Source organism: Ambystoma mexicanum, chromosome 5p (genome assembly GCF_040938575.1).
Source record: "Ambystoma mexicanum isolate Mex_15411 chromosome 5p, UKY_AmexF1_1, whole genome shotgun sequence".
Classification (NCBI taxonomy): Eukaryota; Metazoa; Chordata; class Amphibia; order Caudata; family Ambystomatidae; genus Ambystoma; species Ambystoma mexicanum.
Genome location: NC_090930.1, coordinates 972,420,620 through 972,997,335, shown reverse-complemented (window position 1 = coordinate 972,997,335; position 576,716 = coordinate 972,420,620).

The following is a 576,716-nucleotide window of genomic DNA, read 5'->3' as shown; positions in this document are numbered from 1 at the left end:
GAGTTAAAAATGGTCGCAAGTTTGGGGCTCAGCTTCCAGCTATACGTTTTGTAGAAGCTCACTGGGAAGCTATCCAGCCCCAGGGCTTTGTTCACTGGCAGGGATTTGATTATCGCCTCAACCTCTTCCTCCCTTATGCCCTCCTCTTGCTGCTCCCTTTTTATGGGTGATAGTTTTGGTATGGTTAAGTGGCGAAGATATTTTTCGACAGCACATCGATCTGGGTATTTGGAGGAGTACAGGGTGCCATAGAACTCCGTGAAGGATTCCGTTATAGCCTCCGAGTCTGTTGCCATAGACCCGTCTGGCTCACTTATGCGTATGCTGGTGCGATCAGCATCCATCCTTGTCAGCTGTCTAGCCAATAACCTGTCCGCTTTGTTGGCCTTGACATAATATCTCTGTTTTATCCCCAGCAAGGATCTTTCTGCCCTACTTGTGTGCATTGGATCCAGCTGACCTCTGATCTCTTTCAGTTTTTTACACAAAGCCCTACTCTTTTTCCTCGCCATAGCCTGCATAACCTTCTGCAACTGGGAATCTAGCTCTTTTTGCATTGCCTCCCTCTGTTTCACTTTTTGAGCCGCCCAGAGTGTTATAAGCTCCCTGCGCATCACTGCCTTAAAGTCATCCCAAAGTTCCTCCTGTGAGACCTCCTGGACAGCATTTGCCTTGAAATATTCATCTATTATGTCCCCCAGCATTTCCACCATTGCCGCATCGTGGAGTATTTCCCTGGGGAAATTCCAGGCCCACAGTCCTATACGTGGCCCCCGGCCCTGCAGCGTCACTGTCAATGGAGCATGGTTCCAATATTGAGATGGATCCTAGTTCCACTTCCTCCACTACCCCTATCATATTGGCCGCCACCCACTGGATAGGGTCTGGCAGACATGTGAGAAGCATGTGAACCTTCTATCCTCCCCCCTCCTGACTCGCTAGATGTCACTGAGGGCCACGTCTTCGAAGTCCTCCCGTAGTGCCCTGGTGGGAGCCAGCCCACCTCGTCATGCCACTGCGCTTCTGTCTTTATCCGCGTCCCACGCCATATTAAAGTCCCCTACAAACACTATCTCTCCAACTGCAAACTTTTCCAAATTGGCCACTACCCCATTTAAGAATCCGTTTTGTCCCGCATTTGGTGCGTAGACCGCCACCAGGATCACCGTTCTGTGGCCAACCGGCGCTCGTACAAATAAGTATTTCCCCTATGCATTTGCTTGAATATGGAGTACCTTAGCTTTAAACGAGTCTCTGAGCCCTATCAGAACCCCCGCCATTTTCCCTTGTGCATTAGCCTGGTATATTTGTGAAAATGGCCTGAACCGGATAATTGGCCTGTTGATTCTCTGTATATGTTTCTCCTGTAGCATTATTATATCTACTTGGACGCGACTAATCTGCATCTCAACTTTTTTTTCCATTTAACTGGGTTGTTCAGCCCCCTTACATTATGTGATAGAATCTTGAGTGCCATTCCCCAAGGTAGATCTCTTCCCCATATTTGCTGCACACCCTTCAGGCCATGCTAAACCCCGGCCTTCCCTGCTGCTGTGGGTCCTCCCCTGACTCCCTCTCTCCCTCCCATTCCCTGCCTCCCTGTCTCCCCCCCTCTTCTCTAACCACCTATTCTCTCCACCCTTTGTGGCTCCCCCCACCTATCCACTGTCCCTCCCCCATCCCCACCCCTCTGGACCGATCCTATGATTCCCCCTGGGCGCTACCCTGAGGCTCTGGCCCACATATCTCCCCAGGGCATATCCCTCTGGGTGCGAACTACACTGCTGAATGAATTCCATTGGCACCACAAGACTACCCTGCCTCCACTTAGGCCCCTTGATTCTCCTTCACCCATTTATTTTGTCATCCTTGTTACCACATTCTCCCACCCTCACACCTGCCCCCCTTCACTCCCACCCCTCTTTAATTGAATACTTGAATACTTTGTCCAATCCACTTAAGTAATTGCCCTGATCACCCAGTTCCCCCTCTATTACTCTCCCCTGGGTGGCCTCTCAACCTTGCCTCTCTTGCCCCTGCCTCACCCATCCGCCAGACCACTCCCAAGGCTTGCTCCCTCCAGGGGAGGACCATCTGATTCGAAGTGCTGGCTCTGTGTCCTCTTCTTCCAAGTCTAGGAGTGATAGCCCTTTCGCACATGTTATAGCTCGACACTGCTCGCCAACCACTATGAAGAGAAGCCCAAAGGGGAAAGTCCATTTATAGGGGATACGTTTGGCAATTAGGGCTTTCGTCACCAGACCCACCGCCCTCCTTTTTTGTAGGGTGGATAGCGCAAAGTCCTGAAATAGCTGGACTTGCGAGCCATTCGCTGTTAGATTCACTTGGCCCTTGTCGCTCGCAAAATGCTTTCCTTCATTTCATACGAGGTTAGGGAGACCAGGACATCCCTCGGTCTCATTCCTGGCCCTGACCTCTTGGGACCCACTCTATGTATTCTGTCGATCCTTATATCTTCCGGTTGTGTGTCCACCAGCAGGTTCCCAAAACATTGCTGGATTGTTCCCTTCAGCTCGGCATCTAGTACTGATTCGCAGAGGCTTCTCACCCGGACATTTGATCTGCGTGAGCAGTTTTCCAAGTCTTCTGCTTGCAGTTCTAGATTATGGGTGGCTCTGGCAACCTGTTCGAGGAGCTTGCAGTTTTGAGTTACTTCCTCTGAGATCTCCGAGAGCCCCTGTTCTGTGACATCCACCCTGTCCCCGAGTTCCTTCATCTCTCCCCTCACTTCCTTTAAAGAGCTTCTCAGTTCTTCCCTCAAGATCGCTAATTGATCCTGGAAAGTGCCCACCATTCAACCCTCTAGAACTTTGAGGCATTTTTTTAGATCATCTTTTTTGAGGGCCATGTTGTATGACTCTTGGTCCTTCTCATCCCTCTCCATGTGTTTCCTCTCTGCTGCCAGTGACCCTTCCTCTGTCCGTTTTCTCCACCAGCATCCAACTAACCTCCTAAAGGTTCAGAGTTAGTCTTATGTCTGGCCGGGGGATTTTTCCCCTTAGCCCCTGGCACCTGGAGTGGTCCCCTATTGGCTCTCACGCCCCAAGGTTGGTGCTCCTACCAGAGGCTCTTCTCTGTTTACCCGACACCTGGGTGTATCACTCTTTGCCTCCCCTGAGGTCCGGTAGCAGCGCAGTGTGATCAGACCGCCAGCTCTTCATCCACTCGGGGCCCTGGTCCGGCCACGGTCGTCGCCGTCTGCTCGCCCCTGATCTGGTTGACCGCTCCTACAAACCCCAGGGAAGGAGATGGTGCTTGGAATTTATATTGTTCACTGCTCCCAGTCGCCTCACCAAGTGCCTGTCTGGGGGCGGCCTTTCCCCACTGTGTTTCTCTGATTTTGGGGTTCTGGGGAGTTGTTCTTCAGTGTTGTGTGCCCTCCCTGTTGATCTGAAGGCCAGCTGCATGCTGCCTGCAACCTGCCTCAGTGATTAAGGCTGTTGCATGGCCATTCTCTGGCTTATCTTCCGCTGCCTCTTCCGAGTGTGTGCACTCCGCTCTTTCGCTCTTTCGCCTCCCACCGCCAACAATCCTTGTGGTGTCAATTCTCCTCTCTCTGTTCCTCCCTTGGCTTGTCTCGTATTTCTGGGGAGGAGCATGGGGGGCTCCAGATCCTTCTTTCTATTCATCTTCCAGGATCCCCAACTCTCCAGTCTCCCCTTTATGGGGCTGCCATCTGTGCCAGGCCCCTCCGATCTCTCTTCTTGTGGCCTGCCACTTGGTTCCCCAGCCCTTACACTGTGCCTCACCATCATGGCTTTGACAGAGGACGAGCCGCTTTCACTTCACTCCCGGAGGGTTTGCAGACCAGGGAGCTCTCCTCCACACTCCTGCTGTATGGGAGTGTCGCTTTTGCCTGTGCCTGTTCCTCAACGAGTCTGGGGCCTCTGCCTGTCCACTGCCCACGGCTCTTGCGCACTCTCCAGCCGAGCCGAGGCAGGTCTCCTGCTCCCCCCTCACTCAAGGCGCCTCTCGTGGCTCCTCATTTGTCCGCTGCTCTCTCCCATCCCCACGGCGGGTTCGGGACGCCCTCACACTCTACTATCAGTTCCTCCGCTAACCGCAGAGCAGGCCCTGCTTTATTTGATGGAGTTCTGTACAGCTGCTCCTGAGGACTGGGGGGCCACCGCTGCCGCTCCCCCGAGGTCACTCATCCTCCACGCCTCGGGGCTCCCTGCCACTCTGAGGGAGGAGTCCTGCTGTTTTCGGTCTCCTCGATGTGCCCCATATCAGCCCCTCCACCTCCCGCCTGCCTCTCCCGGGGATCCAAAAACATTGCTGGGGCACCTTTCTCCTCTCTACTCAGGTTGTGGTGCACTGCTTCAGGGTTGTATGGCGCACCAGTCCCCACCGACCTGCGTGGCTGGCTATTGTCGGCCCAAGTTGGAGGGCAGGACCGCATGTCCTCACTCTTTGGTGGCCATCTTGGAATCCTCATCGACAGAGCTTTTAACCAGTGCTATGATTAATTGTTGGAACTCTCTGTACATGGGATCGTCTACGAAAATAATCTCTCAACTTTCGTTTCTCAAAGCAATGTGGTTCAGAGGGTTACAAATGTCCCTCTATTCACTCGTGTAACATCAGTTCTAAAGAAACGGCACTGTCTTTAAGTACTGGCAAGGATAACATTTAAGGGTACAGCCAGGGATGTCATTTGGGGGTCACCGCGACCCCTGTGTTCTCACTTGATACTCCTGCAGTGTCCCTTGCTACCCCAGTAAAACAAAATGTTTAATAAAAGGTTTTTTTTCTAATAAATTTAACGGAAGCTCCTGGAGTAGCGGTGGCCCCGCCACACCAGGTCTGGTGGTGCCCCAGGGCATTCTTCACCCATCTATCATGGTGAAGTCTGGGCCGGGATTTCCAGCGCGAGAAGCAAGCGCTCAATAGGGTTTGGAGCTGACCGTGACATGTGGCCCATGTCACATGCGACGGTCGGCTCCAACTCCTTCTCCTGCAGCTTCCTCTTTGCGCATATACAGGAACTAGGAAGCTCTCCCAGCTTCCTGGTTCCTCTTTGTGAGGAGCACAGACGAGCCGAGGGTGTCCTGGACTGACGGACCAAAGCTGGAAAAACAGGTCAGGAGGCTTTTTTTTTTAATGTGATGTGTATTTTGCATGTGTAATGTGCGTGTCAAATGTATGTATGTGCGATGGGTCGGTGAGTGGTGGGTGAATGAAATGAAATGTGATACTGTGTGTGCTTGACTGTTCTTGGTGGGTAGGTGTGTGCCTGTGTAGATAATGCAGTGAGAGTGGATGTAAGAGAAGGTGTATGAGTGACTGACTGGTGGGTGAAGGAGTATGAATGTGGTGGTGTGTATTTATTTATTGGTTCTTTGTAAGGCGCACTATACAACAAAAATTGTGTTTTGAGGTGCATCAAGACAAGGAGGAGGGGCTAGGGAAGAGGAGAAATGGTACAAAATAAAAACCAAACATTCTTAAAAGGTTTTGAAACATTCAGAACGGGAAAGTGCTAAGCATGAGAGCAGGGGAGGGGAAAGGAATGGGAGGTGAAGGAGGGGTAGGACGGAGGAAGACAAACCAAATATTCTGACTAGGTCGTGAGACGATTTGGAATGTGCAAGTGCTAAACATGAAAAGGGGGGAGAAGAGGGGGTGCAGGAGGGCATAGGAGAGAGGAACGCAAATGACAAAAACACACATAAAGTGCAGGGACAAGTAGGCACATTGCATTAGGAACCTAGAATGCAATTATGTCAAACATGTAAGAGTGAGTGCAGACTGGGAAAGCCTTGCCTCATGGAATGAGGGACTACCTCAGGCATGCAGGCACAGTTAGGAATCAACAGGTAAGTGACTGGAGACTTGGAAAGCCTCGCCTCGTGGAATGAGGGGCTAGATCAGGCATGCAGCCACAAATGGGACTCAGCAGGAAGTGACTAGAGATAGGAGAAACTTTGTCCGGGGCAAGAAGGAAGAAAATATGCAGATATAAGACAAAGATAAAGGAAGGTGAAGGATTATAATAAAACAGAGGACATAAGAGGGGTCAAAAAAGGAAGGAAGCAGCGGGACATAGTAAGCAAAGTAGCACAGGGAATGAGAGTAGAAGAGTCAGGAGATTACCGGAGGTTGTGATGGGGTAGCTCCCAGGAAATGTACATGGAGAGAAAGTTTCAACAAGGGGGGTTACATCAAATATGCAGGCAACACAGTAAGACAGCACTACACTGGTGAAAGCAGCCAAGACAGGGGTTTGTATCAACAACAAAAGGGCAGTCAGCCAAGAGAAGAAAAAAATGCAATGTCCAGAATAATGATAGAGACATATGCTGTGAGCATCCAAGAACAGGATACAAAGCGATCTGAGCTGCGCTGCTGCTGTGAACATAAGTGGCAAGTGGCGTGAGAGGCAGTCAAAAGGGGGAGAGCTAGCAGGAAGGGGGTCAAGCCTTCCTTACCTTCGATCACATCGGGAGGCGTTCAGTGAAGAAGTGAATGAGGCAGAAGCAGCAGAGTAGAAATATGGCATAGATTACTGCTGAACCGCTGGACGCCCCGGACAGGCCCAGACAGGAATAAATCCTATCCTTAACTAAGGTCCTTCACCTACAGGCACCCTGCGAATCAGGAGTAGGAAGCAGCCAATCAGGCAAAAGCAGGCTGCCTCAGGGATGGAGGGATGGAATTAGCCCAAACTTCAATCAACGGACATCGCATCCGCCATTTTATTGGACCGGATGCTCCGTTCTCAGCAGAGTAGTAGGACAAATCAGGTTCTCGATCCAGGGCAGCCTCACCACCATGGCTCCGGTGTTCTCAAGCCTTGAGGTGGTGGAGCTGTGGAGAGGGCAGCAGTCCTTGTAGAAGAAAATGTTTCAAATGTTTGAATGTTCTGGGTGGGTGGGTGTATGTGTGCCTTTGTAGAGAATCGAGTGAGAGTGGATGCAAGAGAAGGTGTATAAGTGAGTGGCTGATGTCTGAATGAGTATGAATGTGCTAGTGTGCTTCAATATTCTGGATGGGTATGTGTCTGTGTGGAGAATGCAGTGTGAGTGGATGCGAGAGAAGGTATATGGGTCAGTGAGTGATGGGTGAATGAGTCGGAATATGATAGTGTGCATTTGGGTGGGTGGGTGGGCGTTTGCATTCCTGTGTGGAGAATGCAGTGCAAGTGGACAGGAGAGGTTTATGGGTGAGTGAATGGTGGGTGAGTGAGTAGGAATGTGAGTGTGTGAGTGTGTAAATGTTCATGGTGGGTGGGTGCCATTGTAAGTGTATGCAAGAGAGGGAATATGGGTGAGTGACTGGTGGATGAATGGCTATGAATGTGATTGTGTGTGTGAATGTTCTGGGCAGGGCTTTAAGTGGGCCGGGGCCTGCTGGGCCCCGGCAGTCTCCAAAAAGTGGGACTGAGCCGGGGCCCTGCCAGGGCCCCCGTCCCACCACACGCAACATTGGCGGGATGCATTATCCCGTCGCGGCGCCAGCTGCGACGGGATATGCGCCTGCCATGAAGTCAGGCGATCTGACAGAAGTGGCAGCCAACCACAGCGATGCTGTGCCTGGCTGCCACTTCTGTAAATCATATTAACTGCCTCTGGTGACCTCTCGCGCGAGGGGTCACCAGAGGCAGTTACTGTCCCTTTGTTTCCCCAGGTCGCCGAGGCGTCTTTAACCCTCGGCGAACCTGGGGATTCCTTGACATTTTTCGAGGTTTATGAAAGATGGCTTGAAAAGTACACAATTCAAGCCATCTTTTATAAAGCTTTGCCGACGGACAATTTTTTCCGTAGTCAAAGCTTTATAAAAGATGGCTTGAATTGTGTACTTTCAAAGCCATCTTTTATAAAACCGAAATGTTTTTTTAAAAAAATGGCCTGAAAAGTAGGCAAACCGTAAGGTATGCACAAACACATATATATGCATGTTATATATCTGTGTGCGTACCTTACTATGGTTTGTGTACTTTGCAAGCCATCTTTTCTAAACATAGAAATATGTATTTCTATGTTTAGAAAAGATGGCTTGCAAAGTACACAAACCATAGTAAGGTACGCACACAGCTATATAACATGCATATATATGTGTGTGCATACCTTACGATTTGCGTACGTTTTAGGCCACGCCCCCCACAAGCCACTCCCCCAAATGAGGGCCCCCCCTCGATTTCTTACCCCACTTAAAGCCCTGGTTCTGGGTGAGTGGTGGGGTGCATGCCATGTGGTGAAGGCAGTGTGAATGAATGTGAGAGGAGATGTATGGGTGAATGAAAGGGGATGCGTGTGTGTGTGTGGATTCCTAGAGCATTTTTGACATATCCTTTATTGACTTTGCATGTTTTACTGGTGTTTTCGGACAAAGCCAAGTACATGTGCGTATAATGATACTATAAAAAACATCTCAAAGTGAACCAGTGTATGTTCTTATATGGGAACACTAGCATATGTTGCTGGAGCCAGCATTGAAATGTATTGGCACAGCCAGCATGAAAATGTTTTTATAGTGGTATGTATTGAAAGGACTGGCATGACAATGCATTGGGAAATGTGCTTGTGCACTTTAGGTGACTTGCATCTATTGTACATTTTTCCATGAGTTATCCTACACCCTACAAAACCAATTGCAAACTGCCTGGCCTTCTAACCAAATTTTCACAAAAAGCGTGCTGTGTAATGCACCATTTTAACCCATTATTAAAAACATTTTCTCATGGGTGGGATAAGAATCCCCTTGACCCTCCCTCCAAACCCATTTTCATTAGTTCGGGTCCCCATCACCATGCTCGGCTGCAATCGCATATTTGTGGCAAATATTTACTCCATCCAATAAAACAACTCACTAGCCACTGATGGCTGGTATATTTTGAGACCAGGCACTACCCCCTTCTTCTACTCCTGGTGAAACATGTAAGCTTTGATTAAAAAACATATTTACTTCTTTCACTTGGAGTAGTGCATGCCCCCGCAGCTGCATAATCATCATGAACATTGCGCACATGTAGTGGTCCGGGCCGGCCCAGGGTGTGGCGTGCCCTGTGCTTTGTTAATTAGCTTGGGGGGGGCTCAGCATTGCTCACAGGGGGTCCCCAAATATTGTGCCATGCCACTGATTGGGCTCTGCTCACTTTGAGCGCATTGAAGTGTGATGTGAATGGTTGAGCGGGGCCGCAAACTCGACCAGGACCCTAATGTGGTGCAAGACTGTTTAAGAAAATAAGCGTTGGACACAAAGGGCCTCATCACGAGTTGGGCGGTAACGCCAGTGCTATTAGCGCCAGCGCTATTAGCCCTACCGCCAAACCCCCCGGCGCTATTAGCGCCGGATCACGGGTTTGGCGGAATGGTTATTGCCCATTCCCCATTGGGCCCATTCGGGAATTCCTCATTCCACATAGGGCCCAATGGGGAAAATTCGCACTATTACCACCGGCGGATTTTCCGCCGGCGGTAATCACGCCCCAAATTGGCAATTGTGCCACGGATTTCCCCCCAGCTCAGAGCTGGGGGGAAATCCGCCAAAGCCATGATCTGGCGGTCCCTTAAATGCGGCGGTAATAGCGCTATCGCCACATTTAAGGGTTACCCCCAGACTCATGATGAGACCCAAAATCTCAGAAGCAACCCACCCCTCCCCACTCAAACTTCTTCTTGGAAAGAGCTTTGTAGAAGCTTCATTCACGGACCGATTGTGGGGGGGAGGTAATTGAATAACTCAACTTGCACATAGAGCTCTGAAAATCATAGATGCGTTGAGCCTAACTCGTGAAGGAAGTGCAGCCCTCCTCCCGACAACTCACCCCATTAAAAAAGATTGAAGAAGAATCATGTATCAAAGTCTAGGACATTAAGGTGTTATGTTCAGCTCTGGGTTGTGGGGGACAACATGTGGTTGCTTGTCACATAACTTAAAGATAAATGCAACCAGAGACAGATGACCTCAGCTCACACCCACACAATAGGTTTCTTCTATCGTAGTGGTAGCTGACTCATAGATACATTTATAACCACAGAATGTTGTTGATACTAAATCCTGATCAATTATTTAATTTTCAGGCCTTGCTTGTGCACAATATTGCTCCTCGGTAAACAGACAGCGCACGCCTCCCCATCTCAGTGCTATTTTGGCTTGTTTGCCACACATCAAGGCCACAGATAACGAGTACTTCTGTGTCCATTGACCCACAGATATTTCATGCACTAGCTGTAGCCTGCATTAGAGAATTTGGTGACCGTGTTACAAGTACTGCATTATGTATGTTTTACATATAGACCCCACGTAGAATCTGGAAAATGACATTCCCCAAATGTGTGATCTTGGACAAATCACGCCTCCCTCTGTGCCTCGGTTCTTATATCTGGCTGAAATGAGAGCACCTGGAAACACGGGTGTAAAACGCATCTGAAGGTCGTGTGCCATCACTTCCTGTGATGTCAATTTGAGTGCTGGGTCAAATGTCATTGCTTCCTGTTATGTTATCTTAGGTCAAGGGCCGTGTGATGTCACTTCCGCTACCCCTGGCATGTTGGTGAAATGACATCCCTGGGTATACCCTGAAAAATAAGCCTACAAAAACAATGAGGACAAAAACAATGAGGACAAAAACAACAAATTGTTAGAATTTGTGCACCTTTTTACAATAAATAGATGGGGGTTGGGTAAGGGTATAGAATAAGGTAGGGGGATGGATGCAGTCGGTGGTCTGGTGTATCTCCCTCCACCACTCTCCCGGAATTGAAAAAAGGTCAAAATTCGACCCAACAAAAAATTGATATGTTGTGCCTCGTTGTTTTTTTTCTCGGTATCTCAACGTAGAACCACATTTAAGGTGGTGGCTTTTTAACACACAAATATATCTTTTCAGAAACACCTAATATCTGAAGGCTAGGGTTCACACCTTATCACCCAGTTATGAGTCTTTGTCCTTCCATCTGAAGCAAGAAGGGTTTAATCTTAATTAGCACCCATGGGCGGGGTGCTCGTTAATCATTGGTCAGGAACGCAAACAGTCTGTCAGTAACTACCCATGTTACATACTTTTCATCCTTACCCTGCACTCCTCGCCTCCACCTGCCACTTAAACTAAGCAATCCCCACTTACCTGCCACCCTCGTGTGCTGAAAGTATGCGCCACGTCCTGCACGTATGCCCCAGGCCCACGGAAAAAGCAAAGGAACAATCTCCCTTTACTATTTCCAATGGAGGCCATCTAACAAACAAACAAAAACAATTAGCACTCTGGGGTGCTAATAATTTGAAGTCTTCGGCTTAGAGGCGACACAGGAGGTAACAGCCCTTAAACCTCGTGGTGGCTCTCACTTCACTCAAGCCTGCCTCACCTAGGGCTGGTGAGCCATTACTACCCGTGTCCATTACTGCCCCTAAGCACAGATTTTAACGCTATAATCATCAGATGGGGACGCCTATTGGTCCAGGTGCTCCGATTTGACACTGGCTCCCTCCTCAGATAAGATGTGAACCCGAGGTTAAAACACTTCAAACACTGTTCAGTCGGACCTCATTGTTCACAGGCTTAAATTAAGTCTGGCAATAGTGTTTTAATACACGCAGGTCAGTACAATATAAACTTCGAAAACATAACAGAAAGAGCAAGAGGAAGTGAGCCAGAATTGATCAGGGTGAAGCTGTGAATGCAAGCAGAAGCTAACAGCATTCAAGGGTAGTGCAAGCAAATTATTAGCAACATGCAGGTGATAAGTCAAAGGGGAGGTGGCATAGATGTGAGCCCTGGCAGAATGCCACCCTTCTATCTTGTAGGAAGAAGCCAAGGCCTTGGCATCAGCAGAAGGCATGGCTAAAATAGACAGATGGGGAGAGTGGCGTGTTGAAGGGGTCGAGAGGAGGCCTTAGGAAGGAGAGATGTTTGTGATCACTGAGTTATTTTAACTGGATTTGTTATTTGTTATTAGTATTTACTTGAATGTGACATTTATTTTAGCTGTGTGGTATTATGCTAATTTAAGTATCTATGCGTGTAGGATCCGGATGACCTTTGATAAGCTCATTTGACCGCATTATTATGTTTGGATTAATCTTTCTTTTGTAATTTTATTTTAGTAATTCCGTCTACAGAACGGACTTGCCTGCGTCTAATACCATGCTACCCTTATTTTCACATGGGCCTTGATCTGTTGCCAGTATGCATATCACCCGTGACATTTGATATTTACACAAGCGAACATTTAGGAATGGTTTTTAACATTTGGTTGAACCAAGAAATCATGTCTCAATTATTCTGGCTTCCGGACATCAGATCCCGTATCTTCAATACGTATGTCGTCATCATACGCATGCGTCACTAATGATCATTAGAGTATCATTCACACTTATTTAGTCCAAATCAATTCTTACCATTTATCATGTTTGGGTATTGGACTTTGCTCTACATCTTAATGCAGAGATGCATATACCCACCACATAAACTCGAGAGTTTTGATGTGTTTTATATGACTTCACTCACGCATGCTTGTAATTACCTCAGGTACCTCTCGGGACTTAAATATATGGTAAGCAAACAAAATGGCAGCCGGTTCGTCGATGCCTGCAGGACCCTTTCTATGGTGTTAGGGGGGCTGGAAGTGGGGAAATGCTGTGTGGAACGCTGGGGTAGTCAGGAAGCGCGAGGCATGGAGAGCACGCAGGAAGAGGCAGGTGGTGCGGTGAACGCTGGACTGGGGTAGTCGGGAAGCGTGAGAGGGAGTTATGGAGAAATGCCTGTTTTGTGGCAGGAATCGATGTGCCACAGTATGTGAGTGGTAATTGGGATGGTCTGACTGGGCGAGTGGTAGTTTCAGGTGGGGCATGTGAGAGGAGTTGTATGGGTGCAGCAGAGGTCGGGTTGGATTCTCATTTTTGTTGATGGAGGACTCGGGGTCTAGTGATTCTGGTTCTGAGTGGCAGTCACTCCCTACTAGGAAGAGGGGTAAGTCGTGGGAAGTATGTAGGAGTTGGTCTTCTGTGGATTGGGTGGGGGTTGTCAATGGTGTCGCTGTGTCTCCAAGGTTCTCTGTGTTGGAGCAGGAGGAGGCAGAGCCTCTCTGCTCTGAGGTGGTGGGAGATGTGGGTGGTGGTGTGGTGTCTGGCGTTGGGTCTTGTGTGTCGAGTAAGGGAGTTGATGCTCCGGAGGAGAGAACTTTTGTGGTTCTGGTGGCCAGTACTGTTGAGGGCCGGGATTTCAGGCAGGTGCCCGATGGAGATTGCGATTTCAGTGGAGGAGTGGGCTCATTCACCTCGGTCTATCCGTAAGGTGAGTGGAGGTGAGCTTTTAGTTTGCTGTGTGTCTTTTGAGCAGCAGGAGATCGTGTTGCGTTTGCGTAAGGTGGTGGGGATTCCGGTAGTGTGTTCTGTACCGCCTGTTTGTGTGGTAGTGGTAAGGGGGTGGTCTATGGTGTTCCGGTTAGTACTGATTTGGACTTTTTGATGTCTGAGCTTAAGGGTGTTGGTGTGGTTGGGGTACATAGGTTGGGTTCTAGGAATGGGGATGGGGTTGTAGTTTTGACTACTGTCTTGGTGTTGTTTCAGTCTGTGGAGGTGCTCTGGTTTTTGTGGATTGGATTTGAGAGGTTCCAGGTGGCAAAATATGTGCCCCCTCCTTTGCGTTGTTTTCGGTATCAGAAGTTTGGTCATGTAGTCGGTGTTTGTAGGGGGGAGCAGTGTTGTGAGAAGTGTGGCGGGTAGACAAGATATCAAGGAGTGTTTAAGTGAGACGGTATCTGTATGTAGGAACTGTGGTGGGGATCACTGTGTTATGTTCAAGGGGTGTCCTGTGTATGTCCGAGAGGTTCAAGCACAGTCCGAGAGAGTGTCTCACAATTTGTCTTATGCAGAGGCTGTTGCGCGGTAGCCAGCTGTGGTGTGGATCGGGTTTAGAAGGTTTTTCTAACTGGGGATGGGCTCTTGCCCCCTTCGGTTGTTCCTGTGGATGGTGTTGTGCAGCCACCGGTGGTGGGTGACTTATTGGTGTTGATGAAGGAGAAGTGTTTGTTGTTCATGATTGAGGTTATTAATTGTTTCTTTTCAGACGCAGAGCAAGACTGAGAAAATGATGATTATAGTTAGGGCAGCTGAGAAGTGTTTGGGTATTGTTGGCTTTACGAGGGAGTATTTGAATGAGGTGTTGTGTAGGGGGATTGTATGAGGTGTGGTGGCTGTATTTTGGTGTGGGTTTATTGGTAGCGTTGCTTTGCTGTAGTGGTAGGTCTGTAGCGGCATTTGCGGGAAGTTTGGCGAACATCATCTATTTGGATGGAAATCGCCGGCTCCTGGTTTCTGGGAGTCATCCCAAGAAGAAGAAGAAAATGGCAGCCACAGCGTTTGTGCTACGGCCACCAGACGGAGCTCCAGTCTTCCTGCAACCACGCCTCACCTTTAGCAGCACCAAGTAAGTTACAAGGAGCAGCTGCATAACTCATATACTCTCTCCTCACCAGCATCTTTCTAAATAGTATATATGCTATGTCTTTCAGAATCCTAAAGCGTGATTGAGAACCCCCGCGAGCATACTGTAATTTACCGTAAAGCCTTAGCTTGATGACACTGACACCAGACAGATACCCATGATGTTGTTTAAGATTGGGCAACCATTACTGGTAAAACCGATCTGCTTATTTTCTGTTAACTTGATACCATGAGTTGACACAAGATCTGACGTCTCTATTTCTCATTGGGATGTTAAATACGGTCCGGTACTGAGGACAGCTCAATATACCATGTGAACAACACACACAGGAATCTGGGATGTTCCCCCGTAAGTAAGAATCACAACTTTATACATTATATTAATTAAGTGATTAGTTCGAATCTTTTCTAAAAAAGTTAATTACCCTTCTTTTTACAAAATTAGCTCCTTAACACAACTACTCCTTATACAAAGGCGTACCTTAAGCAACGGATCAGACGAGGAGGGTTGTACCATTATGAGACACAGCCAGAATTCTATTTAGATACTACTGGAATAATGATTAAGCTCCGGTACACTGTTAGGTAAGAAAGGCACTAGTTTTTCTAACAATTTGTTTTGAGTCTATAAATAATAGCCACATAATCTAGAATACTAGGACATCTCTGCTGAGCCTTAACCTGACCAACCAGGCAGTTTCTATTATCACCAGCTGAACCAATATGTACAATTCTGTTGATATAGTCAACATTTTAATATCAGCCATAAACATCTATACACACAAAAGATATGCCGGTTAAATATAGGAAAGATAATAGAAACAGAGCCCTGATGTCCTGGCTAGACTTGCCTTCCTGGACTTAAAACAAAAGATTAAAAATCTGATGAATTCTACATATTCTTTTCCAGATTAATGAACTATCTATGAACTGAAGTTGGGATTAAAACGTTCTAGTTGTTTTAGAATGTGTATGTACTTATTAGAGTAGAATTTTGTAAGTCGGCATTAATGATGCAGTTCCAATACATGTAAAGATTTGACGTGACATAAGAGACATGTACTAAAAATATTATTTAATGTAATTTTTTTGCAGAAATTGATGAAAACAATATTTTCGCCTGATGAATAGTGGAAATAACTCAAAACGCGTTGGGCTACTTGAAAATTAAAGCACTTTAATTCTTACCTATATTGTCAAATTGAATATTTTTGTATACATAAATTACATGGTTGAAAAATACACATAAATGTAATTTGAATTCTCTGGAATATACATCAACTTGACCTGTCCTACTTTTTGAAAGAAGGCAGATACTAGGTTGCTAAATACCCTAAGGCTTAGGCCATAGATAGTGTGCAGGGAACATTGGTTCCCTAACAGGGAACCTTTTCTTTGTTTGCTCTTTCCCCCAGCCTAGAACACAAGATTTTCTCTCACCTAGAACTCTAAGTAATATAACTTTTGACCATCAAATCTACAACCCAAGACTTATCTATAATTAGGTGTGCACAGTGTTCATTTCCCTTTTCCTAGAATAGCGGTAGTGTCAGGTAGAATAAAGATTTTCCATAATAACTTACTAGAAAGTCTTAATTCTATTAAATACACAGAGGCGAGCATTATGCTTCTCTTTCTTTATTTAAACACGTAAATAAAACTCAGCAGCAAGGTATTTTTTTGGTGCACCTGAGTGGCATAGATCATATGCATGGAGAAAAAGGTGCACTAAAAATATATATATAACAAATATAACAAGAAGAAACATCTCATAATATGTCCTTAAGTCCTTGAAAAAAATAAAAAAAACTCAATTTCCCAGAAGGCTTGTTGAAAGTTCATCTCAAGGCCACCAACACATGACCTGGGTCCTCCAATGGGTGTCTGAGTCCCCTCATAAACTGTCTTGAACATGATGCAACTTCCTCTTTCGAGGCTGAGACCTTGGCCGATAGATGAATTGGAACTGAAGCCATCTCATAGCAGAAGATAGAAACGTGCTGTGGATTAGGCGGACTTGTCTGTTGGCGTTGTCAAGAGAGAGATAAAGAACTCAAATTACTTCAAGTATATTACAACCTTAGTTCCCTTAGAGGGGTGAAGAGAAATACATTGTGTTATTTTGAGGAATATACATGCATTCAAAATGCTCAAATATTCTTAGCAATGTATATATAATAATTATCAAGCGTGATACATTCTTCCTTTCTCGTCGGGTGGGATATTGCTTGCCTCTGTGTCTTTAATAGAATTAAGACTTTCTAGTAAGTTATTATGGGAAATCTTTATTCTATGTCAAGATTGGAGGCTCACATTATGCTCGTTTAAAGCTTACTTACCACAATGGATGCCGGCTGTTCTACCGGTTTCAGGTAGAATTGCTTGAATATAGATTCACTTGCCCAGTCCGCCATCCTCCTGATATCTTCCAGTCGGATTCTGACCTGGAAGGCTTTTGAGGCTATGGCTCCTCTCACGGAGTGGGCTCCGAAGTGCAAGGTATCTATTCCTGCTTGGGTTAAAGTTCACCGCACCCAGCGTGCTAAGGTTGGAGCGGAAACTGCTTTATGGGGTTTGCATAAAGCTATCAATAGCTGCCCATTAGGAGAGGCTCTAATAGGAGCCATAACTTCTTCGTAGGCCTTCAGGCATCTGACTAAGCAGAGCTTGGGCTGGTCCCTAAAAGCAGGGTAAGAAATCACCTTTGAGTTGCACTTCGTCCTCTTATGTATATGAACACAATGCCATCGGGGGAAAAGGTTCTGCCCACCAAGTCGAGGGCTCTGATGTCAGAAATTTGCCTGCAGGAGACGAGGCAGAGCAGTGTAGTGAGTTTGCCGGATAAAGCAGTGCGGGATAATTCCTCATTATCTGGCCAAGATAGGAAAAGATTCATCACTTTGTTAACGTCCCAAAGCTGACCGCAACGGGACGGAGGCGGGACTTAAGTCTTACACCCTTGAATAGTCTGCAAACAAGGTGATGCTCTCCTGTTGGGATCCCTTGTATAAGGTCGTGGTCTGCTGAAATAGCAGAGCGGTAGGCGTTAACTGTCCTGTAGGCAAGACCTCTTTCAACTAAGGATGCTAGGAAATTCAAAATTTCCTCTATAGGTGCTGAAACTGGATGTAATCCTTTGTCTTGGCACCAGTTCCTCCAGGTGTTCCATGAGTTGGAGTATCTTTTGAGAGTAGCGGGGGCCCAGCTCTCTTCAATGAGGCTGCTCGCCATGTGTGACATGCCGGGAACTCTCCATTTCGACCTGCTAGGATCAGAGATCCGTTGAGGAGTAGGGGGTGACGCTGACCCGATGGATCCAGGAGGAGATCGGGAAATCGGGGTAGAAGGATTGGAAAATCCGAAGAAAGTTCCAGGTGAACTGGATATCAGGTTTGAAAGGTCCAGACCGGGGCTATGAGGACCAATTCTGCTTGTTCCTCATGGGCCTTCGCCAGGGTCCTCACAATCATGTTCAAGGGGGGAAAGGCATAGTGTACACCTTCGGTCCAATGTTGTAGAAAAGCGTCCGTCGCAGTTTCTGCTGGATCTAGTTTCCAGCTGAAAAACACTGGTAGCTGGGTGTTGAGGAGTGAGGCAAACAGGTCCTTGGACATGAGACCCCAAACCTGCTGAAGACGAAGGAAGACTTCTCTGTCTAGCCTCCAGTCACTGTAATCGATCGTATGTCGGGAGTACCAATCTGTCACTACGTTCGTGAGGCCTGGTAGATACTCCGCCGTGACCGAAATCCGATGTGCCAGACAGAAATGCCAAAAGACTTTGGCTAGTTCTGCTAGGGGTCGAGATTTGGTGCCACCCAGATGATTGATGTATCTTACTGCTGAAATGTTGTCCATCTTCAGCAAGATACAACAACTCGCTCTGTCTCTGGCAAAGGAGCGTACGGCGAAGGAGCCCGCTAGGAGCTCTAGGCAGTTTATATGCATCTCGAGTTCCTGAGGAGACCATGTTCCTCCTGTGGCCACCGGACCACATTTCACTCCCCAGCCGGAATGGCTGGCACCTGACTCTATCACTATATCTGGGGCAGATCCGAAGATTGCTCGGCCATTCCAGGCCTCTGTGTGTGAGCCACCAATTGAGCTCCGTTCTCGCTTCTGGTGATAGCGTTAGTCGCTGGGAGTAAGAGAGACTGTAGGCCTCATTGCGACCCGGGCGGTAAGGGATTACCGGTACAGGTAAGGGCACTGGTGGTGGTAATCCCTTACCGCCCAATTACGATGTCCCTTTGCGGGTCCCTACAATAACGTCTGGTTTTACCAGCCGTTAAGGAAGGGATCCACAAAGGGACCTTGGAGGTAATTACGGTACCGCAAGTTGCGGTGCCGTAATGACCGCCTTCCCCATTCCCATTGAGCCCTATGGGGGCAATAATGGGAATGGGGAAGGGCCAATGGTGATTGGGGAATTACCGCCCTGCCAACCTTGGAATGGGGCGGTAATTCCGCCATTCACCATGGTGGAATCCGGCCTCAACCATGGGGCTAATAGCGCCATGGTTAACGCCTTGGTCGTAATGAGGCCCTGTTTCTTTAGTGCTGGCCCTTTAGACTCTGCAATTCGGGTAGTGGAGAGGTCTGGGAAATATAGCTTGGATAGAAGAGGAAAGCAGTCCTATTACCCTTGCTAGGTCTCGAAGAGATATGTCCTCCTTCTGTAGGAGTCTGCGAATCTCCCGTTTGGTGGAGTGAATTTTGGCCGTTGGGAGACGGAGCTGAGCAGATTCGGTGCCTACTAGGAATCCTAGAAACTCTAGGTTCTTGGATGCGTGAAGGATCGATTTCTCCCATTTTATGAGTCATCCGAGACTGTGTAGCAGGTCTATGGCCAGCCTGGTCTTTTGTTCTACCAGAGCTTGAGATTGTGCCATGAAAATAATATCGATAAAGAAAAAGTGTCTAAGGCTAAAGACACTCCCGTCCCCTGCTCACCATTAAAGCTGATACAAAATCAGTCAAATATCTTCATAATTTTTACTTCAAAATTATGAATATTTACAAAGGCAATCAAATTAACAAAATGGATTCAGACCGGAAACTTCTGGTTAACATTTACATCTCAAAGAGTCAAAGTAAATTCAAAAAAGGCCATCATGGGACAAAGAAATATACAAATACAATCTTCTTGTAGTGAACTGAGAAAGAATATCCGAACAAAATATTCTTGTGATGAACTGTAAGGCTCTACGCGTTTCGTGGAACATCCCCTTCTTCAGGAGCAAAAATGATCTGTAATAATATACATTAGGAGACCATCAGTTTCAAAATTTCAATGAATCATTTACAATCAACACAGAGAAAGTCTCGAAGTTTTAAAATAGAATAATACATGTTTTGAGCTGTACATAACCACCCGTGCTAATTCTAATAAAAAATATACAGACAGAGTAGGGAAATACAAATACATGTTGTTACTATTAAGCATTCAACTGGTGTGACTCCAAAAAAGAAGAAAGAAAACACACTTAGAACAAACACTAAATAAATAATATGCAAAGACCAAGTGTACCTGATCAATAGGGAAAAGGAAGTCAGCAAAACTGTATTCACAAGGGTCGTTTAACACTCATGGGTTGTATCGATGTCCCTCAAGGGTATGTAACACATGTGTTGGTAGATTAATGTTGAAATAAATACCTAGCTGGATAAACAAAATGTAAACTAAGAATGTTTATCAAACACTAAACCTCGACAAAAGTCCAGGAACAGTAATTTGGGATTGGATACAATGCTTACCCAAATGTAAGTCTACAAACACTAGGCAATCTATCCCGCGTCGCTCGTGTAATTGACGGAGTGCTATCAATCTGGAAATATCAACCTACTGGTGAATTTATGTTTTATGTCCACCTTCACTGTGAAAAAGATTCACCACGAACAATGTGGACCACTAAAAAAAGAAAAGAATGAACTCAGCAGTCTTAAATGCATAAAGCCCTCCACAAAGGAAGGGAAATGTAAATAAGGCCAATCTGGCGCAATTCTGGGGCTAATGCTGTAACCCCCTAATGGTCCTAGCGATACTAATACTTCCAAAACATCACAAAACACCCACTCCAAGGGCAAAAAATACAAACTGAACTAATTGGCAAGCCAATGTAAATAAAGCTTTCTTGCAAGTAATATCCTTGTGTTAAAGGATCAAAAAAAGTTCCAAAGTGCCTTATCTAACTCACCTTGCCAAAGAAATCACTGCCTTAAAGGATCGCAACAGTCTGAATGGCATAGCATGTCCAAGGATCCATCTCCTTTTAACGTCTGTTTCCTGTCACGTGACAAAGTCACGTGATAGGATACTTAAACGGCATACAACGACAGCGTGAAAAATGCTATTGTGTTATTCACAAAGTTGGTAAGTTTGGAAAACAACGGAACAATAATGTATGTATAGAGCGGAAGAGAAATCTATTTAAAAGCACCTTGTGCGTGTTCCATGTCACGTGCAAAGTCACGTGCAAGGGTACTTCGGCTATATAAACCAGCTAACCCCAACTCCTTTCGCCCAAAAGCCCGTCATCGGAGATAGAAGGGGGAAACAAACCCCCGTATGGTATTCTAAGGGATCAGTAGTTTGAAGCAACCTTGTGGATAATACACGTCAAGTGGCCAAGTCACGTGCACGGATGCTGCAGCCGTGTACGGCTGCAGATCCAGGCTCCAGTTGCTGCAGAGTATGTCAAAAAATTGAGACAAGACTGGAGACAGATAAGGATAAATGATATAAAAGAAGAACAAGCAGAAAATAAGGAAGATATATAAAAAAATAAATAAATAAAAATAAGAAAATTAAAGAATAATTAAATATAAAGTGTACATCAAGCATTTAAATCAAATAGAGGAAAAGTGGAAACAACAAGGTGCTGAAACTCAACCAAAAACGGAAAAAAACTAAATAGCAAATACATACCGAAAAGCAAAGTACCAAAAGGAAAGCTACAGAAAAGCAATTAAAAAAGACCCACAATATTCAGGGGAGGAGTCAAAACCTGGAGGATGAGCATGAACTGGCATAAAGTAGACCAAAAGGGAACAATAGTAAAAGATGTACCTATATAGAAAAGAAAAGAAAAGAAAAGGAAAGGAACAAAGTACCTAACATGATCGGGAGGTCCTATTCATACAAAACAATTAAGGGAAAACTCTTCATTAAGACCTTTTGGGGAGATAGTGTCCAAAGCATCTATCCAAAGCATTTCCCTTTGTGCAAAGGTCCTCATGTAGTCACCTCCCCTGGGTGGTCTCCTCACCACTTCCAAAATAGTAAATCTGATCTGTGCTATTGTATGATGAGCTGAATTAAAATGTCTTGCAACAGGGGACTTCTCATTGTTGCATCAAATGTTAGATTTATGCTCCGTCCACCTCTCTCTGACGGACCTTGCAGTCTGTCCAATGTACATTAGGCCACATGGGCACTTAATGCTGTAGATGACCCCAATTGATCGGTAAGTTGCAAAATTTCTCAATTTAATTTTTTTGCCAGTGTGTGGGTGCGTAATGTAATCACCCTTCGCCACGTTATTGCAGTGGCTGCAAGTTAAACAGGGAAATGTACCCTTTTTCTTAGTTGCTAATGTTAATTGTGTTTCTCTTGCTCCACGTTCTGCCTTTAACACCTTATATCTAATGTTAGTACCTCTTTTGTACACCGTCATTGGTGGTCGTAGGAACAGTTCAAGTAAAGTAGGGTCATGATGAAGGATAGGCCAATGTTTTTGGACAATTCTTTTAATGTGAAGTGACTGTCTGGAGTATTTAGAAATGTGAAGTTTGGAAGCGTTTTCTTTTTTAGGTTTGGGGATCAATAATTGGTCTCTCTTAATGGGGACTGACCCAACATGTGCTTCTTCCACTATTTCTATGGGGTATCCTCTTGAAGTGAACTTCTTAGACAATGTCGTACACTCATCCTGAAAGAACTCATTATCAGTAATGATTCTTTTCAAACATAGAATTTGGCTATATGGTAGACTGGCCATCATTGGCTTGGGGTGAAAGCTCGCATAATGTAGTAAACTGTTCACATCGGTGGGCTTGTGATACATGGATGTTCTAATTTGGTTATCAGAAATCTCCAACTGTACATCTAAGAAATGGAGTGTAGGTTCACCGATTTCAAGGGTAAATTTAATCTGTGCATGCACAGTGTTGAGGTAACTGAAAAAGTCTTCCAATTCATTTTTGGAGCCACACCATACCCCAAAAATGTCATCTATATACCTCTTCCACATTATGCTCTTAGATGACCATTCAAATTTATCCAACACATACAGTTTCTCAAACCAATACATATAAATGTTCGCATAGGCTGGGGCCATTGCTAACCCCATGGATGTACCAGATATTTGTGCATAATACTCGTGTTGATATCTGAAAAAACTGTTATGTAAGATTATGGTAATTAATTCAATGACAAGCTGAGGATCACATTTCACATTATTGGTTTGTAGTACCAGCCACTATACCGCCTCTATCCCCTCCTGATGTGGGATAGAGGTGTATAGACTACAAACATCCATTGAAAAAAGTATACAATCTGATGACAAGCAGGTAAATTCTTTAACATTCAAGACAGAGTCTGTGGTGTCTCTCAGATATGTCGGTATTGATTGATTGTAGAATCCTGTTTACATATTTAAAAATTAACATCCAGGTATATTATCAGCCGGACGCCCTGTTCTCTTAAATGCGCTACTACTGGTCTCAGGAGCTTGGTGAAAGCCCAAGGAGCTGAGGATAGTCCGAATGGCAAACTCGTGAACTCCCATTCTCGGTGTCTCCAGGATAGAATTCGTTATTTGGACAGCAGACTATTTTTATTTGGAGACTGGTTCATGACTGATGAGCACTTTAGTTATTTATATAGGCAGGCAAAATCGTGATAGCAACAGGGAGAGATAGGCATTATTCTTATCATTTAATAAATACTCTACGATATGTCAAAACCATGTCTGTGTCCTTCTTCTGGCCCCCCACAGATTGTATAACTGAGATTGTACTCTCTTCAGCCTCTGGCCATAGTTGATACTGGCGAGTATGGGTATTAGTTTAGACTGATCTATTTTAATTTGCGTTGCTTCTGCATTACAAATGAAGCCCACCCCACTGTCATGCATTCATCAAAGGGAACTTGAGACCATTTGCAATTGGTCATTAAGCTCTGGGGATAAATGCATGTCTTGGAGTCTACACTAGTAGGTGACATATCTTGAAACAAGGCCTATACAGCTTCAGTCTTCTTGTTAAGGGATATCTAGTAACACTCAGTCTGGGGTACAATAAGTAGTGCAATTTAATACATAGGATATCTATTTCTAATAAGTATTTCAGAATATAGTGGGCTCAAAAAGAACATGTGTTTGTCAGTAGTGGGTCCTAGTGTGAGAGAACCCAATTCAGTGACTGAGTGTGACACTGGTGCATTAGATATGCCTACTGAATTGGCAGTCGAAGGAGTATAAAGGGATGTCTGGGAAACAGTCAGAATTTATCACTGAGCTGTTCACCCCTGTGTCTACTAAACAGGAGATTGTTGGCCTTCCTACCTCACATTGTAGATACAAGTCATCTTGGTCTACTGGAATCAGTGGTTTATAACAAAACTTTCTTTAAGGCTGTCACAGTATTGATCTTCATCTCGGGCACTTGGTGCTAACTTGTTTGGCATGAATTTTGGTGCATTTGGATTAATAAACAGGTCTATGTCTGGAGAAAGAGATATAGTAAGAAGGGGTGACTCTGTCAGTTTCGGCCACGATTTGCCACATTGATTTTAGATGCTGATTTTAAGTTGTAGTTCTTAATTTGTCATTGTTTATGCTGCCTCAAAAATACCCTTTCATTTATTGTGCTGCCAAATTGTATTTGTTACCATTAGTTGTGGCTTTTGTTAAATACTTTTCGGCTGCCCACGGAAGTATCTTTTCAGTTTCAATTTCAGCAATGCCATGCGAGTCACATGACGCACTTCTGTGGCATTTATGTGCTGTGAGACGCGTCGGATGAAAGAGAGAAAGTAAGAAGGGAGTGACTTTGTCCGTTTTCGGCCATGATTTGCCGGATTGATTTTAGATGCTGATCTTAATTTTTCATTCTTAATTTATGATTGTTTAGCCTTCCCCAAAAATATCCTTCGATCTATTGTGCTGCTAAATTGTATTTCTTACTGTTTATTGTGGCTTTGTTTGACTACTCAACGGATGCCCAAGGAAGTATCTTTTCCTTTTCTATTTCAGCAACACCTTGTGAGTCACCTGACGCACTGCTGCAGCATTTATGTGCCGGGAGATGCGTCGGATGAAAGAGTGAAAGTAAGAAGGGGGTGACTCTGTTTCAACCTCGATTTGCCACATTGATTTTAGATGCTGATCTTAAATTTTAATTCTTAATTTGTGATTGTTTACTCATCCCCAACAATACCCTTTGATCTATTGTGCTGCTAAATAATATCTTTTTGGTTTCTATTTCGGCAACGCCTTGTGAGTCACCTGACGCAGTTCCACTGCATTAATGAGCCGGGAGAAAAGTTTGCTACTAATGTACGACAAAGGCGTGAAAAAGGCAAGCCTGTCTGTGACCGTCTGTGCACGGCCAGATCTGTGGGACGGAGTAGTAGGCCAGGGTAATCTGTGCCTCTCTGGATTGGTGGAACTTGCTCCTCCTCAACTAAATTTCCTAGGGGTTGGGTTACTGATACTGCTACCATACCAGAAGCAGTTCTGTATGCATGTTTTCTGAATACCCGCTCGCTTGTGGAGCATAAGCTTGAGATGTCCTTATTCCTTCAGGAGTTTATACCGGACCTGGTTTCTATTACAGAAATTTGTTTTACCGAGACCTCTGGCCTGGATATGGTGTAACTGCTTCCCAATCGATGTTCTATTTTGCATGTAGATCAGAAATCACCTTATCCTGGACGGTGTCACACTAATATTAGTCTGTTATGTTCTCTGCTACCATGGACACCTACCCATGAATTGGAAGCTATGCTGGTGAGCGTTATGGTATCTGTGTCCTGTACGTTTCATTTGCCTATAGGCTACCGGCCACCCTCATTAAGCTTGTCTCAGAATGCATGTTACCCAGCTATGTCGGATATTTCCATGATCTAAAATAACATCTGTGTACTGGGTGATTACAATCTGTGGGCAGATTCCATGGACTGCAAATTGGTAGCTTCCCTACTGACTTGTATTGATAGTGTATCTCTAACTCAGCCAGTGCTTAAATCGACAGATGCTAAAGGCCATATTCCATATTTTAACTTTGTGCCTTATGAGCTGGTAAGCTGGCCTGCCTAGCCCAAGATGAATTGTGCCCTAGACTGAACACCATGTGGTTCCCTTTCCCCTGTTTCTGCTGGCAGTCAGTGGGAGTTGAGTATCCTCAAAATATTACAAAGAAGCTGGGACAGAGTAGTTCCCCAACTCTCAAGCAACAAGTCATATCTAGCTATCAGTCGCAAAAGAATGGCCCTTTAACTAAGCCATTATAATTGATGCAACTAGCCATTGCTTGCTAAATTGCTGCAGACCAGCTTGCACCATTAAAACTTGCAGAATGCAGTGGTTTGATTTGTCACTGGTATTCCTTATAGATAGCCTGTGTCCATGACCCTGCGCAAATTACACTGGGCTCTGGTTGAGGCACATGTCCACTTAAAATATTTGTGCATTATCCATTGGGCTAAGCAGGGCAAAGGTTGCAAAGCTCTCCAGCAGGAGATCAAGTCATATCATCCCTCCAGGTCCATACTGTCGGCTTCTCTAGCCCAGCTGGTAGTTCCACGCTATCACTTGGAACGCTGTGGAGGACGGGCTTTCTCCGTGGTAGGCCTGAAGTTGTGCAATTTCTTGCCGGTGGCCCTTTGCCAGATTCTGGACTTTGGCAAATTCAGGCAACATCTGAAAACATTTCTGTTCAAGTAATCTTTCTTAGCTCCCATCACAATCTTCGTCCTTGGCACACTGATGCCTTTGGTGAATTTTGTGCCTTATAAGAACCTGATTGATTGAGAGGAGAATTCTGCTGGGGTTGATTTGGGCATTCCTTCTTCCAGTGACCCTTCTGTTTGCAGCAGTTACATAATGTAGGACAAACAAACTCCCCGCCTTCATGGGAAACTTGGCCATCAATATTCTGTAGTTGCAGGGCTGTAACTTTATTCTCAATGTTCTCATTTCTCTTTTCCTGTTAAATGTCACAATGATTCTCTACAGTCACCAGCTCTCTGAGGGGCTTAGTTTACTATCCAACATAGATCACTTTGAGCTGGTGTTCGAGCTCGGGTAAGAGCCCCTTAACAAAGGCGTTAGCTACCAGCTCCTCTCTGGAGTCTATAGGTTTAAGGATACATGTGTGCTGTGTAAACAGTATCTCAAGTCTGTCCAAATAGTTTGCTGGTGATTCCCCTGTGTTCTGCTTGGATTTGTGGCAATTTCCCCAATCTGTCTTTCTGAAGTGCACTTCAGTGACAGCTGCTAATAGTCTATTCCTCGCACGTACCAGTTCTGTGCCTATTCCCAGGTCTTCATTTGTCCACAGCCATTGCTGGATAAGTCTCTGCCCAACTTCTGCTGGCATAAGCACCCTCATGAGCTATTTCTCTATTTCAATTTGGTAGCAAGAAGATGCTACTACCAAACAGGTTTCTCAGAGCTTGAGCGGTGAATCAAAAATGAATGGAAGCAGTATCGGACAATCTATCCAACTAAAGTGTCAGCAAGAGTCAAACAGTAAAGTTTGTAGTCTCTATTGAAACCACATGAGAGTAGGGATTTCCCCAATATCCAGTGGAAGATTATTCCACAGCTTTATACCCATAGCCACACTAGAACTGCTAAGGCCCTAGATCTAAAGGACCTAGGAACTGATAGTGAGTGACATAGCAAAGATCTAAGAGGTCTAGTGCAATAATACCATACAAACCACGACATATAAATAGGAGGATATTACCAAAAAGAGTCTTGTGAATCATTGTCAAGATTTCAAATTTTCTTCTGGCATGAATATGGAGCCAGTGGAGCCTTTTCAGAATGAGGGTCATGTGATCTCATTTGCAGCTATTTGTCACAATAAAAGCAGCAACATTATGTAGAAAGTCTGTAGTCGCTGTATAAAATATTTGATTAAACCTGCATAAAGACAATTACAGTATTCTAATTTAGCCCCAACAATGGTGCTTGCTACAGTAGCGCAAATAGAGGTTGAAGTTGTTTTAGGATCATAAGGTGAAAATGAGTAAAACTAGTTAGACAACTGATCTGAGGTGCCATGGACAGCGAGGAATCCACGACCATGTCCAATGATTTTGCCTGATCCAAAGTTTGAACAGAAGAGTTTGACTGGTAAAGATCTATAAACATAGGAAGTTCTTTCCGAAGAGCATGAGAAGGTGGTCTAAACTCTATTTTAGTTTTGGCCTGATTTAGGCCTTGCCTTTTCAACGCATCCATTTAGAAATGTTCTAAAAGGTAGATTGCATGAAGGCCACATTATAATTTTCTGTTCTGGTCCTGGCCCCTGGTATTGGCCCTCTTTCTTGCAGCGCACTGAGGCCTTTGGGCTTGTTGCACCTTAAAAGAATTCAATAACATAACATAGCATTGAAGCAGCTGTTCAGTTACAGATAATCTGAGTGCTGTCTGCATAGTTCTGCAAAGGAACACCACGGTCAACTAAGAGATCATGCACAGGCTTTATGTAGATATTAAATAACCTAGGATCCCTGTGACACACCACTTGCCAGAACATCTGACAAAGACACAAACTCATTAAACTTTATTCTTGAAGATCTGTTGGGGACTAATCAATAAAAAAATCTGACTGCAGCATCAGAACCCACAGCAGAATCCTTCAAACGATCCAGAAGAATAGCATGGTAGAGATGAACAAAAGCTGCATCAAAAAGGAATGTTTTGAGACGTTTCCTAAACTGCTGAATGTTAACACATTCCTTGACATCTAAGGGAAGTGAATTCCAAACAGACGGAGCCCAAGTATTAAAGCTTGCCACTCTGAGCTTTTTCATAGTAGCACGTGGTTAAACCAGGAGCATCTGGGTTTTTTAGCGCATAGTTTGTTGCAAAATAGCTTTTTTAATTCTCAAAGCAAGGTAATCTGGTGCTCCGCCCATCAAACATTTAAATACCAAGAAAGAGCCTTTGAAGTTTATACGTTGCTCTTTCGAGAGCCAATGTAGTTTCCTTCGATATTGCGAAATGTGAGTTTGATGACTACGACCGAAGACGGCTCGGACTGCACCGTTTTGTAGTGCTTGAAGTCTCCTGATGTTACCTTTAGATGTCCCAAGAAGAAGACTATTACAGTAGTCTAACTTCGTATTGACTCTAGCTGCCACAATGAACTCTCTGTTTGGTTCAGACAGATAAGGGCGGATTTGCCACAGTTGATGTATGAAGTATGAGCATGATAATTTTAGATAGGATACATGTTTTTGGAAGGAAAGTTGAGAATCAAAGTACACACCTATCGTCTTTACTCAGTCAGCCACTGGGATTGAGCTTCCATTAATTACAAAGGCTTTGTATCGTGTGTCTAGATTCTTTAATCTGTAGGGTGTGCCCACAATACACATTCTCATTAAGAGCCAGGGAGTTTATTTTTGTATCACCCCTAACACCCTATTAATGTTAGCCAAATCCCCCTCGTAGATCCCAAATAGCTTGAAAACTAGCTGGGTATCATCGGCATAGTTGGCAAATTTTACACCAAGGGATTGCAGGAGGTCACACAGGCATATAACATATATGTTAAACAACAATGGGGACAAACATGGTCCCTGAGGGACACCACAGGTTACTGATATTTTCTGTGATTGAGATGCTCCCCTGGCTACACATGTTATTCAAGGGCCAAAGAAAGATTTTAGCTAGGATACTGCCATAGGGGAACATTTACCTACATTGTTTAGTCTATCCGCCAGTAGGTCGTGATCGGCCAAATCAAATGTTGAAGATAAGTCCAGCAAGAGCAGTAGAGCAATAGTTCCTTCCTCAATATTCTCTGTGATGTTTGTCTTCAAGTCTAACAGGGCTGTTTCTGTCCCGTGATTAACTCGAAAACCTGATTGTTCCTTTGCCAAGATGATATGCGTCTCTACAAAGGTTTGAAATTGAGAGTACGCAAGAATTTTTAAAAAGAAAGGCACATTTGTTATGGGGCAGTAGTGTTTAGAAACCCGTGGATCAAGGTTAACCTTTTTTAATAACAAGCTTCATTAATGACTACAGGCACATGGGCCTCTGAAAAGATGCGATTGATAAGTTCTGTGATCCAAGGAGTTAGTGTGTGTGCAAACTACTTAAAGAATATGGAGAGATTGATGTCACCCTTACAGGATGTTGGCTTCCACCTTTCTATAACTTGTAGCACATCCTGTTCCAAAATCTCACAAAAGGAGAAAAGATTGGTGTTTTGAGGAGGGTTTTCCAGAATTATGATATCTATATTATCTTCAAAGAGATGTGGTGTGATCCATTTCTTGATACGTACTTGGTGCTGCAGGTTCAGCTTTTTGTTTCTTGGGTTTAATTGGACGAAGAGAGGCCAGGGAGTCAAAGACTTTGTTAGTAGCTATTCTAAGAGAGGTGGTAAAATCCTCTAAGGATAGTTTGGGAGCTAACAATGGTAGTAAGAGCTTTTGTCAGATAATGATTGGACCTCCCCAACCACCTCCTCACCTGGGCCTTCAGAGGAACTATCCTTGGATTCTGTGGTTGTCTTCTTCCTCGTCTTCCGGACGTCAGGTGTCTGTCTTTCCTTGGCCGGTTTCTTCTTCTTATCGTGCAAGTAGGGTCTAGCTTCCTCAGAGGCCACCTTAGCAGGAAGTGAGACCTGCTATAGGGGGACCCCGAGGAGCTGGACCCCAGAGAACATGGAAAAAGCCTCTGGCCACAAAATACCCTGTGCGTCTTCAAGATGGCTGATGTAAAATGATCCGTTAAGGAGGTAAGATTGCAGTTGGTGACACAATGTCCAATCATCAAATGGAATAGTCCGAGTCCAAGAGGTGTGGTAGCATACACATTAGTATTAAGATCAGGCAGAGAATTTCCAGGACGTGGAAGAAGTATGAAGTAATGGTTGTAATCCGGATCCAGAAAACTGTATACAGGCTGGCTCAGTAGGCGAACAGCACAGAAAGAAGGAGGAAAGGCCTAATGGCAGAATAAGGAGAAAAGATCAAGAAAAGTAAGCAGGGCAAGACTATTACGCTACCCAGGAAAGCAGGGAAAAGTCGTGAAGTAGAGAGAAGTAAATGTAAGGAAACGAAATATAGAAACACAAGTCGGAAAGGAAATTAGAAGAACCGTACCTGAACAATACATGGGGCCACTGGTGAAATAGGTCAGTAACCAAAAGAGTGCCGCGGAGATGGCGAAGAAAGCTACATAGCGAAGGATCGAAACGGAGCCGATTCAGAAAGCAAAGGCAAAACCAGGAAGGCAGAACAACAGCACGCGGATAGGAGGAGAGAAAAAGGAAAGGGGGAAGAAACAGCTACGGAAAGAAAAGAGTACACAAACAGACAGCGAGAAATCGGAAGGACGGTAACGAAATACCAGAGGAGAATAAGGGGCAGCAGAAAAGGGATAAGTACAGGCGTACGGCTCCTTACAAAAGCATTGAGCCGAGGAGGAATTAACAACAAGGCAGGAATATTAGGCAGAGAGAAACTTGGCGAGCAAACCAAGTGCTGAATAGTAGTGAAACAGATACAACGCCCTGAGCTGGGGGCGTGGCTAGGATTTATAGTCTAAGCAGCCATTTTGGATGAGGACTAGACTGATAAGTCAAGTTCTCTGGAAGCCCTTAGAAACGCCAAACATTCCATAACTTCCACGGACGAATCCTGAAAGCTTTATTGTAGATTCAAAAGATTTTAATGTAACATTTCTAAGATTGCGAGCTATGTTAGGTACATTTGTTTGCCTGGGAGTGCTACTGAGCACTGATGACAAGTTAAAATGAACTAGAGAATAATCGGACCAAGGGCATTTCTCTATGTATTGTAGGACTAACGTTTGATTTTTGGATAATAACCAGTCAAGAGTATTACCAGCACTGTGAGTAGGGTTATTTACAACCTGATCAAAACCAACGGATGAAAGGGTTTGTAGTAATGATAGTGCTTCCAAGTCCTGAGGGTGGTTTGCCCATAAATCAAAGTCACCTAATATAGTAACAGCTGAGTTATTTTTTGATGAGCCTGCTATAAAGGCCAACAGTTGCTCCTCAAAGAGGGGAGTATTTCTTGGTGGTCTGTATATAATAAGCATGCTAACTGAGTGTGAGGAATCAATGTTAAGTTTAAGAAACATTGCCTCGCAGGAATCGATATGGGGGAGTGTAGAGATGTAAAAATCCAGGGTCTGTCTAACTATCATAGCCACTCCGCTGCCTCTGCCTGTTTTCCGATCTGTATGAAGACATTTATATCCCTCTGGTGTTGCTAATGACACAGCGTGCTGAGCTGACACACGAAGCCATGTTTCCGTAAGAACTAAGATGTCAAAACCATTAAGCGTAATACAGTCGGAGATTTCTATGGCATGCAGAACCAAAGAGCGGGAATTAAGTCATCTGCATTTGAGTGTGGTGCTGTCATTGCCCAGAGGCAAGGTAACTGTATTTTCAGTTTTCTGTGCACTATTTTGGAAATTTTGTGTGGGCTGATTCACCATTATATATGAACCATTAAGGTTAGAATGAGCGGAATCTGAGATGGGCAAAGGAGCAGGCACACTCATTTCTGCAGGTTTAACAGTCAGTATTTCATTAGTAACATTTTGTGCAAGATTCTCGTCAGCCTCTCGTCTGAGACGGGCTCTTCGATTCCTCTGACTAGAGGAGACTAGGCTACAGTAGTCATTACTTTTGAGCATATTCTCCATCATAGGTGGCGATATATGGAAATAAAGGGCAACAGTAAAAGAACAAATGATATAAAAGTAGGGCGGTCAAAGCAAAGGACTTACCGATCATGAACTGGCACAAACTAGCTAGTTACATATAACAAAACTTTCTTTAAGGCTGTCACAGTATTGATCTTCATCTTGGGCACTTGGTGCTAACTTGTTTGGCATGAATTTTGGTGCATTTGGATTAATAAACAGGTCTATGTCTGGAGAAAGAGATATAGTAAGAAGGGGTGACTCTGTCAGTTTCGGCCACGATTTGCCACATTGATTTTAGATGCTGATTTTAAGTTGTAGTTCTTAATTTGTCATTGTTTATGCTGCCTCAAAAATACCCTTTCATTTATTGTGCTGCCAAATTGTATTTGTTACCATTAGTTGTGGCTTTTGTTAAATACTTTTCGGCTGCCCACGGAAGTATCTTTTCAGTTTCAATTTCAGCAATGCCATGCGAGTCACATGACGCACTTCTGTGGCATTTATGTGCTGTGAGACGCGTCGGATGAAAGAGAGAAAGTAAGAAGGGAGTGTCTTTGTCCGTTTTCGGCCATGATTTGCCGGATTGATTTTAGATGCTGATCTTAATTTTTCATTCTTAATTTATGATTGTTTAGCCTTCCCCAAAAATATCCTTCGATCTATTGTGCTGATAAATTGTATTTCTTACTGTTTATTGTGGCTTTGTTTGACTACTCAACGGATGCCCAAGGAAGTATCTTTTCCTTTTCTATTTCAGCAACACCTTGTGAGTCACCTGACGCACTGCTGCAGCATTTATGTGCCGGGAGATGCGTCGGATGAAAGAGTGAAAGTAAGAAGGGGGTGACTCTGTTTCAACCTCGATTTGCCACATTGATTTTAGATGCTGATCTTAAATTTTAATTCTTAATTTGTGATTGTTTACTCATCCCCAACAATACCCTTTGATCTATTGTGCTGCTAAATAATATCTTTTTGGTTTCTATTTCGGCAACGCCTTGTGAGTCACCTGACGCAGTTCCACTGCATTAATGAGCCGGGAGAAAAGTTTGCTACTAATGTACGACAAAGGCTTGAAAAAGGCAAGCCTGTCTGTGACCGTCTGTGCACGGCCAGATCTGTGGGACGGAGTAGTAGGCCAGGGTAATCTGTGCCTCTCTGGATTGGTGGAACTTGCTCCTCCTCAACTAAATTTCCTAGGGGTTGGGTTACTGATACTGCTACCATACCAGAAGCAGTTCTGTATGCATGTTTTCTGAATACCCGCTCGCTTGTGGAGCATAAGCTTGAGATGTCCTTATTCCTTCAGGAGTTTATACCGGACCTGGTTTCTATTACAGAAATTTGTTTTACCGAGACCTCTGGCCTGGATATGGTGTAACTGCTTCCCAATGGATGTTCTATTTTGCATGTAGATCAGAAATCACCTTATCCTGGAGGGTGTCACACTAATATTAGTCTGTTATGTTCTCTGCTACCATGGACACCTACCCATGAATTGGAAGCTATGCTGGTGAGCGCTATGGTATCTGTGTCCTGTACGTTTCATTTGCCTATAGGCTACCGGCCACCCTCATTAAGCTTGTCTCAGAATGCATGTTACCCAGCTATGTCGGATATTTCCATGATCTAAAATAACATCTGTGTACTGGGTGATTACAATCTGTGGGCAGATTCCATGGACTGCAAATTGGTAGCTTCCCTACTGACTTGTATTGATAGTGTATCTCTAACTCAGCCGGTGCTTAAATCGACAGATGCTAAAGGCCATATTCCATATTTTAACTTTGTGCCTTATGAGCTGGTGAGCTGGCCTGCCCTAGCCCAAGATGAATTGTGCCCTAGACTGAACACCATGTGGTTCCCTTTCCCCTGTTTCTGCTGGCAGTCAGTGGGATTTGAGTATCCTCAAAATATTACAAAGAAGCTGGGACAGAGTAGTTCCCCAACTCTCAAGCAACAAGTCATATCTAGCTATCAGTCGCAAAAGAATGGCCCTTTAACTAAGCCATTATAATTGATGCAACTAGCCATTGCTTGCTAAATTGCTGCAGACCAGCTTGCACCATTAAAACTTGCAGAATGCAGTGGTTTGATTTGTCACTGGTATTCCTTATAGATAGCCTGTGTCCATGACCCTGCGCAAATTACACTGGGCTCTGGTTGAGGCACATGTCCACTTAAAATATTTGTGCATTATCCATTGGGCTAAGCAGGGCAAAGGTTGCAAAGCTCTCCAGCAGGAGATCAAGTCATATCATCCCTCCAGGTCCATACTGTCGGCTTCTCTAGCCCAGCTGGTAGTTCCACGCTATCACTTGGAACACTGTGGAGGATGGGCTTTCTCCGTGGTAGGCCTGAAGTTGTGCAATTTCTTGCCGGTGGCCCTTTGCCAGATTCTGGACTTTGGCAAATTCAGGCAACATCTGAAAACATTTCTGTTCAAGTAATCTTTCTTAGCTCCCATCACAATCTTCGTCCTTGGCACACTGATGCCTTTGGTGAATTTTGTGCCTTATAAGAACCTGATTGATTGAGAGGAGAATTCTGCTGGGGTTGATTTGGGCATTCCTTCTTCCAGTGACCCTTCTGTTTGCAGCAGTTACATAATGTAGGACAAACAAACTCACCGTCTGCATGGGAAACTTGGCCATCAATATTCTGTAGTTGCAGGGCTGTAACTTTATTCTCAATGTTCTCATTTCTCTGTTCCTGTTAAATGTCACAATGATTCTCTACAGTCACCAGCTCTCTGAGGGGCTTAGTTTACTATCCAACATAGATCACTTTGAGCTGGTGTTCGAGCTCGGGTAAGAGCCCCTTACAAAGGCGTTAGCTACCAGCTCCTCTCTGGAATCTATAGGTTTAAGGATACATGTGTGCTGTGTAAACAGTATCTCAAGTCTGTCCAAATAGTTTGCTGGTGATTCCCCTGTGTTCTGCTTGGATTTGTGGCAATTTCCCCAATCTGTCTTTCTGAAGTGCACTTCAGTGACAGCTGCTAATAGTCTATTCCTCGCACGTACCAGTTCTGTGCCTATTCCCAGGTCTTCATTTGTCCACAGCCATTGCTGGATAAGTCTCTGCCCAACGTCTGCTGGCATAAGCACCCTCATGAGCTATTTCTCTATTTCAATTTGGTAGCAAGAAGATGCTACTACCAAACAGGTTTCTCAGAGCTTGAGCGGTGAATCAAAAATGAATGGAAGCAGTATCGGACAATCTATCCAACTAAAGTGTCAGCAAGAGTCAAACAGTAAAGTTTGTAGTCTCTATTGAAACCACATGAGAGTAGGGATTTCCCCAATATCCAATGGAAGATTATTCCACAGCTTTATACCCATAGCCACACTAGAACTGCTAAGGCCCTAGATCTAAAGGACCTAGGAACTGAGAGTGAGTGACATAGCAAAGATCTAAGAGGTCTAGTGCAATAATACCATACAAGCCACGACATATAAATAGGAGGATATTACCGAAAAGAGTCTTGTGAATCATTGTCAAGATTTCAAATTTTCTTCTGGCATGAATATGGAGCCAGTGGAGCCTTTTCAGAATGAGGGTCATGTGATCTCATTTGCAGCTATTTGTCACAATAAAAGCAGCAACATTATGTAGAAAGTCTGTAGTCGCTGTATAAAATATTTGATTAAACCTGCATAAAGACAATTACAGTATTCTAATTTAGCCCCAACAATGGTGCTTGCTACAGTAGCGCAAATAGAGGTTGAAGTTGTTTTAGGATCATAAGGTGAAAATGAGTAAAACTAGTTAGACAACTGATCTGAGGTGCCATGGACAGCGAGGAATCCACGACCATGTCCAATGATTTTGCCTGATCCAAAGTTTGAACAGAAGAGTTTGACTGGTAAAGATCTATAAACATAGGAAGTTCTTTCCGAAGAGCATGAGAAGGTGGTCTAAACTCTATTTTAGTTTTGGCCTGATTTAGGCCTTGCCTTTTCAACGCATCCATTTAGAAATGTTCTAAAAGGTAGATTGCATGAAGGCCACATTATAATTTTCTGTTCTGGTCCTGGCCCCTGGTATTGGCCCTCTTTCTTGCAGCGCACTGAGGCCTTTGGGCTTGTTGCACCTTAAAAGAATTCAATAACATAACATAGCATTGAAGCAGCTGTATCTGAGTGCTGTCTGCAGATAATCTGAGTGCTGTCTGCATAGTTCTGCAAAGGAACATCACGGTCAACTAAGAGATCATGCACAGGCTTTATGTAGATATTAAATAACCTAGGATCCCTGTGACACACCACTTGCCAGAACATCTGACAAAGACACAAACTCATTAAACTTTATTCTTGAAGATCTGTTGGGGACTAATCAATAAAAAAATCTGACTGCAGCATCAGAACCCACAGCAGAATCCTTCAAACGATCCAGAAGAATAGCATGGTAGAGATGAACAAAAGCTGCATCAAAAAGGAATGTTTTGAGACGTTTCCTAAACTGCTGAATGGTAACACATTCCTTGACATCTAAGGGAAGTGAATTCCAAACAGACGGAGCCCAAGTATTAAAGCTTGCCACTCTGAGCTTTTTCATAGTAGCACGTGGTTAAACCAGGAGCATCTGGGATTTTTAGCGCATAGTTTGTTGCAAAGTAGCTTTTTTAATTCTCAAAGCAAGGTAATCTGGTGCTCCGCCCATCAAACATTTAAATACCAAGAAAGAGCCTTTGAAGTTTATACGTTGCTCTTTCGAGAGCCAATGTAGTTTCCTTCGATATTGCGAAATGTGAGTTTGATGATTACGACCGAAGACGGCTCGGACTGCACCGTTTTGTAGTGCTTGAAGTCTCCTGATGTTACCTTTAGATGTCCCAAGAAGAAGACTATTACAGTAGTCTAACTTCGTATTGACTCTAGCTGCCACAATGAACTCTCTGTTTGGTTCAGACAGATAAGGGCGTATTTGCCACAGTTGATGTATGAAGTATGAGCATGATAATTTTAGATAGGATACATGTTTTTGGAAGGAAAGTTGAGAATCAAAGTACACACCTATCGTCTTTACTGAGTCAGCCACTGGGATTGAGCTTCCATTAATTACAAAGGCTTTGTATCGTGTGTCTAGATTCTTTAATCTGTAGGGTGTGCCCACAATACACATTCTCATTAAGAGCCAGGGAGTTTATTTTTGTATCACCCCTAACACCCTATTAATGTTAGCCAAATCCCCCTCGTAGATCCCAAATAGCTTGAAAACTAGCTGGGTATCATCGGCATAGTTGGCAAATTTTACACCAAGGGATTGCAGGAGGTCACACAGGCATATAACATATATGTTAAACAACAATGGGGACAAACATGGTCCCTGAGGGACACCACAGGTTACTGATATTTTCTGTGATTGAGATGCTCCCCTGGCTACACATGTTATTCTAGGGCCAAAGAAAGATTTTAGCTAGGATACTGGCATAGGGGAACATTTACCTACATTGTTTAGTCTATCCGCCAGTAGGTCGTGATCGGCCAAATCAAATGCTGAAGATAAGTCCAGCAAGAGCAGTAGAGCAATAGTTCCTTCCTCAATAATCTCTGTGATGTTTGTCTTCAAGTCTAACAGGGCTGTTTCTGTCCCGTGATTAACTCGAAAACCTGATTGTTCCTTTGCCAAGATGATATGCGTCTCTACAAAGGTTTGAAATTGAGAGTACGCAAGAATTTTTAAAAAGAAAGGCACATTTGTTATGGGGCAGTAGTGTTTAGAAACCCGTGGATCAAGGTTAACCTTTTTTAATAACAAGCTTCATTAATGACTACAGGCACATGGGCCTCTGAAAAGATGCGATTGATAAGTTCTGTGATCCAAGGAGTTAGTGTGTGTGCAAACTACTTAAAGAATATGGAGAGATTGATGTCACCCTTACAGGATGTTGGCTTCCACCTTTCTATAACTTGTAGCACATCCTGTTCCAAAATCTCACAAAAGGAGAAAAGATTGGTGTTTTGAGGAGGGTTTTCCAGAATTATGATATCTATATTATCTTCAAAGAGATGTGGTGTGATCCATTTCTTGATACGTACTTGGTGCTGCAGGTTCAGCTTTTTGTTTCTTGGGTTTAATTGGATGAAGAGAGGCCAGGGAGTCAAAGACTTTGTTAGTAGCTATTCTAAGAGAGGTGATAAAATCCTCTAAGGATAGTTTGGGAGCTAACAATGGTAGTAAGAGCTTTTGTCAGATAATGATTGGACCTCCCCAACCACCTCCTCACCTGGGCCTTCAGAGGAACTATCCTTGGATTCTGTGGTTGTCTTCTTCCTCGTCTTCTGGACGTCAGGTGTCTGTCATTCCTTGGCCGGTTTCTTCTTCTTATCGTGCAAGTAGGGTCTAGCTTCCTCAGAGGCCACCTTAGCAGGAAGTGAGACCTGCTATAGGGGGACCCCGAGGAGCTGGACCCCAGAGAACAGGGAAAAAGCCTCTGGCCACAAAATACCCTGTGCGTCTTCAAGATGGCTGATGTAAAATGATCCGTTAAGGAGGTAAGATTGCAGTTGGTGACACACTGTCCAATCATCAAATGGAATAGTCCGAGTCCAAGAGGTGTGGTAGCATACACATTAGTATTAAGATCAGGCAGAGAATTTCCAGGACGTGGAAGAAGTATGAAGTAATGGTTGTAATCCGGATCCAGAAAACTGTATACAGGCTGGCTCAGTAGGCGAACAGCACAGAAAGAAGGAGGAAAGGCCTAATGGCAGAATAAGGAGAAAAGATCAAGAAAAGTAAGCAGGGCAAGACTACTACGCTACCCAGGAAAGCAGGGAAAAGTCGTGAAGTAGAGAGAAGTAAATGTAAGGAAACGAAATATAGAAACACAAGTCGGAAAGGAAATTAGAAGAACCGTACCTGAACAATACATGGGACCACTGGTGAAATAAGTCAGTAACCAAAAGAGTGCCGCGGAGATGGCGAAGAAAGCTACATAGCGAAGGATCGAAACGGAGCCGATTCAGAAAGCAAAGGCAATAACAGGAAGGCAGAACAACAGCACGCGGATAGGAGGAGAGAAAAAGGAAAGGGGGAAGAAACAGCTACGGAAAGAAAAGAGTACACAAACAGACAGCGAGAAATCGGAAGGACGGTAACGAAATACCAGAGGAGAATAAGGGGCAGCAGAAAAGGGATAAGTACAGGCGTACGGCTCCTTACAAAAGCATAGAGCCGAGGAGGAATTAACAACAAGGCAGGAATATTAGGCAGAGAGAAACTTGGCGAGCAAACCAAGCGCTGAATAGTAGTGAAACAGATACAACGCCCTGAGCTGGGGGCGTGGCTAGGATTTATAGTCTAAGCAGCCATTTTGGATGAGGACTAGACTGATAAGTCAAGTTCTCTGGAAGCCCTTAGAAACGCCAAACATTCCATAACTTCCACGGACGAATCCTGAAAGCTTTATTGTAGATTCAAAAGATTTTAATGTAACATTTCTAAGATTGCGAGCTATGTTAGGTACATTTGTTTGCCTGGGAGTGCTACTGAGCACTGATGACAAGTTAAAATGAACTAGAGAATAATCGGACCAAGGGCATTTCTCTATGTATTGTAGGACTAACGTTTGATTTTTGGATAATAACCAGTCAAGAGTATTACCAGCACTGTGAGTAGGGTTATTTACAACCTATTCAAAACCAACGGATGAAAGGGTTTGTAGTAATGATAGTGCTTCCAAGTCCTGAGGGTGGTTTGCCCATAAATCAAAGTCACCTAATATAGTAACAGCTGAGTTATTTTTTGATGAGCCTGCTATAAAGGCCAACAGTTGCTCCTCAAAGAAGGGAGTATTTCTTGGTGGTCTGTATATAATAAGCATGCTAACTGAGTGTGAGGAATCAATGTTAAGTTTAAGAAACATTGCCTCGCAGGAATCGATATGGGGGAGTGTAGAGATGTAAAAATCCAGGGTCTGTCTAACTATCATAGCCACTCCGCTGCCTCTGCCTGTTTTCCGATCTGTATGAAGACATTTATATCCCTCTGGTGTTGCTAATGACACAGCGTGCTGAGCTGACACACGAAGCCATGTTTCCGTAAGAACTAAGATGTCAAAACCATTAAGCGTAATACAGTCGGAGATTTCTATGGCATGCAGAACCAAAGAGCGGGAATTAAGTCATCTGCATTTGAGTGTGGTGCTGTCATTGCCCAGAAGCAAGGTAACTGTATTTTCAGTTTTCTGTGCACTATTTTGGAAATTTTGTGTGGGCTGATTCACCATTATATATGAACCATTAAGGTTAGAATGAGCGGAATCTGAGATGGGCAAAGGAGCAGGCACACTCATTTCTGCAGGTTTAACAGTCAGTATTTCATTAGTAACATTTTGTGCAAGATTCTCGTCAGCCTCTCGTCTGAGACGGGCTCTTCGATTCCTCTGACTAGAGGAGACTAGGCTACAGTAGTCATTACTTTTGAGCATATTCTCCATCATAGGTCGCGATATATGGAAATAAAGGGCAACAGTAAAAGAACAAATGATATAAAAGTAGGGCGGTCAAAGCAAAGGATTTACCGATCATGAACTGGCACAAACTAGCTAGTTACATATAACAAAACTTTCTTTAAGGCTGTCACAGTATTGATCTTCATCTTGGGCACTTGGTGCTAACTTGTTTGGCATGAATTTTGGTGCATTTGGATTAATAAACAGGTCTATGTCTGGAGAAAGAGATATAGTAAGAAGGGGTGACTCTGTCAGTTTCGGCCACGATTTGCCACATTGATTTTAGATGCTGATTTTAAGTTGTAGTTCTTAATTTGTCATTGTTTATGCTGCCTCAAAAATACCCTTTCATTTATTGTGCTGCCAAATTGTATTTGTTACCATTAGTTGTGGCTTTTGTTAAATACTTTTCGGCTGCCCACGGAAGTATCTTTTCAGTTTCAATTTCAGCAATGCCATGCGAGTCACATGACGCACTTCTGTGGCATTTATGTGCTGTGAGACGCGTCGGATGAAAGAGAGAAAGTAAGAAGGGAGTGACTTTGTCCGTTTTCGGCCATGATTTGCCGGATTGATTTTAGATGCTGATCTTAATTTTTCATTCTTAATTTATGATTGTTTAGCCTTCCCCAAAAATATCCTTCGATCTATTGTGCTGATAAATTGTATTTCTTACTGTTTATTGTGGCTTTGTTTGACTACTCAACGGATGCCCAAGGAAGTATCTTTTCCTTTTCTATTTCAGCAACACCTTGTGAGTCACCTGACGCACTGCTGCAGCATTTATGTGCCGGGAGATGCGTCGGATGAAAGAGTGAAAGTAAGAAGGGGGTGACTCTGTTTCAACCTCGATTTGCCACATTGATTTTAGATGCTGATCTTAAATTTTAATTCTTAATTTGTGATTGTTTACTCATCCCCAACAATACCCTTTGATCTATTGTGCTGCTAAATAATATCTTTTTGGTTTCTATTTCGGCAACGCCTTGTGAGTCACCTGACGCAGTTCCACTGCATTAATGAGCCGGGAGAAAAGTTTGCTACTAATGTACGACAAAGGCTTGAAAAAGGCAAGCCTGTCTGTGACCGTCTGTGCACGGCCAGATCTGTGGGACGGAGTAGTAGGCCAGGGTAATCTGTGCCTCTCTGGATTGGTGGAACTTGCTCCTCCTCAACTAAATTTCCTAGGGGTTGGGTTACTGATACTGCTACCATACCAGAAGCAGTTCTGTATGCATGTTTTCTGAATACCCGCTCGCTTGTGGAGCATAAGCTTGAGATGTCCTTATTCCTTCAGGAGTTTATACCGGACCTGGTTTCTATTACAGAAATTTGTTTTACCGAGACCTCTGGCCTGGATATGGTGTAACTGCTTCCCAATGGATGTTCTATTTTGCATGTAGATCAGAAATCACCTTATCCTGGAGGGTGTCACACTAATATTAGTCTGTTATGTTCTCTGCTACCATGGACACCTACCCATGAATTGGAAGCTATGCTGGTGAGCGCTATGGTATCTGTGTCCTGTACGTTTCATTTGCCTATAGGCTACCGGCCACCCTCATTAAGCTTGTCTCAGAATGCATGTTACCCAGCTATGTCGGATATTTCCATGATCTAAAATAACATCTGTGTACTGGGTGATTACAATCTGTGGGCAGATTCCATGGACTGCAAATTGGTAGCTTCCCTACTGACTTGTATTGATAGTGTATCTCTAACTCAGCCGGTGCTTAAATCGACAGATGCTAAAGGCCATATTCCATATTTTAACTTTGTGCCTTATGAGCTGGTGAGCTGGCCTGCCCTAGCCCAAGATGAATTGTGCCCTAGACTGAACACCTTGTGGTTCCCTTTCCCCTGTTTCTGCTGGCAGTCAGTGGGATTTGAGTATCCTCAAAATATTACAAAGAAGCTGGGACAGAGTAGTTCCCCAACTCTCAAGCAACAAGTCATATCTAGCTATCAGTCGCAAAATAATGGCCCTTTAACTAAGCCATTATAATTGATGCAACTAGCCATTGCTTGCTAAATTGCTGCAGACCAGCTTGCACCATTAAAACTTGCAGAATGCAGTGGTTTGATTTGTCACTGGTATTCCTTATAGATAGCCTGTGTCCATGACCCTGCGCAAATTACACTGGGCTCTGGTTGAGGCACATGTCCACTTAAAATATTTGTGCATTATCCATTGGGCTAAGCAGGGCAAAGGTTGCAAAGCTCTCCAGCAGGAGATCAAGTCATATCATCCCTCCAGGTCCATACTGTCGGCTTCTCTAGCCCAGCTGGTAGTTCCACGCTATCACTTGGAACACTGTGGAGGACGGGCTTTCTCCGTGGTAGGCCTGAAGTTGTGCAATTTCTTGCCGGTGGCCCTTTGCCAGATTCTGGACTTTGGCAAATTCAGGCAACATCTGAAAACATTTCTGTTCAAGTAATCTTTCTTAGCTCCCATCACAATCTTCGTCCTTGGCACACTGATGCCTTTGGTGAATTTTGTGCCTTATAAGAACCTGATTGATTGAGAGGAGAATTCTGCTGGGGTTGATTTGGGCATTCCTTCTTCCAGTGACCCTTCTGTTTGCAGCAGTTACATAATGTAGGACAAACAAACTCCCCGTCTGCATGGGAAACTTGGCCATCAATATTCTGTAGTTGCAGGGCTGTAACTTTATTCTCAATGTTCTCATTTCTCTGTTCCTGTTAAATGTCACAATGATTCTCTACAGTCACCAGCTCTCTGAGGGGCTTAGTTTACTATCCAACATAGATCACTTTGAGCTGGTGTTCGAGCTCGGGTAAGAGCCCCTTACAAAGGCGTTAGCTACCAGCTCCTCTCTGGAGTCTATAGGTTTAAGGATACATGTGTGCTGTGTAAACAGTATCTCAAGTCTGTCCAAATAGTTTGCTGGTGATTCCCCTGTGTTCTGCTTGGATTTGTGGCAATTTCCCCAATCTGTCTTTCTGAAGTGCACTTCAGTGACAGCTGCTAATAGTCTATTCCTCGCACGTACCAGTTCTGTGCCTATTCCCAGGTCTTCATTTGTCCACAGCCATTGCTGGATAAGTCTCTGCCCAACGTCTGCTGGCATAAGCACCCTCATGAGCTATTTCTCTATTTCAATTTGGTAGCAAGAAGATGCTACTACCAAACAGGTTTCTCAGAGCTTGAGCGGTGAATCAAAAATGAATGGAAGCAGTATCGGACAATCTATCCAACTAAAGTGTCAGCAAGAGTCAAACAGTAAAGTTTGTAGTCTCTATTGAAACCACATGAGAGTAGGGATTTCCCCAATATCCAATGGAAGATTATTCCACAGCTTTATACCCATAGCCACACTAGAACTGCTAAGGCCCTAGATCTAAAGGACCTAGGAACTGAGAGTGAGTGACATAGCAAAGATCTAAGAGGTCTAGTGCAATAATACCATACAAGCCACGACATATAAATAGGAGGATATTACCGAAAAGAGTCTTGTGAATAATTGTCAAGATTTCAAATTTTCTTCTGGCATGAATATGGAGCCAGTGGAGCCTTTTCAGAATGAGGGTCATGTGATCTCATTTGCAGCTATTTGTCACAATAAAAGCAGCAACATTATGTAGAAAGTCTGTAGTCGCTGTATAAAATATTTGATTAAACCTGCATAAAGACAATTACAGTATTCTAATTTAGCCCCAACAATGGTGCTTGCTACAGTAGCGCAAATAGAGGTTGAAGTTGTTTTAGGATCATAAGGTGAAAATGAGTAAAACTAGTTAGACAACTGATCTGAGGTGCCATGGACAGCGAGGAATCCACAACCATGTCCAATGATTTTGCCTGATCCAAAGTTTGAACAGAAGAGTTTGACTGGTAAAGATCTATAAACATAGGAAGTTCTTTCCGAAGAGCATGAGAAGGTGGTCTAAACTCTATTTTAGTTTTGGCCTGATTTAGGCCTTGCCTTTTCAACGCATCCATTTAGAAATGTTCTAAAAGGTAGATTGCATGAAGGCCACATTATAATTTTCTGTTCTGGTCCTGGCCCCTGGTATTGGCCCTCTTTCTTGCAGCGCACTGAGGCCTTTGGGCTTGTTGCACCTTAAAAGAATTCAATAACATAACATAGCATTGAAGCAGCTGTATCTGAGTGCTGTCTGCAGATAATCTGAGTGCTGTCTGCATAGTTCTGCAAAGGAACATCACGGTCAACTAAGAGATCATGCACAGGCTTTATGTAGATATTAAATAACCTAGGATCCCTGTGACACACCACTTGCCAGAACATCTGACAAAGACACAAACTCATTAAACTTTATTCTTGAAGATCTGTTGGGGACTAATCAATAAAAAAATCTGACTGCAGCATCAGAACCCACAGCAGAATCCTTCAAACGATCCAGAAGAATAGCATGGTAGAGATGAACAAAAGCTGCATCAAAAAGGAATGTTTTGAGACGTTTCCTAAACTGCTGAATGGTAACACATTCCTTGACATCTAAGGGAAGTGAATTCCAAACAGACGGAGCCCAAGTATTAAAGCTTGCCACTCTGAGCTTTTTCATAGTAGCACGTGGTTAAACCAGGAGCATCTGGGATTTTTAGCGCATAGTTTGTTGCAAAGTAGCTTTTTTAATTCTCAAAGCAAGGTAATCTGGTGCTCCGCCCATCAAACATTTAAATACCAAGAAAGAGCCTTTGAAGTTTATACTTTGCTCTTTCGAGAGCCAATGTAGTTTCCTTCGATATTGCGAAATGTGAGTTTGATGACTACGACCGAAGACGGCTCGGACTGCACCGTTTTGTAGTGCTTGAAGTCTCCTGATGTTACCTTTAGATGTCCCAAGAAGAAGACTATTACAGTAGTCTAACTTCGTATTGACTCTAGCTGCCACAATGAACTCTCTGTTTGGTTCAGACAGATAAGGGCGTATTTGCCACAGTTGATGTATGAAGTATGAGCATGATAATTTTAGATAGGATACATGTTTTTGGAAGGAAAGTTGAGAATCAAAGTACACACCTATCGTCTTTACTGAGTCAGCCACTGGGATTGAGCTTCCATTAATTACAAAGGCTTTGTATCGTGTGTCTAGATTCTTTAATCTGTAGGGTGTGCCCACAATACACATTCTCATTAAGAGCCAGGGAGTTTATTTTTGTATCACCCCTAACACCCTATTAATGTTAGCCAAATCCCCCTCGTAGATCCCAAATAGCTTGAAAACTAGCTGGGTATCATCGGCATAGTTGGCAAATTTTACACCAAGGGATTGCAGGAGGTCACACAGGCATATAACATATATGTTAAACAACAATGGGGACAAACATGGTCCCTGAGGGACACCACAGGTTACTGATATTTTCTGTGATTGAGATGCTCCCCTGGCTACACATGTTATTCTAGGGCCAAAGAAAGATTTTAGCTAGGATACTGCCATAGGGGAACATTTACCTACATTGTTTAGTCTATCCGCCAGTAGGTCGTGATCGGCCAAATCAAATGCTGAAGATAAGTCCAGCAAGAGCAGTAGAGCAATAGTTCCTTCCTCAATAATCTCTGTGATGTTTGTCTTCAAGTCTAACAGGGCTGTTTCTGTCCCGTGATTAACTCGAAAACCTGATTGTTCCTTTGCCAAGATGATATGCGTCTCTACAAAGGTTTGAAATTGAGAGTACGCAAGAATTTTTAAAAAGAAAGGCACATTTGTTATGGGGCAGTAGTGTTTAGAAACCCGTGGATCAAGGTTAACCTTTTTTAATAACAAGCTTCATTAATGACTACAGGCACATGGGCCTCTGAAAAGATGCGATTGATAAGTTCTGTGATCCAAGGAGTTAGTGTGTGTGCAAACTACTTAAAGAATATGGAGAGATTGATGTCACCCTTACAGGATGTTGGCTTCCACCTTTCTATAACTTGTAGCACATCCTGTTCCAAAATCTCACAAAAGGAGAAAAGATTGGTGTTTTGAGGAGGGTTTTCCAGAATTATGATATCTATATTATCTTCAAAGAGATGTGGTGTGATCCATTTCTTGATACGTACTTGGTGCTGCAGGTTCAGCTTTTTGTTTCTTGGGTTTAATTGGATGAAGAGAGGCCAGGGAGTCAAAGACTTTGTTAGTAGCTATTCTAAGAGAGGTGATAAAATCCTCTAAGGATAGTTTGGGAGCTAACAATGGTAGTAAGAGCTTTTGTCAGATAATGATTGGACCTCCCCAACCACCTCCTCACCTGGGCCTTCAGAGGAACTATCCTTGGATTCTGTGGTTGTCTTCTTCCTCGTCTTCTGGACGTCAGGTGTCTGTCATTCCTTGGCCGGTTTCTTCTTCTTATCGTGCAAGTAGGGTCTAGCTTCCTCAGAGGCCACCTTAGCAGGAAGTGAGACCTGCTATAGGGGGACCCCGAGGAGCTGGACCCCAGAGAACAGGGAAAAAGCCTCTGGCCACAAAATACCCTGTGCGTCTTCAAGATGGCTGATGTAAAATGATCCGTTAAGGAGGTAAGATTGCAGTTGGTGACACACTGTCCAATCATCAAATGGAATAGTCCGAGTCCAAGAGGTGTGGTAGCATACACATTAGTATTAAGATCAGGCAGAGAATTTCCAGGACGTGGAAGAAGTATGAAGTAATGGTTGTAATCCGGATCCAGAAAACTGTATACAGGCTGGCTCAGTAGGCGAACAGCACAGAAAGAAGGAGGAAAGGCCTAATGGCAGAATAAGGAGAAAAGATCAAGAAAAGTAAGCAGGGCAAGACTACTACGCTACCCAGGAAAGCAGGGAAAAGTCATGAAGTAGAGAGAAGTAAATGTAAGGAAACGAAATATAGAAACACAAGTCGGAAAGGAAATTAGAAGAACCGTACCTGAACAATACATGGGACCACTGGTGAAATAGGTCAGTAACCAAAAGAGTGCCGCGGAGATGGCGAAGAAAGCTACATAGCGAAGGATCGAAACGGAGCCGATTCAGAAAGCAAAGGCAATAACAGGAAGGCAGAACAACAGCACGCGGATAGGAGGAGAGAAAAAGGAAAGGGGGAAGAAACAGCTACGGAAAGAAAAGAGTACACAAACAGACAGCGAGAAATCGGAAGGACGGTAACGAAATACCAGAGGAGAATAAGGGGCAGCAGAAAAGGGATAAGTACAGGCGTACGGCTCCTTACAAAAGCATAGAGCCGAGGAGGAATTAACAACAAGGCAGGAATATTAGGCAGAGAGAAACTTGGCGAGCAAACCAAGCGCTGAATAGTAGTGAAACAGATACAACGCCCTGAGCTGGGGGCGTGGCTAGGATTTATAGTCTAAGCAGCCATTTTGGATGAGGACTAGACTGATAAGTCAAGTTCTCTGGAAGCCCTTAGAAACGCCAAACATTCCATAACTTCCACGGACGAATCCTGAAAGCTTTATTGTAGATTCAAAAGATTTTAATGTAACATTTCTAAGATTGCGAGCTATGTTAGGTACATTTGTTTGCCTGGGAGTGCTACTGAGCACTGATGACAAGTTAAAATGAACTAGAGAATAATCGGACCAAGGGCATTTCTCTATGTATTGTAGGACTAACGTTTGATTTTTGGATAATAACCAGTCAAGAGTATTACCAGCACTGTGAGTAGGGTTATTTACAACCTATTCAAAACCAACGGATGAAAGGGTTTGTAGTAATGATAGTGCTTCCAAGTCCTGAGGGTGGTTTGCCCATAAATCAAAGTCACCTAATATAGTAACAGCTGAGTTATTTTTTGATGAGCCTGCTATAAAGGCCAACAGTTGCTCCTCAAAGAGGGGAGTATTTCTTGGTGGTCTGTATATAATAAGCATGCTAACTGAGTGTGAGGAATCAATGTTAAGTTTAAGAAACATTGCCTCGCAGGAATCGATATGGGGGAGTGTAGAGATGTAAAAATCCAGGGTCTGTCTAACTATCATAGCCACTCCGCTGCCTCTGCCTGTTTTCCGATCTGTATGAAGACATTTATATCCCTCTGGTGTTGCTAATGACACAGCGTGCTGAGCTGACACACGAAGCCATGTTTCCGTAAGAACTAAGATGTCAAAACCATTAAGCGTAATACAGTCGGAGATTTCTATGGCATGCAGAACCAAAGAGCGGGAATTAAGTCATCTGCATTTGAGTGTGGTGCTGTCATTGCCCAGAGGCAAGGTAACTGTATTTTCAGTTTTCTGTGCACTATTTTGGAAATTTTGTGTGGGCTGATTCACCATTATATATGAACCATTAAGGTTAGAATGAGCGGAATCTGAGATGGGCAAAGGAGCAGGCACACTCATTTCTGCAGGTTTAACAGTCAGTATTTCATTAGTAACATTTTGTGCAAGATTCTCGTCAGCCTCTCGTCTGAGACGGGCTCTTCGATTCCTCTGACTAGAGGAGACTAGGCTACAGTAGTCATTACTTTTGAGCATATTCTCCATCATAGGTGGCGATATATGGAAATAAAGGGCAACAGTAAAAGAACAAATGATATAAAAGTAGGGCGGACAAAGCAAAGCACTTACCGATCATGAACTGGCACAAACTAGCTAGTTACATATAACAAAACTTTCTTTAAGGCTGTCACAGTATTGATCTTCATCTCGGGCACTTGGTGCTAACTTGTTTGGCATGAATTTTGGTGCATTTGGATTAATAAACAGGTCTATGTCTGGAGAAAGAGATATAGTAAGAAGGGGTGACTCTGTCAGTTTCGGCCACGATTTGCCACATTGATTTTAGATGCTGATTTTAAGTTGTAGTTCTTAATTTGTCATTGTTTATGCTGCCTCAAAAATACCCTTTCATTTATTGTGCTGCCAAATTGTATTTGTTACCATTAGTTGTGGCTTTTGTTAAATACTTTTCGGCTGCCCACGGAAGTATCTTTTCAGTTTCAATTTCAGCAATGCCATGCGAGTCACATGACGCACTTCTGTGGCATTTATGTGCTGTGAGACGCGTCGGATGAAAGAGAGAAAGTAAGAAGGGAGTGACTTTGTCCGTTTTCGGCCATGATTTGCCGGATTGATTTTAGATGCTGATCTTAATTTTTCATTCTTAATTTATGATTGTTTAGCCTTCCCCAAAAATATCCTTCGATCTATTGTGCTGCTAAATTGTATTTCTTACTGTTTATTGTGGCTTTGTTTGACTACTCAACGGATGCCCAAGGAAGTATCTTTTCTTTTTCTATTTCAGCAACACCTTGTGAGTCACCTGACGCACTGCTGCAGCATTTATGTGCCGGGAGATGCGTCGGATGAAAGAGTGAAAGTAAGAAGGGGGTGACTCTGTTTCAACCTCGATTTGCCACATTGATTTTAGATGCTGATCTTAAATTTTAATTCTTAATTTGTGATTGTTTACTCATCCCCAACAATACCCTTTGATCTATTGTGCTGCTAAATAATATCTTTTTGGTTTCTATTTCGGCAACGCCTTGTGAGTCACCTGACGCAGTTCCACTGCATTAATGAGCCGGGAGAAAAGTTTGCTACTAATGTACGACAAAGGCGTGAAAAAGGCAAGCCTGTCTGTGACCGTCTGTGCACGGCCAGATCTGTGGGATGGAGTAGTAGGCCAGGATAATCTGTGCCTCTCTGGATTGGTGGAACTTGCTCCTCCTCAACTAAATTTCCTAGGGGTTGGGTTACTGATACTGCTACCATACCAGAAGCAGTTCTGTATGCATGTTTTCTGAATACCCGCTCGCTTGTGGAGCATAAGCTTGAGATGTCCTTATTCCTTCAGGAGTTTATACCGGACCTGGTTTCTATTACAGAAATTTGTTTTACCGAGACCTCTGGCCTGGATATGGTGTAACTGCTTCCCAATGGATGTTCTATTTTGCATGTAGATCAGAAATCACCTTATCCTGGAGGGTGTCACACTAATATTAGTCTGTTATGTTCTCTGCTACCATGGACACCTACCCATGAATTGGAAGCTATGCTGGTGAGCGTTATGGTATCTGTGTCCTGTACGTTTCATTTGCCTATAGGCTACCGGCCACCCTCATTAAGCTTGTCTCAGAATGCATGTTACCCAGCTATGTCGGATATTTCCATGATCTAAAATAACATCTGTGTACTGGGTGATTACAATCTGTGGGCAGATTCCATGGACTGCAAATTGGTAGCTTCCCTACTGACTTGTATTGATAGTGTATCTCTAACTCAGCCGGTGCTTAAATCGACAGATGCTAAAGGCCATATTCTATATTTTAACTTTGTGCCTTATGAGCTGGTGAGCTGGCCTGCCCTAGCCCAAGATGAATTGTGCCCTAGACTGAACACCATGTGGTTCCCTTTCCCCTGTTTCTGCTGGCAGTCAGTGGGATTTGAGTATCCTCAAAATATTACAAAGAAGCTGGGACAGAGTAGTTCCCCAACTCTCAAGCAACAAGTCATATCTAGCTATCAGTCGCAAAAGAATGGCCCTTTAACTAAGCCATTATAATTGATGCAACTAGCCATTGCTTGCTAAATTGCTGCAGACCAGCTTGCACCATTAAAACTTGCAGAATGCAGTGGTTTGATTTGTCACTGGTATTCCTTATAGATAGCCTGTGTCCATGACCCTGCGCAAATTACACTGGGCTCTGGTTGAGGCACATGTCCACTTAAAATATTTGTGCATTATCCATTGGGCTAAGCAGGGCAAAGGTTGCAAAGCTCTCCAGCAGGAGATCAAGTCATATCATCCCTCCAGGTCCATACTGTCGGCTTCTCTAGCCCAGCTGGTAGTTCCACGCTATCACTTGGAACACTGTGGAGGACGGGCTTTCTCCGTGGTAGGCCTGAAGTTGTGCAATTTCTTGCCGGTGGCCCTTTGCCAGATTCTGGACTTTGGCAAATTCAGGCAACATCTGAAAACATTTCTGTTCAAGTAATCTTTCTTAGCTCCCATCACAATCTTCGTCCTTGGCACACTGATGCCTTTGGTGAATTTTGTGCCTTATAAGAACCTGATTGATTGAGAAGAGAATTCTGCTGGGGTTGATTTGGGCATTCCTTCTTCCAGTGACCCTTCTGTTTGCAGCAGTTACATAATGTAGGACAAACAAACTCCCCGTCTGCATGGGAAACTTGGCCATCAATATTCTGTAGTTGCAGGGCTGTAACTTTATTCTCAATGTTCTCATTTCTCTGTTCCTGTTAAATGTCACAATGATTCTCTACAGTCACCAGCTCTCTGAGGGGCTTAGTTTACTATCCAACATAGATCACTTTGAGCTGGTGTTCGAGCTCGGGTAAGAGCCCCTTACAAAGGCGTTAGCTACCAGCTCCTCTCTGGAGTCTATAGGTTTAAGGATACATGTGTGCTGTGTAAACAGTATCTCAAGTCTGTCCAAATAGTTTGCTGGTGATTCCCCTGTGTTCTGCTTGGATTTGTGGCAATTTCCCCAATCTGTCTTTCTGAAGTGCACTTCAGTGACAGCTGCTAATAGTCTATTCCTCGCACGTACCAGTTCTGTGCCTATTCCCAGGTCTTCATTTGTCCACAGCCATTGCTGGATAAGTCTCTGCCCAACGTCTGCTGGCATAAGCACCCTCATGAGCTATTTCTCTATTTCAATTTGGTAGCAAGAAGATGCTACTACCAAACAGGTTTCTCAGAGCTTGAGCGGTGAATCAAAAATGAATGGAAGCAGTATCGGACAATCTATCCAACTAAAGTGTCAGCAAGAGTCAAACAGTAAAGTTTGTAGTCTCTATTGAAACCACATGAGAGTAGGGATTTCCCCAATATCCAATGGAAGATTATTCCACAGCTTTATACCCATAGCCACACTAGAACTGCTAAGGCCCTAGATCTAAAGGACCTAGGAACTGAGAGTGAGTGACATAGCAAAGATCTAAGAGGTCTAGTGCAATAATACCATACAAGCCACGACATATAAATAGGGGGATATTACCGAAAAGAGTCTTGTGAATCATTGTCAAGATTTCAAATTTTCTTCTGGCATGAATATGGAGCCAGTGGAGCCTTTTCAGAATGAGGGTCATGTGATCTCATTTGCAGCTATTTGTCACAATAAAAGCAGCAACATTATGTAGAAAGTCTGTAGTCGCTGTATAAAATATTTGATTAAACCTGCATAAAGACAATTACAGTATTCTAATTTAGCCCCAACAATGGTGCTTGCTACAGTAGCGCAAATAGAGGTTGAAGTTGTTTTAGGATCATAAGGTGAAAATGAGTAAAACTAGTTAGACAACTGATCTGAGGTGCCATGGACAGCGAGGAATCCACGACCATGTCCAATGATTTTGCCTGATCCAAAGTTTGAACAGAAGAGTTTGACTGGTAAAGATCTATAAACATAGGAAGTTCTTTCCGAAGAGCATGAGAAGGTGGTCTAAACTCTATTTTAGTTTTGGCCTGATTTAGGCCTTGCCTTTTCAACGCATCCATTTAGAAATGTTCTAAAAGGTAGATTGCATGAAGGCCACATTATAATTTTCTGTTCTGGTCCTGGCCCCTGGTATTGGCCCTCTTTCTTGCAGCGCACTGAGGCCTTTGGGCTTGTTGCACCTTAAAAGAATTCAATAACATAACATAGCATTGAAGCAGCTGTTCAGTTACAGATAATCTGAGTGCTGTCTGCATAGTTCTGCAAAGGAACACCACGGTCAACTAAGAGATCATGCACAGGCTTTATGTAGATATTAAATAACCTAGGATCCCTGTGACACACCACTTGCCAGAACATCTGACAAAGACACAAACTCATTAAACTTTATTCTTGAAGATCTGTTGGGGACTAATCAATAAAAAAATCTGACTGCAGCATCAGAACCCACAGCAGAATCCTTCAAACGATCCAGAAGAATAGCATGGTAGAGATGAACAAAAGCTGCATCAAAAAGGAATGTTTTGAGACGTTTCCTAAACTGCTGAATGGTAACACATTCCTTGACATCTAAGGGAAGTGAATTCCAAACAGACGGAGCCCAAGTATTAAAGCTTGCCACTCTGAGCTTTTTCATAGTAGCACGTGGTTAAACCAGGAGCATCTGGGTTTTTTAGCGCATAGTTTGTTGCAAAGTAGCTTTTTTAATTCTCAAAGCAAGGTAATCTGGTGCTCCGCCCATCAAACATTTAAATACCAAGAAAGAGCCTTTGAAGTTTATACTTTGCTCTTTCGAGAGCCAATGTAGTTTCCTTCGATATTGCGAAATGTGAGTTTGATGACTACGACCGAAGACGGCTCGGACTGCACCGTTTTGTAGTGCTTGAAGTCTCCTGATGTTACCTTTAGATGTCCCAAGAAGAAGACTATTACAGTAGTCTAACTTCGTATTGACTCTAGCTGCCACAATGAACTCTCTGTTTGGTTCAGACAGATAAGGGCGGATTTGCCACAGTTGATGTATGAAGTATGAGCATGATAATTTTAGATAGGATACATGTTTTTGGAAGGAAAGTTGAGAATCAAAGTACACACCTATCGTCTTTACTGAGTCAGCCACTGGGATTGAGCTTCCATTAATTACAAAGGCTTTGTATCGTGTGTCTAGATTCTTTAATCTGTAGGGTGTGCCCACAATACACATTCTCATTAAGAGCCAGGGAGTTTATTTTTGTATCACCCCTAACACCCTATTAATGTTAGCCAAATCCCCCTCGTAGATCCCAAATAGCTTGAAAACTAGCTGGGTATCATCGGCATAGTTGGCAAATTTTACACCAAGGGATTGCAGGAGGTCACACAGGCATATAACATATATGTTAAACAACAATGGGGACAAACATGGTCCCTGAGGGACACCACAGGTTACTGATATTTTCTGTGATTGAGATGCTCCCCTGGCTACACATGTTATTCTAGGGCCAAAGAAAGATTTTAGCTAGGATACTGCCATAGGGGAACATTTACCTACATTGTTTAGTCTATCCGCCAGTAGGTCGTGATCGGCCAAATCAAATGCTGAAGATAAGTCCAGCAAGAGCAGTAGAGCAATAGTTCCTTCCTCAATAATCTCTGTGATGTTTGTCTTCAAGTCTAACAGGGCTGTTTCTGTCCCGTGATTAACTCGAAAACCTGATTGTTCCTTTGCCAAGATGATATGCGTCTCTACAAAGGTTTGAAATTGAGAGTACGCAAGAATTTTTAAAAAGAAAGGCACATTTGTCATGGGGCAGTAGTGTTTAGAAACCCGTGGATCAAGGTTAACCTTTTTTAATAACAAGCTTCATTAATGACTACAGGCACATGGGCCTCTGAAAAGATGTGATTGATAAGTTCTGTGATCCAAGGAGTTAGTGTGTGTGCAAACTACTTAAAGAATATGGAGAGATTGATGTCACCCTTACAGGATGTTGGCTTCCACCTTTCTATAACTTGTAGCACATCCTGTTTCAAAATCTCACAAAAGGAGAAAAGATTGGTGTTTTGAGGAGGGTTTTCCAGAATTATGATATCTATATTATCTTCAAAGAGATGTGGTGTGATCCATTTCTTGATACGTACTTGGTGCCGCAGGTTCAGCTTTTTGTTTCTTGGGTTTAATTGGACGAAGAGAGGCCAGGGAGTCAAAGACTTTGTTAGTAGCTATTCTAAGAGAGGTGGTAAAATCCTCTAAGGATAGTTTGGGAGCTAACAATGGTAGTAAGAGCTTTTTTCAGATAATGATTGGACCTCCCCAACCACCTCCTCACCTGGGCCTTCAGAGGAACTATCCTTGGATTCTGTGGTTGTCTTCTTCCTCAGGTGTCTGTCTTTCCTTGGCCGGTTTCTTCTTCTTATCGTGCAAGTAGGGTCTAGCTTCCTCAGAGGCCACCTTAGCAGGAAGTGAGACCTGCTATAGGGGGACCCCGAGGAGCTGGACCCCAGAGAACAGGGAAAAAGCCTCTGGCCACAAAATACCCTGTGCGTCTTCAAGATGGCTGATGTAAAATGATCCGTTAAGGAGGTAAGATTGCAGTTGGTGACACAATGTCCAATCATCAAATGGAATAGTCCGAGTCCAAGAGGTGTGGTAGCATACACATTAGTATTAAGATCAGGCAGAGAATTTCCAGGACGTGGAAGAAGTATGAAGTAATGGTTGTAATCCGGATCCAGAAAACTGTATACAGGCTGGCTCAGTAGGCGAACAGCACAGAAAGAAGGAGGAAAGGCCTAATGGCAGAATAAGGAGAAAAGATCAAGAAAAGTAAGCAGGGCAAGACTACTACGCTACCCAGGAAAGCAGGGAAAAGTCGTGAAGTAGAGAGAAGTAAATGTAAGGAAACGAAATATAGAAACACAAGTCGGAAAGGAAATTAGAAGAACCGTACCTGAACAATACATGGGACCACTGGTGAAATAGGTCAGTAACCAAAAGAGTGCCGCGGAGATGGCGAAGAAAGCTACGTAGCGAAGGATCGAAACGGAGCCGATTCAGAAAGCAAAGGCAATAACAGGAAGGCAGAACAACAGCACGCGGATAGGAGGAGAGAAAAAGGAAAGGGGGAAGAAACAGCTACGGAAAGAAAAGGGTACACAAACAGACAGCGAGAAATCGGAAGGACGGTAACGAAATACCAGAGGAGAATAAGGGGCAGCAGAAAAGGGATAAGTACAGGCGTACGGCTCCTTACAAAAGCATAGAGCCGAGGAGGAATTAACAACAAGGCAGGAATATTAGGCAGAGAGAAACTTGGCGAGCAAACCAAGCGCTGAATAGTAGTGAAACAGATACAACGCCCTGAGCTGGGGGCGTTGCTAGGATTTATAGTCTAAGCAGCCATTTTGGATGAGGACTAGACTGATAAGTCAAGTTCTCTGGAAGCCCTTAGAAACGCCAAACATTCCATAACTTCCACGGACGAATCCTGAAAGCTTTATTGTAGATTCAAAAGATTTTAATGTAACATTTCTAAGATTGCGAGCTATGTTAGGTACATTTGTTTGCCTGGGAGTGCTACTGAGCACTGATGACAAGTTAAAATGAACTAGAGAATAATCGGACCAAGGGCATTTCTCTATGTATTGTAGGACTAACGTTTGATTTTTGGATAATAACCAGTCAAGAGTATTACCAGCACTGTGAGTAGGGTTATTTACAACCTGATCAAAACCAACGGATGAAAGGGTTTGTAGTAATGATAGTGCTTCCAAGTCCTGAGGGTTGTTTGCCCATAAATCAAAGTCACCTAATATAGTAACAGCTGAGTTATTTTTTGATGAGCCTGCTATAAAGGCCAACAGTTGCTCCTCAAAGAGGGGAGTATTTCTTGGTGGTCTGTATATAATAAGCATGCTAACTGAGTGTGAGGAATCAATGTTAAGTTTAAGAAACATTGCCTCGCAGGAATCGATATGGGGGAGTGTAGAGATGTAAAAATCCAGGGTCTGTCTAACTATCATAGCCACTCCGCTTCCTCTGCCTGTTTTCCGATCTGTATGAAGACATTTATATCCCTCTGGTGTTGCTAATGACACAGCGTGCTGAGCTGACACACGAAGCCATGTTTCCGTAAGAACTAAGATGTCAAAACCATTAAGCGTAATACAGTCGGAGATTTCTATGGCATGCAGAACCAAAGAGCGGGAATTAAGTCATCTGCATTTGAGTGTGGTGCTGTCATTGCCCAGAGGCAAGGTAACTGTATTTTCAGTTTTCTGTGCACTATTTTGGAAATTTTGTGTGGGCTGATTCACCATTATATATGAACCATTAAGGTTAGAATGAGCGGAATCTGAGATGGGCAAAGGAGCAGGCACACTCATTTCTGCAGGTTTAACAGTCAGTATTTCATTAGTAACATTTTGTGCAAGATTCTCGTCAGCCTCTCGTCTGAGACGGGCTCTTCGATTCCTCTGACTAGAGGAGACTAGGCTACAGTAGTCATTACTTTTGAGCATATTCTCCATCATAGGTGGCGATATATGGAAATAAAGGGCAACAGTAAAAGAACAAATGATATAAAAGTAGGGCGGACAAAGCAAAGCACTTACCGATCATGAACTGGCACAAACTAGCTAGTTACATTTGCGCCGGCGCGTTTGCGCCTGAGCTGCAAAAATAAGGCTCTTTGGAACTACAACACTGCTGGCTGTTGTCGTTCTAAATATCAGAGTGCGTGCAGAGCCTTTGCAGAGGGTCTGATTCTAATCACACGTAGGGACACAAGTAACATGCAATATTAGGCAGCAACAATTATCCGGAAGATGTTAAGATATGTGTAAAATATATAAAAGCACAATTTAAACATGATCCAAGTTATGTAAGAAGTGCCAAGTAAAGAATACAATTTGCTAAATAAATGGGTCTACAAATTAGAAAACTAACTGGTGGCACGCAAAATGTAATCAAACAGAAATAGGTCTGTAATTTGAGAAGTTCTCGTTGTCTAAAGAAGGTCTTTTCAAAAGAGGTGTGATCCAACCCCGTTTCAGACTGTCAGCAATGAAAGAGGTCCAGAAGAAAGTGTTGATAATCTGTGTAATTATTGGTGACAGCATATCAACACCAAAAATAAGTTGGGGTTAGTCCCAATATAATATTTTTTGTACCTGGAACCAAAATATCCCTAAATTGTAAGGAGTTTAGGCAACCCGCTGTATTGGCAAGAATAGCGTCCAAAAGCCCACGGTTTGAGTAATGTGCAACCTTGTTTAAGGTGGTATGATTGGTGTCCTCCAAATGAATAATGTCCTTGTCAGTGGCAATCCTCATGCTAAACTCACTTTCTATGGCAGAAGCTGAAATGCCACCCCGAATGCTCTTAATTTTGGTATTAAAGAACATTTGCAATGATTACACAAATGATCAGAAAGAGGAATTGTCTTGCTTTCATTAGCAGGGTATTATGTTCACGTAAGAACATAAAACAAGCGTAATGAAGGATTGGCAGCAAAAGAAATCCTCTCTGAAAGAAATTACTTCTTAGAATAAATGTTGATTTATATCTAGCATGTTGGCACTTTGGGCAAAGGAAGTTTACCTGTTTAGAATTCCTCTTCCATCTCTTTTCAAATCTTCTTAAGTCATTCCTCATTGAGGCAAGATCATCACCATACCAGAGTTTTCCAGGATGTTTAGCTTTTATAGTTTTATGTTTAATGGGTGAAATTATATCAATGGTTTGGGTGGCAGAGGAGTTATGCAAATCCAACAAATTCACTGCATGCGTATGCTCCCGTGAAGCTGAAAGTACTTCTACGTTAGAAAAAACATGAATCAGCACGTCAGCAGCCAATTTCTGCTTGTCTCTAAAGTAAACATTCAACTCATCATTTGTCTGGGTCAAAATGGAACATTGCAAAGGAGTATTAAAGGACAGAATATTATTGTCAATCCAATCTACCCAGGTTGGAAAGCCGTCCACGAGACTGATATTATGTTCAAACAACCAGTCCATGGAATGACCCTCAAAGGGCTATGAGGAATAGCCAAATAGAGTCCAGCTGGTTCATGTCCAAGAGGGGTTTTACCACTGGACAACCGTCTCCAGCACTTCAGCAAACTATTGAGGCTTCTCCTTAACATTTCGAAATTCTTTAAACAAGTTTCTGAGACTTCCAGGGGACCATTACATGTGCAGAGTAACTTACGTTCTCATCTCCATCTCTTGTAGACCCTGGCAGTTGTCTTAGTTGGGCTTGGAAAATAGCTGAGTGTCTCCTGTAATTGGTACCTCCTCTTGTAAGCAAAGCTGTAAATGAGGACAAGGTGGGATGTGTGAGAACCAGAGGGCACCCATCTCCCAGGCAGCTGTGTGGTAGAGTATGCAGGTGGTAATTAAAAGGGGGCCCGGTATTTGATAGTTAGCAAAGACTGATGGCAGAAATTGAGGAGCAGAGGGCTCGCGAGCAGACACAGATTATTGAACTTCCAGTCCCTGGGATCCATATGGCTTCAAAGCCTGTGCTGCCTGAATTGGCTTATTAACTGTCAGCAGTGGGGCAGCTGCACTGTCCACGTACTCGCTCTGTCAAGTGTCCTCACAACTGTAAAGATTTCTATTATGTCCTCTGACATTTCCCCACCATGCTTTTACCAATTTATGGCAAATGTTGCTGCCATTTCTCTCCTGATTGCTCCCTATTTCTTATGTTTTTTTTCTGAGTTGTACATTTTGAGTTTGAATCTTTTAACCCCCTAATTTTAAAGGCACCTCTCTGGTGACTCTTCATTCCTATCAGAATATGCTTTCTTCTGTGTTTAACAGATTTTTTCCCTTTTTTAATTCTAATGGAAACTTCAAATTGACCAGCTTGTCTACATAAAAACATCCTCTAAAAGGAACTGGTTTTGGCATAGCTCTCAACTCTCACGCTTTTGGCGGGTGTCACCCGCCTTGTAAACAGCTGACTCACACGCCAAGCCTCCAGCACGCCCATTCATTTCAATGGGCGTCTCACCCGCCAAAACTAAAATCGGGTGTTTTCACCCGCCTTCGCGACCCAAATGGTTGAGAGCTATGGTTTTGGTGATCCTCCTGCACTAAGTCATGCAATTTTTGCGAATATTCGGATGTTCGCCTGTTATATTTCATAAACATGAAATGTGCTGGGGTGCCATTAAGTGGCATCAACATCTCTTTGGACTGCTCTATACCCTTCCTTCATTATGTTATCCCTGTTTTTCTATCCAACCTTAACCATGAGATCATTTAACACTCCAAACTCAGTTATTCTCGTTTATTCTATACACAAGAAAGGCTTCACTGTTCAGCCTTGTGAGAAGAAGGATATGAATTCGGAAATCTCTGCTAATTGTCCCCGAGGAGAGAAATAAATCATACACCTCCCCTCTCATCACCAGATTTATTAAAATACATATTTTTCCTGACTGACTGTAAAACCTGAGTGAACTTTTTATAACACCAGAGTCCACAGAACAAACTGGAGAACATACTGCCGTTGTAAGATGCCAATAACCACATATGGCTGTGACAAATCCTGAGGTGTGGTCACTGCGTTAGATAGGGAAGCTCATTTCCATGTGGCCAGGGGAGGTGAGGCCGCTACCCAACAGTCCTCCTGGGGGTGCTGTTCAGCAAGAGGATCTCACGGGGAGGCAGAAACGCATTCAGAGTAGTGACCATTTTGGGAGAACGCAATATCCCTTTTACCCTCCCACCTTCCCTCAAAACCTCTCCAATTCAGTATTTTTGAATGTCCATATGTATTTTTGTAACCCGTTCCAAGTAAAAACTACTGGGAATGAGGAAGAGGCCACGAGTAATTAAGATCACTCACAGGAACGAACACACACTCTCCAGCCTTTCAAGTGAACTTGGTCAGCTGTCATTCAAAAGCAGTGAGGGACGAGAACAATGTGCTCTTCGTTTTTGTCACGGCATGGACTGTGAGAGTGGCCAGGCACATGAAGGCCCGCAGAGCAGGGAAGTAGACAGTGTCTGAGAGAGAGAGAGAGTCACACAGACTTGTGGAATGCCGGGAATGCAGAAGGGAGACTGGAGGAGATGGAAGTTTCACACCAGTGACCAAGGCTGCTGAAGTGCAAAGAAACCACTGATGAACGGCAAAGGAGACGCTCAGAAGACCGGGGAAGGCTCCAGTGAACCAGAGAAGCCACCAAAGGTAGTGCAGGTTGCTAATCCTAGGGTTGGGGATACCCAAGAGGTACAAGAGACCCGAAGCAAAGAAGGAATCATCAATGTGGCAGAGTAACCAAGTGAAGGGGTTCTGGGACCCATATTGGAAAACCATATCCCGAGCAATAAGAAGAAGGAATAGGAATTTGGCATATATGAGTGACACGCACAGACCTTGGTAGGGGATTAAATCAAGGTTGTAGTTAGAAGAGAAATTATAGAAAGAGAAACTGGGACAATAACCAAGTGAAGGAGGTCTGGGACCCATGCTGGGGAAGTACACAGCAACCGTTAATAAAGAGTAATACAAAGCTAACATGCACACTCGACACTTAGTGACCTTGGCAGGAGAGTAAACCAAGGCTGTGGGTGGAAGTGAAGTCAGAGAGAGAGAAGACAGTGAGGATGAGTTCATTGTCTACCCTACTTGGCAGGCGAGTGGAGTAAGGAGGCGGTACTGAGAAAGGGTCAAGGACACTTGGCCCAGGCACTTGGCCGTTCTTGGTAGAGAGAACCAGGCCATTCTTCTTCATTGCAGTACCTGGAAGCCGGATCTGCCCAGAAAGGGTCAGGGACCCGCAGCAAAGTTTCAGATAAAGAATCAAGCTATTCTTCTTTGTCACAGTACCAGGAAGCTGGGTCTGCTCAGAAAGAGTCTGGGACTCACAAGAAGGCTTGGAAAAGGTGTCCAGGCCTACCTTCCTTATTGCAGGGCCAGGGAGTCAGGTTTACCAAGCAAACATAAGGATCGATCTTGACCATTGAAAATACAGAGACAATTTTGGATAACGTTAGAAAGGCTCTGTGTGTCAGGTTTGCAGATTGAGCGATGACTCTGGATCCCTCGGAAGTCTAGATGCTGTGCTAACCCTGTCCGAGGAAATGAGCCCCACTGATTGGTATAACGAACTGTGTGACCTATGGCCCAAGGCAGGAGTGGTACGTGGCACAACCCCTTAGGAAACAAGATCTGATGGTATAAGGAGCTACAGAGGAAATTAATACATAACTTGAAAGGCAACTAGAGAGTAAAGCACAAGAGTAATACTACGGTTAAACAGCAAGGCAGTAATTGCCTTACCCAGGAACACCAATGAATAATCCAGGCCCTAACCTGATTACCTAAATATAAATATCTGAAATCTAGAATCACTGGATGCATGGGTTCAGGTCCATAAGATATGCGATCGTTGTGAGAACGGCGCTGCTGTGTTTTTCCTTGTGTTTTATAGGGATCTGCGTTTGAAACACATTGTTAAAGGGAAGTACCCTGCCATTTTCATAGGTCACCTACGTCATCATTGCCTATGCAGGAAGGTAAAATCCTTAGGCACGCTGGCCGGCATGCCGCAGCCGCCAAGGTAAGCAGTATCAGCCTAGGAAAGCACCCAGAGCCTGACCGCAGCGACGGGAACTCTTCGGAGTAGCCTGTAAGAAAGCAACCAGGGACCGGCCTACAAGCGTCCATCCCTGGTCCTAACATTGGGGCTTGTAAAACATTATTTTTGCTTTTCTACACTTTTGGGAACTTTAGATTTTTAACTTCAAATCTGGGCTGCAGACAGCCAAGAGACATTTCCCTTTTCATCATATATAGTGTTTAGCTTGTGAGGGATAGGTTACGATTTGGACACAGGACAGCAGACATTCTGACACAGACAGTTTCATTAGCTAATTTTGTTGAGACAGGGAAATCTCTCTTAGAGGTAGGGTTAGTTAGGATTTCATCCAACTACCCCTTATTTTTGTTATTAGTAAAAGTTTTTGCCAATCAACATACTTGTGTCCGAGTATTACTCCTACTCCCAACGGCTGCGATGCATTGAATGTGGGCAGCGAGAAGGATGCAGGGTGGAAGGCGAGCGAGAAACCAGAGCAGAAGGAATGGGAAAGTCGAACAAGAAACCACAGCGAATGCCGAGCCACGCAAGCTCAACCCCGATGGACCCAGGTACCAGGGTATGCTGGAGTGGCAGCAGGCCACAGAGAGGACTCATAATACAGAGCAGAGACAATAATTGATATAAGTGTGATCGTGGAAGAGAAATGCAAGATATTGAGATATCTAAGGAACTATTCAAGAATAAAATTGAATGTGAGATAATTTAAGAGGAGTTGGGAGGACACTTCAGGATGAGCATTAATACATGAATTAAGTGTCAAGTGAAATAAACAAAGACAGAAAGAATGCGGTAAGGAGGTCCCAAGACTTGGGAAGTCTCAAACGCCATGGGGAAGTCTCAAACTCCATAAAAACAGCGAACCCTGTAAAGTACAAGCAGGAGGGTGAAAGATTTCAAAAAAGACCATAACGATAAGGATTACATAAGTTGGAGGCCAAAGTATATGAACATTTGGAAAGAGAAAAATAACTTGTGAATCAGACCCGCCCGGCTTATCTAAAGAGAGTATCATAAAGGGACATTTCGATAAAATACAAGGAGGTTCGAAAGAGTGTGTCAACAACAATAAGGATGAGGATCAGATAAGTTGGAGGCCAAAGTATATGAACTTGTGAATCAGACCTGTCAGCCTTCTCTGATGAGGCTATCATAAAGAGTTATTTACATTTGGAAGCGTGGGATCCCATGAAGAAACCCTGAGAACAAGCCACAAGACAAAAAAGGCAAAGGGCAGGCTGTTCGAATGGAGACATTTTGGCCCAGTTTAGTTATTGGTTATTAGTGGTAGGGATAGGTAGCTGTAAGTTTGGACTGCAGCTGTTAGCAGAAGAGGTGGTGGCCAATGCTGAGTAGCTGTCTGGTGCCTTGCAACGTCAGAGCTCCATACCAAGGAAGAGCACCATCTGGAACAACATCAAGTACAAGCAACAAGTGGTGGTGGTGAGCACAGTGCAACATGATGCAGAAGGCTGAAGGAAACACTGGAATGACTTGAAGGCACATGTGCACAATCTGCTTGCCAACTTCTGGGGTGAGATAGCAGCCACAGGAAGAGGAACCGTGGAGCAATTATTCCTCACACCTTGGGAGGATGAAATGGCCAGCATCATAAAGGTGACTTGCATAGAGGGAGTTGGCACAGCAGAGGCTGGAGTCGACTGTCATGTTGACCCAAGTGCGTACAAATGAGGATGCCGGGTACATTTGAGAAGGTAATGCATGAGTGGCATGTGTGCAGCTGCAGCTCAAAACAATGTTATCCCTCAATATGCTGAGGTGGGAGTAAATGGCAGTACATTCTGCATCGCCATGAATGTGTCCACAATAATTGCATGATTAGGCTGAACCCTGGATATATCAAGTATAGCCTCCACTGCAATGTAAAAATAATAATGCCGAAACACAGAGGCTCCGAACCCCTCATAGGGAAACACTTCCAAAACACCAATTTTGTGCCATGAGCCCTGAAATGGGGATACACACTGACATGTCACCACCCTAGTCTTGGAGAATATGGGGCCCATTTTGAGTTGTAGTCATTTCAACCAAGTTTATCAGCCTTACCACAGTAAAACCAGTTATAATGGCAAACATCGAAAGATACCCTATAGATTGCAGAGAGAATTCTGCAAAATTTCCAACCGATTGTCCATGGGAATCATTAAGTGAACACCTGACACATAGCACAATGCACGATCAACCTGACAGGGAAGCATGGAATAGCTCCATGCCCCCATATAAATGTCATACCATGCAATCATGTGAGCCGGGGCTCTGCCTAGGCCATGACCTTCCACCTCACTGTAATTGGTGTCATCGAACAACACACCATCACATAAAGTCAGCAGGGCATATGACCCTAAAGCATGTTGGACCCATACATATGGCAGCAACTCTTCGTGATTGCTTCAGTATGGAAAAGACCCAAAAGGGCCATACAAGTCCCAATGCACATGATGGCAATGTGAAATCCAGGATTATCACGGCTAGCCCATACCAGAATCATGCAGAACAGTATCTAGGATGCATCGTTGAAGTGAATGGTAAGAAATACCTAGCATGCACTGCTACTTTTCCCACAACAGGTTCCCAAGGCGGCCAGGTATATGACACCATCAGCAGTGCAGCTGGACCTTCAGAGGCTGAGGCCACACCTGAGGCTCAGCAAAGAGCTGCTAGGAAGAGTGTCTCCTCAACCCATGCTGCCTAAACCTCTGCCAACCAGCCAAGAAACCTGCATCCACCATGACACCTGTTTCCACAAGATCAGCCAGCACTCAAACTGCTGCATCCAATATACACATGGTCACCACTGCTGGTCACACCACAGGAACTCACGAGACTGCTCCGGTCACCAGTGTTCATTGCCTGGACACAGGTCAGTGCATCCCCGTAGGATGACTTGCATGGACCTCTCCCCCTTCCCATCAATGATCCTCCTGCATCATCTTCTCTGTGTTGCTCACAAACATCGAAAGATACCCTATAGATTGCAGAGAGATTCCTGCAAAATTTCCAACCGATTGTCCATGGGAATCATTAAGTGAACACCTGACACATAGCACAATGCACGATCAACCTGACAGGGAAGAATGGAATAGCTCCATGCCCCCATATAAATGTCATACCATGCAATCATGTGAGCCGGGGCTCTGCCTAGGCCATGACCTTCCACCTCACTGTAATTGGTGTCATCGAACAACACACCATCACATAAAGTCAGCATGGCATATGACCCTAAAGCATGTTGGACCCATACATATGGCAGCAACTCTTCATGATTGCTTCAGTATGGAAAAGACCCAAAAGGGCCATACAAGTCCCAATACACATGATGGCAATGTGAAATCCAGGATTATCACGGCTAGCCCATACCAGAATCATGCAGAACAGTATCTAGGATGCATCGTTGAAGTGAATGGTAAGAAATACCTAGCATGCACTGCTACTTTTCCCACAACAGGTTCCCAAGGCGGCCAGGTATATGACACCATCAGCAGTGCAGCTGGACCTTCAGAGGCTGAGGCCACACCTGAGGCTCAGCAAAGAGCTGCTAGGAAGAGTGTCTCCTCAACCCATGCTGCCTAAACCTCTGCCAACCAGCCAAGAAACCTGCATCCACCATGACACCTGTTTCCACAAGATCAGCCAGCACTCAAACTGCTGCATCCAATATACACATGGTCACCACTGCTGGTCACACCACAGGAACTCACGAGACTGCTCCGGTCACCAGTGTTCATTGCCTGGACACAGGTCAGTGCATCCCCGTAGGATGACTTGCATGGACCTGTCCCCCTTCCCAGCAATGGACCTCCTGCATCATCTTCTCTGTGTTGCTCATTTGCTTGGGGTCACCTATGGCAGCCCCGGAAAGAGGAATGCATTCCCTCCCCTGTCCAAACCCATCAGCACAAAGAAGCTGCCAGAAGATAGCTTGAGAACTGTATAGGATAGGCTCTCACGGATGGAGCAGTATCAGCAAAGAATGGAGGAGTTCACAGACCCCCAACTGTAGCATGCCCAAGTAATGCAGGACGCTTTGCAGGGGTGCATTTTGTCACGCTGCACGGGGAATTGGCTGCCAGTGCAAACGTCTCACTGATGCCACTGCTTCAAATACCATGGTTGGACAGAAAGCGTGAGAACTAACGTGAGGCTATATCTGCAGGTAATGAGTCTATGCATCTTGTTCTGTTGCTGACACTGCAGCACATATGTGGATTTGATTCCATTAGCTCTGCATCTGCCACCCTAACAGAGGGATCCCTTGCCGGTAGTCTAAGACTCGGGTCTCAACGCACCAACATGCGTGCTCCAAAGTTTCCATCTGAACCAGTGAAGTGCTGCAAGAAGTGAAGCAACTGTCTGTAGAAATTGATTTGTGTATGAAGGTGGAGTGGGGCATGGGTGTTGGGGCGTGAGGGTGGGCAATGGTGTCACAGATTTATGAAATGTAGTTTGCACAACAAGTAAAGATCTGGTAGTCTTTTGGATTGTGTTATAGATTTTACTACAGTCATTTCTCTATTTACATTGTGCAATGTGCATATTATAGTTCAGAAAAAATTGTCTCTCAGTTCTTGATGCCGCAAGTGCCCATTCCTTGCTTGTACACAGCCATCCTGTGCTGGTCTGCCAGCCCATGTCTCACCATCCTGCTCTTGCAAGTCTGCCAGTGCTACCTCCTCCTCAGCAGGCCTTGGAACATCCCTCCTGATGCACATATTATGCAGCATCACACAAACAAGGACTACCTTACCAACCTTCTCTGGACTGTACATAAGCGGGTTATCAACCAGTAGTGCAAATAGATGAGACTGGGTCACTTGCACATAGGAAATGGTAGCACTCCTGCGTCTGACTAAGTGGTGCAGTCTTTTAACTTCCATGCAGTTATTTGGGTACCCTCAAGTGCTATCAGAGTGTATTTCCCTTGCATTTGACAATGCCCAATGACTTGTGCACAGCCTGCCCCGTAGAATATGTATGCACCCATATACTGTTTTCCTTATTACTCCCTGCACGTCTTAATGGGTACTTGTCATATCACGGCCTATGCTGCCTTTTCTTGGTCATTGTGGTGTAGTTGTTGTATGACTGTGGCAGAGTGTTTCATTGGCGTACTGTATGCCCCCAGACAGTTTTGCAAAACTAGGAATGGTAGGATGCTTTCCTTTCTGCTTCTATGGGCGACCACCTGGGCCGTTCACCAAATGTGAGGGGTAGAAGAGGGGGCGTTCTAACACTAAAATGTAATTTCAGTTATGTGCCCTATGCATTCTGGGACTTGTTGTCCCTTCATCCCAGCTGCTTCAGTGTGGAGGTGACATGGCATGGGTGTTTGCAAAGCAATGGTGTAGCTTTGCTACCCACCAATTCACTTCCACATTCACCTTTGCAGAGAAATACACAGGATCCAAGTGTGATGTCCTCTGTGGATATCCATGTATGCAGGCAGGGTGCTGTTCCGTAGTACCATGGTGTCCCGACTTGAACGAGGGAAAGGGGCACAGCAGGGGTCACAGTAAAGTGTTTTTGTACATTCAGGGAATGGTACTGTTTCTTGTTGCAAAAACATGCTCTGATGCCGGCGATGCCACTGATGCCACATGTGTGCAGACCAAAGTTGCTATTGCATTGGGGAAGTGGTCAGTGGTGCACATTTTTCCTTTGTGGCATGTGTTGCGTAGTATGATATGATATGATAGTTTATTTACGCAACAGTTGTGAGCATGCGCGAGCCTCGTTCCGGCTCCCGCAAGCTTGTTGCAATGAACGAGGTCCCGAGACGGCAGTTCCCACTGGGACCCCATACCAGCAAGATGTGTCTGCGTATCCTTACCTGGCATGTGTGTGTATGCGTGTGGGGCGGCCTGGGGCACATGCACCCGGTAACACTGACGATGAGGCGGTACCGTGTGTGTGAGTGTGACATCTTTTCAGCGACGATCGAAGTCGGAGAAAGTGTTTTGTCACGCTATTTGGCTACGGACTCAACGTAGGGAGCCGGCGGCCATCTTAATTTCATCGATCACGATGGTTGTAGCCCGAAAGGGTGCTCGTGCGCCATCTGTGATTTATTGGAAAATAATTTTTGGACACTTCATGGCTTTTTGAGGTCTAATGGCTGTGGCTACAGCTATATAAAGGTGCAGGAGGCACCCCAAACATGCTGGCTGGCACACAAGCTTCCCAGCCTGGCCAAATCAACACACTGTTCTGCTGGACTCCAGCCATCTCACCCAGAAGAAAGAAAGTGGGGACACATCGTGCTGGAAGAATCCTACTATCTAAAAGGCTGATAACACAACTGAGTCTTCACACAGATCGCTGTGATGGGTAAGCAGGAAGAGGGGGATGGTGCACCTGTGCCAATACCACGCAGGCAACAAGGTACTCTGGCTCCCATGCCAGAATTCGATACATCAGGCCACCCCTCTAAACTTGGACCTAGATGGCTGTTGTGGGTGAAAAAACTTGAAATGTTTTTCAGAGCCACTGGAGAGACAGGTGACGCTGCAAAAGTGGCCACACTAGTGTACTCAGCTGGCACAGAAGTACACAGGATTTTTGACTCCCTAAAACTTCAGGTGACCACTTACGATGCTGTCAAACAGGCCCTCCAAACCATTTCCTCCCCATGGCGAATGTGGACTTCGACAGATTCGTTATGTGTGCGGAGAAGCAACAGGGCAAATAGTCCCTAGACCAGTTCTGTGCACGGCTGAGACACCTGCAGGTGGGTGAATGATGAAGAGATGGTGCGTAACCAGCTAATACAAGGGTGCAGCTCAGGGAAGCTGCGGAGACAAGTCCTTCGAGAGCCAGGCCTGACGCTCATGCAGATCCTAGATACAGGGCGCGCAAACGAACTGGCTCAGAACAGGGGTGCTGGGATGGATGCAGCGGTGCGCCCAGGAAGGATTGAGGACGCGTTTGCTGTTGGTCGGCCCACACCGCGCATCACGCTGGGGCCAGAAACTTGTTGAAGGCCCTCCAATGCCCTTGAGCCCACAGTCCTGCCAGTAATGTGAGTATGATCTGCCTTACACGGTTGGAATGTCCAGCGAAAACGAGGGTTTGTGGCAGGTGCAGCACGCCCGGACATTATGCAAGGGTGTGTAGAGCCGCGGTTCCGGTGACCACGTCAAGGGGGCCAGCAAGAGTGAGTGGTGGCAATCCCAGAAGATTTAGGAATGTGTCGGCTGTCGAACAGGGAGTGCAGGAACAGGACAGTGCTGAGGAAGAGGAAGACGAGGAGGAGGTATTTTTCATCTCAAACATTGCCACAGGTGCCAAAAAGAGAAGGCACCCAACTTGCACTGTGAACATTTGAGATGTGCTGACACCTGTTCTGATCGACACAGGGACGTCAGTCTGTGTCCTGGCAGCAAAACACTATGAGGCTCTTCCAGGGCCTCCCAAATTGGAGCCATCCAAGGCCAGAATATATAGTTTTAAAGGGGATACACTGCTGCCAATCCATGGAGTCTTTATGGCACCTGTCTGACATGGGCAGAATACAATCAAGGCAAGATTATTTGTAACTGATGTAAGCCTGCACTCCCTATTAAGCTGTGCTGCCTCCGAGGCCTTAAACATCGTCCACTTCACTATGTCGGTGTACCAAACTGATATTCACTGCCTTCTGAGCTGGTTGAAGAGCGTATTCCAGGGAGTGGGCAAGCTAAAAGGGGACCCAATTAGACTACACACTGATGGGTCTGAGAGGCCGACAGCGCTCAAGCACAGAAGGATACCGTTCCACCTAAGGGCGCAGGTAGAGAAGGAACTCCAATCACTGATCGATATGGACATCATTGAAAGGGTAGAGGGCCCGACGCCGTGGATGTCCCCAATCGTTGTGGCACCCAAGCCCAAACAGCCTGGAGCAGTCCGCATCTGCATAGACATGCGGCTGCCAAACACCGCTATCAAGAGGGAAAGACACCTGACGTCCACGCTAGATGACATTGTGGGTGAGCTGCAAGGGGCTAAAGTATTTTCCAAGCTCGATTTACGATCAGGATACCACCAGCTGGAACTTCACCCAGAGTCATGTTACATAACAACATTCACAACCCATGAACGGCTATACCAATTCCAAAGACTAAGCTTTGGAGTCTCGTCAGAGGCGGAGGTGTTCCAAAACATCATCCGTGGAGCCCTGGCGGGACTAAAAGTAGTCATCAACATGTCCGATGACATATTGGTCTTCGCGCAGCCAGAATCTGAACCTTTGAAAAGGCTGGAACGTGTGCTGGAAAGACTCAAAGCCTAGGCCTGATGCTACACAGGAAGAAGTGCTAGTTCTTCAAGGACCGCATTGAGTTCTTCGGATTCGCCTTCCACGCCGGAGGCATCTCTCCCGACCCGGAGAAGGTGCGAGACATTCACAAAAACGCCTCCCCCCAGAATCACCAGCTGAGATAAAAAGTTTTCTAGGCATGCTAAATTACTGCGGGAGGTTCATTCGTTATCTTGTGTCGCTATCATAGCCCCTGCGGGAGTTGACGAGAAAGGACGTGGCGTGGACATGGACAACCAAAGAACAAAAGGCATTCACAGACATCAAAAATGCACTGTCGGGCCAGGAGATGATGGCATATTTTAGCCCAGACAGGGAGTCGGAAATTGTTGTGGATGCCAGCCCCGTGGGACTGAGCGCAGTTTTGATGCAAGTGGACACACATGGACATATGCGCCCCATAGCATATGCAAGCAAGGCTCTCACGGAGACCGAGAGAAGATACTTTCAGATTGAGTGGGAAGCTCTAGCCATATTGTGGGGGTGCACGCATTTCCGATTGTACATTTTGGGAAAGCCTGTGGTAGTTATCACCAATCACAAGCCACTCATACCAATCATGGCTGGGGCATCCTCCAAACCACCTCCACGCATCGAACGGTGGATGCTGTCCTTGATCGAGTTCGGAGTAAGACTGCAATATAGGCCGGGAACACACAACCCAGCAGACTACCTGTCCAGGCATCCGGAGGCTGGTCGTGATCAAGACAACGTCAAGGTGGTGGACTGCATCGATATGGTCCGCAACATTGTGGAGGCTGCTCTGCTGGTAGCAGTGTCACGGCAGGAAATAGCTGAGGCATCCGATAATGAGGAAATATTCCAGGTCATCAGAGCAGCGATGGTCAACGTTGAGTGGAAGGATGTGCTCACCAACAATGCCTGGCGGGAGGCCGGTGCACAGAAGGACTTACAGGCGATGTGGAAGGTGTAACGCTCACCTAATTCCCACGGAGGCGCCGACCCGTTCTGGACTGCTACAACGTCTTCCACGGTAAAGCGTAGTGCTTGGAATATGGACTGGACTGGACCCCCAAACCTCGTCTGTCTGGCCCGTAGAATAATCCTTCTGTAGATGGGAAAAGGGAGTTAACTGTCTGCTAGATTGTGTGTGAGATTTCCCCCTTTTCCCCTTCTCACCCTCCTCGAACCCTAGCTGTGCCTTCCGCAGACTCTCACCTTAATTTCTGTATGGACGAGCTCTCCATCCTGCTTCTGACACAGGGGCGCTTAGATTTCCAGTTACTTCACTGGATCTCGGATTTGGCGAGGGTTCGATGTCTGCTTGCCTTTACCAAAATGCTGCCGTAAGTATATAGTTCAAAAGATCAAGTCTTATTTGTCCCTTGGCCTTTGTTTAATTTTCAGGGACTAGGTGAGGAATCCGTGTGGAGGAATGGATTCGCCGAGGTAAGCTCAGGTGAGTACTTTTAATGAAGGTGTGCTGTAGTGGTTTGCTCCGACACCTTAATGAGTGTGTCTTATTTCCCCATAGGGGCCGGGGTACGGAAAAGCCAGAAAAGCCGCTCCGACCCGAAAAGGGAACTGAGGTCCCAACAAAATTCAGGTAAGACTTAAGGTGAGTAATCTGTTCTTTTGCAATTAGTTTGTTGCTCACCTTGTTTTGTCCTTTTTCTCTGTAGGTCTTGAATGCGACCGATGTCGCCTATGGGCGCTGAAAAGGTTGCCGGCGCCACGTGAAGGTAAGTGGAAGTGGCGCGGCAGCATGAGAAGTGGAGAGCTTCTAACTATTGTCTTTCTTTTCCGTAGGTGCTGGGATGCGGCCGATGTCGCCTATGACCGCTGAAGAGCTAGACAGCGCCACGTGAAGGTAAGTGGAAGCGGCGCTGCAGCGAGCGATGAGATGCGTTTCTAACCCTTGACTTTCTTTTGCAGGATCGACGGAGTGAAGAATCCGGATGCTGGATGAAGGTAGGTAATGTCCTAATGCTTGCCTTTCTCTCCTTGCAGGTGTTCCAGGTGCTGGTGGGCGTGGCAGGAGCCAGGGTGCAGGAGCCGACTCAGTGAGCGTCCTGCTGCAGATGCAGAATAACGCGAAGCACGTGTGGCCATCCGGGCGTGGTTTAAATAGCCTAGGAAGAGCTTGAGGTGAGTGTTCTTCCACTGGCCTCACCCGAGTAAGAAAAGAGTTCCTGAAAGAAAATAGTTCCTCCCCAGCCTTAGTTGGCTTGGAGCTTCAGCATGGTCTGCCTCGGGTGAGTATGCAGCATGGTCTGCCTCAGGTGAGTTCACCCAAGCATTACCATATGTTCTGCCATGATGACCTGGCGCCTATGGCGCCAGGACAGATGCCTTTTATGAGCCTGGCGCCAAAGGCGTCAGGACAAGGTCCAAAGAGCCCCTATAGGGGTTTGCTGGGTCCTGCTTGGTGAGTATGAAGTCTGCTTCCGGGGACGCTGGGCCTGACCTGGCTCCTTGGGAGCAGGCATCATGACAGAAGGTATGCAATGAACTCTCAGTGACCGAAGATGGACTCCTGTTACGAGGTCAACCGATTGTAATCCCTCGAGTTTTGGTGACCAAGGTGTTGGAACTAGCACGCAATGGGCACCAAGGGGCTGCCAAAACAAAAGCACGCCTGAGACTGAAAGTGTGGTTCCCTGACTTGGAGCAGCGGGTGGACAGTTTTGTGCGAGCCTGTGTTCCTTGCCAAGCTGCCAGTCCAGTGGAAAGGGGCCCACCGATAAGATCCATGGAGAGAAGCGAACAACCATGGGGGACGATGCACACAGATTTTGGATTTATGGGAAGATGAATGTACTTCCTGGCCGTTGTAGACCAATGGTCAAGATACCCGGAAGTTGAACTAGTAGGCTCAAGGACGCGTGACCACACCATTTTGGCACTAGAAAAGATTTTTGCCACCCATGGGTTCCCGATTGAACTGTGCTTTGATAATGGCCTGCCGTTCCCGGGACAGCAATTCGTCAGGTATCTGGAAGAAAGGGGTATCAGAAACAGGAGAGTCACTCCACTCTGGCTAGGAGCAAATGTGGAAGACGAACGGTTCATAAGAACTCTTAACAAAGTCTTCAGAATCTCGTTGAACGGGGGAGGGGAACTGCGCCAAAACCTCTTCGAGTTCCTCAGAGAGTATCGAACGACCCCACATCAGTCCACCGGGGTCGTACCGGCAGAAGCACTATTCAGCTGCTGCCCCACAGGGCTCCTGTCTGAGATGGAAGGGTGAATACCAGGGATAATCGACGACGACCGTGTCCATCAAGAGCGACGGATCAAGAATGTGAAGGAGAGTGAACGGAGGATTCGCCAGGAAAAGACAATTGGAGTAGGGGACACTGTGTTGGTGAGAAACAGACATCTGGAGGGTAAACTATCCCTCACGTACGAGCCACAACCACTAGGGGTGACCCATGTAAAAGGGTATATGGTTACGGCGGCCAACGGGCGAGGGACTATCACGAGGAATGTGTCCTACTTCAAAAAGATGGCGACAAACCAGCCGGAAGTGAATCCACAGGCTCACAAGGAGGTGCCCCCAGATGCTACCAATCCGACTATGGCACCAGAGGACGAAGGGGCCCCCGCCCCACTGGAAGCGCCTGGACCGTCCCCAGAAGGCGGCAAAAGGTATCTGAGCAGAGAGGGGCACCAACGCCCGTCGAGGTTCCAAGACTATCTCATGCACCCGGTGTCCTAGCAGACCGAGAACTGTTTGCGTTAACTCATGGTGGGTTACTGTTATGGTTAATGTTTAATTATGTTTTCTTGTTTGGAGAAAAAGAGGGATGTTGCGTAGTACGTAACGGTTGTGAGCATGCGCGAGCCTCGTTCTGGCTCGCGCATGCGTGTTGCAATAAATGAGGTCCCGGGACGGCAGTTGCTGCTGGGACCCCATACCAGCAAGACGTGTCTGCGTATCCTTACCCGGCATGTGTGTGTATGCATGTGGGGCGGTCTGTGGCACATACACCCGGTAACACCATGCACTTCTGCAGAGATGCTGGGTAGAGAAATGTACTGGAGCGCATGTTTTAGTAGTCCATCAAACACTGTCCTAGCACTTTGGAAAATATTGGCTGCAGCATGACAAGCAGCATGCTGATGGTATGCTGATGTGTGCCTTGGTCACAACAGTGTAGGACTGATCCAGCTTCAGCAGCGGTGGTATGGCTGTGTGTATATTGATGGAACTCTCAATGTCAGGCTGGATAAGTGTGAGGAGGACGCCTATGGTTTGTCATTTGAAGTTATGTAGTGCAATCAACTGTGCATCTGTCAGTGTGCAGCGCGATGGTCAGACTCCGGGAAAGGACGCCCTCCTTGCCACACATCTCCTCCGCCTACAACCTGGTGGGTTCCATGCTGCTGCTGTGTCATCCTCTGTGGGTCAATGAACAGTATGAGTTCCTGTGTCTCAAGTTTAGCAACTGTCATGGGCTGCATGGTGCTCGGAAGTGAGTTTGGAAAAGGTGTGTCCTTTACATACCCTGTTTAGGTTCATTGGGTGCACCCATGGGCTCATTTTCTTCAACTGGATGCATTTTCCTCCACCTCTGGTGGAGGTGACCTCGTCCATTTCTTTAGCAGAATTACTAGCCATTTTTGGCATTATTTTGACAGTATTTCCACTTGCACTGCAGTGGAATTACTGTTTTCATGTGTGCCGCTAATTCCGCCAGCGGGATTAGTGCTGGAGTTATTTTGGCTGGGTTGCAGCAGTAATGCCATTGGCAGTAATTCCACCGGGGCTAATTCCGTCAGCTGCAGTATCAACAGGGCTAATTATGCTGGCAGAATTAGTGCCTATATTCAGTAACCCTTAATTCGGCAGAGTGGTAAAAGTGGCAGTGATTCCGTTACCGCCTCTATTTCCACTTACTGCCGTACTTGTAATGGGACCCTCGATCTGTTGACAGCACTGATCTGTAAATAGGGGCAAATAGGATCTGCAACAGAAAGCAGGCCATGTGACACAAACAGGTCCCTTTTGTTGCTAGACCAATGTTGGCATGTTGAGTGACTGTCATGAAAAGGATACCTCAGAAGGCAAAGTATAACGTACCCCAAAGGCCAAGAAAAAGAGGTTACCTCCAACGAAGAACAAAGGCCTTGTCGGCCTCCAGGTTCCTGCACTGTATGGTGTGTCCTTTCGCTATTGTAAGCTATGACATCTTTTATTGTCATATGAAGAGTTCAATATGGGGGTGTAGTACTGTGTGTTGTGTTCTTCTCATTTGCGAGGGCATCTTTCATTATCTATTGGCACTGGAAGGGTTAGATGGTGTATAGGGATACAGTGTCCTGTGTTAGGTCCTTTGCATTTGCAATAGTCCTTGACATTAACATTATGGGCCTTATTACGACTTTGGAGGTAGCCATGGCACTATTAGCGCCATGGCTGCCTCCAAAATCGGGTCCGGGTTCCCTGAATGGGGAATTACCGGGCCATTCGAGTTCGGAGGGCCCTGTAATTCCTCCTACTGGAAACCCGGGCCCGGACCTTCCACATTCCCATTTGAGCCCCCATAGGGCTCAATGAGAATGGGAGCGGGAGCTAACAACGGCCGATCCCGACCAGCCTGTTGTTAGCTCCCTGGTCCCCTTCCGGGCCCGGTAATGATGCCTAGTTTTACCAGGCGTCCTTACCGGGTCCCGCGAGGGGACCTCGTAATTTTGCAGAATGGGTTTAACGGGTCCGTCTCCATTAGCGAAGCCCGTTAACCCATTCCGCAAAAGTCGTAATGAGGCCCTATGTGTGTTAGTTTCCATTACACAAACACATTGGTTGCCCCACTGTACATACTCTTGGAGCAATTACTGCCCCTGGAAGATAAGTGAGAGGTCATGGCCAGACTAACTTGCCTACGATCTTGATGATGCAATGGTCTTGATGATGGGATGGTGGTTCATGAAGGGCTTATAACAAAAAGAACCCGAACAACTCTGCACTGTCAGTGTGGTTGGTATCTACTTCAGACCCACAGGGAATTCATTCATTATACCCCTGTTAATACTCAATATCGTTGTCTTCATAGTTAAATAAGCCTACTCCAGAGAGAACAACAATTTATAGAACATTTCTTATTAACATTCAATTGTCATAAAAACACATGTATAAACAATATATATTTTTTCATAAATGTACAAAAGAATTACACCTAAAAGTGACTCGTGCAACCAGTCAAAGTGACATGTGCAATGTTATTCCACAATTACATACAGTACTCCCCCTAAAAAAAAAATGTAAAAAGGGAGAAAAACCTTAGCACGAAACTATCTGCTACCCAACACACGAAGTTAAGTTTGAGACATATGCCAATTGTATGTCGTGTCACCCTGTTTAGGTTTACAAGGTTCATGAAGCGGACAATAAGTGGGCGATACAGTGGAGTAGGAAAAGGAGAAGTGGGGTCAGAAACTGCCCATGATCTCGTTAATGGAGCTGAGGCTCAAGATGTGCAGGAATGTCCTTCATTTGAAGGACAGAAAAGCCCACCATTTGCAGAGCTGACCTGCACTCCTTGCATGCACAAAATGGAGTCAGTAATGCCATTTGCACCTCCTAAGGAACAATGTGTGCTTGTTAAGAAAGGAGCATGAGGGGGGTTGTTGCTCAGTTCAAGATACAGCAGAGAGAACGGTTTACTATTGATAAAGAATTTATCATTAAGGAAAAACCCCAGCATGAAGGGCCAGTTGTCCCATGACCTTGCTTTGTATCTTTCGAATTCTAAGATTTGTGTCGCAGCACCCTAACATCATCAAATGTCATTGACGGCACTCTTTGGATCACTTTTTCCTCCACACATTTGGAAATAATCTCTTCCACGTCTTTAGAAACCATCCCATTGCCCCCATCCTCCTCTCGATACCCTGCAAATCCGATCTGACTTTTGCTTCTCGATGGCACGTACCCCTGTGGCGGCATCGCCAAGCATAGTGTCGCCCACATCCCCACTTCCCTGTGAACTGGACACTGGCGCAACAGTAACACCAAACTCTCTTTGCAACCTATTGCCCCAGTTGCACCATTTGGTATCGTTGATCCCTCAAACCATGGTTCTAAGGAAGAAGAGCACAGGTACCCTGTTGAATGGCTGCCCATTGTGAGCCGTTAGATTTCATAAGGAAGCAGCAAGCAGGAGTAGTTCTAGAAGTGGAATCAAGACGCCATTTTGAAAGGCCCCATCCAGGTTGAAATAAAAGCAGAGGAAATCCGGGTTTGAGAAGCAGAACCAGAGTAACTGGAGATGGATGTGGTGGAAACGGCATGCAGGCCATTTGTCGAACGTTCTCTACCCTAATAGTTGCATCAGGAAGTGATAAGTAGGCCTCAGGTTGGCCAACCATGTGTCTCGCTTCTGATACCATCTATCACTATGCCAAGTGGATTCGAAATCAAATGTAACTCTTGGCTTTTGTTCAAAGGGTTTTATTCTGGCCTATGCACAGGTTTGAGCAAGTCAAATGGGACAAGAATGGCAAAAAAGTCTTCTGCTTCACAAGATCCTTTACAAAGTCTCTAAGGGTCTCCCCCTGGTGCCAACTACAGTCTTTAGGCAGAAGGTTGCTCTAATGAGTGAATTCCTGGTCATTGGAGGGCACTTTCCTGTGCGGAACTGGTAGGGTAGTGAAGCTAAGATGTTGCAAGTAATCCTATTGCAGTTCCAGGGTCTGTTGCAGCAAGTTGCATAGCATCTCCCAGAGCCGAGGTAAGCCATGAGGGTCTTTATGTGTCTGATTGGGTTCTAGCTCACCCTCCTGACTTGGGGTCCTGAGCTTACTGCCACCCAAACCAGTTTTATTTTCATTGATTCAACGCTCCCTCATGCCAATGGGCCTATCGCTGCAAATAACAAGGGGGGTCCTGGGAGACTCTCTGTCAGACATGAGTCCCGGTTACAAGAGCCTTACCCAGAGTCTTTAGCTCACTATCTTTCACAGAGGAGAAATATCCAAAACATATCAGTCTTTTTCCTGCCCGGGGGCAGTCCAGCACCGAAATGCTAGGCAATTCTCCTCTGAACAAGAGTACCAACAGCAACCGCAGACACGTCTTTCAGTCTGGTTGAACCTCATCAGTAGGGTGTAGTTCTGCCTCTCTAAGAATAGTGAGCAAGGGGTCCACGTCTGGATTCCCCTAGTAACTTGGGGCGAAACCTAAAGTTACTTGAAATATGCAAATAACAATGGGGGTCCTGGGAGACTCTCTGCCAGACATGAGTCCTGGTTACCTTTGGAAATGTACCTTGAGTTGACTGTCATCTAGCATCTTTGACATCCCGCAACTTGCTTATTCCTCTTCCCACTCCTCTCAGACAATTGTTAGGCATGTATTGTCTTAATGTATGGCTTCTTCTATCCATGCACCTCCAAGGGACTCCCCACCTTCTTCTGCCCTGGTTTCTTGTTTCTTCTCCCCTACAACCATGCCCCTCTTCTTGCCACTTCTCCACCCTCTGCCTTTTTGGTGTTTTATTTCTCCTTTTCTCTCTTTAATACTCTCACCACACAACTCTCACTCTCCTTCTTCCCTTGCTCCATTACGTTCACCTCCTTCAACAACCACATATTTTCCGTCCCTTCCCCTTTAATGGTAATCGCGAGGTCCCCACGTTACGTAGTGGGTGGTGGCACATGGCCCCCCGAGCCATCCTATTGCTGGCAGATAGGGATAGGCAGGGGCCATTGCCACATAGGGAACAGGGGAACTGGTCAAATCTGGGACTAGGCATCGGGTAGCAGTGAATAGCTGTTGCTGGGGTTATTATTGCTGGTCATACCTGTCACTAGTATTGCTGTAGCTAGCCATTCCAGTGTCTGAGCATGAGGCAAAATAGCTATGACTGTTACTTGGCAGGTTTGGCCTGGCCTGGCCAATCAACTTACTGCACCTGTGAGAACTGTTCTCATCTTCTTTTAATGTGCATGGGAATGGTAGCCATCCATGTTGTGAGACGTGTGAATGGGCCATACCTGCTACTGGACAGGTTGGAGCTGACCATACCTGCTACCGCAAATGTGAGAGCTGTACACACCTGTAACTGAGCATGTGATAAATGGTAATATCTGCAACAACATGATGTGCAACTGTTGGGCCAAGTGAGAACTATCTATATCTTTTAATGAGCCTATGAGAGCTAACCTCATCTGTTACTAGCCACGTGAGAACTGCTAGACCCATCACTGGTGGCTGGTCTGAGGCTTTTGGTGGTGGCATAATTTCTTTCATAGTTTAGTACCCGCTTAGTGAGTGGAGCACAGGAGTTCTAAGGTCACTCTGCTCAATAAGTGCCCAGTGAAGTGATCCGATTGCTGGAGTATCATCATGTCCTGTGAAGCCGGAACACTGCACATTTTGCCCACTAGTTATTTTGGCAATAGTCTAGCTATGTAAATATTAGTCCTCTCACCTTGTCCACATTATATCAGGACCCCATGGGCTACAAGGTTTGTGAGAGCAGTCCAAACCTGCGACAGAGTATTCTGCAACCTCAGATCTGTTTACTGGGTAACTAGAAATATATGCAACTCGACATGATACCAACTGGGAATGACAAGAAATGGGCGTGGTCGAAACTTGTCATACCTGTGACTCGACATGATAATAATCGCCCATAACAACTGGACATACCTGTTAAGTGTGATCATACATAGGGTAACCGGCCATGCATTTAACTAAACAAATGGCAACTGAGAACATATGTACTTGGGCATGTGAAAACGATGCATGTATAATATGAGGCATGTGGAAACTGGTGGTGATACCTCTTTCCCAGGATTATAGGAGCTGGCTATACTGGGACTGAGTCTGTGAAAACTGGTCATATATTTTAACTTGTTTGTAAAACTCACAAGATCTGTTATTTGTCACGTTACAATATCTGTATATCATTGTATTGTGTATATTGGACAAACGGTGCATGCATGTACTGTGGCATTGCGGAAACTCAAACAATGTGTGCATTACTGCTGCAATGTACATGCATAATTCCAGATTTGGGAAACTGTGGAAGTTGTGAATTACTGTGAAAATTGGTAACATTACTGGGGCATTATTGGAAACTTGGAAATATGCATTGTACCGCGAGGGCAACATTATTGGCAGAAGGGCACTATATACGACCACTTACATTATCTTACCTAGCATTGAGTGAATTTAGCAAATACATGAATCGCCAGGGCATTGTTCAAACCGGACAAACAAGTATATTGATGTTGTAATATGGATTGTGGGAAGTGGGCGAATATCCATTGTGTTTTAGAATTGTAGTTGGACAGTGCTTTTACTTTATGCTGAATGGGAACATGATTAGCATGGGGAAAGACATTGGACCTCATTACAAGTTTGGCAGTATTCCAGCGGTAAATCTGCTAGAATACCTCCAAACGGAATTATTGTTACCACGACTTGGTCCGGCGGATTTACTGCCGGATTACTAGTGGTGGTAGCTGGTGTAAGTCCCTATTTTCTGGAGTTCATAGGACTTTGATTTTGCTGATTGTTTTACAGTAAAGCAGCACATTTTCCCTCAGCCTTTTACAGGGATAAATCTCATTAAAGCCCTTTCAAATCCAATCCATTCATGGCTGTGTTTGATTGTCCAGAGTTCTCTAAAAGTGAGATTGTACCTCCCTGAAATAGCTTAGTTTGAGAGTCCTCCCATATACTCTCACTTAAATCCTATCTGTTATCTAAGTTACTGGCTGATTCTACTTTCAAATTACATTGGTCTATAATGCTTTCAAATATTCTGAGGGCTAAATAAAATACAAACAACCAAAATGCATTGTGTGATTTACAATCTCCAACAAAAACAACCTGTTGTTGCCAACAGGCATCCCCTATGCACTCTTGTGGGGTTACAATAACCTCCAAATATTTCATGTACCACAGTGTTAAATTGTTCAACTTTATAAACTTAAGATATTAATTAACTAGTTTCTTTGTCATCAGTTTTGCATGGAGTATCTCCTATTACATAAAAAAACGACTTAGATTGCAAGCAAAATGCAAATATACTCTGATTCTCATAAAAAAGAATAACGTTTACTTCTATTCAAAAAGCACTGTCACATAAGTTTATAATACAATTCACCTTTGGAAACCAAAGATCTTTCAGTCACTATTTTATCAACAAATAGTGTTACATCAGTTCATACAATAAAAAGATAATACGTTTCCTTTGTCTTCATACATTGAAGTGACCAGTCACGGTCCTAGTCAGAGTTAACATTCAATCTTGGCCTACGCGTTTCGGGTATCTAATCCTTCATCAGGGCCTGCTCAACACTGACGTATGCGTGCTAACATCATTCAATTTCATCGGTGTGTCTGTAAATAAGGACAATGATCCCTTTTAAAATAGTTGTTAAAATGGTTATTGTAACCCCACAAGAGTGCATCTGGGTTGCCTGTTGGCAACAACGGGTTATTTTTGTTTGTAGTTGAAGTTGGTTCTCCAATGGGTCAGGAGAACATACCCTGTTGCACCTGAAATGATAGGAATTTGTTCTGTATACCTACATGAATAATATTTGATAGTTAACACATACTTTAGCTCTAAAGCGATTGGAGTGCCCCTTTACGTTTCATTACGTTACTTGCTTTTCTTGTGATTTGCAACATCACCATAATGAACACTATTTAACCACAACCACACCCTATATCTACGATTTGTTTTACTAATTTTACTAGGGCCAATGTCCCACCGCAACACTAAACCCCGAGATTTGGGTCTGGAAATGGGTGCCATCTTGCATACGAATTAAGAAGAGGGTGCTACCAATCGGGAAGGGAATTTATTGAGGAACTATCTGCTCAGATGACAGAGCCTCTTGATGGACAGTCTTGCAAGGCCCGGAGCGGGTAGCTCTGAATTTATGGAATGAGGCTGATTCCTCCATTTTTGTTTGCTATGACAACTAGCTAATTAGTTCACTCTAAAAACAATTAGATAGGTATGTACAAGACAGTGTGCTTCATTACAGGTACGGTGGTGCTGGTAAACTGGTGGTGAAGTAGTGGCAATTCCAATACCACCAATTTACTGCCACATTACTGCACCACCGCACTACATGTTTGTGGTGAAGTGGAGAAGTTACCGCCAGCAAAAACTTCCACTCTGTCAAAAATTGTCACCCTTATGGCACGGAATTACCGTATGAGGTAATTCTGAAAATATCCACATGGAGGCCTGCAAGAATGGGGAATTACACCGCCATGCCACCACAATTCTACGGGGCCAAGTGGTGGTAACAGTCATTGATTTTGGTGGTAATTCCACATATTTAAATCTAGAGCAGTGGTATTCAAGCTTTTTCATGCTGAGCCCCTGTTGAGTTAAAATATTGTTGTCAAGCCCCCCCCCTTAAGCAAAAATTGTTTTGTTGGCAACCCCCAACCCCCACAGATGCCATATCTGCTAATATTTTCTATTAAAATCAGTCACCAAACTCCTATTTTGAAGGGCGTCGCGACCCCCCTCTGGCTATCCTTCGGGCCCCCCAAGGGAGGGGGGCAGCCCCACAGTTTGAAAACCACTGATCTACAGGAATCGCATAGAAATGTTTCAGCAAAATTCCAAATGAATACAAGATTTACAGTATTTGGATTTGTTGTAAATTATTGAAAAACATTTAAAAGTTCTGTAAAAATAATGTGAAAAATTGTTATGGGTTGTATTCTGCCCTCTTATTTATTTTATGCTGATTTGTGGTTCGCGGAACATGCAGATACAATTCACTTCACCTGCCAATATTAGAACTCGTGCCTGACGTACTACCTTAATTGGTGAGGATAGTCAAAGCCCAGCGCCACAACAAACAGGGTTCTCACTATCCTCTTTCCGCTCACACTATTAGAACTAGACACTTCCTATTCATGGGTTTAAGGAGCAGGCCAAACCCAAGGACATTTGAGAGCATAGAGCTCTAATTTAGATGTTGTAAGTGCAGGCCGTGTTTCATAAAAAAAGCTTGCTATCGCAATACGAATATTTTCAAATTATATACTTCAAGCCTACTAAAATCTAGTGCAAATAGAGCGTTTGATAACATTGGAAGACATGTATGTAAAAATATAACAAAAACATGCGCAATCTGCATTGCTATGAGAACATTATCTTAACAAGTATGTCAGTATTAAATCGAAAAAGTTAATTGACAATGTGTTATGCTGGCAGTTTACCAAGGATTATATAGCTTGTTTGATTTCGTCAATCATTTACCATTTCCAGCGTAGAGGTCACAACTCCAGGAAGCGTTTGTCATTGTCTGCTCGACACTGGATAACTTTGAAACGCTGCGCCTGCTCTGCTGACGGGCTCCAAGGTTTGATCAGTTATGTTATAGCCGGATTGCACTGTTCTTGCCCAACCGTACACGTGTCGGGACCTGCGAGCTTGAATGAAAGAATAAGGCGAGTGTGCTTGATAAAGAAGCGGTTGCTGAATCACCCAGCCAGTGGCGTCCCTATAAATCAATATATGGGGAGTGGGGAGTGGGAGGAGGGGGCGGGCAAACCCAGGGGCACGAGTAGAACAAGCAGGGCTGAGGTGGTGCCACATCAAATAAGGGTCAACTGGGCAAACTGGTTTCAGTAAATATATATTTTAACAAGCTGGTTTAATGAGGTGACATTATGCAAGTTCAGAGTATGCTTAAGACAATACAAGTTTGGCATCAAGTTAATATACACACTAAAAAGTGAACTCATGCTCAATAGTTGCAAAAGGCCCACAAACAACTTCCAAAGACCTTTGTCTTAAAAGTGTTATACTGTGTGTTTTTATTGATCACAATTCATCACGTGTCGTTTTATCTTTAAAGCAATTAATTAAAAGATACATAACCAAAGAAATGAAAATTCTGACATCTCCCCCAAGCTTCTCTTTTATCAAGACCCTTCAAGGTCGAACCTACACCACCCTGAATGGCACCCCAGTTAAACGTACATGTTGCAACTCAAATTATAGTTCAACTGTTTGCCTTGATGTGCCCTCTGATTCTTTTAAACAGTTCATCCATAAACATTTTCTATCTAATCCTACCCATTAGTTCAAGTTTAACAACAATAATCATATCACGTTTTTATTTAGTGCTTCATGGTGGAAACCTCTGTCGTCTAAGCGCTGCAAAAGTGTTATTATTACCCAAATTAATGGTAAGGTAATATAATGTACAGTGGTCTTGAATAGTGCATCTGTATAATTTGTGGTGGCCTTGTGGGGTGTTGTTTTGACAGTACAAAAGATGAAGTGGTTATAAGAGCAAGGCAGGTACTATACACAAAACAGAAACTGGACCAAAGGCTTCACTAGAGCCAATTTCTTTATTGCACCATCAATGCGAGCCCTAACACTCTCCCTAGGTGGGACACACTACCCTACCCCTGCATGATGTTCCTCACCCTAGAGCGCGCTGTGCACCGACTAAGGAGGGGAAGACGTGCCGACAGGACTCACCCTATTCCTACATACAATAGAATAATTCACAGACAAACTTTGTTTACAATGCTTTTTAAACACAATCTCAATTCTCACACAAAGCAGTTAAAATGTGCAGTTCCAGGAGACCGTGCCCCCCCGGCTGCCCACTTTGGTCAAACAGGCAGGTCACGTGGGACTGGACGTCTGACTTCAGACCATTTATTTGCCCTCCGTGAGGTGTGCCTGGTTGGCCCAAGTGCAATGTCTAAAACATTTAAGAATATAAATATCACACTCTCTACGAGTTGTAATACTCCCGCTGTGTTTCACTTTCTGGAGTACCCACCCAATTAGTTTTTGCGAGAGCGCATGATTCACACATAAAACCAAATACAGTATCTACAACATTAATTCCATTATCAAATTTGCACAAGTCTCATATGTGTCACTCTTGTTCAGGTGACATCCACATTTCTGGTCGACCGGTTTCAATGATTTTTCTTTCGTACATCATCTTCCTCTGGACCCATTACTTCTTTCTTAGACCCAATCTGTGCGCCCCTCAGAGTCGTAGACTCAGCATGTTCTGTGGGGTAAAAACAAGAGAAAGTCAAAAATGACTTCTCTCATATGTAGATTACAGTGTAAGGCACTTCTACTATTTTTTACTATCTAGAGTAGTTCATTTTTTTACCAGGAGTAATTCATATCTATAGGTCTTTTTTGTGACATTAAAATAGGCTATTTCACCGCAACCCACCACCGTCTGGTGTTTTCAACATTACTTTAGTTTCAGGTACTGGTGGTCGTACCTGTTCGTCTGTAGTATATGCAATGGTTAGGCACATGCCGCATAAAGGTTATTGGGGCAATTTTCTGATGATCAGACCAGGACATCTATATTAATGCTTGCTCTGCAACAAAGAGCAATCATATATTTCATTCCCATTGCTGTGGTCCAATTAGAACCCTTCACATGCAAACTAGCTGCCCCCATATTATTACTGGACACCCTCCAAGTACCTGGCTTTTGGTAAAGTCATCTAGTTTTTCAAAAAGTTGGCGTCCTCTGAAGCAGTTCTTATTGTTGATACTTCTTAGGTGATCCTATAGATAAGGAAATACCCATCCGTGTCAGTTATATCAGTACCAAGGGCGTTTCCTCATTTTATCTACAGCCTTTATCAGGTTTCCGCGTTCCTCTAAACGTCCTTGAGCAGTCTGTCGTATACAGGCTCTCTAATGACGACCTCAGTCATGCTCCCGGTTTTTCAAATTTAAATTTAAACTTAAACAGTCAAGCGTTAGTTCAGAAATTACCTATCAGGCCTTTTAGCTTTGACTTTTTTTCTGGTTGGGATCATTATAGTGTACCTGTCGGTCCCATGTCCCGCTCATACATTCCACTCGCGCTATAGTGACTTACTTAATTCATTTCTTTTTCTCCGCGGGATGTCGTGCGAGGTAAACGCTGTCCTCGCAGCGTTCTGCTACTATCCACGAACGCCGGGCACTGCGTAAAACAATGAATGCGGAGCGGGTGGAGCTGACAGCCAATAGACAAGGAAAGCCAAGTCATGTGATCCGGCCGCCATCTTGGAATGGGCACCCTTGTCCATTCTCGATCCCCATGTTGGAAGAGGTGCTCGCGCTGCGGGACGTCCCCAATCCTGCTTCGAATGACCCCTGAGCCATATCATGTGATCGTCATAACATGACCACATATTTCACCTGCTATTTCTTTTCTAATAGATATTAACCTGTTCAGTAAAAATATAAATCTTACATTTTTGGATTTTGAGTTTTTGGGGGAAACTCTGAGATGAATTAACCATTTCCCATATCAAGTCTCTGTGAGATGTCTGAAATACAGCGCCTACCGCTTCCTATGTCTTACTTGTATCCTGGCTGGAATGCTGAGGTGCAAAGGCAGTAAGAATAATAATAAATGAAAATGAAGGACATGTACCTCATACTTGGGGGACTAGCCGTAACTAGGGAAACGTGGATGAATCACCTGGAAGAGGGTTTTCATTGCGCTCAATACCATCTGGGTGTTATTTCATTAATGCCAGTGCATTCCATTGGATTTCTTCATTTAACCCATGTCTGACTTTGTCCAACCGGAAAATCCATTGTTGTTCTTTTTTAAGGAGCATGTCATGGAAGTTGCCTCCCCGCCTGGGTGGCCATACTTTCTCAAGGATGGTCCATTTGAACTCCTCCTCTGTGTGTTGTTGTGACTCGAAGTGGACCACAAGTGGTGCAGTCATCTTCTTTGTCCTTAAACAGGATTTATGTTCAATCAATCGTGTTTTTATTGGGCGTATCGTCATCCCAATATACCTCAAATTGCACGGACATGTGATCAGGTATATGACCCCTCTACTGTTACAATTTGTTAGATGTTTCTGTATCCATGGAGTCTTCCACCCTATGTTGATGGACTTACTTCTTGTGGTCTGCCTACACATCACGCAAGCACCACAGGGAGTGTGTCCAACTGCACTGGGTGTGTTCCAAATAGTATTTTGATTAACACGATTTTTTGGTTCTACTAAGGTGTGAACCAGACAGTCCCGAATATTCCTTCTTCGTTTTATGCCAAATGTTGGTTGAGCCAGATCCGTCTTCCCTGTGTTCAAAATGGGCCACAATTTTTTAATCTCTCTTTTCTATGGTTTGAGACTGTGATGAGATGCTTTGGATTGGAAGACTGCACACCACTCCAATTACCTACCAAATATTGACCTTCTTAGTAGGTCATGACAGTGAGCACAAAAACACCTCACCTTTTGAATCTTAGTTTTTAGCTATGATGACTGCTAGCTTGACATGCAAAAAGGAACAGACTTGCTTTTATGTGGACATTCAAATATGGTTAAGACCATGCGTAACAAGAAGCTGAACATTTGTCTAAAACAATTATTTAGGCAGGTGACCTTATCACAACATTTATTGTGTGTGTCTTTAGGTAAAGTAGTGTAAAAAAAGAGGGGATTTTTTTAGGGTTGTATTACTTTGCTTTCTGGGACTTGTAGTTGTCCTGTAGGGTGTGTAAAATATAGCTGCATTGATACTTATTTATCTTAACATGTTTTTATATGGATGCATAATGTCAGGTTTTATTTTACTATGCGATTTGTGTACTTTGCAAGTAAACTTTATAAGGTTGTGTTCTTGAAAGCCACAACCTGAATATGTATCCCAACTGCAGTTGTGGTCAGGTGCATAAATTGCACAGTGGATTCAAATTGCATATTCACAGCTTGAAAAATTGTATATTCCTTGGCAATTAATTTGAGTTTATGGTACCTTATTTGCAAAAATAGGAGTTCTCAAACTCTCCAAACATTTTTACATCAAAATATTGGTTAAAAAAAGGGTTCAAATCGGTCTGTGATTGACAATCATCTTTGAGCAATTGCTGCATTAGAATGACAATGATATTTTGGGCTTGATTCATGGCATCCAGCGCAGAAAAGGCGCAAGCACCGCGTGCCAAAAAGGAGCATGCGCCACGTGTGCGCCAGCTGTGGCGCAAAAAAACAATTGGCGGCACACGGCTTCATGGATTTCCAGAGGCATCACTAGCCGTGGTGCAAGAAACACCAAACAGCGCCAGTAACGCCCCCACGTGCAGTAAAAGCCACTGAAATGCCTAACACAGTGCAAGCCCCAGCGCCATCCCTGGTCCAGCATACAGCCCCCCTAGCAAAATCGAGTGAAAACTCTGCTCGTACCTCGTCCGCACCCTAGTGTAATCAAGTGGAAACTAAGCGCGCACGTACCCATCCGCACCCCAGCCCAATCAAGTGGAAACTCCATCGTGTTCCCCATACGCACCCCAGCCCAATTGCGTGGTAACTCTCATGCATACCCCGGACGCACCCCAGCCAAATTGGGTGGAAACTCCCACGTGTACCCCGGATGCACCGCAGCCCAATTGCGTGGAAATTCCTGCACGTACCCTGGATGCAGGTCAGCCAAATCACGTGCAAACTCCTGGGCGTACACCGGACGCACCCCAGCCAAATCGCATGGAAACTCCCACGTGTACCCACACGCACCCCAGCCAAATTGCATTGAAACTCCTGCGCATACCCCGCGATACACGCACAAATTCACTGGAAGCAGTCCCTCCTAATGGGACAGCCACACCCCAGCCCCATCACCCGTGACCACACCCTGCAGGCAGCCCACATCACAAGGGACGCCCCATCACCTGTGACGCCACCCCGCAGGCAGCCTACACCACATGGGACCCCCATCACCTGTGACCACACCCTGCACGCAGCCCACAGCACAAGGGATGCCCCATCACCTGTGACACCACCCCACAGGCAACCCACACCACATGGGACCCCCTTAGCCCCCATCACCTGTGACCACACCATGCAGGCAGCCCACACCACAAGGGACGCTCCCATCACTTGTGACCACACCCTGCAGGCAGCCCACACCACAAGGGATGCCCTATCACCTGTGACGCCACCCTGTAGGCAGCCCACACCACATGGGATCCCCCCATCACCCGTGACCACACCCTGCAGGCAGCCCACACTACAAGGGTCACCCCCATCACCTGTGACACCACCCCACATGCAGCCCACACCACATGGTATGCCCCCAGCCCTCATCACCCGTTACCACACCATGCAGGCAGCCCACACCACAAGGAACCCCCATCACCTGTGACCACACCACAAGGAATGCCCCATCACCTGTGACGCAACCCCACAGGCAGCCCACACCACATAGGACCCCTCCATCACCTGTTACCACACCCTGCAGGCAGCCCACACCACAAGGGATGCCCCATCACCTGTGATGCCACCCCACAGGCAGCCCACACCACATGCGACCCTCCCATCCCCCATCACCCGTAACCACACCCCACAGGCAGCCCACACCACATGGGACCCCCATCACCCATGACCACACCCTGCAGGCAGCCCACACCACAAGGGACGCCCCATCACCTGTGACGCCACCCCACAGGCAGGCCACACCACATGGGACCCTCCCAGCCCCCATCACCTGTGACCACACCATGCAGGAAGCCCACACTACAAAGCACCCCCATCACCCTTGACCACACCCTGCAGGCAGCCCACACCACAAGGGATGCCCCCATCACCTGTGACCACACCCTGCAGGCAGCCCACACCACAAGGGACACCCCATCACCTGTGACACAACCGTGCAGGCAGACCACACCACATGGGACCCCCCATCACCCGTGACCACACCCTGCAGGCAGCCCACACCACAAGGGACGCCCCATCACCTCTGACGCCACACCCCCCCTGCAGTCCCCTCCCTACCGGACATCACCTGCATACTGGATGTTGAAAGTGTGACACATGTTCACTCCAACGATGACATGTTGAGTACCTTGACTGCCGTGTAGTGACACCACCCAGAACCTCCAGAGACAACGAACTTGGTAGGACAGGTGACATTGAGATTGTGGCAGTGCATGGGAAGTGGGGAAAGAGATAAGGGGTTTGGGTGAGGGGGCATTGCAGTAAATGTGCAGTACGCCATATCAAATAGAACAATGTAGAAAATTAAGAAACTGCGGCCAGCATGTTTCAAGTCCAAGCCTGAGTGCAGACAGCAGGTGGGAAGTGCAGGTAGGTGGATGTTGCCATACATAAAAACAGTCCAAGTGTAGTGGATGCCAGGGAGGCAGTGCAGGTGTGCAAGTGGTGTGCAAGGGGACCTTTGCCCAAGTTCAGAGGACAGCCACGTGACCATTGCAGATAACAACATGACTTCAGCAGGTCCGAGGAGTACCAAAAGCACAAGCAAAGAGGAGTGACTCAAGTACTGAATGACTACATGGCAATCAGAAAGGGCGCTACCCACTGAGACTGCTGCATTTGTGTGGAAAAATGCAAAAACAGAGAAATGCCAAAAGTAACTGCCAGTGCAAGATGCCCAACCACAGCACAGACAATGAAAACAGCACAAACACATCCTTGTGAAAGTCAAAGCACAACATTTGCGTCACACTGCACCAAGCAATTCTTGGCCAAATATCGTGAACATTTCACACTCCAATAATTACCCCAACCCCTTCCCCCAAACACAGTGAGGACCAATACACAGTGATTGTGCACATGTGATAGCAAATTAAACTTCCCTGTGCATACCGAAACTCACCCTTCACACACATCCAGTGGTCATGCACATGTGTAACTGCAACACACAAATGGATACCAAACATGACACAATCATGCAAGTAAGCACACACATGACCAACAATGGTCCTTATCTGCGACACCAAACAGAGAAACAAATCAGTAAAAATGTGAAAGAAAAGTCAGAGAAGCCATTACTGTGAGTAATGAAATCAAAATATATTATACAGTTGTATTAATTTCATACAAACTGCAAAACGTAAATAAATATATGTACATTTTGAAACAAAGAAAATGTTCAAATGTCCAAACTAAAATTCCATATATGTACATAAAAAAAGGAAAAGTCTCACAATAGGTCCATGTCCATAAAAGTCTAAAAGAAATCAACCAAATGTAATAAAAGAAATAATTCCTGCAATTCAAAGAGAAAAAAAAAAACAAATATGAAACACCACCAAACTATGAACAAAGAAACATGGAGCAAAGTCCAGTTAGCACACCCAATCATAAAGAAAACAAAAGTTAAATCACACACAAACAACTATGTACAAAAAGTGGTGTAGTCCAAAAACTCAAAATCCTAAAAAAATAAAATGAAACTTGTCACTAAAGAACTATTTACAAGGGCAGCGGGATAGTCCTCCTCAATATACTCCCTCAATGTCTCTGCCAGGGTATCATCGAACACTGCGTCCAATTCCCCTAGGCGAGCCTCTGCTCTCACCTCAAGGGCTTGCAGGGACTCCAACATGCTGCTCTCCCACTCCCTGCAAGTCTCCTCGAGGACCTCAGCCCGCCTCTCTGCCCGACGCAGTGAAATCTCCACACTGGCCATGGTGAGTCGTGCTTCCAGCCCTCACCGTCGCCTTGACCCGATCTGCTGCCCGAAACGCTCCAACACAGAAGACATCCTTTGTTTAAGGTCCACGTTTGCCTCCTGCCTGATGGCCAATATCTGCCTCCCTGAGTTGGTATGGCCCAAGTAATGTAGCCTCCTACTTCGAGCCTGCTGCTGACGAATAGCCTGGTGCCTGCTCCTTAAGGACAGCCTCCAGGATGATGACACCCCGCAGGGCTGTCGTGCACGTGCCCTGCTCCTTTATGCCTGCTCTCCCTCCATTGCAACAGCTCCTGTCACTGGCTGGATCTGCGTTGTGACCACCTCAGCTGATTCGACTTCGACTCCCGACTCTGGCAGGGATGTGGACTCCACCTGACTGGCCGCCGGGGTTGGGACAGGTTCACAGGGGGCCCTGGTGTTATCTGGGCCGGAAGGAGGCGGGAAGGATGACTGGCGCACAGAGGAGGAAGATGAGGAGGGAGTCGCAGAAGTGGCCAGCCCACACACCCAATTCGAGACCAGGAAATGTGCTTGCAAGTTCACGAGACGCACAACCTCATCGTGCTGATGTTCAAGCCCCTGATTGGAAGCCTGCACATCATTACAAATGTTGCCTGTACGCCTCATGGTACCGGCGGGCAATGGTTCCAGCCTGTTCCGAATGGCAACATCCGCAGGTATTGGTGTTTCCGTTTGCGTGGAAACATCCGCCACCTGCGGATGGGTCCGGCCTGGGGCATGCTCGCAGGTGCATACTGGTGCAGTCGCAGACAAGGGGCAGGATTAGGCACAGGCCCCTCCACAGCGACCTGCATTGCCTCCTGCCCCGGAGTCTGGACTGCATCAGTCACACCCACCCCATCACCCCTGCCGGGTCCCATGGACTGGGCTGATGCAGCCTCCTCCTCCCCCACCAACCTGGATGCCTCCCCACCGTCTTCCGCATTGGATTGCCCCTGTGTGACCTCACCTGTCCCTCCCACTGGTGAGGAGTCCACGACCACCTTCGCCCTCTTGGACCTCCCTTCAGCAGCTGCAACCACTGTCTCGGACACGGCACCAGTCTCCTCGCTCCCCGAAGATGAAATTTGCTGAGAGCGTGACTGGGCCTTGCGTCTGTGCCTGGTGGAGGCATCCCCCCTGCCTTGCCCCATAGCACGCTCTCCGCCCTCTTCATCCAACGTCGCTGTGGATAGGGAGATATAGAAAAATATACATCAGGGCACTGTACATTTGTGTGTATGGCAAAAAATATATGCGCATGATTTGCACTGGCAAAGGCCACAAACATCATCACCCTCCGCAACACACTGGTACGTGCAATTAACACATAAGCACATACATGACTGTCCTTCACACCAGTCAATCACATCTATGGACAAGGGACTGTCAGCACCTACAAAATGTGCATGCCTCTCACATGCATAATGGGACATACACATGTCATTCACACACATCACCTGACAGTCCTGAGGCAGGGCATGGAGCCATCACATCAGAGTCCACTCAATATAAATTTGCCAGCAAGAGTCAAGCACACATTCAAATGCTACAGTAACATCCATCCAGGAGTGTTGGCCAGTCACACACTCACTTCTCAGACACATGCACATGTACACCATGCATGTTCATGATGTTACCGACAGCACCCTTGTGTCACACCTCTCACACGGCCACGTCCATACACATGTATGCAACCATGTGCACGTTGTTACATGCTGCAGCACATCACACATTGAAACTGGAACACTGTTGATGTCACACATGCTTGAATGTACACACATGCAGCACTGTGTTGGACATGCACACAGACATCCGTACAAGAGGCATGCCTGACATAAGGTCAAGGTGCACATTGCAATCTCACATCAACATGCACATGCACTGTGGAGGATAAAAACACATGGACACTTACCAGTCAACTCCAGACAGAGCTGCACTGGTTAGAATTGCTCTAGGACTCATGGCTTTCTCAGTTGTCAAATGGCCCCGGTGCCCCTCTTGGTTCTCACCAGCTTGGAGGAAGCACTGGGCCTTGTTGCGGGTCCTGGATTTGTAGTCCTCCCAGCGCTTGTGGACATGGTGGGAGTCACGGCGTGCCACCCCCTCCGCCTTGATGGCACCCACGATGTCCGCCCAGATCTTCCTCTGTCCTTCCATGCCGACTTGCGATGGTCCGTGGAAGAGGGCATCATAATGCCACAGGACTTGCTTCACAGGATGTCAACTTCCCTGGCTGAGAAGCTAAAAGCCCTCTGTCTCGCTGCCGGGGGTTGCCACTTGCCTCCAATGATGTTGGTTCAGACATGGGAACCCCTGAGGCAGGTGTGGGTGGGCAAGGTGGTCCTGTGGCTGGGCTGTGGAGCAGTGGTCTGGCACGTCGGGAGTCTTCTGGATAAGCAGAGGTGGTCACAGGTCCGACGACAGGAGCACTGGCAATGGCTGTACAGCAGGCATCAAAATTGCAGGGCACGTGGGCAGCAGGCGCACACAGTGGGCAGGCAGCAGCAGATGGCTCGTAGGAGGCAGCTCGGGCACTTGGAGGCAGAAAAAATTGGCTGGTAGGCAGGAGCATGGGTCTTCCATGTTACTCGCGTGGGCAGCCGGAAACAGAGTGACCCTGCATGTGCAGAAAGCACACGTCAGCATGAAATCAGAGGTAAGGGCCTAAGCGCATAAGTTACGTGAAATGTGCTGAACGTTGGCCGTGGCGTTTAGGATGGGGATAAAGTGGTGCATAGGAGAACATCACACACTTGTGCGAGTTATAACAGACGGACATGTTGACTTTGTTTCCACGCAATCTCTTCACTACTGCGACCGAGCAAGCCTCTTGTTTTGGTGGGGGATTGCCTCCACGCGTGTACTTTTGAGGCGGATGGTGAGTTCCGTATGCATTTTGCATTATGTGGGTGCCCCTGTGTGTCACGTAACCCCCTATTTAACATCACAGTAGGTTACGTGTCCATTGCGTATGTATTTTTTGTGTTGCTGGGTGCCACAGCGTACTTCGTTACATTTTCCCTTTACACGTGGGCTACCGAGGGGTCGCGTACACATATTTTCCATTTTTTGGGGTGCCTGGACGTTACGTGGCCCATTTATTTTTCCCCAAGAGTTACATTGTGCCCTGCTGGGGCACACTGGTACGTTTAACATCACATACACTGCCCCCTCACTCAAATTGCCCAGGACAATTGATAGCTGCACTTCCCAATGCACTAATCCATCAGTGCCTTGACTGGGAGGGAAACAAGTGGGAAGGGAGGCAAAGGTGGACGAGGTGGCCGAGGTGGCCGAGGTTGCCAAGGTGCCCGGGCCTTGCAGGGAGAGCCATGCCCTCCACCCAACATGGTCAGAGAGATGCAGCGGATGCTGACGTCCCCAGCACCCGGGGTCCTGGGACAGCATTGCCATCTGCTGTCGCCCCCAGACAGGGTGAGGGAGCTTCAGGAGCAGCTGCAGCAACCACCACCCAGGCTCAGGGTCACCCAGCCAGGCCTTTAGTGGTCCCGGCCCAGGCTCGCCGAGACCAAAGGGTGGATGTCCGTGTCTCCAAGGGCAGGAGATGTGCAGACAAAGGCCCAGCCACCAGCACCCAGGTACAGATGCCTGCAAGGCTACCTACAGTCACAGCATCAGTTGGTGATGCCACAGCCCAGTCCACCAGTGATCCAGCCCCTACTGACCCAAGTGGTCCCAGCCACTCAGGGTCTGCATGACCTTGCAAGAAGATAAAGGGCCTCATTACACGGATGGCGGAAAACCATGGCACTATTAGCGCCATGGTTCATGCCGGTAAAATACCGGCACCGCCTTGGCGGAAAGGGGAATTACCACCCCATTCCAAGGTTGGCGGGGCGGTAATTCCCCCTTCCACCATTGCCCTTCCCCATTCCCATTTTTGGCCCATAGGGCTCAATGGGAATGGGGAAGGCGCTAATTACGATACCGCAAATTGCGTTACCGTAATTAGCTCCCTGGGTCCCTTTGCGGGTTGGTTTTTAACGGCTGCAAAAAGCAGGCGTTCAATCCCCCAACCCGCAAAGGGACCTCGTAGTAAGGCGGTAAGGATTTACTGGTACCGGTATTTTACCGGTACCGGTAAATCCTTACCGCCATCCGTGTAATGAGGCCCAAAGTGTGCAATAGGCAAGCAGGCTTAGTCCCAAGGCACGGCACAGGAGACCCACAGGAGACCCACACATCGAGGAAGAGGAGCTTTAGTGATGAGGAACTCCAGATCCTCGTGGACTACGTGCAGGAACACGAACATGACATGCTTGTGTGGGCAGGGAGCACACATAAGCCTGCCCAGGGTATGGCCCACTGGCAGTGTGTCGCCAACCGTATGAATGCCTTGGGCAATGAGAGTGCACAGCTTCTGAGGCAGTGAAGCGTTGGAATGACCTCTGGTGCCGAGCCAAAGATAATCTGAGTGCCAACTACGCCTCTACTCTGGTGACTGGATGTGGGACACTACGAGAGGACGAAGAACTCACTCCACATGAGGAGATCATAAGTGTTATGATTGATGTGGAGCAGATCCAAGGCGTGGGAGACCTGCCAATTTATGAGGAAATGCCTGGTGAGTGGTGATGCGTGTGTGTCCAGGACATGTGTATGTTGCTTGGATGAAGTGTAATGATTGTCTGGCAGCTCTGCCTGCATTTACATGACTGCCATGGGTGAACCATGTCATGGTGGACTGACACGTAATTGTTGTCCTGCAGACTGCATACGCATGAAGTGCTGCACATCGTGACAAAACCCATCACCACACCTGCTCACTCCTTCCGTGTCACTCTCTGTCTAGCCTCTCTTGGCCCTCTCCCTGCTCCAACCTGTGATGGCGAATAGCTTGTGACAATCTTCCACTCCACACTCACCTTCTCTCCACACATCTCTGACGTCTCTGAGACGTTACCCTGACAGCTGGACCTCTTCAGGGGTATTCTTCCTTTCCTCTCCTTCCCCCAGCAGCTCACTGTCTCCAGAGGACTGGTCATTCCTATGGTGGGGTACTGCAACGGCCTCTACCAAGATTTCTGTGCTTCTATTCATTTCCCTCTGCAACTCATCCAGAACTGGACTGTGGGAATTGTCCTTTTGTCTCGAGCCAGATATTGTATCTCCCTAGGACTGTGATGATGGCACTGGCTCCCAGTGGCTACGACTGTTTATTTCCAATCACTATGCATTGTCCACAGGGCCTTATGGGTCCTCGGGCAGCAGTTCCTTCAACTCCATCTTCCAAATTCGCTTCCTTCTCATGGTCTTTGATAATCCCTTTCCTACTCCCTCAGTTACTTCTCATAGCAATTAGTTGGTGGTTAATGTCTATCGTCGTCTGGGGCCTCCCTCTGGTACAGCCTCCCTGCCTCAATGGAACTGTAAGTGAACCTCCTCCGGGTCTGGAGGCACTTCTGATGCTTCCTCATGTGTTGTGCTGTCCCTCCTCCTCTCCCCTGCTGGAGTCCTGGATGACTGAGAATGCAGTAGTCATCTGGCCACACTCTGATCTCCGACACGGGCCTCTGAGCCACCAGTTGAACCCATGCACTGCCTCCCTGTCATCCCCCACACTCGGTGGCTGTTTACTGTATCCCTACAACCCTCTACCAGCAATTGAGATCTGATGTCTGCACTTAAACTTCCACCAGCCCGCCGCATTTTCATTGCTGATTGTGTCATTTTATTTTATTTGTATGCCGTTCCCATGTACTGCACTGCTCACTCCCACTTCCAACCCCAGGTCTCACCTTCAACGTGCCTATTCACTCGCGTGATGTCAATTATGACCTGGCCTCATGGGATGGGTGTGACTGCCTTCACTCTATTGCACCACCCTTGCATCGTAGCACCTTGTGACACTTGTGTGTATTGAGTTTGTGAATTACATGTAATGTCATGTCACATCCATCGTACATGGCTCTGGGACAGTAGTCCGCAAGTTCCATCTCATGCAGTTTGACAGATCAGGCATGGCTATGCTACGTGGCATCTGTGTATTTGCATCAGTGATGTTGGTGACTGAACTATGCCAGTCAGGTGCTCATGTGTGAAGCAGGTGCTATGCACCATGCACTACATGTGGTATTTAGCCCTTCCACACACGTCCATGGCTGCTTTCATGCTACCCTTAACTTCCATTTATACTGCGTAGGTGCGGGAGTTTGTGACATGGCAGGTTAATGTGTTGTATGATGACATTGTGATGCCTATTTGTGTGGGCTATGCTATTTACACGGCTCTTCATGTATTTTTCTGTCCATGTGCAGGCGATGAGGCACTGGCTGCAGAGGAGGAGGTGGAGGAGGAACAGGATACTGAGCCCCGACCAACCACCAGTGGAGGACATGGTGTGGTAGCCCATCAAGATCCACTGGTGCTACAGGCCATCCTGGCCCTGACTCAGTCTGAGTCCACCTCTGAGGAAACCTTTGGCTCTGATGGTGAACCTGAATTGAATTTGATTCCTCTGTGCTGTGGCAGGTGAGTGCATTGAGTGTGGGTCCTGTTGTATCCCAAACGTCTGAAGGGGGAGACCCCTCACAGGGCCAGTCAGTGTTGATACATCCGTCTGTGGTGGTTACGGATGCAGGGTCACGCTCCACAGTATTGACTCCTGGTCCTGGGATTGCTGATGAAGGGAGGGATGCAGTCCTGCAGTCACAGACAGCACGATCACATCAAGGGCCAGGTTCCCTTGGCCCAGGCAGGCGTGGGGTCCGCCAATGCGGTGGCTGTTTGTTCACTGGCGATACTGTGTGGGAGCAGTCTGTGTATGCTGTTGCACAACAACAGGCTGCTTCATATGAGATGTTGGCTCAGGGCATGGATAGGGTGGCCAATTCCATGATACTCCCAGCAAGACAGGTGGGGCACCAGCAGCAGACATTGCGGTCCACATGCCCCTCACACAGGCTGAACATGGTGGCCAGCAACAGGAGCCTATGGGCAGAACTGAGGGCTCTGCTTGCATCTATTGCTGCAGAGGGTCCGGCCCACAGGGATGCCCTGAGGTTAGAGTATGAGTCCCTCAGAACTACACTGGATGCACTTGAGACAGCCCACAGTGGACGGTCTGAACAGCAGATACAACAGTTGACGGAGGAACTGCGTGCATCCCGTGAGGTGTTGCATGGGGACCTCCGAGCCATCATGTTGCAGATGCAATCATCTCAGTCCCGCATGGCCACGGCCATGGAAAACCAGACCAGGGCTATACATGGTGATCTTCCCTTACCACTACCACATTCTGATGCTATACCAGAGGGTGGCGACAGCAGCAACAGGTCTCCCGATCCATGCTAGCCGTGCGGCCCATTAAGCCATGGAGGTTTTTTTTTCTTCTCAACATCACCAAATGTGGGTGTTGATGTGCACCCGACACCTCCACCCTTCCCGGGCCCCCATGGGCATTTCTGATTTTTTTTAACTTGTTTTTTGTCTATTGTGCATTTATGTGACACTGGGCCTCATTAAGAGTCTGCAAGTCCGGATTCAAGAGTGCCAGTAAAACCGTACTGGCACCGTTTTCCAGACCGGCTAACTCTGAGTTATGTGGCCATGTGGTGTTACACCCGCCAAGTCTGACCTGGCAGGTGTAACGCCACCAGCCGCACACGGACGTGGAAACACTGGCACCATTACTGCATGGTTCTGGTGTTTCCACTGCCCCCATCCCCTTGGAGTCCTACGGGACTCCACGGGAATGGGGAGTAACGGAATGCCGGCTCTGGAATTACCGGACCACCGGGGCTGTAATGCCCTGGTGATTCCGGCAAGTCCGGAGCCGGTAAATCCCCACAAGTCCGGCGGAAGCCTGCTGGTTTTACCGGCAAGGCTACCACCGGACTCGTAATGAGGTCCAGTGTGCTGCTTTGTGTGGCAGCCGTGGGCATCCACTGTAGATTCCAGCTGGAACCATGCAGGTCTGTCTCGTGTTGGTACCCTCCTTGTTTGTGCCTTAGGGTCCAGACACATATGCCACTTCTGCTTCCCCTTTCCATGGGGTTGCAAGGATTGCAGCGTGCAAAAGTAAATTACACAGAGGCATTGGGCTTCTATTATATCTGTGGGCAGTCTCAAGTCCGACCTGTGTATACACCCCTAGTGGGATTCATGATTGTTTGTCCAGTGCATGGTTAGCAGCCCTTTTTGTTTGGACATTGAGATCCATCCTTTGTTCATGTTCCATATTCATGTATTAGTTTCCATACATTTTTAGCCTTCCTGCTGTATGCGCTTCCCTGCCCCCTTTGGTTAGCTGTGCCACACGAATATACAAGAGTGCCATGTGCAGGTCACGCCACATTGAGGCACATGTGTAATTATGAATGGTCACTGTCAGACAGATTCACTCTTGGGTCATGTGTTTCTGGTATGTTGTACTGGCCAATTGATGTTCCTGTGTACATTATTATATTGATAAGTGAGAGTGAGTTATTTCTGAACTTGTTCCGTTGATCGTTGAACGCTTTGTGAAAGTAGTGTTATGTGTTGGCCATTTATTTCTCAGTTTGGACATTGCATGGCATGGTGTGGCAACCAGGTGACAATAAGTGCGAGAGGGTTTGGGTGACATACCAGCATTTAGATGTGTACTTTACCATGGTGTTAGTGGCATACTCCAACATCCATGTGTTCCTTTTGTGCACACCATATTGAGATACTTTTAGTACTAAGGAATGCACACAATGTAGCACTTCCAAGGACAGATTCTCAGGATGGTAAGGTTGGGGCAGATATTGTGCCTTTGTCACCTGGAATGTGCCAGGGCTGTGTGCACTTCGCAGGATCTGGATTTTAGGTGCATAATTGTGCCACAAGCTGGGTACAGGCAGCCTCGCCATGTGCCCTTTCCCCTCCCATGCGCAGCATGTGGTTGGGGAAGTGGGGGCACCACCATGTCAACTGGTACGCCACGCCGTGCTGCAACATTGTGCAGGACACATGCTGCCACAATAATCCTGCACACTACTGGTGGTGCATATAGTATCTCACCACCAGAGTGGTTAAGGGAGCGGAAGCGTGACTTTAGCACTCCGAATGTGCGCTCCACTATGGCCCTAGTTGCAATATGGGCTGCATTGTATCTTACCTGGGGTGGTGTGGTGGGGTTCCGTATTGGCGTCATCACATAGGTGCTCAGAAGGTAGGCACTGTCCCCTGTGGAGATGAGATGGTTTGTCAGTGGTGTGGATTTGTCTGTGTGAGACATGCATGCATTTGCAGGGCCATTTGTACTTACCAATGAGCCATGTGTTGCCATGCCTCCCAGCTTCCGGGGCCTGGTGCAGGGATGACATTCTAAATATGAAACTATCATGGGTGGACCCTGGATATTTGCAAAAGAGAGAAGTATAGGGGTGCACAGACAAGTTAAATAAAGGTTTGAGAGTGGAAGGATTGTGAATAAGAATGTATCAACAAGAAATAGTGTGCAAATGTTATACAAAGACTTCTGGTGCAATCGGGCTGTCGTCACAAGGCCACTTGGGACAGAGAAAACCAAACAAATCCAAAGCTGTGTATTGCTACCCAGCAAGCCCAGATGCACTCAACAGGGACAATAAGTAAACATTTGGCGCCAACAGGGCGTAAATTCTACGGTGTACAAACACCGCCTAAGTTTCTCTAGTTTCCAAATGAAAATGTCATAACACAATTTAACGGTGTTAATAAGAATAAATTGTAAACACAGGTGTAAAATGAATGGAACAATCAGAACCAAGACATTAGAGTTAACTTTTGGATTTTAATCCTCTTAATCCAATAAATCGTACATGAATAAACAAAAAGTAGTACGATCAGTGTACTCTATTTACATATGGAGAGAGCACTTGTGGGTGTTCCATATAACACAAGTAGGAACAAACGGCGTAGATAGAAAACAGCTTGTATAGAGCAGCACAATTGCAAATCTGTATAGCAGTTTACAGTTTACAGTTTACAAAGCTCTAAATGCATAGGTTCAACCATTCAACAATTTACAAATGAAGTCTCATATTTAGATATAACAAATGAGGGCGACGCGTTTCGGTTCAAAGAACCATCTTCAGGGGATAGACTTCATTTTTCATATTCATAACCATTAAGTCATAGCACAGTCTCTTGCTGATACAAGAGCCGAGACACAGAAAAGAAGAAAAGGCGGAGCCGTGCTGGGCACCAGGGAACACATGCGGAATCGACTGAAGATCATATTTGAGTATTCTGCTCTTCAGTTCGCTGTTTATATATAGCTATGGAGGGCCGATGGAGAGAGAATGGTCAGAAAAGAACAGTGGATATCCTAGCAATCTGTGGCATTCGGCTACCCATTGCTTTTTGACTGGATTTCTTTATACAAGCTGTTTTCTATCTACGCCGTTTGTTCCTACTTGTGTTATATGGAACACCCACAAGTGCTCTCTCCATATGTAAATAGAGTACACTGATCGTACTACTTTTTGTTTATTCATGTACGATTTATTGGATTAAGAGGATTAAAATCCAAAAGTTAACTCTAATGTCTTGGTTCTGATTGTTCCATTCATTTTACACCTGTGTTTACAATTTATTCTTATTAAGACCGTTAAATTGTGTTATGACATTTTCATTTGGAAACTAGAGAAACTTAGGCGGTGTTTGTACACCGTAGAATTTACGCCCTGTTGGCGCCAAATGTTTAAATGAATTGTGATTTAAAATAGAGGGTACTTATTGTCCCTGTTGAGTGCATCTGGGCTTGCTGGTAGCAATACACAGCTTTGGATTTGTTTGGATCCTGGATATTTGACATATACAGAGGTCATGATTCCCTTGGCATCACATACAACCTGCACGTTGATGGAATGCCAGTGCCTCGATTGCGATAGATGTGCTCTCTGGCCTTAGGTGGACGTAGGGCCACATGGTTGCAATTGTTGGCCCCAAGCACTTTAGGGAAGTGCGCCACCCGGTAAAAGTCCTGGACCACAGCCTGCCTTTCTGCGGGTGTTCTGGGCATGTATATGTGCCTGCGGACTGAGGGGAATGCAGTCATGATTGCCAACACCTGGTGTAAGCAGCGTGACTGCATGGGCTGTGAAATGTCCCCGACTATGGCAGTTGTCTGCTGAAATGACACAGAGTCCAAAAAATGCAGTACATTGAGCACCTTTTCCAAGGGGCTCAGTGCTTGAGAGCACAGGGTGGTTGATGTGAGGTCATCTTCCCACTCCATGACCAGGTCTAATATGATATGAGGTGGAAACCTATATCTGCCATAGACCTGGTCATCAGGCATCCCAAAATGGCTGGTCCTGGGTAAAAAGAAATGCGTGCCCTGGCTATCCCCCTTCTCCTGAGGTGTCCCACGATCACTGCTACGAAAAATGGTACATTCATAGTAGCTGTATACGTGCGTTGGCTTTTCGTGTGCCCTTTTTATATATTGTTTTTAGTGCGCCGTAACGCTTATGCCAGCTTTCGCATGGCACACATGTTTCCCGATTAGCGCATCTTTTTCTGCGCGCCGGTGAGCCCTGTTTGATTCCATGAATACGTGTTGTTACCGCACATGTGGGCGTTGCGAGTATTTTACTGTGCTACTTCCCACATTACACCCACATTTACGCTTGTTGTTCCACATTCCACATGTTCCGCCCCCTTTTTAAGTGACTGCGCTAGACGGTATGCACCTTCGCTGGGCGTCTCACGCAAGGCGTTTGTGGTGTCGCAATGACGTGTTGGACCCGCAGGATTCAGCGCAAATCTCGGGTAAGCCACGCGCATTGTATTCAATGCATTCAATGGGATGCAAGGCAGATTCAGGCACTCCACTGGCTTTATGTCCTAGATAAATTAATAAGGAAGACCAAGGTAAAAGGGAGTCTGGGGCTGTACGTGGCGCTGGTGGACTGCAGGTTGACGTTTGACATGGTTGACCGTATTCAATGAATTGACAAATGGGCACTTGCGTGCGTTTTGCACGCAAACGCCCCTTTTTCCACGCAATTTAATTCCATGAATCGGGCCCTAGAGTGACCAATTACAATCAGATTTTGGTTGGAAACACTGGCTGAGATGTTTCAGCTCACCATGCTCCCGAAGCCCAGGCTCAGAAAAAAGAGGGAGTTAATTAAAAAGTGGGTGATAACCAGACTGGAGTTGGGTTGAGGGTAGCTGAGCAGAGAGACACATAAAAAGGGACACAAAATCCCAGACACACAAGGAAAGTTAGAAATAAAATACTATGCAAATTGACACACAAAGAGACATTTGTAGAAATGGCTGAAGAGGCCGGTAAGACCGCAGCGCAAGAGCCCTTTTTGGACCTGCTGGGGCAGAACTTTGGCCCACTTAAAGCCTAGATTGATGAGTAATTGCACTTCTTTTTCCATTAAAAGCACTGTCCAAGGTGTTCTTCATTTAAGTGTTGTGCAGAAGCGTATTGCACATGTCAGTGAAGTTGCCACAACTGTCTCAGCTTCCATTTCTTCCTGGTTTGTGAGGTTGGTGCTCGGATCGGTCTTTGTGTCCAGAGTAGTGATTGCTATTATTGTGTTGAAACCCAAGTGCTCCATGCCTTGGGAGTTGCAGGACCAGACTGGCTCCTCTGAGTGGTCCTGGTGGGTCTTAAGTCCAAGCCTTGGGTGGTTAGAGGTTGAAAGGTCTTGGGTCTAAGGAGGGTGGGGTTCTAGTTTGTATGTTGCAGTCTAAGACTTGAGGCTAAGGGCCTGATCACAAGTTTAGCTGTAGTGGTAAAAAAACTGGTAATTACCATTACCATTACTGTGTGTGTTAATACTCACAATTTGTTATGTGTGATGTGCATAAAGGCAAGAGACAGGATACTTTTAATGAGAAGACATCACTCATGGTTCAACAACCTTATAGTTTGCACTCAGCAAGAGACGGTTTCCTTTTAGCTAAACAGACAAAGCCTCCCGCTCAGCATCAAATAATATGTAGTAAAAGATGGTGGTTAGCAGAAGAGACACCACTCCCAGCTTGGCTTCAATAATATGCACTCAGAAACAAGTCAGTGTAACAGAAGGGATATCACTCATAGCTCAGTTTCAAATGATAGGCAGTCGAGGACAGTTGACCTGATGATGAATTGTGTTGTAGTACTGACAAACTCTGTTACTTATACCACATGTGGTAATCAATGGGTGCCATGGTAGGTCTCCATAACCACAGGTTATGCCAACTGTTTCGTTATTTCCAATTTTGGAGTCCAGCCCCATTGGGTCCAGTAATTACCGCTCCCACTATAGATGACATGTGGTACTGCTTTTGTGTAGCGGTAAAAACACAAAAGCAGCTGGTAAAAGGAGTTTCAAAAACAAAACTCTGATTTTGGCAGAGTGGTAAAACACCCAATAATGGTAATTTCTAGATGTGTCACTACTACTGCTAAACCCACAATCAGGCACAGTTATCACCGATGGGCGCAGTGTAAATGGAGACAGTGGGCAACTGGACCCGTTAGTCTTTAGCAATGGAGGCAAGTACCTCACTTTAACCTCACTGAGATGTTCACAGTTTCGCATTTCTAAATGTACATCCCCAATGACTCTGCAAAGTGCCAGTCTGGCTGTTGATGAAACACCATTTACTTTAAAGTCATATATATACACTGAACATTTGATAATAAAGTGATTTTGAGCACAATAAGGGATCCAGCACTGATGCTAAATTCGTGGAAGGTAGAGTGACACATCCTAAAGTAGAACGCTACCAAGGTAGCTCAGCAGGTTAAGTGACTTGTTGAGTTGTTGTGCATTTATTTAAAGCTGGCTGGAAATCTTATGGCTTTTTGCAATTCCTTAGAAATCTAGGTGGCGTAAAATACACTGTTCAGCCTGCGGATCAGTTGGGATGGCTGCTTGCCCCTATTCAGGACAGGGCTGGGGAATTTCTGTCCCAATAGTGAAAATCAAATGTTAGTGCCCGTGGACCCACAGCTCAGTTTCTGAATAATTGCTGCCAGTACAATAGAAACATTTACTTTCAATTGAGCAGTTTGACAAAAAAAATAACAGCTTTAGAAGTATGCCCAGCCTGCCCTATGGATGCATACAAATGAAGTTATTTGCCTCCCTTGAAATCCCGTAAGGACGCCTATGCACCCAGGAATATTTCCCTGAGACAAGGGGTGCGTGTCAGGCGTGTTGCAGATGTCCTGAGCCACAGAAGACTGTTGATCAGGGTTGGAGTAGGGAAGGAATTGGGCCGGACCAAGACGGACCTGCACTCCTTCAAAAAAGGTCTTGTCGTTCCACAGAAACCCAAACCTCGCCTCAAGTTGAGGGAGCCCTCTGCCCCTGACTGGCGTAAGTCTCCAGAAGGCTGTGCTTTTGAAGTATCAATGCGTGCATAGAGGAGCAATATGAAAGTCACCCTGTGCTCAAGAGGACAGCCCAAACTCACACAATGGAGCTGCCTTTCTTTCTTTCAAATTATCGAATGCGTGGGCGGACCCACGCAGGCACTTCCCCATCCAAAAGGATGATGTGCACCTACCCCACCAATCTTACACACAGTCCTCACATTCTCATAACTCCTCCCACCGCCCCGTCTGCCCCACAAAATCTAGCAGCACACCGCTCCTCTCCCTGCCTCTCACCCCGACTCCTCCCAGCAAAGCCTTCCCACTCAGTTCAGCCACTGCCAGCGCAGACAACCGAACCCTCATCAACTCTCTCTCCTCAACATGCCTCTCACACGCCAGCAAAAGCTGTATATATGTCTTGTGCTTTGTACACATTGTACTGTCATGGTGAGTATTCTGCCAGCTGAAATGAGCACCATTCCCAGTGTGCATTGCATGCTCAGAAGGCATAAACGTTTGAATTACTATCACAGACATGTTTGATAAATTGCTGGTTATTCTTATGTTCCCAAAATGCACTTTGTTTTATGCAAAGCAGCCAGCATCCGATATTCAGGGCACCTACATTATTCGACACCTAACTTCGCCCCTCTGCCCCGCCCACACAGCAGACAATTTGCCTCTCCCCACCTTCTACCCCCTCCCCGGCATGAAGGGGGGAGGGGAGCGAGTTCCCCCGGTAAACTTTGTCAATTTCCAGCATTGAAGTGGTACCAGTCACAACATTTTCTGGAGGCGGTGGGAATGGGTGGCAGTTTTGAAAGCTGGTAGTGAGTGAGGCCTTTAAACACAGTTGGGCCATCTAAAAGTTGACCCCAGCAGTTAAGCCTTTAGCTTCATCAGTGGGGGTGAGGTGGTGTATTGAAATGGCTTGGGCGAGCTTTTGTCAGCTGCCACTGTACACTTACTGTTGCTGCCTTCACGTTATTGATTGTTTAAATGTAAGTAAATACACCTCTCTCTCCGAGGTGAAACATGTGACAGGCTGTTGCCGTCGAAGGCGGGGAGGGCAGAAGCCATCCCAAGTCCAAGGCTGGTGCCGCTCATGAACTTGATTCGGGGTACTTGTGCAACTTGCCCGTTTAGTTCATTAGATGATTTCCTATTGGCAGTGGCTTAGCTACATCCACACCCTGTATAAAGTTTGAGCCTATGAAATGTCTTCTGCGGCATATTCGACTCTGATTGGTAGCTTATGTTTTATTTGGTGTTGGTTGTTCTGTGTATTTGACGGGCTAATCTGAGGACCATGATTCCATGTCTATCATCTGTATCGGTTTTGAAGTGATGTGTTTCCATTGTGACCAAGAGGGGTCTCGTGATAGACTATCCCAAGAAGTCAATCTGGACAGGCCGAGCACGGCTCAGTTTGCATTCATTTTGGGTTTTTCACTGCAAATTATTATTTATTATCATTATTCTATTCATTTATAAAGCGCGCAGCAGCCCAGGGGCATTGCAGCGCTGTTACAGGAATCTTAGGCATGTGCTGCTCACCAAATACAGGGATATAGGCATATGATACAAGGCATATACACGCAATTATTGTTGGCATGAGACAGTACACAATACGTATAGGTCTTATTTGAATAGACATGTTTTGAGTGCTTTGCGGCAGGCTCCATGGGAGAGTTCCCCTCTGAGCGATGGGGGCAGAGAATTCCAATGTTTGGACGCTGTAAAGGGGACGCTAGCTCCACCTGCTTTGGTGTGTTTGACTTTCGATAACAGTAATCTGTCGGTATATGGTGTTCTGATGGGCTTAGAGGAGTGCTCTCTATTTACTTTCTGGGAGAGATATGGCAAGGCTGTATTAGCGAGGCACTTGTGAGTAATGGCTAGTGTTTTGAACAGGACTCTCTCTCTAATGGCTAGCCAGTGGACTTTCCTCTTGCTGTCGTGATGTGTTCCCGTTTGGGGATACTGAGAGCTTCCCGGAGTGCATTATTTTGGATGACTTGGAGTTTTTGGAAGTTTTTAGAGGAGGTGCCAGCGAATAGAGCATTGCAGTAATCTAGTCTAGAGCCTATGAGGGCTCTAGCTATGGCGAGGCAACCCGCTGTGGAGAGGAACGGTTTTGCTGCATTCATTAGTTTGGGCGAGTAGGTTGAAGATGAGGCGATGACGCTGACATAGGGCCACGACCCAAAATGGCGGTCCAACACATAGAAGAAACAAAACAAATCTAACGCTTGCAGATCAAAACTGTCTGAATCAACACAGAAAGATGTGTCGGACTTGCCACTACATCTCACACAGTCACTCACACCTTCAGTGGAATAGCTCTCCGGTGCTGTAGGGGGCAATAGTTTGCAAGGTCTCGAACCAGTCTCATCAACCAGCATTCTCCATGAACTGTCAGCTTTGCCATTTTTGGAACCAGGACATTGTTACACAGTGAACCTTTACGCCTATAATAATAATTTGGCGTTTTATATAGCACTACGAACCCTCAGGTATCTGAGCGCTGAAAGCGAGCGCTCTACTCGCTGTGCCACTTGACCGGCCTATAAAGGCAAAGACCGCCAGACACCTTTTCCCTACACAGAGAGTGCAGAAAATTCAATGTCTGTCCTTCACCGTAAAGGCAGTACCTTACAGATACTGCTGTAGTTTATTTCACTTCCAGAAGAATGACAGGCATTCACTCCCTCTTGGAAACGTCTTATTTAAGCTGAATCCTCTGAAATAGTTACACTATTTGCTGTGCAAACCCAGCACTAGCATTCTGGTTGAGCACTGCTGTTACTCCAAGACCACACAAGTCTATCCGGCCACTGAAGGGGTTTCCTAAGTGTGGACTGGCTAGTACATATTGCAACACAGCCCCCTTAAGAGCATCAAAGCTATCTTGGCCTGCCACACTCCACTCTACCCTTCATTTCGGTTTTGACGCATTTTGCCAATACAATTGCAACAGACAGAGAGTGAGGGAGAAGGGGAGTTGGCAAGCACCATAACTGGTTGACATGGCAACTAGCAATGTTAACGACATGTATCAGGAAAACCACTGAATGTTATGTTCTGTACCCCTCTGCAATAACAACCAGTGCATGCATCCATGTGCTCTTTTATCCACTCTCTCAGTCCGCGTCAATAACTTGTGATTTTTTAGCTGTGACCTCTTTTCTTTAGATGTGCTTACAGTAGCCTGACATCGCTGCTCTATTTTGCTCTTTCCCAGGATTCTCGTTGGACCTGGACAGGGGAATCGGATTTGGAGATTAACCACAATCGAAATACAGCCTTTTCAGCAGTCTGCGGCTGGGGATGGTCTGCCCTATCGGACATTCTGCCCCTGGCAGAATGCAATTTGGACTTGGGGTGGCATGGGGCCGGTTTTACAAGCCTCCCTCCGGCTGGTTTGGAATATAATATTATTTTTGTGATTAAGTAACTTTACGTAACGTAACGTTAATTATTGTTCTGAGTTGCTCGCCGCTGCACAGTGGATGGGATGCAGCAGGCATTCATCAAAGAAAGTTAACACTTATTAAGTGTTAACTTTCTTTGATGAATGCACACAATAGCTGAGGCCATGCTGAGCAGTGTGTGTCCCCGGCCATCTGCCGGACTGGCGTCAGGAGGCAGCCAAACTTTCATTAAACAACAAATTGTCTTGAAGTGTTGGGAGGGAGTGAACCGAGAGCTTGCCTCCTGCTGTGGGTGGTTCCTGTCCTGTGTTGAGTGCATGTTTGTTTTGGGGGAGGGCGGCGGGCGGGGTGGCCTGCCTAGAGTAGAGTCCTCCTCGCTCGGAGCCTCGGGGCAGGGCCCAGGAAACTGCCATGGGCTTGCTAATGCTATGTGGCTTGGCAGCCAATGACATGAGCGGGCCACATGCGCATGGTGTGTTGTGCTGCTGGGTCTGGGTACGGTCGGTCATTCACCATTACACCTCACCACTACACCCCCCAACCCCTGCACATTTGGGAATAAAGGAAGGAACTGTTGACATGGAGCAGCAGCCTGCAGGCCTCTGGCTCTCCGGTCATGGCAAAGCAAAGCATGTGCAACTTGCAAGTGTAACGATGACGACAAGGCCTCTATTCAGAGCTACAGCAGGCCGACAGCAGCTTGCACCTGGCCCAACACAACCCCGCAGACCAGCCGAGGTGGACAGCAGAAGACATTATTTGTGCACGCACGTGGGCCAGCATCATCACACAAAGTAAGTAAAGATAAAAACATTAAATGAAGGGGGCAGTGCCCGCCAGGTCATCTACCCTTTATATTATTTTTATCCCTGGAGGACTGGACTAGGCTTGAAGACCGCCTGCAAGTCCAGTCCGCGAGGCACATCAACTCAATGCAGAGACCCCTGCTGTAAAGCAACTTAAATTAACTAGTGATTGCCCTGAAGCCACCGCTGTCTGAAACCTCTTTAAAATGAATAGAAATGACACGTTTACTCCTTGAAACAGACAGATGTGCTGAGGGTCAAATGGAGAAAGAAAGCAGAGCACCCAACAATGCCCTAGACCCATTGTGCATTATTACTTTTAGAAGTCCCTGTAGGGTTGCCTCTAAGAGAACACCGTTTATTTTGCAGTTTTGCAATGTACTCCCATCTGCACTTCCCAATTACCTGCTGTCTGCACTTAACCCTTGCACTGCCTCCTGTTGGCCGCACTTCCTTGTTGTTTGTTTGGTATCCAGTGATTCCCTCGAATACATAGCATCGAATGCAAAAGCGTCGAAATAAAATGCATCGAAAAAATGCATTTTTTTTGTAGGTAAATTTTTTTTAAAAAATTTAAATGGCTTTTAAGGGGTAAAATAAAAGGAGGTTGGGGGGCCCCCATTAAAAAAAAATTATAAAATGAAAAAGATGAAAAAAAAAAATCATTTTTTCTATGCATTTTTTTCCGGGGCTTTCGCATTCAATGCTTTGGATGTCGAGGCTATCACTAGGAACCATATGCTTGTGTCTTGTTGATCTTATGTCCTGCACTTCTCCCCTCCCCTTCCCTTGGCACTTCTCCCCCTTCTTCCCCTCCCTGCACTTGTGCGATCTCAATTTCACTGGACCTAGTAAGATCGCGGTCTTGTTCTCCCTTGTTCCCTTCCCATGCCTTGTTGCGCCTTGAAACACTTGTGTACAGGCACACTATGAATAAAATATCATATCATATACTTTTGTTCTCTTGCTACTAGTATTCCTACTGCTACCAGTAAATCTAAAAATATATTTATTTGTTCAAAATGCGCCTTTATTAAGTTAACTGAATGAACAAGAACATAAAATCCCAGCACCTGATAGCAGAGTTTGTACGACTGAAATGACATACCCAGCGGGCAAATTGCCCGATGTACACATACTACAATGGAACATGACATTATGAAAACAGCCTTTTTAACAGAGTTGAATGTGCCAGAAGCAATCTATATATCCTTAAAAATAGGCGCCTTAAGACCCTCTTTTACAACTGTTAGGCAGAATTATATGCAGTACGCTTTGGGAACACCACACACAATTAAGACTACAAGTGACAGTACAATTTCACCTTTGGTACAGCCTGTACTACAAAGTTAAAGTGGTAGCAGTAGCGGAGCAGCCAGACTTATCTCAAGAGTAAGTGAACAGTACAAGATAGTTACACAAAGGACAGCAATTACTATGATTCAGGCAAACAGTGACTCAAGGTTTTCAAGTAAAAACATATACATTTATTTCACTCTTCAGTTGTATAACATTATACTCTTATAAGCAAGTCAAAAATCACAATCTTAATACACCACACCACTTCCCTTAAATTCCAGACAAGTTAAGCTCACAAAATGGAGTGGGAGCAAAATGGCACTCCAGCAATTTAAAAGGGAGGGAAAGACAAAAGTTATTTGAAATTAGATCAAACCAACAGGTCAGTACTCAGGGCAGTTGAACAATAGGAACTTCGGTGAGGAGATCAGATAGAAAAGGCTTAGGGCCAAAGTCAATGGGTCCAAAGTCTTTGCTCAAGATCACACTGTTCAGGGTAGTTTGCGGTAAAGTTCATGGCACGGTTTCCGGACGAGGTTGGTTGATACAAAAGTTAGTTCAAAAAGAAGAGAAGGACAAGCCCTTGGATTCACTTTCACCGCGGTTGAACGAAACGCACAACCGGATTTGCACAGTACCTTAAAACGGAGAGGGAGAGGAGAGGGAGCTGTATCTGAGGCTGACATTCCTGGTAGTTCCTGCAGGCTCACAGTTCCTGAAGCGACTGTTGGACTGACAAGGAGTAGGAAGACTGGAGGGTCCTGCACTACCCAGGGACGAAACCAGCAGCAGAGCAAAGCAACAAATAAAAGGTGCGCTCCTTAAAACCCAAGCAGGGGCCGACCTTCCTGGCTATCCGGCCCACTGTAGCTCTGTACAGCGAATTCGACCAGAGGAGGGGTCCTGGCTTGCAGTTTGGGCGAACTGGTTGGTCCCACCAGCTCAAGGGAAGAGGTTTCCTGGAGGATCTTCTCTGTCGGTGAGTTCTGGGGATTGAGACCTGCAGCAGGGCTTCACCTGAGCGGTTCAGTCATTGTAGGGGTCCTCTTCTGCCAGTTCCTCGTTGGTTCTTTCGTTCCAGTGGCAACTCTGCCTTTCCAGTCCCACAGACCTGCCTTTTATGCAGTTTTCCCCCATTCATACAGCCTGGCTGTCAATCACACAGCAGGGTGGCTGTCCTGGCAAGGACAGTTCCCTTAGCCAATCAAACAGGAGTGCAACTTGGGTTACCAAGGGAACCTATGGCAGGGGTCCGAAGATCCTTCCCTCATATCCTGCCTACCAAGACTTTCAGGAACCTTAAAGAGGGCTTCTGTGAAAGACTTTAATAAAAAAGAAATGGCGAATAAACCCAGCTGGAGCCAAAATAAAATGTATTTAGTCAAGCGGGTTTATGTTCGAGGCTGATATAATAGACTAAAACATTACCATGTTTATATAAGATAATCGCGGTAGAAAAGTTAGGGTAGATACCACTGCCACCAGCTAAGCCTTGATGTAAAGGGAGCGAAACAGTGCTCCAAGAGACACAGACAAAAAGGGATAGGAATGAACCCTTTTTCCGAAACTCCATGTAAGATGGTTTGTACTGGGTCTGTGATTTAAAGAGACTACATAAAGTTAATGGCAACTTTACATGTTTCTGGAAGACAGTAGTCAGTCCCAGAAAAATGGAGTCAGGGGGAAGTCTAAAAGACAACCCTGTGTTACTGCACTGAAGGTGCTGTGTAACACACAAACAAATGATGCTCATGGAGTAGGTGAGGCTCCAGAGCCCAAGATCACACAAATGGTAAAAACACACACAGCAAAACACATGTAAGAGTGGGAAAAAGGCTCACACTCTTACCAGGTGAAAAATATAAATCCTAGAAATCCAGCAAAGCTGCTGAGAGACTCATTAGGTAAGGGAAATTAGCCGTTTATGAGAATTCTCCCTAACAACATTTTTAACAGTGAATACGCTTAAGTGTACGCATGGCAGCGTTCAATTATTTGTTTGATCTAATACATTTAGTCTCTGTCTGTTCCATTCTGTATAGTTCAAGAAATCATGCTCCGTGTATAGTTTCTTTTTCAAAACAAGTTCCATTGTGCGACTGGCGCTGCCCATTTCTGTAACTCACTCTCTCTGTACGATTTTGCAGTACATGGAAGCGCATGTAAACGGACTATACACCTCCACAAATCGGGGGATTTTATTTTCATTTAAATCGGCCGAGACCAGGTCTACAACCTCAGAGATATTTTGGAGGGACTCGCCTGCCCTGTGCTGAGATCAATTTGATACCAACACACACAAACACACACACTGCATATGCGGTGGTGCAGGTCAGCAACAGAGCACGCTCCACATGATGACTAATACCTTGACATGTGCACAAAAAATAGTTGCTTTATGTCACTAATCAAATGTTTTCAACATCACCTTCATGGACAACAACGAGTAGATGAGGCATTCCAGGAAGGAATCTACGGATGCATCAGGTCCGGTTCTCTGGGAAGAGTACTTTGTGGTTTGCCAGGGGCAGATAGACATATTGGAGAATGGTGACTCAATGTGTATGCTTTTGATAGAAAGATACATTAAATTAGTGCATGGAAATGCAGGGCCAAAGATTAGATCTGTACAGTTTTAGCTCTCTTGAAAAGTTGCTCGTTCAGTCAGCGCCGAGCACACTCCACACAGTTTTGTACTAGCACAGCCAGTGTGATGCATCCTTCTTCCACCACTACTGCTGCAAGTGCCAGTTGTGTGATGGAGGATCTGAGAGTTGATGGCAATGTGAACTTTGCAGGCATAGAGTCCCTGTCTATCGCCGCTCAGCATGTAAGTGCACTTTACACAGAAATACACCAGAAACTGCAGGTACATGCAGTTCACTGCAGATTTTGCTGAATCCTGTGAACGAGACTGTAAATATGGAGCCAGAAAGTGCATTTATTTATGATCCTGATTATGTGTATTTTTTAAGTGGACTCCCTTAACAGATTAAAGCTCAGAAGCATCATTGAGACACAAAGTTTACTTATTTAATCTGCTGCTCTTATGATGCAGCTATCTGTGTGCCAGCAACAGAGCTTCACCGACCAAAAGCACCTGTTTAAAAAAAACACTCTTCAAGGTTCATGCATTCCCACCTGAATTCCTTTATGCGCTACGGAGAGACCTGACCAATGGATGGATGAATGGATGGATGGACGGCATAGGTTGGTGTAAATAATAATGGATCAAATGGATGTATGGTTGGGAAGACAGGAATTGGGGCGAGCGGGAGTTTTGTGACAAAGAATCTCCATATCGGCGTTTATTACACAACTTATTTTATTGCTTGTCTTAAATTACTGAAAGTCCAGTGAATTTACATAGATTTTTCAGGTTGACATTATCTTGCAATCTGGGACTTATAGTTTACTATTCGGGATGTGAAAATTAAAGCCACAATTATATTCTTTTGGCTTAACATGTTGCTATAAGCATTTACATTTTGTCGTGTGGATCGATTATGCACTTTCTGTTTTTTTGTAAGTAAACTCTTTAAAACATTATTACTGAAGGCCTTGAAATCCAAACTATTTGTACCCTGTTAAACTTGGAAGATATGTGATCAAATTTGAAGAGTGGCGCTTTGCTGTTCAGCTAAAGTTTGTGATCCTCCTGGTCCATTCCCCCCACTCACCCAGCCAGCTGTTCGGCCACCCCACTTCCTCCTTTTTGGATGCAGCCAGAGTAACATTAGTTTCTTTTTTCCACTTCCACCACTGCACATATCACAGTCCCCAGAATTGTACAACACATTCATTAACCCACTCCTTTTCATGCATAGCCTCTTCTTGCGAAGGTGAGTTGTCGGATTGCCTTAAGGTACCCGGCGGCACCAATGCAGAGGGGTAAATTCAGGCAGCGCGGGCTAGCCCAGGTACTCATATCCAGAACATGGGGTGCATCTATGATTCTTCTGTAATGGCAGGTGATGCCTGTGCGACACGCAACCTAATTTGTCAGAGTTCTGCAGCAGGTGTGTTCACCCTCTGGATGATCATACCGGTACATGCTATCAAGCATAACCTGTTCTTGCAGGAGCTATGCCCTGCAAGTTCAGAGAGTTGTGGGATCGGCAGCAGAACCAGGTGGCACCAACGAAGAGGGGTGGATGCTGGCAATGTGTGCCAGGTACTGAAGTCCAGCTTACAGGATACGAGGTGCCTCTGTACGGCAGGTCACACCTGATACCATAACATGCCTCCACAGATTTCTGCAGCAGGTGTAGTCACCCATTTGGTTCACGGATGATGGTTTGAGTACCCCTCCTTTTGAGGCGAAGGACGGGCCACTTTTCTTTTTAGGTGCCCGGGCCTATTTCTTGTCCCAGTCTGACCCTTGTCTGCGGGCAAGTAAACATTCAAGAAAACAGGCGTCCAAGATCTAAAGGTTGAAGGGGCATTATTTCACTTGAGAAAAATTGTCAGTCTCTTCCTGTGCATGCATGTCATAATTCGTCAACACCTTTACTTGACTATCAGCACACGTCTGTTCTAATTAAGGACTGAAATCGGGAGTTTACCCATGCAGTCAAAGCTTCCTAATTGTATGTCAAGACCTAAGGCTTCCTATTATGCATTACTCGTCTTTAGGATCTCATCCAGCAGCAAACGAAAATTACACTTTAGGAACTTGTTTTAAAACAAATTGAAAAGTTTTGAGAGAACATCAAATGACGCTCCAAAATGAGGTGGAAACATGACCTCAGTACCAGCCAATCACTGCAGGGCCCATTACATAAAAAGGCTCTGTCTTTAGTCCCTTTCCCTTCTTCCTTGCTCCTCTTTGCTGCACGGATAAGTACTGCGCTTTTCTTTAGAATAAGAGTTATGCGTTATCTATGAATTTGAGGGATATGGTGACCATACATTTTATTGATGTTCTCTTGCAGAAGGAAAAGCAGTGTCTGAATTTTGACTGTGGAGACCTGTGCTCTAATCCTGCTTTGGGCATGTTATTTAAATATTTGTTGATAGCTGGAATATTTGCAGCAGTTCTTTCGTGCTCAGTCTGTTGTGTGATGCTGGTTTCCAAACGCCATTCTGGGGCAGAGGAGGAGCTGCATCAGTTTCCACAAACACCAACAGACTGCAGCGTGGGTTCCTTCAGGCAGAGGGGATGTCCGGGTCAGAATGCTCCTTGGTATGTCAGGGAACGTTCTGCCTTTGACTCAGTCTGGTGCTGCGTCAAACATTTAATAACAAGGCTCTGGGCTGTAACGGTTTATTGAGAGGCCACCCTCAACATAAGGAGTTCCTTCCCTCACCAAGCTAAGTGTCACACAATAAACGGTTAATGTTAGTTGTTTTATTCAGCCCTATCTCAGTCACATATAATGCTCATTGGGCCTCATTACGACCCTGGCGGAAATCGAAAAACGATGGCGGAAATGCAATACCGCCATCGAATAGCGCTCGGTGCAATCATGACCCGTCACCGCAAAGTACGATGCCATTAGCGACACCGTAGTGAACGCCAACGCTAACTGCACCAAGTACGCGCGCGCGCGCCATGCCAAACCGTAATTAGCACCATGGCGCAACGGTACGCGAATTCCGACCCTAGCGGACATGCACCTAACGCCATCAAGCACGGCGGAAAGTACCATTCCGCCATGGTGAGAAGTACGGCATCGCGAACCAACCGTAAACGGCCCTACTGAGTGCTTGTACACCGCTCCCTGGCCACATTGTACAACCCCCCGTAGGTGCAATGAAGTCACACAATGCAACCAGTGAAATGTACTAGTCATCCATGCCTGCCAACGAACAAATGAATCTCAAGAGGGCCCAATGGGAGCTGCAGGGCACAGATGGCACGAATACAGAAGCCATACAAATGGACATGACCTCAGTCTCCCACCAAGAAACGCACGCAAACACAGGCACCTGTGACCAGCAATATTCCGATAATCACATCATTCCACCTATCCAACTGGCTGACCGGCATCTGTTACACAAAAGCTAATCCCCCGCCCCTGAGCATGACATCATCAAAACATTCATAATGGCAGCCCTCATCCCTGACCTCACTGGGCTTCGTAGGCAAACGCGCCCAGCACAGTACCACGCAACTATACCCCGAAGCTGGAACCCAATGCAGATCTCCTCACAATACATCGCTCCCCAAATAGTAATATGCCACATCACTTGCAAAGAAGAACGCTACACGGTTCATATCAGAATAGAAATTTAATGCACAACAAATTCTCCAAGCCCATACAGCCATTAGGCCATGAACTCCAAAATATATTTCATTATTGTGGGCTTCATCCGCAATAAATGACCAGCTACTTCTTGTGTGACGCCCTGTTCCTTCATGGTACACAGGGGCTACATTCCCGTACGAAAAGGCAACATGGAAGCGCCTAGAACCGCAGGGCCGTCCCAATAGGGAGGCACTAGTCCAGCTGAAAGGCCGAAATGTTGCTCCTAGCCACTAGTACTGCGTAAGGGCATGTGGCCCATTGGCGATCGTCCCATAAGATCGTAATGCTGCTCCACTGATTAACACGAAGCAGCAGGTGTCGGGAGTAAAATCCATCTGCAGGAGTGGCATACAGATGGCAGTGGCAAAAGGGGAGGAGATACCTGTCAACCAAATGAAATGAAAAAGAATAGTATGGCCATCAGAACTTCATTTGAATTACTCACTTCAATGATCACACCAAATCCACAGCCATATGCATGCTAGCCCACTCCAAAGGATCATCACCACCCAAAAACCACTTGCGAATCATAACTATCTATATCGAGGTGAAAACACTATCACAAACGAGTGTACCTGTGCATGCGTCTGTTAAAACAGAATCCATCTGATGGGATTGGTAACGTGCATAGACACAAGTGTCTGAAGGCGCGTCGAGACAGGGAGGGCTCAACAAGGCCAGATAGACGATGGTCCCACTATGGCAGCCCTGCATCACATAGCGCAGGGGAGGCGGATAGATTCCAAGAAGCCCTGTACATGGCAAACTCTGTATCAAATCATCTGTCCATGCATCCATACATCATTCCCTCATCCCGTAATGAAAACGCCTGTTTCCATACTCACATAACATGTGAAATTTCCATTGAGTCTGTGCGTTATGCAGCCTGCAAAATCCACTGTGCCCCAGCCCGTAATTCCAGTGTTGTGAAGTAACATGTATTTGGGAACGTCCGGCCTCATCGCCCACGTCGCTATTGCGCATCCCAAACTATTCATATCAATCATTGCATCCTCGCCATGGCCCCTGTCCCAAGGACATTGAACAATAGAACGTTATATTTGCAGTCAGACCTGTGGGCATCTCCTCGCCGCTAGCTGAAAACCGAAAGCGCCGCCCTTCGAATTCCTCATTTGCAACATCACGTCGAAAAGGCATCTGTGGCCGCTTCAAATCACAAATTAATCCATCTAGTGCGGCTGTGTGTGAAAATGGCAACTGCCTTCACTCACAAATGGGACGCCCCGCCCGTCGGTGAAGCTCGGTACAGTGTTGCATGAGGGTCCACCGTTACTCGAGTACTACGTTCCACTGACCCTTCACAAGTCTGTTCGCGACTGCAAAGATAGTATGTGAAACAATGGGACCATAGCCGAATGAACATATCAACCAATGTTACACTGCCATCGGGTACAAATACATGATTGCAATAGCAAGATGCCATTCGTCGAATTGCAGCGTTGTGTGCGGGACGTGCTCGCCCAAAGGGGAGTGCAGCTTGCACAGGTGGAATGAATCACCACAGGTGGAGGCCATACAGCCTGAAAACACATAAATTGCACACCCAGTCTCCTCCCACAACCACACCCACTCCGAAATGCTACCGGCAGGACTAGCTATGTTGGCCCTGGGGGACCTGATAGCACTGCAAGTACTCCAACTTCAAGAAGAAGACGAACACCAACTACAACCGGCCGCACGGCGGAGACGCAGGAGGAGGAGGAGGGCAAGGCAGGGCCAGCAAGGGCCGCCAGCACAGCCACTACCACCACGCAGGCAGCCCGCAATCCCACGCCTCCGAGCACATCCGTTCAACCTCACTGATGAGCAGATCCACACCCTCTACCGTTTGGACCGGGACACCATAACCGCCATTGTGGACATGACACAGGCTGACCTTGTCAGCATGATAGATAGCCCAACCGCCATCCCACCCCTACTGAAGGTGGTGTCTGTACTCCACTTCCTGGCCACAGGCACCTACCAGCACACAGTCGGACAGTTGCATGGCATATCACAGCCACTGTTCTCACGGACACTATTGCAAGTGCTCGATGCCCTCCTGAAGCACGCAGACGACTACATCTCTCTACCACGCTCGGAGCAGGAAATTACCAACACAAAAGTGGGATTCCATGCACTTGCCGGCATACCGGGTTGCATTGGTGCCATCGACTGCACCCATGTGGAATTGGTCGTCCCACATGCCATGGAGGCCCAGTACCGCAACCGAAAACAATTTCATTCTCTGAATGTACAAATGGTGTGTGACTCCAACAGGATCATTACACATTGTTGTGCCCGATTTCCTGGATCAACCCATGATTCTATGGTCTTGAGGAACTCTACTATACCACGCTACATGGAGCGACACGCAGGGAACAGATCCTGGCTACTCGGTGAGTCTCATTTCATGCATGATGATGTGGGGTATGTGATGCGGCAATGACCTGGCAGGAAGGGGGGGGGTGCGTACGTAGCAATGGCATTCCTCAAAATTCCTTTCTTGTCCACATACAGGTGATGCCGGGTATCCACTGAAGAGATGGCTCCTCACACCAGTCCGGAACCCACGGGACCAGCATGAGAAGGACTACAACCATGCCCACTCACGTACCCGTGTAGTCATAGAACAGGCATTCGGCCTACTGAAGACTCGTTTCCGCTGCCTCAGCAGGTCTGGCGGGGCACTCCTGTACCGCCATGTGAAGGTTGCAAAGATGGTCATGGCATGTGTCATGCTCCACAACATGTGCGTACGTAGAAATGTGCCCATGCCCCCTGACGCAGAACTGCAAGCACCTGATGATGGTCATGATGAGGGTGGGGATGTGGCAGCACCTCAAGGAGTCTGCGAGGCACAGGAGGGCCGTGACATTCGTCAGCATCTCATAGATGCATGCTTCTAGCACTCACGCCTGGTGGCTGATACATGGACACGGGACTCGTGGCACTGTGTGTGTCTGGAACATGCACAATATGGACTGTACGCCTATAATGGCCTCGTACACAAAGATCAATGGGAAAAGAACACAGATCACAATTCTTCATTTTCTACAAATTTCACTTGAAGAAATAATTAAACTGATCAATAACAAAAACTATTACGTATGCAATGCTGTGCAATTTTTCTGCATGCTTAAAAGGCTAGCAATTTTGTGTACAGATCTGGACAAATGCATATGGCAATTATGATTTCACCCACCCATTTTCCTTAAAATAAACACAGGGTCATTTAGCAATGGGTTTTTCAGACCCCCCTCTACTTTGGTCTGTGTGGGGGAAGTCGAACAAATAAATTGTGATGATTTCAGGCCCCTCTTAAAGGACCGTGTTGGGGAAGCTGGACAGCAAACAATGGGGATAGTTTGAGAATTCTGGATTTCAGACCCCTCCTCCACTCAAAAGCCTGTGTTGGGGAAGCTGGACAGCAAAGAAATGGGGATAGTTTGAGAATTTTGGTTTTCAGACCCCCCTCACTTAAAGGTCTGTGTTGGGGAAGTGGGCAGTTAAGGAATTTTATAGTTTAGGGACAAAGACACCCCTCTTTCTAAAGAAGTCAGAGTCAACAGGTTAAATAGGATCACCCAAAAACAGTAACAGTCTCATGGTGCCGGGGGCTACATCAGGCAGATACATAGGCCAAAATTTGGGTAAATGCACAGTCTGGCAAAGCGGCGCCTCATGGTACAGGGGACAGATGAAGTAAAATGCATTGGCAGCAGAGTCACAATTGGTTGGTTACAGGTCACATTGAGTACAGCAGAATGCTGCTCACGCCAAATTGGGTGAAACCTATTGGCAGCAGTGTGCTGCTATAGTCACAATCGTTAAGTTACTGGTAGTATCCAAGTTCAGAAAAATTCTGCTAAAGTCAAATGAGGTACGTAATGGGTAGGATGCAAGCTGCAGTGGGTGCTGCTACAGTAAAAAATCGGTACATGCTACATAGAAGCAGAAGACAAGGGACAATAAGGTACGCAGCAGCCGTGTTACCAGTTTGGTGATAGTCTAAAAGTCTGAATCAAGAATGTCTCCGACATCATTCAGTGTTGTCAGGTCTGAGAGTCACAATTGAGTGTGATACAGATAAGATACTAGATCAGAGAGGTTCACCGGAGCGTTAGGAGAGGCAATCCAATGCGTAAAGAACATGTGCCTTTCAGGTTTAGAAATGGGCAGGATGAGGAGTAAAGCACAGAGCAACAGTGCATAACAGGGCAATGCTTGGACTTCCTTAGTAGGCGACATGGGTAGGCAGGTGTTTGCGAAGGGTCTTGCACTGTTGGACAGGAGACAAGGCCCTGAGAGACAGGATTGTTTGGCTCAAAGAGCGCTGACAGGCACAGACAGGCAGGATGATATGCCTTACTCCCTTGCCTTGCCCACGGGCCAGCTTTGCCTGCCAGCTCTACAGGGGCAGAGCAGGAAGATCAGTACTCGACCAATAGTGGTTCCCTGATGTGGCGGCCACCAGCCAATCCTGCTGGGTGCTGAGGGCCGTCGTGAGGAAACAAAGATAGCAGGCACAATCTTAGAGGGGAGGCAGTGTTCCTTAGTGGTAATGGTGAGGGAATCCATCGTAGGTTCAGAGACGTGAAGGAGCTCCACCAGGCTATGTGTGGAGTTGCCTGGGAAACTCCTTCCATACATCTGCAGGCGCTTATCTCTGCAAGGTCGTGGATCGTTGGTTAGTTGCAACACAGTGAAAATACAATCATTATCCAATGATGAAAGGGACTGTCCAGTCAAGGTTGTATACAAATATCTACTTAATTATTATTCAACAGACAGTTCTAGCACACTACAAAATACAACCCTCCCTGTAAAGGAATGCAGGGGACAGACAGTTTCAAGAAGGAAAAGGTATGCACTCTGGATACAGACAGGAAGGTAGTCGGTAAGTAATTAATCGCAATAGTTCAAGGATACTTGGTTTCAGCACAAAGGGCACAACGGGTTATAAAATGTCACTAGGGGTCTTTGGAGAAGGACCAGGGGGACAGAACCACAATGTACCTTGTGCTTGTAGAAGTTCTTGGTGCTCAACAGTGTAGAGCCGGTTTCAGGACGCTTTACAGCTACTGCAACAGAGTTCAAGACGGGAGATGGCTGTGGGTATCAGGCAGCAGGCAGTTAGGCAGGCGAGGCTGGACAGACAGCTGCAGGCTGTCCCATACAGTGGCTCGGGGTCAGGAATCGTTGTCTCAGTGCTGGTTGGTGGGTCTGAAACCCTGGTTGAAGCGTCTCGGATGGCGTGAGCAACTGCGGCGTGACAACAGTCAGCAGTGCAGTCGGTTGCAGCATCAGGGGCTCGACTGCTTCGAAAATGTCCGTAAGGTTGATGCTGGTTGATGCTTGTCGGTGCACTCCTCCTTGCTTCATTGCTGGGCTTGTGCTGTCCTTTAAGGAGGATGGGCCAAAGCTGAGGAGAGTGTTGCAGGCAACAGCCTTGTCCTTGGTTTGGTTCAGAGACTCTCTGGCACTTCTCTTCTAGGAAGCTTGCTTGCAGAACATAGCTGGGAATGCTGTGTGCTGGCTGGGTACCGGTTCTGGAGCTGCTGGAGGGTCCTCTGAATTCAGTATGTTTTTATCTTTTTTATTTTATAGGCCCGTTGGTCTGGGTCCAGAGGACCTTGTATGCAAAGTCGATCAGAGGTGATAACCTCCTCAGGAGGTTGTTCCCCAGTAAACAAGGTGTGACCATTGGAGTTACAACTATCACCCGACGTTCAACTTGATGTTGGACAATTTTTATTTCTAGATCTGCAGTCCCTTTGGCGGAAATATCATTCCGGTCGAAATGTTGGAGTTGTCCAGGAAGTAATGTGAGGGGAATTTGGTCGCCCTCCCCCTGTCCTGAGTTTAGTTGAGCAAAGGCCTTTTTGGGCAGGAGGGTGGCTTGGGATCCAGTATCCACTGAAGCTGATAATTCACACTGACCCTGCACCTTGTCCGGCACATAAAAACGGCCTTCTTTCTCCTCCAAGGTGCAAAGAAAGTGTGAGTTATTTGACAGCCCGGTGGTCATTTTCTTAATATTGAACTCCAACACTCAGTGATTTTGGCTAATTTCCTGTGTCAGAGATCAGGAATCAGTAAATAATAATTTGCAAATAAAAATGGGCAGATTTGGGGAATCCTCTTCCTCCTGTGATTATTTGCTGCCCCCTTTTCCTTTTGGGGTTGAAGAGTTTCTTGTTCTGGGTCAGTTTCCATACTACCCTGTCCCACTCATGGTCTTTTGGGACCCATTTTTCTTTGGGAGGGATCCCCCCATTTTTGAAAGAAAAGATCTGTTTGACTGAGTCCTCCAGGGACTCTTCTCTTTCAAAGGGGATTATCTTAAGCTCCTCCACGAAGTGGGTTCTTCTTTGGCCTCTCCTACTTACCCTTTGCTCTTTGGGTTCCAGCTTTTAGGGGGTAGAATATTCATATTCAGGTCCAGAGGTTTCCTGGGGTTTTGTTACAGGGGGAAAGGAAGCTTCCTCTGGGGCTTGGCATCTCCCTTCCACCCAGGCCCCTCCTCAGAAACCTGTTGGTTGCTTGATTTTCCTTCAGTCATTTCCCCCCCAATGGCATCAGACCCAGGTGTTGGGGTGTTCTGGGCAGCAGGTTCCAGTTGAGGGTTCGACTGAGCCCTCAGCATGCGTCCCAGATCGTTGGTCGGTTTCTGCACCTGTTGCTCAAGTTGGGAAAGTTTTTCTGAGTTGTAAGGAGGTCTCTGGTTATACCGCTGCTGCTTCTGGAAAGGGTAACTGTCCTTTCTCACACAGTAGTTGTAGTATTGGAAGTTTCCCCCATTATTTTTCATCCGGGAGCACCCTTCTCCAGGGTTCAGGGATCTATTGTCCTGGAAGTGGGGAGAGAGAGGAGCATTATTCTGGAAGTTTCGGGGGGTATGTGGAGAAAAAGTTCAGGTTGGGAGGTAGAGTAAAACTTATTTTGTGAGGGTAGTTTGGAGGGAGGTTTCCCAGGGCAGTACTTACTCGGTTGCCCCCCTCTGTGTCGGGGGTGTATACACAATGCAGGATTGACCTATTAGCCTTGCAATATGGGCTCACATAGGTGGCAGAGGCAGATTGACACATTCTGGTACCCAGCCAGACTACCATTTGATTGGGCTGGGTCAGAGGGTCTGTCAAAGGGTCTGTCAGATGATAGATTTCAGCAGCTCTGTCCCTTCCTCATAGTGCATCCACTTTATACAGCAGCAATGACACCATCAAGTTTACAATCTTGGGGAGTAACCTGCAAGAATTTTCACAAATAGGATTGGACAATTACCCTTCTATCTCCTCCCAAATCCAGCCCATCTCTAAGGATTGGTTTAGGAGTCTGGAGCAGACATATGACAATTCCCATTTGTATTCACAATTTTTTCTCATGTCAAATTTTGGGGCAAAAACTAGTTATGTATAAATAACTTTGTGCTTTACTAGTAACTGCCATAATATATATATTTTCTGATTCAGCTTATCAGGGGGAATTTAATAAAACAACAGTCGGGTCTGCACCATGTTGCATGGCCATTTGGCAATTTGCTGCCGCTTTCAGAAAAAGCATAATAGTTATAAACATGTAATTTATTACCCATAATCCTAATTTGACCTTCCAACCATTTGCTAACTCTTAAATTTGTACACATTTTTTGATCAGTCAGAAACCTATTTTAGATGGCCATTACAGTTCCCTGAGTCGCAAGTGGAGGAATTTTATATCACAGAAATCACCTAAAAAATGAAACTTATATCAAAAAACGGCAACTTATGGTTGCTATGAAAAAGGCCTTAATCATAATAGTCCTTTTAAATTAATAGAACATCTTTGGGATATGCAAATTGGAGGCCATCTGTCTTCAGTGCCATTTGCCTCTCTGGACAAGTGTTTTTATTAGTCTCTTTGTTGTTTGAGGTGTGGAGTGCAGATCGTAAATGGGGGATGCATTTGTTACGCAGTGATCCCCCACTGCAGTCATCTGGCACTCTTATCTGAAGGGGACCACCTTTTGATCTGCAAATCTTCTATTTTCCTATAGTCTTTTCTTTCCAGAGTTCAGCCTTAATTATAGCCCCTGTGTTCACACCTACCCCCCATATTCCGGACATGCAGCAGTCAGAGCCTTTGTACTGCTGAGAACTGCCCTTTCAAAGACACTGAGGGCCTCATTACACGGACGGCGGTGGACCAAGGTGCTTTCAGCACCTTGGTCCATGCCGGTAACATACCGGCACCGCCTTGGAGGAAAGGGGAATTACCGCCCTATTCCAAGGTTGGTGGGGGCGGTAATTCCTCCTTCCCCCATTGCCCTTCCCCATTCCCATTTTTGCCCCATAGGCATAATGGGAATGGGGAAGGTGCTAATTACGGCACCGCAAATTGCCGTACCGTAATTAGCTCCCTGGTCCCTTTGCGGGTTGGTTTTCAACACCTGCAAAAAGCAGGCGTTAAAGTCTCCAACCCGCAAAGGGACCTCGTAGTAAGGCAGTAAGGGTTAACGGTCACCGGTACCATTAACAGTGACCGTTAACCCTTACCGCCGTCCGTGTAATGAGGCCCAAAGTCTAGGGAAAGTCTATTTATTTCCAACACCTCTTAGCAACCACACTTTATTGCAGTTATAATTAGCTCGGGATGTAAAAGCCAGGCTTGCAGTGGAGAAGTTCTTTGTGAAGTTTGCCCACCAACACGCCAAAAGGGTCTGCCTTGGGCCTGAATGAAATCTTCATGTGGCCCATAGAACAAAGATTTTCTTTTTCCTTGTTGCCAGTGTTTTGCGTGTGAAGCATACTATACATTACATATGGTGTGCACACACCATGTCTTTTCCTTGACATCTTTATGTTGGCATGAGAACATTTTTCTCATGTCTTGCTTTAACTTGCGAACACACATGCAAAACCGTTTTGGTGTCAGTGTTTAAAAATCCTGTTTTTCATGTCAAAGGGACATTTGAATTTCTTCTGCATGGCCCTTCAGTTCCATTGGTTTGGGGGCCTTTGATTACACCCCACAGGCAGATTCTCTCATGCCTCACCTGGCAATGGGGCCCACCTGTCTTTTTTCCACAGGTGATGTTAGGGGGTGTCCATTCTCCCACACAGTAGCACAGGTCTTTTGTGTTGTACTCTGCCTGCTCAGCAAAGGGCAGTCCTTTCTTAGTGGGCAAAGGACATTTATCTATTACTCACTCATGACCTGTAGGTGTATGGCATAACCCACTATAGTGGTGCCATTTGAAGCTGGCGCAACCTGCTGGACCTTTGTGAGTTTCTACTGAAAATATTGTCTCCAAACGCTAAAACTGTGGTAACAAACCCCCTTTTATCTGCCTGCCTGCAGGCTTGACACTTAGGACTGGCAGGGCCTGTTACGGTATAAGAAGCATTGTGGTAACATATACCCACTGAAGATCGTAACTCTGCTTGAGTGGTTTTTGTCATGATGCCTACCTCCAAGGAGCCAGGTCCGACCCAGCGACCCCAGAGGCAGGCATCATTTCCCCCAGGGGAGTGCCAGCGGGCCCAAGCTGGGGCCCTTTGGACGCAGTCCTGGCGCCTTAGGCGCCAGGCTCATGTTGGACCTCTGTCCTGGCGCCTTAGGCGCCAGGCTCATAAAGCTAGACATGTGTTCAAGTGTTTTAATGTGCACATACCTGATGCAGACCATGCTGCCACATCCAGGCCCTCTTGAGGCCTGAATGGAACTACTTTACCTGTGGGACTACTTTCCACCCGGGTGTGGTCGGGGAATTATACATACCTGATCGGAGGAAGGATACACACTTGGGACTTCTTCCAAAGCTATTTAAACCACACCCGATCAGCAACTCACGCTTCGCGTTGTTCTGCTCCTCGCAGCTGGACACTCACCGTGTCAGCTCCTGCATCTGGACTTCAGCCACGCCTGTCAACATCCTGGGTCACCTGCAAAGGGAGACAAGAGACCTTACCAGCTAAATCTGCACCACGGAGACATCACCGACGATCCTGAAAGGGAAGACAATATTTTTAAAAGCATTTCGTTACGATCGCTGCAGCGCTGCATTTCACTCACCTTTCCTGGGTTCCTCCATCTTCAGCAGCGATCATCCGGATACACAGCCACTTCCCAGAGCCTAGAGAAAAAGACAAGAATAAGAGGTGAGAGAAGGAAGGGAATAAGACTTACCTGTTGGGTCATTCCCATTTCATTTCGGGTCTTGCCGCTTCCAGGCATTTTCCGGACCCCGGCCCCTATGGGGAAAAAAGACAAAGGCCCTCATTACGACCCTGGCGGAAAGTGACTGACCTGACCGCCATAGCGTAAATAGCATTTCCGCCATCGCACGACGGAGCAAAGTGCGGCCAATTCCGACCCATCGGGCACGAGCACTACGCCATGGCGGAAGTGCAAAGTCCGCGATGGCGGAAATGTCCCCAAAACGCCCCTCACCGCTGTCGTACGGCGCCCTAGGTGCAATTCCGCCACCCATCTTAGTGGTCACCGTAATGAGCGGCAACCGGAAAGTACGGTGACCGTAAACATACGGAAACGGAAGTAAAAACATGGGCCCGCAACGGGAAACAGCACGCCGTACACCTATAAAATCAGAATTCCCACACAACCATTAAAAATACTACCCTGAGACACATCCCAACCCGTCATCCACCCCAGTGAAAGCAATAGAAATGGGAAAAGTAGCGAAAAAAGCAAGCGACCGCAAGCGGCAGGTCCACTTCTCCCGTGAGGAACTCACCGTGCTTACAGAGACCCTCCAGGAGAATGCTGCCGTCGTCTTCTCCATGCAAATGACCAGGACGGCACTTGCGAACAAGAAGGCCATATGGGCCCTGGTGGCACAGCGGGTAAGTGCGGTGGGGACCGCACCCCGCAACCCACAGCAATGCAGAAAGCGATGGGACGACCTGCGGATACGCGTACGGAGCATACTATCCGCCAATCGCAACATTGCCACAGCTACCGGGGGAGGATCGGAATCACCCATCAAGTTGACCCCCTGGGAAGAAATCTGTGCCTCCACCATTGGAATGGAGAGCATAGAGGGAGTCGGAGGGATGGAGAAAGGAGTGCAGACATCCGAAGAATCCGGTAGGTGGGCCAACTAATACAATGCCAAATACACAATGTCCAATCATGTGAAGTACCATGTGTCCACATAGTGCAACAGTAACACATGTCCAGGAGAACATCCACATACATTGGCCTGACAGCGCACTTTAAAACTCACATTAAATACATAAATAATTAAAAACCCTAAAAACACCCTCTACACGTGCAGCAGGCACACCCTAACTGCAGGCTGCAAAACAACTGCATCCTCAATCCACACAAAAATGAAACCACCTCCAAGGCCCCGACCCAAATCACCCTCAGGTACCACCCCAATGCATGTGATACATTGCCATTCCAATTTCAACAGACCCATTAATAACGCTCGCCCTCCTTTACTCCACCACAGGGTCCGATTCAAACGACGAGCTCCAGGACACCCCTACCAGCACACCTGCAAAGAGGGCCAAGACCAACGGCCAAAGACCCTCCACCTCAGCTGCACGCATCAAGACACGGCAGCAGCACAAATCAAGTGGCAGCACACAGGAGGGAACATCAACAGGCACCCCAGCAGCCAGCATGCCCACAACAGCACCACCACAGGTCCCCCCAATGGATGCCACAGAAGGCACTGCCTCTGGTGGCAGCAGCACCATAGGTGACACTCCATTAATGGCAGCATGCTCCGACACAGAAGACGGGGATGTCGAAGTAAGATCCATCCATGACCTGTCTCAATCCCCCTGTTTGTTTCATCCCGTACACCATGAGGATACCACGCAGGGGCACCCACAAGACGACGACTGGCCATCCCCCACAAGCCCTGTGGCAAGGCAACATGAGGTGACCAGCCCCTCTGTGACACCACCGCAAATGGCCATGGCACAGCAGAGGCAACAGTCCCTCGACCAGGTGATCGTGCAACAGCAGCAACTGGCCACGCTCCTCAAGGACCATGCTGATGAATGTGGGGGTACTAAGGCAGCCATAGAAACAGCAACTGAGACGCTTAGGGCAGAAATGGAGAGAAGCACCGAGAGCCTGAGAGTACAAATGGAGAGAAGCACCGAGAGCCTGAGGGGGGAACTGCATGCGACGTCCAAAGACGTATGTGCTGAACTTGCCGCTGTGCGCCGTGTGCTCACTGAGCTCTCACAAACCCTTAGGGACATGCATGGACGTGAGCAGGCAGAGACATCATCCGTTGCAAGTTCCGTCCAGGGCAGCCCCCAACGTAGATCTGGGAGGAACCTGCGCTCCACAGGCAGGGGTGCCCCTGATACCCGGAGAGGGGGCTTGCAATAGCGTCTGCCCACTGACAATGAGCATCTTTGGACACTGGTGTTCGGGGGGGAGGTAGGAGGGTGGAGGGGGGGTGTTGGGCTTACCTGGGTGGTGGGTCGATGGGGTGTGTAACATAATTTCACATATGCTATAAACATTCCACAATCATCCAATGAGATGTGTGGACATTGATCTTTGTGTACGAGGCCTTTATAGGCGTACAGTCCATATTGTGCATGTTCCAGACACACACAGTGCCACAAGTCCCGTGTCCATGTATCAGCCACCAGGCGTGAGTGCTAGAAGCATGAATCTATGAGAATCTGACGAATGTCACGGCCCTCCTGTGCCTCGCGGACTCCTTGAGGTGCTGCCACATCCCCACCCTCATCATGACCATCTTCAGGTGCTTGCAGTTCTGCGTCAGGGGGCATGGGCACATTTCTACGTACGCACATGTTGTGTAGCATGACACATGCCATGACCATCTTTGCCACCTTCACATGGCGGTACAGGAGTGCCCCGCCAGACCTGCTGAGGCAGCGGAAACGAGTCTTCAGTAGGCCGAATGCCTGTTCTATGACTACACGGGTACGTGAGTGGGCATGGTTGTAGTCCTCCTCATGCTGGTTCTGTGGGTTCCGGAGTGGTGTAAGGAGCCATCTCTTCAGTGGAGACCCGGCATCACCTGTATGTGGACAATAAAGGATGTTTGTGGAATGATATTGCTACGTACGCACCCCCCCCCTTCCTGCCAGGTCATTGCCGCATCACATACCCCACATTATCATGCATGAAATGAGACTCACCGAGTAGCCAGGATCTGTTCCCTGCATGTCGCTCCATGTAGCGTGGTATTGTAGAGTTCCTCAAGACCATAGAATCATGGGTTGATCCAGGAAATCGGGCACAACAATGTGTAATGATCCTGTTGGAGTCACACACCATTTGTACATTAAGAGAATGAAATTGTTTTCGGTTGCGGTACTGGGCCTCCATGGCATGTGGGACGACCAATTCCACATGGGTGCAGTCGATGGCACCAATGCAACCCGGTATGCCGCCAAGTGCATGGAATCCCACTTTTGTGTTCGTAATTTCCTGCTCTGAGCGTGGTAGAGAGATGTAGTCGTCTGCGTGCTTCAGGAGGGCATCGAGCACTTGCAATAGTGTCCGTGAGAACAGTGGCTGTGAAATGCCATGCAACTGTCCGACTGTGTGCTGGTAGGTGCCTGTGGCCAGGAAGTGGAGTACAGACACCACCTTCAGTAGGGGTGGGATGGCGGTTGGGCTATCTATCATGCTGACAAGGTCAGCCTGTGTCATGTCCACAATGGCGGTTATGGTGTCCCGGTCCAAACGGTAGAGGGTGTGGATCTGCTCATAAGTGAGGTTGAACGGATGAGCTCGGAGGCGTGGGATTGCGGGCTGCCTGCGTGGTGGTAGTGGCTGTGCTGGTGGGCCTTGCTGGCCCTGCCTTGCCCTCCTCCTCCTCCTGCGTCTCCTCTGTGCGGCCGGTTGTTGTAGTAGTTGGTGTTCGTCTTCTTCTTGAAGTTGGAGTACTTGCAGTGCTATCAGGTCCCCCAGGGCCAACATCGCTAGTCCTGCCGGTAGCATTTTGGAGTGGGTGTGGTTGTGGGAGGGGGTTGGGTGTGCAATTTATGTGTTTTCAGGCTGTATAGCCTCCACCTGTGGTGATTCATTCCACCTGTGCCAGCTGCAATCCCCTTTGGGCGAGCACCGTACCGAGGTTCAGCGACGGGCGGGGCGTCCCATTTGTGAGTGAAGCCAGTTGCCATTTTCACACACTGCCGCACTACATGGATGATTTTGTGATTTCAAGCGGTCACAGATGCCTTTTCGACGTGATGTTGCAAATGTGGAATTCGAAGGACAGCGCTTTCGGTTTTCAGCTAGCGGCGAGGAGACGCCCACAGGTCTGACTGCAAATATAACGTTCTATTGTTTAATGTCCTTGGGACAGGGGCCATGGCGAGAATGCTATGATTGATATGAATAGTATGGGATGCGCAATAGCGTAGTGGACAAAAAGGCAGGACGTTCCCAAATACATGTTACTTCACAACACTAGAATTCCGGGCTGGAGAACAGTGGATTTTGCAGACTGCATTACGCACAGACTCCATGGAAGTTTCGAATGTGATGTGAGTAAATAATCAGGCGTTTTCATACCGGGATGAGGGAATGATGTATGGATGCATGGATGCATGGACAGATGATTTGATGGAGAGTTTGCCATGTACAGGGCTTTTTGGAATCTATCCACCTCCCCTGCGCTATGTCATGCAGAGCTGCCATAGTGGGACCATCGTCTTTCTGCCCTTGTTGAACCCTCCCTGTCTCTACGCCCCTTCAGGCACTTGTGTCTATGCACGTTACTAATCCCATCTAATGGATTCTGTCTTCACAGACGCATGCACACAAACACTCGTTTGTAATGGTGTTTTCACCTCGATTTTTATGATTGTGATTCGCAAGTGATTTTTGGGTGGGTATAATCCTTTTGAGTGGGCTAGCATGCATATGGCTGTGGATTTAGTGTGATCATTGAAGTGAGTTATACAAATGTAGTTCTGATGGCCATACTATTCTTTTTCATTTCATTTGGGTGACAGGTATCTCCTCCCCTTTTGCCGCTGCCATCTGTATGCCACTCCTGCAGATGGCTTTTACTCCCGACACCTGCTGCTTCGTGTCAATCAGTGGAGCACCATTACGATCTTATGGGACGATCGCCAATGGGCCACATGCCCTTACGCAGTGCTAGTGGCTAGGAGCAACATATCGTCCTTTCTGCTGGACTAGTGCCTACCTAATGGGACGGCCCTGTGGTTCTAGGCGCTTCCCTGTTGCCTTTTTGGACGTGAATGTAGCCCCTGTGTACCATGATGGAACAGGGCGTCACACAAGCAGAAGCTGGTCATTTATTGCGGATGCAGCCCTCAATACTGGAATGTATTTTGGAGTCATGACCTAATGGCTGTATGGCCCTTGGTGGTTTTGTGGTGCAGTAAATTTCTATTCTGTTTTTGTTTGTCTCATTTTTCTGCTCATGTTGCTGTACTTGGACCTTCACATGCCTGTGCTGCATCAGTGCGGCAATGGTGCCATGGCAGATATGGATGCCCACTCACAAGGCACTTGGAGCCCCTGGATTCATTTGTTCGTTGGCATGCATGGGTGACTTGTACATTTCACTGGTTGCATTGTGTGACTTCATTGCACCTACGAGGAGTTGTGCAATGTGGCCAGGGAGTGGTGTACAGGCACTCAGTAGGGCCGTTTACGGTTGATTCGCGATGCCGTACTTCTCACCATGGCGGAATGGTACTTTCCGCCATGCTTGATGGCGTTAGGTACATGTCCGCTAGGGTCGGAATTCGCGTACCGTTGCGCCATGGTGGTAATTACGGTTTGGCATGGCGCGCGTGCGCGTACTTGGTGCAGTTAGCGTTGGCGTTCACTACGGTGTCGCTAATGGCATCGTACTTTACGGTGACGGGTCATAATCGCACCGAGCGCTATTCGATGGCGGTATTGCATTTCCGCCATCGTTTTTCGATTTCCGCCAGGGTCGTAATGAGGGCCAAAGACTTTGAATGAGCGTATGCAAAGACAGTTCCCGAGCGCTCATCCAGAACTTACCTGCCATTTACTGGAACTGGAACTGCACGTTTCACTTCGGGTCGGTGCCATATCTCCGGCATTCCGAACCCCGGCCCCTAAGGGGAAAAAAGACATAAGCATTAGCGCTTGCTGCAAAAAGACAATGGGCCTCATTACGACCCTGGCGGAGGTCCATGGTGCAATTTGCACCATGGACCATGGCGCAGAGCTGCCAACTCCGCCATGGGGGTTGGCGGACTTACCACCCCATTCCGACCTTGGCGGGGCGGTAAGTCCCCAATCCCCATTTACCCTTCCCCATTCCCATTTTTGCCCCATTGGGTATAATGGGAGTGGGGAAGGCGTTAATTACGCCACCGTAGAATACGGTGGCGTAATTAACAAGAGGTCCCGTAGCGCCATGGATTTTTCCGCACGGAAAATCCGGGCGGAAAAATCCCCATGGCGCTACGGAAAGTCTTAATCTGGCGGAGAGGTACGCCATGCATTACGCTGGCGTATACCCCTCTCCGCCAGGGTCGTAATGAGGGCCAATGAACATTATTATTAAGCTTGGACTTTTGAACTTGCAACAGAACTTTTACAGAGCCTTACCTGAATAGTCAAGCTTACCTGAACTCCCATCAATCCTCAATCCAGTGAAGTAACTGGGTTTCAACGCGCCCCTGCATCAGAAGCAGGATGGAGAGCTCATCCTTCCTGACCCTAAGGTGAGACTTCACGGGGAATCGTGGAAGGGTATCGTGGAGGGTTGGAAGAGAGTGGGAGGCTTGAGCATAACTCAGTCAGTAGGTAATACTCCCTTTTCACGCACAGGGGAATATTCCTGCGAGCCGGAGAAGCCAGAGTAGAGGGCCCTTCCTGTCCATCTTCAGAGTCCTGCGCTTCACCATTGAAGAAGCCTCAGCACTCGAAGCCAGACCTGCGCCTCCGTGGGAATCAGGTGAGCGTTACAGTTTTGGCCATAATCGTATCTTTACACACCTGTTTATGGAGCATAGTAGCCAACACTCTGCTATAGTCTCTTTGGTCACAATTATAGATGTATTCACCTATTCTGGGAATATGGTGATAAGGATTACCAGCTTGTGATTCACATCCTGCTCGGATGACACCCACACTATGCTCAGGTGATTTTAGTTAAAATATAATGGTGTAGATCGGATAATAAAGAAATTTGCCCTTATAAATAATGTTTCCATCACCTTTCTGTGCCATCATTTAAAGACACAGGGGAACAGAGAACTGCTTATTCCTCCAAGGGCGGACTCTATAGAGATTTTCTTTCCCTACACATGCACTAAACCTCCAAACTCAGAGGCTGTTTCACTGTATCTGCTGCAGACATATCCCTTTAATTCCTATTACTAATTCAATGGGCCTCATTACGACCCAGGCAGAAAACCATGGTGTTGATAGCACCATGGTCCATGCGGGTAACTTACCGACTCCGCCATGGAGAAAGGGGGAATTACCACCCCATTACAAGGTTGGCGGGGCAGTAATTCCCCCTTCCTCCATGGCCCTTCCCCATTCCCATTTTTGCCCCATAGGGCATAATGGGAATGGGGAAGGCGGTAATTACGGTACCGTAATTAGCACCAAGGTCCGTTTGCGGGTCCATTCCTTAACGGCTGGTAAAACCAGCCATTAAGGTGGGAACCCGCAAAGGGACCTCGTAATCAGGCGCTAAGGGATTACCGGTACGGGTACCCTTACCGGTACCAGTAATCCCTTAGCGCCAGGGTCGTAATGACGCCCAATGACTTTGGGAGTTCATGTAATCTCCATTACTTTACTGATGATGCTAATTCATATTTTCAGTTGGTTGAACAACCACTGCCAACCTATATCCCACTACTCCTTCCCACCCCTTGGGATATTGGATCTTTAAAGCATTGCCTGCTCGGTAATGCTCTCTATCATGGCTTTCAAGTGGCAGATCTTTAGCATGTGCAGGTTGCCCTTTAGGCGACTGATACTTGCAACACTTCTACCAGGGTTCTCTATGTCCAAATAACTCTTAATGATTTGATGTAGTGGGCATGTATGGCTCCTTTACAGTGTGTATGACACCCTACACTTGTCCTTCGATATAAGGAGCAGGTAAGGGGGGAAATGATTATAGGGAGGGGAGCCAGTTGAGTTTATTCAATAGATATTAATTTATGTTCCTAATATTTATTTTCAGGCAATGGCTGAGTAACAGACTAGACCTTGGGCCTCATTACTGGTCGGGCGGTCCGGAATTAACAGTGGCGGTAAACCCGCCGCCCCTGTTAATTCCGGACCGCCCGATCCTGAGTCCTGCAGGCAGGAGGTGATCTTCCCGCCAGGTCTGACCTGGCGGGTTGAACACCTCCCGCCTGCAGGCGGACGTGGAAACACCAGCACCATCACGAGATGGTGCCGGTGTTTCCACTTCCCCATTCCCATTGAGTCCTATTGGACTCAATGGGAATGGGGATTAACACCATTCCACCTCCGTAACTCCTGGGACACCGGGGCTGTAATGCCCTGGTAATTCCGGGAGTCACGGAGGCAGAATGGTAATACGAGTCTGGCGGTAACCAGGCGGTTTTACCGCTGCGGTTACTGCCGGACTCGTAATGAAGCCCCTTGTCTTCCCCTTAGTAATAATGGCCTTTACTTTTCAAAGAATTGGAATGCCACAATGCCACATTAGAGTTTTTCTCTGCTTTTTGATAGTTCCAGTTTACCTTTTAAGTAAAGTACAGGCATGAATGTTGAACATTTTTCCGTTATACCACATTTCAGGGAAAGTTGAGGTTCTGTTAAAAAGAAAGAATCCTAATAGATTTTGGGTTTGTTTATATACATAGGTATTTGTGGTTTTGAATATTGCTTACATCCCCAAATTTTAGATGATTTCCTCCCCCACTTATATTGCTCTTCTTGACATTCCTCTGCTTGGCTATAGTTATGTTTGCATCTTCAACTCTCTCTAACCATCGTTCGTATTGTCCAAGGATTTCCATGTGTCCCCTGAGTGTTCTCAGTATGGTTGGCATTGGTACTTTTTGGGGGTCATTACGACCCTGGAGGTAGCCATGCCACTATTTGCGGCATGGCTACCCCCATTCCGGGTACCGGGTCCGGGTTCCTGGAATGGGGAAATACCGGGCCATTCCGAACTCGGAGGGCCCAGTATTTCCTCATTCCAGGAACCCATTCCCATTCCCATTCGAGCCCTCATAGGGCTCAATGGGAAAGGGGAGCATGCTAACAACGCGCCCGTTAATGACGGGCCTGTTTTTAGCATGCTGGACCGCTCGTGGGACCCGCTAAGGACGCCTGGTTTTAAAACGCCTGGTTTTAAAACCAGGCGTCCTTAGCGGGTCCCACGAGCGGACCTCGTAATGAGGCGGTAGGGGGTTAACAGGGCCGGCAGCTCTACCGGCCCCGTTAACCCCCTACCACCAGGGTTGTAATGACCCCCTTTGTCTTCCCATCACATTTTCTATCTGTGCCCACAACAGGGACATCTGACATGATGTTATTGTTTTCATTGATGAATTTCCCGGACATGGCCAACATAAGGGGACAGGTGTAAGGGATAGCAGTCACCTACACAACATTGCTATGGGAGGTAATAAAGGAATATCTCATTCTCAATATATGACTATAGATTTTAGCGTTCACACATCCACAAGTGTTGTCACAGTTTAAATTTGCATAATAGGAAGCCTCCGGCTTTGATACAGAATGGCTAATCCCCCTCAATATTGTGAGTGAGGTGGTTTAGATTCTGTTAAAGACATGGAGGTGAGTATCATCATGCCCACCTTCCTGTGAGGTGTTTTGGGGAAATGGCTGCTTTGTCCCCGTGGGAAAAGTTTCTCATTATTAAAGTTAAGAAGTATATGGGTCATCCTTCTCAAGTCCCAGGGTGGAGCATCATTCTCTTCTCCAATGTTTTTCCCCATGGATTATGGATTTATTTTTCCTTATCCTCTTCTGGGTCTTTTTCCTCTTTAGCCATTAACCATGTGGTGTCACAGGGGATTCCTCTTAGCACTCCCCTATCCTTAGCTTTGGAGTACTAGCATACACCTACAATACTGTTTTCCATCGTTAGTTATAATAATTCATCTCATCAAGGTGACTGCTTCCTATGATGGCTTAAAAAAAGTGGAAACATGTTTTTACATATCATTTGAGAGTTTTCTGAAAACCTTTACAGCATGTACTTTAGAATTAGGGCTCAGTAAGCACATTGTTCACCCAATGAATTGATTCCTTTCCAAGTTGTCTTCAGTTACAGTACAACTAAAGAGATTATACCGTTATTTTGAATTTGATCCTTCATGTGGTTCATATATTCTGTATTTTATTAATTACATACTAACTTCCAGGTTCTCCAGAGAGGATTGCAAGACGAGTATGGTATATGTCACAATCCTAGTGTTCATCAAAGGGGATTACATGAGGGTAAGAACATTTATTAACTATGTACAATTCTTTGCTGGGGAGCACGGAGGTGTGCCTTACCACAGGAAGTCTTACATTTCACTGGACATAATGGTCAGTTCGCCTTTTAGTCAGTTTATTACAAGGTTTCTCCCTTTGGTTTTAGTGGTGCCTTAATGATTTGATTTATTTTTTATTACAGAACCAGGTGGACGTGTCACCTGTAAATCATTAATTTTCAGATGACAATTTGTTCTCAGGGTGTTACCATTCTTCCTTTCATGGCTCATTAATGTTTCATATATAGTTTGCCCTTCCTTCCTATAGCTAGCAAATGTACTAAGATATCATTTCCATGGTTTCCACCCTACACCAGCATTTCATACTCTTCCGTCAATGAGGACGTGTTCTCCTTGCATATCACCTTTTAAGCATGGTATATCGTGCCTTTATGAGAATTGTAAGGAATTCGATAATTTCCACGTTGAAAGAGTTACGTACAATAAAAAGGATATCTGAATATTTGGATTTATTTAGCACATTAGGTAATTAATAAATAAGAGTTTTAGTATAATTGGTTACCCACCCTGTTTTCCTCTTTGCACAGTTATCAGTGCCCGATGAGATGCAGAGGATCTTCCTGAACGCTGCTTGATCTTCATATGTGACGTTGAAATAACAATGGCTGCCTTCATGTGGACAAGGATTTCTGAGATGCCTCTCTTCCTGAGTCCTAGATATGAGATTCTATCAAAGTAAATGCTAATATGGTTCCAGGAAAGAGGGACTAATGACACAGCCTCTTATGTAATAGGTCCTGCTGTGATTGCCCCGTACATAGGCCATGCCCAGCTCATTTTGGAGCATGTGTTCATGTTCCCTCAGCTTGGCTTCACTTGGCTTCACTTTACCTTAAACAGTGTTTCTTAAAGTATCATTTCTCTTTACTGATGGACAAGTAGAAGAAGATGAATGCATAATACTCACCTGTGTGTCTTTAATAGACTCTAAACCGCCACTCACAATATTGAGGGGAATTAGCCATTGTACCAAATAACGCACATTCGTGTTGACTAACGCGTACCTACACTCACTGACCTCTATAACAAATATCCTTCATTCACTGCAGATCCTTTTATTCGCATTGCATGGATGGGGAGGGGTGGTGAGTTGCCTCTCTGGGAGTTTAGGGTTAAACACGGTTTGCTCACACCAGGGTCATTATCATATTAAACTGTCTAACTGAAATACTTTAGGTGTTCCTGTAAGCAGTCTGTTGAATTTTTACATTCGTTTGGTGTAAGGGCTAATATACATAACCATTTCTGTTGCAACATAAGGCTTCATTTGGTATCCTTCAGCTTCTAATGTGTTATTACTGCCCCATATATTTATGGAAAGAATATATTTTCCTATGCGATGTGGAACACTTGTCACTCACTGTCTTAATTTGCAAGCTAGGTCGTTGTCCTTACTTGCTTCCTCATTGGCTTTGGAGGATTGTGGTGGCATAAACCATCATATGTGCCAATACCATTTTAGCAGAGAAGGGGTGTTTGGAAGCACAATATCTGCTTGGCATGGCAACTAGCAATGCTACAGAATGTTATTTTCTGTACCCCTCCTAAGTAACCACTGCTGGCATGTGTTGCTAGATGTTGCCCAATCAGGAGTGTGGACTACCTTATGTGCCAGCTTTCTGTTTCTAGGTAGGGGGGATCTCTGCAGTAATTCACTTGGTTTCTCCCGCTCCAATCCCTGATGAATGCCACCCTCCCCTAAGGTGCTTGAATGGTTACAGTGGGCAGCACAACCTCCAATAAGGCACAGCTCTGTGCCCTGTCCTCTGCCCTCCCCAGCCCCTTGGCTCTCCTCCTGCACTGGTTGGAAAATGATGCCATGCTGTCTTAGGTGAGTAAGAACGCTGGTGCCATGCTTTTCCATAATTTTTTCCCTCTACCCTCGCTCTTCCCTCCTCTGTTTTTGTTAATTGTTATGGTGCCTCTTACCACTGTGGTCCAGACCCTCTAATCCACATCCCATACCCCTCACCTCATCATAAATTGCCCAGATCCAATGGGGAGACCGGAAGCCGGCATCCCAAGAAAGATAAGTGGTCAAAAATGTGTACGTCTTTATTAACCATGAAAATGTGCGCGATTGTGTGTGCGATTTTGAGTGTTTGGGCATTAGTCGCTTTGTGTGTGAGTAAAATGTTCATGTGAGCGCATCTTGAGAATGAAATCTGTGTCACTCTGCATGTGTAGGAAGTGTTTGTGTGTTCACTGGCTGTATAAAAAGCAGGGCAGCTGACAGAAGCAGGGACTCCCAACAGGGAAGACGGCGATGTTCACATGCAGCAGTGGTCACTGCGAGAACAGTTAGCTCTGCTGCTCGGCGGAAAAACATTTCAGCTGAATTCTGTTGTTTTAAAAATGAATCTGTTCATTTCAATTATCCATCACGAACAGTGAGTTTTTTTTTTTAAATTAAGCAACCCCGTCGCGTATAACACACTTATATAAAATCAATGGTTTGTTCAGGGGCGTAGGAGACACATCAAATCTGCTGGGGGGACAGGTGACACCTTGGGGACTTTACTTTTTAATTTATTTATTGTGTTTTAGTCACAGAACTCGACTTTTCACAAAATTAAAATTAAATAGCAGTACGTATTAAATGACACATATCATCAGTGTATAAAACAAGAGTAAAGAAGAAAAGAAAATGAAGAAAAAGAAATGCAGTTCAGAGTATAAAATCCTTCAATTTATCGTCTCACTTCAGAAGGCTCAGTTCACGTAACAATGTTACCACTTCCCAGGTCAAAAGGCTTCCTGGCCTGAGCATAGCTGGTCCCAAAATGATTGGGTGTCCACTCACTATTCCTTGTCTACAAATGTCACAAGCTTTACAACCCTCTTAACGGGGACTTTGCTGCAGACACAAACCACAGAGTAAAATGATCTGCCAATGATTTTGTAGTGAATGATGATCATGAGCATTTGTTCACAAATCCATATCCCCTAAAGGAGCGCTTTAATCTAATGTGTGATGTGAATATTGGAGAGGTGGCTTAAGACAGGCACCCAATGTTACAAACATTTTTTAAATCAGGCCCTCCGTGCTCTAAGCATGGCTTAGTGAATACCAGAGGCCATTAACATCATGTACTGCAGTTAGGATCAAACTATTGGGGTAGGACTGAAGGCATCCCCTCACCTGGCACAGTGTCTACTGGGTGTGGCACCAGGCCATGCAGAAGCATTAAAAAGCCCTCTTTCCTGTATAGCGGAACAGGGCATGCAGCAGGCTATTGGAGTGACAGCTCTGTGTGTTTTTGGCAACTGCCCAACCCAGCCAGCCAGTGCACCGTGTGACAACGGTCCACAGTTTGTGACTAAGGAGGTAGAAAGGTATCTTGGACAATTAAGCAATATATTCTCTCGGGTCTATAACCACAGTCGGTAATGCCCCTGCTGCGAGGGGCATATAGCTATTAGTAACCCCGGGCAGCAAGATCTGCATGACCGGGGCACTAAAAGCATTTTTTTTGTCCCGAAACGCTGCAGCGTTTTGGGACAGAAAAAAAAAAGACCAAGAAAATGGCTGCCGGGAAAGGGAAAACGGAGTCCGTTTTCCCTTTCCATGGCGGCTATCGGGAGCAGACGTGCTGGGAACAGAAGTGTCCCCGCTTCGAGTCTCCACGCGGCTGGAGGCTGCCATCGTCCCCCACCGGGGACAAAGCAGGCAGAAGGCAAGTGGGGGTGGGAGGACAGGGTGGATAGAGGACAAAAAAAAAATACCTGAATCCCCGGCTGGGGACGAAGGCGGCCTCCAGCCGTGTGGAGGCTCAGAGCTGGGATGGCCCCGCTTCAAGCCTCCTCATTGGCTGAGGGGCTGCCACTCACCCGCCGGGGACAAAGGCATGAAACCAGGGATTGCCGGTCGTGTAATGCCCCGGCGAGGCCCAATCCGAATGGTCCTTTCATTCTGATTGTCCCTCGCCGGGTATTAATGTTGTATAAAACACAGGAGGAAAGCGCTGTACCTCCCCAAAGTAATGGGGTGGTGGAAAGTGTTAATCGCTGCCTGATGGATGTGGTGCATATGGCGAGTCCAAGTGATGTGGACAAGAAGGAGGTGATCCATGAAAGAGTGAGTTCATTGCACCAATCTCCACACAAGGTCATGGGAGTCTGGGATTGATGATTGCTGGGAGATGAGGCTGAGGCTTGTCATGCAGGGGCTTTTTTGATGTATACAGTGTGGAACCTTCAATGGTGGTCAAAGGGCATGTGAGACATCGCTCAAATATGTGTACGAAGAGCAGGTGTGTGTTTTTGTCATTGCTTGAGATCATATGGCTCCCTCATTTCAAGTCCTTCCTAGAAGGGTGTCAAATGCAGAGTCCCGACCCTATAGGGTATTCTATGTCCACAAAATAACAAAAAGCTGTGCTCCCATACAAAAATATAAGTTCCCTTCCTCTTTGAGGTGCCTGAGCACCACCAAACCGCAGTGGTTGAACCACTGCAGCTGGTTTCAATCTCGGCTCCTCTGCTAGCGGGCTCAATCCAACCAAGCACATGGTCCAGGATAATGCAATTTCCTACACTGCATGCCTCTTGTTGCCCACACCTGTGAGTAGAATGCATCAGCCCACTCATTAGCCAAAACCTGCATTAGCGTCACATAAAGTAGGGCTGCAAGGGTTGCCCATATACAGGAACTGCCCTGTTCACCCTCAGGTTTCCCTATACCTGCATCCACTATCCCACAATATATAAAGCTTCTTTTATTATAATTTTATTTTTTTGCAGATGTTTATGCTACCGTCAAGAACTTATTTTTGAAGTCCCACGTCTAAGTGCTTGCATCTTACTTTTACCAATAGACTACATGTACTCACACAATATCTTCTTCTATTGATTTTATCCTAATTGATTTGAAAAAGAACAAGCATTGGTAATGCCAACAGTTTGGGCTTTTGTGTCAGGAAAGTCACTTGTGGTGTGAGTACCTGGGCATCTAACAGCAGTGCTTGGCAAATGCCTAATACTTGTACACAAGCCAAAACTGCTGGCTTTTCCAATGTTTGTTTTGACCAGGACTTCAGTGAAGGACACACATAGTGCTTGTAAATCGAGTGGCTGAGCACGAACCTGGTTACAACATTTTGATTACACTAATAGAGCATTGGCAGCCGCAACATCTATTTCTCAGCTGTGTGCCTACAATCTGTAGGATCTGGCGTAGGCAGGTGTAGGCGAGCAGGTTTTGCAGCATTCTGGCCCGTACTGCGGCTGAATGGGACAGAACTTCAACTGAGTATGCAGTGATTAAAGGACCTAAAGACCCTGGATTCCGGACTGGTGAGGTTCCATGAGGCTGAGTGGAATTTATAATGAAGGTCGCTTTGGATACTTGTTGCCCAAACATGTGCATGTGCAGTTGCTTCACCAAGATATTTTAAGAGAAGGAATCAGGATATGTGAATAAGGGTCAGGCGCTACTGACTTATTATCTCACTGATGTCTGACAGACAGCAGCTTCCAGCTGCTATATTGTTAACAGCACGGCCTGGTAGGACTGTCCTTGGTGTTTTCTTCCCTTCCTCTGCCCCCTTTTTTGTCTTGTTGCGCCTTGAAACACCATTTTTTGTCCAGGTGCTTTTTAAATACCCAATACATACATAAATAAATAGCTATGTTCCCATGACACCATGCACCCAGCAAAGCATTGGATTACTTATGCACAAATGCAGGAGCTGAAATGGCCCTGTTGTAAACACACCAATGCAAGTGTTGTGTTGCGAAGGAGCTTTCACTAAATACAAAGTTGAAATGTTGTAGCAAAGGTTTCCTATGATTACTTCAAGGTCGTAATTTCACCAAAATGCCAGGGGGTAGCGAAGTGACATCACATTACGCTTGACCTCTGATGACATCACAGGATGTGATGTAATTTGATCCCACCCAGAAGTGATCTCACAGGAAGCGATGGAACACAACATTTCTCCCCTCGACAAAACAGGAAGTGGCATCACGTAGCATTGTTTCTAAGCACACTACGAACATATGGTTACGATATCACTGTAAAGTGATAACGTTTCAAACAAGAATTGATCACCACATGTATCGTTAATATCGGTGCCTATTGGCCGATAGTACTAAATCACTGGGAATGCAAGACGAAACAATAATGTTGCGTTATTATATAGCACTTATGTTTAAGCGCTTCATATAGAACAAATACACATACAATATTACCCAACCTGTGTTGGTACTCAATTTTCAACCTCAGCAGGATGAAAGGCTGCGTTGACCTTGCTGGGAGTCGAACCTGCAACCTGTGGGTCACACACACATTGCAGCAGCGAGTGCTCAAGCAACTGAGCTATCTTACTGGCTACAGCTATCAGAAAACCAGCCACTCCAGAAGCAAAGAGCCACATGCTGCTGGCCACAGACCATGAGCCTCAATTTAAAAAAAATTAAAAAAAAATGTTTAAACACTTTTTTGGGAAATTTTCTTAGGGGTAGCAAGGGAGACCTCAGGGGTAGCAAGGGAGACCTCAGGGCTCATCGTCGATGTCATGTAAAGACACATTTTTGGGCCCGATTCATGGATTTATTTGCACGGTCGAAAGTGACTTTGCAAATTTGCACTGCTGAAAAGTGACTTTGCACTGGCCCTGCCGACCCAAAGCCTGATTCATGGAACCGTGCAAAGTGTATTTTTGCAGTGTAAAGTCATTTTGTACAGCAAAAATGACTTTACACTGACTTTGCACGCCAAAAATGCACTTTACACAGTTCCATGAATCAGGGTTTGTGTTTGCAGTGCAAGGTCACTTTTCAGCAGTGCACAGCCTACAGAAGTATCTTTACATGCTGCATGCAACTGCAGACAGTAGCAGAGACACAGTGCACTGTGCACAACACAGACATATTCTGGGGGGGGATCAATGCCATTATATCCCCCACTTAAAATTGTGAGGGGGATTTGTCCCCCCTCTCCCCCCATGTCCTATGCCCATGGGTTTGTTGTTGACAGATTTCAGCCAACCAAACCTTACTGAGTCACTAAAATGAACTATTCTGTAAAGCCCAACTGCCATTGTCTTCAAACTTCGAGGTTATGCAAAAATGAACTTGAGCTTGTTTTGAACACTGAGGGCGTGATTCTGAGCCCGTGATAAAAAGTGAGTGGAACTACGACATTCTCCCCTCCAGTTTCCAGCACCATCATTCTGAGGTAGGCGGTAGTTTTGGAGGTGGAGGTGTAGTGCTTTGAAACAGCAAAAGCTGCTAAAATCACACACTGTGGAGGAAACATGTGCTCCAGTGAAATTGCGAGCATTTCTTAATAAACTACCACTTTCCTAGTTTAAGAAAGTTTTCTTTCTTTCTTTGTAGACTAGATTAAACCCAACTTTAATCGCATTGCTTGTTTTGGATTTGCTTGACGTACATTCAAAAGGGATTTCCATACTCTGCTTTCAATTTTTTCAAGCTTCACAATTTAATCGGGAGATATTCTACCTGTATAATGGGGATCTATGTTGGCCTTTTAAACTGTTCAAAGTGAACAAAAATCTTTTTGTCCATGTAATTGCACGAACATTTTCAAGGCGTTAGACATATTTATTGCTCTATTTTAAATTTCTCTATATTGTTTTCCCAGCATACATTTTCATGGAATACAACTCCTAAGTACTTGTAGTCCTTAACTACTTTTAGTTTTTCAAAGCATGACTCTACTTAATTAATGGTGTTGCAGTTCTTTTGAAAAAAATACTATTCTCATCTTTTGGGCATTCACTGTCAAGTAGTTTTCTTTACAACTTATCTCAAAAGGTGTCAGTGATATTTGAAGTTCTATTGGAGTTAGGTAAAGATTACTTGATCTTTTGCATGCATTCAAAGTTGAATGTAAGAAGTGTGTTAATTGCAGGCAAATGATCCAGAAGAAGGCAATATAGCTGGTAAGTCTGACAAGAACAATAAAAACAGCAAAGGAGATAAGATAAAGCCTTCACGTAGGCTGTTCTCAATTGATATTTTGTACATGCCCACACAGTGCCCATGTGAGTATAACGGTACCTTCATCCATGTATTAGTATGTAGGTCCACTATTATATTTAGTAGATCATTGGGAATACCCCATCTTTGTAGTTTATTCCAAACACTGGCATTTTTAATCGATCAAATGCACTGGAGAAATTAATGAAAGCAAGATGTACATTATTTTATTTCTCCTTGCAATATTTCCCTGTGAAATGTTTGAGAGCATTACATTGTCAACTGTGAAATGCGATTTTCGAAAACCATGTTGTACTTCAGGAATAATACCAGAAGAATCACACTAATATTTAAAGGCTCCAATAACATGCCTATAACACATTTTACACATGGATCTCAATGGAGCGATATTTACATGGAAGATCTTTACGTTCTTTTTCATAGATTGGTATCATTATAATCTCATGCCAACTACCCAGCATTATACATTCAGAAAAACACATCTTGATTAATGGATATAATATTTGAGCTCAAAGTCTCAGTCCCTGTCCCGTTTTAAGGTCTTTGTTTTGTAATAGTGAAGGATATGACACTTTAGTTTGTTTCTTTACACTATTGCCAAAATCAACAGGACCACAATTAAAGCTATGCATAAGAAACATTCCCATAGGTCTTCTGATGTAGAAGTACTACTAACAGATATCAACTGCCCTTGTGTGTTTGCAGTGCACTTCCAAAAGGCATGAATATCCTTACATTTACAAGAGATAACAGATCTTGCCACAATCTTAGCTTATAATTTTGCTTTTTTTAATATACATCGCTGGTACATACGTTTCTCTTTCTTGAATTCTGTTATAAAATACTGTTTTTTAACCTAAATACTTTATTCTCATTAGTATATTTAAGTATTTTCTCATATCATATTTCTTACTTCATAATCATATTACAGAGAATCTGTTATATTAAATATTAGAGACATTCTTTGTTTTCTTACAATTCTTTGTTCAATCTCTGATCTAATACCTTTTAATATTAACATTACCTGTTGCGTGTTTTATAAAATACTCATCAATGGCCCCATAAGGCAACTTTTTAGTTTGAGTATTCCAAACTATCTTTGTTCTGTTCATTTTGTAATCATGTTGGTGATGTTATGCTAGTCTTTCTTCTTACTAGTAGTTGAATTGTTACAGTACAAACCAATGCATTATGATAATTACAAGTGTCCCGTACCACTTGAAAGGAACATCTACTGTTGTGTTTCCTTGACATTACAGAATAATCAATTATCAAAAAGTTCATTTTTATTCAATTCGATATGTATGATTAGCTGGCAATTCTTCCATTTAGATATACAATGCTTCTGAAATTTAGAATGTCCAAAAATATGCAACCAAACATATACATCTTAATATTTAGCAAACAAGCCTCTGATAGTGATACTTTGGGCCTTATTACAAGTTTGGTGGTATTTCAGCAGCAAATCCGCTGAAAAACCACCAAACAGATTTACTGTTACTGCCACTTGGTCCAGTATAATTACTACCGGATTACAAGTGGTGGTAGGCGGTGTTAGTTGCCATTTAGTGGAGTCCATAAAACTCATGGGGATTTGTAACGCTCAGCTGGTATCCATGGGGACGTCACTCAGCCAGTTCTGACCTCTTACGACCTCAAACACTTCCCTGGAGTCTACTCGACTGGAGACTGGGCCTGAAACACAGGATTGGTAGAGTTTAACTCCCTATTGTCTCTGTGTGCTTGAACCCCTTCTTCCCTGGGGTCCAACCCTTTCCTTTGATCCACAGCTCACCTTGTTTTCTTGGAAAGTGTGCTCTCCGTCCTGCTTTCAGCGCAGGGGCGCGTTGATTGATGTGGGCTCGTTGCTGCCTAGTTACTTCACTGGCAAAAGTCCGACAGGTAAGTATAATGAGTCTTTTGAACAGTTCTCTAACTTCGTTCCTTTCCTTCCTTAGATGATGGCCGGCGTCCGGGGATGGCAACGTGCTGCTGAGATGAGTAGCACTGAAGGTGAGTGAGAGCACGATGCGCGATGCGACCCTTTCGTATTTGTATTGAACTGAGTTCTTTTTCTGTGTCTTTTAGGTGCCGCGACGTTTTCAGCGTGGATGCCGGTTATGAAGAAGAAATGCGTGAGTAAGTGCTGTATGCGGCGCCTCTAGATGTTTCCACGCTAACCTGGAGTGTCTTTTCCCTCTTGCAGATGGATGAGAAGTTCCGGAGACAGTGTTCCGCCAGAGCAGCTGGAATTCAAGTAAGCTTTTGAAGCTCGTACAGTCTTTAAAAATAAGCGAAGATTTGCTGAATGCTTAGTAATGCCTTTTTTCTGTTCTTTTCCCTTTTCCTTAGGAAGTGGCATGCCGGGATGGGAATGACACCGCCGAACATGCCCGCAGAACAGAAGGAGTGATGAATGATGGGCAGAAGCGCCACAAGGTAAGGCTGTTCCTAACAGTGTTCTTGTTCTTGCAGGAGCTGAGCGCAGAAGAAAGATGCAGGCCAACTGGAGACCGATCCGAACACGGTGAGTGTCACCCTGCAGGTGCAGAAAACACAAAGCATGTTCTCAGCCTGGGCGTGGCTTAAATAGTCTCTGGGTATCCCAGGTGTCTCTGGGCTGAACCACACCCAAAAGACTAGACTGCACATGCAGTTCTGGGAACCGAAATATGTGGGGGCATTCATCTTGTTCCCATCAATGCACTACAAGTAAAATCCCCAATGTTATCATATGGGAGTGAGTGAGTCTGGTGCCACACACGCCAAGTCTGACTCCAAGTGGGTCTTTGGAGGGATGCAGAGGCCCTTGAGGGCCATGTAGGTGATCGTGGCCTAGCTCCAGCCTGACATCTTGGAGGGCTGGGGACATGAGGGGCAGGAATCATGACAGGATTTCAGCAGAATTACCATTGGCAGTAATTTCGTCGGTGGTAATTCCGCCGATTTGGCTGTTTTTTGTCAGTATGGCAGAGTAATCACCTCCAGCATTCTGCTGGAGCTTTTTCCTTCACCTTACCTCCAAAACTGTAGTTTGGTGGCACAGTAATGTGGAAGAAATGCAGTGGTAACTTTGTTACCACTGCATTACCACTGTTTTTGGCCACACCACAGAACTCATAATGAGGCCCTTTGTACTGAACTAATGAATCGTCCAACAATTTTGGATGATCAAGTTGACAATAGTAATCATATTCTTTCCCTAGAGACATATATACATTTTTTAATAATATCTTCACCTTGCATGAATTTGGATCTGCTTTTTCTGATTCTGAAGTAGAAAAGACAAACTCAATCATCTGTCTATTTGGATTATTAGCTTTAATAGAACTAACAGATATTTCTCTGTCAGCACAAACTAACATCACTAAACCTCCTTCAAATTTCTGAAGCTAAAGCAGCATATGAGACAAAATTAGAACAGTAGATTTAATTTATCATCCATGTTCCCAGTTTGCAGATGATATTTGCTTCCACAATTCAGATGAATTTTCCAGCAATGACAACTTTTGCTCCCCACCTGCTATCCAGAAGACCTCTGTTAAATCAAGACTAGGCGTTCTTACTTGAAGTATCCGAACTTGATTGTACTGCAATAATCAGCCTTGACCAGTCATCCCTGTCAATAGCTGCAGCCAAACAGTTCACTTTAACCTGCCTGGATGTTAGTTGTTGATCTCCTTTTTTTAGATGCAGTAATAATTTCGCTGCATCTTGATGAATTTCTAGCATTATTTTATGATCAGTTACTGGACGAATAAGCAGATGTTCTGAAGATTTGTGAGAGGCACTCCTCGTGATCATTTAAATCCCATCTCAGAGTGACCTGTAATGATTTCAGTTCAACTACACTTTAATATTGTTATGCCAGTATCATTTTTGCAACCAGGGGTGCTGTGCAAGTAACTATACGGCATACACGAGATTGAATCAAAGGGCCTCATTACGGGTCCGGCGGTAAACGTCCCGGTGCGACCGGCGAGTTGCCGCCGGACCTGTTAATATTTACCGTCACCTGTCTTCCCGGTGCCACTGGGAGATTACAACCCTGGTGGCCTGGAAATTCAGGCACCGGTAAAATGTAAGTCCCCATTCCCATAGAGTCCGATAGGACTCTATGGGAGTGGGGACAACGAAGCACCAGCACCGTTGCTAATGGTGCCGGTGCATCCGTGACCAGTCTGCCTACCGTGGCTGCTGTGCCCGGCAGTGTCAGACCTGTCTGGCACGGCGACTCCGGCAGGCAGACCTGTGATATGCCGGTCCGGAAACAACGGTGCCGGGAAGCTTACCGACACCCTTGTTTCCGGACCGGCAAGGTCATAATGAGGCCCAATGTCTTGCAATGAAAATACTTGTACATTTAGAATAGTGTGAATCAGATCCAATATGGATCTGTCCATCTGACTCTGTTGTACTGTAGCTGTGGTAAGATCTTGAAAAAGAGGATGCTCATTGATGAGATATAGTTTCTGATTCAATAATAGGAGTAAACTAACAACTATTTGCTGTTGTAAAAGGCTCCCTTGATGATGTTGTGGAAAAATACTGACCACTTGATTCTGGTGGATTGATGAACACTTTATTAGTCAAAGCATTGATTAGACCAAGAATAACCAATGACAACAAGAGAGTTTGGCACAAATGACCCCCCCCCCTCCCTGCCCTTCCCTCCTGGGTACAGGTATCTTATACTCACAGGAATACATGAGTGCTAATGGAAGGGGGGTGGTCTCAGCCTGGCAAGGTCACACCTTGCAACTTTAATTGCTGACTGAGACAACCCTTATTGTCCGGTCTTTCAATGCCAGCTGCACTCAGCAGTGCTTGTTAGTGTTATCAGTAAATGCAGCACAGTGGAATATATTCCTGCAAGGTGAATATGCTCCCTAAAGCCTCACATTTGCCTCAAGGCAGGCGAGAGGCCTTATCATATGATAACATCCACTAGCTAAAGCCGCCTTGGAGATAAACTGCCAGAGCAGAAACACGCTTAGCCATGCCAAAACAGATATACGTTAGAAGCATGAGCAGTGAAGGCAGGCATTCTTACGTGGTGTGTGAAGTGTTGTTGTATCAGTGACATGCACAGTACATTGGCAGGCTAGAGACAGTGGTTTAAACATGGCAGACAGCATGTAAAGGTGGATAATGCTCTTATGGCGGGGGAACATAAGTGTGTATACCTGTTGTTTCATTTTTTCCTCCAAAGTCCCCTCTTATGAGACCTTCACTCTAGTCTTATTACACATATTTTTGATAGAGCAGATTTCACATCCCAGGAAGTCATAGCAAATGGTATAGTCAGCAACATGACAGTACTTTACTTGAGCAGTTTGAGAAACTTCTGAGCAGGAACTGATTGCACGTTGACTTCGATACCGGGCCATAGCAGCAATGACATCTACTCTTGCTTCGGGATCTGCATGGCTCAGCGGATTCATCATTGTTGGTGAGTTAGATCCAGAGGTGAGTAACTGGACCAGTCACCACTTTGTTCAAAACTGGGGTTGCTGTTGGTACTCTTGTTCAGAAGAGAATTGCCAGGAATTTAGGTGCTGGATTGCCCCTGGGCAGGACAAAGACTGATGTGTAGTGGAAATGTCTCTTCTGTGAAAGGATGGTGAGCTAAAGACTCTGGTTGAGACTCTAACCCGGGATATAGGCCGGTAGTAGAGAAACTCCCAGAACCCCCCTTGTTTTTGCATATTAAGTAGCTTTGGGTTTTCACCCTAAATTACTAGGGTAATCCAGACTTGGAACCCTTGCTCACTGTTCTTAGAGAGGCACAGCTCCAACTCCCAACCCCCCCCTTGTTTTTGCATATTTAGTAACGTGACAGTACTTTACTTGAGCAGTTTGAGAAACTTCTGAGCAGGAACTGATTGCACTTTGACTTCGATATGGGCCATAGCAGCAATGACATCTACTCTTCGGGATCTGCATGGCTCAGCGGATTCATCATTGTTGAGGAGTTAGATTGAGAGGTGAGTAACTGGACCAGTGACCACTTTGTTCAAAACTTTGGGACCTCTAAAATTCTGCCATGGGATCACAGAGCATACCTCTGGCTGTTTGCATTGTGAGATTCAGGCGTGTCAGGCTGCAGAAATGGTGAAACAACAGGGGAACCTGTATTGGGATGGTAACCTTCGGTGCATTGACCGCCTGCTGGTGGAGCTGCAGCAAAAACTCCCGCCGGATACTCATGGTGGTGAACAGACTCAGCTGCTGCGGATTCTGCCTCAGCACATGGACACATTGGCTGATTGATGGTCAGGCCTCTGCTCTCAGGTATAGTTTGGTCTGGACCAGAAACACAGGGTAATTCTGACAATGGCACGATGCTAGAAGCGCCACAGATGCGGGCATTCGTGATCTCGGCAGTTCTGGAGTTCTCGATTGTGATGTCATCAGATGGAGAAGTGACCTTGCAGCGATGCGATTCGTACATCCAGGCCAGGATCCCATCACACTTTACTGCAGAGTACGTGGTGAGGACTATCTAGTACGGGCAGTGCCTCCTTGGTTGAAGCTATGTCTTCCGTTGATGTCTTTTTGCCAGGAACCAGTGTCCTGGTTGCAGCGGGTGGCACGTTCACACAGCCGGTTCACACAGGGCCTCGCAGACTTGTGCAAGGAAAGATCTAACAGTTTTAATTAATGGGCGACAGTATTGGATCAATGTGTCATCCTCTAATGTTAAATTCAGGCCACAGGGGACTGCTGGTGGAGCAGCACCGATTCTCATTGGCATCCAGTGAGGAATTTGTGAGCGGACAGTCTATGCTTTCGCTGTGGGTTATTTCTCATGGCCAATAGGACTAACAGGAGGGCATGGGGCCACTTCAGCCCAGTTTCTTGACTTCATTTACTCAATCTCAGCTTAAGGTCACCTTTGCAGCATTCTACATGCACACTAGATCGGGAGTGGTATGCGCAGTGAAACTTCTGAGCTGTTAACTTCCCTAATAACTTGACTTGTGAAGTGGGTTCCTCGGTCGCTGTCTATACAGAGGCGCATTCCTAACTGAGGTATAAATTCTGCTAGCAGTTTCTTGGCTACAGTGATTGCATCAGCCTTTTTACATGGGTAGGCTTCCACCCTGAAAACACATCTACTACCACCAAACAATACAGATACATCAACCAGGTGGCTAACTGTATGAAATCTATATGCACATGTAAGAACGGACCTTCCAGTAAGGGGCGTACAGATATTTTTGTGGGCACTGCTCTTCCGACATTATATGACAAACATGTTGCACAGTGTTTGCGATAGTGCTGGGCCACAGAAGCTAACCCAGGTGCAATCCAGACTCTCTGGAGTAACATGATCATGGCATTATTACCAGAATGGGCCATACCATGCACTTCGTGGACCAAGTAAGGGAGCAGTGCATTGGGTGTCACTAGGTGGCCCTCTGGGAAGCACCACAACGAGTTTACCCCCCAGGCTATACCAATGCTGAATCCAGGTCACCTTCTCAGTCTCCAGAGCTTGATCCTGGAGGATAACCAGGCTGGCAAGAGACGGGATGGTCAACTGTGGAACTGCACCACAAACAAGACATTCTTTAGCAACTAGGGGCCCTCTGAGGGCTGCTGAATGTGCTGCAAAATCCACAAAATCATTTCCTAGAGAGGTAAAGGACTGCAAGGGGCCTTGCCTTTGGCATTTCACAATGGCTATTGCAGCAGGGAGTAGCAATGCGTCTAATAGAGTTGACCTATATCATCCATTCTGGATTGGGATACCCGTGGATGTCAAATATCCACCCTGTTTCCAGAACACGCTGAAGTCGTGGACCACCTCATGGGCATACCTGGAGTTGGTGTAGATGGTTGTGGATCTACCCAGGCCAGAGTACATGCTCGCATGAGGGCCACAAGTTCAGCTACTTGTACTGACTTGGCTGTGGGCAATCTGTATGCTTCTAGGACTGAATAGGGTGTTCACACAGAATATTCCAAGACCAATTCTCTGGTCTCTGGGACACAGATGCACGAGCCATCTGTGAAGAGAATGAGTTTGGAATTCAGCAGGGGCACATCAACCAAATCGGGGCAAGGGGACAAACACTTGACAGTCATGTGGCTCCCCCACTTCAAGGGTTGATAACAATGAGGCAGAGTTTGACGTAGGGTCTCATTCACAGCAGAAATTAGCAGCTTCTCATACCTAGTAAGATAGGAATTGGACACATGTTGGGTTTTACCTTTTAAAAGCAATGATAATACGGCATGGGGGACAGGAATCGTAACAGGATGTATTTGGACCAGGGAGTCGTTTTTCTTGATCAACAGGGCAGCAGCGGCCACAGCCTGCAGACAAGCTGGGAGCCTCACCGCCACTGGGTCCAGAGCTACACTATGGTATGATACAGGTCAGTGCTTATCACTGTGTAATTGGGTCAACACACCTTGGGCAAACCCTTTGCACACATCACAAAATAAGACAAAGGGCTTGCTATAATCCGGCAGACCTAAAGCCAGAGCCGTTGCAAGCACTTGCTTAATGGTGGCAGAGGTATCTCCTGCTTCCTGGGACCATGGCAGGGGTTATGGGGTTGAATCATAAGGGAGGGTCTGAAGGGGCTTTGTGATGGCTACACACCCAGGGTCCCACTACCTACAGCAACTATCCACCCCGATGAACCCTCTCATCTGCTTCTTTGTATGGTGTTTAGGGGCTTTCTGGGTCATGGAAATTTGATCCTGGGACAGGTGTTTTCCCCAGCAGAAATCTCATGGCCCAGGAATAGCATGCAGGGCAGGCATAAGTGTACTTTGTCCTTAGATGCCTTGTGAGCCTTTTCAGCAAGCTCTTTCAACAGAACCAGTGTGTCTTCCTCGCATGCTTCCAAGGAGGGGGAGGCTAGGAGCAGATAGTCGACGTACTGCACTTGCGTCGACCCTCCTGGGAACTGCACCAAATCTAGATATTTCCTCAAAATTTGGGAGAGCAGTGTGGGCCTTTCTACATATCCCATTGGGAGACGAGTGAATGTGTATTGCGTAATTTTATGCGTGAACGCAAAAAGATACTGGGCCTCATTACACGGATGGCGGAGAACCAGGGCGCTATTAGCGCCATGGTTCATGCCGGTAAAATACCGGCACCGCCTTGGTGGAAAGGGGAATTACCGCCCCATTCCAAGGTTGGCAGGGCGGTAATTCCCCCTTCCACCATTGCCCTTCCCCATTCCCATTTTTGCCCCATAGGGCATAATGGAAACGGGGAAGGCGCTAATTGCGGTACCGCAAATTGCGGTACCGTAATTAGCTCCCTGGGTCCCTTTGCGGGTTGGTTTTTAACGCCTGCAAAAAGCAGGCGTTAAATCCCCCAACACACAAAGGGACCTCGTAGTAAGGCGGTAAGGATTTACCGGTACCGGTATTTTACCGGTATCGGTAAATGCTTACCGCCATCCGTGTAATGAGGCCCACTGACTTTCTGATTGTAGGGGCATAGAGAAAAATGTTGAAAACAAATCTACAATCGTGAAATACTTGGCAGAGTAAGGAATATATGACATTTTAGAAGGATTGGGTACCACATAAAAAGATGGCAATACGGCAGAATTACAGGGGCTGTGGGTAGGAAAAACTATACCTTGTTAGAGGAGAGATTCTATCACAGGAAATAGGATACTAGAGCACACATGGCATTGGTTTGGTGGGATTCAATGTGATCTTGACTAGTTCAGCTCAACATCTACCCAGTATCATTTGCAAGGGTTGCCCATTAGCAGGCCGGGACCTGGTCTAACAGACCTTGCCATGGATAGAGGGTGTCAGCCAGGTCTTCAGGCTTAGAATGGGCTACTTTTTCTAGTACAGCTAATACCCCATGCTCTCTATGAGTGGGTAAATCTAAATACACACCATCAGGAGAACAGTGAAAAGTGCAGCTAATTTTATACAATAAATTTAACTCGAACAGATTCACGGGAGAACACAGGCTTAGGAGAAATGGATGTTGCTCAGAAATAGGGCCTAATGTGACTACCCTACGGGTGGACATGGGAAAAGGTATTGGCGTACCTCCTATGCCAACAGAATCTACTATCTCTTCTGAGTGGGAAGCTGGGGAAACGCTCATGCTCTTAGAGTGGATCTCGATACTCTGGTATCTACCAAACATGACATCTTTTGGCCAGCCGCATAAGATTCAACATATGGGGCAGGGAATCGATATAAGTGGTGCAACAAGCTCAGGGACACCTTGGCAATCCTATACATTGGTCCTAAGCAATGACTGTGGGGGTGGAACTCACACCATATTGCAGTCGATTCAGACACTCAACTTTCCAGTGCCCGGACTGTTCTCAATAATTTAACTGATCTCTGTTCGTGTTTGCATAATACCCTTCAGTAGCTTGCCCCGACTGGAATGACTGAGGTACACCTCTTCCCCTTCCACATCCCCATCCCCGCCCTTGGAACCCTGCCCTTCCCTGAGAGGGTTGCAAGCTTTGTATTTTGTGGTGGGTCAGAAGAAGGACAGAGACGAGGTTCAACAATGTTAATGATTTTATTTAACTTAAAAGGGAAAGTAAAGTAACTCCTTGCAATCCCTAATCTAGGTGTTTTCCCTACCTAGCAAAACTAACTCCGGTGCTCGTCAGTTGTCGGTGTGTCTCCAAAATAATTACTGCCCTCTGTCCAACTCTAATCTGCTCTGTCCCTTGTGAGGGGTCAGCAATGCAAGTGGGACAACTTTTTGATGATTGTTCAAAACATGCCATTTTATTAAATGATAAATGGTATTGAATGCCTCACTATCCCTACTCTGATGCGGATTTCCCTGTCTAACACAACTAGCAAAGGATGTCTGGCCCTCACACTTAAACATCAAATACAAAGAAAATTATAGCAATTCACATAACATCAACATTGATATTCACAATTTCTTGCCTTCCCAAGGATTCAAAGTTAATTCAGTTCAACAAAAAAGAAAGAAACAAGGAAATCCATGTAGGTCGTATAGTCTCAGATTTTCTTTTGATGTTTCAATGTCAAAGTAAAGTTTTGTTAACCAAAGTTCCAACAATAGCAGAGATTTTCTTCTTTCTTGGTGAAATAAGGACTTTTCACTTTCCTCAAAATAGCACCAATGTTATTCCCAGACAAGATGCTTTGCCACCACTTCCAGTCATCCAAGAAGACTTGTCACAGTTCAAAGGAAATACAGCCTTTAGAAATGTTAGTGAAACACAAGTATTGGTTAACAGTTATTATGTCTCTATTCACAAGATTAGGATTCACACTAGATATCTTTGTCAGGATGACTACACAGTGCTGCTGCTTCTACTTCAACAACTTCACTTCTACTACAGTCTAACATGAGGACATTCTCCTTTGCCTCATATTATCTCACTTCACTTGTGCTACTGAAGACTTGCATTTACTGACAACCAGATATATCACCACAGCTTCAGGTCTTTGTGACTCAAAACAGGTGTTGGTTCTGACAAGATTCACTTTACGGTATTTGGCAAGGCACTCTTCCTCTGAATATCTCTCTTCGTAAGGGGAAGCCTCTTTGCCTCTCTTGTCTGTCTGCCACAACAACCTTAATTTGCCTTTAGGACCCACTTCTCTCTTTCACTTACAGTCTTTGACAATATAGGTTGTGTTATGTTCAAATAATATTTATAAACAGCAGTTCCCTTCCCCAACTTTGCCTTCATCTCTTTGCCAATGGTTAGCCAAAATAATTACCCAGATGCCTTGGTGCAACTCTCTTCACTTCAGGTAATGCTTGCACACTTGTATCTTAGGCAAGGGTGATCTTCTATCAGGCTCATATTATTGGTTAGATTGTTTTCTGGCTTTGAGAAAGGCTGTTTTGAGTCTTAATAAGGGAATATTCTTGGCTTGGACAATTCTTGCTCTCTCTCCAACTACAGATAAAATGTTTAAACACTTGATATTTCTTTTTGAGCAATTTGTCATTTGTGTGAATACAGATTCGAAGTTCACTTGTCTCTGGAAAAACAAAATTAGTCACACAGAACCACTTCTCATTAAGTTTTACAATGTCTAAATGTTCAATAATGGCTTTCCATAGCGTTTGCTGTTCACGCGATTGAAAGAGAGAACCCCCGATCACACGCGACTGCTACCTTTCAATTGTCCCATTGTTAAGAACTCAACTAACAACTTCAGCTCTCTACTGCTTATACACAAGTGAATATTAAGCTGGAAACTGTGGCCGGCAGTGCTCGCACAAGGAATCAGAACCCCAGGTTTGACTCACCGACTTCTGTGATCCTTACTCCAATGCGTTGCACAACATCTACTGCTTTGGGCTTCTCTTGTGACCCACACCCTCCCTCGCTGAAGGTGTCTCCAGTCTGGCCACTTGAATAAGCAGGCCCTCTTGCACCTGAGACCCATGGCTTCACAACAGCTCCCCGCCTCAGTCTCTGACACGCTTCTTGCACAGCAACCTCTGCAATTAGGCTCACATGGGGAAAAAAAGCCTTTGTGCATGCCTTCTGCTGCACAGCCGCTGCACCTCTGAGTTTGGGGGAACAGGACCTCACAGAACAAGTAGGTGAAATCAGCTGCATCAGAGTTCCAGCGTCCCTTTGGTTCTCCCACTTCTGCCTGGATTGCCAACACTGTGCCTTATACATTAAGCCTCTGCTACTTCTGCACGCACTCCAGTCACAGTTCCAGCTGCTTCCAATTGCCTGCACCTAAGGGGGCCTTTTATGCCTCTCAGGCTTCTTCAGGTGTGGGCTCTTAAGCTTAATTGCCTGACTACTACTATAGCATAACTCTTCAGTCATCTTCCTCGTCCCAGTAATTATGGGATTATGGGACTTGTAGTCCTCAACAACAAAGTTAGTTATTTTTCATAACTTCTTTGTTTTAAGGGTAGATTTATTTCCCTTAGAGTCGATTAAGGATGGACCATTAGAATATGTTGTTACAAAGGAAGACAATTTACTTAAGGCAATATTTCTAGATTCCTTTCCATTATACATTTGGGAGTGAAGAAGATTGTTATCCGGAAATAGCTTGAACGTTCTTTCTGTTGTCAAGGCTTGTTCAGGTTTTATGGCATTTGTATCAAGAACCAAAGGTCTTATATGTGATACAGATGCAATATAAGGACAAGAAGCCATTACCTGTTCTGGCAATTTTAAAAGGTTCTCCCTTTTAAAAGACGAATACTGTGTCTCATACCACGGGATCTCCTCACCACGCTGGGCCTTGTCTCCTCCCAGATGATCATCCCGCAGTACACCACCCCCAAGGTCAAGATCAGAAAGTGCCTGCCTTCCCCTGGCCACCTGGGAGGAGACTTTAGGTAGGGGTTCAGTGAGGGATCTGTAGGATTTATCACACCCTACCACTATTCAAAAAGAACAAAGGTACAGGAGAATAACTCCCTTCTCCTGTACTCATCAGCAATGATTATTTTAATAGTAAATCTTTAAGTATTTCCTACTTTAATCAGTTCACAAAGTTCCAAAATAGCGTTTTACAATCATTTCCACTTGACTTTAACTCTTGGCTTTTCCTTCCTGAAATATGGTTCCTCCCCATCTCAGCGTGGCGCACCTTTTATGCTTTCATGGTTTACTGTTCAGTTTCTTTCTTGGCGGGGCCAGTAAAAGACACTCTTGATAAACATATAAGTTTCTTGACACTTCCTCTTGGTATCAAAATATAAAGGTTTCTTCCAACAAAGATTATCACTAGGTCTATACTCTCCACTATCACTCACTGGGATGAGTATGAATGTTGTTAGGTCTGAAAAAGATCCGGGGCTACACTAATGTAGGGACTGTCGAGACTCAGGGCTAGCTAGTCTTTTGGTTGTAGCTCCTGAGATTCTATCTGGGGTTACAACCAAAAGACCCGGGGCTATATCCCCATCACCCCTCCTAGCAAGGCCCCCAAGTATGATTATGCCAGTGATGATTCTCACTTACTTCCTCTTGTGCATTACTGTATGATTGGAACAGTAATGATTCACATTGTGTTTCCACTTCTCTGGATCACTGGGATGAGTATGATTGGGCCAGTGATGTTCCACACTTAACTTTCTCACATCAAGATTACTGGGACGAGTATGATTCTGGAAGTAAAGTTTTTCACTTAACGTTCTTACATCAATATTACTGGGAGGAGTATGACTGGGCAAGTAATAAGTCACTCTTGACTCTAACTCTTTACATTCACTGTGACAAGTAGGATTCTGATACTCGTTACCTTCGTAATCCTTCCCGGGTTTCCCGTCGTACCTGTTATCTTTTCATCTGGGGCTTGGCCTCAAGGGCCTGTTCACAGGGTGGGAAATCTTCTTCCTCTTGTCAAAATGGTTTCCGAATTATATCTGACTTTTTGGTCCCTCTGCATCTGCTCTGCGGTGCCAAAGACGCAGCGCTCTCGGCACAGTTGCCAGACTGCACAGTCTACCCCTCCATGGTCATGTCACCACTCACAACTGCTTTGCTCCTTAGGAGTTCTCTCTACCTGGTCTCTCCTGCTGCCAGCTCTCTCTGTGCTTCCCTCACATGCCAGGTGGTGGCCTCTCCGACATGTAGGAATTCCCTGTTTCGCTCAGGTCTCACCACTACGCTGGTTTGAATGTCCCGGGCTTCTGTCTCCCCACCAATGTTCCTTCTTCTCTTTTTAGTACACTTTGCTGGGCCCTCCCTGGCAGAGGTTTATAGTCCTCTTTTCCTTTTTGTTGAGTGCTCTCTATCACTCGTATATTCTTCTTCCTCACAGTATTGTCCACCCTAGACAGGTGAGTGATCGGTATCACTCTTTAACTCTTCTTCTTCACAGTAGTCTCCATTCCAGACAGGTCAGTAATCAGTATTACGCCTTCACTCTTCCTCTTCACAGTAATGTCCATTCCAGACAGGTGAGTAATTGATATTACTCCTTCACTCTTCTTCTTCACAGTATTGATACAAGATATTTCTTCTGGTTGACTCAAGGGCTTTAAGACACAATAACTAACAGTAGTTTGATCATCTTTGCCCTTCTGAAACCTGGGTGTTATTATTGGTCCATGAGTGAGTGACTCAGGGAACTCCTGGGGGCGGAATGGGAGTTCTTGTCACCAAGGGGGAAGTTTCTGCCGGTGAGGTCCTGCATGCCTCTACCCCTAGGGAGGGTATCGCGTAGCAGGCTCACCTCCCCTAGCCTAGCAAGGAAAGCCCCCACCCCCTTGGGCAAAGTGACTGAATCCCACAATTCATCACAATTTGTAGCACCATTAGTTTGTCTTCTGTTGTTTCTTTTTGCCTTTCAACCTTTTCATGGAAATCTTGTGCTGCCAGCAAAACATTGATGAAGTTCTTTTCTTCCCATCCTATCATTTTAGACTTAATCCCTTATGCTACTTTGAGCTGCCACCCAATGACAAATTGCACCACTACCACCTTGGTGCGGTAAGCGTGGCACCCACAATCCCCAAGTGTTGTTCAAAACATCATTTTAGGAATTCAAGGTACTCTGTAGGGTGTCCTCCTTTAGCCTGTTTGTCCGGATTGATCTTGGCCCAATCAGTTTTCTGATGACTAATTGCAAGAATAGTTTGTACAAGTCTGTCAGTAAATGTTTTTAATTCTCTGGGCACTGGAAGCTCTTCACACGGCCAATTCGCCCACACTTTAAGTAGAGGGAATGTGTCCAAGGGTAACACAGCTCGCAATAGCTGGTTTAAATCAACACAGGTTGGGTGGTAACATTATTTCATTACTTTGACCTCTTCCTGGAATTTGACAGGATCTTCTCATATCTTGGGGAATCTCTGGACCATGTTAAATAGGTGGGTGGTGCTCAATGGTGCATGTACGGTAACTATGGTATCGCCCCCTCCCGGAGGTTGTCTGAGTGGAAATATGCTTGTACTGAATTAACGGACTAGCTTTGGAAACCTTTGAACATGCCTGAGGATGGTGACAACAGTCTAGAGATCTGAGCTTGAATTTCAGAGGTAAATGGGTACTCCATTGGCTGTTTTGGTGTAGATTGGAGGTAGATAGGTGGTTGCAAGAAATCAGGGCTACCAGCTCGCTGGTTGGGCATGGTATTCAAAATGGCTGTGCTGTCTAGAATGTCCTCAGGACTCTTTCAATAGGGGTTCACCTTGGAGAGTGGGATATCATCGTTTGTTCCGAGTGGTATGGGTCGGTACCTGCAAGTTTTCACGCTCATTCTTCATGGATTTGACTTTCTCCTGGAGCTTTATTTGAGAGTCTTTTAGTGCCGGGTCTTAGATTCAGCTATTCTTTTGGTGGGTTCGGTATACCAATCAAGGTAGCTGTCCAGTGAGCCCTTTGTCCCTAGTGCTGTTCATAAATTCGTTATTCAGTCAACATCAAATGTGCCTTGCTGAGGAAAATATCTAGGTGATTCGGTCTGTGTATATTCATGCCATAGTTCCAGGTACTTTCATGCTTTTGGCGAGTACTTAGTAAACATGAAGTAGGTTGGCTTCCCTTTAGGTGGGAGTGGCACTTGTCTAGATTGCCATGAACTCATTCTCTCAGGGGGTAAAACAAGGCATGGCTTATTATGGATTCAGATACATTCCTAACACCGTCTGCACATGGACCCCATCGAGTCCTGTGGCTGGCGGTGTGGATACGACACATGAACTTAACTGCTCTGCCATTTCTATTTGGTGGCTCACCTATCGCCTAAGGTGAGCCCTGTCCTCTCCTGTTATAGAAACTTCAAACACGCATTCAGCTGTTGGTCAGATTCAGATAATTGTTGTTTCACAGTTTATATTAACCCACAATGCAGAGCCATATTTGGTTCTTCAAAGAAGTGGGTAGGTAAGGGTCAAATACAAGACACATAATCGATGGAAATACAGCCTGTTACAGCTCCCATACTAGGATAGAGGAGAGTGTGACATATAAAGCAGGGCCACAGCTTATGAGGGTTTCAAGTAACAAGGTATGGGTTGAGACAAGACAATCACTGGATTATCATCCAAAATAGTTCCTTCGCACATATACAGAACACATTCATCCCTGTTCCTATTCGGTCCTACACCACTCTGACCGACATCACAGTCTTGTGTCTTCTTAAGTCATTAAGGAGCATGGATGCACTGCTTTTAAACTGCGGTGACCAATTACTTTACTCTTTTTCTCTTCAGATAACTAGTTTTGTTAGGCAGGGTACCTTGCCTCATATTACTCCAGACGGATTCTATACTTTCAATTCAATTACATAGAAATATAGATATTTTGAGCAGTTTCAGACAACACGACATATGGCATCACACTGCATTGACGCAGTTACCTGGGTTCATCAACCCGCGATTTTCCGATCGGCTCTTGCTTCCACGTCTGCTCTGTCCATCCACCTTTGAGTCGCTAGGCACTCCAGCCAGCTTTCCCCTCTGATAAAATCATACTTTTTGCGCTCAAGGTGATCAGTGGGAAGTGCAGCTGGCAGCCCTCCGTGAGGCTGCAGACCAGCGGGTATCCGGCGTCCATGGCACAAGATTGTAGTGGAAAAATAATAACCACTTGATTCCGGTGGATTGATGAACTTAATTAGTCTAAGCAGTGAGTGGACAAATAACCAACAACAACACGAGACTCTGATGCCATTGAACCTCCTCCCTCCTGCGTCCAGGTATCTTATACTCACAGGAAAACATGAGTGCCAATGGAAGAGGGGCGGTCTCAGCCTGGCAAGGTCACAGCTTGCAACTTTAATTGCTGATTGAGCCAAGCCCTCATTGTCCGGTCTTTCGGTGCCAGCTGCACTCGGCAGTGCTTATTAGTGTTATCAGTAAAAGCAGCACAGTGGAATATATTTCTTCAAGGTGAACATGCTCCTGAAAAGCTTCACAATAGCCTCGAGGCAGGCAAGCGGCCTTGCCATATGATAACATCCGCTAGCTAAAGCCGCCTTGGACAGATAAGGCAAGAGCAGAAAGCATGCTTTGCCATGCCAAAATGGATATACGTTGGAAGCGTGAGCAGTGAAGGCGAGCATTCTTAGGTGGTGTGTGAAGCAGTGTTCTATGAGTGACATGCGCAGTGCAGTATACTATCTTGCATTAGGCAGGGTGCACAGTGGTTTAAACGTGGCGATTGGCAACCAGCATGTAAAGGTGCATAGTGCTCTTATTGCGGGGGTACATAAGTGTGTATACCTTGATTGTTTAATTCTTTCCTCCCCATTGAGTATTTTCTGGTTCCTATCTGAATAGAAAATTCTGCGTCTTTGTGTTCCTTCTTTTCTCTAGCTTAACAGTACTCCTGAGTTACTTGACGATCTTCTAATATATCTCTCCAAACTGTCCCTCTGCGTTTTAAAAGTATCTGCCGTTGGGTCTAAATTTATCCCTGTTTTTACTCTTTTTTTCTATATGATCTTCTTCCCATGTTTCCTCTAGTAGGATTTTATTTGATGGTCCTTGTAACCGATCAGATTTATTCCCCATCAACTTGGCAAACATTATCTTTGTCCTTCCTTTCCTGGAAATTCCCCTGCTTTTTTGTATATAAATATATCTTGCTTAGCCCACTTCAGCTTTTAAGAAGATTAGATATACTTTGCTTTTTTTCCAATATTTAAATTATATTGAGACATATAGTATCCATGAATGTAATCTTACTCTCCTCCTCCATCATATACTTTGGTGACTGTTTCTACGCATATTTTCAAATAAAACATGTTCCTCCCTTGTCTAATAACAGGCTGGATTATTCTTAATTTCTGCCAATTTACATGCCAATTAACATGGAACCCGGTATTGAGTTGCTTTATTTTTTACTGCCTTTGATCAATCCTCTGTGCATGTACAAACGTGTCTTTGTGCTCCCACATTAACTTTACTGACATGCTGAGAGTCATTTTCTAACAAAATTGTTGAAATCCGTGTGAGCAGATTGGCTGAATTTTCTAAGGTTTTCTCCATCAATATTGAAATTGATCTACTAAGTGGCTTCCATCATTGATGCCTGTTGCAAATCTGAGGTCTGCTAATCATCCTTGTGTACTGGATCGTCCAGGATGCTTGAGTAATTTTTAATAGACCCCATTTCAGCTTCACTAATTATGACATTGATGATTAAATAATGTATCTAAACTTGCCCATTCATAGACATATCCGAGACTGCTAGGTTTGGTCGTCCAAGAGATTGTCTTGGTTTAATCTGTACTAGAGAAACTGCATGCGAAAATTCCTGATGGAAAGCATCTGAAAATAACGGATGCATTATCCATGCCTTACTGCACGGAGACACAATACCAGATGTGCACAGTGGCCAATGCCGGATGCAATGTTTACCACATCATTCCGAATAACTTTGCAGGGAAAAATAACACATGAAATACTACAAGACATTGCTGGCATGAACAAGCCTGCTGCATTGACGGACAGGTGTAGCAAAATCAATCACAGGTGCACATAATTAGTCCCCCTAGGATAAGAAACCTTCACCAGACCACTCCCAAGATCACTATGGAAATGGCGCTTTATAAATGATGAGCACAATACACTACAATACAATACAAGTAGTTGTAACTGCTATTTCATGGCAGAGGAATGCAGCAATCATACAGGCAATGGGCCAACAAAGACTTGGAGGAGGGAGAGTCCACAAATACTCTAACTGAAACACAAAAACTGAAGAGTTATTTGGCTGGACATGGCAACCATAATCCTTGTACTGTTGTTCATTCAGGAGCCAAATTGGCATCCAAACTGCAATAACCCCCTCTACTGAAGTTAATGGCTGTACTTCAATTTCATCCTAGAGGAATCTATCAGCACACTGTCATCTTGATGCATGGCATGGCCCAGCCCGCATTTGCAAGAATACTAGCGCAGGTGTTGGCTGCCCTTCTACATCATGCAGCAGCACACACATCCCTACCAACAACCCACAAGGGCATAAATGCCATGAAACGACACTTCTCTGATGTCATCCAATTTCCAAATATAATTGGCACCTTGGACTGCACACGTGCCACCTTCCACCTGCCCTGCGCTCCCCATGCATCAAAGTAACTGTATAGGAACAGTAAGCAGCAGCACACACTGTGGAACGCATGTTCTATTCTGGTGGTCTTTTGTGGCGTAATGTTAATGGAAGGCGTAAAAGCTTTGAGTAAGGTTTTAACACCTTACAATCACACCATGGCGGAACGCAACTTGCATTTATACCACCTTCCTTCCCCTCCCCCTGTATGGCAGACAGAATGTACAATTACAATAACATGCTACCCTATCGGACACCGTTTATTTGTAATTGTATAAAACTCGTTACCATGCATGCAGGCATGCATGGTAAGCAATGTTCACAAAGAAAATTAAAAGCTGCCTGACATCCGAGCATGTCGGGCAGCGTTTAATTGTAAGTGTAAGAGCCGGTTGCCATGCAAGCACGCACTTTATAACACGCCTATTTACAAGTGTTTCAAGGCACGAGGCAAGGGGGGAAACAGGGAAAACAGAGACAACGATCCTACTAGGCCAGGTGACATTGAGATTGCGCAAGTGTAGGGGAGGGTGGAAGGGGAAAAGTGCAGAGGGGAAAGGGGAGGGGGCAGTGCAGTATGTAGGATAACAGTAAATAAATAAATAAATGAATGAATAAAGACAATAAATGGAAGTGCGGCCAGCTGGTGGCCAGTGCAAGGGTAAGTGCAGACATCGGGTGTCAAGTGCTAGTAGGGGCTGTAGGGTTACAGAGACAGTCCCCGGGTGCAAGGGAAGCCATGCGGTCAGTGCTGGTGTGCAACTGGCAGGGAGGGGACCTAGGCCCGAGATCAGAGGGTAGCCAGGTAACCAGTGCAAGTTCAGATTCAGCCAAGAGATCAGCAGGGGGGAGGAGGAGAGAAAGCAGAGGCAAATAGGAAGGTATTGAGGTGCTTCAGAACCGGAGATGGTTCTCCTCAAGTTTCAGAGCGGCAGGAAAGCTGTTCCAATGAGAGGCCCCAGCAGAAGAAAGAGATCTACCATCAACTCGCTGCTTGGAAAAGCGACTAACCCTGAGTGAGTTGGAGGCGGATGAGCGAAGAGCTCGAGAAGGAAGATATTTAGGAAGAGAGAGTTGAAGGTATTGAGGTCCCACCCCCCACAAGGCCTTGTGTACAATGCGCAGCCATGTCCATGAAGAGACCTCAGCCATACGGGCAGCATGGGATGAGCTGGAAGGGCAAATCACAAGACAGCTTTTAGTGCCTTATTTTTGCCACTGACCAAAAATGGGACAGTACTGTATTTGAATTATACAGTATTCAGCAATGTGAACAAGTATGAATTAAATACTGTAACAGCTATACATGCACCCTGATGTGATGCATGATTTAAGCATGAAATAATTACTAAATGCATATGATGTTTGCATCCTAACACCCTTTATGAACAGGACATCTAGCCAGGAGTGCATTCCCACTGTAATCACTACCCTCTCCCCTCCCCAACACACCCCTCTTAAATTCCCTCTCCAATACACCCCTCGCACCCCTCAACAGCCACCACCTCCAATTGATAAACAATAAGCATTATCCTCATTTGCGCCTGTGTTTCTTCCCCTTGATAGGCGGGCTTATGGTGTGGGGCGTAGACCTAAGGGGTGAACTGCAGGGTACAGATTCATCTGTGGCATTGGCGGAGGTAGATGGTTTTTGGTTAGCATTAGTAAAGAACTGCAATTGGACTTGTGTCCTCTCCACATGCTCCCAAATGCTAGACAACAGTGCAAACCCCTGGTTGGAAGCCTCGGTGCTTTCCCTCATGAGCTGGCAAAGGAGGGAGATAGCACTCACCGTGCTGTCCAGTTTCCCACACAGACATGACATGTGCTGACCAGTCTTCTTCCCATGACACCTTACGGCCTTTCAGAAGTTATGGAGGACATACAAGTGTCCATTTGACAAGTCCTCCTGCCACTGCAATTTGATCACCATCCCTCTGAGATGTTGGATGTGTCCATCGCACATGGGCCTCAATTATCTTGTATGCTCACAACTGCCTAGTGAGGTCCAGGGGAAGCAGGTGCAGACAAGATTACAGGAGACGCTTGGTGTTCAATGTTCCCTAGGCCCATGTGAATCAGATGACCAAACTCTGGTGTCACCCTGGTCATAGTCTGAGGCAACTATGGCAACTCTAGTAGGTGTGCACAATGGAGTGTCTGTGTCCTCCTCTCCTTTGGTCATCCCTAGGGTCCACTGCCAACACCTGAGTAAGGGATGGCTGCTGAGATATCTTGGTGAACCTCTACAGGCGCAACATGGGTGGAAGGTGGAGTTTTGGGGGCTCATGAGGGACGTGGCCCTTCGGTTTCCATAGGTAGTGATTATGGTTCACTCAGTGCCAGCAGGAGTGCCATTGTGTGGCTTGGATGGTGTCTTGCCATTTGCTGGTGTGGCCTTAGAGGCAGGAGTGGCTACTAACTTCTGGGATGGTTTAATCCCGTTTTAACAGTTGGTGTGGTGGTGATGAATGGAGGGACAGGTGTTTGGGTTTCAGACAGGCTCTCCCGCTCACTGGACATGTCCATTTTGGAAACACATGAAATACATGTGGTCCGTTTGTGATGCTGGAAATGCATCAAGGGGCAGGGCCTCAGTATCCATGTCCGTTACTGCTTTTTATTGTGTGTTCTGTCGTGTTTTCCACATAGGAGTTCATGTGGGACTCCTGGTGGTGAAGCTCTCTCTTTTGGTTTGGTGTACAGACCCATGGGATACCCTTATGGCACCCATGGGTGGGGGTACAACACTGTTCCCCTAGTGTATGTTTTTGGGCACCTGTGTGTGACCCACAGTGCAGGGTACGGGCTGGTGGCAGCTCCGTGCTGAATTGCCAGGTGCCCTCCATTTTGGGATGCCCAGGCCCTGTCTTTGGAATCGGTAGATTCCTGATGGAAACAAGATGGCTCCCGTGGCCTCTTGCCTTCCATCGCCTGTTACCTTGATCTTCCCGAAGTCCTGGGAACCCCTGACTCTGTCCCTTCCCCCTGACGGGCTGTTGGGTGGAAGTTCCATATATGGAGCTGTTGTGACGTCCAGGCCAGACTGGCTGGAGCCTTCCCAGTGACTGTATGTTGTGGGTACACCCTGTGGGTGGGACCTGGGTGAATGGAGTGTGCGACCAATATGCACTTCTTGTTGTGGATGTCTGGTTTCTGGTGTTTGACACAATGACTAAGACAGCCCTGCCAGAAACTGGTATGAATGCAGTGTGTTGAATGGCTGAGTACTTGTCCCAATACACATTCCTTTTTGTGAGTGTCTGAGAGGGAGATGGCCTGAATGCACTGTATGCCTGATTGGCTGATTGACTGCTGAATGCCCTTCTGAGTGATTGGTTGCCTGAGTGTGACCCAGCAGAATGAATGGGAGATCAGGTAGTATATCTGTGGGCCTTTCACTGCTAGAAATCGTTTAGAAGCTGAAGTTGAAACTGACGCGTAATCTCGAAAATGAGCCTGAGAAGAAGGTTGACTGCTGTCTCCCTTCGCCGAAATCCAAAAGCCGAAAGCCGTCGAGACAGATCCAAGAGAGGACCTGGTTAGGTGACCTCTTCCCCTGTTCCGAGGGACCATCGACCACCGCTAACATTTGCCGAAGCTCCCTGGAAGTCAGACCCTTGATAGGCTGCCGACCGGAGACGGGGACCGCCGAGGAGAACGAAGATAAGCACCGGACATTCCATCCACCGTCTTCTACCAGGGTTTGCAGGTTTGCTATAACCGCTGGAGGCCCGTTGAAGCCCTGTTGCCCAGAAGAGGGGACCGATTGATGCTGTGCCGCGATGACCGGAGCCACAACACTCATTTGCCTAAATCTTTTGATTCACGGACGCGCTTGTCCACACCGCCGCCCGCCTTATCCCGCCGGAGAAGGCCAGGCAGTCGACGCGCTGAGGAGCATCCGCCGGTGGGTTTCCTGCCACCCAAAGACCGTAGAGATGGCAGACGACTTGAAGCCCTTGCTGGGCCACAGTTCTTCACAAATGTCAGGAATAGGGGTTGGTGCAAAAAGGGAGTGTGTAAAAGACGTTGACAAAGCAAGAAAACACGGAATATGTGGACCAACTACAATTCCCAGCAGCACTTGGCAAATATGTAGTTGGAAGCCGTGCGCCCTTTGGGACCAGCTGTGAGTGATTAGGAACAGCTTATTACGGGCCAACGGTGCATGGCAGGTGTAGCTTATTTTGTTTTCAGCAGGAGCGGGCGGTGGAGGAATACGAAGATCCAGAAGATTTCGCGGTGAAGGAGGAAGAGCATGAGCAGCGGCTGGCGGTGAGTTCCTGGCAGATTTCTGTGGTCGTGAAACTACTGCCTTCGGGATGGCTCGCGGGCCTTCCGGACATCAGATAAGTGCGGGGAAGGGCTGGTTATGAGAGGCGGCTGGCAGAGACTTTCTGGCAGACTGCTGTGGGCATGACACTACTGCGTCCGGGACGGCTCGCGGGCCTCCCGGACATCAGATAAGTACGGGGAAGGGCTGGTTATGAGAGGCGGCGAGCAGAGACTTTCTGGCAGACTGCTGTGGGCGTGACACTACTGCATCCGGGACGGCTCGTGGGTCTCCCGGACATCAGATAAGTGCGGGGAAGAGCTGGTAGGGCGACTAGGTTGGGTGCTGGATAAGAATCTCATGAACTGGCTACAAGGAATAGGGGAATGTAACCGCATTGTATGAGCCTCATGAACTCTGTGCAATCTCATTCAACAGTGTTCAAGGCTGTCGGACCTAGCAAGTTTCAATCATCACCGTATTCAATGCCCCCCCTCCAGCGCATCTGACTGTTTTGAGTTAAAAGTATTCCTTGACCAGTGCGGTAACTGGGTTTTGGGGAATAATCGAGGAGGGCATATGTTGCTTACATTTATGTTACATGTCCAGGGTTTGTCTTATGTTTGTGCTCATTGCTTCTGCTCGCCCTGAGGGCCTTGTGTTTTTGTTTATCATTGTGGGAGTTCTCCCAACTGTGTACGTTCATACTGCTGGCTATACATATATATATATATATATATATATGAGTCCTTGCATTTAGGAAGAGTCCGTACACGTAGTAAGGTGTACCAACATCATGTGCTACTAAACAGGAAGTGTTGTGAATGTTACAGGTATAGAGTGTTCAGGGCACGTATTAAGGTGTACCAAGATCAGGTGCTACTAAACAGGAAGTGTTATGAATGTTACAGGAATATGGTGTTACAAGGTACTATGGTTAAATATTAGAAGGTAGCGTTCTCTCCCTGTTGCTTCTCCTGTCCTATCCAAACTAGGTGTTCCCTAACCCTCTATAATTGTGTTCCTAAAATCCCCTACCCTATCCGCAACCTCTCCCTAACTCCTCTTCCCCCATTGGCTGCCAAGTGGTAACCCGTTTATAGTTATCAGGTACCTGTGCCAACCACGGTGGGAGGGTCAACTTCATTCGGCTTCTCTGGTTCGGGAGAGAGTGTCGAACTCTCTTCCCTTTGTATTGTGTAACCTTGACAACAAACTCTTTGCGGTCCTGAACTATCAACATCTAGGTGCTCTGCATGCCTCTTCCTTGCAGGACGTCTTCACTCCATCGTCAACGAGCACCGATGTGACCGAAGCTGCCGCCTCGACGCTGAGTTCACTTTCTTCATGGGATCTCGACAATCTGTGGCTCCTGCTTTAAAGGGAGCCGCTCAAGAAGGAGCCGTCGACGATTCGTTGTCGAACTCTGCTATTCCAGGTACATTGGGGTGGTAGAAACATTACAGAAGGAAATAAGAATTATAGAACAATATATGGACTGGGCTTGTGATATCTTTATTTTACAGATTGCCCAGGTGGGGGGATCTGCATACAGAGCTGTGCCTAGTGGTGGGGACCCAATATTCTGCCAACTGTTCTAACCAACTGCTGTCCCTCCTATATCTATTGTTGGTTACCTTTATTAATTGATTTGTGTCACATTTGACCAGAGTACAGTTGATGCACTGTAATGGAATCTGATAATAATTGTGGTAGCACTTAGAACTGTGTATATTTGCCATTGTAGATTTACTGAGCACAACGTGAGTTATTGTGATTGTGTATATAACCTTAAACCTTAATTATATAAAGACTGTGTTTTAACTAATACAGTGTGTGGACATTCCTTTGTGGGGGCTTGGGGACTACACTGTACTTAAGAACCAGCCTGCATCACCTCCTGAGAATCTAGGCCTTTATTGCTTGTCCATTGCTACCGTAATAGAGAATCTTGGCTGGGGTCCTCTGTGCCTCTCCTCTACCATATAGAGAGCAGAAGGATAGACCCCCCCCTCCAGTCTTTACACCGTTGCTCTTCCAATGAGGGCGCTGGTTATGCATACATGCTTAGCTGGCCAAGATGTGCTCATCTGCTGTGCATGAATACCTTTTTAGTGGATCTGCATGTGGGGTGGCATTGCATATGTAGTACATACAGGATGCACACACTTGCAGGTGTTCTTTGGTTCTCACATGTCGCCAGCAGTTATGGTGCAGTGGCAGACATTCTCGTGTAGACTAGCAAAGTAATGTAATATAATGTAAAGTGGTTTTATATAGACCCCGTCTGCCAATAATTCTGTACATGGCTCAGTTTGAAAGGAGGGCAGGGCGTGTTAGTCGGATTGTATGAAGGCAGATGTAGAAACATGTGGTGTTGATGGATGCAAGTCAGAGGTACCCGGTACCTGTGTGCCGATGTGAAAATATGTTGTTTGTGGGTAGTACGGGCTATCAGGTTAGCCGTATGGGCAGCCCTCAGATTGTGAAGTGCAAACAATGACAGTATTGTTGTTGATAGAAGATGGATACAGTTTGAGTCTGCTAAAAGCCCTGGACCTGGTCAGTCGTATGAAGGAGTGTGGGTAGTGTAAGGATGCAAGATTGTAGTATTGGGAAATTAGTTGAGGGATGAGAGAGGATGGAGGGCAGGAGGGGAGTTAGGGTGTTGCTTCCTGGCAGTTGATTTTAGATTTCATTGACATTCGGCTGCAGATCAGTGTCACACAGCAGAGTATCCATCAATCAAATTGGATTCCCACAGATGGTAGTGAGAAGTGTTTAACAATTGCTCATCTTGAAGTAGTTTAACTTTCTGTTGCACAGTCTTTAGTTGATTGCTATTATCTTTCAGTTGGTCGAAAAGCCAAGTCTTGCACTATTTCCTGAATGTCAAGGGGTTCACTTCTAGGCATCGAAGGTAAGGTAGTGTGTTTCTAAGTTTTGTAGCTAAAACTTAAAAGGAGGATCCTCATTTTTGTTTCTTGCTGAAATTGGGACTAGTACTTGTGCATCATTGTTGGACCTAAGGAGGGAGTGTAGTGTTGAAATGTACTTCTAACTGAGGAATGGCTCCCTCGATGGTATTAACGATGGGTGATACACAGTGTATTGAAATGAACCCTGTTTCTGAACCCCAAGGTGTTGTGTACTTGTCTGGAATTGTCTGCTATGAATGGATGCACAATTCCCTCCTCCCTTTTCCAGGCAAAATTCCCTGCTGCGCCATAGGCAAAATGGGACAGGTGCCTATAGACGCATCTTCCCCTGGGACCCGGAGACTCCACATGGGAGCGGTTCTCAAGGGACAGGGAGAGCACCTAGAGCCAGTCGTTATCGTGCACTCCATTTAACAGGCGACCTCTCTTGATATTCTAAATGAAAATAGGCAATAAGTGCACAGTGACTCGCGCATAATATTGGGTTACGTGAAGTACATCATTCTCAAAGAACAGGGAGAGCACCTTGAGACGTTCGTCATAGGACGGTCTATCAAACAGGGGACCTCTCTTGATATAATAAATGAAAATAGGCAATATGACCACAGTGGCCTGCTCCTAATAATACTGGGTTACATGAAGTACAGCGTGTCACTGTTACCTTTTACCTTTTACCTGTCTGCGCTTTGCAGGCTTCCCTTGGGTCAAATTTACCGGATTTATTCCTTTGAGTAGGCTTTGTCCTTCCCAACTTGGAAGCATTGAATCTCCAGAGAAGTAGAGGTCAACGACTGGATGAAACCGCATGCACACAGCAGGTAAGTCATCCAGGTTATATTTTGTATATCATTTTTACACTGAGACACTGGTAATAAGCGGAGTGCCTCCATGTAATGATACACTTCATATATTTATTTATAGTCTTGGGTGAGCAACTTCACCTCCCAATTAGTCATGTGCGCTATCCGGCCTCCCGATATGTTTCTGGCTACTACCAAAGGTCGGATGTGCAGCAGTGCACATAGTGACTTATTAAATTCCCAGGCGCATTCAGTCGTCCTATTTGATTTAACACGTTACACTCACTTCCACCCTTTTTAATATGCACATACATTTTTGCATTTTCACAGACACAGAATACACATTGTGCTATTTGAAAATTGGTCACGTCCTGATGAAGGCCACAAGTGCTTAGAACATCAGCTATGGTTCTTGAGATGGCCGAAACACACTGTATAGACTGAATTAAAAACGACACTGCAAACACAGGGCAGGTCATACATATAGAGAAAAGGCACAACTATGGATTGAACGGACTCTGTAATAAGCCAGGGTTTTCGTTCAAACATTGCATATAGATGCTGGATCAATGCGGATGATAGGTCCCAAAATTGTAATCACTGGGTTGTTTTGTGCCTGAAATTGAAATTAGATGTTAAAGTGGGTTACACAAATATGTCTGAACATCCCAATGTGGTCTGTAAAATGTGTATATGAGAATGGCTTTTCATTTTTTGTTATGTGAATAGAATTATATTTTGATTAAATAATCAGAAGTGGTTTAGCGTAAAACCTGCTGAAGCAGTGGAGTGTCACATAAAGGCCTTGATCATTGTGCTTGATAAGTGGAAATGAAATTAGTATACCAGAAAAATTCCCTGTAGTACCTATTCCCCAACTCCTGACAGGTAATTTAAGATAGGACATGCTCTATTTGAGAAAAGAGTATAAAAAAATATAAAAAAGGAATATCAAACAGATATCAATCGGCGCACCAAAATACACAAAGTGAACACAGACAGCGTTACAACATACATCACGTCGAATAACAGGCACGCTCAAGCCACATCACCAACTGCTAGTCAGCAGTGGAAACTACTCCCATTGTGGATCACTTCTCCATCTCCTATATTGAGGACTGGAATAGGACCTCTGTTTTTAGGGTGTGTTTAGTAGGATGCACTTGCTGGCCAACGGGCTTTTTTAAAATCCATTTTGGACTATGTTTTGCTCCAGATTGTTTTGACATATCATCAAACATTATAAGTGTAGCATTTAACGTCAAGTGCGTAAATCGCATCAAGTTGATCTGTCCAATGAGCAGGGTTGAGTGGCATTTGTGCAACTGCATAACATAACGGAATATGTGTCTTTAGCCTTATTGAATCTCCAACATTCATGCGAATTTGAGAGACACAACTTATGCATCTTTTCAGGTGTCCAGTGCAGTCTAAATACATTGTTTTGTCGGGAGAGACAGTCTTTCAGTTGCATATTGACTTTCACGATTTCGCACGTTAATTCAATCGCCTACTCCCCAGTTTTTTGATTCTATAACCCCTCATTCCTGTCCGTATCAGACTGGTGAGTGGAGTGCCAGATGTCGTCTAGTTTCAAGGTGTTGCAGATGCTTTATGTGAGGAGGCCATTGGATCAATCGCCTACTCCCCAGTTTTTTGATTCTATAACCCCTCATTCCTGTCCGTATCAGACTGGTGAGTAGAGTGCCAGATGTTGTCTAGTTTCAAGGTGTTGCAGATGCTTTATGCGAGGAGGCCATTTGACTTTCCAGTGATATTTTCCTTAAATATGATTGTGTCTGGTGGTCTCTCTGCTGTGTGCACATTATCATATTTTTGTATTTTGTTTTAATGTTTAAATAGTTGCAGATTTTAGCAGTAGGCATCTGCTTCCAAGTTCCTTAAGGAGTCTACACACCCATCTTGTCTTTCCATTTCTTTTGCAGTTTGTACATGTTTCTGTATCTGTGTTTCCCAGGAATTATCTTTACCATAGGCAGGCAGGTCTAAATTGTACCACAGCATGAATCTGCCATTTTATGAATTTCACAAGTTTAGTCTTTTTGCAGTACTTTTTAATACCTTGCTAGCAATTTGAGTATTTAGTGGTTGTTCCCACATGCATTTGACTTTGGACTGTAGTAACATCAACTTGACATTTCCAATTAACATTGCATTCCTCTGATTAACCCGGTTTGTGGTTAATATTGTGGATGGTTCCAGGAGCTTGGAGGTTTACTCTACGCTTGCCGCCCAAACCTTCTTTATGCGTGGGTGTATGCACTTGTTTCACAAATAGTTTTGGAATTTTCCGTCGCCACTGGAATTTCATCATCATCATTAGTTTGTCCATCTCAATACATCTCTCCTGGGGTATTGGTGAATAATTGGTCAATTTGTATAAAAAAAACATTTGGCTGTAGCATGCTTTAAGCAACACTTATGTAGCCCCAAATACCAAATCAAGAGTAGTCGTTCCAAATCTTTTGAGATTTTCAGGAGCAGTGGGCCTATGTTCAGGGATACAATGTTTCCCTATTTTGATTGAGAAGATGTTCTTTAAGACTTTAATATGAGTTCTCCCATGTCCCAGCCAGAACACCAGATAATATTGACATGAGTGTTGATTTTTGCCAGTTTATTTTTCTAACCCATTTCCTTGTTAGTGGGGACGATTTCAAATATGGTTGATACATTAAGCTTATTGCTTGCATATACTTTATGTTTCTTCAGTTCTCAGTTTTTTACCAGTATTTCCAAGTATGTGTCAAATATTAGGGGAGAAATCTGTCATTCATGTTTTGTGACATATTCTACTGTAATTATTGAATTTCGGCTTTGGTCTTGAGCCAGTGTAAAATGTTGCATTGTACCCACACATGCTTTGCTAATGTTCTTTCTTACCATTGCTTCAAACAGAAAGGCCCATCCCACGTTATCAAAAGCCATTTCTGCATCTACGATTCTGTGTCTTGTTGTTGTTACAGTAGTGCAATATGTTGGTTAGTTGCTCTGTCTGATATTTGATTTGACTTAATTCAGTACAGCAGTTTCCATTTTAGTTTTGGTGCCACCTTATAGTCAGAAAATGCAACAGAAAGGACATAAAAGGTAGAGGGCATTGAGAAGCAGAATATATGGTTAACTCAGCAACTGGCAAGGCTATTGTTATGCATTGAATTCCTCACAGAGTGTTATTTTTTGTGTCCTGACACATATCATGCTTTCTTCGCCCTAGTTCCCCTCCATCTTCCTTGTCCGTTTCTGTCATCCTAGTCCTAGTTATTGGTTGTAGTTCTTTGTCAAAAAATGTCATCCTGGTCAATCTCCTTCATCCTATTCTTTTATTGATCCAGCCCTTCTTGCTAATCCTTTGTCCTAGTGCTAGTCCTCCATACCAGTCCTATGTCCTAGTCTTCTCTTTCATCTACTGCATCAGCCTAATTCTTCACCTATTTCTTCTTGATCCTAATCATTTTTTCTCAGTGCTAGTCCTTCATCCTAGTCTTCATCCCAGTCCTTCACCTTTATATTAGCCCCTCACCCTTGACCTTTACCCTGGTCCTAGCCCTTCATCCCAGTCCTAGTCCTTCGTCTTAGACTTTGACCTAGCCCTTCATCCAAATCCTTTCCCTTAGCACTTTTCCTTTATCTTAGTACATTGATTTAATTTTAGCCCTTCTTGTTATTCTTAGTCTTCGCCTTCATCATAATCATTCATCGTAGCCCTAGTTCCAGTCCTTCATCCTTGTCCTTCCCCTTCAGACATTAAAACCCACACCTAGAAAAACAGAACTGATGCTCTGCAATCCTACAGGTTCTAACACCACCACAATCCTTAAGCCTGACAAGATGGGTCTTTGCCCAAACCCGTCAACCATAGTAAGGAATCTTGGAGTGACAATCCACAACAGATATACGTGATTCTTTAGAAAATATTTTACCTAATGGAGCAGTGACCAAATTAATTTCATCTAAAAACACAAATTGCTTTTGACTTTTTCTACTTTTTTTTTTTAATAATGCAGGGGTACACGCACTTACCCCTCCCTGCCTTAACGCATGCCCTTACCCCACACCCCACCTTGTATGCACTATACGTATACCACATAACCTTCCATTTTCGGTCAACTAAATTCGGTCACTTCCACGGCAACAATGGACAACACTCTCACTTTTGTTCCACAGGTCAGAGCCATTGTCAGAAGTTGTTTCTCCCTTCTACTGAAGCTATGCTGCATCATGCCTTACTTACTTTACATACCTTAACATTCACCCAAACGCATGGGCGGCACAAGCCCCTAGCTAGGGCTGAAGCCCTCCCACTTTGAAGCATAAGGTATCCCTCTGTTGTGATGGCCAGCCCGGTGCTCCGACTGCAAAGTGTGCGACGGCAGGAGCCTGTCAAATTTCTCACCTGGCTGTGCTTTAGTTGAGTTAACATCCGGTGCAGGGTTCGACACCATTTGGGTTGTGATCGATTACTTTATGAAAATGGGCAAATTCATTCTTTGCAAGATGGCTGGCCATTGACCTTGCGTGTTCTTTCTGCTGAGCACATTCTTTACGGGGCTGCATAAAGCCATGCTTATAAATGTCAAATTGGAGTGACTAACGGCGAGATTCAAAACTCTTAGCTTTGATAATGCTTGTTTCTATTCTTTTGGTCAGTATTTCCGATAGTATTTGTCAACAGTGAGAAGTGAGATCAGTGAGTTCTTCTCAGGCTTCTCTGAGTCTCTTCCTTGCTTGGGTATTATACTACTGATGCTTTATTAACTGGGAGGAACTATGCAGTGGACATTACATTGCTGTAGATTGAGCAAAGCACAGGTGCTAGCTACATGCCAAACAGCAGTACTATTTGGCTAGCAAGCCATGAGGCACTGGGTACCTGCCTTGTTCGACTGATGTTGTAGATCAAAGGATTTCTTGTGCAGTCATAGTCGAATGTAATGCTGTCTGATCTTTGCTTGAAATCTTTGGGGTCGTTATCTTGCACATGAAGCGCTACAGTTGGTTTATGTTAATTTCTTTGGTTGTATATATGTCCATATGGCATTCTTCAAAATGTTTTGTCATTTGCTTGTTTCTATTTGATTTGTTACCCTCGTTCTCTCAGTTTGAAGTGATTTGGAGTTTATTGACCCATTCATGTAGTCTCTGTGCTAATAAGCAACAACATGTGCCATTGTTATCCCAGTATTCAAGTCTCAGGAAGAACATACATTTCTCAGTTTTTTCTATGCAAAGTTTAATTCTGTTAAATCATCCATTCTTTTATCTTCTGTGTCTTCCCCTTCTTTTTTGCGCTTTGCCGCGCGGTCCGTATGTAGACCTGCAGTGCTTTCCAAGTATTTTAGTAATTCACTACTTTGCTTTGGTTCATATTCATAAAATCAGTGATATCAGAACACATTTTCCACAGATTTATTCCAGAGCTGAAGCATTCAGTCTCCATGTGGTTGCTGTCATATCAGCACTGGTCATAAGCACCCTGGATGGGGGCACTGGCCAATCAGGAAGCATGGAACGCAGGCTGAATTCACTGGTATAAGCCTGTGTTCCAAGAAGCAGATGGGCCGCACCCCCTTGCCTTCCCCGCTCATTCTTCTTTTTCCCGCTCCTCTCTCACCTCTTAGCACCCATGTAGTTCATACTTGGGTACTACTGGTGTATTTCATGTAAACAAAGAGGAAAACGTATCATCTTAGCAGCACCAGGCGGAAGTTTCTGAAGTCTGTTTTCTTGTTGACGACGTTGCTGTCATCAATATAGAAAATGTACTTTAGAAGTAGTATGCCGCACTGCAAGGTACGTTTTTTTTTTTTTAAGTTAACCATTAACACTGTCATGTACGCCTGACGTTCCGTTAACGCAGTGACGTCAGGCGCTATTAATAAAAGCCCCGCCCCTCCACGAGGAGAGTTAGTTCCGTGTGAGATCTTCACAATGGCAGTCCGTGTGATGTATTGCGCTTCCCAGCCGGGCCTCTCCCACGGGGCCTCCTGCGTTCTCTCATCTGCCGGCACACCGGCATGAGAGACCTTTACACTGGCAACAAGGAACGGATCATGAAACACTGCATACACGAGCTATGAACCAGAAAACAAGCGCTTGGCACGGGCACATTTTTGGAAACACGGTGGGGGGGCCCATCCCCCACCGGAAAAGAAAGATACATTTTTTTTGGCAATTCTCTTTGCTGGCCTGCTGCATCCGTCCCTTGGCTACACACATCAGCACAAGAAATTCATTACAGGCCATATATCACTACATGCCTAGAGACTGCCAACAGATTTTTTAGGCTGTCCAGACAATACAACACCACAAGCAACATCGGTGAGAAGCCGCTAGACACGTGACACACCACCTGCATTAAACCATGGTCTGTGGCACTCCACACATTGACACAACATGGCGTCAAGGGTATCCACAACTAGGCCTGGCAAGCCATCGAGGATTGCAGCGACTCTGTCAACCGCAACACCACACCCACGACCACAGGGAGGAGCAACAATGGCGTTTGGACCTTTTGACCCATACACTGATCCCTCTTCCATGGCCCCTTGCTGGGTGTTGTGGATCCAGAAATTTGAAATGGCAATGGACTGTAAAGACATCACTACGCCCAGGAAAATGAGGTCACACCTTCTTCTAAACGTAGGCGACGATGTCCTGCGCATCTTTAACTCGCTTGTAATTGGTGATGGCGCAGACGTCTACCAGCTAGCGAAAGACCTTCTCACAGCCCACTTCATGCCACAACTAAACCCAGACTACAAGGCTTTCATTTTCTGCACCACCATCCAGCTAGAAGAGGAAACGCTTGGTGCTTATCACACGAGACTCAGAAAACTCTCGTGTGAGTTTGACAAAGTCGAAAAAGAAATCAGACACCAGATCATCAACAGCATGCACTCTGAAAAGTTACGCAGGATGGTGTTGAGTGAAAAGGGCATCTCCCTGGCCATAATCCTAGAATACGGGCGTCAGAGAGAACTATCGCATGCAAGGACGGTGCACATGGGCACCATGCTGCAGAAGCTCCAGCTAACACCCACAACGGCAACAATAGCCCAAATTGCCAGCCGTCAATAGCCCAGAGAAGACCCCAACGACACAAACACCTCACCTCTGTGGCAGTCAAGGATTCCAGGGCCTACTGAATGTGGGTGGTGCGGAGGTGCACGTAACGGAAGACGAAATTGCCCAGCACAAGGCACCACGTGCGGAGCATGTGGCCAGAAGGACCACTACACAAGAGTCTGTAGATCGTCAGGGCAAGCACAACGCCCTCAGCTACAACAAGACAAAGGTGCCCAGAAGAAAAAGAAACAGGCAAATGCTCGCTGCATTGAAAACGGCCAACTCATTTACCGATAAAGAAGGCAATGATGACAGTGACACAGCAAAAGAGACGGAAAGTGGATGACTGAGAAGGGGGAGAAAAGTCTACCTAGTCTTGGCACTCGAACACAGAGGCGCAGCGTCGTTGAAGTGGCAAAACAGACGAAAATGCCTAGTGACCATAGAGGGCCAAGAAACACAAATGACAATTGACACTGGGGCATTACTAAAAGTCATGCCGGAAACCATGTACCGAAACCTGCACCCCATCCCTGACTTTAAGCAAACGGACACGCTTCTTTTTGCCTACGGGTGCAAGACTCACCTTCCAGTGGTGGGACGGTTCCGGACAATGCTCAGCAGGGGCGACCAGACACTACAATCCAAAATATACATCGTCAACGCGGGCATCGAATGCCTACTGAGTGGGGATGCAGCAGAAGACCTAGGGCTAATCTGCTTCATCTGTGACATCACGGACCCATCAGACATCAACGGTCTCCTTGGAAAATACCCGAGCCTCCTCAAATGCATCGGATGCCTGAAAGGAAAGCTCAAAAAGCTCCACATCAAAGAATCCGTACAGCCCCAGGCGGTGCGGCACAGAAGAACCCCATTCCAAATGAGGGACCAAGTCAAAAAGGAGCTGCGAGAACTGGAAAAGGCAGGAATCATTGAGGAGGTAACTGGGCCGACACCATGGGTATCAACCATGGTGGTCCCAAAGAAGCCGAAGCAACCGGGGAAGGTGAGGATGAGATCATCACAGACCTCACAGGGTCGAAAGTGTTCTCCAAGGTTGGCCTCAACGCTGGATACCATCAGCTAAAACTGCACGGGACTCACGATATATCACACCTTTCTCCACACACCTGGGCCTTTGCCGATACAAAAGGCTGAGTTTCGGCATATCCTAGGAGGCAGAAGTGTTCCATCAGGCCATCCAAGAGTTGATACAGGGCATCCTAAGAGTACTCAATGTCAGCAATGACATCCTCATCCATGCCAGCGACAGACAAGAGCACATGCGTCGCCTCGAGATGGTGCTCAGCAGGCTGGAGACCGCAGGGCTGACCATCCACCGGGAGAAGTGCGAATTCATGAAGGAAGAAATCACTTTTTCCGGGTTATGTGTTCAAGAGCGCAGGGGTGTTGGCTGACCCACGAAAGGTTGGGGACATCAAGGAAGCCTCTCCCCCAACTACAGCCACTGAAGTACGCAGCTTCCTGGGGATGGCGACATACTGCGGGAGGTTCATCCCCAACCTAGCAACAATGTCCGAGCCGCTCAGAGAACTCACGAAATTCAACACAACATGGATCTGGAGCCCCGACTGCCAAGAGACATTCAAGCGGATCAAGACATCTCTCTCAGCCGAGACGACAATGGCGTACTACGACCCCACACTATCGACGGAACTATACATTGACGCCAGCCCTGTCGGCCTCAGGGCAATCTTGGTCCAAGTTGCTCGAACTGGGGAAATAATGCCAATTGCATACGCTTCCCTCGCACTAACTCAAACCGAACAACGGTACTCACATATTGAGAATGAAGCAAATGCAGTACTGTGGGGCTGCCGCCATTTTCACATATACCTCTACAGATGGAAATTCAAAGCATACACAGACCACAAGCCCCTAACACCCATATTCACGGGATCCTCAGCGCATCCCCCGGCCAGGATAGGGAAGTGGCCGTTACACCTGCAACAATAAGAATTTGAGCTAATGTACCAACCACGAACCAGCAACCCCGTGGACTTCCTATCCAGACACCCGAGGGCTGCCACGCCAAGGGAAGTGAATGTGGCAGAGGAAACTGAGGAGAACATCTGCCAGATCGTTCACACAATGAAACCCAAAGCAGTCGGCATTGAGGACATCGTAGAAGCTACCCAAACCGACCCCTGCTGTGACCTGATCAAAGACTCAATCCTATCAGGCGAATGGAGATCCTTTCTCCGAAAGGTACACAAGCGCACACCTGCGGCCAGAGACTTCCTCACGGGCATCTTCCCGGTGCGACAAGACCTGTCAGTCACAAGGGAAGGAGTAATCCTGCGAGGGGCACGGATCGTAATCCCCAATAGCCTACAAGACCAAGCCAAGATCTGGCACCGAGTGTGGTTCTCACACATCAACACCAAGGTGGAACAACTCATAACAACCTGCCTCGCGTGCCAAATCACAAGTGCGCCACCGAAACCCAAACCCATACAAGCGGCAGAACGGTGGTCCTCAAGATGGGACGCCATCAGCATTGACTTTTGCACGGTTCAGGAAGGCACGTATCTGATAGTAGCAATCGACGACCATTCGAGATACCTAGAGGTCGAAATTGTGTCGTCCACATCAGCAGACATGGTAATACCGGCCCTTTGAGAAGATCTTCACTACCCATGGCCTGCCACGACGCATCTGAAGTGACAATGGACCGCCCTTCCACGGCACAGAAATCAAAAAATACCTCGATGATCTGAACATCCAATACCATCACATGACGCCGAGATGGCCACAAGCCAACGGTGACGCAGAAAGGTTCATGCAAACCCTCAACAAGGTGCTACGCTTATCACGGGCACACTCCAGCCCCTGGAGGGTGGGCCTGTACCGGTTCTTAATAAACTATCGAGTGACACTTCACAGCACCATGGGGCTACCGCCGGCAGACATTATGTACGGGACAGTGATAAACTCATCCATTCCACACCACCCAAGCAGGGGCACAGACACCTATGACAGCATTCGCACCCACCAGAGGAGAATCACCACAAATGAGCACATGAGCCTCAAGAGACACGTGAAGGAATCCAGACACCAAGTCGGGGACCAAGTGTTGGTGGTGCGCAACCCCTCAAAATCAAAATTAGACACTCAGTATGACTTGGTCCCCTGGACTGTAACTCAACGACAGGGAACCATGGTGACAGCAACATGAGGGCGGCGCCAGATCACCAGGAACGCCTCGTGGTTCAAGAGCGTGCCACGACAAATATGGACGGATGGAGACCAGCAGCGTTCAGAGGAAGCAGGACTGCCGATGGAGGACGACATCCAACAGCCCGAAGGAGAGTCGACTTCGGGGCAGGAAGCAGAGGAACAGCTGGATGGTCCGAATAAGGCGTCGCCGGCTAAGGAAGGTGAGCCACCAAAGGACACAGGTCCGGGGACAGCCCCTAGAAGAGGGCATTATGCCTTAAGGACAGCCGAAAAGCACCAGAGAGGTGAAAGACTATGTGTGGCAGAAGGACACTTAAGAGAAGAACATCATGCTGTGATGGATTACAATGCACAGTTCAGTTAAAGTGTTTTAGTTAACAGAGTTATGCATAGCAGGCATTGTTTAAAAACAGTTGGGAAAAAGGAGGAATGTCATGTACGCCTGAGGTTCCGCTAACGCAGTGACTTCAGGCGCTATTAATAAAAGCCTTGCCCCTCCACAAGGAGAGTTAGTTCCGGGCGAGATCTTCACAATGGCAGTCTGTGTGATTTATTGTGCTTCCCAGCTGGGCCTCTCCCACGGGGCCTCACACGTTCTCTTATCCGCCGGCACACCGGCATGAGAGAACTTTACAAACACCTGCGTATAAACTGAACATGTACTAATGGTGATATGACCCCCAGCGTTGGGCCGACCCTGCCGATAACAGCACCATCACCCGCTTTAAGGGACCTTTACCTCACTCGGGCCATTAACTTGGCTGATGGGCCATTACCAACATGCCCGGTCTTCTGTCTCTGGTCATATCGCCTCATTCTTAATTCTATCTATCTTGATGTGTACACCGAAAGATGCATATTCCCGATGTTTGTGCTCTTCGATTGCTGCGCCTTTGTGGTTCACAGTAGAAAATAGCAAGAAACAAAGATTAGGTGAAAACCCAATCATACAGCCGCACTCTGGAATCCCAAACTGGGTTCTGTATTTGTTGTAATTTTGCTATGTATAGTTCCTTTAGTCCAATTCTTGGAAAAATACGAAAGTCAAATATATAGTGGTTTTCAATGTTGGTTTATCCATCAATTAGGAAATTATTTTATTGAAAAAAGTGGCAAGTAGCCACCAATAATGTTCTTCGTGAGGAAGAGATTGCCATAAATCACTCTATCCGTAGACTTATATCGTGCCAATGCATTTCGGAATACAACAAATTCCTTGATCAGGGCAAGTCTAAAACATAACATTCAAATGCAATTGTACCAACCATCCCATGGTTAATATCCATATAGAATAATACCCATATTTAAAACAACGTAAATATATAAATATCAACATGAATAGTCATCATCCAAATAGTTGAAAAAAAGGTAAACACATACCCGACAATGTAATGAGCCGGATCAGAAGGCAGGTCAAAAGATATAAAATAAGAAAACAAATCAGTACAAAGGTAAGTAAAGACGTCCTATATCAAAATGGAGGGAATTGGGTCCATTACCTGATGTAGGTGAGTAATGGCGAAATCTATGTTTCAAAGGCCAGGCTGCTCCACCGTGTACAGCGAGCAGGTGCTGTAAATAGTAAAGTGAATATATATGAAGGACCTATCCGAAGTGTAGCTAATCGCTAATGGAGAAAACCAACGTGGATTGTAGCTCACCATATGTAGAGAACGAAGAGGAGAAGTTCTCTCTGCGTTTGCTGAAGGCAGACTGTCTTCGTTGCATCGGCGCGTTGCCGTGCAACCTGGTTTTATAAGACACGTGATTGAAGGCAAAATGGCCTCCTTGCATCGGTACGTTGCCGAGCAACTCAGTTGTGTAAGACACGTGATCACATCTCCATGAACACGAGCTGCGACCCGTGTCTGAGAACTGATCAATGAACTTAAATATGATCAAAATACTTAATTAGTGAACCTCCTGGGACAGTAATGAAAAAAGTCATTGTCTAATAATCAAAAAAAGAAATAAGTAGTATATATTCATGGACAAAGAAAAAATACTAAGAGTAATAGACTCCAATTGGATCAAAGTAATGGGGCTATACTATTATTAACGTGCCTAAGTTGGATGGATGGAGACTAGGGAGCAACCCTAGGACTGTACCTCATATTGATAGTTTGTGCCTTAATGCCACTAGTGGTGTCGTCCAGATAGACGGCACCTCGGGTCCTGGGGGAACTCCAGGATGCGCAGCATGCAGGACATTTTAAACATGGAAAACATCTCTTACTCATATACATTCGAGTGACCCTCAACATTCAGGTCATATGCGTACTGGTGTCAATCTAAACCAAACGATGCTAAATACAATATAAAAAACAATTAGAGAAAACAATTAAAGAAAACAGTGAAAGTTGATCTCCTCATTTAATCCATTGGGTGCCAGGCTGTCAAGTTTGTCAATCCAGTATGTCTCTCTGCGATTCAAACGTTGGCATAAATCCTCATGAGGGCTATTCTTGGTTAGAACTTCCAAAATCACAAATTTTATTTGCGACACGTTATGTCCATTGGCCATCCAATGCCGTGCCAGGGCTGAATTGATGTTTGCATTACGAATACAAGATCGGTGTTCACCCCACCTCAACTTGGCTGTTCGGGTTGACTGTCCCACATAAAATTTCCCACAAGGGCATTTAATGCCATAGATGATATTACTGCTGTCACATGTAGCAAAAGTCTTAAGCATAATCTTCTGCCCCGTCCTTGGATGGTTAATGGAGTTTCCTTTAATAACAAAAATTACAGTTAACACACTGTAAACAAGGAAAAGTCCCAGTTCGTTGTGTCATAGGTTCCCTGGCTGGTTTCGTCTGCACCAGATAATCCCTTAGGTTCCTACTGCGTTGGTATGCAAAGATTGGTTTCTCACTAAAAATATCTTGAACTCGGCTGTCATTCTTGAAAATCTCCCAATGTTTCATAATAGTTTTCTTGATTTTGTTACTTTGCGTAGAGAACTTAGATACAAATACTGGTGACTTTAATTCTCTCTTGCTTTTGGGATTCTGTTCTGATAATAGAGTCTCTCGTGATACGGCATCAACTCTGTCAGATGCCAGATCAAGTTCATTCTGCTTGTATCCCCGGGCCAAAAATGTTTCTTTCATTTCCATCTGTTGCATTTTGTAGTCTTCAGGATCACTCACTATTTTCTTGACCCTAAGTAATTGACTGTATGGTAAATTCTTCAGTAGGCTCGGTTGATGGAAACTGAGGCGGTGCAGGAGATTATTCCGATCTGTCACTTTCCGAAACAATGAAGTGCTGTAGCTAGTAAGTTGCTTTCTGACTTGTACATCAAGGAATGTTATGATTTCATATGAGATCTCTCTAGTGAACTGTACCCTCTGGTCGATGCTGTTTAGATACACAAAAAATGTTTCAAAAGACTCTCTGGTTCCTTTCCAAATTCCAAAGATGTCGTCTATGTATCTTGTCCAGATTCGGATGTCCTTATTCCATTCCTGTTTATTCAATACATGGTCTGTTTCAAATTTATGCATGAAACTGTTGGCATACGAGGGTGCCATGGTGGCTCCCATTGAAGTCCCTGCAGTTTGTAGAAAAAATTGATTGCCATATTGAAAATAGGAGTTCTCAGCTATAAATTGTAACAATGCCAGTATGAATTCCTTCTGGGCACGTATCTCAGGTGCTTTCAGTAACAGCCACTCTACAGCCTCTATCCCCAAGTCGTGGGGTATAGAGGTGTATAAACTCTTCACGTCTATAGTAAACATCAAATCTTCAGGCAAAGGTGTCAATGAGCTAAGCTTTTGCAGAAAGTGGGTGGTATCCCTTGTGTAGGTGTTGGTCTCTTGTATCAATAGCTGTAAGAAGAAATCTATATAGATCCCTAAAGGTTGGTTGATGCTCTCTATCCCCGCAACAATTGGTCTACCTGTTGGTTTGATGGCATCTTTATGGATCTTCGGCAACGTATAAAAATTAGGTATTCTAAGATGTTCATTCAAGAGAATTTTTTGTGTATGCTCGTTGATCCAATCCAATTCAAATGCTTTATCTAGTAAGCTCTTCAAATTCTGTTTGATCGAAAAGGTGGGATCATGGTCCAAACTAGCATATGTGGTCTGGTCTTGGAGCTGTCTTCTACATTCAGTATCATAGTCACATGTATTCTGAATAACCAAAGCTCCTCCCTTATCTGCAGGACGAATGGTAATACTCTTGTCACTAAACAGGTCTCTGATCAATCTCATCTCATGTGGTTTTAAGTTCCTGTATGGAGGATTTCTGTAGCTGATTCGTTCAAGGTCCCGGGTGACTAGTCTCTGAAATATTTCTATGGATGGTACTATAATGGGTGGAACAAACCCACTTTTGACTCTAAATTCTTGAAAGTCTGGAATCTTGGTCGGACTCTCTTGTGTCTCCAATTCGTTAGACTTTAAGTTTAAGTTTACGAACAAACTTGTACAGTTCTATCTTCGTGTCAAACAAGGTGGTACTGTAAGTCGGTACGAAACTGAAACCTTTCTGTAGAGTCTCTTCCTCTGCCTTGTTGAGTCGCCTCCCCGAAATGTTAACGACTAACTTTTCTTCTGTTGTAATCTCGTTAGAGGTTTGTTTCTTGCGTTGCCTCCTCCCCCTGCGGGTTCTTTTCGGCGGGCGCCTAAAAAAGATACAGCAGACGGAGCTCGTGCCAAAGGGCTTGTTCTCTGTGCAAGATTCTCAATGGTTTGTTCTGCTGGAATATCAGACTCTCTCTGGGCTTCTGAATCGGAACTGGAGGTATTGTCAGATGTATATTTAAAAGGTTTCTTTGGTGCTACTTGGCCGTATTTGTCCATCCAGGTGTATACCTCGTCATTAATATAATCATAGGTATCCCTTCTGAATTTCTTGATCTTCTTTTGCTCCAATTCAGACCTGTAGTCCTCAAGTTTAGTGTTAATCTCTAGTAGTATAGTGTCATATTCTTCTTTTCCCAGTGTGTCAACTAATTCTTTCTCTATCTCCTGAATTTCTGTACTCAGGGTTGTTAAATTCTTTGATAACTCTTGAATAGTTAGCAAAATGAGGTCCAGTGAACATTTGTTCAGTATAGATTCCCACCTTCGAACAAACTCTCTACTCTCTTTACACAAAGTCGGTCGGAGCTGTATGCGAAGCCCCCTTGGGATGCGTTGGTTTTTAAAGTATCGTCCGAGGGTAATTGCGTGTAATTTCCTATTTATCTCCTTTCGTATAAGATACTCTAATTGTTTAATTCGTTTGGCCGGATCCTTTGGTGTAGTACCATGAGCACCAATAGATGTTTCGCTAATAAGTCCAAGAATGGCAGATGCTTCCTCAGTTGAGAAACCTAAAGTTTCTGCACATTTATTAGATAAACCTTCAATGTCCTCAAATGACATGTTCAGTGTGTGGGTAATCTTTTTTGAAATTGTGTGCCACCACTGCTGTGTGTCTCACCAATGGAGGGAAGAAAAGAAGCAGGAAGCAAATTTGAGTGGGCACCACAAGGGTATCGAGTCTTTTAAGCGTTATCAAAGGTCTCTAGTGTAATGAATCTTTGTTAGGAAGTTAGATCCTGTATACAGGAGCTGGCTGAAAAAGGCCTGGAGACACCCAAACCCAGAAATGCAGCAAGAAACAAAGATTAGGTGAAAACCCAATCATACAGCCGCTCTCTGGAATCCCAAACTGGGTTCTGTATTTGTTGTAATTTTGCTATGTATAGTTCCTTTAGTCCAATTCTTGGAAAAATACGAAAGTCAAATATATAGCGGTTTTCAATGTTGGTTTATCCATCAAGTAGGAAATTATTTTATTGAAAAAAGTGGCAAGTAGCCGATGCAACGAAGACAGTCTGCCTTCAGCAAACGCAGAGAGAACTTCTCCGCTTCGTTCTCTACATATGGTGAGCTACAATCCACGTTGGTTTTCTCCATTAGCGATTAGCTACACTTTGGATAGGTCCTTCATATATATTCACTTTACTATTTACAGCACCTGCTCGCTGTACACGGTGGAGCAGCCTGGCCTTTGAAACATAGATTTCGCCATTACTCACCTACATCAGGTAATGGACCCAATTCCCTCCATTTTGATATAGGACGTCTTTACTTACCTTTGTACTGATTTGTTTTCTTATTTTATATCTTTTGACCTGCCTTCTGATCCGGCTCATTACATTGTCGGGTATGTGTTTACCTTTTTTTCAACTATTTGGATGATGACTATTCATGTTGATATTTATATATTTACGTCGTTTTAAATATGGGTATTATTCTATACGGATATTAACCATGGGATGGTTGGTACAATTGCATTTGAATGTTATGTTTTAGACTTGCCCTGATGAAGGAATTTGTTGTATTCCGAAATGCATTGGCACGATATAAGTCTACGGATAGAGTGATTTATGGCAATCTCTTCCTCACGAAGAACATTATTGGTGGCTACTTGCCACTTTTTTCAATAAAATAATTTCCTAATTGATAGATAAACCAACATTGAAAACCACTATATATTTGACTTTCGTATTTTTCCAAGAATTGGAATAAAAGAACTATACATAGCAAAATTACAACAAATACAGAACCCAGTTTGGTATTCCAGAGAGCGGCTGTATGATTGGGTTTTCACCTAATCTTTGTTTCTTGCTGCATTTCTGGGTTTGGGTGTCTCCAGGCCTTTTTCAGCCAGCTCCTGTATACAGGATCTAACTTCCTAACAAAGATTCATTACACTAGAGACCTTTGATAACGCTTAAAAGACTTGATACCCTTGTGGTGCCCACTCAAATTTGCTTCCTGCTCACAGTAGAAAATAGTCAATTCTTGAATAAACATTATGCAGTGATGAAAAAATGTGTGATCTCTTTTCATCGGGTGCTGTAATTGCCACACATCATAAAGCCACACCTCCACTAATTATTTTTCTACGGTGTTACAGTCTTTTTATTGCTTGATATTGTTGATGGACTCCTGTTGATCCAGGAGTCCATCGATAAGTTAAAGTGTCCACTTATCGCTATGTTTGCTGCATCTAGCTAGATGAGTTTAAGAGCTCATAGATCACCATCGAGGACTTACTTTCCATCTTATAAACATGAGTGACAACAGTTTGGACATCATTTATCTGCAAAAGAATTGTCTCATGGCAGTGTTCTTGTGGAGGGGCATCGTTAGACCACAAGCTTCTTGCACATGCCTTTTAATATTCTTCTACCACCCAGTCTCTTTTCATAAAGTGGCATCTTCATCCATCAAAAACATTTCTTGGAGGGAGCAATGTCTGTTTTTGAAGATTTTAAGACTTATAATATTTTTAAAAATGTCTTAACAGAATGATTTTCACCTTTCACAGTCTCGACTCATCTTTTAGTTGTACTTTAGGGAGTCCCCCCTCAATTAAGGAGTTCCAGGACTAATAAATGTCTGTTTTTTCTATTTTCTATTTTCTCATGACGAATTGTGCTACTTCACTGCAAGGGATGAGTAAGTAGATAAAATAATATTGATATATTGCCATCCCCCCACCAAGCCCGATCATATAAGGACCTGATTAAAGTTTGGCTTTAATGGTAAATAATGCAATATTTGCAAATTCTGCATGTTTTACCACTCTGAAACAATTCTACCTTCTTTTGTGCGCTGCTAATTACCACCTTGCAAACAAATTACCTGGGCGGTATTACTACATGCAGAATGGCATGTCCCCACGGAAACCTGTGGGACTGCAAAATGGGAAATAACTAAAGAGTTTGCATGACCCAAAACCCTTCAAGTTACTATATGCTTACTGCGTGTGGTAGCAGTACTTCTGTTTGGTGGTTCTCCTCTGTTTACTCCGCCAGACTTGTAACCAGGCCCAAAAAGTTCACACAGATTAGTGTGCTAATATTCTTATCAGAGGTTTAATCACAATTATTTGTCAACTCTGCAAAGTTTTTTCTTTCTTTCTAGCGTACCATTTACACATACTATACCCTGCACTGTCTTCATCGCTGCAGACTCCTCCTTATTATCCTTGCATTGGTGTGCGGGTTGTATCATTGCATACACACTCATAGCATTGTAAGGCCATCTATACCATCCCACCGCATTCACATGGTTTTCACAGTAGTCTTGGTGTGAGTATTTGGGGTCAGAGAAAACAGCTTCCCACGTTCGGCGGTTGTGCAACACTCATTGAGACACTAGTGTTGCTCTTATTCCCGATTCCGATGCCAATCTCCTAGCCTGAATGAAAGATAGTGATTTTGGGCCTCATTGTGAGTTTGGCGGTGCAAGAAAAGTGTCGGTAAAAGTGCCTTGTAATTCCGTGACATGCACTTTTACCGCACCACCAAACTATGAGTTTGCCAGTGGGGGTCACTGATTCACTTCCAGCCAGGAGCTGGAGGTAAATCAGGCCCCACAGGCAAAAAACAGCCGGTATTTGCAGCACCGGTATTACCGGGTCATGGAACCAGCAGCAGTCCCCTCCAGGGAGGCCTATGAGACTCCATGAAATGGGGATTTAACGCCCTTTCTGCCACATGTAATATCCTGTAAATTCGGGGATATCAGGCGGTGGAAACAGTAGGTCAGTTTGCTGGTATCCCGCCGGAATTACCGGAGGGATACCGGGCAATTTATAATGAGGTCCTTATATTCTGGGCTTCTTCTGGTAAACTGAAAGTGTGCAGCCTATCCATAGTATGCTTCTCTGTTTTATGGCCTGTTGTAAGATGCTATATTGCTGTTGTTGTGCACCGCTTGAGTAATTGAGAATTTCAGTTTTATATCTTAAATACTCTTTGAGTGCTTCATACTGGTCTGTTCTCCAGAGTTATTAAAACCCCTGAGTTAGTTATTGTTTTTCCCCCACAATTCCTATGTGATCCCATTGACGTGCAGGACATTTTGGTACTAAGTCAAAATATAGTTTTAAATTAGTCGATACAAAAAAAGATTGATTTAGACAGACTGCTCTGTGTCCGCTTTTTTTTATGTATGAATATCCTTCACCTGCAATAGTTTATGCAATTTTCATGCTGTTATATGACTCATCATGTTGTATCGCATCACAAAATCGCCATAAATTGGGATGTTGCACACTGATAGTCTTTGCAAACTCAAAATGCCATTCCTCCACTTTGTTGTGTTTTAGCTGTTTTCTAATACAGATTCACAGCAGTTCTATGTTTCAGGCTTGTACTTTGGCTCACCCCATCCTGTGCATGTATTCCTGCTAATCCAGGTGGTGTCAAAATATTCTAAAATAGGCTCTAACAAAACCTCATTTGTTTGAAAAAAAAAATGGTTCGCACCAAAGAATTGTACGCATTTTTCACAGCATCAGGTGGTACGAATGCAAGCCCACAAAGCATTTTCGCGTTAAAGGAATAGTGTGCTCTAAAACATTATTGCTTTAAAAGATCTCAATAGTCTAAAACATACTTTAAACATATTTTTAATGTAAGTTCCTATGTAAATGCTTTGAGCAAATGAGGCTCAAAGTGTTTACATGGGAGCCTCCATTTTGCTATTTCAGGCAGCCTTCTTAGATCTGCCCTGGCGGCACTAAACAAGCAGCAAAAGCCACCTACTGGGAGCTTTTGCTTACTGCAGCCAGAGCAGAGCTGAGGAGTTCTGCCTTCACTTTCATTTTACGTTTTTGGTGCTCCCCAAGCCCAGGGAAGCACAGAAAATGTAAAATGAAGGCAAAAAGCAAAAGTGCAGCAATTACAAATACAACGTTGGAAAACCATGGAAATCATAAATACAAGAACGTTGTATTTCTGACTGCGGCGCAGTGAGAAATACAACGTTGTTGTATTTGTAAATGCTGCAGTATTTACAAATACAATAACGTTGTATTTCTCACTGCGGCGGCTTTCGCTTGGAGTCTCCTGGGCTCCCTCAGAGTTGGGTGAGCCCAGGAGACTCCACACGAAAGCCGCCGTAGTGCGAAACACTGCAACATTTCAAAACACACCCGCATTGTGTTTCTGCCTGCAGCGGCTTTCACTTTGAGTCTCCTGGGCTCCCATTGGGGAGCCCAGGAGACTCAAAGTGAAAGCCACGGCAGGCAGAAAAACACTGTGGTTGTATTAAAAAATTCTGCGGTTTTTCTTTCTAAGTTTCTCACGCTCCTCCGAGCCTGAGGAGCGCCAGAAACTTAGAAAGAAAACCACAGAGTTTTTAAATACAACAACGTTGTATTTTTGTTTGCGGTAGCGTCAGCTTGGAGCCCAGCGGGCTCCAAGCTGAAGCCATCGCAAACATAAATACAACGTTTTAAAAGCTGCAGTTTTCTTTCTAAGTTTTACGGGCTCCTCCAGCCTGGAAAACGTAGAGAAAAGAAAATGCAGCTAGTGCTTAAGAAATTAAGAAATAAGCACTTACCCAGATGCAGCTTTCCTGCTTGCAGTCTCTGGTCTCCTGCCTCTGGCACCAATGAAGCAAAAGCCACCCAGTGGTAGCTTTTGTTTATTAAAGCTGGCTGGCTTTTGCTTCATTAGTGCCGCAAGGGCAAGCACAGGAGGCATCCATTTCACAAAATGGATGCCTCCTAGTGATTCACATTTTTCAGTTTGAGCTTCATTTGCTCAATACTTTACATTGGACTTTGTTTAAAAATATTTTTTAGATATATTTTTGATTATGGGCCATCTTTTTAGCCAATAATATTTTAGAGCACACTATACCTTTAAATTCAAATTCACTGTTTGTTGTCTATTCAACCTGAAGCCCATGTCTTTGTATTGCACGCCATATACATTTTGTGGAAAAAGCACCCTTGTATTGCAGTGCATGGGTTAACTGTTTGCATTCCCTTCATTACAGATTGCTCAAAGTCCATTATCACCCTTCCAAGCTGTTTTTCAAATGTTAGAGTTTTTATTTCCTGAAAGAATGCCTTGTACGTTTTTTCAGTTTGTTTGGTAAAAGTGCATTAATTAGTGGGTATGTTTCATTATGTACTACCGCACGCATGGTATAAACTTGCTTGAACGGTTTAGGGCAGGTTATAAAAGTTCCATCAATTTGCCACATTGCCCTCTCACCTAGATATACACCATTTCTCCTCGTACTAAACATTATTATTTGCCCCTCCTCAAGTATTGTTTGTTTTTGACGCCGTTCACTGTCAACTGATATTTTTCTGCTATTACTACATCTACCATGTTGGCCGGTACTTTTGGTAACCCATATGCTGACTGTCTTTTCTTGTATATTGTACTTTTCAATAAAAGGCATTCCACCTGCTGCATGTGCTGGCATATCTAAGCTGATATCTATGCGCTATAACTTGCTTTTGACTCGACTGCCATTTTTCTTACAGATTCAACATGTTTTTTTACTTCAATTTCCGTGGTGCTTGGAACATGGTTGTGGTCTTTTACAAACATTAATTCAGATTTTCAACACATTTGTTCAAGAAAGTCATAATTCTATTAGGCACGGAGGTAAAGGATTATGCTTCTCTTTCATTTTACTACTTCAGCAGCAAATGTACAAACCAATAAAACATGAAACAAAAACTAATAAAAAACTACAATAACCATTGTTTTGAGTCTTTTTGTACTTCTGTTCTTATTGGTCCTGCAAACTGACCACATGATACTCACATCCAATCAGCATAGTCCATAACCCCAAACCATACTGTCCCTCAACTTCACTTCCCCCTTCTTTGCCTAGTCGAGGATGTATCCAGTGAACTTTGCAATCCCGTCCATTCCATGCCGATACAATCTCAATTTCCAAATTGTTTGTTGGCTGCCACCGTACCTAATAGAAAACAAAAAGTAACTGGTGACTATAAATCAAAAGTGGGTGGGACAATCGTAAAAATCAACCACAAGTTCTATTTATTATCCTTTGTGCATCTAACAAATCTGTAACACTTTAATGTATTCATCATAAACCATTTCAATAATTGCTGTAAAACATGTAAAACATTCCAGTATTTTTTACATTCCATTACATTTATTATGATTGATAGGGTGGGATAATCCTTCACCTCTGTGTCTTTAATAGAATTATGATTTTCTGGAACGAATGTGCTGAAAATCTGAATTCTATGTCAAGACCGGAGGCTCGGATTATGCTTGTTCAAAGCTTACTCACCACTAATGATGCCACACTTTCTGTTGGTTTAAAATAGAATGTTTTAAAAGTCGATTCATTCAACCAATCTGTTGATCTCTTAATGTCCTCTACTCTGGCTCCTATGTTGAATGCCTTGGTAGCCATCGCTCCTCTAGCTCAGTGAGCGCCATATTTTACTATGTCAATGTCTGCCTGTTCCATTACCCATCTAAGCCATCTGGCTATGGTAGCCATTGTTATGGCCTTAAAAGGTTTACAAATTGCTATTAGTAACTGAGATACTCCTGGAGGTCTCACTTACCTTGTCATATCCTCATATGCTGCTGAGCATCTGACCGGGCATAATTTTGGTTGTCCCGGAAAAGATTAGTAAGATATGGATCTCAGACCTGTCTTAGTCCTCCTCATTATGAGAAAGGTCACTCTGTTTGGTGACAGCCTCTTCCTGTTAAACTCTAGTGCTCTAACGTCTGATGACCTTTTACAAGCCAATAGACATAATAGCATTGCTAGTTTGCCTGAAATAGCCTTCCTGGATAGCCTTCCTGGATAGTTCCTGATTATCTGGCCATGATAGAAATAGTTTCAAAACTGTGTCGGCATCCCACAAACGTGTATATATTTGACTAGGTGGCCTAGTCATCTTTACTCCCCTTATTAGCCTATAGATCAGGGGATGTTCACCTATTGCGACCCCTTCGATCGTAGGGTGATCTGCTGATATAGCTGACCTGGCTGTATGGATTGCTCTGTAAGCCTCCCCTTGGGCTGCCAACTGTGCTAAGAAATTGGCTACATGTACTACATCCCTTTTCTATCACACCTGTTTGAAATCCGCCATCGACGAAGTAGCCCCACGCAAATCTAAACTACCCAGATCAAAAAGAAGCAATTCCTGGTTCAATGACGAACTCATCAAACTCAGAAGAAACAAAAGAGCTCTGGAGCACCTAACTAGAAAAAAAAACCTCTATTGAGTCCAAAAAAGAGCTCCAAATAATCTTACAAAAATATAAACTCGCAGTTACTGCCCATAAAGCCTGTTCCTTGAATTCACGTATCACTAACGCTGCCTCCAGCAGTAAAGAACTATTCTCAATCCTCAGAGAATTGGAAACACCCATCCCACCTCCTAGCCCATGCCAGTAAAGCATGGTGTACCACCATACAGAACGCCCTAGCTGCGAAAATTAACTCTCTCCAAGACAAAATAACAACAAAAAGAAAGCTATTGGTTCACCCTGCTGAGACCACCTCTATTGTCACGACTGACAATGAAGTACCAGGAATCCAGTTCAATTTGACCCCAGTTACCCACGACCAAGTACTCAAGACTATAGCTCCCTCAAACCTTCAAATTGTAAAGGAGATAGCTTTCCTGACAAATTAATGAAGACCTGTGCTCCCACACTAGTACTTTTTATCACCAAATTCATAAATGCATCCTTTAGCACCAACTCCATCCCTTCAGATATCAAAGAAGACTGGGTCAAACCTCTGCTGAAAAAACCCACCCTGGATCCCACCATCAACACAAACTACAGACCCATCACCACAGTTCTCTTCCTTCTTAAGATAATTGACAAAATTGCATACACCCAAGTGCAATCACACCTAGAAAATAATCACCTGTTAGGCAATAGACAATCCGGCTTTCGACCAAAACACAGCACAGAGACAGCACTACTTGACATAAAAAATCAAATGGATGCCATTAGAGATGCAGGGAACCTAAGCATCCTGCATTACTTGACCTATCCGCTGCGTTCAATCTAGTAGACCATGACAAATTAGGTCTAGCATTATTTAAAAATGTTCACTTCTCTAACAACGCTACCACATGGATCAAATCCTTCTTATCTGAACGCACGTCCAGATTAGCTATAGGTGATGAGGCAGCTGATCCTATAACAGTTCCGATAGGCGTACCACAAGGATCATGCCTCTCCCCCACCCTGTATAATGCTTACACAAAACTTCTCTTTAGTTAGCATAAATAATGCCATGGGAGTTATCTGTACTAATTTTGCTGATGATACTCAGATACTCATTCCAATCACTGGCAATCTAGAACAAGACATGATTCTCATAAATAAAATCTACTCTCTCATCCAAAACTGGATGGCAACACACAGCCTATACCTTAATGGCGAAAAGACAGAGGGCCTCATTACAACCTTGGTGCTAAGTGCACCAACTTTAGCACCATGGTGTAAACTCTGTTTACACCATGGTGGATGGCGGATTATCACTTGACAACTTTCAATTTTGTAACCAGAAAGCCTTTCTGTAATCCTCTACGCTGTGACAACCATGGGTTTGGGCGTATAATCAAATGCAATAAATAAATACAAATAAATAAATAAGTATCTTATAGGGTACAGGCTGGCATATCCAAGTGTTTCTATAATCTGCCGGGCGTATTTTTCAATCCATCACTAATGCTGTTTAATGCCAGTTAATCTCTGATATCCCTGGTATAGATTTCATGCGCAAGCTCAGCCATTCGATGTCAATTTCAGCCTCAAATGCCAGAGTAATGCCACACAATACCAATATATGCCTCATTGCCTATTTGCCTCACCATATGCTAGTCTCGACCTAATGTGCACAGTTTCTGCCATCAAATTCTAAGTGCAGTCTCAGTGCCTCAGAAATGCCATCTAATATCAGTTAATGCTTCATATGCATGATGCAGTCACCACATGTAAGGTGTCGCATCACATGTGCATGTGCTATCAAATGCCCTAGTCATGTCTTCTAGTGGCAATCAATGCCCCATATGCATCATATAGACATGCATACTTCTGCACATATCAAACCCATCACAGGGGTCACAAGAGTAATACCAGGTGTTGCAAGCAAGGGATTTGCCGGGGTAGCAACTGGCTTGCGTGGCAATAGCCCAAATGAGGTACATGTGTTCGAGAAGTTGTGTAAAATGTTTGGCTACTCCTAGTTTTAGGGACCTGTTTCCCTAGTTTGTCTGAATTCTCTTTTATGTCACAAATCTGTGACTTTCAGGACGTTCCAAAGTATGCAAGGCAAACAGTCTATCACTGCACTTATGGCACCACTAGGATTTTAACTGTTTTGTGAGGTTTGTACTGAGAATTCCATTTTGGATCTCTGATGCAATCATTACTATGCCCAAGTATTCAATGACACCTATTATTTTAGTATGTTTAATGTATCATCAATTTCCAGTGGACCTTTTCAATGCCTCAGCAGTGAAGTACATAGGCTTCATTTAAGTAGAAATATCACTGGCGATAAACTACCACTGTACCATCATTAGCACACCACTTGGTGGTAATAGGGGTGGGCTTACATTCTGTATAAGTGATGACTGTATGAAATGACCATGTAGAAAGAGAGGGGCACCTGGCTATTGCCTGATCTCTCCAGGTATGCCAAAATGTAAGGGGATTACACTTAAGCTACATGTAGAGCTTTTTTTTATACATGTTTATCCTGGACAAAGAACACTCAATATTGCACATTTGTTTTGTCATAGATCTATACCACAGGAAAGGCTGTGAAGAACCGAGACCACCACTCCTGTTCCTGATGAAGGCTGTTGTACTCAAAGCTATCTAAATTACAATAGGCCGAAACACTACTGTGTCAACTCTTTATGTATAATTGTGTCTGGGCAATTATACATAAAGAGTTGACACAGTAGTTTGCTCTTTAATTCAATATTGTTCAAATATACCTCCATTGAAATGCAAGGCTCTGTACATTGTTAACCATTAGACGGTTGAAAGGTGTACCAAAAGCTTTTTCATGTTGTTTTGTATGTTTTTGTTGGAAATGTGTTAGGTTAATTTACTTATGTTATCCTGTATGTAATACTTATTAATTTTCTTGTATCAATACACAAGATCGGAGTCTTGTTATAAACACTATCAAATTGTCAGTGTGTTCTGCTGTACAACTGGGGTTGCCCTGATCAATTGTCTGTATACTGAATGAAATGACCGCCATCACTTATACAGGTGAGCCAATGATAAATACAGTTAAGGTAATGTCTGCCAGTGGCGAAAATACCACAAAGGGAAAATATTTTGTTGAATATTTTCTATGGCATCATACATGCTACCAGTGCCCAGGATGTACCACCAGCAGTCAATAATACCAATGGCTTTGACATATGCAGTCTTCTGGGTCAGGGATAGAGCAACTGAAAAATAAAATAAGCCAGCATGATTGCTTGAATCTTATTTGAAAACATAAAGGAAACTTCACATTGGGACACCTGCTTACTAAGATGACACTTGCTGTGCCCAGCTCAAAACTGATCTTATTTGTAAGTTAACACCATTTAGGATGTCATATTTGTATTTAATGAGGCTTGAGGGTGGCAATAAATGTACCACTATTGGTAACCCTACCATCAGTGGTAAAGTGCAGTAGATGGTATTAGAATCAACTAGAAAGGTACTCTTCAGTAAATTCCAGGATTTGCCACTGGTGATAACATTACTATCCTAGGCAGAATGAGGCTCTAAATGTTCTAGTGACCCCAGTCTAGATTTAGTTAATTCTCACTGTTTCTCAGAATTGAAAAGCGCTACCACTGGAGCCAAGTGGCAACAAAGCCAATAACACCTTTACAGAAGTCTTGAACTACCCACCGCACAAACTCTAACGCACTGTCATGCTCCTACTGACCAACCTATCACTTCACCTTCTAGGATCTCTATCTAAGGGTCTGTCTTTCACATCTCATGCCCACATCGTGGACCCAATATAAAAGAGGCCTGGCTGAAATTCTAAAGATATATACTCATACAAACACAAATGTTGGTGGTCAAACTACAAGTTTTATAAGGCTTCTCAGATTTTTTCACATGAGTGGTGCCCATATGTTCGATAAATGTTGTAGGAGATAAATCCGCCGGGATGCTGCCCAATGCAATTAGCGTTACCACTACTAGGTCCAGCACATTTAGCGCCGGATCATGAGTTGCAGTGGTGGGGTAAATCCCAATTTATTTTGTCCATGGGACTCAATGGGGCAGTTTTCAGTGCAATTACTGCATCGATAATTGCGCCGAAAATGGGCAGAAAGTTGGCGCATTCACCTCGAATGCTCTGAGTTTCCCCCAAACTCGGGATTGGGCAGAACCGTAATGTGGCAGTAATAGCATTACTGCCACATTTTTACCTCTCCGCCCAACTCCTGATGAGGCCCTTAGTGTCTACAGGGGCAGGCTGGGCACTCTTCTGCTTTCCACAAGTGAGATTTGGGGATATTACAATTGCTCACAGATCGAGGTGACACAAAATAAAATTCTAAAAAAACGAATAAGTCTCCTGCAAAGAGTTCCTCTTAGAATTGCCGGTGCCCAGCATTGGGTCACACGCAAAAGTTAGGTGTGATTGTTACTTTCTAAAGGCTTATTTGAGTCTTTCAGGAAATCAAAAAATGAAAACCGTAATGGGGTAATTAGAAGGGTCCCCTTAGGTCAATAAATACGTTTGGTACAGGGAAGGACGCAAACTTTTGGCCATTTGGGGGATTCAAAATATGAATATTGCTCAGTTCCCTTCACTGACCCAGGTTAAACACATTGTAAAACAGAAAGCTTTGAGTCATGATAAAGAGCTAAACATCCTATCGTCGCAGAAACTCTAATCTAGTTATCGTGCAAATATAATGCATGGAGGTGAAATTTGTAACATAAAATCTGTAGAGTGCAGAGGATTGGTGCTAATGACCAGTTTGACTTTGCTTCCTTTTAATGATCGAAGAAAGTGGGGGAAAAGTCTGCGCGTCACAAGAAATGTATATGTAACACAGGAGCTGTTGAAAATGTCTGCCATTTTTTATTGTTTTCCAGAAGTTTTTCGGATATACACAGAAGACATGTAAACCCCTATTTCAGGAATTTTAACCTTAGGTTTTTTTCAAGATGCGCTATTTTTTATATTGAATTGTAAAGATGTACATTTTAACTACAGTTTATACATTTTGTACACTTTATATGAATTTGTGAAGGAGGCTCTACTGAAACAGCCTAATTTATTGGGCCAAACCCAGTCCTAAACCTTATGATTGGTTGCATGAGCCTATTAAGGAGACTTTTCCAACATGCTATTATCTATGTACTTTATTCGCTCTTAAAATATCTTTAACAATAATAATTTATTTTGTATATAGCGCTACAAAACAATAGGTCTCAGAGAGCTGAAATAACAGAAGACATCATCCCACAGAGGTACTCAATGTATCGAACTAGGAAGGATGAAAGGCTGAGTAAGTCGCAGTATTTGTTTCACTGTCCTTTTGTGTGCTATTTATCATGTGTTAATGGAGTAATCCAACCCCACAAAGTTTATATATATATATCAGGCTTCCTTCAGTGCGTTTTCCACTTTACAGTAGTGTAAGATAATGATGCCCTTCACATTGCAACAAAAGCCTTCTCACGCATCAATGTAAATATTGCTGATTGTACATTTATCAAGTTTGTTCTCTTGCATGCCATCTTCATCATCAAATCAATGGTGGCGCCTTTGCTTGTGTACGTCCATTAGAATCCATTAAAATATCCAGTAGACACTCAATACTACTGAACCCTTAGGCCCTTTAAGACGAGATCACAGTAACTGAGACGGATGGGGATGCATATCTTACTCTTTAATTGCAATGGTCTAAAATAGGGAGTACAAGGGGCATCAACGAACACCGAACAATCATACGTATCTCAACGATTTTCAAGTTGAAAACAGACTTTGGGCATGCTACACCGAGGACAGAGGATAAGGCCATACTCACACTCCCTTTTATTCTCAGGCACAGTGATCCTTTGCAAGGCCGAGTTCAAAGAGCGAATTGAATGGCAGTCAGTAGGAGTGATGATGGATGTTGTGCTAATTGGGTGGGGAGGCATGACCAAGCCAACCATCCAGCACCTGAGATACCAGCTGGCATGCTTCTAGCGAGTGGAATATTCCAGAAGGGTACAAGCGTGCCAACCAGATTTGGGAACCTGTGGGGACAACTGAATTTAAAGCGCAAAGGCTCGCATAGGAAAAAAATCTCTGCCTTTCTTAAAAAATAGACGACTGGTGAATATCGGTCCCTATTGAGCCATGCAGCCACTGACCCCCAACCAAACTTGGACAAGTCAGTTATTAACAAAACCTAATAACAGAAAGGAATCCAAACAAACAAAGCCACGGGTAGAGCATACAGACTGATACTATTCACCCAAAGCAAGAAAAAGTTATAAAACGGGTTTGCATTTTCTTCAGTGCTTTCCCGCACGTGCAATCTTCATTTTGCTCATGAAATGTCACTCAATTCTTTACTTTGCCATCAGATTCTATAAAGTCTATTCACCTTTATCATTGAAATCTCTTCTGGGTGCGTCATTTCGGCTTCAAGTGACAATACCAGTCTTCTCTTTCACTCATCTTCACACTTCCTCCAGAATTTCCTTCAGAAGACTGTCATTTCTTTGCGCATACATCATATAGGGCTTTCTCAATGGATACCTTGTTTCAAGGACTCTTTCAAGGAATTTCCGGTTGCCAATATATAGGCAAAATGGGGACAGGACTTCCGGTAGAGGCACTTGGCTTCTCCTCTACACTCCCCCTCTAGTTGATTCATCAGCCACTCTTCCATCGGTCTTCACATCTAGACATCCTCGTCTGAAAAAGTGCTTCTTTGCAGTTCATATCTTCATTACTCCTTTCAGAGATCCTGCTGATTTGACATGCTCATCAATACTCCAGGTCATGAGACAACATTGTCCATTCGGGCTGCAGTAGATCCATCTTCCCACATACTTCTTGTGGTTTCTTGCATACAGGAACTTTGTCCCCTCAGGTGCATGGATACTGGCTTTGATATACTTTTTGATTTCTTCATCTGTCAGCTCTTTGGGTCCAAACCCTGACTCGACATTGATCATGATCTTCATTCCAGTTGCTTTCTTTGCTGTCTTCTTGCACTGTGTGATTATTATTCTGATCACAAAGAATCCAACCATGATCGTCACCAACAAGGCTCCAAGGTACTTGAAGATATTCGCCATCCCTTGTGGAACCCATGAGAAGATTGCTGCAAACCAGCTGTCATCTGCAACATCTTCTACTTCATCTTCCATCTTGATGTGCAATTTAGTCAGCATCGTTATGGCCTCTGTCAAGGTCCCATTCTCTTCATTCTGAGAAGGTATGAATGTGCAACATGATTCTCCAATTTTGGCACGAACACCTCCATCCATAACTGTAATCATGTCCAGGTCATTTCTGTTCTGAAGAGTCATCAGTCTTATGGCTCTCAGCTCTTCCTTGATAGCATTAAATTCCTTCATGGTAGTGTTGATCATCTGCAGGAGCTCCCATCTGGTTATCTGTAACCATCTGGCATTTGCCATTGTCCGGATCCTTGGCATGAACATTGTTGTAAATGTTGCTGACGGCTGGCTGAACAACCTGTGTTCGTACGGAATGTCATTGAAAGCTTCTACCGATTTAGCTGAAAAGTAGTTCTCCCTCTTGATTCGATTGAGGAATCCAACTGATCTCCTCTTTCTCAGGTGAGCATCTGCTTTTGGAAACTATCCAATGTTCAGGTCACAATGCGGAATCACCAACGCTGGAACATGAATGATAACTATAGGACACAGCCCTCCCCAGTCCTTGGGCAGCTTCATATATGCTCTGGATCCACAGGCCCAGTAGTGGTCCATTATCACTACTGTTCCATCCTTCATTCCTGGTACATCGAATATTCAACTGCACTACTGATTTTCTCCAACTTTTCTTGTGCCATTGTTTCTGAAGCGTAGCTCTGCACTAGCCAAATGCACTATCTGCAACGGGCCTCCGTTGTCCTCAACCAATGTCAGCAATTTTGCAAGTTTCGGCCAGAGAGGTTTTCATCCATTTTCCAAATGATCTATAACTGGTTTGTGATGTCCTGTTACTGCCACAGCTCTGCATACAACTATGCCTTCTTCCCAGCCATCTGGAGAAAGTACTGTTCCCCAGATCTGCATCTGGCCTCTCGCCTTGCATCTTCCTATTTCTTCATCATTCTTTCCTTGGCAATTGAGCTTTTTTTTCCTATCTGCTTCCTGCTCCCTTCATTCCAGGCTGATCATATCTTATCACATGATCTCTGGTGCGTGCTCTTGCTCTTGTCTTCAAATTGTGAACATAATCATCTTCTTCTGGAGCTGTCCATTCAGTCACCCATACAAAGGATGCTGTTCGACCCTGGAATTGACCTCTTGTATGGCAGAGTGCAAGGTGAGTCAGGCAATGAGCTGTCTGGACTTCTATTTCTATAGCTATAAATATCTTGGACTTCCCCATAGCATAAGGTAGGAGAGCACAAAAATAGCAACTCTCCTCAGAGGTCCATTTCCCCACCTCTTTCATGTGCTGATACCACATGTAATTACCCATAAATATCTTCCCTTACGCTTCTCTTGTGTCTCCCTCTTGCAAGGAGGGTGCGTGCATAATGCTCATGAAGTATATTAGTAAGAGTCCTTCCTACAGGGGAAATCATAGGAACACTTGTCAGAGAAATGGGTGACTTCACATGTGTCTCTTGTGTAGGGATAATCACATATGGCCTTGGTCTCTTTGCAACAGTTAATTCTGCATAAGTCACTGGAGTGGGAAGAATCAAAGGGATGCCTACCTTTTTGGGACCAACAACGTAGACAGTGTGGATTAGCAAAAACAGAAAAACAATAATAAATGCTGAACACGCATATATTATACACCAATACATGAGCCCCCACCATTGGCGTTTCTCCACACGTCGTCGAGTTTGCTCACTTTCTAGAACTGCATTATTCTCAACAGTCCACATCATGCTTGTGTACTACTTTTAAGGAAGGAAAAAACCTTTTTAATCAGACGGCCTCATTAAATGCTCATGTAGCTGCAGGATCTGCTCAATTGTTGCCATAAGTAACCGTCTAATTGCAGGGCGATTCTTAGGATCTTGCAGAAACACATGAATGTTAGTATTACGCCAAACAAAAGCAGGGTAGACTCGAAGTATGTAAACAAAGACAGCGATAAGTAGTCTATGGGCATCGACATTGGATAGAACCATGAGTCTTAACCAAAGAGAAACTCAGTGAGGAATGAATCAGGGAACTGCTCCCTTTTCCAATCATTGAACTCAAAATCCAGGTCTCACATTTTCAGCACGTCAACACTATCTAAAGTCCAATCCAAAGATTCCTGCGGCTCAAGAACATTAGCCTTTTGCACTCCTGCTAAAATATCTATAAAGAGTGTCCGAGGTGAGCCATAGTCCAAATACACACTTGCATTTATTTAATCAGTAATCTTAGCATCCTTCTTCCTCGTCATCGATCGATGCTGCACATGCTTAACTACTGCTTCTTGTCTTGCTTCCAAACCAACGGGTGGGGGTGCACCGTTCTCACCAGCATACGGCTTCACGTCGCCCAGTTGTATCCAGGCGTGCCTTTCTTGAACTTTTACTGCTGAGGGGGTGATATTTTCGACTACAAAGACTACAAAGGGTACACTAAAAAGGGACTTGTGCCATTTCCTTGTGAAGTTGCGCACTAGGACTGAATCTCCGATAAATATTTGAGGTACAGGTAGTCATTTTTGCAGTTCGGTTGCTGAATGGTCTTCATCTGTGTCCTGAGACCGACACCCCTTACGCTTCAGTTGATCTGAAATGACAGAGATACTAGCGGTCATATATGTCAAATACGTACGTAACTCATTTCCAAACAATTCTGCAGTTGTCTGGGCATCAATACTGCCCCCCGAATGGAAGAGATAGGGGCATTCTCATTCTCCTCCCTGTTACTAACTCATGGGGTGTGAGGTGGTGGTCCAACCCAGGCTGATTCCTTAATGAATATAATGCAAGGGGCAGGAAATACAGCCATCCCTTCTTCAGTGGCAATTTGAGTTTAGCTAATCTTTCTTTGAGAAGACCAGTCTCTCACAAAACCCATTCGCTTTCCGGTGATAAGCAGAAGAAAGCTTGTGTTTTATGCTAAGCAATAAGCTGATCTGTTCAAATAATTCATTAACAAAATGGGACCCATTGTCGAATCTCAGCACCGCATAATCTCTGCATCTATGAAAGTCTTCTCGGACTAAAAAACTTCGAAGTGCAAGTGGCATCAGGATGTGTTAGGCAAGATTGTATGCACTACCCTTTAGGTGCACTACAACAACCCTGACCTCCAGGCTATAGGAACCCAACCATTGGTATAGGTCTGTACTACACAGGTTGGCAGCGTGTTGAGCAGCCAGGCTTATCTCAAGAGGGGCCAATGTGAGCTGTAGGAGAGTTACACAGAGATTCACAGTGACAAGTATTCAAATAAACTCTTAAACACAAGGTTTCTTGATTAAACAATTATTAATTTATTTAACAGTCAGTTTGAGTAAGCTTTCTTTAGAAGCAGCAATATAATAGTAACACACAAATAGACTCCAAAATTCACACTATGAGTTTCCCTAAATCAGAAAATACCCATTTGGGAAGGCACACATACACTTTCTATACCCTTAGGTGACTTCAATAGTTAGGACACTGTGGACATTAATATATCACGGTTGCATTTAGGGCAGTATATAAGGGGATGGCAAAGAAAAAGATTATTAGAATAAAACAAGAGAACTCACAAATATTCTGAAGCCGGTAAGTACTTTTGGCATCCCCCAATGCAAAGTAAGTTAACCCCTTCCTGGAAGAGGGCTAAACACAGAGTCAGAGCGAAGAAGAGTTACTCAGGGAGCCAGGCCAGGCCAAAGTCAATTGGACAAAAGTCAAGGTGAGCTGAAGCAATTCTTGCAGGTAGGTAAAAGTCTTGCGCAATGTTTTAGAAGGCTTTGTATAAAATAAGAAATCAAAGTAGGGCCACAAGCTGATTAGACTTGTGAGGTAAAGAAGCTGTTAGCAACTCTACAGAAGCAACCAAGACAAGCCTTAACTGAGAACAAGTGAGGTTACACAACAAGAGGTAAGTTCTCTTAGACTTTGCAGTACCTTTGGTTAGAAGAAAAGGGCTTTGGCTGGCTTCTGTTCCGGTGCAGCTCTGCAGATCCTGTGTTCCTGGGCCTCAGTCGTGGGGACAGGAGGGAGGACATCTGGAGGAGTCCTGCACTGCAACGGGACGGTCGGTGACAGAAAAGGACCCACTTCTATTCAGTGGCACTTTGCGGTTTCAGCTCCTCACGTCTCAGCAAATAGCAACACCACGGACTCTTTGCTGTCGTGATGGGCTTTCCTTGCATCTGGGGTCCAGCACTCTGTTGAGGTGGCTCAGGCTCAGTCAGCCCAGCTTCCTGGGAGTCCAGAGGATCTTCCTGGAGCTCCTGGCCAACTTAAAAGCAATGCACACAATCTGGTGTTCCTCTCCCTGGCTCTTCGGTTGCAGCAGCAACTGCAGTGGAAATACAACCAGCTTTGAGAGGATGTCCAGGTGGCTTACCTTGGAGTTAATTGGTCCCACCAACTCAAGGGGAGAAGTCGTCCTTACAGGGCTTCTCTAGTCGTAACGAATTCAGAGCTTCAGCACAGCAGCAGGGTTTCACCGGGCAAACCAACAGTCCAGAAGTTGCAGCAGGTGTCTCTTCCAAGTTCTTCTTCGGATTCCTTCGCCCAGTGGTCGACTCTGCCTTTAAAGCAAAAAAGCCTTGCCTTTTATGCAGGTTTCTCCCATTCATTCCAGCATAGCTGTCCGTCACCCAGCAGGATGGCTGTCTTTGCCGGACAGCCAGCTGGCCAATCAATTAAGAGTGCATTTCTGTCTCCTAGGAGACTAAGCACAATGGGTTTCAGGCACCTCAATCGCTTCCTGCCTCTGCCAGACACCATGGAGCCAGAGGCGGGCTTCACTTGTGAATCTCACCAAAGACAAAACAAACAAAGGGACCAAACCTGGTTTGGCGCACAGAGTACATCTCAAGAAGGACCTTTCCGCAAAGAAATGGCGAAAAAAGAAGGCCGAGGCCATTTTGACAAATGCAGCCCGCAGTAATAGCACACCACTGTAGTTAAAAGTAAACCACTGTCACCAGCCATTCATCGAGGAAAGGGTAACATAAAAATGTTACATGAGAAGCTTGACAAAGGGGATACTAAGTAACCCCTCCAGCACCCTATTGTAAGATAGTGTGTGCTGGGTCTAGAAAGGTAAAAGTGTAAGTAAAGTCAATTTCACTTCACTGCTCTTGGAAAAAGTAGTTTAGCTAACAGAAGGTATTTAAATCTTTGGGAAATCTGAAAGCTTTCCCTATGCCACTGCACTGAAGGTGCTGTGTGACACAATGTAAAAGATGATGCCTATGGGGTTTGTCAGACTCCACAACCAAAAGAAACACAGTGTTCAAATCATAGCAAAAATGCATGAGAGAGTGGGAAAAAGGGTCTCACGCTCTCCAGGCCAAAAAATCAAATCCAGAAAATCCAGCAAAGTTGCTGGGGTTCTCTAAGGTAGAGAGGAATTAGCACATTTCTGAGAATTCTCCCGAACAGGGCGTGTACATGGACCTGCTCCGATACATCTCTAAAAAAAGGGGCACACCACCATTATTATATACCTATATCCACTACATAATTGCATCATAACCACATAATCAATATGTAAATGCTGAAGAGGACCATTTGTTCGAGGAATCACTCCTCGGATTGTTCGCAGTGTATGCCCAGCTCTAAACTTTTGACATTCGATGCAATTTACTACATAAAATGCAACGTGTTCTAACAGGTTCGGTACGAACCAGTCCACTGCAATAGCTGCTGCAAGGCTTTCCCTAGTTACATGCGCAGGGCAGTGCAGCTGTTCAAGAGCTACCCTTAATAACGCTACAGGCATCACCAGCTTTCCAGTGCTATCCTGTTGCCACAATGCTTCAGAGGGGGTTAAGAAACCCTGCTTTGTTTCCACAATTCTTTCTTTTCCTGTGGAGCGCTGCCTTGAACCTCCACCAACTGCGTTCTTGACAAATGATTGAACCCTTCATTTATAATCATAATTGTGCCTACTTTTCCTTTTACATTCGAGTATCAAAACTTCTAATATCTGGTGAATATGCAACCCTTTTGGCCCCTATGTCTCCAACTTCATTCCCACATTCAGACACAGAGCTAATGGGGAATTTGAAGTGGTAGCTAGTTCAAGACTACTGTCTCACTTTTCATCACAAGCAGCAGAATTGGTGGCACTGGAGTGCTGTCCGCTCTCAGTTAGCTCTTCCTTTTCCAACGTGCTAGCCCTGCATGCACGGTTGATGCCTCATAGGCAGAGTCACTGTACACTGTCACTTCCTGCCCTGCGTGTTTCTTGAGTGCGACAATAAGCGCCACCAATTCTGCTGCTTGTGATGAAAAGTGATGCAGTAGTCTTGAACTTGCTACCACTTCAAATTCCCCATTAGCTCTGTGTCTTACCACAGCTGAACCTGAATGCCTTTCCCCATCAGTTTGATCAATTTTTGAAGACCCGTCAATAAAGAGAACCTCCCCTCCAGCTAGCGCATTCTCCTTCACTCTTGGGATATCATCGTAGAACTCCTCGTAGTTTGAGCAATCATGCACATGCTCACCCTCTGCCACAGGCTTGGCTATAAACGTGGCAGGGTTCACTATTTTAAACCTGACTACTTTAATTTCTAGATTTGATATGACTACCTCATATGCAGAGGCCCTCTGAGCTGTCAACGTACCCTTAGGTTTTTCCCAAACGACAAACAATGCATGCCCGACAAACAATGCATGCCCAACAAACAACGTCAAAGAACACCCCATCACTATATTGGTAGACTTCTCAATGGCAAATGTGGCTGCTGCCAGCGATTGTTCACAAGGAAAGTGTCCTCTCATAACTGGATCCAGAATCCCACTATAGTATGGCAGAGGTTTATACCCTAATACAGTCCTCTGTGTAAGCCCCGCTGTCATAAGTGACCCATTTGTGTGCGAAAATAAGAAAAACTCTTCAGTTGGGAATTCCTAAAACTGGAGCTGTACAAATTACTTTCTTTAATTCTTCAAACCATCCCTCTATTTCCTCAGTCCATTCTCTTTTTCCCTTGTTCACTTGTGCTTTCTTCAGAGCCTGAAAAAGAGGTCTTGTGTGTGAACTATAATCAAATATCCATGCTCCAACATATTTGCACAATCCCAAAAACTGCTGCATATGTTTTATCGTGTGCGGTTTTGCTGTTTTCATAATCGCCTCAGCTCTTTCAGGTGTGACTTTCTTTGCCTCATGTGAGATTAATTGACCATGTACAACACATCTTCTTGACAATATTGCAACTTCTCCTTGTCCACTTTATATCCCTTGTCTGCTAGAATAATCATTAACTCAATCGAGATGTGCCTGCACTCACATTCTGTCATGCTGCAAACTAAAATGTCATCTACGTACTGCAGCACAACACTTTGCAAATCAATGTTGCTTAGGTCCATCTGCAGGACCCTACTAAAGATCGATGGAGATTCACAGTACCCTTGGGTCAAACAAGTGCTCTTTAGCTTAGTCTGATGAAAGGTAAATGACATAAGGTCTTGTGAGTCCTTATGCAACAGGATTGAGAAAAATGCATTTTTCAAGTTAATCACCGTGAAATATTGTGCCTCTGCTGGGATACTACATAGTATTGTCGCAGGATTCACAACTAAAGGAAACTCTGCCTCTACAATCTGGTTAATTGGTCTCATGTCCTGAATTAATCTCCATGACCCCCCTTTCGGAGTTTTTGACAGGGTCCACTGTGATATTACAAAGTGACTCTGACATCACTAAGACACCCTGTTTCATCATGTCTGATATAGGGCCTCATTACGAGTGCGGTGGTAAGGGGTAACGGCACCGGTAAGGATGCTGGTGTCGTTAACCCCCTACCCTCGCATTCCGAGGTCCCTTAGCGGGTCCCACTAAGGCCAGCTGGTTTTACCAGCCGCCTTTAGCGGGAGCCGCTAAGGGACCAGTGAGCTAATAACGTGCCCGCTATTTGCGGGCCAGTTATTAGCTCCTTCCCCATTCCCATTGAGCCCTATGAGGGCTCGAATGGGAATGGGGAATGGTTTTCAGAATGGGGACTTACCGGGTCCTCCAAGGTTGGAATGACCAGGTAAGTCCCCATTCCGACTACCCGGACCCAGACACGACTTTGGAGGCAGCCATAGTGCTAATAGCACCATGGCTGCCTCCAAACTCATAATGAGGCCCATAGTCTTAAAAATACCCTCATCCGCCTCTCGAGACATGGGGTACTGTCTTGCTCGAGGTAAAATTGCTCCAGGCTTCAGCTTAATCTTAACCTCCCCTTCCCTCTTCAGCAGGCCTATGTCATAGGGGCCTGCAGTCCATAAAAAGGTTGGCACCATTTTCCAAATCCTTGTAAAAAAATGATTCATCATTTGCTGTGGGACCTCTCTTTTCTCTATTCTAATCCAATATGTAATACTCATCTCGAATATTACTTCATCATCTGATGGATCATCTCTAAACATATCCTTGTCAGTGGCATCAGTCAATCTATACCCCTCCCCAATGGCAATCACTGTTCTCCATGGCCTGCCCTCATCATCGGTTCCTTCAAGCATTGCCAGTTCCCCTCACACTATGGCTGCATCTAACTGTAGGGGAATAGTTTGTCCCCCCTCTTCGTCCATGGGTATCTGTGGCCTGAACAAAAACTCATCAGGTATTATCATAATCTTTCCGGGCATCCATGTCAACAGAATGAGTACCCCATAAAGAAAGACTTCTGGCTCTAATGGCGTTCCCTGCAGAGCCATTTGCCCTGTAAATGCCAATATACATTTGCCCACATTTAGATAATGTATCCCTGGAGTAGAACACACTATACCTTCATCAGTAAAATGAATTGACATATTAATCTTCGTCATTACATCTCGGTCCAGAATATTAACCAGTGTCTGCCTTGAATACAATAATGGGACAGACATGTCACACTATCCTATAGAGACTGGTGATTCATTAGTAAAAGGAACTCTGCTTGTAGCTCCAGAGAAGCCTTGCGCATTCATGGCATTTCCCGATAATGTATATTTTCCCTCTCATATGCATGAGCGAGTTGCACCTGTATCTACTAAAAAAGAAAAAGATTTGCCTCCTATGGTAACATCAACCCTTGGTCCTCTTGGGGGTCTGGTGTTACTGATAGTACTGAACACGCCAAGTCGCCATGTGGGTACATGCTTATTGCTGTACCTGTAAAAGGACTTCCCCCCACGACAGTGACACCCCCCACTTTAGGTGTCAATAACTGTCCCGTGTTTGCATTCTGCTATATCTGCATGGGTGCACACTGTGACTGCCCTTGCGGCGTATTCAATGGTGCTTGCTGTTGTTGCAATGCCTGCTGCATTTGCGGCGCTTGTGCTTGATACACTGTCTGATCTTGGGCAAACCCATCCCTATTTTGTGAGCTATATGCTGGAGGATAATCTGTCGCCCCTCTGGAGAATTGCCCATTCTGTACATACCCTTTGCTCCCACATGTTCGCGCAATGTGCCATGTCATGCCACATCATGTCCAACATACATGGGACCAGCCCCCCCTGATTAAAACCTCCTTGCACATTTTGATTATCGTTCTGCATATTCTGAAAACCACCTTGGCTATTTTGAAAACCAGCCTGATTATTCTGGAATCCACCCCTACCTCTGTAACCCATTCCTCTGCCTGTTGGCAAAACCCCATTCCCTCCTGGGTCCATCTGGTGTTGATAATTCACCTGCAATGCACCCACTGCTTGCTGTGTCCCCAGTCCCTCTCTGCTTGTCAGTACAGCCACTTGTATGGAGTACTTTGACAATTTCTTCTGAACAAACTTAGCTTCCTCAGGTTTTCTAGCATCTTCCTTCTTATTTTTCTCTTGTGGCCGCCGACAATGATGCGTGATAGTCAACTGTATTTCTCGCCATGGCTTCGCTTCCATTCCCACTAGTTTCTTGAGCTGTCTCTGTACCTGGTTCTGGCAATCCCTGACACAAAATGTGAACAAATACTGGCACTGATTTCCACCCGGGCTCCCTCGTTTCCAAAGTCCACCATTCCTGAATGCTTTGAATATAAGCAAGTGGATCTTCGGCATCTTTCATTTTACGTGCCATAATTGCACCCATATATGACGTATCAGGATATTGTACCCTGAGTGCCCTCCAGACGTCTGCTCTACAATTATTAAATGGTGCTCCGTCATGAGCTGTATTCTGTGCCGTGACACTTGAATAGCCTGCTCTCGTCCAAATGTCATCAGCCCTTTCCCCAAGAATGGCTGCTAGGAGACCCTTAATGTCCCCCATTGCCAGAGTATTTTATCCTTTCAACTTTTCTAGCTCATAAATCAATTTTCTCACCCCAGCCGTTAAACTGGGGGACTGGACTGTGATTGGGTCTCTAAGGCCAGGTAGACAGTTGAGCCCACCCCTAGTGCAAGTCATCTTCTGTGTCATACTAATGCACAATGTTTTATTGGCTTTTCAAACTATAGGGTTCCTTGCTACATGAGCCTCTACAATTGATTGGCACACTTCTACTGTTCTGGAATATTCCACTCACTAGCAGCATGAAAACTGCTACCCCAGGTGCTGGAGGGTTGGCTAGGTTATGCCTCCCCACCCAATTAGCCCAAAATCTGTCATCACTCCTACTGTCTGCCATTCAATTAGCTCTTTGAACTCGGCCTTGAAAAGGATCACTATTCTTGAGAATAAAAGGGAGTGTGAGCATGGCCTTATCTTCTGGTCTCATTGTAGCTTGCCCAAAGTCCATTTTCAACTTTACCATGTGACAGGAGACCAAGTTTTGAGCTCCTTCTTTGCATTTAATACTATTGAATTAATAAAAACCTGGCTCTTCTAGTGTTTTTTCCATTACACCTCAACAGAAACCTGTATTACTTCTCACGTTCATTGTATCGCCTCAAATAGATAACCAGTTTCTTGGCTGCCCCAACTCTTGACACTGGGCCAGACAAGCATTCTCAAATCTTCCTTCGCCGTCAGCTGTTTTATTCAACTGCGCCACACTTTCAGCCCTTCAGTTCTCAGGGTCCAAGTTTGCTAAAATGCATTGTGGAACATCCAGATCTATACACAATTATATATATATATTGGTGCCATTGCCTGCAGTCTATTCACTACGTACAGCCATTCTTATGATCACTTAGTCTACTTGTGTTACTGCATCTGTACAATTATAAAACAGCTTTGCATTATCTTCAGTGCTTTCCTGCATGTGCAATCTTCCTTTTGCTCATGAAATGTCACTCAATTCTTTACTTTGCCATCAGATTCTATAAGGTCTATTCACATTCTTCATTGACATCTCTTCTGGGTGCGTCATTTCTGCTTCATGTGATGTCACCAGTCTTCTCTTTCACTCATCTTCACACTTCTTCTGGAATTTCCTTCAGAAGACTGTAATTTATTCGTGGGTACATCATATAGGGTTTTCTCAATGGATACCTTGTTTCAAGGACTGTTCGCGGTATAGGTACATAGCTGTTGGTGCACATGTTGCAATTTCCAATTGTCAACATATAGGAAAAATGGGGGCAGGACTTCTGGTAGAGGCACTTGGCTCCTCCTCTACACTACTGCCACTGTTTGGGTTGACGTTGATAACACCCCTTCTCATTCTCTATATTAATTTGGCTTTCTTTTTTCACAGCTGTTTTTGTTACCCCACTGTAGGCCTATGGTTGATCTTTGCTCATGATTACCCTCTTGAAATGCAGCGCACACTATTGTTTTCAGAAAGTTCCTGTAGCCTATGGTTGATCTTTGCTCATGATTACCCTCTTGAAATGCAGCGCACACTATTGTTTTCAGAAAGTTTCTCTAATGACAAGTGTAGTGTGTAGAACATTCTCTTCCATCTGTGCATGTTTTACCCTAAAAATATCTAGCCTTAAAGTACAGCACCCTGTGAGGTGTTGTATCCTTACCAAGGATTGGAAAAGTGGAGCACCTTCGTGTGTTCTGTTCGTCAAGCCCAGTATCGCAACCAGGACCCATGCACAAAAGTGCTCATAGCACGCTTCTAAAACACCCCTCTTGACATTGTCAGCCAACTGGCGTGTGAATGCTCCTTCTTTCTGCTTCTCATTTTCATCTGTGGGTCCTGTTGGTTGGGGAAGCAGTGGTGCACCACTAAATGTAATAGAAACATCACCACGGGTATCAATTGAAAAAGTCGGTTTTGAAAAATCGAGAAAAAAAGATTGATTTAGAAAGACTGCACTGTGACCGCACAGAGCGGTCTTTCTAAATAGAACTTTCATCCCAACGCAGGGGCTGACAAGTGCAAGCAGTAGAGGAAAGGGTCATTGAGTGAGGTGTGTTTAATGTGTTGTGTGTGTGTGTGTGTGTGTTTGGGGAGTGTGTGAACTCCCTGATTAACAGGAAAACCAGCGGGAGAGGGTGGAGACGGGATCGTCTTCTGTGGGGGAGGGAGGGCAGTATGTGATATTTCAGCATTTTAAAGGCCACACAAAAACGGGCAAAACAAATCGTTCTTTTTGTGTTCAGCCTTTAAAATGTGGAAATATCACAATGAGAAATTCCATGACCAGGAGTACATGTTCTCCCATATAGAGCATCTCTAGGACTACGCAGCCCACTGCGTCTCTCGAAAGTTATGAGAGAAAATTGGCTGAATTGTTCACCAACAAGCCTGAACGCTAACCAGAAGTTGTACCTTTGCGGCTGGAGTAGCCCTTTTTTGATTCTGGGCAGAGGACTCAAGGCTGACTCTTGTAGTAAGAGGTGAGTTACTTGTGATCCTTTGTAATGTAATGGAAATGGACCTGTATAGCACTCATAAACCACTATTGGTGGCCTCACTGCGCTTGGGTCTGTATGGAAAAGGGGCTGGGGTTAATGAATGGAACAGTGGGAAAAGCAGGTGCAAAACCTGTGGGGTTAATGGGTGCAGGTTGGAAGTAACTGGTTCCTGAGTGCCAATCTGCTTTCAATGAGTTTGGCAGAGAAACTTGGGAGTATGTTATCCATAGGAAAGAGCCCAAGCTCTAATATACTGCAGTGCTTTAGGTTGTTAGCTGCTGAGGTGGGAGAGTGTAACCGGGCTAACGAGGAGAGCTTCATCGTGACTCGGTAAGTGCTGATGTGCTAACGACTAGGTCTCTGGTGGCCGTCTGTGTGGGGTTTGTGTATGTAGTGCAAGGTGGTAGGAGATCATAGAGGGGAGATGGTTAGTCAAGGGAATGGTGCAGAGTAGGTCTTACACAGTGGTCAAAGTGTACGAAAAGAAGTAGTGGAACTATGTTCCCTACTGGCATGCACTGCTCCCCACAAACCCCATCACCATGCCCCATCCTACGCACAATACAAACCCCTTAAACACATGCTCCCACTGTTTAGGGGAACGCTCAGTGCAGTGCACTGAAAGTGCAAGCTTATGGAACGGTTTCTTTTTCAAATAAAAGTATAAAACTGTAAAACTGAATTAAAAGAAGTAAAAGGGAGAATTCCTGTAGTATTCAGCATGGGGACACAACGCAGGAACCACTCAGGAGACGGTAAATACAAACAGAAATGTATGCACTTTATTTCTTCAGTTACAGATAAACTCAAATCAGAACATAGGGAGAAGTCCCGACCGCTCCCGCCCACTTCGACCACTGGTCTCACAAGGCAAAACAACCCTGGACTCCACGACTGGCTTCTAGAATATAGGTCCCATTTCACTAGTTCACTCTGTCCCTGTCAATCCCTCTGTCTCTCTCTCTCTAATATCATTCACCTTTTTCGGGTGTGGCTTGACTCCTTCACTGCTGAACACCTAGACAAAGAATAGAATTGTGAAGTCTTCACGTTTCTCACAATAATGGCTCCGCCTGCTTTCCCTTAGGTCTGAGAATACAGCACTGTGCCCGACTAGATGTTCATTTTCAGTGATTGAGTATATCAGAAGTTATGAATAACTTCGGCGGCACCCTGAAGTCCAGCAAGTGTGCTGTGGATTTCATTGTATTCTGTAAAACATCTGCTGAGGACGAGATACTGAAATTGAACCTCTTTTGTTATCATAGCCTCACATCGGTGGTGAAGGGGGCGATTTCTTGTGAGCTCCTCTCCAGTTTAAGCTAGTGGTATCCAGCCAGACTCGAGAGGTTCAGCTTTGAGAAAAACAAGCCTTCCGGGTAAGCCACAAAGTCATTAATGGAGGGCTGGATGTGATTCTCGTTTCTTATGGCTTTGTTAGGGAGTGCATGTCTATACAGATTGGTACATGTCATGACTGGCTGGCTTAGCTTTTCTCACTATCATAATGGGTGACAACCATGTGGTAGCCGGAGACCTTATTAATGATGCTCTAGCTGTTTATAGTTTGCCGAGTTACTCAAAGATCAAAGACCTTCCAACACATGTGGAAAGGGGTTCATCAATAGTGGGGGCCGACCAGCTGAACTGAGATGTCAACTTGAAGTTTAAATGGTTTGCTTTTTAGGCAGCTGATTCCTGAGAATATTGATTTGAATTTGTCAAGAAGATCTTCAGTATCTGAATCATGCAATTGGAATGTAAGGCGGGTAAGAGCTAAGGCTTCTGCAACTTTGCAACTTGAATGCATGTCCAATCCAACTACTGCCATGAATGTACTTCTTTGGCAGTGCTTGATCAACGGGATAAACACTAATTTTGAGCGGAATCATGGTCTTGTTGCCATAAATGAATATCTATTCATTGGTTGCTGAAGGGAGGGTCAAGGATGAATGTAACCGAGTTTCAAGGCAGGGAGTGCATTAATCAGTATCAATGACAGCAGAAATACACAGGTATGTTGATACGAACCTTGCTTCTGGGGGGTTTTCGTTGCCTTCACTGGATCCGTATTGGGGTTCATAAATAAAGAATACTTAATCTTCGCTGGGACCTTAGGCATCAGCCGGTGGTGTCTACAATGGTGACAAGTTACACTCTCAGAACAGAGGCTTATATCTGGGAAGACATGTATGATATTGGTGTGTAGAGGCATACCTTAGAAAAGTGGTTTATTTTGTTGCACTTTCTGCATGTGTAGTCACATCCATGGAAGCCGTTCATATCATGAACAACACCACCACCGTTGTGTGTGAGCTTACTTGTAATTATTTTTTTATTTTTTATTTTTTTAAATCTTATTGCGCGCTGCATGCCCGTAGGCCTCAGGGCACACAAAAGACAAAGACAAGACTCATATGTTTTTATTGTTGTTTTTTCACTGTTAGTTCCTTGTTGATTTATCACTTGCTGAATGCTTTACATAAATTATATTATATATATTGAAAAAACGTTTGTTATGTGAAAATTGCCTCACGGTTGTATCTCATATATTGTGTCAAGAGGATTTATTTTCTCAAAATAATTGACTATGGCCCTCATTACGACCCTGGCGGAGAACCATGGTGCAATTTGCACCATGGTCCATGGCGCTAAGCTGCCAACTCCGCCATGGTGGTTGGCGGACTTACCGCCCCATTCCGACCTTGGCGGGGCGGTAAGTCCCCAATCCCCATTTACCCTTCCCCATTCCCATTTTTGCCCCATAGGGTATAATGGGAGTGGGGAAGGCGTTAATTACGCCACCGTAAATTACGGTGGCGTAATTAACAACAAGTCCCGTAGCGCCATGGATTTTTCCGCCTGCAAAAAGCAGGCGTAAAAATCACTATGGCGCTACGGGAACTCGTACTCTGGCGGAAAGGGGCGCCATGGTTTACGCCGGCGTAAACCCCTTTCCGCCAGGGTCGTAATGAGGGCCTATAGCATTTATTGCTTAAACATTGAGCTACTTAGGGGAGCCCCAGGAATCAAATGACCCCCGTTTCAGCTCCTAACCCCTGGCACAGCGACACTTCTCCCTTTTTTCATGATTTATAGTTTCAAATGCCCTGTGTCGCAAGTGCCTCCCCAAGGGCTAGACCGAACTCCTTCCCCCTTCTCTTAGGGGGTTGTTCATGTTCCTTATTCTGTGTTTTTGACAACCTAGGTTGTTGTTCGGTTGGGGAACTCCACGACGGGGACTTTATGTATATCTCTAATTATATTCCCCGTTCTGGAGAGAATTTGTATACCCATACACATATATTCTCTTTTTCTGCCTACTCACAAGTTTAGTTCTATATTTATTGCATTCTGTCTCTCCACTAGTTTCTGCCCCCTGATTCTGGTGCCCCACGACCGATTTCCCTGCATTACATTTGAGACTGAGTATGGCAGAAAACGCCACACTCAGCTACACAGAAGAACAAACTTCCGAACTCATTAGAGGCCCTTCCTTTTTTGACTCTATAGACCCGAGCCAACCTCGAGCTTTAACCAACACTACGGAAGAGATTCTTAAACTGAAAAAGAAAACCTTCAGGACTGAACTACACAGACACTTTCTTCGGGAGTACTTGAGATCAAGTATTATCCCGAAGGGTCTCATTGTAAGAAATGAGCCACGCCTATTCCTAGAAGACAAAGAATATATGACTAACTTTACTTTCATCGCCACAAAGTGCAGTCGGGATCTTATGGTTCTGACTATAACTACTGCACAACGGATTAGTCACGACTTACAGAAAACCTTAGAAAGTGAGGAATTAAAGTTCAAAAACAACTCGGCCGTCACTAACGCACAGGAATTACTGAACAAACTCAACAAACAGTTTGATATTTTTAAAACAAACACCATTACCAAGAAAACTAATAAACTTCAAAAAGACATTAAAGAGTTTAACACGGAAGTTGTGTACCCCTATACAACAGCTGACTATATAAATACACACAAACAACAAGGCGGGTCTGCCAATAATAGAGGGCGGGGAGGAAGAAGAAGAGTGACCTTCTCTGGATCCAGCAGTGGATCCTCGGGCAGTGGATCCAATTTCAGCTATCCACCATATACACCCCATTTTGATCCACAACAGTTCCCAGGCCCCCAACTCCCACAATTTCCTTTTTTAGGGAGAGGAGGTCAGGGAGGAGGATGGGGCCCACCCATGTACCCTGGACCGTGGAACATGCCATACCAGGGCCAACGCAGACGTCCCAGACAACGGAGACGCCAGCGATAACTTCACAGCATGCTACATTACCTATTTTCAACTTGGCGGCAACTAATCTTACATCAGGACAAATTTCTGTCCTCACCAAGGGTCTATCTTTTGTCCCCAGGGCCAATACTGATTGGTACAAAACAGAAGTTGAAATGAGACGATTTTTCCGTACTTTAAGACTTTGTGTCTTTTTTAATGAACACGAAAGTACGGAGGACAACAACGACACCGGTCTCCGACCCCCTTCTATTTTTATGCCCTCTGAGGGACAGATACCACAGGATCTCATCACCTTCGAAAGATGCGTGTTAAGGGATATCAAAAAAATTAGCAAAAAGAATATCTCTACACGCCAGAATCTTACCAAGAAAGAAAGAACAGCTCTAAAACAATTAGCTGAGAACAGCAATATTGTGATCAAACCGGCTGATAAGGGGGGCGGAATCGTACTCATGACCAACGAACAATACTGCCACATGATTATGGACCTACTTGAGAACCAGACCAGTTATCGTCCACTTAAACTAGATCCCACTCGTGAAATAAAAACAGAGATTGCAGAGATGGTAGCCTTCGCGGCTGACCGTCAGTGGATTACACCTAAAGAAGCATCCTTTCTGACCTCCTCCCAGGAACGTACTCCATGTTTGTACGCCCTTCCCAAGATGCACAAAGACATTCGGAACCCACCAGGGCGCCCTATCGTGTCGGGGTGTGGCTCCATATTGGAACCCATCGGTAGATTCATTGACTACTTTTTGAAACCCATTAGCATCGGAACCAGATCATATCTCCGCAACACGACTCATACCATCCAACTATTTGAAGGCCTTCTGTTTGACCCAACATCTCAATATCTAGTCACCCTTGACATCAAATCATTGTACACGTCCATACCTCAAGAGGCAGCCATAGATTGTATTTACGAACATTTGACCCATAGCAGCAGACAATCTAAGGTCCCGGCTGAATTCATCATTGAACTCCTTACATTAGCCTTAAGTAAAAATTTCTTCATTTTCAATAAACAATTCTTTTTACAAATCAAGGGCACGGCCATGGGGGCAACGTTTGCCCCCAGTCTGGCCATCCTATTCATGGCATCCTTTGAAGATAAATATGTGTACAACCAAATCAATCCATGGTTGGCACACATACATAATTGGCAGAGGTACATTGACGATATTATTTTTCTGTGGTCAGGGGATGAATCCTCCCTTGGGAATTTTCTACTATGGCTCAACTCCTGTGACAATAATATTCAGTTTACAATGGAATTTGACCGCAAGACCATCCACTTTTTGGACTTAGAAATATCCAATGCAATAAACAAACTCACATGTAATCTCTACAGAAAACCCACAGATCGTAATACTCTGCTTCACTTTAGAAGTGACCACCCACATCACGTCCAACAGAATTTACCATATGGGCAGTTCCTGCGAATCAGGAGGAACTGCACTTCATTACCGGATTATTATGCCCACTCGGATCTGCTGACGGAAAGACTTCACCAAAGAGGGTACCCTAAAAAACTTGTATCCACTGCCCAGAAAAGGACAAGGTTCACCATTCGAGATAGCCTTCTGACATCTGAGCCATCACAAGAACAGGTGACCCAAGACAGGACCACATGCATCACCAGACATGGCCCTAACTCATTTCAAATCAAAAGGACCATTCAAAAATGTTGGCCTATAGTGAGGCTAATGTTACCAGAGGAACCACTCCCCAGATTTGCCTTTAAGAGAGGGAGGAATATTAGAGAACATTTAGTACATTCCATGCACACACGGTACATTCTCACCACTGGACCCTGGAATTTACGAAAAATCACTGGACATTTCCCGTGCGGATCATGTTCAGTATGTAAATTCACCATGAAAACCAAGTCTTTTCTCATAAATGGAAGACCATGGACCTTGAAACACCACACAAATTGCAAAAGCAGCCAGGTAATCTATTGCATTCAATGCCCATGTGGATACAGGTATGTAGGTCAGACCATACGCAAGGTGGGGACCCGCATATCCGAACATCGATTTAGGATTCGCTGTAAGCTCACTACATCACCTATGGTAACACATTACCTAGAGTACCGACATACACCAGACGATCTCATGTGGTGGGTACTAGAAAAAGTCGAATCAGGTCCCAACGTCCAAACCAGACTTCTCTCATTAGAAGCCAGATGGATCCATCATTTGAACACCTTTGAGCATGGCTTAAATGAACTTAACATTCCCCAGTTCTAAACAGACACCTGGCTGATGAGGACCAGCTGACACTTCGGTGTCCCCCCCTTTGGTCCTCTCATTGCGACACCCTGTGGGTGTCTCATTTACCACTCACCATCTATGTCCCGTTTTTATTGTGTACCTTTCCTCCAACTTACACGCACACTGTATGCAGTCCCCTTCTGGTGGGGGACCATAGTAGCTTATAGCGTTTTCCAAGGATCTTTGATACCCCCATGAGGGTCTCTAGCAAGTTCCTCCACAGTTATGACCCTCCCTCCCCACCCATTTCCTCTCCCTTTATCATTTCCTTGGGGCCCTGCCCACCTTTACCGCTAGTGTGGAATCTGGACACCCCCCTTTCGGCAACCGCATTCTGATCTGCAGGTCGGCTCTCTGTGGATGCTGCACGTCAATTGAGGCTACTCCGCCACGCCCACGGGTGCATTCCAGGGGCTCCCTGGCAACCGAGCCACGCTTCTGGCTTGCATCATGAAGCACCGCGCAGACTCACCGGCTGAGTCCTGTTTACGATGCGGACGTGGCATTGACAGCCAATCGCTGTCTGACACGTCCCCCCCTCCCGCCCTCTACGAGCTTTAACATTTCAGCTCGGCGTCTCCCGTCACAGACAGGCTTCGTCCTGCACCACACAGAACGAGTTATACACTCTGTCCGCGCATTTGAAACGCAGACTTTTCAGGTGAGCCGCCACCTCTATTTTTTATTTAGTAATCATTTGCCCACGCCGGCGCATGATTTCTCCCATTCCTCCGCCCGCCTTCTATTTACAATCCCTCTCTCCCTTCCCCCCTCCCAGGTCCCGTCAAGCTGATGGTCGCCCTGACTGCAGCTGGCCTTCTTGGAACCACACAGCAGTGCTGTTCCTTTTTCCCTACGGGAGTTCCACGGCATCGCCGTACATATTGGATCTGTTCCTCAACAGATTCCCAGGTACCCATCACGAATTACTACATGTCTGGCACAGGCGGGGAGCACTCGGTCTGTGGGGCACCACCATTGGGGAGCATGCTGGATTAGAATGAGCTCACTTCTTTTCCACCACTTCCCTGTCCATAGGCAGACACAGGAGGAAGTGCTACGTGATTTTACTATTAGTTTATTTATTTATTTTCTTGACTGTGGAGCTTCTCCCTGCTTTCCATCTACTTTAAGCACAATTTTCACTACTACAATTCATTTTTAACTCTTACTTATCTATCAGGATACCAATGGTAGGGAACCTACACCCCACTTGGTTACAGTCTTCTCTCTCTTCCATACACTGAACTCTTCTTTTACTTCATTTTCCTTGCAGAACTCACCAGCCCTGAAGAAGGCGGAACATTAAAACTGGTCCTCAGCCTTTAAGGGACCAGTCTCCGCCGAAACGCAAGAACGTGAGGGGAGTGCTGGGATCTTTTCTCCTACCCACACATCCTTTCGCATTCATTGGAATAGATTCCCCCACTGCGTTGGCAAAACCTTGGAAACAGACGATATACCTGAACAATAATATCAGGATTTTTCTGTCTTGATTTTACTCTTCCAGACCTTTATACTGGGAACATTAAGGATACACTCCTTGACTAGAGCAGCATACCAAAAGGTTGTTTGTCTTGGGATTTTTCCCCGAGACCCTGGCAGGACAGACAGACATATCCAGGTCCTACCACTTTGCTGCCAACATTAACCGCATTTCCGGTTATACTTTTTCAGTTTATCACTCCTTTACTTCTCTGCATATCTGTTGCTCTTTGGACACCACCGGTTTGACTTAAATGCATCTTTTTCTGTGATGAAATAATAGATCTAATTTAGGTGTGTGTCACACCGCACCAATTTGTTTAATATGTTTGGAGACTCATATGTTTTTATTGTTGTTTTTTCACTGTTAGTTCTTTGTTGATTTATCACTTGCTGAATGCTTTACATATATTATATTATATATATTAAAAAAACGTTTGTTATGTGAAAATTGCCTCACGGTTGTATCTCATATATTGTGTCAAGAGGATTTATTTTCTCAAAATAATTGACTATAGCATTTATTGCTTAAACATTGAGCTACTTATGGGAGCCCCAGGAATCAAATGACCCCCGTTTCAGCTCCTAACCCCTGGCACAGCGACACTTCTCCCTTTTTTCATGATTTAAAGACAAGACACACAACATGACCAGTAGAAAGAGAGTGTGGCCGTGGAGGGTTACTCCAGGTTTAAAAGGTGGGTCTTTATGGCTTGCTTAAACACAGAATAGTTTTGGATCTGTCATATCCCAGGTGGTAGGGCATTCCAGAGGAGGGGGCACTGGACATCAAGGGTGGTGACCGCAAATTTAGCTGTCTTAAATCTGGGGTGATCAAGGAGAGTAGCAGTGGAAGAACGAAGGTATCTTCCATTGCACTTGATGCTAATACGTTCAGACAGATAGGTGGGATTGCTGAGGGACAAGCACTTGCATGTTGTCGTTAGCACTTTGTGTGTTATGCAATGTTTTACAGGAAGCCAGTGTAGCTTCTTCCTGAAGGTCCAGATATGAGTGCGACGAGATTGATTGAAGATGGTGCGCACAGCATTGTTCTGAGCCACCTGTATAGATTGAATATTGGTGACAGTAGTGCCAGACAAAAGACTGTTACAATAGTCAAGTCTGGAGTTTATCAATGCTGTTGACAGGAGAGCACAGTTTTCCGCTGTAATGAAAGGGCAAATATAGCTGATTAGTTTGTTAATCAATCCACAACTGGACCTGATGTTGAAGACATGAGACTTCATAGATACCTCCTCATCCAGAATGACTTTCCTTTGGACAGTGATGGTATTGTCTGCAATAGGGAAGTTGGCATAGTCAGAATCAAGTTTGTTCCGGGTGTTCTTAGAGGAAACTATCATGAGCTCAGTTTTTTTGTTGTTCAAAGCTAGGGAGTTGCAGGCCATCTAGTCCTGTATGGCTTTGTAGATGCTGTTGATAGTTTCAACATCGTTCTTATACAAGACACTTAGTTGTATGACAACCTGAGTGTCGTCTGCGTAGTTTGTATATTGAACTCCAAGTTTATTAAGAAGATCAAGGAGGGGACGAATATACAAATTAAAAAGCAGTGGCGACAGACAAGAACCCTGTGGGACTCCAGAATTCTGAGCAATGGGAGTGGATTGATTGCTTCCCACGCATACCCTTACCATTCGAGGGTCCAAGAAGGAGGCTATCCATCTTGATGCTAGCATGGAGCAATTTGCAACCTCTCCGAGCCTTGTCACTAGTAAACTGTGATCAACCAGATCGAAGGCTGCGGAGAGGTCAAGTAGCATCAGCAACGCGGCTTGATTTTTGTCCGCTAAGCCCGCAAGATTGGACTTTAAGTCGAGCATGGCCGTCTCAGTCCCGTGACAAGCCCTGTAGCCTGACTGTCGAGTGCCAAGGATGTTGTGTTCTTCGACATGAGCCTGTAATTGCATATAGGCTAGTTTATCCAATATATTCAGAATGAAGGGCACATTGGTTATTGGCCTGTAGTTATCTTTATTAGTGGGATCCAAATTTTCTTTTTTTAACAAAGGGGTTTTCCAGGCGGATTTGAGCTCATCAGGTAACACACCTTCATCAAAACATAGGTTTATCAGCTTGGTGATCCAAAGGACCAGTACGTCAGTAGATTCCTTGAAGATGTTTGTGGGACAGTCATCTGCTAGGCAGAATGTAGCCTTAAGATCTTGTATTACTTTAAGTACCTCCTTTTCAGAGTAATGAGTGAAGGAGAATTGAGGAATTCTACTATCAGAGTTGTTGAGAGGAGTTGTTCTTTTTATAGGTGACCTAGGTGCCACGGTCCCAAGGGCATCTGTGATTTTTTCCTTGTGGGAATGAATTTTAGATAAAAATGCATCGTGGATGTCTTGGCTCCATTTGGAATCTTTGGTCATATTATTGGATGGTGGTGGCTGATCCTGAAATTCAGCTAGAATTTTAAACAGCTCACCAACATTAGATTGGGTGTTTATGATCTTTTTGTTGCATTAATGATAAGTTTCTTGTATGCCAGTGTGGATTTTTTATAGGCAGCTACAGTATCGTCATTGGGGCCCCTTCTCCAGGATCTTTCTAGAGCTCTTTTGGTTTGTCTGGCAGTGACAATATCTTCTGAGAACCATGTGTTCTTTGTGGCTTCAGACTTGATTACCTTCATTTTCATAGGAGCAAGGTCATTAACTGCTTCTTTGATGATGAGAGTCAAGTGGTTAACTAAGGCAGAAGAGTCAGCAAAGTTGGATAAGGGTTGTAACTTTGATGATAGCAACGAAGATAGTTTGGGGGCTTTTATGTTTTTCAAATTACGAGTCATCTTTCATAGACGAGGGTGGGTTTTAAGTTTGGGCGGAGAATTAGGTAAGGCAATCTTGGCCTGGATAAGGGAATGATCAGACCATATACATGGTGTGACCGTAATGTCTGAGATGTTAGTATTTTGCGATATGAGCCAATCAAGAGTGTACCCACTTTTTGTGTGGGAGATTTGATCCATTGCGTGAGTCCGACTGAAGTAATGGAGTCCATAAGGCTCAGGCCCACTTTGTCAAGTTGGTCATTGGCCCAGTGGTTAAGATCACCCATGATGACCAAAGGGCTTTTAGTAGTGCAGATTTGAGCCAAAAGATCGATAAACTGCTCTTCAAAAAGGGGAATGTCCTTGGGTGGTCAATAGATAGTAAGTACATTAAGAGTTGTGTGTGGGGAGGTTTTAATTTTCACCCACAGTGATTCAGAGCCATCAGGTGAAATATGTGATACTGCGTGACTGTTGAGGCTGGACTTGCACATAAGTGCAACTCCGCCACCTTTGCCTTGAGAACGGTCAGCTCTGAATAGAGTATATTCATCGGGGGTGGAGAGTGTGGCTTGGGTGGGCAAATCTGGCTTGCAGTCATTAACAAGGTCGGCAATTCCGACACCATGTTTGTATAGTGTGCGTGTGTTAAGTAAGGAGAACTATAGGACTAACAGCGGCCCAATGTTAGAACCTATTTCATTGTTCCCCTGCATTGTTTTGTCCAAACACTTATCTACTTAGTTGTATAATGAGTCGCTATCTTACTTGAGAGTATATCCAGGAAGCAGACACAGAATCGTCTGGAGAGCACTTGGAAGCAGAAGGCCAACGGGAGACAGGAGCGAGGGAGCCGGCGAGCTGCAGCGATTTCCGGTGAAGTCTGGCACATCCCAGAAGCGCTGGGGCACCTGACTACCAAGATATACCTGGTGGTGATCGGGAATGTAGTCTGGAAGGACTACAGTACAAACACACAGGCACACATGTAATCACAAAAAGAATAACAGCCGTACGTGAGAGTTCTTTGCTCTCTGACAAGCACACCAAGAGATTTGCAAAATAAACAAACTAGCAGCGTTACAGTGCACAGTTTAAATATAGCAAAAACAAATGCAAAAGCTACTAGTTCAGTATAAGAAGTTAAGTTTCAATGGCAAGCAGTTTGTGGCTGATTGAAAACACGAGTCAGCTGTCTGACAAGTGCTGCCGTCAGAAAAAAGAATCTTGTTACCTTATGTGTTTTGTTTCTTGGTGCTGGTCGCATATCATGTTTTGAGGCCTCGTGAGATTTGGGTAATGCTGAGTTGCTAGTCCTGCACATAGCATGTGTTGTCTCAAACACATGCGCCCTTTCAGAGCCTTGTTTGCCCGATTCCATGTGATAATATTGCCTGGAAAAAGTCGCCCGGTAGGTGACTTTTTTTTCATGACCCCTAAAATACTTTCCCCAAATATTCTAGCAGGGGTATACTTTTATATTATAAGCGCCAATCATATAATATTTGGGGAAAGTGTTTGATTTTACTGAGGGTGCTTTTTTGGGGAAATGTCACCCCCTGGAGGCTATTTCCCAGGTGCCCTTATCACTGGACAATCGGCCTCATTTAGGTCGGCTGGTCCGGTATTAAAGTGCCAGTATTCACATATTCATGTATGCCGGCACTTTACTGGACCAGTTGACAACAGGGTTGTCTGTACCGGCAGAAAACGCTGTCATTACTGGCACTGGTATTTCCAGAACTGGTAATGACAGCAAATCCCCTCATGGAGTCCTCTGGGACTCCATGACTGGGGATTACCACAGTCACTCCAGCACTTGTAATCCAGCAGTAATGCCGCCGGACTGAGTGCCGGAAATGGTAGCTACATTTGCTGGTATCCTGGCGGATCTACTGCTAGGATACCAGCAACCTTATAATGAGGCCCACTGTCTGTCCATGGATATTTTCATACCTGAGGCACGTGAATCTGCCAGGTTATGTTTGCGTGCCATTTCCAGTGTTTTCTTGGTTCTTAGGGAATGTAGCAGTGCAGGTTGTTTGATGCGCATCCCGGGATCACCTGGGCATGAATTTCATCATTCACGCAAACTAACTCCCATGACATCTCAAGATGTTGAACACGTGTGTTGTATGTATATAGTGGTTCAACTGAGCATTGACTGGGGTGCCACAGGTTAAACTGCTCCTATTGGATTCACCTACAGTTGGAAATACATTGAGAGTGCAGTTGTAGCAGATACACAATCATCATCATCATCATCATCATCATCATCATCAATACAGGGGAGTGCATTAAAAAGTTCATGAATTTTATCCCACTTGAGGTGGCCCAGTAGTGAGCGCGTAACACCGGGATCTGACTCCAGTGTGGCTTTGAAATAGTTACTTAGATGGCCTTGCAGAGCACCTATCAGGACCCCAGAGAAGATTCCTTCTTGGACTATGTCAACTGGTGGGAGAGCTGGATATTCAGAGCCAGAGGCTGACCTGGTGGCAGTGGTGGGGGCAGCAGTGGGAGCATCAAAGTGAGACATGTGTTGTGGAGTACTTCAGAGTGAAAACCTTGCCCATCGTCTGAGCAGGAATAGTGGGAAAGCCTGGACCAGCAAATTCACGATGATGGTTTACTGACCTGAATGAAAACAATAGCACAGTCATGAGGCTGAGGAGACTACCATCATCAGCAGAGGCTTATTGCTGATCCAGAGGGTGTGGGAGTTATGGCAAAAATCACCTTCATTGCTAATTGCAGTGTGGGAAACGGTGTCGCCCGTGTTAGTATGTAGGTGGGGCTGCACTAAATGTAGAAGTAACACCAGGAGCCAGGACTTACGGTTGCTCCCGTTTGTGTTTTTTTAATGATATGATAGTTTATTTTTAACGCGCTTAATACCCAGAGGTTTCTAAGCACAGACCGGGGATCGAACCTGTGTTGGTCTGTGTCGTCTTGCTTCCAAGGTGAGCACGTTGCCCTGAGCTATCCTCCTGAGACAACATGTGTCAGGTAGGATAATAATTGCCTTCTCTACACAGCCTCGCGAGCAGCAGCCTGCTGTGAGCATGCTCTCAGTACATTTGCCACAGATTTGAATTTCAAAATTCCGGTCTGTAACACTGCTGGCAATGTCGTCATTTGCATCTTGTAGTTCTAAGATTTCTGAGACAGTCCATCAACAGTAAAATGGGCAGATTTTTGGGATCAGTCTTTGGAGTGGTGCTCTATTCAGAACTACATGCAATCACAGATTTAGGTTTCTACCTTCACAGCCGCCTTTCATGTTTCCTTGAACTCAGAGTCTAGTTCTGAATTAGAAGGTAGTGGAAAGCTCTGGAAATCAACATTTAATCTGGATTGTTTTGAGCATCAGCATTGGGCAACATTGATATGTTACACCTAAGCACTACTGCGAGTGATAGTTGGAGCCCATATTTCGAGTGTGGTCCATTCTTGCTTTAATCACTTAATTAGTCTTGAAAGGATATTCCTCATTTCTTTTTGCTTTCCTGCTGACATCATCATTGCTAATAGTGTTGTCTCTAGTAGGCTAGATTATTGCAATGCAGACCTCCTCAGGCTGTATGACTACTCAATGGCGGGTATGTTGGTTGTTCAGATGCCGCCATGACAATTCTCATAGGTTGGCTCCATAGCGATCATGTTACTCTCTCCATCCATTCCATATATCAGCTCCTGTTGGTCAAATGTATAAAGACGAATGAAGGCTTCTTGCCTTATTCACAAAACTCTCCAATCGGCCTCTCTTCCTGCTCTGTAACCTTTGCCAATATTCTCCTAAATGTTCTTTTCGTTCTTCCTCTGAAAATCTTCTCATGGTTCAATTGTTTTCTTTTCACATGTATAGGAGGCAGATGCTTCCCTGCATGAGCCTCCCAACTATTGAATCTGGTTCCAGTTGCCTTAAATCCCAAGCCTGAGTTGCTGTTCTTTAGGACACAGTTAAAAACCCTGTCATTTAATGCAAATTGAGTGGGTCTGTATTGTTCTCTTTCCTGTCTGTGGGTCATCTATTCCAGAGTCTCTGTTCGATCTCAGAAGCACCTGGAGGCCAGCAATGGTCTATAGAAGTGCAAATAAATAGAAATAGAAATGAGTCTGAAGCTGGGTGTGTGTGTTTTCATGTAATCTTATGTTTTCTGGCCATCTTGCTACTGCTACCTGCAGCATGGACCTTACAGCTTCTTCTTCAACATCCCCTTCTGACTTCCTTTCTCATTTTCTCCCGGGTCCTTATGCTCCATTGTCTGTGACTTAAAGCATGTTTATTTTTACCTTAATCCACAAGTGGCCTTTTTAAGTGTATCAATCCAACTGTGGACAGATACTGGCTCCACTTTCACTCCTTCTATGAATAGCTGACAGGGCCACTATGTTCGGCCTTTTTGTGCATAAGACCCTTTTCTGCACTGACCTTGTGTAGAGCCCAACCTCGCGAGAGCTGACCTCTAGAGAGGACGCAAATAAAGCACGGGCGAGCGAAAGACATTCGTGACGCAGCCTGCTGAGGGACAGGACTGCAGCCCCAGCGCTCTAACCCGCAAGTCTGGCCCCATCAGCACGCCATCCTTTCCCCCCTATTACTACCCCTCAGAAGACTCACTGAATAAGTCTTGGACTAGAAGCTTCACAGTGACGCAACTGTGTGTAAGCAGCTTTACCTTGTTGGCAATAAAAACAGTGTCACAACAGAAAATGACAGAGTGATCTTTTGGGAGGCCACAACACCTTGCTTAAGCTCCATAATATTAGCTGTACTATACGGATTCCAGTTACCCTATTTGTAAACCCTGTATTTTTATTGTCTCAAAATTAAACAAGTGTAGTCCGCGTTCTAATACAAGTGTGCAACCCCATGCCCTTAAACTTCCCACCCATCCCCTCTTTGTGTTCTTACAAAGAAGAACACAGTTTCTTTGTACGTTTTCTACAAATCAGGAGAAAAGAGTTGTAAGGAACACAACACTCGAGAAACCTCTCTGTTGCTGTATTCGTTCGGTTGGCCAGAATCTTTGTATATCAAGTCGGTGTATGCTGCTATTTGTTGGAACATATCTGTATACGTTTTTAAGGTTGGATATAGTCCATGGGCAGGGCTGGTTTGGTATGGGTGTCTTTGTTTGTTAGAGTTGGTTTGGTATGGGTGTCTTTGTTAGAGTTGAGGAACGTATACCCAGCATGCACAACCACGTCCCCCTTGTAAGGCTCGCCCATGGCAGACCTCTTCCCCGTGAGCTAGGTTTACATGAGAAAACATGGGGCATCTGCTGTCTTCGGACCTGGGTTTTGTCGTTGAGACGGGTAGCCTTTTCCTGACAACTTCCCCAAGTTACTAGCTCTTTTGGAGCGCTGCTTACTGATATCGAAGCGGTACGACATACTTTCATGGCGGGATGTTTTTTCGCTGTTTTTTTTGCGGCGAATTTTTTTTTTTAAACCCATCGAATTTTTTAGGGGGGTTAGTAAATTATATATATGGGGTGTGGGTGTTTGGGAATAAATACAAATTCAAGAAAATGGGGGGGTAGGTGGGGAACCCCCCGAAAAATAATGTAAACAAATGTGATGTTTTTTTTTCGTAAAAAAAATCACGCTAAAAAAACCCACGAAAAAACATGCCACGATGAAATGACATGGAACCATCGAAGCCTGGGCAAACCTTCCAGACATAAACAGAAGCACTTGCATGTTGCAGCTTTTTGATGAATCGATGTGTTCAAAATATGTTCAGTGGTTCAGGGAAAATGATTTGGCTGGTTTTCACTAAAGTAATATCAATAGGGCAGACGTGGTTCCATTTTAGCATTCTTCTTTTTATCAGAGGGCGAGGCGGGAGGCTGCTAAGCAGTTCAGGGAATAGGCCTTAGAGGAGGGAGTGACAGGAAAGGAAGGGGATTGTGTTTGGGCAGAAGTCGAAATAAGCTTTTAGGAGAGAATCTTCTTTTTGCAGCTTCCTATCTCTTTCAAAGGGACTGCCACCATATCAGCTGACTGGATAATCCTCACCTAGCTTTACTAAGTGAGTTCTTTTTGGCTGCGCTCACTGAATGTACTCATTTTCTTTTGCGAACAATGTGAATAAGTATGGAAAAAAATGTATTCATAATATTGATGTTATTTTATGGATTTGTTTTATCCGAAATAAAGATTTTACTGCTACTGTGGAATCCTTAATGCAACCAGTGTAGGAGCCCCTACCCCCTCTCTTGTGGACAGTAGTGCAGGGGAACTTGCTCTCCCTTTCTTCTTAGTTTATGTAATTGTTTCCACACTCAGTGTACACCGGGAAGGCTGGTGGCAGTTGTATCTCATTTTATTTCTGGGTAAACCTTTACATTTTTACTGAGCGCAATTTTGCCACTACAGTGGCCAAAATGGCAAACGTTGTTCAAACCCTGTCTTTTCAGCTCAATATCTGTTGCCCGCCTTCCTCCTTGGTAATGGTAGGAAATGGCCATATAGAATCATGCTATTCATGAGCCGTGGCCAGGATCGGGATTCGGGAAAGTAGCCTTTGTGTGCCAGGAAATGGTTTTGACTGGGCTGGGGGTCCTCCACTCCCTAATTCACAACCAAACCAAGGCAAGGTTATGCCTGTGGCTGAGCTGGCTATCCATGATTGGTTAGTCAGAGTTTGAATGATGAAGGGCTGTAGTAACCTCCATACGAGGTTTCTGTATATCAGGAGGGGATCTGGAGGCATTCTGAAGGTCGACCATTGCAACTGAAGATCCGAAGCAGGGGAGGCCACAGAGGGGGGTCTGGAAGCAGCTGCAGTGACACGTGCTGACAAAGACAACTCTCGGATGGGAAACCTCTGCTCTCTTTTGGTCAAGGGAAGGCTCCACAGTGCCTCCCTCCCTTTAGCCAGTAGGAGCAACTGCAAGTTGCTGAAGACGCTGGGGGTCTGTTACTGGCCTGCATCATCCAGAATGGGAAGTCTTCTGTGCTGGGACATCTGCACAGCTTTCAGCGCTGTGCAGCTTGCCAGGTGAACTCTTCAAGGGATATGGAGTCTGAAGTTCTGCTATTCTCCACAAGGAAGAGAGCTGGATTAATTTGTTCACCCTTATCGTCACCCGCAGAGCCTTGCTGTCTCACAAAGACAGCTTCTCTTGTCTATTGAATTCCTGGGTTTCAAATTATCATAGGACTGAAGCAGAGGTCCATCTTTATTGAAAGCCTGAGATCCAGCCTAGAGGAATACTAAACCAGAGGTGGTGACCAGAGACCCGAACCGCAAACTTGCCGGACCCAGCTGCCAAACGAAGTAACTCTCCAACTATGACTCATAGACCTCCAAAGCTGGAACCAATGGTGACAGCAGCCACCCCCAATGGCCAGGGCCTAATTAAGGGTGTTGGTATTTTTGGTTAGGGCTCAAAGAGCAGGGCTGCATATCCTTTGTGCCAGCCTCTATTTTCCTCATTGAATCACAAAGTCCTGCCATGCAGCTACCCTTTGATGGTAGAACCTGGGTATAGGAAACTTTTGTGGGTCCTGTAGACATCCCAGATTGGTATCTGTCTCTTACCTACACAGGAAACATGTCATATCTATATTACAAATTGTCACTATACAACCACAATTGACTACTGGATTGGGTCGTGTTGAATCCTATGGGAGAACGTTGGTGCTGATTCTAAATTCTCCCTAAGTATCCCAAACGGGTTACCTGCCTTAAACTACATTTCAACATTGTTGGTAGGATATATGTGGACTACCTAAGCTAAGTTTTCAAGCGCTGTTGTGCATTATAATTATATAAGGCTGATGATAACTAATAACATCACCACCCACTTTAGAATGAGGTATCAGTGTATTGTAGAATAACTAACTTTGGATCTAAAATTTGGCTTGTGTCTCAATTGGACAACTATATTGTTATATATGCTTATGTATAGTTTTAGTTACCTTATTATATCTGTGGCTTAATGAATCTATGTTATTAATAAATATGTATATTATAAAGACGTGCATTTCAGCCGGCTCGTCTGGGAGGATAGATCAGGGGCCACGCACTCCACTTGGAAGCAAGACGGCACAGAGCAACACAGGTTCGATCCCCGGGTCCGCGTTTAGAAACCTCTTGGTATGAGACACGTTATAAATAACAAATTATTATAATTATAATTATTATTCAATGAAAAATCTTTATTAAAGGGACCTTATGGTTACACGTAAAACAGAAAACCCTCAGAAATTCGCCAGTTATGGTAAGCTAAGCAATTATAACTCACGCCACCATTGTGCACTGCTAAGACTAACACCCAGGACATCCAAGATGACATCACAAATGTCATTGATGACATGATGACATCACATATGAAATTAATTTTGATGACATTTTGATGATGTCATTGCAGACCTTCCGAACAGCGTCACATGACCGCATGCTCGCGTGCAGCATGATAACATGTTCGCGAACGTGTTCGCACTTCGCGATCGGGTCCGTGCTTTGCGGACAGTTCGGAACTGCATTTTCTGCTGATCTAGGAACTTTCAAGCTCAAAATGTTCCCCTTGCACAGCTCCTACACCTATTCTTACTCATTATCCATTAACAATCTAATACAGATCACATACTTGGAAGAATATAAGCAAAACTGCTGGTTATCTTAAAAATGGCATCAACTATTGCCATCCCTCCTCCCCAAGAGCCACGCTGGAGGACCTAAACAACAAAAAAGTGCAGTACTTCCAAAGACAATGAACTAAGAAGATGAGGTAGAGAAAGTACCTACCTCTAGCACCAAGAGAGAATCATGGGTGTGGCGGTTCTTTACCACTGTTGGGAATGTACCAAAGGCTAAAGCTACCAAAGTGAAATGCACTGAGTGCAACATTGTAGTTAGTCACGTACTACCTGGATAGTTCTCCTACGGAACCTCCTGTAAAGACTGGTAGGGGGTGTCTGTACTTCCGCTCTCTATATGGTAGAGGAGAGGCACAGAGGACCCCAGCCAAGGTTCTCTATTATTGGTATGTGGTCGAGCAATCAAGGCCTAGCTTCTCAGGAGGTGATGCAGGCTGGTTCATAAGTACAGTGTAGTCCCCGAACACCCACAAAGGAATGTCCACACACTGTATTACTGAAAACACAGGCTTTATATAATTAATATTCAAGGGTATGTACACGATCACAATAACGCACTTTGTACTCGGAAGTCAATAATGATAAATATATACAATTCTAAAGTGGTACCACCAATGCTATCAAATCTCATTAATGCATCAACTGTACGGTTAAAATGTCACACAGATTAATAACGAGGAAACCAGCAATAGAGATAGGCAGGAACGTAAAATGGTTGAAACAATAGGCCGAATGCTGACCCCTACCAATAGGCACAGTTCGGTGTGGAGATCCCCCCACCTGGGCAACCTGTAAATAAAAGATATATAGCACAAGCCCAGTCCATGTAATGTTCAGTAGTCTTACTTCCTCCTATTAAGGTTTTACCCCCCCAATGTACCTGGTGGAGTAGAGTTCTCTGACGATGTGTCGACCGATCCTTCTTGAGTGACTCCCTTTCAGGCAGGAGCCACGGATCGTCGAGAGGTGTCGAGGACGTCGGCATTCGGTGTCAGGGAATCGACGGCCCTTCTTGAGTGCCCTCCCTTTAAGGCAGGAGTCACGGGTTGTCGAATGTCCGATGGGGAACAGGGTGAACTACGGCAGGGAAGTGGCAACTTCGTTCCTAGCGGTGCTTGTTGACGACAGAGTGTTGGTGTCCTGCAAAGAAGAGGCGTGCGGGGCACCTCGGTGACGATAGTTCTGGACCGCAAAGAGATTATGAAGAACTGTGGCCCAGCAAGGGCGTCGAGTCGTCGGCGTCTCTGTGGTCTTTAGGTGGCGGGAAACCCACCGGTGGATGCTCCTCGGCGTGTCGATGGTCAGGCCTTCTCCAGCGGGAGACAAGCGGGTGACGATGCAGACGAGAGCGTCCGATGATCAATGGAAGTTCTTAGGCAAACAGGAGCACGGCGGCTCCGGTCGGTGACGGCGGTCGTCGACAGTGGCGGACAACAGTCCGAATGCTTCTCTTTGAGATTCTGCGGCAGTCCCCGTCTCGGGTTGGCAACCTGTCGAAGGTCTGTCTACCAGGGAGCTTTGGCAAAGATCAGCTGTGCACGATGGTCCCTCCTAGCTCGGGAAGAGGGCGATTTACCAGGTCCTCTCTGGGTCAGTCCTTGGAAACACAGCAGCTTTCAGATTGCGAGGGAGAGCAACAGCACTCCTTCTCGTCCAGCGGGGTTTCAAGGTCAAGCGTCAGTTACTCCAGTTACTCGTCGTAGTGGACTTCAGCTTCTGAACACGATTCCTAGCAGTGAGAGGTCACCAGATATACTGTTGATCTCCCGTTCATTCCGCTGTCAAGCATCCAATCACGACTAAGGGCATTCATGCAGGCAGGCAGCCAATCAGGCACACGAGGTATTCAGGCCATTCACTTCTCTCCAGACACTCACAACAAGTTATGTGTATTGGGACAAGTACCGAGCCATTGAACACTCCAAGCTGCATTCATACCGGTTTCGGGCAGGGTTGTCTCAGTCATGGTGTCAACCACCAGATACTAGACACCCACAACACAGAATGCATATTCGTCACACACTCTATTCACCCAGGTCCCACCCACAGGAGGTACCCACAACATACATCACCGGGAAGGCTCCAGCTAGTCTGGCCGGGCCTTCACAACAACACCATATATGGTAATTCCACCCAACAGCCAGTCAGGGGGAAGGGACAGAGTCGGGGCTTCCCAGGACTTTGGGGAAACAAGGTAATGGGTAATAGAAAGCAAGAGGCCACAGGGGCCATCTTGTTTTCCATCAGGAATGAACTGATCCCAATGGCAGGGCCGGGGTATCCCAAAATGGAGGATACTCCGCGCACCTGTCAATTTCAGCATGGAGCTGCCACCAGCCCATACCCTGATCTCTGGGCCACCCAGAGGTGCCCAAAACATACACTAGGGGCACAGGGTTGTACCCCCACCCATGGGTGCCATAAGGGTATCCCACGGGTCCGTTCACCAAACCAAAAGAGAGAGAGCTGCACCGCCAGGAGTCTCACATGAACTCCTGAGCGGAAAACACGACAGAACACACGATAAAAAGTAGTAAAGGACAAGGATACGGAGGCCCTGTCCCTCCGATGCATTTCCAGCATCACACCTCCCCCATGCGCTGCCACCCCAATTCCAACCTCCACAATGCTCTCAGAAACACTGTTCCTTTCCTAGCAAGTAGTAGGCTGTCTTCCACCACCTCATCTTCCTCAACCAATACTGTAACCACACAGCCTACTTCTGTGGGACACAAAATCCCACCAACTACCTTCAAGCAATAAAAGAGGCTGTTCATCCCTATCTTTCGAAGACAACAGTCCTCTGTATATACTGCAACACACCACTCTGAAGGGGGGGAGCAATTTCAAAGTGCTTTTGAAGCTGTAACCAAGGAGCAGGAGAAACACTGCCCCTTACCTTAGATGTAAAACACGCACAACATCTTTCCCTGTCCAAGTGCCCCTCCATATTAGTGCTAATGGCAATAATGTGGCGCCAGCCCAAGTTATCGGCCCAAGCGAGGGCTCCGGACCGTTATCCCCCATTCCAGCCACTGCAATGGCATTGCAAGGAAAAAAAAGGATGTTTCTTCCTACACCGGGACGCGCACGGCGTCCCGCTGTTGGAAGGAAAATACATTTCCAAGTTGGCCACCATGGAAAAGGAATGCAGAGCTCCATAAAGAGCCCCTCTTCCCTTTGCATGGGGGCCTGCAGAAGGCAAATAGAGAACCCTATGACCATATTACCACAAGCACATTTTTTTCCCTTCCAAATCTATCCCAATTTCAAAAAACGGTACCACATAGCCGGTCCCTGGTGGACATGGCCACTTTTTCCCCATTGGCTGTCCCTCGTGGTCACGGCCAGTAGACACATTGTCTGGGTCATGACCTTATGCCATGATCCGGACAATCTGGTCACTGCCCATGGCCACGGGCTATGCCAAAAGTATATCACTATTTTTTGTACCTACATTATGACACTTGTCAAAAAATAAAGCACAGACACATTTGCAAAACCATGTTTTCAGGTCCTTGCCAATGCTCCTTACACGAATTTGCTGGAAATCTGTGCATGTTTTATTTTTTCAAAAGTGTCAAAATGTACATACATACAATATTCATATAACTTAGCCCGCCACTTGACAAAATCCATTGAGACTTTCCACAAACATTCAAGGTTGGGTCTCTAACCTTTCTGAAAACGTTTGTTTACATTCGTCAAACAGCAATAACGTTATAAGCCATCTAAAGATGTTATGACCCCATTCTAATTTAACCCCCTCTTGACAAAACTCCACCGAACTTTGCAAAACATATATCTAGATCTTAAAAACATTTGCAAATTTTTGTGCAGATTCGTCAAATGGCACCATAGTTATAAGCATTTACAATATTTTAGGCCTCCCCCTAATTGTGTTCCCTCTTGACAAAACAGCACCACACTTTCCCAAAGCATTCAGACTCGGGTCTAGAATGAAATTCCAAAATTTCATGCAGTTCCATTGAGTGGCGCCAAAGTTATAAGCCATCCAAAAACTGCTTTTCACCAACCCTGTAATGTACAAATAAGCATAGATGCCCCCAAACATGTAATATGTTCGCAAACATCACAGGACTGTCCTGGACTGTTCACAAACATTGGAAAAGAAATGCACCTGTTTTTTTGGCTTTTTAAAGCCATATCCCATCCCATCCTCATCACCCCTCACCTCTCCAGAGATTAGTTGATAAGTTTGACAAGTACAATGTTGTGTTTTTTAATATGTTTTTACTGCGAGGTTCGCGCGCACCGGCACCTATCTGCAAATCCAACATGGCGGCCGCTTCCAAAAATATGACGTACCTCAAGTTTTTTATTGCCAATCAGTGGCTGCGCCTGATATCCGCGGACCTCACGTCGGCCTCTGGGCCAATCCAAGGTCCATCTGCGGACTGGAAAGGGAAGTGAGCCCACAAACCGAACCCAGATATCACATATTTTTTTAACTTACTTTTCGGTTGTTTTATAAAAAAAAGACTGGGTGGATGTACATTAAATTTACTAAAGCATGCTTTCAGGACTAAGCTGTCGCTCCTGCCGCAAATTTGCTAAATATCCATCTAGCGGTTTGGGCTGTAGGCGTGAGCAAATTTCTTTTTTCCACTGTGTGTATGAGCAAAACCATACATTTTGTGATCCCCAATAACTTTGCTCCCCTTTGACAAAACCATACCAAACTTTGTAGGGTCGATCAGAAGGGGTCATATACTTTATTTGCAAAGTTTCGTGAGGATGGGTGGGGGATGTGTTATAAGACGCCCAAAAAGTGCTCTTCCTGTGGGTTGAGCTACTTAACCATAACTACAGGGCCGCTACCACAGGACATGTAATATCTACCTATGTGGACAATATTTTGCTTGACAAGTATTATGTATGCAATTGTACCTTAAACCAGTCCCCTTATCCCCATAGTCTAGACCCAGATGCTCGACCACTCTACCAATGCGAGTTTGGTAAAACACTGTGCAAACCATGTACAGCTACTAAGTTTGGCTTCCAAGAACCCTATAACCATAGTGGTTCAGAAACATCGTCCTAACATAGGCTTCAGTTGAGACACAGGTAGAAATGTTAAATGAGACTTCGGTAAGGGATAGGTAGGATATTTAAATAGGAAAGGCCCTCTTTATGTCACTTCACTACTACTGACTTTACTATATCACAGTAACCAGTCCATCTCGCATAACATACACGCATGTGATATTCCTCGTCAGTATGATGAAAAGAATACCATGGAATTACATGGCAGCGTGCAGAGATTGAATTACATGCAGTGGCTATACATGTGCCATTTTGTAGTGGCCACACCAAATACTAGTTATTACTGTTAGTAATAAACGCAGAGAAAACTCTGAGAATTCTATGTCAAGACCAGAGGTGAGCATTATGCGTCAACCTCTTTATCTTCACTCTTCAGCAGTTTCAACAAATCACACTTTTTAGAACAATTTTGTCCCCAAAAAAACTACAAATCCCGGCAAGTCCTTCTTTGTCCAGTAGTTCTTCTGACTTACTTCCTGTCTTTGGCATTTCCACCTTACTTCCTGTCTCGGTCCCTTCCTCTTCTTTATCTGCTATTCAGCAAGATAAGTACTATTCCACCGACTGCTATTAACTATCTAATGTTATGGTTGATTATTCTCTTCCATTATGTGAGATTGTGATTACTATGAGTCAGGGCTGCGCCCACTCTCGTGTAAGCACATCGCGCTATTTAATCACTACAAGTAGCACTTGCTGTTTCGAACGCTCTAACTCTTCTAGAGCGTATATGCGCTCTCATGTCAAAGATAGAGAAACGAGTGCGAGTGTACCGTTTGATTGGTATTCTTTGTGTGTGCCAAGCGGTACCCGTACACATATCAGAAAACTCCCGGGGACCCGCTCTGCCATGCACAGCCTTTCCCTTTTTATCTCGTAGCATTGAGAGTAGGTGCAGCACCCTGCGGCGGGAGGGCAGAGCCTGCGCGGCTCACGGAATGCATTCTCACAGGAAGGGAGGATCGCTGAGCAAGCGATATGGCACAAGCGTTCACAGCTGGCGCTCAGTGCACTCCAGTTCACACTGAGATTTTGTGATCAATCACAGCAGGGCTCAGGACTCTTGATTACGCTCAGGAGGACAGAATCAGAGGTCTTCAAGTCTACTAGAAGCTCAGTGGGAATTACAGGCTGCTTATCTGCAATAGCCCACAGTGCTTTATCAACCGCCACCAAACTCATATGCACTGCGACGGACGTGCATTTCAGCCTGCTAGTTCAGGCCCAGGGACATTGCACATTTATTTACTCTTACCATACCTCAATGTAACCATGTCTGATGAGCACTGGAGTCAGGGGAGCCCTGTAGAAGCTGCAGAGAGAGACCTTGCACTTAGTTTGAAGAAGGTGTTAGGCAGTTCCCTAGTACAAGCCATGGCGGAGGAGGTTAAACCCCTCCAAGAGAGGATGACCACCCTAGAAAGCATCCTGGGGCAGCATGTCAAAGGCACTCAAAAGACTGTAACCCCCAACATGTCCGTCTGGACTCCTTCGGAGGAAGGTAGTCATCAGGGGAGTAGCAGGACCCGGAAGAGGGGCCAGCAATGTGAGGCAGACAACCTTTGAATGATTGTACAAAATATGGCATTTAATTTAATTATAAAAGTCACTGAACTAAAGAGATACACTCTAACATAGGATGTCTGGCCCACACACTTAAACATCAAATATAACAAAGCAAATAAATGGCAATTCAATTAACATTAACATCAACATTCACAGTGTCTTGATATCCTCTTAGTAACCAAGGTGAATTCCAGGATTCAAGGTAAATTCAGCTTGAATGTTCAACAAAAAGAAACAAGGGAATCCATGTCAGTAGTACAGTCTCAGTTCAGTTCTTGCTGTTTCAATGTCAATGTCAAGGTAAAGGTTTGTTAACCAAAGTTCCAAAAACAACAAAGCTTTTCTTCTTGGTGAAATAAGGACTTTCCACTTCTTCACAATAGCATCAAGGTTTTTCTCAGCCACAATCCTTTGCCACCACTTCCATTTATCCAAGAAGACTTGCCACAGTTCAAAAGAAATACAACTTGTGTAAATGTTATTGAAACGCTTTGTTAACACTTAGCACGTCTCTCTTGATAAGATTAGGAATCACAGTAGGTATCTTTGTCAGGATGACGTTACAGCACTTCAACTTCCACTTCAACAACTTCAACTCCTACAAACGTTTACCATGAAGGCATACTTCTTTGCCTCACAGTTTTCCACTCCATTTGTGCTATTGTATTCTTGCATCTACTGACAACCAAATACACTACCACAGCTTCAGTACTTAGTGACACTATTACAGCTTCAGTACTTAGTAACTTCGAACAGGCTTTGGTTCTGACAAGATTCACTTTCAGGTACTTCAACACCTTCGAATAGGCGTTCCTCTGCATATCCCTTTTCAAAGGGGCAGCCTCTTTGCCTCTCTTGTCTGCCTGCAACCAACAACAACCTATAATTGCCTTTGGAACACACTTCTCTTCTCCATCTACAGTCTTTGGCAATGTAGGTTGTATTATCTTCAAAGAATATTCATAGGTCAAGGGCGCCGAGTGCGTGGGTGCTCGGGGCCCAGGCACCCACCAGGAGAATTGAATCAGGGCTGAGCCCCCTCCGGGCCAGAGAGAAGACGCAGTATGTATTTATTTATTTATTTTTGCATTTGCAGCAGCGCACGGAACCCTCAGGGATCTAGTCGCTATTTACATTAGGGAAAGGGGAATGGATGTACAGGTAAACAGGGAAAGAACAAGGCATACATTCAAGACGTTCAGCAGTAATAAAGTGTCATGGCTCTGAGGAGCTTAGACGAAAAGCCAGGTTTTCAGGTTCCTCCTAAACGACCAATAGGAGAGTTCCATTCTCAAGAACAAGGGGAGATTGTTCCACAGCTAGACAGTGACGACAGGGAAGCTTGAGCCTCCTGCAGATTGGCCATTGAAACTGGGCACTTTGAGCAAGTGCTCATGTAAGGATCTTAGTGGGCGAGAGTGGGTGTATTTTTTTCATGCGCCGAGAAAGGTAGGCAGGTCCAGTTTTGGAGAGGCACTTGTGAACGATGGAGAGGATCTTGAAGTTGATTCCCTCTCAGATCTGCAGCCAATGGACATCTTTTCTGGCTTTGGAGATGGGTGTATGTTTTGTACGGCCAAGGGCAGCTCGGAGGGCATTCTTTTGGATGATTTGTAACCTTTTCAGGTTACTTTATGAAGTGCCAGCAAAGAGGGCATTGCAGTAGCCCAGCTTGGCCCTCGTAATGGCTCTGGAAGTTATGAGGCGATTGGGCATGGAGAGGAAAGACTTACTGGCATTGATCAGTTTGGCTTTGTAGGCGGCAGCGGAGGAGATGGCCTTAACTTGACATCAGAGGATGAGTGAAGAGTCCAGATAGACACCCACAGTTTTGGGAGCGGGTGAGGTGGGGATTAGGTTGCTGTCGATGTTGAAGGAATTGTAGGCTGGATCCAAGTTGAGGGGAGTGGTGAGGGAGCCAACAATGAGAATCTCAGTTTTATCATCGTTTAAGCATAGCATGTGTGTTTCCATCCAATTTTGGACGATATTGTAGACTGAGTTGATGGTAGCAGTGTCTTGATGGTGTATGGGAGGACAGGTCCAAGAGACCCCCACTCCCCTGCAGTCCCCTCCTTGTGATGTCCATGACTCGTCAGGGGCTCCCCTGCCACCAGGGCCTAGGTGGTGGGTGGACCACTGGCCGACACATTGACCAAACGTATTGTATTAGGCTAGGCCCTGGAAACCATTTTGAAAACCAGAACGCCATTTTAAGACATGATTCCTCGTGCACTGCAGCACGGCCCCCACCTTCAGAGAGTCCTCGCCTACCCCTGTTGCCTCCGCTCCCAGGCAGATCTGCTGAAAGCCCGTTCCCACGAACAGTCAGGACATGAGCTAGTGTTAGAGCAAACACTGTATCATTCACCTTCCGCAGTGCATCATTATCCTCAGTGTGACCCGGGTAGCGGGGCTGGCTTGGAAAATAACTGTAAATTGTCCTCAATGAAACAAAAGCCTCAATCCTATACCAAGAAACTGTTTATACATATATACATATATATTGCACCACAATGATATTCCTTCTGCACGGCCCCCGTGTCAAAAATCTACAACCACTGTAAGAATAGAAGAATGTGTTTGTGTGTGACAAAATGGTAACGATACTCAAACCTCATCAGTTATGTGCAAACACACAGTGCCCCTGGCCTCCTACTATGTGCTTCTCTAGGGGTAATGTAAAGAGAATGATGCCAAGTCCTTATGCCATGACTACCCTGATGCTGCTAGAGTGCAAAGGAACACAAGCGCAACAGTGTTGTGAGCTCATGTAAATTGTTTAAAGAGATACATAGAATGCCATCAAATGTGAATGTACGAGTTTAACGTGTATTACTGCTGTCAACCATATTGGTCTGTTGCTCCTGCGTTCTCCACCAACCCTAATGCTACCTCACGTATCGTGTTAACCATATAATGCAAGAGCTGCTATTTTTGCAAATACTCACCCTGTAGTGATTAATAGAAATGTTGATATAGTTAACATATTTGAAATGACTATGTAAAGGTGCAAAGAATGTAGACGTATAACCCTTTAGAAACTCAATAAGCATTATACATTATACAAATCCCTTTGTTTTCAACATAATTTGCAGCATACGAGAAGAGTATCACCGTGGGCATATCCAAGGTCACTTCCCCTCCCTTCCCATTGAAGCCTGCCAGAGAAAGCAAAGGCCCAAGCTACACTGCCTTACCTCCCCCAATTCGGCTGGAGCCGCTTCAAGCATTCATGTTCCCCCGCAGCTCACATAGCCACGGCCAGCCACCTGAATTATTTACAGCCCAGCAGTAAAACCTGGCCACAACCAAAGGCCAGAGGTGCCCCCTCATAGGTCCCACGACCCACCAGTTCACCCCCAGATTAATGGCGCTTGTAAAATAAGACACCTAATATTACACCAACATTGTGTAAAAGCATCTGTCATTACTTCTAACGAGACCTAAAGCTCGGACAGCTCACCCCGTGCCCTGAGACCCGACCCCATGGCCCATGATACCTAGTCAACAGGAGAACAGTAACCATGTATTGATGTATTGTCAAAGTATTCCCCCTAATGTGCATTCCTCCTGTGTTGTATTAACCTGTAGAATAACCTATTGTAGGATTTACAGGACAACTGACATTGCAGCATTGAATGAATGGGGTGTGCATGGCCATTAGGACAGAAAGCCAAGAAAGACGTCCATCAATGACACTGACCACGCCTGGCCTGACAGCACCTCCCGGATGAGCCCAGCTGACCTGCCCACCCCACGTTGGCACCCGGCGATGTCCACCAACCACGAAGCGACGCATCACAGCTGCACATATAGTTAGTCGACGCCACCCAATCCCCATGTACATGTGCCCCCTATAGTATGTAGGTGCCTATGACACTTTTTGGAAATATAAACGCCTGTCTTTGCGATTGTCAGATAGAGCGCTCTCGGAGTTTGCAGAGTTCTTTGCATGCCCTATTTGACTTAGATAAAACTTCCCTTAAGCTCACCCGCACTTGGTCTTAGCCTTATTCCCATTTTTGGGAGAGTCCATTATTGCCTCTCATTGCGGGGAGGGTGGTGCTATTTGGGGACGCTCACCTTCATTGGTGACCCCGATTGCGTGATTACATCTCCCAATATATCCCTTCCGTCCCCTCTGGCATGAAAATCTCCGGTCGAAAGGGGAGAAGCACGGTACGCCTGCTCCGGAAAGCTACCCGCCTACGGCAACTGGTACGCTTAGAAGTGCGCACTCACTAGAGAAAGGGTACGGGATCCCGTTTCAAAAAATCCCCTTTGAGTACCGCCCGCTGGGGCTGGCCGTTGAGCGTGTGGCAGCGCCGCCTGGACAAACCCAGTTCGGAGACTCTCGGTTCAAGACGGGCACGTGAGTATTAAGTGCGAGTGATCATAAAGGGAGTAGGGGAAGGGATAAGGGTAAAAACAAGGTCATTTAAAAGGGGACACGTTTGGGACCACTAAAAGCAATCCTACACTTTCTTTACTTTTTCTTTGCATATGGCCATTAGGATCAAAAGGTGAAAAGAGATAAAGAGACGGGAACCTAGCTCTGCGAGGGGGTAGAAGGCGGCGCCGCATAGTGCTATCTTGACTAGTACTGGGAATATATGAACAAGTGGAGAATAAGATAAAGGTGTCTGGTAAAAAAGGGAGACACAGTGAATATATTAGTAATCACCATTCTTTCATACTTTCTGGGTCTATGAATATAAATAGGTTAGTACTGAGCAAAAACAAAAAGAGATTCGAGTAAAAGGGGGACCTCATATCAAACAAAGGAAGAAGGGGTCAATTAGGGAGGGAGGAAAGAGATTAAAAGGTTAACTATTAATATGAGTGCTGACCATCATTGTATATGCATTACATGTGTTAAAACATAGCCATGTTATGGTGATTTTGGCAAATGGTAAAATGTGTATGATTATGGTGTGGTCATGGTAAGTGTGACCAGGAGACATTCTAAGGTGGTAAGCCCAACGAATTGAGTTGGTTCTTTTGAATATTTGTGCTGAAATATTGGTGGTGTGCAAAAGGTGGTTTGCTCTTGTATGTGCCCCCCTAAACTATTTTTTGTATAAGCTACACACACGCACTCCCTTATTGCCCAGGTGTTCAAAACGCACAAGGTCTTAAAAGATATATATATATATATATATATATATATATATATATATATATATATATATATATATATTTATATATATATATATATATATATATAATATATTATATATAGACAGAAACACCCCTGGCCCATATTTGTAAGAGTTTACCTGGGTATGCTGAACGCATTAGAAAATACCACGATCAGTGGGTCACAGAGTTAAAGGGAGAAGGTCTGCCCCAAATATGGCCAGAAGGAGGATCGTTTGACAAAAATGTTCTAGATATGGTAGCTACCTGCATTTTTATGAAATATAAGGGGAAGCAGTTCCTCAATAGGAAGGAGATATTAGATCTCTGGCGATTGTTTGAAGAAGTGCCCCCTCTCAAAAAAAGGAGTCAGGGACCAATTTGCCATCCACCACTGATAACCCATTACTGATACCCAAAGACGATAAAGAGATTATAGAGAAAGGAAAACCAGGTGAAGTGACTCGGTTGTACCCTATACTTAATAAACCGGTGCCCATAGAGGGGTATAGTGACCCCACATATGTGCCCCCAACTCCAGCTACAACAACACATGGCCTGACTGCACCCCCGCCGTATGAAAACCATAGACAGCGTGGACAGATAAGTACACCCACAGTAGACATAGAAAAGGTAACAGAGGATTTAGATTCCAGGCTCTCATTAGCAAGAGAAGAATTATCAAGAATTAAAAACATCTGTGAGCAAAGTGGGACTAATGTTGCCCGGTCAGAGCAAGCACCAAGGGCACAGGGCCATGACAGGACAATTGAGGAGGGGTGGAAGAAGGGAGAAATATTGTTCCGAATACAAGAAGAGCCCACGCGAATAATAGAACTAGATGGGGCGAGTGAACATGCGGATGATAAAATAATGGTCACAGGAGGAAGAGAGGACTTGTGGTGTGATGTGGAGGACAATGAAGAAGAAGGTGGGAGATTAAGTGCGGCAATGGGAGGAGAGAGTGGGAGGATGGATGGTGCATCTTTAGGGAGAACAATGGATGAGGAATGGACAGGATGATTAAGGAATAGATTGGGGAGAATGGCTCCACTAGGAAAGAAGGGAACGAAGGTGAGTACAAGTAAAGTGACAAAGGGGAAGTTACAACTCCCATTGATACACAGGGGAGGAGGGAGACCAAATTACATACCCTGGGCTCCGATGGATAAGGCCAATTTGTTAAAGCTGTTACCACCGCTGTCAGGAGGGGCAAGTAAGTGGATATATACATTCGAGAAGCACACAGCTGAAGTACCCTTGGCGGTAGGTGATGTGAAAAGCCTGCTGGTATCAGCAGTTGGGGACCAGGCAGATAGAGTGTGGGTAAAAGCTGGTTTCCCGGGGATAACACTAGACTGTGACCGCCATGATGGTGCCTCATTCAACACAGTGCGAGCCCGAGTGTGGGACGCATTAATGAAACATTTCCAGACACACCAGACTTACAGTCGGTTATGCAATGTACAATGAATGAGGGGGAAGATGCTATGGATTACATTTTCCGGGTACAGGAGATGTGGAGAGCAGAAACGGGCATCGCCCTGGTACCAATCAACATCATTATTTTATTTCATAATAAAGAGAGGCCTGCCTAAAGAGGTACAGAAAGCACTTGACAAAATTGCAGGGATCAAGGCGAAGGGGTGGCCTGAAATACAGAGTATAATAGTCCACCACTGCAAAAGAATAAAAGAGCGTGAAAAAGAAATAGCACAAAAAAGATTGGCAGATGAGGCCAAGTTAGTGCAAACGAAACTGGTGAAGGTCGCTGCAGCAGTAGCGGCGCTCTCACATAACAGGGAGGGAGAAGAGGAGGAGGAGGGGCTTGTAGCAATACAGGGGAGGATGGCAGCGAATTGGACAGGAGCCGTACGGAGGTCCGCAGTGGCAAGATTGGGCCCCTCGAGGGGGACGAGGTGGGTACAGGGGTCGTAGAGGAGGTGGGCAGAGGTACAGTGGTAATGGAGGATATGGGGGACAAGGTCCCAGAGGTGCACAAGGGAGCTGCTGGAATTGCGGGAGGTGGGGGCACTTCTCACGAGAATGTAGGAACAGACCAAACAATGAATTTCAGGATATGGAGCAATACGGTAACCCCCACCCAGGGAGCCCATACGGCCTTCCAATGGGAAGACAGCAGAGGCAACAAGAGCAAGCTCAATACAATAGAGCACAGGGCCACCCACAGAACGACAAACCTATGCAATACACATTAGGAAATCCTTTCGCAACAGTTGCGAACGGGGCACCTGCCCCAGCCCCCTACAGCGGTGTAGCAGTAGTGTCAGGCAATGTCTTTAGTCAAGGGGGAGCCATGAGGCAGCCAGCATAGGACAGCCCACAGAGAACACTTGCGTGTCCCGTTCTATCTACCACCTACAATGCAGCGGAGGAACCATTAGTAGGGGTGCAGATAGGAGACAAGCATTCATATTTATGGTGGATTCGGGAGCCGAAAAATCATGCATACGTGAAGGTCGGTTTCCGCTCTCTAACCCTAGGTTGGAGATGCAGGGGTTCTCTGGGGCTGTCATTGAAGTTCCTTACACAGAAGATTTGGATGTGACAGGGGGGGGTAAAACAGTGAGGACACCCCTACTTTATTATGAACAGTCACCAATAAACTTGCTCGGAAGGGACCTTCTGAGCAAGCTCAATGTGACTATATCCTTCACAGAAAGAGGGATAGTTTGCTCCACCCCAGGAATATGTCCGCTGCGTGTAATGCTGGTGGTACATGCACAGGCAACAGCACCAGAGATACGTGGCATGCCGGTAGACCCAAATGTGTTCATTGAAGGATTGAAAACACTAGCCCGAGTAGTACCTGAGCTAAAAAAGTTAGAGTGGCGGGTGCCAGCAGAATTCATCTTCCGCCCAATAGTACGCACAGACATTACACCTGGTTCAGTGATATCTTTAGATTTGCATGCGGTACAGATATCAGCCAAAAGAATTGCAGTAATTGGTATGGACATAGAATGATGTGAATGGCGCACTGTGTTGTGCATCAATGCTGACATTGCCTTACGTGATCTATCAGATGAGGATCTCTTTTCTGACTCAGAAAGTGACGGAGAGATAATAATGGAAATAGCAATACCATGTGATATCTTGATACAAATGAGACAAGTGCCCATACAATTGATGGCAGTTGTAGGAGCACCACCTTCCTTTTTTGATGATGACATGAAATTAGTGCCAAGCAACTTGTGGACTACGGGTCCCCATGATGTAGGGTTGTTGCACGGAGTTACCCCAGTCACAATAAAGCTTAAACCAGGAGCAATCCTGCCCCGAGTCAAACAGTACCCATTGCCCCGTGAAGCTGAGGAAGGGATAAAGGAAACGATAAGTGCCTTATTGACCCAGGGAATAATAATACCCTCAAATTCCCCATGTAATACTTGCATTTACCCAATCAAGAAAGCAAAGGAAGGGGCATGGAGGATGATCCATAATCTAAGCCCACTAAATGACGTCATACAAAAGGAGTTTCCTCTAGTCCCGAACCCTGCATCTATACTTTGCAGTATCCCAAAAAACGCATCACATTTCACAGTAGTTGACTTGAAAAATGCATTTTTCTCCTTTCCCTTGGCAGAAGAGAACAGATACTTGACAGCATTTACACTAGGGGGAAAAGATATGAGCATTGCAGGTTGCCACAGGGTTACTGTGAGAGTCCCAGCATATTCAATCGTATCCTCCACGAAGACTTGGGAAACCTGACAGCTGAAAGCACCATCATTCAGCACGTAGATGACCTGCTCATTTGCGCACAGAATGAGGAAGAGTGCAGGAAGGACTCAGTTACACTCCTAACACTGCTGGCCCACAAAGGATACAAAGTGGACAGAGGGAAACTACAATACTGTCAACCAGAAGTATTATACCTGGGACAGCTGATATCAAAGGATGGCAAAAAGATAATACCTGAGTAGAAGCGATCACAGCAGTAGGAGAGCCAAAAACGGTAAAAGAAATGCAAAAATGTCTAGGAATGTGCAACTATTGCAGAGCATGGATACTAGATTACGCAGAATACACAAGGCCCTTACTACAAGCACTCAAAGAGGCCCAGCAGGAAAACAGAGAAATAAAATGGTCAAAAGAAATGAGTGACTCCTTTGCATCACTGAAATAGTTAATTTCAAGCGCTCCAGTACTTGCCAACCCGGACTATGAGTGCAAATTTTACCTGTTTTCCCACTCTTATGACAGCTGTATTGACCCAAAAGACATCCATGAGACACAAGCCATTGGCTTACTACAGTGGCACGCTAGACGCTGTGATGCAAGGTCACTTCGCGTGCAAACAGTCTCTCGCTGCCGCCGCGTTCGCCATTGAGAAAAGTGCCACCATAGTAATGGGGTGCTCCGTTACATTATTTGTGGAACACTCCCTTTTCGCAATACTGAAGAGATCAAAAAGCACACTAACAACCCAGCGAGCAACAGCATACGAGATAATACTGTCCAGCGCCAATATCCACATAGTAAGGTGCAGAACAGTAAACCCAGCGACATTCTTCACAGAACCATGTACATTAGAAGACATGCAAGAGCACGATTTTGCAACATACACAGGAGAACAGGGAGAGGGCCCGGTGGTAAGTGAAAATGCCCTAACGGAAGGAGAAGTGTACTTTGTAGATGGATCAGCATCAATTGACATGGATACAGGTGAAAAACATGTGGGAATGGCGGTAGTGAGATTAGAAGAAGGTGAGTACGAGGTGCTAGTACAATACCGCCTGCCATCGCACTTTTCGGCCCAAGCAGCAAAATCTATCGCCCTAATTGAAGCATTACGTGCAGCCAAGGGATGCACAGTCACGATATACACAGACTCAGCCTAGATGACTACCACCGTACACGGTGGTATGGCCCTGTGGGGGCGGAGAGGGTTTCACAGGGCGGATGGGACGCCAGTACAACATGCCGAACTGTTAAAAGAATTAATTGAGGCACTGAAAGAACCTACAATGGTGGCAATCGTCAAGTGCCAAGCCCATACGTCTAATACAGATATTGTATCTTTGGGAAACGCGGCAGCGGACGCTGCCGCCAAGGAGGCGTCATATTTTCAAAAGGAAACTGCAGGTGAGTACCTATTGCAGCAACAAGCAAGTGAGGAACTACCAGAAGGGTACAATGCCATGCCCATATCACAAATATTAGAGTTGCAGGAAGGAGCGACTAATGAGGAAAAAGCATTGTGGGAAAAAAGGGGTTGCAGCCAGTCGGCAACAGACTTATTATGGCGCCAAAACAACACAGGTAAAGTGGTGATGCCCATTAAACTGATGGAGGTAGCGTTCCAGCAATTACACTTTCCAGCACACAATACCAAACAACACATAGCAGCAGAGAAGATTGGTTTGTGCCTGGGCTCCAAGAACATATATCAAGATTAGCAATGGAGTGCACAACCTGCCAGATATACAATTCTGGGATGACCTTACCGACACTCAGAGGGACAATTCCAAAACCTACAGGGCCCTTCCGGGAACTGCATATTGATTACGCAGACATGGGGGAAAGGTGTAATGGGGCACGCTACATGATAGTAGTTGTATGCCCATTCTCTATGTGGGTCGAGGCTGGTCCATGTGCACGCCCTGATGCTAAGTGCGCCGCAAGGTTCCTAGTGAGAGAGGTATTCCCGCGCTGGGGAATTTGCGACGTAATTCGCTCAGACAACGGCATTCATTTTGTGAACGAGCTGTTCAGGGAAGTTATTGCGTTATTGGGGATTAAACATAAGCTTTGCTCGATTTATCACCCTCAAAGTAATGGCGTTGTCGAGAAGATCAACGGCCTGTTAATAGGAAGATTGTCTGAACTATGTTTCTCACTCAAAAAGAACTGGGTGTATTGTTTACCCCTTGCACTATTCAAGCTCAGAAATCAGCCAAGCAAGGACCACCACTTGTCCCCGCGCGAGATTGTGACAGGAAGTCGAATGCACACAGCACATTCTCCGCTGCATAGACACTCAGATGCACACAGAAGCGCCACCATTTTAGGAGATGAGTTTACTGATTACCTAAAAAAACTGACTAGGGAAGCGCGTGCAATATCAAGACAACTCTCACCGCCATTTACAAGAGAAGAAGGGAACACAGCTGTGTCATTTGTGGAACCGGGCCCCCAAGGACAACTAATGCCAGGGGATTTCATTTATGTTAGAAGTTTTGTGCGTAGGTGGAATGCCCCAAGGTTCCATGGCCCATACGAGGTAGTTTTTTGTACTCCCACCGCTGTCAAGGTCAAAGGACTCCGGTACTGGATACATTTAACAGATGTACGGAGGGCATACAATAATGTTCAGGAGGAAGTGAATGAGGAGCCACAGACAACAGCAAACAATAACAAATGAAAATGTTGAATGAAAAGGTACAGGTAAAAGGAAGTGTAAAAGGTAAATTAATATGCTAACGAACACGTTGACTTACAGGTACAAGAAAAAGATAAAGGAATAACATTAATTATTGAAATGAAATATGAAAAAAGTATCAAATATGAATGAGAAAATCTCTCTCTCTCTCTCTCTCAATCTCTCTCTCTCTCTCTCTCTCTCTCACTCTGTCTCTCTCTCTCTCCCTCTCTCTCTCTTTCTCTCTCTCTCTCTCTCTCTCTCTGCACCCCACCCCCTCCCTATCTCTCTCACCCTATAACTCTCTGGTAGATACAGTACAAAAAGAAATGTTTACATGTATATACTTAATGCACTTTTATGTTTTAAATAGGAAGAACCATGGCAACGAACGGGCAGCCCGCAACGGATAGCAATAGAATATCTAGATGTAGAGATGCTATAGTAAAACGTTGTAGATATTCGTATGAATGTGGACTGTCTGTGTGCATCGCATTATTTTTTGTGATATTGTTTGGCATAAGCACTTATTGGTTCATAGCATTCATCTCTGTCGAGATGAATGAGGATGGAGGGGGGAACGGAAGTAATATGGCAAATGAAAGTAAAACAACTGAAAGGGCAAAAGAAGGTGATTTTTTGGTATGGAACGGATACCAGCTTGTATGGGGCTATAACACGAAACCGCCCAAAACAATCAACCACTCCAAGAAAAGCAGTGTTGAAATGAATATTAGCACAACTCCCCTGACAAACATCTCTAGTCCACAGCCTAAATGACCGCAACCCTTGTGTCATATTGTGGCTTTACAATAACCCCACTACCCTGCCCACACAAGTAACCACCCCTACAGCAGACAGTACATCACATCATAGAATAAAAAAAGAGAACAAAAAGATGGCAGAAAAGTTTGCATCTCTGTATGATGAATGGAAAGAGGGGGGTGTGGGAAAAGGGGCGTCTAGATTACACTTCGCCCATGAAGCTGGGAGATACCTTAGAAATAATAGAAGGAAAAGGGAGGTGACGAGTAGGAGGTATGACAAGTATTATGGTCTGGGTTTAGATAAAATGGAAGACCCAAGACACCCCCACCAGACTAATAAATGGTATGCGGACATAAGCGCAACTGCCAAGAAAACAACAAATGAGAGTTGCTATGTGTGCTCCCTTATCCCCCATGCCTCAGGAACACCCAAGGTGTTGCTACCAAAAGAATTGCCTCTTATAAATGCCAAATGTCTCCTTCATCTTACGCTGTGCAGAATTAAGAACACCTTTCAGGCACACGAAATAACTTTTAGCATGCTGCAGAACGAGAAAACATGCTACCCGAAAGTGGAAGGAGTAATATGCCTGAAAGAACCATTTTTTATAATAAAGGGGACATTATTCACAGACAACAAATGGAAAGATGAAGAAGTGACATGTAAAGCTGAGGCGCTGCGAGGAGTGTCACCTGAAAAGCTGCAGTGGATCGAAAAAACGTGTACACCAGTCTGGGACGAGCATATCGCACAGCTAACCTGGGTAACTGCCATTGAAAAACCGTTCAAACTGCAGAAAGAAATAACATATGAACTGTGTTTCCAGGGAGAAGGAAAAATAGTAATGGGGGTAAACAAAAACTGCAACAGGACTCTCACCATCCCAGACATGAGGAAGGGGACAGCAGCACTCATGGACACTTACTGGGTGTGTGGCAGCCAGGTATACTTGCATCTCCCACAATCATGGAGCGGCAGTTGCTCACTGGCCACACTAAATTCTGCCTTAATGGTGATACCAGAGAGCCACATCGATGGGGGCAGGAAAGGGCAAGATGCCCCTCGTGAAAACAAGGCCCAACCGACAGAAGAGCCGCAAATGTATGTCCTGTCCTCTGGCAATAAAGAATAAATGCTGTCCCGAAACAGAAGATCGTCCAATTACATATCCAAAGCATCCCAGAACTACTGGCGCAGATCCCAGACAGATATCGATTGTTTAGCTCAGCAGAGACTTTCTTTGCCTCACTCCTTCCAAGTATCCAGGCACAGGCAAATGCTAAGTGGCTCAAATAACCCACTGGGAGCTAATTCAGTTGGCAAACGACACAGAAGAAGGTTTCAACGTGATCAAGGTAGAGCTGGGAGCACTGCGGCTAATGACAATGCAAAATAGGTATGCCCTAGACCTATTAACAGTGATGGACGGAGGTGTTTGCCAAAAAATAGGAAGTGCATGTTTGCACTTTTGTACCTTCTGAAGACGCAGATAATTGTACATTGTCCCACGTGATCGCAGCGGTGTACAACCTAGGAGAAAGAATGAAAACTGAAGGTGGGGCAGAAGCAAGCACGTGGTTCGCCAACCTCTTCTCCTGGGTCCCATCATGGCTGGGAATGACTGCCAAACTACTAATGCCCACAGTAGTGTTTTTGCTTCTGATTTTTTGCGTGTGCCAGATGGGCCTTCGATGTTGTGCAAACGCTGTACCAAATGGTACATTGATGATGGTGACAATGGGCAATGCTCGAGGTACAGTGCAAGCTATGCAGGAAGCTCAAGTGCAAACAGGTGAAGAGGGTGGGCCCAAATACCAGATGGTGCCAGTATACCGCAATGGGGATATAGTAGACAGATTATGGCACACAACAATTAGAGAGCCCCGGGAACTTGAATGGTATGAGGAGGTGTGGGTGGATTTGGAGGGGGATAGGGACTGTGTATACCTGACTTGTACACCAGACGAATATGCTAGAAGGGGGGAAAGCCTGAGGGGGGTGTGTAGGGTGTGGATGCCCATAAAGGGCACCCCGGCATGGGACGAAGCGGTGGCTGATGAAAAGGAATGTCAGAGGTTGGGGGAGTTACAGTATTCGTTACTTAAGTAACGAAAGGGGGGAAATGTATGGGAGGACAGGTCCAAGAGACCCCCCCTCCCCTGCAGTCCCTCCTTGTGATGTCCATGACTCGTCAGGGGACCCCCTGCCACTAGGGCCCAGGTGGTGGGTGGACCACTGGCCGACACATTGACCAAACGTACTGTATTAGGCTAGGCCCTGGGAAACATTTTGAAAACCAGAATGCCATTTTAAGACATGATTCCTCGTGCACTGCAGCACGGCCCACACCTTCAGAGAGTCCTCGCCTACCCCTGTTGCCTCCGCTCCCTGGCAGATCCGCGGAAAGCCCGTTCCCACGAACAGTCAGGACATGAGCTAGTGTTAGAGCAAACACTGTATCATTCACCTTCCGCAGTGCATCATTATTCTCAGCGTGACCCGGGTAGCGGGGCTGGCTTGGAAAATAACTGTAAATCGTCCTCGATGAAACAAAAGCCTCAATCCTATACCAAGAAACTGTTTATACATATATACATATATATTGCACCACAATGATATTCCTTCTGCACGGCCCCCGTGTCAAAAATCTACAACCACTGTAAGAATAGAAGAATGTGTTAGTGTGTGACAAAATGGTAACGATACTCAAACCTCATCAGTTATGTGCAAACACTCAGTGCCCCTGGCCTCCTACTATGTGCTTCTCTAGGGGTAATGTAAAGAGAGTGATGCCAAGTCCTTATGCCATGACTACCCTGATGCTGCTAGAGTGCAAAGGAACACAAGCGCGACAGTATTGTGAGCTCATCTAAATTGTTTAAAGAGATACATAGAATGCCATCAAATGTGAATGTATGAGTTTAACGTGTATTACTGGTGTCAACCATATTGGTCTGTTGCTCCTGCGTGCTCCACCAACTCTAATGCTACCTCAAGTATCGTGTTTACCATATAATGCAAGAACTGCTATTTTTGCAAATACTCACCCTGTAGTGATTAATAGAAATGTTGGTATAGTTAACATATTTGAAATGACTATGTAAAGGTGCAAAGAATGTAGACGTGTAACCCTTTAGAAACTCAATAAGCATTATACATTATACGAATCCCTTTGTTTTCAACATAATTTGCAGCATACGAGAAGAGTATCACCGTGGGCATATCCAAGGTCACTTCCCCTCCCTTCCCATTGAAGCCTGCCAGAGGAAACAAAGGCCCGAGCAACACCGCCTCACCTCCCCCAATTCGGCTGGAGCCGCTTCAAGCATTCATGTTCCCCCGCAGCTCACATAGTCACGGCCAGCCACCTGAATTATTTACAGCCCAGCAGTAAAACCTGGCCACAACCAAAGGCCAGAGGTGCCCCCTCATAGGTCCCACGACCCACCAGTTCACCCCAGATTAATGGCGCTTGTAAAATAAGACACCTAATATTGCACCAACATTGTGTAAAAGCATCTGTCATTACTTCTAACGAGACCTAAAGCTCGGACAGCTCACCCCGTGCCCCATGGCCCATGATACCTAGTCAACAGGAGAACAGTAACCATGTATTGATGTATCATCAAAGTATTCCCCCTAATGTGCATTCCTCCTGTGTTGTATTAACCTGTAGAATAACCTATTGTAGGATTTACAGGACAACTGACATTGCAGCATTGAATGAATGGGGTGTGCATGGCCATTAGGGCAGAAAGCCAAGAAAGACGTCCATCAATGACACTGACCACGCCTGGCTTGACAGCACCTCCCGGATGAGCCCAGCTGACCTGCCCACCCCACGTTGGCACCCGGTGATGTCCACCAACCACGAAGCGACGCATCACAGCTGCACATATAGTTAGTCGACGCCACCCAATCCCCATGTACATGTGCCCCCTATAGTGTGTAGGTGCCTATGACACTTTTTGTAAATATAAACACCTGTCTTTGCGATTGTCAGACAGAGCGCTCTCGGAGTTTGCAGAGTTCTTTGCATGCCCTATTTGACTTAGATAAAACATCCCTTAAGCTCACCCGCACTTGGTCTTAGCCTTATTCCCATTTTTGGGAGAGTCCATTATTGCCTCTCATTGCGGGGAGGGTGGTGCTATTTGGGGACGCTCGCCTTCAGTGGTAAGATTCTGAGAGGGGGAGGAGAATTTGGGTGTCATCGGTATAGTTTGTGTAGGAGATGTCGAGGACATCCAGGTGATCGAAAAGGGGTTTTGTATAAATGTTATACAGAGTCGGGGCAAGGCAAGAACCTTGAGGGACGCCGCAGGTAACTCGTGTGGGTGAGGCGGCATGTTCGTCTATGAAGAACGAAGAGGATCTATCTGCTAGAAAGGATTTGATCCAGTCAGTGGCTGCAGGAGAGAAGTTTACTGTGGTGGTGAGGTGTCCGCAGAGAAACTGATGGTCGAAGAGATCAAGCGCAGCTGAGAGATCCAGCATGAAGAGCAAGGCAGGATTACCTGTGTCTTTGATAACATCTAGTTGATTTTTCAAATTGTGCAGCGCAGTTTCCATGCCATGTCTCTGCGGAAGCCTGATTGACGGGTGCATAAGATGTGGTTGGCTTCAAGGTATTGTTGTATCTGGATGCGGGCTGCACGGTCGAGTATCTGTAGGATGAAGGGCACTGTTGTGATGGGACGGTAACAGGTATGGAAGGAGGGGACGAGGGAGTTTTCTTTAGTACCGGGAGGATCCATGCTTCTTTCAGGGAAGCTGGAGGAGTTTTTGTGGAGACAGAGGCATTGACTATTGCTGTGATGAATGGTGTGAGTGACTCTGCACAGTCTTTGATGATGGGAGATGATGGGAGTCGGGGCTAATGTCACCTTTGCATCGGGATGGCTTGAGGCTTTTGATTATGTTGGCTACTTCCAGCTCTGAGACAGAGTGAGAGTCAAATGGCGTGGAGGATGGGGAGTGTGATGCCACAGGGTGAGAGGAGGATGGTGGATGGTGGTTTGGCTCGGATGGCTTGTTGCTTGGAGCTGATTTATTTTTTTGGAGTGTGCAGATTTTTCCTGTAAGGGCTTCTTGCACCTTGGTGCACCAGTCGTTGTTGGTGTGTGAACGGTGGGAAGGGTGACTGGAGACTCAAATACGCGCAAGATAGTGAAGAGTTTGCAAGAATTAGATTTGGCGCTTTCTATTCTCTTGTTGTAGCTGTTGTCTTTGGTGGTGTGTATGCCCTTGTTGTACTCTTTGGCCAGAGAAGTGAATTGGACTGGAGTCGATTGTGCAGCACTTTTCAGAGTGCGCGAAGCAAGGAGATCCCAGGTGCACCATGAGTTTTTCTTAAGAGCAGGTTTGGCTTTGCACTGTTTGAGCAGGGCAAGTATGTCAATTGCTTCAGCAATCGTGGCGTTGAAGAGATTGACTAAGGCCACAGGGTCAGTTGTTCTATTGGTTGGGTTTTGTGAGATCTGAGAGGAATGGCAGGAGGTGATCCTTGGTTAGGTTCTTGGTGCAGCCGGCTAGGCCATTAGGTTTCATTGGGTGGCAGGAGGAGGGCAGTTTGCCAATCGGGATGTCAAAGGGGATGGTGTTGGGATCAAAGGTGATGGTGTGGTATACTATCTTTCTCTCCAGCCGGTTCAAGGCACTCCAGTGTCAGCTCCTGCTCCTCCTTGTTTGATGAGCCTCTTGGCCACAAGCAGGCCACCGTGAGTCACGGTCACCTGCTGGTGGCCAAGGCCCTGACCGCACTGTGCTGCCGCTGTGCCAGGCACATTTCAAAAGAAGCCCTCCCATCCAGGCTTCATATTGGTGGTTAGGCCTAGCGGCTGTTTGCCCTGCCAGAATCTGGGTTGCGTCAGCTGCAGGCCCACAAGTGGACACAACGCCAGCCCCGAGAAGTTGAGGAGCAGGTAAGTGCTGCCTTTATTATTTTTTTCATTTCAGTCCACCGCCCGCTCCTTCCTTCCCTCTGCAAATACCCGCCATCCCTCCACCTCTTCCCCGGACCACCGTTTTTTTTTTGTTTTTGGCCCCCCCGCCTTACATGCCAATCCTCCCGATTCGGGCAGCTTGGGATACTCCCAAATTTATAAATAAATATATTACATTACTTCAGGAAAATGTATGCCTCCCGATTTCTCTGACAAAATCTCCCACACAGCTGCCTCAATGTTGGCATTTATGCCTTGCCCAAAAAATACCCTAGTAATATAGGATAACCCAACCATATACAGAATGCTCAGCAATCATTTTCTTCCAAATGTGAAGGGTTAAATTTGGGTAAACGACTGACAAAAGGCACACTCAATATTCTTGAAATTGTGTTGGTGTGTTATTAAGGCTTGCCCAAAGATACTAAATGGGGAATGTGGGTGGTGTGGAAAGAGATGTAAGGGTGGAAGAAGGGATGGGAACAGAAGAGAGAGTGGAACGGGAGGAACGAGAGAGGACAAAGAAAAGAGGGAGTGAGTGGTGGACGATTTAGGGGGGAAGATGTATCAAGGGTGGAACAGAGAAGAGATGAGAGATGGAGATAGACTTGCTGCTGGTGCAGCAGGTGTGGGAGCCTGAGAGAGCAAGGTTTAGGCTAGAGCTGGTCCATCAGGACCTGATTTTGCCGTCAAATACCCAGAAATTCCAATTATTTGCTAGGTGTTGTTGTTATATGACTATGTGCTCCCACCATTTGCTCAGTGTTGCCATGTTATGTCCAGGTGCTCCCATTGCTTGCCCTGTGTATTGAGGACATGCTCATGTATCTACATTCCATGGCAGCTATTACTATCATTTATCAGATATTGGCCCTCATTACAACACCGGCGGTAACCAATGGCGCTATTAACACCATGGTTGCTGCCGGTATTGTAACGAGTCTGCCAATGTTCAATGGGGAATTACCACCCCATTCCAAGGTTGGTGGGGTGGTAATTCCCCATTGAACATTGGCCCTTCCCCATTCCCATTTTTGCCCCATAGGGCTCAATGGGTCTGGGGAAGGCGGTAATTACGGTACCGCAAATTGCGGTACCGTAATTACCTCTGTAGTCCCTTTGTGGGTCCCTACTTTAACGGCTGGTCCAGACCAGCCGTCAAGGTCGGGTCCCGCGAAGGGACCTCGTAATTAGGCGCTAAGGGGTTAACGGCGCCGCAGCCTTTTACGGCGCCGTTAACCCCTTAGCGCCAGGGTCGTAATGACCCCCATTGTGATTACAAACCCAGGTACTCAAATCATATTTCACATACAATCAACATTGTCCAGGTAGTGCAATGAAATTCGCAGAAACTCATATCATATGTCAAGTTTTGCATTCCAGTGCTCAGGTGCTCTTATCATAATCCAGGTACTGACATAATATGGGCAGGTGCTTCCATCGCCCATAATATCTCCAGGTAATCACATCATATAGCAAATAATCATGACATTTTCATGTACTCCGATAAGGTGTATTTATTAAACAGGTTTGTAAAGTACTTTTACGTTTTTCTGTGCCCTCTTTTCGGCACACCCTGTGTTATCTCAGCAATGGTATTTTCTTAATCATGTCAATTGTTCACAAGGTTTTTGACTGCCAGCCCTTCCCAGACACATTCATTGATGGGAGGTGGATGCTGCTTAGGTGAATTCGCCATCTTTTGTCAGTCGACGGGAGTGGACCATTGTTGTGGGGGGGGGCTTGTGGCTTTCCTGCTCTCTACAGGATGACTGTCTGAAAAGGAACCTTTTTAGTTATTTCCTCAGCAAATTATTCCAAATTGTAGTCCATTCATACTTCGATTTTCATTCTGTACTTTTTTGTTGTCTTTTAAACACCTTTAGGACGATCAGATGAGCATGGCTGAATTGCGAAGGATAATGTTGGTTTAAGGTAATTCAGACGTAAACACCTTTAGGACGATCAGATGAGCATGGCTGAATTGCGAAGGATAATGTTGGTTTAAGGTAATTCAGACGCCTGCTTTTCACAATCTTGTTGATTGTGCAGGTGACCCCCATTTGGATCAATAAGCTCAGTGCTGATCAAACTGGCAACTTTTTTGCTTGAAATTAACATTATGCTATTATTACCCGTTAAATTGCTTTCTACATTAACATTGTTGGCAACATTCTAGGATACGCGTAGTCCTTTTGAAATCTGTGTCCATAAAAACATCTATTGCTCTTTTGGGGCCACTAATCTAAACATAATAGGTGTCTGGCCCCCATCCACACATACAAGGTGCTCTCTGTTGCCCCACACTCACCAGCCCGCATTTCTCATTGTAGCACACAGATTGCATGCACCCGCTTCCTGTGTCTTAAACGTGTGTTTGTCTGCAAGGGGAAAGCTTGCAGGCCATGCTGATACATAGCTACTTACACACGTCCAGTCAAGTACATTTTCGTTGGTGGTAGGCTCAAACTGAGTTACTGGGCCTCATTATGAGGTTGGCGGTAACCCCGCTGGTGGCCCAACCCCGTAACACTGAATCCGGCACCTGACTTCCCAGTGCCATCGGGATATTACAAGTCCCGCCGGCATGGGAAGTCAGGTGCCGGATTTTGTAAGGCCCCATTCCCATGGAGTCCCATAGGACTCCATGGGAGTGGGGAGATGAAAGCACCGGCACCGTTGCTAACGGTGTTACAGATTTCCCCCTTTCTCACCTGAGTTCGATCTTTGCAGGAATTCTTGGAAGGAGCCTTCTTGCGTACGGATTGGGTTTTGTACAACCCTGCGCGAGCCTCTTCTGGTTCCAGTGTGCGTTCAGCGTCCAGGGGTACTCGGAGTCCCGGGAAGTCCAGGAAGCGAGGGAGGTGTACTCGGAGGCGGTACACGAGATCCGGGAATCAAGGCAGAGTAAGGAGGGAGGAAGGGAAGAGGGGGAAATCGAGGGCCCGGAAACCAGGAAACCAGGAAATAAGAGATTAGTTAGAGCGAACTACGGAGCACACGTCTAGCCACTGCAAGCGGTAGCGTTGAGACGCACAGGGCCGAATGAGCTACATCTGACGTGGAGGCTGGTGGAGAGCGTACCACGTTAGATGGCCATGTTGGAAGTACCAAGGAGTGCAAGCCCCGTTGTGACAGAGACCAGGAAGTCCAAAAGGGACGCGTTCTATGGATCATGACAGCATGCCTCCTCCGAAAACCTGTCCCACCAGGTTTGCCCGGGTGTATGAGATGATATCTTCTGAGCAATCAAGGGTAATTCAGATTTGAAAATGGTTCCCAGGTTCTTTCACTAGGAGGATATCCTTTTCACTCAACTAGGTATTGAAGTTGACCCTGTTTATACCTGGAATCGCATATTCTGGATACTTCATATTTCAGCTGGTCGTCCACAACCACGGGGTTGGGTCTGAAGGACTTCCGGGACGACTGGACGTAAGGTTTTAATAAAGAAGTGTGAAAAACTGGATGAATCTTCTTCCAGGAGTCTGGCAATTTGAGCCGGAATGTCACTGAGTTTATGATTTCCTTTATGGAAAAAGGACCATAGTACCGGGGAGCCAGTTTGTTAGGTCGTAAATGTCGAGGCAGTAGTTTCAAGGACAGCCAGACCTTATCACCGACTGCATAAGAAGGTCCTGGTCTTCTTTTGGAGTCCACATAACACTTGGTGTGAGTATGGGCCTTTTCTAAGTGTTCTCTGGCTTCCTTGTGTATGTTGATGAGAGTTTCAATCTAGGAGTCGACTGTTGGTACTGGTGTGGGATGTGGGAGAATGGAAGGTAGAACCGAAGGGTGGAATACTTGGCTTCAAAAAAAAGGGCTGGTCTTGACTGCCGAGTGATCAGAATTGTTGTAGGCAAATTCAGCCACAGGTATTAAGAGTGACCAGTCGTCCTGTACCTTGGTGGCGAAACAACAAAGGTATTGCTCCAGGGTCTGGTTCACACGTTCGGTAGCTCCGTTAGTCTGTGGATGATAACCTGAAGAGAGGGCACGTTGGATTCCTAGAATACGGCATAAGTGTTTCCAGAAGCGAGAGATGTATTGAGGTCCCCTGTCTGATATGATCTTGGAAGGGAGTCCATGAAGTCAAAATATGTGTTCCAGGAAGATGGCAGCGAGTTCTGAGGAAGATGGCAATTTGTAAAATGGTGTAAAATGAGCTATGTGGGTGAATAAATCAATGGTGACCATGATAGTCGTGTAACCTCTGGATGGTGGTAATTACACAATAAAGTCAGTAGCGATTAATTCCCAGGGCCTAAACGTAGCGCAGGTTGAAGTAGGAGACCTGCCGGTTTCATGTTATCATGTTTATTTTGATTGCAGACTGCACAGGCTTGAATGTACAGTTGAACGTCAATTTTCATTTTAGGCCACCAAAATTGTCTTCGTATGAGACGGAGGGTGTTGGTGACGCCACGATGTCCGGAGTGAAGGGTATTGTGACAGAGGTTAATAATCCGTTGTTGTAGTCTCTGTGTGGGAATGACCAGGCCATTATCATTAAACTGGTACCCGTCTCTTGTTCTAAGATTCCACCGATTCTTCCCCGTAAATTCCTTCCAGATCTCAGAGGACTGGGTTTGCATCCGAATGTCTTTCAGGAGACTGATTGCTTGGACTACAAAAATTGTGTGGGGAAACATCTTTGGGAAGGACCGATCTTCAAGACTTTCGTAGTCGGGACGTCGGGATAAGGCGTCAGAAATTATGTTCTGTGATCCAGGGACATGATGGATGTGGAACTGGTACTGGGCAAAGAAGAAGGCCCAACGGGCTTGACGACTATTCCTACATTCCAAAAATTGTAGAACTTGAAGATTTCGATGGTCCGTATGGACCTGAACAGGATGTTTAGCTCCCAGAAGTAGATGACGCCATTCTGTGAAGGCTTGACGGATGGCTAACAGCTCCTTTTCCAAGACGGAATAATGAGTCTCGCTGGGAGTCAGGGTTCGTGAAAGGTAAGCAATGGGATGTTCTAATTTGTCCTCAAATTCCTGTTTTAGCACTGGTCCTATGGCATAGTTAGAGCCATCCGTCTCCACTAGAAATGGTCGATTAATATCAGGTTGACCTAGGATGGGGGCTTGAGTAAACTCTGCTTTTAATCGTTGGAATGCCTTATCTTGAGCTGATGTCCAGAGAAAGGGAGTATCTTTCTTCAACAATGCAATGATCCTTTGAACTATCTCAGAAAAGGACGGTATGAATTTCCGGTAAAAGTTGGCAAGCCCCAGGAAGGATTGAATCTGTTTCACGGTAGTGGGAACAGGCCAAGATAGTATGGCTTTTACCTTTGAGTGGTCCATTCCAATTCCTTCTGGACTAAGGACAAATCCTAGATAGTGAACAGTAGAGACATGAAAAAGGCCTTTCTCGGGTTTAGCTAGGAGTTTGTGTTCACGTAGCCGTTGTAAGACTGCCTTAACATGTTCTTCATGCTTTAGATGGTCCTTGGAGTAAATCAAGATATCGTCCAGGTAAACTATGATGAAGAGGAACAGCATGTCAGAAACACCTGATCCATGAAACGTTGGAAGACCGCTGGGGCATTAGCGAGTCCGAAGGGCATGACCAGGTATTCAAAGTGACCAAAGGGTGTTCTAAAGGCTGTTTTCCATTTGTCTCCTTCCCTGATACAGATCAGATGGTAGGCACCCCAGATATCCAATTTCGTGAATACTACAGCTCCTCTCACCGCTTCCAGCATATCTGAGATTAAGGGCAATGGGTAGCGGTCCTTGAGGGTGCATTGATTTAATCTGCGATAATCATGACAAGGCCTAAGCTCTTTAGTGTCTTTCTTGGGAACAAAAAACAACGAAGCTCCAGCTGGAGATTTGGATGGTCTTATGGTGCCATTTTCAAGGTTGGTATCAAAGTATTCTCGGAGGGCCCTTTTTTCAGGTTCGGATAAAATGAACATCCTTCCAAAGGGAATCACTGCTGAAGGTTCTGTATCAATAGCGCAGTCTTCAGGTCTGTGAGGGGGTAGGGCCTGGACTATAGCAGTTGAAAACACGTCAGCGTATTCCTGATAGGCCTTAGGAACCTGTATGATATTTGAAACCATGAATGGGCCTTTCTGGTCTGTTGGCGTGCCTTCGGAAGATGTCGAGCAGGAATCCAGGAATAGACAGTGAGACATGCAATGCTCAGAACCAAGAAACAAGGATCCTGCTGCCCAGTTGATATATGGGTTGTGCTTCTGTAACCAGGGCATACCCAGTACCATTGGGTAATGAGCTGACTTTATGATGTCAAATTTGATCACCTCTTGATGATGGTTTATCGAGAGTTGGATCTCTTTGGTCTGTAAGGTTATGGGTCCTGAAGAAAGAGGTCTTCCGTCAATCGCCTTCACAGGTTGCATGATGCCTCGAGTTTCTTATGGAATGTGGTGGCTAAAGACCCAATCTTGATCTATGAATATCCCCATGGCCCCACAATCCACCAAGGCCAAAATGGGGTAGGTCTCATTATTGGATGGCGATAGAAAGGCCTGTAGAATCACTAGGTTGTTCTGTCCAGGAGAGTTCAAGGATGGAATAAATGTGGAGCAAACATCTTTCTCCCGAAGCCTTGCTCCATCTAGGATCGGGAGCTGGTGTTTCCCAAACGCCGTGGAGGGGCTAGTGGACACTCTCTAACTAGATGTTTATCCGAGGCACAATACATACATAACCGCGTGTGGATCCTTCGGATCCTTTCTTGCGGGGATATGGGTCCACGGAAAGCCCCTAATTGCATGGGTTCTGGATCATTAACAGAGGCAGGAGTAGGGTCAGACTTCGCGGAGGTCTCAATGGAAACCTTCTGGAAGGGCATCCTGGTTTTCTTCTTCTCTGCCTTCCTTTCCTGGATACGAAAGTCTATCTGCATAGCGAGATCCATAAGGGCCTGGAATGAACTTGGGCGAGCCACTCTGGCTAGTTCATCTTTGATGTCTTCATTTAACCCTCTTCGGAAAAGAGTAAAGCATGCTTCTGAGGACCAATCTGCTTCTTTAGCCAATTGTTTAAATTGTGTTACATACGTAAGCATGTCCTGGGAACCTTGCTGGAAATCAAGTAGATGTTCCTGGGCGCTAAAGACCTGTTCTGGGCGGTCAAACATGGTCTTAAGGGCCTGTATAAATCCGTCGTAATCATCCAGGAGGGCATCTCCAGAATTGACTAAAGGTGTGGCCCAGGTTAGTGCATTTCCAGAGAGGTGCGAAATTATAAAGCCCACCCTAGCCCTAGGGGTAGAAAAGTAGTAGGGCTTAAAGGTAAAGTGGACTAAACAGGAGTCAAGGAATCCACGAAGGGTTTTTGCAGACCCATCGTATTTATCTACAATGCCGCCCAGTAGTACGCTTTCCTTTGTAGCGGAATCACGGGACAAAACTAATTGTTTTAATGCGGCATTTTCCGCTTTCAGATTCTGCACCTCAGTCATTAATTCTTGCATGCGATGCATGAGATCCTGAACGGCCGCCTCCATGTCCGATTCAACTTCGGTCGTTTGCCGTCTCAATCTGTCACGGATTTCCCCTTTTCTCACCTGTGTTCGATCCTTGCAGGAATTCTTGGAAGGAGCAATCTTGCGTACGGATCGGGTTGTGTACAAGCCCGCGCGAGCCTCTTCTGGATCCAGCGTGCGTTCAGCATCCAGGGGTACTCGGAGTCTCTGGGAAGTCCAGGAAACGAGGGAGTTGTACTCGGAGGCGGTACATGAGATCTGGGAATCAAGGCAGAGTAAGGAGGGAGGAAGGGAAGAGGGTGAAATCGAGGGTCCGGAAATCAGGAAACAAGAGATTGGTTACAGCGAACTACGGAGCACACGTCTAGCCACTGCAAGCTGGAGCGTTGAGAAGCGCGGGCCGTAGGGGCATGGTCTCTTTGTAGAATGAGCTACGTCTGACGTGGAAGCTGGTGGAGAGCGTACCCCGTTAGATGGCCATGTTGGAAGTACCAAGGAGTGCAAGCCCCGTTGTGACAGAGACCAGGAAGTCCAAAAGGGACGCATTCTATGGATCATGACAAACGGTGCCGGCACTTCCGTGACAAATCTGCTTAACGGGGCTGCTGAGCCCACCAGGTTCAGACCTGTTGGGCGCAGCCGCCCCAGCAGGCAGATGTGTAGTTGTGGCGGTCCAGAAACAAGGGTCCCGGTGAGCTTAATGGCACCCTTGTTTCTGGACCACCACACTTGTAATGAGGCCCATTGTGTCTGTAAAAAATGCATTGCAGTCGAGTTTGATCATTTTTATCATGATTTCAGGCTACATCTGAAATAAGAATCATTCTGAAAACGTGTGAAATTTGCATTAAAAGGGTGGGCAAATTGCAGTCAGTGATGTATCATAATGTAGCGTGTGTACTAAAACAAAGTCCCCCGTTTTTGGCTCGGAGCACATCAGAGCTATGGGCAATGGGCACTCCCAATGATCTATTCCCACTCATTGCTCCTGAAGTCCTCCAGTAATAAATAGATGCCTTTCATAAATATGATACTCAAAGGGACATGATAAAAGGACATATTTATTTCCTACGGCACTGCAATTCCTCGCTGAAGGTGCTGGGGAAATGGGTCCCTTTACATGTTTTACTAAAGGCATCAACCATGTGATCGCTCTGATGGGGCTGTGCAGTATCAAACAGGGAAGAGGGGAGGGCTCTAAGACTCCCAAAGGCATGGGGCCTCTTCACCACTGCAACATGTGTTCCCTGAGAGTCGGTTTCCCTGCAGACTGCAGCATTCTCTTTTCACTTTCATATGCTGCAGCATGGCTCCCGAGCCTCTTCACCCATTTAAGCTGCTGCATCCCTACCCTCCTAGCCTCCGTCCCTCTCCCCCATAGTCCCAGCATTGCACTGCAGTGTAAACATGTTCAGCAGAAGGCTGTGACCCCAGGCCAGGTCATGCAATACAGTATTGCTTCATAGAACGCATTGCTGGTCATTTGCATAAAAGCAAAGAACATCATAGGAACCTAAGAATGCTCACAATTTTAAATTTGACACACGTCTGATAGTGATTCAGCAAGAAACCCTTTTGAGAGAGTAGTGGTCTTTTCATTAGTCACAATACTCAACTAGCAAACCGATGTCTGCAAATTGCAAGACATACATACCAATACCAATTGGGACAGCTGCTAAACAGTATGTGAGCTTTTGGCTGTGTCTGCATTGAGAGAGCTCGGTTTGAGGACATATCTGGGTTAGCCTCTGGGCCTCGAAACACAGCAGTTTTATTGGTGGTGGTGGTACTCCTCCTTCCAGCTGTACCTTCTGTTTAGCGAGCATGTCGTTCTCCCATCCTAGATGTGTTGCTCCACCTTTTGAGGGCTGCTACAACATGGATGATTAGAGACGGGTGGAATAGTGGCAGTGATGGCTAACTGGAAGGCTTGCATCTCCTACTTACTTGACTTTAGTATATGCAGTACATGCTAGCAAATGTCCCCACTGTTCTGCGCCCCCCTTTTACCAAGTTGGTGACTAGGTGAAAATGTGGTGATATCACTGCCGGTGGTGATGTCACTTCCGTATATCTGGGCACCCCCCGGGAAATTCATAAGTTCGCTCGCCTGTTATACCAAACTTGCCTTTCTCCCTTTGCCACCTGTTCGCCCGAACAATTACCCAGAAGCTTTGGTGCCACTCTCTTGTTTTCAGGTAATGCTTGCACAATTGTATGTTTGCAATACTGCAGTTCTGTTGGGCTAAAAATTATTGTTTAAACGGCTCTCTGGCTTTTGGAAAGGCTAATTTCAGTCTCAATACGGGAATACTCTTGGCTTGGGCAATGCTTGCTCTCTCCACTTCGAATACAATGTTTAAACACTTGACATCACTTTATGAGCGATGGTTGTCTGCGTGAATAATACTTCAGAGTTCACTCTTCCTTTGAGAAACGTAATTAGGCACACGCGACCACTTCTTCATGTGTTTTACAAGATTTAATGGTTTAACAATTGCTTTTCCATAGTGTTTACTCTTCACGCGAGTTACCAGATTTACCGGATCACATGCAAGTGCTACTTTCAAGTGTCCAATTCTTATAGAATGAACAAACAACTTCACCTCGCTTCTACTCTTATGCCAGTGAATTTTAAGCTGTATACTGTTGCCAGCAGTGCTCGCGCAAGGAATCAGAACGCCAGGTTCAACTCACTGGCTTCCGTTTTCCTTTCTCCATGTGTTGCACAACTTCTAACGCTTCTGGCTTCACTCTGAACCCGCACCCTTCCTCGCTGAAGGTGTCTCCTGTATGACCACTCAATTAAGGTACACCTCTCGCTCCTGAGGCCCACTGCTTCACGACAGCTGCTCACCTAGTCTCCGAAACGCTTCTCGCTGCGCAATCTCTGCAATCAGGATCACATGGGGCAGCCTCTGTATACCAGAGTTTGGCGGAAACTGCTCCCTCGCAGGAGGGTTCTCCCAACTCTGCCTCAATTGCCAACACTGTGCCTTCTTCCTTCTGCTACCACTGCGTACACTTCAGCCATAGTTTCAGCTCCTTCTTCTTTAGGTGTGGGCTGTTCGGCTTAGTTGCCTGACTGCTAAATGCCTCTTCAGCCCTCTTCCTCGTCCCAGTACTTGTGGAATTATGGGATTTGCAGTCCCCAGCAACAAAATCAGTTGTTTTTAGTAACTTCTTAGTTTTAAGGGTAAATTTATTTCCCTTAACGTCATTTAAGGATGAACCATTTGAATTCATTGTTGTAGAGGAAGACATGGTATTTAAGGCAACATTTTGATTTTCCCTTCCTTCATACCTTTGGGAGTAAGGAGGATTTTTATCCTGAGGTACCTTGAATGATCTTGCTATTCTTAGGGTTTCAGATTGTATGCCATTTGTGCCCACAGCCACAGGATTTATATGTGGTTTAGATATACCATAATGGCAACAGGCCTTTACCTGTTCTGGCAACCTTAAAAGGTTCTATCTTTTAAAAGACAAATACTTCATCTCACCCCATGGGATCTCCTCACCGCCCTGGGCCTTGTCTCCTTGCAGGTGATCCTCCCGCAGTACACCACACCCAAGGTCAGGATCAGGAAGTGCCTGCCTTTCACTGGCCACCTGGGAGGAGACTTTAGGCAGGGGTTTCGTGAGGGATCTGTCAGCTTTATCACACTACTCCCCCGGGTCAAGCTTATGGGGAACTACATAAAACCCCAGAGGCTGCTCAGGCATTCACAAAGCTCAGAGAAGCTTATCTCCAACACCCAGCAATTCCGAGTCTCGCTACACCCTTCCCTTAATATGGGCAATGTTCAAGAGATGCAGATGATGATGAGACCCCAGATACATAAGTATCCTCTCACGAGGAGGGCAAGGGTCTGAAAGGCGCATGAACCCAAAAGGGCCAAGAAAGAAAAGAGCATTGACATGCCAGAGACTGAGATATCAGATATGTTTAACCCAGTTGACATCCGAAACCACAGGTTGTCGGACTGGCAGCCATCCCCCAGGGTGGCTTTATACGTGTCTCAGAAAGTGTGAAAACCTCTGGACAAAGAGAGACAAGAATGCACATGAGAGATGAGAGGGGAGTGTCCTCGGCCAGACCTAGCTGGGAAGGTATTCGACGCCTGGAGCTAGATCCTAGGCTGATTACTTTCATCATAAAAGTGTCAAAGGACTTTTGAAAAGGCATGGATAGGTCTTGGTGAAGTTGCCGGGAAAACTACTAGACCTCACAGGTCCAATAGCAAAGATCATGGACCTGGCAGAATTCACCAGGGATACAGGCGAAGCAGTGGATCCAGACATCCTGGCCAACTGGGCACAATGCACTCTGTGGTTTTTAGGGAACGCAAATTGTGCCATTTCTTCTGCGAGGCACAGAAGCCTACTGCTCAAGATAGATTCTAAACTAGGCGATCTCACCTCTTATGAAGCAGGAGAGGCAGCTCAGGGACTCCTCTTTAGAGAGGCTTTCAGCAAGGAAATGGATGCTTTGTAGGAAAATTCACTTCACTTGAAAAAGCCCAGGCCTCAATCAGAAAGATTTTTTCTGGCAGAGTTTTTGCCAGGACCGGTCACTATAGAGGTCGCCCGACCGGTCATTTTCCTTTAATCAAAGACCTCAGAGCACCAGAGCTCAGTATTGGGAATCTAGGCAGCAGGATTCTTTCTTGACAGCCCACAGAAGGGGCTACAGAGGGCGCAGAGGGAGACAATCTGGCAAACCGCAAGGAGCGACACCAGGTGAGTCAAAATCCAGTGGTCTGTCATCCTTTAGGAGGGCGGATGAAACGGTTTGTGCCAAACTGGCGCGTGCTTTCCAGCAATGCATGGGTCTTGCAAACAGTGCAAGGATACGACTTAGAGTTTATAAAGGCACCTCTGCAGATGCGACTTCCCGCTCCCATCCATATGTCCCAAGTGGAGCAGGATCAGCTAGACAGTGAGTCAGTTCAGCTCAGTGCGAAGGGTGCCATAGAGCCATTCTCAGGCCGCATGCCAGACTTTCTAAGCAATAGGTTCCTGGTTCACAATAAAGAGAACGTCTGACAAGTGATATTTTTAAGAGACCTAAACAGCTGGGTCAAATACAGGCACTTTAAGATGGAGGGTATTGACCTACTGAGAAACATGCTCAGAAAAGATGGCTGGCTGGCCATGATCGATCTGAGAGATGCATATCTAACAATCTCAATTGCGCAGGAGTTCCGCGCCTTCCTATGCTTCTAATGGGCAGGTCGCATTTGGTAGTTCAAGACGTTACAATTCGATCTCTCATCAGCGCCTTGGGCGTTTAAACTAATGAAACGGTTGGCAGCATCCATCAGGAAGAGAGGCATCAGGATCATAACATACCTCGACAATATCCTACTCTTGGCAGCCAATATGGAAACTCTAGTTTTTCAGACTGAGTGGGTGAAGAACCTGCTGGTTACTCTTGGTTTCCTCATCAATTAGGAGAAATTGTATATGATCCCGAGCAAGAGGCAGGAATTCCTGTGATTTATAGGAGACATCAGGAAGGCATTGCTGGAACTTCCAGCAAGGAAAGTGAGAGATATTAGGACAGAGATCAGAGTGTGCCTCAGGGAGACAGTTATCTCCTCCCGTCCCCTCAATATCCTCCTCTCTGTCCCCACATCCCTGCTGCCCACCTCCTTAGTCTTGGTGTAAAGTTTGAAGCTGCTGTTTTTGGAATCGTATATTTATTTTAAGAATTGAGGAATTTCGATATAGTGTTTGGAGTGTGTCAGGGTGCTATTTGCAGTCACTCTGTGTCAACAGACCGCGCACTCTTCTCTGAACTTATCGTTCGGAGTGTAAGCCAGTGGAATCGGTAATGCTCCATACGTGCAGTGACAAATGTGGGGACGGGTTGGCTTCCTTTCTAGAAACCGTTATGGTTTGATGGTTTGGCATGATCGGATACCTGTTGTTACAACTCTATCTTCCTGTCCACCAACAAATTCACTTCATATAACCTGTTTTATCGTTAAAGGCTTTTTGTGCCTTTTGTCATCCCTCTCCATTTATTGATGTCACGCTTCCCTCTGAGTTTGGACTATCGTTTACCTCCTTTAATGCACCCTTGCCGTCTTTGTGAGTGCAGTGATAAAAAAAGCAACTGCTGCCCCAGCACTTCCCCTGCTGATCTCCTACCTTATACCAAACTTGTCCAGGCCCTACATAACCTGGAAATGTATATAGATGGACTTATCCCAAGATTCACTACCCACTCCCATTTCCTTTTGTTCTTTGCTTCCTGGTACTTGTTTGTTTGCCTTTCCCATTAGAAATCTAAGACTACAAGTCCCAGAATGCAAATGGAAATGACTGGATGAGCAGCTACAGATTGACTTCACGCATGCGAAAATGCCTCACTCTCTAAAATGCACGAGTCCGAGTGGAAAGCTCATTCGAACTATGCTCGGATGCTTGAGCCTCCCAAGAATTCATTGTACCAGGAATATCAGACAAGCATGCTTAGCGAAAGTACTAATTCATTACGCAGTTTCATAAAAGAAGGAAAACTGTACTGAACGAACTGGATGTAGTGCCTAGTGATCTACCTATTAGGCCGTCCTCCGTAAAGAAAAAACTTTTTGAAAAAGATTGGAACTGCACATTAGAGGCCATTGCAAACTATCCTTCCTATTTAGAATATTCAACAAAAGAGATCTTGTTGGTTCATATATCACTATGTTCCCATGCAATTAGACACGTACATATTATATGCGCTTTAAAATGAACCTATTTCTAACCAGGGAAAGGACTGAACATTGGGGAATAGATAGTATTTGGAAGCCAAAATGTCGATTCCCGGAATGCAATGAACCCAATGAGACCTTAAAACACCTGGGGGGTCATTCTGAGTTGGGCGGTAAGGGATACCGGGCACCGGTAAGGAGACCGGTGCCGGTAAACCCTTACCGCCCAATTCCAAGGTCCCTTAGCGGGAGCCGCAAAGAACGTGTGGTCTGACCACACGTCCTTTACGGGTCCCGCTAAGGGACCAGGGCGCTAATAACGGGCCTGCTATTCGCGGGCCCGATATTAGCGCCTTCCCCATTCCCATTGAGCCCTATGGGGGCTCAAATGGGAATGGGGAATGGTTGGTTGAATGGGGATTTACCGGGTCCTCCAGGGTCGGAATGACCTGGTAAGTCCCCATTCAACCAGAACGGACCCGGACCCGGTATTGGAGGCGCTAATAGTGCCATGGCTTCCTCCAATCTCGGAATGAGGCCCCTGGTTTTAGAATGTACATACTTAAAGTGGTTAGAACTCTTTTATTAATGAAATTTGCAAACGTTGAATAGGAAATGCCATTCAATATCTTTGAAATAGATTAATGACGGGGAGATACAAGCCGCTGATTTTCGGTTTAGTTCAGTTGTTAAAAAAAATCGAAACTGAACTTGAGAAATACGACAACTAAGCATTGTATCACGCAAGGATGTTATTTAGAACTGCATGAATTGTAAATATTGAAATTTTAAGATGGTTTTATGTTTATATGTACAATTTAACGAAAATGAAGATGCTTTTATTGTAACTTATATGTTGATTTTGTAAAGGTTTCAATGAAACCAAGAACACATTTAAAAAAAAAAGGAAAACATGCACGAGTCCTTCACCACTGTCGGTAAAATAGCTCAGTATGTTAAGCACTTGCTGCTGGTTTCTGTGTGATTTGCAGGCCACTCAGCAACACCTTTCATGCTTTGGAGGTTAGCACAAGAGTACCAGCATGAGTGTGATTAATACTTGTATCTAAACCTGTTCTAGGTACAATGCGTTGGTGAAAGCGGGATAAAAACCATTATTTAACAAGAAGTACCCCAGCTGCTAATGTAATCCATAGTCAACCCCCCAAGGAAGGAGCGCTAATGTTTTGCAAAATGATAGTGTTTGGGGATTTTTGGGGGGGATTTTTTTTAGTAGTGTTGGTCCACCTCCACAGTTGTTTGCATGGCACAACATAACGCATGGACTCATAGGGGTGTGTGGAGGTGCATTTGGCATCTGGCGATAGGATTCTCTCTGGGTCTGTGTTAGTTTGGGAGCGTGAATGTCACGTGATAGTGCCATTTATACACACGTTTTATTATGTGCAAGGCTGGCTAGGAGACACCGAAGCGCAGCACACCAAGGCTTATGGGGGACTGGAGAATAATTCATAACGTGGACATAGGAAGGGGCAGAATGGGGGGTGAGTGAGTCATTCTTTGAAGAGGTGGGGCTTCAGTTTCTTTGATACATAACACGTTACACTTCATGCCGTTCAAATTCAGAAGCAATCTTTTGGGAAAGAGTGGCAATCATTTCTCGTGGCACTGTGCAGTGCAGGCTTCTGCTTGTTGTGGGATGCTGGCAGAGGAAAACAAACCGTCTCCACAGTAATCTGCAGATGTCCACATACTGTACCTTTAAAAGGCCGGAGGGGCTGGTGCAGTGTCCTTCACATACCAGGCATCATGGAAGCAAGTCACAGGATCTTACACAAAAGCCCAAACTGTTGGCATTGCCAATGCTTGTTTTTGGATGCAGATGGAAACCAGCAGCTTCAATGCAGAACTAGCAGAGCTCCCAAGAAATAGCAGACTCAGCCATCCAGTGATGCGCCTAATCGGGACTTGGCTCGTATCAGTGGTCGGAGACACAAACACACTTTGCAGAGTGGGAGCGGTTGAACAAATGTGCAGCGAATAAAACAGTGTTCCCAGGGACGTCATTTAGGGGTCGCCCCTGCAACCTCTGTGGTCTCCCTTGCGAATAAGTTTTTTTTTTGTGTACTGCAAGCTCCTGCGCTGTGGCCAGCACCATGTGGCTCTTTACTTCTGGAGTGGCTGGCTTTCCTGTTCAGGCCACTTAAGAAAAAGAAAAATAAGAACAGGAGTGCCACAAGTCTAACACTTTCAGCACGGATCCTAAATAAGAAAGAATAGGAATACCAAATAATGCGTCTTTCTGGAATTCTATACAATAATTGCTAGACTCATTAAAGGTTTTTTTCAGGCAGACTTCAGGGGTGAGTCACTGATTTAGTCTGTTGTTAAATGCCTCAACTCAGCCTTTCATCCTTCTGAGGTCGATAAATGAGTACTAACACAGGTTGGGTGATATTTTGTGTATATTTTTTCAATATAAAGCGCGTAAGTGTAAGTGCTATATAATAATACACCATTATCATTTGGTCATGGACGTCTGCTGGCATTCACAGTAATTTGGTAATTTGGGCCTATGCACACTGATCTTAATGATACATATGGCGATCCATTCTTGTATGAAATGTACATCACATTATAGTGATATCGTAGCCATATATTTCGTAGTTTACAATGCTACGTGCTGCCACTTCCTGTTTTGTCAATGGGTGAAAGGTTGTGTTCCATCGCTTCCTGTGATATCACTTTGGGCTGGGGTCAAATGAGATCACTTCTGTGATGTCATAAGGGGGTCAAGGGTCATGGGATGCCACTTCCACTACTCCTGGCATTTTGGTGAAATGACCCTGGTTTCTTGGCTAGGCCGACATAGATCCTGTTGCTGTAGTCAATTTGGACATTGCCATGCTGGTATGATCTCTACATTGCTTTCTGCCACTAGGACCGGACAGAATATTGTGAAACGGTTTTGGTGAATGCCAGTCAAACAATGAGACATGGTAATGCTGCGAGAGCACCTGCACACAAGAGGTACAATGGCAGGATTCCATTGTTGCCCCCCTCTGATAAATGCCACAGACCCTTCATCCTGATGACGGTATGATAGGTTTCTATGCAGACCCGGGGATCGAACCTGTGGTGCGACGTGTCATCTTGCTTCCAAAGTGAGCACGTTGCCCTTGAGCTATCCTCTGGAGATGCTAGAGAGACAGTGAAATACGTGGCAAGGTTTTATTTTGACTAGGGAATTGGTTATTATTCTGAAGACTACAAATATAAAATCTCAACTAAAATGTAAAGAGGTATTTGCATTGCTTTGAGGATACATGAATGCAATACTGTACTATTGACCAGAGTGACTCCAAACCTCTTCTTCCTGATTATAGTAACAGCCAGAGCAGCAAGGTCCAAGGAAGTTTGATACAGCAATCGCAACCATGGGATAGAACAAGCCAAGAGCGTGGGATCCCCTTTCTCTCATGAAAACCTTTAGGTATGTTTAGTTGAAGGATTGCCCTCTTGGCTCCCTTCACCTGAAGGGTAAACATTAAACCTGTGTCGCTGATGACAGTTCTCATTGTATCTACCATTGGCCTAGGTCTGTCTTCCAAGCAAACAATATTTGTTTCCTATCTATTTTTCTCACCAACTGTTTCTGTGGCTTAGCCACATTACACTTGAGTAAGCCTTCCTTCATCTGGGTGCCGGCTGAGGCCGAGGCAGTTTGCTAGGTTTCCTTTACCCTGAATCACCTTTGAACTGGTAGTTGTTCTCAGTGTCATTGGTGTACAACTAGTGTACACGCCTCATGGGCTAAATGGTGACTAGTGAATAATAATGGTGGCAAAGCTCATCTCTGGGGTATCCTGCATGATGTTAGTCCTATCCTGAGTGCATGCGGCTGTGCGACTGATAGGGGGAGTGATGTCACAGAGATGATGATATGTGGAACCTGGGGTTCATGTCCCAGAGATGATGATCATGATGTGTCAATCCCAGGGTGCATGTCAGGCATGAGTGTTCTACGTATGCCAGTTAGCCCCTGAATGCTTTGCAGGCCTAAAAAGGAATCCTAATAACATTTACTCTGACGTCAATGGTGTTTCAAGTCTTTGAATATGTATACAGATATGCAATTATAGTACTAGTGACATATGTTCAATTCTTCATTTTTTGGAATGATTCATTTGTATCATCTGTTTCAGGTATACACGTTTGACTGAAGTTCTAGAAGGTGTAATGCAGATAGATCAACCACCTTCGTCCAAATGCAAGTGCTCAGTCGCAAAGGCATTGCGTTTTGTTTATTATGTTTACTAAACACAAAATGGAGATTTTTTATGTCAGCACCAACAAACGGATGCTTGCGCTCAAAACACAATATCTGCAGATACACTACTTGATGCTGTAAGAGTTAGAGACCATTGTGAAGACAGTGATTATAAACAGCTTGCAGAAAACTTCAAAAATCCAAGTGCAGAAGAAATAAGCCAGTGTGGCATCTGTCCTGTTACAAGAAGTCCACGCGCAAAGGTAATCGACCACAAGCCAGACACACAAAACAACTGGCAGAACATGAAGATGCTGCTGCTGAGATTTCAGAGAGCATTAAGGGGTCTCCCTGAACAACAGCCCAAAGTACAAGAGCTCAATTAGGAAATAAGCCTGCTTCTTATGCCATAGATCTCTAGCTAGGAGGCATCCATTCCACACTGTTTGCAATGAAGATGGTGGTCAGAAGATGTTTGATTCTGTTCAGTTGAGTGAAAGCAGCCAAGAGGAACTGAATCTGCTCATGGATAGGACAGAAAATCTATGTATAAAGAGTACACAATGTCATGCGAAGTGCAGATCAATCTACTGAAATAGCACTAATTGTGCCAGAATGTGCAAGGTTATGTAGAATTAATTGAGTGTTTATTAGAAGCACTTTTGGAAGGTAACATTGTCACAATAGCAGATGCTGAGCAACACTACAAGGCAATCTGTTTCTCAAAAGGTGTTAAAGGGTAAGATATGATGTTGACGAAATCACTGAAAACGCTAATTATACATAAATGTTTTAACATGGATATGGTAGTCAGCAAACCTGTCTCCAAGCACAAATCACAACGTTTTTCTTTGAAATCTGTTAGCAATTCTGTGCTTGCACATGCAGCCACAAGGTCTAACATATATTGCAATATCACGGCTCTGTATCAGGCTGCTAAATTACTGCGGAAAACCATCCTGCCAGAGGAGAAGTGGAAAGTCAAGAGTTCCACCCAGAAGGACAAAGTTACAAAGACAATACATCAGGAAATGTTATTTCCAAATGGTGTACAGGTGGGACAAGAATGTTTAATAGCTAGGCATTAGTATAGTTGTTCATTTTTATTTGGTCTAATGGTACATTTGACCGAATTTGGCCTGTACCATTCGACTGAATAAAAACAAACAATTTGGCTAATACATATCGAACATGTGGAGTGGAGTTTGCAGGGGTGTCCCCCTGTCCCTTTGAACGGTATGTGTATTAGCCTTGGGGAGGTTGTGGGGAGTGTCTCACACTTTCTCAATATTGGAGGCGGGGGGCCGGGAAAAAAAAGAAACAAAGAAAAAGGAACCCTGCGCCGTCGGATCTGACCCGCTTTAGAGGGATGGATCTGATGCTGCATGGGCTGAAGGGGGCCAGGCGGCGAGCGAACAGATAAGTAGGGAAGGGGGCTGCGAGTGTGAGTGGTGGTGTTTGATCATTTGAGAATTGATCCCATGCAGACTGTATTTTTTTTAATAGTTTGCCGCGATCAATTCTCACACAATCAAACACCCCCAAACCAATAGCTTGGAGGTTGCAAATACAAATTGTAAACAAGGAGCTGCTGATTTGTCACAAACTCTTATATATGTGCACCTAACATAAAGGCACTCCCCACATGATACCTTAACTTCAGCGTAGTTAAGACATGCATGTCATTTTTCACTTTAGGTTGCAGTTGGCCGAGCAAAACATTTCACAGCTCACAGCAAATGGTTGGTGCTCTTTATGCGCTGGCTTGAGTTCCTCGATCAATTATAATAAAGTTCTCTTGCTTGAGGCAGATTTAGCTAATCAAGTTTTATGCTGGATGGAAGATAATGGAGGAGTATATGAACGACTTATCCCAATAAAAGGAAGATTTACACACCTGGTGGAACGGGAATCCTCCATGCAACAGTGATAACATATTGTAAAGAATGCCATGACAAAGATGACTCACAGTCTGTAATATTGTACAATACAACCATGCTGAATCTGCAGAAACTACCCTACTTCATGGCAGACTTCGTCTTCTATTAGGCGCAAAGCCCCTGAAGCCAAACAGGTCCATCTTTAAGGAATTTGATGTTTGACAGAAGAGCTAAGGGGTTTAAATCATTTTGGAATCAGAATTAGCTTGGTTTCTGTGCAAAAGTGCAAGTATAGCAAATTGTACTAGTTTGAACGTTGAGAGACCAGAATCTGCAATCAGGACAGAAGATGCTGCAATGCCTGCAGGCTCCCAAAAGGAACTTAGAAAAATAAGTTCTTATCCTCAGTGTGTTCCAACATGGATTGCTTTTCATGCAACACATTGTTCAATTCAGTTTAACAAAACATAGTTGTGGAACATATTCGAAATGTAATGTAACATTAGATACGGTTCCCACTGTCCTGTGCAGAAACTAATAATATCTCAACAGTGTCTTTCCGATCGATTTTTCTAACAGCCTGGTGAAATGCACACATGTATTGCGTTATCTCATCCTATTGGCTCTTTTATTGATGAATTTGGTATTCCTGAAATGTGGACTTTTTGGGACATTGAGAGCACTGTACAACAAATGATCACGGTTAAACATATTCAGTGTAGCAAAGAAGCACACAAATGCACTCTTGTTGCACAGTATGCCTGCTACCTGGAAATGTTCTTCAAGAAGCATCTATGTGCACAAATTCCTAATCAAGCAATAATGTTGCAGCTACAGGCAATATGGGTTATTTTGCGCCTGCGAGCAATACTTATAGGCTAGAGCAAAGCAAGAGCGCAAAATGTGAGCTATGAGCTCATAAGAACCTGTAGTGTCCAGCCGCTGTGGCCAATATAGCTATTACCACCCATAAACTGTGCCAGGTGCTGTGCGGAGATGTGTTTCAGGGACCTGGGAAAAAGACATTACTGAATGACGGATGAGCAATGAATAGTCGGCATCTGCATAAGGCAAGACCTTTCTCACTGTTGGCAATGGAAGGCAAAAAGGCTGCTGGGGAGAACGTAGTGCGAGGCAGCCATTAGCATAGAACCGAGCAGCCATAGGTAGGTGGTGGGTGGCAGGGGTCAGAGGATTAGCCTCTGAGTAGAAAATTGATTATTCTGGGCCATCAGGAACTTAGCATCAGATTCCTACGCACCTCCCACCATGCACCACTACATAGAGCACATTCAGAGACTGCTTATGGCATAATTGCTCATTTAAAACCTGCAAACTGCCTCTGCATTCATTTACTTGTTTTACTGCTGCAGTTTTGGACCAATCTCATTTCATTATCCATTTCCAGTTGTGGCTTAAACCAGCAGATGCAGTCTGATAGATGTATGCTGTCCAAGAGGCAGAGGACTGGAGAAGGCACGCTAAGTACATTTGTCTGCAGCAAGCTACTAAGATCTGGAGAGGCCTTGATTGAATTAACCTGTTCCAAGCTTCTGCAGGCTAGAATGCCAAGAGGTGGATAGACCTTAATTACAATCCACTGCTGAAGGCTACTAAAGCAGCGACTTGATCGGGGTTGAAAGGCCAAATTATAAATGTTTGAGGGAGAAAAGACCAAAGATTCTTATTTCAAAATAACCTTCGTCTTTTCTTCCCTGAACATTTCTGACTTGGCCAAACCCCTGCCCACCCCCACGTCCACACACCGCCCAAACCCCCACCCCACCCTCAACCCTCCCAACCCCCTACTTACCTTGCTTCCGACTCGCTGGTCCCTTCAATGCCTGTTCCCGTTCACTTTTGTGATCGGGAACTGGCGCTGTAGCGTCCTTTCTATCTTTTTTTTTTTTTTTGTGACAGCTGCGGGGGTCACCCCCACAGCCCCTGCAGCCCTTGTGTTTTTTTTTTTTTTGGGGTGCCTGCAGGGTACACCCCCGCAACTCCTGCTCACAATGTAGTGAGCAAGGGTGCGGGGGAGACAACCCCGCAGCCCTCAGCACCGAATGCGTGATTTGATCGAACTTTTCAGCCATTCAGAATTTTTTAATTGACCGAAATTTGGCCAAATCACGCATTCAGTAATTTGTATTCGATCATTTTGGATGATTCCAAAGAGACTGCAATCAGCTACACCCTGTTGGGCTGTGGGCTTGGAGGGCTTTCATAAGCACACTGCTGGCAGTGTGAGTTCATGCTTTTATGCTTTTGAACCTTTTTGAATATCCTTCTTTTGGCTTCTAAGTCCTGTTTGTTGTAGCCACTTTGCAGTGCCTTTTCCAGTCTGCTTTTCCAGTCCGCCTATTTTTGAACCTTTCATGGAAATGCTGCGTTTGACTTCTGAATCCTGCTTCTTGTAGCTGCTTTGCAGTGCCTTTTCCAGTCTGCTGTTACGGCCTGCTTGTTTGTGAACTTTTTGTTGAACTTCGGCTTTTGACTTCTGAACCCTGCCTGCCATAGCTGCTGTGTTACAACTCCTTTCCCGTTTTGCTGTTAAGAACATCAGTTCTATACTGGTATTTTTTCTGACTTTCTGCAAACACCCTGTTTCCTGTGAGCATTTTTTCTTCACACACCTGTCCTATTTCTACCTATGCTGTGTTCTCTCTGAAATCCCAGTCTCTTGCTTTACTGTCATTTGCTCCTGTTATTCATTGCCGTGAATTTGCTGAGTGAGCAGCATCTCCAGTATTAAGCTTTCCTGTTTGTTTTGTGCTTGCCTAACCTATAGACTTCAGTCCATAGTTTAAGTTCCTGCTCTTAAGTGCACTGAGTTTCCTGAACCCCTCTTATTTCCTGAGTTAGCAGCAACCTGTCTTGTCTGAGCCTATTGCTTTATGTGTCCTGATATTCCAGTCTCTGCTTTGTACTTTGTTTCACTACCTGTCCTGTACCTGGTTATTTCTTTCAACTCTGCTTTCTACTTGTAATACATCTTGGTCTACGATTGTGACTCCGTTCTGTATCCACTTACAGTGTGACCCCTAGGTTGGTCTCCATTCAGATCAGATAAGGGAAAGTCTTCTGTTGCCTTCATCTAGTCGATGGGAGTCTTACCTGCCTCAGTATATGATCTCCAGCCAGTTTTACCCTTATACTAAGTTCAACCGTGTCTTCAGCGCGCCTAACTCATGACGCTGCTGTGTGACAGTTGTTAAGAGTAATTTGCTGATACTGATTCCAATGGCTTTCCCTAATCCCACGGAGATCCCTTATCATATCCAGTACACCCTTTATTCTGATCAATCAGCGTTGGCCAGTATATTTGCTTGCCTTTGCTTTCTCTGTGTCTCTTTGCTTACAGCTAGCTCCTGCCACTGCAGTTTCTGTGAATACCTGTTTCAACTCAGATCATCTTGGCATATGACAATGCATTACTTACCGTAAAAGCATTTCTGATGGTTGTATCTGCTTAGATTCACATGCTGTGCATAGGTCCGACATCCAGTGGTCACTGCGGAGTATTGCATTTTGTTTTTCGTAGTAGAAAAGGGACGTCGACAAGGCGTGTCTGAAACACTATCCCTATAGTGACGTGCGTTGTACCCACAATCCCTCACGCGTCGAGGTCCCTCTGTTTGTATTTTTCTGCCCTGAGGGAGCCTTCTAGACGTGAGTGAGTACAGAAAAGAGAGATATAAAAGGAAGTCTATGTTCCTTCCATCCGAGCGGGGAGGAAGGGTGGGCGCATGTGAATCTAAGCAGATACAACCATCAGAAATGCTTTTACGGTAAGTAATGCATTGTCTTCTGATGTTTGTTAATCTGCTTAGAATCACATGCTGTGCATAGACTAGCGAGCAGTACCCGGAGTTGGCAGTGGGTTATGAGAAGGAACAGTAGAGAAAAGATGTCTTAATACTGCCTGTCCCAGCTGGGAGTCAGATCTAGAGTGTGCACCTAGACAGTAGTGTTTTGTAAAGGTGTGAACAGAACTCCAGGTAGCCGCTTTGCAGATGGACTCAAGGGGAACATTTGCAATGAATACTATGGACGCCCCCGTGCCTCGAGTAGAATGTGTTCTTGGCCTAAAGGGCAGTTCTCTCTTAGCAAGAGTATAGCAGAGAGTGATGCATTGAACAATCCATCTAGAAATAGTGGACTTTGAAACTGCATCCCCTTCTCTTCCTGCTGCCACCGAGACGAAGAACTGATTAATCTTCCTCAGTGGTCTGGTTCTTTCCATGTAGAACATGACCGCTCTGCGCACATCTAGTGTGTGCAGATTCCTTTCTCCCAAGTTGGAAGGATTTTGAAAGAACGCTGGTAGTTCTATAGACTGGTTTACGTGGAATTTTGAGATGAATTTCGGAGCAAACCTTGGATGAGTGCGTAGAACCACCTTATCTCTGTGAACTGTAACAAAGGGGTCTAGAACAGAAAGAGCCTGAAGTTCACTTACTCTCCTGATGGAGGTGATAGCTATTAAAAAAGTAGTCTTAATAGTGAGGTGTTTAAGAGATGCTTTGTGCATGGGTTCGAATGGTGAGCCCATGAGTCTGGTAAGTACCACATTAAGGTCCCATCCGGAGCTGGGTCAGCTATCGGGGGGTGTATTCTCTTTACTCCCTCCATGAAGGCCTTTATAACAGGGATCTTCCACCACGACACCTTGAGTTGGGAAGTTGTGTATGCAGAAAGTGCCGCTAGGTGGACTTTAATGGAATTGAACACTAGACCTGAATCCAATAGGTGGGTCAGGTATAGAACAATATGTGTGGGAGAGCATTCAATCGGGTTGATGCTCTTACCCCTGCACCAGATGACAAACCTCTTCCATTTGCTAGAATAGCAGTGGCGAGTGTTAGGTTTTCTGGCTTCCCTGAGGATGTCCGAATTCTATGATCTCAGGAGCCAAGCTGCTAAGTTCATGTTCTGGGGGCATGGATGTAGGGTCCTGCCCTTGTCTTGTGACAGCATGTTGTACGGGCAGGGGAGTTTCACTGCGGGAGATAGAGACATCTCCATCAAGTGAGCGAACCATGGCTGTCGGGCCCACATTGGGGCCACCAGTATCATGGTTACTTGTTCCTGGTGCATCTTGTGCACCACCTTGTTGAGAAGGGGAGTCGGGGGAAAAGCGTAAACAAATTTCCCTGACCAATGTATCGACAGACCGTTCCCCTTGGATTGGTTCTGGGGGTACTTGGAGGCGTAACTTAGGCATTGTGAGTTTTCCAGGGTTGCGAACAGGTCTATTTCTGGGAATCCCCATTGTGTGAAGACATCAAAGACGATGTTTTCGTGCAGTCGCCATTCGTACTCTTCGGGCAGGGGGAAATCTCTGCTGAGTTTGTCTGCCAGCAGATTGAGTTCCCCTGGTACATGTTGTGACAGTAGGAACATGTTTTGCTTGAGAGCCCACTTCCATATATTTTGGGCCAGTTTGGACAGTCCTGGAGAGTGGGTTCCCCCCTGCTTGTTGATGTAATACATGGCTGTGGTGCTGTCTGTAAGGACCATCACTGTCCTGCCTCGTAGGTATTCCTGGAAGGCTTTTAGCGCCTTGAACACCGCTAGTAGCTCCAGAAGATTGATGTGTTTGGATGCTACGTTCTGAGTCCACACTCCGTGAGCCGTCTGATGGGATAGGTGAGCCCCCCATCCTGTGAGGGATGCGTCTGTGGTTAGAGTGGCTTCCGCCGCGGGTGTGGCAAAGGGTTTCCCTTTTCCCAGGTTTTCCTTTGTCCACCACCGTAGCGAGAGAACTAAGGCCTGCGAGACCACCACTAGATCATCCCATAGTCCGCTGGCCTGACACCACTGGCTGTTGAGCCACTCTTGCATTGGGCGCATGCGCAGGCGCGCGTGAGGTACCAAATAAATACACGACGCCATCATGCCTAGCAAGCGCATTGCTTTGCGTACCGTCACCTCTCGACCGGTCACATATTGAGGGATCTGAAACAGCATGTTTTGGACCCTCTCTTTGGAGGGGAAGACGAGGCCGTCCTTTGTTTGAATTAGAGCCCCTACGAATTGTTTGATTTGGCTGGGGTCTAGGCTGGACTTCTTTTTGTTGATGGAGAAGCCCAACTGGAACAAGAGGTCTACAGTCTTTTGGGTATTGGTGAAGCATGTTTCGTAAGAATCCCCTGTTATGAGCCAGTCGTCGAGGTAAGGGTAAACTGGGATGGACAACCTGCGCAGGTGGGCCGCTGCCACTCCCAGCACCTTCGTGAATACCCTTGGTGCTGATGCTATGCCGAAGGGTAGTACTCTGAACTGGTAGTGTTTGCCCTCTATCATGAACCTGAGGTATTTTCTGTGCGCTGGCAACATTAAAATATGAAAGTATGCATCTTTCATGTCTAATGTTGTCATGTAATCTCCCTGTGAAAGCAGTGGGATCACTTCCTGTAAGGTCACCATACGAAACTTTTGGGGTTTGATAAACTTGTTCGCTGGGTGCAGATCTAATACAGGGCGCATGGTTAGATCCTTTTTGGGTACAAGGAAGTACACTGAATAAATACCTTCCGTTACCTGAGATAGAGGCACGACCTCTATGGCTCCTTTTCCCAGCAGTTGTTGTACTTCTTGGAGAAGGATGGCAAGATGTTCCGGTGTCATGCGTCGTCCCCTCGGGGGTTTGTATGTTGGGGAACTGTTGAATTCGATGCAGTATCCGTGGGCTACGGTGGAAAGTACCCAGCGGTCTGACGTTATACCCTCCCATGCTGGAAGAAAGGATGTTATCCGGCCCCCGACCGGTGTTGCATGGGAGGGGACGCGAATCTTCGCGTCACTTGGTGTTGTTGGGGGCTTGGGAGCCTCTGGGGGTGGACCCCCGGCCTCTTCCTTTGCCCCGGCGCTGGCCTCTTTGGCTGTACTGCCCACTATTGGTCTGGAAATTGGTGGCAGGGTACTGTTGCTGCTGGTTTTGTTGTTGGCGTTGGCCACGAAAAAAGCGTTTGTTGCCCTAGCCGCGCCTGGTAGAGGGCTTAGAGATTTGGTCAAGAGTTTTGATAGTATCGAACTCTTTTTTAGCCATCTCCAGAGCCTCATCCACCGCTTTCCCGAAGAGGTTTGAGTCTTCAACAGGTTTATTTATTAAAGACGCCTGTGTCTCCGGTTTGAACCCTGAGTTGCGCAGCCATACGTGGCGTTTTAGGAGTATTCCCTGAACTAGGGAACGTCCCGCTGTTTCTGCAGCATCCAGAGAGTTCTTTACAATGCTCTGGTTGACCTGGGTTCCTTCGCCAATAGTTGTAAGCAAGCGTGTACGTAGTGGTTCCGGCGCTTCTTCGGCGTCTTTGCGCAGTTTGGCCCACTGCGCGTCCGCATAGCTAGCGAGCAAAGAATTGTTGTTCGCAATTCTTGCCGAAAAGGCAGCCGAGGATGTAACTCTTTTTGCAAGGGCATATAACCACTTGCCCTCCTTGTCAGGTGGTACCTCACTGGTGGAGAAAGTGGTACCCCTGCCCTCTTTCTTGTATTGGTTACTACCAGGGAATCCGGAATGGAATGTCCCCTGATGTACAGCGGGTCTGAGGGTGAAGGAGTGAAAAGTTTTTCAATTCTAGGATTGACCCCTCTGATTAGTGCAGGTGTGGACAGCGAAGGGATGATTCTTCTCTTCACCGAAGCGAGGAGGGGAATGGTCTGACTGACCGGGGGTTTTTCCTTAATTACTCTTTCCACAAAGTCTAATTCAGGAGAGAGCTCCCCAGTGTCCAGTTCGAAATGTGCTGCTGCTCTGCGCAACAGGGCATTGAATGTGGGCTGATCGTCAATGGGAGACGTGTTTCTAATAGGTGAATTGTCAGGAGGATTTAGGTTCAGGACATCAGTGTCGGAATATATTGATGGGGATTGCCAGGGGTGAGAAGGTCCTTCTTCTGGATTTTCTCCGAAGCCTTCTCCTACCAAGTCTGGGCTGTCTTCCAGACCTTCCTCCTGGTTCCGTCCCTCTTCATCGTCCATAAAATCATCCTCTTCCTCAAAGTAATGTTCTTCCCCAGTGAGGTCATACACACTATGGAAGTCTGAGGCTGTGTCCTGGTGGGGATTGACTAGTCTCGGAATTTTGGCCCTCGGGTCCTCCTGAGGCCCTTCTCTTATTCTCTTGAGAATGGGAGGGTTCTGGGTATTCATAAACCTCTCCATTCTTTCCATGCAGAGATGGAGCCTTTCCATGGTTTCATGGGGTACCCCTGAGCGGTCTAGCGGGGGAAAAATAGTGTCTTGTAGCTGAAAATGGCTCGACCCCACAACGTCGAGGAAAGTGTCCCGTCGCCCTCCGAAAAGCCTTCAGGTGTGTTGGGGGTCCCCTCGACTGAAGGGGGTGGTCCCTGCCTTTCTTCAGGCTTTTTTGGCATGTCTTTCGACCTTTGCGTAGCGCTCGACGTGTCTTTCGGCGTACGCTTGTGGGCGTCGGCTACCACGATTCTCGCCAAGCTCTCAGCGACTCGTTTGTCAGCGGAGGGCTGTGGTTTCGACGTTATGGGTGTCGATCCCTCTACGGCGGCATGCGCTTTCTGCTGATGCGCGCCGGCCGATGATTTGGGGGCGGCGCCCTTATTTGCCGAAAGCCCAGTCGCTGGTCGCGGCTGCGGTTGCGAGAGGGGCTTCGAACCCAAACGGTCCGAGGAGGCCGCCGGTGGAGCCTGCGTCTCCTTGGGCGCTGATGCTCTCCGCCTTCGACGAAGAAGAGCCATGGGTTGTGTGCTTATGTGTGGTCTTGTGTGCGTCAATGTCGCCAGGGTGTTCATCCCCATAAGCAGGGCGTGAGCCGAGCCCGTCGGGGCCGGGGACAGACGACGAAGCGCGTGTGTGCTCTTTAGGGGGGTTTTCGACTTCCGTAGCGGAGGTCGTGTTATCACGTTCCTCGTCACTGTCGGTGGTAGCAACGGTGGGTGAAGCGTCGGCCTTCGACATAGCGTAGGCCGCCCACCTCTTGACCCTACGGTCTTTTAGAGTCTTTGGCTTAAGAAGCCGACAAGCCGTGCAACCTTCCTCTTTGTGATCGAGGGGCAAGCAGCGGTTACACCGTGAATGCTTGTCCTTCCAAGTAAACTTGCCCTTGCAAAGCGGGCAAAACCTAAAGGGTGTCCTCTCCATAGCCGAGGCAATAAATCGTGATAACCATCCCAAGGGAAAGGAAGGAGAAAAGGAAAGGCATTCTCAGAAAAGAACCAGAGATGTCCCACGGCCCCCACTCTCCCTACTGTATATGGCCTGCGAGGCCAGGCCATGTGTTCGGCAACGCCGAAGGATCTCCTCCGCTTGTCCCCTCACAGCTTCACAACAGCGTCGAGGGAGGGATCGATATGTTCTATATTAATATAGGAAAACGACCAAAGGTCGAGGAGATGAAATCTGCAATGTCTCTCGAGGAGCTCCGCGTAAAGGCGACCAGTAGCTGGGCGGAAAAAAACAATCTGAGGGACCTCGACGCGTGAGGGAGTGTGGGTACAACGCACGTCACTATAGGGATAGTGTTTCAGACACGCCTTGTCGACGTCCCTTTTCGACTACGAAAAACAAAATGCAATACTCCGCAGTGACCACTGGATGTCGGACCTATGCACAGCATGTGATTCTAAGCAGATTAACAAACATCAGAAACCCTGTTTCTGTCATATGCTAGTGTTGCCTATAGGAATATCCCCTAATCTGCAGTGCATACTCTGAGGCCATATCTTTGAATATTGCATGAAGGCACTTGTTCCTGATTGGCCCAGAGGAGTTGCAATGTTCAAGGCCTGCTAGCAACCATGGAGAAATGAAATATGTCTGAAAAAATGAAGGAGTTTGACAGTGTTCATGGACAGTCTTACAAAACATTTGATGCAGATGTACATGGCAATAGTGGAATCTTTGTTGCCACTTTATTTATTTTATTTCTTTATATAAAAGAACAATGCTCTTTTGATCGCAAAAGAATGTACAATAGATAAGATATCAGATTTGACAGGAAGCAGTGAGCTTCTTCCAATGGGGTAGTTTGAATCACATTCTGACCAGGTTATGGAACAGTCACTATGGATAATACATGGGTGGATTTACATATATTAAGGCCAATCAATGTTAGACATTTTTTAGTGGAGGTAGGTGGTAAGGCCAGTTATGTTAGGGATGTGACCATGATGGATGAAGCGTTAGACTGGAGGTAGAAAATGTGAGGGGCAGAGACAGTTTAGAGGTGAGGGAAAAAGGTTAGCTCGAAGGCAGATGAGAGGTAGGTGAAGGTGATAACTCGGAGGCGAGGAGGTAGGCTTTCAATTTGGCTTTGAACACATCAGTTTTGACTGTTTCTCGAATGTCCGGGGGAAGACAAGTATTCCGTGCAAGTGGAGAAAGAAGAGAGATAAAGAGGAAGCACAGCGAGGGCAAAGTGCCACAAGGGTAGTCGAAGAGGCAGAATGTTGATTACGAGAAGGCTTGTATATTTGGATGGAGCAGGATAGCTATTGTGGTGCCTTACTGGATACATTTTTGCACCATGCGAAGAAATATAAATTTGGCCCTGTTTTGCATCATCAGCCGTCCAGCCTGGGAACAGTGTGCAGTGAGGGAGTTCAAAGAGAGTCCAGGTACCAAAGTTAAAGACCTTGTCGAGTGGACAGAAAGCATTGTTAGGGAGACCAAAAAGGATGCTAGCACAGTAGTCCAGTTTAGAGAAGACAGGAGTGGTTAAGAGATGCTTGGCAGTATTGAAATGAAGGAGGTGCTTGATTTTCCTAATATTAAGGACGTTGAGGGGAGCCGCCTTTGTAGTTTTGGAGATGAAAGCAATCAAATGTTTAGTGTCAAAGTGAGAGCTGGAAATCTTGAAAGAGTAAGCACAAGAGAGTTCAGGAAAAGAGAAGAAGAATTGGATGTCTCCCACAAAGAGTTGGTATGAGAACCCAAAGGAGAAGATTAGTGTCCCAAGAGCAGAGGTGTAAAGTGTAAAGAGGGGAGGCCCCAAGACAGCCTTGCAGAACACCAACAGTTAGAGTAGTGAATTGGGAGGTGTTGTTTGTTCTAGAAGACAGACAATCGACGAGGTGCTAGGCAGGGCTCATTTCAGGCAAGGGCTCGATTGTGAATCCACAGGAGAGATAGAGTATTAAGGAGATTAGAGAGATTTTCAGTGCCAAAGGCAGCAGACAGGTAAAGGAGAATTAGGATAGAGGGTAGGTTTAAGTGCTTAGCAGAGGTGATTAAATTGGAGACATTCATGAGAGCAGTTTATTTATTTATTTTATTTATTTGAATCTGTATAGCACACATCAGGCCAAGGGCATCGTGGCGCTGTTACAGTATGCTCACTTACACTTACAGGAAAATGTTACAGAAGGAATGTAGGGCAGTAAAGGAAAAATTACAGCAGGAAGGTAAGGCAGGAAAGTATGTTAGTATTCAGTAGGCTTGTTTGGTGCAGGAATACATTACAGCGGGAAAGTACAGCAAGGAGGTACAATTCTTACGTTGCCGGGGATTCTCGTAGGTTGTGGATGTCTAAGAAAATGGTAAGAAGGTTGAACACAGTTTAGAGTAGTGCAGAAATAGAGACATGGGGAAAATGTTCGCTGGCAGGTTGGGGCCAGTTCCTTGCTTTTTTAGGAAAGGGATGACTGTGGCCCTTTTGAAAATAGAGGGAAAGCAAGTGGAGTCTAAGGACAGGTTGAAGAGTTCAGCGAGATAAGAGGCCACTAAAGGTGCAATCGGATTGACCAGCAGAGGAGCAAGAGGGTCTGATAGGACACAAGAGGGGTCAGCCATCAGCAGTAAAGATAGGAGGTCTTCAGTATAAGTGTGAATAATGTGGGACCTAGAGGCAGATATGGTAGAGTAGGCAGAGTGTAGAATGTAAGAGCGGGGGTGTGAGGAAGGTCAGTAGAGAGTCTCTAATTCTGAAAATGTTTGCAGCAAAGTATTCAGCTAGGTCATTAGCTGTGAGAGTGGAGTTGATGGTCATAGATTTAGGAGGACTAGGAGTGATTGTAGTGCCCTGTAGGCGGCAAGGATGGTTGTAGTGAGAGTCGATGAGAGTGAGGTAGAATTCCCTTTTCACTCGATGAAGAGATGGCTTGAGAGAATTCTGGGCAGAGAGGTAGAGTTGCAGGCCCTCTTGTGCAAGAGTTTTCCCCCATTTCTGCAGTAACCAACGCATGTCTGTGCGGAGACAGCATATGAATTGGATAACCCATTATTGTGAATGCTGAGATTTAGGGGAGAAAGTTATCAATGTGAAGTGAGAGGAGGAGTGGTAAGGGTGGCTAGATGTGGTGACTGAAATGCACATATTTCATCAGAGAAAGCATTCATTGGGTATTTCTTTGTATGAAACTTTCATAATTACACTGAGATGATGGTATGCTACCTTGCAGAAATTAAAGTTTTGAATGAGTCACATCCTGCAATATGGGAAGAGTTTGAAAAAGGAACCTGAGTTACTACCAAAACGTATATTCCATTCTTCTATCTTGGGGCCAATGAAGTACTTATCAATCAAAGCGCTGTTCTGATGTTTATTGTAGGTTTAGTAAGCATAACTCAACATCACAGGGCACATATGTGTTCATTCTTGCTATAACAAGGTACTCAAAACTCCCTCTTGACTCTTACTTTGTGCTTCCTTCAAAACCCATTATTTCAATTGCAGAGATATGTGTATCACTAGGCTCCCTGAAGGTTTCTGTATTACTTGAATGTCACGCCTTGTCTGGATCTCATCGTTCAGGCACTTTTTCTGGGAATTGTACAATTTTGTACTGGAAAAGTTTCACTACAGCGACTAAAGGCACACTTTTGTCACTTAATGCACTTGGAATACAAGAAATGATTCCTGAATAGGTACTGGATAAACTAGAAGATTATCAGCCCAGAAGCAGTATAACTAATCTTGCAGCATGAAGCTGGACTTTGTTTTCCAAGAAACTGACAAGCTGTGTTATTCCTACGAATAGCTTTTGTACCTGCAATAAAGACTCTAAACTAAGATGTCACGATTTGAACCTAAAATGACCCATCGCGTGCAACAATTCCATCACGTAGGGGACATGGATGAAACATGGAGAATCAAGAAAAAGCTCCCTCTAGTCTCTATGAAATACCATCGGCTCCAGCCGCTACTCTCAAGTTGATTCGATGTTCGTGTGTAAAGTACAGACGCAGTAGACCATGCAAATGTTTAGCAAACAACCTACCTTGTACAGGCATGCGTTAGTGTAAAGGAAATGCTGAAATGTATGATAATGACTCTCACACTGCACCAAACTTAACAGACTCTGACAGTGAAGAGGATTTCAGCAAAGATGATGTGTATCACAATTAGCATCCTACTGAAGGACGCTATATAATGATGTTATGTCGAGGTTAGGGATAGTATGGAATCATTTCAGAAGTTAAAATAAAGTCGCAATTTTCCAAATTTGATCTTCATAGGTTTTATTTCCTGTAAGACATCCAATTAAATATACACTTGCAGTTTCAGAATATGAATATTGACATTTTTTAGATACCATTGACTTCTGAGTAAATGTTATTAGTACCCAATTTTTAGGTCTGAAAATATCTTTCAAATCAGACCGCACAAATGAAAATCCATTCCTAAATAACATATATTGAAGAGTCGGCTTTAGGGTCATCTTGATGATGTCATTCATCCTACATGTTACATGCTGTAGATTGACACCATGGAAAATATTCATCTGTTAAAAATGATATAACAAGACAAGTCACACCTGCAAAAACTGCAAAGACTGTAGAACCAGGCAGCCAACATCTCCTGTGATTGAAAGAACCCGCCCACATCACCGCAGCCTTGAAATCATTGCTCTTGCTTACAGTGAAGCACAGGATCACATTCAAGGTGCTGTGCATCCATCATGCACAAAGCCTTCTGAAGCAAAGGCCCAGGTTACTGCTAACATTTTGCTTCCCAATTTGTACGGACCAGGAATCTCAGTTCCAGGAACTCCTTTTCCATCTGACACATTGTATTCAGAAGAATACAATATTGAACCTAAGCTATAAGGTGGTCATTTGTAACCCAATAGTAAATTGCGAGAGGACCACTTCACCTAAGTGCAGCAGGTCTCCTCCATGCACATTTTATCTTTTCCACCAGGTAGAGGAAAGCGTAGGTGAAACTGGATCTGCATGATTACCATGCAGCGCGAAATGGTGAATCTAAAAATATCACATAGATAAAGGTGGTAGTGTGGGTTGATAGGGGTAGAGAGAGGGGGTGGGGTGGTTTGGTTGCGGAATAGAGGCTGAGGGTAGGGTGGGTGGGTCTAGAGAGAGTTGGTATTGTGGGTGCAGGTAGAGAGAGTTGGTAGGGTGGCTGGGGGTAGAGAGAGTTGGGTAAGGTGGGTGGGGGTGATGAGAGTAGGTGTAGGGTGGATGAAGGGGTAGGATGGATAAGGGTAGAGAGAGTCAGGGGTTGGGTGGGGGAGGCAGAAGGAGTGTGTGCGGATAGAAAGAGTGGGGGTGGGATGGGTGGTGGGGGTTGAAAGACTGGGGGTAGGGTGTGTGGGGTTCAAAAGACTGGTGGTAGGGTGAGTGGGTGGGGGTAGAAATACTAGGGGTAGGTTAGGTGGGGGACGAAAGAATGGGGGAACGGTGGGTGGGTGGGAATGTTTTTGTAGAAATAATGGGGGTAGCGTGGGTGGGGTAGTGAGAGTTGCTAGGCTGGGTGGATGGGGTAGAGAGAGTTGGTTGGGTGGGGGTTGAGAGGGTTGTGGAATATGGTTGGGTTAGGGTAGAGAGAGTTGGGTAAAGTGAGTACGGGTAGAGAGAGTTGGGGTAGGATGGGTGCGGGGGTGGGTAGGGTGGGTGAGGGTAGAGAGATTCAGGGTTGGGTGGGGGTAGAAAGACTGTGGGTGTGATGGGTGTGGGTAGAACAAGTGGGTGTAGTGTGGGTTGGGGTAGAAAAAGTGGGGTAGAGAGAGTGCAGGTAGGGTTGGTGGTGGGTAGAGTGGGGGAAGAGAGTGAGGTTTGGGTGGGTGGGGGTATTGAGTGGGGGTAGGTTGGTTAAGGGTAGAGAAAGTGGGTTAGGATGGGTAAGGTTGAGAGAGTGGTGTAGAGTGGTTGGGTGGGGGTAGAGAATTGCTAGGCTGGTTGGATGGGGGTAGAGAGTTGCTAGACTGGGTGGATGGGGTAGAGAGGGTTGGTTGGGTGAGGGTACAGAGAGTTAGGTAGGTGGGTGAGGGTAGAGAGAGTTGGGTAAGGTGGGTAGGGGTAGAGAGAGTGGTGGTAGTGTGAGTGAGAGGGAAGGGTGGGTTAGGGTAGAGAGAGTCAGGGGTGGGTGGGTGTCCGTAGAAAGAATGGTGTTGGGTGAGTGGAGGTAGAAAGAGTGGGGGTAGGGTGGGTGGGTGTGGGTAGTGAGTGGAGGTGGGTTGGGTAAGGGTAGAAAGAGTGGGGTACATTGAGTTAGGGTAGAGAGAGCAGGGTAGAGTGGGTGGGTAGGGGTAGAGAGAGTGGGGGTAGGATGGGTGAGGGGTAGGGTGGGTCAGTTGGGTGGGTGGGGTACTAAGAGGTGATAGAAATAGTGGGTTTAGGGTGGTTGGGGCATAGAAATACTCGGGGTAGGGTGGATGGGGTAGAAAGCATGGGGGTAGGGTGAGTGAGAGCAGAGAGAGTGGAGGTAGGGTGGGTGGTGGTGGGTAGAGTGGGGAAGAGGGAGTGGGTAGGGAGGGTGGGCGGGGGAGTAAGTGGGGGTAGGTTAGATAAGGGTACAGAGAGTGAGGTAGGTTGGGTAAGGGCAGAGAGAGTGGGGTACAGTGGTTGGGTGGGGGCATAGAGAGTTTCTAGGCTGGTTGGATGGGGATAGAGAAGGTTGGGTGGGGTAGAGAGTTGGGGAAAGTGTGTGGGTGAGGGTAGAGAGAGTTGGGAAGTTGGGTAGGGGTAGAGAGAGTGGGGGTAGAGTGGGTGAGGGGGTAGGGTGGGTAGGGTAGAGAGAGTCAGGTTTGGGTCGGTAGGAGTAGAAAGAGTGGGGGTTGGGTGAGTGGGGATAGAAAGAGTGGGGGTAGGGTGGGTTGGTATGGGTAGTGAGTGGGGGTAGGTTGGGTAAGGGTAGAGAGAGTGGGCTACTTTGGGTAAGGGTAGAAAGCGTGGGGTAGAGTGGGTGGTTGGGGGTACAGAGAGTGGGGGTAGGATGGGTGAGAGGCTAGGGTGGTAGGGTGGGTCTGGTGGGTGGGGGTAGAAAGAGTGGGGGTAGAAATGGTGTGTGTAGGGTGGGTGGGGGTAGAACAAGTGGGGAAGGGTGGGTGAGGTAGAAAGAGTGGGGGTAGAAAGAGAGGAGGTTGGGTGGGTGGCGATAGAAAGAGAGGGGGTCGGGTGGGTGTGGGAAGAGAGTTGGGGTAGGGTGGGTGGTGGTAGAGAGTTGAGGTAGGTTGGGTAACGGTAGAGAGAGTGGGGTAGAGTCGGTGGGGTGAGAGAGAGTGGGGGTAGGGTGGGCTGGGTGGAATGAGTGGGGGTAGGGCTGTGAGTGGGGGAAGGATGGGTGAGTGTTGAGAGAGTGGGGGTAGAGAGAATGGATGAGTTAAGGTAGGTGGGGTAGAGAGAGTAGATGGGGTATGGTGGGTGAGGGTAAAGAGTGGTGGTACGGTGGATGGGTTGGTCAGAGAGAGTGGTAGTAGGTGGTTGGGGCGAGAGAGAGTGGGGGTAGGGTGGGGCTACAGAGAGAGGAGGTAGGGTGAGGCTAGAGAGAGAGGAGTGGGAGTAGGGTGGGTGGTTGGGCGTAGAGAGAGTGGGATGCAGGTGTGACATTGCTGGTTGCTATGCCAACCTGATAGTCTCAGTTCAGAGCCCCATTTCCATCTCTCTCTTCTAGCTTTATGTGTAATTCAATTACAATATTAAAATAAAATGTAATGGTATCTGATTAAGCCTAGCTGGGTTTTCCGATTTAACTGCACTTCATGAACCCCAACCACCTATGTGCTCTTCCCAAAAAAACTATCCCTCAAGAACGTAGAAGTGTTCGTTTGGCTCGCTGCCCTGTGCATTACGGGACTCGTAGTTTCACTTTTCACATTGTAAACACAAGACTGAAATAGACAAACTGCATGGGTATGTGGGATACCAACCTAGGGCTGGCTACATATCTCGCATGTGGCTCGGAGCTAAGGAGGAGCTGTCAGCACTTCTTTCAACCCCTACCACCCCCGAACCTGCCTTATACATAATCATGGTCCAGCCCTCCTAGGGGCAAACCCATGGATCGTATTACAGAAGCGTGTGGGCTGGGGTCAAGGGAAAACAGTAGATTTGCCGGAACTCGGACTATTGCTGCCAGGTCACAATATGTGTGTCAAACAAGATTTAAAGTTGTGCAGTTGCTCCCGTGTGTGATATAAGATGATAGGAGGCAGAACCTCAGTTCGTGCTGCACAGAGCAAAGGGGTGGTGGGCAAAGGTGTGGGTGGAAGGCAAATGAGACTTCGTGAAGGAAGAGACAGAGAGACAGTCACAGGTAGTGGATGAGGCTGGGCATAGAGATGGACCCAGAGAGGGGCCAAAGGCATTGGAGCCTAGCGAGAGAGGAAGGCACTTAGGGTCAGAAACAGGCAGCAACACAGAGCTACACAAAGACAAAAAAATATAAATTTACATTTTAAAAAGCGGACTGAAGCTTCGCCTTGCGTCTGCAGGCCTACAGGTCTTCCGTGCCAGACTCAGCCAGATTCTAGGAAGCTAGTTCCTCTCTGGTAAATAAACTACTGCTGTGGACCGGTTTCAGACTTTGCCAGCAAGCATGGAGGATGCACTGCATTCTACCAACAAAGCCAGCTCGCCTGCCTCGTAAATCAGAGGCCTGCCTGGCTGCCTCATTCTCTGTCTGCCAACTGATCACTCCACTCAGACTTTAAACATCGTCCGACAGGAGTTCATCTGACACAAAGCAAATGAAAATCTAATGTGCATTTAGTTAAGTGCATTAATTCTGCTCCTACTGTGGTAGCACACAAAGCTCCCTGGCAACAGGAGCAGGCCTGCAGATGCGAGTGAGGGGGTCAAGGCCTGGCTGGTGCTTCGGCCATTTCATAGCCAAGCATCGAAAAGTTGCCATGCCAACGCCATAAACTGCTCCTGAACTCCCCTTTCTCCTTTTTTTTTTTTTACTTTTTCAGTACCAATGGTTTAGCTATTAGGTGGCTTACGCCACCAAAGTGTCAAAAACAAAACAGATGTTCCTTTAACATGACCTTTAAACACTAATACAAAATTGCACCACAAAATGGCGAAGAGTGCACTGTGAAACAGTGTATTGGTCAGTTTAAAAATATGCTTTCTTCGGGAGGCCACCAGGGGGCGCAGGCAAGATGGCAGCCTGACTCCACAGCTCCCTACGTAGCCCTGGGAAAACAGCGGAAACTGCCCCGAAAATGCCACCCAGACTCCAGCTTACCATGAGATTCGGGTGTCCAAACCCGTAAGGAGCCCACCGGTCCTTTCCTCGAGCTCGGAGGTCGTCTTGGGCCCGAGATACGCTGTCCCATTTGGAGAGCCCTCCCCTCCCCCTCCTGGGTGGCTCGCTGGCATCGGAGGCGCACACGGCAGCGAGCCTTCGGACGGCTCGAGTGTGGAGGAGTCCGACCCTCGCCGGAGCAGCCCGAGGCATAGGCGATCCAGGAGCTCTACGGGCTGCGCTCTGCTCAGGGGGTCGTCACCGTGAGGCTGCGGCTCTGTGGCTGATGGGTGGGGCATCGGCCCCTCGCGCTCACCCGCCCCTCCTGGGGACCCTGAGACTCCAGCTCAGGCCGACGCGGGAGCGCGCCCGGGCCCTCTGCAGCAACACCGACAGGGGGAACAACATCTTGTGGAGCTCCTCTCCTCCCCAGGTGAGGCCCACCCCCGTGGCACGGAGTGAGGCGTTGCGGACCAGCAATGCCCGAGCGGGTACTGTTCCCCCCAGCTAGGCCCTGCCACCACCTCAGGCCGACGCGTGAGCACGCCCGGGGCCCCCCCTCCCCATCTCATCTGCTCGCTGCACCGTTCATTTGTGCCACAGAAACCGCGCTGCCCTCCCCGGCTCCTCACAAGACGCCAGATTGGCCCATGGGCACACTTAATTTACTGGATCACACCCTGGGCCCCTCAAGCTAGCCACAGTGATTGTGGGGACCCCACAGAGGGCACCCATCTCCTCCCCCATGAACTGAGGCACGTTACGGGTGCAGCTTTGGGCTTGAAAAACAGATGGCAGGCGGCCACCAGATATCACCACCCCCCTCTCATTACAGGAGGCAGGCTCAGGGGAAATAAAGGGCAACAAGGTCCCTACCAAGGCGGTGATCCCCTGCCATCTTTGCCTGGGGGACCCCTCAGTAATCCACGGCGGAGGTCCAGTAAAAGCCCTTAATGTACACTGGTGAACCAATCGGAGCCCAGGGCATTATCAGTGAAGATCCGTAGAGCACTGAAGAGACTGTGAGCACCACCAGGATCACAACAGAAATCAGAAGGGGGTGCTGATCCGGTTCCCCCCGGGGGTATATGCAGTGGTTGCTCAGCCATATTGTGGGAGACGTGGCCCGCGGCGGAGTGGGGGAAATATAGAATTTGGTGGTGGGGAGAATCCACGACGCACCAGGAGACGCCAGATACGCTTGTGGCGCACAGCACCACATGAGTTGGAGAGAAACTTTAGCCAAATACCAATTTACCCCAACTCATCCGGAAATGGAGACTAATTCTTCCCCTACCCCAACCGCCCCGGACCTGTACGACATCCAGGGCAGTATTCAAACAATTATGGATGAAATAAGAGGGATGCGATCCGACAAAGGGGCCAAACAGGCTGACCTCACCGCAAAGGTTTCTACATTAGAGGACCGAATCGAGGGGGTCGAAAACACCCAGGTCTCCACCGACATCCTCGAGGCACAAACAGAGGCTAGATTTAAGGAGATGCGGCAACACGAGGAGGACCTCCGCCTGAGGGTCGATGATATGGAAAATCGTGAGAGGAGAAATAACCTACGGATCTTTGGCCTGGTGCAGGCGGAGGGGGAGACTCAGGAAGGACTCGAAGGAAAGGTGCAGGACATCATCCGTATCGTTCTCGGAATTGATTCGGGGGAGACGGTTCTGCTTGACAGGACCCACCGTGCGGGCTGGGGAGGTAGAGGCCCGCGCTCCGTGCTTGTGAGGTGCCACTATTACAGGGAGAAGGCCAAGATCCTGGAAAGAGCAAAGACTTTGAAAGACATCCAATACGGGAACTCAAGAGTGACAATCTTTCAGGACCTCTCAGCACTCACACTCCAGCTGAGGAAAAAATGTGGGCCCATCACTAGATGGCTGCAGGGGAAGGGAGTCCGCTACCGCTGGGGACACCCCTTTTATCTCGCTTTTGAGTGGCAGGGAGAGAGATACCAACTAGTAACGGAGGAGGACATTCTGAGAGCCACTGAGGACTTGGTGGGAGCCCCAAGCACATCACAGGACCGAGGAGGAGACGGGGGAGATCGAAGCCGTGCCCCACAGGGACCTGATCTATCTCACGGGCAGCTCAAGGTTAAGGGTGCACGGAAGTTTCGGAAAACTCAACACCCCCCGGAGGCCGCAGGGGGCCCATATGAGTTCACTTAGAGTGCCATGAAAAGCGCAACTGCAACTAAAGCCGTCCCGGTGGTTGCCCGGAGGTCTGGGAGATCCTGGGGGGGGCGGTCTACCGACATTGAAATCGAAATTGAAATCGAAATTGAAATCGAAATTGAAGATGTTTTACATGTTGCCACGGTTGGCCAATGGTTTCGTTTGATGGGGGGGGGCGGGTGGAGGGGAAAGTGTAAAGTCACAGGAGGAGTATTGTGATATAGTGGGGGTTTTACAGGTCGACACGGTTGGCCTGGGTCCTCTGTTTGGAGATGGGAGAGGAGGGTGAAGCGTACAGTCACGGGATGAGGACAGATGGGGGAACTGCGGTTGGTAGCCTACGGGCCTCACCCCCAAGTTCAAAGAATACTATGGGGTTAACGGGAGGATGCGGCCTCGGCCGGGTGGCCCAAAATGAGGGGGTTGAACTGCGGTGGTGTGCCTTGGTGGGTTAGGGGGTGGGGGGTGCTCCCCGGAGACCCCGAATGCATCTGAGATTAGGGGCCTATCTGGGGACAAGGACGGGTAGACGAGTTTGGTTTCTAGGGACATTCCCGGGGCCAGGGTAGCAACCCTGGTGGTTCGTCGACTAACTCCGGCACGAGTTGGGTGAAGGAGACGAACGCCTTGTTAGATGGGAAAGGGGGAGGGATAGGGGGGTAGGGGGGAGGGGAGAGTGTAAAAGTTGAGGGGTATAACACGTCATGGGCTAGGGAGCAACAGGACGACATGGACTCGAAGGACCACACAGACAGTTTAATGAGCGTGAGCAACGACGACCATGGTTGAAGGTCGAGTAGGTACGCTCAACGTAAAGGGCCTGAACTCACAAAATAAACGCTCCCTCCCAAGCAATATGTTCCGCAAGCAGAAGCTGCTCATCCTCTTTTTGCAGGAAACACACTATAGGAGGGGAGCAGAGTCGACGATCAGGGGGAAGGAAATTTGGAGGAATTTTTGGGCCTCACATAAGTCTTCCAAAAAGGAGGGGGTGGGCATTCTCCTGGGCAGCTCCATGCATCTCACAGAGGTGGAGACAAAAAGGGTCTTTGGGGGCAGATTTCTCTTGGTATAAAGGGGTTTTCTCAGGGGCGGCGAATCACCTTGGCCACCATATATGCGCCCAACACTGGCAAGGTTAGGTTCATCCAAAAGATACTTCAGGTTATGGACGAATGGACGGAGGGGGCAATGATCCTGGGCGGGGACTTTAATCTCATCACAGATCCTCGCCTAGACTGGTGATCGGCTAAGGGGACGGGGACAAAGGAACCCACGAAGGAAAACCTCGCATTGAGGGACTTCCTGCAGGAATACTAATGGGTTGACGTCTGGCGGAAGTGCCACCAGGCACCTGGGGGATATACATTTTTCTCCCCCCCTCACCAGACGTATACCAGAATTGACCTACTACTGGTCTCCGAGGAGGGAGGAGGGGTGATAAGCGGCCCAACAGTGGAGTCCGTCACTTGGTCCGACCACGATCTTCTGGTCATGGACTGGCAGCTACAAGAGATAACCCAGGCTTATAGATGGCGATGCAATGACACCCTCCTGAGAGACCAGGTATTCAAAGAATTCCTTCGTAAGGAAATTGAAGCCTATTTTGTAACAAATGACACGGGGAAACGTCGATGGCCACGGTCCTGGAGGCAGCCAAGGCCACATTTAGGGGCCTTCTTATAGCTGAGGGCTCCAGAAGAAAGAGGGAAAGAGCTTTGATTGAATCCAAGCTACGGAGAAAATTGCAAGAGGTCACAGCTTACTAGGGGTGACATAGACCGGGCGACCCTCCTGGGGGAAATGAGAGAAAAGAGGCAAGCCCTACACACAGTCTTAATTGGTGAAGTGGTTAAAAAACTGAGATATACTAAGCAGAGATATTATGAAAAGGGAGACAGAGTTGGGACCCTTCTGGTGCATAGGTTGCGGGGGAGCAGGGCGGATAGACAGGTAAAGGGTATCAGGGAGCGGGGAGGAAATATCCAAACCAAAACTGAACAAATAATACAGTCCTTTGCCGAGTTCTACAAAACCTTATATACCAAACAGGAGGAGGGGCCCCAGATGAGCTCCGGAAATATTTAGAGGATCACCCTCTTCCCTGGCTTACTGAACTATAGAGGGAGGTCTTGGAGGGGGACATAACAGAGGAGGAGGTGGTTCACCCAGACCAGGTGGGTTTCGTACTTAATAGGCAGGGCGCAGATAGTATGCACAAGACCCTACACATCCTGGGCTCGAGGGAGGTCAGGAGGGAGGGTGCTCTTCTCCTATCCCTGGATGCAGAGAAGGCATTCGACAGGGTGAGCTGGTCTTTTATGGGAGGGGTCATATCGTCTCTAGGGATGGGGCCAAGGTGGCGGGGGAGGCTCTCCGCCCTTTACTCCAAACCCTCAGCAAGGATGGTGGTCAACGGGGGGGAATCGAAGGTATTCCCACTAGAGCGGGGCACCAAGCAGGGCTGTCCACTGTCTCCTCTCATCTATGCACTGGTGATGGAACCCTGGGCCATAGCGATTAGGGGCAATGAGAGGATTAAAGGCATCGTTATGGGGGATATGCATTGTAAAGTGAGCCTATTTGCGGACAATGTCCTACTCTACCTCTCTGACCCTTCCCGCTCAGTTCCTGAACTCTTGAACAGTTTAGAACGATATGGGACCCTAGCAGGCTATAAGGTTAACCTGGGGAAGTCAGTTGCATTTGTGGCAGGGCACCTCAACAAAGTGGAGACAGTATGTGAGGGACCTTCCTTTTGTAGCCAGGAAGAGGGCTTTTGCCACCTGGGGATCCATATACCACCTGACCTAACAGACCTTTTTACAGCCAAATACCCACCTTTGTGGTCCACAATCAAACGCAATATGGAAAGATGGTCAAAGTCTGGCCTATCCTGGATGGCCCGACTTAACTCGATTAAAATGGTGATCCTCCCCAAGTTCCTTTACTTGTTCCAAATGCTCCGACCCAGATACCAAGGTCATTCCTCCTGGAGATTAGACGCACTCTTTTGAGATACCTTTGGGCGGGAAAGTCCCACAGAATTGCCTATGATGTACTCACGAGGCCCAGAGAGGAAGGGGGGTCAACTTCCCAGACCTAGACACGTACTATAGGTGGCTCAACTGAGAATCCTGATTGACCACTTCGCACAGGGTACTAAGAAACAGTGGGTAGCTTTAGATAACATTCTCTTCTCCCCTGTTACTCTGGATGATATTAATGAACCATTGGCCTTTCAGAAATGGTATGAGGCGGGCTTGAGCAGAGCAGGACAGCTTTGGGTGGACGGTGCATTCATCTTCCTCAGCGAACTTGGGGACCTCCTGGGCCTGGGGGACCTCTCTCCATTCCGATTCCTGCAACTTAAAGGGGCCCTCACCGAGAGTAAGTGGGGGGACACCCTTAGGAGGGACCTAACAGATTTTGAAAAACTTCTGATCACGTACAAGGGCACTAAAGGGGTGATATCCATGCTCTATGGCCTCCTGTTGTTGTCCATCCTGAGGGATCCCCCTGCCCAGGTGCAGTGGGGAAAAGACCTAGGCACACCCATCACTGATAGAAGGTGGGCCAAGATGTGTAGGCAAGCCAACCGCTCCACGGCGGCACCCCAGTATCGTCATCAGGCCCTGAAAATAATCCATAGATGGCACTATCCACCCCAGAGAATAGCCAGAATGCGGAAGGGGTACTACCCACATTGTTGGAAGTGCCACACCGAACGGGGTGACTATGCACACATGTGGTGGAAATGTCGGATGGCACAAACCTATTGGAATGAGGTCCTATCCTGGATAAAGGAAGTAGATGACATCAATAGAACCCTGTCTCCATGGTTGGTCTTGTTCGGTATTGAGGTGGAGGGAGGCCCGAAAGTGACGCACGACCACATGTTACAGGTCATGCGGGTGGCAGCCAGGTGCTGCTGGGCGCAGAAGTGGAAGGCCTCACAACCACCAGGGGAGAAGAATTGGGTGGCCAAATTGCAGGCCATATATGACATGGAGTTTCTTACTCACTCCTTTGGGACTCCACAGGAATGGGACTTTCTGAATCCGCCGCCTGATATCCCGGTGCACCGGGATATCAGGCAGCGGATTTGGTGTTACGAGGATGGCGGGTTACTGCCGGCCTCGTAATGAGGCCCATTGAGTTTCTGGGGGAAGCTGAGGAAAGGGAGAATGCCTCTGAGGAGGTGAGGCTGAAAGTGAGCCTTCTTGGCAAGGTCAGCGATATGAGGTGTGAAGGAGAGAGAGGAGTCGAAGATGACAGATGTCTGAAAAAATCAGGGGAAAAAAACGCATGGGATAAATGTTTGAATTTCACCCATACGAAAATAACGCATGTCCGAAAAATTCAAAAGTTCATCCCATACTTCAGACACACAAAAATAAATTAATTTCTGAAATATGCGTTTATGTAGCAAGTTTCAAACCTATAACTTGAATAATGAAAACATGCGTGTGCATACTTGCCAACCCTACAGATTTAGGCAGTAGGCTACTGCTTTTTAAGCAGTCCTACCGCCTATAGATTTGGGTGACAGATCTTACTGCTTTTTACATTGGCAGGTCATTTATGTGACTCTAAGGCAATTAATGTCTGTGCGGTGGGTGTGCAAGTGATAAATGTGAGTGATGGGCTCAGATCAATTCACTAACCTGACAGTTCCATGACTCTGCCAGGCACCATAGCATGCATCTTTTGCAGGATTGGCGCTGTCATCTATGGGATGAGTTGTGACAACGGAGAGGCCCGCGTGTGCACGGGTAAACCGCAATACACTGCTGCCATCCGAGAATTGATGTGCGTGGCGGCGATGACATGGACGGACAAGCTAATGGTTGCTTAGCAACCAGCCCTAGAACACACTTAAAACAGACTGTGTTGCGCCCGCCTCCCAGCCCCAGACAGGAGCTTGCGCTTTGTGCCGTTTTTTAAAATAGTTTGTTGTTTTCTAGATGGGACCTGGTCCCCTGTTGAAAACAATGAACTAATTTTTCCAAAAACACAGGGTTTTTGGAAAAATTAGTTCATGCCAGGGGTAGCGGGGGAGACAACAGGGGTTGCTTTTGTGACCCCTGGCGACCCGCAAATGACATCCCTGCCCTTTTGTCACCTTAAGGAGAGCTATCAAGGGTCACAAAGCCTCCTCCATTGGAATCACTCATTGGTTTAAGGAAGCCATATGCAGGGCTGCCACTTGGGTCATCCTGTGTACATACACTCATCATTACCGACTGCATCTTCCTGGACAGGCCAATCATGACTTTTCTCCTTCAGTCCACCAGGCTGCTTTCTCATGAGGACCCAATTCTGGTTTCCAGGTTAAAGAAAAGGTGTACTGGTTTCAGGCACATTTCTGTTTTTTCATTATTTATGGATCAGTGGGTCGATCTAAGGTATTTGGAATACTGCAGACGTTCGGACTAAAAGGAGAAATAGTGGACATAAGGGTAATCCTCTGATTAGGTTATTAGACCTTTCTTGCATGTCTCTGTGCTGACCCCAGCCTTTTAGATCACCTTGACTACTTTGGTATTGGAACAGCAGGTTTGTGTGTAGGTTGATCTTCTTATGTCCTGGGGCAGGGGACACGCATGGTCAAAAGAAACACTAGGAGGAAAACATTTCTTAGAAGAAAGAGTGGGGGGGTGGGAAGACTACCTTCAAGAGTATGGACTGTGAGGAGGGAGGGTAGGATTAGGTGTAATGAAGATTACCTGTAAGTAATCAGAGCATGCATATGCTTTGTGAGGGTGCATGTTCAATATGTGGGTACAGTGTAATGTCTGAGTATATACCTGCAATCAATGGACACATGTGTGGATGTGTGATGAGATTGGAATGCATGAAGTAGCACAGGTTAAACATGTCATTATGTATTTGGGAACAAATGGACACAGAAACACATTGATATTGCGTAGTAAATACGCTGTATGCGCATGCGCGGCCCATAACGAGGCTCGCGCATGCGCGTGTTAAATAAAGACGGTCCCGGCCATCAGGTGCAGCTGGGACCCGAGCAGGCAACACTCGTCCCATGTGTGTTCTTGTGATCCGCATGCCTGCGCCCGTGTGAATGCCGGCAGGGGCCCAGGAGTTCCCGCGCCCACACAACACTGGCGACGAGGAGCGACGGCGTCGGAGGTACGAGTCATTGCTCCAGTCGAGTCAGAGATAGTGTCTCTTCTCCATGTCGTCGCGGACCTACGCACATGGCTGGCAGCCTTTTATTTTGATTACGACGCGGATCGCAGCGGTTGCGGCCCAGGAGGGTGCTCGTGTGCCGGCTGCGATCCCTTGCCGTAAATAACAATTTTTGGGACATTCCATGGCCCTTTCTGTCTGAGGGGCCGTGGATTAAAAAAAAAAAAAAAAGAAGACCCAGGAAGTCAGTGGAGACGGCTGGAGGCATCACCATCCATTGCTGCAGACCCATTTTCTCCATCATCTGGTGCTGTGGAACCTGAGCGTCCCCATCCTGAGGCTAGATTGCCAGTGCTAGCATTCAAGGGGTGACCTGGCAGTGAGAACCTCATCCTATCGTCATCATGGGTGAGGAGGGGGAAGAAGAGGGATGATGATGCGAAAGTTGCCACCATGGTTATGTGTGCTGAGAAGCAGCAGGGGGAGGAGTCACTGGACCAGTTCTGTGCACGGCTGAGGCACCTCGCAAGTACCTGCAGGTGGGTGAATGAGGAGGATATGGTGCGGAACCAGCTGCTTCAAGGGTGTAGCTCGAGGAAGCTAAGAAGGCAGGTGCTAAAGGAGCCGGGCCTGACGCTGCAACAGATCCAGGACACAGGGAGAGCATATGAACTGGCGGAGTCCAGAGGGGTGAAAATGGACGCTGCTATGCACCCTGGAAAGGGCGAAGATGCTTTTGCCATCGGGCGTTCTGCCCCAGGGAGGGCGCGATGGACACCTAGGAGGGTGGACAGTCCCTCTGCGGCTGGTACTCTGCAGTCATGTCTGTATTGCGGGTATGACCTGCCACATGTGGGGGAATGCCCGGCGAAGATGAGGGTCTGTGGCCGGTGTGGTACGCCAGGACACTATGCAAGGGTGTGCAGGGCCTCCACCCCAGTGACGGCGTCGAGGGGGCCAGCGAGAGTAGGCGGGAGTAATGCCCGGAGAGTGAGGGGCGTGTCATTGGTAGAACAAGGCATGCAGGATCTGGACATAGCTGAGGAGGAAGAGGAAATCTTCATTTCTAGCATTGCTACAGGATCCAGAGGGAACAGACAGCCGACGTGCACAGTGAACATTGGTGAGGTGCCCACTCCCGTTCTGATAGACACTGGCGCGTCAGTCTGCGTGCTAGCAGCTGAACACTATGAGGCTCTCCCAGGCTCTCCCAAGCTGACAGAGTCAAAGGCCCGGATATATTACTTCGGTGGAGACGCACCGCTACCGATTCAAGGTGTGTTTGTGGCTCCGGTGTCACATGGGCCGAACAAGATCAAGGTGAGGTTCTTTGTGACGAGTGTGAGCCCGCACTCCCTCCTGAGTTGTGCTGCTTCCGAAGCCTTTGACATTGTACATTTTACGCTGGCTGTATACCATACGGATATTGATCGCCTCCTGCAGCGTTTTGACAGCATTTTTCAGGGGGTCAGAAAACTAAAGGGTGACCCCATCAGGCTTCACATTGATGGATCTGTGAGGCTGACAACCCTCAAACACCGTCGACTACCCTTCCACCTGAGGGCACAGGTGGAGAAGGAACTTCAGTCGCTCACCGACTTAGACATTATCGAGAGTGTTGAGAGCCCAACCCCATGGGTCTCCCCAATTGTCGTTGGCCCCAAGCCCAAACAGCCAGGAGCCGTCTGGATCTGCGTGGACATGAGACTGCCTAACATTGCCATCAAAAGGGAGCGTCACCTCACCCACGCTGGATGACATCGTTGGCGAGTTGCAGGGAGCAAAAGTCTTCTCCAAGCTGGACCGGAGGCCTGGCTACCATCAACTGGAACTTCACCCGGGACTGAAAGGGGTGATCAATATGTCGGATGACATTCTGGTGTTTGCACAGTCGGAGGTGGAACACCTGAAGCGTCTGGAGCGAGCACTGGAGAGACTCAAAAGCCTGGGGCTGACCCTGCACCGAAAGAAATGTGAATTTCTTAAGGACCAAATAGAATTCTTTGGGTTTGTGTTCCATGCAGGAGGCATCTCGCCTGATCCGGAGAAAGTAGAGGACATTCGTGAATTTCTTATGGACCAAATAGAATTCTTTGGGTTTGTTTTCCATGCAGGAGGCATCTCGCCTGATCTAGAGAAAGTAAGGGACATTCGTGAGGCGGCCCCGCCAGAGTCACCAGCCAAGATAAGGAGCTTCCTCGGCATGGTCAACTATTGTGGGCGATTCATTCGCGACCTGGCATCTCTGTCGGAGCCATTGCAGGCCCGGACAAGGAATGACATGGCGTGGATCTGGACGGCGAAAGAACAGAGGGCATTCGCCGAGATCAAGTACGCCTTGTCGGGCCAAGAGACCATGGCGTATTTTAACCCAGACAGGGAATCGGAAATAGTGGTGGACGCCAGCCCAGTGGGGTTGGGAGCGGTGCTCATGCAGGCAGATCCACAGGGGACCATGCGTCCCATCGCCTTTGCTAGTAAGACGCTGACAGAGACAGATAAGCGGTATTCACAAATTGAGCGCAAGGCCTTGGCCATCCTATGGGGCTGCAAGCACTTCTGGATCTACATCCTGGGGAAGCCCATGGTTGTGATAACTGACCACAAGCCACTGATTTCGATTATGGCTGGCGCCTCATCCAAGCCCCCACCGTGCATCGAGAGATGGATGCTGTCACTCATGGAGTATGGGGTCAAGTTACAGTATCGCCCGGGCACTCACAACCCAGCAGACTATCTGTCCCGTCACCCAGGGGCAGGGCGCCCTCGTGACTCTGACAAGGTGGTGGACTGTATTGAAATGGTGCAGCACGTGGTGGAGGCAGCCTTGCCGGTGGCCCTGGCGTGCCAAGAGATTGCAGAGGCGTCAAATGTGGATGAGGTTTTCCTAGTCATCAAGGAAGCCATGGACAGTGGGGAGTGGCGTGAAGTGCTCACGAATGATGCCAGAAGGGAGAGTGGGGCACAAAAAGATCTCCAAGCACTATGGAAGGTGCGCAACGAGCTGTCAGTTGCAGATGATGGCCTTCTGCTGAGAGGGTGCCAAATCATCATCCCACGAGCCTTGGTGGGGAAAGTGCTGCAGCTCGCCCATAAAGGTCATCAGGGAACTGCAAAAATAAAGGCAGGCCTAAGGCTGAAGGTGTGGTTCCCGGACCTGGAGAGCAGGGAGGATGAATTTGTGCGTGCATGCATACCGTGCCAGGCGGATAGTCCAGTAGAAAGAGGACCGCCCATCCAGGCAATTGAAAGAAGTGAGTAACCTTGGGGGACGGTGCATGCCGACTTCGGGTCCACGGGCAGAGGAATGTACTTTCTTGCAGTTATTGACCAGTGGTCGCATTATCTCGAGGTGGAGCTGGTGGAATCCATGGCCAGCGATCACACCATTCTGGCCCTGGAGAAGATGTTTGCCACCCACGGGTTCCCCACCGAGATTTGTTCTGATAACGGCTCGCCATTCCAGGGGCAGCAATTTGCCCGGTACTGTGAGGAGAGGGGGATCAAGCACCAGAAAGTCACCCCACTCAGGCCCAGGGAAAATGGGAAGGTGGAGCATTTTATACGGACACTCAATAAGGTCTTCAGATTCTCGTTGGATGGAGGAGAGGAGCTCGCCCGAAACCTCTTCGAATTTCTGCGTGAGTACCGCACGACCCCGCATCAGTCCACCGGGGTTGCGCCAGCCGAGGCCCTATTCAATTGGTCTCCCGGAGGTCTGAACCAGAAGTGAAAGGACGCCACCCTGGAGTGATTGACAACAACCGAGTATGCATGGAGAGGGCGATCCAAAACGAGCCGGAGATCGCCCGCCAGAACTTGCCGGAGAAGTCGATTGCAGTAGGGGACACTGTGTTGGTCCAGACTCGGAGGCCTGAGGGGAAACTATCTCTTCCGTATGAAGCCCAGCCGCTGGGCGTGACCCATGTCAAGGGGTCCATGATCACTGCGGCCAATGCCGGGGCACCATCACGCGGAATGTGTCATACTTCAAGCGGATTGAGGTGGTGCCCCCTCCAGTGATGCCCGAGGCGCCCGGACCCGGACCCGGGGCAGGGTCACCACCAAGGGACGAGGAACCGCCAGAAGCTCCAGGGACACCAGAGACACCTCGAGAGGAGTCCAGAAGGTACCCGAGCTGGGTGGGGCGGAAGCCGCCGCAGAGGTTCCAGGACTTCATCATTGACCCTGCCTAATAGCAGGTTGAGAACTGTTCGGAAGGCCTATGTTGTTATTGTTGTGTGTTAATGTTATAGTTGTTTCTTGTTTGGGGAAAAAGGAGGGATGTTGCGTAGTAGATACGCTGTATGCGCATGCACGGCCCATAACGAGGCTCGCGCATGCACGTGTTAAATAAAGATGGTCCCGGCCAGAAGTTGCAGCTGGGACCCGAGCAGGCAACATGCATCCCGTGTGCGTTCTTGTGATCCGCATGCCTGCACCCGTCTGAATGCCGGCGGGGGCCCAGGAGGTGCCGCGCCCACACAATTATAAACACAAATAATGATAACAAGTGTTATGGCAAATGTATTTCCCAGCTTTTACTGGCCAAATGCAATAAAGAAAAATGGTCCTAAAAAAATAAACAGTGCAATAAACAAAACAACAGAAGTTCATGAAGTTCACATCAGCCACAAAGAGGAAGGTGGTTGATTGTAACTTTCGAGATTACATTTCTGTTTTCAATGCAAAACAAGAAAAACAATTCCAAGGGGAATCTCCCTCTGGAAAAGGAGAGTTGACCAGACTCCTGGGCACCACAGGAAACCAAGAAGCTTGACAAATGGTGGCAGTGCCAGACAGAAACACGCCAGTTATCATTTTAATATAGAAAGGCATTCAATACATTTTCGTGCTAATTCGATTTCAAACGGTTTGTAAAAAACAGTTCTAACAAGTACATTTGTAAAACTAGGTTTTCGTCAGGAAAACTTTCTGGAGATTTACATCGAGAAGTAGAAACTATCAATTTTGCAACATGTTAGATAAACAATGTGTAGTTCCAGCGTGTTTGTGAGGGCAGTCGTTGTTGATGAAGGGCCCGGAAAGGGGCACAATAATGGGCAGTAATGCCCCCCTTCAATCTAGACCCACACAGGGAGAAGTTGCAGACAAAACTGGACGAAAAACCCACTGTGATGAATGTATGCTGGAAGCTTTCAAGATGGCTCTGCCCAGAGGCCACAAGTTGATGTATTCTCCAGGGAACCTTAGCACGTGAGTCGGCAGCAGTGAATCAGAGGGCAGGAAGCTCTTCTTCCTCTCAGGCCGAGTCCTGATGTTACATCACAATAGCATTTAACATGAGAGTGAGATCACTTCTTGGCAGGCCAGACTCAGATTTGAAGGTTTCATAGCTTTCCATAACCGGACCTGGTTCTGTATCCTCTTCCAAGTAGAACATTTAACACTGCAGCGGGTAGCCAGAAGTATTCTCGTTGATATGCATGGACACTACTGTTAATCCGTTGTATGCTTAAAAACACTACAAGGGTGGGTCACATAACGTTCATAGGGCAGGACATGACTGTGATTGCACGAGGCCAGTATCCTATTGAGCTCCTTGGGCTGAATGCAGGAGAGCTGCCTTTTCCAAAACTGGGAGGGGTGAGAACCTTTGTCAAACTGGCGCTAGGTCTCTAAGCAGTTTTCACTCAGCATTCGTGTAATAGATGTTTGTAATAATTTCAGACGCTCATTGTTGTTTTGTATCTTGGTGATTTTTAATTGCACAGTTCAGCCAACACGTGTTTCGACCCGACAGGGGTCTTTTTCAAAGCTGTGGTAGGTACTGTGCAGAATTGTGCATAGTGGGTTGTGAACAACCAACCAGATAGTGTGAACTAGGGTGAGTGAATTGTGAATAGACCAGTGAGTGTCAAGTGACATTTGAATCATGGTATACCAAAGTGGTACGGTGTCAATTGGTATTAGGGGCACAACATACATGATGATTGTATTAAAATGTTATATGTGATGACCATTGTAGGTGACAAAGTGCACAGATGTGACAAATCAGATATCACACATAGTTTTACAGGTTTAGTTGGTAACAGCATAGTTAGACACAAGATTTATCATAACGTAATTGATTAATTTAAATAATCAGATGCACCAAGGAAAAAGGTGAGAAAAGAGGAAGGAAGGCAAAGTATAGTTAGATGTTGGTGGTATGGTTACCAGGCCAGGTGTAGTCATGGTAGTTGTGTAGCAAGGGGATACATATCCTTATCGTATGGTAATAGCAAAAACAGAGTAATTAGTGTTGGTATGGTGCTCTTGATTAGAGCCTCTTGTTGGGTAACAACCTGTAGGGTAAGCATAGGTTGTGTCTGGTTAGTTACCTGTAATGCTAGATTAGTACTTGTGATTCTGAATTGAAGGCCTGATAATGACAGATTGGGTTGTCATGCATGCTTGTGTGGCAAGTGAGCACGATTTAAGGCAATGCAGAAGGTAGGTGGGCCTAATTTATAGAAGCAAAGTGTCTGAACTGAAATGCTAAAAAGTGCGCAGGTGGTCCTGGTGTGAGTGTAGCAGGCCATTTGTTAATTGGAAGAAGGGAGGGAGTGCATGAGGCGTGCAGGCACGAACAGGAACACCCTGTGTGACACTTGGAGGCTACTGTCCACTTAGTTGAATGAGAGGAAGGTCCACGTGTGGGGGAAAAATGTGGGTGGCCAAAAGGGGGCGTTGCAGCGCGGTGAGTGTGGCCTCTAGCTAGGATGTAGAGATAGTAATAGAGGTTTTGAGCCAAGCCAAATGTCAAATAAAGATTAGGAGAGTTGTGTTGTCGCATGCTGATTTGGTTTGCTGACTGCAAAGCCGTGTGCCATGGTTCGGGATTGCCGGAACAGTAGAGGTGGTGAATGCAAACAGCATAGTTGCAATGGTGATGTTATAACTGCTGAAAGCTGCATTCGATGTTAGTGTCTAAATTATATCCATGGCACCCTGTGCCGGCCACAATAAAGCCCCAGCTGGCTGATTCCCTCTGCTCAAGGTCTGGCAGCCCCCAGCACGGGCCCCAGTCATCCACCAGTTTCTCCCCACGTCACAGTGCCTCACCTATAAGCCCAGGAGAGGCTGGGTGTCAGACCGGTGCAAAAGCCCCACAGCGCTGTCACAAGAAGTCTCTCGTACAGTGGATGCAGCCCACAGAGCCACGTGGCCCGGCAAGGAAAGGGGCCCTGTGAGAAACCAGAGGGTGTTCTCATTGGTAGGCCTCAAGGATCCTTTGTTCAGGTCGGCCAGCAGACGGCCATCACCCTTGGATCCCAACCCTGGGGCGGACAAGCAAGGAAGGATCACCTGGGCAGGGAATCCTTGGGGACTGCAGAAAAAATGCCCTTGGGTGAGATGCAGTATCCCCTTTCCTTTGACTTACCCCTACCTGACATGCCCTCTGTCTGTATTGGATATTGTTACCAAAGACCCATCATACCCAACCTTTCCCTATACCAAAAAGAAGGCAAAACCGTCCGGGAAAACCAAAATGATCCCTACATCCCAACATAAGTTTTACCATCTTTCCTCAACACCCACTTCTCAACAACCCTACACTCTGACCCCCTTTTGTGATAAAAATCCCCAACACCTTTATCCCATTTTTGTAGAATACTACAAGTCCCATAATTGCTCTCCACTGTGGTTTCCAAAAACCACTGGGATGAAGAAGAGAAAAAAGAGAGCTGTAAATATTACCCATAGGAACCAATGCACATGGTATTCCTATGGGCAGCCAACATTTTGTCCCAACAACGATGCCAGGCAAGGTCAGGCCTCCCACAACAACCATTTCCACCTGAAATCTATCAAGACTCCCAGTCACTATAAAAACCAGAACACACAAGCACACTTTGAGCGAGCTGGGGATGCTGGGTGGAGCACAGAGGCCAGGAGGAGATTTCAAGCTGAGGAGACCCTGGAAGGCCTGGAGAACCAAGGACTGCCTAACTGTGAGTACAGGGAGACTACCGCGAAGCAACGGAGTGCCAACTCCAAGGAGCCAAACCAGGGGCAGATGGGGTTAACGGGCAGTGCCCATGCCAGAGCTCCTCCCCTGGGCAAACATGTGGGCCAAGGCCTTGGAGGGGCAGGTGGTAGGACTCTGACCTCAACAAAACATCAACCTTGTGCTCTTGTTGCTCCCAAAACAGCCAAAGAGCCAAAAGGGGAGTTAGCGAAGTGGGAGCAAAATCAGAGTGCATTTTGGAACTTGAAGTCCAAAGACAATTTTTGCAAGAAAACCTGAGCAAGGCGGAACATGAGTCTGAACAGGACTTCTGGGGCAAAGGCAAACCTACCGGAGCAGAGTAACAGACTAAGGGATGAGAGCAGAAGGTCGATAACCCCAAGAGTTCCCTACTGGTGGTCATTGGCTCCGACAGGCCGTAAAAGACACTTGGAGAAAGACAGATCCAGCAAGTGAAGACTGCATTGTGTTTCAAGGATGCCAGCGACCCTCCTGGGTGAATGGTAGAGTTGGGGAGGCGAGGAAAAGCCTGTGATACTAACCTTGACTCGTGAATTGGAAATCATAAAACCAAGAAATAAACGCACACAGCCGGTAACTTGGTAAGCGACCTGAGTGACCGGTGTATATTAAAGAAAGTTTGAAGCAGCAACATTATATCGCAAGTGAAGGCTGCATGCGTGTGGATGAGACGTTAGGAAAGGCAGACCTGTGAATTTGAAGTAAAGACAACTGTGGAATCAGTGATATTGAGTAATAGAGTGGTCCGGCAAAAGTAAGTAGCCCACTCGAAAGTCTCTGTGAAAGGTGCATTGTTTGTAACGATAAAGCGAATGAAGTGCCAAAGCAAAGCAAGCAAAATTACCTCCTAGAGAAGGGGAGAGTAGATGTTGAAACTTGAACTTTTGGTCAAAGTGGTCTGTGCAGGTCTGTAAAGAAAGCCACGCAAATTTGAAAGTCTTCACCACCCAAAAGTGGTCTGAGCCAGGCTGAGGGAGACCCGAAGTGAAATAAGCTTGGGGAAGGGAGCTCCTTTGCAAGTTTTGTTGAACTTTGTGCTGAAGAGGTCTGAGCCTGACAGGGGGGGAACCCATGGGAACTGTGTTTGAAGAGGTCTGAGCCTGACAGAGGGGGACCTATTTGAACTTTGTGTTGAAATATTATTTGAAGGTCTGAAAGAGAGACTTTAACGTGGAAGGCCAGGCGGGCCTCGATCCACGTTTTGGAGCTGTTTATTGTACTTAGAACCCGAGTGAAAGTGTGTCATCCTGCCTACAAAGACCACCTTACTCCATGGGGTCTAACGTGGGGAGGAGAGCTGATTTAGCCACCTTTATTAATTTGAACACTGGTTTTTGTTTTGCCTACATTTCTCCTTTATACACTTTTTGTACAAGAGATAGGGCAGGCATTAGGTTGTGTTAGCATAGGCAATTTTGATTTGACGAACTCCACTAGAACTGTTTTGTTTATCGTTTGATGGTCAAGACTACTGCCATCCTAGTTATAGGGCAAAGAAGGAGTTTTTCCAACCCCAGAAACTGCAATACAGGCTTTTCAAATTGTACCCACTGTGTCAGTGTCATACATGTGATAGCATGCCAACACTACAGCTCCCAGATCACAATCCTCCCTTCAGCCCCCAGGATACCAGTGCCACTCTGGGACCACATCCAATCGGGCTTGCGCACAACCCACCAGGTGTGCCAAGCCAAAATGCCCTGTTCAGCACACTCTGCTACCAGAGGATCCCAAATGGTGGCATACTCAAGCTGGAAAACCGAGCTATACCCTCCTCTGCCGCGGCTCGGGTCTGCCAGGATTCCATGCTGCAGACAGTCAGGGAAATGCAGGGGGTCAAAGCACCTCAACAATTGGTCACATGGTCCAGAGCCACGAGAGCCTACATCCACCCCAGTCGGCACCAAGCCACGCCCCATCTTTCTGGTCAACCTTTGTAGAGATATGACTCTCCTCTATATTTACAACTTTCAGGCTGCATTAGATGTCCTGCAGGATCAGGTTGCAGGCTGGGCAAAACGGCATCTGTCATTAATAGTTCACCTATCTCTCTCGAAATGGTTGTGCAACCTCAATTTTGATGCCTATTACTAAGTGTTCCTATACACATCCTGGGGGTATTTTCTTCAAAACTGTGCTCCATTGTGCTAATTTGGGTAAGTAGGCAGCCCAGTTGAGGTGAGATGCTTTAACAAGAACATACATTGAGGTGGATGGAAGGTCCCTAATTTGGAAATGTATGACTTTGTCTCCCAATTCTTATAAACCTCAGATTGGTTGGCCCTCATCGTCTGATCAACCACAAGTTAATTTTGAGCGAGCTGTGGTGGCTTAGGATGACCAGCAGGTTTTATTACTTGTGTTTCACCAGGCATCCCTCAGGAGGCCCATGTTGCTGACTGAACTCATACAGATGTGTTCTGAATAGCGGAAAAAGGGGGATTGGAGTTCCCATATGGTCCATCATCTCCTATTTTATGGTGACAAGGTTGGCTTGCACACAGGAACATCTGTTTTGCGAGTTGTTAGCCAAACTGGGATATCCACTGCTGGCAACCGCTTTGTTAATAATTCCTTTTTATCACTGAAGAACCTCAGGGTCACCCCTCTCGCCTTAATATTTTTGTCTATTTCCACCCGAACACACCTTTGATACACTGTTCCAGTTTCCCCATCTCAGGTTCATACCTTCCTGCCTCTGGAACTTTGCCGTGCCGCGAAGGATAGAGGTTGGTGTCACTCAATTTTAGACGAGGAGGCTTTATCATTGGATGATTCTCCTAGTATGTGTGTTAAAGCAGTCTGGGAAAGCAAACTGGAATCCGAGATTAGTGAAGATCAATCAGCATTTCTGAGCAGACAAACTATACAAATCTCATTGGATTACAGAGAATATTTTACATTTTAAAACTTTACATTGCGTATATCATACACCCCTCTTTTAGTGCCATGATGGTGATGATGCACTTAACCAATGGAGGTAACATAACATAACATTTCCAGAGCTATCCAATTGATACGCTAAATGTGGTATACCAGAAGTGGATTTCTTAAACCTAGCATAGTCCTGTCTCCAGGTAGCGCCCTTCTCGGATGGGGTTTTCAGGTTACTGGGTGAGATTATAGGAACATTTGTTTTTGTCATCTTTTAGTTGGCTTCCTGGGTTTTACCAGAGGTCTCCCTGGAAGCTATGATCATTTAGATGGGATAGGCTTGTTGTTGGCAAACAGAAGGACATGGTTTTGCAGTCCAGTTCCCACTTGTGAGAAATGGCTGCAAGATATTGTATTTGCAACTCCTCAGTGGAAACCTATTATGAACAGATCCCTGAACTGCTAGGCCAAGAGACAAATGTAGCTTCTATTGTTATTTTGTTATGATGAGTCACCCTGGAGGTTGATGTGCTGCAGCTGGTTCTTGCAGATTCGTTCTGACACTATTCACTATGGTAATGAGCTAGGTCTGTTTGCAACATCTGAATGCAGTCTGTTCCCTTAATGTGCTTAGCTAACTCCTCCTCAAAAGTGTTCATCCTATCCTCGTTCTACTCATTCATTACTCTAAGGACATTTGTGGTACCTGATGAATGGTTGTGTAGGTGGTCCCTTGTTAACAGTTGGAGTTATTATTCATCATAACGGTACACTATTGATGCTGATTTGTTTTTGCCAAACTGCTGTACACAGAGCCCTTACGTACAATTGTCGCCCAACCGAAGTTGGTACTCAGTGAAATTGATCTGCTTTTAAACATGCCGCATGTCATTGTACTTCTAAATAAAGTCGTAAAAGGAACAGCAATCCGAAAAGACCAGTGTGGGTCGCAAATTAACATACCTGTGCTCAGCATGCAAATCTCATCATCCTCTCTTAACACTTCATGACTTAATCTATTTGGCTTGTAGGTGGCACCAACGCACCCTCTATAACCAAAACCTAAACAGGCATGTTTTCCAGAGGTCCTCAGAAACATCAGATTAGTTCCTTGATATACAAGGGTACAGTTAAAAATGTTGACCCTGAGTAGAGATGAGTGAACCATTTCCTCACTAAACTAACCCAGGCGGATAGAGTCAATGCTGAATCCCTCAAGATTTAGTGTCATCTATATGTCGAATTTGCTGATGCTAGGGGACTACGTTTTCAACATGTTTTTAGTAGAAGACTTTAATATGTTTGCCAAATCTTCAGATACAACTGAGGCACACACTAGATATACTATTGGCCAGAGATAGCTTGTTACTGATAACTACTACTTCACATATTAAGGGACATAGGGCCTCATTATAACATTGGCGGCCAAGGTATGAATGGTGCCTGTGAGGCACCGGCACCGTTCATACCGGGCCGCCAAATCACGAGTTCTGATTGTGAGTTCCTGACAGCCCGCCAGGTCTTACCTGGTGGGCTGTGTGGCACCCGCGAGCAGAACTCGTGATTGCACAGGCAATGTTATCAACGGTGCCGGTGCAGCCATGCTCCCCACCCCCATTCTGCCCGTTCGGGCAGAATGGGGATCGGAGCCTGGCATTACCGCCTCCCGCAAATGGGCAATTACCGGCCCACTCAACTCATAAAGGGCCAGTTGTTGCCCAATCACGGAGGCGGTGCCGGTTGCGAGGATAGCGGTAGCCGTGCCTGCCATACAGGCCCAGCTACCGCCATGCTCGTAATGAGGCCCATAGACTCACTATAATTTTGTCCAGACATTTTAATGTAGATTTAATGCCAACCCGGCCAGTAACCTGGATGGATCAATTTATTACAATTTTTAACATCACATTGCCTAGTAAACTGTTGAGAAGACACAAAATACCTGAAGAGCCTTTTAGATCGAAGATGACATTTTGCCAACAAATGGGGGTAACTCTTGGCCACCCTCAATCTAAATCTGGACACAGATGATGAAATTGACTCTAGTTTAGATTTTACACAGGTGGCTTATTTAGATTGTTTCAGCTTTTCACAGGAGGCTTTTCTGGACATTAGTGATGGCACCAAAGGATGCTCTGATTCACTTTGGACCTGGTGGGTCAAAAGAGGATTGCTGAAGTCTAGAAACTCATTGGTAAAAATTGCAGCACTCTGCTGATCTTCTTTACTTTACTTTTGTATTTCTACTGCACAGACCGATTACCCGTAGGCTTAAGGGTTCAACAAGTAACAGAACAAAACAAACAGACAAGAATCCCTATGCTATGCTGTTTTATGGGCACATCTGACTGGTTTATTAGCAAAACAGTAGTGTTTTTCATTTCTTTTTGAACGCATTCGTTGCTTGAGTTTCTCTGATCTAACAAGGGAGTTAGAGGCCAGGCCAGAGGGGTGGCAATACTGGAGGCTCCTTTAAGGGTTTTGTTATTTTTGCATTTGCGTGTCATGAGCTGTGCCGTGTTGCTGGATCTGAGCTGTCTCTGGTTTTTCTTTTCCACAATAAGTCTTGCAAGTAGCCTGGCATTTTGCCCAATGTACATTTGTGAATAATCACCATCAACCGGAAGGTGATTCTTGCCCTAATAGGTAGCCAATGTAGGTTACTTCTGGCCTCTGATACGTGATCCCTCCATTTCAATTTCCGGATCACTCTTACTGTGCTATTTTGGATAACCTGAAGCCGTTGGATTTCATATTTGTGCAATACCACTTAATAGGCTACAACAGTAGTCGATTTTTGATCCTATGATGGCTCTAGCGATCGTCTCTGCATTATCTTGGATGATGAATGGTTGTAAGTGTGTAAGCAGTTTTATATAATATGATGAAGCCGACACCAAGCTGCTGACTTCCGCTTTCATATTTAGATTTTTGTCCAGAGTTATTCCTAGCGTTTTTACTTTACTCAGGATGTCGAGCTTGTGGTTTGCTATAGTAAAGCTACTAAATATAGGACTTCATTTGGCCAATTTCTGATTTGAGCCGACTAACATCAGTTCCATTTTTCCATTGTTTGCCAGATGGTTTTGAACCATCCACTTCTGTATGATGTCATAGATGCCATTGCTAACTGTCTCATCATCTCTATGTGATCCTGTTACTGGGATGACACATTGCGTGTCATCAGCATAGTTTGTAAATATAATATTACTTTGTTCCAAATGGTCGAAGAAGGTAACCATAAATATATTATATAAAATAGGCGAGACACATGCCCCCTGTGGTACGCCAAAAGCTAAGGTAACTGGTTTAGCTTCCACTTCCCCACTTGCCACTCTACATTGTCTCCAACTCAGGAATGATATCATCCACTGAGTTGCCTAGTCAGAGAAACCAGCAACATCCTTCAACCTGGTGGCCAGTATATCATGGTCCTCCAGGTCGAACACTGCAGAAAGATCTAGAATCATGAGCTGTGATCTGAGCCTGGCATCCATTCTTTCTAGCAGCTTGGACTTTAGGTCCAGGAGGGACGTTTCGGTACCATGACCCTGCCTGAACCGTGATTGAAATTTGTTCAAAATAGGATGATTATTAATATGATGTGAAATCTGTTCATAGCCCACCCTTTCTAGGATTCCTAGCAGGAAGGGTTTGTTTGTGATCGGTCCGTAGTTCGTTTGGGTTGCGGGGCAAAGATTTGTCTTTTTTAGCAATGGTGTGACCAATGCTTGTTTAAGACCGCAGGGGACAAGATGTTCTTCAAATGAGGCATTGACACATTTTGTGAGTGCAGATATGAGGATGTCAGGATATTCCTTAATAATCATAGCCGTGCAAGGGTCTCCCTTGCAACTGGTGGGTTTCTGTTTTCTGATCACATTGCCTAGATATAGGAGTAAAATAAAATTGCCCTTGTGGTTCTGATGTAGTGGGAGGCTGGATCTGGTCCAAGTACATCTGAATATTTAGGGATACTTTTTTCGCCTCTATATCTTTTTTAATATTAGCAAGCTTATTGGAAATTGCTTCTTGGATTGCGGTGCACCAATTCTCGCTTTTTGTCAGTGGTTCTTTATTTAGGCCTCTAGGAGTTTCTTGTTCTCTTAGAAATGTAAAGATTGCTTTAGTATCTGACGTGGACTTTGTGATTCTGTTGTTATTTGGTTCTTTTTTTGCTAGTATGATTGCTGTCTTGTGAGTCTTAATTGAATTTTTGGAACGAAGGAGGTCCAATGGCTTCTGGCTTTTTCTCCAGGAACAGAAAGCCTTTATTTTCTCCATTTTAAGTTTTTTGATTTCTGCCGAGAACCACTTGTTGTCTTTATGTCCTTCTTGGCAGAACTTCCTCTTAACTGGTGTTAGTGACTCTGATATGTTGTGAAAAGTGTTAATAAATGATTGGGTGATCCCATTTAATGTCTCTATATTCAACATCTCAGATGACAAGGTTGTCACCCACGGTTTGAGTACTTCCCGTGTTAAATCATTGTGATTTCTTGATAGCTTAGATACCCCGACCTTGATGATTCTTTTAGAGAACAATGCCTTAGTAATGGGAAAATATATACAAAAATGATCTGACCAGGGGCATGGTGAGATTACCATCGATGGGACCATGGCATTGTGTTTCGCCACCCAATACAGGATGTGACCTTTTATGTGGGTAGGCTTGTTAACTAAGTTGTAAGATCCAAAAGAGCATAATGCCTCCTCTAATAACCCTGCAGTGGCGTCAGCCTTACTCCCAAGCCACAGATTGAAGTCCCCCATTATTATTATTTTTGTGTTGGGTTTGAGCATCAGCAAGACCCGATTACTGAATTGATCAGGGAAATCTGTGTCAATCTTGGGAGCTCTGTAGATAAGCAGTAAGTTAAAAGTAGTTTCGGGACTGATCCCTATTTTAACAACCAGAAGTTCTGATCCTGGTATGTCTTCCATTTGGTTTTGCATATTTTAAGTGCTGATCTAAATATAAGGGCGACTCCACCACCTCGACCCTCTTTCCTATCCATCCTTAGGATGCTATATCCAGTAGGAATTGCTAACCCTAAGGAAGGTCCAGCTGCCTTTTACTCCAAGTTTCAGTTATAGAGAAAATATCAATGTGACTTACCTCGATATGTGTGGCTACTACGACCGCGTGCATAATTAAAGACCTAGTGTTCAGTAACATAATTTTTAGAGTATTGGTAGGAGATTTTCCCTATGACCTACTATTCTTCAACTTAGTGCTACTTGTTTGTATCTTCTTAGTGGGCCTATTATATTTATTTGACAATAAGTTTGGTATTGTCAGTTGTGGGTTTGTAGGAGAATATTCTCCTGTTGTCGTGGTAATGCTGCTTGGATTCAGTGTCTCTATATTCTCGGTTGTCGGGAGTCACCTCCCGTGGACCTTAAAAGCAACCTCACGGGTGGGGTTGGTTGCTGCCCTTACCGAGTGCAGAGAAGAGGTGGTTTAACTTAAGATATCTAGAAGGGTTGGGCTGGAGTTGGCTAATCCAACATAATTCCCATTCTCCTCACAGAGTAGTGTCTCTTTGGTCAGTGCTAGGAGAGTTTCCTCCCCATGGGCCTTGATAGCGTCCTCATGGGGAGGGATGGCCCTGATAATAGGAGACGAGCAGGCTGGGGAAGGATCTTTGGAATGGTCCCTGGGGTGAGGACCGGAGTGGTCAAAGACAAGTACTTAACAAAGGGTTTAGATAGAAGTGTCCACCTATGATAAGTAAGTTTAGTAAAGAAATGCGAGGATTATTTTAAATACATTTTTAGGTGCGGGGGAGGAACTGGGGTCATGGCACAAGACCCCGACAATAAACAGTAAAAAGAAAGAGGATTCAACTTGGGAACCCTCCCGTCCCCTGCACACTTTCAAATGTTTGGATTAATCCAATACAGTTGTTCAAATTGAGTTATACGCATTGTACATATTTTTGTTTCTAACAAATATGGTCAGACACAGAAGTGTGAGATAAAAAATCCTCTTTCTTTTTACTTTTTATTGTCGGGTCCTCCTGCCATGACCCCAGTTCCTCCCCTCACCTAAAGATGTATTTAAAATAATCCTCGAATTTCTTTACTAAACTTACTTATCATAGGTCTGCACTTCTATCTAAACCCTTTGCTATTTTGTTCACTAGTCACCTAGTGTGGCACAAACCATAGGGTGCACTCACATTTAACTCAAACAACTACTTGACATTAGAATGTCCTTCTCGAGGTTAAATGAGCTCACCGATAAGCACGCCACAACACTAGCTTTCAGTGCAGAAGAAGCAACCCGTATCCTAGGTCTCACCAAAGATACAGAGAAAACTTTACAAAGTGAAGATAATCCCGAAAAAACAATTCAGAAACTAGAAAAACGTATTAGACGTGAGATCGCCCAAAAATTACATGCTAGCACATTAGTTGAGTATTATTAAGCTAAGAAAATTTCCAGAGGTCTGAGGGTTTACCTAAGACCAACACTTTGTACATAAGATCGTTGTACAAAAATGGGATCAGATCTTGAACAAGTGTTCTTTAGATCTTATACTACTAACTATTGAGGAATTGTTAAAATCCCTTGTCACCATTGATTCTGAAATTAAAACTCTCCAAGACCAAATATCTAAATTTAAATCGGCAAAAGATCTTTCAGAGATATTAGAGGATATCAACCTGAAATTGGCAAACTATAAGACTGAAATTGAACAGAGGAAATTAAGAAAATTTAAATGAGATACCTTTGACTACCTCAATGATATAGTATACAATTGGCAAGAATATTACCGACAGCGAAATTTTCATCGTAATAACCAACAAAACTCTAACTCCGCAAACTCAGACAACAGTAGCGATAGCAGTGTTGGTGAACCCATCCAAAGACCTTCCTCAGACCGTACTAGTGAACATGAACAAACGAAGACACCAATAGATCAGGGGTGTCCACTTCTCCAATTAATAAAGACGCTGAACCTAATACATCAACAGGGGCTTTTTTAGGAATAAGAGAAAGACCCGGAGAGGGAAGAAAGCCACAAACAAAACGAAGAGTTTCCTAGACCCCGAGTTGAATCCTCTTTCTTTTTTACAAAAGACAAGTACTTGCATTGTTTCACTATATCAGACCTACCTTTAAGGGGGTTCAGAAGGTAGTTAGCCTCCAGCCTGCTTCTTGCAGCATTGATGGCATCTAGCACTTCCGCTAGACCCATTGAGCTGGAGCTGCAGAGAGACAGCAGCAGAGCACTTGCAGCACATCCCAGGCATGGACTGGCAAAGACCGGCTTGGCTACTTCGTGTTGGCATGTTCGCGCCTGGATCGAAGTTATATATGTCTCAGAACTACAGTTTACTATAGGAACTGTAGTTCTGACGGCAGCGAGGCAGTGCGTGCAGAGTGAAGGACTCTGAGTCAAATCACACAGTCAAAGTAAGTAAAAACTAAGCTATGTGGGGTCAAGAGAGGGTATCACAAAGTCAGTCAATATAAATACACAATTAAAGGAGGTAATTAGAATAAAAGCAGCAAAGATTAAAATAAGGATTAAAATGCTAAAACAAGTCGCGGATAGCAGAATAGCAAACAAAGGTCAATCTATGAAGCAGAAATGGAAGCAGTGCCCTTAAATACCGGCACAGACCGGCTTGGCTACTTCAAGCCGGCGTGTTTGCGCCTGGATCGGAGTTTTATACGCCTCAGAACTACAGTTTACTATAGGAACTTTAGTTCTGATGGCGGCGAGGCAGTGCGTGCAGCGTGAAGTACTCTGATTCAAATCACACAGTCAAAGTAAGTAAAAACAAAGCTATGTGGGTTCAAGAGGGGGTATCACAAAGTCAGGCAATATAAATACACAATAAAAGGAGGTAATTAGAATAAAAGCAGCAAAGATTAAAATAAGGATTAAAATGCTAAAAGAAGTCACGGATAGCAGAATAGCAAACAAAGGTCAATCTATTCTTAAATTAAAAACATCTTTGCACCATTCTAAAACAGGATTTGTGAATACAAAATCGTGGCACTTAATACAACCCTCAAATATCCTTAAATAATCCCTAAGAGCTTTTCCATAGGAAGGGGCAAGTTGATCCTTCACAAGAGCTTTTTGATGCCTTCACCCAGTTTTCATGAATAAGTCCATCCAGTCCGATGGTCCAGGCCTGAAAGCCAAAATTTCATCAAACACTGAACTCTTTGAATTCCAACGGGTCAAAAAGTCTGACTCCCTCCCATTAAGTACGTCAAACCTTCATACCTGTCATCATGAAGACACCCTGCCAGCATTTTCATGCAAAGTTCATGCCACTAGAATTGAATCCCTCATCACTCAGAGTGAATCTTTCTCTAGCTAACAAAGAGTTTCCTAGACCCCTGAAGCCGTTATTGTATTCTGATCTGCCCTAACCCCAAAAAATGCTGGAAAAGTTGGAACTTTCCAACTTCTATCATTTATTGAAAAATAAAGTATTATTGATAGCTTTCAGTCAGGGTTTAGTCACACAAAGGACAGAGACTGTCTTGTAAACAGTATGGGATGATGAAAGCTGACAAGAGTTATTTATCACTTTAGAATTTGTCGGCAGCCTTTGAAAACTGTGACTTATAACCTTCTTCTCCATCGTTTATTCACCATTGCTGAACTTTCAGAGGCAGCCTTGCAGTCATTATTTTACTTTCTGTTTAACAGAGAACATAGGATGAAGCTTATGAGTTTGTGTCAAACCCAGTTATCGTGGAATGAGGAATTCCGCAGGGTTTGCCACTATTGCCAGTACCTTTTTAAAGTCTCTACTCTTCCACATCTGTTTCTCATCAGGGACACAGGGTTTTGTTTTCATTTCTAGCCACTGACAGGCAGATTTACATTTGTGGCAGATGGCCAGAGGAGGGTTTTACAATTGATTTGATTATTTTGATAATTTGCCAACAACCAGAAGGCATTAAATCACTCATTTCATTCTAATTTCTAATTACTACCATCCCCAAAGACGGAAGAGGTAGAAGATTAGAAAAGTACGCTTTCAATTGTCTTATGGGACATTGTAAAGTGTTCAATGCCACAAACCACTTCTGAGATTTTCATCCGTATTCTGGCAGCGTGTACAGTAAAGGAGCAGCCAAAGTCTTTTGAGAGTTTAAAGCGTGATATCTTGATAGTTGTGTGACAAGTAGAGCATATAAGTCCATTACTAGTGTTCCTTTGAAGGTAAGATTTCAGATAGGAAGGTGCTTGACCATAGGTGGCTTTGTGGAGCAAGATCAAGGCCTTATACGAAACCTGTGTTTTCCTCAAGAGCTAGAGCAGGGTCCTAGATATCTGAGAAATGTGCTCATGCCCAGAACTACCAGTAAGCATTTGAGATGCAGCATTCTGTTTAAGTTGGAAAAAAGTAAATTGATTGGCACTCAAGAAAAGGATGTTACAGTTATCCAGCTAATAGCACGCACAACAATAGCACAGTGGGATTGTAAGTGCCAGGGGTGCAGCTGAAGGAGGACAATCAAAAAGTAATTGGCGCTACCGAAGTTTGCATTAGCCTGACATTTGACAGCCAAAAAGTAAAAAAAATCCCCAAAGTTATTAATTTAGTGAAAAAAGAAAACCTGACAATTTCATGTCAGCATATAGCAAGATATCATTTTTCAAGGCATAAAAAGATGTAAATAATAACAGCTCAGGATTTCATTTGATCACAATTTGGCCAAGATCACTACTTGCATAGGCATGGTTGGTGACTGGCTGGAACTGAGCTGTTCTAAAGCCCATGACCAAAACGTAGGCTATTTTAATAGAGCTAGACTATGTGCTCCAGGGGCAAATGCTGTCACAGTGCTCCGCCTGACATTTTGGGCCATAGACATTTTTCTCTGAAAAGGGAGAACAATTAAGGGTACTCAGGTAGGCGTCTCAGTGAATAACAGCCCAGATCCATGCAATGATAAAAAAGCACCATCATTTTTGGCAATATCTCAATATCAGAACCTTGCCATTTACCCCCTAAGAAGTCAATCATGTGATTATTGGAGCTTTTGTTAATGCCAAATTGGACTATATTAATGCCCTGCAGGTAGGTCTTCTTGCCTACTAGCTTAAACAGTTGCCTGATGTCCAAAATGAGTATTACATATTGGTCTTTGGCTTGCAAGAAAATGACCATGTGTCGGATTTATGTCATTCCCTGCATTGGTTGCCAGTGAAATGCCAAATGACATTTACAATTCTGTGCTTGACCTTGATGTGCCTCTATGGACTGGCCCCAATGTATATAAGCAGTAGATTTATTCCTCATGTTCCTATTGTGAAACTTGCTCTTCTGACATACATCTGCTAGTTGTACCTGCAGTGTAATACTCATGATGGGAGGCGACTCTCCTTTCGACTCCCCTGGCCTGTGGATCACCTTACCACCAGATATTGAAGCTCAGTCTGATTTTATGACTTTCAGCAGATCTTGAAAAACTTTTGTTAAGCTGATGCATGCCGTGCCCTCTCAAACATGTATTGTTGCCTGGTGTTTTTTTCTTCATGTGGCACCTATAAGCAACTAAGTTTTAGGCGTTTTGCTGAATAAATTGCTCAAAATGAATATTCCTATTATTGCTCATCTCTGCTAATGCATATTCAGGGTGTCAGATTATTTTGTGAAAAGATGGGCAAAATATTGGATTTCGTATTTCTTATTTGATAAATGTCACATTTCATTTACCAACTGTGGCAGCATTGTTTTAATTTGTATTTCTAGGAAGTGATTGAATGGCGAGTGTTACTGTAGCGATTTAGCAAACTCATTTGTGGACAGTTGGAGTTTTATGATACCTCCAAAGACGAGAAATAAATCCTGTGATTGCAGGCAGTGTGGTATTCGATTGCACAATTTGGGGTTTAGCAAAGAATTCTATGATTTTAAATCAGGATTTAAGGATTTCCAACCAAATATCATATTAGAAAATAAAATCTCTTCAAAACACATTTCTGAATGATTTGTCAAAGTCAATTTGGGAGTTGCTGATGAAAAATGTTATGGCGTGAGGAAAGTCTCAGAATATCTTTCTTGGGAGTAGCTCTATCTAACACATTGCTTAGTCATGCCTTGAGTTTACCAGTTTATCATTGCAACATTACACAGGGAGAAGGGAATGTAAGACAGAATTGTTTTCATTGTTCGCATTTTGCAAAAGCAGACTTTTATGATAAAATAATTGAGACTGATGGGACACAATCCACATCTAGATATACTTGGGGGTGTTTAGATATCTCCCCCAAAATTAGGGGAATATATTTAAGCCTCAATGTTACTACAAAGCATTGGGTCAATTGTTCTCGAAGTAAACAATCTATTCCTGCAATGTTCTTTGTAGATGTTCCAGACAATTTTTGAGGAGCCAGCAAATATTTTAAAAAAATCACAAGAGGTTTCAAAATTAAAATCAGGATATTGCTGTTTACCAGTCCTTTCCCACTGATGGCTTGATTCCAGAAAACATAGTTATTTGTGTCAGAATATTTGATTAAAACAAAAAAACATACACAATGCTAATTTAAAAAATGAAATTGCTTCTGGTCCTTTTAGACTTCAAGTAATTAGCCAGGCCCAAAGAAGAAGGTAGTTTAATACATTTCCCAGCATGCACTATGCACACTATACTACTGAATCAACCTCTCACAGCTTAAGCATCCCCTGCACCCCGGCATGCACACTGCCCCCCTGGACCGAATTCTCTCCTATCTGTACCCTGGACCTCAAAAAATGATTGCCTCTCTCAAACCTACTTCTTACTCTGACAATATAATTCCAGCCGCCATCATTAAACAATTGACGGGTCCGGCGCTCAATGCGCTCCTCTGCATCATCCATGCCTCCCTTGCAGAAGGATCGTTCCCTGACACCCTCAAAACTGGTGTCATACGACCTCTTTGGAAAAGAACAACCCCAATCCAGATGACCTAGCCAAGCAATCCATCACGCTGCAGCAAGTCTCATTTAAGGAGCAAGGATAGTTGACCAAATTACCCCATCCTACGTGAACTACAATGGCTTCCACTCCAAGCCAGGACACAGTTCAAGACTGCATGTATCATCTACAAAGCAATCACAAGTAGCACACCAGCGTACCTGGGAGCTAAGCTTCACATATGTGGTGGCAGTTGCTCCTCTCGCAGCAAATCGACCAACCAGATTGAATCACAATTTGTCCACAAAGAGAGGACCTGCAAACAATCTTTCTCTTGTAATGCACCCACCCTCTGGAAATCGAATCTGATGTCAGCTCAGAATGCCCCCACAATTCTCCAGTTTCGCAAATCTCTCAAAACATGTCTCATTCAACAACACCTGACCAAGAACTAATTTCAATGGACGCACATACCTCAGTGTACTGCGCTACTGTTAATAGATTGCAGCCCAAATTCTAGCAACCCACACTCTTTACAGCGCTATGGTGCTCTCGAGCTAGGTCAGCGCTTTAAACAAAAAAAAAAAGAAATTAAAAAATATTGGTTACACGATGAAGATAGTGAATGGCCAGAAAAGAAAACACATACTGGACAAACTGATACGGATCACCTCTCAGTTCATACCTACCCAGAAACATGACACACCCCTCTTCGGTGTTGAAAACGGCGTTGTAATGACAAACTGTCTAACGTTTTCCCGAATATCCAAGGGATGTTCACACTGTCAAAAAAAGAAGAGAGAGTTAGAAATCTGATATGAAATGAGACAACAACCACATCTAGCAGAGTAACGGACCAAGTAGTCATGTAATGAAAGAAGAGTTATATAATACCAAAGCATGACCATAAACCTTTTATCCGTTCCCAGAACTCGTAAGGCACGTGCTGGCAGCTCCAGCTTCCCAGCAGTGGCCCCCACACTCTGGATCTCCCTACCTCCCCACATCAGGCTTATTGAATCCCACTCAGCATATAGCAAGGCCATCAAAACAAACCTATTTGTCTGACTGTATAAACTTGTATTCGTTGATACTATGTAACCACTGACTCTGCAACGTAAACAAGTTTTTCACTGGGCGGCTTCTTTGTAACCCTTAATCAAACCTTCTTAAGCTCTGATATAGCACCTCGATGCCTGCGGGCTGTAGCGCTCTACATATCCAAATAAATAAATAAATAAAAGTGGCATACCCAAACCATTCTAAGTGCATCTGATAATTTGACAATTTTGCAATGTGATACCTTCTCCAATCAGGATGCTGCAACAGGAGAAAATGGTCTAAAAATAATGCCCCCCTTCCACCCATTGCTCCATGTATCCCTGTAACTAGCAAACTCCAGAGAATTCTAATATCACTGAAAAGAATAGTAATAACACTTTTAATGAAAACAAACCAATGTTTAAGCCAGGTAGAAAGCCGCACAGCACTCTTGGAGAGTCCTGTGATTTAATTTCAAGTTCTCCGATTTTCCATCAAATAGAAACCCATGCACCAATGTGTCCAAGATGAAAACACACATCAGTTTCCAGTTCCCATCCTGCAGCTTACTCTCTCAAACGTGTAATACTTCAGAAATGCATTATCATTTTGGATTGTTACCTATTAATCCAATATCCTAGTTTTTCATTTGGAAACAACGTATTGATTTTAAGCACATATATAATAAAAAGAATGCTCTAAATAAATCAGGTCTTTATCCTTTATATAAACAGTAAGATACAGAATGTGTGATCATTTTACATTCAAATTTTCTGTTCAACCTCATACAATGAATTATGACAGGTCAAAAACTAAATAAAATGTTGATGTTGCAGTTTCACATAGTACTAAAAATGAAAACATATTTAAAAAAAATGTTACTATGTGTGTCCATATATATATTCAGTGGAACAACTTTAGTTAAAGTGTAGTTACGTGTCGAGATAAGCCGGTCATGACTTCCCTCATCCGTTGAATTCCAAGGGTTTTGTTGCGATAAATTATCAACTTAACTAAACTTAAGCTGAAGTTTTTTCCGTGAAGATATATATTACACAGCCCGCGATAGCAGCTGTGTAGTTATGGTTAAGTTGATAAACCCATAGGAAGAGCACTTTTTGGGCAGCTTATAACTTTGCTCCCCCTGGAGGAATCCTCACCAAACTTTGCCAAATTTATGGCAGGAGTGAAGGCTTGGCCCCTGAAAGTGTGCCTTTGTAAATCTGGTGAAAATCTGTCCAGTATTTTTTTTTTAAATGACCAAAAAGTAGGTCTAAAGAAATTTGTGATATATATGTCCGCTCCACAGACACACTTCCATGTTTGATCTGCGGACTGGATACCGATTGGATAATGGGCTTGCGTCATGTCCGCGGACACGCAACATGCTCTCTGATTGGCTGGGATGAGGTTGAGGTGCGTTAAATTGTTTCGATGCGCCCGCCATATTGGATGCCTGGACATGTGCTGGAAATTAGCATTAATCCAATTTTGGGGAGTGTGTTGGTGTGTATGAGTGCTTGGAGAGGGTGGGGGAGTAAGAGATGGGTCAAATGCTGTATTTGTTCAGGTGGGAGAAGGCCGTGATGTGTTCGCGGTGTCCACGGTCACCGCGGTTGTCCGCAGACTTACTAGACACTGGGCGCACTACTGGCTATTTTAGTTCAGTATGATGTTGGTTTTGGGTCGTTAGAATATCATTGGGTGAAGAGGGTATGTATTGAAGAGTTTGTACGCTGGTTGTAATTATTTTTTAGATTGTTAATTGAAGTGCATAGTTTTGAGGTGGATGTATTATGTTTTTGGGTTGTGGTCATTTGGAAGGTGTTTGTTTCTATGGGTGTGTTATGCTGCGGTGGTTGTGGCCAGGGCCTAAAGTCTTGGGTCCAGAGCATTGGGTGAAGAGGGTATGTATTGAAGAGTTTGTACGTTGGTTGTAATTATGTTTTAGAATGTTAATTGAAGTGCATAGTTTTGAGGTGGATGTATTATGTTTTTGGGTTGTGGTTGTTTGGTAGGTGTTTGTTTCTATGGGTGTGTTATGCTGCAATGATTGTGGCCAGGGCCTAGAGTCTTGGGTGCATGACCGAAGGCCGTAGGCCGTAGGCCATGCACCCAAGACTCTAGGCCGTGGCCACAACCACTGCAGCATAACTCTACAATGCTACCAAACATTTTGATTGTGGTGTATGGGCTGCTTAGGGGATATATTTTTTTAAAAATGTGAGTACTGATTGGTAGTAGTGTAATAGTGTTTATAGGATAGTGAGATGTTGTGTGTTTATTTGTTGGATTGTGTGGGTGCACTACTGGCTATTTTAGTTTAGTATGATGTTGGCTTTGGCTCGTTAGAAGAGCATTGGGTGAAGAGGGTATGTATTGAAGAGTTTGTACTTTGGTTGTAATTATTTTTTAGATTGTTAATTGAAGTGCATAGTTTTGAGGTGGATGTATTATGTTTTTGGGTTGTGGTCATTTGGTAGGTGTTTGTTTCTATGGGTGTGTTATGCTGCGGTGGTTGTGGCCAGGGCCTAGAGTTTTGGGTGCATGGCTGAAGGCCGTAGGCCATGCACCCAAGATTCTAGGCCGTGGCCACAACTACCGCAGCATAACTCTACAATGCTACCAAACATTTTGACTGTGGTATGTGGGCTGCTTAGGGGATATGTTTTAAAAAATGTGAGTACTTATTGGTAGTAGTGTAATAGCATTTATCGGATAGTGAGATGATGTGTGTTTGTTTGTTTGTTGGATTGTGTTCAGATTGTTGGTATTGAAGACTATAGGCATTTTGGGTTGTATTTATTGGTGAGGTGTTTGTTTGCATTGCTGTGTCATGTTGCTGTGTTTGTGAGTTTCATTATTATATACTTACTGTTTCCTTTGTTGAGGCTGTATGAAGAGTTTTGGCCAGGCCATGCAGTCAAGATTGTTGTGTTTGGCAACAAACGCTGCAGCATAAGATACCCATGGAAGCAAACATTTTGGATTGTGGTTTATGGTCAGGTGTTTGCTTGAATGGGTGTGTTATGGTGTGGTGTTTGTGAGTCCAATCATTATATACTTACTGTTTGACTTTTTGTGGTTGTATGCAGTGTTTTCATGACATGGGTAGTTGGAGCACAGAATCTTTTTCAATCACTGTAATAAAAGAAAAAATCATATGCTAGTGTAGGTAGTTTATAATGAGTATTGCATTGCATAGTAAACATTTCTGTATTTTGTCGACCCTCATAGTTAGTACTTAAGAAGTACTATAGTTCAAACCAGTGTACTGTGCAATTTGCTTAGTTCCTGTGTTTGTTGATTAAATCATTGGGTCTAAGGTGGAATGATTATCGGAATTCCAGGTAGTACATAATCTGCCATGGTTTGTATTTTGTACAAGTTGCTGAAATGGAATGGATTCATTAGGAACTTCTTCTTGTACTGCATGCCTGCAAATAGTTCATGTATGTTTCCACATGTATGAAATATGGAAGATTTCATTTATAGGTTATGTTTTTGTTTTCTAGTACTTGTAGCAAGTACATTAGAAATTCTTGGGGATCTTCTTGTGAGTTTTTAGTGAATTTGACCATTCCAGCACAGTAGTCCAATTCCTGTCTGATTCCATGAACACTGTAAGTGTTGTCAATATTGTTGGTTGATTTTTATGAAGGACTAACATTTGCAAACACAATTGGTCTGTACCGTGTAAGTAAATGTGGTCAATAATTGGTGGCAATTGGAATGGAATACTTATTGCTACATTTGCGTAGCAATTTAAACCAGTTGTATTTGAAACTTTGAATGGTCCTGCCAGTTCTGTGTTCAAGTCATTTGTTGGGAGTGTGCGTTGCTTCTTTGAAGAGGTAGTTGAGTTACTTTGAACAGTAGATTCTTCTTTGGTTGTGGTCCTTGATGAAGTATTACCTTCTTTTACTTTCTTTGGAGGAATTGCTGTGAGATCCTGCATAGATTGAGTCTGAAGTAGTTTTCTTTTACAATGTTTTGCTTTTTTGCAGAACAGGATAGGTTTTTAGATGGGCTGTAGAGCGAATGCAGTCTATTGTATTCTAGAATGCAAGAAATATCAGCATTTACTTAACTTGCATCAAAGTTGATTAGAAATAGTCCGTCAAGTGTACATAAGCGTGATAGTGCTACATAGCTCATGCCTTCTTTAAAGACTGTGCTACCAATATCTATCAATGCTTTATCTAGGGTAAGACCTTGTGATTTATGAATGGTGACTGCGTATGCTAGAGTTAGAGAAAACTGTTCTCTGCGTAAATACATGTCTTTGAAAAGAAGGAAGTGGGCAGTTGAGCGTCCTATTCTTTAAACTTCAGATAGTTTGTCAAAGAGAATATTGACAAATTGAATATTGTTGTCACGTGGGTATGTTTGAAAGCCAACAACTGTACCAAGTGCTCCATTAACTTGTCCTTGGTCCACGTCAAGGTTACCTTCAAGCATTACTCTATAGTTTAAAGATAATTTTAATATTTTCTCCAAACCAGCTGTGTTAGAGATAGAGTTTTCCAAGGTGTTTAGCCTTGTTGTAGCTTGTTGACACATGGTTAGTGCCATACCATGTACATCCAGTTTGTCTGTGGAGGCAATTTTTAGCTCCATTCACTGCAGAGGATTTACTAACGTCTCTCTTGGTATATTATTTTTAATCTCTGTATGGTCTGTTAAATAAAATGTGTTAAGTACACATAAGGAAATGGTTATTAATTGGCTTATATAGAGAAGTGTAGTGTCTAGCATTAGTATCACTGTCTTCACTCATTTCAACCTGAAGAAAATGTTCTTCCAGCCATTCCAAAGAACTGGACATTTCTGTGTAAAAAAAAGAAAATTAGTTTTAGTGTACCTAATACAGAAAGTTTATAACTATATACAATACATGTAGTGTACTCACTAGTTTCTTGCTAAGTTTTGCTGGTACTGCTACATAGGTGTCCTGTTGATTTTTGCTATACAATTTCTGTGAGGTAATTCTGGTGGAGGCATATTTATTGTGTTTTGGTACATTCCACTATGTTGCATATGCTATGTAATTGCACTGTTAGTGTCTTACATACACAGTTTCACTTCTTATTTATTATTGAATGTAATTTATTTATGTGCTGCTTTTTGAACATGTTTAGTGTTTTTTTTGTTGATGATATAACAATGTAAGATACCCCCTGAGTTTTTGGATAGTGTTGATGTTGTCCGAGTCCGTCCGCGAACAGGCGCATGGACCGCGATATCAGACCCAATAGCGCAGGTAGGGGATTCAGTATGTTCTATGTTATATGTATATAAACTAAGGGCATCCTAGTAAACATTTATCAAATTTACATTATCTATATATCTATATTCAGTGAAAAAACATTGTTAAAGGAACATTATGGTTAAGGTACACTACTAAAAACCTATGAAATTCGGTAAAAAAACTTTGTTAAAGGGACGTTATGGTTAAGTTGCGCTACTAAAAGCCTATGAAATGCGGTGAAAAAAACCTTGTTAAAGGGACATTATGGTTAAGTTGCGCTACTAAAAACCAATGAAATTCAGTGAAAAACTTTGTTAAAGGGACGTTATGGTTAAGTTGTGCTACCTAAGGACAATATACCTGTTGATACTGTTTGTAATTAAAATGCTGATGTCCTCAGAACACACAAGATATCCGCTTGTCCGCAACTAACGCAAATGAGGGTGTCCTAAGGACAACATACCTGTTTGTACTGTTCTCAATTAAAATGGAGATGTCCTTAGAACACACATTAATGTAATGTCCGCAACCAGAATTAATATATCCGTAGATCACATATCCCTTCCGCCTGTCCGCAAAGTTTTGACGCACATTTATTTTATTCGAGAAGTTCAACATTGTTTGTCGAACACCCACGCACATGCGCATCACACACTTGGGTCCTACGAACATCGCGCCTCTCCGCAACTGTCCGCTGCACGTGTGTCGCACTTTTAATTAGTTTGGGGACCCGAACACTGTCCGTAGAACACACGGGCGCATGCGCACAACCGTCACTGTGCATTGGTGTCCTGCGGACAGCCGTCCTATTTGCAAATGTGTCCGCTAAGTCATCATGTGACCACACCCACGCTGAGCGTGTGTCCTTATTTACAGACACTGTCTGGGCCCCCGAACATTTAAAAACTGCTATTTCGAGCAATCCAAGGTATTTTACAGTAAAAGTTCACCATTGCACATGTCCCAGACAATGTCAATGCCAATCTACATACTTTTTGGAACTTTTTGAGCCCATTCTTGGTGTTAGGCCACACCCCAGAGCTGATCCTCATTCTACTTTTGGATTTTCAAGATTTACAACAGGACAATTGTGCAGGTTGCTGTTCTTAATTCCTCGTTCCTAGTTCCTGGTTATTAACCTTCCAAATGGCATCCCAAATTGCTTCTGCTGCTACTGCCTCGGCATCAGCACCCCCACCCCCTCCACCACCACCACGTCCCCAATGGCCTGCAGAGGGGAACAGGCGTGAGGATGCAGAGGAGACGGATGAAGAGGATGAGGTAGTGGAAGTCCCTACTACTAGCACTCATCATGCGTCTTTTGTGTGGCGGTTATTTACCACCGTTGAAGGAAAGTCAAAAGCTCAAGCGAACAAGGTGATCTGCACTCAGTGCCACATGGTGCTGAGTTGTGGCAAGGCTGGTCCGTATAGCTTTGGTACTTCATCAATGAAGTGACACCTAAAGTCATTCCACGATGGGGCTATTCGTAAGGTTGTACCTTGTGATAAACGTAGTAGGTTGAGTTCCTCTGCAGCATCCTCCGTTTCCACTCCTGTCACCACAAAAGACACTCCTGTGGGACAGTGCATCCCTCCAGCTGTCTCACAGGCCATTCATGATGCTGTTGACCCTTACCTTTCGAGGGTCACAATATTGTGCATGTACTGCGACGCAGTACTCTGCAGGGGGGAGAACCATCAGACTGCTTTCGAGACTACGGTAAAGGAGCACCAGAAGGTCTGCAACCTACCTGAATAAAGCCCACCCTACATATTCCTCTCTCCACCTGCCCTTTCTTATCCCCGTGGTTGGTGTCCGTTCCTTACCCTCCTTTCCCCTCCTTTCCTTGTGTGTCATGTTTAAAAAAATAAATATATATATAAAACAAGAAAAACAAGAAAAACAAAGGCTCTTTTCAGAGCCGCCTTTCACAGTTTAAAAACAGAAATGACAAATAAATAGTTCAGGGCCCTGTGCATTTTTTTAGAAGTCCGCAGACATCTAAAAACTGTGCAGTGCTGCCCTGTCACAACCATTGCACTTTTCTTTGGGAGGAAGTGGTGGCTCTAAAAAGAGCCTTTTTGTGGTGTTTTTTTGTGTTTCAAAAACTTCAAATGGTCAACACCTACTGCAAAATGTATTACTCTAATTCCAAAAAAGGTCGCAATACATTTTGTATATTTCGCAGAAAAATATGATTGCCTGCATAAGTAAGATGTACTCCATCTCTGCGAAAAATGTGTGTGCTACAAAACATAATGTTTTCATTCTGAAAAGAGGACATACCACCATCTCTCAAAAAGGCACAAACAGCCGTATTGACATTGCACCTTGCTTTCTCCATTTGTGGACCAAATGAAAAAGAACGCAGCCACATTTGTCTCTGCGCAATACGGGAAAAAATTACTCTAGAGTTTGGATACATGTCCATGACTTTCCCAAGACCATTTTTCATTGCAAATTGCAAAGAGATTCCAGACACATGTCCTAAACTGTTCCCTCCACAATGAATAATAATAATAATAATGTCTGGATGACACTGTGTCATCAAAGAAGCACAGAGAGGTACCAAATTCACCCACTTCATTCCACGCACTCCATGCCAGTGCATTTGCACATGAGAGAATCCAAGATGTGCAGCCACTCCACAGCGATCTGCATGCACCTCCAACCTATTTATCCACGAATCTCCCAAAATCAAACAATCTGCTTTCTGAAACACACAGCCATAGCTATCTGCTCTTCTATCAGGAAAAAGACCTACTGACAAACGCTCTCCTTACACAACACACCCAGTAAACCTTATTGACCAATCCCTTCTCTGCTCAGTCTCATTCGCATGCCTCGCAACCCCAAAATCCCTGTATGTAATATGCGCTGCCCGCAAACAACCGCGCTGTCCGCGGACAAATCGAAAAATCTGAGCATGGGGGATAAACATTTAAATAGTGTGCCCCATTTCCCCTTTGAGGTTGGCTCTGAAGAGAGCCTTTTTTGGGGGTTTTTTTGCAGATGCTTCAGAAACACCTTTTATTTTCTATTTTTTGGGGGGTTTTTTTCTTATTTTTCTCCAAAAATCTTCACATTAGCTCCTCCAAAGCAACCCTTATGTTACAAAACAGCATGGCATTTCCCATAAAAGATAAAGAAATGCCATCTTCCTTAAATCAATCAACATTACCAGACTCAATGTTGTCATTGTTGCAAAACAACATGCCCGATCTAGTCATAAAACCAAACATGCCTCGGTTGACTAAACACCTAGCAACTTTTTGCTGAGGACAAAAAACAGAACTATTGTCCCATATTGCCCTAGGTGTCAACCCAGAAAAAACCTTGGCATTTGGAAGGACTTTCATGATTGCCTGAACCAAATTGTGCAGATCTTGCAACAAAGTAGGGCCACTAACATAGCCCAAATGCACAGCACCACAGTGCAGGACAACTACATGTGGACTATGAAACCTAGCCACATCCTGACAAACTACTAAAATTGCCTGCAAATTCAAATCAGGCACAGTGCTCCACACCACATCCACTCCTTTTGTGTCAAAATGGTTAGCCACATTCCTAGATTTTGCATACTGCTCCAAACCATTCACAAACATATCTCCAACCACCAACACCCTGACTTTCTGCAACTCCGCCATCTTCACTACACACAGCCTCTCTCAATACGAAGCAGAACCCCAACACCTGATTGGCGAATCCTCAAAATACACTCCCACTTCATGCTCGGAAACCCCGGATGTAGCATGTCCTGTCTGCGAACAGCCGATCTGTCCATGGAGCGCGTAAGTAACACTCAGGGCAGCGCTATTACACCTTCCACTGCACTCTCTGCACCATTTCTTCATTGGCTACTATTAAGCAGTCACACAATCATCCACCAATCACATCCAAGAACTCTAAATCTAACTCTGTCATCACAGATCAGCACTTTAGATGTACTGTTGATCACTCTCAGTACAATTCGGCAGTCACTGCAAAGGACCTACAGCAACAACTACTATAAAACTTCCCAAGATTTCCACTTTCAGATTCAAGCACATCCACATGCAAGAACACAGACTACAGGTATGAATATTTTCTACACAGTACATGTACACCTCTTCTAGAAATACAATACATCCCGGGAGCATAGCTCAGCGACAATATGCGCGCCTTGAAAGCAAGACAACATGAAGCAACGCAGATTCGATCCCCGGGTCCGCGCTTAGAAACCTCTGGGTGTTTAAACGGGTGATAAATACGCAACTAAGACAAAATAATTACGCAACTAAAAAACAAACAATTCCTGTATCAGTGCCTTGATGCCCGCAGGCTGTGTAAGCACTTTCAAAATGTAAAGCAAAATAAATAAAAATATGAACAGAGTAAATGCTGCTGACCCTGTATAAACTGTAAAATGAACTTACTGTCATTTCTCCCATCTGCTATGATGAAGTGTCACTTGCAAAGCTTTCAGCTCTCCAAATATTTGTTTGCACAGACACCTATCTATACAAATATTGTTTCATATTATAAGATGTGAAAAATAATAGTATAATTATGAAAAAGACTCTCCAGTGTGTTATAAAATTACACACAGCCAAGATGAGTACAAACATCTTCATTCAAGCACACACACTGAAAATATCATTAGAAAGGCTCCCAGATCAAACAACACCACTGCCTCTATATAAAATCCTTCTGCTTTATTACCCACACCTTCACAAAAGCATACATTGAATGCTTTTATGTACAATCTCTGCCATTTACCCCATAAAAATAGCACAAAATGAATATGATTATTTCTTCTATCTCTTAACATCCATTAACATAACATTAAAATAACAAGTGTGCTCTATACGTTTACTATTATACTCATTCGAAAAACATATTCAACTAACAGATTCTAAATAAAATAAAATATACAGGATGCACATAGGCAAAGAAAAGTGCAAAACAATGTCTAAATTAACAAAAGTGCTATAAACACACATATGCACTAACTTCTTTCTTTTACACTTTCAGTGAACACTAGTCTCCTGAAAGGCAGCAGCATCTGAAGTACGAACAAGGACCTACTCTTTCCATACAAAAAAGTAAGTACAAAACTAACATAATGTTCTAACTGTTACTCAAACACAGTAGCATTTTAGTGTTGTAGAAGAAACAAATATATTAGCCCTTTACCATTAGAAATCCTACTACAGAATCCAATATTTTAGACCATTATACAATTGATCCTTTATACTCTAAAGACATTATAGATGATGCACTTGAAATGTACCAAATGCGACAAGCCAAAGGATCTCCAATCAGCATATGTGAAAAAAGTATAGAAGCACAGGGCTTTCGCTACTCTTTCCTACTGGAAAATGAGGAAGGTACGATGATAAACCCACACAGGTAAAAGCATCAGAATATCGCTCTCTAGGAATGTATTCTGACGACGCCAAATTCAGACAAAACGCGGAATACATATTCCACCTTCTCTTTGAAAGTGAGCTAGCAACTTTATGCTACGGAGATGTACACACAATAAAATCAGGTACCCATTTTCAAAATATGTCAGCTATGCAATTATTACAAAAAGTCCATGAAAAAGATGAGGTTTTACAGTCAAGTATTACAAGTCTTTTAGCAAACATGCATGGTACAAAAGAATACTGGTTCCGACGTCACGCAGATGTATGCTGTATGATAAGAAACCTTGGCCCACCCACTTGGTTTGTAACATTAAGTTGTGCAGAATATGCATGGGAAGATTTACACAATTTCCTACGCATAGCAAACAAAAATAAAACAAACATAGATATAAAAACACCAGGAGAACTCTGCTCTCTAGATCCTGTAAATGTATCAAGATATTTCCATCATCGCTTCATTGCTATGCTACACTTTATTTGTAATCAGACTGTTCCTCCCCTTGGAGAAGTTCAACACTTCTTTTGGAGAAAAGAATACCAAGCCAGAGGAGCACCACACATTCACATGCTATTATGGATTAAAGATGCTCCTAAATTTGATCAGGACAGTGATGCCACTGTTTTGCAGTTCATCCAGAAATATGTCACCTGTGAAATCCCTTCACAAACAACACATAGTGACCTTCATGCACACATTTTACAATTTCAAAGATACAAATGTGGAAAATATTGCTGTCGCAAATATAAAAAAAGGGAAATACTGCACCAAATGCTGCTTTGGTTTCCCTAGACCAGTTTCAGCAACAGTCAGACATAATGTCAAAGGTAAATCAACTACGACCACATATTACATAAAAAGAACAGAAGAATCAAAATACATCAATGATTACAATGCAATCATTACCCTCCTATGGAATGCAAACATAGATGTGCAGTACATTGCAGACAATTCCACTGCAGTTGCATGATATGTCATAGCCTACTTAACCAAAGCAGAGAAAACAGAACTTCAGGACCTCTGGGATGACATATCATCTGACAAAACACTATCACAGAAATTGTACAGCTTAGGCATAAAAATGCTCTCTCATAGAGAATGTGGCTGCTATGAAGCTGCAGACCGTTTAACGGGTACTGCCTTGAATGGAAAATCTGCCAATATAGTATGGCTAAGTCTTGGTCCTGCTAAATCAAGAAAAAGAGTTCTCAAATCATATGAGGACATAGAAACAATAGCCAAAAATGATCCCAACAGCCAAGACATTCTGAAAAACAATTTACTAGACACGTACTACCCAAACAGGAGTACCACTTTGGAAACAATGTGTCTCTACCACGTAGCCCAAAACTTCACATACCAAAATAATGCTAAACCAGATGAAAAGAAAGGTAGATACAGAATGGTAGATTGTGAAGGCAGCTTAGTGAAACTTACCAAATGCAGCTTAATTAATCATATAAATTTTGTCATTAAAAACTCCTCAAAATAAAGAACTGTATTACATGTCCCTGCTACAGCTTTCTAAACCATGGAGAAAAGAAGAAGAGTTACTGGATACATATGACTCCTATGAAGACACTTTCAAAGCAAATCAAAGCACTATAACAGATGTAAACTTTACACAGTACCAAACAATGTTGCACGATGAACAGCAACACGAAGAAGAACTCCAGGCCCAACTACAAGTGGACACTCCCGACAGTAGTCAACCTTCTGTAACAGGAAGGCAAGAACCACTTGGACAACCACTAATAGCAAATGAGGCAGAATTAGCCAGGACAGAAGTAGAAAACACCATGTGTCAGTATGAACAAGCTACAGAAGACTTTGCTGTACTGAAATCACAACTGAACAATGGGCAGCGTAGCATTTTCCAAGAAATAACAAAACAAGTTGAACGTGGTGTGGAACATGAAAATAAAAACTGTACCTGCCAAGACTACAAACCTATACTGCTATAAGTGAGTAGTGAAGCTGGTTCAGGCAAAACATTCTTAATCAAAATCATCAGCAAGTTTCTTCAACAATTGACAAACAACAAACTTTCAGCTGTTGTAACTGCCCCCACAGGTTTAGCTGCCTACAACATAGGCGGTGTCACTTTACACCGATTACTACTCCTTCCAGTAGAACACCAAAACAAATTAGACTATTACAAACTTTCCATAAAAGTTGCAATGGAACTATGCAGAGTTTTCAAACAAATGAAAATGCTGCTAGTAGATGAGGTGAGCATGGTCTCCAACCTAATGTTGGCTTTGATTCACCTCATATTACAAAAGGTCCTCAAAACAGACTACGACCACTCTTTGGAGGAAAACACATTATTGTTTTCGGAGATCTTCTTCAATTGACACCAGTGAAAGCTGAACCTATTTTTAAAACCTTAGGACACAAACTGTGCTGTAAAACTCTTGGCAGCATACAAAATGTCAACCTTTGGCAACATTTCCAATACAGAGAATTAACTGAAAACATGCGCCAGTCTGCAGACCTCACATATTCCAACATGTTTAAAAGTATTAGAGTTGGTGTACTATCTCAAGAAGCACAATCAATATTAAAAACCAAGCACATCCATACACTCTATGACCATAACTCATGTGCTACTGATGTCATGCAACAATTAGCACACAAGAATGTCAATTGTATGTCAAGGATGCCAACTCTTGCAAGCTGTTCCAAATTCCATGAAACAATGTTAAAAAAAGAAATGCAACCAATAATTGAAATTTGCTCCACAGATAAACTGGACGTACATGGCATGACACTACCCATGTGTCATCAAGCCACAACAAGACTAAATACCCTAGAAAACTCTATCTCCAACACAGCTGGTTTGAAGAAAATATTAAAATTATCTTTAAACTGCAAGGCATGAACGTAACCTTGACGTGGAGCAAGGACTAGTTAACGGAGCACTTGGTACAGTTGTTGGCTTTCAAACATACCCATGTGACAACAACATTCAATTTGTCAACATTCTCTTTGACAAACTATCAGAAGTTAAAAGGATAGGACGCTCAACAGCCCGCTTCCTTCTTTTCAAAGACATGTATTTACGCAGAGAACAATTTTCACTAACTCTAGCATATGCAGTGACCATTCACAAATCACACGGTCTTACCCTAGATAAAGCATTAATAAATATTGGTAGCACAGTCTTTAAAGAAGGCATGAGCTACGTAGCACTATCACGCTTACGTACACTTGACAGGCTATTTCTATTCAACTTTGATGCAAGTAAAGTAAATGCTGATATTCCTTGCATTATAGAATACAATAGGCTGCGTTCACTCCACACCCCCATCTGAAAACCTATCCTCTTCCACAACAAGCAAAACCTTGTAAAAGAAAACTACTTCAAACTGAAACTATACAGGATATCACTACAATTCCTCCAAAGAAAAATAAAGAAACTAAAACTTCATCAAGTTCCACAATCAAACAAGAATCTAGTGGTCAAAGTAACTCAACTACTTCTTCAAAGAAGCAACACACATGCCAAAGAAATTACTTCCACACAGAACTACCAGGTCCATTGAAATGTTCAATTGTAATTGCTGTAAATTGCTACGCAAATGTAGCAATAAATATTCTATTCCAATTGCCACCAATTATTGAGAACATTTACTTATGCAGTACAGACCAATTGTGTTTGCAAATGTTAGTCCTTCATAGAAATGCAACCAACAATCCTGACAACACTTACAGTGTTCATGGAATAAGACAAGAATTGGACTACTTTGCTGGAATTGTCAAATTCACTATAAACTCACAAGAAGATCCACAAGAATTTCTAATGTACTTACTACAAGTACTGGAAAACAAAAACATACCTATAAATGAAATCTTTTAGATCTCATACATGTGGAAACATACATGCACTCTCTGCAACCATGTTGCACAGGAAGAAGTCCCTAATGAACGCTTTGTGTATGTATCCATACCTAACTGTGAATCCATTCCATTTCAGCAACTTGTATAAAATGCAAACCATGGCAGATTATGTACTACCTGCAATTCAGATAATCGCTCCACCTTACAAATACAGACACATAGTAAATATGTTATAGTAATGCTTTTAGGTTACAATGCAGATGATACCAAAAACAACTGTAAGCTGACTGGATTCACACATGGTCAAGTATCACTTGGTAAGAAAACCTTCACAACAATAGGTATAATTTACCACGCATGAGCCACAACCAATGCAGGTCACTACACTGCATATATAAAAAAGAATTGTGGATGGTTCAAATGTAATGATAGAAGCATTACTCTAAAGCAGAGATTGCCAGCATATCTTGTAAACGCTTACTTAATATTCTTAAAACCAAAATTTAATATGTAATCTGTGTATGAACATAAGCAAAACTTCAACTTCAAAACTGTGCACAGTTAGTGTACACCAACATGTATCTAACTGCCCCAAGATTCTGCAACAAGCAAACAGATAAATAAATACCACTAAAATGTAACAAGAAATACACAGTTAGAATACGCCAACAGGTATCTAACTGCCCCAAGATTCTGCAACAAGCAAACACATAAATAAATACCACTAAAATCAAACAAGGAATATACAGTTAGAATACGCCAACAGGTATGTAATTGCCCCAAAAATCTGCAACAAGCAAACATAAACAAATACTACTAAAATCAAACAAGAAATATACAGTTAGAATATGCCAACAGGTACCTAACTGCCCCACAAAAATCTGCAACAACCCAACAGATAGATGAATAGCATAAAAGCAAAAATAAACAATTAGAATACGCCAACAGGTATCTAATTGCCCCAAAAATCTGCAACAAGCCAACAGATAGAAGATTAGCAAGAAGCAAGAAATAAACAGTAAAACAATGAAAGAAATATATTGTACCACAAAATATAAGTTTTTTTTTTAATCCAGCATGGATTTTTTTCCCACAGACCCAATGATTTAGAAAACAAACACAGAAACTGAGCAAATTGCGCAGTACACTGGTTTGAACTACAGTACTTGTAAAGTACTAAATATGAGGGTAAAGAAAATACAGAAATGTCTATTATGCAATGCAATAACTCATTATGAACTACCTGCTCTAACATATGATCTTTTCTTTTATCACAGAGATCAAGAATGTATTTCTGGTCCAGTTACCCATGTCATGAAAAAATTGCATACAACCACAAAAAACTCAACCAGTAAGTATCCAATAAATAAACTCAGAAACTCTGCACTCCGTGTTACAAACTCTGCAATCTTAACTGCATAACCTAGCCGAAACTTCACATACAAACTCTTCAAATTAAACAGTACACAAACTTTTGGGTTGTGCACATTTGATGGGTGTTTGATTCTATGGGTGTGTTATGCTGCGGTGGTTGTGACCAGGGCCTAGAGTCTTGGTCAAAAGCCAAAGGCCATGCACCCAAAACTCTAGGCCCTGGCCACAACCAACGCAGCATAACAAACCTATACTACCAAACATTTTGACTGTGGTATGTGGGCTTCTTATAGATCATACTAATAATAATCAATGCTGTACTAACAACTCAAAACCAACATCATACTAAAGTAAATTTGCTAGTAGCGCGTTCATTATGTCTGCGGACAGCCGCTGCAATCGCGGGCATGGCAAACACATCAAGGGCACCTGCCACCTACACAAATAGGGTATCTGACCCATCTCTTACTCCTCAACTCTCCCCAATCACTCCTGCACACCAACACACTCCCCAAAATTGCATTTTGCCTCTGTTCGCCGCCGCGCTGTCGGCGAATCCAAGATGGCGGGCGCATCGAAACAATGTCGCGCCTCATGCCTCACCCCAGCCAATCAGTGAGCACGTTGCTTGTCCGTGGACATGACGTAATCCGATTATCCAATCGGTGTCCAGTCCGCGGAGCGAACGGGGAAGTGTGCCTGCGGAGTGGACATAGATATCAGTAATTCTTTCGGATTTACACCAAATTACCAAAAGCACGCTTCCGGGACTAAGCTGCCACTCCTGCCAATTTTGGTGGAAATCCGTCCAGCGGTTTGAGCTGTAGGCGTGCACAAAGTCTTTTCCCATTATGTCTAAAGGAAAAAAATAAATTTTGTGTCCCCCCTATAACTTTGCCCCCCCTGAACCAAACCTCACTAAAATTTGCAAAATTCAGAATGGGCCATATACTTTTTTGCGAAGTTTGGTGAGGATTCGTCCAGGGAAAACGAAGTTATAAGCTGCCCAAAAAGTGCTCTTCCTATGGGATTAACAACAAACCATAACTATTCAATAACAAAAACATTGTTAAAGGGACGTTATGGCTAAGTTGCACTAGCAAAAACCTATGAAATTCAATGGAAAAATGTTGTTACAGGGACGTTACGGTTACAGGTCAAACTGAAACCCCAAGGTATGGTAAGCTAAGTAACATAACTCGTGCCACCAGTGTGCACTGCAAGGACTAACACCCATGACATCAAAGATGCCATCACAAATCTCATTCATGACATCACTCATGACATCACATGTGCTTTTACTTTTAATAGGAAGCCTCCTCGAGGGATTCTTATTGTAATGGTGGCAGAAACCTATCAAAGAATATTGGAAGAACTATCATGACTGAAGTACCATTGAATTACACACTTCTTCACTGTAAATGAAGGATCTCATGTGCAAACATAGCCATTGTCTGCACCATGCCTCATGGAAGTGTGACCTTCAAAATCTTTCCATGTTACATAGTGAAATCATGAATGCATTAGTTTTAGAGTGTCGGGTATTATGAAACATGTAAGAAGTAGCTACCATTGCCTTTATAACTACATAATTGCACTACTGCACAGAAACCACAAATACAGCTTAATGCATACAAACATGACCATATACAAGGGAATTAAAGTAAGCTAAAAAGGAGCAGTATTACCTGAAACTGTTTATAACATAACTGATTATCTTCATGCACAGAAACCAGTGCTGTGTTTTACGCTTTCCTCTTCCCATATATTTATATGTATCATATAATGTGAGTGAACCGTAAGGAAAGGTGTGTAAGAACATATGAGAAGGGTGCCATAAACAAATATAGAACCTTTTGAATTGTTTGTTCCTGACTGTTAGTAAAGAAAAGCACCTGCCCTACTCAGGGTAGTGAACAAAACAGAGTATCACACATGTTATGTCATGAGTGATGTCATGAATGAGATTTGTAATGTCATCTTTGATGTCATGGGTGTTAGTCCTTGCAGTGCACACTGGTGGCACCAGTTATGGTTGCTTAGATTACCATAACTGGCGAATTTCGTTTTTTATTTCGGTTTTACCTGTAACCATAACGTCCCTGTAACGTTTTTCTTAGTGCAACTTAACCATAATGTCCCTTTACCAATGTTTGTGTTAGTGAATTTCATAGGTTTTTAGTAGGGTACTGTAAGCAGAACGTTGCTTTAGCATACCGTTTTCTGTAAAGAGGATAGGTATTTGGTACGGCAACATAACCATAACGTCCCGTTAACAACGGTCTGTTACTGATTCCTTGTCTGCCCTCATGATAAATGTGTGGAAAGGGCAAATTGTCTGGTGTATGTATCCATTTTCTGAATAGAGTTGGTGTATCGTACTAATTGCAGATGTGCATAGTAAATGTTGTTTAGTGTGTCAGGAAGCTCTCTTTTTCTGTTAACAGTGCATGATAAATCTGTACTGCACACTACTGGCCAATATAACTACAGATGAGCAATATGGACGTTTCCTAGGGACACTGCACCTGGTTGGCGTATGTGCAATCACACTGCAACTATCCGTAGGACTCCATTAGTGACCGAATGCACTTTTAAGTAGTTGTAGAAGGGCACGTGTTTCCGTTCCACACCTAGACCCATGCATAGGTCATCCACTGTATGCTGGTAACACCGCCCTTGTCGCTAGCCCTACAGATTCATGTAGTAGGCTACCGCATTTAAAGTACTGCTGCAAACTTCGTGGGTGGCTCTGCAAACCTACCAATGTATGGCTAAAGTACTCCTAACTGTATAACAGCCACTGGTAAACAAGGAACAGCAACCTGCAGTTTCATGTGGGCATGGTAAATGTTGCATTACTTTTATTTATCTGCTGCTAGCCTTTCCATGACCTGTGAAACAGATACATTGTGTCTGCACTCAGCAGTGTGACAGAAAGTATCAAGAGGTCGCCTGCCGGTCGTGCAGTTGAAGAAAACATGAAACTGCAGGTGGGACAGTTTGTACTAAGTCTGTAAAATGGCAAAGCTGGTGCACCTTCCTCACGCACATTCTAGTGCATGTAAAGGCAAATAAGGAAACAGCAGAATATGCAGAGCGCAAACAACATTAGTGGTGGTTAGAAAAGTGCTGTAGCTGTATGGGTCGCACACAATAAATGGCTTCCAGCTGCACGTAATGAAGCTGTGTTTCCCATTGTTGTAAACATTCTTGTATTCCACAATGTATGTATATCCGTGAATGCTACCTCTAACACTAATGGTGTAGCATAAAGTGTTTGTACTGCATGTGACGACAACTGAAATGAAAGCACAAGGGACCAGTGGGCAGGCTACCGCCCTTCCAACATTTACGTAGGCTATTTTCATGTACAGCATTTCCCACATCTGCTGTGGGCAACAAGAGGGGCACTCCTGTAGGGCAGCAGAGCTGTAAAACAACCTTAGCAAACCATGTGCCGCACTACAGAACCTTAGCAGGCAAAGGGCATTGTATTGTGCATGTGCTGGAACACGCTACTGTACAGAGGGAAGGTACTTCGAAATGCGTGGGAATGGTCCTTGTGGGAGCATTACAATGAGTGGCGCCTATGTACATGAGGGTCACCCAATAATTCTGTCTCCCGGCATGGCCCCTATAGTATCCAGGTAGGTGTTGCCCCTTCCGAACTGCACCTTAGCTATCGCTCCTTCTGTGGCGTGTGTGAGAACACCATAATAAATGAAAATGAACTAGTAAAGGAACAAAACGTAAATAAAGAAAGCACCTTTCACAGATCAACAACGGAATTGCCAAAGCACCCATGCAGGGCTGGAGGCGTGGGAATGTGGTAAACACTGTAGTTGAATCGGTTGGAAAGGGGGTCGCTGTACAAATAGGTTTTTTTACCTGTTGCAGAGCGTTTTCCAGAGAGTCACACCGCAACACTAACTACAAAAAAATATGAATTCTTTCAAGAAGGGCACAAAACCAATGTAGATGGGGTGTACAAAAATCGGGATTGCTCACATACTAAGATGGACGTTATAGCTGACGAAAAGTATTTGTGCTGTGAAACGTCATATTCCCAAGGGTGAAGTATGTCATTGGCACATGTCGAACAAAGGCAGAAATACACTTCTTTGCAATGTAGCGCACTGTCTGCATTCATGGACCAAATAGAAAATGACGCTCCCACATTGGTTTCTGCATAATGTGGTAGGAACTTATGCAAGAGATCGGAAACAAACGCATTAACTGGGCAAGTGCCTCCTTCATCGCAAACGGCACTGAAACTAGTAACATGCTGTGCAATTTTCCCTGCACAATCAACAACAACAATATTGGCATGATTGCTTGTCACCAAAGTGTCACAGAAAGAAACCAAAATCAGGCACTTCATTGTAGCTACTCCATAGCACTACAGATGCACATCATAGATTGCAAAATGAGCAGCCACTGCACAGTGTTTTCCATTCACTTTCAGTCAATGTATGTTGGAATCCCCTAAAACATGCACGCTGTGCCTCGTGAACCTCGTAAAGGTGCTTCCCTAGAAACACTGTTTTTGCTGTTTTCATACCTAAATGTGTGTTTTCAACAAAAGCTCACATTCTTACAATAGGCTCTACAGTGCAGTGTGTAGATTGTGAAACAACATTTCATTGCCGCTGTACGACAAAGACATGCCATTTGCTGTGAAAAGATATATGTATTGTGACCCAATGTTGTCATTCTCACAGTAGAACATCCCAGCAGTACTTAAGAAGTCACACATGCTTCTGTTGATGAGACCCCTTCTGACCTCTGACTGGCAACAGGAATCATTGGAATACGTCCACAGTATTCTCAGGGGTATACATGAGAAAAGCACCTTGGCAGTAGGAAAAATGTGCTGCACTGCTTTCATCATAATCTTCAGTTGACGGAACACACAGGAACAAGGTATGTAACCCATAAAGAAGGCTCCAAAGTGCGCAATCACTACATGTACAGTTAACGAAGAGACAACAAACACAATCCCACGAAAAACGGCTTCCTCCCTTTCAGGCTATGAGTTTGTTTATAGCATCTGCCCACTACACATACATGCTACCCATTCAATATTTAGGTAGACACACAAGGCCTTTAAAAAAATAACACATATTTTAATGTCTATCACAGTCATAAAAAAGCTATACAGCTGAAGTAGTACATATAAAAAAGAAAAAAACCCTAATGGTTCACACAGAAAAATACATCTTTTTCACCATTACATTGAGTATGCATCTAAACACCCATAAAGGTTCTACAATAGGGCATAATATGTGGACACACCTTAGTTGTGTGTTCGTATTACAATGTTCTCCTCTTCTTTTGGGAAAAACAAAATGTGCCAACACTAAACATGTGTTTCTAGAATCTATACTTTTAAAAAAAAGAATACAATCAAATTAATTTTCTTTGTGTTTCTTCATATATTCTGTCTTCAGGACACTGTTTCTTTCTCACCTAGTCATGTTTGAAACGTGTTGCATACCGTGGGCACCCTTGCACTCCCAAATTTAGATCTACATTTTTTTTTAAACAAGACAGACATCTATATCAGATATCATGTGTGGTATCATATAATGTGTAACAAGACAGGGTTACTACATACATAATCTCCTATTTTTTAGCCTGTAGGATATTTTTTACTGAAGCCCTGATCACATCTGAATCTGGGCCACAACCAACCCCAAAATGTGAGTTGTGTACTTCCTGTCTAAATTCATTACCATGCGCATGTCAGTATCACATGCAATTTCTATGCAAGTATCTTAAATTCTACATATCACAAAAAAACACTTTTACATGTCATCTATGATTATCATTGTTATCTGTTCCTTTCATATTATCACATTTTCACTCACTTATAAATGCGCTTGGATATTATGTACAAGTTCTTCACTTTGTTTTCTTAGTGACCTCCTTCAAACACTTGAACTGCACGACCACATGTCGATGACTTGCCTGGTCTGCCTAGTAATTAATGACAAGAAGAAAGGTTCTCAATAACTAATCAGAGTATCAACCCATTTAAAACTGATGTCACTGCCTCTTCTAATGCTTACCACCAATTGGAAAAAACCAAAGCGACTTCTTCGTTATTTCAAAACTGTATATCCCGTGGGGATATCTGCTCGTAATCTTCAAAGCTTCACCTCAGCAAGCCTCTAAACATAAAAATGTACCATCAGAATCGTGCTTACTACCCATGGTGCAGCCCTCTAATTAATAACATACACCCCTGACATTATCTTATTAAAGGAGTGCAAGCGTCTCTCGTTCGTTCCCTTCACAAAGCTTCTCTGTTGTGACGAGCGGTCGCGTATCTTGATAAATCACCTGACCGCAAAAAGAAAGTTTATGCGCAATCGCGTGATGGCGTTTTTTCATCTTGTGACCGCGAGGCGTACAATAAAGGACTACTGAAAGCCCTGGTGGTCATGGGCTGTGTAGTCTCTGCATGAACTCACTGTATTGCACTTAACGAACCTGATTTCTCATAAATATTGAGTGTATAATATAGAGACAGATGTGTTTGTTCAGATGACTGTATGCGGCCCGGGTTGTGATAGTCTTCGTTCGCAAAACAAAATGTTTTGACTGAAAAAGGAGTCAACAATTCTCACAGGTGCAACAGATGCAAAGGCACCAAATCAGTAATCATTACGGAGCACAGTGTCAGTGTATGAATAAACCCCATTCTATTGCGATATTCAAACCGTCCTTGACCGTCCTTGACCGTATTAAGGTCAAAAATCCACTTTGTTCGATTTTTCTTAACTTTAAATCTCTATCTCCCCCTCTTGGGTGGGGGCTGATTGTCTGAATAATAGTCCAGTGGATATCTTCATGCGTGTGTTTTGCTGAAATAAAGTGTGCCACTAATGGTTTGTCGGGGACCCTGTTCTTGACGCAGGATCTGTTTTCACAGATCCTTTGTCGTACGGGTCTCTTGGTCTTCCCAATGTACAGCAAACCACAATGGCAATTTATAACATAAATCGCCCATTTCGTGTTGCAATTAGAAAAATGTTTTAATGTCCACTTCCTGCCTTTCAATTCAATTTCTTTGGTGTTTGATGTAAGATTACACACTGAACATTTTCTGCACTTATAATGGCCCATCACGGGTTGTGTATTCCACAAAGTTGCCTGTGTGGAAGTTGCTGTTGAGTCTGTGGCTTTATATGTGTGGACCAATTTATCCCGTAAGTTAGTCATGCGTTTAAACGCAAAACAGGGTTTCCCTAATGAAAAATCTTCTGTGTTAATCATCCCCCAGTTTTTCAATATACTGCGTCGCAGTGCATTACTGATCGGTGAAAAAGTTGACACACAGGTGATTTTTTCTTCCTTGGTCCACACCTGTTTTTTCAAGCACGCTTGTCTGTTCGTGTTCCTGGCTCTCTTAAAAGACCTACGTATTATATTTGGAGGGTAGCCTCGTGCTTTCAATCTTGAAGATAATTCCTGTCCATTTTTATCGAAATCTTCTCTTCGGGTGCAATTTCTCCTGATGCATAAGAATTGGCCAAAAGGCACATTTTCACACATGCTTGCCGGGTGATAACTATTGAACAACAAAAGTGAGTTCTTATCAGTGGGTTTTCTAAAAAGAGTAGTGCCCACTGTGTTTTTCTCTCCGTTGTAGATCTCTAAGTCTAGGAAGGCAATTTTTTCAACACTAGATGACATAGTAAAGTTAATGCATGGTTCTTGTTGGTTAATCCATTGGAAAAAATGCTCCAGCTCTTGTGTGTTCCCTGACCATAGCATAAAGACATCATCAATGTATCTATGCCATGTTTTCATCAAATGTTTGAATGGGTTGTACACTCTAGGTCGTCCATGAAAAGATTCGCCAGATCTGGGGGCGAAAGTCGAGCCCATACTGGTGCCATGTTGTTGTAAATAATAGGTGCCAGCTACAATGAAGTAGTTATTAGTCAAAGCCAATTTAATGCACTCAGTGATAAAATCAGATGGAACAGTTTTATCTTGTCTTTTTTCCAAAAAAGTGTGCATGATGTTAATGCACTTCATCTGTGGAATACTCGTGTATAAGGCCCACACATCAAGTGTCACGAAAATATCTTCAGATGTTATCTCAATACCTTCCAGAATGTGGATCATATGTGTCGTATCTTGAATATATGAACGCATACTGGTTACAAACGGCCGTAGGAAAAAGTCAGTGTAAATGGAAAGGGGTTCCAAAATGGAGCCAATTGCGGCCACAATTGGCCTCCCTGGTGGACAGGTCAAGTTCTTATGCATTTTGGGTAGACAATATAGGGCTGGAGTGACAGGATCGTGTTGGATCAAAAATGCTTTTTCATCACTGTCTATCCAACCTTGTAGTTCAGCATAAGTCATGGACTTTTAATCTCTTCGAGGATCCTAGATGTAGGGTCTCCGGAAGGAGTTTGTAAAACACTAAGGGGGTAATTCATAGAATTTAGCGCACAAGTGGCGCACGCGGCTGGCGCACAGTGTGCACGTGCGAATCTTTGCGCCAGCCGCGTGCGCTAAAATCCATTTCCGCGCACAGCGTATTCATGGATTTCAGCTACCAAAACCAGCCGTGGCGCACAGTGGCGCAGTGACCCTGCAGCAGCGCCTGTTACGCCCCTAAGAACGCCCCTCACGCAGGGAAAAGCCATCAAAATCCCCAATCCATTGCAAAGGGCTGCGCTAACCCTGTACCAGCACGGCAAGCGGGGTACGTGTATTACTGGGGTTCGCGGGAAGTTTCACACGCGATTGGCCCTGTGCGAGCGGGGTACGTGTATTTCAGGGGTGCGCGGAAAGTTGCACACGCGATTTCAGCAGGGTATGTGTATTACAGGGGTGTGCGGGAAGTTTCACACAGGATTTCAGCAGGGTACGTGTATTTCAGGGGTGCGCGGGAAGTTTCACACGCAATTTCAGCAGGGTACGTGTATTTCAGGGGTGCGTGGGAAGTTTCACTCGCGATTCCAGCAGGGTACGTGTATTTCAGGGGTGCGCGGGAAGTTTCACACGTGATTTCAGCAGGGTATGTGTATTACAGGGGTGCGCGGGAAGTTTCAAACGCGATTTCAGCAGGGTACGTGTATTTCAGGGGTGCGCGGGAAGTTTCACACGCGATTTCAGCAGGGTACGTGTATTTCAGGGGTGTGTGGGAAGTTTCACACGTGATTCCAGCAGGGTACGTGTATTTCAGGGGTGCGCGGGAAGTTTCACATGCGATTTCAGCAGGGTACGTGTATTTCAGGGGTGCGTGGGAAGTTTCACATGCGATTTCAGCAGGGTGTGTGTATTTCGGGGGTGCCGGGGAGTCCTAAACGTGATTTGGCAGTGTGGGTCCTCCCAGGTGTTCCCTGTACACCCTCCACAGCCCCTGCAGGCAGCCCACACCACAGGGGACTACCCTGCACCCCTGGTCATGTCCCGCAGGCAGCCCACCCAACATGGGCATGCCCCCCAGCAAAGCCACATGTCTCCTTGCACTACTGATCACCAACTCATGTCCCCTTGCACCCCCACCCCCCAGCAGTGCAGGGCACCTGCCAGCAGGCCTCCACTCATGTCCCACTCATGTCCCCTTGTACCCCCAGCAGTGCGGGGCGCCTGCCAGCAGGCCCCCACTCATGTCCCCTTGCACCCCCACCCCCCAGCAGTGTGGGGCACCTGCCAGCAGGCCCCCACTCATGTCCCACTCATGTCCCCTTGTACCCCCACCCCCCAGCAGTGCGGGGCGCCTGCCAGCAGGCCCCCACTCATGTCCCCTTGCACCCCCACCCCCCAGCAGTGTGGGGCACCTGCCAGCAGGCCCCCACTCATGTCCCCTTGCACCCCCACCCCCCAGCAGTGTGGGGCACCTGCCAGCAGGCCCCCACTCATGTCCCACTCATGTCCCCTTGCACCCCCACCCCCCAGCAGTGCAGGGCACCTGCCAGCAGGCCCCCACTCATGTCCCACTCATGTCCCCTTGCACCCTCACCCCCCAGCAGTGCGGGGCACCTGCCAGCAGGCCCCCACTCATGTCCCCTTGCACCCCCACCCCCCAGCAGTGTGGGGCACCTGCCAGCAGGCCCCCACTCATGTTCCCTTGCACCCCCACCCCCCAGCAGTGTGGGGCACCTGCCAGCAGGCCCCCACTCATGTCCCCTTGCACCCCCGCCCCCCAGCAGTGCAGGGCACCTGCCAGCAGGCCCCCACTCATGTCCCACTCATGTCCCCTTGCACCCCCACCCCCCAGCAGTGCGGGGCACCTGCCAGCAGGCCCCCACTCATGTCCCCTTGCACCCCCACACCCCAGCAGTGTGGTTCACCTGCCAGCAGGCCCCCACTCATGTCCCCTTGCACCCCCACCCCCCAGCAGTGTGGGGCACCTGCCAGAAGGCCCCCACTCATGTCCCACTCATGTCCCCTTGCACCCCCACACCCCAGCAGTGCAGGGCACCTGCCAGCAGGCCCTCACTCATGTCCCACTCTTGTTCCCTTGCACCCCCACCCCCCAGCAGTGCGGGGCACCTGCCAGCAGGCCCCCACTCATGTACCCTTGCACCCCCAGCAGTGCAGGGCACCTGCCAGCAGGCCCCTACTCATGTCCCACTCATGTCCCCTTGCACCCCCACCCCCCCAGCAGTGTGGGGCACCTGCCAGCAGGCCCCCACTCATATCCCACTCATGTCCCCTTGTACCCCCACCCCCCCAGCAGTGCAGGGCACCTGCCAGCAGGCCCCCACTCATGTCCCACTCATGTCCCCCTGCCCCCAGGTCATGACGATCCTCAATCATGGCCCTTATGGCCAGCCTCCCCAGCCCAAAGACTCAACCACGTATTGCATCCACCCACATAGAAAAGGCAATTACATGATACAACCCCAATGGCAAGTATGTAAATGAACACATGTCCGTCACACACACACAATGGTTGCAAGTGAATGTGAAAACCCATATCATGACATGCATGAAACCAATGAGATAATACCACACATCGAAGTATGAAGAAAAAAATGTATTAAAAGCAACATGAATGGAATTAAAATCAAACAAACGACAATGGAAATTAAAAAAGAAAAGCTGCATGTCTGTAAAATAATGAAAAACAAAAAATCATAATCCAAACGAAAGGTGTCCAAAGTCACAGTTCCAAAAATGAAATCCAAGGGCAAAACAAAAGTGAAAACCATTGCTCCATGGGGAAATCCAAAGAAAAAAGTAGAATCCAACAGTGAACTATATACAGATGAACAATCCAGGGTCCATGATACCAACTGAAGAAATGAAACCTATCAAAAACTCCTACCTAATAAAAAAAACTAAATACAAAAATCTGGTCCATTGCCCTAAAGGTCCAAAATAAAGAAAAAACCAAAGGAAACCTAATACTATTAAACTATGTACAAGGGCAGCGGGCAAGTCCAACGGCTCACATGTTGATGTCCCGGGCCAGGGCATCATTGATCTTCTGCTCGATGTCCCGGAGGCGGTCCTCTTCCATGGCCCCCGAGGGTTCGCAGGGATGATGACATCTGGAACTCCAGGTCCCTGCGAATGGCCTCGAGGCACTCGGCCCACCTCAGGGCCCTACGCATGGAGTTCTCCGCCCTGACCATCGTGAGCCGTGCCTCTTCCGCCCGCTGCCGCTCCGCATCTATCGCATGGCCCAACCGCTGCCACACGGAAGACACTTCCCGTCCAGGGTCCTCCTGCCCTCTGGCCGATGCCTGCCCCTCCGATGATGAAGGCCCCGAGCCATCATGGCTCCCACCTTGTTGCTGCTGCTGCTGTGCTGCTGCCTGTGCCCTGGCTCCTGCTGCCTGCATATCCTCCTCCAGCTGGGGTGCAGTTGTGGAGGTGGCCACCCCTGCTGGACGTCCGACTCTCGACTGTGGCAGGGATCTGTTGTCCACCAGCCTGGCAGCAGGGTCAGAGGCAACTCGACAGGGCACCCAGGTGATACATGGGTGGGAAGATGGCATGGAGGACGACTGGGGCATAGGGGGTTCAGTTGAGGAGGGGGTCGGAACAAGGTCCAGGAAACAGAGGAATCCGGCCCTGGTGAGCTGTCCCAGTGGGTCACCTCGGTCAACGAGCCATGCGAGAAGACGTGCAGTCTCCTCATGAAAAGACTGCAGGTCACCTCACATGGCACGTTGACGCAACGCCACCCCACCCAGGACAGGCTCAACCTGGTGCCGGATAGCCACATCCGCAGGGAGAGGAAGGCCAGTTGGTGTAAGCCAATACCCTCCCTGAGAACGGGTCTGGACGTAGGCATCCCTGCTGGTGCAAGATGATGCAGTGACAGGATCAGGGACAGGATTGCACACATGCACCTCCGCGGCAGCCTGTGCTGCCTCCTGTCCCTGGTCCTGCACTGCACCACTAGCACCAGTGGAATCCCCACCTCCAGACCCCGTCTCTGTCCCTTGCACGGCCTCCTCCTCCATCAAACCCCCCACCAACCTGGATGACTCCATGCCATCTTCCTCAGTTGGGCCCTGTGGGGTCTCAGCTGCCCCTTCTGATGCCGAGGAGTCCAACTCCGACCTCCGCCTCTTGGACCTCCCCTCGGCAGCTGCGGCCTGGGACGTGGCACCAGACTCCTCACTCCCCGAAGAGATGACAACCTGGGAGGGGAGCCGGGCCTTGCGTCTCCGGCTGGCGGTGCGATCCCTGCCGCTGTGCTCCACAGCACCTTCTCCGCCCTCTTCATCAGTTGACGCTGCAGACAGGGAGAAATAAAACACAGGCATCAGGGCACTGTACAATGGACTCATACACACATGACAGTTCCACATGAGTGGCATTGTCAAACTTCAAAAATATCACAGGATTGGAACTAGTAGACCAAATACAAAGATGACGGAGTACACAAGTGGTTTTAGCTTGGTTTACAAATCCCAAGTTTATTTTCTTTAATTATGCAAAAAATGCTATATCAAAAAATATATATATTCGACATTTCATATAATTCTGTGGCCCATGCTCTTAATTCATTCATTCACATTTATACTTTCTTCATCAATCTCTCGTTCTGCACTTCATACTTTGAAAAAATGGTCTGTATATAAAAAACAGTAAAAACATCTGTTATCTCTACATATGTTTACAATTCATTGTGAAAAACATCCCCACCAATTTGGGGTATTACACAAGTCTGTGTTCTGTTATTCCCACAGTTCTCCCGTCGACACGTGTTTCAGTTGCTCTCAGCGAGCATCAACATTAATACTCTCTTTGTATGGCAACCTTCTTCAGGACAAAACAAGCCATTTTTCAGGCACATGTATTGACATGGGCCACACCATCTAGAAAAATACATAAAACACTCTATGAGTATTGTGTATCCCCGTCACTCCTTTTCAAGTTATTTAATTGCATATTAATATGCTGTGTTCTATAATCACTAGAACAACAAACCAACTCACCTCCTATCCTGATGGGGTCAGGAGGGACAGTGGAATCTGGAGGCCAATAGTCCTCTCGTCTATGGGGTAAAAAATTGTATCCATTACCTAAGACTGTCTCCGTTTCACTTGATCGCAAAAGCCAACATTATATTTATAACTTTACAGATCACCAAGGGTGGAAAAGACCCAAGTTAAAAAAGGGGGAGGGCTAAGTCACTTACTCAAGGTAGCAACAGCCACAGCTTCCCAGGTGGGTTCATGCAAGACGTGATGTTCTATGGATGAAATGTCTGAGGCGGAGGCTTATAATTCCAAAGCTATCCTTCTGTCAACGCCTTTTCTTCTGGTTCATAAATCTAAAAATAATCACCACCCAGGCTCAGGGTCTGCCAGCGCAGGCTGCGTTGGCACTTGAGGAGCCCTTGGAAGATTTACAACAGGCCAGGAGGGAAAACCGTACGGGCATGCAGGGCTGCTCTGACCAAGACACATGTCCCTGGGGCAGTTATGTCATCTGCTGCCCCGAACAGCCGGGTGTTGGCAAGTGCAGGGGCAGATGCACCCAACAACACCCCGGTTGTGAGTCTGCCAACCAGGACCGTTGCGGTCAATGACCCTGCCACAGCGGATGTTGCTGCGCAGGGTCCATAAGAGGGCACCCAGCTGCCACTGACACAAGTCAGGCCTTTGGTCGTCCCTCCACCTGCCACTCCCTTGGCTCAATCCACCGAACCCACTGGCCATACTGGTCAGGGCGGCATTAGCCAGCCAGGGTCTGCGCCACAGTCCAAGAGGAGGAAGGTTGCAACTGCAGCACAAGCTGGGACCCCACACACAGCCACGACCTCCTGCATGTCGAGGAAGAAGCCTTTCTGCAAGCAGGAACTGGACTTCCTCGTGGACTACGTGCGGGGCCACTGCCGTGACATGGTAGTGGGTGCCAATAGTCAGACTACGGCTGCCCACCGTGACATCCACTGGAAGCATGTTGCAGAACATGTCAGTTCATTCGGCCATGAGGTGCGTACGGCGCAAGAGTGCAAAAAGCGTTGGAATGACCTCAAACGCAGCGCTAAGGCTAAGCGTGCCTCAAATTACAACTTGACTCTGGTGACTGGCGGTGGGCCTGCACCAGAGGAGGAAGAGCTCACTCCGCATGAGTCACTCGTTGTGGAGTTCATACCACCTGAATCGGTCGAAGGAGTGGGAGAGATGCTGGACTTAGATGCCCAGTCCAGTGAGTGTTGATGCGTGTTTGTTGAGGATGTGTGCGTTTTACTTGTGGGATGTGTTGTGCATGATTGCCACTACATGTGATGTGTACATGGTTCTGATGTGTAAGTAATGCAATGCTTCCGTGATGCATGTCTGCTCTGCTGGATGGTGGACATGTGGAGCAGACGGGGACTGTCCGCATCACCACTATTGCACCCTACTCACATGCTGGTTACAAGTATACCCCTCCGGTCCATGTTCCAGCTCACTGGCCCGTCTGCATGTGGCGTGGGGTTCAGCCCAGGCACAATGTCATAGCATGACTGACGTGCATGTGTCCTCTGCCTGCATGCGGGTACTCCATGTAGGCATGCTCCCTTGCCCCTCCTCCACCACTCTGCACCCCAGTTCCACCTTTGCACTGGTCTGCTTCAATCTTGCCATTGTGTACTTTCCTGTTCATGCGTCCTGTGTACATGCTAACTTCTAGCGTACAATCTGCCAGACATATGCTGTGTGGTACAGCCTTAGTACTTGATGCAGGGTAACTCACTTGTACTGTGCATATGTCAGATGCCCCGCAGGGACATGAGTGCCCATTCATGCTCCATGTGCATTGCACACATGCCCCTTTGTGTCCTTGACTGGATGATCACTGTAATACAAGTCCTGAGTGACATACATTGCATGGCATCTCATCAGCCTTACCATGTCAACTGTGGCTCAGTACTGCGTTGCACACATGTTTAGGGTCTGACAATCTGTGTGGGTCACAGGCCTCAGCCTGTTTAATGGCCAATGACTCTGTCCGACAGTTGTAGTGTCTTCTTCACACGTGGGCGGCCTCCAGAGTGTTCATCATGTGTCCTGCTTACTGTCCCATCATCATTTGCAGTGTTGTCACTTGAATCACATTAAGCTGTTGATGCCAGTCAACACTGCCTGTCAATACACAGGTCTATGGTCAGTCTTTTGATACCATGCTAGGCATCCCTGCTTTTGTACTTGGGTGGAGGGGTGCTTTGCTTGTAGATATGCTACCCATTGAATGCACAGTGCACGTGATGCCTGAATTTGACCTTGCACTGCCTTCACATTTCCTGACACACACCATGGAGTCCTTGTACATGTAGGTAGTGAGTGACATACACATTTGCTGCACTGCATAGACCCACTTCTATGCAAACTGCCACCTTTCAACAGGTCTGATCACAGAAGCAATTCAAAGTTGACCCAGCATGCATGCCTAGTTCTATTTTGTGTGTCACATTTCTGCCTGATGTGTTTGTTGTCGGTGTGTGTGTGTGTTGTGTGCTTCTGACATGTGTAGTGACCTTTTTTCTCTCTATTTTTCAGGTGATGACGCAGTGGAGGTGGAGGATGGTGTTGTCATGCCAGACACAGGGTTGTTACCACTACATCAACCCGGCACAAGTGGGGGTTGTGGGGTGGTAGGCCACGAAAACCCCCAAGTGCTACAGTCCATCTTGTCTCTGGCTGCCTATGAGTCCAGCCCTGATGACGACTCTGACGTCCATGTCGAGTTGGATGAGCATCAAGTCCATGTGTCAGGGGTGATTCTGATGTGGACACTCCTCTGTCCGCGACACCTGCACTGAGGGGACAGACAGTCTTGGTTCCTCCGCCCGTGGTGGATCGGCACGCAGGGTCACCCTCCACACCAGTCACTGATGTGCCTGGGACATCACGTCGATGGGGACATGTAGTCCTGCAGCGGCGGGCGGTGCCAACACAGCGAGGACACCCGGTCCTTGGGTCCCGCAGGGGTTAAGCCCAGCAACGCGGTCGCTGCGCGCAACCGCAGTATACTGAGTGGGAGCAAGACATGACTGCCAATTCAGAACGGCAGGGGGCAGCAATGGAGAACATCGCTGAGAGCAAGGAACGTGTGGCCCGATCTGTGCTCCCCCCTGCTAGGCAGGTGCTTCTCCAGCAGCAGGCGGCGCGGTCCACGGCCCGCTCGCTCAGGCTGGGCATGGCGGCCTCAGACAGGGCACGCCAGGCCGAAAAGTCGTCTCTGCGTCAAGCAATTGCGACTCACGCAGAGGCGCACATGGATGCCCTGAGGGAGGAGTATGCTTCCCTCAGATCCACTCTGGGTGTCCTTATGATGTCCCAGAGGCAGCGGGCAGAGGAGAGGTTTGCACAACTTGAGCGTACCATCTCGGCTGAGCTACAGGCTTGCCGGGAGGTGCAGCAGTTGTCCAGCCAGGCCTTGCAGGAGGAACTCCGTGTTACACTTGCTACCTTGCAAGAGGAAGCACGTGTATCACGTGAGGTTCTGCATGCAGACCTGCGTCACATCGCCACACAGAACCAGGCTCACCCGTCCGGCAGACTTGCTGCCGTCGAGGGGCAAGCTGCGGCTAGGCGTGGCCAGGCTACTGTGCCACGTCCTCCTTTCCAGGATGAGCCAGACTCGGACGACCATCTATCTCCCTCATAGGTCGGGCTGTGCAGGTGTTGGGCCCATGGAGGTTTTTTTTTTGGCTCAGCATCATCGCATGTGGGTGTTGAGCAGCACCCTGTACCTCCCCCCTCCTGGGTGCCTCCCCTCCCCCCCGGGTCATATGTGGCCATTTTTTATTTTTTATTTAGTTTAGTTAGTTAAGTTTCTGTTTGATAGTTAGTTTAATTAGGTAATGTAGGTTTTTCATAGTTAGTGTAATTAATTAATATAGTTTAAAATTGCTTGTTTATTGTGCTTTCATGTGACGGTGTGGTGCTTTTGTGGCTTTTGAAAGCATCCACTGTCTGTTCCAGCTGGGCCCTTCAGGCTTGTCTTGTGTATGTGTTTGCTGCTTGGGGTCCTTGACTCACATAAGCCACTCCTGCCTCCCTTATCCATGGGCTCGCAAGGATGGTTAGGTGTAACAGCCTATTACACAAGGGCTTTGGACTGTCATATCTGTGGCATGTCTGGTGATGTGTAACTTGTGTTAACACCCCTAGTGGGGATGAGTGCAGTGTTATTGACCACTGTTCTGCTTTTGCTAGATGGGGTGTTTCATGATTAATGTGTACATTAATTGCTATGCATTGTGTAGTATGTTTCTTATCTTTACTGTACACGTGCTTGTTGCAACTCATGCCATAGATAGTGTGTTCCACACTTTGGATGTGAAAGACGGACTGATGGTGTGATTTCTGATGTACGTCTCTGACATGGTCCAGTAATGAGATGCCTGAAGACACACACAGATGACTCTGAAGCATTAATCATGTGTTTCATGCCCTTTCTGCAGGGGGATGAGCCTCCAGACCACCTTTGCCAGCAGACATGGCCCATTGGACGTCTGGATTCTGAACACGTTTGTTGGTGCCCACATGCACATGTGTGCGCAAGCAGAGGCACATGGATTGCAGACATACACCCTAGGACTGCTGACGTGTTCCAAGGAACTCCAGGCAAGGTGAGCAGCACAGGGGGGCCACAACACAGCACAGCTTCCACCAGGCCAGTTGCACATGCAGGCTTAGTAGCAGCACTGAGGGTGAGCTTGGACGAATATTGGTGTTGAAGCACACAATACATGTGTTGGTGGACTGATGGCTAGTTGATTGTAAGGTTGTCTGGGGCACCTGCAGGGGCAGTGGCACATACCCTCCGGTCCACCATGGGCCATTGAGGCACTTGTATCACCCATGCTGCCTTCCAAGACATGGAAAGGAGCATCTCACAGGGACATACAGCAAGGGACAGACTCGGGTGCAGTGCATTTCATTTCCATGTACATTTTGAAACATGTACTGCCTATTTTCTACGGTCATGGTGGGACACGACTTTTTCTGAAGTCATACCTTGCTATATGCGTCTGTCTGCTTACCAAGGGAACATTGCATGTTGTGTGAATCGTGACACATTGGTGTTCGATTTGCCGCGCAACCACCGGCGCCTGACTTACGGCATTGACTGTGTATGAACCATCACAGGGGTAATGTTACGTATGGGGATGAAGCATCCACACCAGATTGTCTGTTTGTAGAGTAGTTTGTTGCTATGGGGCATATTTGGTGGTGTGTTTGTGTTATGGGCACGCACAGATTATTAACTGTGGCTCTCTTTGCGGCATTGAAGTGCTCCTGTAACCGGACCTGAGAGTGCGCAGGCAGGAGGCCAGCACTCAAACCCAGAGCTGAGTGTCTTGTTGTTTTTCTTTCAAACTGCTCTACATAGGCTTGCTGGGGGGTGCACTGTTGCATGGATGAATATGTAATTCAATTTGGTATGTTTTTTTTCCATAATCACCCCGAGTCCTATCCAATTCTAAACCCTGTACCCTCTACCCGGTGTTCCTGCTTCCCGTACCTATCCAACCAAAGTTCCCTAACCCTCGTTCCCCGCTGGGGTTGCCGATGCCTGTGTAATCCCCAAGCTTGCAGGCGCCAAAACCCTAGAGGGGATGGTTGGTTCGTGCCACTCCTGCGCCTGGACTCCGGAAGGCCCTGACAATGATGTACAAGTTTGTTATGATTGTGTATGTGTTAATGCAAGTACTCCATTTTAGTGGATTCCCTACTTTCATGTGTCATTCATACTCCCCTCTCCTGCCCCTCATTCCAGTTATCCAGTATGCCAACGGCTGTCCCAACTGCATATCCCTGACCCTCCTTCCCCACCAGGGTCTCAGAGGCCTGTGTGAGTTTGACCTTGCAGGCACCCAGGCCACGGTGGGGTTGGTTGTTTCGTGCCACTCCTGCACCTGTACACGCGAGCTGTGACAGTACACATACGTTCGTGGTGCATCATTCTATGTTATGTACCACACATGGTTCACATCCTGTTGTGACATTGTTTTACTGTGCTACCTTGGTTGTTAAATCATTGTGGTAGTACTTGGACTTTGTGAGGTACTGCTACTTCAAGTCATCGACTGGAGGCTGTTCAGGTTCGTTTTTCTGCCTTGGATTTTGTGTCTTTGCAAATGAAGGTGGACTCTGAGGGTGCAGGCAACTTTTGACACACAAGGTGGGAGATGGTGACGAAGGGGAATGGTGATCCTGTGGCCAGGTGAAATTGAGGGTTGAAGGCTCCATGACCCAGGTGCAGTTGTTCAGTGGGTCATGGTCATTTGTGAGGGAGGGGTGTTTTATTGTTGATAGTTGCCTTGCCCTGCAGTGTGATGGGAACCCTGACATTGTAATTGTGGTATCCTATGTACATGATGTGTTCTGCTGATCAATGCATGTTCATGTGTTGTATTTACCTTTCAGGTGTGAGGGGATAGTTGTGGTTTGACATGCTGGGGTATGCACATGGTGAATGTTCACATGTGATGTGTAGAGGACACTGATGGTCAATTGATTGCACATGCATATGTTGAGTGCATGTCCTTGCTGACCCGCACACTCGCGCTATGATGCACTACATGTGCAACCACCCTTCGATATCAACATGTACACTATGTTTGCCTTCTGCTGCCCACTGTGTCCCTGTAGCACATGTTCTGTGACCAATTATGGATCCTGTACATGCCTATTTTGCTTTTTGATGTGGTTTGTCGCTTAGATGTGATGCTCAGGGTGTGCATCACACACAATGGCTGTTCACTGTGCTGTGCGCTGAGCAGTGTGTTGCAGGAGTTGGACACAGCACACAGAACCTGCAGTGTTGATTTTGCAATGCACAATGTGCATGTAGACAGGCATTCTTTATGTTGCGGCTACTACTTTTGTGATGCATTTGGGAATTACTTATTTTGGGTGGGAGGTTGTTGGTCAGTCATTTCATCTGATTCCATGTCAGGCATCATTGTCTGATGCCAGTTTACACATGGCAATGTGTATTTTATTGGTACTGTGTTGGTGTATGGCTATTGCTTGCCATTTCATGTTGTGGTTTGGGAGGGTTTGAGTGACATAACAGTGATGGTCATGGGCTGTTTTGCAGGTGTGTGTGATTCACACCTTGCATGTCAGGGTCAGCCGCTTCTCGAAGCAACAAGCTGGGGGTAGATCTCTCTCCGCGGCAGGGGCCTCCCTCTGGAACAGCCTCCCTGCCTCCCTGTAACTTGAGGAGAACCACCTCCACTTCAGGAAGCACCTCAACACCTTCCTCTTTGCTTCTGCTTTCTCTCTCCCTCTCCCTTGCTAATTTCTTCACTGAAACTGCACTGAATCTGCAACTGGGCCACTCTCACAGACCTCGGTCCCTGGCCCAGCCACTCTCCACTTGCACTGCCTCCCTGGCAACCCCTGCACTGCGGGACTGTCTCTGTATCCCTACAGCCCCCCCTTCACAGCACTTGTCTGCACTTACCTTTGCACTTGCCACCAGCTGGCCTATTTATTTATTTGTTATTCTACTTACCCTGTACTACACTCCCCCCCTCCCTTCCCCTTGCACTTTTCCCTTCCACCTACCCCAGCACTTAGCGATCTAAATGACACCTGGCCTAGTAGGATCGTTGTCTGTCTTCCCTTGTTCCCCCCTCCCTGCCTCGTTGCGCCTTGCAACACTTGTGTATAGGCGTGTTACAAATGCCATTTCATATCATATCATATATCATATGTGTGCCTTTTGGTCACACAGGATAGCTTGTGTTTAGGTAGCTAGGGATGGAGACAATGTGGCACTTCCATGGCAACAATCTCAGGGTGGTACGGTTGTGACAGTTGACTGTCTCTTTGTCATCATCGATTGTCACCTGGTATGTGCCAGGCCTGTGTGCACTCTGCAGGGGTGGGAGTTTAGGTGAAAAATGTGGCCACAAGCTGGGTCCGGGCTTCCTCGCCACGTGCCCTATCCCCTCCCATGGGCAGCGCCTGTGCCTGTGGTTGGAGATGTGGGGGCACCACCATGTCCACCGGTACGCCCTGCCGTGTTGCAACATTGTGCAGGACACATGCTGCCACAATGATCCTGCACACTACTGGGGGTGCATAGAGTAGCTGCCCGCCAGAGCGGTCAAGGGAGCGGAAGCGTGACTTGAGCACTCCGAATGTGCACTCCACTATGGCCCTGGTTGCAATATGGGCCGCGTTGTATCTTACCTGCGGTGGTGTGGTGGGGTTCCGGATTGGCGTCATCATGTGGTTGCTCAGAGGGTAGGCACTGTCCCCTGGGGAGGTGATAATAGTTGAGATTATTAGGCTTTGGGTATTTGTCTGTGTGTGACTTGCATGCATGTGCACAGGCATTTGTACTCACCTAGGAGCCATGTGTCACCATGCTGCCCAGCTTCCAGGGCCCGGCTCAGGGCGGACATTCTGTATATGAAACTGTCATGGGTGGAGCCAGGGTAGTTTGCATAGACAGAGGTGATGATTCCCTTTGCATCGCATACCACCTGTACGTTGATGGAATGCCAGTGCTTGCAGTTTCAGTAGATGTGCTCAGTGGCCCTAGGTGGACGTAGGGCCACATGGGTGCAATCTATGGCACCAAGCACTTTGGGGAAGTGTGCCACCCTTTAAAAATCCAGGACCACGGCCTGCCTTTCTGCAGGTGTTCTGGGCATGTATATGTGCCTGCGGACTGAGGGGCGCGCTGTCATGATTGCCAAGACCTGGTGTAGGCAGTGTGACTGCGTGGCCTGTGAGACCTCCTCCCCACTATGGCAGTGGTCCGCTGAAATGACCCAGTGGCCACAAAAAATGCAGGACATTGAGCACCTTCTCCAAGGGGCTCAATGCTTGGGAGCAAAGGGTGGGGGATGTAAGGTCATCTTCCCACTCCCTTACCAGGTCTAGGATGATGTGGGGTGGAAACCTATACCTGCCGTAGACCTGGTTGTCAGGCATCCCAAAAAGGCTTGTCCGTGGTGAGAAAATGCATGCCCTGGCTATTCTCCTCCTCCTGCGGTGTCCCACGATCAGTGCTGCGACAAATGGGGCATTCATCGTAGCTGTATATACGTGTTTGTTGTTTGCGCGCACTTTTATACTGTGCACGGGGACGCTTCCGCCTGCCTTCGTGTGGTGGACGCGTTGATGCCTGTGCGCGACTTTTGCCGTGCGCAGGTTTCCCGTATTCGAATCCATGAATACGGGTTGTTCGCGTGCGTGTGGGCATTCCGTGTAGTTCCCTGCAGTACTTCCCCAGTTACGCCTTCTTTTTCACGCGTTGTTCCCCATTCCGTGTGTTACGCCCACTGTTCCGCCCACTTTTGTTGGGTGCGCCGCGCTATGTGTGCTTTTGATGTGCGCGTAGCGCACGCCGTTTGATGACGTGTGTGCCTGTGTGCGACATGCATGGATTTGGCGCACGACCAGCGGGAAACTAGCACAGCGCCTTCCATGTATCGCATGCGCTTGATTTCTCACACTTGCGCCTCCTTGCGCCTGCTTGCGCTGGGATTTTCGGCGCACGTTTGTTCCATGAATCGACCCCTAAGTTGTTTAGTTGTTTGTTGATTTCCACATTATAGGATTCAATTCCCCACAACACCACGCCGCCGCCTTTATCTGCTGGTTTTATTACAAAAGGTTTGTTATCTGCTAAATCCTTCATAGCTTGTCTTTCTACCTTGGTGAGATTGTATTTATAGTTATTCTTAGTTTTTAACAATGTTCTCATCTCACGCAAAACGCTATTCTCAAAACTGATGATTTCTGCTGATACCATTGATGATGTTGGAATAAACCATGAGGGAGGTTTCAAACCGGAAACACTCTTCTCCTTCGCTGGTTGATCTTGAGAGTCCCTGAAAAAATATTTCAGCCTAATTATACGAAAAAAGTTTCTAATTTCGATCTCAGTTTTGAAAAGCTCAGCCTTATTGGCTGGTACGAAAGTAAGCCCTTTGCTTAAAACTTGTGTTTCAGCAGCAGTCAGATTATGGGTGCTCAGGTTAAATATGGGCATCACCATGTCTGTGGCGGTGGTTGCCACTGGCGTGTATGCATTCCGTGGTACCCTTGCTGGTGCGGCCTCCCCCGTTGTCCCCGATTCTGAAAAGGACGGCCCCTAGATGGTGCACCACCTTGATAGTTCTGTGGGCCAGTTGATGAACCTCCATCGCTACTATTCGATGAATTCGAAAAAGTAACAAACTTCCTGAAAGGTCGTTTGTTATGGGTTCCCCTATTTCCTTGGGACATGCTACTCTGGGTGAAAAAGCCGGGTACAAGGTATGGGTAGGTAATTTCCTCCTTATAATTTTGGACATCTTTTTTCAACTTCCACAACTTTCTATCTAGTGTGAATGTTTTAAATTTACCCATATCTTCCTCTATTTTTTCTAATAGGATCTTGATGTCTGGTATTATCGATTCCTCTTGGATCTTTTTGTCCAAGGTAGCAAGTTGTTCTTTTTGCTTTTTAGCTTCTTGTTCTGCCGTTGAAATCACCAGGATCACCCAATCCCGGGAACATTTGTTCCCAACACCACTAAAATCTGCCATAAATTTTGGATTGTCCAAGAAAACCCTGGGGATGTTCCTGACCTGTAGGCTCTCTGGGATTACTCCCACCTTCAGGTACTCTACCATTAGCTGACCGTGCGATTCCGTCCATATCAGCTTTTTCTTTTTTTGTGTAAGAAGATCAAGGTCGTTTGTATTTGACGGTGTGGCAACTGCCGCTACCGGGATGGGCTGTCCGACAATTGACGGCAGATCAAAAAACTGCTTAAACTGTTCGTCCGAAAAAGAGACGTTACTTACATTTTCCATGTTGGTGGAGTGTTTGAGATCTATCTATGCTCTGCCAACCAAAGGGTTGTCCACAAACATTAGCTTAAATCGAGCTACGTGGTCCTCTTTTTAGGGGCCGTGTGGGTGAGGATTAAACTCTGACACAACAAACACAATCCCACGAAAAACGGCTTCCTCCCTTTCAGGCTATGAGTTTGTCTATAGCATCTGCCCACACATACACATAAATGCTACCCATTCAATATATAGGTAGATACAGAAGGCCTTTAAAAAAATAACACATATTTTAATGTCTATCACAGTCATAAAAAAGCTATACAGCTCAAGTAGTACCTATAAAAAAGGAAAAAACCCTAATGGTTCACACAGAAAAATACATCTTTTTCACCATTTCATTGAGTATGCATCTAAACACCCATAAAGTTTGTACAATAGGGCATAATATGTGGACACACCTTAGTTGTGCGTTCTTATTACAATGTTCTCCTCTTCTTTTTCTTGGAGGGCATACACGCACAGATCTTCCACAAAGCCATCACCCATGATGAAAACTGTTCGTTTTGCCTTGTTTGCCAGCCGCAGTATACAAACTAATGGGGAAAGTGAATGCCTGCCTTTCCTGTGACGCACACCCAAAGCACTTGATTAGCCAAAGGACGTAGTCCCATTTCCATTGGCCAGCATGCTGACAAGCGCAGAATGTGGCACATGCCTTTATCCAAGTACCGCCAGGACCGCGCACCAGTAAAGCAGGAGGAGTCCTTCTTCCTATTGGTGCGTTTTTCTTTGACGCACACCCTGAGCACCACCTAATAGGACAATCGCTACAGTCCCATTTCTATAGGCCAGCATGGTGAGGAGCGTCGAATGCAGCACGCGCGGGTCCCTGAGTACATCGAGGGCCAGTACCCAGTGCAGTAGGAATCCCTCTTCCTATTACTGCACATCCTAAGCAACTCATTGGACAATCCCCAAAGTTCCATTTTCGTGGCCGCCACCCGCAAAATCCCCGGATGTGGCTTTCGTGCTGCGTGCGTGTATGGGGGAATAACTTGCAACCAGGGAGGGGGAGTTCGTGGTAAGGGGCGACTCTTAAAAGAGTCTGTTGTTTTTTTTTGTTTAGATGCTTCTACAGAAACACCTTTTATGTCTGTTTTAGTAGCGTTTGTGTTTTCCTTTGCTCACATTAGTACAGCAAACTCTTCACTGCATCCTGTAGACAAGCAAACAAAACTGCATTGCCAATGGGTGACAACAAAATGCCATTTTCTTGGAAAAACTATGCATTTCCACAATTAATTAGGTCATTGTTGCAGAAGAACATTCCACGAGCGGACAAAAAAGTGTACATGCTTCTGTTGATGAGACACCTTCCTGCGTCTGGCTCGGAACAACATCCATGAGCAGTGGGCCATACTCTTTGCGGTACTATAGATGAGAAAAGCACCTCGTCGGTGGGAAAAAAGGGTCCTCACGACATCCAGCAACCTCCTCAGTCTACGGAGCAAATCTAATTAAGGCAGGTAACCCATATGCATGCTGCCATTATGGATGGCGATGACATCTACTATTGGAAACGTGGCGAGGTCTTTGCAAAGTGCACGCATATCGAAGAAAATGCACTGATACACAGCGTTCCACAATACGTCCACTCCTTCCAAACCAAAATTGCTGTCAAAGTGTCTTTGCAGGGCATAGTTGTTCAGATCTATGACAAAGGGATCACCTACAGTCAACACAATGCGTTTCGCCATGTCAGCCACCCTCAGTACGCAGAGTATAATGTGCAACCGTTTCACCTCCCCTTCCTGTTAACCACACCCACACTACCTGATTGGCTTATCCCCACACTGCCATGGAAATTGGGCAAGGTGGTGAAAAAGGGCAGATTTTGGCACGTGCACCTCCTGAAGTAGCGTGTGGGCCGCACCCCTGTAAAACTGGAGCAGTCCTTCTTCCCCTTGCACTATCTTCTCTGCAGCTCTACTTCATTGGGTTACGCATAAATAGACACAAACGCATCCACCAATCGCATTGAAGCCGCCATTATCGAACACTGCCACTCCTGTAAATCACTTGAAATCTACTGTTACACATTTACAGTACAAATGTTGTGCCATTCCAAAGCACATCCACTACAAAGTTCAATAAAAGTATGCACGATTTCTCCATTCGCATACATCCACATAGCCACCCAGGATGTGGCACGTGCAATTCTTAAAGTACCACGTAATCCACTACCTTTTTGTGATAGTGAAGGGGTGGGGGATAAACAATATGAAACTGGATAGGGGGATTCAGTCTTCCAGCATAGATGTATAAAGGTTTTTTTTCTTTTTTCTTTTTTTTGTGACGTGCGTGCAAGCAACTTTTTTGTATTTTCTCTTTATATGCGTTTCTGTTTGCCTCTCCTCACATTGTTACCACATTCTGGTCAATGCTTCTTGCACAGTGTAAAAGAAAACGGCATTGCCAATGGTGCTTAAAAAAATGCCATTTCTACAGAACCACTGCATATTTTGCGACCTCATGATCTCATAGTGGGTGGAGAACATGCCAGCAGTCTGCATAAACTGACGCATAATTCTTTTTATAGCACACCTTCCGACTCTGGCTGGAGACAAATTATACCATCAGGGACCCATACTCCTCTTGGTGTTATGCATGAAAACAGGACCTTGGCAGTAGGAAAATTACACATCACTGCAGTCAGCAACCTCTTCAGAAGACGGATTAATCGCCCACACAACATGTAACCCGAAATGTACACTTTCATAGTGCACCACGACAAGGTCCAGGTTCGTGACGGACGCCACAATTCTGCAAAGGCGAACCATCCCGCCGAAACTGCAGTCACCCTGACAGGCCCAGAAAGTGTCCACTCCTTCCAACCCGAAATTACCAGCAACGCCTCTTTGCACGTGACACCTGTGCAGATGGCCCACAAAGGTATTACTGACGATAAGTACTGTGCGTCTCTCCATCTCGAACACCCTCACGACACAGTATTGGGACAAAATAGTACCGCCCCTTCCTATGAACCACGCCCTAAACTCCTAATTGACTATTTCCCATAATTCCATTTCCCTTTCCACCCTGCTCATAATGGAAGGATGTGCACGTGCGCTTTTCCATCTACAGTGAGGGCCACGGCCCAGTAAAGCTCAGACAATACTTCTTTCCTTTGCACGGTCACTTTTTGCAGCACTCCCCCATTTGGTGCTGTCACATTTTAAAACATGCATGCACCAATTACATGCAAAACCTCTGCATTGCACACTGTCATTTCTATACACCACTCCATATTTACTGTTAAACACTCTGAGTACAGGTTCCGTTTGATTGCAAAGCCCCTCCACCAGAAACTTCTGCTAAAGAATGCACGATTGCAGCATCTACAAACATCCTAAAACGCACCCAGCACACCTTTGGCCATGCACACAACATTGCAACCCTTTCCACACCCACCACAACACTATACATCCAAGCAAGCAACCATGTGGGCACCTAACATTATGCACAAATGTAACATACGTAGTAGCACTTCTAGCCATACCATAAAACACCCATTCACGCAAACGTGTCACACTTGGCAGAAGCCACCAACATAAAGCAGCCTGCACCACCCCTACGCACTGCTATTCACAAGCTATTGTGTCACTGCCAACCTATGCACAACAGCTTCACAACACTGGGCCTACTTCAATAAATCTGCACACAGCAGAGTATCCAACCACATATAAGCTGCACTTCAACCATACCCACTTCCATACTCACATTACGTACACACTGCAACCTGTGGCCACACTACACAACTTCTCACTGCACCACGTCCTGCTGCACACCAAATACTGTAGCATGTTCCAACTATCACCACAACCATAGAATGCACAATACACGATTTGCAACTCACTTGTGCTGCTGTAGGACATTGACAATGTGCTCCGAACGCATTCTCCAAAGATCACCACCATATGCCTCATACACTGCCAAACCTGCATTGCTCCAGTGGGTGTGCTCCTTGCAAACTCCCCCCCCCCACCGTAATGCAACCATGCATGTCAGCATGTCAATGGCACCAGAACTACTAACCAACCTCCACACGGCAATGGACATGCACATCATTACATACAACAGTTACCATTACGCCCTTTCATTCACATACTCTTGTCTTACCCGCTTCCACTCACAAAGAATTGTTTCACTGCCAACATAACCACAAAATGTTTACAACATTGACCATACGGCAAGCATTGTGCACACAGCACACTATCCAATTACATAAAAGCTGCCCTTCAACCATACCCTGTACCATATGACAGTATACAAGCATTGCACCCAGTGCCCACAATGCGTGACTTTTCATTGCAGCATCTCCAACCACAGCGCACTGCTGTGGAGCTATGCAGCAACAAGTTGCAACAGTTACCATACTGTACAAACAAGACCCTCTCTCCTGCATCCCTGTGCACTTTCAATCACAAACTATAGGCATTGCCACTACCATTCACAAAGTATTGTGCCACTGCCAACATACCCACAATCTGTTTGCAACAGTGGCCTATAACGGCTGAAATGTGCTCCACACCCATTCCTTACATGTCACGCCCTCTAAATAATGCACATTGAAAAATGCATTACTGCCATGGGTGTTCTCAAGGCTTAGGCTCTTGAGTGCATGGTCTACGGCCTTCGGCCATGCACCCAATAGTCTAGGCCTTGAACACACTCATTGCAACATAATGCCACCATGCATGTCTCCATGTCAGCAACTACAACAATCCACATACACACCACTGCCACCAACACTCCTACCCAACCTGTACACCGCCACGGCACTGTGCAGCAACAAATTGCAACACTTAACCACAAAATGTTTACAACATTGCCCATACTGCAAGCATTGTGCACACAGCACACTATCCAAGCACATATAAGATGCCTTCAACCATACCCTGTACCATACTGACAGTATACAAGCATTGCACCCAGTGCCAACAGTGCATGGCTTTTCACTGCCGCATCGCCAACCACAGCGCACCGCCATGGAGCTATGCAGCAACAAATTTCAACAGTTAACATAATGTACAAACAAGACACTCTCTCCTGCATCCCTGTGTACTTCCAATCACATACTATGGGCGTGCCCACTACCATTCACAAAGTATTGTGCCACTGCCAACCTACCCACAATCTGTTTGCAACAGTGGCCTGTAATGGCTTAAATGTGCTCCACACCCATTTCTTACATGTCACTACCCTCTAACTGATGCACATTGACAAATGCATTACTTCATCGGGTGTCCTCAAGGCCTAGGCTCTTGAGTGCATGGCCTACGATCTACGGCCTTTGCCCATGCACCCAATAGTCTAGGCCTTGAACACGCTCACTGCAACGTAATGCCACCATGCATGGCTCCATGTCAGCAACTACAACAATACACATACACACCACTGTCACCAACACTCCTACCCAACCTGTACATCACCATGGCGCTACGCAGCAATAAATTGCAACAGTTAACATAATGGCCATGTGGGCAGCTAACATTTTGCACAAACGTGCCATATGTAGGTAGCGGCACTTCACCCCAACTCCCCCACACCATAAAACACCCATTCACGAAAACAGGTCACACTTACCAGAATGCACGAACATACCACATCCTCGACCACCCCTACTCACAGCCATTCACAAAGTATTATGTCACTAACCACAACATTTTCACAACATTTGGCCTACTTCAACAAATCTGCACACAGCATAGGCCTTGAACACACCTACAGCAATGTAGTGCCACCATGCATATCACCATGTCACCAACTGCAACCATCCACATACACACCACTGCCACCAGCAGTCCTACCCAGCCTGCGCACCACCATTGAGCAATGCAGCAACAAATTGCAACAGTTAACACAATGTACAAACAAAACACTCTCCTGCACCCCTATGCACTTTCATTCACATACTATGGGCGTACCCACTCCCATTCATAAAGTACTGTGTCACTGCCAACCTACCCACATTCACTTTGCAACACTGACCCTACTGCAGCAAATCTGCGCACACTATACTATGCAAACACCACCCTGTACCGGATGCTGAGTCAAACATGCTTTCCTGCGGTGCGTATATTGCAGCCATATGCTCTTGAGTGCATGCCCTACAGCCTATGGGCTTCGTCCATGCACCCAATAGTGTAATCCTTCCACAGACCCACAGCACCTTCATTCACACATGCTTGCCTCCATGTGCCCAACTACTGCATTCCATCTGCAGCGCACCACCACCCGCGCTCCCTCCCAACCTATGTCATGTGCAATTCACTCCCCATCTGCAATTGGCCTGCCACCACTCACCCCTAAAAGAGGTTGCCGCAAACAGTTTGCGGTAGAAGCTATGGTACCGCTACGACAGCTGCCTCCAATCACCACAGAAAATACTTGCCTACATATGTCACATGAACCACTTCATGGGCATGGGAAAATACTCCCCCAGCCATTCTCTCCCTTATTGCGGCCAACACAATGCATACGGTACATTTTCCAGACCCTTCCGCCGCCGTTCTGTCCTCCAATACACCACGGCGGCTTTGCCAAGAAATGTTGATGCACAGCACGCTCCCCTCCACCCAACCACCGGCCGCGTCCAAACTTCTCCGACACCACGCCGTACCGCAATCTAATGACACTTCTGCCCACGGAGTGAAGAGGGAAAGGGGTCCGCGGAGCGGACCTAGATATCACACATTTTTTGGGACGTGCATTTCAGTATTTTGTAAAGAAATTACTGGTCGGATTTCCACCAAACACACAAAAGCACGCTTTCTGACCCAAGCCCGTGCTCCTCCTGCAAATTTGGTGAAAATCCGTCCAGCCGTTCAGTCTATGGAAAAAAAAAATTGGGACCCCACCTCTAACTTTGCCCCTAATGAACGAAACCTCGCCCAACTTGGCGAAAAAGAGCCTGCCATATACTTTTTTTGCAAAGTTTGTTGAGGATTCCTCCAGGGGGAGCAAAGTTTTAAAGCTGCCGAAAAATTGCTCTTCCTGTGAGTTTAGCAACTTAACGATAACTACACGCCCGCTACAGCGGGTCGTGTAATATTCCATGTATATATATATGGCTGACTGAATTATTATTTTTTAGGTAGCGATTTTAATATGTTGATAAACAAGACGTTGGGCAAATCATTCACTAAGCACACATGTAAACCCAGTTCCATTCAGGCATTAGGCTATTTACAAGAAACCTTCAGACTTATTGACATTTGTAGACTGCAGCACCAACTGCATTGAGTTTATACATATAATTATATTCAACATGAATCAGTGTGTAAGTCTGATTTTTTTTTTAGGTTCATTAAAGATAACCTATATATCGTCAAACTTGAATCTGCATTTCTTTCCGATAATGATATCATTACAATACATATTAAACTAAATGATGTATTATAAAAACATTCAGCAATGTAGAGTGGGTAGCTCTAGTTTGATGGAGGATTGCTTAGATTAAAAAATAGATCAAGCAATTGCTGAATATTTTTTGCTAAAGGAATAGTCGACACATTTTGAGTGACTTTGAGAAGCTTTTAAAGCATTGATTATAGGCAATACGATTTCAATGACAACATGCTTACATAAGATGATTTAACCAACTTTACATACATTGAAGGCTAGTAAAAATACTTTATAAACTCAATCAGTTCAATCTTTTTCAGAGAAATTAGAATTGAATGAAAACATATCAAAGATTAAACAATGGATTGTAGGAGAAGAAAACTTGAATAGTTAAACGGTAAAGCAGCAGTGTTATGAAAAGGGGTAAAAGGCAAAAAAGGAAGACACATAGCACCGGTTTAATTGTTTCTTTGATGAAGAACAGAGCAAAATAGTCCAAAACAAGGAAAATAATGGGTGAACACATTTTAAATATTATGTTAATTTATATTAGTGACAAAACAAGTTACCGGAAGGTGTGCCATATGACTTTCAGGACATTATAGAGCTCTAAAATCTGTTGAAAGGGGAAGCAGTGGATTTGAGTAAGGATGGCCAAATTGAAGAGGTTAGAGTAGCACTAAAGCCCCTGTAGAAAGTGGGCTTACATCTCAATGTTGCCAAACTTAGCAAATGGAAATGTGCTTGATTTTTAAATATCCTATTTTTTGTTGAAGGACGTAACAGTTTTTTTTTTAAAGCAGGAGGGATAGCCAAAATGTGGGTCAAACATAACTCTTACTCTTTTTTGTATTTTTGGATTTGTATTTTATTTGAATTTATGTTGCGCCTATCACCTAAATGCTGAAAAGAATATATTACGGTACAAATCGGAAGTATCATTACACAAAAGTGATCATTATGAAGAAGAAAGAAGATGAGGTTTTAAGCAAGTACGAAAAGATGAAGAAGGGGTAAGAGACCGAACAGAGAGTGGAAGGAAATTCAATAATTTATGTGCCAGAAGAGAGTAAGCATGACTGGTCACAGGGTGGGAGGATGTGGGGGCAAAATAAATAGTGACTGAGCATAAAGACAGAGTAGGCTGATACCAGGAAATCAGAGCTGAGAGGTAGGTGGAGACATACCATACAAACATTTAAAAACATGTAAAAGAAAATGGAATTTAAGACAGGAGTCGAAGGATAGCCATTGTGGAGCGTGAAGAGCATCAGAAATACAGTCACGTGGAGAAAGATAACATATAAGACAAACAAGAGAATTGATAATTGTCCGAAGCGGGGCAAGATGGACAATCAGATTACAAAATGATTGTTAAGCTATTGTTAAGCTATTTGCTAACACACTACTGGATACTATTTCTAAGATCGTGCAAGATATTAAGGTATTTCTGACTGTTAGAAATTTGGCAGCACAATACACTATACACTATATAGTGGAACCATCAGAGTTTGCTACTCCAGCGAGAAATAACCGTAACCATAACTTTATTAGACTCTGAAAAGTGTTTTAACTAGGTTGATTTTCTTTTCTTTTTTTTATTGAAGGTGCTTGTAAAGATGAAGATACGGTATTACCCAAATTGTTCGAACACAATTGCTCGAATGATCGAATTGACCGAAAGTCAAAGGTCCGAATTGACCTATGCACAATTGACCGTATATTACATGGCCACAGTAGTGGGCATGCAGTTATGGTTAAGTTGCTATTTCCATAGGAAGAGCACTTTTTGGGCGGCTTATAACTTTGCTCTCCCTGGACGAATCCTCACCAAACTTTGCGAATAAAGTATATGGCTCATTCTGAATTTTTTTGCAAAGCAGTGAGGATTTGTCCAGGGGGGCAAAGTTATAAGGGGGGTCCCAAAACTTTTTTCCCATAGACTGAATGGGAAAAAAACTTTGCTCACGCCTACAGCCCAAACCGCTGGACGGATTTTCACCAAATTTGGACCAGGAGTAGCGGCTTGGTCCTGAAAATCCGTCCAGTAGTTTTTTTTAAAATGACCAAAAAGGTCAAAATAAATTAGTGATATCTGTGTTCAGTCTGAGGACACACTTCCCTGTTCACTCCGCAGACAGTGTCCTGATTGGCCAACCGGCCTGCGTCATGTCCACGGACATGCAACGTGTTCACTGATTGGACGGCGCAGAGCGTGGAGCGCGTCAGATTTTCGGTAGCGCCTGCCACCTTGGCTTCGCGGACGTCCGCGGACAGCGCGGCGAAACTTGTTTGAAAGATTGTATTTAGTAGAGTGTGTTGGTGTGTAAGAGTGTTTGGGGAGGGTGGGAGAGTATGGGATGGGTTAAATGTTGTATTTATTTATGTGGTAGACCCTCTTGTTGTGTTCGATTTGTCTGCGGACAACACGGCTGTTCTGAAATGTTCTAAATAAACTAAATGGGGGTGTTCTGAGAACGCAATATGTGTCCGTGTTGTTCGCAAGCAAGCTGAAACTGTTCTAAAAACACTTGCGGTGTCCTAAAATTTCCTTAAATAAACAAGATAGGGGTGTCCTGAGGACGCTGTCCGTATTGTTCACTGGTAAGTTGAAAGTGTTCTAAGAACACTCGTGGTGTCCTGAAATGTTGTTAAATAAATAAAAGAGAACATATAAGACAAACAAGAGAACGTGGTGTCCTGAAATGTTCGTAAATAAATAAAATAGGGGTGTCCTGAGAACGGCATGCCTGTCCGTTTTGTTCGCAGGTAAGTTGAAACTGTTCTAAGATTATATCATGTGTTCTGGGATGTTCGTCAATAAACAAAATGGGGGTGTCCTGAGGACGCTGTCCATATTGTTCGCTGGCAAGTTTAAAGTGTTCTAAGAACACTTGCGGTGTCCTGAAATGTTCGTAAATAAACAAAATGGGGGTGTCCTGAGGACGCTGTCTGTATTGTTCGCTGGCAAGTTGAAAGTGTTCTAAGAACACTCGCGTTGTCCTGAAATGTTCGTAAATAAACAAAATGGGGGTGTCCTGAGGACGCTGTCCGTATTGTTCGCTGGCAAGTTGAAAGTGTTCTAAGAACACTTGCGGTGTCCTGAAATGTTCGTAAATAAACAAAATGGGAGTGTCCTGAGGACGCTGTCTGTATTGTTCGCTGGCAAGTTGAAAGTGTTCTAAGAACACTCGCGGTGTCCTGAAATGTTCATAAATAAACAAAATGGGGGTGTCCTGAGGACGCTGTCCGTATTTTTCGCTGGCAAGTTGAAAGTATTCTAAGAACACTCATCATGTCCGCGGACATTAAAATTTCCCATAAGGCATAGTTAAAATGTTTGACTCTGTGGGTGTGATATGCTGCGGTGGTTGTGGCCAGGGCATAGAGTCTTGGGAGTATGGCCACATGGTAAATGTTGTCAACAATTGGTGGTAATTGAAATAGAATATTCATTGCTACATTTGCGTAGCAACTTACACCAACTATATTTGAGAGTGTAAATGGACCAGGTAGTTCTGTATCTGGCCATGCTCCCAAGACTCTATGCCCTGGCCACAACCACCGCAGCATATCACACTCATAGTGGCTTATAAGTTTGGGATCCAACAACAAATTTATAAGGAACAAAGTTAAAAGCCACTATGGGTGTGATATGTTGCAATGGTTGTACTTGTTATAATATATTTACTGTTTGGTTTAGTAACTGGAGTTCATTGGGTCTGTGCGAGAAAAAAAAATCCATGTTGGATTAAAAAAAATGTTTTTTTTGTTATGCTACAGTCTATTTGTTTGTTTGTTTTCAGTTGTTTGCATATTGTAAAATTTTGGAGAAGTTAGATACCAGTTGGCGTGTTCTAACTGTTTAATTTTTGATGTAATTTAGTGGTATTGATTTATCTGTTTGGATATTGTAAAATTTTGGAGCAGTTATATATCAGTTGGCGTATTCTAACTGTCTAATTTTTTATATAATTTAGTGGTATTCATTTATCTGATTAGTTGTTGTAGAATCTTCGGGCGGTTAGATACCTGTTGGAATATTCTAACAGTTTATATTTTTTTACTACAAATGTAGTTAAGGTTTAAGTACAGTTTAGTTCATACATTTTGGTTTTAAGAACATTAAATAAGTGTTTGAAAGATTTGCTGGTAATCTCTGCTTTAGAGTAATGGTACTATCATTACATTCAAACCATCCACATTTCTTTTTTATATATGCAGTGTAGTGACCTGAATTGGTTGTGGCTCCTGCGTGGTAGATTATACCTATTGTTGTGAAGGTTTTCTTATCAAGTGATACTTGACCATGTGTGTATCCAGTCAGCTTGCAGTTGTTTTTGGTACCATCTGCATTGTAACGTAGAAGCATTAGTATTACGTATTTACTATGTGTTTGTATTAGTAAGGTGGAGTGATTATCCGAATTGCAGGTAGAACATAATCTACCATGGTTTGCATTTTGTACAAGTTGCTGAAATGGAATGGACTCACAATTAGGTATTGATATATATACGAAGCGTTCATTGGGGATTTGTTCTTGTGACACATTGGGCCTCATTACACGGAAGGCGGTAATCCAGGGTGCTATTAGCACCCTGGACCATGCCGGTAAATTACCGGCACCGCCTTGGCGGAAAGGGGATTTACCACCCCATTCCAAGGTTGGAGGGGCGGTAAATCCCCCTTCCGCCATTGCCCTTCCCCATTCCCATTCCTGCCCCATAGGGCTCTATGGGAATGGGGAAGGCGCTAATTACGGCACCGCAATATTGCGGTGCCGTAATTAGCTCCGAGGTCCCTTAGCGGGTTGGTACTTAACGCCTGCAAGAAGCAGGCGTTGATTCCTCCAACCCGCAAAGGGACCTCGTAGTACGGCGGTAAGGGTTAACGGTCACCGTTGCCATTAACGGTGACCGTTAACCCTTACCGCCGTCCGTGTAATGAGGCCCATTGTTGCAGAGAGTGCATGTATGTTTCCACATGTATGAAATCTAGAAGATTTCATTTATAGGTATGCTTTTGTTTTCCAGTACTTGTAGTAAGTACATTAGAAATTCTTGTGGATCTTCCTGTGAGTTTATAGTGAATTTCACCATTCCAAAACAGTAGTCCAATTGTTGTCTTATTCCATAAACACTATAAGTGTTGTCAGGATTGTTTGTTGTGTTTCTATGAAGTACTAACATTTGCAAACACAATTGGTCTGTACTGTGTAAGTAAATGTTGTCAACATTTGGTGGTAATTGAAATAGAATATTCATTGCTTCATTTGCGTAGCAACTTACACCAACTATATTTGAGAGTTTAAATGGACCAGGTAGTTCTGTATCTGAGTGATTTTTTTTTAGTTTGTCTTCCTTCTTTGATGAAGTACCTGGTTTACTTTCCCTAATTGGTTCTTTTATGCTTGTGGTACTTGATGAAGTTTTAGTTTCTTTTACTCTCTTTGGAGGATTTTGAGTGACATCCTGTTGCATTTCTTGTTTGATTTAGTTTTCTTTTACAACGTTTTAATTTTTGTGGAACAGAATATGTGTTTAGATGGGGGGTGTATAGTGAACGACGTCTATTGTATTCTAAAATGCAAGGAATATCAGCGTTTACTTTACTTGCATCAAAGTTGATTAGAAATAGACCGTCTTTAAAGACTGTGTTACCAATGTCTATCATTGCTTTGTCTAGGGTAAGACCTTGTGATTTATGAATGGTGACTGCGTATGCAAGAGTTAGAGAAAATTGTTCTCTGCGTACATACATGTCTTCGAAGAGAAGGAATCGAGCTGTTGAGCGTCCTATCCTTTTTACTTCTGAAAGTTTGTCAAAGAGAATATTGACAAACTGAATTTTGTTGTCATGTGGGTATGTTTGAAAGCCAACAACTGTACCCAGTGCTTCATTAACTAGTCCTTGGTCCACGTCAAGGTTACGTTTAAGCATTACTCTGCAACTTAAGGATAATTTTAATATCTTTTCCAACCCAGCTGTGTTGGAGATTGAATTTTCTAAACTGTTTAGTCTTGGTGTGGCTTGCTCACACGTGGGTAGTGTCATACCATGTACATCTAGTTTGTCTGTGGCGCTAATTTCCATTATTTGTTGCATTTCTTTATTTAACATTATTTAATTGAATTTGAAACAGCTTGCAAGAGTTGGCATTAAGGCCATACAATTGACATTTTTGTGGGCTAATTGTTCCATAACATCTGTAGCACATGTATTTTCACCATAAAGTGCATGGATGTGTCGGGTTTTCAATATTGCTTGTGCTTCTTTAGATAGTATACCAACTCTAATACTTTTTAAGATGTTGGCATAAGTGAGATCTGCAGATTGCCGCATGTTTTCTGTTAATTCTCTGTATTGGAAATGTTGCCAAAGGTTGACATTTCCAATGCTGCCAACAGTTTTACGGCAGAGTTTGTGTCCTAATGTTTTAAAAATAGGCTCACCTTTTACTGTTGTCAATTGAAGAAGATCTCCGAAAACAATAATGTGTTTTCCTGCAAAGAGCTCTTCGTAGTTTGTTTTGAGTACTTCTTGTAATCTGAGGTGAATCAAAGCCAACATTAGGTTGGACACCATGCTCACTTCATCTATTAGTAGCATTTTCATTTGTTTTAGTACTCTGCGTAGTTCCATTGCAGCTTCTGTAGAAAGTTTGTAACAGTCTAATTTGTTTTGGTGTTCTACTGGCAGGAGTAGTAATCGGTGTAAAGTGACACCGCCTATGTTGTAGGCAGCTAAACCTGTGGGGGCAGTGACAACAGCTGACAGTTTGTTGTTTGTCAATTGTTGAAGGAACTTACTGATGATTTTGATTAGGAATGTTTTGCCAGAACCAGCTTCACCACTGACGTAGAGTAGTATAGGTTTGTAATTTTTGCAGGTGCATTCTTTGTTTTCATGCTGTACACCATGTGCAATTTCTTTTGTTACGTCTTGAAAAATGCTACGTTGCTCATTGTTTAGTTTTGATTGTAGTATAGTTAAGTCTTCTTTATCTTCATACTGACACATGGTGTTTCCTACTTCTGTCATAGCTAATTCTGCCTCATTTGTTATTAGTGGTTGTCCGAGTGGTTCTTGACTTCCTGTTACAGAAGGTTGACTACTATCAGGAGTGTCCTTATCTAGTTGGTCCTGGAGTTCTTCTTCGTGTTGCTGTTCATTGTGCAACATTATTTTGTACTGTGTAAAGTTTACATCAGTTATAGTGCTTTCATTTGCTTTGAAAGCGTCTTCATATGAGTCATAATTATCTAGTATTTCTTCTTCTTTTCTCCATGGTTTAAAGTGTTGTAGCAGGGACATGTAATATAGTTCTTTATGTTGAGGAGTCTTTAATGACAATTTGATATGATTAATTAAATTTGGTTTTGTGAGTTTTACTAAGCTGGCTTCACAGTTTGTCACTCTGTATTTACCTTTTTTTTCATCGGGTTTTATATTATTTTTGTATGTGAAGTTTTGGGCTATGTGGTATAGACACATGGTTTCCAAAGCATTACTTCTGTTTGGGTAGTATGTGTCCAATAAATTGTTTTTTAAAATGTCTTGGCTGTTGGGATAATATTTGACTATTGTTTCTATATCTTCGTATGATTTTAGAACTATTTTTCTAGATTTAGCAGGACCAAGACTTAGCCATACTATATTTTCAGATTTACCATACAATGCAGTACCAGTTAAACGATCTGCTGCTTCATAGGATACACATTCTCTATGAGAGAGCATTTTTATGCCCAAGCTGTATAATTTCTGAGACACTGTTTTGTCTGATGACAGGTAATTCCAGAGGTCTTCGAGCTTCTGCTTTGGTTAAGTATGCTGTAACATATCGTGCAACTGCAGTGGAATTGTCTGCAATGTACTGCACATCTATGTTTGCATTCCATAAGTGGGCAATGATTGCTTTGTAATCATTGATATATTTTTCTTTTTCTGTTCATTTTATGTAATATGTATTTTAGGTGATTTACCTTTAACACTATGTCTAACTGAAGACATGAGGTTGTTCACTTGACCTATATTTGTAACCGGTCTAGTGAAACCAAAGCGGCATTTGGTGTAGTATTTCCCTTTGTTTTTGTATTTGTGACGACAATATTTGCCACATTTGTGTCTTTGAAATTGTAAAATTTGTGCATGAAGATCACTATTTGTGGCTTCTGATGGAATTTCACAAGTGACATATTTGTCAATAAACTGTAAAACAATGGCATCACTGTCTTGACCAAATTTAGGAGCATCTTTAATCCATAAAAGCATGTGGATATATAGTGCTCCTCTGGCTTGGTATTCTTTTCTCCAAAAGAAGTGTTGCACTTCTCCAAGGGGAGGAACAGTTTTATTACAAATAAGGTGTAGCATAGCAATGAAGCGATGGTGAAAATATCTTGAAACATTAACAGGATCCAGAGAACAAAGTTCTCCAGGTGTTAGTATATCTATGTTTGTTTTGTTTTTGTTTGATATGCATAGGAAATCATGTAAATCTTCCCATGCATAGTCTGCACAACTTAATGTAACAAACCAAGTGGGTGGGCCAAGGTTTCTGATCATACAACGTACATCTCCATGACGTGGAAACCAGTACTCTTTAGTACCACGCATATTTGCTAATATATTTGTAATATTTGATTGTAAAACCTCATCTTTTTGTTGCACTTTTTGTAATAATTGTGTAGCTGACATATTTTGAAAGTGGGATCCTGATTTTAATGTGTGTGCAACTCTGTAACATAAAGTTGCTAGTTCACTTTCAAAGAGTAGGTGGAATATGTATTCCACATTTTGTCTAAATCTGGGATCTTCAGAATACATCTGTAATGAGCGGTATTCTGATGCTGATATTTGAATAGGTCTATCATCGTACCTTCCTCCTTTGCCAGTAGGAAAGAGTAGAGGAAAAGCATGTGCTTCTATACTTTTTTCCCATATGCTGATTGGTGATCCTTTTGTTTGATGCATTTGGTATGTTTCTAGTGCATCTTCTATGGTGTCATTAGAGTGCAATGGATGAACTGTATAATGGTCTAAAGTATTGGATATTGTAGCAGGATCTCGGAGCTCAAATTGACCAGCTTCTTGTGTCTTTTGAATTATTTCAGTTGTATCCTTCAAGTTTTCTTCAATATTAATTTCTTTGTAGTATTCATTATTCTCTTTTAGATATTGCAAGGCTTGTCTAACTTTATGTAAATCTACCAGCTGTTGCCATATTTTTTTGTCTTTTGTAGGTACTCCATTTACTAAAATAATTAAAGATTGCTCCATTGGACGTTGCACTCCTAGAGTGTGCACATTTTCTTTTAGATCTAATGGTAAATACACTACTTTTCCACGAATACCTTTCACTAAATCAGAGGGAGGTAATTTTACTGTTTTTGGTTGAAGGCGTATTATTGCTTGAAATGGGTGCACTGTTTGAATTATGATGCTCTCATATAAATTAGGTTGTTGTAGGGGTTTTGGTAGTGGATATAATTCCAAATTATTTGTGATAGCATGTGAAGGAGTTTGGTTGTTGTCAAGTTTTGTAGTGCAGTAACTGCAAAGTATTAAGGGGTCAGTTATTTCGTATTTGTTTTCTGCTATAAGGTAGAGAGCTAATTCAAACCATTTAGAATCTTCATTGTCTTCTATTTTGTATGATAGGTCTATAGTTTTTGTGTTACTTTTATAAAATGTTCTGCGGCAACATACACATATGGTTTGGTATTTCAGCTGATGTACTTTTAAATTTTAGTATTTCTTTTTTGTATGTGTGTAGTAAAAGGTTGCCATGCATATAATTGTTGCTAATTTGCTTTAAAGCTATTTCATTCTGTAAGTGGCTTTCACTTCCAAAATATTTTTTCTGGCTATAGTCGATTTCTTCAAGTAGGTCTTTTGCTGTACCATGTAGAAGAATTTAATTTAAATTGGCTAGTGCTAAAGCAGGACTTTTAGCATAGTACAGTTTATAGACTAGATTTCTTATAGTTGAATGATGTGTTGATATCCTTTTGATATCATGGAAGGTAGGTCCTGTAATGCAAGCCAATGAATGTCCTTGTAGTCCTGTGTACTTGCGCACTGGACAGGTATCCATATTTTGCAGTAGTTTAATTTTGATTTTGTCTTTGCCTTTCACATATTGATTGAGGAATTGGCGAAAGACTTGACATTTTTTTGGGGAATGTTACACATTGACGTGCATGGCCATTTGTATACTACACGTTCTGATTGAGTTGAATGGAGACGTAATTCTAAGTTTTCAGGGCATATTTATGTAAAGCAGTATTTCTTGTTCCATTATGGTATTATTAACTTTTTCATAACCTCGACCACTGCTATGTATGGCAATTCTATTTGTTTGCTTTTGTTTGTATGCTTCTTCATTAAGGTATGGGTCTGTGCTTGTAGTGTGACTCCATTCACCTCCGCAGATATTTAAGAAGTTCTTTCTGTTGACATTTCGTTTATTGATAAGTCTTTTTTGTAATTTAGTCATTAGTTTTGTTAGTGGTTTCATTTTGTTTAACACTAAAATAAATAACTTTCTTTTGAGAAGAATTGCAGTCTATCAACGCTTCTAAGATTCATTTCCTACGATAGGTTTTAAGGGTTGAGCCTGGTTTCTCTACTGTTTTTATAAGATTTTGAAGGACTCTGTGACGGAACATTTTAGCTAAAATACTTTTTTTGCTATGCTTACTTTGCACTATATCAAGATTTATAGAAGCAGTTTTATCTGTAGTGATAGCTGATTTTCTGTTAATTGTTTTCTAGTTCATTTTACATTTTGATAGAGGAGGCAAAGTTTCTGTACTTGAAACTTCTTTTGTTTCACTAAATGACTGTGTTAGGTGTTTTGTTTGAACTTTTTTTTACAAATTCTGCTAGAGCTGGATGCTTATGTTGGACACTTTTATTTTCATTTGCTTCTTCTGCATTGCTTTCTATGGACTTGATTTTTGGTAGGCATTCTTTAGGGTCTGTTGAAAAAAATAAAGAAGGTATGGGTTGGGGTGTTCTGCAATGTATGTGTGCTGTGTGCATGAGTGTTTGAGTAAGATGATAAAGATGTATGTAATGGTGTGTGATTGTGCATTGGGCAACTACAACTAGTAGGGATGGGTATTCTTGAATTTATGTGCTACTAACCTGAGGTTCAGATGACAGAAAAAAGTAAGCTAGTGGTGTGGAGAAGTACAAATAGTAAATCTAATGCTATACAATTAAAACAGTTGTTTGTTCTATAATATCAACATTCTAGCGGCTGAGTTGGGTCATTTGTGTGTCGAAAAATAGGAATTTGTGGGCCATTCTGAATGTAAATCGCTGTTTAAGACATGGGGATTTTTGGACAGAATGGAGCACAATCTCTATTTTTAGGCACAGAAATAGCATGAATTAACCTTACAGTGTGTTTGAGTAATAATACAAATATTATGGTGGTATTCAACTTACTTTTTTTCTAAAATGAGCAGGTTTCTTCTTAGTTGTTCTTTGTACTTCAAATTCGGCTGCTTGTTTTCAGGAGAATAGTCTTCACTGCAATTGTAAAAGAAACAAATTAGTAATTGTGTTTGTATATAGCACTGTTTTTAATTTAGACATTGATTTTTTTAATTGACATCCTCAGCGCCTTCCTCAAAACCATGAAAACTATCTTATTCACATAAGATACATCGCACCAGTTGAATGCATATCATATGTTCTTAATGAATAAACTGTATTGTAATGACTAAATGTAGCAAACAAAATATCTTTACTATGCCTTGTGAACTTCATAATGTACAACTGAATACCACTATTCGTGTAACTAAGCTCTTGCAAGTAGCAGTGCCTCAATTTCATGGGCTGCTTGCGCTATATAAATATAAGTAAGTAAATAAATAAATAAATAAATGTTTATGTTATTTAACAAGTATTGTTGTTTGAGATTTGAACATAGTGTGTGCATGCAATTTTGTTTGACTATATGCACTCTATATATTTTATTTAAAATATGTTAGTTCAACATGCTTTGAATATGTGTGTGTAAAAAGAAATTAAATAGTATAAAGGTTTGTAAGTGACAGTTGATTTTAGGAGATGGAAAAAAGACAGTATGTTCATTTCATAGATTATAGAAGCTAAAAGTCAGTTAATCTGTTTATATGAAACTAGAAGAATTGTACATGTACTTTACAGAAAATATGCATACCTGTAGTTTGTGTTCATGCATATGGATATGCATGGAGCTGCAAGTAGAAATCTTGGAGACTTGTACAGTATTTCTTGTAGAAGGTGCTTTCCAATGACATGACACTTGTACTCAGAGAGATTAACAGTACATTTGCAGTGCTGATCTATGATGATGCAGTTAGATGTAGAGGTCTTGTATGTGATTGGTGGATGGTCATGTGACTTCTTAGCTACATCCAATGAGGGAATGGCACAGAAAGTGAAGTGGAAATGGTAGAATGGCTGTCCATGTTACGATATGTCCGCGGACATGGCGGTAGTCCGCGGACATCGGGTGTTACATCCGGGGATTTTTGGGTTGGGGAGCCATGCAAATGAGAATGAGCAGAGAAAGGGATTGGTCAGGAAAGTTTAGTGGGTGTGTTGTGCCAGGAGAGAGTTTCTCAGAAACTCTTTTTGCTGAGAGAAGAACAGATAGCTATGGCTGTGTGTTTCAGAAAACAGATTGTTTGGATTTTGGGAGACTCGTGGATACATTGGTTGAAGGTGCATGCAGAAAGCTGTGGAGTAGCTGTAGATCTTGGATTCGCACATGTGGAAGTGCACTGGCTTGGAGTACGTGGAATGAAGTGGTTGGACCTGCTACCTCTCTGTGCTACTTTGGAGACAGAGCAACATCCAGACATAATTGTAATTCATTGTGGAGAGAACAGTTTAGGACATGTGTCTGGAATTTCTTTGCAATTTGCAATGAAAGAAGGACTTGGGAAGGTCATGGACATGTTTCCAAATTCTCAAGTAAATATTTCACGGATTGCACAGAGACAAATGTGGCTTCGTTCTTCTTCATTTGGTCCACAAATGGAGAAAGCAAGGTGCAATGTCAATAAGGCTGTTTGTGCCTTTCTAAGAGATTTTGGCATGTCCTCTTTTCACAATGAAAATATTATGTTTCGTAGTACATACATTTTTCGCAGAGATGGAGTCCATCTTACTTATGCTGGCAATCAGATTTTTCTGAGAAATGTACAAAATGCGATATTACCCAAATTGTTCGTTTACAATTGTTTGAATGAACAATTGACCAAATTTAAAGGGTCACAATTGACCTTTTCACAATTGACCATATATATATATATATATAGGGGTTTTGGGGGGTTTGGCATTGGGTGGGGGTTGTGGGGGGTCTCCCCCCACATATATGTTACAATTGACCTTAAAAATTCGGTCAATTGTGAAAAGGTCAATTGTAATTCGAACAGTTGTAAAACGAACAATTCGCATACAACCCAAAATACATTGCTACCTTTTTTAGAATTACAGCATCCATTTTGTAGTAGGTGTTGAGTATTTCAAATTGTTTAAACACAAACACCACCAAAAGGCTCTTTTCAGAGCCACCACTTCCTCCCAGATAAAACTGCAATGGTTATGGTAGGGCAGCACCCCAAAATTTTAGATGTCCGCGGACTTCTAAAAATTACACAGAACCCTGCTTCACTTATTTTCACTTCTATTTTTTTAACTGTGAAAGGCAGCTCTGAAAAGCGCTTTATTTTTTTTGATTATTGTTGTTTTATATTTTTTTGTTTTTTTTATACAAGACACTAGGAGAGGAGGGGAAAGGAGGGTAAGGGGGGACACCAACCACAGGGATAAGAGAGGGTGAGCTGAGAGAGGAAGATGTAGAGTGGGTTTAATTTGGGTAGTGAGCAGATCTTCTCGTGCTCTGAGACGATAGTCTCAAAAGCATTTCGAAGTCTCACCCCCTGCAGAGTACTGCGTCACAAGACATACACACAACTGTGACCCTCGAAAGGTAATGGTCATCAGCAGTGTGTATGGCCTCTGAGGCAGCTTGAGGAATACGCTGTCCCAAAGGAGTGTTCCTTGTGGTGACAGGATCAGAAGTAGAGGAAGTCAACCTGCTACGCTCCTCACAAGGTACAACCTTGCGAACGGCCCCAGTGTGGAATGACTTTAGGTGTCGCTTCATTGTAGTGGTCCCAAAGCTGTACGAACCAGGCCTCCCGCGACTGAGTACCATTTTGCACTCGTTGCAGGTGACTTGGTTCGCACGCCCCTTAGGACCATTCCCACGAATGGTAAATAACCGCCACACCCAAGACTCACGCCGAGTGCAGGTAGTAGGGAGTTCAGCTACCTCATCCTCGTCATCCTCTTCTTCTTCCTCTGCATCCTCACTCCTGTTCCCCTCTTCAGGCCCTTGGGGAGGTGGTGGTGGTGGTGGAGGGGGTGGGGGTAGTGCTGAGGCAGATGCAGCACCAGGTGGCAGCAGTGGAGCCATGGATGCCTTCAGGTTCTCGATGTAAATCTGCAGTTGGCAGTAAAATTCGCTGTGCTCTGTAGTATAGCCAGAAACACAATGAGAATAAGCTCTAGGGCGCGGTCTTTTATAGGGGTGCTTGTACGCAGTTCGCGGACATGCGCGCTGTCCGCGGACAGATCGAACACAAAAAAGGTTCAAAAAGTTTCAAAAGGTATGTAGAAACTCAGGATTAGTATTTGGGACTTGTGGTATGGTGAGTTTTTATTGAAAAATATTGTGGATTACTTGAAAATGTACTTGTTGAACAGTGTCCGCAATCAGAACACACGATCAGCGTGGGCGCGGTCACATGATCGCACTGACAGTGTTTTGCACATGCGCGTTGGTGTTCTACGGACACTGTTCGGGTCCTGAAGTAATTTAAATGCGTCACACATCAAACGAACAGTTACGGAACAGGCGTTTGTTCTTAGAACAGTTTGAACTTGCATGCGAACAATACGGACAGGTATATCGTCCTCAGGACACCCCCATTTTGTTTATTTCTGAACATCCCAGTACACTTGATGTGTTCTTAGAACAGTTTCAACCTGCCTACGAACAGTACGGAGAGGTATACTGTTCTAAGGTCACCCACATTTCATTTATTAATGAACATTTCAGGACACTGCCTGTGTTCTTAGAACAGTTTCAACTTGCTTGCGAACAATACGGACAGACATAGCGTCCTCAGGACACCCCCATTTTGTTTATTTACGAACATTTCAGTACACCACCTGTGTTCTTAGAACAGTTTCAACTTGGTTGCGAACAATACGGACAGGCATAGCGTCCTCAGGACACCCCCATTTTGTTTATTTACGAACATTTCAGGTTACCGCGTGTGTTCTTAGAACAGTTTCAACTTGCATGCAAACATTACGGAGAGGTATAGTGTTATAATGACAGCCCTATTTTGTTTATTTACGAACATTATAGGACACATAATATGTTCTTAAAACAGTTTCAACTTGCCTGCGAACATTACGGACAGTTAGAGCGTCCTCAGGACACTTCCATTTTGTTTCGTCACGAACATTTTAGGACACAGTTTGTGTTCTTAGAACAATTTTAACTTGCTTACGAACAATACGGACAGCGTCCTCAGGACACCCCAATTTTGTCCATTGATGAACATTTCAGCTGACAGGTTGTGTTCTTAGAACAGTTTCAACTTGCCTCTGAACAATACGGACAGGCATAGCGTCCTTAGGACACCCCCATTTTGTTTATTTACGAACATTTCAGGACACCGCGTGTGTTCTTAGCACAGTTTCAACTTGCTAGCAAACAATATGGACAGGTATAGTGTCTTTAGGACACTCCCATTTTGTTTATTTATGAACATTCCAGGACACATAATATGTTCTAAGAACACTTTCATCTTGCCAGCGAACAATACGGACAGCGTTGTCAGGACACCCACATTTCGCCCATTGACGAACATTTCAGGATACCACGTGCGTTCTTAGAACAGTTTCTACTTGCTAGCGAACAGTACGGACAGGTATAGTGTTCTTCAGACACCTACATTTTCATTTCTTCACAGACATTCCGGACACCCACGCTGTCCGCGGACACCTAAATTGCTTTTTTAAAAAACAACAAGAAATGAATTAGAACACAATATAAAAATGTTACTTTATTTTACATGTATAATACATTTATGAAAGAGAAGGTGAGGCAGAAACTGAAACAAAAACAGGATAATTAGGGGTTTCAACAGGATTTATAAGAGATGAAGAAGGGATGGAAGTCTCATCAAAACGTTTTGGTTCATGGAGAGGGTTTGGGGATATTTGACTGGGATATGGTGAAGGGGGACAAGTACATGTGGGACAATAGTACGTAGACTTTTGTTTAAAATGATCCTCCACAAAGTTTTTTTAATTATTAAAGTTTGCCAACAGTAGGTAAAGTTTTTCTTCCATGTTATGAAGAGTCTTATCTACTACAGCTTTTTCTGTAGTACTTTAAATTTTGGTATGCTCTGTGCAAAAAAAAATATATATGTTAAATGTATATAAAATAATAATAATTAATTGGTTTATATTGTAAAGTGTATACCATTAGATTCACTATCGTCTGACATTTCCTCATGTGGGAAATGCTCCTCTAGCCACTCCAGAGTACTAGACATTTCTGTGAGAAAAAAAAACATAATATCAATGTTTTTTGTATCTAATTCAGAAGGTTTACAAATATATGAGTAAAATGTAGTAAACTTACTATTTTAGATAAGGTGTGTTCTGAGTTGTCTGTAGATATGCTGTTGTTCTTGGTTGTGGAGTTTCTGTGAGGTAATTATGTTGGAAGCCTATCTTTCTTCTTTTGGTATATTCCATTTTAGCATTTTAGAAAATATTGTATTTAAATGAATGGTTAGTGTGTTACATATATGGGTTACACTTCTTATGTATTACTACATATAAGGTGTATGTGTGCTGGTTTGTGAATTTGTGAAATGTTCATATGTTATGATATAACAATTAAACATACCCCCCTCAGAGTTTTTGGGTAGTGGTGCTGTTGTCCGGACATTTAAAGAGTTCACGGACATCAAATTCAAGTTGCACTACTAAAAACCTATGAAATTCAGTGAACAAACTTTGTTAAAGGGACGTTATGGTTAAGTTGCGCTACTAAAAACCTATGAAATTCAGAGAAAAAAACTTTGTTAAAGGGACGTTATGGTAAAGTTGCGCTACCAAAAACTTATGAAATTCAGAGAAAAAAACTTTGTTATAGGGACGTTATGGTTCCAAGTAAAACCGAAAACCCCCTGAAATTCGCCAGTTATGGTAAGCTAAGCAACCATAACTCGCGCCACCACTGTGCACTGCTAAAACTAACACCCACGACATCAAAGATGACATCACAAATGTCATTGATGATATCACTGATGACATCACATGTGTATTTACTTTTCATGTAATGTGTGTACAAGGGATCCTTATTATAATGTTGATAAAAATGTGTCAAGGATCATTGCACTAAATATCATAAGCTAATTAGTACATTAAAAAATGCATTGATATAAATAGCATTCTATTATGAGGTTCTATCTAGTATACTAAGCTACTCATGCAGAAACATGAAGGTATAATATTCATAATGTTTATATGTTGAATAATGAAATGATAATTGTTTTCTTATTAGAGTTTTGTGTACTGTGAAATATGTAATAAGTAGGTAATAAAACCCATGTATTACATAATTGCATTACTACAGACAAAACACAAAGAGACAAGAACACATACAAATATGGGTAGATACAGGGAAAGTGAAGTAAGCAAAAAAGTAGAAGTAGTAGCAGAAACAATTCATAACCTAACTGATTATTTTCATGCAAATAAATGATTGCTCTGTTTCAAAGCTGCTATTCACCCTATGTATATGTATCACATGATGTGACTAGACCCTAAGGAAAGTAGTGTGAGTACAATGTATACAAATATGAGCATATACAGGGAAAGTACAGCCATAAAAAAACAACAGAACTATCAGAAAGTGCCGATAACTCTATTGATTATCTTCATGCACAGAAAGGATTGCTGTCTTTCAAGCTTGTGTCTTCCCCTATGTATATGTTTCATATGATGTGACTGGGCTCTAAGGGAATTTCTGTAAGAACCTACTTGAAGGATAAGTCTACAAATATAGTATGTTTACAATTTTTAGTTCCTGACTGTTACTGAAGAAAACCATGTGGCCTAGATATGTCAGTAAAGGAAATATGAGGGAGCCAGACATGTGATGTCATCAGTGATGTCATCAATGACATTTGTGATGTCATCTTTGATGTCGTGGGTGTTAGTCTTAGCAGTGCACGGTGGTGGCGCGAGTTGTGGTTGCTTAACTTACCATAACTGGCGAATTTCAGGGGTTTTTCGGTTTTACTTGGAACCATGACATCCTTTAACAAAGTTTTTTTCTCTGAATTTCATAGGTTTTTAGTAGCGCAACTTAACCATAATGTCCCTTTAACAAAGTTTTTTTCACGGAATGTATATATATGCAGGACGCCTGGGCAGCAGCTCGACTCATTCAGGCCAAGGATCTGTTCAGTGAACAGCAGGAGATGCCTACTTCTTTGCCCATTATTGGGGCAAAAAAGACTAACTTGAACTATAGTATGGAAATTACCTTACTTAAAGATATCGAGAAACTGCGCAAGAAAGAGATCTCAAAATGGTGGGAGGAACACTCACTTCAGAATTATTTGGATATTGGACGTGTACCTCGAGGATTATGCATTATGACAATGCCCTCCTTTGAGGACCAAGATCCTCGTATGCTTCAAGAATGAGGGGAAGCCAGTAAGGGCTGTTCTGCCCATTTTCTTACCATCCTAGTAAAATATGCCAAATCCGATCGAGTCATGGCCCTTGAAGATCTGGATAAGAAAGAAACTGAACTCAATAAGCTTCCCAGCACAGAGGAGGGCAAGCAATTGCGCACAAAAATCAATGAGGCTTTGACCATATATGAAGAAGATATCAAACAGCGTAAACATCGCAAGTTCATAAGGGACAAACTTGATTATGAGGCCGGAAGGATATTCACCTTTGCCAAACGCTTTGATTCTTTACGGAAAAATCCCGTCATCAAACCTATATCCGCTGTATCTGGTGATCTTGGCACTATCTCATCTGAATCGGATGTTTCAGCTTCTGAAAATGAGGAGCCAGTGGTCAAGCTTAATTTTTTAGACGAGATGCGGCTACTCTGCCAAGACGGAAAAAATCAAAAACGTGGCAGAGGTCAAGGCAAGCCAAGAGGCAGAGGAAAAGGACAGAAAGCACGAAAAGGACTTGACGAGGCCGGCGTAGGAAACGGCTCAGGCGTAAATCAGGAGAGCAGATCAATGCGTTCTGGAGCCAAAAAATAACCACTGATACTATGAAGCTGTGCCAAATTGTTAATTTGTCCTCCCACATACTTACCAAGCCTCAAACCTCGGTCCTTTCACTTGGTCTCAACTTTTGCCCCACCAAGGCTTTTGATTATGTTCAAGCACGTTTAGACCTTGATAAATTCTTTCGCAAGACCAAACTTAAGAAATTCTTCAGTATCAATTCTATGGTCATCAAGCCTTCTGTACCTCGGACTGGTCGCACTGACCTCCACATTTCGGATATTCCCTTGCTCATGGATTTGGCTGGCCTTGAAGACACCCAGTTTGATTCCACCAATGTTGATTTTACAGCTTTTGACATTGACCCCAACTGGGATACACATACTAGGCTTAATAATACATCTAAATTCAATCCTCAATTCCCCGTGGGTGGTTGCTTGGAAGCTTTCTATGATTTATGTGTCAGTGATTTAAGAAAATTACAAACTATCACCGGCAGAGTCAAATATAATCTTACTGCCTTCCAATTTAAGGCCATAGGCGAACTACAAAATCTGCCTAATATCGTCTTTAAGCAGGCTGACAAGGGGTCGAATATAGTGATCCAAGACAGAGTCCACTATGTATCTGAGGCCAATCGCCAACTCAGGGACCGACTGTGTTATACCAAACTAGCAAAAAATCCTTTTCCTGATATCCAGTTGGAACTTAATAATCTCTGTATCAAGTGGGCTGACAATGGACTCCTAAAAGAGGATCTAGTTAAATGTCTTGGTCCCTCTTGCCACACCGTTCCCACCATTTATTTCTTACCAAAGACACATAAATCTCTTACCCATCCACCCGGGAGACCCATTGTCACACTATGTGGTTCCCTTCTTGAGCACCTGGCCCAATTCATTGATGAGACTTTGTTTCCTTTTGTCTCCGCTTTGCCTTCTTATTTGCAGGACACAAGGGATTTCTTACAACACATTACTGACACTCCCTGGGAAGAGGGTCTTCTTTTGGCTACCCTCGATGTTGTATCCTTGTATACATCCATCGATCATCAAGTGGGAATGCGAGCTTGTCAATTCTTTATGGAGACACGTTTGAATTACCATGGTCACAGCTCTATGATTTTGGAGATGTTGCTTTTTTGCCTTACCAATAATGTTTTTCTGTTTGATGGTGTATTTTACCGGCAAGTCAGGGGAACTGCTATGTGCAGTACTTTTGCCCCATCATACACCAATCTTACAATGGGCTGGTGGGAGGCTATATTCTTACGTGATTTACTTGCGTCCAGTTTTCCTACCCAAATTGTTGCATGGTGGCGCTACATCGACGATATATTTGTAATTTGGAAGGGCAGCGAAATGGATTGGCAACTGTTTGTGAGAAGTATCAATACCAATGTGGTGAATCTAAGTTTCACAGAATGCCACAGCACCACCGAGGTGATTTACCTTGATGTGGTGGTAACCCTAGATATATCTGGCTTTCACACAGTTCTGCATAAAAAACCTTCCAATACTGGCTTACCTCTACATGCCACCAGCTGTCATCCTGTGTCTTGTAAAAGAAGCATTCCGTATGGTGAATTTATCCGCTACCGTAGGAACTGCACTGATTTGGCATCGTTTGACCATCACTGTGCTCGAGCGGCTACTGATTTCTTGCAACAAGGCTATACCAAAAGCAACATCGAAATGGCCTATACTAAAGCTCAAGGACTCTGTAGGGATAAACTATTGTATGGTACCAAATCGCATAAGACCTCAACAGATGATGAACCTAGACTCATTGTGTTTTTTGATAATGCCTCCCACAATGTCCGCAGATTCATTGAACGACATTGGCGTGTTTTGATGTTGGACAAAGATCTATGCCCCTTACTTTCCAAACGCCCCACCATCACGTATAAAAGAGTACCATCGCTCAGAGACAAGCTAGTTTCCAGCTTTTTGTCACCTATTGATGAAAGTCCTTCCCTTTCCAATTGGTTGGCGGTCTCCCCCATTGGCTTTACGAAATGTACTAAATGCAAAGCATGTGCTCATGCCACTCCCTGCAAATCTTTTTTGCATCCGGTCACTAAATGTAACCAAATCATTAATTATTCCATCAATTGTGACACTACTTTCGTGGTCTATGTCCTCTCGTGTCCCTGCATGAAGTGGTACGTCGGGAGCACCACCTGTAAGCTCAAACTCAGGATTCTCCAGCATCTCAAGGCTATTAAAAATTTAGATCCCGCGTACCCCATGGCCAAACACTTTCGGCAGGAACATTAGAATGACTCCAATTTGCTCACATTTTTTGCAGTGGCACACATTCACATTCATCCCAGGGGTGGAGACCGTGTTTTAAAACTGAGACAATTGGAAACACATTTTATTCTGGACTTTGATACCAAGTTTCCCAATGGGCATAATCTCGATGAGGAGCTTTATACGTTTTTGGGGACTTAAGTCTGGTTGATATGGGTAATTTCTGTGATGTCCTTTTTCTCATTAATGCATCTTGATTTTCTTTTGGTGTAGGTGTTTGCTGTTGGTATCTTCTCTCCATATAGTGTATCCTTGGTCTGTCTGTTTTACTTTACACCTTACTTCATTGTTGTTTTTATTTTTCAGACTTTTCTCTGTCTAACTTTTTTATCTGCTGCAGCACAATTGGATGGGACTCGAGCTCCTTATTGTTTTTGTTTATTTTTAATATTTTTTGTTGTCCTTTTGCTTTTCTCATTCTTGTAGCTCCACCTTCTTTTTCATGTAGTTTCACAGTTGTCATTAGTATTATTAACCGTTCCTACTTTCTGTTAATATTAGTTATTCCGTGCCTTTCTAGCCCATGGTAGATCCACGATTACTGGTATCTTTTATATCATCTTCCCTGGTTAGCTAAGGACCGTGCCGTTTTATATATGTCAAATGCCGCCATTCTGGCTTTTGCAAGTTTGCACATTTTTGAGGCTGTTATAGCTTCTTTTAATGATGCTGATACTTCGGAATTTTTGCTATTATTGATTCTGTTATTATGGTCCGGTGTATTTGCACATTATTATGCTGCTATGCACTTGCACTTTATTTCATCTTTTAATGGGGCCATAATGTTGTACCATGCACTTTTATAGACTTCTATATTGCAACCTTGGGCTTGCGCGGTGGTCGGTCAAAAAACCGAAAACAAAATATCGAATCACAAAAATATCGAAACCAAAATCTCGAAAAAAAAATATCGAATTATTTATTTATTTATTTATATGTATTTGTGGGTTCAGGTAAGTATAAAAAAAGGGTAAAATAAAAAAAAAAAGAAAAAAGGGGGTTTGGGGGTGGAACCCCCCCATTTCGAAATAAAAACGTATTAAAAAAAATTTGAGATTTTTGTTTTCGAGATTTTGGACTCGAGATTTTTTTTTTCGAGATTTTGTAATTCGGTTTTTTCACTATAAACCGGCTTGCGCACTTGCGCTCCATTATGCTGCTACTACTGCGTGCACTTGCACTTTATTTCATTCGCCATAATGTTGCAAATTGCATCTTGTACATATATTGTTATTGTCACTTTGGTCTCGCATTCTTGCACATTAATTTGCTGCTATAACTGCCTGAACATGCACTTTATCTTAGTTTATTGGTATTTGAAATCTATACCTGTATTTTATGATGATCCAGATATTTATCATATGTTTTCTTGTGTGGCCATAAAACGGTTGCTATATTGCCATCTAATTTACTAGATGGGTTTCTTTAATTGTGGGAGGTTATTTTACTCATTTAACTGTGTCTTTTTATTATGAACTACCATCTTTTATTTATATTGTAAACTACATTGGTAGCAACATGGAACCGTGGGTTCGCCTGGCATGGAATGTGTGCAACAGAGTATGTGTCAAGGTTATTTTTGCCATAAACATGCTTATAGTGCTTTAATTACTGTAGCGCCACTTGGCTCACAGTTTTGCCTATTTTTCCCTTTACATTCCATCATGGCCGCCGCTCTTCCCATTTGTCCAGGCACCCACCGAGCTCCAGTGAAACAGCAAAAGGACTACATTTGTCAAACTATTAAGGTGCTCTAGTCCTTCTTCTCTTCACGTGATCAAGCACTCAGTTGAGTGCGAAACGCGTTGTGTGCGGTCGTGCTCACGGGCATCCTGCCACTGTTTTTGCCACTGCTTTTCAGACGATTTTTGTACTTTTTGCTTTTTTGGTAACATTAAATACCTTCAGACCCATACTGTGTTGTGAGCCGTGCTATTTTTTCATTTACTATGGTCTTTCAATTGACCGCGGAGAGTGCGGTTCATTCTTTCCTCTTTTTGTCCCAATATATATATATATATATTGGTTTGGTTTTATATATATATATATATGGGGGTTACGGGGGGTTTCCCCCCGCATATAAGTAACAATTGACCTTCACAATTCGGTCAATTGTGCAAAGGTCAATTGTAATTCAAACAATTGTAGTTCGAACAATTCGTATACAACCGAAGATACCATTAGATTATATAAAATTGAATTGATACATATATGTAACTGCTATGACAAGGCCAAGGACACATTGAAAAGTACTACAGATTGAAGAAATACCCATGACATGGGAGATGAGATAATGATGTCCGATATCAACGTCCTTTATATAGATAAATTAGCAGTTCAATAAAGAATTGAACCTAGGGCAAGGGTGGCATTCAACAGGGAGACATTTTAAAATATCAAGCTGTACGCTGATGACATCGTTTTTGTTACACAGGTGGAGCAGAGACTAATTTCAGAAACTGTTGTGATACTTTAAGAATATTCTTGAAACTTGGGATATGAAATAATTGTAAGACAGCAGCTATTTTGATTAAATCAGCAGTGGGGGAAATGATTGCCAGAGGGATATAATGCCACTCCTAATAATAACAAACTCAAAGACATGTGTTATATATGTATTGTTAGGTGTTATATATATATATTGTTAGATATATGTAAATTGACTCAGAGTTCAAAATAATAACAACTGTGTTATAAATGTCAGTTAGAAATTAATGCACTTTTCAATCAAAGTAATAGCAACTGTAATAATCAAACATGTTTTGTTGCAACTGAAATAAACAACATATTTTGGGGCAGTTAATAGTAATCATAAACATGTTATGGAGATTGCCATGTTATAAAATGTATTTGTTTGCCTTGTTGCCACTCAGGTGGTAACTGTAAAAACAACATGTTACAGGGATACCTAGGTGACCTAGAATCTTCCAAGCTTTCAATACTCACTGTATATAAGGCTGACAGCTTGGTCAAAGGTTACATCAATCTTGGACAGGGGGGGCCTCTTTTATATATAAATACTCTTATAAAAAGTAACGGCGTTGCTGGACCTCTTCACTTCAGAATGGTGACGAGCTGAACCAGAGAGGCCCTCTTGCCCTTCTACTGCCTCATTGCCTTGCTGCTGGATTGTCTCCTGATTCTTCCACATCATTTTGTACGGCGCTGCTGCTGAGGGAAGGACCTGACTGTCAAGCTCCACAGTCACATGGCAGGCGCTCCCAATGGGCGTAACGTCGTTTGGCGTGCTCCTAGTTGCCTGCCCAGCTCTGCTCGTATTCCCAGAGCCCGTGGTGTGCGCTCCTGTATTCATGGAGTCCTTGGTGTGCGTTCCTCATAGACAGCGCTCTTAACCCAATGCCATATGCCTCTTGATCTCTGCGCTCTTCATTACGCTCATTGCATAGCGCCGCTTCGCTTTTCCCACCTCGGCGCACCTCAGAGAATGCTGCGCTAGCATCTTCCCCAGCTCTCGCTGCCTCCTTGCAGCATTACGCCGCTGTCTTCCTTCTGCATGCCTACTTCAGTCTACACAAGCGCTCCACTTCTTTGGCATGCGTCCCCCTGTGCGACAACTCCGTGATTTACGCCTTGGATGTTGGGCTCTGTACCGGTGTTGTATGCTATCCTGCCTCCCATGGTAGATTGTGGGAGGCAGCGTTCGGCAATCTTCGGAGTCACGCCCACTTGATGGCTACAGCCATACATGCAGCCCGAAATGAAAAGCTAATGTTATAGCCCGCCTACAGCCCGCCCTCCAACATCTCTGTTCAGGGATTGGCCAGAGCTACCAGGTGGGCGTTGTTTCAGGGCCTTCACTCTGTCATGGGAAGCCGAATATCATACAGTATGGTATAATATACGGCTTCTCATGTTGTTTTTTTTTTTTTAATACTGTGCAAAGTCTGGGAGCCTAGCATTCGCTCAGTTGTACATTTGCGCACATGTTATTATTTTAAATGGTATAATAATAAGAAAGGTTGTACTGTTACAGTAGATGGGGCACTTAAACATGTTTTATGGCATAATTAACCTTTCTATATTTTATTCCAACATCACACTACAGCCAAAATAAGAAAGGTTGTACTGTGACAGCAGATAGGGCGCACATGTTATTATTTTAAATGGTATAATAATAAGAAAGTTTGTACTGTTACAGTAGATGGGGCGCTTAAACATTTTTTATGGCATAATTAACCTTTCTATATTTGATTCCAACATCAAAGCACGAGGAACAACTGCAGGAGTCTCTCTTAAGGATAAAGGGGGAGGTGGGGCTCAGTCACACTGCTCTGTCATAATGCAGGGGGGTGCATGGTAGGGTCTCCCTTCAGCATGTGTTATTGGGAAGGGAAGTCAACATTATTTTACGTAATTGGTGTTAAGCTCCCTGTTCACCCGCGGCTTGGTAAACTGTGCACATTATCACACACTGCTGCAAGTGACTGGTATGGGCTGCGCTATGTCATGGCTACAACACCACTGGGTTAATGAGGCTCAAGCCCCCTACCTAAAGTTTGGGCTGTTTGTATGGGGATGAAATGCAGACTGGTGAGAGTCTGTGTAATTCCTTTCCTTTTGTCCTCAGCAGCGCTGTTCTTCGGCGTGCATTCAGCCATCACACACTACAATGGGGCATTTCCAACCGAAAGATCCCCTTCCCCTTACAGCTACAACTATCAATTCTGTGTCTGCTTCCAAGACGGATCTATCTGATTACTGTGCCCCAATTACTATGACCCCCAAAATGTTGACTTTTTTATTTCAACCCCATTTTCACCTCATATATATGCTGGGAGAGACACGATCAGCCCCCCTACATGTATTATGGTAATTTGCATCCCCTATCTCCCTGGGGTTAACTCACAATGACACAAGTCGTCATCCTGTTTAACGTTTAATCTGGTCCCTACCAATGTATCGGCACCACCTACCTCCTCCCTTGACACCCCCATACCTTTTCATTGTTGGGGTGCACGATATCATGGCCTGAACGCAACTATGGTAATTCACAAAACCTTTAACACACATCCTGTTTTATGTTTACTCTGGTCCCAAATGATGTAGAGGCACCACCTAGCCCTTCCCTGGATACCTCCATACCCTTTGATTGTGGGGGTGCAAGATATCATGGCCTGAATGCACTTATGGTCATTTTGCATCCCCTGCCTCCCTGGGGTTAGCTCACACTAACAAAAGTGGTCATCCTGTTTTATGTTTAATCTGGTCCCAAACGAAGTAGAGGCACCATCTAACATCGCCCTGGACACCCCCATACCTTTTGATTGTGGGGGGTGCTAGATATCATGGCCTGAATACACCTATGGTAGTTCGCATCCCCTACCTCCCTGGGGTTAACTCACACTGACGCAAGTGGTCATCCTGTTTTATGTTTAATCTGGTCCCAACCAATGTAGAGGTGTCCCCTAACCCCTCCCAGAACACCCCCATACCTTTCGATTGTGGGGGGTGCAAGATATCATGGCCTGAATGCACCTATGGTAGGTTGCATCCCCTACCTCCCTGGGGTTAACTCACACTGACGCAAGTGGTCATCCTGTTTTATGTTTAATCTGGTCCCAACCAATGTAGATGCACCATCTAACCCCTCCCTGGAGACCACAATGCCTTTTGATTGTAGGGGGTGCGAGATATCATGGCCTGAATGCACCTATGGTAATTTGCATCCCCCATTTCTCTTGGGGCTATTCACACTAGCGCAAGTGGTCATCCTGTTTTATGTTTAATCTGGTCCCAACAAATGTAGAGGCACCATCTACCCCCTCCCGGAACATACCCATACCTTTTGATTGTGGGGGGTGCAAGATATCATGGCCTGAATGCACCTATGGTAATTTGCATCCCCTATTTCTCTTGGGGTAATTCACACTAGCGCAAGTGGTCATCCTGTTTTATGTTTACTCTGGTCCTAACCAATATAGAGGCATCCCCCTAGCCCCTCCCGGAACACCCCCATACCTTTTGATTGTGGGGGGTGCAAGATATCATGGCCTGAATGCATCTATGGTAATTTGCATCCCCTATTTCTCTTGGGGCTATTCACACTAGTGCAAGTGGTCATCCTGTTTTATGCTTAATCTGGTCCCAACCAATGTAGAGGCACCATCTACCGCCTCCCGGAACACCCCCATACCTTTTGATTGTGGGGGGTGCAAGATATCATGGCCTGAATGCACCTATGGTAATTTGCATCCCCTATTTCTCTTGGGGCTATTGACAGTAGCGCAAGTGGTCATCCTGGTTTATGTTTACTCTGGTCCTAACCAATGTAGAGGCATCCTCTAACCCCTCCCGGAACACCCCCATACCTTTCGATTGTGGGGGGTGCAAGATATCATGGCCTGAATACACCTATGGTAGTTCGCATCCCCTACCTCCCTGGGGTTAACTCACACTAGTGCACGTGGTCATCCTGATGTATGTTTAATCTGGTCCTAACCAATATAGAGGCGTCCCCTAGCCCCTCCCTGGAGACCCCTATGCCTTTTGATTGTGGGGGGTGCAAGATATCATGGCCTGAATGCACCTATGGTAATTTGCATCCCCTATTTCTCTTGGGGCTATTGACACTAGCGCAAGTGGTCATCCTGGTTTATGTTTACTCTGTTCCTAACCAATGTAGAGGTGTCCCCTAACCCCTCACGGAACACCCCCATACCTTTCGATTGTGGGGGGTGCAAGATATCATGGCCTGAATGCACCTATGGTAGGTTGCATCCCCTACCTCCCTGGGGTTAACTCACACTGACGCAAGTGGTCATCCTGTTTTATGTTTAATCTGGTCCCAACCAATGTAGACGCACCATCTAACCCCTCCCTGGAGACCACCATGCCTTTTGATTGTGGGGGGTGCAAGATATCATGGCCTGAATGCACCTATGGTAATTTGCATCCCTTATTTCTCTTGGGGCTATTCACACTAGCGCAAGTGGTCATCCTGTTTTATGTTTAATCTGGTCCCAACAAATGTAGAGGCACCATCTATCCCCTCCCGGAACACCCCCATACCTTTTGATTGTGGGGGGTGCAAGATATCATGGCCTGAATGCACCTATGGTAATTTACATCCCCTATTTCTCTTGGGGCTATTCACACTAGTGCAAGTGGTCATCCTGTTTTATGTTTAATCTGGTCCCAATCAATGTAGATGCACCATCTAACCCTTCCCTGGACACCCCCATACCTTTTGATTGTGGGGGGTGCAAGATGTCATGGCCTGAATGCACCTATGGTAGTTTGCATCCCCTACCTCACTGGGGTTAACTCACACTAGCGCACGTGGTCATCCGGCTGTATGTTTAATCTGGTCCCAATCAATGTAGAGTCATCACCTAGCCCCTCCCTGGACACCCCCATACCTTTTGATTGTGGGGGGTGCAAGATGTCATGGCCTGAATGCACCTATGGTATTTTGCATCCCCTACCTCCCTGGGGTTAACTCACACTAGCGCACGTGGTCATCCTGTTTTATGTTTAATCTGGTTCCAATCAATGTAGATGCACAGTCTAACCCCTCCCTGGAGTCCCCATGCCTTTTGATTGTGGGGGGTGCAAGATATCATGGCCTGAATGCACCTGTGGTCATTTGCATCCCCTATTTCTCTTGGGGCTATTCACACTAGTGCAAATGGTCATCCTGTTTTATGTTTACTCTGGTCCCAATCAATGTAGATGCACCATCTAACCCCTCCCTGGACACCCCCATACCTTTTGATTGTGGGGGGTGCAAGATGTCATGGCCTGAATGGACCTATGGTAGTTCGCTTCCCCTACCTCCCTGGGGTTAACTCACACTAGCGCACGGGGTCATCCGGCTGTATGTTTAATCTGGTCCCAATCAATGTAGAGGCATCACCTAGCCCTTCCCTGGACACCCCCATACCTTTTGATTGTGGGGGGTGCAAGATATCATGGCCTGAATGCACCTATGGTAATTTGCATCCCCTATTTCTCTTGGGGCTATTCACACTAGTGCAAGTGGTCATCCTGTTTTATGTTTAATCTGGTCCCAATCAATGTAGATGCACCATCTAACCCCTCCCTGGACACCCCCATACATTTTGATTGTGGGGGGTGCAAGATATCATGGCCTGAATGCACCTATGGTAGTTTGCATCCCCTACCTCACTGAGGTTAACTCACACTGACGCAAGTGGTCATCCTGTTTTATGTTTAATCTGGTCCCAACCAATGTAGAGGCACCATCTACCGCCTCCCGGAACACCCCCATACCTTTTGATTGTGGGGGGTGCAAGATATCATGGCCTGAATGCACCTATGGTAATTTGCATCCCCTATTTCTCTTGGGGCTATTCACACTAGTGCAAGTGGTCATCCTGTTTTATGTTTAATCTGGTCCCAATCAATGTAGATGCACCATCTAACCCCTCCCTGGACACCCCCATACCTTTTGATTGTGGGGGGTGCAAGATGTCATGGCTTGAATGCACCTATGGTAGTTCGCATCCCCTACCTCCCTGGGGTTAACTCACACTAGCGCACGTGGTCATCCGGCTGTATGTTTAATCTGGTCCCAATCAATGTAGAGTCATCACCTAGCCCCTCCCTGGACACCCCCATACCTTTTGATTGTGGGGGGTGCAAGATGTCATGGCCTGAATGCACCTATGGTAGTTTGCATCCCCTACCTCCCTGGGGTTAACTCACACTAGCGCACGTGGTCATCCTGTTTTATGTTTAATCTGGTTCCAATCAATGTAGATGCACAGTCCAACCCCTCCCTGGAGTCCCCATGCCTTTTGATTGTGGGGGGTGCAAGATATCATGGCCTGAATGCACCTGTGGTAATTTGCATCCCCTATTTCTCTTGGGGCTATTCACACTAGTGCAAATGGTCATCCTGTTTTATGTTTACTCTGGTCCCAATCAATGTAGATGCACCATCCAACCCCTCCCTGGAGACCCCCATGCCTTTTGATTGTGGGGGGTGCAAGATATCATGGCCTGAACACAACTATGGTAATTCGCATTCCCTACCTCCCTGGGGTTAACTCACAGTAGCGCACGTGGTCATCCTGCTGTATGTTTAATCTGGTCCCAATCAATGTAGAGTCATCACCTAGCCCCTCCCTGGACACCCCCATACCTTTTGATTGTGGGGGGTGCAAGATGTCATGGCCTGAATGCACCTGTGGTAATTTGCATCCCCTATTTCTCTTGGGGCTATTCACACTAGTGCAAATGGTCATCCTGTTTTATGTTTACTCTGGTCCCAATCAATGTAGATGCACCATCTAACCCCTCCCTGGACACCCCCATACCTTTTGATTGTGGGGGGTGCAAGATGTCATGGCTTGAATGCACCTATGGTAGTTCGCATCCCCTACCTCCCTGGGGTTAACTCACACTAGCGCACGTGGTCATCCGGCTGTATGTTTAATCTGGTCCCAATCAATGTAGAGTCATCACCTAGCCCCTCCCTGGACACCCCCATACCTTTTGATTGTGGGGGGTGCAAGATGTCATGGCCTGAATGCACCTATGGTAGTTTGCATCCCCTACCTCCCTGGGGTAAACTCACACTAGCTCATTTGGTCATCCTGTTTTATGTTTAATCTGGTCCCAATCAATGTAGATGCACCATCTAACCCTTCCCTGGAGACCCCCATGCCTTTTGATTGTGGGGGGTGCAAGATATCATGGCCTGAATGCACCTATGGTAATTTGCACCCCCTATTTCTCTTGGGGCTATTCACACTAGTGCAAGTGGTCACCCTGTTTTATGTTTATTCTGGTCCCAATCAATGTAGATGCACCATCTAACCCCTTCCTGGAGACCCACATGCCTTTTGATTGTGGGGGTGCAAGATATCATGGCCTGAACACACCTATGGTAATTCGCATCCCCTACCTCCCTGGGGTTAACTCACACTAGCGCACATGGTCATCCTGCTGTATGATTAATCTGGTCCTAACCAATATAGAGGCGTCTCCTAGCCCCTCCCTGGAGACCCTATGCATTTTGATTGTGGGGGGTGCAAGATATCATGGCCTGAATGCACCTATGGTAATTTGCATCCCCTATTTCTCTTGGGGCTATTGACAGTAGCGCAAGTGGTCATCCTGGTTTATGTTTACTCTGGTCCTAACCAATGTAGAGGCATCCTCTAACCCCTCCCGGAACACCCCCATACCTTTCGATTGTGGGGGGTGCAAGATATCATGGCCTGAATACACCTATGGTAGTTCGCATCCCCTACCTCCCTGGGGTTAACTCACACTAGCGCACGTGGTCATCCTGCTGTATGTTTAATCTGATCCTAACCAATATAGAGGCGTCCCCTAGCCCCTCCCTGGAGACCCCTATGCCTTTTGATTGTGGGGGGTGCAAGATATCATGGCCTGAATGCACCTATGGTAATTTGCATCCCCTATTTCTCTTGGGGCTATTGACACTAGCGCAAGTGGTCATCCTGGTTTATGTTTACTCTGGTCCTAACCAATGTAGAGGTGTCCCCTAACCCCTCACGGAACACCCCCATACCTTTCGATTGTGGGGGGTGCAAGATATCATGGCCTGAATGCACCTATGGTAGGTTGCATCCCCTACCTCCCTGGGGTTAACTCACACTGACGCAAGTGGTCATCCTGTTTTATGTTTAATCTGGTCCCAACCAATGTAGATGCACCATCTAACCCCTTCCTGGAGACCACCATGCCTTTTGATTGTGGGGGGTGCAAGATATCATGGCCTGAATGCACCTATGGTAATTTGCATCCCCTATTTCTCTTGGGGCTATTCACACTAGCGCAAGTGGTCATCCTGTTTTATGTTTAACCTGGTCCCAACAAATGTAGAGGCACCATCTACCCCCTCCCGGAACACCCCCATACCTTTTGATTGTGGGGGGTGCAAGATATCATGGCCTGAATGCACCTATGGTAATTTGCATCCCCTATTTCTCTTGGGGCTATTCACACTAGTGCAAGTGGTCATCACCTAGCCCCTCCCTGGACACCCCCATACCTTTTGATTGTGGGGGGTGCAAGATGTCATGGCCTGAATGCACCTATGGCAGTTTGCATCCCCTACCTCCCTGGGGATAACTCACACTAGCGCACGTGGTCATCCTGTTTTATGTTTAATCTGGTTCCAATCAATGTAGATGCACAGTCTAACCCCTCCCCGGAGTCCCCATGCCTTTTGATTGTGGGGTGGTGCAAGATATCATGGCCTGAATGCACCTGTGGTAATTTGCATCCCCTATTTCTCTTGGGGCTATTCACACTAGTGCAAATGGTCATCCTGTTTTATGTTTACTCTGGTCCCAATCAATGTAGATGCACCATCTAACCCCTCCCTGGACACCCCCATACCTTTTGATTGTGGGGGGCGCAAGATGTCATGGCCTGAACACACCTATGGTAGTTCGCATCCCCTACCTCCCTGGGGTAAACTCACACTAGCGCATTTGGTCATCCTGTTTTATGTTTACACTGGTCCTAACCAATGTAGAGGCGTCCCATTGCCCCTCCCGGAACACCCCCATACCTTTTGATTGTGGGGGGTGCAAGATATCATGGCCTGAATGCACCTATGGTAATTCGCATCCCCTACCTCGCTGGGGTTAACTCACACTGACGCAAGTGGTCATCCTGTTTTATGTTTAATCTGGTCCCAACCAATGTAGAGGCACCATCTACCCCCTCCCGGGACACCCCCATACCTTTTGATTGTGGGGGGTGCAATATATCATGGCCTGAACACACCTATGGTAATTCGCATCCCCTACCTCCCTGGGGTAAACTCACACTGACACAAGTGGTCATCCTGTTTTATGTTTAATCTGTTCCCAATCAATGTAGATGCACAATCTAACCCCTGCCTGGACGCCCGGATACCTTTTGATAGTGGGGGTGCAAGATATCATGGCCCAAACACACCTATTGCAAATTTAATTCTATCCGCCGCTCCCCACAGGAAACCCTGTGATCTTCCGGCTAATGGCGGACGATGCCGGATCGTCCGAAACACTGGAGACAAACTAGTTTGGATCTTTTTCAACCATCCGCACCGCTACCACATGAGCATATGGCTCTTTAGTAACGTGCATGCAATGGATGGGGTTGCACATTAATTCTGAGTCCAAATAATGGAACCAACTCGGGAAGATGGCAAAGGTACTGTTTTATTAACAATTATCCAAAACAGGGCGGTTACAACGGACATCAACGGACGTTCGCTCAGGCTCTTGACGATTTTCTCAAAAAAACATCCTTATATGCAAAGAATACGTCAGACGTGATGTCATACTGCATGGGAAATAATAGGAAACCTATCAAAGGCTGTGATAGGCTTAAGGGGAACAAGTAAGTATACATTGCATAGGGACTAGGATTGGGATTTGCTGCCCACTGTCAGGTGGAAAATTTATGCCTACCTCTTAAAACTTGTAAAGTACACAGTTTATCATTGGTCTTCAAACTATAAGGCCCTCTACAATTGGTTGGCACGCTTGTGCCATGTCTGTAACATTCGATTCACTTATCAGCACGTAAACTCAAACCCAGGTGCCAGGAGGTGGACTGGACATTACCTTCCCACCCAATTAGCCCAGCATCTCTCATCAACCATGGCTTCTGCCATGAAGATTGTTTTAGAAATTGGCCTTGCAAAGTATCCTTGTCTGTGGGAATATATGGGAGTGCAGGCTCTCACTATCGTTGTTCTAGGACTCCAAGCTGAACTCTATTTCCATCCTAGGCTCACATGACAGGAGACCATGAATTGGCCCATTTTGCAGCAGCTAACATGACCTCTGACCCTTTCAGTACAACTCACACAAAGGGAACTGATGTATGTGTTATAATTGTGTTACAATGCAATAATACTATTATGTCCGTGGCACTAAATCATAGATATGTATTGTGAATCATTTAAAATTCCAATTCAAAGCATATGTGATTGTGCACTTCTAACAGGCAGGGGACCTGGGTAATTGGCGTGCAGGCCAATGGTGGTATGTGGGCGGGAGCATATCTATTCTCTGTCTTTGCATCAGGTGGTGTGGGTTTTCTTGACTGTGTTTGTGCTTCTTTTTTGTCACTTTGGTTGGGTGCGTTCTGGTACATGTAGTGATTTTCGTATTGGTGTACGGAATGGATGTTGTTACGCATGCACTGGATCATTTTCTTCAATTGAGACACACATGTCAAGCCCTTGCACTCACGCATGCTATTACTGTGTTGCACCTTGATTTCCCCCTCTACACTTGCACGTTCAATGCACTCACTAGCAATAGTAGGTTTGTCTACCCTTACTTTTTTTAACATTACTTGTTTCACTATTGTAGCAATTATTGATCCTTGCTCTAATTCATGGTCTACCTTCCCCTTTACCCACCCTGTCTGCCCTCTGTGCGCTTTCAGGGTGTTTTGCTAATTGCATGAGCGCAGAATATTTGAACAACAAATAAAGGAATGCATACACTGCGCACAGCCCTTGTAGTTACATTCACCCAGCATCCAGTTACACAGTCCACTGTGACGTGCCATGTACCCAGGCAGCGTGGAGTTGCGCAGCACCGTGGAGTCATGGGTTGAACCAGGACATCTGGCACAGCAGTGGGTGATAAGGTGGCGGGCATCACACACCATCTGCATGTTCAGTGAGTGATAGTTTTCTGTTCCAGTAGACTGCCTCCACAGCATGCCTGGCCACCAGCTCCACAAGTATTCCGTCCAATACACCTATGATATAATATGGGATTTATAACGCGCCTATACACAAGTGTTTCAAGGCGCGATTAGGCAAGGGAGGGGAAACAAAGGGAAAACAAAGACAATGGTTTTACTAGGCCAGGTGACATTGAGATCGCGCAAGTGCAGGGGAGGGGGGAAAGGGAAAAGTGTGGGGGAGGAGGTGGCTGTGCAATACATAGGATCCACAGTAAAAAATAAATTAAATTTAAAAAAAAGGTAAAAGTGCAGCCAGCTTGTGGCAAGTGCAGGGGTAAGTGCAGACATCAAGTGTCAAGAGCTTGTAGGGGACTGTAGGGATACAGAAACAGCCACCCAAGTGCAGCTGTTGCCTGGGAGGCAGTGCAGGTGTGCAACTGGCGGGGGAGGGTACCTGGGCCCGAGATCAGAGGGTAGCCAGGTGACCAATGCAGTTTCAGTCAGGAGTTCAGCAGGGGAAAGGGGGAGAAAAGAATCAAAGAGGAAGGTCTTGAGGTCCTTCCAGAACTGGAGCTCGTTCTCCTCAAGTTTCAGGGAGGCTGTTCCAGAGGGAGGCCCCAGCCGAAGAAAGAGATTTACCACAAACTCGTTGCTTGGAGAAGCGACTGACCCTGAGGGAGTTCGAGGCGGGTGAGCGAAGAGCTTGACAAGGAAGATATTTAGGAAGAGAGAGTTGAAGGTATTGAGGCCCCAAGCCTCAGAATGCCTTGTGGACAATGCAGAGGGTTTTCAACTTAATCCTCGCAGCCACTGGGAGCCATTGCAGAGATTTCAGTCCTGGAGAGATACGATCCCTGGGCTTGAGGCCAAAGACAAGCCTTGCAGTCCTGTTCTGGATGAGTTGCAGAGGGCGCAGAGTAGAAGCAGGCAGATTAAGAAAGAGGCAGCCTAGAGAGAACCAGAGCTCTAGAGACAGTGAACTTCTGGAAGAAGGAGAGGAAAGGAAGAATACCTCTGAGGAGGTGCAGCTGGTAGTGTGACTTCTTAGAGATGTCAGAGATGTCAGGAGAGGAGGAGAGTGGGGAGTCGAAGATGACCCCGAGGTTTTTAGCCTCACAGGTGGGAGCAGAAAGAGGTCCAAGAGAGGCTGGCCAGAGAGCGACAGTAAAGGAGGGAGCAGGTATGCCGATGAGGAGAATCTCCGTCTTACTGGCATTAAGGCAGATGTCGTTGGCGACGCACCGCACCTGGATAGCGGACAGACAGTCAGAGATGAGAAAGGGAGAAGAGGTGGCAGAAGGGAGCCTGAAATGAGTGTCATCCACATAGCACTGAAAGTTCGGGCAGAGAGCAGCAATGCGGTGGGCAAAAAGTGCCAGGTATTAATTGAACAGCCAGGGAGAGAGGTTAGACCCCTGGGGAACACCACAGGTAGAGATAGAGGAGAGCAAGGATCCTAGTTAGACCTGGGAGTGTCGATCGGAGAGGAGAGAGGTCAGCCAAGCCAGGGCCTGATCAGTGATCACGGAGACAGCTGAGCAGGATGGCATGGTTGACCATGTCAAAGGCAGAAGAGAGATCCAGTCATGCCTGCAAGGGCATGGAAGGCAATTTTAGTGGCATTGACCTGGTCAGCAGTCCTGAGTAGGATGATGTGGTCTCCAACCTGAAACAGGACACGCGAAAAACAGGGTTTCAATATCCCATGCAGTTCACCCACAGTGTGTTGGTATGTGCCCGTGGCTATGAAGTGTAGCACAGACACTAACTTCAGCAAGTGGGGGGTATGGCTGTACGGGTATGTTTATGTTCCTGTTGTTTTTGTTGTTCCTCTTCTTCCAGGAAAGGTTTAAGTGCCTTGCCTTTTTTTCCTTCATAACTCTTTTTCCTTAATCCCTTCTACCTCATTTTTGACCTTGGAATAGTTGTTTAATGTGGTTCTAAAATGTGAAACTGGTTTAGTCACTGTATGGATTAGCAACGTTGGGTGGCATGGTTGATGTTTGGAGAGGTTTTTTTCTTTTGATCTTTGCTGTCTTTAAAGGTGGGTAAGAGCCAAAGGTGAAATTCTCTATTTCTGTAGCAGACCGTGAACCAATAATAAGATTTTATCCAAAATAAAAAAAAGATGCGTATTGGTACAAATTTACAACCATTTGCTTCTTAAATATCCATTGTGAAACATGTTTAAAAGTTATTGAGGGGGGTGTGGCTTAGGAGGCCCACACACGGATGCCGGGCCTTCAGTGTTAATGGCGCCGTCATAAGTGTCGCCAGAGCCTAGAAATCCTCACTCTGGCGAGGTGAAGCCTCGAGGCATGCAGGGACCGAGTTTCGGCACCCGCAGCCCTCGCTGGACAGGGTTGGGAATCCTGGAATCAGCGGAGCGGGGACCACACCAACTCCAACATGGCGCCTGCAACCCTTGCTCGCCATAAACTGAGCAGCTGACCCTCTTCTCCAGGGTAGAGATGCGTGGGTCTGGGACTGTAACTTGCACTAAGCTGTCTGACCCAAGCTTTTCCTTTGGGGTACCTGTTGTTTTTTCTCTGCATCTTTCTCCTCTCTTCCTTTGGGAGCTGCCTTGAATTACATGCTTTCTGCCCAGCTGGTGAGTGCTCTGGCAGTTGGAGGCTTCCCGTGAGGACTTGCCAGATGCCTGACTCATTGCTTGATGCATACGGAGCATCTCCTTGAGGGCTTTGGTTGGTCCTAGGTGTGTGGTGCCTGGGTGTGCGGTGACTCTTACTACATGGGTGATAGTGGTATCTGTTGGAGTCCCTGTGCATGGATTACATGCTACCTTATCTCTCTTCACGAGCATTGTAGTTAAGACCCCTCAGTCCCTGTGCACAGATCACATACTGCCTGATCTTTCTTTATTGGTGCTTGGGCTACCTGCGGTCCCTGGATTTGTTACCTGGAGGCTGTGATGGCAAAGAGGGGAAATACCCCTACAGATGGTGATATTGCATGCTTGGTACATGCCTGTGAAGGACCTAAGAAGATTGACAACGCTGTCCTGCTGGTGCAGTGTCCCCAGGAGAGGGGAGAGGACATGGCTCTACCAGCTACCAAACCGGATCTGGCTAACCTGCTGAGGGAACTGAAGCGGGCACTCCAAAACAGTGTTGCCGAGCTCTCCTCTAAAGTTGTGACAATTGACAAACGCGTGACGGAGGCAGAACAGTGTATTAGGGACATTGAGGACTCTTTCTGAGCAAACCTTGGAGTCTTGCGATGCTTAACAATGCCTTCCGAGGTGTGAGGCCCTGGAACACAAGTAGGAGGACATCGACAATCATTCACAACGTAACAATGTCAGGCTACGCAGCATACCTAGATCTGTAAGTGACTTAGATTTGCTGAATTAGGTCTGCACCTTCTTCCGGTCTCCTCTCTGACTGTCTGAGGATGCCAAGGTGGAACTGAACCATACCCATAGTCTTTGAGGGTCTCTCTCAGATGGATCAAGCCAGCCACCTGATGTTCTCAGTAGTGTCAAGTTCCTCACGTTTAAGCAGCGCATCATGGAAGCAGCACGTGCAGACCAGCCTTCACTTTTCGGGGTGCCGACCTTCAGATATCCCAGGATCTGGCGACTTTCACAATCCAGAGGCGCAGGATGCTTTGTCCACTTGCTGTGTGGCTCAGGGAGAATGGTATTCATTTCACATGGGGCTTCTCCACTGCTCTGTTCTTCACTATGGAGGGGAAACATTGGTCAATAACATCACATCAGGATGCTTAGGATTTACTGTCATCATGGCCATCTGGCCCTCATGAGGTTGGGTCCCTAAGCCACAGAGGGGACTGTGGTCAAGAGCTGGTAAGGCACGAAACCCTGGGGGCCACTCGGGAGTAAAATGAAGGTGATTGGCCCCACGCAGGTGAAGTAGTTCTGGATGCTTTTTTTTTAACTTATCTCTATAGGTTCTGGTTGAAATTGAAATTGATATTTTATTTCTATCGCGCTCATACACAAGTGTTTCAGAGCGTGACAAGGCAAGGGAAGGGGAACAGAGGAGAAACAAAAACAACAATCTTACTAGGCCCAGTGACATTGAGAACGAGCAAGTGCATGGTAGAGGGGAGAGGGAGAAGTGCATGGAAGGGGGATCAAAAGGAGAGTGCGGAGCAAGGAGGAAAAAAAACAAATAATAATAAATAAATCAATAAATAAAAAGGAAACAAACAGAGGGAGTGCAGCCAGCAAGTGGCAGTGCTGGGTTTAAGGCAGCAGGCTGGGTAGGTCTGATAAGTGCAGGAAGAACAAAACAAAGGGGTAGGGGCTGTATGGGTACAGATACAGACCCCAGTGCAAGGGGTGGCTCGGAGGCAGTGCATGCGGGTGGCAAGAGGAGCAGGTACCTGGGCCCGGAGGAAAGAGGGTGGCCAGGTGCATGGTGCTGAGGGAATGTAGAATCAGCAGGGGACAGGGGGGGCAAAGGCAGAAGCAAAGAGGAAGGTCTTGAGGTGCTTCCGGAACCGGAGATGGTTCTCCACAGGTTTCCTCAAGATGGTTCTCCTCACTTTAACTGTTTGGACGATCTAGACTCTGTGAGCGGATGGACTTGGCGATGGCATGAATATTCTCTCTATTGATTTGTAACTGTGTTTTGGTCTGGCGACAGCAGGCAATAGCCCCGGTCTGTGATAATAGCTCCTTTTCTGAACCGTTTTTATTTTTATACGAGTCTTTCTTGTTGGTGGGTGTGGGATGGGCTTTTTTGGAAGGGTTCTCGTAAATGTTGAGGTAAAATTGGATGCGGGATGGTAAGAGTCATGATCAGTTCGCTACTTGTAGAGTGTGACACCTGCTTAGTTTAAGCTTATCTCTTATTTCCACTTATCACTGAGGTCGTGTTAGCGGACTCCCCGTTGGGCCAGAGTTAAAGAACTTGCTCTTAATGTGCACGGATTGAACTCCCCCTTAAATCTGTGTTGCAGAGATTAAGGGACCAGGAATGTTCCATAGCCTTGTTACAGGAGACGCACCTGTGTCACACTGATTTTCGTAGACTGCGCAATAGACACTTTGCTAAACAATATCTTGCCTATTTCAGTACTAATAAAGGTGGAACAGGGATCTTTGTTGAGTTGGGAGAGAAGAATGACCCGTGGGGGGGGTCATTTTATAGGGGGTCAAGGCTTGTTAGGCGGTCATCTGTTTACTGTCATATCTCTTTATTCCGCCAGTGAGAAGCAGGGTGGATTCCTGGTGGACTTTCTGTCGGAAAGGACTGCTTTTGCAGATGGACAAGTGATCTTGGTGGTGGGGGTAGGGGGATTATAATGTAGTACCTGACCCCATGATTAATCACACCCACCCTCTGCTACAGACTTTTAACTGGCCCAGTCTTTAATTAAAGTTCTGAGGGAAATGAATCTGGTTTACTTGTGGAGGCTACAACAACACTTGACAACACACATTTTACACGCATATAGGACTTTCTCAAGGATCAATCTCTGGCTCATATCTTCCTTTCTCCAGCATGGGGTCTGGCATGGATTCACATGCTCGTGAATATTCCCCGTTGTCAGTCCGGGAATCCTCGGTAAAAGAATAAACTGTTTGACTTGCACTTACAAACTGTCTTTCTTCTATACACCAAACACTGAGCTCTGGGTCATACTGTCCCCAGCCAATGACTGCCCTCTCCCTAAGCCCCTCCACTGGCAGCCATCTTCACATTTTTACCGCACGTTCAAGTGTTGGGAGTCCTCGTGTTGTGCTCAGAGAGCTTTTCTACGTTTTTGCGCTTTTTCGATAAAAAGTTTCTATCGTTGTCAAATAGAGCCTGTGTGTTCTTTCGTTCCTTTGACCGGCAAGCAGGGATCTGTTTGTCGGCGTCTTTCAACGCCCCTTAAGGGCAAGAATTTCATGAAAGAGTTTCATGGAAGATTCCAGAACGCCATTGGGCCTACATCGCACTCCGGACCATGTCGGAGGAGAGGAATGAGGGAGGCTCCCTCTTCAAGCTCTGCTCCAGCTGCGGATTGAGGAACTTGTTTGTGGAGGACAAACACTCTCAGTGCCTCTACTGTCTCCATCCGGACCACAGCGAAGCATATTGTGAAATCTGCCTTGGGTTCTCCAAGCGAACCATCAAGGACAGTCACAGTAGGTTGGTGGCATGGCTTAACGCCAAGGCCTCTACCCTGTGCGGCAAGCAGGGGCATGCCTTACCCAGGACCGGCGGGTCCAAAGAGCTGGCTTATAAGTCCTTTGAGGGTGCTCGATCCGCGAGGGCCCAAGACAAGGCCAAGTACCGCAAGTTTGTTTCTGTCTGGGTTTCCGCACAAGTGGGTACCACGATACGCAGCGCACGTTCATCTTCGCCATCTGCCTCTATCTCTAGTCATAGCTCCAGCTCCTCCTCAAAGAGGAAATCGGTTAACCCAGGGAAGCTGTGGGAAAAGCCGGAGAAGACCAAGGCGCATGGAAAGGTGTCCAACCTGCCCCTGAAGGCCCAGGTGGTCCAGACTAAGTCATCCTTGAGGATCGAGCTGGTGGCGACCGGCCTTTCGAAGGCAAAAGGGGCTGACCTGGTCCAGCGAGTGGGAAAAGATCTCCACCGACCGATGGGTGCTGGACGCTCCCACCCACGGACACTCTCTAGAGTTCCAGCAGAAGTGTCCGCGGATACCACTGGTGGCCCGGCAGGAGCAGCACATCCCTCCGCTCCTGCGGGAAGTACGGGCCATATTAAAAAAAGGGGGCTATAGAGCTGGTTCCGATGTGACTGCGGGCTCCGCAGTCTACTGCAGATACTTCTTGTTGAAGAAGACTGGGGGCTGGAGGCCCATTCTAGACTTGTGGCGCCTTAACAAATACCTCAAGTCCCAAAAGTTCATGATGGTCATGTTGCAGCACGTGCTTGGCCAACTGGAGGAAGAGGACTTCTTGTCGTCGCTGGATCTGGAGGATGCATACTTCCACATCCCCATTCACGAGAAGCATCGGAAGGTCCTGTGCTTCGTAGTACAGGGAAGGCACTACCAGTTCAAGGCCCTTCCCTTCAGACTGAATTCGGCACCCAGGGTGTTCACAAAAGTGCATGGCACCAGTGGCGGCCCATCTGTGCCTACAAGGGATACATGTGTACACGTACCTTGATGACTGACTCATCCGCGCCAAGTCCAGGGAAGTAGCAGTTCAACACGAGGATCATGGGGGCTCCACAGCTTTTCTCGTGGCCATCACCTCTGCCAGGAAGGTAGGTGAGGTCCAGGTCCTTTCCTGCGAACAACCTTAGCTGACTTTTCACAACACAACGATGGTGCTGCGGATGCACCCCTCCTTCATGCCAAAGGTTCTGTCGGAATTCCACCTCAACAAGCCTTTGGTGTTGCCTGTGTTTTTTCCAAAACCTTTGCCGCCGGCTAAAAGGACTTTGCACTGGCTGGATGTGGCTTGTGCGCTGAAGTTCTATGTGGTACGCACAAAGTGTTTCCGGAAGACATCTCAACCATTCATGAACTTTGGTCCTGTGAACCATGGGAAGGCCTTGTCCAAGGCTTCCATCTCCAGGTGTCTCTCCGGCTGCATCACACACTGTCACTGGTTGTCAAACCAACCGCTGCCCGGCCGTCCGAGACCCCATTCTACCAGAGCGATCGCTGCGACGACGGCGTTCCTGTCTGGTGTGCCCCTGCTGGACATCTGCAGGGCTGCTACGTGGAGGTCCACGCACACATTTACAAGATTCTACTGCGTCCACAGGGATTCCAGAGAGGAGTCCAGGGTTGGCCAAGCAGTGCTACGCAAACCTGTTCGCTTGAAGGTGAGCCTGTTCCGGAGGGAAGAGTATTTGCTTCTGTTGAGCCTTGCCACCTCCTGTGGTTGTGTAATGTTGTACTGCTATGTATTCTTTATTCATGAGCATGTGAATCCATGCCAGACCCCATGCTGGAGAAGGAACAAGTTGCTTACCTGCAACTATTGTTCTCCAGCATGGGTCTGGCATGGATTCACATGCAAACCCTCCCTCCTGTCCCTCTGTGGCTCTTCTTGGTCATACTGCCACTTTATGGGCTATTAAATCTGAAGATGGCTGCCAGAGGAGGGGCTTAGGGGGAAGGGCAGTCATTGGCTGGGGGCAGTATGACCCAGAGCTCAGTGATTGGTTTATCGGAGAAAGACAGTTTGTAAGTGAAAGTGAAACTGTTTTTTCTTTTTGATTCCCGGCCTGACGACGGGGAATATTCATGAGCATGTGAATCCATGCCAGACCCATTCTGGAGAACAATAGTTACAGGTAAGTAACTTGTTCCTTCTGATTCCGTTTGTATCAGAGGTACTCATTGCTACCCATGTACTCTCAGATCATGCAGCAGTTGAGTGTACACTTTCAGTTGATAGGTTGTCCCCCGTTAGCAGGCCCCCATGGAAGCTGCACGACCCGGCCCTCTCAGATTTGGTGTTCAAAGGACCCCGTAACTAAAGCAATAACTGATTTCTTTAGGGAAAATAGCACTGTTACCGTTCCGACTGCCACGGTATGCGACCCTATGAAGGCAGTGATTAGATGGGAACTGATTGCTCACACAACTGCTTGCACTTATAGGAATAGAACCCTAAGGTAGGCACTTTAGGGGGAGATGCGCGCTTCAGAAATGCTTCATAAGCATTTCAATTCTGTCATGGCCAGGAAGGGCCTACGGGTAGCGCGAAATAAACTAGAAGCACACTTAGCAGGACATACGGCCAAATCGATTATTCGTGCTAAGCAATCTTATTATGCCATGGGTAATATGGTGAATACATTTCTGGTTCATAAATTGAAGGCCATACATACAACAAATACTACAGCAGTGCTGGTAGACTCAGACATAAATATTCAGTACAAGGAATCGGCGGAAAGGAAGGTTTCTGAATGATATTTACCCACAGAATCTGAAGCAGGCCCGCCCCCCCCATCTCTGAGACTTACGCCAGACTACCAAATCAGGCTCTCGTCTACTGGTCAGGAGAACTTAGATACTCCTGTAACCAGGGAAGAGGTGGCAATAGCAATAGTTTCTCTTAAACACAGGACCCCTAGTCCGGATGGTTTCTCAGCATCGTTTATACGATTTTTCAACCACAACTACTCAAACCTTTGACTAACTTATTCAACTTGTTCCCGGAATTTAGGGAGAGTTACTCCTTCGATGGAGTCAACTACAATTTTAATACTTAAGCTGGGGAATCCCACACAGGATTGTCACCCGTACAGGCCAATTTCTTTGAACCTGGATGCCAAGTTGTACTCTAAGGTGTTGGCCTCGAGGTTGGGGACGGTTCTACCCCAACTGATAAATCCGGATCAGGCTGGGTTTATTCCAAAGCGAAGCACACAAGACAACATCAGATGAGGCTTGGAAATCCTTGACCTAGCCAGGAGGGGATAGTCTTGCCTTGGGAGTACTCACACTGGATGCTACTAAAGCATTCGACAGAGTGCACTGGCCCTACCTTTGTGATCTTCTGCTTGCTTTTGGATTTGGCCCGTTGGCTAACTACCATTGACCTTTTACTCGAATAAGGGTTAATTGCCCCTGTCCCTATCGCTCATGGAACTAAGCAGGGTTGTCCACTGTCTCCTTTGATTTTTGCTCTTGTAATGGAGCCATTTACGCAAAGGATCAGAGACAACTCGGAGATCACAGGGACTGAGGTAGCTTGGGTGCAACACAAAATGCCTCTTTATGCCGATGATGTCCTGCTCATGTTAACTAATATACCAACCTCCCTTGAGGCTGTCATGTCTGAATTAAGATGATTTGAACTGGCTTCTCTGTCAATTACTAGAAATCCTTGCCATAAGTGTGCAATTGCCCAAGCAAGTCATTGCCGCTGCGAGATCCACCTGCCGTGGGCATCTGACACTATTGAGTACCTGGGGGTGAGGATTCCTGTTTCCCCGCAGGATGTATATTGGGTCAACTTCCCAGGGTTGCTTAAGGATCTTGGCGAATATCTTAAACCTTGGAGTAAGCAGGAAATATCACTGATGGGACGAATCGCTGCAGTAAAAATGAATCTTTTACCCAGATTCTTGTATCTTTGTCAAGCCTTGCTAGTTAAGATACCCAATATTGAAGTATGTATGCTGCAGCGTAGCGTCCTACAATTTATCTGTGTGGGCAAAAAGCCTAGAGTTCCAAAAGCTGAGGTTTTAAGCGATGCCCGGAGGGGAGCAATGGCGGCTCTGGGCCTCCTCAGGTATTATGTGGCTGCTCGGGTTACGCACATTTTGGCTTGGAGGTCCCCTCCCAGATGGGTAGCTCTTGAGAAAGCCAACTCCTCCTGCCGGTTATCTTTCTTACCCTTTATTGACAATACTAAACTCCCCAATCTGACACACACTTGAGCTCGACAAAAATCTTGCTGTATTACTGGCACGTGGCTTTTATGAAGAAGTGGGTGAATCGGGTTTCAGACCGTGCTCTCCAGTCTTTGGTAATGCAGAATTCTCCCCAGGATTCTTAGGGAATAGTTTTTCAAATTGGCATAATGGGGGTCTGCATAGCTTGCATCAGCTGTACCAGGAGGGCTCTCCTCTCTCGTGTCCGAATGTAAGGCTCAATTCTCACTAACCGAAGGCGAACGATTTAGATATGGTCATATTCGGCACTGGATTTCACAACTGTGAGGAGCCAGGTGACCTGCGAAGGTGAGAGTATTGGAATGTACCCAACAGTATGGCATAGATGGGGGTAGAATCTCATGCTTTTATAAACTTTTGGGAGGCAACTTACTAACCGTCAGATCCTCCTACATTGCCATTTGGAAAGCGGATGTGGGACCTCCTGTCGAGGATTTATGGGAAGAGATCTGGGCTAGAAACCACGCCTCCTGTAGATGTGTAACCAATAGAGAATGTATGCATAAACTTTGCTACAGATGGTACCAGCCTCTGCTAACTTTACATAAAATGAATGCTGCTTTGAATTCGGCTTGCTAGAGGGGGTGCGGCCTCGGGAAGCTACTTTCATAAGTGGTGGTCCTGTCATGTGATACACACTTTTTGGGTTGCTGTACTGTCTCACATTAAGGAGAGAACTGCAGTGGACTTACCCCTGGCTCCACTAGTTGGCCTATCGCGTCGCTCAGTGGAAGATGTGTACCCTAAATCGGGTTGCAGAGCACAATCGGCGACACACCAATTTTTAGCAACTAAAATATAAATAGCACGATCGTGGAAGGCTCCTATGGGGCCAGTATTGGCACAATGGTGGATGGAGGTATGGGACATCTTGGTCGACGAAAAAGTTACAGCATGTGTAAAACAATGCGCTGCCTTGGTATCTAAATTTCTGGCTCCCATTTGTTGACTATTACCAGAATTTTCCCTCCCTAACTTTTAAACCGTCTCTACTTTCAAACTATTCCTTGATGTGATGTCCTTGGTGTGGTACTTTTTTTTATTTTAACAAGGTTATGCATTTTCGCATTAGCGCCTCGGTGGTGGGATGGCTTGTTGGACCCGGGAATGTTGTGCATTATGCATTCAGCCATATTTTACTGTCTATGCATGTCTCGCATCCTTGTTTGAATAAAAGGTTTGGGGAACAAGTTATAGAATTTTGCTTTTATACTTAACAGATACTTCATTGTTCTGATATTGTGAAATGTGTAGGCTTAATTGAGCTGCAACAAGAATGCTGTGTGACTTGACTAGGTTATATTTGTGTATGATTTTGTATTATCTGGGAGATGGTTTGTATGTATGGCCTGTATTGTTTGTCTAATTGTGCATAGGAGACTTTTAAATATTCATGTTCGTGTGCAAGGTTTGTTGGAAACCAAAGCACAAATGGAAAAATAAATAAAAAAGAATGCTAATCCATGCACTGGGAGAAATTGTTAACCCTGAGGTGCAGGCCCGTTTCTTGGCCCGGGCAAGGCGGGCAGCTGCCCGGGGCGCAACCGCCACGGGGGTTCGCAATTACCCCGCTACACTGGAACCTCTGGAGGGGATAAAATTCCCCAGTTTGTGGGGCGGCGCATTGCCGTGGGGAAAGTTCTGTGGATCAGGTACTGGCGCTGCCCCTTCCGACTGTAATGTCACAAGTACTACGTAACATTACAGAAGTCAGAGGCTTCCTCCGACCACTTTAGCGCCACTTGGGGGGGGCATAAGCACAACAATTAAAACACTTTAGGTCCCCCTGCAGCTAAAGCCAGCTCCTCCCATCACAATGCAGGCAGGAAACTGCTAATGGTGGGCCATTGGTCACTGAATGGTTTCGTGCTGACATTGTGTTGGGAGGGGAGGTAGTGTGGGGCGTGGGCGTGCACTGTAGGCAGCTTTGCCTCTCCCAAAATAAAGCGGCGCTATTTCTTTCATGCTGCTTCTTTGCCAAACTTTATAACAATTCCACTTTAAACCACTTCCATGGCACTGGTGATGAGTTACTTCATTATGCTGATAATAGTTTTGATCAGTGTTGCTGAGTAAATATTCTTTAAGCCATGACCCGGTTCATTTATTTATTCATGCAATGTTTGTCGGGTACATGGACACAGATTATTTATTTATGCAATGTTTGTCGGATACCTGTATCCGACAAACATTGCATAAATAAATCGGTACCCGACAAACATTGCATGAATAAATGAATAATCCGGTTCCATGTCTCCTTATAACAAGTCAACAGTCAGACTTTACTGTATCAAAGCATACACTTGATTCCCATTGAAAGAATTTTAAAGTGATTGTTTATTGTGTTCGGGTGTCTCCTTGCCATTGCCCTTTTGGCTTAGGTTGCCTCCAAACCCCCTTCAGCATCTTGTGTTCTTTGATGGTTGCATATACTGCATCCTGTGCCATATTCATGTTCTCTTGGTGTGCCCAGTCCTCATTATCTGCAGCCTAAGTGGGACTAGAGCATACAATTGTCTTGGGCACCAATGAAAAAGTGGCCCACTGTTGCAAATGGCAATTCATTCCTTGTGTAACGGACTGTTTGACTTTGGGTAGGAGTCCCTTAATGGTGTAGTTTGGGAGTGGGGTGGGGTGCGATGCAGTGGGGCTGGGGCGCGGGGTGCGGTGGGGCTGGGGTGCGGTGGGGCTGGGGCGTGGGGTGCGGTGGGGCTGGGGTGCGGGGTGCGTTGGGGATGGCGCATTGGGTGCGGTGGGGCTGGGGTGCGGGATGGGATGTGGGGGGGTGTATTCCTAGTGTTTCGCTCTGGGCACCAAATGGATTAGAAACTGCCCTGCTGAAGTGCGTTATAATGGTTTTCAAACAGGCAACATAACTGTGGAAACCATGATGACCATTCTCCGTGATAAAGAGAGTGGAATTAACATGCAAGGAGGATTCATGACAAGTGGGAGTATGGCATCCATCCTGCCACAAGACTGCAGCCTACCTTGTGTTCACTTATTTACAGGCACGCCTGATGCAGACAGGTGTGAAACCATTGTTCGCTAAACACTCCTTTTGCTTGGTATAATATTTCTTTACATTAATGTTTTGGCTATAGAACAGTGATAAAACACACAAGTTATGAAATAGTTAAGTTGACATTCATCACACAATGTTGTCCATGCACGAAGCCCCCAAAACAGACCACCTTGAGTTAAGCATTTCCATAAAACATTCAGGTGCTTCGTTTCAGCAATATGGTGATTAGCCCTCTCTTAACATGGCATTCTTCCGTGTTAATGTGTCTACGTACATGGGGGAGTAAACAATGTTACGTTGGTGTCATGAAACAGAAAAGTCAAAATGTTTTTCATTTATGTGATTTTTATTATTTTTTGATCCCAGCAATTAAACCACTGTACAGGGCTTTTGTAATCCTCGGTGGCAGGGGCGTTGCTAGGGGGGGGCTAAGGGGGCTATAGCCCCTGGTCTTTTGGTTGTAGCCCCGGATAGAATCGCAGGAGCTACAGCCAAAAGACTAGCTAGCCCCCAGTCCCAACAGTTCCGACATCAGCTTAGCCCCGGGTCTTTTCCAGACCTAGCAACTCCCCTGCTTGGTAGCCTTTCAAATACTGTGCTTTCGTTGTGTTGGTGCAGAAGGGTCCCTCCTTTGTTCCTGCTCAGTCCCGTGTGTGCCTCGAGCTCCTGTATTCCCACCACAGCCCCGTAGTGTAGAGCTCGGTTCTACTCCATGCGACTTAATTTCTTCAATCCCCCTCTTTCCCAGTCTCCCATTCCTCTCTCCACGGCCGCTCAGTGTTGCCAGGTCAGAAGGAAAAAATAAGCTGAATGTTCCTTTAAAACAAGCCCAAAACAAGCTGACTCCCAACCAAATAAGCTGCAAAAACAAGCGCACCTCTAAAATAAGGTGGAAAGGTCTCAGAAGTTGAAAAATAACTATAATGCAAAGAATACATACAGAGAGCTCAAACATATGTTAACAAAAAGCATTTATTAAAATTGTTATTTTCTAACAATTGGTGTCTATTTTAATTTGTTGTATGTGTGCGACTTATAAAAGCAACATTATTGGCTTTTTGGATCCTTGGCTGCTCTGGTGCTTGATTCGTCGCTCACCTCTGGTCCTTGGCTCCATTGCAGGTACCTGCCAAGTAGCCCCATGTACTTCATGACACTGAGCCAGTCCAGGCATTTCCTATTAAATGCTAGGAATGGTATTTTATTTCTTCCCATTATAAGTATGGGCCTACAAGGACCAGTATGCAAAGGGAAAATCCAGGACTAGCTCATGGCGACAAGCGTGACATGGCCCCCCCACTGTCGTTCTTCTGGTATTGGGAAACCTGGTTGATTGCTGTCATCTGGTCTTTGGTTCATATAGTCCATCACCCCTCTGGTCATTGGCTCCCTCATGACTTACTCCTCTAGTAAATCACTAGCCCACCCATTGACTGTTCATTGCCATGCTAATCCCCAACCCCAGGGCTTTAAGTGGGCCGGGGCCTGCCGGGGCTGGGCCCCGGCAGGCTCTGAAATTTCGTTTTGAGGCGGGGCCCTGCCGGGGCCCAGTAATCTCCCCTGGCAGCCCCGGCCACTACACGAAAAGGCATTTTTTTCTACAGCCTGAAGCGCTCGCTCGTTTGCGAGAGCTTCAGGCTACAGAAAAAAATGCCTTTCAGCTATAATGGTGGCGCCGCACCTGCGAGGCATCCCTTTAATCAAGAGATTCCCGTCGGCCGGCGCCACCATTATGGAAAAAACGTGAGGCCGCTGAAAGCAGAGGCCTTGCTTTCTAAATACTGGAGCTGCCGCGCATTCGCGGGAGTTTCAGTATTTAGGAAAAAGGCCTCTGCTTCCAGTGGCCTCATGTTTTCAGCCTTAATGGTGGTGCTGCCCCTCCCCAGCTGGCGAGGGGCAGCACCACCATTAAGGCTGAATAGGCAGGCGCTGTCCCCTGCCAGGCAAGCCTACACAAAATAAATGCAGAGATCAGCACCCTCTCCCCATAGGGGAGAGGGTGCTAATCTATACGAAAGGCTGCCTGGCAGGGGTGGCAGTAGCCCATTGAGCCCGGGCTTGTTAAGGGGGCGTGGCCTAACGGGCCATCAAGACCCCACCTGTTAGGCCACGCCCCCTCGATGAGCCCCGGCTCGATTTGTAGTGCCACTTAAGGCACTGCCCAACCCTGTTCTTGCCCCTCCCCGCCCAAAACACCTTCTCATGGGAACTCTTTGTGCTCTCTTTAATCAAGCCTTAACATTAAACTTTGCACTCAATGCTGAATGAATTTGAGCTGTAAATGCTACTGGTGTAATAGAAATGTCTTAACCTGGTCTGCGTTCAGCCAATCAAGTTAAAAGCACTGTGTGTGTCCTTCAGTTAGTCATGTTAAAAGTTTTTGGCTTTTGCAAACTTATCAGGCATTTGCCAGGCACTGCCATTAGATGCCCTGGTACTTGCACCATTTTGCACCTGGTGCCGTTCATACAACTAAAGATAGCAGTGCCTACCAAGGGCCTTTCCCATGCCTACACAAAACCCTAAACTATTGTCATTGTCTATGCTTGTTTCCATCATGACTAAACTACATGTTGCTGTAAATACCCCGTGTTTACCTCTTGGCTAGGTAATGCGTCTTCAAAGGGTCTCTCATATTGAAAGAGCCCATCAATGCAAAAGAAAGGAGTACTTGCAGGTTCACATCAGGAAGGCAATCAGCCCGAGCCTCACAGCGTGTGCATAACAGCTTAAGGCAAGACGGCATGTTCGCCTTTCATATTCATTTTTTTTTTGTAAATGGGGCCAAGTCAGACAGACTGGCAAACAAGCGGAACAATAAGCACACAATTAAGGAAAAACGCGGACAAAAACCGCGACAAGCAACCTGCTAATATTATAAGCGACTTTGGGCAAAAACAAGCCCAAAGTCACTTATAATATAATAAGCGGACAAGGCAACACTGCGGCCACTAAAAAAGAATAAAATATGAGAACTGCTTAAATGATGGACACGGGCACTCAAGGACAGGGGTGGAGCTACGCAGATCACTGGCCAATCCCAGGAACAGAAATGTAGGAGGGCGGGCTATGACATTAGCTTTTCATTTCGGGCTGCATGTATGGCTGTAGCCATCAAGTGGGCGTGACTCCGAAGATTGCCGAACGCTGCCTCCCACAATCTACCATGGGAGGCAGGATAGCATACAACACCGGTAAGCAAGGACCTTCTGCTGAACTGCCAGATGTACCGCTTGTTGCAGCCTTCTCACAGAGGATCTCCCGACACACTGTTATGCTTCAAAATATATTTTAATTTGCATTGTGACATTATTTGGTGCTCGCCACCAATTGCTTTTTTTTTGTCATCAGGATTCATGCTATACTGGTGTTAAGTGTCATCACTGATGGTTTTATGCCAATCTATTTCTTAATATTGTTGCTTAATATTTATTGCTGACTCCTTTTGACTCCCGGTTGGCTTCCAGTTAGTTCAACTGTATATTTGTTATAGATGTTCACTACCATACTGTAGGTAAGTGTCATTACTTGGGACTTCATGCCAATTGATTACCTGCATTTCATTGCCAACTTCCCTGTTGACCCCTGGCCCTACTCTTCGTTACTCAACAGTTTGCTGCCTTACACATCTTAAAATGTCCAACTGGATGATTTTATTGATTATGTCACTGCCATTCATGGGCCAGATTTTAATATGGAGAGGCACAAGGCTCTCTTGATGCACTGCTTGGGCTACGAAGGCAGACGCATATTAAAAAGTCTGCCAGATCTCATCACAACCTCACAGGCATCTAGGGAAGGGGTGGATCTCCCCTCGCTCTATGATATCATTTTAAAAACGTTAGATAAACACTATGAGAAGAAAATGAGCATTATCCTTCAACGTTATCATTTCAGTACCAGGGAACATGCAAAAGAGGAGACTGTTGAATGTTGTATTACAGCTCTGAGAGAACCTGCTAACAAGCGTAATTGTGGCTTATGCTATGATGAGCGCCTTCATGACCAATTTATGTTGAAGGTAGGAGAAGCAAAAATAAGGTAGGAGAGCTGGGCAGGGGAGGCTAGAACAGATGTTAGCCTGTGTGAAAGAGCTGGATGAAAAAAAATAAAAAAATAAAGAATCCGTTAATGTTGTTTCTTCACACAAAACTAAGAAACCTTTCAAGAAAAAGGTCCCTTTTGCCTCCACCAAGCAACTTTCAAAAAAGGAGAAATGTGGAGAGGAGATAGATCAAAGGAGGGCTGGCAATAGGTCATTATCCTCCACAGGTCCAGAGAGTGCTTCAGATGCAAGAGCACTTCCCACCTCGCTAAACACTCTGAAGGTCCTGGGCACGTACATGACACAGTGTAACAAATGTGGGAGGAAGGATAATTTCTTCAAAATGAAGGAGATTTTATGCAAACTCTGATCATAAAGGTATGGATGAAGTTATGTCTGATAATGATGTTATTGCAGTAACTTGGTCGCTGTGTGATGTGAGCCCTTTTAAGAGGCTAGATGAAAAACCCACTCCATAGTTCTCATTCACGGGGTGGCTGTAAGAATGCTAAGAATGCTAATTGATGCTTATTGATTATGGTTCCCACTATAACATAATTAACAGGGACATTTGGAAAAATACATTCTCCAATGTCGGTCTAAGACCCTCACATGTCAGAGCTATTTATTGTTAGGTATTATATATATATATTTTTTTTATGTTAGGGTGCATTTTGGATGTGAGGTCTGCTAGGGAATTGACAACTGAACCTTGGTTGGAAGGGATGCCAATTTTGCTCTCAAAAAAGGTATACTCCATGTTAGCAATTTTAAGAAGCAGTTCAGAATCTTACTTTATTATGAAGATTTTAAATGTGAATTTTTACTTTTCTAACATCTTTGGTTTGTGAGACATGGGAAACCTTCAAAATTAATTCACCCCCCTTTTCCACCTCCCTTAACTGGATATTTGGAAAATGGTAAAACACATGTTTCTCTATTTTGAAGAAGAATCTACATACCAATTTTCATTTCTGTAACATCTTTGGTTTTTGGCATCCTCATAAAAAAACACCCTCCTGTCGGGGGGAATTCTCCCGGAGTCAGCTAGGCCGTCCGCGGACCTCCGGGCAGGGAGGCCCCAACTCCTCCCACGTATCCCAAAAATGAGTATGAGACACACACAAGAAGCAAGGTGGTTCTGCTGTTTATTGAACAACGGCAGGGATGGGTCTAGGATCGTACGCGTCCGTCCTGACTCTCGAAATTCGTGGGGCTCGCAGGCCCTTTTTGCCTCAGTATGACGTGCTACTTGCGTCACCTGGGAAAGTTAGCGAAAAACCTATCGCCACTCTGGATTGGTTCCTCGAGTGGTGGGGTTAGTATAGCACACGTATAGAGGAGATTGTTAGTGGTTAACAGTCAGTCAGGTGGTATACTTGGGTTGTCCCTTCTATTAGATACATGAAAATTGTTACACGAAGACCCCTGATGATTGGCTAATGTTAATGGCGTCAGTGATGGGTGCCCCATGTTCTGATTGGTCCACTCGTGAGCCCCCCAGCCTGGGACCATCGTTGTTCCCAGCTCGCGGTGTACCTGTCGTTTGCAACAATATGTAACTATGTGTTTGTGCAGACAATGCGTGGATTTGCTCATATGCTTGAGAGCAGACTATTCCCACCGCCGTAGGTGTCCATTGGGTCATTTCATTGTTGCAGCCTGTGTATCATAACGTGGGACCCATGCGACTTCTCCCTCCTGGGTCTGGCACCCTGTCAGGTTCGGCTTGGTCACGTGAGGAGAGACTGTGGTTGAGGCAGAATTCTGCACATTTAAAATTGTATTTGCCTCTGCGTGTCTGGCTTAGTTCGCAGGTGTGACCTTGGCTTCGGCTTGTGGCATGCGAGTTGCAACATTGCCCCCTTGGCTGTCAGTTCTGCATTCTGCAGGGTCAGCAATTGTTCTGTTGTCTGTTCAATGTTCGTGGAGGCTCTTGTTTGCGGCCTACTTGGGCCTGGTGCATAGGTGGGGATGTTTGATGCACGGCACTTTAAGTTACGGTATCATATTGCTTCATATCCAGTATCATGTTTTCGTTGCATTTTTCATCACAATGCATGGGTTAGGAGAAGCGTCAGCAAGCATTTTAGATGAGTGCTTTGTGCGTCTTGCGTTTCTGCATTTTGAAAACCCTATGTGAAAAATAATAAAGATGTGCGTCAGTGGGTGTGTCCGTCACCTACGTCATAGCACTGAGTATGTTCTTCGTGTGGATTGGTGTGGGAGTGTCCAGTGTGCATGGTTGCACGGGTGTTCTAACCGTTAGCTAGGTCGTCATGGCATCTCTAACGATGTGTTTTTTACTGTTGAATGGTTCAGTCGAGTTCATCCATGCCGCAGGTGTCGGCTTCAGCAGGGCAGGCTGGTGGGCAGGCTGGTGGGCACATCCGTATGTTCCTGTACCAGGGTATTTGGTCGTCTGGTAGATAGGCAAATTCATCTCGTGGCGGGTGTCGGGGTCGCGATCCTCTAGGCCAGGGGCGCGAGGGAATTGGGGGGAGTCTTTTCTCCCAATCTCCCACTTCAGTCCCCCCTCTGGTCGACTTGTCGACCACAAACAAATCTTTTTCCTTATCTCCTCTTACTCTCCATATTTTAGTTACTCCTCCCAGGTGTCCGTAATGGTTAACATGGTCTTTGAATGACCAATACATATACACACAGCTTCCTCCGGGTGTGCAGTATACCCATTTCCCGATGTAGCTCCTTGGGTTTCTTGGGTTTTCGAGCTTCACGGATGGCGGGTCCAGGTGGTTGGTGATGATCTGTTTGCGCAATTTTTCTCTTTCTCTTATTATTGTGTCTGTGTGTTGTCCATCATCAGTTGGCATCAAGGGGTGCATACCAACCATTTCAATCATTTCGTCTGTAGTGCGTGCTTTCCGGGCTTTCCAGAACCTTATTATTATCAGTGCAGCTCCTGCCAGTATTATGCATCCAACTATAATTTTCAGTCCGTCCGACAGCCATGATGGCATCCATGACCATAACATTGAAAACCAGCTGTCATTCTTCTTTACTCCTTTACTTGCTTCCATCATTTTGGAGTGCATCTGGGCCAGTTGTGATACTGCCTCGGTGAGTGTACCATTGTCAGCATCGTTAGCAGGAATAAATGTGCAGCATGATTGTCCTATCTTTGCGCAAACTCCACCTTCCATTGCTTTAAGGAGATCCAATACGTATCTGTTCTGTAGTGCTACCATTCACACTGCTCGCAGTTCCTCTTTTATTGCGTTAAATCCATTTACTGTAGAATTAATTGTCATCATCAGCTCCCATCAGGTTATCTGCAGCCATTTTGCGTTTGCGTAAGCTTGTAGTCCCGGATGTATTATTGATGAGAAAAACATTGCTGCTCTGCTGAATAGTCTGTGTTCTGGTGGGATTGAGGTGAGTGCTGTTTCCGACCTTCCCCATAGGTAATTTCCTGTCAGCGGTTCTCCTTGTCTCTTTTTTCTATGCAGGACATTATTGTTGTTATTGTTTTCATTCTCTGACCCCTTCTGAGGTTGTACAGATCTCTTCTTCCTCTTGTTTCCTTCATCCATTTTAGGAAAGTTTGCCATGTTCACATGTTTCTGGGGCACCACCAGTGATGGTACATTAATGTGTACCATTGTGCATATACCGTTCCACAGAGGGGGCAGTGTGTGGTATGCCTTGTTTCCGCAGGCCCAGTAGTGGTCCATTAATACTGCTGTTCCTGCTCCCCCCTCAGGTAACTCTATCAAGCTGGAACAGTTGGTGTTATATGCCATGTCCACTTCTCCTCTATGTTGGTAGCATAGCTTAGGTGCAGACAGCGGCAATATGCTCATTGGGTCTTCATCCTTCTCCATCCACGTCAGCATGGGTACATACTTGCCCCAAATCGTCCAACATCTGTTATTGTGTTCATCAATAGTTGTAATATTTTCTCTTGTTACCATGTTGCTGCCAATCACGCCTATGTCCCATTTGTTGTCCATGTACACCTTCCCTGTAATTGTTACCAGTGGCCTTTCCCAACATCCTTGTGTACCGGGAACTTCAGTGACGTACCAGTCACATGGTAGGTATTGTAGTGTTACTTTCTTCGTTTCTCCCTTTTCAGGACCGCTTGTCATGTATCTGAATGCTTCAGCATGCAAACTGCTCTTGTGGTAACTCATATAAGTCTTGAGGAAGTTGTTTTCGTATGTATATGTGTGTCGTGTTTTCCACACCAGTCTCACCACCGTCGCTTGAAATCGCCCTCTCGTTTGGAATAGCGCCAGGTATATTATACATCGTGCTGTCTTTTCATCTATTTCTGTGGCAACAAATGTTCGAGAGGCGCTCATGGCGTATGGGATCAATGAGCAGACGTAGCAGCTGTCTTCTGTTGTCTGCTTACCTATTTGGGTCATGTGTTGGTACCACATGTTGTTCGAGACGTGTGCTGAATCTGTTATGTAATTATCAATTCCTTTATTATCTGAGTATGTGCTGCGTTTAACTCTATTTCCCTTATGTGGAGGTTTGCTAGTACCACCTGACGTAACACCTGTTGCAGCCGTGGGTGGGGGTATATTAGGTTTGGGTGCAGCCAAAATGTTGATAGCATAACTTTTCTGCCATACAGAGGCAGCCAAAGAACCAGTGATCATCAAAACCCCTATCATCTTTATTACAGAAGCTAGTCTCACAGCATTTTGCTCTTACCTTGCTGCAGTCGGCAGCTTATTCTTGCGACGTTAAAGTTGCCCGCCTGAAAATTCTCAATAAGCTTATTATTATTGTTAGTTGTTGTTGTTAAGCCCTCCCTATTAAGTAGTCGTTCAGTGCCCAGGCGAAGAGCTGTTCCCACGCCAACCTAAGCGATCTGTCTCTTAGGGCAGGTAAGTGTTGGTGAAGATGGGGCATTGATTGTTCTATGGCCAAAATAAATGCGGTGTAGTAAACACGTACCCTCCTTCTTTTTAGGTACTTTGGTCTTTTTATATGATATACAAATTGGTGTGATAGGGCTTCAGGGTAATTATCGTCTGAGGGTAGCATCTACCCCTGGGCAATGTACGCTGTTAGTTATCTGTTTTCTCAGCAATACAATAATACGCGGTACCTGCGTGTGCGAGAAGGAAAAAGAAAACATTCAAGTGTTTACATGTGTATATGTGCAAGACAATGTCCTTCAATTGGGTGGTGGCTGTAGTGGTAGGGGGTTTGTGGGCAGAGGGTTTGGGGTTCAACTGGCGGAAGTCTCTTTACTCTTTGACCGTGTGACCATGGGGTGGGCGGTATGGGAATTACCAGTTTCTATTTCAGTAGTTGTCTCTGGGGATTGTGGGGGGTGGCAGGGTATGGAGACACTGAGGTCGTCAGCTGTGGTAGAAGTCTCTTTCTCCGTGGGTGACGCTGTCGCTGTTCTTCCAATGGCCCTGTCGGTGACGCTAGGGCGGGTCTGGAGTTTGCAGATCTTCACCTCGTGTAGGTGATTCCAAGCACGCTTATCCTGCAACTTTACTGCTCTCGTAGATACCTCCTCTACAAGGTGGGGACCAGTGAAGCGTGGGCTGTTCCACTTTCTATTGAAATTGCAGAGTAGCACCTGGTCACCTTTAGCGATTTTGCACAGTTTTTCCTTTTCCAATTCTTTGTCCGCGTCTTGTTGATAACTCTTAGACCCGCCCCGCGTGCGCTCGAGCTGTTGAGACACAAACGCTACACTAGTAATCAAAGAAGACACATATTGGTACATTTCATCACCAAGAACAGTTGCAGTGTTTTCATAGTCTGTGAATGCTCTTGATGTTGGCGTTAGAGGGAGGCGCATTTGACGTCCGGTCACCACCTCGTGAGGAGTGAGGTGGTGGTCGGATCCTGGTCTATTCCTCAGCTCAAATAGAGCTAGCGGAAGGCAATACAACCAGCTCTTCTTTGTTGTTTGCTGTATCTTTGCAATTGCCTCCTTCAGGAGGCCATTCAGGCGTTCGCATATACCATTGGCCTGCGGGTGATATGCACATGCAAATTTATGCTTGATGTTCAGTAAGGATGTGATGTGCTGGAACATTTCATTAGCGAAATGCGGGCCGTTATCCGACCACAGTACCTCGCACACTCCCCACCTGGGGAAAACCTCCCTCCCTAGAAATTTAGCTGCTCTGAATGCATCTGGATGTGAGCAGGGTCCTGCCTCAATCCACCTGGAGAATGGGCATACCACTACAATCATATACCTATTTCCTTGACATACGTTGATCATATCAACGTAATCAATATGGACGTGCAGGAATGGTCCTTCTGGCCGGGGTATTGCAGCGTGTGACCGGCCGTAAACTGTTGACATGTGAGACAGTTGCTGATAAAATTTGTCACATGGGAATTTAACTCGGGACAGAACCAGTCTTCCCTAATTCATGCTGCAATAACTTCCTTGCCTGTATGGGCTGGGTGGTGGAGTTGGTTCAGGGTGGTGTTTAATAGTGCCAATGGCATTACCATCTTTCCAGTGTTACCCTGACGCCATAGTGCGTCAGTTGGTGACATCGTACATCCTCTTTTCACCCATATTTCTTTTTCAGCCATTGGTGCAGCCGCTTGTAGCTCCATTATTTGTGTGGCTGGGAGGTGAGTGTACCCTTCTCTCATCAACATCTCTTTAGCTATCTCCCTCCCTCTCCCTCTCTCTGACTCTGGGGGGTTCCATAGTTCACCAAAATAAGCAGCATACTTCGCATGTGCGTCTGCTGCTGCATTTCCTTTTGAGATATGATCTTCTCCATTAGTGTGTGCGATACATTTGACCAAAGTTAGTTCTTGTGTGTCATTTATTACTTCAATTAACTCAGCTAATAAGAGAGCATGTTGCACTGGGGTGCCGTCAGCTCTCCTAAACCCTCTTCTCCTCCATTTTGTCAATCCTGAGTGGACAGTAGACGTGACATATGCGCTATCAGAATATATAGTTACTCTTTTGTCTAAGCTTTCCTTCAACGCCAAGATCAGTGCAACCAATTCTGCTGCTTGAACAGAGTAATGTTGTGGTAATTTTACACATTTCACTGCCACACACACCAATTCCTCTGTCATTTTTACAACTGCTGCCCCAGTTCTCCTTATCCCTTCACTCTGGTCTATTGTTCATGACCCATCAATAAACAAGAGCTCTCCTCCATTCAGCGCATCCTCCTCAACTTTTCTAGTACATGAGTACATTTCAGTGGTCTCTGTACAATCATGTGCATAGTCGCCTTCCTCATTAACTTCCGCTATAAACCTTGCAGGATTAACTGTGCTGCATCTAACAATTGATAATTCTGGTCTAGATAAGATAATCTCATAACCTGACGCCCTCTGCGTGGTTAGTGTGGATTTAGGCTTGTTCAATATTGCAAATAGCGCATGTTCCACAAATAGTGTGGTTGGGCACCCCATTGTAATAGATGATGATTTTTCCACCGCGAAGGCAGCTGCGGCGAGACCTTGTTCGCAAGGGAAATTACCTAACATAACATGACCGCTGTAAAACGCTACTGGTTTGTATCCCATGCTTGTTTTTTAAGCCAACACTGCTTTCATTACTGCTGAGTCGCAATGTGAAAATATAAAGAATTGTCGTTCATAATCTGGGGTGGCCAGTACAGGGGCAGTTGATATTGCGTCTTTCATTTCATCAAACGCCTCTTTCATTTCCATTGTCCACCCCAATTTTTTCTCCCCTTTGTTAGCTTCTCTTAATGCTTCAAGTAGGGGTCCTATGTATGAGCTGTAATGAAATGCCCATGCTCTACAGTAGTTGCACAATCCCAGGAACTGCTGCAGCTCCCTCACTGTTTGTGGCAATGGCGTTTTTGATATAGCCTGTGCTCTTTGTGGTGCAATCTTTCTTCTGTGTGCCAATATTGTCAGCATCTTCAATGAGTCCGCCCTGCATCTTTTTTCGCTTGTGCTGCAAATTATTATGTCATCAACATACTGCAACACTGTGCTTTCCAATTCAATGTTTCCCAAGTCCAGTCCATCTGTATTACTCTGTTGAAAATTGAGGGTGACTCACAGTACCCTTGTGGCAATCTGGTGTGTTTCCATTTTGTGTTTCTCTAGGTGAAGCTTGTCAGATCTTGTGAATCTGGATGCAGGGGTATTGAGAAAAAGGCATTTTTGAGGTCAATCACTGTAAATCGTGATGCCTCTGCTGGAATTCCACACAATATTGTGGCCGGGTTTGCTGCTATGGGGTATTCTGCTTCCACTATGTTGTTCAAGGGCCTGAGGTCCTGGATGAAACGCCAAGACCCTCCTTTAGCTTTGCGCACTGGATATACGGCTGTATTACATGGTGATTCTGATGGTACCAATATGCCATTATTTATAAGGGCCGTTATTGTTTCATATATGCCCCATCTGCCTCTTTTGATAGTGGGTATTGCTTCACTCTAGGCAGTATTGCTCCTTTTTTCAATTTTATTCTTACTCCCCCGATACTTTTTATGTACCCCACGTCATAGGGACTAGTTGTCCATAATGATGTTGGGACTTTTGCCATATCCTCCTCAAAAAAAGGAACTGAGGTGGATGTGGGGGCTTAAAGTGCCATTGCCATTTTCTGTGCCACTTGTTTGTATGTCACTCTTAACCATATGTCTACACTCATCATAAATACCATCTCACCCTCTTCCTCTTCTTCTGAAAAGAGCTCCTCGTCTGACACCTGGGTGAGCCTGCATCCCTCAGCTAGTGCTATCACTGCCCTCCATGCTCTTCCTTCCCTGTCTTGGGCATGTACTGCGATGTAATCAGCAGTCACTATAATGCTCTTCATGCTCACTGAAATCACCTTTCCTTCTGGTTCATTGGCTGGCGTTTCTGGTCTAAACAAATAGGCTGTTGGCCTCCTCCAGATCTTTCCTTCTATTCCTGGCATCCATGCGAATGCCATATCTGTTCCGTACTGGAACAGTTCGCCATCTACTGGCTCAGCCCTAATCACTGTCTGTCAACAGTATGCTTGCATAATTTGTCGTGCAGTGAGCATGTTTATTCCAGGAGTGGAACAAATTATGCCGTCCTCCGTAAAGGCGATTGTCATATTCAACCTGCTCATTATGTCTCTGCCAAGTATGTTTACTGGTGAGTCCCTTGAATATAAAAGCGGGACGGACATGTCATAATCCCCTATTGATAAGGGGATGTTATCAGTAAAGGGAACCAACCCCCTAGCCCCAGAGAATCCTTGGGTGTTCATGGCCTCACCTGACATCTTAAATTTACCTTCCCTTATGCAAGATCGGGTTGCCTCAGTGTCGACAAGGAATGATAACTTTTTGTCACCTATCGTTACCTCGATGCGTAGTTCCTCCGCACTATTAGGTGTTACCGACAGGATGGGACACACCAAGGCCGTCTGTGGGCTGTCCTATTGTGGGTATAATGATTGACCACTTCCTGTTTAAGGGTTGTGTCGCAGGACCGTCACCCTTCCCACTTGTGTTTGCTGTAGCTGTGAATTGGTAGAAGTTACTTTATGGTCTTGGATTTGAGCGGGTTGCTGTACTTGCTGCACTTGAGGTTGTTGTGTCATTGCTACCTGTTGTTGTGGTGGAGAATATGTCTGTGGCTGTTGTGTTGCTACTTGTTGCTGTACATTTCCCGGTTGCAGTGCCTGTTGTTGTTGGTGGCCCTGCTGTTCCCTTGTAGGCCCTTGTTGTCCCTGTTCTCCCCATGCTGGTGTGCCGGGTCGCATTCTACATGTGCGTGACATGTGCCCTAGTAATCCACAAATCCAACATACCGGTGGTTCCCTGGTCTGCCATGGAAAGCTCCCTGAATTGTCCTGGTATACTGGTTGCCCAGTGGGGTAGAAACTTTTGTATCCTCCCCCTTGCTGTTGTGTGTTATAGCCGTATCCCCTCCCCCTCATCATTCCTCCCCTTTCCCTGTTATAATTATAATATCCAGCTCCTGGTGTTGGGTATCCTCCTCCCATGTTAGTCGTATATGGTGGGGGCGGCTGTTGTGCTACAATCTGTGGTGATTGTATTTGGGAGGGATCTTGTGCAGCCACTACTTGTGTGGGGTTTTGGGTCATTGTTGTAGGTGTAGTTATTAGTGCACCTTCCATCGTGTATTTAGTAAGTTTTTTCTGCACCAATATAGCCTCTTCCGCTTTTCTATCCTCTTCCTTTTGTTTCATCTTTTCTTGCCATGTCCTACAATGATGTCAGTTGTATTTCTGGCCATGCTTTTGCTTCCATCCCCACTACTTTCTTCATTTGTTTCTGCACTGCTTCTGGGAGCCCTTGTATTAGTATATGATAGAATATTGCTGGTGTTTTGTCCCATTGTTCTCTAGTTTCCATACGCCACTTCTCTTGAATTTCCTGGATATAATCAACAGGATCTTTGTTCTCACGCATCTTGCGTGATGTAATCGCTCCTATGTCTGATGTGTCTGGATATTGTACCCTCAGCGCTTGCCATAATGCATGTCTGCAGTTTGCGAATGGTGCCCCGTCGTGTGATGTGTTTGTTATTGTGACCCCGGGAAAACCTGCTCTTTTCCAGATGTCATCTGCCGCATCCCCCAATATTGATATTAGGAGGCCCTTTACATCTCCTACTGCTAGTTTCTGTCCTGCGGTGTGTTTTTCCATTTCATATATCCATTTTCCCGCACCTCCGCTTAATGATGGGAGCCTGCACTTTATATTTTCCTTGTCTGCATGCTTCCAAGGGACATATTGTGGTCTAACCCCTCCCCTCTCCAAAAGTGGCATTAGGTTGTGTCCTGTCTGACCCCCTGGGTTCCCCAGAGTCGAGTCTGTGTACCCCTCCTCTTCTTCCGTGTCTTCTACATCGTCTGTTGTGTCCATATTTCCCCTGCTCGTAACTGTTTCTCCTCCATCTCTTCCCCTTCTTTTATCATTTCCTTTATTTAATGTGGGCGTGTGTATTCGTTCTTCCTGCCTGCGTCCAGGGAGGTCTCTAAGCCTGCCTGCGTAGGGTGTGTGTTCGTGAGAGGCGGGTGCGGGTGTAGGTGGGCATGTTGTACGGGATGAGTGTGGGGTGGTGGAGTGTGTTGGACGGGATGATGAGGGTGTAGCTGCATGTGTTTGCCTTCCCGCCATTCCTTGCTCTTCCCCCTCAGTTCTCCCCAGTTCTTCCTTTCTCCTGCAGGCCCATGGTGATTCCCTGTTTGTCCGGGTGATGTACAATTTATCTAGGCTTTCCCTTTCCCTATTTCTTCCTTCCTTCTCCATTCCTTCTTCTTCCTCACTACAAAAGTCATCCAGGAGCGACAACCCCCAATCTGTCTTTTTCCCCCTAATCGTTACTGTTTTTAAGTCTATTAGATCTGTTCCTCCCGTTTCTTATTTACCAATTGCTCCCCTTTGTGCTGATGTTGTTGCTACTTCTGTGTCTCTGCGTACATATCTTCTTACTTCACTCTCCCCTCTCCTATCTTCTCTTTCCCCTTCTCTTTTCTCCGCTATTTCTCTACCAATTTCTTCTCTTTTCTTTATCAATTCCTCCATTGCTTCACTACTCATCTTTTCCAACATCCTTTCCTCTTCTCTCTTCCTTTCCCATCTCTCTCTTTCCTGCTCTAATATGCTCTCTATCATCCTCCCTTCTTCGCATTTCTTTGTCGTTTCTGATAGTATTCTCCTCTTCCATATCTCCATTTCTTTTTCTTTCTCTTCTTCTTCTCTTTTCTTGTTGCGCTGTGCTGCTCGGGATACCCTTTCTGCTACTGCCTTTACCCTTTCAGCTTCTCTTTTCGCTCCTCAGTTCGTTCCCTCATTTTTTCCAACTCATTCTTACTTTCTTTCCTTTCCCGTGCTCTCTCTCTTTCCTCTCTCTCGAGCTGCTTGATCAGTGCACTTTGCTCATCCCTTAATTCTGCTAATCGTTCCTCCAAAATCTCTTCCTTTTGTCGTGACAGCTCTTCCTCCTTTCTTTTTCCCCCTTCCCCTTTCATTTCGCTCTTTCTGTCATTATCCTTGTCCATTTTCCTTACTACCTCCTTCTCTTCTCCTGTTAGTGAACCTCGTAATTTTAATAATACCTGCGCAGCTACCCACTCATCATGTCCTATTGCTGCGATTTGTTCTTCGCTAGTCCTCCCCTCCCCTGCGGGCATCTTCGTATAAATTGGTCCCTTCGTACTAGTCTGCTCCCCTCCCGTGTGGCCACCTGTAGCTGTATATGGTGGCGGGCTGTATGCCGGGTTCGAGTACCCCTCAGCCGCCCTTAATTGTTCTCTCACTATTTCTCGTAGTTCTGTTAAAGGATATAGCCCCCCTTCCTCTTTTTTCACTACCTTCGCTAGGGGCATGTCGTCGCTCGGTTCCTTTTTTATTTCCTTTTCGTTTATGTTGTTACTCTTTTCTCCTCCCTCTTGACCGTTCCCCGTGTTCTGTGTGCTTTCACTCTCTTTTTCCCCATTCTCTTCTTCCTCCTTAATCTTCTTCTCTTCCTTTGTTTCCCCCACAGTAAACATTCCGTTTGGTCCTGGTCGGGACCCCTAGAACATCCTCCATAAGTTAAACACCTCCACGTGGTGTGTCAACTTCTTCCCCTTGTATGTGTTATGCAGATGGGTTAATAGTGAGTGTTGGGTATATGGATCAAAACTGCCATTAGGCGGCCATGGTGTTGTCATTTTGTTGTCCGTCCCCTGTGTCCATTCTATGCTGTATTTGATCAGTTTCTCCCTATGGGGTGACAGTGTTTTCCATATATGCTGTAGCGGGGTAGTGAGGGTGTTCCCCCACCCTCCCGATCCTGTCCCGTATGACATATTAGCACTTCAATCGTTATCCTCCCTCTATATGGTAGTGGTTATCTTGCTAATAGTGTACGCTATACAATTTCAGATCTTTACCTGGCCCCGTAATTTTGGGGACTTGCGATTGTCCGCTAAAACAAAATAGTAAAATATAGCATTTGCATTTGTATATTCTTTTCTCTCTTTTCTTCCTTCACCGAACACCCTTACAGCCCCCTATGGCCGAGGCGCACATAGCCCCCTGCGGCTGCGTGCCCTGTGTGACGTTCTTATACAGCCGTCCCACTTTATTTTACCCCTCCTCTTCTTTCTTCACTTGTCGTGGCCGGAGTTCTCCGTGCGCGGCCACGTCCCCCTCTTCACCTTGCCCCGATCTACTCGTTACCGTTTATCTTCGTCTCCACTCCCTTACCATTATTCTCTTCCCCACCACTCTCCAAAAAATGCCTTGTGTTCGAGGTATCCTATGAAAGCCCTACTGGTGACGTCACCGACCTCTTCCAAAACTACTGGTAAGTTCTTAACATGTTTTTTTTTTTTTAAGTTTGAAATAAGTTTGCAATCTACCTCCGTTAACCCCACAGCTGTCCTCTTGTCACGCCTGGAACAAGGTAATCAACAATATAATCAGACTGCGCACGCTGCGTCGCCTCGCGTGTGATACGCCCCTCGACAGGAGGTCTTAACCAGCCAATTATCTTCCGTATTAGGCAACCAGCCAGCTACCGCCTACAGGGAAACGTCATCTATCTATCGAGTTTTCTGCTCGATCAATGGGGATCCTAATCTACTCATTGATCAATAATCACCAAATCGTAGGAAACCGCACACACACACGCCCTTACAGGTGATCGCGACCTAGGCCAATCAGTGTCTACTTGCGGCCGCACGTGATGTTTTCGTGCTCCGCCCCCTCCTCTTTCGTAACGTAGCGGACTGCTCTCGCACTTGTCCAGCTACCATTCACTTCACCGTCAACACTAATTTATCAAACCTTTGCCGCGCACCTGTGTAACACCTCCCACCTCCCGTATTCTATTCCTCCCCCCTCCCTCACAATTTCACATTGCTTGTTGGGCGTGGCATACTCACCAAGTTCTCTTGATGCGGGGCCGCTCGACCGCGTGCACCCCTCCAAGCGGCTCGCCACCTCCCCTCATCTGGACCACGTCTGGACACTCGCCAACCGCGGGCGGGATACTTCTCAACCAGTTCCTGAAGGCCAATATCCGGATTGCGCTGTCCGGTCTTCTCGCAGTTCCGCGATGGTCCTGTAGTCCTTGAAAGGTGGCAGCGGCAGAGGGGGCCGCGCCGCCGGGCCTCCTCGCAACGAGAGCACTCGGAAAAATAAAATAAAAGCTGATCTTAAACAGAGCTCAGCGGTGCCTCCAACTTGTCGGGGGGAATTCTCCCGGAGTCGGCTAGGCCCTCCGCGGACCTCCGGGCAGGGAGGCCCCACCTCCTCCGGCGTATCCCAAAAATGAGTATGAGACACACACAAGAAGCAAGGTGGTTCTGCTGTTTATTGAACAACGGCAGGGATGGGTCTAGGATCGTACGCGTCCGTCCTGACTCTCGAAATTCGTGGGGCTCGCAGGCCCTTTTTGCCTCAGTATGACGTGCTACTTGCGTCACCTGGGAAAGTTAGCGAAAAACCTATCGCCACTCTGGATTGGTTCCTCCAGTGGTGGGGTTAGTATAGCACACGTATAGAGGAGATTGTTAGTGGTTAAGGGTCAGTCAGGTGGTATACTTGGGTTGTCCCTTCTATTAGATACATGAAAATTGTTACACGAAGACCCCTGATGATTGGCTAATGTTAATGGCGTCAGTGATGAGTGCCCCATGTTCTGATTGGTCCACTCGCGAACCTCCCAGCCTGGGACCATCGTTGTTCCCAGCTCGCGGTGTACCTGTCATTTGCAACAATATGTAACTATGTGTTTGTGCAGACAATGCGTGAATTTGCTCATATGCTTGAGAGCAGACTATTCCCACCGCCATAGGTGTCCATTGGGTCATTTCATTGTTGCAGCCTGTGTCTCAAAACGTGGGACCCAGGCGACTTCTCCCTCCTGGGTCTGGCACCCTGTCAGGTTCGGCTTGGTCACGTGAGGAGAGACCGTGGTTGAGGCAGAATTCTGCACATTTAAAATTGTATTTGCCTCTGCGTGTCTGGCTTAGTTTGCAGGTGTGACCTTGGCTTCGGCTTGTGGCATGCGAGTTGCAACATTGCCCCCTTGGCTGTCAGTTCTCGCTGGGCTCATTCTGCAGGGTCAGCAATTGTTCTCTTGTCCGTTCAATGTTCGTGGAGGCTCTTGTTTGCGGCCTACTTGGGCCTGGTGCATAGGTGGGGATGTTTGATGCACGGCACTTTAAGTTACGGTATCATATTGCTTCATATCCAGTATCATGTTTTCGTTGCATTTTTCATCACAATGCATGGGTTAGGAGAAGTGTCAGCAAGCATTTTAGATGAGTGCTGTGTGCGTCTTGCGTTTCTGCATTTTGAAAACCCTATGTGAAAAATAATAAAGATGTGCGTCAGTGGGTGTGTCCGTCACCTACGTCATAGCACTGAGTATGTTCTTCATGTGGATTGATGTGGGAGTGTCCAGTGGGCATGGTTGCACAGGTGTTCTGACCGTTAGCTAGTTCGTCATGGCATCTCTAACGATGTGTTTTTTACTGTTGAATGGTTCAGTCGAGTTCATCCATGCCGCAGGTGTCGGCTTGAGCAGGGCAGGCTGGTGGGCAGGCTGGTGGGCACATCTGTATGTTCCTGTACCAGGGTATTTGGTCGTCTGGTAGACAGGCAAATTCATCTTGTGGCGGGTGTCGGGGTTGCGATTCTCTAGGCCAGGGGCGCGAGGGAATTGGGGGGAGTCTTTTCTCCCAATCTCCCACTTCACCCCTTTTTCACCCATTTAGGGATTGAATTTCCAAAATTCCTTGCTTAGTGGGTGCCTACATCACGAAAGCAATGTACCCTCCACATTCCTAGGTTAAACAGTTTGAGCTGGGTGTTGATTAGTAAGTCAAAAGTTCAACCCCTCTTTTCCCCCCCTTAGGGACGGAATTTCCCCCAAATCCTTCCTTAGTTGCTGCCCATGTCATGAAAACAATGTACCTTCCGAATTTCACGTTTCTAGGTTAAACGGTTTGAGCTAGGCGTTGATGAGTCAGTCAGTCAGGACTTCTTTTATATATATAGATTAAATAAATACATGTTTTATAGAATTTGGGTTAGTAATTAGGCATCTGGGAGATTTTGTCTAATTTTAAACAGTAAACAGTTTTTGAAATATTTTGTTAACAGTTAAATACTCTTTTGGTGTGTTGCTCTTTTTTTTTACAAATGCTGTTTTTGTAAATATTTGTTGTCTACTTAATGTTTAGGTTTGGCGCTTTTTGGTGGCATAAGCCACCAAATATCGCCAAAACATTATTACAAGAAGGGACTCCAAGAAGCAGGCCTTGTGGTTGGCATGACAACTGGAAATGGTGTGCCATACAATCACCAATACACTATGTGTTCATTCTTGTTGTACTACACGGATGTCACTTGTGTACAGTCGCGTTATAAATGCCATATCATATCATGTAATCCAATAGTGGCTTTTTTAATGTTTTTTCTCCCAATCAGGAGTACTGTCAAATGGCACGTGTCTTTGTGACTTTCTACAAGCAGAGTGAACTCCTTGAGACGGAGACAGACACAGACTTGCTCTGGACATGCACAAAACAACCAAAGAAATTCTGAAATATTGATTCCTCAGTGCAGGCACGCAACGTCATTGAGCTGACGGGGCTGAAGTCACCCCCAAAATGTTAACTGATGGGTGGGCCTTCCGTGCCCTTTAACAGTTCAAAGGATGAGGAACATGCTTCTGGTCGCATTTTGTTTCTTCCGAGGCAAATCTAATATCTGCTCGGCTCGGATGATCAAGCACTGCCCGTTTCCCAGAGTCACAGCACCCCTAAGACAAACAGGCTGCGTCCCTGGCTCTGCAGCCAGTGCCGTAATGAATTGGCAGCACGTTTCTTTTGTCATCAGCAGCATAGCCTTTCTTATGCATGATGGTGAATTTCCAACTGAAAGACCACCAATCACCTTGCAAATCTGTGACAGTTAAAGCGACCAACACAATAAAGCACCCTTTGAAAATGTGTTCATACCCATAACGTCTAATAGCTTGATATGCTAAAAAGTAAAGTTTGCTTTGATGCCCATAGTTGAATGTTCTTAAAACCATACATAACACGATGGAGGTTTGTGACGAATCTCCAAACCTAAGTGAGTTTATGACACAACGTATTTTATTATGTGCCTTAAAGCGCTGAAAATAAAGTGGGTAAATAGATATTTTGCCTTTTGCATCTTATAGTTTTCCATTGAGGATGTGGAAAATAAAGGTGCACCGATATTATTTTGGCCCTAGATGCTGCTATAAGGATTTACATGTTGTCATGATACTTTACCATGCAATTTGTGTATTTTGCAAGTAGGTCTTGACACCCAAAACTTAAATATTGTTCCAAGTAAAGCGTGGAAGAAGGTGGCAGTGCCCAAATTGCAGAGTGGATTGAAATAACTGCTTTGCTGTTTAGCATAAGTGTGTGATCCCGGGCAAATAATGTAATCTGACCTTGACTTCAACTGCAAAAATTGGAGTGCTTATGAGGGATTATGTTTACACCCTTACAATAGGACCGTTTTAATAAGTGTAGGGACAAATTGGTGTACCCTGGTGCTCCTCTACTAGTGGCTCCAATACTGTCACATAGAATTGCATTATTGCTGCACTGGCACTGGCCCTCCCCCAGTCTCGTAACACTTGATTTGACAGGAAGACATAGGGCCTCATTACGAGTTTGGAGATAGCCATGCTGTCTTTAGCGGCATCGATACCCCCAAACTCGGGTCCGGGTCCCGCAAAAGGGGACTTACCGGGCCATTCCGAACATGGAGGGCCCGGTAATTCCCTTTCGTGGGACCCGGTACGTCCCCATTCCCATTTGAGCCCCCATAGGGCTCAATGGGAATGAGTAGGATGCTAACAACGGGCCCGTTAATGACGGGCCCGTTAGTATCCTGGACTGCTAGCGGACTCTGCACGTCTGGTCTGGCCAGGCCTTCAGAGCGGGACCCGCTGCAGACCTCGTAATGTGGCAGCCCGGAATGAACAGTGCCGGTCCCTTACCAGCACCGTTCATTCCGCGGCCGCCACACTCCTAATGAGGCGCATAGTCTCACCAGCCAGTCAGTGCACCAGAGATTCTGGTATAGCGGACTAACTGTCGTAGAACCAGCATTACATTTTCTCCCCTTTTGCTCCCAGCCACTGAAGTTACTTGGGCCTCCCAGAGTACTGCCCCACACTCTGCAATGTCCTGTTATGCTATGATATTGAGTCTTTCATTGCACACCATCTGCCATTTTCACACTTTCTAGGACCTTCAAGATCTGCAGGAAGTGGGTGTTTTCAGACTTGAAGGGGAGAGTTAACTGTAACATTGAAGCTGCACTAGAATAGTCTCATTACAATGAGTAAACAAGTTAGGTGCTCCTACACAAGTACGTTTGTCACTCCTCCGCTGTCTCTGAAGTTAGCGCCTCTCCCAACATTTGAAGGGTTAGCCCCCGCCAAAATTTTAGCCTAGGGGCACCCCTGCATTTTGTTAAGCAGAGAGGTGAGGGAAGCCTTTCCCCGAAACTGGCGATGTTAAAAGTTTTATTGTGTTTGTTCAGAAAAATGTACTTGAACAAACGCAGCTACTTTCAAGATAGACTTCCATCGCCTCTCTGCGTATTGCGATTTAAAATAAACTATTTGATAGTTGGTCCACACACCACACCAAAGCGGGGGGGGGGGCGAGGGCAGGGGGTATAACAGTGGGAGCGGAGCCTCCAAGTTTGCCCCACCTATTTTCTGAAATGGCCCCTCACATCACCACTTAGCCCCCCCAAAATGCAGGTTTCGTTGCTCCCCTGCCTCAGTGCTTCACAGAACCAATGCACCTGAATGCCATAGCCGTCTGAAAATGTAATTTTCAGTATAATTCAGCAGAGATGGTGACAAAAACCGAAAATATGAACTCTTTGTAAAAAAAAAATGCTTAATGTATCCAATGGCCGTTTTTACTGTGTACTTTTAATGCGGTTGCAATCAACACACTGAAAGCAAGTAAGAAACGTAGTAAGTGGTTTGGGAGGGTCTGGGAACGAGGGCGTGCTCAACCCCACCCCTGCCAGCTCCCAAGCCTGGAATCCCTGCCTACACCCCAGAGTGTCCGATTGGTTGCAGGGTCCAGCAGCTCTAATTGCCCACCTGTCCTCTGAGCCTCTTTAATCACCGGTGATGACATATTTGTCAGAACTCAAGACAGGGGCGCCTGTTTCCTGGTGGCTGGCAGTCACGGAATCCAGTCGGGAGGGTCCGCCACTCTCGGTCCCTGATGTGCAGGGCTTGCCGCGCGGGACAGAAAAGCAGCTGTCATGACCTGCCAGCACTGCCCAGCAGCAAACATACACCTGCAAGACGTCAATGAAAATAGTCCTAAAAGTCGTACAACAGCACCGCCGGTAATAGCGCTTCCTGCAACGATCTGTATGCTTCTGGCGGATCCAACGTTTTATTCCTGGTGACTCCGGGATTTGAGCGCCTGCTGCAGAGATGTGCTTGGAACCCAAAGTTCTGCTTGGTTCAAATCCTAGCCTACAACACAGGAGTTTAAAGTGCAGGTCCTGAAATCTGCCATAACCTGCAGGTCACAGTATTCCTTTATGGTAATATAGTTCATTAGATTAAAGCACCTGCAAAAATATGTGTGATAAACCTAAAGGCTGTAGGTTGGAAACCCCTGCACTTATTTAAGTGTAACCGAATGGGCACAGCAGTCATAGTTTAACATTCTGGTCAAATAGATGTTGGTTTGTAAACCACTGGGCGCATCTGGAATTCTATAAAATAACTCAGTGGGCGGAGGCTCGTGCTGTGCATCTAATTATTTGACTTGGAAGAAACATGTTAAAATCCTGATAAAATACTTAGTGCCTCGAACACCTGCTGCATGCATCCTTTTACTCCCTGAATGGCAAAGGTTTTAATCCCATGGATCAAGCTCAGTAAGGTAATGCACCTGTAAACTGGCATTCGTGTCTAACCCAGAGGTCGCGGATTGTAATTCCGTAAAACAGGTCGGTGTTGCAAAGTTCTCTGTTACAACCTGTAGGTCCCATGAGCCAATCTTTGCAAGATAGCTGAGCGGGATAATGCCATTAGTGCAGAGTGACATGATATGATCGTTTATTTATATAGCGCCTATACACAATGTGTTTCAAATCGCTTCAAGGCAAGGGAGGGAACAAGGGAAAATACAACCACATTCTTACAGGCTTTGAACAGTAAGGATGTGAAATTAACTATCGTACTGGGCCTGACGACATTTCAGATAGTGCAAGAGCTAAGACATAGATAAGGAAGGGAGGGGGGAGAGTGGGAAGGAAATGGAAACAGACAGGCGACTACCGTTCTAGGCCTGATGACATTTCTGGTATAGCCGGAGAAAAACAAAAGGTGAGGGAGAGGGGTGCAGAAAGGGAGTGGAGGAACAAAACAAGCGACTTTCATACTAGGCCTGACGACATTTCAGATAGTGCTGGAGGGTTGGTGGGGAGGAAAAAAAACAGTAATGGGAGGTTGGAGGAAATAGACGCGGTTGCTATCATATTAGGTCCAGGGACAATCTGATAGAGTAAGTGCATAGAAGCAAGTAAGGGGAGGAGATAGGAAAAGGGAGAAGGGGAATGTGGAGAGAAAAGAGAGTAAGCAGTCAAAAAGAGTGGAGAAGCAAGAGTGGAGAGCGAATACAATTGCAGAAGTCAGTAGTAACACATAATGTTGCAAGCCAGGATACAAGATGAAGATGGGAACAGCATGATACAGGGCCACCATGAGTACAAGATGCAAAGGAAGTCCAGCATGAGAGTTGAGAAAGAGTGACGCACCGTGAATGAATGAAGTCCATAAAAGTCAAATCCAGCATTGGCCACAAGACAGTGATGGTGAAGGAAGGCATCAGGTGGGCGGGGCTTGCTAAGTGGTGAAAAAGAGCAGCAGGCAGGAAGGTATCAGGTGGGCAGGGCTTAGGCCAGGTGACCTAGATCCACTTGCACCTGCTCCCCATCTGCAAAGGAAAAGAAGCTGGAGGGCTCCTTAAATAGGGAAACAGAGCGGCAATCAGGAAGGCACCGGGTGGGTGTGGCTTGCCAAGTGGTGCAAAAAGAGCGGGAAGCAGAAAGGCACCAGGTGGGCGGGGATTGCTAAGTGGTGAAAAAGAGCAGCAAGCAGGAAGGCACCAGTTGGGCGGGGCTTGCTAAGTGGTGAAAAAGAGCGGCAGGCAGGAAGGCACCAGGTGGGCGGGGCTTAGGCCAGGTGACCTAAATCCACTTGCACCTGCTCCCCATCTTCACATATCGTGGAAAGTACATATTTGGATCCTAAAGGGGCCATCCCACCCTTTCATGCATCTGTGGTTGATAAAATAAGGATCACAGAAACAGTAGTAGCAGCAACAGAAGTTTTTATAGTCACTAAAAAGCTACAAGACGGAAGCAGCGCAACATAAACAAATAACCTATCGCTATTGCATCCTGGTCGTCGTTCGCCGATAACTCTCCATAATCTACACATGTCTAGAGGCACAAAGGAGAATGCTGCACCCCCTGTGACGTACAAGATCTAAACATTCAGAGGTGTATGGGTGCTGGGAATCTCGGGCTCCTTTCACCACATGTTGCAGGTGTGCCGCGTAAATGTTGTGTCCCAGGGTTGAGTTATGCCACGCCTCTCAAACTAGAGGGAGTCTTCCTGATTGTGTAATCTCCATGGCGCTGTAGAGAAGGTCTCTGTACTAGCTTCAGTTCACTGCCTTCACACGTAGTAGTCCTAGATTCCAGAGATTGGTGCTGTGTCCTGTGACCAGGGCAGTTTCTAGTCCATTTGGTGCCAAGGGCAAAACACTAGGAATGCGCCCCCCAACCCCATCCCGCGGCCCACTCCCACCGCACTCCACGTGCCACTCCCACCACACCCCGCGCGCCACTCCCAAACTACACCATTAAGGAACTCCTACCCAAAGACAAACAGTCCGTCACACAAGGAATGAATTGCCATTTGCAACGGTGGGCCACTTGTTCATTGGTGCCCAAGACAATGTTATGCCCCAGTCCCACTTAGGCTGCAGATAATGAAGACTGGGCACACCAAGAGACCATGAATATGGCATAGGATGCAGTATATACCACCAACAAAGATCACAAGATGCTGAAGGGGTTTGGAGGCAACCTAAGCCAAAAGGACAATGACAAGGAGACACCTCCACCCAATAAACAATCACTTTAAAATTCTTTGATGGGAATCAAGTGTATGCTTTGATACAGTAAAGTCTGACTTTTGACTTGTTATAAGGTTGGATGGACCAAGATTATTTATTTATTCATGCAATGTTTGTTGGGTACCTGTATATATATTTATTTATGCAATGGTTGTCGGATACAGATATCCGACAAACATTGCATAAATAAATAAACCGGGTCATGGCTTAAAGAATATTTTCTCAGCAACAATGATCAAAACTATTATTAGCATAATGAAGTAACTCATCACCAGGCCTGGAAAGCCCTGCCTGGGCCTCCGTGAGTTGTTTGCATTAGAAAATACTTAAAAGAATAGTTGCATTGTTTTATTTATCTTCGCGCTCCCAGCGCGTGTGTTGCCTGCTCCTGCTCCCCCCCTCCCACTTCCTGGTCTTTCCCCTCCCTCCCCGCCTCCCTGCCCGCCCACCCCCCCCTCTGATTGGCTGTGTCCTGCCTCCCCTCTGGCCTACTCGACGGCCGTTCCCCACGCTCGCTTCTTTCTCCAGCTGAGCGTGGAGAGCGGTCGCCGGTGGCCTGAGGGGATTAGCAGGCCTGGAAAGCCCTGCCTGGGCCTCCGTGAGTTGTTTGCATTAGAAAATACTTAAAAGAATAGTTGCATTGTTTTATTTATCTTCGCGCTCCCAGCGCGTGTGTTGCCTGCTCCTGCTCCCCCCCTCCCACTTCCTGGTCTTTCCCCTCCCTCCCCGCCTCCCTGCCCGCCCACACCCCCCCCCCCCCCTCCTCGACCCTCTGCCTATAACCTCCCCCTTCCTGGGCAGCCCTCTGCCCGGCAGCCCCCTGCGGCTAAGGGCCCCAGGCCAAGGGCGACTCCTACAGTGCGGCTCCCTGTGTGTCTGCAGGTGTCCGCAGGGGACGCCAGGCACCAGCTCCTCCGCACTCCGGCCCACCCCACCTCACCTCACCCGCATGATGCCTCGCCCCCCTATTCCAATTTCCCGGTAAACTAGGGTGTTCTCTCCTCTCGCAGGAATCTCAAACTTAGGTGGCCCTGACCCACTACGCATTACTGTTTGCTCTTCACTGTGTTAAACTAGTGCCCTCCACTCACTTCCTGTCTGCATACTCGTGTCGTTCGCCTCCCCTCCTACTCCATGGTGCTCTCCATCTCGCCTATCTACTCTAACTGCTTCTCCATTGACTATCCTGCTCTCCTCACTAAATCCGGTAGGAAAAAGTTTAAAAAGGACATCCTGGTCTCCAACCCAGGCCTCCCTATCGCTGACACCTACACGAGCGCCTGCTCCAAGGAAACTCTCACTGACATTCTCTTCTTCGTACCTTCACCTGACCTATGGACCCTTCACATGGTCGCTGTGCTCTCTCCTTTCTCCACCTCTCCCATTAATGGTGGCACCCGTTGGGATGTCCTCTTGGCCCCTTTCCACTCCTCTAAAGCCATCATTAATGTCTATGCTAACGGGACCGTCTTGGTCCAAGGCCCTCAGGCCAACCTTCACCTCTTTGATAGACGCTTCCCATGCCTCATCAACTTCCTCTCCTCTCCCGCTGTCCCCCCTCCTCTATCCTCAGCTACCTTGCCTCCCCCCTCCCTCCCTGCCCCCTCCCTTGCTCCCTCTTCAACTCCTTCTCTAACACCTCCGCAGGGTGTACCTCTGATCTGTACCCCTCCCCGGAAGTTTTTCAAGGGTGGCAACCTTCTCCACATTGCCACTCTAAATTCTCGCTCTGCCATCAAGCACTCCTCTGATATCTGTCGCCTTCTTGAGGAACTGGACCTCGACGTCCTCGGTCTCACTGAGACTTGGTTCACTGCCAGCTCTGCCACCAGCTTCGACACACTCCTACCTGACGGCTACAAGATCCTCTCCGTGCCCAGGCCCAACCGTTCAGGGGGTGGCGTTGCCCTTATCTTCCCTGAGTGGATTCCTGCCACTGTCACTCCTACGCAGACCTACTCCTCCTTTGAATGTCTTGTCTGCCGACTCTCTCTCTCTCCTAGCCATTCCCTTACCGTGGTTACTATCTATCGGCCACCTGGTCAAATTTCCTCCTTCCTCTCTGAGTGGGCTGATCTCTCCTCCTCACTCCTGTCCTCAACCACCCAACTCCTCTTTCTCGGTGACTTCAACATCCACCTTGATGCCTCCTGTCCCCCCACTGGTCTCTTTCGCGAACTCTGCAACTCTCTCTCACTCTCTATTCTCCCTTCTGGTCCTACTCACTCTGCAGGGCACACTCTTGATGCTCTGATCTCTTCTGACCTTCCCCTCTCCCTCCCTCTCTCCACTCCTCTCACCTGGAGCGATCACTTTCTTCTATCCTCCCACCTCTCCCTCCCTACCCCACAGGCAAAGCCACCCTCTTCACTGCCACCCACCTTCTCGGTCATCCGACCCATGAAGCGCGTGTCAGTTGAGGCTTTCGCTGCCACCTTCTCGCCCCCTCCTCCCCCCTCGGCTGACTCCCACCCCGACACAGCCCTCTCCATGCTCTATTCCTCTATATCTGATACTCTCGATATCCTTGCCCCCGTCATGAGAATCCGCCTGAAGCCCAAAGCCAAATGTAATTCCTGGTACGACTCGGATCTCGTCACCCTAAAACGCAAGTGCAGGGTGGCAGAGAGGAAATGGCGTGCTTCATGTTCATCCTCTGACAAACTGGCCTGCCGCCTGCTCCAAAGGCAATACCGGCTCTCCGTTCTCACTAAGAAGAGAGCCCTTATCCAAGCCCGCATCTCTGAGGCATCAAACAACTCGGCCGAACTCTTTAAAATCTGCAAGGAGCTGGCCAACCCTGCTGCAGTCTCTACCTCTCCTGTCCCCTCCCAGGCCCTCTGCACTGCACTGGCCTCGCACTTCATCTCAAAAACTCAGGACATCCTGTCCTCACTCTCCTCCCCTCTCCTCCCTCCCTCTTTTCCCGGCTCTTCCTCTTGCTCTCTTGCAGCCGCCCCTCCGCCCTCCTTCTCTTCATTTCCACCTTTTTCTGCTGACGAGGTTTCCAGACAAGTCCGATCTATGAAAGCCTCGTCTAAACAGGTTCACCCCTGTTCCTCCAAAACCATCAAGGACCACATCGTCTCCCTGGCTCCTGCCCTGGCTGACTTTTGCAACCACTCATTCGCCTCTGGAGTCTTCCCATCCCCCCTCAAGCACTCCCTTGTGCACCCCCTCCTCAAGAAACCCTCTTCCGACCCCTCCTGCCCGGCCAACTATCGCCCAATCTCCATTACTCCCTTCCTGGGCAAGCTCCTGGAGAAACTGGCCATCTCCCAGCTTAACCTCCATGCTGAATCTGTTGGTAATCTTCATGACCATCAATCCGGCTTCAGAGCGGCCAGAAGCACGGAAACTGCTCTCCTGAACATCCGTGAGGACCTGCTCCTGAACCTCGATTCCAACACTCCCTGTGTTCTCATTCTGCTCGATCTCTCCTCTGCCTTTGACACTGTCAACCATGCCATCCTGCTCAACCGTCTCCGTGATAACCTGGGTATCACTGGTCAGGCTCTGGCATGGCTGACCTCTTTCCTCTCCGGTCGACCCTCCCAGGTCCAAATGGGCTCCTTCCTCTCTGACATCTTTTTCTCCACCTGTGGTGTCCCCCAGGGATCCAACCTCTCTCCCTGGCTTTTCAACCAGTATCTGGCACTCCTTGCCCACCGCATCGCCGCCCTCTGCCCCCACTTCCAGTGCTATGCGGACGATACCCAGCTCATTTTCAGGCTACCCTCGGCCTCCTCCTCTCCTTCCCTCATCTCCGACTGTCTGTCTGCTATCCAGGAATGGTGTGCCGCCAATGACCTCTGCCTTAACGCCAGTAAGACTGAGATTCTACTCATCGGCGCACCCACTCCCTCCTTCCCTGCAGCTCTCTGGCCGGCCTCCCTTGGCCCCCTTCCTGCCCCTACCTGCAAGGCTAAAAACCTCGGGGTCATCTTCGACTCCACACTCTCCTTCTCTCCTCATATATCTGATGTCTCTAAGAAATCACACTACCAGCTGCACCTCCTCAGAGGTATTCTTCCCTTCCTCTCCTTCCCCCAGAAGCTCACTGTCTCCCGAGCCCTGGTTCTCTCAAGGCTGGACTACTGTAACAGCCTCTATCTTAATCTCCCTGCCTCCACTCTCCGCCCTCTGCAACTTATCCAGAACAGAACTGCGAGACTTGTCCTTGGCCTCAAGCCCAGGGACCGTATCTCTCCAGGACTGAAATCTCTTCACTGGCTCCCAGTGGCTGCGAGGATTAAGTTCAAAACCCTCTGCATTGTCCACAAGGCCTTCTGGGGCCTGGGGCCTAAATACCTTCAACTCTCTCTTCCTAAATATCTTCCTTCACGAGCCCTTCGCTCATCCATCTCTAACTCCCTCATGGTCAGCCGCTTCTCGAAGCAACGTGCTGGGGGTAGATCTCTCTCCGCAGCAGGGGCCTCCCTCTGGAACAGCCTGCCTGCCTCCCTGAAACTTGAGGAGAACCATCTCCGGTTCCGGAAGCACCTCAAAACCTTCCTCTTCGCTTCTGCCTTCTCTCTCCCTCTCCCCTGCTAAACCTGCTTACTCCCCACTAAATTCTACACTTAACCTGCATCTGGGCCACTCTCAGCGACCTCGGTCCAGGGCCCAGCCACTCTCCACTTGCACTGCCCCCCTGGCTCCCCCTGCACTGTGGGACTGTCACTGTATCCCTACAGCCCCCTACCCAGCACTTGCTCTGCACTTACCTCGCACTTGCCACCAGCTGGCCCTTTTTATTTATTATCATTTATTATTTTATTACGCCACTTACCTTGTACTGCACTTTTCCCCCCACCTCCTCCCCCTGCACTTTCTCCTTTTCCCCTTACCTCTGCACTTGCACGATCTGAATGACACCTGGCCTAGTAGGATCGTTTGTCCGTCTTCCCCTTGTTTCCCTCCCTCCCTGCCTCGTCGCGCCTTGAAACACTTGTGTATAGGCGCGTTACAAATACCATATCATATCATATCATATCATGGAAGTGGTTTAAAGTGGAATTGATATGTAATTTGGAAAAGAAGCAGCATGAAAGAAATAGCGCCGCTTTCAACTATTATTTTGGCCATTTCCTGGGCTTGCAGGGACGCACTCTGGGTCCAAACGGGTCTCTACTTGTACCGTGTCTGGGCCCACGGTGCGTCCCAGCAAGGTCAAGATCCTTCAGTTATCCCCCCAATCTTCAAGTAAGAAATTAATAAATACTTAAAGAAAGAGAAACAAGGGCATACAGTTAAACGTTTTTAAGCGCTTTTTATGCTGCAATAGTGACGCCTGTATGAATGTGAGTCAGAGTGTGAAGTGTTAACTTGCACACCTCCAGAGAGGCAAAGCTTCCCACAATGCACGCCAAATCCCCACACCCCACTGCACCCCCCCTCCCATCACAATGCTGGCACGAAACCATTCAGTGACTAATGGCCCATCATTAGCAGTTTCCTGCCGGCATTGTGATGGGAGGGGCTGTTCTTAGCTGCAGGGGCAACAAAGTGTTCTTATTGTTGTGCTTATGCCCCTATCCCAACCCAAGTGTTGGGAAAGTGCCAGAGGGAACCTCTGACTGTCAGAAGAGGCAGCACCAGGAACTCTCCCCACAGCAATCACGCAGCCCCACAAACTGGGGAATCTCATCCCCTCAAGCCTGGAGGGGCTCCAGGGAGAGTGGCAATTGCGCCACCGGGCAGCCACCCGCCTCGCCCGTGCCAAGAAACGGGCCTGCCTGGGACCATAGCCACATGCCCACCAGAGGTGGATGCAAGAAATACCTAAACAAACGTCAGATTGCGAATGGTGCCATTGACTGCACCCATGGCCACATACCCCACAGAGATGGGTGCAATTGCCACCTCCTACCTTTACGCCATTCCCCCAGCCCAGTGGCCCACCCCTAGCGAGGAGAAGATTCACAGAGTACCTGTTTTCCATTTCCAGCAAAGGGCTATGGACCTATGGTGAATGGTGCAATTGACTGCACCAATAGCCAGATGCCCCGCTGAGGTGGGTGAGTTGGCCGGCCGGCACCCATAAGCAACCTTTCTACAGTGAATGGTGCCATTGACTGCATCGCACAATGAAGTGTCAACTATCCTGTATACAAAGGTGTCAATGGCTGCACCCATAGCCACGTGTCACTTAAAGGAGGATGCCATTGAATGCACCCATCAACGCACGTCCTGAATGAAGTGTGCCATTGACTGCATCCCTACGGCGGCGGAGTCAGAGCTTTTCAACATATTCAATTCAAATGTTGCACGAGACTTTGGGGGGGAGAGGGGTTCTCCAAACAGCTGCCATCAAGTTAGCACTTCTTTTTAATTCAGCACATTAAATGTTAAATGTGCACTTTCCACCTCGCACGTTATAGGCTGCCCTTCACGCGGCCACCTCACTCTGGCCTCTTGTATGCAGCAACGTTCTTATCACTTTATTGCCTTTTTACTCTGCGTTTGCCCACTTTATCCCCTTGCTGAAGAACAATGTAAACCTTTCAGTGGGCAGTTACTGTTTTAGTTACTCACTGGCTGCCTGCCTGCTTCAGGATAATCTGCAGCTATTAACCCACGGGCTGCATTCCCACAGGGCCTCAGACTGTTTTTCCAGCTATAGGCACAGGGGCTCCCAAACATGTTGAAATTGACCCCCATGAGCCCTGATATTTCCTCATCCCCCCTTCTCTGGGCAGAAGACCTGGCCACAGCTGCGCGGGCAGACAGGCAGGCTCTGCTCTACCGCCCTGCTTGGGATTTCTGTCGGAGGCGAAATATGTCAGCTCGTGAAGCTGGTGAGGGACATGTATTAAGTTCTTTCAATCTTTCCTGTCACAGTGGTGTTTTTACATGTTTACATGTTTCCTTTAATGATAGTTTCAGTTACGTTCCGAGTACGAAATGAATTGGTCATTTTTTTTAAAAAAAAGATCTTTTAATTGGTATGATCTGATTGTAGATTGTGTTTTGTTTGGATAAAACTGGGAAGTCCTGTAGCCGAACTTGGCTTACACAAAAAGGTGACGCGATAGACAAAACACGGGTAAACGCCGCAGATCGGTTTCCTTTATGTCTGCACTTTCCAAGCAGGGCTCAAGTGGAGGGTACACGCGGGTGGACAGAGTCCACCCACTTTGTTCAGAGAGTGGACTCAGTCCCCCTCAGCCAAAATGAGAATCATTGAATGTCCTCTTAGAATTTATGCTCAGGGATCGAACAAAGTCGTCAAGTTTGCCGGCTGAACACTTCACCACGGCACTATATAAGCTGATGAAAAATGACGCACAACTAAAGGTGAAATGTCCCATTTCGGTACTGCAAGTTCCAGGGAAAACATTTGTATTTGTGCTTGGAGTTTAAAACATGCATACCATTTAACGTTTTCAAAAACAATATTAGAAGAAAATATCCTCTCTATTTGTGTGTTGATTTTATGAAAGGAAAATCTCATTCGTCCTGTGCAAGTGATTTTCAAACCAATTTAATGAAATGTGCATATTTAACCTTGATACGCTAACTTCTGGCAACGCCATATCCTGTTTGTAGATGAGTCCCCCCCCCTGTTTCCAAGGCTCCGTGTCCAAGGCATTCTTACTATATAAAACGTATAGTGAGATAAGTTCCTCCTCCAGCCCCCATCCCTCACCCTCCACCCAGGCCCCCGCAGATAAGGGACCAAGGGACACCCCTTCCGGCTCCTCAGCCTTCGCGGCTGCCTGCAGGGCTGCAGACCCCCTGCCTGCTTCCTTGAGACCTGCTGACTTTGCTCTGGACATGCCAAGAAGCACTGTGTTGTGGTCACGCTGCTAACGTTCTTCAGGGCAGTGGGGCACCCACCATACCTACACTCTCTCTAACCCATTCCCTCCCACCCTAACCATACTTTCTCGACTCCCTACCGCCCACCCTACTCACACTCTCCCTACCCCCCTACCATCCACCATACCCACACTCTCTCTACCCTATACCACACTCACTCTACCCCCACTGTCCCACTATACCCCCCACACTCTCTACCCCACCAACCTACACTACCCCTGCTATCTCTATCCCCAACCACCCTACTCCCTCTCTCTGTACCCGAGCTCACTTTACCCCACCCACGCAACCTACTCCCACCCACCCTAGCTCCACTCTCTCTGCCCCACTCTCTCTACTCCCACTCTTTCTACTCCCACCCACCCCACTCTCTCTGCCTACCCCCACTCTCTCTACACTACCCACCCTACCCCCACCCTCTCTGCCCGTACTCTCTCTACCCCTAACCACGCTAACCCCTCCTCTATATCCCCACCCACCTAACCTACCCCCAATCACTCTACCCCTATCCACAATACCCTCGCTCTCTCTACCCCAACCCACACTACCCCCTCTCTACTGCCATGCACCCCATCCCCTCTCTCTAGCCCATCCACCCATCCTACCCCCTCTTTCTCTTCTTAACCTCTCTTCACCCCCACCTTGCACCCTCCCCTATCTATTCCAACCCTACCTGCTCTATACCCCCATCCACCAAACGTACTTGCTCTCCCTATGCCCTCTCATCCTTCCTCTCCCACTCTCACTTTATTTCTTACCCTCTCACTCTTACCCTTTCTCACTCATATTTCCTCTTGCTCATCAGCAATGGCATCCTCTATCAATGGCTTCCTCCGTTGCTGTATTCCCCTTCTCATTCTACTGCACACCTGCACCCCTTATTGCATCTTCCTTTACAACTTTGCACTCACCTCGTTGCACGCTGGTGTCTTCAAAATGAAAAATGCAAAGAACAGCATTAAACGCCGAAGCTATTGGCATTGCCAATGCTTGTGTTTGTATCCTCTAGGAGCTTAGTGGTTTTTCACTTATGTTCTAGTTTTCAGATGTACTGTTTTTCCTCAGCATTCAAGTCATTAACATCACATGGATATGTGTTGGTGTTTTTATCTTAAGTATATTCTTAAGTTGTATTCTTTTTGGTGGAGCTAAAATGTCAAAGGCTTCATATGAGGGTGCATTGAGTGATGTTAATGATTGTTGAGAATAATTACCAGTAGTACATGTAAACAGAGTATGAATTCCACTTACCATTGCTTGAGTCATGACCACAGACCATTTACATAGTATTACCCAATTTGGTCGATTTTAATTGATCGAATGATACATCTGGCCAAAATCGGTCAGTACCATTCGATCGATTAAAATCGCTCAAATTGGGTAATCAGTACTGAATATGGGGAGCGGGGGTTTGTGATGGGATGAAAATAAAAAAAGAGAAAAGAGGACTCGCTGCATCAGATCCAACCGTGCAGGGATGGAACTGATACAGCAGGGTCAGGGGAAGGAAGCGGCTGTGCAAAAGTTAAGTGGGAGGTTGGAGGGATGTATTGCTGGGTGGGGGCATAGATTTGCCAAATTTGGTCGTGGCAAAATTGGTTTTGCGGATAAATTGACTACGGTCAATTCCTCTGCGAACATTTCTGCCACGGCCAAATCACATACATCCATTTACATGCCAGGTGATAAGCTGATTTATGCACAGAGATTTAGAGCCCTCAACACAAGATATTGGGCCTCATTAGGCATATGGCGGTAAGGCAACAATGGGGCCGGCACCATTGCTACCGTACCGCCATACTAGGACTTCTACTCGCGAGTGCCCTTGCAGCCACCTGGTTTGACCAGGTGGCCGTTGTTAGGGAGAATTCTCACCGAAGTGCTAAATTCCCTCTACCTTAGAGCCCTCCAGCACTTTTGCTATATTTTGGGACTTTGAACTTTTCATTTTCAATGTGTTTTACTTTTGTGTTCTTTGGATATGGAGTTTTAAAACAACTCCATAGGCATCATCTTTTTCTTGTGTGTCACACAGCATCTTCAGTGCAGAGGCACAGGGATGTCTTTCAGACTTCCCAAGGTTTAAATACCTTCTCTGGGACTGACTACCGTCTCCCAGAGCATGTAAAGTTAAATTGACTTTACTAGTCTTTTTAAATGTACAGACCTAGCACACACTATCTTCCCATAGAGTGCTGGAGGGGTTGCCTAGCATCCCCTGAGTCTAAACACTCATGTAACAGTCGAATGTTACCCTTTCCCTCTTTAAATGGCTGGTGGCAGTGGTTTAGAACAAACTACCATGATGTTTCTCGTCCCCCAACACTGGTAGCTAAAAATCGTGGCAGCCATTTTTTTCAATATGGCGACCAAGACCTATCAGTGAAAACAGACTCTGGTCAACTTTTTTCGCTATTTCTTTTTGGAAGGGTCCTTCTTGTGTTTAACTCTGGGTGCCAAACCAGGTTTGGTCCCTTTGTTCGTTGGCCTTTGGCGGGCTTCCATGCTGAAGTCCTCCTCTGGTGCCTGAGTGTCTGGGGTGGATAGGATGTGAGGGTGGTGCCCGAAACTCCCTGTGCTTAGTCTCCTTGGAGACCTGAATGCACTCTGGCGTGATTGGCCGGCCGGCTGTCTGGCAAGGACAGCCACACTGCTGGGTGAGTCACAGCTAGGCTGGAATGAATGGGGGAAAACTATTTAAAAGCAGGCCTCTGGGACTTGGAAAGCAGAGTCGACCACTGGCACGAGAGAACTGCAGACGAGCTGAAGGAAGACGACTGCTGCAACTCCTGGTCCACCTGTGAAGCCCTGCTGCAGGTCCGAATTGCCTGAAACTCCCTCGACAGAGAAGCCCTTCAAGGACGACTTCTTTCCTTGAGTTTGGTGGGAACAACCAAGGATACCAGTTTGTGGTCTTTAAGGCACTCGCACCTTAAACTGACATTTTGCCAAGCTTGTGGCCTTTTCCCTGGGAAGTGCAGGAACCTCCCGGCGTCCTCCTTCTTGTCCCAACGACTGAAGCTCAGGAACAGCGAGATCTGCAGCAGCTTCCAGGAACAACTGCTTCAGCTACAGCTTCTTCATTCAAAAGGTACTGTGCAAGTGTGGTCAGGAAATCCTCTCTGATGCGTTGAAAGTTTGTGAAACTAACCGACATATAACTTTTCGCCTGACCAACTACTTCTAAAAACCGTGGCAAAGACTTAACCGTTTACTACCAGAACTGTGCTATCCTATCCAAGACTGTGAACCATTGACTTTGGCCCAGGCCTATTGAATTGAATTGCTGGTTGTAGTGAACTGAAACTATTTGACCTACCTATGAAAGTATTTGTGCGTTGATTTTGTTATTTCTGTCTTTTTACCCTTAAAGTAACTGAAGTGCCATTTTGCTCCCATTTCAGTGAAGCTGAACTTGATCAGAATCTGATTACTTGTGTATTGTAGTATATTACATTGTGATATTGCACTGCTCTTACTAGTGGAATATTTTCCAACTGACTGTGTAAATAAATATATATTTCTTTACCAAGAAACCTTGAGTAAGTGTTTGTTTGAACCACTGTGATTGCTAGTCCTTTGTGTGACCTCTTGTACTGCTCAGTTTACTCTTGAGATAAGTCTGGCTGCTAAGCCACTGCTACCACATTACTGTGTAGTACAGGCTTGTACCAAAGGTGAAATTGTACTTACACTTGTAGTCTTAAATGTGTGTAGTGTTCCCAAAGGGTAATTCATGTGATTCTGCCTAACAGCCGTACCGGCCCCCGCGAGCAGAACATGATGGTAGCAGCGGTACCGTTATAAACGGTACCGCTGCTACCATCCTCCCCATTCCCATTGAGCCGAATGGGGACGTAGCAGCTCAGGCACCCGCGCAAGGGGAATTACCGGGTCTGCCCAGGTCGGAATGGCCTGGTGATTCTCCTTTCGGGGTGCCAGTGCCGGATGCGAGTTTGAGGGTAGCCTTGCTGGTAAAACCAGCAAGGCTACCTCCAACCTCGTAATGAGGCCCATCGGGACTGAATGTAGATAGTAAAGTGATTTGGCCATCTAATTTGCAGTAGAGTTCCATTGGTGCTTGTGCTAGCAAGTATACATGTCACCTATGTCGCCATCCACATGTGACCCATGGTCGTCTGCATTAGTCCGATTATGGACCTTGTGTGGTTAAGAAGGGGCAAGTGTTTAGAGAAATGTTGTTGCTTTGGGGTCATAGTGGGCTTCAAACCAATAGTTATAATCACCTTATAGGCAAAGGGAAGAGTACGATGCTACTACCATGGTTTAGATATTTGTTAAGAATTCAGTGAGTTCTGTGTCAACGAATGGGGAGAGGTACATAAGAACTATATCAATCCAATTCTTAGGTGGCTTGTGCATCTACTATGCAACGCCTACATGCTTTGTAGCATAAGGTAGTTAAACCTATTACTTTAAAACAGACGTTATCAAAAATAGCAATCCCACCCTTGGCTCTCCTGACTGTATCCATAAGCAGGATTGTATAGCCTTTGAGGAGGGCATTATTCAGTGTGCCAAAGTCCTGTTGAGTAAGCCAGGTTTCTATAATGCACTGTGGCAAAGGTACTTGGCCAGCAGCAGTGGAGGGTGACTGGGACACTGTTTTGAAAAGGTCGAGCTACCCTCTCTGTGATGCGACCCATAGAGGTGGTAAATGGGGGGATCCCCCAGAGCTCGGCCAGTCTTCCCCCAACTTGTAGTTGAGGGCCTCCCAAAGATGTCGATCAAGGACACAATAGGCAGTGTAGATGGCCCCTAGGAGGTTTGAGGACAGAAAACCCTTGAGAAAAAAGAGTGATGAATAGACACTTGGTAAAACAGAAAGGCAATTGCCAAATAATCTGGATGTGTGTCACGAGTGCATGATTCCCAGCTCTGAGTGCATCAGCAGGCTATGAAGAGCATGTGTGGCAGCGAGAACAGAAATGGGAGTCATACACTTTGGTTTCACAGTGAATTAGGCAGGCAGAGCCAGCATGCGATGACACCATAATCCCCTACTCAGTCAACATGGACTCGTGCAGAGGCCCGACTCCAATGTTGCACAACTCCCAGCACCTGGAGTTAAGGATGAGGAGGGCAAACCCATAAGGGCAGGAGATGTGTCCATGTGGCAAGGGCCAATCAAAACCCGGAAATCCAAGGAAGGTCGGGCCAGTGAATCAGAGTTCTTATTAGGTATCCAGTGATATTAACGACTTGAAAATAACGAAATACATCTTAAATGAACCCAGAATACAGAAAAAAAAAAATTGTAAACATTATGCATGGGGGTTGGGTAAAGGATTAAAACAGGTGGTGGGGGGATTGGCCTAGGGTTATAAACCAAGGCAAAGGAGAGGCTTGGGGGGAACCCCCAAAATAAAAAAAACGGTATTTAGGCATCGTTACATTTTGTTTCGTTATCTCAATTTTTTCGTTAAAATCACAATGATCCCTCTTATTACCCCACTCACCCTGTCATCCACTATATAAATAGTCTAAAATCTCCCAAATGTAAGCGGACGAGGATGTAGTTCGGCTGTAGGGAGATTGTGGGAGGAGGAGGGGCGAGCAGGAGCTGTGGTGGTTAGACCAGGAGGGTTAAAGGGGAGCAGAGCCACTGTGATACAGAGGCCATATTAAGATTCCAAGGTAGAGCAGGAGAAATGCTGAAGACATGGGCCCAGATTAGAAGAGGAGGTGATGAAGCAAGCCAGCGATGTATATATCCCATACATGTTTTATCTGCATCAGGGAACAATCACCCCTAAAGCAGTTTGGAGCTATATCCCCAGAAACAGAAAGTGAAACGGCTGGAGATCACAACAGGGTAGCATTGGTCAACATCAAGAACCCAAATCTCTGTGGTTAGCACCCAGGTAGGGGTGAAAAAATCCTACCTGCAAGTACCCACATAGGGAGACTACCTGTTGATGTTTCAGAGGTGGACAGCAACGTATGAGAAACCCCTAGGGCAGGAGGGGGAACTACAGACCTTGCCCAAAAGAGAGATTGCAGACCCCTATTGTCATGAGGGGTCCAACTGTCGCTGAAGGCCATCTCACTTTCCCAGAAGGTGACCGAGTCAACGCACAGACACTGAGAAATGGCCATGCTCCTGCTGAGCTGGACTGGCCCGAGGATAAAGAAGTGTGCTGGATACTCTGAGCCGGTATCCAGTCATTTTACCAAAAACAATTGGTAAGTTTTACTGAAGTAAAAAATATTTAAAAAATACTGAAATATGTAAATACTTATATTACATGGCCTGCGGTAGCGGCCATGTAGTTATGGTTATGTTGCTAAACCCACAGGAAGAGCACTTTTCGGGTGGCTTTTGTAAATTTGGTGAAAATTCATCCAGTAGTTTTTTTAAAACGACTAAAATGTAGGTCTCAAAAAATGTGTGATATCTATGTATGCTCCGCGGACACACTTTCCTGTTCGCTCCGCGGACAGGACACCGATTGGTTGATCGGCTTACGTCATGTCTGCGGACATGCGACATGTTGTCTGATTGGCTGGGACGAGGCGTGAGGTGCGTCAAATTGTTTCGATGCGCCCCCCATATTGGATGTGCGGACAGTGAGCATAAATCCAATTTTGGGGAGTGTGTTGGTGTGTATGAGTGCTTGGAGAGAGTTGGGGAATAAGAGATGGGTCACACGCTGTATTTGTTTAGGTGGGAGAAGGCTGTGATGTGTTCACGGTGTCCGCGGACATAATAAACACTGGGCGCACTACTGCCTATTTAAGTTTAGTATGATGTTGGTTTTGGGTCGTTAGAAGAGCATTGGGTGAAGACGGTATGTATTGAAGAGATTCTACGTTGGTTGTAATTATTTTTTAGAATGTTAATTGAAGTGGGTAGGTTTTGAGGTGGATGTATTATGTTTTTGGGTTGTGGTTATTTGGTAGGTGTTTGTTTCTATGGCTGTGTTATGCTGAGGTGGTTGTGGCCAGGGCCTAGAATCCTGGGTGCATGACTGAAGTGCTGAGGCCTTCGGCCATGCACCCAAGACTCTAAGCCCTGGCTACAACCACCGCAGCATAACACACCCATGTTACTAAAGATTTTGACTGTGGTATGTGGGCTGCTTAGGGGATATGTTTTTGAAAATGTGTGTACTTATTGGTAGTAGTGTAATAGTGTTTATAGGAGAGTGAGATGATGTGTCTTAATTTGTTTGTTGGATTGTGTTCAGAATGTTGGTATTGAAGATTATAGGCATTTTGGGTTGTATTTATTGGTGAGGTGTTCGTTTGCATGGCTGTGTTATGTTGTGGTGGTGGTGAGTTTAATTATTATATACTTAGTGTTTCTTTTGTTGAGGCTGTATGAAGAGTTTTGGCCAGGCCATGCAGTCAAGATTGTAGTGTTTTGGCAACAAACGCTGCAGCATAAGATACCCATGGAAGCAAACATTTTGGATTGTGGTGTATGGTCAGGTGTTTGCTTGAATGGGTGTGTTATGCAGTGGTGTTTGTGAGTCCAATCATTATATGCTTACCGTTTGACTTTTTGTGGTTGCATGCAGTTTTTTCATGCAAATTACCAAGAGGGGTCCTGGGAGTCCCTCTGCAAGACATTATTCCTGGTTACAAGAGATTTACCAGAGTCTTCATCTCACTATCCTCCACAGAGAAGAAATATCCCAAACATAACAGACTTTGTCCTGCCCTGGGGCAGTCCAGCACCGAAATGGTAGGCAATTCTCCTCTGAAGAAGAGTACCAATCCCAATCCCAGGACACCCCTTGTTTTTTGCACATTTAAGTAACTTTGGGTCTCACCCTAAGTTACTAGGGGAATCCAGACATGGACCCCTTTGTCACTATTCTTAGAGAGGCACAGCTCCAACCTACTGATGAGGTCCTCCTAGACCTGAAACACGTGTCTGGGGTTGTCATTGGTACTCTTGTTCAGAGTACAACTGCCTAGCTTTTCAGTGCTGGACTGCCCCTGGGTAGGGCAAAGACTGATATGATATATTTCTCTTCTGTGAAAGATAGTGAGCTACAGAATCTGGGTAAAGCTCTGGCGGAGAGACTCCTAGGATCCCCTTTGTTTTTTGCACATTTAAGTAACCTTGGGTCTCACTTTAAGTTACTAGGGGATTCCAGACGTGGACCCCTTGCTCACTATTCTTAGAGATGGACAGCTCCACCCTATTGATGCGGTCCGATCCGACCGAAACACGTGTCTGGGGTTGCTGTTAGTACTCTTTATGAGAGGACAGTTTCCTAGCATTTCGGTACTGGACTAATGTCTGACCGAGAGACTCCCAGGACCCCCCTTGTTTTTTGCATATTTAAGTAACTTTGGGTCTCACACTAAGTTACCAGGGGAATCCAGATGTGGACCCCTTGCTTACTATTCTTAGAGAGGCACAGTTCCATTTATTTATTTAAATTTGAAGAGCACACTGCTGCCCGGGGGCGTCGAGGCACTATGAGACAGCTTCAGAAGGTTTGATTCAAGGTTACACGAATACGGCCTCAGCATAGAAAGCTTGATACAGAGAGCGATGTTACAGTTACATGATTAACAGAGCAGTGTTATAGTTACATGATTAGAAGAGAGCAGCAGAAAGCATACATGAGTGTAAAGTGCATAGACAGCACAAGGCAGACAAGCATTTTTATACAAATAGCCTTGTTTTGATAGCTTTCCCGAAGGGCGCATGGGAGTCAATTATCCTGATGAAAGGGGGGGAGGGAGTTCCAGTAGGTGGCTGCCAAGTTGGGGATGCTGGAAGCGCCTTCCCGCAATCTGCGGGTGAGAGGGACAGTGATTCAGTTGGTATAAGCAGCTCTGGTAGGTCTGGAGGGGGTGTGGATGGAGATTCTTTGAGCTAGATAAGGTGGGGCAAGGCTGTGAAGGCATTTGTGCGTCAGTGCTAGTGTCTTGAAGGCAATTCTTTCCTTCACAGGAAGCCAGTGGACTTTCCTCTGGACCTCAGAGATGTGATCTCGTCGGTAGACGCCAGTTGCAGCCCTCAAGGCATTATTCTGTACAAGTTGTAATTTGGTCAAGTTCTTTTGGGAGGTGCCAGCGAGGAAGGCATTACAGTAGTCCAGCCTTGACCCTATAATTGCCCTGGCAATGGTGTGGCAATTAGGTAGGGAAAGGAATGGTCTAGCTGCGGTGAAAAGTTTAGAGTGGTAGGCAGAAGTGGAGGCTACTGCGTTGACCTGTTTATTCATGGATAGATCAGGTTCAATATAGACGCTCAGTGTTTTTATGGCTATGACTACAGTGATAGGGATGTTATCTACTGTAAAGGAGCGATATTGATCACCCAGTTTACCAAGTGTGGACAGGGATGCCAATTAGCAAAAGTTTGGACTTCTCACTGTTAAGGTATAGCCAATTTTCTGCCATCCAGGCTTGGATTGTGGAGTAGATGGAGTTAAGGGTGTTAAGGTCAGCAAGGAAGCCCCCTGAGAGGGGGATGAGCACCTGAGTGTAATCAGCATAGTTGGTGTATGCGATGCCCAGTGCGTCAAGGATCTTGAATAGAGGTCTTGTGAAGAGGTTGTAGAGTGTAGGAGCTATGCAGGAACCCTGTGGGACACCACACTTGATAAGACTAGGGTTGGCACAGGAGGTTTATGAGAAAACCTTCATCACTCGATCCTGCAGGAAGGAAGTTAACCAGGCACAGGCCCTCGGAAGAAATTGGCTGCGGTAGCGAGGTGATGGCATAGGGTTTTATGGTCCACCAGATCAAAGGCCGCTGATAGGTCAAGGAGCAGGAGGAGCGCAGGTTTGCCTGCGTCTCTTAGGTAATCCACTTGTTTTTTTAGGTCCAGCAAGGCTGATTCCGTTCCATGCCTGGGCCGGAAACCGGACTGCCGGGGGTTGTCCTCAATGCATTTTTGGACTTGCAGGTAGGCTGCTTTGTCCAGAAATTTTAGCAAGAACTGTACCGTGGTGATTGGCCTGTAATTACCTGGGATGGATGGGTTGAGTGTATTTTTTTTAGGTGTGGTCTCACCCAGGTTTCTTTTAATCCAGACGGAACATGTCCAGTCTGAAAAGATGAATTGATGAAGGCTGTGATGAGTGGGGTCAAGGAGGGGGCACAGTCCTTGATGACCTGAGCTGGGCAAGCGTACCCTTTGCAATTAGAGGGTTTGATGGAGCTGAGGAGGGTGGCGACTTCGAGTTCAGACATCTCCTTAAAGTCGAACACGGGGGCTTTGTTGGGAGAGGTGGCAGGTGTGGGGGTGTGTAGAGAGTTATCTAGGAGATTGGATAGAGTTTTTTGGTGAGCTAGGATTTTGGAATGTAAGGTTTCAAGTTTGTCAAGCATGGCTGCTTGAATTTTGTTACACCATGAATCATCTTTCATGATGGTCGGTGGAGGGGGCGCCGGGGCCTCAAGCTCTCTAAATATAGCAAAAATGTCTCTGGTCCCTGATTTAGCATTTTCAGTCCTAGTGTTAAAGGAGGATGCCTTGGCCTGAATGATGGATTTTTTATAGTCTCTGGAGAGATCCTTGTAAGCTGCTTTAGTGACGTCATCAGGCCTTTTTTTCCAAGTGACCAAAGCTACCCTTTTTTGGAGCGAAATGCTAGGAGCTCTTGTGTGAACCAGGCATTCAAATGCTTTACATTCTTTGCTTTTTTAAGGGTGAGTGGAGCAACTGTGTTGACAGACAAGGTGATGGTCTGGTTGAAGGCAAGGGCCAGAGTATCAGGGTCATTCCGGAATGGCAGCTGGAGCTCGAGGACAGCAAGAAGGGGGGCAATGTTTTCCTTGGTGAGTTTGCATGAGTTTCTCGCATAGGCTTCAGGAAGTGGGGTAGTGGATTTGGCAGGGCATTTGGAGGCGAGAAGGTCAAATTAGATGCAAAAGTGGTCTGACCACAGGATGGGTGAAATGTCGGAGACCAGAAGTGAGCAATTATGGTGGGCAACCCAGTCGAGCGTACAACCTTTGTCGTGTGTAGGCAGCGATATCGCATGTGTGGACCCAAAGGTGGATGGGCTTTTTGCAGGGCTCGGGCGTTGGCCTCTTTGGGGTCATGAAGACCTAAGTTGAGGTCGCCTAGAAGCAGGACTTTGGAGGAGTGTTTGAGGTTGTCGGAGAGAGCATGGATAAGGGAGTCATGGAAGTCAGAGGTTGAGCCTGGTGGGCGGTAGACCAGGTGGAAGGTGATGGTGCAGTTGGGCGTTAGCCTAAGTTTAAGTAGGAGGTAGTCGGAATTGTGGCCCAATTCCCCCTCAATCTGTCTGAGGTTAAGTGTGTCCTTGGAGATGAGGGCGACTCCGCCGCCCCTTAGATTCAACCGGTCTTGCCTAAATATGGTGTATCCGGGGGGGATGGCAAGGGATAGGGAGGGACCTGAGTAGTCCTTGAGCCAGGTCTCAGAGAGGAAGAGAAGGTCTAGATTTTCCTGGGTAATGAGGTCGTGCACATCCAATGCATGTGCTAGCATGGAGCGCGAGTTCACCAATGCACATTTGAGGGGGGGTCCCCTGATAGGGACGGGGTGGCCTGAGAGTCATGAATGGTGACAGTACCTGGGGTGATATTAGGCTTCAGATGTGGCTGGGCAGCAATGCTTGTTACAGTGCAGGGCAAACTAGTAGATACAACATGCACAGGCAGTCCTGGTGACTGGGCGACAGGGCTAGGTACAGTGCAGGGCAAACAGATAGATACAACATGCACAGGCAGTCCCGGTGACTGGGCAACAGGGCTAGGTACAGTGTAGGGCAAACAGGTAGGTACATCAGGCACAGGCAGTCCTGGTGACTGGGCGACAGGGCTAGGTACAGTGCAGGGTAAACAAATATATACATCTTGTAACGGCAATGGTTGCTGTGAGACAGGCATGGGTATAGTGCAGGAGATGGAGCGCCGCTGCGGCCTGAAGTATCCAGTAGGGCGCGACATACGCCGTGGGTTAGGAGAGTGGCTTCTGCTTGTGGAGAAGGTACAAAACACTGTCTTGGGCTGCAGTGTTGGAGGCAAGTCAGGGTTACAAGGGCTAGTGCATTTGAAGTAAATTGCGGGTGTGTGCACTGCTGGAAGTGGCATGAGTCTCGCTCATAAGCGGGCGTTCCTGGTTATAGTGTTGGTTGTGAAGGTATAGAGATGGTGGAGGTAGGCATATGCGAAGACGCTCGTTCCTGATATTGATGGGTAGTTTGGTGGTTGCACTGACTGGATGGCTCGATGTAGCACCCTTATCTTGATATATGGAGTCTGGGCCGCCATCCAGCGCCGTCGAGTAGCGGAGAGCTGCAGAGAGGGGCAAAGGCCTTATCCACAGGCCTTTTCCAGGAAGCATTTTTGCCTGGCAGTTTACCTCCTCTCCCTTTAAAGTGGGAGAGGAGGGGCTGGAAACCGCGGAGCATCAATCAGCTGACTCGGGCCGAGCTGTGTTGGTCCTTGTTGCCATGGTGAGGCGGCGAGGCTCCTCTCCAATGTGGATTGTGGCGGAGGCCGTGTGGAGCATGATGGTGGCGGGGGACCCACTGCTGCTTCCTGGGTTCGTGGCTGTTGCTGCTGCTGCAGGCGGGTGGGTAGTCAGGGATCCTGGAGGCATGGAAAGTAGCTCTTGCAGCGGAGCTGCAGAGAGGGGCAAAGGCCTTATCCACAGGCCTTTGCCAGGAAGCGGCTTTGCCTGGCAGTTTACCTCCTCTCCCTTTAAAGCAGGAGAGGAGGGGCGGGAAACCGCGGCGTGCCAATCAACTGACTTGGTGCTCAGCTGTGTTGGTCCTTGTTGCCATGGTGAGGCAGCGAGGCTCCTCTCCATGCTACTAATGAGGTCCAACCAGACTGAAACACGTGTCTGGGGTTGCTGTTGGTACTCTTGTTTAGAAGAGAATTGCCTAGCATTTTGGTGCTGGACTGTCCCTGGGCAAAGACTGATATGATTGGGATATTTCTCCTCTGTGAAAGATAGTGAGCTAAAGAATCTGGATAAGGCTCTCGTACCCAGGACTAATGTCTGGCAGAGAGACTCCCAGGAACCCCCCTGTTTTTTGCAGTTTTTTCATGACATGGGTAGTTGGAGCTCACTGTGATAAAATAAAAAAACACATGTTAGTGCAGGTAGTTTATAATGAGTATTGCATTGCATAGCAGGTATTTCTGTATTTTGTAGACCCTCATAGTTAGCACTTTAGAGGTACTATAATTCAAACCAGTGTACTGTCCAATTTGCTCAATTCCTGTGTTTGTTGATAAAATCATTGAGTGTGTGGGAAATAAATCCATGCTGGATAAAAAAAAAAAGATTCTACGTTGTGGTACAATACATTTCTTTCATTGAGTTCAGTAGGAGCGATTGAATAGGTGTATGGTTTTTGATTTGGAGGTGGTGGTAGTATTGTTGCAATTAGATATCAGTTGGTGTATTTTATTTGTTTATTTCTTTTCCCATTTTAGTGGTATCCATCTATCTGTTGGCTTGTTGCAGATTTTTGGGGCAGTTAGATACCTGTTGGCGTTTTAACTGTTAATTTCTTGTTTCAATTTAATGGTATTCATTTATTTGTTTGCATGTTGCAGAATCTTGCGGCAGTTAGGTACCTGTTGGCATTTTCTAACTGGTCATAGTTTTGAAGTTCAAGTTTTGTTTAAGTTCATACACAGATTATTTAGTAAATTTTGGTTTTAAGAATATTAAGTAAGCGTTTACAAGATTTGCTGGTAATCTCTGTTTTACAGTAATGTTGGTATCATTACATTTGACACATCCACAATTTTTTGACTTTTTTTGGGACGACGGCCACGGGCCGATATGCCCTTACGCGGCACCAGTGCCAGTGATAAGGAGCAACCTAACATCGTTTACAGTGGCCTAGCGCCAAGCTGATTCCAAAGCCCTGCGATTCACAGTGCATCCAATGCGCTTTTCATACCCAAAAGGAACACCGTGTGACTCACGATAAACATTTGTGGCTCGAGAACGAAGAAGAAAATGAACCATTTGCTTGAATATGGCAATCGCCGGATGTTCTTGGAGCGTTTATTGTGAAATAAAACTACTTTGAAAATTGTACAGTTTTGCTATTTACTTTAAAAGTATGGTTTTATATTCAAAATTGGGACGCGCTGTGTTGTGAGATGATGTGTGTTGATATTCGGGGTTCTGCGTCAACTAACGTTATCATGTACATGATGATGACTGGATGCATTTGGCTACGCTGTCCAGTAACATCTTAGAGATAGGTGGAGAATATCACTAGGTTTGGTGATGTCAGCCTCAGGGGCGGGGCATATGAAGTAGTGTCGCCAGGGCAGTCCACCTTGGGGATGCAGCAATGGATACGATTATCACAAGATGGCCATGCCCTGGTGCCTGATTTTGCATCTGTAAAAAAGAGGAAAACTACAGTAAGGTGCATAGGAAATGTTTGCACGATCGATCAACGTATGCTTAGAAACACATGGCCGAACCCTCGGGACAATAATATTTCTGAGCGCACTATTCCTTTAATAGATCAATTTTTTGCTCCATGATCGCTGCAGATGATTTTCTAAGGTCTCTGTTTCTGTATTATTTGTAATGTCTGTATGGTGTATTTTAAAAAAAAATAATTGGTAAGTACACATAAAGTAATGGGTAATAATTGGTTTGTATGGAGAATTGTAGTGTCTACCATTAGTATTACTATGTTCACTCATTTCATCACAAGGAACATTTTCTTCCAGGCATTCCAAAGTAGTAGACACTTTCTGTGTAAAAAAAAAATGTTATTTTTACTGTACCTAACACAGAAAGTTTATGAATGTAAAAAATAAATGTAGTTTACTCACTAGTTTCTTGCTACGTTTTGCTGTTACTGCTGCGTAGGTGTGCTGCTGATTTTTGCTGTACACTTTGCGTGAGGTAATTCTGTTGGAGGCCTTTTATTTTGTTTTGGTATATTGCATTCTGTTGCATATGTTATGTAATTGGACGGTTGGTGGATTACATATACAGTTTCCACTGCTAATTTATTATTGAATGTAATGTATTTATTTGCTGCTTGTTCAGTGTTTCTATTGCATGATACAACAATGTAAGATACCCCCTGAGTTTTCGGATAGTGTTGATGTTGACCGAGTTCGTCTGTGAACATATGCATGATCCGCAAACATCAGACCCACTAGCCCAGGTAGGGGGTTCAGTGTGTTCTGTGTTATATGTATATAAACTAAGGGAATCCTTGGAAACATTTATCCACTTTATATTGTTATATCTAAATTCAGTGAAAAATCTTTGTTAAGGGGACATTATGGTTCCAAGTAAAACTGAAAAACCTCTAAAATTCACCAGTTATGGTAAGCTAAGCAACCATAACTCGTGCCACCACCGTGCACTGCTAAGACTAACACCCAGGACATCAAAGATGACATCACACATGTCATTGATGACATCACTGATGACAACACATACCGGGGCCACTTGTTTTTGTTCACTGACATATATAGGCCAGGTGGTTTTGTTCACTGCCAGTCAGAATATTAAAATTGAAAAGGTGCTGTATATCTAGACTTTAACCTTGTCATATGTTCTTAAAGCACTTTCCTTAGGGTTTGGTCTCAGCTCATGCTGCACATACATGTGGAAATGAGCAGACCTCAAACACACAATTCATTTGTACACATGAAGATAAACTTTAATGTTATTAACATTTTCTGATGATGCTGTTTCTTTCTTCCTTACTTTAGTTTCCCTGTATGTTCCTCTGATTTGTATGCATTGTGGTTATTCATATGTATGGTTTGTACCAGCACAAGTGTTGTAAGTCTTGAATTGTTAGCTAGTTATTATATGTTTAACATTACTCAAAATCGCTGATAAGGTAGCATTCATTATTGTATTATCCAAAATTACAAGATTATAAATAGTGTACTTCTATGGTGCATGCTGCAGTCATTGCCTATGTTTATATATGATTAGGTTTCTGTATTAACAACACTCCCATACAATGATTTTAGATGAGTACATTCTTTATTAGATTAAGTAGTTCATGATAGGTCTCCTGATCACCCCTGACATCTTTTTTACCAACAATATAAACACAACCCCTTGTAGGGACTTTCCATCAAAATGTATTTCACATGTGATGTCATCAGTGATGTCATCAATGACATTTTTGATGTCATCTTTGATGTCCTGGGTGTTAGTCTTAGCAGTGCACGGTGATGGCGGAAGTTATGGTTGCTTAGCTTATCATAACTGGCGAATTTCAGGTTTTTTTGGTTTTACTTGGAACCATAATGTCCCTTTAACAAAGCTTTTTCACTGAATTTCATAGGTTTTTAGTAGCGCAACTTAACCATAACTTCCCTTTAACAAAGTTTTTTCACTGAATATATATATGTATATAGATATATATAGTAGTGGGGTAAGTGGGTAAAATGGTTGAGGGTGGGGCTAAACAGGTAGGAAAACGGGGGGCAGCGAGGTGGCATCCCAAAATGTTTTTAAAAAAAGAAAATTTGGTATTTATAGTTATTTTTTACCCCCTTAAAACGTACCACTCGGAATTTTACTTCGGTAAAATCACATTTAACCCTCTGAGCTATTTTGTTGGACCTTATCCTGGCTGTGATTGCTCAAGAATATTGATTTCTAGAATAGGGCAAGGACTTTTAGACTCAGGACAACACACACTTTTAGAGCAGTACATCCACTGCATTGCTGCACCCATCCTGGCACTGCTTGTCAATCTCACAACACCTCCTTTTAAGTTCTACTTACTTCCCCCGGAAGGCGTTCACCAACCTTCAATATGCTTGATAAAATATTGAAACCAACTTCTACTGTTTGTGTGTAGTGTGGACTCCTTTGCCTTAGTACGTGCACCAGGTTTGAAGACGTCCATTGTATCCTGCAAGGTGTGTCTCAATTGAGTTGATACGAGGGGAATATGGAGGCTGCCTGTGCAAGATGTGTTTGACAGCATTGGTTAGTGTTGTGTTATTTGTAGGAAAGTGCCACAAACTCTGCGGTGAGTAAAATCCTCCACTTGACCGGACTGATAGCGCCTCAATGCTGTATAATGGAAGCCAACATGAAGGCACGTGATGTAGCCGACCCCTGCTGTAGCATGGCAATGCCGCCTGATGTTTTTCACGCAATGGCAGGGTGGCCTGGTACATTCCGGTTGACTACTTCCAATGATTACTGCTGGATCCAGGTGTTTACATATGGGTTTGTTTTCCGTTCCTGAAGTCCTATCACCTAGGTTTAGGCCTGTGGGGGTTATTTTATCAGGCGGGTTGCATTTTTGTTTTTGCTGTTTGTGTGTAACAAGTTCTTAGATGTCAACTGTAGGTTCCGCCAGCATGGGCTCTCAGAGCCGACATACAACCACCTGAGATGTCCAACCACTGCAATAAGCAGCCTGTGCCGTCTCGGGTCGTTTCTGGAAGGAAGTGTGCTCTTGTGGAAATCCTGCATGACCATATCCAAATGATTTTTAACTGGATCCAGCTGCTTGCAAATGAGTTTGTGTACATATCCTAGAAATCTTTGAAGAAACATTCAGAGATGACGGTTGACCCTTTCTGTGCACTGCACCACCCTCTCTCTACCTGTCCATATATCTGCAGAGATTACCCTGCGAGTTTAACTCATTCTCTCTGCTTGCACCCCTTTTCCTCACAATACACTGCCTCCTCTTTCCCTTACTCCTCGTTAGTCTGAGATGGCATGTGAGGAGGCACACAGCTTGTGGGTGATGTTTGGTTATTTACTGGCCTATTGACTGTCCATGGCCATACTAATCCCTATGGCAATTCCCTCCCACTACCTGCTCCTCCCCACCCAAAACACAGCCGCATGGGGTCTCTTTGAGCTTGGTTTACCAGGCATTAACTTCATCAATTTGCCTGCCAGGCTTATTTCTAAACAGTATGTTGGGAGTTAATTGCTTTAACTCCATTGCAGCTCCAAACGGCTACTGGTGAAATAAAAATGTCTTAACCAATTGTGCCTTCAGTCACTTGATTTACATCACTTTCATGCACCGAAGTCCTTTTAAACACAAGCAATGACAACGCCAACAGTTTTGAGTTGAGGTATTATATAAACGTTTGTCGGGTTCTGCCTCAAATGCCAACCTAAGCACTTTGTTTTTCACTTGCTGCCATCTTATGGACAGATAGTACCAGTATATAAATGTCTGGCAAATGCCTATCCCATAACTACACAAAGGCCCAAACTGTTGGCTTTGCCAATGCTTGTTGTATAAAGCAGCCACCTGCTGCTGCCTGTAGGCTGCTACGAAGCACTCAGTGGCATAGTAAAGCAAGTGGAAAAACATGAGGCACACACAAGCAAATTAGTTTGCAGGTTGGTGGGCAATAAGATTGCTTTCTTCCTCAGGCTTACTGCGGTAAAATATATTCATTTATGAAAAAAGGTAGATTTAAAAGGTGAGCTTCACCATGGTCTATAGACGAGATATTATCAGGCAAAATGTAACCACATACTTCTCATGAAAAGGGATTTCCTGCATGACTACAGGTGTGCTAGTTTCTCTAATGTGAAGTTTGACAAAGCACAATATTGGAGTGTTTGAGGCTGCACGTGACATACGTTGGCATCAGCTGCACATGCGCAGTTATACCTCACCACGTGACTAAGCCAGACATCTGGTGGATATGCAGCCGGACTTGGCATATGACAGGGTTCTGCCAATGTTGCTATTTCTCTGCTCATCCAATTTTCACTACCTCGTGGTAGAAGGAATGCACCCAAATTGAAAATAACAATCGCTTTATCGGGAAGTAGAACTGTCAGGCTAAATGATGTTAGCAAGATGGCGCCAACTGAAACTCACTGCTCTGGGTCTTACCGAGGCAGACTGCACGAGATGGTGATTCTGATGTTTTGCATGTCAATACTGTGAGTCGGCTATTTCTAACCTGTGCTCATATGATATAGTGCATATTAACCCTAGTGGGCAGAGTAACGTACATAGCTTTATTATTATTATTTTCAATTGCGGCTTAAAGGACGGTCTCATTATGAGTTTGGCAGTAGTGATAGAGCATGTAGTATTTTAGAATACGGGATGTTTTACCGCTCATAAAATTCATAGTTTCCTACCTGACACTCAGCAAAACTGTCCGCTTTTGTGCAGAGGAAATTTCCTCCATGAAAAAAAGCATTAATAGGTGCAATATTACCTCATGCAGTAATTCCACCTGCAGTAATATGGTAAAAACAAAAGAGGTGATGGCGGGAAGGTTTTGAATTAATCTTAACCTCTGACATTGCTCTGGGCATCCCTCCAGACCATCGTTCTTTGCCTGCCAAGCCGAGGGCCGGCCCTATGATTTGCAGGGCCACCTGCAGCAAATTAAGTGCGGGACCCCCTTAATTTGCATGTGATAACATCACAGGAAGTAACATCACAAGATAATAACTACTACGTATGTAGGCAGCAACGAAAACATGGTAATCCGAGAGGACAATTTCCAATAACTACACTAGCAAAGTATAAATGGTGTCCACCTTTTAAACCCACCGATTTATAATGAAATATTCCAAAGAAAACAAAATCCAAACATGAGACGTGAGCTTTAATGGCACTTTAGGTGTCTGCACTGGAAACATGATAACCTTGCGTGAAATCCTAGTAGCTGAACACTTGAGCAAGAACATTTTTTTTAATGCTGGCCTCAAAAACACTGAACCAGGGATGCGTCTACCTGTTGAAAAAAGTGGGTGGACTTGTGCCCTGAAAATCAGTACTGGGCTAGAACCAGAGAAAATATCCCCTCCAGTCTCCAGGATGACAACTTCTCTGGTCACATCCTTGCTAAATATTCATGGGTCACTTGCATGCTTCTTATATAATGTGAGGAAAATGTTATATTCTACTTTAACACTTTTTGGCTTGGTAAATATAAACATGTGGAAATAATGCAAATAGCTAAAACGGTTTTGTGCAATATGTTTAATTGTGCTGGAGGAAGGCACATATTTTAGGCAGCTAACTCCTGCTTTGCATGTGCTTTCAAAATAAAAATGCCCCTTTGCAGTTCTTAACACAACAATGGGCCTCATTACACGGAAGGCGGTATTGATTTAACGTTACCGGTAATGTTAAATCCCTATGTGGATCACGACCCCGCACACCGCTATTAGCGGCCCCGCTAATTACGGTGCCACTAATAGCGGACACGCCGCGTGCGCGCGACCCTCCATTCCGTTAATTACGCCATGCTGCTTTTAGCACAGCATCACAAGGCCAGTGCACATGCAAATAGCGGCATGGTAAATCCCCCCAAACCCCATACCGCCATGGTCCAAATACCGGCATCGCGGACCACCCGTTAAGGGAAATGGGCAGTGTACCCACCTGCCACAGGTGGACCAAATCAGCACAGGTGAAGGCAATGGAGAATGGTGGCAGCTCAAAAGGAGCACACCACACCCCTTCCCACACCCCTCCCCACACCAAGATGGTACCGATACTGGCAGCATTACATGGCCTGGAGGACCTCATTGCAGCGCAGCTGCCACAACAACAGGCAGCACAAAGGAGACGCAGGAGGAGGAGGAGGAGGAGGAGGGCAAGACAGGCACAGCAGGCACCACAACGGCACCTAATCATATCACAGAGGCACCCACCAGTACCCAGGACCAGAGCCAGTCCATTCAACCTGACCCCTGAGCAGATACACACCCTGTACCATCTGGACAGGGCTCCCATCACCAGCATCGTGGACATGATCCACGACGACATTGCAAGCCTCATAGACATCAGAACTGCCACCCCCCCGCTACTGAAGATGGTGAGTGTGCTCCACTTCCTGCCCACAGGCACCCATCAGCATACAGTGGGACAGATGCATGGCATCTCGCAACCAGTATCCTCACGCACGCTGAACCAGGTACTCGATGCACTCCTGAAGCATGCACCTGAACACATATCCATGCCACAGACTGGCCAGGAGATTGCAAACACAAAAGTTGGCTTCTATTCACTGGCAGGCATTCCAAGTTGCATCGGGGCCATCGACTGTACCCATGCGTAATTGGTGGTCCCACATCACAATGAAGCAGTGTACCGAAACAGGAAGCCATTCCAAATGCCCAAATGGTATGTGACGCCAGCAAGATAATCACACATTGCTGTGCCAGATTCCCAGGATCAACACATGATTCCATGGTTCTGCGGGACTCAAGTATGCCACGCTACATGGAGCCACACACCGGACAACGTACGTGGCTACTTTGTGAGTAGCAGGGCAAGCACATGGCAGCGTGATTTTGGGGGGGAGAGATACATACTCCAACTGGGTGTGAATGGGGGGGGGGAAGATACATACTCCAACTGGGTGTGAATGGGGGGGAAGATACATACTCCAACTGGGTGTGAATGGGGGGGGGATACCTACTCCAACTGGGTGTTGACTGGCGTCCGTAGGGAAAATGGACATACAGATGTACGCCAATGTCCTTCAGGGAAGGCCACGATGTACCTGAGAAGCATCCACATGCAATTTGATGGTGCACGACTATGAGAACAGTGCAGGCTGCAAAATATTACACATCCATCCCCATTGCACATCATGCCACGCCACACATTACACACATCATCAACATGGCGTCAAGATGGTAATACAGAATCAGCGCATCACAGCATCAACCCAGCAATGTACCCTTGAATGCATGCAAAGGGAACACCCCTAGACATGGCACTGAACCACACACCTATAGCACCACGGAAGTGATGCTTCACAGCATGGCAACATTGGTGTCAGAATGTTAGTACACAAGCAGTGTGCTACAAAATTTGCCTGGCCCAGGGACACCTAAAACCGGGCCACACCCAGGACATGTGAAAACTACTGTTGTAGGCATTATTGTGCCATTTCTACTTCCAGGGTCGGCCACACACTTGCACGTTGCTGTCACACAGACCATCTGCATGTATGCGCACATATCAGCACTTGCATCACAATGCTATGTCAATTTGTGTGATGTGAACAGGCCGCCCTTGAGGTGAACAGTAACAGGACCCCATTCATCCCCCCATACAGGTGATGCGGCCTATCCCCTGAAAACCTGGCTCCTCACACCTGTACGGAGACCACAGAACAGGCACGAGGAGGTAATCAATAATGCACATACCCGTACCCGCATCGTGACTGAGCAGACCTTTGGACTCTTGAAGTCACGTCCAATGTGCATTACCAGGTCTGGTGCTGCTCTCCTGTATGGACATGAGAAGGTGGGCAAGATCACCATGGCATGTGTCATGCTGCACAATATGTGTGACAGACGGAATAGCCCACTGCCCCCTGACGTTGGGATAGAAGCACATGATGAGGATGATGGTGTTGATGTGGACGGAGGTGAAGGGGATGCAGGCGTTGCAAGAGGGAATGGCCAGGAGGCACGTGCTGTGAGACAGCATCTGATCAGGCAATCAATCTGCGGAAAATGTTTTCGTACTGTCACATGGATATGGGGAGGAATGCACTGGTGTATGTCTCAGAGCACGCAATGGACCCTGTCGCCAATGAAGTACACACACACACAATGAAGATGTCCAAGGCTGTGTTTTCATCAGAAACCAGTGTATTGACTAACATAAAGGAGAAGAAGTGCAAGCCCCAAAACATCCCACCACCCTTCCCCCCCCAACAGACCCATAACACCCTTCCCACCCCCCCACAACAGACCCATAACACCCTTCCCACCCCCACCCCCCACAACAGACCCATAACACCCTTCCCACGACCCCCCACAACAGTCCCTCATGTCTCTGCCATTTCTGCCATGGCCAATGCACACCGGGGTATCCCCATTAACCCCCTAATTGCAATTGTCCTTGGAAGGGTCTTGAGGGTTGCCAGACGTGCGCCTGGTGGTTCGCATCGAGCGCCTGAGGGGGCTTGTTTGAGTCGACCCGGAAGTCGAGGATGGGGCAGACTGGCCTTGTGGGTGAAAGTGGCGGTCCATTGTGTCTGCCATGTGGACAAGCACCTCCCTCAGACTTGCAATTTCATTGCATATCCTGTCCGTGTTGGCGTCCATGCTCTCAGTGGAGTGCCTCGCCGTCTGGACTATCTTCTCGGTGAGATTTGCAGCCTCAGCGACATGCTGCCCAACCAGCACGGTCAGCTCCTGTTGGCGCTGCAGGATGGCGGTGAATTGGTGATCAGTGCCGGGTGACCGTGCATTGGATACCGTGCCCTCAGATGGCTCCAATGCAACAGGTGATGGTAGCATGGGTGACATTATTGCAGGGTTGGTGTCCTCGTAAGTCCCATCAGAACCAGGGGTCTTCCCCTGGGCTTCCTGGGGGGCTTGGGGTGTGCATCTCCATGTGCTGGAGTAGGGTGTCCTCTGGATCGGACTGGGGCCAGTGGCGGCTGCCTCACCAGCAGAGCTTGCCGCAGCTGATGGTGGGCCCTGGGTGTCTGGCATTGTTGGCAGTGTGTTTGCCTCCGGTTGTGGGGCCACAGTTGGTGGTGCAGCTACTGCTGCCCTGGCAGTGGCACTGTGACGTAGGCTGCCACTCTTCAGGTGTGGCCTTCCACCCTTGCCCCTGGATGTTGCAGGGGTTTCCTCCGGCTCCTGTGCCCTTGGCCTCTTTGATGTAGGTGGTGCCTTTGATGCATCAGCAGCATCCTCCCCATCTGTATGTGAGCCTGTCAGGGACGAGAAGGGGGATGGCATTGGTTGCGTTTCAATATACTCAATGTAAATTACAGGGATTATGCAGTTGTGGACATTGGGACTTAGCAGTTATGGATGCAGGTGATGTGCCAGTTCAGTGCCTCATCCATGCATGTTTGAGTTTGGGACTTGTCTCTGGTGATGTGTGCATGTTTGTGTGTTTGGGTCTGACACTGACATGGTGATGGATGGGTGCATGTGTGGATGTGTGTCCATGCATGAGTGGGGTCTGGGCTCACATATGGGGGTGACTGTGCATTCACACCGCATCCTGTCATGTGTACACTCACCTGCATCAGAAGTGGTAGCCACGCCGACCTCCATGCTGCCCACTCCCTCAATGCTCTCGGTGGCAATCATGTTGGCGCATGTCTCCTCCCATTCCTTCAGGCGTATTGGGGAGCCATCTCCGCCAGCAGTGGCAATGCGGTGGTTCTCCGCCAGGATGCCCCTCACCCGCAGCCTGAGGTCGTCCCACCTCTTCCTGCATTCGCGCACAGTGCGCCTGCTGGTGCCCACGGCACTGACTTTGACTGCCACCTCCTCCCAGATGGCTTTCTTCTTGAGCAAGGTGGCACGGCGCATATCATTTGCAAAGACGACCTCTGCATGCTCTGCAAGGGTCTGCGTCAACATGACCAGTTCCTCGTTGGTGTACTTTTCCTTCCGCTGCCTGTCACAGGTTTTCTTCAGGGCCTTGGGCATGATGCAGGTGTCACGGTTGATTTCACACAGCTCACTACTCCAATATGGTCCAGGGGGCAGAGGATGGCAATGGATTGTGTTTTTAAAGATGGCCGCCGTGCTCTTTCCCGTTCCGGTGCGATGACGCTATTTCCGCTTCCGCTATTTGACGGTCGATGCTAATAGCGGTCACCGCTTATAGTGGTGACCGCTAATAGCATGTACAGTGAGGGCGGAGGTGCTATCAGCACTTTGGGCGGGCCCGGTAAGGTGCTTTTGCGGCATGGCGGTAGGGTCATTTACCGGCATGGCCCTATGCGCGTGTCCGCTTACTCGTAATGGTGCGCTTTTGGCGGTCTCCTGTGAGGGCGGACACGCTAATAGCGCCATGCCGGTAAATCCCATTTTTTAGCACCTACCGTGTAATGAGGCCCAATGACTCTTAAATAGGCCATCAATAGTAAATTGCGCCTACTCTAAATGCTCTGCTTTAAGAAAGAAAGTGATCAGCAGTGCTTATGAGGCCTGCAGTGCCTACTGGGCCGCTGGGAGCAGAGGGCTTGTCTCTCCAGAGTCACAGCAGGAGGTTGACAGGTGACAAGTTGCTTCCCCAAAAGGGAGCCACACCTTGAGGGACAGCAGCGCTTTTGAAAAAGATATTCCAGCAAGCTTCCCCATCATGCAGGATGCAGCGTGTGCCGCCTGTGTACTCAGAGTGCAAACTGCAGCAAGCTTAGGGACTCTGAGCACACGGCGCACGCTGCAGCCTGCAAGAATGAGTCAACGGCTCCCTCGGCGTGGGGCCCTAGCAGGCGTGGGGCCAAGTGCAGCAGTATATGCTGCACCCACCTTGTGCCGGCCCTGGCCAAGCCATTACAAAAGGGGAAAGACCATATGCAAATCAGGCTTTGTACCACCCAAAAAAGGGGCAATCCAACCCAAACTGCTTGGTCACATCCCTTCTGAACAAGACCACACGCATCCCCAAACATGTTTCAGCCTTGTTGGGCCTCATCAGTGAGGAGTAGCTAGGGTCTCTAGGCCCAGCATGCACGGGCTCAAGTCTGAGATTTCTTTTGCTGCCCGCGTTCATGATCAATTTAGAATGAACACTTAAATGAGATTATTTGGTCTTTCTGAATTGATAATAGGAAACACCTTCTAGCCACCTCCCAAGCGTGTGTGCGTGTGTGTGTAGCCCAGGCCCATAGCACCCACGTACTTGACGCCCCTGTGTGTGTCTGTATGTGGGTGGAGAGAGAATGATTGTGGTGAATACGGTAGGGGGCAGGGAGCATGTAAATGAGACTATATTGGCATGTCTGTGAGTATCATAACATAAGCCAGCAAGAAACTTTATGGGGCTTGAAGGTAGCACTATGAGGGGGCAGAGCCCATGTCCACTCTAATACCAACCCCTTCAATTAAACTGATGAATAACCCAGACCAGGTTGTAGGGCCAGTCATGAACTAGGGAGGCCAGGAGAATGTGGAGCCTCCCATTGTTGTTTTCAATCAGAAACATTTGCCCTTTAAACATAGTGTTTTACTAAATGCCTCATGGAGAATGAAGGATGCTGCTACCAAAAGCCTAGGTCTTGCATGTCATATGCTGGGAAGATGGGGCAAACCTGCGTCACATCACAAGCACTGTAAGCGTTTTTATTTTCCCTAAACAGTGCCTGCATGTGGATGTCATGATATAATTTTTATAACAGAATGACACTGTTCAATACAGAAGGGATTCTATTTATTAGGTCAATTTTAATTAAATGCAATTTTTATCAAACAGAACTCGATCAATGTGGCCTTGCTGAAGTTTTTCTGTGTGTATCTGAACCAGGGTCACTTCTTATGTGCTGCAAAGGCATTTCTTGTAAATTTCTCATTTTGAAATGACTAGTTTCAGAGGCATCCAGTATTTTCTAAAGTGTTTTTTCACGAAATGTGTGCTGTCCAAACGATTATCAATTGAGACGGATTCTTGGGTTACTCACAGAATTTAAACCTACATGTGCTGTATTTGCGAGAGTTTGTCCAAAGGTTTCGAGAAAGCAAGACCACTCGGGTTTTCATTTAGTGCAAGCTTCTAATGTGGTCTGTAGAGGGCTAATTGAGGGAGTGAAGACGGAAATAGAGTATAGTTCTGCTGTTATAATATGGCTGGCACCAATAAGTCGGAAAGCTATCAAACAGACATTTTATCTCAGTTTTCCAGACAATCTGCCATTAACTAATCCTTCCAGGAAATGAAGGATGTGAAATCGTCAACTATCTCACTCACATCATGTTTTTACAGTCTCTCCTTATTGCATGCTGACCTCATTGGTCTGTTTGTCGTTGACGGAGACTCTCCCAGAGCTGCGGTTACTACAATCCTGCCATACCTGTGTTGCCACGACCAGTAGCTTATCATTCCAGCAAAATGAACTTTGCTACAAAGATTGATGCAATCCTTGATAGCATCTTTGAACCTCTGACACGTTAGCCAGTATTATTGTAGTGAGTCTCCGCTGCCGACGTGAAACAGGACGATCACTCCAAGGTTAAGTCAGGTATGCTCTGGAGTATAAGTTACAAGCCCGAGCAAAGCGAGGGTTTTAACGGTAGCGCCGGGACATTACCTGACAGGTAATGCCCACCTGCAAGGATGATATTGCTATTAATACCCCAGCACGTTGTACCGGGGTACTAATAGTGTATTTTTCTCAAGATGAGAAATGCTGTGTTAACCATTTATCCACACGAGAAAAAAATACAAACAAAGATGGGCGTCATGGATCAGCGAGAAGGGAACAACAGGGAGTCCATTCTCCCTTTCCATGGCAGCCGTTCACGAGTCAGTGACACAGCGGGAACACTACTGTTCCCGGCACCAGCGAGGGACATGGCAGCACAAGGTATGTGAGACTGGGGTGGGGAGATTGAATATGGGGAAAAGGGGGTAGGGGTAAAAGGATGGGAACACAGGGAGCGCACATACCTGATTTCCGGTGAGGGAAGATGTCGGCCTCCCGCTCTGAGGAGGCTCAGAGCGGGGTCTGTACCATGTGGTAAAAACTCCCTTCTAAGCCTCCTCATTTGCTGGGAGGCCACCACACCCCCCTTGCCGGGTACTAATCTTATTTATTTAGCATTATTTTCCGAGCCTGTGACCATGGCCACTCACATCTCCACCATCCATGATCTGCCCCACTCTTCCATGCTGTGTTCCAAATTTGGAACACAAAACCTTTCTATTAACCAAACCAAAACACAACAATTATTTTGTGGTTTACCCCTCCCGTCACCTTTTGTCTAGGCTCTAAGGTAGAGGCTGGGTACTGTTTCCAGAATAGGCAAACAGGTTTCTGTAGGCTGAAATTCGTTCGCCTATGTATCGTCCACCAATCTGGGTCAAGCTACTGAGTTTAGCGGGATGGTGCATGATGCAAGTTAACATTTCATCACAGTTAACAAAGCAATTATCCAAACAGAGGAATAGTTTAAGTACTTCATCTCAATGTAACTTACATAAAATAGTTATATACCTTATACGGTCATGGATGTCTTGGTTGAAAACCCCAAGGCTCCCTGCTTGGGTTTTCAAATGTTATTGACCATTAGCATCCATCACAAGGCCACTCCATGTGTAGGGGCTCACTGGGATGCAATAATGTTACATTGTCATCACATACTGCATATTTCTGAGTAGGGTGGTGTGGTACACAAGTAGCAGTAAAGTAATTACTGACACCTTTAGCGCACCGCAAACAGCATAATGGTGATTCCTAGGGTAAAGTACATTCAGCTCCAAGCCTGGACAACCTGGTACGTGAGTGCTGGGACCAGAGGGAGATGCATCAGGTATCACATGAGTCTTTAGGGAGGCGAGGGCACAATAGTCTGGTGTCCTTACTGGCATAATTCTCCACACAATCCCAGACGTTAACTTGATGCATCTGTGCATGCGCTTTGTGGCAGGTTGGGAATGGGTTCACTGTTCTCTCTCTGGTCGAAGGCAATAAGGAGTGCAGCCACCACCTGATGCCAAGGGTATGGCTTGAACTGGTTGACATAAAACACCTTACAGGCTGCCCTCAGTGGCGGCTGGTGACTTTGAAAGGTGGTGGGGTGTAACATTTTGCAGGGCAAATTTTGAAGCGAGTGAGCCGGACCCACATCAATGGCGTTGCGGGGGGGGGGGGGTTTCCCCGTGCAAAAAGTTTGGAAAAGGGGCTTCCAAAATTTGCAATTTACTGTCCAAACCCACACAAATGTGACTCAAAAACGTATTAGGTTTTAGGTACTAAGGATGGGTGTTGGGAGGGTTTACCATATCAATGTCAAGGCTCTCCTAGCACTAATGAATGCAATGGGGCCAGACAGCAAGTCACATTTTCACAGCACCCTACAACATTTTCTGGTCCCCTTTGCAAATAATGCCAACTATGTATTTCTTAAAGCCATGGAAGTAAAAATAAGAATTTGCATTGGCAACATTTTTGGCTTGTGTGTAGGCAATTGCCAGGCGCTGCAGTAATTGTGCTAATTGGCCATACATTGTAGCAGCTGCAAAATGGTGTGAATACCTGGGCACATACTAAAAGTGCCTGGCAAATGCCTAATACCTATACCCAAGGCAAAACTGTTGGATTTGCCAGTGCTTGTATTTGATAGGATTTCAATGAAGGACATGCAACAAGCTCTGAAGGCACACTTGGTTAAGACATGTTCATTACACTACTGATCCATTTACAGCTCCAAGTAAAGCATTCACTCTCAGAAGACTGCTTTGAAATAACACTGGCAGGCACATCAAGCACAAAGTTCGATGTTACTCAGACATCCCAGGTGGATGTGTTTTAGGTGGGCAGGGGCAGAATTGCCTTAGAGATTAGCATGGCCACTGGAAGTCAATGGGTGGGTAAATAATGAAAGAACACCTGCAAGCTTTGTGTGCCTGCTCATATCCCTTCTCCCCACTACTGTACTACCATTGAATAGTTTAGGCTCATAGGTTGCACTTTAGCTCCGCCTAATAGCTAAAACTAAGAAGGGCACCCTCCTTGCTTTCTTTACTCGAGTGATTGTTTTAGAATCTGACCCCACATGTTTAAACCGTTACTTCCATAGTTATATTGGAGCCTGTGGCATTTTATATATCACTTATTCTGCCTGATCGACAGCGAACAATCACATGGGATATTTACAGCATGGGGTGTGTCTATATAAAGAAGTGCATGGAGTAAATATGGATTTTTGACCACTCAGAGTACTTTCTACGTCCCCAATGCTGTAAATATCCCGTGCAATCCCTAGAGGTGAGTGAAAGCACAAAGAGCAGAGGAATGCCAATATGGGTAGAAATCCAGAGAAGGTGAATAACAGAGAAGTGAGGTGGCGCATTGCATAGTAGAGCAACTGCAAGACTCATCAAGTAAGGGCAGTGGAACCATAAGAAGCGACCGACCCGCCCTAAAAGAAAAAGACCCCACTCACTGCAGCAGAGGCGCTTGTGTGCGCACTGCTCCTGGTTGCCATGCATGCCATGTCTGCCATGATACATTTGTGCTGCAAGAAAAACACATCGGGGAACCTGAGCGTGTTCATGCCACATGAGCGTATCCTGGGATTGTTTGAAACTGGTGTAAATGGATGAATGATTGACTGCAGAACGTTGTGTAGCCTCCAGCCCACCTAGCAAATGCATACTTTTGAAGTATGTAGCGTCTTTAGTGTGCTACACTTAGGTGATTATCGCCTACAGGAAGTAATATTTAGGGGTGATAAAGGGCAGGGCCTGCTGTTGTGCTCATGCTCGAGTCCCGCATTCTGCTTCTGGAGCATTTGGCTCTGACATTCCTCATGATCCTTTCGACTAGAGAACGACAACTTTAATTATCAATCTGTGTTCCACAATGTAATGTTGATATGAATGCAACGCACTAACAATATTATAATAGCCTGGCATACACGGATCTCTCCATAGTTCGGAGGCCCAAATGACCCTGAAAATAAAGGACAGTGCGTTTGAATAAGAGCCACCAGAGGCAATCCGAGACATGTTGTTCAGCTTGCTGCTCCGCGCGCACTGTTCATCATGAAATAGATGATTTGTATTCAGTTAAGTAACTTAATTTAAAGGCTGCAGCCTTTAAATTAAGTTACTTAACTGAATACAAATCTATTTGCAACCCAAACTTCATGCCGGCGCAGTCTGTGGTGGTCACTCACTGGCAGTGGGTGACCAGCCAGTCCAGGCCATCGACCGACGCTCGGCTGGGCTCTCGTGCTAGGCTAGCACTTAGAAGAGAGAGAGCCACAGCCGGGCGCCGATTCAGCAGGGCCTAGTAGCCCTGCGGAATGAACGGTCCAACTAGGCCCTGCGTTCCCAGGGCAGAGCTAGGACGGTCCTCCTCCGACCTGGAGCACTGTCCTGGCCTGGGCTCCTGGCTGGGGGAATGAAGGCCAGGATGCTGTGTAGAACATGGCCAACAGTTTACACAATTACACTTACCCGCTAAGTTCTAGTAGTACACGGCTCATTCGAGGCGGGAAGTCGAACACGAATCTGTGCGGCTGAGTGACGATGATCCAAAGTGAAGGTGGTGCCACCCCCCAAACCCACACTCAAATGTCATTGGCTGGCAAACAGCCAATGACATTTCTGTATCTATGCACCAAGCGTCATCAGGGGACACAGATTAGTGGAATCTTGTTCGGTGCGCTGTTTGCGTAAATATTATTACTGGCGGGGCCACAACTCAAACGCCCCGCCAGCCTTCTAGTTTAAATGGGTTTACGTAAAGTGCGTGGTGCTACGAGCTCCACGCACTTTACTATAGGAAAAGCTGCGTAATACGGGACGCGCCCCGCTGTTGCAGCCAGTTCTGATAAGACGGTCACAGCTCACAGCTGACTGAGCTCACGGTAATGATATTTCATTTTTATTGTTTTTTTTTTTGCTGCAACGCTGCTGCTGATGTCTGGCAATGGCAAATACAATGATACACACCAAGATTCAGAAGAACTTCTGAATCTGAGAAGTCCAGTTCAACTGTAAATTACTTATAACTCGGTGGGGGCCTTGGGGAGGGGGGGCGACGCCCCCCCCGCCCTATGAAAGCGGCCACCACTGGCTGCCCTACATATTCCAGTGTCGACTAAGTTGTTGATCATGATGGTATTTTAAGTTAGTGTGTGAGTGTGCGAGAGTAAGTGAGTGTGAGTGAATGTGTGTGTGAGCTTGTGTCTTATTTTCCCAAGCCCTTTGTTGCAGTGGGCTTCATTAGCAGGTCTTTTCACACCTCTTAGTAACCTATTAGGGTGATCCTTTAGTCACATTGCTCTGTGAGCATCGGTTTGATGTGTCATGAGCTAGGCCTTGTTTTTACTGATGCAGTACATCCAGTTCACCACAATGCTTCTTGTGCCATTTTACTAAAGACATTGGATGCCACACAGGATTGAACCCAAGTATGTTCTATGGCATTTCACTGAAGGAAAAGAGCATGGTGAGAGGATATCAACCTTTTCTCTTGGGGGTTCCAAATCATGGTCAACATTTTCAAGAAAAAACTATAATACAAATGTAGCAATGTATCAATTGTACGAAATACAGGTCGTCAATAAACTATTCCTGGGATACATAAATTTGGTTTCCTCTTTTGTTTAAGATTTATGAATATTTTTTTTATATAATATTTATTTACAATTTAACCAACAATACAACAGTCACATAGCAAATACCATGAATGAAAAACGAGAAGAAAGAAGAAAGAGAAAAAAAAAAAAACCCAACCACCCCTGTAATACATTTAACTCTCAGGCCAATGTAAGTACACATATAGGCCACTTGCTAATACAGGTCTAAGAATGAATCCCACACCTCAGCATGTATCTGCAATTTCCTCAATCGCCTATATATTACCCTCTCAACATTCGCCAATGAAATCATCTCATCAATCCAACTTTCCGCAGTCGGAGGAATCCGGGATTTCCAACCCCTCAAGATCAATCTTTTAGACACTAAAGCTCCCCTAAACAAAAATTTCTTTTCAGACACCGAAAGATCTTCAAGTAATTCACCACATCCCAAAACCATTGTCTTAAAGTCCAGGTCAATCGTGCAATCCAGGACTCGCAGGCACATACTGCAAACCTCATGCCAGAAGCTCCGTACCCTGTCACAATCCCAGAGCATATGTTCAAGAGTCCCAACATCCAAACCACAGCACCAGCACGCATCAGAATCAATCATACCCCTCTTCCTGAGCTTCTCCGGACACCAAAACACCCTGTTGAGAACTTTAATTTGCCTTGAACGTTCACACAGATTGACTGAGCAAAGCTGTACATTCGCACACATCTCGTTCCACATATCAACAGTAATCTCACAACCTAAACGCCTACTCCATTCCTCCACCAATCCAGTATTATCTTTATAGCTTGCAACCATTCTGCGATTTAATCTGCTCGCCACCGACCGAGAATCCATCGCCAAATTCTCCAAAGTTTCAAGTTCACACACATCAATCTCACCAACGCACCTTTTTAATTTAATTTCCTGTAATCCGCCATGGACACATTCTCAATATCAAAATTAGCACATAAAAGATCAAAATTAATGAATTTTCCGTCTCTGTAAATGTCTCTAATCCATTGAACACCACCAAGAAACCACTCCGGCCAAAAAATAGGCTTACCAGCCTCAGTGATGGATTTATTAAACCAGATCGATGCCGAAGGAGATCTCTGAGCCGATGAGCCACACATTTCATGAACTTCTCTCCACACATCTCTCAAAAACCCAGTCAAGGGAAGCGTCCTACCCCTATTGCTAACCGACGTAAGTATCGCTCTTGTTGCAATAGGACCTAAAGCACCCGCCTCCGCCACCGCCCAAGCACCCGGAGACACATCCAGGAAAGGAATCAAAAATTGACAAGAGAAGGCAAGATGATATGCCCTAAAATTGGGGACCCCAAGACCCCCTCTGTCAGCAGGGAGCTGTAGCTTCCATAACTTAAGCATCAGCGGTTTCCCATCCCAAAGGAAGGTTTGCATGGAAACATCAATCAATCTCCAATAACTTGCGCTAATCTTCATAGGAAGCATACCCAGAATGTAGTTTATTTTGGGGGCCGCCACCATCTTCAAAGCGTTTACCTTGCCCCATAACGACAGACGCAAAGCCGACCATCGTAGCAAGGATGACTTTAGTTCACGACAAGCCTCCCCCAAATTTGCCTCCACCATATCATGCACAATCGGAGTAAGCCAGAGCCCCAAATATTTCATTTTTCGAGTGCACCATTGGAATCCAAACCCCGTCGCCACAGATTTAATACAACGTCTCGTAATAGGTAAAACCTCCGATTTCAACCAGTTAATCAAATAACCAGACGCAGCATGGAACCGATCCAAAATCGCCATCAATGAAGGCAAAGAGACTTCCAAATTTCTTAAAACCAATAGGTCATCCGCGTAAAACCAAGTTTTTTGCATAACTCCATGAAAGGGTACACCCTCCAAGGTCAAATCGTTCCGCAGAGCAATTGCAAGTGGCTCAATAGCCAACACAAACAACAAAGGTGAAAACGGACAACCCTGCCTCATGCCACGCCCTAGTGTAAAAGTTCCGGATAGTAAACCATTTGTCTTAACATTAGCCGTAGGGCAAGCATACAAAAGCGAGACCCAAGAGATAAACCAAGATTTATGAATATGTTATTCATCTGACACAATGGAATCACATGATTCTGAGCATTCAATGATTGCAGGGGCTTACTTCATGCTCAAAAGTAATCATACCACTACATAGAAGTTAGTGAGATAAATATACACACATAACTAAAACATTCCTGAATCATTTTTGGGATTTCAACATTACAAATGATAGTTACTTACTACATTAGTTTTGTTGACAGGACGACAGGAAATGCACTCTGGAAGAAGTTCATTGATTGGACTGAAATTGATTGAGCTTACTATGAGAACAGCAGTAAGAATTAACGTACATGTTTACAGACATATTCAATTTGGGTGTGGCTGTTTCTAAAAATAATTGGTGAAAACTTTGGATATTACAAATATGATCGATTTTTCATGAATGTTGCTAGCTTTTAAAATAATATTTTTAGTAAAAAAATCTTTTATAAGAACGTTCTTGTGAAAAGTATAGAAAAAATGATTATGTATTCAGTTTCACAATCATGCTTTATATTTGAGATTAAATAATTTGCTAATAAGATTAATTAGCACACCCTAGCAGGTGTTTCACAATTGTGATTGGTCAATCTGCGGGCAATACGAACTGGTATAGCCTGCAGATTGATTACAGCCCGCAAGTAGTGTTTAAATTACTTACATGCTGCAGCTGCCAGCGTCCAAAGTTGCTGTATTGGTCTGGGTGTAATCTCAGAACGGAAAGAGTTAACTTTCTGTACCCTAATTACACGTTGCAAGACCAACGTGCGCCATTCAGCCCTGCCCACGGATGTGAAGACGGAAGAAAGCTTTCTGCTTCCACTTCGCATGGAAACCGTCTCATGCAATGTAAAACCACAGAGAAAGGAAAGATGCATTTTTCACTGTTATGGAACGTGGCATGTTTCATTTTTCACTGCAATTAAGACATGGTGAACCTTGCCCTCACCTCCTTACGTTGTCTGGATGTTTGGTGCACATTAGTATGGGAAGGATAATGGAAATCAGAGCACACAAAGGTACATTTATAGCACGCCAAGTTAATTTATATGCAGTGTCCTTGCTAATGTTGTGCTACTGTGTTTAAGGGTGCAATCATTGGAAGGGTATGTTTGTGAAGGCATAAATAAAAACTGAAATTACCTTAAGTGAAATACAGGGCAGGCATACCCACATCTGATTCCTGTTTAATAGCATACTCCTCCCACCCAATCACCTTTGATCACCCTATAAAAAAACGAGACATGTTTAATTGTAGTACAAAACATTTCAAAATGGTAAATAAATGTGTGCAACATTTACCATTTTGCAAATTATTGTACTTCAATTAAACATGTCTAATTTATTCTACTTTAATTAAACAGTGAGGGTTTTCTAATAGCTTTATAGACCTGCAGCTTGGGCCCTACTGGGCGTTATGGTCCCTCATACCTCGTTAACTCGGTCTTCAGGGCCCTATAAAGCTATATTATTATTTGTAATAAAAATGTTTCAATGAAATTAAAAACTTATTTTATATAGGTTATAGTTGAATTCCATGACGCTTTAGGGAACAAATTGGCTATTTAGTTCCGGTGAGAGTTGGACTTTCCTTACCATGTTGTGGCGAGTTTGTAACTACATAGTTTCTACAGGGATCAATAAGCGTTGTTAACCTATGTGGGCATGCACCAATACATTTAGTGATTGTTTAAAAAATCTTAACAATATCAGAAGAATGTCCCCGAAAAGTGTCCTCCACAAAAACATGGAGGCTATTTCCAATCACCCATCATGCTGTCTAAGATCTTGTTCAGGAGCTCAACTAGCACCTTGGCCTGGGTTGGTGAGCCATGATAAATGTGTAAGAGTAGTTAATTGGGACCCTTTTTTATATGAAGTACATTTTGACAGGTGGGAACTCCCCTTTTGTGTCCTTAGGCCCGCCCCCTTTTGAGATGGGATTGAAACTTGATATAAATTTAATATAAAATTGATATCAACGATGATATCTATTTTATATCAAATGTATTTTCAATATAAAGTGTTTCCTAATTTTATATTAAAAAAGTATATAAAGTGAATCTAAAATGCTGCCTGTTTGAGGTTGAAGTGAGTTGTGAAGAGACAGACTGTGAATATTAGTGTTTGGCGTGGTGACGGATTGATGGCATGGGAGCGAATTTGTCATTTTAAATATATTTCTGACGTCATGATTTTCTAACACTTTTTATATAGATTTAATATAAAGGGTGGTTTTGGCCATCCAAGTATATAGCTGATGTCATGATTTTATAACAGTTTTTATTTAGATTTAATATAAAAGGGGGTTTTGTAATCTGAAGGAGAGGATTGAGTTATAAATTGGTTTGGGAGGGTTTTGGTACTTTAATGTGAATAAAGGCTAAATACAAATGTTCTAAATGTGAATAAAAATCTGTTGTTTATAATATTTGGTTGTATTTTTATGTTGAGCCGGGGCAGACATGCCAGGGCATGTCCGTCCCATAACCGGGCATGAGTCTGACAAAGGAGGTGGTAAGAGGTATATGCAGAAATAAAAACGTTTAAGTTTTATAGCGTGATTAAACATATAGCAACAGTAGGCCTATTGCTTTAACTGCCACTAACATTATACTCGATAGAGTGCAAATAGAGGCACACTGACCCTATGTAAATAGGCAAAGTGCGCTTTACAGGGCTGAGACAAAAGTGTTCAAACTATTGCTTTTGGGCGCGCTGAGTTTAAAAAAAATATTAACAACAATTTGCCTTTTTATATATAAAGTGTGGGTTTACAGCACTTATGGGAATGATCAATGCATGGCAGATAAAAAATTACAGAGCGCTGTTGGCAAGGCTTCCTGCAGTTAAATGAAGACTACACAAATGGCCATGGGACTGGACAATGCATGTGTCTTTATTTTAAATAATGCACTTTGACAATGTGTGTTTTGGTTCTAAATGAATACTTATGGACATTCTGCTGGCAGGGCCACACACAGCACTGCAGCCAGGCCTTTAAATTGCAAGTTACAGCTGAGGCAGGACTGGTGTCAGCTGTGAATTGGTAGGCATTTGCTAACTCACTTAGCCAGTCAGCTGTGTTTTCGGTTTCAACCATCAGGCTGATGTACTGTAGGCACACACGTTATGTTGAAACTGCCAACTCTGCAAGAAAGACAGCTGTTTCTATTGGTAAACAGTGACATGTATTGTTGGGCCTGTCTTATCTAAAAGCAACAGAATTTTTTACGAATGCGCATTATTTTAGATCTTGTGATAGAAGGGGTATTTCTTGCTGCGTCATACTGGTGAATATTGATATGTGTGCATGCCTGCTATCTCTACCAGCCGGCTGTGTCGAGGGAGGACTTGGGGGCTAATGTCTCGTCTGAACTTGGTGTTTGAAGTTGAATTTGACGGAGCGGCAGCCGTCTATTGGGTGTGTAAACTGCTTTTTCTGCAAACATCAACTTAAATTTAGTAAAGGGAAGTTTATTTTAAAATTATGTATAGACTTAATATGTTAGATGTATGTTTGAATGTCTGGGAATGGTGTGCAAAGAGAGATAAGACATTGTGCAATGTTTTGAGTGCAAGCTAAAACCTTTCTGTTAATTGTGAGATAAATTATAATACTGGTATGGCATGTTCAAACTATATGCGAAACTGCTTATGCATACGAAATGTTAGCTATCTATGTGAAAACTGTATTGGGTGTTATGGCGCACAGCATTAGATAGCCATTGTGTGTTTAGAGGGCAACGTACAATAATGCCACAGCTTTTAAATTGCAAGTCCATGTAAATATTAATTTGTAAAACAATGTGAAAGCTGCATTGGGTGTTATGGCACGTAGCATTAGATAGCCAGTGTGTGTTTATAGTGAAGAGAAGGAGCCAAGTACCCTCACCTCAACCACTTTGCCCATATTGCTTATATGTTGGGAACCAGAGTGTGAGACAGGTGCGGTGCCAGTAAAAATACTGATACCGAAGAGAATCCTGGAGGTAAGGTTCCCATTGAGAAAGCCATACCTGCATACGAGACAGTATGATGGCCATTTGAATGAAATCCCAGAAGAAGCAGGACCAATGAATGGAAGAGCAGAGTGGTGACATCACATGAAGCAAGCTGACGTACATAGAAGAGATGCAGAGACAATAGAAAGAAGATATTCTTCAAGGCATCAAGAAAGTATCAAAGATAAGTGACATTTTGGGATCACGGTGAAGAAACCTATGCTACAGAACAATGAAGATATCAAGTTATTTTACACGTATACAAATGCAAAGAAACGCAAGCAGACAAAGTATTCTTGAGGCTAGCTTTACAGTGTATAGATGGCATGCGCCAATATATACATATATATATTGAAGTGAGTAAAGAATGGATGTTTCCACTACTTGTTATAGTAGAACTGGACTTCAAAAGGAGGCCTTTTTTCCAGTGTGTCACAGTTAAAAACAAGTGAACTATTTAACAGGAGTGGAACTCATAAAGGCAACGCTGGATGAGTCCCAAGAAGCCAAGGTCTTATCAGGCTAGAGTGAGCAGATATTGGGTACAAATCGTGTGAAAGAACGAAACTCCTGTTCAGAAGACATGGACAAAAACAAGGAAGACATCAGAGGACTATTAGAAAATAGTATTTTAAATGCACTAGAGCTCAATTCTGTGGTCTTAAGTCATGTTGAAGGATGAAGTTGGACGAACATGACAACCACACCTACGCATGAGGGCAGAGCGTGCCTTCACTCCCCTGAATTCTCCAGAGCAAAAGAACACTCCCAAGGACAAGTTCAAAGCATTAATTGACAGCAGACCACTGAGGTGATGATAGATGAATATGCTAATTGGTGGGAAGCTATGATTAAGACTAGCTCACTAACTAGGGGGCCACATGATTAAGGGTCCTATATTGTGTGTAACCAATGGGATGTTGTGTATTTAGTGACTTTCATAGTGACCTGTTAAAGGGGAGGGCTTAGTTCCCCGCCTGATGTTAAGAAACCAATCACTTTTTCTCATTCTCTCAGACTAGTATGGATCGTATGCTTAGATGTTCCTTAAGAACCTATTACAATAGCCACTAGGTTTTTGTAGCTTGCCACGTAGGATGACAATAGTAAATACGCAGGTTGATGTCATCAATGATGATTTTTTGCTATAAAAGAACGTTTTTTTTAAGATGCATTGAGAGACCATTCGCAGAGACGTCCGTTGTACTCCCGGTTTTAGATAAGTGATATTAAAACAGTTATCTTTATGCCAACTACCTGAGTCATTTTGATTATTGATGTTTGAGTAACTTCTGCATCCCCATACATCTCAAGGGTATTGCTACCTCATCTTAAAGGGCTGTGGTCTCCCAGCTCACGTGGTAGGGGAGAGGGTGTTTAAAAGTCCATTGAGATAGTAGGCTTTGGGGTCCCGGAAATATTGCACAACCTCTGCCATTCGGCAGAAAGGACGTGAAGCTCTCTGTAGATAGCAGAAACATTTTTAATGATCCGACTTGCAAGCTAGGTGAGACGGGTCCCTTGTTTTCAGGCAGAATCCCCTCCTGGCATCTACAGGAAGCTGAATGAACTGAAAGTTGAAGCAGCTGGGAAAGAGACAGATGATCCCGAGAGACGGAAGTCAAAAAAGCAAATGGTGAGTAAAAACTGAGTGAGGTGGCAAAATTGTGTATGGGCAGTAAGTGGAGAAAATGATAAGGGAAAAATGAGTAACGGAAAAAGGTTGGGGTAAAGTAACTTGAGAACGATGAGTGTTGACTATTAAGTAATTGACTTGAGGAGATGCCAAGCAATTGAGTTATTGAGTAATTGACTTGAGGAGATGCCAAGCAATTGAGTTATTGAGTAATTGACTTGAGGAGAGGCCAGTCAATTACAAGGTATCGTGAGGGAAGGTTCCACGATAAAGAGTACGCCCAGTTTCCTGCGTCGTAAAGACGTAACAGAAGGAATCGTGTCCAGCTTTCTTTTTACGGATGACGTAGGATATGAACTTGGTTAAAGATAAGTTTAAAGAGAACGATTCACATCCCAGTTGGGGTATTTTTAGGGGTAGGATACATCTTAAAGAGAAGACTGAGATATATGTGGCCGGTCGAGTATGTCCGTTTGTCTGTTCGTTTTATGTGTCTGAATATGGTGAAAAAACAATAGAGGAATTGATAGATGTGAAAAAAACCACAAGATTTGAGAAGTAATTATTTATTTAGTGGAAATTGAATTGATGGTGTTTAGTGAAAAAGTAGATTAAAGTAAAAAACTTATGTATAGGGTTTGGAGCCTGTGACGATTTGGTGTATGCTCATATTATTTTGTTTTTCTGAAAAGTATTTTTGAAATCTGCAAAGTGTAAGGGTGAGTAGTGACAGTGAAGTGTGACGAGCCAGAATGGAGGATGTTACTCCACTTATTCACCTCTGCAAACAGCTACCGAAACACGCACCCAAACTTAAGCAGTACAGTGCAGAATGGGTTAAAGGAACGGCAGATATAATGTTCATGCCATGGCCACAAGGGGGATCTTTAACGAAGGCAGTTTTGCAGCATATGATGACATATTTGCATGCAGCATATACGGGGAAAAAGTTAGATAAAAGATTAGGGAGTTTAGAGCTCTGGAAAATGTACCAAGTGGAAAGAGAAGAGCCGCCTCCTGAAGACTGCATATTGAATATATTCAAAGGGGGGTGTGAGGAGCCTTCTGCTCCCCCTGTAGCGCATGAAGTAGATGGTGATAGTAAGAAAGATGATGGGTTATTCCCATTAAGAGAGCTTAATGCAGCGACAGGATATAGTAACCCAGCATATGAGTCTCCTGTATAAAGCAGCGACGAGGGCCAAGAGAACATTTCTAAGAAAGATGTAATCTCTACGGTCCCGAGGGACAAGGAGAGACACGACAAGGAAAGAAGTGATCGACCGAGTACATCCTTAGAGATAGGATGAAAAATAAAAAGATGCAAAGGAGAAAAAGAAAAGGCTGATGAGTTAGCACTTATACAGAACGAATGGATGGGTGGTCAGATTTTGCTTAAACTCAATGGATGTAAGGCAAAAAGAAGATCGAGGCGAATAGGACAAAAAGGGTAGAGAGAGAGAGGAAAGATTAAAAAAAGATGGTGCGAAAAGGAAGGATAGACAAAGACGGGTGTATCAAGGTGAACAACTGAAAAAGCAGGAAAGAGCAGAGGAGCAGAGAAAGTATGATAATAAACAGAGGGAAATCGAAGAATGAGAAAGAACAGAAAGAAGGAGAGAAGAAGAGGAGCAACAGAAATAAGGGATAAAAGAACACAAAGACGAAAAGACAAAGAGATACAAAGGGAAAATGAAAGGAGAGATATGAAAAGAAAAGAGGAAGCAAGAGTAAGACAAGAAGCAAGGAAATGAAGAGAATTTGATGATGAATTAGAACGAAAATGAAGGCAGAAAGCATGCGATATTGAGCGTATGGAAAAGGAAGTAATGGATCCTAATCCAGTAGTGGCATGGGAAGAAATAGAAGAGTTCTTCCCAGCACATGAGCCAATAGCAGGTCCATCTAGAGCAAATCTAGAGGATGAGTTTGACTCTGGGGGACGCTATCGATAAAGTCTATCATGATATGAGGACTAAGAAAGTGATGCATGAGAAGGGTAAAAATGATTGACACAAGAGTACACAGTTGTGGGACAAAGAAGGAGCCTCATGCAGTTTTGAGCCAAAGAGCTGTCTTTAGATAAACTGACTCTGAATAGAGATGAAGAGGAGAGAAGTCACACAAGGTGGGGACAGGATATGTCAGCCGAGGAAAGAGATACCTTCCATGGGGAGGAGGAAGGCAATGCATGTGGCCCTGAAAGGTGACTTTCAATGGATAAGGAAGTAAGATGGTCGGATCTAGACCTACCCAAGCCTCAGACATCGGAATCATTGACGCAGCAAAATCCACCTATAGGGCGATCCCATGGTGAGAGGGGGACAAGGCACCTTATGTGAGCAGGTTAAGGTCACTGCCAGGTAGAAGGCGGAGCAGAACTATTGTCCATGCTATGAACAGACAGGCAATGGGGGACGAAAGCGAGTTTGTGGTTTTTCCACAGTTTCCCTAGTTAGAGAAAGGAGGAGCCAGGCCACAGTATATACCTTGGCCACAGATGGATAAGGATAATTTAAGGTGTAAACTCCTGATTTTAACTTCTGGCTGGAAGGTTTAGAATGAATCTTAACCACTGGAATTGCTCTTGGAAACCCTCCAGACCACCATTCTTCGCCTGCCAAGATATTACAAAAGGGGAAAGACCATATGCAAATCAGGCTTGGCCTAACCGCAGAAAGGGGCAGTCCAGCACGAACTGCAAGGTCACATCCCTTCTGCACGAGACCACAAGCATCCCCAATGCCATGAATATTCAAAGTTTCACACAAGCTACAAGTAGAGTTCCTTTTACTGAAGAATTGCCAGCCTTTATAGGAGAGTGTGACATGCCTGTGCCATTGCTATATTCAAGGCAGACACCTGTCAATATATGAGGTTGAGATTTAATGACCAAATTGAACATGACGATTTCGTTCACTGATAAAGGCATAGTATGTTCAACAACAGGAATGCATTATTTGAATGTCAGTGAATTTATCATGGCGTTTGCAGGACAAATGGCCATACGAGGAGTACCTTTAGAACCAGACTTTTTTCACTATGGGGTATGCATCCTGTTAACATGGCTGCCAGGTTTAGTGGGCAGAACTATGAGAATACCTGATGAATTTTTATTCAGGCCAAAAATACCTATGGATGAAGAGGAAGGGCTGTCTTTCCTTTAGAATTACAAGCAGCCATAGTGCGAGGAGAAATGGCTACGCTTGATGGAATTGATTATGAAGGTAGACGATGGTGCACAGAGATTGCCATTGGGGAAGGTTACAGATTGACTGACGTCACTGATGAGGAGATGTTTAAAGATCATCTATCAGATGACGAAGTAGTATTTGAGATGAGCATTACTTATTGGGTAAGAGCAATTAAATGTGAGGTTCCTCAGAAAATGATGTTAGCACAGAAACGCCCCGAGTATTTCGATGAAGACATGGTGAGAGTGCCAGTTTCATTATGGACAACAGGCCCCTATGACGTAGGCCTATTGAAGGGGGTTGGAGAAGTGAAGATTACATTGAAACAAGGAGCAATTTTACCTCGAGCACGACAGTATCCTATGTCTCGAGAGGTAGATGAAGGTAATTTTAAGAGGATATCTGCTATGATGGAACAGGGCATCTTAGTGAAATCAGAGTCACTGTGTAATACCACAATTTATCCTGTGAAAAAAGGGAAAGGGGGTTGTGGTGTCTAGTGCAAGACCTTCGCCCGATTAACCAGATTGTAGAGGCCGAGTTCCCTCTAGTTCCTAATCTTGCAACAATCTTATGTAATATCCTTGTTAAGGCACGATATTTTACTGTGATTGACTTGAAAAATGTGTTTTTCTCAATCCCATTGCATAAAGACTCGCAAGATTTGACGTCATTTACGTTCAGACAAACTCGTCTGAAAAGTTCTCGATTGCCCCAGGGGTACTGTGAGTCTCCGTCGATTTTCAATAGAGTCGTGCAATGTCATGATCCCTGTCAAAGAGTATAGCCCTCATTCAGGCATTCAGGCTAGGCAGGGAACATTCATTCAGTCACCAGGTCAAAGGTGGGTGTAAGCCTGGCACATATGGCATTTACGCCATTCATAGCATATGCTTCCATAGACTCTAGTAATGTTTAACAGTAATTTTTATACACCAAACATGACCGTCGCAAGATCCATTCACAACTTGTAGCACGTTCTATTCACATTGCAGAGGGAGCTACTTAAGCCCCGCCTCCACTGGAACGTAAGCTTCTCGTCTGCTCCGCTGACAGTGGGTAACGCTACCAGCGTTTCTCCTCACAGAACCTGTAAAAGGAGAAATAATAACATTAGCTTCACAGAAAACTACAGAATACAATAGTTTATAGAAAAGACTTACCTGACCAAAGTATTCTACAAAGCATTTATCTTCAGTCCGAAGTTTCAATCACAACCGCAGCATCTTCTGTCAGCAGTTGTTGCTTGTAGCTGCAGCATCTTCATTCAGAAGTTTCACTCACAGCTGCAGCATCTTCTGTCAGCAGTTTTCGCTTCGAAGTCGCAGCATCTTCAGTCAGAAGTTTCTTCCGCAGCCATTGCATCTTCCGAAGGTATTTTTCCTCAGCTTTTCCAAACACCTGCAGACAACACAAAAGGTATTTCATTAACAAACACACTTAACAGTTGATAAAAAAGATGTTTAATAAGCTTTCACTTACCTGAAGGGTCTTCAAGTTTTCATCTCACAGTTATTTCCACACTCTTCCTTGAAGGCTGCAGTTTTTCTGTATAGGCGAACGTATGTTTTAAAACGTTTTCTCATCCTGAGTAACTCCGCAGACATCCGCAGCCATAATTCTTATCCTAAATTCTGAAAACCTGCAAAAAGAGAAAAAAAAGAGCAAATCATTAGAAAGAGAGCTCTCTCCAACGTAGGAATCTATTCAAGCCCTTATGGATTACAATACTTTCACCAGCTTACTTACCCAAAGACTCATTCTTAAAAGTATAGACTGTTCAAAGCAAAAAGCAACAGATTACAAAAGCTACCCACGTTACCATTGGTTCTTCATCCCAACACGCCCCTGTAAAAAAGCAGGATGGAGAGCTCCACAATAAATAAACACAGGTGGGAAGGGAAGGTTTTTAGGAGTACACATCTCATGCAGTACAATCTCCATTAGTAGATGTTATAGTATTTCTATTGTTGTCATTGTTGTTTAACAGAAAGAGAATCCTAAGGTGCCAAGGTACCAGGTCCACAGGCTGAGAAGGCATAACGCTCCCGAGGAGTCCAGGTAAGTGTTACATGCAGATGGACTTAATTAATATTGATTTGGAAAGTGTTGTGTTGCAGTACGTGGATGACATATTGGTCTATAGCACCACAGAGTGCAGGTGTGATTCAGTTCAGCTAATTATTATTCTTGCAGAGAAAGGATATAAAGTAGACAAGGAGAAATTGCAGTATTGTCACAAAGAAGTACTGTACATATGCCAGTTAATTTCGCATGAGGGAGAGAAAGTTACTCCTGAGAGGGCTGAGGCTATTTTGAACACAGTAAAGCCACTCACGATAAAGCACATGCAGAGATTTATGGGACTATGTAACAGCATGGGTCTTTGATTACAGTTCATACATAAGGCCCTTGTTGCAAGCTCTGAAGAAAGCACAGGCAAATCGGGAAACAATTGTTTGGACTGAGGAAATGGAAGAAGGGTTTGATGAGTTGAAAAAGGCAATTTGCACAGCTCCAGTTTTAGGGATTTCCAATTATGCGGAGGAATTATTTTGTTCTCACACACAAATGGCACTGTTATGACAGCTGTACTCACGCAGAGAACCACGTTGGGGAACAAGCCCCTTGCATATTACAGTGGGAGTCTAGACCCAGTAATGAGGCATCACTTTCCTTGCGAACAGTCTTTGACAGCTGCTGCGTTCCCCATTGAGAAGGCTGCTAACATAGTAATGGGGGTGTTCCATGATGTTATTTGTTGAACTTGCATTGTTTGCTATTTTGGAAAAACCTAAAGGCACGTTGACTTCTCAAAGAGCTTCTGCCTACAAGGTAGTCATATCGAATCCAGCGATTAAAATAGTCTGATGCAAAATAGTGAATCCTACCATGTTTGTAGCAGAACCACTGGCAGAGGACGAGCATGCACATGGTAGCTCGAACTATGAGGAATTCTATGATGAACTCCCGAGGGTGAAGGAAAGCGCGTTGGCAGCTGGAGATTCTTTTTATTGACACTTCTTCTAGAATCAATCAAAATGATGGACAAAGATATACAGGTGCCACTGTGGTAAAGCACATGGCCAATGGAGAGTTTGAAGTATTGATAAGTGCACAACTACTGTCTCACCTTTTGGCACAAGCTGCAGAATTAGTGGCACTGATTATCGCGCTCGAGAGACATGCAGACCAGGAAGTAACAATGTACAGCGACTAGGCCTATGTAACATAAAGAGTGCACACAGGACTAACACATTGAAAAAGGAGGGCTGCCTCCGAGCCAATGTCACTCCAGTGCAGCACACAGCTTTATTGGACAGACTTATTAAAGCACTACAACTCCCAGTAGCCATTGTAGTAGTTAAATGCACAGCACACACTAAAAGAGCAGACTTTATCTCACATGGAAATCAAAAGGCAGATGAGGAAGCAAAACTAATTGCATGTTCAGATATTATTATGTTGTTTGATATGCCTGATGTGAATGAAAGCATGTTGATGGTGATGAGTGTGTCTGAGTGTTATAATAACTTGTCTAGGACTCAGTTGGTAGAGATTCAAGGGGAAGCGCCTCAAGATGAGAAAGAATTGTGGACGCAAAGAGGGTGTTCTTTAAATGCCTCTGAAGCATTGTGGTGACAAGACAGCACTGGTGAACCAGTGATGCCTGTAGCCTGGTGAAGGGTGGCGTTGGAACAGATACACTACCCTACGCACGTTACTAGAGAGAGCCTCACCGCAACTATTGCAGAGGATTGGTTCATTCCAAATATAGTAGAACACGTTGCATTTTATGTAGTAAATTGTATCATATGTCAAAAGGTTACTGCTGGGCACACACTGCGCCAATTATAGGAGTTATTCCAAGACCTAATGGTCCCTTTCAGCATTAGCATATCGACTATGTCGACATACTGCAAGTATCTAATGGACACAGATATATAATTGTAGTGGTATGTCCCTTTTCAGGGTGGATTGAGGCTGGACCGTGTACACACCCAGACTCCACCTGTGCAGCAAAATCTCTAGTACGAGAAGTATTTCCTAGATGGGAATATGTGAAGTATTGAGATCAGATAATGGCCCTCATTTTGTTAATGAAGTCTTTGAACAAATAAGCTTGTTGCTTAGCATAAATCACAAGTTTTCATCGGCGAATCACCAGCAAGCGAACAGAGTCTGTGAGAGACTCAACAGCTTGCTTAAAGAGAGAATAGCCAAATTGAAGCTTACCTTGAAGAAGGAATTGTTGCATTGTCTAACAAAGGCATTGTATGCGTTGAGAAATCAACCAGGTTCAGACCACCATCTTACCCCCCATGAAATAGTGACAGGGAGGCGAATGAGGACACCTCTCACACCTCTGTCTAGAACTAGAAGTGATGCCCAGACAACAGCAGAATTGTTAGGAAAGGAGTTATGTGATTATTAACATGCATGACTTCAAGTATCTCTGTCATTTCAGATCAGCTCAAGCGGAAGGGGTGTGGGGCAGCTCAGAACACAGAAGGAGATGATACAAAAACCGGAGTTGAAAAACTATGTCTTTCTAAAATGTTCCCCGGTGATTTAATCCTAATCCTTAAATTTCACAAGGAAGTGGCACGAGCCACGTTTCAACGGCTCCTTCATAGTAGAAGACGTGACACCGTCTGCAGTAAAGGTACAAGGCAGATGCACTTGGATATTTTTCAGAGACGTGGAAGTCTATGCTGGAGAACCCCCTTCAGTCCCACCCCTGTCAGAAGCAAGCATTGGGGAAGAACCACAGCACATGCAGACTAGGTCTATGACGAGGAAGAAGGAATCAGAAGCTGTTGAATAAACAAAGAATATATTGGACTGTGGCTCATTGTCGGGACACTCTTTTCAGTCACTAAAAAAGGAGTTAAGGGAAGCTATTTGTTCTTGAGCCACAGGAGTTGGTTGACATTGGACTGAGACATGTTTAAGTCTTGATCTTAAAGGAGAGCATGCCAGATTTGGAGTTCTTTTTGATGACTGGAAGAGAGAACAGTTCCCCGATTCCTTTCTCACTGAATTTCTTTTTTGGAGGTGCCCAAGGTGGTGCCCAATGACAACGTTTCACGGATCGTTCTTGCAGTTTTCTTGTTTATCCTGCACGCATACCCTGTGCTTGTTGGGAGAACTACTAGCGTTCATTGGTTCTTGCAAGATCCTAAGAATGGTCCAATCGTGAGGAGATTGCTCACAGCTATCATTGAGCAAATCCTTCAGCTTTCTGAGTACTGTTACTCACTGGACGGAGAGTATGCAAAGACAGGCGACCAGGGCTGCTCAATTCGGGTAGTTGCTTGAAGAGCTCGGTTGGAGCCTCCAACCAAGCCTCCTCTCTGTGAGGGAATAAACTCATTTCTGTGATATGACTCTCTGCTGATTGTGATATCAGACAGATAGGCTGATCACCTAAAAGAGCAGGGAGAAAGCACCAACCCATGGACCCAGCTGTAAAGAAAGGACAAGAGGTAAGTAACCAGGAAAATATTGAGCCACCTCCCCCTAGACATCTACCATCTAGAGTAATACCTGCATCACTCTCCCTTTATATTCAATGCGACAGGCACTGGAAAGAACCTATAAGTACAGAAGGTTTTTTAGTGCTATTCTACCTGTAGGAAAACTGTACAGGTACATAGGAATAGACATGGTCAGTATGTCTTACCACTGGTTGGAGCAAGGGAGGCTGATTATGCACAAAAGAACACAACAAAGGTGTAAAACAATAAACAGGGAGGTTAGTGAGGAAAACTATACCCAGGTGGCACAAGGAGTGCACTAGGTACCGGTTGGTGCACTTACCAGCAAAGCATCCCTGCTTGTACTTATAGATAGGAGAGGTATGCAGTCCAGAATGGAATGATGAGAGTCCGATTTGCAGCAATGAACACACAATGGTTGGAATGGCAGAGTAAGAGGAATCACTCAACCCACAATGTCACTGAGAGAGGGATGTCACCCTGGAAGCTCCACACAACAAAGAAATAAGGAAATGTCGGTAATGCACACTTACCAATAGCTTTGGAGTGAGAAGGGTGCTGTCCCAATTAAGTTTGAGGCACGGGCGGGTGATTGACTGAGTGAAAAGCAATTTGTGGCAAATTATGAAGTGTCCAGTACACAGGCGGGCAGCGGAAAATGCAAAATCGAAAGACAAGGCGGTCCGTAGGCTGATTAGGAGGTTCGGTAGACAGACAGACAGCAGAAGTAGCAAAATCAGGAGACAAAGCAGTCCGTAGAGGATTTATCAGGTCAGGTACACGGGTGGATAGCAAAAATTAGCACAATCCGGAACCAAGACCGTCCGTAGGTGAGTAAAGAAGTTTGGTACACGGGCGGGCAGCGGCCAACTAAGTTAATTCACAAGGAGTCCGTTAAACGGAAGTAAGGTCTGGTGCACGGTAGAACAATTAAAGAAAGTGACACGGAAGACGGAACTTCGATATGCCGGCTAGCAACAGTAAACAGAAGCAGCGTTCTCAAGGCTGCCATGGATTTATTCAATAAGGAGGTGGGACCGTGTGAATTTTAGGCTCCTTTGTCATTGGCCCTGAACTACAATTGAGTTTCAGGATTTATGGGAAGCGTAGTTCACAGTGTGTGCTGCTGCAGCTATTCTCCATGGCAGCTGCCAGTGAGACAAAATGGGTGCTGCATAGTGCCGCACATCACGGCGGAGAGCTATGACTCCCTTAAAAGTCACATCTGGAGGTTTGCACCCGCCCTGATGAAAAGAGGATTCCAAAGGGGCACGAGGCTGGCGCCGTGGTATAACAGCATCCACCCCCAAAGGCGGCGCCAACCCACTGCGGGCATGAAAGCGGTGTAGAAGCACAGGAGAATGTATATTGCACAACGGTTCCCAAGATCTGTCCTCAGGGCCGTAGCCCTTCCACTCAAAGAGATCGAAAGGACGACCCTTGCGGAGCTGGTAATCCAATATATCCGCCACTTTGTATTCCTCATCGCCATCCACCTGAACTGGGGGGGGGCGGTGAGGCAAACGAGTCGAAGGTCGGCAGGGCTTCAAGAGACACCGATGAAAAACTGGATGCTGCTTCCACGAAGATGGCAGAGAGAGACGCACAGCAGCAGGATTAACCCCTTCAGAGATAGCAAAAGGGCCCACATATTTAGGCAGAAACAAATGCTTACCGGGGATCTTCAGATTGCGCGTTGATAGCCAGACTTTCATGCCCACTTTGTATTCGGGAGCCAGAATCCTGTGTCGATCAGCATACTTCTTGGCTCTCATCTAAGCACGTATGAGGTGCAACCGAACGGTCTTGTGAACGGTTCTGAGATCCCGAACACATGCCTGAGCAGCCGGATTGTCAATGGGAAGAGCAGGGTCCAAGGGCAAAGACCACGGATGGTGTCCATACAATGCAAAGAAGGGTGACACACAAGAAGCAGTATGCATTGAATTGTTATAGGCAAATTCAGCGGGTGGAAGCATTGACAACCAGGACGACTGAAATCGTAGACAGAGGCAACAAAGGTACTGCTCAAGAGTTGCATTGACCCTCTCAGTCTGCCCGTCAGTATGTGGATGGTAGGCAGAGCTAAACCTGTCGTCAATGCGAAGGGACGCCGTCAGAGCCTTCCAAAAGCATGACGTGAACTGGGGGCCGCAGTCAGAAATCATGATAGAAGGGAGACCAAAAAACCAGAAAATGTTTTTAAGGAACAGTGAAGCCAGGACGGGTGCCGAAGGCAGACCCGAACACGGAATGAAAAGTGCCATCTTCATAAAGTGATCAATGACAACCCAGATATTATCGAAGCCGTCTACAGGAGGCAGGTCAACAATAAAATCCATGGAGACCATGTACCATGGTTTGTGTGGCACCGGAAGAGGTTGTAACAGACCTACAGGCTTAGATCAGGAGATTTTGCACTAGGAACACACAGAACAGGAGGCCAAATAGTCAACCACGTCCCTAGACATATAGGGCCACCACGCCCAGCTGTGCAGAGTTTCCAGTGTTTTCTGCTGACCTGGGCGCACGCAATCATTGAGTCATGAGACCAAGCAAGCGTACAAAGACATGCCTCCCTGGAGGAACATACAAACTGCCTAGCAAATGCTGAGCCGTACACCCACAGACCACCCTACAAGGAAGTAAGAGAGGGCAGTCGGTCGTGGCACTGCATGGGCCAGGGAATAGGCGTGATAAGGCGTCAGCACAAGTATTGAGACGGGCTGGCCGGTATGTGATGGAGAAGTGAAACTGGGAAAAGAAGAGATGCCAGCGTGCATGCCAGGCAGTGAGACGTTTAATCGACCTGAATGCCAGGAGGCTCCGATGGTCCGAGAAGACAGTGACTGGATAACGCGCGCCCAGCAAATGGTGTCGCCACTCAGAAAAGGCATCCTTAATGGGTAGTAGTTCCCGTTCTGTGATCAGATAATTCCGTTCATACTGGGTCAATTTTCTCGAGAAATATGCAACTGAATGGATCTCTCACAAATTGGGACAACACTGTGATAGTACCGCTCCAATGGCCAAGCCAGAAGTGTCGGCGTCCACCAGGAATGGTAAGAGTGGATTAGGGTGTTGTAACACCGGTGCGGTTGAAAAGGCAGCTTTCAGGGCCTCAAAGGGTATCTTGCCTCTGGGTTCCATCTGTATGGTTGTTAAGTGCTGGTCAGCGCCGTCAGGGGCATCTGTATGGTTGTTTAGAGCTGGTCAGCACCGTCAAGGGAGGTGAAATGGATGAAAATGAGTGGATAAAGCGCCTATAAAAGTTTGAGAACCCCAGAAAGGACTGTAGCACTTTAGTCTAGTAGAAACGGGCCAATCTAGAACAGCTTTGACCTTTGAGTGACTCATCCTGATACCACGGTTAGTGAGGTCATACCCAAGGAATTCGACCTCCGTGGAGTTGAAAACACACTTTTCTGCCTTGATGAATAGATGATTTTCTCTCAATCTTTGTAGGACAAATCATACGTGTTCAGTGTGCGCTTCCCTGGAGGAGGAGTAAATCCATATATCGTCTAAATAGACAACGACGAATTGGTCAAGACAATCATGAAAGATGTCGTTCATAAATGCCTGAAAAGGGCATTGCACAAGCCAAAAGGCATGACTACGTACTCGAATAACCCATACTGGGTTTTGAAGGCTGTTTTCCACTCATCCCCTTTCCTTATTCGAACAAGATTATAGGCACCTCGGAGGTCCAGTTTATTAAAGATTATGGAAGAGCCAAGCTGATCCAAAAGGACTGATATCAGCGGAAGGGGGTACTGGTTCTTCACCATTATTGCATTTTGCGCCCTATAGGCAATACAAGGGCAGAGGTCCCCCTCCTTTTTCGGGACAAAAAAGAGAGGCAACGCCGCCAGAGACCTTGACGGTCTGATGAACCCAGTGACCAAGGGTTTGTCGATGTACTCCTTTAGTTCTTTGTCCTCTGGCAGGGTGAGTGAGTACACTCTACTGGCTGGTATTTTAGTTCCCGGCACCAGGTCAATGGGGCAATCGTATTGTCTGTGTGGAGGTAAATGCTCTGCACCACCTTTGTAGAAAACGTCCCAAAAGGACAGGTATTCCGGAGGAATGTGGGTTTCAGCAGTATTGGTAATGGCCCCAATTAACACCATGGAGGCCACCAAGGCTTGGCTGGGTGATTCCGTGCACATACTAGTGTTCTGGAAACACTTTTCATTACATACCGAAGAAGGAAACTGCATGACTTTGCTGCCCGATCGATAGCAGGGTTGTTCACTAAGGTAATTCACAAGGAGTCCATTAAACAGAAGTAAGGTCTGGTGCACGGTAGAAAAATGTAAGAAAGTGGCACGGAAGACAGAACTTCTATATGCCGGCTAGCAACAGTAAATAGAGGGCAGCGTTCTCATGGCTGCCATGGACTTAATCAATAAGGAGACGGGACCGTGTGAATTCGTGGCTCCCATGTCATCGCCCCTGAACTACAATTGAGTGTCGGGATTCATGAGAAGCGTAGTTCACAGTGTGTGCTGCTGCAGCTATTCTCCACGGCAGCTGCCAATGAGACAAAAATGGTGCTGCACAGTGCCGCACACCACGGCGGAGAGCTATGACTCTTAAAAGTCATATCTGGAGGTTTGCACCCGCACTGATGAAAAGAGTATGCAAAAGGGGCACAAGGTGGGCGCAGTGGTGTAACAAGTACAGTGGGGAAAACACAAATGCCGCTATGAGCACATAATGCGCATCGACTGGTCGGCTTGGTATTCTACTATCTGGTTGAGGAATGCCCACATCTTGTTGGGAGACAAACTGATGTCCGAACGTTCCTGAGGGATCTGAGGAATAATACAGCACTTAATGAAATATTAACAGACACAAACCTTTATTCTGAGAGAACACTGAGAACTGAATCAGACTTTTGAGGGAAGATATCCTAGAGTCTGGGGGTTAAAGTACTTTGTTTCATGCTGAAGGAGAATCTTAATGTCATCTGGTAAAAGGCCAATTTGTGGTCTTCACTGGGAACTTTTGTTCATCATCGTATAATCAGCCAGCTGAAATTGATTGAGGGAACTTGTGGAGCAGACTCAGCAGCTTCCAGTTTATTACATAATGTTGCCTGATTAAAGTTTATTTTTTCCTTCCTTAAAAAAGAGTAAAAATGGGTAGCATCAATAGTAATATCATTATGGCAGATCATAAGAGACGTCCACGATGTGTAAAAAACTATTGTTGTAAATGGTCTTACTTATGTGTAATTTACACTTGCATTTTGTTCATAGTGATACTGCTCTCAATTACAGTACGCACTGCTCACTATTTAGATCCAAATAGAGTATAGATTCCTGTGTATCCTCCTATGCAGAAGGGGGGTACAGGTGTGGCAACTACTAAGCAACCAATAACCTATATAATCATCCCTATTCCAGGAGACGGTGTGAAATTGCCTGCGTCTATGATGAATGTCACCAGACATCTTTCTTTAGAAAGAAGTGTTGTGGGGATTGTTCTTGAGCACCAGAAACAGGCTCGAAAGAAGAGACAAAGGAAGAGATTGTCTAGGAGTGAATCTACATAGGTAGCACATGTAAAAACACCCAGTCCACTGACAAATGTTCCTGTGATTGGTCCAGTAAGAAAGAGTTATGCTGCGTGCTGAAAGGTGCAGGAACACCCCACACCCTGGACCAGGGTATTAGGTAACAAGATATACTGAAAAATTGTCCAGAGGTTGTTTTTTAATTTATAAAGGTATCAACATTTATTTACTAAGATACATTATTTTCCACAATGAATTAATCATCAATTAATATACACATTAAATTACATAGATATTGCAGGAGAGCATAATACACCAGATTATAAAACAACCTAACACAGCCATCATTCCTCAACAATCAAACCATCATTTGCAACTCAAATCAATCAACCTCATTCAATCACAATAAAAATTGAACCAAACTATTGGTGCAATATATATGTAGTAGCACTTCATTAGTTAGCCCCACATTGTCTTTGTCATTTCATTTCATCCACATTGAATATGTATCAACACAATAATTGCCCAAGATGTGCTCTATTCCACGGAGTGGGTGCATTCAACAAAAAATGACAAGTCCCATCCCCGGATGTTCTTCTCTACCGGTTTCGACGTTTGAAAACAATTGGAACAATGTCTTCATCAGGAGAAACAATTATTACAATATTACAACTGAAAAAAACAGAAATACAACAATTATATGCAGTGGTGCACTTGTCTAAGCTAGAAAGAGTTATGCTGACATGTTTCATGAGATACTTATAGACGCTCATTAGAAAAGAACAAGACCTAAGAGAAATGCTGAGGAGGATGATCATGAGCTAAATGATTACCTGCACAGTACAGCACACTTGGGGAATTACATATGGTATCAGCATATGAAAGATCAGCATATGAAAGAAGTAGGAAGAAGAACCTCAAAGGAGGAATGCTTTATGTGTGCACACCTGCCTTATAGCATGGGGAAGTCTAAGATCTTCATAGCTATTGAAATAGATGTCCTGACTGCACATTTCATATCACACCTGGCATTCTGTCGTACAAGAGGCCAGTTCATGGATCGAACAGCCTATCTCAAATGGACAACTGAATAGACAGATCCAGGTGAAGACGACTATGTGCAAGATACAATAACAAGGCTAAGAGATCATACTAAGAATCATGTGATTAGATACGAAACGCCTGGAGTGAAAGGAGCTGAAATCAGAAGGAAAGTAAATAAAAGACTTGAGAGTCTAGGAAAATCTGCAGAAGACATTCTTAAATGGAAAAACAGAGGCCTGATACAGATTTGGGGAACAGTGTTATCACCAGATGGTTGGGAAGAAGGTGTAGTGATCTGCAGAGACTGGATAATAATGGGTTACTACCAGCCAACTATTGAGAATGCACAAATGCTGTTTAAGCCTTTATGGTGAAAACTTGCTAAACTACTGACCTGGGTCAAACACAGAGGAAGACCCTTGCAAATAGTGCCTTTGGAGAGTGCAAAGCTGTGCTTCAGAAACAATGGCACAAGAAAAGGGGGAGAAAATCAGAACTGTGGTTGAATCTTTAAGCCACAGGGAATGAACATTGGGACAGAAGTGATTATGGATCACTATTGGGCTTGTGGATCTAGAGCATATATGAAGTTACCCAAAGACTGGGGAGGAGTATGCTCACTAATGAATGTTCATGTTCCAGCGTTGGTGATTCCTAAAAGTGATTTGAACCTTGACAGTTTCCCAAAAGCAGATGCTCACCTGAGGAAGAGGAGATCTGTGGAGCTAATTAATCGAATGAAGAGGGTGAACTATTTCTCTGCCAAGTCAATAGAAGCGTTTGACTCCATTCCATATGAGCACAGACTATTCAGCCAGACTTCGTCGTTATTCACATTGATCTTTATGCTGAGAATCCAGGTTGGAGCAAATACCAAATGGCTGCAGATTACCAGGTGAGAATTGCTGCAGACAATCAACACTACCATAAAGGGATTCAATACCATCAGAGAAGACATGAGAGCCATACGACTGATGACTCTTCAGAATAGATATGTCCTGGACATGTTTACAGCTATGGATGGAGGTGTTTGTGCAAAAATTGGAGAATCATGTTGCACGTTCATACCTTCTCATGATGACGAGAATGGCCCTTGACAGAGGCCATAGAAATGCTGACGAAACTACACGTCCAGATGATAGACGAAGTAGAAGACTTTGCTGATGACAGCTGGTTTGGATCACTCTTTTCTTGGGTTCCACAATGGATGGAAGACATGTTCAAGTTCCTTGGAGCCCTGATCGTGTTGGTATTGCTTGTATTTTGTGTGATCAAGATAATAATCACACAATGTAAGAAGACAGAAAAGAAAGCCATAGGGATGAAAATCATGATCGATGTTGAATCAGGATGGAAGACCAAAAGCTTGACAGACGAAGAAATCAGAGACTTTGTGAAGGCCAGCATCCATGCACCCGAGGGAATGAAGTTCCTGTATCGAAAGAACCATAAGAATTCCATGGGAAAGTGGATCTATTGCAGCCCAAGTGGACAGTGCATGCCTATGGCTTTGAACAAAGATGAGCATATGAAATCAGCTGGATGCCTGAAGGGAGTCATAAAGATATGGATCCCAAAGAAACATTTCTTCAGACAAGGATGTCTGGATGTGAAGGATGATGGGAGAGTGGTAAATGAATTGCCCAGAGGGGGGAGTGTAGAGAAGGCGCCAAGTACCCCCACCTCAACCACTTCGCCCATATTGCCTGTACATTGGGAACCAGAATGTGAGACACATGCGGTGCCAGTGAAAATAATGATACCGAAGAGAATCCTGGAGGCAAGGTTCCCATTGAGAAAGCCATACCTGCATACGAGACAGTATAATGGCCATTTGAATGGAATCCCAAAAGAAGCAGGACCAATGAATGGAAGAGCAGAGTGGTGACGTCACATGAAGCAAGCTGACATACATAAGTGAAATCTTGGGATCAAGGCGAAGAAACTTATGCTACAGAAACAATGAAGATATCAAGTTATTTTACACGTGTACAGATGCAAAGAAATGCAAGCAGGCAAAGTATTCTTGAGGCTAGCTTTATAGTGAATAGATTGCGGCATGCGCCAACATATACATATATTGAAGTGAGTAAAGAATGGATATTTCCACTACATATTGCAGCAGAGCTGGACTTAAAAACGAAGGCCTCTTTTCCAGTGTGTCACAGTTAAAAACAAGTAAACAGGGGGGCGTGGCCAGCAGCCATCCGATGAGGACGTGAGCTTGCGCTGCTCCCGCGCCACAGGCCTTATCCTGCCAAAATCCTGCTAAAATATATATCCGAGCTGAGCCCTGAAATACTCCAGCGGTGTGTAAGACTCTCCTGCACCGAATCGCGGTGCTCCGACGCAAGTCCGTAAAAGGAATCGCCGTCCAGATCGAGTGGAAGTTGCAGGAACCGTGACAAGTGCGGAGCCCAAGATGGCCGCCATAACTGCAGGCGCGCACTAAATGTCGGCCGGCGGGAACAGCTCCACCGGGATCTGCAATCAATATCCTGACCGCGCAGCGGTCGCAGGTCCAGCCCGCTTGGCGAACGCCCCTGTCTGCGCGAGAACCCCTTCGAACTGGAGGCCTGAAGAGGGCCCAGAGCGGGAAGCTTGGCGTGTCAGTGTTGGCGCGGAAGAAGACGCACGGCGCACCGGCGGGTGATCCGACTAGCGCGCCCCCCACAACCGGAAATGTGGACCCGCTACTCGAGGCCTGGAACATCCGGCGAGGTGGTAAGGAGTGGGGAAGGTGGGATAGAGAGCACTAGCGAACCGCCTTCCCTCCCCCCACGGGCGAAGGACCTCCAGACGGAGCTGCGATCCCTACCGGCACCTGCTGACAACTTGGGCTGCAAACCCCCTCTCATTTCTGGGACACAACAGGCGCCCCCACAGCGACGTGCAGCCCAGTGCGTGTGGCCTCTAGCAGGGGACAGAACCACAGGGCCCCGGTGGGTGCTATAAAGCGGTGACCGACTCGCATATCACGCACCCACACCGTCTTGGCCCCCAGAACTGTTGAAAGTGTGGCTAAGAGACATTGGTTGGACAAGGGAACTGTAAAGCTAGCACAAGCATAAATACCCGCCGGTCGCAACGTGCTCGGCACCACCATCAATAACTTACCAATAGTGCCTACCCCCAGCACCTGCCGGACCCCCCTCCCCCGGGACCAGACATCAGCACACTGCAACAGTACCACAACAAGCAGAGAATGGGTAAGGAGAAGCCCAGGAAAACATCCACACAGAGTAGGATCGAGCAGTATGCAGCTATGCCAGCACCCGCTCACCAGAGAGGCCACCGTCGGTCGACCCGGATCATGTGGACAATATTTCTCTAAGAGATATCATGAGCGCCATTACCAATTCCAGGACCTCGATGGAAAAAAAGATGGACAGTATTGGTGCAGACGTGTCCCTGCTACGCCATGATCTGCAAAAGCTGACCTCCCGTACGGGAGAGGCAGAGGCACGAATCTCTGAAACCGAGGATGGCCTGCGAGGTGTTAATCGGCAAGTGGCGAGTATGCTAGCACGGATAAAGACCCTGGAAGCAAGAGTGGACGATAGCGAGGGTAGATCCCGGCGCAATAATATCCGCATAATCGGCCTGCCGGAAAAAGCCAAAGGGGAATGCATGGAACTCTTCCTTGAGGACTGGTTGACGAATATCTATGACGGAGAGGCATTCTCTAAATTCTTCTCTATCGAGCGAGCCCACCATATCCCAGCTGGCAAAGTGACACCAGGAGCCCCACCACGCACAGTAATTGCCAAATTTTTGAACTATAGAGATAGAGACACGGTACTCCAACTGGCAAGATCGAAGGGCACGGTCACATTCAACGGATCCAAAATAGCCTTCTTCCCCGATTTCACCAGGGAGGTACAGAAAGCACGACAGTCATTTGACCCGCTCAAGAAACGTCTACAATCAATGTGTGTCAAATATGGACTGCTCTTCCCTGCCCAACTCAAGATATTCCATGGGGGCACCACCGTGCACTTCCCCGACCCCAGAGAGGCGTGGAACTGGGCCGAACGGCACATAGAAGGGGACTGGAACACAGGGAAGAAGGAGGGATAGACGCAATAGTCCTCGCCCAGAACGTCCGCCAGAACAGGGCCAACAGCAGCGGCCACAACCAGGAAATCCACTGCGGGAAGAAATATGAAATGGGAGCAGTTTTGGGCAGAATGCCAAAGCTACTAAGCCTAGGAGCACCACAAATCGCTCACCCCCCACGCCAATCTACGCACGGAATAAAACCAGGCCAGTGGCCGAACAGCCACCCGCTCCACGAGCTAAGACTAAAACTAAAGAAGCCTGCGACAGCACCACGGACAGGTGCTGTGAAATCTACGAAGTTCATGTGCACTGAGGGTGGCTTAGTTAAGGTTTACTTGTTCTGTTCAAATTTCGGGCAACAGATACTCCAGGTTGGGTGGGAGTATAGGGAGGGGGGGGTTAGGTAATACTACCGGGGCAGTAGATGCCTCCAGGGGAACGAGGGATGGAGTTGGGGGGGAGGGGGAGTTCTTATTCTTGCTCTGGGTTTTGTCTTTATTTGTGTTCATGTATGGTCCGACAACACTAAATATTCACTCCTACGAACCCGCATCACACGGCGAAACAACAGACTGTGCATCTTCCCGGAATCCTACATATACTGCCCAACAGTAACCCGCCCCCCAACCAGATGACGAATGCTAGATCTAATACAAAATCATTACGTCTCATGACATGGAATGTCAATGGGTTGGGTAGTGGGATAAAACGCAGACTGGTCACCCAAGCGCTAAACAGGCAAACGCCGGATGTGGCGTTGCTCACAGAAACACATCTGGTGGGCACCACATGCAACCTATTTAAACGTGATAACTATCGCACAGCACTGCACTCGGGTTTTACTTCAGGTTCCAGAGGGGTCCTCATACTGATCCATAAGAAGCTGCCGCTCACACTTTCCAGTGTGTCACAGGACACAGGAGGCAGATTCGTGCATATGACAGGAACCCTATGGAATCGAACCATAACAATACTAGCTGTTTATGCACCACCCGCACTGTTGCCAAATCTCATAGAAGAGATAACTCCCCTGATAGTACAGGACTCCTCAGACACACTAATTCTTGGTGGCGACTTTAATGATGTTATGAACCTGGGTATGGACCGTACACACCTAAGGGGCAGGAATCCCGACACGCACACAAGGCTAGCCACCTTCACATCAGCACTGGGATTGAGGGATGTATGGCGTGACCTTCACCCCGAGAATCGAGAATACTCTTTACACTCGGGCGCCCATGCATCCCTCTCTAGACTGGACTATTTTTTCGTTCCAACCACAGAGGTGCATAGAGTACTTAACGCCACCCTACTCCCGCGTGGCATCTCTGACCACTCGCCCCTACTAATAGAACTATCAACGTCAAGGCCAATCCCCCCACCTTCATGGCGCCTTAACAATTATTACTTAGGCTTCCCGGAGCTTGTAGAACGTATTCAAGAAACCACAACCAATTACTTTGAACTAAACGCAGGGTCAATTGACAACCCAGGATTGTTGTGGGAAGCGTATAAGCCGGTATTGCTGGGAGAGATTATCTCCTGGACAACGGCGCACAAAAAGGCTCAAACGCAAAGAGTAAAAGAGGCTGAAGAACAGGTGGAACGTGCAGAACGCGCACATCTGGCGCGGGACCTGCCTGAAACGAACCGAGCACTGGTCCTTGCCCAAAAAAAAATGCACAATGTAGCCCTAGACAACGCTAAACAGGCGCACACCACGATGCGTGCCAGATTATATGAGACTGGAGATAAGGCGGGTAAAATGTTAGCCTGGCTGGAGCGCAGGGATGAAGGGCACACACAGGTAACAGGTCAGGATGATCAAACCTGACAATTCGGAACCGCTGTGGACAGACCAGGCTATTGCAGAAGGCTTCGCAGCCTACTATGCAACGCTCTATGGGTCACCGGAAGCCCCCACTGACCTCTCTGTGTTAAACGGGATCACCCTTCCTAGCCTAACGGGCACACAGAGAGATCTACTGGAGGCAACCATTACTGAAGAGGAACTAGGGTTGGCCATGTCACAATTACATCCCGGGAAAACACCGGGGCCGAACGGCTTCCCGGTGGAGACATGGAAAAGGATAGAACCAAGTGCGATACTCCCACATCTCCTGCAGATGTACACACACTCGAGGGAGCAAGGACAGCTCCCCCCAGACCTAAGGAGGGCAACTATAATAGAGATCCCCAAACCAGATAGGCCTCCAGAGAAATGTAGTTCGTACAGGCCGATCTCGCTAATCAACACTGAAACCAAAATCCTGGCGAAAGCATTAGCAAATCGACTGCAGAAAGTTATCCTGTCACTTATACATCCAGACCAGTGCGGCTTTATGCCCCAGAGGTCTACGCGTATGAATATACACAGACTGCACGCTGCACTCGAAAAATCCTCCCTCCTGCCGGGTCCCTTGGCGCTATTAGCAATAGACTTTGAGAAAGCCTTCGACTCAGTGCACTGGCCAGCACTGTGGGAAATAATGCGTCGAATGGGTTTCGGTGACCAATTCCTGGGATGGGTGCAGTTGCTATACAAGTCCCCAGAGGCCATGACCAGAGTAAATGGGTGGCTCTCGCAGCCATTTAAATTGGGCAAGGGGACACGACAGGGCTGCCCCTTGTCTGCAATGCTTTTTGCGCTTGTTATAGAGCCGTTGGCGATTCTGCTAAGAGAATCACAAATGTGGAAGGGCTTCTGGTGGACAGATGATTGGGAGGATAAGGTCTCACTATATGCGGACAACCTGCTCTTGTATCTATCAGACCCCATAACCTCTTGTCCTGCAGTGATACGCTTACTGAAGGAATACGAATCCTTTAGTGGTTTGAAGGTAAAATGGTCGAAATCCACACTGTTTCAACTGAGAGAGATGGGTAATGTAGGGATACAAAATTGCCCCTTTCGTATAGAAGTTGACCAGTTTCGCTACCTGGGGGTTCAGATAACAACGAACCTAAACGATTACGTAGAAAAAAACCTCCACCCAATCATAAACCGCTTTGCAGAGGACGTCAAACACTGGAACGCCCTTCCACTGACCCTACTGGGGAGAGCAGCACTATTTAAGATGATGGCACTACCTAGATTCCTGTACATACTCCAAAATGCCCTGTTACACATCCCCAGAAGGGAGTTTCACAAAATCAACAGAATCCTCCGGAAACTCCTGTGGAACAATGGACACCCGAGATTAGCGCTCCACATCCTGCAGCACTCCATCTGGGAGGGAGGCATAGGATTGCCGCGTATACAGACGTACTATTGGGCGAGTCAGATGGCAGTAATAAACGACCTATTACACGGCAACCTCTCTCTACCTCACATTAAATCTGATACCCTGGATGGAGCGAGCATAACCCCATTAGAGTCCCTATACCAGAAAACTAATATCAACACTACCAAAACAATGGCTGCTCACCGGGCATTAATCTGGGCAGAGGCGCATAAACATATAAACTGGGAAGGGAAAACCACACCGGTACAGCCACTGTGGGTAAATAAACACATCCCTGAGCTGGACAGGCTCCCAAAATGGCGGAACTGGATAACTGCGGGAATAACAAAAGTGGGGGATGTGATTCGGGACGGGGGAATTGTGCCATTTGAGAGGTTGGTGGAGGAGTTCAACCTCCCTGTCACTGACCGATACCGGCATATGCAATTAAGTCATGCCCTACAGCGGTACTTGCCTGACCTGCGGGACATGGCAGACTGCACCCCCCATAGAGAGGAACCTGGTCCTAGATAGCATAGATGCCAAAATCACCTCGGTGATGTATAATGTTCTCACCACGTTTGCCACACCGGAGCTATAGAGTCTAAAGTCTAAATGGGAAAGGGATGTGGGAGAAATACTGCCTGAAGACAGGATAACAATCCTAATGTACCCGAGAGAAACCGCCATTTTGGCTAGATTACGCCTTGTCCAGCTCAAAATCCTGCATAGAGTCTACTATCCAAGGGTCGCATTGTACCGATGGGGTAAAACCACAGACCCGAATTGCCTGCGCTGCCACCAGGAAGAGGGCACCTTTTTCCACATTATATGGGGCTGTCCGCACATCACGCTATACTGGCAACGCTGCTGCGACACACTTAGCAAGGTACTGGGTCGGACTGTGCCCAGAGATCCGAAATTGATGTTGCTGAGTGCCGAGGATGAGGGTGAGATGTCTCGCACTGATAAGCTACTGTTTGCAACCACCACGGCACTGATCAAGCGCAACATTGCCAAGCTATGGGGTTCAGATGTAACACCTGAGCATGCACAATGGATAGATGATGTAGATGCATGCATTGCGATGGAGCGAAGAGTGTATGCTGCCAGAGGATGTCCTGGGAAAGCGGGGAAAATCTGGGAAAAGTGGGAGAACGCACAATAAGACTTTTGTATGGCACAGGCCGGTGGCCAGAATGTAACTGCAATGCAAGAGTGTACAAGTAATTGTTAACATATCCTTACGTTGTTGGAAGACTGACCTTTTTTTTCTTTTGTGATGTTATTGGTGGTTGGACCCCTTCAGGGTCATTGTTCCTTTTTGTGTATTATGCAATAAAATCAATAAAAGTGTTTAATAAATAAAAAACAAGTAAACAAATTAACAGGAGTGAAACTCATAAAGGCAAGGCTGGATGAGCCCCAAGAAGCCAAGTCCTTATCAGGCCAGGTTGAGCAGACATTGGATACAAATTGTGTGAAAGATCGAAACTCCTGTTCAGAAGCCATGGACAAAAACAAGGAAGACGTCAGAGGTCTATTAGAAAATAGTATTTTAAATGCACTAGAGCTCGATTCTTTGCTCTTCAGTCATGTTGAAGGATGAAGTTTGACGAACATAACAACCACAACTACGCATGAGGGCAGAGCATGCCTTCACTCACCTGAATTCTCCAGAACAAAAGAACACTCCCAAGGATAAGTTCAAAGCCTGAATTGACAGCAGACCAGTGAGGTGATGATAGATGAATATGCTAATTGGTGGGAAGCTATGGTTAAGACTAGCTCACCAGCGCCTGGAAGTTCAGCCTGCTTGCTGCTAAAGTAGGCGGAAAAGTACTAACAGAGGTTAGAGTGCCAACCAGTTGTAGTGGGCCACGTGATTAAGGGTCCTATAGTTTGTGGAACCAATGGGACGTCGTGTATTTAGTGACGTTCACAGTGACCTGTTTAAGGGGAAGGCTTAGTTGCTTTAATAACCTCTCACAATAGCCACTAGGTTTGTGTAGTTTGCCACGTAGGATGACAATAGTAAATACGTAGATTGACATCATCAATGACGATATTTTTTGTTATAAAAGAATGCTTTTTTTAAGATGCATTGAGATACCATACACGGAAACGTCCGTTGATGTCCGTTGTACTCCCTGTTTTAGATCATTGATATTAAAATAGTTATCTTTTTGCCAACTACCTGAGTCATTTTGTTTATTGATGTTTGAGTAATGTCTGCATCCCCATCCATCTCAAGGGTATTGCTACGTCATCTTAAAGGGCTGGGTTCTCCCAGTTCAATAGGGCAGCACACAATAATGCCACAGCTTTTAAATTGCAAGCCCATGTAAATATTAATTTGTAAAACAATGTGAAAACTGCATTGGGTGTCATGGCGCACAGCATTATATAGGCAGTGGGCCTCATTACGACCCAGGCGGATTTCGCGGTGCTAAATGCACCGCGAAGCATGGCGGAAAGCCGCCGATAGCGCCATGGGGGTTGGCGGATTTACCGCCCCATTCCGACCTCGGCGGAGCGGTAAATCCCCAATCCCCATTCTGCCCTTCCCCATTCCCATTTTTGCCCCATAGGGTATAATGGGAGTGGGGAAGGAGTTAATTACGCCACCGTAAAATACGGTGGCGTAATTAACAACGAGGTCCCGTAGCGCCATGGTTTTCTCCGCCTGGTAAAACCAGGCGGAAAAGGCCGCCATGGCGCTACGGGAACTCGTAGTATGGCGGAGAGGTACGCCATGCACTACGCTGGCGTAACACCCTCTCCGCCAGGGTCCTAATGAGGCCCAGTGTGTGTTTATTGGGCAGCACACAATTATGTCACACCTTTTAAAATGCACTATTTTGTAAATGTTCATTTTTAAAATAATCTGACAAAGCGCTTGGCTTTGCTGCAATTATTTAAAACGACAGCAATTTCTTTTTTAAATGCTGAGGCCTGGCTATAACTCTGCACTCCACTTTTGGGCCTGCGAAACCAGCTGTTTACACAAGATATATGGCACATTGTGAAGCCCCAGTTTGGCAGGTAGCACATGGGAGAATAGGAGTCTTTGGTAAACAGTTCAGCCAGTTTTCTTTTTCTTTTACACAAGCAAATGGAAATGTTGATTTATAAAACAATGTTGTAAGTGCTATACCAAGTTGGGCCTTCTTCTAACACAGTTTATGAGAAACAGGCAATGACAAAGCTGATAGCCCTGAATTTTATGTAGGTATAGTGAAGATAGAATTTGAGTGTTGATTAAATCAAGCCCAAATGGATGGGGAATGTTACAACCTGGGGCTTTATTTTATAGCAAATGTATTTTGAAGTAATGTTTGAATAATTTAATTTTCTTGGAGAATAGCCTGCCACATGTTAGCAACCTGAATATAGGGTGTGCAGAAAACATATTTTATGCAAGTTTTGAGGAGGGTCGTTATAGCCAGAATTCTATGTTGATGTATTCATTACATTATATTAAATTAGACTCTGGGCCGGGTTGGAAAGCGCTAAGTGACACAATGACAAAACAAATTGTGCACCAAAGTGCTACAACTGACACATGTGCAGGGTGAATCAGAGTGCTATCTTTCAAAAATATAATTGTGAGGTACAAGTGTGGCCATCAAATTAAAATACGTTTCCAGCTTTTGCGTTTTATAGAATAATGACCATTCTGCCAATGTGTCACAGATCACACAGGTGGTTGAAACACTGGCACAGCAATTTATTTTGTACAAAGTGTTTGAAATATTTAAGGGTGGCAAGTATAAGTGTGTTATATTGGGCTCAAGGTGTGAGTGTTGCTATAGTTAGCATACTGTTGTTGAATATTGTAATGTGCTGATTCTTTCTATGTCAAAGATGTTCTATACTGATTCTAGATTTTTTATAGAAAAACCTGAAAAAACAGCCTGCAGGGCTGGATGTTTTGAGGGCCAGAGAATGGTGTTTGGAGGACTGACAAATCATCATGGTCTCTACGCTGTTCCAGCACTGTGTGTTGCATGTGGCCTCTCGCAATCAGCAGACTCTGATGCCATGGATCTAGGTTGCAATGCGGATTGTGCAATCTTGCAAACAGCAAGGCATTGGGGAAATGGATCTAGGAATGTCCATGGATTTGGCTGATGGGTTCACACAATCAGACCTGCGTGGCAAGGATCTGTGGAATGTGAGTTTCTCAGGGGGCTTCAAGCCATAAAGGCCTGGGTTTGCCACCAACAATGGAGAGTGGCTTTTGGGCTAGTTTAAGGAGCCACAGCAACAAGTGTCTTGGAAATGTCCTGGAGAAAAAGGCAGGGTTATATTACTCCGTCGCTATCTGCAAGCCCAAAGTATAGAGAGGGTGATAGCACCCATTGCTTTGTTTATGTAAGAGGTTATACACCAGAGGAGCTGCTGCTACCAAGATATCAATCATGGGGTGCTACAAATAGTATTTTTGATCTCAAGAACCGGCACTACAGAATGTGAAGCATTGTTTTGAGGGCCCGAGCATGGGGCATGTTTGTTGTTGATCATAAGGGCTGCTGGATTTGCTGGAGGCCCCGACGCGTGGAGTTGTTCTTTTGATCTATTAACGGGCCTCGAGAATAGGTGTCATGGGGTGTCTGATGAACAGCAACCCATTGTTTTTACAAGGGTGATGGGATGGGTTTCTGTATGGTGAATGATTAATTATAACTTCTAAAGATATGCTGTGTGTGATATGCAATGCATGGGTTTGATAGTTTTTACAAGGTGTATTGTAACATGATTTTTATTTGCAGCTTCTAGGTGAGATGAAGAAGGCCATGTGTTTTATTTGTAGGTTTTTATGTAAAGCTTAAATGCCAGATATAAATGCGCAGATGCAGCAATGCTTGTTTTATCAACTCCTAGAAGATTGAAAGGCTAACCACCTGCTGTGATTTAACCTCACCCGAGAAGCTCGCACTTAGATATCTGTCCATGGTTTGTTAATGCTCAAGTATTTGTCATTATGGATACCAGGCTACAACATCCCTTCATGTGTGTGCTGGCTGGCCTTCCAGCTGCGGCAAGTGTTATTTTGTCAAAAAACATTTAGAAAATGCCCACACCACGATAACACATGCCCACGATAATATTATCTGGTTCTACAGCTGCTGGTAACCTCTTTACAACACCTTTTAACATCAGTTTAAGCACCTTCGGTTTGCAGAGGGTATGCCTGACAGGCTCAACAACATTTGTTTATTGCCGCCGAGCATGGTGAATATGATTATTGTGGATGATTTGATGAGCGAGGGGGTTAGAAGACAGAACTAGAAAAAGCCTTTTACTCAATTTTCCCATCACCACAATCTAAGCATTTGTTCTATCGTTCAAAACGTGTGTAACAAGGTAAAGGACAACAGATCTATAACACAAAATGCTAGTTATATGGTGTTATTAAAAAAAAAACATGATAACCAACAACTAGCTGTGATAGCCCGCCAGATACATCCGACCAAAACACATTTTTTCATGGACGCTTTTGAAGACATGACCAGTAAGCCCCACGGATATCTTATGGTTGATTTAAAAACAACCACTCTAGAGGATTATAGACTGCGCACCTGATATATTTCCACCAGAGTTATCCGCTGTTTATATCATGAAAAAGACATCTATAAAACAACATTAAGCGCAATACTGCGTAAGTAGCCGGTCTTGCTTTCACCATGTCGACACACATTTGAAGAAACATTGCGCTGCTGAAAATGCTTGTATATGCCACCCCTCAACAAGGCAATGGCATTCTAGCCGTGGCCTCTGACGATTTCGTGGCTGCTATTTCGGAGATTGCTCAGAACACTTTAAAGGGACACGTTCCCCTAACACACTGTCAAATAAGTGTGTTTAAAAAGAAAAAAAAATATTAAAAAACTGGGCAATAGGCAATTATCACTAAGGCCTAAAGGAAATGTGGTCTAGCAGGCTGGCAGATTCATAGGATCGCTCATAGGCATAGCCCTGCTGCTAATCACAGCTTGCTTGGGGGACAGTAAAGGAGTACACCCATAACATTTATTTGATGGACAACCGTCATTTAGAAAGTGTGATGACTCGCACACCCACGCTGGATTGGTATATATGAAAGGTTGTTACCATGAGTCTCAACTCGGAAATGAAGGATGTTTAAAATAGACCTCATTTAACGGTGCATGATAAAGCGAGCTATATATACGAATATTTTGCATAAACACTTAAACCACGCCCAACAACTAACTAACTTTATACATGCCGCCCGAGAGGCCGATCCGGTTGTGGCTGATGTAGTGAACACTCTTAGCCAAAGCTATAAACCTAGCGCAGAACTATTGTTATATAAGATGAAACTTGCATAGGATGAGGCCGCGTGGACCGATAGGGGAGAGTTTGCCTACAGAGGCAGGGTTGTCAGGGGCTCGGACTTGCACGATCTAGTACGGGGTGTTACAAATCAACACCCCTCTGCTATAACAAATGCTTGCATTGATGGAAAGAATTTATGCAAGTGGTCGCTGATTTAAATATTCCGACTTCCGTTGCGGGTAATGTCGCCCAACAACGCCTTCTGGAGTGGCTAAAAACTGGTGCTTTCACAACTCCTCACCAACAACACAGCTCTTTAGTTACCCTATAAACAGCCTCCGCTCCTACAGCCCCGAAAAGGAATGGAATACCAACTGGTTTCTGGAATCTTTACTCAGCCCTGTCATGCATGAAACGTCTAGGCCACCCAGGGCCGCGGCAAACCTATATGGTTATCCAAATAATGCGGGCCCCCCCATTGTTGAATGTATATGTTTATTCTCTATTTGTACTGAGATGTCCGTGGTATAACATTTTTTCTTTCTGTATTAAATATGTCTTTTATATTAATACATATTTTAAATTCATAAAACCTACTGGTTCTTTGTTATGTTATATTATTTATTTTGTGTAATAACCCACAATGCTTGTATTTTTAAATAGTTATTTTATTGATACATGTATCACTCTATCACTGTAGACCATCCACATTTCCATTTTTGACAGACTATAAACATTTTGCAAGATCTATACACCTTAGCTAACGTCTTGTTAACAAATCTGTTTACTATTTGATTGTTTTGCATGCGTTTGTTTGAATACATTTGCAAAACAGCCGACAGCAATCTCCATTCTGACATTTGACTAATAAAGAATATACAGTGTTCATCACAGGTCATGGCTTTAGAGTCTTGAACCGGCACAGTGATGTAATGTAAATACTTTGCAATGCTTTTCACATAGGGGGTCATTACGGGTCTGGCTGTAAGGGATACCGGGCACCGGTAAGGAAACGGGTTCCGGTAATCCCTTACCGTCCGATTCCAAGGTCCCTTGGAGGGAACCGTAAGGAACGTGTGGTCTGACCACATGTCCCTTACGGATCCCGCTAAGGGACCAGGGCGCTAATAATGGGCTTGCCATTCGCGAGCCCGTTATTAGCGCCCTCCCCATTCCCATTGATCCCTATAGGGGATCAATGGGAATGGGGAATGATTTGTTCAATGGGGACTTACCGGTCCCGTAAGGGTCGGAATACACCGGTAAGTCCCCATTGAACAAGACCAGACTCAGACACAGTATGAGAGGCAGCCATAGTGCTGATAGCACAATGGCTACCACCCATCTCGTAATGAGGCCCATAGTCTGTTAAAACTCCGGCATATATGGGGTTTTGCAGGAAGTGCGCATCCATCCAGCCACAAAACTATCCAATGTGTTCCACTCCGGGCCTGCGGATCATTGTTACCATCAGGCTAACTGGGTGATTTCTGGGTAGGCGCTTGGGACATGTATCGCTGGTATACACACCGTTAAATGTTTTCCGAGCGTGTCTATACTCACACAGGAATCCTTTTATCCGTAGAGTATTGATTAAATATAAAAAAGTATGTTTCTTTGTGCATTGATCTCAAGAACGCTATTGAAATGTTCCACTCTTGCAGCAAGTGTGTGGCGGTTAGGTTTCTTTCAAACTTTATTTCAGCGTGTAGGTTTCTGCTCCTCAAGAAGTTGAAATGCCCCACTGATGCGTTATTGGGTCTTAGATCGAAGGCCAATAGGGTATAGGCGAGAGCATACTCGTTGCGTGTGAATGAAACCGGTGCATTATGCATGTGCTTTCCCGTGACAGCCACCAGCCCCATGTATTCCCTGATTATGTTCAGAAGTCCAAAATTGGGAGTGTATGGTATGGCGTGAATCAGAACACTGTCTTTATGCAGCGCTGCATAGTTTATGATACAGTGTTTGAACTCAAATGGGTTTTTATTGTATGCCCCGCTGAGCGCCATTGTTTCAACAATTCCCATGATGATTATTTTTGGGAGCTGCCCCAGAAACAGGATGTCTTGACTGGTACCACGGCTACCGGTAGGACTGCTGAAGACTTTAAGAGCGACTCTCCCCATAGGATACTTTACGCTAGATATCTGCAGCGCCTCTACATGCGCCAGTCTAATAGTGGGAGAGACGCTTACAGGTTTAAAAAATAAACTGGCCGATATGATGACTAGTTTGTATTGTTCGGCGTCCCCGCTCATGAGACAAAAAGCATCCGTGTTTATGGATAGTTTCACTTTAAGATCAACGCGGTTGATCAATAGTTTATCCTGAAAGGAAAGGTCAGCGTGTGGACGGCCTAACAAATCAAATACTCTGGTCCTGGCGTGATAGGCTCTTCTCATGAATCCCTTGTTATCACCGTCCAGTGCGATGTTGTAAAATTGCCCTGAATTATCGCGATAAAAGAGACCCGCAGACAACTGCTTAACCAGGACATCATGGGTATACTTTAACAGGTTCTTTATATAGGCCATGCAGGCGTACAAAATATTGCTATGTGTTATCATTCGATCGCATAGCATCATGTCCACCTGATTAAACATGGTGGCTATCGGATAAGCGATTGTGCCCACTTGTGCTGTAGCTGCGATGTCGGTTCCATCCGCCTTTGTTATTTTACAGGTTAGATGTTGCAGCGTATAGTTCAAATCCAGATACGTGTCGGTCGAGCGCGATACAAAAAATTCTATGGGGGCTATCAGTGATAGAGTTGCCAGAGGTGATGCCTCAATAAAGAAACTGTTATCGATGCGGGCTGGGGTCAGGGGTAAAGTAAAGAGATTGAGCTCTGATTCCCTGTAGACTACATGTAATAAGGCAATTTTTCTTTAAAAAATATCACCGCCCTTGTGTCTTTTATAAATAACACATTTCTTCTCTTTAGTCAACTGTGCACATCAGGCTTTTGATCTGCTTTTGTTGGTGAGTTTTGGGGGCCATACAGCAGGGACGTGGACCTCTTCCTCTTAATGCTCCTATGTGGTTTATAAATGCAGCCTGATCCATCCTGCCCGTCCTTTTCCTGTTTTGGGAGACGCTAGGCAACAGCCGTTATCACGCTGCCCACAATGGGCCCAAATTTGTGGTGCAAGCTGGCGCAAGCGTGAAAAAGCTAGCGCACGCGTGCGAATCGCACGCATGCAATTCATGGAAGGCCCTGCACATGTTTTTCCCGGGATGTGCGCCAGATCCGGGCTTACCTTACACGTCACTGCGACTTTCCAAACGCATGCGCGACAGGAACGGGGAAAGCGCACAACTTCTCGCGCACACACCTAAAAAGGGGGCGGAACATGGGGAATTGGGAACAACACGTGAAAATGTAGGCGTAACGTCGGAAGTACCACTGGGAAACACACGCAACGCCCACACACTAGTGAACAACACGTATTCATGGAATCGAATAGGGAAAACCCACGCAAGTTAAAACACACGCACACGCACAAATACGTCCGCCACACGAAAGCCAGCGGAAGCATCCCCGCGCAGCATAAAAGTGCGCACAAACAACAAACAAGCATATACAGCTACGATGAATGTCCCATTCCTCGCAGCAGTGATCGTGGGACACCGCAGGAGGAGGAGAATAGCCAGGTGGTCCTGGACTTCTACAGGGTGGCACACTTCCCCAAAGTGCTCGGTGCCATAGATTGAACCCATGTGGCCCTACGTCCACCTAGGGCCACTGAAAACATCAACCGCAAGCACTGGCATTCCATCAACGTGCAGGTTGTATGCAATGCCAAGGGAATCATCACCGCTGTCTATGCAAACTATCCAGGGTCCACCCATGACATTTACATGTACAGAATGTCCTCCCTGAGCCGGGCCCTTGAAGCTGGGAAGCATGGTGACACATGCCTCATAGGTGAGTACAAATGCCTGTGCACATGCATGCATGTCACACACAGACAAATACACAAACCCAACTAATGACAACCATCATCACCTCCCCAGGGGACAGTGCCTACCCACTCAGCACCCACATGATGACACCAATACGGAACCCCACCACACCACCTCAGGTAAGATACAACGCAGCCCATATTACAACCAGGGACATAGTGGAGCGCACATTCGGAGTGTTCAAGTCACGCTTACGTTCCCTTGACCGCTCTGGCAGCCAGCTACTATATGCACACCCAGTAGTGTGCAGGATCATTGTGGCAGCATGTGCCCTGCACAATGTCGCAACACGGCGGGGCGTACCGGTGGACATGGTGGTGCCCCCACATCCCCAACCGCATGCACAGGCGCTGCTCATGGGAGGGGAAAGTGTACGTGGCGAGGCAGCCCGGACCCAGCTTGTGGCCACATTTTTCACCTAAACCCCCACCCCTGCAGAGTGCACATAGGCCTGGGGCATACCAGGTGACAATCGATGATGAAAAAGAGACAGTCAACTGTCACAACCTTACCACCCTGAGAATGTTTTCAGGGAAGTGCTACATTGTGTGCATCCTTAGCTACTTAAACATAACCAATCTGGTGTGACCAAAAGGAACACATGCAAGGTGCATATCCCACCACCCCTCTGCAAAACAGGCCATGTAAATCACCGGTATGTCACCCAAACCCTCACAACGCCCATGACCCCTGTCCTCCATGCCATGGCATGCAACAGCTAAACAGCCAACCAAATGCACAACACATGACACTATTGTCATTAAGTGCAATGTGAGAAATGTAAACAGGCATGAGACAACACCTGACACGGAACCTGATAAACTCACTTGGCAAAAATCACCCACACATACAAAGGGGTTCATTATGAGTATGGCGGTATGCCATAGACGGTGCTGGTACGTCACTGGCACCGTCCATACCGTACCGCCATATTACGAGTAACCTCGGCGGGTGGCGGGCTGTGTGGTGGTCGCCACAGATGCACCTGCAGCTACCACTACCGATGTGCCAGTGTCAGCACATGTTACTTACTGTCGGGTCGCAAGGGTGCCAGGGTTGGATGCAACAGCAGCATCACCTGGAGCCCCAGGGGGTGGTGGCATGGCTGCACCGGCACGTGGCTGGACATCCTGTCCCTGTGGTGCACCCCTGCCTCTTCCCGCTCTACGGCACCCTGGACTCCACATACTCCCTGGTCACCCCGGCCACGTGCCCGACCACTCCCAACACTGGCAGGACGCCCAGCTGAGCCCCCCTTAACCTTTGGTGGCCTCCCAACCATGGCAAGGATGTAATAATGCAAACGAGAGGTGCACTGAACAATTGTCCTGGTCAATTGGGGTGAAAGGGGCAGGGTATGTGATGGTAGACGCACCCCTGTGCTCCTGCAAGGCTGCCTATGGACCCTGGGGATAAATGACGGTCACGCAATGCTCAGGGACCCCAATAATACAAGAAAAACATATACGCAACCCCTGTAGCCCACATGCGTGTAAAAAAACTCACGTAGTACGCTGTGGCACCCAGGAACACAAAAAAGCGTACAGGATTAACACGTGGGCTACTACAACCTCAATAAATGGGGTACGTGACAAACAGGGGCACCCGCAGTGGGAAATATAGCATGCAATAGCGTGCGGCACTCACCGTCTGTCTTGCGTGGAAAAGAAATACGCGTAGACACTGTAACCACTGTGAAGTAATCGCGTGCGAACCCCAAAGTAGGAAAAACACACGCGTTGGTCTCCACTGAAAGCACGTACAGCACGCTGCAGACCTCCGCGGACCATTAGCACATGCAGAAGGAAACACCCATGCACGTTACGTCACTTACGCGCTTACGTGCTAAGGCCCTTTCCTTGAATTACACACTGACGTGCTGTTTTTTCATGTGCCAATTCACTCTGCATCAAGCTGGCCACGCGACAACACACGGAAGACCATGCTCCTGCCCAGAAGGCCATTTTCCTGCCCCCCAGAGCCCTGGGGAGCCTCCTAAAAGCCATCTGCTGCTGCCTGCCTGCTGCCAACAGTGCCCTGCCATTTGGTGCCTGCACATCAGCCATCTGCAGGGGTCCAATTGCTGTGACCAGCCATGCTGGAACAGAAGACTCCTGACTGGTGTTCCATCGCTCCACAGCCCAGCCCCAGGACCCAGTTGCCCACCCACACCTGCCTCGGGGGTTGCCATGTCTGACACAACACCATCCGGCACCAGTGACAACCCCCCAGCACAGAGGCAGAGGGCTGCCAGCTTCACTGCCAATGAAGTTGGCATCCTGGTGGAGCAAGTCCTGGGGCATTATGATGCCCTCTTCTCACCATTGCACGCTGACAAGGAAGGACGGAAGAGGATCTGGAAGGACATAGTGGGTGCCATCAACGTGGAGGGGGTGGCATGCCCCGACATCAAACATGTCCAGAAGCGCTGGAAGGACTACAAGTCCAGGACCCTCAAGAAGGCCCGGTGCCTCTTGGACGCAGCGGATGCAGTGGGGCGCCGGGTCCACCTTACCACCAAGCAGATGAGGGTCCTGGAGTGCATTCACCCAGTGCTTCACCACCAGATCCTCAGGATGCAGGCCCGTCTGGCCCGTCTAGAGTTGAGCAGTGAATGCCCATGCATTCCCGTTTAAAACAGTGCATGTTGCAGTGTGGTGGTAGTTAGCTACTTGGCTGTATGTGTGACATGGGTCATGTGTGGATGTGTGTGTGCAGGGACGTGCTGCATGTGAGTCCAGTCAGGCGTGACCCACATGGATGGTGTATGTGTTACAATGCAAATTGACAAGGGGGGTCCTGGGAGTCTCTCTGCCAGACATTAGTCCTGGTTACGAGAGACTTACCCAGAGTATTTAGCTCACTATTTTTCACAGAGAAGAAATATCCCAAACATATCAGTCTTTGTCCTGCCCTCGGGCAGTCCAGCACCGAAATGCTAGGCAATTCTCCTCTGAACAAGAGTACCAACAGCATCCCCAGACACGTGTTTCGGTCTGGTTGGACCTCATCAGTAGGGAGGAGCTGTGCCTCTCTAAGAATAGTGAGCAAGGGGTCCATATCTGGATTCCCCTAGTAACTTAGGGTGAGACCCAAAGTTACTTAAATATGCAAATTGACAAGGGGGGTCCTGGGAGTCTCTCTGCCAGACATTAGTCCTGGTTACGAGAGACTTACCCAGAGTCTTTAGCTCACTATTTTTCACAGAGAAGAAATATCCCAAACATATCAGTCTTTGTCCTGCCCTGGGGCAGTCCAGCACCGAAATGCTATGCAATTCTCCGCTGAACAAGAGTACCAACAGCATCCCCAGACACGTGTTTCGGTCTGGTTGGACCTCATCAGTAGGAGGAGCTGTGCCTCTCTAAGAATAGTGAGCAAGGGGTCCACGTCTGGATTCACCTAGTAACTTAGGGTGAGACCCAAAGTTACTTAAATATTCAAATTGACAAGTGGGGTCCTGGGAGTCTCTCTGCCAGACATTAGTCCTGGTTACGAGAGACTTACCCAGAGTCTTTAGCTCACTATTTTTCACAGAGAAGAAATATCCCAAACATATCAGTCTTTGTCCTGCCCTGGGGCAGTCCAGCAACAAAATGCTAGGCAATTCTCCTCTGAACAAGAGTACCAACAGCATCCCCAGACACGTGTTTCGGTCTGGTTGGACCTCATCAGTAGGGAGGAGCTTTGCCTCTCTAGGAATAGTGAGCAAGGGGTCCACGTCTGGATTCCCCTAGTAATTTAGGGTGAGACCCAAAGTTACTTAAATATGCAAATTGACAAGGGGGGTCCTGGGAGTCTCTCTGCCAGACATTAGTCCTGGTTACGAGAGACTTACCCAGAGTCTTTAGCTCACTATTTTTCACAGAGAAGAAATATCCCAAACATATCAGTCTTTGTCCTGCCCTGGGGCAGTCCAGCACCGAAATGCTAGGCAATTCTCCTCTGAACAAGAGTACCAACAGCATCCCCAGACACGTGTTTCGGTCTGGTTGGACCTCATCAGTAGGGAGTATGTGTTACAATGCATCATACCGAGCAGCATTTGGAATGCACACATGTATGCATGCCTATGTCTGTACTTGGACATGGTTGGGGTGTGAGAGATGATGGCTGCTGTCATGGACATGCATGGTGTACATGTCCGTGTGTCTGAGTAGTGTGTGAGGGACTGGTAAACGCCATGGATGCATGACACATGTCTGTGACGATGTGTTGATTCACTGATACAGCCTAGTCATCCTTGTATCCACTGTGTCTGGGGGTATACAGGGCCAGATGCATGACCCTCTGGTGATGTGTGTGCATGTAATCAACATGTCCCATGATGCATGTGAGTTTCAGCCCACCATTGGATGTTTATACGGTGCCTTGGACATGGATGCAAATGTTTGTTTCATGTGCCATGCCTGTTTCTGCATGTGTGTTGCCTGCACCGACCCATGTGTTGTGGAGGGACATGATGCAAGTGACGTTTGACAGTGCCACTCATGTGCTATTGCTTTGTGTCTAGGGGACTATTGTACAGTACCCTGATGCTTGTGTTCAATGTCTCCCTTTACACAGTGGCGAGTGAAGAAGTGGGCGCAGACGGCGCTGTGGAGGAAAGTGGCAGGGATGCCTCCACCGGCCGGCGACACAAGGCCCAGTCACCCTCCCAGGAAATTCTATCATCCGGGAGCGAGGGGACTGGTGCCGCATCTGCCACTACGGCTGCAGCGGAAGGGCTGGGTGAGCCCCCACAGGGACTGGCTCAAGACGGTGCGGAGCCATCCAGGTTGGTGGTGTGTACGGAGGAGGAAGAGGCCGCTTCAGAGCCGCACATGGGGCTTGGTGGGGGTGGTACCACTGGTGCAAGTGGTGCAGTCCAGGGGCAGGAGGCAGCACAGGTCGCCGCGGCAGGGCCTGTGCATGTCACTGTCACTGACAATGTGACTGCATCACCATGCACCAGGCCTGTCCGCAGGTAGGGGGAGGTCCACGTCATCTGGCACTCCTCTACCTGCGAACGTGGGGACCCGTGACAGGATTGAGTCTGTCCTGATTTGTGTCGCGTTGCGCACACGTCTCATTCGTGATGACGTGCGTGCTTCCTGGGGGGACCACGCACGTCATCACGAAGAGATGTGTGCCAACGTGGCCCAGTTGCGAGGGCTCATGGTCTGGGGTTTCCTCCATGTGTCGCTCTGTCTTGCGGCCCTCTATTCCTCTGTGCATACTATACGCCAGTCGTTCTCTGTGCTGTCTTCCGGCCCAGATGCCACCAGGGCCCCCTGTGGACTTGCCCCAACCAACGCAGCCAGGCTGGTGGAGATCCCATCCCTGCCAATGTCGGGAGTCGGAGCTCCAGCACAGGTGGTCACCCCAGCAACTGGACCCCTGGCAACGGACGATGTGCAGGCACATACAAACAGGGCACCTGCATGACGGCCCCGGGTGTTGCCATCTACCCGGAGGCAGTCGTGGTGGCGGCGGCAGGTAGCAGAAAGGCAACGGCAGGCTCGGCATGGGAGGCATTTGGCCTCGGGACCCTCTACATCATCGGGGCAGGCATCGGCTGGCGGGCTGGAGGACCCAGGATTGGGAGTGTCTTCCGTGAGGCAGCGGTTGGGCCAGCGAATAGGTGTGGAGCGGTGGCGGCCGGAGAGGGCACGGCTCACAATGGTCAGGGCAGAGAACTCCATGCACCGGGATTTGAGGCGGGCTGAGTGTCTCGAGGCAACTCACAGGGAGTTGGAGGAGGCCAGGCTGCATCCCTGTAAAACCTTGATGCCAGGGAAGAGGCCCGCCTCCGGAACATCGACGTGGAATTCGATGATGCCCTGGCCCGGGACATCAAAAAGTGAGCCGTCTGACTAGCCTGCCGCCTTTGTATATAGTTATTTAGGTTTAGGTTTCATTTGGTTTTTATTATGATTTGGAGTCCACAGACTTTGCTCCACTTTGTGTATATAGTTGTATTATTGATAGGAATTTTTGTAGGTTTCCTTTTGTTTTGGGATAATGGACCCTTCATACTTTCATTTGCTATTTTTGCGGACATGTACATACTTTCTTTTTTATATCTTCACAACGAGTAATGTTTTTTATGCTTTTCAATTTAGGATTTCTTTCTATGGACTTTGGGGATTGACCACTTTTCTTTTTTCATGTTTTGGATCTTTATTTTTCCTTGGATTTTACTTTATTTTTCATATTGCAATCATTATTTCTTCATTTGCATGTGTGGTTTTCATTTTGTCATTTGTTTTACTTTTTAATATATTTCATAATTCAACAGTATTGGTGTGGTGTACTATGATTTATTTTGTGCATGTCTCCATGAGCATTGGCTAAGTCATGTGTTGCCACTGTGTGGCTCTGTAGGACATTTGTTGATGGGTATGCTGGTTCTTTTCAGACTATCATGGAATGGCTAATTTATTAGGGAGTGGGTGCAGTGGATCGTTGGGTGTTTGTACTGGGGTTGGGTGTGTCGGATTTGGGTTGCCATTAGGGCCATGGGTCTATATAGTTATGACGTGGTGTTTGGGGGGACATGAGTCGGGGCCTGCTGGCAGGTGCCCGTCAATGGGGGGCTGTGGGAGACATGAGTCGGGGCCTGCTGGCAGGTGCCGTCAATGGGGGGTGGGTGGACATGAGTCGGGCCTGCTGGCAGGTGCCCATCAATGGGGGGGGGGACATGAGTCGGGCCTGCTGGCAGGTGCCCGTCAATGGGGGGGACATGAGTCAGGGCCTGCTGGCAGGTGCCCATCAATGGGGGTTTGGGGGGTCATGAGTCGGGGCTCCCAAGTGCATGGTGCCATGTGGCCTGCCTGCAGGTCATGGTCGAGGGTGGATGGGCTGCCTGCAAGGCAGAGGAAGGATGGATGGGCTGCCTGCGCGCCATGGTCAGGGTGGATGGGCTGCCTGCGAGGCATGGGGAGGGTGGATGGGCTGCCTGTGGGCCATGGGCAGGGTGGATGGGCTGCCTGTGGGGCATGGGGAGGGTGGATGGGCTGCCTGCGGGCCATGGTCAGGGTGGATGGGCTGCCTGCGAGGCATGGGGAGGGTAGATGGCTGCCTGCGGCACATGGTCAGGGTGGAGGGGCTGCCTGCGGGGCATGGGGAGGGTGGATGGGCTGCCTGCGGGGCATGGGGAGGGGTGTAGGGTGACCCCTGTGGCGTGGTCTGGCTGCAGGGGTGCATGTGGCATCTCACCACACTGCTGCATGAATCTGGAGGTATGGGAGTGAGAATGACATGTGATTTTGCTGGCGCGAACGGGGTACGCGTATTCCAAGGGTGCGCGGGGAGTTTTACACACGATTTCGCTTGCGCGAGCGGGGTATGCATATTCCAGGGGTGCGCAGGGAGTTTTACATGCGATTTCGCTGGTGCGAGCGGGCTACGTGTAATCTGAGGGGTGCGCGGGAAGTTTTACACACGATTTCGCTGGCACGGACGGGGTACGCGTAATCCAAGGGGTGCGCGGGGAGTTTTACATGCGATTTCACTGGCACGGGTGGGGTACACGTAATCTGAGGGGTGCATGGGGAGTATTACACGCGATTTCGCTGGCACGTGAGGGCTAAGTGGCGTTTTAGCACATTTCCGTGGTTGGGGGGATGTATGCTGGGCCACTGGCCTTTGTGCCATGTAGGGGATTTGTGCAATGTTTTTGGCGCATGGCCACTCTGCGCCACGGCTGGTTATGGTTGTAAGTATCCATGAATACGCCGTGCATGAAAATGGGTTTTGGCACATGCGGCTGGCGCACGCTGGTGCACGCTCCCTCTCAGTGCCAGCCGCGTGCGCTACTTCTGCGCTAAATTCTATGAATTACCCCCAATGTCTTTTGCAATATTGCTGGCTGCTGTTTTCGTATGCGCTTTAGCTAATTCAAAGCCACAATGTAGAAAGGGCATTGTGCGTCTAAATAGACTTTTAAAGATACCGCTGAGTCCCCCCCCACACATTACGGGGGTTCTGCTGAAATATGGCTGATCGCTGTAACCAGCTTGGTTTATGTACTATTCCATATTGGCCCCAAGGTCTCCATAGATCTTTACTACAGCCATTATAACACTATTCTATTATTTTTTTAACCGGAGCGGTCCGAAGTGCAACTGCAGCCAGACTTTTCTGTATTTAAATGATACAAACTGCCCTTGGTCGTTTCTTATCTGTATGCTGATGGTATCAAAATGTTTTTACACACAGGAACATAATCGGGTTTGTTGTATTGAATGTTCACAATGTCCTTGTTGTTCCCTTTAATCTCCACGGTTCTAAGTAGCGGGGTGTAGCTATCCCCCACCCTTTGATATTCCACAATATCAATGTACAGCAATAAGCTATAAAAAAAAACCTGTTAATGTCGCCACGGGTATTACCCCACAGTTCTCTTCTTCCAATGTGTTGCACAGTGCCCAATATGTTGCAAAGTCTACCTGCTGTTGAAAACCTAACAGTTGGGTCTGGACCCTGTAAAAAAATGTTCCTCTGGTGCGGGTCTTGGTGTAGCGTTGTATCGCCGTACTCGTGTATATTTGATACAGCTTTTTTGACAACTCTCACAAGTTCCTGTGTATTTGAATAATGCCCCTCTGGAAATCTGCCTGGCCAGAGCCGCAGAGGGTTTGTTCGTTTTATGATAAAGGTGGCTTCCCCCCGGGCTAAAGTACCCCACAATCAGACGTACTGAGCTTCAGTGAGTGCCACTGTCCATTTACCATTCAGATTCATTGGTTTGGACAGCTTCACAGTAATTTGGATATTTTGTTGTCTGGAAATGTCTCAGCTGAAGCGTTTCTGGGAAGCATAATATAAAAAGGGGAAGACTCACTTTTTACCCCGGTTACACACCCGTGGTCTCTAAGGATCTGGCTGACACCCAACTGTTGAATTTCTCAGGCCACCCGAGCCATTTTACTAGATAGTGTTTCTAGGCACCACAACCTTTACTCTATGACTTTTTTGATTCTATAAACTCGCTGCTGACTTTCTGGATCTCCTCCCTGTAAAATACACCTTGAACAGACTCCCCTGAATAATCAATGGCCCTCATTACGAGTCCGGCAGTAGCCGTGCCGGTAAAACCGGCAGGCTGCCGCCGGACTTGTAGGGATTTACGGCCTCCGGAATTGCCCGATTTACTGGGGCATTACAGCCCCGGTGGTCTGGTAATTCCAGAGCCGGCATTCCATTACTCCCAATTCCTGTGGAGTCCGATAGGTCGGACCTGGCGGGTGTAACGCCACCCGGCCGCAGACTCGTAGCTAGCCGGTCCGGAAAACAGTGCCGGTACGGTTTTACCAGCACCGTTAAATCCGGACCGGCAAACTTGTAATGAGGCCCAATGAATCTGTATATATAAAGACTCTCCCGCTGAGCCACTCCATTTATAATAAAGATCTTGTTGCTGTAGTTCTGCTCATACCCCTTTGTAAAGACGGCCTTGTGTTGTGAGATCCGCACATGATCCCCCTATTTGAGAGGGCACACATTTTGTCTTTTTAAAAAGTGTTTCACTGTACAGTTTTTTCCAGACCTCCAAAGAAGTCAGTGGAGTTACACTAGCTAGGGTGGTTTTAATAGATCTATGATGCGTGTTGTTATACACATTTATAAATGCGGGTAGCACCTCCACATATCTATGGGTGTTATTAACCATGAAAAATCACCACAGTTGTATTTTAAAGGTACATCTAAAACGTTGTACAATAGAGGCTGTAACTTCAGAGTGTGTTACAAAGTGATTAACCTGGTGTTGCTTTAGAATATTCTGCAGTGGCTTATTTAAAAACTCCTTACCAGCATCTGTCTGTAGTTTAGTGGGGACTCTGTCTTTGTTAAATATGCACTTAAAAGCCATAGCCATGCTGTGGCCTGTATGTTCTTTAAAGCCTCAACATAGGCATATTTTGATAGAACTTCAATGACGGCTATAATATAGCAAAAAACATTGTTATCTTCACGAAACGGTCTCAAATCCATAATATCTGACTGTCATTGTTGGTCGATGTAACATACTATGGTAATTCGCAGTTTAAAAAATTTTCAGTCTGGCTTGTGTAGCGTGTAAGTCTCCTACACGGCAAGCCTCCTCTTGATGTCTTCCCATGACACCTTCTCCCCATTGCTTTTCAGTTTACGGCACATGCTGTCAAGCCCTCCATAACTACCAAAAACTCTTTCATCATGATATATTTGCAACAGCTTCAGGCCAGACATGTTTGCCTCATAACCGCTCAATATAAAGACAGAATCAGTTTTCATAAACAACAGATTTTTTTTCACATTTAAAACGGCAGTTTTTATTAAAAATATATTCACATTAAAATACTTAAGCAATCAGGCCTGTTATAGATCCCATAATGCATGCACATACTGCGCAAACACATTGCATGCTGCTGCTTCGATAAGCTAACATGTCGATACTCCATTAGGTGGTCAGTTATAAATATTTTGTCCCAGCCCAGTGAGGTACTGTTTTTTCAATGATGTTTCTAACACCCATCAGACACATGCGTCTAAACTGCTTCATTTTCAAAAGAGGGTTATTCGCTGATTATATAGCCCATAATGTTTTAGATATGCATCATTCAGTTCCTGCACCGATCCTTATCTGTGTCAGCGGCTGCGTCAAGCGGGACAAATCTACTAAACGTTTAGGGCTCAACACAAAACATATTTAGCGAATTATCTGTGTAAGCTTTTTCCAAAAATTTGTGAGCATCCTGCTGAGCATCATTCATTTTATGCCCGTAACACCATTTGTAAAAGTGTTGTTTTAAACACGCCTCAGTAACTATAGCCGTAATCCCCTGTATGACACAAATATCAGCACAAAGAGGAGCCGTCATGTCCCTATCGGTCTCCATTAGCGTAATACATTCCTTACACAGATTATTATCCCACAGGCTTTCAATTCATTTTGAACAACAAGCACAATGAATAATACCATTTTATTTAAGGCTGTCAGTCTCCATCAGCAAAAGATAGGCCTTACACATGGTACTTTCAAAATACCCCAGTTTTTCAAGTTGGTTTGAACAGCAAGCGCAATAAATATTGATAGTCTCTGCCGCAGTCTGGTTCTCCTCACCCCCAACCACATAACCCTGTTTTTCATCAATGCTCCGAGGGGTGGAATCAGTCTCTGGCATCATTGCCGCATCCGCCTACAGAGTCATAGATTGACAGTTCTTGTCTTCGGAGCTAGCATCGGCTGCAAATGGCGGTTCCACAACCACATCGTCATTGTCCCAAAACTCTTCAGGTTCATAGTCGCCATCAAATCCTGTGCATCTTCCATCCCATAATACAACATAAAATTCACTGGGCTTCCAGGGGGTGTTCTCCTCTCATCATACCTGTAGTTGTTCATAGTAGCTGTTTTTGAATAGCCCCTGTAAAGCACAAAAAGCGTTGTTTTCCATCCCACCACAAAGGCTAGTTATCCGGGGTGTGAGACCCTCCCCCTACACCATCATAGCCTTAAGCCAGCCCTTTCAATAACATTTTATGTCAAACACTCTTGAAATTCTTAAGATATATCCATTTATATACAATGCATATAAAGTGTATTAGAGGGCATATCGAATGCATGCTAACATTGTATAAAAATTATCTAAAATATATATAAAGTTTATATAAACATTAAAAGTCTTATCAAATGTACACCACCTTTATAAAAAAATAATATAAAATATATATAAAGTTTATATAAACATTATTAATACTCATCAAATGTACGCCAACTTTATATAAGACTAATATAAAATTATAAAATTTCAATAAAAAATTATAAAATTATATCGAATACTTTAAAGATCTTTTCAATATAAAACTCATACCCGGTTCCTAGCGCTTTAAAGGCCAAACCCACTCAGCGTCATCAACGTGTCACCACGCCAAACCCTAACATTCACAGTCTCTCTCTTCACAACTCACTTTGACCTCAAACAGGCAGCAGTGCACACGCATGCTGCTGGTCACATTTTTAAATACATTTTATATTCACTGTATATCGTTTTTATATAAGGTGTACATTCACTTTATATCCTTTTTAATTAAAAATTAGAAAACACTTTATATTGAATATCCATTTAATATAAAATAGATATCTTTGATATCAAATTTATTTTAAATTTATATCAAGTTTATATCAATCCCATTTCAAAAGGGGGCGGGACTAAGGACGCAAAAAAGGGGCATTCCCACCTGTCAATATGTACTTGATGTAAACAGGGGGCCCCCATTAACTACTTGTAGGTTATCCCACATTACAACCATATTGGTTCATGTAGGAAGACTAAATGCTGTTCTGCTCTAAAACAACCTCCTGGGGAAATCAACTTGGGTTATGATACAATAACAGCAGTGCCTTAGACAGAGGAAGCAAATGGTACTACCTCAGGATACCTGGTCAATATGCATCTATTCCCTGCAGAATTTATAGGTTGATGGGGCAAACAATGTTTATCTCAACCACTAAAAGGGATCCCGCACCACAGCTGAATCCTGTCTCAGACTGGTAGGGTCACTACTACCACTCACTGGGGTCCCAGGTCTTCTGTGCCAACCATTCTATCCAGGAAGGATCTTCTTGGCTTCTAAGAGGACCCTGTCTAGCATTGTTGCATTGACTCTGAGAATGTTGTCTCTCTTGCCACTTATGTGGAAAGGCTAAAGAAATCTTGTTTCTATTCCAAAGGATGATAGCTAACATGAGGTCAGGTTATTCTCCAATACCCTTATTGACTCTAGGACTACATTCAGGGCAAGACTGGAAATACAGAGTATTCCCAGGACACTAATGAGTCCTCCTTTGGTGAATAAGGTTCTCAGTGCTCTGGAATTCTTCGGAGCCAAGGTTGTCACTGACCTGGCTGCCCTTTGAACCATTTACCTTGGGTTATCACACATCTCATGCCCCAGTTCTTGCCAAAAGGTTCCCAACTCATAGTTGCTTTTGTGTGTAAATCACAAAAACTATGCAAGTACTGGATCGTTGTCTTAACAGCTTTATGGAAAAGTCCCTCTTTCGTCTTATGCTGTACCTCTTGATCACACACTTTAAGTTTCAGAATTGGTTCCCCTTCTCTCAAAGGAAGTAAGCAGAAGAAGACTGCCTTGTCTTCCTCACTCACCACTTGATAAATAAAAACAAGAAAGCCATACAAACACATCCAGCACCATCACAGAGGAATTTACCAAATCGCGGAAGTGATGGGTATGGAATGGATATGGATTGCTTTCTGTTGTAGCATGCTGCTCAATTTCACTGCCTTGAAGACATCTAGGTGCTTTGGTCCTATCTGCAAGGCTTGTCCTTCTTAGCCTATATTTCTCTTTTTCTGCCATCAACGGCTGTTACGCCGATGACACACAGCTTACCTTCACATGTCCCTCGACTACCTCCTCTTCCTCCTCTCTGATCCCTGAATGCCTGGCTGCCATTTAGACATGGTGTGCAGGTAACAATCTCTGTCTTAATGCCAGTAAGACCAAGATCCTTCTCATTGGGACACCTATACCCTCTTTTCCTCCCACCCTTTGGCCACCCTCTTTGGGCACTCTACCCACTATCCTCTGAAGCCAAAAACCTCAGGGTCATTTTTGACTCCGCTCTCTCCTTCACCCCTCACATCATGGATCTTACTAAGAAGTCCCACTTTCAGCTCCACCTCCACAGAGGCATCCTACCTTTCCTCACCTTCACCAAGAAGATTAATGTCTCCAGAGTTCTGGTCTTCTCCAGGCTGGACTACTGCAACAGTCTCTTTCTCAATATCCCTCTTTCCTCCTTTCACCCCCTCCAGTTAACCCAGAATAGGACTGAACTCCTCTCTCTGCAACTCCCCCTCTCCAAATACTCCACTGCTGGAGCCTTACGCTCATCTAACTCCAACTCTTTGACTGGCAAATGCTTCTCCAAGCAAAGAATGGGGGGCAGGTCTCTCCCCTCGGCTGGCGCCTCCCTTTGGAACAGCCTCCCGCCCCTCTCAGACTTGAGCCGGACCTCCTTGTTCAAATTTCTGCTGTTCTTTACCTTTTTTCCCCTTTCTCTTCCCTGTTAACTACCCCACTGCTGCTTTGACCGGTGGCCTGATCCTCATGAATCTCCCAGGATTCCTGGCCCTTCTTCCCAGTCAATACCACCAGCACAACCCCCCCTCCCACAGCACTACCCCCGAAAGCCCCTGCTTGGCAGCTCTGAATCCCAACCTTGGGAGTCCCCTGCAATAGCACTAGCACTTAGCCTGAGGTCCTCCTCCTTGACTGCCCTTGGCTCCACTTAGCACTTCTCTCAAGGGCCCTCTGCCAGCACGTATCCACTCCTCTGCCCCCCTTCCCTGTCGTCTCTTGCACTTTCCTCACTGCACCTGCACATCTGAATGCCATAAGGCCTAGTTGGACCATTACCATATTTTACTGCTTTGTCATTGTTATTATTTCCCCTGTTCCCTTCTCATTTAGCGATGTGGCGCTTTGACACACAATTCTGTTGTATAAGGCACCTAACAAATGCTCAATAAAATTAAAAAAATAAAACATCTCTTCTGCCAGCCTCTTCTGATCCATTTGGAGCTTCTCCTGCTTAAGAGCTCTGTGAACTTTCTAGTCGTATAGCTATGATTTCTATATCTCAGACTGCACTATCTGTATTATGGGCTGATAAGTTATTGAAGCATATTAGCCTGGTTGCTTCCTTTCAGCTTCCTAAGGTGTCACTAATCCCTTATTTGGTCTATGTTTTATTGTGTGCAAAGTAAAAACACAAGGCTTCCATTCTGCGCTATACGTGTTGTCTGAGGTCTGTCACCCACTTTCCACTTTGGGGCTATTTGTGAGACATTTTGTTCATGCTCTAGGACATTTTAGATGCTGAGCCTCCAATAGGACTCAGTAAGATGTCCTTTCTTTCACCTGTTGTTAGTCTCAGTCAGCAGCGTGTTCCAGGACTTCAAGAGAGGAGTGAGATTGTTCACGGTATAGGCCAACGCTATACCACATTGAAGAGGTCTCTTTGGGTGAGTAGAATGCATCTCGTGTGTCTGCTCTGGCAGCTAACCCCATTTATTTGCAAGCCTAATTATTCCCCTTCTCTATCTACCCCTCAGCCCGCCTCACCCCATCTCCATTACTCGGCCCCTTGAAGCGACGTGAATGAATGCCATGTCAGAATTAGTTTTGAAATACTTTATATCTTTGTAGATCACTTGGAATATATATATATATATATATATATATATATATATATATATATATATATATATATATATATATATATATACACACAGAATAATACAGTGCTCTATAATTAAATCCCCTAACTAGGCCTGCAAGAGTTTCACACTGTTAGAGTTAGATCAACAACAAGGTCCCCATAGGGCTATGGGCTGAGAATCATGATGTTCATATGTGATCATGGGACGTACAACATACTAATGGAACATTGTTTGCCTTAATCACTATGTTAAGCTAGTTCATGTATCTGGTAGGCATCTCATGGCTCTTTTTGCAGAAGGGGGAAGGTTCCTGAAGAGGAGCTAGTTTCATGCAGGAGTCAGAGGCAGGGCATTCAGTTGTCATGGTCTCTCAGTTCTCAGTTCTTTATGGTCCCATTGTGATGAACAAGTGGCCCAGCTGCAAATCTGGGCAAAGGAATCAGAATTCAGGTCACAAAGCAGCATAACGACATGCATGGTACCTTGCGTTCAGACTCTTCCACTGTTGTTGGGCCAGCCTGTCAAATGCTCGGCTACATCAGGCACCTCGCAGTTAGGTATCTTCAGGTGGTCTCTGACCTGAGCTTCCAACTACTTGACTCCATAAGGCCAGAGGCTGTCACAGTCTTGGTCCACATAGCCTTCCAGTTCTGGTTATTTTTGTCACTGATGGGGCCCATCACAGTCAAGCCCTGCATTGGCAAGAAGATCCTTTCAGACATCAGAGTTACAGAGGAACTACAGAATGTCATTCAACACTGCTTTGTTATCCTGCAGAACTTCCAGTCTGGAGAAAAATAAGTCTCCAGCGAGTGTTGCCAGTGAAGGAACAGACATGTCCTTGTGTACAAGGAAAGGCAGGATTGTGCCCAGGAAAATAATGACAGCACTAGGGAGGTGGGGGCACTGACAATGTTTCAGGGTGGTTAAGGACATCATACTCTTTGTCCTCAGTAGCTCAAACCTTATTTGACTTTGCAGCTGCAGGTCCCTGGCTCCATCAGATAGAAGGCATCTATCGTCTACCTTGATCTTTCTCCCAGGAGTTGGGTCACGTCTCAAGGGCATTCAGACTTCATCCTGGCAGGTCCTACAGAGACGAGGCGGATGTGCTCTGGCCCTAATCTCACTCTCGGGCGTTGGTTGGTACAGCTCACCAACATACTAGGCAATGCTTAGCCATTAATTGGAGCATTGTGTGGGTTCTTTCACAAAGAGTCTTCACTCCATATTCATATCAAACGTCTTCCATACATTGACTAGGAACAAGAGCAGGCCCTCCATATTCATATGAAATGGAGGTGAGGGTATAGGTTCCAAACCCCAATCACTAGATTGCATCCATTAAAACATTTTGGTGAGAACCAGTGGGGTAACCAGATTCACATTTAATTAACTTCTTCCCAGGTAACCTTTAGGATGCAGATTCACTCAGGTCTCCTGGCATCCCAGTCACGCTGCCAAGAACAAGCCTTGGAGCACCATACCTTTCAATATACCAGGTAAGAGAGAGCCATGACCATGCTCTCATTTCCATCACAGGGCAGGCATGCTTTGGAGGCGTTCTATAATTGACCTTTTCTTACACACCTCGTGGCATATTGTGGCAGTAACCGGGAGCTCTACGAATTTATATAAGAATTCTCTTTTGATCCAGCTACATTTTGTGGTTGTGGAAGCCGGTATGGTTTATGATTGTAAACACTACATTTCCCATCTCCACTCGTACAGGCCACTGCTCGGAAGAGGATGCAGAACACCCAAGACTGCCAGGTACTAGCAGTGATCACAACTGGTGTAGGTGATGCTTGGTCAGCTTTAAATGCCTCAGTTTGCTTTAGCCCCACTTTGGTCATTGGCACAGTGTGTCTAACCCTCCCATTCCAAGTTCTTATTTCCATATTTTCCTAAATTTCCTGAAATTTGACTTTTCTGTGCTTCCTAAATTTCCTGAAATTTGACTTCTGTGCTTTGCAAAGATTTCATGTTTCCTGTTCACATTTTGTACTGTATGGCACCATCTGGTTATTAATCCAGCACTATTTCAGATGAACTCCCCCAGCTCCCCATGTGTCCGAGTCTGCATAGCTTTGCTGTGCAGTGTTTTTCTTTTTTTACAAAGCCCTCATTGCAATGATGTCCTCTTGTTTCCAGAGCTCGTTCTGTTTGAAGAGTAGTCTCATTTCTAGTTCTAGCTCAGGTCTCCTTTTCATTCCTTCTCCGTGGGTTGAGGTGGGTGGTTGGTGGTTTGATTTGTTTTCACTGCTCTTGTTTGCTTCACTCCTTTTTTGCAGTAGGGGCGGTTCCTGTTTTTTATTTGTTTTGCTTCCATGGCTTTCCCTTTTGATTATTAAGTGTGGTGTCCTGTTCATTTGATAGCCTGTGATTCAATGAAAGCGTATGTGTTCTTATATGTCCTACATACACTACTTTTACTTGCTTCTTGTCAAGTATGCATGTTATGTTAAAGATATTTATATAGCGCACCTTCACCAATGGAATTGGTCCCCAGGCGCTCTGGCGGATTTGTAAACAGGAAGGAGGGCGGCTAAGGTTAGTCAGGAGGAGGGGAGTAGGAGAGAGAAAGCGGTGGTGTGCTGTTGGCAGCTTCAGCTCGGTATCCACCGAGTGCTGGGCTTTGGTACAAGTATCGGATCGGGCGAGACCTCGTGTGCTGTGGGTGCTGTTTATGTGTTTTTGCTGTGGTGTGGTAAAGTGCGTGCGGATTGCTGTGAGAGAAATGCTTGTGTGACTTTTGTGTGGGTTAAGTATGCAGAAAGTCGAGGGTTGGGTTAGTGGGGGCATGTGTGTTATATTGTTAACACTTTGTTTTCAAGCTGTTGTGTTCCAGTGTGATGTGCAGGATTCATGGGCATTGACAGCATCCTGCAGGGCGGTTCATGTTCTTGAGGGTATTGCTTTAAAGCCATCAAAGGTGTTGGCTTTGCATCAGCACCCTATTCACATGCGTACCTCCTCGCTCCGACAGGGGAGCCAGGCGTTTGCATTGGAATAGGGCGCTTATCTCCCCATTCCAGTGATTAATCCCCTGTAAGGCGCTGGGGCGAGAACGTAAGCAAAAAAAAAGTGACGCCTCCTGCCCCCCACCCCGCTTCCTGTTGACCAGGGGTGCGCAGGGAGGGGGGAGCGCCAATTAGACCCAGGGCGCTGCTGCCCCTAAGGCCAGCCCTGGCTGTCACCTACTGATCTAAAATGATGGTGTCTGGCACAACTGCATTCACGTCCCCTGTAAAATAGAAAGCCATTTCCTCCAAAAGGTTGCAAAAGATTAGTTTTCTATTGCAGTAAAGTAGACTGTGTTGCCTCTTCCGCTCTTCGTGTTGTGGCAGTAAGATAAATAGGGTGACACTTATAGATAAATATACGTAAAGGTTGGCCGCTTTAGATTGTTCAAATGTACTGCAATTCACTTTAGAATTTATTTCACTCTTTAACACATAATGATGTTCTGATTTCAACAGCAACCAAATTCCAGGAATGTGCATTTGATCCAGAAATGTCCATTTGAAGCCACCTTGTCGTTAAAACTCGAATTTCTGAATGCTAAAACTACTTGAAACGTATGGTTGCTGTCACTTCATTAGTTTGGTCTATAAGCAAAACTATTGCATTATATTACAGATGGGGAATGGCATATGAGGAGGGACTTAAAGTCTGTAGGTGTTTGGTTATGTGCCCACCCATTGATTGCCAGTCTTCTTAGATTTAATGACTTAATTGCACTTGTAAACCCACTACTGGTGTAATAAAAATGTCTTACCGGGTCTACCTTCAGCCTCCCGATTTATAAGCACTCAGCGTGTACTTCACTGAAGTTCTGACAAAAACAAGCATCGGCAAAGCCAACAGTTTTGGCTTATGTATAAGTATTAGGCATTTGCCAGGCACTGTTATTAGATGTCCATGTATTTGCACCACTTTGCACCTGCTACTATCAATGGGCAGTTAATACTACTAGGGCTGTGCCTGGTTTGGATTGGTGTCAATGTGATTGATGTCATAATTAACAGCGCCTCAATGACCCTGGGCTGCTTGCGCGCTATATAAATGTAAATAAATAAATAAAATAAATAATAGTATTTTGCGTTTAGCAAAACGCTGAAGACTACCCTCTTCACATAAGGCCAGACACACCAGCACGAATACTTTTCATGTATACTGTGTTATATGCCCAAAAGCAATATCTGTAATAACAGTATGTTTTCCTGTAACATTCACAATGTGTCAACAATCGCTATCATGCCTGTACCATGTAACTAAGTTATTGCAAGTAACAGCGCCTCAATGCCCCTGGGCTGCTTGCGCGCTATATAAATATAAATAAATATATAAAATAAATAATAGTATTTTGCGTTTAGTTTGTATACTGACGTATGTGTGGTTGTTTGTACATGGTATGTCAATGTTATTTGTCATTTGTTGTAAAATGTGGTATACTTAATGCCTGGAAACCGTAAAAACATGAACAATTTGGTGTCCTGAAATGTGAAATTGGAGCAAGATCCTTGCTGTGTTTGTTTGTTTGTCTTTTTGTAAAAATTGCAATGCAATTAAAATCAAATAAATAAAAATGTGGTATGCAGTTGTTTAGAGTATTGTTTTGTGAACCAGTGATTATAGTAGTTGCATTTGTTCAGGTCATTTTCTTTTTATTGTGTTTTAGTTCTATTGAACTTTTCACAAATGTATATACAATTATGTCATACAAAATTACACATACATATATAATTAATTTCATAAAAATAAATGACAATTTAAAATCTCATGTTTTTCAATATCATTTCTCATGGGATTTCATTGTCCTTTTGAAACTTTGTAAGATATTTGGGATATGGCTTGATATTTTAGTAAGACTTAGTTATCTTTAATAATTTTTTTCTCAAATATGTACCACACTGTAATAAAGGCAATAGCTTGTTTTAAGCTACGTCCCTCGATTCCATTTAGGCAAAATTGGTTTTCCGATATTTTGTTTAGTTCTTTTGGCCAATCTTTATAACATATATAATAATGTTTTCTCATAGCTTGGCAGTCAGTTAATACATGTCTTATTGTTTCAATTTTGTTAGGTTATTTATACATTCTACATATTCTATTTTCTTTACTGCCTTTTTGCCAAATGCCTGTGTTAGCCAACACTGGCAGCTTATTCATTCTGATCTGCATGAATGTTCTTCTATATTTACGGTCAGGGAATTTTGGGGGAGCATGTATCAAAAATGTAGCTTTGAATAATCTTTTAATGATTCTAATTTGTTTACATGTTCGTGATTTTGTATTCAGTCCATATCGGTGTCCAATCTGTCTCTCTGAAAACTCGTTCATTTTTCAGTTTGAATTCAATTAAGCTCTTACATTTTCCATTCAGTATTTCTCTTTTTAGTGTCATTAGGATGTTTTCTGAGCTAGCATACATTATGTTTAGATACATCATTCCCATCTTCATTTTTATTTGTTTACTTAGAGATGTTAATCTGAGCTCGGTGCAAATCACTTGGCTAAGGGTAGCCATGGATAGTCCCAGAATGTTACGCCATATCATTCCCTCTAGGCAATTTGCCCATTGATCCAAATCTAGATGCATACATTCCATTGCATATGCAATGTCAGCCACCAGTTATTGGCGATATAGTGTTGTTATTCCATTCACGTTATATCCCAAATAATTTGATACACAGTTTTTTAACATGGCCATCAGGGCCTATGCTTCATTGCAGCAATGTGACAACATACATTGTTCATTTCATTTTACACCTATTTCATAACATAGATATTTATAGGCTTCAACTTTGTCTATTTAGTTTTCACTAGCAACCATACCCTTTTTTACAACTTTTGTGAGTCTGAAAGTCATCATTTTTGTTTTTGTTAAACTTATATGAAGATTATTTGTTTTTGCATGTTTCATGATTTTTCCTGTGCTCGTGTTAAACCTGCATATGTGGTATCTAGTATAGCAAGATCATCCGCATATGCAAGGTATGTTATTTTAGTATTTCCCATTTTTGGAGGGTAGGTGTCATCACCTATTAAATCTTTATCAAAGTCTTCCATAAGCAGGGTGAATAAAATTGATGATAGCAGGCACCCTTGTTTTATTCCTCTAGCTGTTTCAACTGGGTCGGTTAGATTTCCAACACCGTCAAGTCTCACCTGCACTTTAGTATCTTGATGCAGTAAGCAACAAGCTTATAAAAGATGAGATGGCATATGCATTTTTTCCAGTTTTTTTCCACAACTTTTCTGTATTAATTGTATCGAATGTGCTGGTGAAATCTGTATAGAGAATGTGCAGGGGAGATGCTTTTTCTAACGTGACTTGATGAATTAAGGTGTTAATAATAAGCAGGATCGACCCTTTTGAAATCCTATTTGAAATTGGCTCAATTTGTTTTCCTTAAGTATCCACTTTTCTATTTCTTTTAAAATCAATGCCGCAACTATTTTTCCTAAGCCATCCAGTAATGATAGGAATCAATAGTTGTTAGGATTTTCTCTAAGGCCTTGCTTATAAATTGGGATTAAATATGATGAGGTCCAAGATTTTGGTATTTGTCCTGTCGCAATTACTCTATCAAACAGATTTTTCATGACATTGGCCAATTTTTCCGGATTTCTTAGCATTACTAAGTTACATACAGGTCCTGTGGCTTTAGAGCTTTTAATATTTTTTTATTGTAAATAGAATTTCATCATATGAGATATCCATTTGAAATGTTTTCTTTGCAACTTTTGTTGGTTCTTGGGGTGCTTGATTTTTTCCAACACATATTTTCGCATTTCTTTACAGGTATTACACTTAATATTGGTTTATTGCAATTTTCATTTTTTTATTGAAGGTGCTCCATAGCAATTTGGTGTCATTTTTTCTGATTGCTGCTAATATGTGTTACCATGCTGTTACTTTTTGGGATCTAAGAGGTGTCTGACCCAAGTTCTGTATTTATTTTAAGTCTTCTTATAATAGCTTGTTTTTTTTTCAATTCTCAAATTTGATGAGTTTATTTTTATATTTTTTGACGAAGTTGTCTTTTTTCTTTCTTTATATCACTTTCATATAGGTGTATATGTTTAGCATAGTGCTTTATGCAGTGGAGTCTTTCTTTTATTAAAAAGATTTTAGTGATGGATCCTATCCATGTGAGAATGTCATCAGGGGAGTTATATTTTAATAGGGAGTATATTTTCCTTCTTTGTGATTTTGATGGATAGAATTGCATGGTCACTAAATTCTGTAAATGTTACTTTCATTTCGTTTATGTATTGATGTAGGGACTCAGTGGCACAAATGTAATCTATAGTGGATGTTTTTTCACCCACCGGCCAGGTTTTAGATGGCCTTCTATATTTTTATTACAAATCTTAATTTTTAACATAGAAAAGAAATGTACCCATCACATAGATCAATTATTTCTTCGACAACGCTTATATTGACTGAGTCTTGAGAGACTCTTTCAGGTCAATTAAAATAAGGTGTAGCTGTAGGTGTATGTTTTTGAGGTTATTGCATGTAAAGAGTTTATTATTCAATATTGTTACTTGGTAATGTGAGATGTACTTAGTATGCATTGAATGTTTGTCAGTCTGGATTGTGAGACATTTCTGGGATGAACTAATTTTAGAGGGTGCGCTACGATTCCAAAAATGTTGGTTTTAATGGTGGCTTAGTTTATGTTATGTTTAGTAATTAATACTAGTTTGAACCTTAACGCTGGTATTCTTAATGTTTGCATGCTTCAATTTTTCAGAAATAGTAACCTTAGATTTAATTGTTTTAATAAAATGTCCAACTGATTCCATTGTTTATTCCAGGAAGACTATTTAAATAGTTTAAATTGTATGTGAATTATCTTGCCTTATTTGTTTGGAGTTCTCACTATTTGTGTATTGTTGACTTATTTTGTCGGTGTGTATATTCATACTATTTTGTGAACATTCCGAGGTGATGCAGTACCGTGAACAGGGTTTCGTGTTTGTAAGGAGTTTCTTTTGGCAAGTGAAATTCTAGAATGAAAATGGCAGCGCAGTTCAAGGAATACAAGCATGATGGCCCTTATACATTTACGAAACTTGTTGGTTTGATATTGCCGCAGAGAATTTTGGCGTACTGTGAAGAACATTAAAGAGATTTAAATTAAACATTGGCTACACAAGGGCTGGCTTTTGTCACAGCACATATCTGATTGGTTATTGCATACTTTGTTTGTCCCAGCCATACATTCCTGTACATGTGCAAACAGGATGGGTGTGTGGCAGCGTAGAAGGTAGAGCTTCTTGTGTGTGTATGCGTGTGTTTCATCTTATGTGTTGCTTAGGGCAACCTTGATTTTTTTCGTTCCTCCACCTCAATTTGTTGCATATAGTTTTTTGCTTCATGCATGTCTTTTTTGGAATGATAAGAGAATACACTTTTACATATTGTTTTGTTGGTCTGTGAGTAACATTTTACCAAAGATTCATGTATATATATATATACGGTTTAAAAAACATACCATAGAAGGGATTGGACTTTTGATGATGTATTAATATAATATTGCAGCATGTGCCCTATTTTGATTATATATTGGTTGCGAGCAGAAGAGTGTGTAGATGGTTCTGAAAGTACACTAAGTGCCAGTGAAAGTGATGTGACGTGACTCATCACAGTTTATATTACTCATTTATAGTAGCTAGTGTGCTTTTGATAGGTAGGTTATTTTAATAGTTTAAGGAGGGCAAACTGGGTCTTTTGGTGTGTGGACTTGAGAGCAGATGCTGTCTGGGTTGTTTTTACTGAGTGTAAAGTTACATACTTATTTTTTTATTATTTATTTATGCATTTTTTCAAATTTGTTTATTGGCATTTTTGGTCAAACATTAATACAGTACATCATCTGCATCCGTGCAAAGTATGTATTGCTCTTACTTAGTACATTCTGCCAATATGCATAAACCAAACAAACAGATTTAACAACATGTCGACAACTTTCCACGCATGTTAACTAGGTCTGCGCGTTATTAATTCCAAGATAGAGTCCGGGTCAGAGGACACCAACATTTCAATCCTACATATTAAGGGGGTAATTCATAGAATTTAGCGCACAAGTGGCGCACGCGGCTGGCGCACAGTGTGCGCATGCGATTGTCTGCGCCAGCCGTGTGCGCTAAAATCCATTTCCGCGCATAGCGTATTCATGGATTTTAGCTACCAAAACCAGCCGTGGCGCACAGTGGCGCAGCGACCCTGCAGCAGCGCCAGTTACTCCCCCAAGAACGCCCCTAGCACAGGGAAAAGCCATCAAAATCCCCAATCCAGCGCAAAGGGCTGCGCTAACCCTGTACTAGTATAGATGGCCACCACACAGCACACGGCAAGCGGGGAATGCGTATTACTGGGGCGCGGGAAGTTTCACACGCGATTGGCCCTGTGCAGTGGGGTACGTGTATTACTGGGGTTCGCAGGAAGTTTTACACGTGAAAGGGCCCTGTGCGAGTGGGGTACGTGTATTACTGGGGTTCGCGGAAAGTTTCACACGCGATTGGCCCTGTGCGAGTGGGGTACGTGTATTACTGGGGTTCGCAGGAAATGTTACATGCGAAAGGGCCCTGTGTGAGTGGGGTACGTGTATTACTGGGGTTTCGTGGGAAGTTTCACACGTGATTGGCCCTGTGCGAGTGGGGTACGTGTATTACTAGGGGTTCGCGGGAAGTTCCACACGCGATTGGCCCTGTGCGAGTGGGGTACGTTTATTACTGGGGTTCGCGGGAAGTTTTACACGCGAAAGGGCCCTGTGCGAGTGGGGTACATGTATTAATGGGGTTCGCGGGAAGTTTGACACGCAATTGGCCCTGTGCGAGTGGGGTACGTGTATTACTGGGGTTCGCGGGAAGTTTCACACGTGATTGGCCCTGTGCAAGTGGGGTACGTGTATTACTGGGGTTCGCGGGAAGTTTCACACGCGATTGGCCCTGTGCGAGTGGGGTACGTGTATTACTGGGGTTCGCGGGAAGTTTTACACGCGAAAGGGCCCTGTACGAGTGGGGTATGTGTATTACTGGGGTTTGCGGCAAGTTTCACACGCGATTGGCCCAGTGCAAGTGGGGTACGTGTATACTGGGGTTCGCAGGAAATGTTACATGCGAAAGGGCCCTGTGTGAGTGGGGTACGTGTATTACTGGGGTTCGTGGGAAGTTTCGCACGTGATTGGCCCTGTGGGAGTGGGGTACGTGTATTACTGGGGTTCGCAGGAAGTTTTACACGCGAAAGGGCCCTGTGCGAGTGGGGTACGTGTATTACTGGGGTTCGCGGGAAGTTTCACACGTGATTGGCCCTGTGCAAGTGGGGTACGTGTATTACTGGGGTTCGCGGGAAGTTTGACACGCAATTGGCCCTGTGCGAGTGGGGTACGTGTATTACTGGGGTTCGCGGGAAGTTTCACACGTGATTGGCCCTGTGCAAGTGGGGTACGTGTATTACTGGGGTTCGCGGGAAGTTTCACACGCGATTGGCCCTGTGCGAGTGGGGTACGTGTATTACTGGGGTTCGCGGGAAGTTTTACACGCGAAAGGGCCCTGTACGAGTGGGGTATGTGTATTACTGGGGTTTGCGGCAAGTTTCACACGCGATTGGCCCAGTGCAAGTGGGGTACGTGTATACTGGGGTTCGCAGGAAATGTTACATGCGAAAGGGCCCTGTGTGAGTGGGGTACGTGTATTACTGGGGTTCGTGGGAAGTTTCGCACGTGATTGGCCCTGTGGGAGTGGGGTACGTGTATTACTGGGGTTCGCAGGAAGTTTTACACGCGAAAGGGCCCTGTGCGAGTGGGGTACGTGTATTACTGGGGTTCGCAGGAAGTTTTACACGCGAAAGGGCCCTGTGCGAGTGGGGTACGTGTATTACTGGGGTTCGCGGAAAGTTTCACACGCGATTGCCCCTGTGCGAGTGGGGTACGTGTATTACTGGGGTTCGCAGGAAATGTTACATGCGAAAGGGCCCTGTGTGAGTGGGGTACGTGTATTACTGGGGTTTCGTGGGAAGATTCACACGTGATTGGCCCTGTGCGAGTGGGGTACGTGTATTACTGGGGTTCGCGGGAAGTTCCACACGCGATTGGCCCTGTGCGAGTGGGGTACATGTATTAATGGGGTTCGCGGGAAGTTTGACACGCAATTGGCCCTGTGCGAGTGGGGTACGTGTATTACTGGGGTTCGCGGGAAGTTTCACACGCGATTGGCCCTGTGCGAGTGGGGTACGTGTATTACTGGGGTTCGCGGGAAGTTTTACACGCGAAAGGGCCCTGTACGAGTGGGGTACGTGTATTACTGGGGTTTGCGGCAAGTTTCACACGCGATTGGCCCTGTTCGAGTGGGGTACGTGTATACTGGGGTTCGCAGGAAATGTTACATGCGAAAGGGCCCTGTGTGAGTGGGGTACGTGTATTACTGGGGTTCGTGGGAAGTTTTGCACGTGATTGGCCCTGTGCGAGTGGGGTACGTGTATTACTGGGGTTCGCGGGAAGTTTTACACGCGAAAGGGCCCTGTGCGAGTGGGGTACATGTATTAATGGGGTTCGCGGGAAGTTTGACACGCAATTGGCCCTGTGCGAGTGGGGTACGTGTATTACTGGGGTTCGCGGGAAGTTTCACACGTGATTGGCCCTGTGCAAGTGGGGTACGTGTATTACTGGGGTTCGCGGGAAGTTTCACACGCGATTGGCCCTGTGCGAGTGGGGTACGTGTATTACTGGGGTTCGCGGGAAGTTTTACACGCAAAAGGGCCCTGTACGAGTGGGGTATGTGTATTACTGGGGTTTGCGGCAAGTTTCACATGCGATTGGCCCTGTGCAAGTGGGGTACGTGTATACTGGGGTTCGCAGGAAATGTTACATGCGAAAGGGCCCTGTGTGAGTGGGGTACGTGTATTACTGGGGTTCGTGGGAAGTTTCGCACGTGATTGGCCCTGTGGGAGTGGGGTACGTGTATTACTGGGGTTCGCAGGAAGTTTTACACGCGAAAGGGCCCTGTGCGAGTGGGGTACGTGTATTACTGGGGTTCGCAGGAAGTTTTACACGCGAAAGGGCCCTGTGCGAGTGGGGTACGTGTATTACTGGGGTTCGCGGAAAGTTTCACACGCGATTGCCCCTGTGCGAGTGGGGTACGTGTATTACTGGGGTTCGCAGGAAATGTTACATGCGAACGGGCCCTGTGTGAGTGGGGTACGTGTATTACTGGGGTTTCGTGGGAAGATTCACACGTGATTGGCCCTGTGCGAGTGGGGTACGTGTATTACTGGGGTTCGCGGGAAGTTCCACACGCGATTGGCCCTGTGCGAGTGGGGTACATGTATTAATGGGGTTCGCGGGAAGTTTGACACGCAATTGGCCCTGTGCGAGTGGGGTACGTGTATTACTGGGGTTCGCGGGAAGTTTCACACGCGATTGGCCCTGTGCGAGTGGGGTACGTGTATTACTGGGGTTCGCGGGAAGTTTTACACGCGAAAGGGCCCTGTACGAGTGGGGTACGTGTATTACTGGGGTTTGCGGCAAGTTTCACATGCGATTGGCCCTGTTCGAGTGGGGTACGTGTATACTGGGGTTCGCAGGAAATGTTACATGCGAAAGGGCCCTGTGTGAGTGGGGTACGTGTATTACTGGGGTTCGTGGGAAGTTTCGCACGTGATTGGCCCTGTGCGAGTGGGGTACGTGTATTACTGGGGTTCGCGGGAAGTTCCACACGCGATTGGCCCTGTGCGAGTGGGGTACGTGTATTACTGGGGTTCGCGGGAAGTTTCACACGCAATTGGCCCTGTGCAAGTGGGGTACGTGTATTACTGAGGTTCACGGGAGGTTTTACACTCGAAAGGGCCCTGTGTGAGTGGGGTACGTGTATTACTGGGGTTCGTGGGAAGTTTCACATGCGATTGGCCCTGTGCGAGTGGGGTAAGTGTATAACTGGGGTTCGCGTGAAGTCTCACACGTGATTTGAGCATGGTACGTGTATTTCTGGGGTGCGCGGGGAGTCCTACATGTGAATTGGCAGTGTGGGTCCTCCCAGGTGTTCCCTCTACACCCTCCACGGCCCCTGCAGGCAGCCCACACCACAGGGGACTACCCTGCACCCCTGGTCATGTCCCGCAGGCAGCCCATCCACCATGGGCTTGCCCCCCAGCCAAGCCACATGTCAGCTTGCAGTACTGATCACCAACTCAGTGTCCCCCTGCACCCTTACCCCCCAGCAGTGCTGGGCACCTGCCAGCAGGCCCTCACTCATGTCCCACTCATGTCCCCCTGCACCCCCACCCCCCAGCAGTGCGGGGCACCTGCCAGCAGGCCCCCACTCATGTTCCCCTGCACCCCCACCCCCCAGCAGTGCAGGGCACCTGCCAGCAGGCCCCCACTCATGTCCCCCTGCACCCCACCCCCAGCAGTGCAGGGCACCTGCCAGCAGGCCCCCACTCATGTCCCACTCATGTCCCCCTGCCCCCACGTCATGACGATCCTCAATCATGGCCCTTATGGCCAGCCTCCCCAGCCCAAAGACCCAACCAAGTATTGCATCCACGCACATAGAAAAGCCAATTACATGATACAACCCCAAAGGTAAGTATGTAAATGAACACATGTCCGTCACACACACACAATGGGTGCAAGTGAATGTGAAAACCCATATCATGACATGCATGAAACAATGAGATAATACCACACATCGAAGTATGAAGAAAAAATGTATTAAACACAACGTGCATGTAATTAAAACAAAACACACAACAATGGGAATAATTAAAGAAATGCTGCATGTCCGTAAAAGAATAAAAAACAAGAAATCATATTCCAAAGAAATCCAAAAGAAATGGTGTCCAAAGTCACAGTCCAATAAAGCAAATCCAAGGGAAAAAAGAAAGTGAAATCCATTGCTCCATGGTGAAAATAAAAAAAATGAGAATAATCCAATGGTGAACTATGTACAAATGAACAATCCAGGGTCCATGAGCCCAACTGATGAAATGAAACCTACCAAAAATACTACCTAATAAAAAACTATATACAAAAACGTGGTGCATTGTCCAAGCGCAACCAAAATTTAAAAAAAAGGAAAGGAAACCTAACACTATCTAACTATATACAATGGCGACGGGCAAGTCCTGCTGCTCACTCTGTGGTGCCCCGGGCCAGGGCATCATCGAACTCCATGTCGATGTCCCGGAGGCGGGCCTCTGCCCTGGCCCCGAGGTCTCGCAGGGAGGCACTCATGGCCTGTTCCAACTCCCTGCGAGTCGCCTCGAGGCACTCTGCCCGCCTCAACACCCGACTCATGGAGAACTCCGTCCTGACCATGGTGAGCCGCGCCTCTTCCGCCCGCCGCTGCTCCGCACCTATACGCTGGCCCAACCACAGCCACACGGAAGACACATCCATTCCAGGGTCGTCCTGTCCTCTGGCTGATGCCTGCCCCCCTGATGTCGATGGCCCCGAGCCATCATTGCTCCCACCTAGAGCCTGCTCCTGCTCCTGCTGCTGCTACTGCTGCTGTCCATGTGCCCTGTCCGATGATGCCTGCACATCCTCCATCAGCTGGTCTCCAGTTGTGGTGTCCACCCCTGCTGGACTGCCGACTCCCGACTCTGGCAGGGATGGGATCTCCACCAAGGTGGCTGTGTTGGTCAGGCCAGGTCCACAGGGGGCCCTGGTTGAATCTGGGCCGGAAGACGGCAGGGAGAACGACTGGCGCATAGTCTCCACAGAGGAGGAGAGGTCCACCAGAGTGCACGTCACATGTAGGAACCCACCAACCAGGGCCCCTCCCAAAAGTGCCATGTTGCGACGCTGCTCTTCGTGATGGTGTGCGTTCTCTGCCCAGGAAGAACGTACGTCATCACGAATGTCACGCGTGCGCAACGCGACACCAATCAGGACGGAGCCCATACATTCATGGGACCCCTCGTCCGCAGGTAGTGGAGAGGCAGATGACATGGCACTCTCCCCTACCTGCGGAAGGGCCTGGGATGGGGCATCCCTGCTGGTGCATGGTGGTGCAGTCACAGGGTCAAGGACAGGGACATGCACAGGCCCCTCCGCGGTGACCTGTGCTGCCTCCTGGCCCTGGACTGCACCACTTGCACCAGTGGTACTACCCCCACTAGGCCCCATGTGCGGCTCAGTAGCGGGCTCCTCCTCCTCTGTGGAGACCACCAACCTAGATGTCCCTGTACAGTCTTCCGCCATTGCAAGCCCCTGTGGGGGCTCACCCGGCCCTTCTGCCACAGCCATAGTGGCAGACGCGGCACCAGCCCCCTCGCTCCTGGATGATGGCAAGTCCTGGGAGGGTGGCTGGGCCTTGCGTCGCCGCCCAGTGGAGGCATCCCCGCCGCTTGGCTCCACAGCACCGTCTCCACCCTCTTCTTCACTTGACGCTGCGTAGAGGGAGATATAGAACACAAGCAACAGGGTATAGTACAATATTCCCCTAGACAGGAAGCAATAACACATGAGTGGCAGTGTCTAACGTCACTTCCATCCTGTCCCTCCACAACACATGGGTGAATGCACGCAACACACATGCATAAACAGGCATGGCGCCTGCAATCAACATCAGCATCCATGTACAAGGGCCTCTATTCATCAAAATGTTGCCTTCAAACTCACATGCACCCTGGCTCACACTGATCCCATGCACACACATCACCGGAGGGTCATGCATCATGCCTTGTACGCCACAGACACAGTGGATAGACACAGTGCATACAACGGTGACCGCACTGCATGAGTGAATCTACACATCATCACGGACATGTGTCATGAATCAATGGCGTATTGAAGTCACAGACACACTTCTAAAACACACACACATGTGCGCCATACATGTACATGACAGCAGCACCCATTCCCCACACCCCCACCATGTGCAAGAACAGACACTGGCATGCTTTCAAGTATGCATTTGCCATACAGCTCTCCATGTAGCATTGGAACTCATGCACCAACCATGTGGTTCGCACATTACTGGTCTCACATGCATGACCATGATGTCCCTGCACACACACATCCATGCATGTCCCATGTCACACATACAGGCAAGTATCAGACTACCAGCACACTGAAACATGCCCTGTCTCGCACACCAATGCTTGGCCACTTACCGCTGAACTCCAGACGGGTCTTCTTCTGAAGGATCTGGGCGTGGAGTGCTGGGCATACGTGTTCCAGGACCCTCATTTGGATGTCACTCATGCTGACCCGGCCCCCCTCCGCGAGGCGCCGGGCCTTGTGGAGGGTCCTGGACCTGAAGTCCTCCCAGCGCTTCTTGACATGCTTGATGTCACGGGTTGCCACCCCCTCCGCGTTGATGGAAACCACTACGTCGTCCCAGATCCTCTCCCGTCCTTCCTTGTTGGCACGTGATGTTCCGAAGAGGGCATCATAATGCCCCAGGACATGCTGCACCAGGACACCAACTTCCTTCACACTGAAGCTGGTGGCCCTCTGCCTTTCTGGCTGGGGGTCGCTAGTGGTCTCAGATGGTGTTTGCCCCGACATGGCGACCCCCGAGGCAGGCGTGGGTGGACAACTGGGTCCTGGGGCTGGGCTGTGGAGCGATGGTATCCCAGTCGGGAGTCTTCTGCTCCAGCAGGGGTGGACACAGCAACTGGAACCCTGGCTGACGTGCAGGCACCAAATAGGAGGGCACGTGGGCAGCAGGCAGTCAGGCAGCAGCAGATGGCAGGTGGGAGCGTGCTCGGGGCTCTGGGGGCAGCAATTCGGCCTTCTCGGCAGGAGCGTGGTCTTCTGTGTGTTTTCGCATGGCCAGCTTGTTACAGAGTGATTTGGCACGTGGAAAAATTGCACGTCAGTGTGTAATTGGAGGAAAGGCCCTTAGCGCGTAAGCGGGTCAGCACACGTACGCGTTTTCATTGGACCAAAGGCCCTGAGCGCGTAAGCGCTTCTCTGATGTTACGCACGTGGGCGTTTCCCTCGTGACGTGGGCATAGTGGTTCAGCGCGCGTGTAAAACTGCACGTCCGCGTGTGAATGCATGGAATCCGAGGAAAGGGCCTACGTGTAAGTGATGTGACGCGCGCGGGCGTTTCCCTCAGCACGGGTTAAAGGTGAGCGGGGCCAGCAGTTCGCTGTACTTGCCTTTCGTGGAGACCGACGTGTGTAGCTGCTTCGTGTTGTTTCGCGCACCATCACATCTTCACAGCGATCAAGGGCGTATCTCTTCTTTTGGCGGGGGTATTGGCTACGCGTGTTTTTCATTATCACGCTAGTCAGATGGTGAGTCGCACACGCTATTTTTCCCACTGCGGGTGCCCTTGTGTATCGCACCTGTTTTCGAGTTCATAGTAGCCTGCGTGTCCCACGCGTACGCGTTTTTTGTGTTACTGGGTGCCACCGCGTACTGTGGGAGGTTAATTCCACGCACGTAGGTTGCAGGATTGCATGCACGGTTTTACTGCAGTTTTGGGGTGCGTGAGCGTGACCCGTCACTACATCACTGGGGTCACATACAGCCTTGCAGGTGCAGGGGGGCTGTTAACATCTTGCATCCCACCCCCTTCACCCCAATTGCCCAGGTCAATTGTGTACACCTCCCATTGGCACTACTCCATCTGTGCCGGCACTACTCCATCTGTGCCATGGTTGGGAGGCCACCAAAGCTGAGGGGCATCTCAGCTGGGCGTACTCCTCGTGATGGGCGTGGTCAGGGATGTGGCTGGGGTGACCAGGGAGTAGGGGGACTCCAGGGTGGCTGCAGAGGGGGAAGAGGCAGGGGTGCGCCACTTGAGCACGATGTTTTGCCATGTCTCGGTGCAGTCATGCCACCACCCCTGTGGTTCTGGGAGATGCAGCTTCTGCATCTGGCACTGGCACCCGTGTGACCCGGCAGTCCGTTTCATCGACTGCCACGGGCCCAAGGGTAGTGATAGCTGCAGGTGCAGCTGTGGACACCAAAACCCAGGCTCAGGGTCTGCCGGCGCAGGCTGCATTGGCAATAGAAGAACCCTTGAAAGATTTCCAACAGGCACAGAGGGAAACCGTAGGGGCACGCAGGGCTGCCCTGACCAAGACATGTGTCCCTGGGGCAGTAATGTCATCTGCTGCCCCGAACAGCCGTGTGTTCGCAAGTGCAGGGGCAGATGCAGCCAACAACACCCCGGTTGTGAGTCTGCCAACCAGGACAGTCGCGGTCAATGACCCTGCCACAGCGGATGTTGCTGGGCAGAGTCCATTAGAGGGCACCCAGCTGCCACTGACACAAGTCAGCCCTTTGGTCGTCCCGCCACCTGCCACTCCCTTGGCTCAATCGACCGGTCCCACTGGCAATACTGATCAGGGCGGCATCAGCCAGCCAGGGTCTGCGCCACAATCCAAGAGGAGGAAGGTTGCACCTGCAGCACAGGCTGGGACCCCACACACAGCCACGACTTCCTGCACGTCGAGGAAGAAGCCTTTCTGCAACCAGGTACTGGACTACCTCGTGGACTACATGCGGGACAACAGCCGTGACATGCTAGTGGGTGCTAATTGTCAGACTACGGCTGCCCACCGTGATACCCACTGGAAGCAAGTTGCAGAACATGTGAGTGCATTCGGCCATGAGGAGCGCACGGCACAAGAGTGCAAAAAGTGTTGGAATTACCTCAAACACAGCGCTAAGGCTAAGCGTGCCTCAAATTACAACTTGACTCTGGTGACTGGCGGTGGGCCTGCACCGGAGGAGGAAGACCTCACTCCGCATGAGTCACTCGTTGCAGAGTTCATACCATCAGAATCGGTCGAAGGAGTGGGAGAGATGCCGGACTTTGATACACAGTCCAGTGAGTGTTGATGCGTGTTTGTCGAGGACGTGTGTGTTTTACTTGTGTGATGTGATGTGCATGACTGCCACTACATGTCACGTGTACATGGTTATGATGTGTGAGTAATGCAATGCTACGCTGATGCATGTCTACTCTGCTGGATGGTGGACATGTGGAGCAGACGGGGACTGTCCACATCAGCACTTTTGCACCCTACTCACATGCTGGTTACCAGTTTGCCCCTCCGGCCCATGTTCCAGCTCACTGACACTTCTGCATGTAGCGTGGGGTGAGCTTCCTCTCAGCCCAGGAACTATGCATAGCATGACTGACGTGCATGTGTACTCTGCCTGCAAGGGGGTACCCAATGTGGGCATTCTCCCTTGCCCCTGAACCCCCTGCTCTGCACCCCAATTCCACCTTAGCACTGGTCTGCTACAATATTGCCGTTGGGTACTTCCCTGCTCATGCCTCCTGTGTACATGCTATCATCCAGCGGCCAATCTGCCAGACATATCCTTTGTGGTACATCCTTAGTTCTTGATGCAGGGTGTCTCACTTGGACTGTGTAGAGGTCAGATGCCCCACAGGGACATGAGTGCCCATTCATGCTCCATGTGCATTCCACGCATGCCCATATGTGTCCATGACTGGATGATGACTGTAATACAAGTCCAGGATGACCTAAATTGCATGGCATTTCATCTGCATTCCCATGTCAACTGTGGCTCAGTACTGCGTTGCACACATGTTTAGGGTCTGACAATCTGTGAAGGTCACAGGCCTCAGCTTGTTTAATGGCCAATGACTCTGTCCAAATGGTGTAGTGTCTTCTTCACACGTGGGTGGACTCCAGAGGTTTCATCATGTGTCCTGCTTACTCTCCCATCATCATTTGCAGTGTTGTCACTTGACTCACATGAAGCTGTTGATGCTAGTCAACACTGTCTGTAAATACACAGGTCTATGCTCAGCCTTCTGATACCATGCTAGGCATCCCTGCTTTTGCACTTTGGTGGAGGGGTGCTTTGCTTGTAGATATGCTACCCATTGAATGCACATTGCACGTGATGCCTGAAGTTGACCTTGCACTGCCTTCACATTTTCTGACACACACCATGGAGTCCTTGTACATGTAGGTAATGAGTAACAAACATATTTGCTGCACTGCATAGACCCACTACAGTGCAAACTGCAACCTTTCAACAGGTCTAATCACAGAAGCAATTTCAAGTTGACCCAGCATGCATGGCACGTTCTATTGTGTGTGTCACATGTCTGCCTGATGTGTTTCTTGTCAGTGTGTGTGTGTGTTGTGTGCTTCTAACATGTGTAGTGACCTTTTTTCTCTCTATTTTTCAGATGATGACGCAATGGAGCCGGAGGATGGTGTTGTCATGCCAGGCACAGGGTTGTTATCACTACATCAACCCAGCACAAGTGGGGGTAGTGGGGTGGTAGGCCACGAAACCCCCCAAGTGCTACAGTCCATCTTGTCTCTGGCTGCCTATGAGTCCAGCCCTGAAGAGCACTCTGACGACCATGCCGAGTTGGATGAGCATCAGGTCCATATGTCAGGGGTGAGTGATTCTGATGTGGACACTCCTCTGTCCGCGACACCTGCACTGAGGGGTCAGACAGTCTTGGAACCTCCGCCCGTGGTGGATCGGGACTCAGGGTCACCCTCCACACCAGTCACTGATGTGCCTGGGACATCACGTCGACGGGGGCATGTAGTCGTGCAGTCGCGGGCGGTTCCAACACAACGAGGACACCCGGTCTTTGAGTCCCGCAGGGGTCAAGCCCAGCAACGTGGTCGCCGCGCGCAACCACAGTATACTGAGTGGGAGCAAGACATGATTGCCAATTCTGAATGGCAGGGGGCAGCAATGGAGAACATTGCTGAGAGCATGGACCGTGTGGCCCAATCTGTGCTCCCCCCTGCTAGGCAGGTGCTTCTCCAGCAGCAGGCGGCACAGTCCACGGCCCGCTCGCTCAGGCTGGGCATGGCGGCCTCAGACAGGGCACGCCAGGCTGAAATGTCGTCTCTGCGTCAAGCAATTGCTGCTCACGCAGAGGCACACATGAAGGCCCTGAGGGAGGAGCATGCTTCCCTCAGATCCACTCTGGGTGTCCTTCTGATGTCCAGAGGGAGCGGGCAGAGGAGAGGTTTGCACAGCTTGAGCGTACCATCTCGGCTGAGCTACATGCTTGCCGGGAGGTGCAGCGGTTGTCAAGCCAGGCCTTGCAGGAGGAACTCTGTGTTACACGTGCTACCTTGCAAGAGGAAGCACGTGTATCACGGGAGGTCTGCATGCAGACCTACATGTCATCACCACACAGAACCAGACTCACCCATCCGGCAGACCTGCTGCCGACGAGGGGCAAGCTGTGGCTAGGCGTGGTCATGATCCTGTGCCACGTCCTCCTTTCCAGGAAGAGCCAGACTCGGACGGCAATCTATCTCCCACATAGGTCGGGCTGTGCAGGCGTTGAGCCCATGGAGGTTTTTTTTTCCTCAGCATCATCGCATGTGGGTGTTGAGGAGCAGCACCCTGTACCTCCCCCCTCCTGGGTGCCTCCCCCCTGGGTCGTATGTGGCCATTTTTGATTTTACTTTTAGTTTAGTTAGTTAAGTTTCTGTTTGATAGTTTAAATAGGTAAAGTAGATTTTTCATTGTTAGTGTAATTAGTTAATATAGTTTAAAATTGCTAGTCTATTGTGCTTTCATGTGACGGTGTGGTGCTTTGTGGCTTTTGAAAGCATCCACTGTCTGTTCCAGCTGGGCCCTTCAAGCTTGTCTTGTGTATGTGTTTGCTGCTTGGGGTCCTTGACTCACATATGCCACTCCTGCTTCCCTTATCCATGGGCTCGCAAGGATGGGTCGGTGTAAGAGCCTATTACACAAGGGCAACGGACTGTCATATCTGTGGCATGTCTGCTGCTGTGGAACTTGTGTTAACACCCCTAGAGGGGATGATTGGGGTGTAATTGTCCACTGTTCTTCTTTTGCTAGATGGGGTGTTTAATGATTCATGTGTACATTCATTGCTATGCATTGTGTAGTATGTTTCTTATCTTTAATGAACATGGGCTTGTTGCAAATCATGCCGTAGATAGTGTGTTCCACACTGTTGCTGTGAAAGACAGACTGATGGTGTGATTTCTGATGTACGTCTCTGACATGGTCCAGTCATGTAATGCCTGAAGAGACACACACAGATGAATATTAAGCATTAATCATGTGTTTCATGCACTTTCTGCAGGGGGATGAGCCTCAAGACCACCTTTGCCAGCAGACACAGGCCATTGGACGTCTAGAATCAGGACACGTTTGGTGCTGCCGGCATGCGCATGTGTGCGCAGGCAGAGGCACAGGGATTGCGATCATACATCCGAAAAACGATGACGTGTTTCAAGGGACTCCAGGCAAGGTGAGCAGCACAGGGGTGCACAACACAGCAAACCTTCCACCTGGCCAGTTGAACATACATGCTTAGTAGCAGCACTGACGGTGAACTTGGACAAATATTGGTGTAGAAGAGCACAATACAGCTCAGGTGTGTTAGTGGACTGATGGCTAGTTGATGTGAAAGTTGTCTGGGGCACCTGCAGGGGCAGTGGCACATACCCTCCGGTCCACCATGGTCCATTGAGGCACTTGTATTAGCCATGTAGCATTCCGAGACATGGAATGAAGCAGCTCACAGGGACAGACAGCAAGGGACAGTCTCGGGTGCAGTGCATTTCATTTCCAAGTAGAAATTGATACATGCACTGGCTACTTTATTTTGGTCATGGTAGTACAGGACTTGTTCTGAAGTCAGACCTTGCTATATGCGCCTGTCTGCTTACACAGGGAACATTGCATGTTGTGTGAATCGTGACACATTGGTGTTCCATTTGCCACGCACCCACCGGTGCCTGACTTACTGCATTGACTGTTTATGAACCATCAAAGGGGTAATGTTACGTATGGGTATGAAGCATCCACACAAGTTTGTCTGTTTGTAGCGTATTTTGTTACTTTGGGGCATATTTGGTAGTGTGTTTGTGTGTTTTGGGCACACACAGATTATTAACTGTGGCTCTCTTTGCAGCATTGAAATGCTCCTGTTACCGGACCTGAGAGTGCGCAGGCAGGAGGCCAGCACTCACCCCAGAGATAAGTTTCTCTTTGACTTACATTTGAGTAATTTGGTGCTATGTGCATGTGAACAAGTTTGATCTAATTGTGTATGTGTTAATGTGTGTACTACATTTTTGTGCATTCCATACTTTCCCCTGTCAATCCTACTCCCCTCTCCTGCCCCTCATTCCGGTTATCCAGTATGCCAATGCCTGTCCCGACTGCATATGCCTGACCCTTCCTCCCCACCAGGTTCTCAGAGGCCTGTGTGAGTTAGACCTTGCAGGCACCCAACCCACGGTGGGGGTGGTTGTTTGGTGCCACTCCTGCGCCTGTACATTGGAGCTGTGAGAGTAGACATCCGTTTGTGGTGCATCAATCTATGTTATGTGCCACACATGGTTCAGATCCTGTTGTGACATTGTTTTACTGTGCTACCTTGGTTGTTAACATCATTGTGGTAGTACTTGGCCTTTGTGGTGTACTGCTACTTCAAGTCATCTACTGGAGGCTGTTCTGGTTTGTTTTACTGCCTGCAGGCTATTTGCTTGGCTTCTTTGTTGTACTGCTTTGAGTTCTGTTGGATTTTGTGCTTTTGCAAATCTAGGTGGACTCTGAGGGTGCTGGCAACTTTTTACACACAAGGTGCGAAATGGTGACAAAGGGGAAGGGTGATCCTGTGGCCAGGTGGAATTCAAGGATGTCGGATGAATAACCCAGATGCAGTTGTTCAGTGGGTCGTGGTAATTTGTGAGGGAGGCGGGGTGGGGGGGGTGTTTTGTTGTTGATAGTTGCCTTGCCCTGCAGTGTGATGGGCACCCTGACATTGTAATTGTGCTTTCCTATTTACATGATGTATTCTGCTGATCAATGCCTGTTCATGTGTTGTGTTTACCTTTCAGGTGTGAGGGGATAGTTGTGATTTGACATGCTGGGGCATACACATGGTGAATGTTCACATGTGATTTGTAGAGGAGACTGATGGTCACTTGATTTCACATGCATATGTTGAGTGCATATCCCTACTGACCCACACACTCGCACTATGATCCACTACATGTACAACCACCCTTCCATGTCCACGTGTACAGTCTGTTTGCCTTCTGGTGCCCACTGTGTCCCTGCAGCACATGTTCTATGACCATTTGTGGATCCTGTACATGCCTATTTTGTTTTTTTTAATGTAGTTTGTCGCTTAGATATGATGCTCAGGGTGTGCATCACACAATGGCTGTTCACTGTGCTGTGCGCTGAGCAGTGTGTTGCAGGAGGTGGACACGGCACACAGTAGCTGCAGTGTTGATTTTGCAATGCACATTGTGCACGTGGACAGGCATTCATTGTTATGTTTAAAATACGACTTTTGGAATGCATTTGGGTATGACTTATTTTGGGTGGGAGGTTGTTGGTCAGTCATTTCATCTGATTCCATGTCAGGCATCATTGTCTGATGCCCATTTAAATTTTTCACATGGCAATGTGTACCTTTTTGGTACTGTGTTGGTGTATGCCTATTGCTTGCCATGTCATGTTGTGGTTTTGGAGGGTTTGAGTGACATACCAGTGATAGTCATGTCCTGTTTTGCAGGTCTGTGTGATTCACACCTTGCATGTGTGCCTTTTGGTCACACAGGATTGCTTGTGTTTAAGTAGCTAGGGATGCACACAATGTGGCAATTCTATGGCAACAATCTCAGGGTGGTAAGGTTGTGACAGTTGACTGTCTCTTTGTCATCATCGATTGTTACCTGGTATGTGCCAGGCCTGTGTGCACTCCGCAGGGTTGGGAGTTTAGGTGAAAAATCTGGCCGCAAGCTGGGTCCGGGCTTCCTCGCCACGTGCCCTATCCCCTCCCATGGGCAGCGCCTGTGCCTGTGGTTGGGGATGTGGGGGCACCACCATGTCCACCAGTATGCCCTGCCGTGTTGCAACATTGTGCAGGACACATGCTGCCACAATGATCCTGCATACTACTGGGGGTGCATAAAGTAGCTGCCCGCCAGAGCGGTCGAGGGAGCGGAAGCCTGACTTGAGCACTCCGAATGTGCGCTCCACTATGGCCCTGGTTGCAATATGGGCCGCGTTGTATCTTACCTGGGGTGGTGTGGTGGGGTTCCGGATTGCCATCATCATGTGGTTGCTCAGAGGGTACGCACTGTCCCCTGGAGAGGTGATAATGGTTGTGATTATTGGGGATTGTGTATTTGTGTGTGTGACATGCATGCATGTGCACGGGCATTTGTACTCACCTAGGAGCCATGTGTCGCCATGCTGCCCAGCTTCCAGGGCCCGGCTCAGGGCGGACATTCTGTATATGAAACTGTCATGGGTGGAGCCAGGGTAGTTTGCATAGACAGAGGTGATGATTTCCT